At 42.6% G+C, this 576,716-nt stretch overlaps 6 protein-coding genes, 1 long non-coding RNA gene and 2 pseudogenes across 21 annotated transcripts; 5 read left to right on the top strand and 4 right to left on the bottom strand.

Moving 5' to 3' along the window:
• Window positions 1-87,187: 87,187 nt before the first annotated feature.
• On the top strand, window positions 87,188-271,844 carry pacrg (PARK2 co-regulated). Of its 6 annotated transcripts, none has more exons than XM_061843608.1 (8): window positions 87,188-87,351; window positions 104,998-105,229; window positions 110,236-110,370; window positions 170,362-170,533; window positions 184,377-184,526; window positions 263,620-263,740; window positions 265,113-265,186; window positions 265,454-266,637. In XM_061843608.1, exons 2-8 carry the CDS (start codon window positions 105,104-105,106, stop codon window positions 265,537-265,539), a joined length of 864 nt encoding a protein of 287 aa, XP_061699592.1. In that variant the 5' UTR covers window positions 87,188-87,351; window positions 104,998-105,103; the 3' UTR covers window positions 265,540-266,637. The 6 variants fall into 6 exon arrangements, 3 of the variants coding, with proteins under 3 accessions (XP_061699592.1, XP_061699594.1, XP_061699593.1); XR_009798402.1 differs by lacking the exon at window positions 87,188-87,351 and adding an exon at window positions 271,723-271,844 and having other exon boundaries at window positions 105,008-105,229; window positions 265,454-265,705; XM_061843610.1 differs by lacking the exon at window positions 104,998-105,229 and having other exon boundaries at window positions 265,454-266,636.
• Window positions 112,648-112,766, top strand: LOC133513871 (5S ribosomal RNA; annotated as a pseudogene).
• Window positions 271,845-280,000: 8,156 nt separating the features above from the next.
• On the top strand, window positions 280,001-356,237 carry qkia (QKI, KH domain containing, RNA binding a). Of its 6 annotated transcripts, none has more exons than XM_061843593.1 (8): window positions 280,003-280,495; window positions 306,268-306,410; window positions 318,060-318,176; window positions 325,559-325,702; window positions 346,611-346,698; window positions 348,583-349,023; window positions 351,339-351,413; window positions 354,747-356,237. In XM_061843593.1, the coding sequence occupies exons 1-8, from the start codon at window positions 280,351-280,353 to the stop codon at window positions 354,761-354,763; spliced, it is 1,170 nt and encodes a 389-aa protein (XP_061699577.1). In that variant the 5' UTR covers window positions 280,003-280,350; the 3' UTR covers window positions 354,764-356,237. The 6 variants fall into 6 exon arrangements, with proteins under 6 accessions (XP_061699574.1, XP_061699576.1, XP_061699573.1 ...); XM_061843594.1 differs by having other exon boundaries at window positions 280,004-280,495; window positions 348,583-348,882; XM_061843590.1 differs by lacking the exon at window positions 354,747-356,237 and having other exon boundaries at window positions 280,001-280,495; window positions 348,607-349,023; window positions 351,339-353,539.
• Window positions 356,238-389,199: 32,962 nt separating this feature from the next.
• Window positions 389,200-389,318, bottom strand: LOC133513855 (5S ribosomal RNA; annotated as a pseudogene).
• Window positions 389,319-402,665: 13,347 nt separating this feature from the next.
• Window positions 402,666-405,704, bottom strand: LOC133513157 (uncharacterized). Of its 2 annotated transcripts, none has more exons than XR_009798405.1 (4): window positions 405,478-405,704; window positions 404,066-404,141; window positions 403,398-403,530; window positions 402,666-403,291 (listed from the first exon to the last, which is right to left on the bottom strand). It is a non-coding gene; the product is annotated as an uncharacterized LOC133513157 (long non-coding RNA). The 2 variants fall into 2 exon arrangements; XR_009798406.1 differs by having other exon boundaries at window positions 403,398-403,563.
• A 29,389-nt stretch (window positions 405,705-435,093) lies between these two features.
• ctsl.1 (cathepsin L.1) lies at window positions 435,094-440,251 on the bottom strand. The gene is made up of 9 exons (XM_061844298.1): window positions 440,234-440,251; window positions 439,070-439,211; window positions 438,812-438,919; window positions 438,180-438,322; window positions 437,484-437,681; window positions 437,210-437,401; window positions 436,525-436,690; window positions 436,342-436,447; window positions 435,094-435,307 (listed from the first exon to the last, which is right to left on the bottom strand). The coding sequence occupies exons 1-9, from the start codon at window positions 440,234-440,236 to the stop codon at window positions 435,208-435,210; spliced, it is 1,158 nt and encodes a 385-aa protein (XP_061700282.1). The 5' UTR covers window positions 440,237-440,251; the 3' UTR covers window positions 435,094-435,207.
• Window positions 440,252-445,135: 4,884 nt separating this feature from the next.
• On the bottom strand, window positions 445,136-455,665 carry vgll2b (vestigial-like family member 2b). The gene is made up of 4 exons (XM_061844571.1): window positions 455,544-455,665; window positions 453,549-453,921; window positions 447,857-448,303; window positions 445,136-445,179 (listed from the first exon to the last, which is right to left on the bottom strand). Exons 1-4 carry the CDS (start codon window positions 455,628-455,630, stop codon window positions 445,136-445,138), a joined length of 951 nt encoding a protein of 316 aa, XP_061700555.1. The 5' UTR covers window positions 455,631-455,665.
• An 11,913-nt stretch (window positions 455,666-467,578) lies between these two features.
• Window positions 467,579-484,232, top strand: ythdf2 (YTH N6-methyladenosine RNA binding protein F2). Its single transcript, XM_061843542.1, has 5 exons — window positions 467,579-468,240; window positions 470,808-470,887; window positions 473,061-474,758; window positions 477,917-477,979; window positions 482,497-484,232. Exons 1-5 carry the CDS (start codon window positions 468,192-468,194, stop codon window positions 482,518-482,520), a joined length of 1,914 nt encoding a protein of 637 aa, XP_061699526.1. The 5' UTR covers window positions 467,579-468,191; the 3' UTR covers window positions 482,521-484,232.
• A 115-nt stretch (window positions 484,233-484,347) lies between these two features.
• msrab (methionine sulfoxide reductase Ab) lies at window positions 484,348-550,506 on the top strand. Of its 4 annotated transcripts, XM_061843543.1 has the most exons (9): window positions 484,348-484,956; window positions 489,665-489,917; window positions 508,483-508,596; window positions 515,016-515,084; window positions 515,171-515,290; window positions 518,346-518,450; window positions 534,421-534,527; window positions 547,565-547,667; window positions 548,914-550,506. In XM_061843543.1, exons 3-9 carry the CDS (start codon window positions 508,524-508,526, stop codon window positions 549,168-549,170), a joined length of 834 nt encoding a protein of 277 aa, XP_061699527.1. In that variant the 5' UTR covers window positions 484,348-484,956; window positions 489,665-489,917; window positions 508,483-508,523; the 3' UTR covers window positions 549,171-550,506. The 4 variants fall into 4 exon arrangements, with proteins under 4 accessions (XP_061699527.1, XP_061699530.1, XP_061699529.1 ...); XM_061843546.1 differs by lacking the exon at window positions 547,565-547,667; XM_061843545.1 differs by lacking the exon at window positions 508,483-508,596.
• Window positions 550,507-576,716: the final 26,210 nt, after the last annotated feature.

Here is a 576,716-nt window from a genome sequence, read left to right on the forward strand (position 1 = left end):
AGGAACAACTACAAAGATGGAGACATGCACTGGAAAGGAGAGGAATGAAGATTAGCCGAAGTAAAACAGAATATATGTGCGTGAATGAGAGGGGCGGAGGAGGAAGAGTGAAGCTTCAGGGAGAAGCGATAGCGAGGGTGGACAACTTTAAATACTTTGGGTCAACAAACCAGAGCAATGGTGAGTGTGGTAAAGAAGTGAAGAAATGGGTCCAAGCGGGGTGGAACAGTTGGCAGAAGGTGTCTGGTGTGTTATGTGACAGAAGAGTCTCTGCTAGGATGAAGGGCAAAGTTTATAAAACAGTGGCGAGGTCAGCCATGATGTACAGATTAAAAACGGTGGACACTGAAGAGACAACAGGAAGCAGAACTGGAAGTGGCAGAAATGAAGATGTTGAGGTTCTTGCTCAGAGTGAGCAGGTTGAATAGGATTAGAAATGAGCTCATTAGAGGGACTGGCAAAGTTGGATGTTTTAGAGACAACGTTCGAGAGTGCAGACTTCGATGGTTTGGACATGACCAGAGGTGAAAGTGCGAGTATATCGGTAGAAGGGTGCTGAGGATGGAGCTGCCGGGCTAAAGAGCGAGAGGAAGACCAAAGAAAAGGTTGTTGGATGTGGTGAGGGAAGACTTGAGGACAGTGGGTGTTCATGAAGAAGATGCACGAGATAGGCTGAGACGGAAAAAAGATGACAAGCTGTGGCGACCCCTAATGGGACAAGCCGAAAGGAAAAGAAGAAGAGTGGATTGGCATTTTCATTCATTTGAACGGGAAAAGATGACTTGCAATACAAGTCTCATGAGGCCCAAGCGTGATCAAGAAATGAAATAAGCTTGAAACTCACCACTGCACCTATATAAAATATGTGACTTGGCTCAATAAAGGTTGGGGAAAAACATGTCTAGACGATGTAGTGACGGTTTGTTTATCAACCGCCACGCATTTCGTGCTTGGTCTTGACCAAAAATTCAAAACACCGTTTATCAAGACAGTTTGGGAGAACTTGTCGAGAAGCCCATTTTTTTTCCCCTGTATGAATTGACAAAAATTCAGAGACACGCACAAGCTGTTTAAACTGTAAAGTGGATGAGCAAACTCCACATTTTCTTCCATTTCCACTGGCTGTAGGCGTTTAATTTTGTCAGTACGCTCATACAGCCAAGTTATTACACTCGCTTGTACATGCTGAGAGAATCCAGACTATAAAACAATAAAATACTCACTCAGGGGCCGCGACTTCCTCCTAATGAACTTGTTTGTACCAGGGGGGGGGGGGGGAACCGCTGAACATATCACAGTGGGAAGTCAAGATAAATAGTCATCATGCACTTGTCATATGTGTGTGCAACGTGTACACGTGTAGTCATTATTCTACATCATTATTTCATGACCCATTACTCGTTCCTTCATTATTCCGCCCGTCCCAGATGTGCCACGGTCATGCCTGTTGAGTCTCAAATCATCATTAGAGCAGTGCGTGTGAACAAATGATGGATTTCATTTTATGCTTTCCGTGTGCTAGCGATGTTTATTATCTGCGGGGTGCAGCACCTGCCCCCCTCTGGTTGTAACATGCCGGGTGTCGTCAGATAATAATTACCCACAGAAAAAAATCTCTTTACTGCTTTTTTAAAAACTGATTTAACAAGGGGTTCATCAGAAGTATTCTTTTTACAAAGCAAATATATCTTCTGCCGCTAGAGGGCGGTCGTTGCCTTTCTCTCTGCGCCCTTTGACTTGCTGGAGGTTTACTTTTTCTCACCTTTGCTGTTCCTGCAGCAAGCTTTTTTGCTCAAAAATGTGTTGCTATGATTTACCTTCATTATAATCAGAGGTGATTTACTTTCACTGTATTTCAAGTAGAAGTAGATAATTGTGTTAATAGATGTGTAAATACAATGGTTTTACTTCCTGTCCGTCATGGTACCCTGCTAAAAATTTTGTATAGAACATTTCTAAAGAATTTCTAAAGAACTATTGAACTTTAGGATCCATGTCCTATAGAATTTCTATATAAATTCTATTCTTCTGTAGAAATTCTATAGAAAATCACAGCCAAAGTTCTCTAGAGCAAGTTGTTCTGTACAAATTCGATAGATTTCTATAGAATTTCTATAGAAAATTTTTAGCAGGGTACCCTTCTTTTGGTGATCAGAGGTGGAAAAAGTACTCACACTCTGGACTAAAGTAGAAGTACAGGTACTTGTTTTGAAAAAAGAAAGTGTGCTTAAAGTAGAAGTAGTTCAACTCTTATACTAAAGTTAAAGTTTTCAACAAGTACGCTGAAATGTGTTTGCTGCAATACAAATTTTGATAACTTACAAAATTTCTCACACAAACTTGTTTCCCACTTGCTCTTATTCTTGCTCGATTTTATTGAGAAGAACATGCATGTTGATTAACCGATTGTTTGCGTTAGCTTACCTTTGATGCTATCAAAACAATGGCTTCCCATAGCGTTGCTGTTGTGAACTGGCTAGCAAAAATACTAAATGAGCTAATAGCTAATAAGATAATGAACTTGAATGCCCAAAGATGGATGAAGACAAAGGTAGTAGCGACAAATCATTCTTGTCTTTTTCACATTGTCATAGGTTGAAAAAAAAATCAATTATGACAAAGTAAAGAGTAGAAGGTACACATATGTTTTCAAATTTTGGCAGTACTGTAAAAACGATAGTCCGAAAATACTAAAGTACAGTGGCGATACTTGCAAAATATACTTTAGTGACAACACAACACAACCCCCCTCCATGTTGTGAGCAACTTCACGTCTATCGGGGACGGCAGTCATTTCTCCGTGAAGATTGTAGAACATTATTATGTTGTTGTGTGGCAACACATGAGGAAGGATGACATCCAGTCACAACTCCTTCCCTTAAGTTGCCGCGATGATGAGTAGCAGCTACCGCTCAGCTTCTCCGGGGGGGGGTGGTGGTGGGGGGGACGTCACGGTCGTCTGGGTAGCTGTCAGTGTGGGTCCCGAGACGCCCAGTGAGCTAGTTTGCGTAGCGGCGTAACATTGTGGTGATGGGGCACGAGAACACACACTGCTACGTTGCACTTTGTATTTCATTTGATTGTTTGACACATATTCGCTGTAATTATGGCGTTACTATCACTTTATAACAGGTAACTATAACAGGAACAAACAATGGCAATCTTGGCCTTTGCGTAACAAAGACTATAGTGATTTATTTTTATGGGTAATGTTGGAAAAAGTCGTTGAAATGATAGTGTTTTTGGATTCATAATTTGTTGTATATTTACTGTGTAGGTGGTTAATATACTGTATGCAATTGTAAAAAAAAAAAATGACAATCACTTGCGTTATTTTTGCTAGTCATGCCAGGGCCCTTCCCTATCAACCGCAAATGGTCAGTTTTTATTGTACTGGTAATATTCTTTAATATTGATCCAAAAATGTGCTCTATTAAACAACAATAACTCCATCTGCACTTGAGTAAATAAACATCCAAGGATTGTGGGATATCGGGCACAATTTGTGTAAACATGGTAAATACAGCGTGTTTAAAAAAACAGCACAGTTCACTTTAAGACGCATTTTTAAATGTTTGTGTTTCCAGTCTTTAAAATAACATTGGTGCGTACACACAAAGGCCAGAAAAACAACACATTTTTTTTTTTTATTGACGTTCAGCTCTAAGCGGCGTTTTAAAGTAACAACAACTGTTTCCCCTCCATTTCCCTCCATGTCCCTGCCTTCACCCCGCTTGGCGCTTCCCGAACAATAACCGCGTAGAAATGAGTGGCGGCGTGACACCACATATTGCAAGAGCGTGGAACAAGAACAACAACAACAACAAGAGGACGGACAGCATTTGCGTCCAGATGGGCCCCTTCCTGTGCCAGGCAGGAAAAGGCACTGTGCGCTGTGTCATATTTCATTGCGGCACAAAACTGACATGATCATGCAAATCGTTCCGCCTCGAATGGGATGAACTGCAAATTCGTCTGCAGTCGTCTTCTCTGCGTGCTCCTCACTTCGGTTGTTCTCAGAATTAAAGCATTCAAATTTAACATGAGCTTTTTCTTTTGAGATGCAATTGCTAAACAAAATCACATTTCTTACCGAACTAACTTAAAGATGTTTGTCCCTCTGTTGAGCCAAATCACATCAACATATTTCCTTCACACTCATTACAGTTGTGCCTTGAGATACAAGTTTAATTTGTTCCCTAACCATGCTTGTTACTCAAAACACTTGTACCCCAAATCATTCTTCCCCATTGAAATGAAGGGAAATGCCAATACAGCTTTACCTGAAAAATCAAACAAAAATGTTTGCATAACTAATGTTTTTATTGAGAAAAATAGCACTGCAAGATATTTCACGCGATATAAAAATATAAGGGCACGGTGGATCAGCTGGAAAGCGTTGGCCTCACAGTTCTGAGGTCCCGGGTTCAATCCCGAACCCACATGTGTAGAGTTTGCGTGTTTTCCCCACGCGAGTGCGGCTGTTTGTCTCTATGTCCCCTGCGATTGGTTGGCAACCAGTTCAGCGTTTACCCCGCCTCCTGCCCGTTGACAGCTGAGATAGGCTCTGGCACACCCCGCGACCCTTGTGAGGATAATTGGCTAAGAAAATGGATGGATAGATGGATAAAAACATACAGCCCTCCATGGAATCGCTAGCTGAGATCACTGTCGCTACGATACCATGCTTGTATCTCAGATGTTTGCTCACAAGTCAAAGGGGAAAAGAAATCAGCAAAAAAAACAGCTCAAATCTCGGAAAACTCAGTCGGTCCACGCGTATCTCAAGGGACCGCTGCACTCCGTCCATCCCTTGGCATTATCAGAGCTTAATTGAATAAGCACCCCCCCCCCAAAAAAAAGGACAGAAGCGCACAAGGAACTGTTGAAAACCAAAGACCTCCTGTTAACTGAACTAAAACACAACGAGAAATGGACTTAACAGATGAACATGCTATCAGAATCATCTTTAATGCCCAAGTGTATAAAAACACACCAGGAATTTTTCTCCGGCAGTCGGTGATGTCCTGGTACGACAGAACAAAGAACAAGGAACAACAACATAGCAACAAGAACAAAGACCAAGAGACATTTCTGTTTATAGGAATTATTCCTTATGAGACGTGCAAGATGTAAAATCTATATAGAAAAGTGTGATAACAGTTTAAAGTGACGAATCGTGCAGTCTACAAAATATAAAAGAATAAATATATATATTACTAATACAGATTGGACCATCAGGATGTGAGTGTCCTAAAATGGCACAAGGCAGAAAACTAGTAGGTTTGCTGATCAAGAATTTAATGACTTAATAGCCAGAGGGGAAAAAAATTTGACTTTCATTGATCTGTGTAGCGCTTTCTCGACGGAAGGAGCCGGAAGAGCTGGTGGCAAGGATGTGGAGGATCCGAAAGGATCCTGCCTGCTCTGGACCAAGTCTTGATAGTGGGTAGCGTGGTGCCGACAATCCGTTCAACGGTTTTGATTGTCCTTTGCAGTCTGAGTTTGTCCTTTTTTGTGGCGGCCCCAAACCAGACTGTGATGGAGTTACACAGTACCGATTGGATAACCGCTGTGTCGAACTGTGGTTCCTCAGAAGCCGCAAGAAGTACATCCTTTGCTGGGCTTTTTTGAGGATGGAGTTGATCAAAACAATGTACGTAGTATATTGACCAGTATTCCGCGTGCGTGCACGCACTGATGTCAGTGCGATACTTGCGTTGGCCCGCATCGTCCCGACACTCCACTGTACAGATGCCGCCCTTAGCCTCGTGTCGAACAGATGTCACAGGGAACCTGATACCATCCCAGCGTTGAGCGGGGGACAAATTACTGAACACGGACGCACACGATGCAAATATAACCTTCAGATTACAGATGGCCCCTATCAAAAGCTGCCCGCTGGATTTGCAGAGGTAAACACTGTGGGGGTAATCCAACATGGGAGCCACAGGGCCGTGGAACGGGCAACAGATGGTACTCGTGTATATCTATGTGCCTGCGCTCGTGTCGGGGAAAATGTTAACCACGATCTGACACTGGGATTATGTTTCATGTGTCACAGATGAATCTGCAGACCATCAGCGGATAATAACTTTCCTCTCAAATCCCCATATTTTTTTTTTTTTTGCAGCCTCTAGCCTATGTTCGCAATGGGTAAAACTAATCCCACCCCGCCCTGCCCCGGGTTATTAGTTAATGCAGTGGTGTCGCAATCTTTCTATAGCCAAGGCACATTTTACATAAGAAAAAACTGACAGCACGCCGCCAAACTAAAATACAGTATCACAAAAAGTGTAAATCACGGAAGTGATGTGGATGTTGTCTGAATTTGCTCACAAAATTATATATATAATATAAATCATCATCTGTGTGGACTTTGCAATTTGTAGTACAATGGCCCTAGATAGTGGACCAAAAATGCGAGTTGTTGACGCCTCCCCTAAAAATGTTTGGAATTGCTTCTATCAATACTGATAGCTGGACGCTACACCCTGACATGATTGTTAGTCAGTTGACGTATAACGTCAATGTACTTCCTTGACGCCAATTACCACTAGGACTTTGGTGCTATCTTCTATCATCTATCAACAATGTTACAGAAAGACCATACAAATATCGTAAGAGCTCTGATTTCTTTTTTTTTTTTTCTGCAACGAAATTTTTCAGATTCACAGGTATAGAGCTCGTGCACGTGATGCCACAATTTTCACCGCTCCATATTACCGGTCAAAAAAGAGCTCCTCGACAGTGTGGGGGACATTGAACCGGAGGAGGATATTCACAATGCCCGAGAATTGTTGTGCTGTTGGTTGTTAAAAGAGACGAGAGACAGATATTCAAGGAGATCATGCTATGGAATACCAGCTGAAAAGACGAGAAAAGATTGGTGGATTTCGGCAATTAACCGTGATGCATGGTGCACAACCAAATACACACGACTGCGTAGCGATCACTTCATTTCAGGTAGGAATTATTCTTCTCAATCTCAAATTCCCAAGAAGTATTTATAGTGCCAAGTTGGCTCATTTGAGAATAATGTGTTTAAAAAAAAAAAAGAGATAGGGAGTCATCTCCAACATACACGGAAGCGTGTTGGGGCCACACGTTAAACTTTAGTAAACCTCTCCCCGAAATATGTTTTTTTTTTTTTTTTAAATATGCATTGTTCTCAAATGAGTCCAGTGCGTATTTTAAAAAAGAAAATAAACCGTCAGTCACAGAGAGGTTTACGTAGGTTAACGTGTGGCCGTGACACGCTTCCGTGTGCGGGGGCTGAAGCCTATCCCAGCTATTTTAAAATACACATTGGACTCATTTGAGACCAATGCAGATTTAAAAAAAAAGTCATGGGGAAATTTACCGAGGTTTAACGTGTGGCCGCAACACGCTTCGTGTATGGAGGAGCCGACCCGCTGTCTTAGTTAATGAATGTGAGTTTGTGTAAAACCAGGGGTCATATATTTAAATATTGGTATTTGTATTGAAAAAATCTGAGTGGCTCCGTCGCTATGTGGGATTTATTCTTGATTGAGAACAGATCCAGCAACGAAGTATTTGTATGCGTCCAGACTTTTATAAGCTTTCAAACTCTTCCGTGTACCAGATACGTGTGTAGAGCCAGTTGTCCAAGACAAGCGGAAGCGGGTTAACAGTCAACTTTCTTTCAGCGAAAACATCGACTTCGGCATTAAACATGGCTCCTCTACGCCAAGTGTCTCTGATTTTTCCACATACCTTCGTTTATTATCACCTTCTAAATGTTTAACGGTATCGGACAAAACTCTGGGCGTCGTGCTAAAAGATGTATTTTTGGGCCGTCTCCAACCGACTTAGCATTGAAGAATGCTTTGCTAGACCGTCAATATGGCCAGTCACGTGACTTCGGTGACATAGGTGCATGGGCACTAGTTGGGTTTGTGAATAATGAACTGCAAATACAGTAAGTCGGGGTTCACCGTGGTGCTTATTTTGTCTCACAAATCTACTTAGTGTGATATCTGTGGCTATTAAATTAAACACAACGCTATCATGCTGTTTTATGAACGGTAACAAGTGGATTCAGGTTAATTATACCTTCTGCCATCTTGTGAAAGAGCATTTCATTGTTTTGCCTGTCACTATACATGGCTGGCACGTGTATATGAACAAAGATACACTATGTATACTATATATATTTACTATTGCAGTCATGATTTTTGTGAAAATAAAACGAAAAGGTGAAATTTGGATAATCTCTCACGGCACACTAATGTTACATGGCGTAGTGGTCGAGAATCACCGAGTTAATGGAGTCGCACGCTTCGAGCGACCTTGGGCGCCACGCGGGCGGCGAGCCGAGAAAGCGAACGAGAGCGTGCGCACTTTGACTTTCAACCTCGATTTCCCCCACGGCGAGAAATATCAGACAGACAGGAAGGACGAGGAGGGAGGCGAGAAGCAAACTGCAAAACAAAGGCAAAGAGACAAGGGTGGCGACGAAGCAACCCAAGCCTGCTTTAATTCTCCGACTCCGGGAGGTCGCCGGGCCGGTCCGAGCTGGCACGCCACGATACCATCCCGTGTTACATTTCCTCCCGCACGTTACGATGCCTCCCCCCCCCGCCCCCCTGCTCCTGTCGCTCTCTTTGTCCTTGCGGTAATTTCATCTCCCCGTACGTCATTAGCAAGCGGGCGCCTAATGAATTTTCTTATCGCTCTGAATTCAGCGGCTGTTGTGATAACGCTCATTGTTTTCAATTCTACTATTCCCTTAATTGGAGGCCTGTGTGAAAGTGAATAGGAGAAGGGAAACTGACAGACTAAGTGGAATCCACACATTCACAAGGTTTTAGGGGGTGAAACTTCAAGGTGAAACATACTACACACCCTTTTAGAGGAGAAATTCATTTCAGCTTCTCTAAACTTTTAAGCACACATGTCCTACTGGTTCCATCCTGGACCCGCCTGTGTGGGGTTTGCATGTTCTTCCCGTGCCTGTGTAAGGTTTCTCCGGGCACTCCGGTTTCCTCCCACATCCCAAAAACACGCAACATTAATTGGACACTCTAAATTGCGCCCAGGTGTGATTGTGAGTGCGGCTGTTTGTCTCCATGTGGCCTGCGATTGGCTGGCAACCAGTTCAGGGTGTACCCTCATGAGGATAAGCGGCTAAGAAAATGGATGGATGGACGTCAAACTGTTCAATGTTTCAGAACTTTTTGCACAATTTGTTCTCTCACAGGCGGCACCTGGTAAAGCTTTGGCCTCCCATTTCTGAAGACCCGGGTTCGATCCCGGACCCACCTGTGTGGAGTTTGCATGTTCTCCCCGTGCCGGCGTGGGTTTTCTCCGGGCACTCCAGTTTCCTCCCACCTCCCAAAAACATTAATTGGACACTCTAAATTGACCCTTGGTGTGATTGTGAGTGCGGCTGTTTGTCTCTATATGCCCTGCAATTGGCTGGCAAACAGTTCAGGGTGTACCGCGCCTCCTGCCCATTGACAGCTGGGATGGGCTCCAGCACTCGCCACGACCCTTTTGAGGATAAGTGGCAAAGAAAATGGATGGATGGATGTTCTCTAACAAGGTGCTTGAGTCACGAATCACCAATTCTACATCACCCATCCATTTTCCAAGCCGCTTGTAAATATTTTATTTTAAAGCAGAGCGGAGATCGAGAGCCAGGGCTTCTCCTCTAACATCGGTGTTTGACCTCACAAATACGGCTAGATATCGGACTTGGGTTATGTTGCGGAGGTAGGGTTGGAATCGGAGTTAAAGTTAGGTTTCAAGCCTTCTTGTAAAAGTCAGATCAGTTTACTTTCAGGGAACATCATTGCGTCTGGAGATAAAGTGCAAGCGACTAGTGTGTTTGTAAAGAATTGTCAACACTAACACGTCTCCCCTCTCGGCATAAGTGATAATGACAACATCAGCGAGCTCAGAGGGACTTTCTCTTTGCAGGATTAGTGACTTCGTGACCTCTGACGGCCTTCTCACATCGGTGTCAGTCCCAGCAGTCGCACCCGCCGCATTTACAAGTGTCACCTCGCTAAATGCAGGCTCGCACGCAAAGCGCTCGCTGTAAGTGCTAAACACGTTCTTCTGAAACCTTTCCCGTTAACTGAACGTAAATGGGGTGTGATGTGATGGGAGAAGGCGAGGAAAAGCGGAAAAGGGGAAACGGGAGATTGAATGCAGAGCAGTAATGTAAACGCGGCATGAAAACAAGGCGTCACACAAGCGAGTCATTTCAAATTGGATATGCGGTATCAATGCCGCTTGCAACTAGCGGTTCTCATACTTTTTGGGTTCCCCCCTAATATCGGCTAATATTTTTTGGAAAACCTTTTTTAGATATGACTTGCAGACTCCAGAGGATCAGGGGATCCCAGCTTGAGAACCCCGGCTCTAAACCGTCAAACGGCACCGAGCAACAATCGTGAGTTGCAGCGTCGACCGTTTTGCGTTTCAGCTCTCTTACGTGTGAATATCTGGCGCCGGAAGCAATCTGAATTAATCTTTTAGGCCTGAGGCTTCATCCACTTCATTACTTTTATGTAAACAAAGATAAGATGGAACCCTCCGTGTGCTGCATTTACTGGATAGATTAAATTAAACTGAGGTGAAGAAATCTGCGGCAAAGTGCCGCATTTATATGCGCTTCTCTTCTCCGCGTGTGCAGGCTCGTGAGATTGGCCAATTTAATGTTGCCTCACTAATGAGAAAACACTGCGGGCTTTGTGCGACTTTGCTCGGAACATGTTGATTATAGATCTAATCTCGTCTAATCGAGTTGGGAGGAGATCTCACAGAAGACCGCCGATGGCCAGACACTGTAGGGAGTATATTTGAATTTATATATACATCCATTCATCTATACATTTCCTGAGTCGCTTATCCTCACGGGGGTTGCGGGAGTGCTATCCCAGCTGTCAACGGGCAGGAGGCAGGGTACACCCTGAACTGGTCGCCAGCCAATCGCAGGGCACATAGAGACAGACAACGGTCGCACTCACAATCACACCTAAGGGCAATTTAGGGTCTCCAATTAATGTTGCATGTTTTTGGGATGTGGGAGGAAACCGGAATCCCCGGAGAAAACCCACGCAAGCATGGAAAGAACATGCAAATTCCACACCGTGGGGCTGGGATTTGAACCCTGCCCTCAGAACTGCGAGGCTAATGCTTTATCTAATCAGTTGTGCCACCGTTCCGCTATGTTAAATAATATTCTGCTATAATATTTCAACAATATTTACTGTTGATCTTCATACTAAACTGAATGGACTAATTAAAACATTTTTTAATTTCTCGTTTAGTTATATTTGTTCAAAATTTAAGTTAGAGAAGAGCATCAAGAAATAATTAACATTTAAGTTAAAGAAGAGCATCAAGAAAGAATTAAACGTGTAAATGGAAAGTAGCAATTGTCGTCTTACATGCAGGGTTGGGAGGGTTACTTTAATGATAATAAAAAGTAATTGTATTGGAACAGTTACTATTTACCATTTAAAAAAAAAAAATATATATATATATAGCCAGTAACAATCCAAGTACCATTCCATTAAAGTTGATTACTTGCAGTCACTTGGAAACTTTATAAAAGCTACCATTTACTCCCATTCACAGGCATTTCAATTAACCTACCGTGGATGTTTTTTGGGGATGCGGGAGGAAACTGGAGTACCTGGAGAAAACCTACACGGACGGGGTTCAGAGAGAATATGCAAACACGGCACAGGTGAGGCCAGATTTGAACCCGGGTCCTCAGAACTGTGAGGCAGATGTGCTAAACAGTCCTCCACTGCGATGCCTGGCTTTATAGCAGTGCTTCTAAAACCTATCCACACAAGCCATATTGTCTATGTTTTTGAAATGGCCACCATTTGGTAGTATTATAAAGTGGTATAGGCAAATTGAGAATTTCACTCAATTACTGCGATTCAGTCATTTTCTGCAATATTAGTCATTTTCCCAGATGATAAACAGTATATGCTTGCGAGGGTTGTTATATTGTTTGTGTTATTGCACTGTTTGTGTTCAAATAGCCGTTCCTTGAAGCGTAAGCATTTCTCAATCTAGAGCTGCGGAAGCACCCCTAAAATGAATAGTTCTGGCAAAATGCAGATGGTTATGAAGTGAACTGAGTTGAGTTCTCTGCCATCAGCATGATTGCGCTCTTATCTCAAAACAGACGGCAAGCCAAATGACTCGTATCTCGAGAAACTTGGGCCACTCACAGATCAAGGTGCCACCGTACCCCCCAATGTGAACAGTAATAAAAAGTATCTGTTATCTGAACTTGCAGATTTTCGCCGACAGAGGGTGGGACAGGATTGTGTGAATTTGGGTTAATTATAGCAATAAGATGTCGCTGTTGTACACCGTTGTCCCGTTCGGTGCCGATAACGCAGATGTCCGTTGTGTACGAGAATCAACACAAGCCTCATTACTCTGGCCTTGTCGTTCCGACTATACCCGGCCAGAGCTCATCTGCCGTGTCCCATCCCGCCGCGATGCTGGCCAACCATCCACGTTTTGGGCAGGAAAACTACCGTGACTTCTCCCTGCACATATGGCTTTGTTTTTCCCTTTTTTTTTTTTTTTTTGGAAAACCAGCCAGTCGGAGAAAATATGAGAGTTAAATGACTAGAAGACAAAAATGTGAAACGAAGGCGACGCTAAAGAAAGACTGCAAAAGAGGAGAGAAGAGCAGAATGGTGGAAAAGAAATGAGTAATGGAGGGAGGTGGGGAGAAAGGGGTTGAGAGGCTGTGAAATGAGAGAAGAGAGTTTAATTTGTTTTTTTCGGCAGTGTTGCGCCGTCACAGAAATGTGTTTACCAGCCCCTGCTTGGCCATTAGTGACACTCTGGTGCCCCTGTAGGAGAAACTAAATAGGTTCATAACTGCCTCATGTATCCTCCAAATGTTCCCATAGCTCTCCGTCTGTTGGACTGTGTCACTCCGTATGGCTCCGCGTCGCCCTTCGTCCCACCCTCTTCCGTCTTCCGCCGTTTGCCTTTGACTTTTTGTTTTGTTCTTGCCGGGGTCTGTTCTTTCCTTCTGTTCAAGTCCCTTTCCACCGTCAGACGGACGGACCGCAAAGGAACCAGATCATTTAAGAAGCGGACGAAATGAGTTTCCTCCGCAGGGTGTCCGGGCACTCCCTTAGAGAGAGGGTGAGAAGTCATCCGGGAGGGGCTCGGTTTCGAGTCGTTACTCCTCCGCATTGAGAGGGGCCAGATGAGGTGGCTGGGGCATCTGATTCAGATGCCTCTTGGACGCCTCACATGTCCCACCGGAAAGAGACCCCGAGGACAACCCAGGACACGGTGGAGAGACTACGTCTCTCGGCTGGCTTGGGAAGGCCTCGGGATCCCTCCGGAAGAGCTGGAAGAAGTGGCTGGGGAAAGGGAAGTCTGGGTATCCCTGCTGAACCCCCCCGACCCGACCTGGAAAAGGGGTAGATAATGGATGGATGGATGGATGATGGATGGATAGATGGATGTTGCCAGTGTATGTAAACTTGTGGCTTCAACATTTGCAAGGTTATCACATCTAAAACAGGCTGTACTTACCGCTGTAAGAGGACGATTCCATAAAGCTACAAAAATGGCCACCAGCAGCTAGGCTCGTTAGCTTAACATAGCATTGGCATTAGTTTAGTTTAGTGCAATGCTTACCTTGGAGAAGACAAATGTACGCCTATTGGGCTTCATTTGTGCGAAACAACACTTCTTCTTCTTCTTCTCATTTCGGCTAGTGCCGTTAGGGGTCGCCACAGCGATGGATGTACATTTTGTTTTTGGCTCAGTTTTTACGCCGGATGCCCTTCCTGACGTGACCCCTCTCCATTTTAGCCAGGGAGAGAAGCTTACAGGAGCTGGTATTCCCAGGCGGTCTCCCATCCAAGTACTAACCCACTTAGCTTCCGAGATCTGACGAGATTGGGCGTTCTCAGGGTCGCATGGCTGTAAGCCTTTGTGCTATTGAGTTTTAAGGGCTTCATTAACTATTCTAATGTCTGCTTAGCTCTATCCATTTAACAACTAGCAATATACTGTAATACCTTGGAAATGAAACAAAAAAAAGTCCCTTCAATATCTCTGATTGACCAGGTGAAATATCTCAAACACAAAAAAACTACCATAGAAATCGATGAAGCTTCTGTACTGTCCTGTGATTGGACACTCTGTGTTTTGGGGGTGTGGCATAATCATGACAGCGGAATGTACCTTATTATATTTTGTAGCTTTTTTCTGTCTTAATTTCCCACGCAGCCTCATCTTCATCCGAGAACTCCATGAAGTACCCCTCCATACTTTTTCTCACCGTGCAGCCCATCTCTCTTGACATTGTTCAGTCGAACAAACACACATTACTTTCTCGTTGTCTTGAAATACTGCGGGAAAGACCCGTCCATCCACTCCCACAAGCAGTCACCATAACAGTACCTCAGCAGTGATCGCCGCTTTTTTGTCTTTCAACTCGTTTATCTCCTTTGCCTGCAAAAGCGGCTCGCGCAATCTGTCTCGCTGTTTCGGACCGCAGCCGTAGGCGAGCTGCAGGAGTCGTTCCGCTAAGTCACTTCCTCGTACTCAAACACAAACATTAACACGCTGCTTTATTTCATTGAGGCTGGGGATAGGATTAAGACCAAAGTTCCTCTTCAATTATGGATAAACCTTTAAACAATTAATTACAGCGATACCTTATCTTAAGAGTGCAGCAATTTATTTGCTATCTTGTCGCGAGTGAAAATTTGATTTATGACTTTTGTCTCTGACACGTGACCGCTAGCTTGCGGCAGCGGTCGACTTGTAGGTAAGGTTTTATGGTTAGGGCTTAGGGCTAGAGCTGGGGTGTCAAACTCAGTTTTGTCACGGGCCACATTTTACTTACGGTTTTCCTCAGAGGGTCATTCTCCTTCTTCTTTTCCTTTCGGCTTGTCCCGATTAGGGGTCGCCACAGCATGTCATCTTTTTCCATCTAAGTCCATCTCGTGCATCTTCCAGTCTTCTGGTCCTCCCTCACCACATCCATCAACCTTTTCTTTGGTCTTCCTCTCGCTGTTTTGCCCGGCAGCTCCATCCTCAGCACCCTTCTACCAACATCTCGCCTCTGAACATGTCCAAACCATCGAAGTCTGCTCTCTCTAACCTTGTCTCCAAAACATCCAACTTTGGCCATTATGACTGTAAAACCATAAAAATCTTTAACTGCGTTGTCATATTTACGCATGAAATTTATGAACTAGTTTTAGATCCGAACTCAAGTGTAATTGGTTTTCCAACTATTGTTGTTTGGTAACACAAAAATGCTTGTAATACATCAACGTTTATGACATGACAATTTGAAATTTTGGGACAGATTTTGACAAATGCCATGGAAGCTGATAAACATGATTTGCTTCCGCAGGCCGCTCAAAATCATGCGGCGGGCAGGATCTGGCCCCCGGGCCTTGAGTTTGACACCTGTGGGCTAGCATGTTTGGCATATGGTTCGGTAAGGCTTTGGGATTTGGGTTTGGGGGTTCTAAATAGCTGTATGAAGTAGTGTTAGACCCCCCCCCCCCACACACACACACGCACACAAATTGAGGAATGCGACTGAACAGTCGCGCAGGTTCTGCAACTATTTTTCACAAGTAGCCAAGCACCTAATGCTGCTATTGCAATATATATAATCAGTCGCTTTTAACTGCGTCACTCTTTAAGCGGGGTGCTTAGAGTTCATGTTAGGTTGAAGGTATGGCATAGGTGTTTGGTTTCGGGCTAGGGTACGCATAAAGGTTTAAGGGTTCTAGTCTAGGTTTTAGGGGTTAATTTTAATCAGGCCTCAGGCTGTGTTATAATGTTGTGGTGTCAGGATTTAATGCTCACGTTCAAAAGCAGTCTCGAAAGAACACTGAGCGAATCCTAAAATAAATACACGGGAAAGAGCGCTCCCAAAGCGGAGTTGCAGGCTTTTTTTTTCTCTCGAGTAAACATTCGCTTTCACAGGGTTGACCCGAAGCTGTTGACTTAGGGAAGACCTGGAGCAAATCAAAAAGAGACAAAATCAGAGTGAGACGTATGGTGGAAATCAAAGAGAAAACAATTGTGTGGCTGTCTGTCAACATCTGGATGAGGTAGCGTGTGTCGCAGTGTGTGCATATGTGTGTGTTTATGTGTCCTAGGAGGATATAAGCAGGGAAAGCTGCTGAAGTTAATCTTGCGGCCCCCTCGCCTGATAACTGTTTCCACCTGCAGCCTCTAAGCTTGCGAACAGACCATCAATCAAAATGTGTCCTTTGCTGGAGACGGGGGCTGATGATGGTAGAGTGCAAATTTTTAGTTTACAGATAAGTTATTACAGTATTATAATACTGTATTGCGTTTGTACGTACTGGAGGAATGGGTCCAAGTATTTGATGGCTATAAAATACATTCACATCTTGGGAGGGGGCTTTTCCTCACATGAAACAAAGGAGCTGGAAGTGTAGTTTTATCGCATGTCTTAACACAAAAATTATATTACGACATGCTTTGATGACGATTAGCGTTGCTTCCTACCGGTGAAGCAAAACAATGAACTACTCACCTGCCAGGTACCCGCACACCCGTGCCACCAGGTGTCAAACGAACAACCTCAACCGCGCATACTTCGCAATGACGTCCGTAAATACCGTCAAGACATCAACGAAGACATCCCTACTGACACGTTGTTTGACGAACAAGCCTAGCAAGATGGGCTACATAGGCTCCATCGAATGCCGGTTGAAGACAGGGTGGCCGGCTACAAACCGGTAGTCATTCTTGGTGGCTACCCTACCCTATAAGGTAGTCAAAACCAAAATCCATCTTCCGTGGGCCACAAGGTCCAAACTATCGCAACTCCGCTCCATATGAAGCCGCAAGCTCCATCAATATATGGCTCCTGTCGAAAATACTATCGTCAACCTCTGCCTGAAATGCAGACAGGGCCCTCACGACACGTAGCACATCTTCAACTGCGTGGCAGCTCCCGCTACGCTGACCTTAAGGGGGCTGTGGAAACGCCCGAAGGAAGTGGCTGCCTTTCCTGGAACAAAAAGTCGAATGAACAATGCGAGTGCCTGGCTACAACAACGATTAGCTTTCTGGTAGACTCTTGACATGTGGTCGTTACAATGTTGTGATGTCCTTCTTTATGTCTTGCCCAGTATGCCTCAATTCTGGAAATAGTTCCGGCCATTATTAGTGGAAATACAGTCCAGGGCATTTCATCCATCTGAAAAGTGGCCGTCGTGTCCTATTCAACAGGTCTTCGATGTCAACTTTTAGCATCTTAATATGTTTTTGAAAGCGCAGAAACAGCGAATAGGAGAGTTTTACAGAGAATCGCAGTCAATAGGTTCCTCGCAAAAAACAAACAAACTGCGAATTCACCTGTAGGGATGGAATATCTTGTATTGCTTGCTTCGTCTATTCTACTATACTGGCAAAGTACAAAAGGGCTACAAATTGTTTTACCATTTAACCAATCATCAGGACTCAGAACTCTCCAAATATTCACAAGGATGCATATCATCAAACGCCATATCTTAATTGGTCTTCAGCTCTCGGATGTCTGACAGCTAATCAATGAGCCACTGAGCTGGCCCGATGTGGCGACCTGTTTGCACGAGGAACGCCTCAGTCCCCTGGCCCCAGCGTAAACACTTTGGATTCCCGTCTAGGCTTTTTGACAAAATTGTCAGACATCTCCCGTCGCCACCCATTCTAGTTTCTTATCTTGCGCCGGGGAGTCCTACTTGCGCACAACTAATACCCAGATTAGTACACTGGCTATGGGGGGGAAAAAAATAGAAGTAAATAAAGAAAATGTTGGATACACTGTGCTTGAGGTCTCAAGACAATTACATGTAGAACCCGGTTTTGCAACATTTCATTAAACAAAATGTTTGATGGGACTTAGGCGGTTTTGCCAGGGTCTACCTCGCAGTTTTGGGGTTTGGAACTTGACTTCCTCGCACATACTAAAACCATGCATGTTAGCTTCAGTAAAGGCTCTAAATTATCCTTCCCTGTCCTGCGATTGTCCAGGAGGTCAAAAGTCAGATAGCTGGGATAGGCTCCAGATCACCTGCGAACATAATGAAGACAAAATGCTGAAAATGGATGAAAGGGTCTAACTCAAATTTGACCCTCAACACAATACTAAACATAGACATTTTCTCCCAATTCAACCGAATTTGATAGCTTGGTTGTGGAAATAAATAAGAGTCCTGTAAAATAATCAGTGTGAGTAAGATTGTAATACAGTGGAATGGATTAAAACAGAAGAGAGATGAATGCATGATCGAGAAAAAGACCAAAGCCGCATGGGTAGGGTGAGGAATAAAAGTCTTTCCTGTCCAAACGTAAACTGTAAAACGTTGGCTGACAAAGTAATCTCAGTTTTAAATCAAACCTCGTACTCCATCTAGGCCCCCACCCCACTTTGTCTTCACATACTGTCTGTCAAATCGAAACGCTCGGTAAAACGTTCCTAATAGCTGGAATCTACTCTAGATTGGAGATTTGACGCGTGTGTGAAAATTGCGACGTGGAATTTGACGGGGAACCGCGATGCGTTTGAAGTCAACACGTGGGCCTTTAATACCACTCAGGAACCATTAGAGTTGTACGGGTGTGCGTGTGCGTGTGAGATGCTCAACCAGCAGTGTTTAATGCTGCCGTCCCACAGGTTTTGTAATCCAGATTATCAGGACTAGAACATCAGTGACTCGGCCTCAACACTCACACAAACCAAGCGCTTAGTTCTCTTTCTCTCTCTCTCTCTCTCGCGTGGACTCACGGGCTGTCTTTATGGGCATAGGTGTACCAGCTTTCCTTGATCTCTTTTTGTTTGGATTATATTTAGTTTTGGTTATGTCTATCCAGGGCGGCACAGTGGATCAGGTGGAAAGCATTGGCCTCACACTTCTGAGGTCCCAGGTTCAATCCCAGACCCGCCTGTGTGGAGTTTGCATGTTCTCTCCGTCCCCGTTTGGGTTTCCTCCGGGCACTCCAATTTCCTCCCACATCCTAAAAACATGCATTCGTTGGAGACTTTAAATTGCGCCTAGGTGTGATTGTGTGTGCGACCGTTTGTCTCTATGTGCCCTGCGATTGGCTGGCAACCAGTTCAGGGTGTACCCCGCCTCCTGCCCGTTGGCAGCGGCGATAGGCCCGAGCACCACCCGTGACCCTCGTGAGGATAAGCAGCAAAGAAAATGGATGGATGAATGTCTAAACAGTTCACAAGGAAATATTGTCGGTTTGCTCATTGGGTTTTTATTTCCCCCTGTTCTCGTTCGCCCCGTTCCAACCCAGCCACTTGCGTCCTGTTCACGTGTGCCTCGTTGTCTCATCACTAATCTTGTATTTAGTTCTGTTCTTTAGTTCTTTTAATCTGTTTGTTTGTTGATTTTGGGCTCACTTTGTCCTATTCTTGTCATGTATGGTGTTTTATTTGCATTTCTTTGTTACTGTGGTTCTTGATTTTCTCGGACCTCGTTAATTTGGTATTGAGCTTTATCCACGGTCCTTGCTAGTCCTTTTTCTTTTTGTGAATAAATACCTTTTAGGGACTGGTGAACTCCTGCCTTGCCTCCCCACTTCCCTTCACTTGGGCCCAATACGTTTTGACACAAACTGACGCAACTTTTTGAACGTCACTTGTGAAGACTACCTCATGTTTCTACACACACACACACAGGCACACACACACACACTACACACACTTACACACGACTGTACCTATTCGTACTTGATCAACATTTTGAACATCCCATCGTGCACGTTCACATTTTCTTTGGTGCCCTCCTTGACTGCCCCCCCCCCCAAAAAAAACCCTTCTACAGTCATCCAAAAAAATAACCTTGTAAATTTCCACCTTGTTTTTTTGCAGATAACCTGCTCTTGCATCCCCAAAAGTGTTAACTGTGAATGATAATCTCTCATTCTAACGAGATAAGACGCCTGTAGGAGGCGCTGTGTGCCCACACAAGCAGCACCTTCCTCACTCAACGCAGCTCAGACCTCACATCCACTGCACTCCGCTTGACCCGTTTTCAGCGCAGTCACAAAGTTGTTGTTGCGTTCTTTGACTTCACGCTGTGAGGCAAAACACATGCCGTCCATATTTGATTAATGCTGAAGTCCGTACACTTTAATGATATTCCCAACATCTGCTCTTTCACACTTGTGGCAATATTTTTTAATCCACCGTAAAAGACTGAGAGCTTTCTCTCTATTTGATGCTTTTCTAAAAGGAGAATTTGTACAGTGCAGACGTCAGACTGCAGTTTACAGGTGGTCCTAGCTTACGGGACGGGGCTAATTAAGGGAGAACTAAACCATAAAGTATTTTTTTAAGTAAAAATACATTGTATGTGTCCCCAATAGTCTAAACACATTGTTCTGATTGATACTGCATTCATGGAATAAGAATCAAATGGATTCATTCATCAATTTTCATCTATCTCAGGGGGCTGCCATGTTTGGCAATATTGCCCTCTACTGGCGGCTGAAATTAAAGTCCAAACAGTTCACCCGCTTGCACTGCGCAAGTCACGTGACCAAACACGGGAACGAACTGCTAACTAGCATCACTACGGGTTGATGACATGATGGTTTGAACCCAAAACATGCTAAAATTGGATACAATCATGTCATCAGCCACTATGTGCACTGAAGGACCGATTTGTAAAAGTGTTTATTTTTAATTTTATTTGTGTTTACTGTATGTTTTTATGATACAAGGGTTTTGATTTGAAAGCAAGGTCAGAGAGGAAATGTAGCTCTTTTCATAAGGCGCCACTGTGTTGAGTGACAGCAACATGGAGGTAGGACAAATTGGGAGTTATAATGACTGTGACGCAATACGTTCACAAAAGAAGATATTCCCCATCCATGTTTGTTTGACGCTGTCAGATGCAAACACGATTTGTGGTCAATTAAAAGCCAGCAGCTTCTGGCATTCAAAAACTGCCTCCCTAAGATGTCATTTTATAAAGTTGGTATCTCAGATGATTAAGCTTTTATTTTCTTTTTGCACCGTCATCAAAGCTATGGGGACATGTTCTGACCCACAGCTAGCTAGCTAGCTAGCAGGCTAGTTTCTAGTTTATTAAATCCTATAACGTGATTTTCTTTTTTTGGTCAAGTATGAGCATCATGTATGTGAATATTCATCCTTCCATTTTCTTATCCTCACAAGGGGAGTGCTGGAGCCTATCCCAGCTGTAAACGGGCAGGAGTTGGATGATAATAATTATGCTAAACATTGAGCGCCGTGTGATTATAACCAATTACAGTTACCGTAGAACAGAACTTAGCATCTTTGAATAATAAACACGCCGCTTCAGCAAATCTCGAAACAAAGACAGGATTATCTGGCCACATGAAAAAGTCTGTTCTACTACGTTTGCCCTGTGACTTCCTGGCGATCAGTCCTCCGCTAGCATTGTCACCTGCGTGGCGCTATTCAAAACGGATGGATGAATGTTTGGGATTTTTTTTTTTTTTTTTTGGTTGCTGGCTCCCGACCGCCTCACAACCGGTCATTTTCTACTCAAATGGAGAACATAAAATGTTCCGGGGCTTCCCGCCGAGAACAGTTGAAGCCTTACTGTTTTCTTTCCGCCTTTCATCTTCTCTTTAGGTCGAATCACACTTTTCAAGCCCAACGATGGACAACAATCTCTGGCTCATCATCTTCTAGTGTCTTTTTCCCAGCATGCTCACCGGCAAAGATTTGCCTCCCAAAATGAGAAGCGTCCTCAACGGGGGCCTTTTGTTCAACGCTGCTCCTCTCCTCTTCCTGCGCCATGAAGGCAGTGTGGCGTGGCGATATTATTGACCGCCGGCATCTAATTGGAATCGGCTAGAATGCGCGGCGACCAATGGGGAGGAGGCCGTTTTGGTGCTCAGCGAGCATCAAACGCGGAGGATGAGACTCATCAACGCACCGCGGCGAGCTGAGGTTCGTTTGTGAGAGGCTTGCTTGCTAAGTAACACGATGGCATTGTTAGGAATTCAACACACTCCTGAAGCGTTTGATGGTGATCGAGGTCGGTGGTGGAAAGTAGCCCAAGAAAAATACTTTGGTATTGTGCATAAGTACTTCAGTAACTGTTAAGGCTATTTTTTTTCAGTTATCTGTGCTCTAGTAGTATTTCTTATTCAGATGACTTTGATTTTTACTTCCTACATTTGAAATCATTTGTACTTTCTATTCCGCACGTCGTCATAACAGACTTTTTGTCAAGTCAACTGTATCAAAAATGATGTGAACAGAGAGAAGAACCACATATGAGGTCTTGCATCCATCTTGATATCGGTCAACACCAAGCAAATATGGCCGAGACTGACGTGGACCAGTGTGGAAAAAAAAAAAAACCACCAGTTAACAGTCCACACCAAGCGATCGAGACCCGGGCATCTAGAAACATGCTGCGATATTAAAATTTCAACCCGGTATTGACTTGTATTTTTGTTTAACTGAACCGCAAAAACATGTTGTGTTTGTCAAGGAAGGAGCAGATTGCCGCAAAGATAGAAAACGTCTGAGTTATGATATTTTGAGAGGGCAGGATTGCGTTTACTACCCCCTATTATTTTTTCAATAGCTGGCATGTAATATGCGAGGCTATGAGTTAGCATGTCTGCCCCCCACCATCACAATATTTGGGTTAGAATCTCTGTGAGAGCGTGACATCGACATGTTTCTTGGGGATGTGATGAAGACTCCTCAAATTGTCCGTAGGTGCGAAGGTGTACTGTATATGTGCCCTGCGATTGGCTGGCGACCCGATACCTCGGCGAACATCCGTTTCATTCAGATCACGATGAAGAGAAGGCCCTTTAGAAAATGGATGGCTGGATGCAGTTGTGTGAAAATTTTTAGCAAATTCACAAATTATTAATTATTATTTTTTGTCGTGCAATTTTTTCCACTAAAAAGGCAGATCGGTGATTCGCAATGCACGAGGCACTTTTTTTAAAAAGTAGAATCTAATGGAACATGAAATGGTTACACAGTGAAGCAGACCTTTTAATAAGGCACTTTTGCTATGAAATGTAATGACTTAAGTATTTTTTTTTCCTATTAAACTGCCATTTAAGCATCCGTTTTCTATAGCGGTTCTTCTCATTAGGGTCACGGGTGAGCTGATCTGGTCTAGCTGACTTTAGGGGGACAGTCGCAGGGAACATCTCCACAAACAGAGAAAACCCTCAAGGAGAACACGGCACAGAGCTGAGATTCAAACCCCAAATCTTGGAAATGTGAGGCAGATGTACTTACCACTAGGCAACCATGCTGCCTGTTGTTAAACATTTGTATGGAATTCATTTTTTTTTTCGGCATTTCTTCCTACTCTGTGTAAATCACATTGTGAAAATTTGGAAGGAAATCACACAAAATGTTACCTCAATTATGTTTGGATTAGACAAGTGATTTTAAAAATATGTTCCTTGTACTTAGCTGCGTACACAGCAGTGGCACACGGAATCATCGCCGGAGTGAAGCTCAATTGTCATGTCATTATCCAAGTTGCTTATCCTCACAAGGGTTGCGGGAAAGCCGGAGCCTATCCCAGCTAGCTCCAGGCGAAAGGCAGACGACAACCCTGAACTGGTCGCCGGTCGGTCACAGGGCAGATATCGACACCATCACTCAGTGGGAATCGATCCCACGCTGCCTGTGGAACACAACACCATCAGTGACTCCAAGTTCAATTGGATGAAACATTTTAGGTAATACTGTAGATCTTTGTTTAATCTCGAAACTATTTGATGTTTAACTCGGGTCAAGCTGGAATGAAGTCAGTTGGGAGAGACTCCAGTACCCTACCCTAATGAGGATTGAAAATCAATAGGTGTGGATATTTTGTATTTATGCGCAATATTATTGTTCAAACTGTGCATCATGTTACAATGGTTTATAGTACTAATGTATATTTTAAGGAACAAAAACCTCTGTGTTGTTTTGATGGACACTTGGGCCCATTACACTACTGTATGTTAATGTTGGAAAAAGAAAGTTACTTTGTTTCTTTAAACATTGCTCACAGGAATACTGGGTATTATTTATTCTCTGCAAAAAAAAAAAAAAGGACAAATATTACTGCAGTTGTCTGAGTTGCTCATTTGTGATCGCCTTTCTCATGCCTAATATCTGTTATACTGCCCCTGGTGGTCAGAGTGCAACAGAACACAATATGTGGATGGACAATGAAGCATGAAATCATGATGCGCAAAATGTTGAATTATTTACATTCTATTCAATTGTATTATTGTACTAGTTTGTACTATTTTCTTACTTTATTTTTTTTTATTGTGGTGCCGGAATGGATTAATTGATTGCAGTTCATATCATTGGGGAACGATGATTTGAGATATGCTTTGAGTTATGAACATGGTCACTGAATTAAATACATTTTTAAGTCAAGATAAAACAATATAGCAAGGAGATACAGATAATTTGTACAAGTAAAGGCCTCCCCCCCCCCCCCCCCCCCCCATAGACGCCTGCCCCATCTGCAGTTTAGCAAACAATTTTGTGGCATCATCCTGTTTATATTTCCTGGTGATAAATGTGTGATGCTTTTTGTTTCCCTAATTTTGTATTATTTTTTTTTAAGCCCCCAAAGTCTATTAAAGGCTGCAAATGAGCATCCGGCGCGTACGCTCGAGCACGCTGAGTATCAACTAAGCAGACGCAGTCGGCGCTCGCAGGTTATTACATGCTGTCATTGTTTAATTCCCGCTCATTAAATGCGGCAGACAATGAAAAAGCGCCTCCTTCTTGTGACAGCCTCTTTGTTAACCCTCTTATCTCGTTCCCTCGCTCTCCCTTTCCCCGCCGAGCCTCCTTGCCTATTGTCTGACGCCCAAGGACCGTTTGGCGGCGTTTCCGAGCCGCCGTTCGAGATCGCCGTTCGTCTTTCCCGCCTGGAAACCTGCGATGGAGGGAGGGAAAACTGTGAGCGATGGCGGGGACAACGTGCGGAAGGAAGCCTTGGGATGTCACGGAGAGGTGATATAAAGTGTCATAACCCGGCGTCCTTGCATGCAACACGGCACCACTATTCATAATTTGAACATCCTCAAAGTACGAGCTTTACTCTGTCTCCAGACTGCGCACAAGATGAGCTGAAATCAGAAATCATTTTAGGTATTAACATTCAGTATTATACATTTCTTATTAGATTACAACTTCAAGAAGACTTCTGCCTTGAAAAGTATTTTGATCATAAGATGACATTTTTTTCCTAACAATGAGAATTTTCTTGCACATTGCACCTGAAACAAACTCTGTTTTCCTCCCACATCCCAAAAGATGCAACATTAATCGGACACTCGAAATTGCCCCTAGGTGTGATTGTGAGTGTGGTTGTTTGTCTCAATATGCCCTATGATTGGCTGGCAACCACTTCAGGGGGTACCCCGCCTGCTGCCTGTTAACAGCTGGGATAGTCACCAGCATGCCCTGCAACCCTTGTGAGGATAAGCGGAAAAGAAAATGGATGGATGGATACATTGCCCCTAGGTGTGATTGTCAGTGCGGCTGTTTGTCTCCATGTTCCCTGCGATTGGCTGGCAACCAGTTCAGGGTGTACCCCGCCTCCTGCCCGTTGACAGTTGGGATAGGCTCCAGCATGCCCTGCGACCCTTGTGAGGATAAGCACCAAAGAAAATGGATGGATGGATGGATAAATTCCCCCTAAGTGTGATTGTGAGTGCGCCTCTTTGTCTCTATGTGCCCTGCGATTGGCTAGCAACCAATTCAGGGTGTACCCCGCCTCCTGCCCGTTGACAGCTGTGATAGGCTCGAGCATGGCCCGCGACCCTTGTGAGGATAAGCGGCAAACAAAATGAATGGATGGCTAAATTCCCCCTAGGTGTGATTGTGAGTGCGCCTGTTTGTCTCAATGTGCCGTGCGATTGGCTGGCAACCGGTTCAAGGTGTACCCCGCCTCCTGCCCAAAGACAGCTGGGATAGGATCCTGTATGGTCCGCGACCCTTGTGAGGATAAGCGGCAAAGAAAATGAATGGATGGTTAAATTGCCACTAAGTGTGATTGTGAGTGCGCCTGTTTGTCTCGATGTGCCCTGCGAATGGCTGGCAACCACTTCAGGGTGTAAACACCTCCTGCCCGTTGACAGCTGGCACTTCTGCAACCCCTTGTGAGGATAAGCGGCTAAGAAAATGGATAGATGGATATTATTAACAGAACTTATTTCTCCTGTAAGTTTTCATCCCCCCCTACAAAATATTTTCCACTGTATTTTTAAATTTTACTTTTTCCTTACAACCCCAATTATTTTTTATGAATAATTATGATAATTATTTATGATCAAGTAGTCTTTAGACTTTATTGAATAGATATGACTGCCTTAGTTCTAAACATTATTTTTTTTTTTTTAGAATTTCTGCTTCTAGAATAGAATGCCTTTTTCCATGTAACTATTATGAACGTAATATTTGCAAAAAAAAAAAAATGTTTCCCCTCAGTGTGACTCGGGTATTCCTTGGTCACAAAGCGGCGTCGAGCCCATAATGAAAAGTTCATTTCTTCGCGGTGGCATGCACACCTGCGATCTGCACAGGTAGGACCACGGAGCAGTAAGCCTAATGAGTCTGCGTGTGTTCGCGCGAGAGGCCATGAAATGAAAGTAATTACGGCGGGGGGGGGGGGGGGGGTCGTCTTTTTCGTCTGTTCGCTTCCTCTCATCTCGGTCTTTCCATGCTCCGACGCATCCGAGGTGCGTTTGGCTATTACGCGAACGCACGCGGGGGCCTCGGCGCTCTCGCTCGCTTGATCTTTGTCGGCCCGCCTCGCGCTCTTCTAATTCCAATAAGGCTCCTTGAAACAAACGGATTTACAGCAGGGTATCGAGAGAGGGAAGGAAAATTCACTCCCCGGCTGGACTACGATCACTAGAACGGCGTGATTGTAGTCTACTCACCGTATGGGGAAAAAAGTTGTTGTAATCTTTAAAAAAAATGCGAGAAGGAAGGATATAAGAGTCCTTACAGATTATTTTTTTAGCTTTGACTTGTGAGCGCATACATGAGCTACAAACCGCGGCGGCACTCTTCACGACACTTAAATACACTTCACTATACAAGGAGCAGTTTGGCAAATAGTGACCGACTGTTTAATGCCACTTGCAGTTGAAGTACACGATCAGACAAAGAGAAGTACAGCTTGTGTATTCAAAACAAAATACATGTCTAAAAGAAAGGCCCCGCTAGCTTGACGCTAATGCTAATTAGCACCAATGCTGCAGTATTTTAACGCTGTAAGCAATGGAAAAAGACTCTCACTCACTCACTCACTCACTCTATCTATCTATCTATCTATATCTATCTATCTATCTATCTATCATCTATCTATCTATCTATCATCTATCTATCTATCTATCTATCTATATATCTATCTATCTATCTATCTATCATCTATCTATCTATCTATCTATCCTTATTTGAATGTATGTCGGAATGATGGTTGACTGGTTCAAGTGTCTGCCTTACAGTTCTGAGGACCGGGGTTCAAATCTCAACCTGGTCTCCCCATGCCTGTGGTCCCCCCCCCCCCCCACATATCCTAAAAACATGCACGATAGGTTAATTGAAGAGCCTAAATTGCCCATAGGTGCGAATGTGAGTGCGTATGGTTGTTTAGTGGCAACCAGTTCAGGGTGTACTCTGCCTCCTGCCCAAAGATTGCTGGTAGACCCCAGCCCTCCTGCGATCCCTGTGAGGATAAGCAGCTCAGAAAGTGGATGGATATGCTGTACATACATACACACACCGTGTGTGTGTATTTGTGTTTGTAGATGCATCAGAGTCGATCTCCAAATCAATAATTTGCTCTACTTGTGTGCTTCTGGAAAATAAACCAATTCCTTTTGATGTTTGATGTTCAGCCGCTATCTGGCAGTGGATCTTTTTCGTTTTTTGTCGATTTTGTAACGTTTGGCTCGGGGCCCCACAAAAACAACTTCCTTCGCAGATAAACGCGAGATAGACCGCAGGCTCGGGAATGGGAAAGGGGGGGAAAAAAAAAATTGGGCGTAAACATTTGCGCGTGTCCTCGCGTCTGAAATGAACCTTGGACATGACTCGAGATGTTTTTTTTTTTTTGTTTTTTTTGATAGACGCTTTATACATGCAAATCGAAAGGGAAGCCAAACCTCCCTGAAGTATTCAAATATGTGACTAAAATGAAAGTAGATATCGACTCAGTGTTACTGATACGGCGGGATGGTGGATCAGCTGGTAAAGCGATGGCGTCACAGTTCTGAGGTTCCGGGTTCAATCCCGTACCTGCCTATGTGGAGTTTTCATGTTCTCCCCGTGCCTGTGTGGGTTTTCTGCAGGCACTCCGGTTTCCTCCCACATTCCAAAAAAAACATGCAACATTAATTGGACACTCTAAATTGCGCATAGGTGTGATTGTGAGTGCGGCTGTTTGTCTCTTTGTGCCCTGCGATTGGCTGCCAACCACTTCAGGGGGGTACCCCGCCTCCTGCCCGTTGACAGGTGGGATAGGCTCCGGCATGCTCTGCGACCATTGTGAGGATAAGCAACAAAGAAAATAGATAGCTGAATGGATAAATTGCCACTGGGTGTGATTGTGAGTGCGGCTGTTTGTCTCTATGTGCCCTGCGATTGGCTGGCAACCAGTTCAGGGCGTATCCCGCCTCCTGCCCGTTGACAGGTCGGATAGGCTCCAGCATGCCCTGCGACCCTTGTGAGGATAAGCGGCAAAGAAAACGAATAGATGGATAAATTGTCCATCGGTGTGATTGTGAGCGTGGCTGTTTGTCTCTATGTACCCTGCGATTGGCTGGCAATCAGTTCAGGGTGTACCCCGCCTCCTGCCCATTGACAGTTGGAATAGGCTCCAGCATGCCCTGCGACCTTTGTGAGGATAAGCGGCAAAGAAAATGGATGGATGGATGGATAAATTGCCCCGAGGTGTGGTTGTGAGTGCGGCTGTTTGTCTCTATGTGCCCTGCGATTGCTTGGCAACCAGTTCAGGGTGTGCCCCGCCTCCTGCCCGTTGATAGCTGGGATAGGTTCCAGCACTCCCCGCGACCCTTGTGAGGATAAGCGGCTGAGAAAATGGATGGATGTTACTGATACCAATATACTTTTTGATTGGGTGGGCGCAGCGTCAAATTGCTGCACCCTTGAAAAAGTCGGGCGCCTTTGTTGGTATTTGTGGTTATCTGGCGCAATTGCAAGTCTCCCACAAATTTTGCAATAGTCAAGTCGTGCAGTAATTGCTCAAAGGAACTTTGTTCACGTGATGTATCTTAATTGAGAGACAAGCTTTATATGCGGTGGAGGGAGCAAAGTAGCTGTCATGAGCAAGGCTTGGCCACTGCCAAGAGGGACGTGGCCAGGACACCGGTCACAGCTGTTCCACATTCGGACTGTAACTAGACGGCCATTTAGGTTGGAGTTTTTGTCACCGGCGTTTGCCAGTTCGTTGCTTTTGCTCGTGAGTTGCATTCACCGCCTGTGGGACTCTCCGCTTCGAAGTGTAAGTTAGAGTAACCATAGTCACAGCATTTGTGTTCTTTTGCTTGTTCCTGTCCTGTTGAGTTTGTTAGTTTGTCATCAGACCTTGCTAGCCTAGCCTAGCCTAGCGTTCCTGTACCTCTGCTGTGGTATGACCCAGTTTTACGTCTGAATTTAGACTCAAATCCCCTTGCTCAAACCAACAAAATATGACAAAACAGTCGTATTGCGTTTAAAATGATTTAATCACACACACAACAACGCAACACAAAAATAATAAAGCAACCAACACAAAATAGAAGTTCAAAGACAGAGTCGTCGAGCCAAGCTACGAATACTCACCAGAGTTGAACAACCAGGCAAATGTTCTTTCCAGAAAATATTCCAAGTCAACAAATATCCAGGAATGAAAGGCAGAATGTGGCGTGTACTTGTGTACTAGTCCAAAAAGCGGTGGTAAGAAGCTCAGTTGACTGTCCTTCTCGTCCTTATATAGGCATTCCTCGGAATATTCCAGAATTCCGCATCATAATAACATAAAAGTATCAAAGGAAAATAAATAACAAAAATACATGCATAAGACCAGTTCCAGAATAAACCACATTGAATATTATGCCTTTGTCTCGAAGTCCTGCATTTGGGTCTGCTCCCGTACCGGGAGGTTCGTGGCAGTACCTTCGATTGTTAGTGGGAGTACTGAAGAGTCTCTGAGGTGTGTGAAAGCCATTTTTTTGGGGGCGATATTGTAATATTAGTCTTTTGTGATCATAGTTTGTGGCATATTTTAGTCCAGCGGTTTTCACGGTATACTACAAGTACCACTACGGGTACACAGGCTCCCTCTATTGGTTACATGAAAAAAAATCAAATTGAAATTAAAACAGTACGTCATAGGATGCAGCTGCTTGAATGTTTTTTTGATTTATTTATTTAGTTTTTTTTTTTTAAATCCAGTAAATTTCAACTGTATTTAACTTCAACTTCATTAGCATTTACTCGTTCATAGTGGTTATTTGTCACTTTTTCATACTTTTATGTATAAAACATTATTATTTTCCCCTCACTGACAGAACCTTCTATGCTTCTGTATTTTAATGGCGGTTAAAATGGTGGTACTTGGAGAGCTGGGAATTTTTTTTTGAGGTGATACTTGGTGTAAAAGTTGTAAATCCAGTGTTAAAAGTTTTTGTAGGGTGTCAATTGTCCCCCCCCCCCACCCCCCACCACAGTTTTCTTGTCATTTTCTGTTTTATGTGCTTTGTCCCCATCCACCTGGTTGCTTGTGAGATTTTATGCGTTGCCATTCGTTCTGACCTCGCGCTCCCGTTGCCGCCGGCTTCCGTCCTGCACTTATTTGTTGTGCATTAGTAACTCCCTTTAGCCAGTCTTCTCTAGGACCAGGAGGCGACGTCGTGTTTTAAATGGGGGGGGGGGGGAGTCGGGATCCAGGTGTGACAAATGGTTCTAAAAATGGCTCATTGGTCCGCTAAAGGCGGCCCATTAGCGGAATTAGCATAGTCCGGCGGGGAGGTCGGGGCTGACCTTATGGTGCCCACGGGGTGTTTTTGATGGACAGAAAGTGCATGTCAGTTGTGTAGCTTTGCATACTAAAGGTCCAGTGCCAAGATCATTTGAAGAATCCGGAGGTAGTCCAAGTGTTCCTGCTAAATTGACAAGTCAAAGATCTAAAAGTAGAAGATTCATTTGCTGATCTGAAATGCATGGGGACAAAATGTGAACTACTGCCTTGAGATAAGGAAAAGTTTCCCCTGCAACTTTTTAGAGATTGAATTTGCGATATAAGGGCTTTATGATGCCAGTGCACTCAACTCTGCGCATTTCACAATAAACAGTATTTAGTAAAAAGTAGTCAATAGTCAACAATAATCCAAAGAGTGTGACTTGAAGTATGCTGTCAAACTAAACATAAAATCAAAGAAAATTACGCAACCAAACAACTGATATCAGCGCTAAAACAGTTTGAGTTTCGCGGTCGAACATGTTCCTCAGCATGGTGGTCCTGCACTGGATGCTCAGTAGCCCCCCTGCACGTGTGTGAAAAGTTAACAGAGTTCACATGAAACGGTTTCAAGACAAAATAAAACGAATAATTGAATGATTGTTATTCATGATTTTAAGATTAAATTAAGGACAAAATTGGAATGACGGTAGGGTGTGGAGCAACTGGTTGGAGCGTTGACCTCACAGTTCTGAGGACCGAGGTTCAAGTCACGGCCCTGGCTGCCTGTGTGGGTTTTTCCCGGGCACTTCGGTTTCATGAATTGGAGACTCTCTAAATTGCTCCTAGGTGTGATTGTAAGTCTGGCTATTGTATGTCTCCATGTAACCTGCGATTGGCTGGCAACTAGTTCAGGGTGTACCCCGCCTCTTGCATGACTGCTGGGGTCCCTTGACCCTTGTGAGGATAAGGCGACGAAGAAAATGGATGGATGGACAAGTTGAAAATTAAAATAATTCAATCAATCTGCAGTATTTGTGAATTCCATTATTCACAGATTATTTTGACGGAACCTAGTCAGAATTGTCCATCCATCTATTTTCTTTGCTGCTTATCCTCACGAGCGTCGCGGGAGTGCTGGAGCCTATGCCAGGTGTCAACGGGCAGGAGACACGATTGGTTGCCAGCCAATCGCAAGGCACATCGAAACAAGCAGTTGAACTGACAATCACACCTAGGGGCAATTTAGAGTGTCCAATTAATGTTTCATGTTTTTGGGATGTGGGAAACCGGAACCTCAAAACCGTGTCGCGAGTCAGAATTATTTTACCACAATTTTTTTTTTTTTTTTTGTCATCCCCCTCCCCTTCCAATTACCCAATCTCCTCCCATGTTATCCATTCATATTTAATAAAAGTAATCAGTGCAATACAATGTCCGTTGGCTGAATCTGTCACATCCTTAATGGAAACAGGCGCAGCTAATAAATGATGTTGGACTTGCATGTTCACTTTGAGTCATCAGCTTGAGTGCTTTTATAATGCAAAGAAGGTTTACTGTCACTGACGCGCGCCTCACTTAGCTTCTCGGTTTTACGCGCGCGCAGACACACACGATGTCAAGAATTCTCGTGATTAATGGGGCGGTAAATGAGATTGTTACTGCTGTGTGCTCGCGAGGTGCGGGGAGCTCGCGCAGTGGTGTTGAAGCGTCGCAAACGGCGTGAAGATTCCGCCGCGCAAATTAGAATCAATTCAAATTTCGGTTGCAGCTCTGGAAAAAACACGCTGAATGTCAATGACGTGAAGCTGTTAGGAAGGTTAAAGCATTTGAAAGTGATTAAAATGCGATATCGAGCGCCAGACGCTTTGAAACGCAAACACTTTGGAATATTTTGGAACTTTGGCAAAGGCTGCCAGACTTTTGAATATTTCATTTATGTTTGACAAATCTTGTGAGATTTCAAAATATTGAAATGAAAGTTTGTCAAGACTTCAGAATATTGTCAGACCTTGGCGAAGAGAGACCTCAGAATATTTCAGGAGATTTGGTCAAACTTTCATGACCCTTCTGCCACATTGTTGACAATTTCTAATCTTTGACAATATTTAATTTGGTGTTGGTAAAAGCCATTATAATTGCTGGGACTTGTAAATATTTTGCAAGACTAGAATATTATGTGCATCTTCAGAAAATTAAGTGAAACTTCTGAATATCTTCCAAGACTTTGAGAAATCTCATGAGGCTTATCAAGATTTTAAGAATCCTGAATGAATCACTAGACTTTATCTAATTTTCAAAATGTCCAGATGTTTTTTTTTTTTTTTTTTGAGATTTTCAAAATATTTTTAGATTTCCAAACCTTTCATGACATTTCAAGACTTCAGAATATTTTGTGGGATTTAAAAAAAAAAAAATAATAATAATAAAAGTCTTGCAAGGCTTCTGAATGTTTGATATTTGTGAGAAGTTTGCAAATGTTGCAAGATATAATAGCTCCAGAGACTTCAGAATATTTTGGAAGACTTGAATATTTTGTACATCTTCAGAAAATTTTCTGAAATTTCAGAATATGACCGAAGACTCTCATGAAGTTTAAGATTTTGAGAATCTTGAACAAATCACTAGAATTAATCTCATTTTCAAAATATTCTCACATATTTAGTCAGACTTCCCATTTTTTTGGGATTTTCAAAATATTTCATTTTTCTGCAAAGCCCACAAGACATCAGAATATTTTGTGTATCTTCAGAAAATTTTCTGAAACTTCAGAATATGACCTCAGACTAAGAATCTGAAGTTTAAGATTTTGTGAGAATCCCGAACAAATCACTAAACTTCATCTCATTTTCAAAATGTTTTCTCACATACTTAGTCAGAGTTTCTATTTTTTTTTGAGATTTTCAAAATATTTTTTGAAATTTTCCAATATTTCATGACATTTCTGCAAATCCCACAAGACTTCCGAATATTTTGTAAGATTTTTAAAAAAAAAAAAACCTTGCAAGGCTTCCAAATATTTGAGATTTCTAAATATTTGGGGAATTTTGCAAATGTTGCAAGACTTCAGAATAATTCCAGAAACTTCAGAATATTTTGGAAAAATGTTTTTTAAAATCTCGTGAGATTTCTTCATATTTTGTAGGATTTTAGATTTTTTTTGGAGACTGCAGAACCCCTCCTAAATTTCAGAATATTTGGCGAGACTTGGACAAATCCTGTGAGATTTTAGTAGATTTCATGAGATTTTGGCTAAACTCACCCGACTGGAAATGGGTAATTTTTAAACATTTGCGTGTCTTTCATTTTCTTTCTTTCTTTTGCATGAACGATGGCAAAGATGACAGAGTGAGACAATAAGGCAATTTTATGATTACAACAAGTCATGTAGTATTCCTTATTGCATATCAGCATGTAATCCACCTCAATCTCTTAATTCACAAGACGCACTTCTACTGCTTTCCCACATAATGACCCATTTTGTTGTCTCCCTGATCCGTAGAGAAAACAGACGCGTGGATATGTTTCATAAAATATACAAGCCTATTTCACAAACGCGCGTGCGTGTGAACATGCGACTTTCAAGGTGCGCATTTGCATAATCCGCCGAGCCTCCGCCAAGTGATTCTGATGCGCTATACGTGCTGTATATTTAATGTTGACGTTATATTTGTATGGTACAGTATACAGCTCGGGAAAACATTTTTTGGGGGGGAGGGGAAATTTTTAATGTCTGCACAACATTAGTGACTATTTGTATTTGGAATGTCGTCAGCACCACAAAAAAAAAAAAAAAAATAATAATAATAAAAGTCTTGCAAGGCTTCTGAATGTTTGATATTTGTGAGAAGTTTGCAAATGTTGCAAGATATAATAGCTCCAGAGACTTCAGAATATTTTGGAAGACTTGAATATTTTGTACATCTTCAGAAAATTTTCTGAAATTTCAGAATATGACCGAAGACTCTCATGAAGTTTAAGATTTTGAGAATCTTGAACAAATCACTAGAATTAATCTCATTTTCAAAATATTCTCACATATTTAGTCAGACTTCCCATTTTTTTGGGATTTTCAAAATATTTCATTTTTCTGCAAAGCCCACAAGACATCAGAATATTTTGTGTATCTTCAGAAAATTTTCTGAAACTTCAGAATATGACCTCAGACTAAGAATCTGAAGTTTAAGATTTTGTGAGAATCCCGAACAAATCACTAAACTTCATCTCATTTTCAAAATGTTTTCTCACATACTTAGTCAGAGTTTCTATTTTTTTTTGAGATTTTCAAAATATTTTTTGAAATTTTCCAATATTTCATGACATTTCTGCAAATCCCACAAGACTTCCGAATATTTTGTAAGATTTTTAAAAAAAAAAAAACCTTGCAAGGCTTCCAAATATTTGAGATTTCTAAATATTTGGGGAATTTTGCAAATGTTGCAAGACTTCAGAATAATTCCAGAAACTTCAGAATATTTTGGAAAAATGTTTTTTAAAATCTCGTGAGATTTCTTCATATTTTGTAGGATTTTAGATTTTTTTTGGAGACTGCAGAACCCCTCCTAAATTTCAGAATATTTGGCGAGACTTGGACAAATCCTGTGAGATTTTAGTAGATTTCATGAGATTTTGGCTAAACTCACCCGACTGGAAATGGGTAATTTTTAAACATTTGCGTGTCTTTCATTTTCTTTCTTTCTTTTGCATGAACGATGGCAAAGATGACAGAGTGAGACAATAAGGCAATTTTATGATTACAACAAGTCATGTAGTATTCCTTATTGCATATCAGCATGTAATCCACCTCAATCTCTTAATTCACAAGACGCACTTCTACTGCTTTCCCACATAATGACCCATTTTGTTGTCTCCCTGATCCGTAGAGAAAACAGACGCGTGGATATGTTTCATAAAATATACAAGCCTATTTCACAAACGCGCGTGCGTGTGAACATGCGACTTTCAAGGTGTGCATTTGCATAATCCGCCGAGCCTCCGCCAAGTGATTCTGATGCGCTATACGTGCTGTATATTTAATGTTGACGTTATATTTGTATGGTACAGTATACAGCTCGGGAAAACATTTTTTGGGGGGGAGGGGAAATTTTTAATGTCTGCACAACATTAGTGACTATTTGTATTTGGAATGTCGTCAGCACCACAAACAAAAAAAAAAAAATCATTTCACGCAAACTGAAAAATGTACCTATAAATAGTGAAATCAGAAAAATCATTTTACCACTTTTGCTGTAGTCTCATTTTATTTTTTTTAAAGCAGGGGTGTCAAACTCATTTTTCTCGCGGGCCACATTGTTGGGGGGGGGAATATTAATTTTTTGTCAATGTCTGCACAACATTAGTGACTATATGTATTTGGAATGTCGTCAGCACCACAAACAAAAAAAATCATTTCACGCAAATTTAAAAATGTCCCTATAAATAGTGAAATCAGAAAAATCATTGTAGCACTTTTGCTGTAGTCTCATTTTATTTATTTTTTTAGAGCAGGGGTGTCAAACTCATTTTTCTCGCGGGCCACATTGTTGTTCCGGTTTCCCTCAGAGGGCCGTTATGGAACAAAAATATTGAATCATCTCATCATATTTACATCATCAATTTATGAACTAGTTTTGGAATCAGAAATCAAGGGTAATGCGTTTTTTCACCTTTTGTGCTTGTAGTATCTCAACTTTATTTGTTATATGATAATTTGAAATTTTGGTACAGATTTTTACAAGAATCATGGAAATTTACACAATAGATTTGGCTTCGCAGGCCACTTAAAATCATGGTGCGGGCCTTAAGTTTGACATCTGTGTTTTAGAGAGTTGAATATACTATCTTGGCTACAGGTAGTGGCGGCCTAATATGATCTACATAATTTGAATCCGCGGGTGGGAAACCCCCACCCCAAACTATTCTTGGATTCTATTTCCTGTTTTGTGGTTGTTATTGTCGTCACCGTGCCCCTCAGTAATCTGGCGGATTGCGCTCAACAAATGTCTTCAATCTGCTGTCTGATGGCGGTTCAAACAATAACACGCAGCGGATTACGGAGATTCCGCCAGGATCCAAACGGGCCGTGCCAATCTGCTCCGTAGTCGGGAGAGCGAAATGGAATAAATCATACAAATGATTCTTTTTTTTTTTTTTTTTTCCCCCGCCACCCCCATCAAAATGAAACTGTCGTAATTCAGGAGGAAAAATAGTTTGAGTCGTTCCAGCAGCTGCCGCGTTCCGACCCCGACATTCATTATTGCTGGCAAAGACGGGCGGCGGCGTGTTTGGCGTTGCGTTCACAATGGACTCCTAAAATATTGACACATTTTGCACGCCGACGTGTCGTACGGCAAAATGAATCGCGGCCGTTCGTGCGCAGCGCATCTCGTATTGGAAATAATTGGAACATATGTTATCTATGTGGCGCGGCGTTTTCCATATGGAAACCTTTTGCAATATGGAAGAATTGCTGTTCGTGGCATGTAGATTTGCTTCGCTTTGCGGTGATCTTATCAGGTTTTGCCTAAAACTGAAGTGTTGGAAGCTAAAATGGGTTGTGCACCGTTGTCTCGACATGAGAGTTTTGAGTTGTAGTGTGACCGTGCTCATAACTCAAATTACTTCAGTTTGGCATTGTCGAACAGGGGTTAGGTTCCAAAGAAATTTCACAAAAATGTGAATTTACAAGTAGCCAAATGCTAATAGGCAAGGGAGTGTATAGCAATTTAGAAATGCTACTTAAAAAATTGGGCGTATGGGGAGCAGTCTTTATTAACTGCAGATAAGGCGCTCGTCCTTCCAGGAGTGGCGAAAATAAGAGTGCTGTAATTTCCGGCCAATAAGCCGCGACTTTTTCAACCTTGCAGTTTATGCGGTGATGCGGCTAATTTTTGCATTTTTTTTCCTAACGGCCGAAAAGGGGGCACTCGAACGGAAAAGGTAAGAGTGAGACCGGTGGAATATATGTGCAGAGGAAGTGACTTTTACCGGTCCCGCCCATTAGCGCTGCGCTAGCGTGTTACTGCCGTGTCTCTGTGATTTTTACCGGTATGTTTTCTTTAACCGGCCCTGTTAGCGCAGCGGTAGCATTAGCGCGCCGGCACTAGCATTAAACTATCTGTGTACAATCTTTCTTTGTAAATATCTGTTTCAATGTGGGCATTTGCGCCGTATGTATGTATGTACCAAATGGTATTTCCTTTACAAATGTAGTGGGTGAGGCTTATAACCAGGTGTGCTCTGGAGGCCGGGAGTTACGGTAACTAGGCTCGCCCCAATAAAATTTCACTGTTCCGGAATTACTGAGAGATGTCACAAGATGGTGGCAAAGCACTACTACTACTACCACCGGTTACCCTGTTAGAGCTGCGCTTGCGTGTTACTGCCGTATCTCGGTTACTTTTACCAGTATTTTTATTATTATTTTTTTACCGGCCCTGTGAGTGTGGTGCTAGCGTTAGCATGCGGAGCTATCATTAATTCCAGACACCCAAAAACCCCGAAAAGAACATTCTGTAGAAAATAAAGTCACGGAATGTACTGTGGTAAAAGTTGCTCGTGTCGGCGTATCTTCGTTTGCCGTTCAAAGTGCAATCCTTCCATCTGAACAAAATGTCTTAAATGCAAAACTCTAAACACCCTTTGGCCCAAACAGTAACACTCAAACACTCTTAGAAAACAATTTTTTTAAGAAATAGAAGGTTCCTCTGACTTTCTTCCGAATAAATCCACGTCCTCCCTTCTGCCCTTTTTCATGCATTTCACAATGCAATAAAAGGCCATCTTCATGTGGGGGAAGCGAGGAAATTGTTGCTTGGAAGAGGCAATATACGGCTCGCCAGATAAGACAGCGCGTAGGGGCTGGCTCAGGATATTGGCTGCTTAAGGTTCTGATTTACACTCCCGATACGGGAGACGGGAGGACCTGAGCTAACTGTTAGCGCTTCTCGATATATATAAAATTCAGCATTGACATCCGCTGATTGGCGGCCTGCTTGACGGACAGCCGCGATGAAAACTCTCCCGCGGTTCGCAAAGTAAGATTGTCGGCGGGTTCCGATCCTCGGAGGTATCGCCGCCCGTCGTCCGTCTTGTCCTCATCGCCGTCCATCCGGCGAGGGAGCCGAAGTGACATCCTCGGGGCGGAATGAAGAGGGCCGTGGCGAAAGCTGTCACTTTTCTCCTGTCCTCCGTCAATACATTGTGCGCTTGACTTGATGGATAATTACGCTGGCGGTCTGCCATCCGTTTTCATAAGGCCGAGGGACGACGCCGTCGAGCACGGGTCGGCCTCTCCGTGCGCGCGAGATCGTCATTGCGGCTCGCTTAAAGCATTAACAATGTATCCAATGGGTCATGTAATATGTACCCTATTTTGACAATGTTATATTAAAGCCTCTCTCATTTAATAGTGTTTTGGAAAGACTTTTAATCGCCATTTATCTGCTATTTTCGCGAGTCACATGACCTACGTGCACGGATGTGACTTGTACCGTGCCGCAACAAAGGCTCGATTGCATGGGGACACCATTTATGCCTGGCGCTGATTTCTCGGATTTATCCTCATCTGGTGAAGAAATAGCAGTATAGGTTGATCGGGAACATGGAGGAATACTTCCATACACAGCCGTGTGCGGCTCGGTTGACCGGGAAAACGGAGGAATACTTCCATACACAGCTGTGAGCGGTGCCGCCTACTGCTTTATCGGAGCCAGCAAGCCGGCTTGCGGGCGTCTTCCCCCCTCACAACACGTGTCACTCATACCTTTTTCCTCCGCGTCGTGGAGGAAGAGCAGACATTGAACGATCAAAAAGCAACGTCGCTGTGAACGCTTGGCCGCCATAAGCCAGTTATCCCCTGTGGTAACTTCTGACACCTCCCGCTTGGGGGTGTCTTTTCCCCCTCATAACACGTGTCACTCGTACCTTCTTCCTCCGCATTGTGGTGGAAGAGCCGACATTGAAGGATAAAAAAGCGACATTGCTACGAACGCTTGGCCGCCGCAAGCCAGTTATCCCCTGTGGTAACTTTTCTGACACCTCCCGCTTGGGGGTGTCTTTTCCCCCTCATAACACGTGTCACTCGTACCTTCTTCCTCCGCATTGTGGTGGAAAAGCCGACATTGAAGGATAAAAAAGCGACATTGCTACAAACGCTTGGCCGCCGCAAGCCAGTTATCCCCTGTGGTAACTTTTCTGACACCTCCCGCTTGACACCTCCTCCGTCCTGTGTGGGCTCGGGACTGGGCTGCCGGTGGAGAGCTCAATCGCGCAGCGCGCCGTCCCACACTTGCCTCCGCCGTGCGGGGTCCTGGTTAATTCCGATAACGAACGAGACTCTGGCATGCTAACTAGTTACGCGGCGCGAGCGGCACCGCTCACGGCTGTGTATGGAAGTATTCCTCCGTCTTCCCGATACTGCTATTTCTTCATCAGATGAGTATAAATCTGAGAAATCAGTGCTGGGCGTAAATGGTGTCCTGTGTAATCGAGCCTTTGTTGCGGCACGGTACACATCACATCCGCCCTCGTAGGTCATGTGACTCACGAAAATGGCAGCACCCCTGAAAATACGTAATTGTCGATGTTTAAATAATCTTCTCAAAACACTATTAAATGAGCGAGGGTTTAACATCACATTGTCAAAATAGAGTACATATTACATGATCTATTGGATACATTATTCATGCAAATCAGTGGATCCCTTTGAAGGGATCGAATGCATTGGCGGCAAATAAAGTCAGCTGTGTTTACAGCCAATGGCGCAGAAACCCCCAACTGCCCTCGAAATTCCCCCGTTAGCTTCACGCTAACACTAATTAGCATCAGTGTTGAAAAACGGGCCTTCCCTCATATGCGTGAATATTCTCGACCTGTGTGCGTTTGAGAAGATCTTGAAAACTGCATTACATTTTGTTCCCAAAAATAAATGCGCACAAACGCACCTTCAACAATTCACACGCAGAACTGATTATTCACAAATGACACGTTGCGATACGTGCAACACCCTTTAAAAACACACACACACACACACACGTGTAAATCACGGATCTATTTGTGGATTTGAAAAGCAATTTGTAAGTTGCAGATATGTTTATGTGAATAATTTTCAAACAGCTTTCGCCCCCACCCCCCTTCCACACACACACACACACACACACACACACACTTAAGTGACATCTTATCAGGTACATCCTCAGCCCTTTTTCACCTTCCTTTTGCATCTTCTGCAGTCACCTTCTGTTCATCTTTCGCACACACACGCATCAATTCTCATTACCCCCAGCCTCCAGGAAGTAGAAGTCCCCCCCCCCATCGGCCCCCCCACCCGGTTATTTCTATCAGCCGTGAGCCTCCCAAGATTAATGCTCATTTATTCTGAGCGGTGTTTACACAGGTTAAGTGACATACGGAGAGGAACGACATAGCTTTTTATTCCGGCAGAATTGGATCCGTCGCCCGCCGCTTAATGGTCGCGTTTTTGGGTTTTTGACGACGGCGGGCCCGCCCCGTCCGCCCCACCCCGGCCGGCACGTCCGGTGTTTATCTTCGACGATCTCGGCGAGGTAAAATAGCTTTGGAGAAGATCCCCTTGGCTTTCCGCTACAACTCTTAGCGTCCATAAAGCTTAAGGCCTTATAAAACACACACTTTCTGGCAGCGTGTCATAAAGCACAGCGCGAAACAGGTCCCCGATGACGATGTCGATCTTTCTTTCTTTCTTTCTTTCTTTTTGTTTTACTTTTTTACTTTTTTTGCATACAAGAGGGATGGCAGTTGTTAATGTTTGTCAAATGGCCCTGACGGATTTTCAAGCTTCACATTTCTTGTTTTTCATCAATTTATTCGCCAAAGAAAGATTCTAACAGTTAGATAGATAATCTATCTATCCTTCCCTCGCTCCCTCTATCTATCCAATCAACCCACCTCGCTCACTCGCTCTAGCTATCCTTCCCTCACTCGTTCCCTCTCTATCCTTCCCTCCCTCCCTCTTGCTTGCTCTATCTATCTATCTATCTATCTATCTATCTATCTATCTATCTATCTATCTATCTATCTATCTATCTATCTATCTATCTATCTATCTATCTATCTATCTATCTATCTATCTATCTATCTATTATCTATCTATCTATCTATCTATCTATCTATCTATCATTCCCTCTCTCTCTCTCTCGATCCTTCCCTCACTCACTCGCTCGAGTTATCCTTCCCTCGGTCCCTCCCTCCCTCCCTCTCGCTTGCTTGCTTGCTCTATCTATCTATCTATCTATCTATCTATCTATATATCTATCTATCTATCTATCTATCTATATATCTATCTATGATCTATCTATCTATCTATCTATCTATCTATCTATCTATCTATCTATCTATCTATCTATCTATCTATCTATCTATCTATCTATCTATCTATCTATCTATCTATCTATCTATCTATCTATCATCTATCTATCTATCTATCTATCTATCTATCTATCTATCATTCCCTTGCTCTCTCTCTCTATCCTTCCCTCATTCTCTCGCTCTCTCTCGATCCTTCCCTCGCTCGCTTGCTCTCTCTCTCCTTCCCTCGCTCGCTTGCTATCTCTCATTCTCTCTCTCTCTCTCTCTCTCTCTCTCTCTTTTCATAAAGACCTCCCCCACCCCCCAAAAAAAGTGCAGAACTTCACACCGTCAACTGTTTTCCTCTTTCAGTCGGTAATATCCAGGAGTCCCAATACTTTTGAGCACGCGGGGCACGTCGCGTCCGTAGTGAAAACGACGAAAAGAGAGCTGCGGGAATCGTAAGCGCGTGACCACGAATTCGGCTGCAGAGATAAAGGATTAAAGACACGATTACAAAGTTACGGCGGGTGAGCCGCGCCTCCATTGTCTGTTGCTAATCCCGCTATCGGGAAATTCCTTGAAAGCGCATCGCCCCAAAAGTGGACTAAATAGCAGTAAGGGAGAGAAGCGAGACCGCGAGGACGTGGGAAGGGAGGTCTCGTGAGTAACTTTCATTTAGAATTTCCTCCTTTTAATTAATTTCCCAAAGAGGAGATTAATGGAGGAACGGCGGCCGGGGTTGGCGCTCATAAATTCCGGCAATTGCCCGGACGCTTGACTTCAAATCGGCGCGCAGAGTTGGGATATTTAAAGACCTGACTTTGCGGCACATGTGCATCGAATGAAAACTTCTCCTGTCTTTTTGTTTGTTTTTAAATTCTTTGCAAAGAAGTTGCGGTTCATGTTCATTTGGGGATGAGCAGCGTTGGCGGAGTGCACGACCGAAGATCCGATCAAACTAGCGCCACAGACGCTTTTGTTTCTAGACACGCCCCCACTCATACGTTTACAACTTGTCATATTTTGAGGCGAAATGGTGGATCAGCTGGTAAAGCGTTGGCCTCACAGTTCTGAGGACCCAGGTTCAATCCCGGCCCCTCCTGTGTGCAGTTTGCATGTTCTCCCTGTGCCTGCGTGGGTTTCCTCCAGGCACTCCGGCTTCCTCCCGCATCCCAAAAACATGCAACATTCATTGGATACTCTAAATTGCCCCTAGGTGTGATTGTGAGTGCGGCTGTTTGTCTCCATGTGCCCTGTAATTGGCTGGCAACCACTTCGGGGTGTACCCCGCTTCCTCCCTGTTGGCAGCTGGGATAGGCTCCAGCACTCCCCGTGACCCTTGTGAGGATATGCAGCTAAGTAAATGGATGGATGGATGTCATATTTAGAAATGTTTTGGATTTTAATCGTCTTGGACTACATTTTCTAAAGTACATGTCTTTGTATTTTTCCCCCGGTTGAGACCAGTTGAGCCAAGCACTCATCTGCTCTGCAACTTAATAAATATGATGATAAGGAGAAGCGTTTTGTAAAACAACAAATATCTTTGGTGGGTGGAAAACGGTGAACAAAGCTCACGTTAACTGTCAGTAACAAGAGCGAGTCTCATTTTGTGTTTCTGAGAACCTGTGACACAAACATACGAAAATAGTGTGCAGAGAAGCTCAAACTCCTCTTTTGGCTCCTCAATGCAGCAGTATTAGTTGAAGATACAGTAAGAAAAATCCTGCCTAATTTCAACTTTTTTCAAATCATATTAATTCCTCTCTATTGTTTATTACACAATATTCTAGTTTGTAGAAATGGTACATTTTGAATGTGCATTTGCTGTAAAATATAGTCATGAAAATTCTACACCTCCTCGATTCAGCTGAGAGTGGCAATAAACAACTTTTTTTTTTTTCAAACATTTACTTATTCTGTCTGCCAACTACTTACTATCTAGTGTGAAATGAATTTAGTCACTGCCGCCCCACAGCACTCATTTCTCAAGTTTGTGCTCATAATTCAAAACAATTAAAAAAAAAAAACATACTACATACAAACTAAATCACTTCACTCATATCCAAAGGCACCACCAGATGACTTTTTTTGGTAATGCTTATAACGGCAACAAGATGAAATAGTCGTTTGCTAATCTGCCTCGTTGTTAGGAGATCCAGGTTTGACTTCCTTTTTATAAAAATTAAAAAAATCAAATAAATAATCATGCCAAAAACACGAATTTAGGTTAATTGAAGACATGGCATAAATGTGAGTTTAGATGGTTGTTTTTTTTTTTTTTTTTTTTTTTTTTAATCCCAATCACACAGTAGCACAACCTCTGGACGCTATTATTGCCCGTCATTTTTCACGAGCGTAGCTCATAATATATCGATTTATCGGTCGATGCGCAAAGCAGCGACGCGGCTGCTGGTGCCAGACGAATGGTTTCATCGTTTTTAACACGCTCCTAAAGTTGATTTTATTGCTGATTTGTTACGAGCGCGCTGACGACGAAGCACGGCCGCATCAGTGGAAGCGTTGTCGTTTTTCGAAGATCTTGTTTCTCGCACCAATGAATCGTTAAACCCGTTTGATAAATAATAACGTATTAATTACAATCACAAAGGGTTTAATGGTGATATACAGTGTAACATAATATTTACAATTGAATTATCAAAATGTAAAGTAATAATACACCAACAAGAAATTGACTGGAGTTAGAGGAGAGTTTAATTTGGATCACATTATATTAGCACAATTTATCTTTTTTTTTTTTTTTTTTTAAATAAATCAAAATTATGCTTGAATCTTAAATGTTTGTCGGAAATCTCTACCTGCATTTTTTTTTTGTTTTGTTTAGACAGCGTACTCTTATCTCATTTACATCTTTTTAGCCATGGAACAAAAAGAGTATCAGCTAATAAATAAGTTGACCGTTTTTCATGCTACGCACACTCTGAACTTTTTGAACAGGTAATTACAACGCTATATAAAAGTAGCTCATTGGTAGCTCCACACGTATTTAAACCGCTAGGTCAGGGGTGTCAAACCCATTTTTATCGCGGGCCACGTTGTAGTTCCGGTTTCCCTCCGAGGCCCGTTATGATTGAGAATATAAAAATCTTTATCTGCCTTTCCACATGAAATTTATGAACTAGTTTTGAAGTCAGAAATCAAGGGTAATGGTGTTTTCAACTGTTATTGATGTTTGGTAAGATTAAAAACATGCAGTTGTCATTTGTGATATAACAGTTTGAAATTTGTGTACAGATTTGAACAAGAATCACGGAAGTTGACACGGATGATTTCCCTTCGCGGGCCACATGAAATCATGTGGCGGGCCGGATCTGGCCCCCGGGCCTCGAGTTTGATACCCGTGCGCTCGGTTCTACGTTAGTCATTTGTGCCCGTTTCACTTTATTAAATAATTTGATCTGTTGGTGCAAATGTAATGAAACTGGCCGGGATTTTTGTCTGATTTGGTCATTTCCGACTTCAAGTTTAGCATAAAAATGAGCCACAAAATCGTACATCGTATGACAAAAAGAGAAAAATCCATACAGTATTGACTATCGAGAAGATTATGAGGCAGACTTGCTGACTGCGAGGCTACCGCGTTGCCCGCTGTGATTATGTTTTTGAAAAGAAATCACTGAGCGGTTTTGGCATTCAGCCCTGTGCTTCAACCCCCCACGGAGCCCAGAGGAGTTGTATGTACTTAGCATGCAGCATTCTGTGTGTGTGGTTTAGGCCTACCTGGGTTTTCGCACCCCCCCGCCGCCATTATGTTAATTGCACTTGCCGTAGCGCCTTGGCACATTCTTCCATATTCATAGAGTTTTCATCCTTGCTCTGAATTTGCCGGATCTCGGCTGCCAATTCAATTATCCGGGTTTACACAAACAGATATGCGCGTACTGAGTGTTTGCGATGTTAAATGCATTTTATTTTATTTTTTTTTTTGGAGGGGGGGTTGTTTTGTTTCTGGCAACTGCCCCGTGGCCTCGCCCCTTCTTCACACGTTTGAATCCCTGCCGAGGGAGCAGTCGTAACACTCGGAGGGACCCCCGTTTTCTTCTCAGGCCATTAGCGTCCAGTCCACTTCTTTTCATCTGCCGCTGTTGGTGGGGACGGTCAATAGTTAATTAAATCCCCGATCCGGAACAAAAGAGGGGGAGAGCGGCGCAATTCGTTCGCCAACGCACCGTTTTGACGGGAAAGAGGGGGGAAATCACAGGTGTTACTAATGAGGCCCATTAAAGCGCCGCCGTACTTTCCAACCATCCCGACCGCACCCGGGACACGTCCACATTTCGCGAGCTTCTGCCATTGTCACATTTTTGCTCCAGATTTTTTTTAGGTGTTGCCACTTGTGTACATCAGTTTTGGTAGTCTACCAATTTTCAAAGCACAGGTGACGACGTTCAAGTTGTCATGCGTACGATTTTTTATTTTTATTTGATTTTATTTTTTTTTGCTTTGACTAGCGTGGACACGTTTCAGATCTGACCGCTGTATGGTTGCAGTTAATTCCAAATCACTTCACAATAAGCAACAGTTGTGCAAATATTGAACAATTTCTCAAAAAAAAAAAAAAAAGAGCCTTTACACTCTTTAATTCTATTCAAAGTTAAATATTACAGTCTAGATAACATAGACCAAACGCCACCTAGCTTAATGCCAGCATAGAAAATAGTTGTTTTAGAAGCAACCTCTTTTCAAATACACATGGTATTCTCTTTTATGTTTAGTTTGATTGTCACTTTCACCAGAGAGGGGCAATAAATAGCCTCAAGCCTCTTTTGAGAAATAAATTTCCAAACTTCACTTGCCACCGCTGTTCCCTCTAATTTTTGACGTGTTTGAGCAAACACACTAAGGCCGTGAGCGCCCCCTTTTGAGCAACATCAGACGTATGCACTGTGGTCAATCAGCGTCATCCACTGTTACATGGCTCATTAAAAGTTTCAGATTACATTTTCATCAGAACATTTCAAAGAACAACACTGAAAATGTAAACAAACAAAAAAATACATTACAATACAAATACATACCAAGCCAACTATGAACTATAAATTTGAAATGTCGCTTCCATCTTTGTTTCATTTAATTTTTCTTTTAACCCAGAATGATATCCCCGTCTGTTTTTCTCGGTGCAAAATTGAATTATTGCTTGCAGAATATCTTTCACAATGCATGTTGAAAGCTAAATGATGCTCCCAAACAGTTTTAAAATACAGAATTAGCTTTTTGGGCAATGTATCATCTGTGCTTTCATCCTGGATCAAGCTGTGCCGAGGTGGAGTTTTAACATTACACACCACCTCATCCTGCACTTTCTACTTTGGCTTCAGACAAGACCTTTTTACTCAAAAAAGAGAAAATCTCATCCAGTTTCACCACTTTTTCTTCTATCATTCACATATTCAAACATTCATTAAAGCAACAGCCTTTCCTTTTTTTTTTTTTTTTTTTTTTTTTACTTTTACCATTATTATCGAGAGTAAAGAGTAAATATAAGCGGCGTGTCTAACTCTTTGCTGTACGTTGCCCAGACTGGTGGTGGGCCGTGTTTGTAATTATGAGTGTACCCCTTTAAGAGCAGAGGTGGGCAGGGTCAGGTAAAGTAGCAAGTAGTGTGCAGCAGCTCATTGTGAGAGTCAGTGTGTTGTCGTTGTTCATTGCGCTGGATCTGTTTTCATCTGCGCTGAGTGTGCAACAAGTGCGCAAATGCGCAGTTGCGCAGCTTATAGGGAACATTGCTTGCCACCATAGATTGGCCTTGCAAGTCAAGGCAAAACATTTCTCCGCAAGGCAGCTCGTATCTCAAGGGACCAATGTAGAAGCGAATTCCCATGAGCTGTACTAAAAGATGAATTCCACCCGTGTGTTTATCGTCTTGTTTGGCTTAATTCCGCTTTGTGCAGAGCGATAGCGGCAAAGAAAAGCTTGACGGTAACCAAACCAAAACCGTGAAAAACAAGTGCGAGGGAAGGGTCTGTCTGCTCACGATTTTGAATCATTTCATCAATATAAATATCAATATCTGTCGGATGACTCAAAAGGGAAGTTTTACTTTGGTTTTATCGCGCAGTGGAAAGCGCCTTTCCATACTTGGATGACAGTCAGAAATGTTAAAATGTGATCAAGGCCATTGTCTGTATATAATAACAGTTTTTGAGCCTGGAATAGATTTATTCACTTGTGTAGCACTGTTTGAAAATGTGATTAAAAACGTCATATGTCTCCTTAAAAGTAGCGCTACGGTTTCCTGCAGGTGCACGCCTCCCCCCTCAAACGATTGCAGCTCAAGTTCATTTAGTTGCACAAGACGGATGGCTCTCCTGGGAAATAACAGCAATTAGAGGTTTCTGTCAGATCCTTTGATATCGGCTGGCGATGATGTGCGCGCCCCTCCTGTTTGCAGGCCTACCTGGCTGCAAATGAAGCTGTTGTTTGTTACGACTGACGGGGGGGGGGACACACACACACGATGACATTTGCACGCGTCTTCATCCCGCCGAGTCGGCGCGTGCAAGTTGCAAACGTCACCCGCTTCCATTTGTTTTAATTAGACGTGTGTTTAAATAGCTCCCGGCGATAATTAGCCGTCCGGAGCGTCTCGTAGGCATCCCCGCTGTTGTTTTTACCCCGGCGAGTTCAAGTTCGGGGTGCTGCGTCGAATTGCGTCCAGCGCTTCTTTTCATCTTCTCCAGAGGGAGCGGGTCCACCCACGGTGACAACAAACGCGGTCAAAACGTGATTGAGGCACGACAGCGACAAGCAGATGGGAAAGGTGTCGTGGAAACGTGGAAAAAAATAATCTAGATTTCCCCCCCCCCCCCCTGCCTATTGTCTGTCTTTAATGAGATTTTTATGTTCTTGCGTATTTGACGGCCGCTGACGCCTCCTGACAGAGCTGTTCTGTTTCATCGAGCGCTCCATCGCCGCATGTCAATTTAATTGTAAGCGTCTGCTTTGTGAAAGGGGGCTAATTAACTTATAGGGCCTTGAGCATCAGGTCAGAGGCCGCCCCCACCCGCTGACCCCTTTCTTCCTTGGTTCTCCATCTTGGCCCTCGCTACACGCTGTTTTTGCAGAGCGGCGTTCTGACTTCTTCGCGGCTTGAATGCTTTCTCACCTATATGCAGTAGTTCGTTTATTCTGGCACTAATCAGTCCACCCTTTTGTGAAGTGCTTAACTTACAAAGCTTTACAAAGGTTTAGAATTGCTTATAGTTTCCACAAAATCTTGTCAAATCATTACTTTTCTATTCCACAGGTTGATATCCCTCTAAATGAAGCTCCTTCCCTCACTTAAACATAGTTCCTTGGCACCAAAGCTATCCAGTGAACCCAAACATGTTTTTGGGAACCTCTCATCTGTTATTGGCTGAAAATCTCATCTATCATGCCAAAACAATGAAATTATGTTGTTGCCATATAGTGGAATGTTGGTGTTGTCACGCTTATTTGATGAAATTTTTTTTGGTTAGTGTTTTAAATGTCAAATGTTTTGTTGTTAGTCCTTCAATGCATCTCGGGCACCGTCCAGTGAAACGGAAAGTATGTTTCAGCTTCTGTTCTGATGGATTTACTAATAACCGTGTACCGTAATTCCCGGCCTACAGAGCGCACCTGGTTATAAGCCTCAGTACACAGAGAGAGTTTAACGCTAGCGCGGCGCTAGTGTTAGCACAGGGCTAGCATTAAGCTCTTTCAGCTTGTCCCGTTAGGGGTCGCCACCGCGTGACATCTCAGATGAACGCTCATATTTGTTTGGCACAGTTTCCCCTTCCTGACGCAACCCGTTTCGGGGAGTGGAAGCCCGAGTGGGATGCGAACTCACGACCGCTGGTTTACTAAACCAATGCTCGAACCGCTGAGCCTCCAAACTCTTTGTGTACCGTGGCTTATGACCAGGTGCGCATCACCGCATAAACCGCAGGGTTGAAAGGGGGGGGGGGGGGAGTCACGGCTTGTTGGCTGGAAATTATGGTAATCACCTTTATTGTTAAACTTTTCCTGCATTCCTTAATATTTACTATTCCGTGTTGTTGCGAGAAGGTGAGTTTCGTAAGGTAATTGAGAGTGCGTGTATTTGTTTCCCTATGCTACCCCTATCCTGTGTTTCCCTATGCTAGCTAATGCTATTAATGACCCTCACATAACTGTTTTTTGTAAAATATCGAATAAACTCATTTATGTAACATGGGTTCATGATTGTGTACTTGCTAGGTGAGTTGTGGTGGTCCGTCAGTTTCATTTTACCACCATCTTGTGGCATCAATATAGACTTATAAACACCTTTTACGAGGGTCGTAAACAATTCACAGATTGTCATTGTACTTTTTTTTTTTAGTGGACAGGGCTTTGCCCTAAATTAAAAAAAATAAATCTGTAAATAAGTGAGTGTTTTAGCAAATAACAGAGGCTAGATAAATTTCCGATTAGCAAAGCGTGAAGTTACAGTTCTACGTGGATAAGATAAGTCTTTTTTTTTTTTTTTTTTTTTTTTATTTTAATACACTAAGGCATTGACATGAATGAAGGTCAAGGTGTGTGTGTCACTTGTGTTGCAGCAATGCAATCTTGGACACTAAATGTCAATGTCAGAAGAGTCGGAGAGACGACTGAAATGCGTCGTTGTCAATTACGTTCGGCTAGAAGCACATCATTCCCAAAATCAATAGTCATCAAAGTGTAGAACAAGATGGTTTTGGACGGATCATAAAATGTGAGCACGGGGGACTTGTAGCCAACTGAGCATTCATGTTTTTATGTGGATGAAAACAGAGTAGATGGCTGTTATTGCTTTAGATTAGCGGGTTTCTAACAATTCCTCTTAAAATCGGATTTCCCGTGGAGAAGATGACAGTTTTGTCAATGAGCTGTGGGCGAACAGCCCTCAGGTGTCAAACCGTGTACACGGAATCCACAGAAGAAAAGAAAAAAAAAACAAAACCCCAACATATTTGCGAGGGACGGGCGACTCTCAAGCCTGTGAATGATTTGTCGAGTTTGAGAGTGTGACGTTAAAAGGAAATGTTAGTTAAGAATGACAAATGATTCAAAAGGGCGAGCATGGCCTGTGAATGTGCTTCAATCAGCAGTATTATGTTCGTGGCTACGTGGAAGCACACTAAGCAATAGCACGTTCTGATTATCCTGTAATTTATGATAAGTGCTACCCAGCTGTGCCAATGTCTGAGTCATCCGAATGAATGTCTGACAAATTTTGATACCGATTACTCAATGGAACTCTAAAGAAAGGAAATGAAAGGGGACTTGACAGGGAGCCATGTTTGACTCCACATGTTGGTTTTCATGGAAAAATTTAAATGGGCTGTGCTGAGGGGTACATTGGATCAAAATACTGTGTCTTGCTGTTTTTTAAAGACCATTTTAAAAAAATTAATCAATGATCATTACATTTTTGAATTCTTCTTCTTCTTTTCCTTTCGGATTGTCCCGTTAGGGGTCGCCACAGCGTGTCATCTTATTCAATCTAAGCCTATCTCGTGTGTCTTCCTCTATGGTGAGTGTGGTAAGGAAGTGAAGAAACGGGTCCAAGCCGGGTGGAACAGTTGGCGGAAGGTGTCTGGTGTTCTATGTGACAGAAGAGTCTCTGCTAGGATGAAGGGCAAAGTTTTTAAAACAGTGATGAGGCCGGCCATGATGTACGGATGAGAGACGGTGGCACTGAAGAGACAACAGGAAGCAGAACTGGAGGTGGCAGAAATGAAGTTGTCGAGGTTCTCGCTCGGTGTGAGCAGGTTGGATAGGATTAGAAATTAGCTTATTAGAGAGTCAGCCACAGTTGGATGTTTTGGAGACAAGGTTCAAGAGAGCAGACTTCCATGGTTTGGACAAGAGTATTGCTGAGGAAGACAAAAAAGGTTGGATGTTTTGAAGTCGTCCACTCTCGCTATCTTTTCTCCCTGAAGTTTCACTCGTCCCGCACTGCCCCTCTCATTCGCGCACATATATTCTGTTTTACTTCGGCTAATCTTCATTCCTCTCCTTTCCAGTGCGTGCCTCCATCTTTCTAATTGTTCCTTCTGCTTTCACTCCAGCTCACAATATCATCTGCGAACATCATAGTCCAGTCTAACCTCATCTGTCAGCCTATCCATTACTACCGCAAACAGGAAGGGGCTCAGAGCGGATCCCTGATGCAGTCCCACCTCCACCTTAAATTCTTCTGACACACCTACGGCACATCTCACCGCTGACAATCAACAACGATCTCAATGACTCATCTTATCTGTTTGAAATCCAGAATGGAAAATATCAAGATGGCGTTATGAACGTTGAGGTAACCATTTTCACTTGCGTTGCCGTTAGAACAAGGAGCAAACTTTTTGGATAAGGATCTAAAGGAAAAAAAAAATGACTCCAGATGATTAAACTTTCCACCCATGAATTAAACTTGCAAATGCGGCCTCATTAGTCACCGTCTAGGTGTTAATTACAGTGCGTGAATGTCTCGGTATTCTATTTATGCTCTTCTATATTCCATCACACTGTTTCCCAAACACTAACGGAGCATCCCTGCAGCAAGAAACTGCATGAGGTAGAGCCAATTTTCTTTCATTGGGTTAGGACGGAAAATAAACACACACCTGACGGATGCTTTTTTTGCACATGAAACATTCAAAGTGAGGGAGACGAGCGTCGATAACGCCTGGATTTTTCATAGCGGCCCTCGCGGAAGCCGAACCCGAATCCGCCGATGCTATCGCATAAAGGCAGATGGAGCTACGTATACGGAATAATGGCGGCAGCGTTGGGGGGGTGGGGCGGGACATAAGGACTTTCTCCCCCCCCCCTGAGATGAGAAAAGTCATCTCTCCTCACATCACTCGAGTGCTCCTTCGCCTCTTCCTCCGAACCGAGGCAACCTTGGCAAGTCGGCGGCGTTCCCGACATCTCGGCTGCGTTAATTGCGACGTTTGCCGCCCCGTGCCGGCTTTCGTGGCGGGCGCGGCGGACAGATGGTGTTTAACATTAAATATTATTAACACCTCCCAGCCGTTACGCTCGCCCCCGGTGAGGGTTTGCGGGGGTTGAGCAGATGTGCAGGTAGAATTAACACATTTACTCTGACTGCGTCAAAAGATAGAAGAAACCTTGTCGTGGATTGAAGGATTTTGGAAGGAGCTTTTGATCTATTTCTTTTCCACAGGTCTTCCGGATAATATAATTATTTGGTTGAGCCGTTCACCTTGTGCCCCAGCGTATCGCAGAATTTTCAAGCAACCCTTGAGTGTAGTAGGACCGCTTCGTGCCGAAATGCGCCTGGCAGCAACAACGTAGTACTTTACTGAAGGCCTGCAACTCTAAATTCAGAAATGTTTGGAGACTCGGTAATGTAGCCGCTAACAAGCAACGCACCCGCTTTTGGCGTTCAGGTTACATTTTTATTTACAATTTTGCAACTAAATAGAGTATTCACGGGCGGCGCCATGGCGCAGCCGAAAAGCGTTGGCCTCATTTCAAATCTGAGGTCCCGGGTTCAATCCCAGACCAGCCTGTGTGGAGTCCTCCGGGTTTTCTCCGGGCACTCAGGTCTCCGCCCACATCCCCAAAATAACATGCAACATTAATTGGACACTCTAAATTGCCCCTAGGTGTGATTGTGAGTGCGGCTGTTTGTCTCCATGTGCCCTGTGATTGGCTGGCAACCAGTTCAGGGTGTACCCCTCCCGCCTCCTGCCCGTTGACAGCTGGGATTGGTTCCGGCTTTCCCGCGACCCTCGTGAGGATAAGCGGCAAAGAAAATGGATGGATGGATAGAAAATTCACGATGGCGATTCCACCCAAATAACTTTTATCAGCAGGCAGAGGGCTCTTCGTTGCATTTTAACGAGCGTCCTCACCGCTCAGTTTGGGGCAGTTGGCTTCAGGCGTGCCTCCAACTTTGTGGCTAAACTCATTCAAGGTATTTTGGTATTCAGTGTTGTAAATGCTTTCCTCTCAGTCTATAAAAGTGCTGACATTTATGTTTTTTTTTTTTTTTTTACCCTTCTCAGAATAAAAGTGCACTTTAACGCTCGAGGGATTATGCGACGATTCAAGAACGGCAAAGATTCAGAGCGCAGCGCGCCTCCTGGTGAACGCTCATTCGGCCTCTCGAAAAGTGCCTTGAAATGCCGATTGGGGGGGGGGCTCTACAAATGCACTTAAGTGAGCAGCGGAGTCGTCTGAGAGGCGACGACTCACATCTGGTAGAAGGGGGAAGAGGGCTACGAAAATAGCAGTCCTCGGAAAAGTGGCTCCTCTCGGTGACTTGGGAGCCGCGCTGGAAAAGGATGTTCCGCTATGTGTTTGGCAAACTCGTTGAGTTACTAGCGAGGCTAAAGAATGTACTAGTACATGGACCTTGAGCTGGATATCAAGGATATCGAATAAATGCTCAAATGGCTTTGAACATCTATTCTGTATACAGCTTCATGTCCGTTAAAAATTACAATTGAGCCCACTAGTAGAATGAGTGACGCATAACTTTTTTCCCCTCGATTGCATGTTTATGCTTACTAATAGGACAACTACATGTTGCCAATGAGGCCAAACTCTGCGTTACTTGACACCTGTGCCCTACTAGTACTACTAGCAAAGATGTGAACTAGCAGAATTTTGTTACTCGTACTATGATTAGCATGAAATTATTAACAAGTGCACAGTTTTGCCTCACGAGTAACATAAAGTTGTCCCACTAGTTGTTGTAGCCAGGCAATCGCATTGTTCAGTCGACTTCTAGTTCCAAGAAGGCAGCCACTTCCTTTGGGCGTTTCCACAGGTCCATTATGGTCAGCGTAGCGGGAGAAGATGCGCTGCGTGTCGTTGAAGGCCCTGTCTGCATTTCGGGCAGAGGTTGATGATAGTCATTGAGCATGCGGCTTCATCCGGAGCAGAGTTTTGGTAGTTTGGATCTTCTGGCCCGCGGAAGATCGGTTTCGGTTTTGTGCGTTTTTTAGCCACCAAGGATGACGACCAGTTTGTAGCCGGCTACCGCGTCTGCAACCGCCGTTCGATGGAGTCTACGTAGCTCGTCTCGGTAGGCTTGTTCGTCGAACAACGTGTCAGTAGGGATGTCTTCGTTGATGTCTTGACGGTATTTACGGACGTCATTGCGAAGTATGCGCGGTTGAGGTGGTTCATTTGACACCTGATGCCACGGGTGTGCGGGTAGCTAGCAGCGCAGGAGATACTGCCGGGTGAGTAGTTTGTTGTGTTGCTTTCATCGGTAGAATTTTGGTCTCACGATGCACGTGGTCTTCGTGAGCCATGGCCTGGCAGCCGGTGGTGACTCTGAGAGTGGCGTTCTGCCGAGTCTGGAGCTTCTTGCAGTGCGATGGCTTGAGCGAGGGAGACCAGACCTTCTGATGGCTTTGTACGTCATGGTGAGCGTCTCTGCACTGGCAAGCAATCACTGCTGGTCAGCCGTTGTCCCACTAGTGAAGAAAAAGTGGGTACTACTCCATGGATATCAAGGATCTCAAATCATTTTTTATCCAATGTTTTCTGACATTTCTGCACTCGAGTAGGACAACTTTGGTATATCAATCGGAAAACTACAGTACATGTTACTAGTGAGGCAAAACGGCACTAATTGACATCTGTGCGCGACGAGTTCTTTAAGTGAACCAAGAGTAGTGCAAGTAGTACATCTTTGTCAACTTGTTCTCAGTTTTGCATCACTAGTACTCATTCTACTACTAGTATGCCAAGGTTGTCCAAATAGTCAAGAAAAGACAGTGTACTAGTACATGTATCTTCCACTAGACATCTATGCTATCGAATGAATGTTTAATTGAAAGCATTTTGAACAATTATTCTACATTGTCAGTATCCAGCTTAAGCTCCCCAATGCACTTGACCAAGATGCGGCAAATTGGCATCAAAAAATACAATTATATTAAACTAAATTTTAGTCTGAGCATAAAACCAGGGCAAAGGTGAGTTTTTCAGCGTACAAAGTTTCATCCCAAAAATCTGCAACTAGGTGAACCCACCAGTAGCCAATTGCGAATGTGAGGGTAACGCTGCACAAAAACTCAAAATCTTACTTAGAATATTAGTTTTATAAATTGTCAAAACATAACAGATTACACTGAAAGTAGCTTATAAAATTGAAATCACAAGAACCAGGTCTGCAAAAAAACTGCACGCTCTTTTGACCGCTTTCCCGAAACTATCGTTCCGGTCTCTGTTTTCTTTCTTGCGGGGTTGAAAGAGCAAAAAAAAAAAAAAAAAAGGTAACATTCAATCCGTCCTGTCACATGTGATTTGTCACAATTGAGGGAAGAAAGTGGCCGTCGTGACCCCGCGGCCGCCCCACCGCTGTGCCCCCATGTCGCCGCACACCAGTCACCGTCTCGGGGGGGGGGCTGTGGGGCTACTGTAGGTCACACATAACACACACGGGCACCATCTGGTGTGCTCGGAAAAATACATTTGACTCCATATTCTACTACTGGATGTCGTTTCTGCAATCTTCTAGGACAACTTTTGCGTAATAGTAAGATTATTACATGTTACTGGTGACTGAAGCATTAAATAATTGTATAATGTCACTAGCCGTACTAGTTGCAAATCTGGATGGTGAATAAAAGCAGGTTAAAGCATGTTTACAGCGGTCAACTTGTTACTTTTTCCCCCCCCCCGGCCTAAAAATGCACAAATGGAACGACCGCAGCGCTGAAATTAATGCTAAATTGCATCTTGATTGCTCCGCGAGCACAATAGGTTTTAGCGTCATTAAAAGCGAGCCACCCGCCGAGATGCTGCGGGGACGGAAACCGCGGGAGGCGGTTAAAACAGCGGTGATTGCAGGTGAACCGGCGAGCTCGTGGCGCTGAACTTAACAGATGGCAGACTTACTACTCCGGTTTCCCTGGAGATGGCGATTTAAAGGACAAGTATAGTTGACGTGGAGAGGAAAAAATGGGAAAGTAAGGGGAAAGGAACACAGGTGACGTGTGATCAGAAGCCACGTTTCATATCGGTCACTACAATGGGATGGGGGGCTAGGCGTCAGCTTCACTGGGTTCGTTGCCGGGCCAGGAGACACCAGGTGGTACAAAACCGCTTCAATAGTTTTTGCCGTTGAAATATGAACGCAAGCGGCGCAAGGTCAGAGTCATTTTATCTGTCGGAACTAGCGGAACAAGTTGGCGGGTCAAACTCATCATCATAAACCCTTTAGCTGTACATCGGTACCTTGACCTTGTGAGTTGAAATGAATTGAATTGAATTTACTCGTACGGTCATCCCTCGTTTATTGCGGGGGGTTGCTTGGATTCTGGATCACCCCTGCAATAGGTGAGATCTGTGCAGTACTGACCACGATATATATATATATATACACAGTGAAGAAAATAAGTGTTTGAACACCCTGCTATATTGCAAGTACTCCCACTTAGAAATCATGGAGGGGTTTACAATTTTCATCATAGGTGCATGTCCAAAAGAAAAATCCCGAAATCACAACGTATGATATTTTAATGATGTATTTGTTATACAGCTGCAAATAAGTATTTGAACACCCGAGAAAATATTTTAAGATGTTAATATTTGGTACAGTAGCCTTTTTGCAATTACAGACTGATTACATTTCCTGTAGTTGTTCATCAGGTTTCCACACACTGCAGGAGAGATTTTGGCCCACTCTTCTATGCAGATCTTCTCTAGATCAGACAGGTTTCTGGGCTGTCGCTGAGAAACACTGAGTTTCAGCTCACCTCCAAAGATTTTCCATTGGGTTTAGGTCTGGAGACCAGCTAGGCCATGCCAGAACCTTGATATGGTTCTTACGGGGCCAGTCCTTGGTTTTTCCTGGCTGTGCGCTTCAGGTCACTGTCATGTTGAAAGACCCAGCCACGACCCATCCTCAATGCTCTGACCGAGGGAAAGAGGTTGTTCCCCAAAATCTCACAATACATGGCCTCGGTCATCCTCTCCTTAATACAGTGCAGTCGTCCTGTCCCATGTGCAGAAAACACCCCCAAAGCATGACGCTACCACCCCCATCCTTCACAGTGGGGATGGTGTTCTTGGGATGGAACTCATCATTCGTCTTCCTCCAAACACAGTTAGTGGGATTATGAGCAAAAAAATTCCATTTTGGTCTCATCTGACCACAAAACTTTCTCCCATGACTCCTCTGCATTTGTAAACGGATGTAAACATGAACGAAGCCTATCGACTCTCGTCAGTTTCTCCGGTCTGTCTGAAACAGCGACCACGATAAAGCTTGACTCCGCAGAGTGTCAGTATGCAAAGTATAACAATCACGTTATTAATTAATGAGGACTCCGGTCTTTTCTTTCTAAATAGAGTTAATGAACGTCTGCCGCCCAATGTTCACCTCTGAGGCTGTAACCTCAGTTAAAGCGATTACACAAATAAGCATCTGCGCATCATTCCCCACAGCGCCAGACAGCATTCTAATTGAGAGAACCAGACATATTGCCGAATCATACCTCTGAACAACTGCTTCCTGCTCGGGGCTGTCCCCGCTGCCCATCTGGCCCGCCGCTGTTGTTGTTCTACGTGATCGTGTCAAGCGTTTGAATATGATTTTGACAAAAAGTCGAAGGTAAACCAGGGGGATAATTACTCTCGGAACTTTTCATAAACACAATACATCGGGCTGAGATCAGACCATATTTATTGTGGGGTTGTACTGTTTGTTCCAGACTTGGGCTGTCACTTAAAAGTGGCTTTGGATCTTCACCATGCCTTGCTGATCAGTTCATAGACCCAGACTTCGGGGTTGTGGGGTTGCTTATGATGGAGATTGACCAAACTAGGACATCACAGTAAGCCAGAGGTCAGAACAGCTCACTCAGACATTTATAGAAATAGGTAGATGGAAGATTCACTCTCGGGTTAAGTTTAACCAATAAATATCTCGGTTCAATCAGAATTGGTTTGTTTTGATCATAATGTTCACTTTTTGACATCACGAGACCAAGATGACATCTCAGAATCGGTCAAAAGAAGGCTATTCTCAGAGCAAAGTGGGAATGGACCTTTCCGATGGCGATCTTAAGCTCCGCCCCCTTTGCCACGTCCCTCACGCTTCCAAAATGGCGATTGAACAGAACATGTTTAAAGTCGATTTTTCTTTCGGGTATTCCTGATCATCAGAATTGCACGTTCCCCAAACGCATCTCAGGACCATTTTCTTCGTAACATTAACTTTTCCAAGCGCACGCTACTGGCAACCAGCATTGCTTGTGGGACAATACGGCGAGGGGGGGGGGGCATGTCAAGCCAGGGGTGAAGACAATGCGGCTATCTGATTGGCTATTATTGTGTGGCCGCCCTTAGAAATGTACTGGTTGTTTCATGGGTCAACCACGCTCCTTGACAAAGGACAGCAAATTGTGCAAAAAGTCGCAATATTGAATAGTCAGACATGTGTATTCACAAGTTAAGAGAAGGTCAAATTAAGTTCACCTGGACAGTTTATAATGCTCGAGGAGTCCCTTTTATGTCCCCTTTAACACATCCCAAATGTCTTCTGACCGACCAAATCTGCCGTCCTTGCAGACCCGGTGAGCAGGCATAGCAAATACTGTAAGGAGCATTTATTTCCCTAAAGTGTTGTTGGCAAAATAGCCTCGAAAAAGGCAGCAGCCACTGAGCGGCAAACACAGTAGGAGGCGCAATTTGTTTGTCAACACGTGGCGAGCGCAGAGTGTCACTTTTTCTTTCCCGTAAGTGAGCGATGGCTGCCATTACGTCGCCCAGTGGGTGTAAGCGGGCGACATTAGAGAGCGCCGCGGTAGGGAGAGCCCAGCCTGCAAGCAAAATGGAGTGTGAAAGTATGAGAGCCAGAAGGATTGGTGGTGGGCGCAGTATATAATATATACGTGTGTATATTTATACATACTGCACACACACACGTATATGTTTATAGGTGGTACGGTCAACTCCTGGTTGAATCGTCTGCCTTACAGTTCTGAGGACCAGGGTTCAATTTTTTTGTTTTTTATCGTGATACCCGATTGAAGTTTACTATCAATATAAAATAAAAGCCAAGAGGATTACGCCTTTATTTAAAACAATGAACTCTGCTTCAGATACGTCCATTTACCTTAATTGTACCAAAATAATGCAAAATGTAACAGACTTGCTAAAAATTGAACGGACAAGATCCCGGATACGAGCGGCCGAAATGAGTTTCCTCCGCAGGGTTTCCGGGCTCTCCCTTAGAGATTGGGTGAGAAGCTCGGTCATCAGGGAGGGGCTCGGCGTCGAGCCGCTGCTCTTCCGCATTGAGAGGACCCAGATGAGGTGGCTGGGGCGTCCGATTTGGATGCCTACCGGACAGGTGAGGTGTTCCGGGCATGTCCCAGCGGAAAGAGACCCCGAGGACGACCAGGGACACGCTGGAGAGACCGTGTCTCTCGGCTGGCTTGGGAACGCCTCGGGATCCCTCCGGAAGAAGTGGCTGGGGAAAGGGAAGTCTCGGTATCCCTGCTGAGACTACTTCCCCTGTGACCCGACCCGGAAAAGTGGTAGATAATGGATGGATGGACGTGCTAAAAATTGACCAACGGCTCTTTGGAAACAAACACTGGAGCAACACGTGCTGACAAATCTTTATCCTCTGCCAAGAATAACTGGTTATGATTACTACTTTGGCTAACTGGGGAATTTTTACTGGTGTGATCTATATTCATATGTCTGTACTATACTGCCTTCTGGGGGCCAAGGTCCACACACCAGAAGGAGCAGGAGAATATCCATTGAGTTGAAGCAAAAACTGTTGAATTCTTTACATTTTGTGTAATTATTTTATTATTATACCACGTTTTATTAAGTCCAATTTTATAGTGGGTTTTTTTAATATATTTTTTTTATTTTAAAATGTTTTTTGGGTGGGTGGAATAGATTGTCTTTTCTATTCATTTCAATAGGGAAGGATGATTTGAGATACATGTTCAAGTTATGTTAGTTATGAGCGTGGTCACATATAAAATCAAATCTCAGTTTTGATTATTTTGTGGGGTGGGTCGAATACGATCATAATAATAAATAGCTAGCCTCTGAACAGACAAAAACCGCACCCGGGATGATGTGAAGGGGGAAAAAAAAGTAATATAATATAAAAACCTCCCAATAAAGGGCAATCTTTTCAAATGCTGCATTTTATCTGCAATGCAATTCTGTCTGAAGAGATTGCCGCTCGCTATTGCAACCCCCTCCCAGCTCCGCCCGCATCTAAACACCCACCACCTCGCTCCAGCTGTGACTCACCTGCGCCCATCACGCCGATACGGCTTCATATCGCCGGCCGGCAATAGGAAGGCCGCGCGGCAATCAAAACAAAGACCCGTCTGTGTACATTTTGATTGAGAGTCGCGGCGAGGGTGTGGGCGACGGTCTAGACATCTTGGGAATAAATTGAAAATTGCCCAGATACGGACGAAAGAAGCTCATTTCTTTCCCGCCTCGGATGAAATCAGGAGTCACAAGTTAAGGATGCCGTGGCAGGAGGACAAGCATGATGGCTTTTCTTTCGCGACTCGGAGAGTAGTGGTTCACGTAGCGGACTTTTCTTGGATCTATAAATAATAATGAATAATAATGTTTCCAAGTGATTGGTGCCACACACTAAGGCCGTCAGCGCCCCCCTTTGACCACTGTGAGCAACATCAGACGTACGCACTGTGGTCAATCAGTGTCATCCATTGAAGTCACGCGGCTCATTAAAAGGTTCCAATTACATTCCCATCAGAACATTTTTAAGAACAATTTAGTGTTTTTGCACACTTACACTGAAAATGGCAACAAACGAACAAAAAAATGCATTACAATACAAATGCATACCAAGCCAACTATTGACTATAAATTGGAAATCTCGCTTCCAAGTTTGTTTCATTTTTTTTTTTTTTTTTAAACCCACAATGATATCCCCGTCTGTTTTTCTTGGTGTAAAACTGAATTATTACTTGCAGAATATCTTTTGCAATGCACGTTGAAAGATGAATGATTGCTCCCAAACAGTTTTAGGATTATTGTTATGTTGCCTCTTATATTTAAAATACAGAATTAGCTTTTTGGGCAGTATATCGTCTGTGCTTTCATCTTCGATCAGGCTGTGCTAAGGTGGAATTTTAACATTATCCACCATCTCATCCTGTACTTTCTACTTTGGCTTCAGACCAGCCCTTTTTTTACTCAAAAAGCGAAAACCTCATCCAGTTTCACCACTTTTTCTTGTATTAGTCACATACCCCAGTGTTTGCAATTATGAGTGTACCCCTTTAAAATGCAGGGGGTGTTAGGTAAACACAGGTAAGGTATATGGTAAATAGTTGTACAAAAAAACAATTGCGGTGGGGCAGACAATAGAGACAGACAGGAAAGGAAACCTCCGTCATTGAATTTGCAGAAAATAATTTCTCACAGGTATACAGCAGTATATACGTTTATTTTGTATTGCCTTTGAGTAATTTAGCAAATGAGAGAACGGAAAAGTCTCATCAGCCTCAATTTCAGCTATTTTTTTTTAAATCAATTTACCTGTCGAAATAAATTAAGGTCAGCATTTTGTTTCCCTTGGAAGCAATTTACCTGACGTAACGTCGTCGTCTTCAACTGGCATTTCGCATATTCAAACGACGGCCCTACAGGAAAAGGCTAAAACGACCGATTCGAACCAGGTACTTTGTGTGCATAGTAGTCATGCCTGATTTGTGCTTTTATGTCCTCGTCGTGACCCACTGAACCAATTCTTTGCGTTTTATTTTTTATTTTTTGTAAAGAACGCCGACAACGGCTTCAAACAAATGAGCGTCCTATTATGCCCGCAAAATCCCCGTCACGTCAAAGCTCCCAAATTGATGTCGCTTTTAAGCGCCGTTTCTTCGCAAGTAACGAGAATGGATGTTGTGCAGCCAGAAATGGTCGGCAAACAAACGCACCTGCGGGTGGGCGACGCGGTACAAACGGAGGTGAATCGATGCGTCCCCCACAGTAGGACAAAAAAAAAAAAAAAAAACGAGGTTCCGACAGAGAAGGAGGAGGGAGAGGAAGCGGTGAGGCGAGGTTGTGGCGGCCATGTCGTGACACGGGGGGTGCGTGACACCGTCACGTCAGACCGGTTTGATGGTTTCTCGCCCGTACCCCCGGGGAGATCATTAGCTGGTGATGTGGAGTCGATCAATCCTCGCACAATAGCACTCCCCCCCCCCCCCCCCCCGGTCTGCCTGCTTCGACATCTCTTTGTTTGCATGCTCCTCGTGTATATTGAGGACCACGCAAATCCAGTTGGGAGAAAATGCCGTGCATGGTGTGGACTCCCTTGGTGAGTGGTCGGGACGAGGGAAGGTCACGCTCCGCTTTCATGTCGTACAATTAGGTTGTAAAAGCGACGCTTTAGTAAGATCGAGGAGTTAGCTCGGGTTGGAAGGATGGAGGTTCGCAATAGTGGCTCGGGGAAGATGAAAAGTCTCACCAATTTCATCTTTACGCAATATATTGGAAGTCGTCTTCATTCTAAGGTTTAATCCCGGACCCGCCTCTGTGGAGTTTGCATGTTCTCCCCGTTTTCTCCAGGCACTCCAGTTTCCTCCCACATTCCAGATAACACGCAACATTAATTGGACACTCTAAATTGCCCCTAGGTGTGATTGTGAGTGCGGTTGTTTGTCTCCATGTGCCCTGCCATTGGCTGGTAACCAGTTCAAGGTGTACCCTGCCTCCTGCCCGTTGACACCTGGGATAGGCTCCGGCACGCCCCGCGACCTTTGTGAGGATAAGCGGCAAAGAAAATGAATGAATGCATAAAATAAATTATATATTATAATTAATAATTAATAAAACAATTTTGTAGCCCTGAAAATAACATCCAAGTCAGTTTTTATGCCAAGTTATTAAGTGTATTAATTGAACATTACAATCATTACTGTAAATGGATTAATATACACTGATAAAAGTAAGTACGTTATTTAATAATAATAATAATAATTTAACGTTACATCATCATTGATTAAAAATTCAGGGCATGAACCTCTATTTATTTGAACCTCTAAGGCCCCAAAAAGCTTAAAACTATCCTAAAATTGTTAAGAAAACTTGAAATCCAGCCATACATTTTCTTGTGCCGCTAATCCTCACGAGGGTCGCAGGGAGTGCCGGAGCCTATCCCAGCTGTCAACGGGCAGGAGGCGGGGTACAGCCTGAACTCGTTGCCAGGGCACATGGAGACAAACAGCTGCACTCATAATCACACCTGAAAAATGGAGGACTTCTGCGTTAAAAACTAAAAGTATATCTGCCTGTGCTATAAAAGTTGCTAAATTGACTCGTATTAATTATTTCACAGAAAAAAATCACTACTTTGTATAAAATGTAACATTTGATTTAAAACGTACAATATAAATATATAATATACTGGAAATGGTGGGGCAATGTCATGTTTGTCCAGAAACAAAAATTGATAATTTCCTAATAAAACCCCTACTCTGTAGTAAATGTCCATCCATCCATTTCTTTTTCATGTCCAATTAATGTTGCATGGTTTTGGGATGTGGGAGGAAACCGGAGTGCCTGGAGAAAACCCACACAGGCATGGGGGAGAACATGCAAACTCCACACAGGCGGCGCCGGGTTCGAACCCGGGTCCTCAGGACTGTGAGACCAACGCTTTAGCAGCTGAGTCCACCGTGCTGCTAAACTTGAAATCCAGCTTCCAAATTGGCTACGGTAAAATAAGAATCATGATAAATCCCTTAAAGGTTGCACAAGTTCACATAAATATTCAGAAATAAATATTAAATAAGATATTGATGCTGAATCGTGGATGCGAGATCTGTGCTAACGACCCCATAAATCACAGTATGGATATTTTGTCTCCCCTCGAACTGGAACGGCAAAAATAAGCCAAAAGTTTGGAATGAATGCAGGAAAGATGCTGCCGTGTCCGAATTACAGCTAACGCAACGGTGACACTTTGGGTCCGAAGGTTAACGTATTCCGAAATGGAAAAAGGGTTTCTCTCTCTCTTTTTCTCTCTCTCTTTCACTCACTCTCTGACGATGACCCAGCGTGAGGTCGTTTTTCTTCCTGCTGCGGCTGTGCCTGACCGGCCAAGCGTAGCTGCCGCCTCAATGTGCCCTTCAGTACCGGGGCGCTCTTTGGACCACTTTCGGATCACACCAACGCACGTGCAACACACGCGGACAGAAGACTGGCTTTGAGGGGGGCGGGCCCTGACCTTGATCAAGCGGGTGGCCCATCGTTTGAGTGTACATATTTTAATTTGCGAGCGTTCTGACAAAATAAAATATCAAGTAAAATTGGAGACTTTTTAGTTAGTCACCCATACTCACAATTTAGATTTACATACCTGGTAAATTTTGTGTTCCGAAGGGAATCTGGCTTTGGGAGCTCAATTTTCAAAACGTTTCTGAGGGTTCTTCGCAGGTTCTTCTTTTGTGGGTCGTGCTGTCCACTCTGAGCAAACCCGCACCTGCCAGACTTGCTGAGTTTTTCCCCACAGTGGGAAACCCCCGCAAAAGAGGCAATGGAATTGGCCTCAGAAAAGTAACCAAGCAATTTCAAGAGGGTCTTTAACCCTCGACCCTAAAATGGTTCTTTCAAAGCAAAATGGCAGGCTTCTCTTAGCGCTTCGGGGATGCATTCCCGAGTCTTTTTTTGTTTTGTTTTGTTTTTTGTGAGGCTTCTCATGCTCGACAAGACTAATAAATTGTATCTATCTATCTATCTATCTATCTATCTATCTATCTATCTATCTATCTATCTATCTATCTATCTATCTATCTATCTATCTATCTATCTATCTATCTATCTATCTATCTATCTATCTATCTATTGATGTATTTCTTTTTATTCATTTATCTTTATTTCAATTATTTTTTATTTTTTTAATCTATTTGTTGATGCATTTATTTACTTTTATTCATTAATTCATTTATCTTTATTTAGTTAGCTATTTTTTTATTTTTGCTTATTTTTAAATTTTTCTATGTTGATGTATTTACTTACTTTTATTCATTAATTCATTTATCTTTATTTAGTTAGTTATTTTTATTTATTTTAAAATATCTATTTTTATTCATTAATTCATTTATCATTTAGTTATTTTTTACATTTTTTATTCATCTGTCTATCTATCTTTATTAATTAATTCATTTATCTTTATTCAGTTCGCTATTTTTTATTTGTATATATTTTTCTATCCATCATCTATCTGTTGATATATTTACTTTTTTTCATTAATTCATTTATCTTTAGTTAGTTATTTTTATTTATTTTAAAATATCTATCTATCTATTTATTGATGTATTTACTTGTATTCATTAACTCATTTATCTTTATTTAGTTAGTTATTTTTTATTATTTTAAAATATCTATCCGTCTATCTATCTGTTCATTTATTAGTGTGCAAACTTAATGGTCTGACCCGAATATAATTGAAACCTAAAAAAACAAAGCCCCAAAACATTCAACACACAAATGTTCAACATACCTAACAATATACATTTGTTTGATCGTTGAATTATGTTTTCACATTGCAGGACTGAAAAAGGTCCCCCCACCCTATTCACCACCCGCCGTTTGTGTCACGTGCATCCCGGCCTGTGATTGCTTACGTTACATGATAAAAGTCGCAATTTCAATCCAATTCACGTCGTCGATCTCATTTGTCCTTTTCGCTGCAGACGAGTGTGGGGGGGGGGAACCCATCAAAATGTTTTGCAAATATGCTAAACATATGTATTCCGAAGGCGTTCGCAGAGTAGCCCAAAAAAAAGGCACCTGAAGGTCAAATAAAAGCAAATGAGCCCTGGTGATATGAAATGCATCAGTCCATGTTTAACACATATCAACAGGGCCATCAATGCAACGCGAGGGGCAATAAAAACACGTTGCGATCGCTTTTCCCCGTTCATTTTTCCCTCTGATGCACACACACGCACGCAAGCACAAAATAATTCATCCCGACTACCAGATGCAGACAAAAACTCATTTTTTGAGCCATCAAGCACCACCACCTTCTTTCTTTTTTTCTCCCCCCCCCCACTTTGTTTCACCTAAGAGCTTTTTAAAAATTCATTAGCGCTTCTGCACACAGCACGTGTGGGGGACTCTTATTGATTTTTTTATTAATAGCTTGTTTGTTGTAATAAATTATTTTGTACTCGGGCGATGAATATGTAAAGCTGGATGATTGGCCCCTGGCGCTACTAGCAGAAGATGAAAACATAAAATAAATAAATTCTTCACTCATCTGAAGAAAACAAAACAGCCTGAAGTGATTGGGACGGGGGGGGGGGGGGTTCCTCTACGTCGATCTGTATACATCCATTTGCCCTCCCTCGATCAATAAAACACAGTATGTTCCCCTGTCCAGCGATGAATATAAATATGCTTCGAGGAAACGGTCTTTGCATCTCTATGCCCCCCCCCCCACTCCCCACCAACAGCATAGGTGAATCTTAGCGACCAGGAAATAATCAATAAGGTTAATAACCTTACCTCTTACGTCGGTGAATGACCGCAAGACACAGGATGCGGATTAAACAAGCGCAGCAGTGGGGGAAAAATATGACGGAACAGAACAAAAATAATACTGTTCAGTAAAAGTAGAGAAGTACCTCGATTTACAAATGGCCACTTATGTTTTTCGTGACTTGACCCTGTCGCTCGACACATTGAATGGCGAGAACAAATTTAAGTTCCAGTACGAGCTTTTACCTTGGATGGCAGCGACCTTCAAAAAAGTAGCAGGAAGTGAACGAATCTTTTTCAAAAATATGTTAAGCGCTTGCGCCAACATGTTGATTCCTTCATGTTGAAACATAAGCTATTTATTTTATTTCATAGAGGATTACACTTTGTGTATTTGGGCAAACCACATAGCTTGAAACATGTTATGAACATGCAAAAGAGACTAATATCGATGTTGCAGTAATTTAACAGTTAAATGACGGCTAGTTCAACACCAGTGGTGGCGCGCCACATTTGGGCCATCCACATGGCTAGCACACAATGAAACATGTTATGAACAGGGAAAAGAGACGAGTATCGATGATGCGTATCGTTTTAACAATTAAATGATGGATAGTTCAATACCAGCGGTGGCGCAGCACATGAGGACAAACAACATGTCATAATTCAAAGTCATATACTGTTTATCCTCTGTGAAAAACAATTGCTTATTTGTGTATTATGCATGGCTGTACAATACTGCCCCCTGGCGCCCAAGGCATGCACAGCAGAAGGACTGTCATTCCGACTGAAACCATTCCGAAGATCTGTTTAAACTTGACGTGATCGATTCCCATCGTTTGCAAGGACCAATGCCTTGAGTCAGAAGATGTGTGATATGCACAAATCGCATAAATATCACTTGGTTGTGATCTAATAATACTCTGGTGCGTAAAAAAATACATGTGTATATATGAAATATTAATCCATCCATCCATTTTCCTTGCCGCTTATCCTCAGGAGGGTCGCTGGGCGTGCCGGAGCCTATCCCAGCTGTCAACGGGCAGGAGGCGGGGTACACCCTGAACTGGTTGCCAGCCAATCGCAGGGCAGATCGAACCCGGGTCCTCAGAACTGTGAGGCCAACGCTTTCAGTCAGAATCGATTTTGATTAGCTTCTGCCCAAATCTCCGCTGATTATCCCTTCAAGGAAAATCTAAAGAAGAGGAACGAGCACGAGGCGGCAGCGGCTCCGTCCGCCATCCCGCCAGCGCTCACTCAAGCATTACCGGACGTCGCCGTCCCACTTGGCTCTATTTATTGCCTTTTTCAGCGATGTTTACTGTGTCTCGTCACTCACGCGCCTGCAAAAAAGGGGCGCAGCTCTGGCGCGCGTATAAAACTTTTAGTGGGCTAACAAAGTGCAAAATGCTGGGAAGGATGAGTGAAGCCGGGGATGAAACGGTATTAAGCAGGAAGTATTTACTGCCGCTTGTAAACGTGTTGTGTCCGTCAGAGCTTTTCTGGCTTATCAGCGGATTTTCAGTCCTGACTCCTAACCTGAACCCCGGGAAAGAAAATTCAAATCTTTGTGGGATTTTGGGGGAAATTTGTGGAAGTCTCAAAACAATTGCGAGTCTGTATTTGATAAAGACAAGAATCTAATGAGTTTAATGAATAGTCAACTCAAATCCTTGCTTTGTCTTTACTGTTATCCATTTTTTTGTCCATATCAGGCTGGCCCTCACAGCTCAGTGCGATTAAATATGCCGTTTTGCGTTGGAGGACAAAGTCCATGACAGTCGGCTGTTGTTTGTGAGCGATTCTGGTCTACCGCCGCGCTAAAAACCACACGGTCGTCAGCCTGCCTCTGCCGCGACAACAGCTTAAAAATTCAAAAGCGCACAGCAGTAAAAAAGGAATGCAGAATGAATTAACATTGAAGCTGCAGTATTTTTTTTTTTTTTTTTTTGGGGGGGGGGTGGGAGTGTTTAATATGCAATTTCAATTACGGGCTAATATGGAGCAGCATTCAAAAGCAGGTTTCTGCCACATGTGTCACAATCGGAAGAATTTGGGTCTGGTATTTCAAGTCTCTCGTACATTGGCGAAAAAGATGGGATAGTGTCATCAGGGCAGCACAGTAGATCAGCTGGAGGAAAACAAACTAGTATCGGTGTTGCGGTAGTTTAACAGTTAAACCACAGCTAGTTCAACACCAGCGGTGGCGCAGCACATGAAGACGAACAATATGTCAATATTCAAAGTCATGTATTCTTTATCCGGGGCTCAGCTGGTAAAGTGTTGGCCTCACAGTTCTGAAGTCCAGAGTTTGATCCCGGCCCAACTTGTGTGAAGTTCGCATGTTTTCCGCCCGCCTGTGTTGGTTTCCTCCGGGCACTCCGTTTTCCTCCCACATTTCAAAAGCATGCAACATTAATTGGACACTCTAAATTGCCCCTAGGTGTGATTGTCTCTGTGCCCTGCCATTGGCTGGCGACCAGTTCAGGGTGTACTCCGCCTTCTGCCCGTTGACAGCTGGGATAGGCTCCAGCACTCCCCGCGACCCTCATGAGGATAAGCGGCAAAAGAAAATGTATGGCTGGATTTCAAGTTTTCTTAACATTTTTAGGATAGTGGAGATTTCGAGATTCAATAAATGGAGGTTCATGCCCTGAATTTTTAATCAATGATGACGTAACAATTCAATTAAATAACATGTACTAATGTTTATTAATTATTATTATTTATTAATTATTTAAATTATTAAATTATTTAATTTAAATTATTTATCATTATTATTAATTATTTATAGTAATGATTGTAATGTTCAATTAATACACTCTTAATAACCTGGCATAAAAACTTACTTGGATGTTATTTTCAGGGCTACAAAATTGTCCAAAAAGCAAGAAAAATTGTAACCCAATGTCATTGATGCAACAGCACTCCCACGACCCTTGTGAGAATAAGCGGCGAAGAAAATGGACGGATGGATAGTGTCATCAGCAGGTTGCAACAAAGAGACGAAGAGTAACGGAAAGGCATAGGGGTGGATGTGATTGAACGTTTTCTACATGGCGTGGATAAAAATTATGGAACCTTCCAGGGAAATCCATGTGTATTGAAATGCCGCTGAGTGTCCAATTTTCTAAGCTTTTTAAATACCAAACCACAAAAAAAAAAAGTAGCCTACCTCGCATAAAGCAGGGCTAAAACTAGTCCGCGTGCATCCCAGCCGTATATTGTTCCACATCTCAAATGCGCTCCTAAACATTCCGCTGGCTTTAATTAGACCCTCACATTTGCAATTTACATGTTTATGCTTTTTCAAGTTAATTAGCTTGCTCGCTCAGCCAGACCCGACGCGCGCACTGCCACACTTTGCATCCTTCCCTTGTTTATATTATTTATTTTTTTTTTTTTGGGGGGGGGGGGGGTTTGGGGGTGTTTTAATAATAGCAACCGAAAGTTGGCGTAAAAGTGCCAGCGAGGGGTCTACTGTGATCAAAAACCTTCTTCCCAAGTGACTTGAACATGTTATAATGACAAAATATAATGTACAGGTTATATTATGAAATACTGTAAGTCTGAATTGCTTGTGTGCAGTTATGTGCATAGTGGCCTCATCCACATCAAAGACGAAAGAAAAAAATTTGCTTGTTTTCACGAAGCCGACATCCGGTATGATCTTGTTTATTCTCAGGCAAATGACAGACGACATCCACGCGGGAGAAGAAAGACACGTGTAAGACGGTCGTCGCGGTCGCCCGCCGTCACTCGTACTTCCGTGTGCGCATTGGAAGGAAACGGGGAGTTGAACCCGCACCATCACTTTTTCATCTGGCATTAAGACACGCACACAAGGACGGCCCACGCTGACCTCCATTAACAAAACGACTCTCCGAGGTAGATTTTAGTTTAGCACATCCCTTCGCTCCTCATTAAAACCGTTGTATTCTTTAGGTGTGCCGCGGTCTGTTATTGTTTTGTTTTTTTTCTGGGACGGGGTCGCCGCTCCCGGTCCACCTCCCTCGGGGGGAAAAAAAAAACGACCGTGGGTCACGCTCGCCGCTAATTGCGACTTCTGTGCAGATCAAGGGTCCGAAACGTGCTGGCTGGTGGCAGACGAGGTTATAATTAACCTGGCTCAACGCGCTAGCGCCGTGGCAAGTTATCGAAAATGGGCCTTATGTGGCGAGCATGGTGGGAACATTTTAGTTAAGAAAACAACAAAAGTCACTTTGCTTCTGTTTGCTATGCTCAGTTGTTGCCAAATTATTGCTGGGCTCTTTATTATTTGAATTTCCAGAGCTGGAAATTTTGCCATCATTCAAACAAAGCTCCCGAAACCCAAAGTGACAGATCAGTGCAAGGCTGCAGGGGTGTGCTCTATACGAGTGCCCGTGAATGCGGCGCAAATGATTTGACACGTTGTCTGTCACTTCTTCTGTCTCTGGTTGGTTGTTTTTACTTGGGTAAGCATGACATTTGAGATAGGTTAGAGTTTGGGGGGCGGAACAGTGGATCAACCGGTATTAGCATTAGCCTCACAGTTCTGAGGACCCGGGTTCGATCCCGGACCTGCCTGTATGGAGTTTGCATGTTCTCCCCGTGCCTGTGTGGGTTTCCTCCGGGCACTCTGGTTTCCTCCCACATCCCCAAAACATGCAACATTAATTGGACACTCTAAATTGTTCCTAGGTGTGATTGTGTGTGTGGCTGTTTGTCTCTACGTGCCCTGCGATTGGCTGGCAACCAGTTCGGGGTGTACTCCGCCTCCTGCCCGTTGACAGCTGGGATAGGCTCCCGCAACCCTCATGAGGATAAGCGGCTAAGAAAATGGATGGATGGATATACTTTAATGATTAACAATGCTGCAGTTATGTTACTTGAACTGGTGTTAGAATCTTAGAAGTTCCAACTTGTCTGGTAGGCCTTTTGAAGCTTTCTGCAGGTGATTGGCTGTTGGAGTTGGTGGGGCCGGCTCTGTCTTACCCTCCCCGCGACCCTTGTGAGGATAAGCAGCAAAGAAAATGGATGGATTGTTAGGGTTTAAGGTTGGGGTAAGGGTTTTACTAACGGACTACTGTCATGTCAGTTTATAATTTGTAAGTTGTAGGGATACTAATATTAAATATGGTAAAATTCCTATTACCGGAATTTCCGGCCTACAGAGTGCACCTGATTACAAACCTCCCCCGGTACATTTGTAAAGGAAATACCATTTGGTACATACATACGCCGCACCTGTGTAAAAGCCGCAAGTGCCCACATTAAAACCCACATTGAAACACGAGATATTTACAAAGAAGGATGGTACACAGAAAGAGTTTTCAAAGTTTTAATATCTTAGCTTAGCTCAACATAGCAAAAACATGGTAGCATGAACAGGGGTGTTAAAAAAAAAAAAATGAAAAATTATACCGGTTAAAAAAAACAAACAGCCGTGGCAGCTACACAGTAGCAACACGCTAGCACAGCATGAACAGGTCCGGTGAAGAGAAAAAAAAAACATGACTAAATCACTGAGACGTGGCAGCAACACGCTAGTGCGGCGCTAATGCAAGCACAGCACTAACAGCGGCAGTTGAAAAAAACAAACAAACCAGTAAAAGTCACGTCCTCGGCACATATATTCCACCGGTCTCATTCTTACCTTTTCCGCTCGAGTGCCCCCTTGCGGCCGTTAGAAAAAAATGGACAAATAAGCTGCATGGTTGAAAGCGTTTGACTTATAGGCCGGAAATTATGATAATAGACAATAACCCAATCTATGTATGTTGTTAAGTTTTGAGTTCTGAGATGAAAAGTGTGCATGATTTTTATTTATTTATTTTTAAATTGTACCATGAAATTCGCAGACCGCCTCTTCGCTCCACTGTGGTTGGTCAGTCTGCGTTTCCTGGTTGTCTCATCTATTTTTTAGCGGCCAATCCGCCAGCGCGTCTTTATGGAAATAATATTGTCTGTTAAATAGGAAAACAGCAGAATCCCGCCGACCGTCCTGGTCCGTTTCTTTCAAGTTTTCTCGCGCCGAGCGTGCAGAAAAGCATCTTTCAAGTCCACCGGGACCCCTCTTCACCCAGCGGGCCGCGTCGTCGCGGGGTATGTTTTGTCGGAAAATGCGCCCGCAGTGCTGCTCCTGGCTCTGTTTAGATTCGCTCGGAATCTTCTAAAGCAGAACGGCGGGGTGTTGAGACGCCTCGACTCGCCAGTCGCGATGTAGACGCCTTCGTCTAATTACGGCTAAAGTTTGTTTTTGTAGACGCCTTTGAATGTCTCCGAATGGGGGAAGATCAGTTGATATTAGGATGCCGTTCCTCCGTATGTTTGTTATCGCTGGATTCCTCCCAAGAAATTGTCCCATTTTAGTCGTTCAGACGCACTCGGTGATTAGTACACGCTCCAAAACAAACTGGAAACAGATGGCTGAGAGAGAGTTCCGGACAGTTGGTGGATGGCCGCCTTGTCCCAACATGACGGGTGCCGTCGGCACAGATTTGGCGGAGTGATGTATTGGGTGCGTTGGAAAGATTCAAAATGACCCCTGTGACCATCTGCTTCGAATGTGAAAAAATTCGGAGGCAAAACAACACAACAGTAAGGGTTGTACAGCTTCAGATTTTTGGAGGTAACACAGCTGCAACAAAGTATAAAGTATTTCCTCTGTACTGGTTTTCACTTTCTTATCAAATCTGGTGATACAGAAGACAATTGAAATCACTTTGGGAACTGATTCTCTTCGAGATTAACGTGTCACGGTGTCATCTTCAGGTTGCACCACAGTTACAGAAAAGCAGACAAGAGGACATCTTGGAAATGGATTGGCCCATTCATGAATCCAGTAAATTTTTGCCGTTCGGCTCCTTGTTGGAGAAGCGCAGGTTGTCTCGAACGTGCTGAAACAGTAACGAGTTGGACGCATGTTCAAAAGTTTAAAGATAAATCAAATTAATTACACATTTAAAGTTGTTAAAGTACACTTTGAGTTCATCAGGAAATTTTACCCCAATGCTCAATATTACTGTTTTGTCTGTAGTACCGTAATTCCCAGTCTACACTTGGTTATAAGGCTCACTCAGTACATTTGTAAAGGAAATACCATTTGGTACATACATACGCCGCAGCTGTGTAAAAGCCCACATTGAAACACGAGATATTTACAAAGAAAGACGGTACACAGAGAGTTTAACGCTAGTGCTGTCGCGTGCGCTAACGCTAGCGCCGCTGCGTGCACTAATGCTAGTACCGTCGTGCTAACAGAGCTGGTTAAAAAAAAATCATCTGGGTAGGAATCACTGAGATATGGCAGTAGCACGCTAGCGCAACGCTAACAGGGCCAGACCGGTAAAAGTCACTTCCTCGGCACATATATTCCACCGGTCTCACTCTTACCTTTTCTGCTCGAGTGACCCCTTCTGGCCGTCAGAAAAATTGCACAAATTAGTTGAAAGCGTGTGAATAAAGTTGCGTGCCGGAAATTACGGAATATAACGCACTGTTTGTTGTACATTCCAACAAGACATGCACAGTACTAAATATTTGTTTAAATATCTCTTTGATATTGTAAATCTAAAGTGATGCTTGTGAACTTTGTAACGACAGTGGTTTTACATGACCCCGTCGCTATTCCTGAAAATCTGCTTTTCCAACATTTGTGTGTTGAGTGTTTGGACAGCTCTTGTAAACAACACGTTGACTCACGACCTTCCTTTTCCTTTCCCTTTGGGTGCACTTGCTTCCCCACCCCCACGGACACGATGCTCTTTGGTACGCCCCGCTGGCTTTACTTTTACCCCTGTTCACACTTTCAGGGTCACGCGGTACTGACCCAAAGGTGCCGCTGTGGCCAGCTTTCCCCAGAGGTTTGAGTTGTTGCCATGGCGACCGGATGGGATGATTCAGGCTGGAGAATCCTGTGATGGCAACCTGTCATACTATTGACGAATAACGCAACGGTGGATCAGCCGGAAAGCGTTGGCCTCACAGTTCTGAGGTCCCGGGTTCAAGCCCGGCCTCGCCTGTGTGGAGTTTGCATGTTCTCCCCCGTGCCTGCGTGGGTTTTCTCCAGGCATTCCGTTTTCCTCCCACATCCCAAAAACATGCAACATTAATTGAACGCTCTAAATTGCCCATAGGTGTGATTGTGAGTGCGGCTGTTTGTCTCCATGTGCCCTGTAATTGGCTGGCAACCAGTTCAGGGTGTAACCGCCTTCTGCCCGCTGACATCTGGGATGGGCTTCAGCACCTTTTGAGCATAAGCTGCTAAGAAAATGGATGGATGGATAAATGTAGCATTTCGCTGAAAGCAGTATGATTAAATGAGTGGCATGGAAATGGCCGACAAAGCTTCAAATGATGAGTAGTTTTACTTGGCTTTAGTTTTTACGCAATAAGTGGATAAGGTTTGATGTCCCTTACCATTTTAATTTTTAAAAAAATAATTTCTGATATTAATGCAGTGGTGCCTTGAAATACTAGTGACCCGTCTTCAGGGTTCTTCAAGATACATGACGTTGCTTGCATGATTTTTATTTCTTGAAACTTGAAATACGAGTCCAATGGCTGCGACTTAACTCATCAATTGATAAGTAGTTTGACTGTATTTTATTTTCATTTTACTGTCACACAAATGTTGCTAATATCATCTGCATGTAGCTAAAAGCCTAGCGGCTAATCACCAGCCTGGAAAGGACTGGGGAATCTTGCGAACACATGATTTTTCTGTTCCCTCCGATACATTCCAATCAGGCATCTTCAAATAAGGATTACTTTTAATTTATTTTAATATTATTACGCTGGTTCACTTCCCTTTACCCACGAAGAAACGGCGTTAAAAGTGCCAATAAACGAGGGAGGGCATAAAAGTGCATTAGCGGTAACGAATATTATTGTGTAAACAATAAGCAACGCGAACGCTGCGCCGCCATTTTCGGTGTTATCATCCATATGTTCATCACTGGGACTGATTATGTGCTGCAATGCTCCAGCGGGCATGTGATGCGCATTCGCTGAGTGTAGCAAATATGCTTCCCCAATATCATCTGGCCGGCCTCTGAGCCGCTTCTATAATGCATGAAGATCAATATGCTGTGGCTTTGTGAGCGAGGCTGATATCGAGTATTCCTGCCAACCCGCCCGGTCGTTTAAAACCATCCGCGCATCCGATCTCTCCGAATCCCAGGAAGAGACGATTGTTTGGAATAAAAATGGGGGGAATAAATTGAAATTGGAGCGTTTCTGTCATTTACAGTTTGTCTGAGAGGCTTTTTGAGAGCGATGGGGTCCACTAAAAATGCATATTCAACAGAGAGCTTTCAGTTTACATCCTAGATTAAAACCCTAAACCTGACTTCAAACTCCAATTAGAAAACCTAATCTAGGCTTTTAAATCCTATCATGAGAGCCAAACCTAGACATGAAGTCCTAAATCAAAACCGTAATCCTCATTTTACACAAGGTTATGAAACCCACCATTTGAAACCCAAACGTGAAAACCAAAGTCAACCTAAAAAACACTTTTGGAGTCCAATTGCCTCTTTGAAACCCTAAACCAGGGCTCAGCAACCTTGTTGAGGCTGAGGGCTACTTCGTGAGCGCCGATCGTATCTAGGGCTACGTGACCTGTTTGCGGCAAATTTAAGACTCTGTTCATTACACGTACATAAAATATTTTTGTTTTAATTTATTGTGGAAAATGACATCACAGGTATTTTAGAATTTTAATTCGTGTAAGCAAGTCAGATTTAGAATTTAAAGCATAAACACTAGTAACAATGGTATTTTCAGAACATACCTCGCGGGCTACCATTCACGGGCACCGTGTTGCTGACCCGTGTCCTATACCTTGCTTGAAATCCTAACCTTCAAAGCCCTTTCCTTGTTTGAAATGCTAACCTTGTTTTATAATCACAATTTGAAAGTCAAGCTCTGATTTAAAACCCTACCATGAAACTTTAACCCTAGCTCAAAACGATACCTGCAAAATGGTACCACACAAATCTATTGATCCCTGCAAGACATTTGGTGTATTACAATGACCCGATGTACCAAAGTCAAATTGAACAATATAAGAGTATAAGGAGAATGTACTGAAGCCCTATGAGCAGTCCAGGATGTACGCCACTTCTTGCCCAAAGTATAGTACATACTATGAGAAAGAAGAATAACAAATACTTTCAGTGCATGTGATGTGTTGTTACACTGATAAAAGAAATACGCAATCGTGGGCAAAAATGTATACGTACAGATGGAGGACATCTGCACTGCATTAGTCTAAATGTAAACGTTTTCCTACAACTGATGCATGGCCACAAGAAGTAGGCTAGTCCCCCAGCTAGATCAGTACACCATCAGTGTGTTGTTTACTTTGATGTTCCACTCCCTTTTCCATTTAATGGGTGCCAATTTAGCAATCTACAATATTGAAAAACATCGTCCTTATCATTTTTAGCGTTTTCTACTCTAGGAGCATCCATTCCCGGCATCAATTTGGTGGGATTAATAACGGTCTGGCGAGGTTCCCGATTGCGCCCTGAGCATATTGACAAGGGTGAGGAAAGATCTGGACGGCACCGCACCCCTCCGACGAGGTGACGCCTCTTCGGCTCATCGGACTGACACTGATCCGACCCAGAGGAGCGCTCAAAGGACAGCGCGAGGGTTGAATGAAAGGGAAACGAGCAGGACGCGGTGCCTGCCGCGGGAAAAGAATGGATTCTCTTAGGATCTTTTCTGCCCGTGCTGGCTCGAGCCCCGTGAGCTCAGCTAAGCGTTGCTGCTTCCGCAGGTGAGACAACGATGACAGACCCAGAGGCTGCTGCCGTACACTCCGTATACATCCAGAGGTGAAACTGGATATTGATTCAAAACTTTGGAAGAAAGAGAAGGAACCATAAAAGCCGCAAACAGCATATGGTGCACTGCGTCTAGTATGAGTTATGAGTTTTTTAATTGGGATCAGCTGTTGGCAGGTTTAGGTAAGTAGCCAAACCATATTTCTAAACTACTATTACTCCGCCCCAAATATAACATAAACACAAGTGCTATGCATACCTATCTGAAAAGGCATCCGCTAGCGCTAGTTTGAGTAGCGCTAAACCCTTGCGTCAGCTCTCAGCAAACTCGCCAAACAGTAACAGTGAAAAAGAGACGGTAGTGGTTGATAAATAACCTCTTTATTGGAAAAAATTAACAATTAATGTGACCCCAAAAAACATTCAACTGCCATTTCTTACTGTTAGCCTTCATCCTGCAGATAGAACACGCTTTGTTTTCTTTGCCAATCAACTGGCCCCACCCCCTGAACTCACTCATCCAATCACAAATCAAATCATTCATTCATCCAATCATTGGACACTCTAAATTGCACCTGGGTGTGATTGCGAGTGCAGCTGTTTGTCTCGATGTGCCCTGCGATTGGCTGGCAACCGGTTCAGGGTATAACCCGCCTCCTGCAATAGGCTCCCGCAACCCTCGTGGGGATAAGCGGCTCAGAAAGTGGATGAATGAATCTACTTTACCGATTAGCAATGCTGCAGTTATGTTACTTGAACTGGTGTTAGAATCTTAGAAGTTCCTACTTGTCTGCTAGGCCTTTTGAAGCTATCTGCATGTGATTGGCTGAGCTGGTGTCTGAATGTGATTGGATGTAGGAGTTGGAGGGGTTGGGCCTGTGCAACCAATGACGATGGGGGGGGGGTGTCAGTCAGTGAGTGAGCTTCCATTTGGAGGTAGCCGTGGCAGTAAATGTCAACGTGCGCGTTGTCCAATTGCACAAGGGGGCGTGACAACACGTAGGGTTTTTGATCTTGGCAATATTACAGTCACTTGATAAATTTCATGCTTGGTTTATCCAGAGACATTCCAGACACCCAACAGTCAGTATACAAGCAAGGCAGATAAATTTAGTAGAAAATCATAAACAAAGGACACCGCTACAGACGATATGTTTGAAATTGATGATTTTTCCAAACACTTCAGCGCAAAATCCGTGTACAACCCCTGCAGTGAAGCCACGACAATGGCAAGTTTTACCGCCAACCACGCACGAAAATGCAAATATGCTGCAATGAAAACACTACATTTTTGCTATGAAACTACAGTACAGAATATTGCCAGCAGCTTGGCAAGGATAGGGGCATAATATTTTTATAAGGTCCATCAATAAGTAAAAACCAAAAGTTTTTTTTTTTTTTAAGCGTCACAGAAACATGTCCGGGGGAGAGCCAGAATAGCAGATGAACACATGAAGTGTCGCATCTTCATCGTTGAACCATAAACGTGGCTGATTTGTGTCTTATAGCAGAAGCCATGTGATCTACAGCCAGCTTCTAAAACATCAGAGGGATCTCAATATTAAAAAGTACCAGTCAGAAGTAGGGAATAAAGAATTTCCAGGGCTTTAATATACGATGAAACACAGTCTGGCGACTTTAACTTGCAGGAATTTCTGGCACGTACAGTCTATGTTCAATGCGAAAGTCTGGTGTGGCGGAGAAATATATTAGAATAGTACAGGACATGTATGAGGACAGCAGAACAGTGGTGAGGTGTGACAGAAGAATTTAAAGTGGAGGTGGGACTGCATCAGGGATCAGCTCTGAGCCCCTTCCTGTTTGCTGTGGTAATTGATGGGCTGACAGATGAGGTTAGACTGGATTCACCTTGGACCGTGATGTTCGCAGATGATATTGTGATGTGCAGTGTAAGCAGGGAGCAGGCGGAGGAACAATTAGAAAGAAGAAAAAATAAAGCACACACTGGAAAGGAGAGGAATGAAAATTAGCTGCAGTAAAAGAGAATATATGTGCGTGAATGAGAGGGGTGGAGAGGGAAGTGTGAAGCTTCAGGGAGTAGAGATAGCGAGGGTGGATGACTTCAAATACTTGGGGTCAACAATACAGAGCAATGGTGAGCGTGGTAAGGAAGTGAAGAAACTGTCACGGTACTGCCGGTCCCATCGCAGGTGGTGCAGGTCCCGTACACCTGCGCCTCATCTCTGTTAATGAACCCCAGTACTTAATAGGACCCAGTGGACGGTCTGGCTTTGCCATTGATGCCTCGTTCCCGCACATTCTCTACTCTGATCGCGACTCCTGGTGTACTGACCCCTGCCTGTCTCCTGACCTACCCTGTAAGCCTGACGTCATTATCACTGCTGCTCTCGTGGACTGCCTGCCTGGCTACTGAACCTGGACTTAATAAAGACATTTCCAGAACTGCCTCCACGTTTCCCGGGTTGTGCATTTTGGGTCCAACGCCACGTTCTGGTTGTGACAGAAACGGGTCCAAGGAGGTTGGAACAGCTGACGGAAGGTGTCTGGTGTTCTATGTGACAGAAGAGTCTACGGTAGGATGAAGGGCAAAGTCTATAAAACAATGGTGAGGCCGGCCATGATGTACGGATTAGAGACGGTGGCACTGAAGAGACAACGGGAAGCAGAACTGGAGGTGGCAGAAATGAAGATGTTGAGGTTCTCGCTCGGCGTGAGCAGGTTGGATAGGATTACAAATGAGCTCATTACAGCCAAAGTTGGATGTTTGGAGACAAGGTTCGAGTGAGCAGACATTTTTGGTTTTTGGAGGCGAGAGAGTGAGTATATTGGTAGAAGGGTGCTGAGGAGGGAGCTGCCAGGCAAAAGAGGGAGAGGAAGACCAAAGAAAAGGTTGATGGATGTGGTGAGGGAGGACATGAAGACTGTGGGACTGTGAGTGTTAGAGAGGAAGATGCACATATGCAAGATAGGCTTCGATGGAAAAAAGATGATACGCTGTGGCGACTCCTAACGGGATAAGCCGAAAGGAAAAGAAGACAGTCTGTATCCAACGTGACAACTAGCGTGTAGCTTTAAGCATTGTGGCACAAATACTGGCTTAATTTGAACATTTTCATCCGATCAGCCAGCAAAGGCCCGATTGGCGGATTTTGTTGCGAGATTATCCTCCTGTGGTAAGAGGTGTGTTTGGAGAGATTCCTAATAATCATAATGTTGAATCTATTCATTATTTCACCATGCTGCCTCGGGAGGAGGAGAATTTTGATTCCGGGTAGTGTTATCGGTACGTATGCGGTGAGCTGTGTTGATCATCTCAAGTATACCACGTGTAGAAGACCTATAGATGAGATTTTAAAGATGTGAAAAATCGGAACAGAGCAAGCATATTGGACTAAAGGGTGTTGCAAACTAGGAAGTGAATTGGTTCTGTCCACACTGACAACTCCAAATGATATTTTTACACCGCTGTTCAAAATCGGGACATAATGTATATCTTTTCATTTACTAGCTACCTTGAAATCCCTTCGGATAGCGTTTATGCCTGTCATATACCTTTTTTTTTTTTTTTTTTTTTTTTTTTTTTTTTTTTTTTTAACTTGGTGTAGCTTGCCCGTTTAAGCCAACAAGCCTCCCACCCCCCACCCCGGCTAATGGCCGCCGGCCTCGTTTATTTGTGGTAAGTGGGGGCACAAGCGACTCTGCGGCGAAATCTCCGCTTTCCTTTTTCCTGCATAGATTCTTCTGCCGCTCCCTCCGGGTGTCCTGTGATGTAGGTACAAGCTCCTGCTCTAATGATATCATAATTGCTGTTTCCCCGCACGGTGAACGATGGCGGGCGAGCGTTAATGACGTCCGGCGAATAGACTGAGGATCGAGCCACGCCGCAGACATCACGACCGCGACGATGCATCGCAGATGGTGGGAAATTACATGTCACGATCAGAATATGGTCTACGCTTTGGTTGTTTTTAATGTTCTTAACTTGTACCCGTGATTTGTCAAGTTACATTTGGTTAATCCTGATTTGCTCGAGATTGTGTTTTGTGGTGGTAATGTAAAGCTAATATGAAAAGACGAGATTATTTTTCTCTTCAAATTTAACATAAAAATCCCATTCAACAAAGAGAATTTTGTCTGTTTCAAAACTCAGATGTGTGCAAATTTGTTTTATTGTATGATGTATTAGATTATACTGTCGAACCAGGTTTTATGTATGTAAATGTGATCCAGATTGCCCTTTAAATGTAACGTGAAAATTTTATTTCACCTCTTAAGATGCTTATAGGGTGGCTCAGCTGGTAAAGCGTTGGCCTCAGAGTTCTGAGGTCACTGGTTCAATCCTGGACCTGCCTGTGTGGAGTTTGCATGTTCTCCCAGTGCCGACGTGGGTTTTCTCCGGGCACTCCGGTTTCCTCCCACATCCCCAAAAACACGCAACAGTAATTGGACACTCTAAATTGCCCCTAGGTGTCATTGTAAGTGCGGCTATTTGTATCGATGTGCCCTGCTGTCAACCCATTCAGGGTGTACCCCGCCTCCTGCCCGTTGACAGCTGGGATAGGCTCAGGCACTCCCCGCGACCCTCGTGAGGATGAGCCGCAAAAGAAAATGGATGAATGGAAGATGCTTATAGTATATTTGTCAAATCTTATCGGATTTACATGACTCTTGGTATGTGCAATCGTGCATAAACATTTTGAATTTACTGTAATTCAAAGGAAGTGTCATCCAGATGCAAATTTAACATTAAATTTGACATAAAACCATATTTGATTTGTACACAATGTGCAATGCGCAAGGAGGCTCAGAATGTGATATCAAATCAGAGCTTTTTGACACCAACGTAAGTATAAAAATCCCACCTTGAAAGTTTAGATGTTGCCTGATAAATTAAGTCATTTACATTTCAGTGTGCTTTCATTCTTAGAATCCATTTTCAATCAAAGTTTAATTCATATTTCATTGAAAGTTACACCAAATTTACAAAGTACACGGAGGATGTATTGTCACAATAAATCCGAATCCGATCCAGATTTACTTTAAATGCCAAATCCCAATCAGTATATCAATACACGTTTAATAATCAATCCATCAATCCATTTTCTTTGCCGCTTATCCTCACGAGGGTTGCGGGGAGCGCTGGAGCCAATCCCAGCTGTCAACAGGCAGGAAGCAGGGTAGACCCTGAACTGATTGCCAGCCAATCGCAGGGCACATGGAGACAAACAGCCACACTCACAATCACACCTCGGGGCAATTTAGAGTGTCCAATTAATCTTTCATGTTTTTGGGATGTGGGAGGAAAACGGAATGCCTGGAGAAAACCCACACAGGCACGGGGAGAACATGCAAACTCCACACAGGCGGGGCCGGGTCCTCAGAACTGTGAGGCCAACGCTTTCCCAGCTTATCCCATCCACCGTGCTGCACATTTAATAATATAATTCATCAAGTTTACGTATGCTCCAAAAAGGAATTTAAGTCCCTTTTTTTAAAAAACCATAAATCAGTTCTGACGCCGTTTGCGCGTCTTTTAAATGTAATTCTTTTTAGACACGAACCCGACACGAGAGTGAATCCGCTCCCGTAAAAAAATTCCCACCGTCGGAGAGGCATGCAAAATTCTATCGACTTTGAATTTCATTTCACTCGCTGCTGCCGCGAGGCCTCCGGCGCGCGCGATCGCTGCGCTGCCGTTTTGAACAATCATTTCCTCAGTCCGGCTGAAGTCGGGATGCTGACGCTCCAGTTTGCCCGTCTGAAAACTCCCTCCTTCCTCTCTGTAATCCACTGAGGGGAGAGCAGAGAGAGAAAGAAAGAAAGAGAGAGGGATTGCTGACAGGGACATCAGTTTTCTTCTTTCGCGTGCCTTGTTTACAGTCTCCCGCCCGTTGCTGCTGCGGCCACCACTCTCCGAGGGGCCATAAAAAACAAATAGGGGCTTTTAGAGAAATTGCCTGTGCGCTGGCGATTAATAACGCTTGCACCAAGCTCCCCCTACAACTTCTCCCGAGGCCCCCCCAAAAATATTGAAGAATTAAGAGTGCCGTGCCCCTAAATTGGAATGATGCAGCGCCGTGACTGTTTTCTAAATCGACAATAAGTGGGTGATGCGCAACCGACTATCGTGTTTGTCCAAAAAGGCCGAAGCACTTCCTTCCTGTTCAGGTGACCGGCGTAGCCCAATGGGAGGAGACTGGAGCAAAGCACCGTCTCTTTGTTTTATGCAGGATGTCTCAAATGGCTACCAAAAATGACCATATACAAAGTTTAGGTCAAGGTCTCAAATTGGCGGCTCGCGGGCCATTTGTGGCCCACGAGATGATACTTTGTGGCCCACGCTGTGATATGAAAGTTTAATGTTAGTGAACCACTTTTAGAGTGTTGTGTGTCGAATCTCCCAATCGCGGTGGGTGGGGTATATGCCTCTTAGAGTATGACATTGACCGGTGTGACGATCTGAGCGCTCCCGGTGCTGAAAAGTCTCCTTGTGATTAAAGCGCATGCGAATATATTTTGTAAATTTCCCGCTAGTCTGAAACGTCCCCATCCATGTTTCATCATGTGCAATTTTACAACATGTCGCCGAGTGTTCATGTTCGTTATGGACGTCTCAGAAAGATGAACAAAGCGAACGTACATATACTGTATGTGCATATCTTTTTTTATCAACTTTTGTTTGAAGGTTTGGGTTAGGATATAACGTGTGTTAGCTCCCTCCATGTAGAAGAAGGGGAACTATGAGACCGGGGGATTTCCCAGTAAGCATCCACAGTTCCCCTGTTAGTAACGCATGTGCATTAATCACAAGGAGACTTTTCAGCACAGGGGGACCGCTCAGACTGGCACACCGGGCTTGATGCTAACAAAAACATTTTGACATGGGTGAAAGTTACCATAGAGAATTCAATTAGACATTCTCCACAAAACTTGTTTACATCAGTGTCATTGTTTATCTTATGTTCAAAAAAAAAAATTGATTTTTTTTAAAAATTCTTGTATAAATTGGGCAAATGTGCATGTGTGTCGAGGCTGTGGCCCAGCTTCAGCCAGATTCTGCCTCCAATGACCCCAAAGTAAAAATCTAGTTTGGCACCCCTAGTTTAGGAATTTTGTCTTTACATATATCATATACTTCCATAAATCCATTATGTATAACTAAGCCGCTGATGGTGTCGTGCGCAGGTGTCAAACTCAAGGCCCAGCGGCCAGATTTGGCCCGCCACATGATTTTATGTGGCCCGCAAAGCCAAATCCAGAGTGTCAATTTCCATGATTTTTGTAAAAATCTGTACCAAAATTTAAAATTGTCATATAGCATAAATGATAAGGTTGAGATATTACAACCATTTTACCCCAAACGTGAATAGTTGAAAAACAGATTATCCTTGATTTCTGATTGCAAATCTAGTTCATAAATTGCTGACTTAAATTTGATGAGATGACTAAATGTTTTTGTTTCACAGTCACAATGGCCCTCTGAGGGAAACCGGAACAACAATGTGGCCCGCGCGAAAAATGAGTTTTACACCCCTGGTGTAGTGGGCACATGTTTGGCTTTGGCGCGGCCAAAATGAGATCGAATCCCGCTCAGTGATTGTGTCGATTATGTGCACTTGGGACTGGCCGGTGACCAAGGCGGGGCATAGTCAGCCTTTTATAAGAATGTTAGCTGGAATAGGCTACAACACTTCCGTGAACCTTGTGAGGATAAGCGGCTAGGAAAATAGATGGACTGGTATTTTAACATCAACACCAGCCATATAAAAAAACATCACGTCATCATCCTGTAGTTGTGCGAATTATCACAACTCACACAGGAAGTCCGCGAACTTGTTTTCCTGGTTTGGTCATGTGACGTCCTGCATATAGTTATTCAAAGTTATGGTTGAATACGCGACAGGCCACAGAGTCAGATGAATCCCTTGAAAAACACTTTGTTGTCTGCTCCAAGGTAAAAAAAAAATCTCAAACTGATTTATTGGTTTAACGTTTAGGCCTATTTTGAAAATGTGTCGCATAGAAATAAATAAATGAGAAAAATTGCTCTATACATTTTATCCCATAGCAAAAGTGTTGGTAGGGTTCCAAAAAGGAGAAGGAAGAAATAAAACAGGTTGCGACGTTTACTAATGATGATTACTTCCAAGCTGGGTCACCTTCAGTTAAGTGCTCACCTATTGTTGGGAAAAAAAAAAAAAAATTGCTGACTTTTAATATGAGCTATTACATTCATTTAGCATGTGGAGTGATCCAACAAATCATTTGACCCGCCTTGTGTAAATGCTTGCAAAAAAAAAAAAAAAAAAGTACAACTGCTTTGCCACACTGACCTGCCATGATTAAAATCATTAGACAGAGATATAATAAATCATCCTAATGATTGCAGGGGGAAAAAAAACATTAACAAGGCTCTGTGTATTAATTTGTATTGTGAGGGTGAAAACGCCACTGTTGAATAATTAACTGCAACGTATTAATACGGAGGAGTCCTGCTGATTAACTGCAGCACTTTTTTTTTTGCTTTATGTATTTATTTATTTTATGGGGGGAGGCGCGCTACTGGCCGGTTGCTAAGGTAACAAGGCTTGCTGACGCACGCATGCGCACAAGCGCGGGCCTGCCCACCGGTGGCGTCTATAAAACGTTGCCTAGCAACCAAACAAACTTTTTTTCACCCAGAGAAAAAGAAGATAAACATAAAGAGCTGACTTGTGGACATGTTGAGGAGTAAAAGAACGCCGCACGTTCAAGCGTTTACCGTGAAAGCCGCCATGAAGAGCGCCGCGGTGAGCGACGTCGTCGTTTCCTGTGGCTAATGACGTTAGCCTTGTTAGCCGTTAGCATTAGCATTCTCTAGTTCCCCTTCTTAGCTTAATGTGGAATTAGAGTGATGTAGTGACGTTTTTGAAGGGAGAAAAAAAAAACAACATCCACCCGAAAGACGTGCAAAACGATGTTTAATCTCATTTTTGAGGCTCCTTTGTCAACTGTGTTACTCACCATAATCAACCAGCCAATCAGAAGCTAGCTAAAAACGAGGATCCGCATAATGATATCTGATAATACGATAATGTAATATGATAATACGATAGTGTATTATTTGAGGTTAAATTAAAGATCACATACTGCATATAAAGCAGGTAAGCAGTGTTCTTTCACCCCAAGATGGAAAATGCCTTCTTATTTATTGCTTGCTCATAAAATAACATCTCTAAATGGGATGTTATTTTGGGACCAACAATGATTTTCCATCGTGTTCCAAAAGAACAAAACAGAAGAAAAAAAAAAACAAATAAATATTGAATGACTGGAGATGCCTGGAGCAACATTCTTTCTGAGGATCAATTAAAAAGGTGTAAAATCAGTGGTTGAGAATATGTGTTTAATAGCTTTTATCAGGTCACCCTAAAAATAACTCTTATACCTTCTGCTTCTGTCTGGAATTCCAAATATATATATATATATATATATATATTTTTTTGTATTTAACTTGGAGCCACTTTCAACCATGTTGATTAGTGATAATTAACCGAGCAGAATTTCCAACTTTGTTCACACATACTAGTATTTTTAAACTGACGGTCACCACAAGTTGAACTTTTGAAAAATGTTACATGTAAAAAGAAACATTCCCAAACCCACGAAGAAAATCTTAATACGGTTGGAAAGTAATTAAAGTAAATTCGACATGAGTTTAAAATAAGACTTGCAATGGTGATGCGCCAACACAATGAAAGGCATGTGCAGTAACTCCAAATCTGAGAGACAGCAGCCACTTTTTTTCATCAAATCAAATCAAATAAAATCAAAAGCTATAAATGTCATTACATGTCAGTGCATACAATAAAACGATGAGTGCTTATCCACAAGGTTCATGTGCAAATAAATCATATAATAAATGAATAAAATAAATAATCACCATCGTGGTTCAACGAAAACAATGTAGGAAAAAAATCCACCAAAATGGAAATGCCTGTTCTGCCTCTACTTTCTCTGCAGACCCACTAAATAAGTGAAATTAAAACAAACAAACATTTAAATAAAAACATCTGCAAGGCAATCCACACTAAAATAAGCAGTGACTTTATATAAAGAGGTAAAATCTTTTTCTTTTAAGTATGTGTTTGTGGTAAATGCTTCATATTCTCCTTAAATTAGGTTCGATCTGATTTTATACTGAAAATGACTACAGTAGATGTGGCAATAATTGCAGTGGCATAAAAATACAGCATAATTAGAATAAAAAAAATGACATTTGTCTTTTTTGATGTTAGTGTGCGTGTGTGTCTGCCTCTGTGTGTTTAATAGGACTTCAATGTCACCCCTAAAATAGCTCAAATTGTACCTTTTGAAGCCACATGCAGAAGAAGATGCAAATGTTTGCGCTAACACCTTGGAGAGGTAGCATTAACATGAAAGGCTACAGAGTGGTTGGTGTACGGCGTACATGATCGCAATATTTACACATCTGGGTCAGACGCTATCATCTCATATCAAAGAATTTGTCATCCACGGAAGCTTGATCAAAACGATCTTTTTTTGTGTGTACTTAGTTTCCATTCAGGCGACGCTTGTTTGTGGGTCCACAGTTGAGTGTGTCTTTTTTTTTTTTTTTGAACATCACTTTTTTTTTTTTTTTTTTTACAATTGTGTCAAATTGAGCTCCTCTCGTGGTAAAAGTCTGCCTCCTTTTCCGCATGAATTCCCTCGTAGACAAGTGTGACTGCCAGCCTCCTTGACATTGCTCACAAGCCATTTTACTTGTCGTTCGTCTTTTTTAAGGTGACAAAGTCACGGGCACTGAAATTTGCGTGATGCTAGAAAATGCTGCTGTGTTGCGCTCCTGTTATTTAGGACATATATACTGTATATGAACAAAATTTTTGCAAGCGTGAGATCAAACCTCATCACCAACAATCATTTCTACTAGTTATTGAAGCATACACATAGCCTTAACCTTTGTTCCTGGTTTGCTCGCGCATGTATCGGGAACAACAAGAAAGAGAAATTATGACGTTAATTTCAATCGACAGCGGATGGTTAATATTATCCAACATGGCGTCCTCCTGAGATGGATGAAGCTTGATTAATTATTCTGTTTAATTCTTTTTCCATGAACGCAAGAAGACTCACAATCCTGTGACTTGACTAGTGCTGGCAAGTAAAAATATTGTAAAAAAAAAAAAAAAAAAGACTTTGGTTTTTTCTTAAAGTTGTATGGGATAAATCATAAATGATAACGACGTAAAGCTGAAGGAGAAATCCACCCATCCATTTTCTTTACTGCTTATCCTCACAAGGGTTGCGAGAGTGCTGGAGCCTATCCCAGTTAACTTTGGGGCGAACGGTGGACTACTACTACAACAAACTGAACTGGTCGCCAGTCAGTCACAGGGCACACTAAAGGAGAAATAAAACAAAATATATAACTTAATAGTACATGCCACACTGCAATCTGATTGGCTCCTGCATTGTGGGCAGATGTAATGAGATGACCATTCTAAATATGTATTGCATACGTACAAAATCAAATGTTATGGTTCCATTCTAGTCCATTTGGAAGTAGTAGGTTGTACAGAGATCGTGCACATAACGTCACCATTTTCACGGCCCCATGTTGCCAGTCAAAAAGAGCTGCACGTAGGTGCACAAGCTCTATAGTAAGAGGATACACATCCAATCATCTTGCACCGGAGGCTGTCTTGGAGCCAATGATATTGGAGCAAATGCGTGTCTTGCCCGAGAACACGAGTGGAATTCCTAATAATGCGTTTCAGGGGCTCCCACGTTTGGGATCGTCACCCTCCGCTATCGACCCAAATTAATGCCACACCTGCTCTCCTGCTTGCGTAGCAAACATCAAGTGACTAAACCCATAAAAATGGCCAAGGCCTCCCCGCTTACGCTACGATAACGAGCAAACCTACAGGTTAGTGATGTGACGGTTTGAATCCACACTAGCAAAAATTTTGTTCACACAAATTTCAAAGAAATGTTAAATTCTCGTGTTTTACAGCCAAAACAAAATCGATACTTTTCAATTTAAATCTGTAGCCTCAGACTGAGACCAATTCTCTACACAAACAGAAGTGGAGTTGGAAAAGCTTGTGCACATTTCTGTCATGCTGGATCACCGTAATCAACCTGAAATTGATGTCAATCATATATAATCGCCGAGGCGTAGGACACAGAATCAAGAAAAGACCAATTTTTTTCTCTTTTACTGTATTTTAATCAAATAGCAGGAGCAGGGAGCCAACGGGAATTTTAACAGTGAGTCAGCAGGAGCAGGAACAGACATGGGGAAATTACTCCCAAAATGAGCAGAATGAGGATTATCGAACAACAGTTTATGAACTATGGATAATACATGTTCTATCCTGAGCCGTCCTTTCAATGTATCTTGAGAAAAGGCTGTTTAACAGAGAGAAAAAAAAAGAACCTGGTAAAAACTGACGCGTTGAATCAAAGTATCAGTTTATTTTTTTAATTGTCGTTAACAAATCTATGATCAAAAAAATTCACCGGGGAGGCCTTCACAAAGTCCTTTGATAGTCACCATCTCTCGTGAGGATCTGCCGCTTCAGCAACTTCTGTGATGCTTCTGCACTAAGGGCTAAATCGTTGGGGGGGTTTCAGGGGCTCGCTCGTCATATCTGCCGCCCCTGTGTTGTTTTCCTCCCTTGTGGTCGCTGACATATCGCCGTGGCGAGGGCAGCTTTGCGGCGAGCTGTGATTTGTAGGTTACGACAGGGCCATTTCAAGCCTTGAAAGGCGGCGGGGACTTGAAGCATAGGCTTATTATACTTTAAAGTATTTGTGGCTATAGAAATTGAATCACTAACGCCGGCCACCGAAAGTCTTAGCTATTTTTTTTTCCACGTCCCCCACGTATTCACAGACAAAAAAAAAAAAAAAAAAGAAGAAGAAACCGATGCAGTTTATATTCCGGGGGGGGGGGGTCGTCACCTTGTGTTGCTGACAGCGCGAGGAACAAAGCCGTTATTCACTGTGCCGGTGGCTTCTTCTACTAAGGTGGTAGAAATAACAGCAGGTTGGGGGTGTCAGTGCAAACACCTGCATAGTGTTACAGTGGATAGATAGAAAAAAAAAGCCTACACGCGTCAGTTCAAATGCCAGGTTCATGTTTACATAAAAAAGAAGAAAAAATAATGGGCTGACGCACAATGCTTATTTTTGGTTATCGTCTCTAATCCGTACATCATGTCCGGCCTCACCACTGTTTTATAAACTTTGCCCTTCATCCTAGGGGATACTCTTCTGTCACATAGAACACCAGACACCTTCCGCCAACTGTTCTAACCCGCTTGTACCCGTTTCTTCACTGCCTTACCACACTCACCATTGCTCTGTATTGTTGACCCCAAGTATTTGAAGTCTTCCACCCTCGCTATCTCTTCTCCCTGGAGCTTCACTCTTCCTCCTCCACCCCTCTCATTCACGCACATATATTCTGTTTTACTTTGGCTAATCTTCATTCCTCTCCTTTCCAGTGCGTACCTCCATCTTTCTAATTTTTCATCCGCCTGCTCCCTGCTTTCACTGCATACCACAATATCATCTGCGAACATCATGGTCCAAGGGGATTACAGTCTTACCTCGTCTGCCAGCCTATCCATTAGTACCGCAAACAGGAAGGGGCTCAGCGCGGAACCCTGATGCAGTCTCACCTCCACCTTAAATTCTTCTGACACACCTACGGCACATCTCACCGCTGTCCTGTACTATTCTAACATATTTCTCACCACCTCATACTTGCACATGCAGTACCACAGTTCCTCTCTTGGTACTCTGTCATAGGCTTTCTCTAGGTCTACAAAGACACAATGTAGCTCCTTCTGACCTTCTCTGTACTTTTCCGCGAGCATCCTCAAGGCAAATAATGCATGTGTGGTACTCTTTCTAGGCATGAAATGTTTAAAAAAAAAACATTTATAGGTCCCAATTACAAGCATGTTTTTGACTTCCTTTAGCGGAAGAATCAGCATTTGCCTGCCGTTGTCCTCAACACAGAACCTAACTAGGCGGGATATTGCTGCAACAGTGAGTGATCTGACACAGGGACTTAACCTCAAAAATGAGATAATGAGTTGCATGATGATGTCAGCTTTCGGTGTACATATAAAATAGTTAAGTTAGGTGTTATTCTTCACCATCGAAATCCTCTTACATTGGGTAGTACCGCCGAATGCAGAAAATTGCCGGGTGTAATTTACACCAATGTTCTGTTGGTTCCCTTTATTCGGAACGCCAAGCCCAAAAAATTGGGGAAAGCCCAATTAGATTTCAAGGAGCTTTTGAAAGATTTCAATTTTTTGTTTTTGCTTTTGGGGCCCGAAAAACACAATAAAGCTTCTGGACTTCATGCATAACCTTCAATCTCCCCTCACCAGGTGTCAACACATAGATTAGCGTTTAATTCCCGTTGTGCGCCACTTTTAGTGGACCACTGTCTCAACATGTTTCTGACCTTTTCCGTAGATGCAGAAAACACAGTTCGGAAAAATACTGTGGAGACATGTGGCGTACAGCGTGACCTCTTACCGAGCGCTTGGCTGATTGTGTCTTATTATGTTTGCTTTCCACAGAGCTCTCTGGACAATTACACTGGCCTTTGTGTTTATTCCATTCTCCTTGAAGGCCTCGTAGCCTGCATTCTAATTAAATGTATTTTAACGGAGAATGTTTATTGCCTCTCGCCGAGACTTTATTTTCCGCTCTGGAGTTAATTAGCCCCCGTGTCATGTGCTAACCAACGCAGAGGACGTGTTGACCTATGCGTCATCAAGGAGCTTGTCAGTCTTGAATCGTATCACATGAGAGGCACCGGTGTGTTTGCTCTTACTTTAGTGTCTCTGTAAAGTATTTTGATGATGACAATGACCTTGAAATCAATTTGCTTAATATGGTGTCAGCTAATGGGGTCTTATTGCGCTTAAGGGGGATTGGTGTTAGAAGCCAACCAATTATGCTGAGCAGTCCATTTTATTTCCTTTCTTTTTTTTAAGGCATATTTTTCTGGTACCAAAGGCTGGCTTTAAACCACACCTCTATCCAACTACCCGAAATCTGTATCTGATTATTTCACTGTAGATTCACTTTAAAGTGACCCGTATTGGATAATACTCTCTACGTGTTCGGAACCACTTGAAACAACCTACTTGCAAACATGCTTTGAAAGCATGTTAACAACTACATGGGCTCATGGGAATATTTACCGTTATTATGTTTTAACCACTATGTGCCCTGTGACTGACTGGTGACCAGTTCAGGGTGGAGTCCCGTCTTTCGCCGGAAGTTGACTGGGATAGGCTCCAGCGCTCCCGGGACTCTTGTGGGGATAAGTGGCTCGGAAAATGGATGAATGTCTTCGCCACAGTGTTAGCGTAAGTTACCGATGTACTACTGTGTATTTCGACTGGTGCAATTTTGGATTGAGTTGCTGCCGTAGGAATGGAACGTCATTGTAAACCGAGGATCCTTTGTATGTGCTGATGTAGACAAGCACCCAAGAAAAGGGAGGGATGATGAACTTCAGATGTACCATGTTGAGGCCACGTGCAGTATAATGGTCTAACCATCCATCCATCCATCCATTTCCTTTGCCGCTTATCCTCACAAGGGTTGCAGGGAGTGCTGGACCCCATCCCAATGGTCAACGGGCAGGAGGCCGGGTACAGCCTGAACTGGTTACCAGCCAATCGCAGGGCACATAGAGACAAACAGTCACAATCACACCTAGGGGCAATTTAGAGGTAATGGTCTAGCCATTTACTGTTATTTTGATTTAGCTATGCCTTGCATAAATTACCTAACACAGGTGTGATGTTTGTGTGGATTGATATTGACTGGTGAATTTTGATAAGATCAGGCTTGCATTAAGTTAAAATCTTATCTGTTTGTATATGCTCTTTCAATACTTTTTCATACACGTTTGGAAGAGGCCTAATTTGAAGCTCAGGATGTCTTGATTCAGTGCAAAAAATCTGAATTGTGCCACTTGAACCGTTTAGTATATCACAAGGCTAAAGAAGCACAGCAGCATTATGTCACATGTATCACAATGGCGATAAAGCTCTTGACGAGAATCCCATTATCATGTAGCATACGGTAGCATATGCGTAATATGTGCACGTAATTCTAACGACACGGAACTGACAACCTTGTTCATGGAAGACCACAATAGCCATACCTTCTGCATTGCATTGCGTCTTTGTCAAGAGAATTAGCTAGTTTTTTGTCTTGACGTTCAGATTTGTTCCACTCGATGTGGTAAACAATTTAGTCAACGTTAATATGCGGGACCCACTTGACAGTGTTTGTATTGTGATTAATTAAGTCAGTTTTCATCAAAGGTAATTTCACTTTGTTCCATACTATTAATATGTAGCACATGGCCCTCTCCCGCTCTGTATGCAGATGCCAAAGTACTTCAGCTGCACGTCTCGCAACTTGGCAGCCATCTTGATAATACCTTCAGGCAGATCCTTTTTTTTTTATTATTTTTTTTTAATACATTGGCAGGGCACCCAATGGATCAATCAGAGATGCGAAAACCGGTACAAAGTTTTCTCTAAGAACATTCTTTATAATCTGTCACAGGGCCATTTATATCATGGCGGTATGTATTGGTGACATTTTTGTTGCTTTGTTAGGATAAGTTTACACTCAGTGCCCTATTTACAGTCACCTTGCTATTGACTGGTTACCAGTCCAAAGTGTAGTTTGGCTTTCGCCCTTAGTTAGCAAGGATAGCCTCTACCAAAGACCGTGACCTTGGACAAGATAAATGCTACAGAAAATGGATAGAACAAATTCAGGATCAGAGCTAGGATCATGAGACTGTAGGAAAAGAGAATGAGCATGAGACACAAGTACACAGAATTCTGTCGGAAACGCTCTGCATCACGGCCTGGCGTCTTTCTAGTTCTACTCATTACCTCCGCTGTCCGGAAACATTGACGCAAATTCTCCTCACACGTGTTTGATCAACACAGCTCACTGTGGCAGGAGGAGACAGGGAACCTGCTCGTGAGTCATTCTCTCCCCACCCAATTTTTCTCGTTCTTTCCTCTTGCTAATTTTTTCTCTCTCCCAAATTGACGATTTGTCTCAATTCTCTTCCCATCTGATGGAGAACAAAGGGAGAAATGAAGTAACCTCTCGAACCTGATCTTCGGCGCTTGCCTGGTCTTAGACATGGCTTTGCATGTCCTTCTGAAGGCCCTCATCTCTCCCTTTTGATTTCGGCCAAGTGCTTGAGCATTGTGGCAGATGCTCACCGTTCCATCTGCCACTCTTGACACGCATTTCTTTTGGTCTTGTCAAATCTAACTGACGTTGCTTGGCCTGTCTGCCATGACTGCTTCTGCGAGGTTGTGACACCGACGCTGACACGGGTGCTAATGCAAGAAAATGTGTCAGACTTGTTTTTTATATGAGAGAATATAAAATCACTTTTTTTTTTTTTTTTTAGGTTGGCTTAGCTGTATTTTCCCCATTTACATTTTAGTAGATGCTCTGACAGTGAGAGATTTATCGAGGAGTTTGAGGGGTCAGTGTCACGTTGACAATTCCTCCAAGATGGAAGATTAAAAGAAAAATCCATTCCAAGCGGAGTTGTGTCCAATTCATCATGGGTAAATTAGGTTAAATTTGAGTTTGAGTATTGGAAAGTGAATATGATTCAGCGGAGGAAGAGTGATGCGGCACTCTCTTTAACTTTTTACTTTCATTATTCAAGAATGTTGGTTTTCAAACAAAACTTTCACTTTCACACATATAATGGCCTCCTGCGATGAGATTTTTTGAGTGACATCATTGGCAGCGCATGAAGTACTGTAGTTGTTGAGCGAATACTGGTGAGGCCAGGTGAAATTAGCAATCAAAGCATTGTGGAATCCCCTTACACAGGGGCAGCATCCCACCTCTATTATGGCTCAGATAATTTCTCCAAGGATGAAAAAGTCTTGGGGGGATTTTGTCTCCATTATGCAGGCCACTGCCATTTAAATAAAAGAGCAACACAGAAGCTAGAAATAATCTGGTTGGTTATTGATTGGTGGGAGTTGGCTATTGATTTGTGTCTTGATCCATCCATGCAATCCATCCATCCATCCAGCCATCCATTTTACATTCTACTTCTCCTCACGAGCGTTGTGGGTGTGCTTGGGCCTATCACAGCTTACTTTGGGTGAATGGGGGGGTATACCCTGAACTTGATGCCAGCCAATTGTTGGGTACAAATTCAAGATTAGCCTTTTAGACTCATATTCACACACCAAAAGACAATTTAGAATCTTCAGTAAATGTAATTTGCAGGTTTTGGGAATGTGGAAGGAAGTAGCAGAAATGAAGATGTTGAGGTTCTCGCTCGGAATGAGCAGGTTGGATAGGATTAGAAATGAGCTCATTAGAGGGACAGCCAAAGTTGGATGTTTTGGAGACAAGGTTAGAGAGAGCAGACTTAGATGGTTTGGACATGTTCAGAGGTGAGAGAGTGAGTATATCGGTAGAAGGGTGCTGAGGATGGAACTGCCGGGCAAAACAGCGAGAGGAAGACCAAAGAAAAGGTTGATGGATGTGGTGAGGGAGGACCAGAAGACTGTGGGCGTTGGAGAGGAAGATGCACGAGATGATGGAAAAAGATGACACGCTGTGGCGACCCCTAATCGGGACAAGCCGAAAGGAAAAGAAGAAGAAGAAGGAAGGAAAATGGAGTTCCTGGAGAAAGCCCACTGAGTCACAGGTAGAACATGCAAACTTCACACGGGAAGGCCAGAGCCTAGATTTGAACCCAAAACCTCAGAACCGAGAGGCAGCCACAGTCTTGTGTCTTGAAAGTCACGTTTTAGCTAATGTTAACAGCAGAAGTGCGGTTGATTCAGTGACAACAATGCACTGTCAGTTATGGGAAGTTGAGTTTCACCCTCAAAGGACTTTACCATAGCACAAAAATGGGTGTAGCACCAGATAAAATTCCGGCCCCCCTTTCATTGTGGGCCCCCTCTAAAAGTAATTGTGAACGCATATTTGTCCCCCATTTTGACAGCCCAGAGCACAAATCGACAGCATTCTGCTCAATTAGACAACTGGCATGGAAATATGAGTTCAGAATAGTCAGAAAGAATGTATTTGATTCATTGATTGGTATTCTTCCTGTCGGCAAGTAAGGAAATGCAGGTTTCTGTCAATTGTGTATAATGTCAAAAATATAAATGTTACCTGCTATGCACCGGATCGACTTGTGCTCATTCACACAGTCTTGATTTATTCATGTCATTAGAGGTGTGGGATAGAAGAGGAAGCTAACAAAGGCTCATACAAATAGTCTAGACACCTCTTTCACTGTCAGAACATTGGCAATCTGCAATGCATTGCAAAGAGTTGCACACGGGGGAGGCTCGATTGAATAGATGGATGGCGAGATAGATGAATTGGAGGAGCAGGGATTGATGACACCAGCGCAAACCTGCGGTGACCTTGACATGCTTGCCTCTCTCTGGATTCATCAGATCAAAAAGACGACAGTTCTCGTCATAAAGTGCACCGAGCACATTTTTGCTTAAGCTTGTTTGTATTTGTTTGCTAGTGCATCTCGTTGTGTCTCTCCTCTGGTGCTAAAAGGACAACAACAAGCACAGTTTTACATCTTATTCATTGGAGAGACTTTTTGTTTTTCAAAGCATCCAGGAAGCTAAAATTGTAGACCCCCCCACCCCCTTTATCTGTCGGGATAATCTGACGGGTGGAGCATCATTTAGAGCATGATCCCGGCAGGTGGTCCTAACAACAAAGCTCTTTTTCATAAAGTGTACTGTATTTCTGGGAACACCCCCTACTGGGATCTGTGCCACGAGTTTTGGATCCAGACGTATTAGATGTCACATTCAAATGCGCAAAAGCAGATTTGTATGTTTTTCTTGCTTTGAATTGCATTGGATTTCCTCGTACTTTTATCCTTACAATTTCCAAACCAAATCAGGCTGTCTGTTGTGTTGTTCTAACCAGTGAGATGAATTACTAGTCTGAGCATTGTGTACATCCAATAGTAGACAGCCTTTGGTTTTATTGTTCTGGAATACATCAAGGCCTTGTTAAACCCAAATCTGATGTGGACCATTTCCCCCTTGATTTAATGAAGTCTAAACAGCAGAAAATAACCAGAAATCACATCCAAACCACTTCAGATTGTAATTAAAGTTGCCGTCTTCTATGGATGTTGAGATAAATCCAGGCAAACCTCTGTTAAGGTACAACTCTCCCAGGGAACATTTCTATGCTCAATAAGTCACTGCTGTAGAAAAAGAACATTCATAAAGTGATTAATTGATTCATTGATCATTCATTCTCTCAGTACTTTATAAAGGAAATGCACTCAAATGCGGATCACTTCTGCAAACATCATTTGCGCTACAAATCCTGCACAAACATCTGCAGAAGCATCTCGAGTCTGGCCACTCGGGTGTCTGAAATCGAATATTAAAGCGGTATTTACTTCATTTGCAGAGCTGCACAACATCGGGAGGCAGACAGACCAGCAGAGACAAAATTGTTGTCCCAATAACGCAGCTGATTTAGAAAAACAACATTGATCATATCGACATCGAAGACACAAAACACACCTTAAAAGAATGTATGGCTGGATGTTGTGATGATGTTTTTCCCAATGTTTCCACTTTTGTTTGTAATGTGTTGTCACCTTAATGAACTTACACCTTGGTTGTTACCATAGCAACCAATGCAAGTAGGTTAGTTGAGAGTTGATCGTTTGAAAATGACAGCGTGGACAGTCGAGCTTCAAGATTTCACGTGACTAAGAAATCCAATCTGAACAAATGACTACTGGTGTGAATTAGTTCAAAACAGATTAGCTCCTGCTTCTGAACATACACATTTTTCAAGAAAGGATATTATATATTGTGTAATACAAGATTCGTCATGTCTGCGTGTACGAGGAGAGCTGGGACGTAACCTTAAGTGTAGATCTGGCCAAGTTTGATTTAAGTAAAAGGTCACATTTCACATGTGCTCCCTCCGCTCTCTCTGAAGGCAAACCTTCAGCATAATTTCCAACAGACAAGCCTTCAAGGCACCAAGGCCAAGTCCCAGGAATAGAAAGTCATATTGTATACGTGACTGGACACCGGCCTGGAGTTCATTTTGCAGTACCCGCAAATCACTGGATAATATTCTCTCTTGAGTTTTTGGAACCGGTAATGACTGTTAATGATGCTTTGCAAGTATGAAATGTATATATTAATTCAGACCCAATAAACCCAGACGTGGCTGTATAAGTCGACTTTGTGTATATTTTCACCAAAAAAAAGTCTCCAGCCTACTTATCCAAAATCAACGCATAGCCTGCTTCTCAGGCAAGTATTGCTGTCACATACTGCGGGAACATTAATATTCTAACAGGCAGCCTGGTCATAACTTAAACGCAGTTATGATGATGTTTATTGACGAGATGCTACTTATTGAGAGAATGAAATTCGTTAGAGCATGTAAATTATGATTATTTTTTTTCTCTCCTTTGCCGCAGTAGAAGTGTCAAGTGCAGCAGGTCATAGATTTAGTTTTTCCGGTGTGTCTCATTAATTTCATGGCCCGGTGTAGTGTTTTAATACCCCGCGGTGTTGTTACTGATTAGGATTGGAAAGACAATGCGCTGCATCCCTGCTCTCTCTAACAGCCACAATTGGAGATTCTGCTACTTTAGTTTCTTTCTTGACCACACATCCATACATTGCGCAGTGTACAACACGACAGACGTTTACCAACCGATTTTGTTAGCATTGTATAACACGACACATTTTGAGAGCACTTTAGCAACCGGAGCTGTCAGAACATCAAGATTGTGGGTTGAACACATCAGAGTCTACCTGAACGTAAATTTACATGAAAGATGCCATCGCGACATTACGGAAAATCTTCTTTGATACTGTGCAGAAATCATTTCCAACATGCAGTACGACCACACACTCAACTTCACATGAGAGACTGCTTTTAGGTAATTCTGTAGATACTATTGTTTAGGTTGGCTCCATTTTTAATTCCTGTGTGTGTACAGCAGTACCTTTTGAAGAGAGTTTTTTTTCAAAACCTTTTTTTTCCCCTGAGCAATGAAGCTTAGCTGAAGTAAAACAATGTATGTGCGTGAATGAGAGAGGCGGAGGAGGAAGAGTGAAGCTCCAGGGAGAAGCGATTGCGAGGGTGGATGACTTCAAATACTTGGGGTCAACAATACAGAGCAATAATGAGTGTGGTAAGGAAGTGAAAAAACGGGTCCAAGCGGTGTGGTACAGTTTATGGAAGGTGTCTGGTATTCTATGTGACAGAAGAGTCTCCGCTAGGATGAAGAGCAAAGTTTACGAAACAGTGGCGAGGCCGGCCATGATGTGCGGATTAGAGACGGTGGCACTGAAGAAACAACAAGCAGCAAGCAGAACTGGAGGTGGCAGAAATGAAAATGTTGAAGTTCTCGCTTGGAGTGAACAGGTTGGATAGGATTCGAAATGAGCTCATTAGAGGGACAGCCAAAGCTGGATGTTTTGGAGACAAGGTTAGAGAGAGCAGACTTCAATGGTTTGGTTGAGTGTGTTGGTCGAAGGGTGCTGAGGATGGAGCTGCCAGGCAAAAGAGCGAGAGGAAGACCAAAGAAAAGGTTGATGGATGTTGTGAGGGAGGACATGAGGGCAGTGGGTGTTAGAGAGGAGGATGCACGAGATAGGCTGAGATGGAAAAAGATGACGCGCTGTGGCGACCCCTGACGGGACAAGCCGAAAGAAGACGGAGAAAAATTTCATCACTTCTTGACATTGGCATTCATTTATCATAGAATGGACGACACCCAGCGATTTATTAGGAAATGGTGTTTCTCAAAGATTGGCCACTCTTTGATATAATATCTGTTAAAAACAATCCAAATGGTACTGTTAATTTTTTGGGGATTGTATAAAACTCACTTTTTCAGAGTTTGTTTCTTTTTCCTCAATGAAGTTTATCAAATAATCGCCTGCAGTCCAATGTTGAACCCAAATCACTTTCAAATGATCGCATTTTTGTGGTCAAGATTTGCATTGTTAACATTACAAATTCTTTGTCTGTCAAGTGTTCTGTGTTAGGAAAGCACTGTGCAGTTTTAAAACAATATAGATCCTTTTTACTCTTTAGATTTTTCCATTTTTTTTGCGGAACATAGTGAAAACACGTTCTAGCCACTAATAGGCTGTTAAGTGAATTCTTCTTTGGATTTAAACTGAGTAGAGACTTTTCATGGCGATTTCTTCCATGAGTTTTTATACTAAAGGATGTTTTAGCAACTCGAATCACATTGTGTTCCACAAAGAATTTAGTTGGTTGAGTTATTTTGGTTTGACTTGAATTAGGTGAAGTGGACATTTCTTGGTGAGCTCTGCAAAGTGTCTGTATGGTGAACCTGAACATGTGTTAGCAACGTGGACGACATTGATTATTATTATTTATTTATTTTTTTTCATTTAAAAAATCGGTTTGGGTTTGAATTTGACTTGAAATGAGTGGAGAACATTTTTTCTCGCGTTATCTCACCATACATATCTCCTCCTCATTGGCTTAGTCCATGTGCTTCTCCATTTACTGTCCAAGTAGTAGGAACTAATATAGTATTCCCTCCTTCCTCTTTCATGCGAGCTGATTCACTGCATGCCATCATCTCTTCTGCAGTTTGGCGATATGAGTCAGCCAATAGGGCTGTGCGAGCACACGACTGCCTCGCTGCCTCGTTGATAAGTGGGCCACACAGAAAAGATAGAAAATACTGAAGGCATTTCCAGTCTCTCTTGGTCATTCGTGCTACAATGCGCACGCTACGCTAGTCTTTCTAAAACATTACGTACAGTTGTTCCCATCGCACCATGTGTGTGCTATTCAAAGGGATGGTGTTAGACTTTACAGAGGAGATGGGGAAACAGAGGAGGGGAGTTCTACAAGCCTTGAAGCGCTGGTGTTTTTCTTTCAAGTAATCCCTCTTTCAAGGTCTTCAATAGCAGGTAGCTGTCAGCTGTTTCATCCTTGTGCCTTTGTAGTGACACCGGGCGAGATGGTGTCGCTGCGTTGCATTGTCGTCACTTTTCACAGCCAACAGCGCTGCTGCCCTTGTGCTTGTGTGCGCGATATTGTTGATCCAAAAGCCTCTGACACAGTGACAACTGCAAAAGTGCTCCCTCTGTTTTGTCCGGCCTTGTGATCGCTGCATAAAATGAGCCACAGAGAGCTCTTTTCTCATTTGTTCGCATCCGACCTTGTCCCTCACAACGCGGCTAATTTCTGCACATAATAAAGCTCGCTGCCAGACTTGTGCATTTCATGGTGTTTAGTCATGAGAGATTAATGGGGTGGCGCAGATTTATTCTACTGAAAAAGATCCGCTTCCCACCAGCCAGCCTTGTCTTTTGCCCTGCAGAGGTAATGAGTAAGCAAAACCACGCTGTTGGATGATCTTTTGGACATAGCTGCGTAACAGAGCTTCCTTCCTTTTGACCTACCTGAAATAGGCAATTAGAAAACAGAAAACTGTTCTTGTAATTGCGTATTAAATAGTACAAACTTGACATTTTAGGCTACATGAGGCTCTGTGGCTGTACGAACTAACAAAAGCAATTTGACAACAAAATCCACCATTACGGCAGCAAGAACCTCATCATTGCTAAAAAAAAAAAAAAAAAGTTTGTCACGATCACATTAAGATCAAGTAAAGACAAAGACTTTGAGAAACTGAGACCAAATTAACACCAAAACCAGATTAAATGCTTCTGATAACATTCGTTCCTCACAGCTGCGTGAGAACCCGACGTCACAGGAGGGATCGTAATCTTCCGTGGTTATTTTGTCATACAGTAGATCAGGGTCATCAACCTTTTTGAGAACTAATTGTACGAAGGGCTACGTGACTTGTTTGCAGCAAACTTCAGTCATAGTTCATTATACATACATAAAATATGAATTTAAATTTTTTGTATGATGTGACATTCCAGGTATTTTAAAAATATAAATAGCATAAGCAAGTCAGACTCAAAATTTGAAGCTGTGGTATTTTTAGAACATGCTTCGCGGGCGCCTTAAATTGTCCTCGCGGGCTACCATGCGGCCGCTGGCACCGCATTGGTGACCCCTGCAGTCGATACTGTAATTGTAAAAACGAATTCCTCTGAAAATTATTGTTTAAAATGCATTGGTTTAAATTATGTATGATCACACTCATGATATGCAATTTGTTTTGTAATACAGTGTAAGAATATACATAAAAATGTTTTTGTTGATATTGTCGGCTCGCCATGCGAGGAAACTAAAGTCATCAATCTCCTTTTGCCATAGTTCCTGTCATATTATTGTTTGCACATTAAGGACACAATTGTATTGTTGCTTCTGTTCCTCATTAAAAAAAAAAAACAAAAAAAACATGCAATCAACATGTTTTATCTCATGTGTTTGAGATTTTAGGGTGAAAGCTGCAGCTGGCTGCTAACGTCGACAGAATGGGTGGCCATAATGGGATAATGAAATACATACCCTTATTTTAAGGCAAATAGTCAGAAACATACTGTAAGTGATAAAAATGAGAATTATGAAGTAGTAGTTTTTGGAATGGTGAACTTAGTTGAAAATTTTGAGTAATGAACTGAACAAGATCATTTTTAGAAGGTGGACTGAACTTTGAACAAATCTGCATAGAAAACAAATAATTCTTCAGAATCAGCATAATTGGCCAAGGAATTTTTCTCCGGCGGTCGCTTGCTATATTAATTGTCTGATTTAATCTTTGTGAAGCACATTATACATTTTAATATATGAAAAGCGCTATAACAATAAAGAATGTAAATTGAACATCCTCCCTAAATATTTTTATTTACTGTGCAGTCCTTACTTTTTGTTTGAACTGGTACCAAAATCTCAGCAACAATGAGAAAAAAAATCACAAACGTTTAGCATCTACGTATTTGTCTAGTTAGTTTTGCTATCATCCCAAAGACTTGATGGCTCAGATTACACCCCTCATCGTTTTTTGTACAAAGTCCTCTTAAAGTCTGATGAGAATACAGTCGTCCCATTTGTTAAACTGATTAATGGCTTCCTTCCACTTCAGTTTTGTTACTCCGGGTTGTGAGAAGCAAACACAAGTGATCATGGATGTGCAAAAAAACACACAGTTGCATTTCGAGAAGTTCTCCTAGTAACTGAACTCAGCATTACTTTTTGTACAAAATACTATTCTCATAGGAGGTTCGCTAGTGCTCTGGTGCCCGCCCTACTGCAAATAAGCGAGCTAATTTGTTGCTTGTTCAAAATGCTGTGCAAGCTGACCTTATCAGAAAAGCGTGGGCCTGTCTATTCCATCTTCCATGACTGGCCTAACCTGCTCCTTCCCCCAGGAAAGGCAGGCCTCGGTAACCTCTCAAGCAAGAATGCCAGCGAAATGTAGCAAGCTCAAACAGGTGTCTGCTCGCCCGATTTACTGTCAGCAAAACGGGTGACGCAATGCACCCCCCACCCCCCCATGTGAAGTGGCAGGCTGGTCGCCACGCAAAGGCCTTGTGTCAAAAGAGCAAGTGTGATGGGAAGAGATGGACTGAAATGAAAAGCGAGATTAACGCTTATTGCAAGGTAGATCCTCACCACACATCTATCAGTTTTTGGTTGAGGTGTTTTTTTTAGGGGTAATGCTGGCGATCGGAGCGACATGGTGAGATGAGCGAGCGCGAGCTGACCAGTTTGAGGCCCCGGTGCAGTGATGGATGGCCTCCGTTGCCGCAGCAGCCCCCGCCACGCTGAACTCACTCTCAAGAATTGATGAGGCACAACCCCTTGTCTCCCCCCCGTCTCTCGCTTCCTTCGCTATCAACTCTTCAACGTCACCCGTACTTCATCTCCATTTTTCATTTTCCTCGCTCCTTGGCGTCTTTGTTCTCTCACTGACATTTCCCACCAATTTCTTCTCTATGTTCTATCGGGGTCCTATCTCCCCCCCCCCCCCCCTGCCCCCCTTCCTCTTTCCCCTTCCACTGCCACCCTTGGTCTGTGTCTCAATTCCAAGCAGGTACCAAGGAGATACCATACTAATGTGGTTTCCTGGCAGCATTTCTCTCTCTTTTTTTCCCCCCTCCCTCCTCAGGGTGACACCTTTATAAATGACAGCAGCGCGAGACCCCCGTCGGTGTTCAATCACCTCTGCGGGAGCTCCCCCACGGGTGGGGGCTCGGTATGTGTGGTGCACACGCTTGTGCATTTATTGCCTCTGCGGGGGCCTCGCAGCAGCTGGAATTTTCCTCCGGTGGAGCTCGGCTGCGCCTGGACAACAGCGTTAGGAAGGAAACAGATCTGGAGGAAGACTGAAGGCGAGGGAGGGAAATGACAGCCCGGAGCGCCTCTGACCACTGCTTCCTTGTTATGACTCCCCGACGGGTGCACCAAGAACACACAGAGGCCGTCTTTGCTTGCCTTTATTGCCTTACACAACCTCCGTTTCTTGAATTGTCGCCTCACACGCTTGTTTATGGCTTCCACAGCAGGGGCACATTTACGGTGGTCTTCTGTCCCTTGTTTCTCCTGTCATTTAGAAGTCTTTGCCTATTTCATGCAGTGCGGTGAGATGGGGGGCGTGGAGTTGCGGGTGGGTTCCTCGGTGCACGGCAAAGTTCCATTCCTACAGCGGAGTAAGTCAGAACATGACGTACTCAGTAACTATTTGGCTGATCAGGATTTCTAGGCCATAATTTTAGTCCAATGATAAACTGTAGATAATGCTGCTAAGTGAGAATGGCTTCTTGTCCCATGTGATGACAGATTCTCATACTGCTGTTCATTTCTTTCCAACGATTCATGTCCTGACAGGGGACTCTTGGTCTCTTGTTCGGGACCATTACACAAAACTGTTTCACTGAAAACAAATGGAAAATATGCTGTCTCAGCTGTTTAGTTAGAGGACAACAGCACGGGTCTTAAAGTGAACAATATTACCATTTCTGACTAAACAATAAAAACATTGAGTTTAATGCTAAGCAAAAAAAAAAAATTAAAAAATCGTTTTGATAAATGCTTTGGTTTGAATGTCAGTTTGGTTCACATTTGAGAACAAATTGAAAAACAGGGAGAGCTTTAATAATATTTAGAATGAAACAGAAAAATACAAACTATGAACAATAAATTCTGGTTGAGGCATTCAATATAATAATAAAGCAAATATTTACTAATATATAAATATATTATTATATAATATTGTATATATTACTAATATTTACTTAAATTTTTCTGTTTGTTGAGTTGAAGTAACTCAATAGTTGATCTTTTATGAAGAAATGAACGATGCAGAACAGTGCAATTGCCATTGGTATTTTTTTTTTTTGGGGTGCAGCACTGCATATGCATTGACACACTGCATTTTGGAATCGTTTGATGCACCGCCATAAGCATGTCGCAATTTATGTTGGCCACGAGCCAGAGAAAAACTCTACTACTCCAGCAGTCTATGAGAAATGTTTCCCATACTGAATGATCTTTACCTCAAAAATCAGACAAGGAATACAAGTGCTGCTTTACCTAGGCTCAATCACTTACTGTTGTAATATAAAATAATTACCAATATGCTTGCCAACAATTGTGTTTTTCCATTTTTCTGAAAATTTTCACATATGAAATGGCCAATTGTTTTTAAAGGCTGTAGTACGTAACAACCAACTCTAAACTTCACATTTCACTAAGCCAGTCCACATATCTTGGGGCCATGCCCAGAACTGACCCAACAGATCAAGCAATTGTCTGTATGGTCTTTTGCGCCCAGTTGCACATTACTGCCACCTACAGGATGGGAGCAAAATTTTGTTACCTGACAAGCTATTAAGATGAGTGAGTTATGTTTAGCGTTATTCATTTTTGGTGTACGTCTGCGTTGTACTGGATGCCATTCTTGTTGGAATTCAGTTACGAGAGATCAACGCTTGTCTATACACCATCAAATTTAAGGGTAACCTGGGTTATAACCCTAAAAATGGCTGTACCTTCAAACTATTCTGTTTAAGATAATAGTGATGAAACTCTAAATCATTAGCTGGGCGATCAGCTTTTGTTGGGAAAATATTGTTCTGTCCCTTTTGCCGACCGCCAGCATGTTTGCCGGGATAATCGGGGAGAAAGTAGTAAAATAGCTGTGAAGCTTGTAATTCCTCAGCCACGAACACAGGCCATGGAATTGACTGCAGCGTCATCATTCCTGACCATAAAAGCCACTCAGCCAGTCAGTGCAGTCTAGGTTGATTCTCTCTCTTGCTCATTGCCTCAGTTAAGCTATTTTTAGCTTCCCTATGCAGCATGCCTCGACTGCCATTGTTTCCTCTACTTTGGGGCTTTGTCACTGCTGCATTGATGTTGCTAATGAAATAATAATGAAGACTACGGAAGGCATGAATTTAGGACTACAAAAAATATTTAAGAAGAAGAAATCATGTTCCCGCTTGATGATCTGATCTTGATGACTGACAAGGAGTGGCGCGAAATTTGGGAAGCCTCGGTTTAGCTAGTAAATTGGAATCTTAATAGGGAAAAAAAGAACAAAAATCTGCATGATGTTTTAAGGTACATTGTATTTTCATGAGAAAACCAAGAGAGAATTAAGTGCTTTAAATGCAAAATCCAACATTTTCTTAGAATACAATTTTTTTTAAAAAATGCAATCTTTGTTAGCATACACTGTTGCTGCAACTACTGTAAGTCTTGACACAGATTACGTTAAATGATTTATATGAAAAGATTGATGTCGTTATTTGCTTGCAACAATTTTTTTAGTATTGCGTTTTAGTCAAGATTGCCCGTTAAAGTCCCCAAACGGTCGTGAAATTACTGAAGTTCAATCCCTGGCGCTCTGAAACTTTTTTTTTTAAACTCACGCTTTGAACCTCTGCAACTGTTATACAACGTGGAGCAGCTACAATAACTTTCATCATCCTGGTGGTTTCTTTCCTTTACCTTCTTTTAAGATAGCGTATGTGTTGGATTATGCAACAGATAGTCAACACTGGAAAATGAATACGTATGAGTTTGTATGGCGGAGCATCTCTGCTAACCCTTGAAAGATGCCCACTTGTTTCCGCTCCTTGAAAAATGCTGCCGCTCAATGGGTGGTAATGACAGGATTAATGACTGCAACTATCCTGTTAGTTATGGGGAGTGCAACACAGATGGTGCAGGATGTGCAGAAGAAATGTTCTATTTTGGGTCAAATATTCAGTCATTATGTCATGGAGCCTTCCAACCTGTGGTGCTTCGCACGCTGTTCAACATAAGTGAGCGTATCCAGTTGCCAGCTCGTGCAAGAAGTTAACATAGTTGTAAACTAATTGACTTCCCGTACTTTCAGGCCTATAAGTCGTGACTTTTTTTTCACACGCTTTCAACCCTGCGGTTTATGCGGTGATGCGGCTAATTTGTACATTTTTTTTCTAACCGTCGCAAGGGGGCACTTGAGCAGAAAAGAGTGAGACCGGTGGAATATATGCGCAGAGGAACTGACTTTTACCGGTATGCTTTTTTTAACCGGCCCTCTTAGAGCTGCGCTAGCGTGTTGCTGCTGTTACTGCCATGTCTGTGATTTTTACCGGTATGTTGTTTTTTTTTTTTTAACTGGCTCTGTTAGCGCCGCGCCAGCCTTAGCGCTGCGCTAGCATGTTTCTCCTGTCTAAGTGCAGCATCTCAGTGATTTAGGTATGTTTTTTTTTTTTTTTTTATCGGCTCTGTTATTACTGTGCTATTGTGTTGCTACTGTGTAGTTGCCGCGGCTGTTTTTGTTTTTTTTCTTACTGGTATGTTTTTTTTCTTTATTTAACCAGCCCTGTTCGTGCTACCGTGTTGTTTCTATGTTAAGCTAAGCTAACGTATTAAAACTTTGAAAATGGTTTCTGTGTACCGTCTTTCTTTGTAAATATCGTGGGTTTCAACATGGGAACTTTTACACTGGTGCGGCTTATGTATGTACCAAATGGTATTTTTCCTCTACAAATGTACTCGGTGAGGTTTATAATCCGGTGCGCTCAGTAGGCTGGAAAATTACGGTAAATACACAACACGAGTCACCCAAGTAATTTTGTTCAAAACAAGTTGACTGTAATTGGGAGGACTATGATCAAGCTAAACAGTAGGGGAACAATAACATATAAACATGCATATTTTGAATTTCTTGAAGCTCAATATTACAAAAATAATGGTAAAAATCCAGATTCTTATAGCATTAAGCAATGAAAGGCTGTACCAGGATAAATCCTAAGAAAAGACCATACACTGTGTGGCAGAGGCGCTAGGCCTGCTATTGTTTTTCAGTGACACGGTAATACCACATATCCAGCCACAGAGGCAGAGAAAAGATGATGGTAACAATGCCTCTGGCAGTACCTCTGGCTACAGGGTGAACACACACACGCACACACAAACATGCACTACCAGTGTTTTGCACGGCGGCCTGCACATGTGCCCCCCCCCCCCCCCCCCGAATTACTCAAAAGAAGGAGCCGTGGGAGCGACTCTTTTCACGTGCGAGTCAGTTCTAATTTCATAAACCGACGCCTCTCGCATGCTCAGTCTGCTTGGTGTACTTTTATTCATGTGTGCTTTGTGTGTCTGGTCAGGTGGCAGGTCCCCCTCCAGCAGGGGCTTTTCAGGAGCGGCCCCCCAAACCCACCATGTTTCGGAAGTTCTATGAGCGAGGGGAGTTCCCCATGGCGCTGGAGCACGACACCAAAGGCAACCGCATCGCTTGGAAGGTAGGCACACTAACACTTGGTAGACATCTCCGAAAACACATGCATTGGGATTCTGGTGTGTGTTTATTTACACGTCTTTCCGAGTGACCCATATCCAATATCACAGTGTCACTGAAACTACATGTGTACACTTCCAGAGAACACTTGAGTAGAACACTCACGGAAACAATCAAACCTTGAGGTACAAATATAATTTGTTCTGTGAGCATGCTCGTAACTCAAAACACTGATCTCAAATCGTCGTTTCCCATTGAAATGAATAGAAAATGCAATAAATCCGGTCCACTTTCACCTCCCACCCCTGTGAATGTATTTTTCAAGAAGGAAACCTTGCACATCACATTGCTTTACTGAAAGTGAGGCTACAAACATGTGGAGGTATTTTCCCAAGAATGAGAATGAATGCAAGTTTATCCTCTACTACACTAAATGCCTTATTTTATTGAGACTGGCTACAATGTGCTGTTTTACGACACTCTGTATGGCTTGGAACACAAGATGTGACCGGTTGCTTTGTTGAGGAGAAACATGCCAGATTCCAGAAATGACAACTAGATTCAGACTAATGGTGACTTTTATTTCAATCATTTATTTTTATGTTCCCGGGAAGGTCTGTCAAAGTCTTGTCTTCACACTAAAAGGCTGAACTGTGCTGAAAAAAAAAAATTCAAGTCATCAACTTCAATTCAACTTTGATGACATTCACATCGAGTACAAAACATCTCTATTCTTTCAAACCCCTAATTAAATGTGCTTTTGAATCCACATTTGGAAGAAGCCTTATCTTGATCTGAGGAATTCTGATTTACAGGGCAACAGTCGCCAGCCATGTTTATTGTTTACTTTTTACTGGAACACTGGTCGTATCTCATTAGCTCCAAATAGGGCATTTCCGACTTCTCAACAGCCTCGAAATCACGGCTTATCGTGTTAATTAGGTTCAGTGGGCTGAAAAAAAATGACAGCTTTGGTTCAAACTGAGAGGTTTTTACATTGGCTCATCTCACAAAGCATTTTTTTTTTCATTTTAGGAGGAAACAAACTATTAGTTTCAAATATGAAAGCTACAGAGGCCTAATTAAGAAGCTGCAACAAAAATTAATTCAGATATTCAGCATGCCAACCATACTATTTTCAGTTATATCAGATATATATTATATGTGTTGTTTCGGTCGACACTTGTTCCAAGTATCAACTCTTATTGTGCAACGTTGTCACACAGTCAAAGTGACGGTGTGTGCTGTTATCCTGTAGGAGGCAGTGTGGATTAGCTCACTCCAATCCCCCTGTTGTGTGTCACACCACAGCTCACATAATCCATCAATCACCCTCTGCAGGGACACAGCCACTAACTCAAAATAAATAAATAAATCGCGGTATGTAACTGGATATGCATTTTCGTGCTGTATGTATGTATACAGTGTCTGCATCAAAGTGAAAGCCTCCACAGAGCCATTAAACTGCTGTATAGTTCTCGGTGTGTGGGATGGATGCCTTCTCCTAATCACCGTCTTGCTTTAGCTCAGCTCCCGCTAAGACGCCAGCCATTCCTTAACTTCCCCATCATAATGACGTTCAGTCGTTGTATGTAACAATGCATGAATCAAACAAATGATGCCCTTTTTCCACCTCTGCTCCGAAACCTCAAAGAGAGAAGCCAGGCAAACGGGTCCGCGCTGTCATGAATTATTAATGTAGGCGTTCAAATGATCCTTGCATTTGTCAAAAGTAACGTGTTTGTTCTACGCGTCGTTCACGGACGGCGCAAAGCAAATGCGATGCCGGCTGTACGTACTGCTGTCATATCTCATCAGGTCCTTTATTGTATCTTCTCCCCCGCAACACCGCACCTAAAAGTTTTTATTTCTGCGGCCTTCCAGGTTTTTACGAATGCCTTCCAGGTAGAGCCGGTCCCCGTTTGCTGTTTTATGTCCTTAGCAAAGTGGTTACAATGTGTAGCCGCGATAGCAGTAAGTAGAGAGGGGCTTCCGCGTGTTTGCACTGAGCCACCCTCGAGGCACTGGTTCAAGAGAGCGGCTTTGGATCAATCCCGGTCTGAGAGATCAGTCACCCTGCAAATAAAGTCTTGAGTAAAAGTAAGATGGGGTGGGGAGAGGATTCATTTTTTGTTTTTGTTTTTTAAATAACCGGTCTGGATTTTTGCGGGGTCTAAATTTAGATTTCAATGCAAACTAATCCATCATTTTCCCTAACTAGCTCGTGTTCAACCTGTTCTATTATTTTAATTATATAATCATGGTAAAAAAAAAAAAAAAGGCTTACGGGCATGCTACCCTGAGAACGCCCAATGTCGTCAGATCTTGGAAGCTAAGTGGTTTTGGACCTGGTTTGTACTTGAATGGGAGATCACCTGGGAATACCAGGTCCTGTAAGCTTCTCTCCCCGGGTAAATTCAGAGGTGTTGCGTCAGGAAGGGCATCCGGCATAAAACTGTGCCAAACAAATGTGCGTTCATCTAAGACATTGGTGTCAAACTCAAATTCACAGAGGGCCCAAATTTTAAATTGAACAAAGCCGCGGGCCAAGGTTGAACAAATGAACCTTTTATCATGGAACCAAACAAGTGTGTAATACTTGTAATACCGGCGGGCCAGCTGCAATATTAATTTTCAATTGCCTCGCGGGCCAAATAAAATGACACTGCGGGCCCAATTTGGCCCGCGGGCCAGAGTTTGACACCCATGATCTAGGATGACCGCTAACGGGACAAGCTGAAAGGAAAAGAAGAATCCTGATAAAAAACAAATCATGTTTACAACACCAGTGCAAAAAGTCAGTTTTCCACTACTTACTATGATTTAGTCTTTGTTTTGTACAAAATCTTTGGTAAGGTGCTTCCCTTTGTTCTCCCAACGCAATTCTCTTTCAGAGCAGCACATGAGTTACTGGGTACTACACGTCGTAAATATTTCCTCTTTCAAGACACAGAAGGCCACACTGGAATATTATCATCTCTTATCTTTCTAGCAGTGTTTTTAATCAAATCCTTGTAGTAATTAAATTCCCCGCGATGCAACTGCTCCTGATAAGCTGCCGCGTCTCATAAACAGAAAAATATATGAGCGCTAAATGACAGCGAATTATGCATCACATTGCAGTTTACTGTATTTAGTGTGAGTTTCATAGCGCGCGAGTCTGTAAGTACGCGGAAGAATGCAAGCAAACTAAATGTCAAGGGCAAGTCGAAAACGGAAAGGTTGTGTCTGAAAGGCAATTTGGCTCTCGAGAGGTAAAAGCCTCCGCTGTAATGGCGCGCTCAGGTAAAAGCTTTACAAGTATAGAGAACATGTGCGGTAGATAGATAAGAGAGACTAGTGACGATGTGTGTGCATGCAATTGTGTAAATTTGTGCATGTGTTTGGCCCCTATGTCAAGGCAGGGCCTGGAAGAGCGCAGTAATCGACTCAGATATTGGAGTGGCAAATAGAGAAAGAGGGAGAGGGAGGCGCCAGAGAAGGGATAGGAAGAGAGTGACAACACCGCAGGGACTCGGCACTCCGTAGACATGGCAGCCGCTTGGCTCGCAGTTATAATGGATGAGCCGAGGTCTGCGTTGCCTGAGAGGCTGGCATCCACTTTCCGCAGCACTTTCTGCTGTGGCCGTACAGATACAAAAAGACTGGATTTAGACTATATGGTTCAAGTGGTGGTGCCACGGCAGAACGGTTAGTTTGAGCGTCTGCCTCAAAGATCTGTTGACCGGGGTTCAAATCCTCAATTTTCCTCCCTCATCCCAAAAACAGACATGAATTGGAGACTCTAAATAGCCCTTAGGTCTGATTTGTGAGTGTGAACGGTTGTTTGTTTCTATGTGCCGTACGATTGGCTGGCAACCAGTTCAGGGTGTCTGCACCGTCTCCTACTCGACGATAGCTTGGATAGGCTGTGGCACTCCCCGTGACCCTTGTGTGGATAAGTGGATCAGATGATGGATGGATGGATGGATGGATGGATGGATGGGTCAAGTTGCACAGTTCTGATTTTTGGCACAACTCACAGGCAACAAAAAAAACCCCACAACAAAACATCAAATTGAATATCTTCAGACGGGACCTGTGCTCATGATCAATATGAATCTGATTTCTTCTGCATAAACCGGCAAATGAGATGTACCCTGGCAGTCCAAGTATGCTTAGTAATGAATATACGCACCAACCTTTTGGCAAAACATCATAAATAATATGGTGCAGACGGGAAAAATACTTAAACCGCGGAATACCAGAACTAAACGAGGACATAGCCATCAACTACGATATAAATTTGCTATGCCCGAGAACATTAAGGCTGGAAGACGGTTGCTGATGGTGACTGGTTGAGTATTGATTATCCCTTTTGTTTAACCTAATACCGGGAAGGTCCAGTCCATACCAAATGGGTGGAATTTGATATTTTGTAAAATTCAGTTATTCTTTCTAAAGATTCCTACGCTGGCCTTTTCATGACATTTACCCAGTTCACTGTCCTTTGTGTAAGGTATCGATACAGGAAGCCGATTAGCAAATTTCCTGGCTTCTGACATTGTGTAAGAGGTTTAACTCTGTGTGTGTGTGTGTGTGTGTGTGTGTGTGTGTGTGTGTGTAAAAGGGGATAATACCTGAGAGGCACTGCCAATGCCCTTTTGTGTTGAAAGCCATTGTTCATGTCCCAGACGCTAATACTAATGTTGACAATTTATCTGTGTGTGTGTGTTGCCATCACAGCCTGCTGAATATGTCTGTACTTAGAACAGGCCCCTGTACTTCTTTGGTAGGTTACGTAGAAAAGGTACAGGTGAAAAAAATGCCAGCTCTCTTGTTATACCTGAAGCACTGAGAAAGTGTGAGAAGGGGCTACTGGATTGCCAACTTCTGCGTTGTCGCTGCGTTGTTGGTGTTTGTGAATCCAGCTTAAGTGTATGCATCACCTGACATGTGCATGTCCCTAAAGATTTGAACGTGGTTTTATTCTTTGTTCTTTCTGTGACACCCTGGAGTATGCCCCCAAAATATCCTTGTTGATTTCATTTCATTGATCGCCTCATCCGCTTCATCTTGTCCCCTGATCTCCGTGCCGTCTCGACGCTCCCGCTTGTTGTTTTGTCTGCTTTATAAATCTCGATTGTTCTGCAGCCCCCCCCACCCCCATCCATCCCCTGCCCTCCGTCCAACAGCCCCCTCCCTCCCTCCATTGCTTTTATTTTATGTATTGCCCTTTTGTGCTTTTACGAGGTCTGTCTGGGGCAAAGGAAAACAGCATTTCAGAAAAAAATATCAATGCAAACCTGATTTCCAAGCACGCCACCACATCCACAGTTGGCAGAGGGGATGCAGGGATGGGGTGGCAGTTATTGTTTGCGTGTGTGTACGTGTGTCTGTGTGCGTGTTGTGGTGGTGGTGGTGGTGGGGGGGGTTCAATCAATTAATCTGATCAAGCGCTTTAGGAAATGGAGAGCATAAGCGCTCCTGGGGGATGGATATCCATCTCCTCGTGATGATTGAATTACACAGAGTGAGATTTGGAGAGGAGGCGGGGCGGGGGTGGAGATGGTGGTGGGAGGGGACACTGAGAAATGAGGTGGTTAGGGTGACAAAGGATGAGGAGCGCATACTTGTTACAAGACTGAGAGATGGGGAAAAAAAGGGGATACCAAAGAGAGATGAGGTCTATAGCGAAAAAGCATAGAAGGAAGGCTGTATTTCTTTTCCTCCAGGTCCACTTTGCCGGCATTTGCATTTTTATACGCCGCACTTTGCTGTTGATAACCTGTTTTCTTGACAGCTATATTGCACGCCACAGCTCGCTTAAATCAGTCTGCACCGGTGTCAATTTGCAGCTGCGGCGCTTCCGTGGACAAATTTGTCATTTATCCACCAATAAATCCTCAGCTATACGATACTATGTACATGGAGGAGGACTAGTGCAGATTTTTACTGTAATGTGACTTTAAGTTATGAAGAGTATTCCCTCAATAGTGTAACGGGAACATTATATACCACATAAATCGCTCAGATACTGCAACTCCTCTACATCCGTACATACCCCGATGTATCACCAGCATGGAGTGTCAAGAGCGTTGAGGTGACACCAGGCTACAGGCCCATAAACAAGGGAAGGTGCTGTGCTCATTTGTGGGGATGGAAGGCCATCTTAAAATGCCCCGTAAGCGCTTACATTGTTTTCTGTATACCGTATTTTCCGCACTATAAGGCGGACCTAAGAACCTTTCATTTTTTCAAAAGCTGCCTTATAATCAGGTGCGCCTTATACATGGATCTGTCATGATCCTGCCGCTTCAGCACGAGCTGTGCGGCTGCGCTGATTGGGAGGCACACACCTGTGCCTCATGCGGCCTGATCATCCCCCGTATATATCGGACCCGGTGACGACTGGTCCTCCGCCAGTTCGTTGAGCTTTATGTCCCGTTCCAGCACCCTCGTATTCCTGACTGAACCTGTGTGTACCGACCTTCGTCCGTTCTCCGACCAACCCTGTAAGCCTGACTCCTTGACACTCCTGCCTGCGTTGATTGTTTCCCCGTGTACCGACTCCTGCCTGTCCGCTCATCTGTTGTCTTCGCCCGACGTCACAACTACCGCTGCCGCACCGGACTGCCTGCTGGATCCCCGACCTCTGCATACAATAAACGCGTCTCTTCTTGAACTACCTTGCGTCTTCCGAGTTCCTGCATTTGGGTCCTACCTCTCGTTCCGATGGGACGTGACAGGATCAATCTTGACCCTTTAGCGCAGCCCATGGTGGATGCATAACGTAACCCCGGGCTCGACTGTGGCGTCTATTCTATGCGCCTTGGAATGCGGTGCGCCTTATTTATGAAAAAGTTTTAAAAGAGGCCAGTCATTGAAGGTGCGCCTTATAGTGCGGAAAATACGGTGCACAATACGGTTGTGCAGACTTGTTCGAGCCTCTCTATTCCTTTTAAGTACCTTTTGTATATTTTTTTTTGCTGTAAATGACTCACTCTACGTCCTCTCTTAATCCATGTGAATTATTATTATTTTTTTTAATCTACTGTGAGCGCTCGAGCTTTGTCGGGGGAACCTTTCAATAGACAGAATAAAATGGGGTTAACCATGCGTTTTCACCAGCTCCCTGGCTGAATGCTGGATGGCTCCTCCAAAGAGCAAGGAAGCTGTAGTTCTGTGTCATCAGGGGAAAAAAAAATGAAAACACAATAAGAGGAGAGAATACGAACAATCCCCTCTGGGCTTTGTGTGAGAGGTGCAGGAAGGAGGGAGTGGAGATCAGAGCAGTGGGAAAGCACCAGGCGTACTATCAGGAAAGCGGAGGAGGAGGGGTGGCAGGGGTGGGCCCTCCAACAACACTGGCTTGCCATCAAGGCCCGCACGGGTCGCTCGCCTCCCCAGGGAGAAAGGGAATTGTCAAACGGCCGCCGGGAAGACCGATGAGCTTCGCCACACTCCATGCTGATGATGTCACTGCAGGAATGGACACTGTCGCAATGGAGGCATCCAGCAGAGAGGACTTTTCTGGTGATCTTGAGCAGGGCCGCCCGCTGCCATCATTCTTAGCAGACGAACACCGCGTGAAGCTAATGATGGTTGTTTAGCCTCTGGGTCCCGCTCTCTTGCTGTGGCACGAGACAATAGCTTTTTTTTTTTTTTCCCGCCGGGGAGAAAATGGAAGCTCACTGAAAAGGGTTTTATTTACAAAGATTGCTTTCTATGTGGATCAATATCCAGGCCTTCACTTATTTGGTCCTGGCTTGGAAATGTGAACCCAATACAACATTTTTTTTCTTCCCATATACAAAACTTTCATCAGTAATGTTCGTTAATTGTGAAATTTCTGCTGCGACATGAGCAAAATGGCAATGCATGGATGACTCTGATGGTTTGCGGAGAGAAACATGGGAAACTACATCCTGTTTTCTTTTTTTTTTTTTTTTTTGATGCTGTCTTCTATCAAGGGTCATTCCAATTCTGTATTTACAATATCCTTATCAAGTCCCCGAGCTCGCATCACCACCTCTGGACTCGCTGTACGTGCCAGCCGCCTCCCAACGCGGTAACGGCCTTCGTGCAGCTGACACCGCTGTGCAGATGGCAACACGCGAGGGAAACGTAGGAGGTGCGACTACTTGTAGGCAGATGGGAAAGACGGTGGGTTAGCTAGAAGTATGACAGGAGAGCAAAGTGATAGATAGCCAACACAGTCAGGAGAGGGAAGGAGACTTTGGAAGAGGAGTGGGTGGGCTTCAAAATTAGACAGAGACAGAGGACAGACAGAAAGGGACATGGCTTGTCTGCCAAGGCTACAAATCAGCCGCATCCCCCCCACTCCCTTCTCTCCCCTCCCACAAAATAAGCCCAAGATCTATTGATTGGCACTCGTATTTGCTTGCAGGCTCCAGCTCAAAATGGAGCCTTTAATTAACTTAATGGACCGGCTGCAGCTGCGTGCGAGCCAGTGAGGGAGGACTAGAAATGGATAGATGGACGGGAGAGCGGGTGCGGCAGCCAGCATCGCCAATAAGTGGGGTTAACTGCGGACCACTTTGACGATCAGTCAGAACGGTCGCGACAGATAAAAGGAGGGAGGTGAGGAAGCCAATGCTGCCGTCCTCTGAGCTCCTTGTTATTGTCTCTACTTTCCGTCGTCATTGCATACTTTCAAGGGTACCCAAATGCTTCAACCCATGTCATGTTTTGAACTTTTTGGGAACACATGAGAACCCTTATGTGTCCCTTTTCGCAAATGTTATAGTTAAATATAGTTAGCGTACAGTCCGTTGTCTACCTTAAGGAAAAGACAATCACACAAATAGTTTATTTTTTATTTTGTCCAGATATGAATTGATGTCTGTGCTCCGGCCGTCATTTGGTTATTATAAAAAAAAAATAAAAAATCTGAATTTGATTCAAACAGGTCGCTCGTGTTGATTCACTAATTGACTCTTTCTATTTTTTTTTTAATTCAAGCTGTAATGATAAGATCTAATCTTAACAATATGTATTGGATTTGATGCTAGTCAACCCCCAAACGTCTCTACAGGTTAAATGTACTTGTACTGTACTGCCTCCCTCTCCGGCCCCTCCTAGAAATCTTCATTCTCATTCCAGGCCACTCATCCATTCTGTCAAAGGTTAATTGGATTGGAAATGATTCGATTCATTCTGGATGTTAATGCTGTTATCGTGCTTTTGTTTGAAAAAAAGAGGAAAAGTCACTTGCCTCTCCCGTGCTCTTACGCATAATTTAAAAAAAAAAAGGAAAAAGAGAAATCCAATTTAATCTTTTTTTTTTTTTCTTTTCCCCTAACTCTCCGGCTCAGGCTTGTCCCTGCAAGTCTTTTCCTTTAAATTATGGTACAATTTCATTACCTTGAAAGCTTTTCCGCCTCCTCCCATTGCCGCCCACCCTGTCTCCAATACTTTGAATGGATCAGGACTAATGTCTTTCTCGTAACCTCAAGGTCAGAATATTTGGATCCCAAGGAGCGCTCAAGGGTTCCTGTGATTAATGCACTGTACAAAGTACCGGGGAATAATGTGGTTCCTGATGGCTGCACGGAGCGATCGGATATGTGTATGCGTGGACACACACGCGCGCAAGCGGCCATATTGAAATAAGGTTATCCACAGGCCAACTCTTGATTCCTTCTAACTGCGTCTTACGGTCCCCCCCCCCCCGCAAAGAATCCTTCTACTGGTCTTTCTCCAATGTCTTCCGCCATCACTTATATTGGACAATATAGAATTAGAAAAATACATTTATAAAGCTCAAAAAACATACTTTAGACTGACTGTTAAAGCAGGCGTTTTCACGGCTCCTCCCCATTTTTACTTCATCCATCCATCCATGGATGTGGAGTGCTGGAGCCTATCCCAGCTTTCAAAGGGCAGGAGGCGGGGTACAGCCTGAACTGGTTGCCAGCCAATCGCAGGGCACATCGAGACAAATGGCCACACTCACAATCACACCTACGAGCAATTTAGAGTGTCCAATTAATGTTGCATGTTTTTGGGATGTGGGAGTAAACGGACCATTTTTACTTGTATTGTATAAACAGCAACGGGTTGGTTAATGGTCCACAATTTTATATTTGCACTGGACTTCCTCCTCCTTTCACAACAACAGGAAATTGAACAGAAAATGTAGCGGATGCTAACTGCGAGGGCTACTTTTGAGTTCCATGAAATGATAGGTGGCTGAAATTAACACATTTAGGGTATTTACATCCCAAATAGGTGAACATTGTAGGAATCACAATAGTTTTTATATATCTCCCGCAGTTTTTAAGGGGGAAAAAGTAATGGGACGACCGGCCAATCAGCTGTTTCATGGCCAGGTGGGCATGTATGGCTGCCAAAGGCACTTTTTCCACTTCTCCCCCCCATGCCGCTTTTCTCTTTGAAAGGTACTGACACAGATTGGAGTTTGAAGTCGACCGGTCAATGTCCGAGCTTTGGTGTTAGTATCAGAGGCATAACGGAGGCGGGATACTGTCTGGAATACCATAAAGGTGAAACGGGCATGAGAAGTTTAGAACACCCGACACTCTCTTCTCCTGCCCTGTTGTGTTAAAAGCATTTTTCTCTCTTCCAACAAATATTTGATCAGGTGTACAGGTCAAGGGAGCTAATGGTGTCGTGCATTTAACTATGTGATTGTTGAAGAATATTACACTTTGAAAGAAACCCTTGGATAAATGCACCCAAAAAAAAATCTGAATCGTTTGCTCATTTCATAACCTTTTCTTTTTTTAAACCAATACACTTTGACCTAAAAAGTTGAGAAAACAGTGGTGAGGCCGGCCATGATGTACGGGTTAGAGACGGTGGCACTGAAGAAACAACGGGAAGCAGAACTTGAGGTACCAGAAATGAAGATGTTGAGGTTCTCGCTCGGAGTGAGCGGGTTGGATAAGATTAGAAATGAGCTCTTTTGAGGGACTGCCAAAGTTGGATGTTTTGGAGACAAGGTTAGAGAGTGCAGACTTCGATGGTTTGGACATGACCAGAGGCGAGAGAGTGAGTATATTGGCAGAAGGGTGCTGAGGAGGGAGCTGCAAAGGCAAAAGACCAAAGAGAAGGTTCATGGATGTTGTAAGGGAAGACATGAGGACAGTGGGTGTTAGAGAGGAAGATGCACGAGACAGGCTTAGATGGAAAAAGATGACACGCTGTGGCGACCCCTAACGGGATAAGCCGAAAGGGGAAGAACAAGAAGACGCTTTGACCTAAAAAATATGAATAAATGCAATGTTTTAAACAGTTCTTGACTGTTCTTGTGGCTGCTGTTGCATGCCATCCGCACGATACCGCTCACCCAAACAAAGCCCCTCCACTGAAGGTGTATGCAGATTTGAGCTCCGCTTTTGTTTATCATTTCCATTAATTTCCACCAATCTGATCAACAGCTAATTGAGCCGGCAGAGCATTCTCCTCGATGCTCCGCCCCCTTCACTTAGATGGGCTGATAATTTGTTGGTTTAATTGGGTTACAGATGACTCTTATGAGATACATTGAATGTCTTCACGGTCTAGTCTAGTTCGCTCACAGCAGCAGCTGCTCCAAAAGGCGACATTTAATGGAGGAGAGGACTTTGAGCCATTCTCTTGATTGAAGTGCATTTTCAAAAGGCAAGTGGCTGAATAGAAAACATTTCCTGTGTTGGTTTTAGCTGGGCTCTTGGAAATGTGAAAAACAAGGCTCTGCGGGGACACCATCTACTGTATATTTATCAAAGTATGCAACACAGCGTTCGACGAATGGGCCATTTGCACATTTATACGTACTTGGCGTACATCTGTAAGCGATGGGCTGCGATAAATCCCTTGTACCCCGCACATCTGCTTACAACATTAAGCAGCGCATTTTCATCACTCAAATAAACATGTTTATTAAATTGGAAAAAGTAACGTAAATGTGGGATGCAAAGGAGCAGAACCAAATTGGGGAGAAGATTGAACAATAACACAGCATAAGGAGAGTAAACAAACCATTGTCTCACCTATTAAAAAGCACAATAAATAATAAGCCCGAGAGGAAATAAATGTCAGCCTTAACGATGGGAGTCGAAATATGAATACGCTAACGACCATAGGATGAATAAATAAATTAGACATAAGTGAATTTTAGTTCCAGGTATTACAGGAAAAAAAACCCATCTCCAATCTCCAAGTCTACTACACAGGAATAAAATAAAACAAGCCGCACAAAAGCTCAGAATTCAAACTGCAGGTCGGGATCCACCACTACCACTTTTTCAAACCGAGTACTCATACTTAAAGCCCAAGTGTCATCCCTATAAACATTCTCAAATAGTTATTGAAATGAAAAATACAGATAACATTATTCACTTCAATGTATATACGAAAAAATACATATGAGCGGAGAGCGCGTCACGCATGCGCAAAGTTGCGGAAGTGTCATTCGACATCCAAGTGGTCGCCATATTTGCTGTATCTTCTGCCTCACCCCGGACATTCGCCATTGAAAACAAGCTGTGGCCCCGACTATGGGACACGCCCTTCAGACACGGAAGCTCTTTTCGAAGCAGAGAACATCTCACAACCGAGTGAAGTGACCGGGGCAATATTAACCTATTGTTTCGAGCCATATTTAGATGATATGCGGATCATGGGGAAACTAACAACAGACTCCCAGACAGTATGTATGAGCCAGCCCGGCCGGAGCCGTGCTCGTCCGCGTGGCACGACTTTGGCGGCGGCTCGTTTGCCCACCTACTATGAGACACGGGACCTCGGCTGAAGGCGGACACGGCGCCGACGGGTACATCGACACATTTAGCACCTCTGACTTACGGACGCTGATCTTTTCTGATGTTCTGAAAGGATTACGCCCCCCCCCACCCCAACTATTGCTACTATAGCTCTCGTACTTTGCACCCATGCAATCCATTTTTCATGAAGAACTGGGTCTCTTGGAAACTTATGAAGGGTACATCCATCCTCCCGAGTGTTTGAGCAATTTCCAGCAATCCAACGAGCCAGGATTTTGGCTGATGCGAAGGAGTGGGAGTTACAAAAAGCCATATACGTCAAAATCATGTTTTGTGTTGGAAAAAACGGATGCGTCCATACTGGCTGCCGTTTTTTTCATTGATAACGTACTAAGAATCATCCATTTCATGACAGTGGCACTTTAACAATAATGCAATCACATCTTTCAAATGTGATGAAAATATTTTATTTTAATAAACTATTGTTCAGAAAAACAAAATAGAAACTTTTCATTAGCATGGAAAAACTTTGACAGAAATGGAGCTTTTTAGTGGACAACTGCTTGCCTTTACTGACATTTTATAATCCAACCGAATGTCTTGTCAGATGCCGTGTTACTTCTGTTTGTGTATTTCAAACTAGAAAACCATTCTTAAGAATACCACAAGTTACTGAATGAAGCAGTGACAGCACAACTGAAGTGACACGTAATCATGTCACCTCTTTACTTGACGTGCTGACCCGCTGTGTGCCGCCCACCAGGCCTGCCCATGTCCACTGCGGCTTCATGACTGGCGTGTCCCGTCCGCCCCCTGCCCAGAGGTTATACACAGCATCCGGCTCGTAATGTGATCGTGGTGTTGGAGAAAGGAAGCATTTTTTTTGGGGTGGCGAAAATGTACAGTATGGGCACTGATACTAGTATCCATATCAATGTACCGCTAATCATCTTTTTTTTTTTTTTTTTTTTTTTTTTAGAACTGTAATTTTGTTTGTCTTTGAGGGTTCAGTTAACTTTGTTCTACTCTTGCAGGATTATTGAGAATCTTACAATTCTACTGTGTACAATGTACAATGCTACGTAATGTTACATTGCCTGGGCACTTTTTTTTTTTCCCAATGGATACAATTTGAACGCTGCTATTTCTATTTTTATTATTTACCTAGGAAATTCCTCTCTAGTTTCAGTATTTCAGTACTCTACTGTGAAAAATGGCATCAACGACGCTACTAGGTGGATGAATTATCTGTGTAAGTCTCAAAAATACAGATCAGGAATTCCCAAGCTGTGTTCTGAGCATCCTTGGGGGTTCCAGCCATCGTCATTCTTTATATTTTGGTTTTCTTTTGTTTTCTAAACCTCATCTTTTTAAGCCGTGCACATTCTGATTTAAGGTGTTGTACCTCTTCTTCACCACACACCCCCTAAAAAGATAAACCCATTAACAGCTTTTCCTCCTTCATAACTTATACGACCAACTTTTTGTCACACCTATCAGTGTCTTGCTACAGACATTACATTATTGCTTGAGATGAGCTCCCACGAGGCTGCCTTGCTATGCCGATTTCACGTAGAATTTTCAAACTACCTCCCACAAGCTAAGCGTATGAATGGCTATGTTGATTTTTTTTTTTTTTGGGGGGGGGGGGATTTTAAAACAGTAGTGCTGACTTCCGCAGACCTCAAGCTGGTGATGTGCGTCCACCGTGCTAACAAAGGAGCCACTATTCTGCCCATTACTAGTCACTGTGACCTCTCATTAGTATTTTATGGCAAAAATGACCACATATTGTCCCATAAGAAACGCAACAGCACAAGTCACTACTAGCAGGCAGTGAGACCACACTGAGACGTGTGATAAATACTGACAAAACACCTCTCACGACATGAATACCCAAAGGGTGGCCCGAGTGTACAACTCCTCAGCCTTTACGCACCCTCTGAGGTCCCAGCCAATAGCATCAGACAGAAAGACGATCCGGAGCCCAGACCAGTGGACCCGGCGGAGCAACAAATCACATTAATATTCCATATCAACTGTCACATGTTCACCCATGAGGGCCATTGTGATACCGTGTGAAGTGGAATATAGATCGGAGGGTGTGGTGATTAATAAACACACTTGTCAGCCTGTAAAAGCATCAAATCCCATCGATGGGGAAACAGATCCTGTCCACAACAAATCACATGATTGTCTAGATGGGCCGCAGTGACACCACACGGCATTGCGAATCATAAGCTGGGGGCTAGCATAGCTTGTGCCACAAATGGCTGCCATCCTAATTGATCCATTCCAATTCAAAACACCTTCTTATGCCATTACGTCCAAGCACGTAAAATAGGAGTGCAGTGGGGTTATTTCACAGTAGCTCGGTGTCGTGCGTGTTTGATTTAATGACGGTAAACACGATTTAATGTGCGTGGTACGGCATGCCGGTGCTGCGCTTCTCAAATGCTAGCCTGCACATTTATCAACTTATCTGCTGTGCTGTCCTTATAGAGAGAGATAGTCAATCCACAGGAAGACAAGTTATTTTTTGTACACTAAGTGCAGTAGATAGTTCATTTATACAGCTACCAGTCACAAAGTTAAGGTCTCAAGACCAATGTTCCCTATAAGCTGCGCAACTGCGCATTTGCGTACTTGTCGCACATTCTCAGCGCAGATGAAAACAGATCCAGCGCTGTGAACTTCAGCTACACGCTGCCTCTCATAACGAGCTGCTGCTCGGCCACATCCACCACACACTCTACTTTCTACCTTACCTGACTCCGCCCACCTCCGCTCTGAAAGGGGTACACTCATAATTACAAACACCGTCCACACACACAATCTGGGCAACGTAGAGCAAAGAGAGACATGCTGCTTGTCTTGATTCTCGATAATAATGGTAAAAGTAAAAACAAAAAAACAGAAGTGCTGTTGCTTTAATGAATAGCAGGATATGTGAATAATAGAAGAAAAAGTGGTGAAACTGGATGGGATTTCCTCTTTTTTTTGAGTAAAAAAGGTCTGGTCTGAACCCAAAGTAGAAAGTACAGGATGAGATGGTGTATAATGTTAAATTCCACCTTGGCACAGCCTGATCAACAATGAAAGCACAGATGATACATTGCCAAAAAAGCTAAAATAGCTAAATATAGGAGGCAACATAACGACCCTAAAACTGTTTGGGAGCATCATTAAGCTTTCAACGTGCATTGTGAAAGATATTCTGCAAGCAATAATTCAGTTTTACCGCAAGGAAAACAGACGGGGATATCATTTTGGGCTAAAAACAAAATAAATGAAACAAAGATGGAAGCGACATATCAGATTTATAGTTCATAGTTGGCTTGGTTCGGTTCACAATGTATTTTTGTTTGTTGACATTTTCAGTGTCAGTTTGCAAAAACACGAAATTGTTCTTAAAAATGTTCTGACGGGAATGTAATCTGAACCTTTTAATGAGCCACGTAACTTCAATGGATGACACTGATTGACCACAGTGCATACGTCTGATGTTGCTCACAGAGGTCAAAGGGGGCGCTCACGGCCTTTGTGTGTTTGCTCAGACACGTAAAAAAATTAGAGGGAACTGTGCTCAAGACATCTAGTAATACCCAGGTAATGATTCTCTGTTTGGATTAGCACACTCACACTTTTTACACTAACTGCTTATTTCAATACAATTCAATACAATGAACACCTATAGAGGATACATTCCAGACACTCCCGCTATAGGTGAACATATGCAATATGTACTGTATCTGTTTGTATATAGAGGGTTAACTGGCGAGCAGTTCAGGGTTGTAGTCTGTCTTTCACCCAAGTTACCTGGGATAGGCTCCAGCACTTGCGTGCCCCTTGCGGGGACAAGCAGCGTGGAAAATGATGGATGGATGAATTGGTTTCGAGTGGAATTTAAAAAGCTAGTAAGCGTTTTTCAATTTTTTTAAACGTTTCCATGAGGTAAAGACATGTCCCGCTCCATTTTCTTTTAAAAATAAATTCATTTTACTGATTAGTACAATGGGAGGAAAAGGTATGTGAACCTTTTTTCAAAAACACACCTTTTAAACTCATTCTAAAGCCATATGAACACACAAAAATTGCAACCGTGTGTTAGTTACGTGTTTATGCCTTTAAGAGACTGGGGGGCCTTGCGGGGTGGTGTGTGATATTGGCAAGTGTTGGTGTGAAGGGTTGGGGCCAACAGCAGCTCCTGCGTGAGTGCCCTCATTGTGTTTATGTTTAACTGCTCTCTAGGCGTTCAATAAACAGCTGAAGAGTGCGTCGGCAACTTTGGCTCTCCTTTTTCCCCCCATGAGTAGGCATTGCAGTAAGTATACTGTAAAAACTCATAAAAAGGATTGCAATAAACCACGGAATTTCACAATACAAGGTGGGTGTTTTTTTCGTTTTTTTTTTTTAACTACATATGGATACATTCCACAAGCAAATCTGCAAAATAAACCTGAACCTCAGTAGAGCGGGGGAACACTGCACTATATAATTTTTTTTTATTGAGAAGCAGCTTGGAAAATGCAATGGAATCGATTACAGATGACTACTACTTTATTCATTTTCAAGTACTCAACTTGAGTCATCCGCTTAGAGCAGCAGCCGCCATTTTAAAGGTAGCAGACCTCGCATTCATTCTCTTAATTGACATGGCTTTTAAATACAGTCGCATATAAAGAACTTGTCATGTTTGGTTATCTGCTATAGCTCCACAAAAGAGGAAACAGAATAGCAACACTGTGCATCTAGGTAATTAAGCTTTTTTTAAAAAATGAAAATAAAACCTCAAAACTGTTTTTCCCCATCTAAAATAATGTAAAATTAATTATTGCTTAAGCCGTCACCATTATAAAAGCTTTAATAACTGTAAGCGTTGTTTTGTTTTGTTACATTCTAAAATTCCTAACCCTCTTACAAGTCTTCTTCTTCTTTTCCTTTCGGCTTGTCCTGTTAGGGGTCACCGCAGCGTGTCATCTTTTTCCATCTCAGCCCATCTCCTGCATCTTCCTCTCTAACACCCACTGCCCTCATGTCCTCCTTCACAACATCCATCAACCTTTTCTTTGGTCTTCCTCTCGCTCTTTTGCCCGGCAGCTCCATCCTCGGCACTCTTCTACCAATATACTCACTCTCTCGCCTCTGAACATGTCCAAACCATTGAAGTCTGCTCTCTCTCTAACCTTGTCTCCAAAACATCCCACTTTGGCTGTCCCTCTAATGAGCTCATTTCTAATCTTCTGATTCCGGCGAGAACCTCAACATCTTCATTTCTGCTACCTCCAGTTCTGCTTCTCGTTGTCTCTTCAGAGCCACCGTCTCTAATCTGTACATCATGGCCGGCCTCACCACTGTTTTATAAACTTTGCCTTGCCCTCTTCTGTCACATAGAACACCAGACACCTTCCAAACCCTCGTACAAGTGTAAAGGGAATATAACACTATAGTGTAAAGTTAAATACAACTATTCTAAAATGGAGTTGATCCGGGCGACACAGAAGCCGATTGAGTAGCACAGGATTTACCCATCAGAGTTCAAAGTTCATGGGTCTGTGGCTGGTCTTCAGTGTTCTGTGTAGAGTTTTCATGTTCTCCCCTTGCTTGTGTGTGAGTTTTTTTCCTCACATTTCTTTCCTCCCAGATTTCACAAACATACACATTAATTTAGTTGAAGACTAAATTGTCTTTGGGTATGAATCTAATTGTTTGTCTACATTTGTCTAGGAAACAATTATCAGCCAAAGCTTCTATTGGAGCCATTAGCCATTGTGCTTTCACCACTGCTTGGTCACACTGGTTTTGGCGCATAGTTTGTCTTGATATCAAGGTTTTGTTGTTCTTCATCATCATCATACTGTATTATTATTATTAAGAACGCCAGTTTGAGTCAGTTTTCTAAACCGATCACAATTTTCTCGATAGCACTCCTCAGGGTCAGAGCTTGACCAAACATCAGTGTTAAGAACAGGCCACACCCCGAAGCTAATCTTTTGCGCCCTTTATCGTCATAAATGTCTACATGAAATTACTCCCCTCCTGACACCCTCATTTCCTTCAAACTCTGTATACTTGCCTTCAATTCCCCTTCTTCACGCACACATTAATCATTGTTTTTATTGAGCAGCCAGACCCTTTTCTACGTTGCAGCTAGTTTAATTTCCATCATTGGCACCCTTCTGTGCTGGCACCAGTAAAAAGTTGAAGAAAATATGAAACACTTGTGAAGTTTCGATCCTTTAGAAAGATAAAGTTTTTTATAGGGTTTATCTTTTGAACTCACTGGAGTACAAATCTTTCTCATCTGGATTTTGGCCCTTAAGTAGTCCGTGAGTAGCAAATCATCACTTTGTTTCTCGCCTCATTTTCCAGTCGGAGCTGCATTGTTAAGTGACAAACGTGTCAATGATTAATCTGCGTGGGTGTTCGACCGGCACACCTCGCATCGGCTTTTGGCGTTTCCCCTTATCTTAAAGCTGTTTCCAGGCTGCCACTGAAAAAGGAGAATGAATCGAGGGATGTGTGTGTGTGTGTGTGTGTGTGTGTGTGTGTCTGCAAGGAGGGACAAAAAAAAAAAAAAAAAAAAACGGTAAGAAAAAGTGAAAATGTGAAAAGCAGAAATTACAAAGAAACAAGACATGGTCACAGTGAGAGGTCAGAAGCTTGCTTGCTTGCTTGCGGAACACCTCGCATTGCCATCAACAACTGACTTTTTTCACCTCATCTGCTGGGTACTTGTATTAAGTCCTGAGAGAAAATAGAATATACCGAAGCGTTCATCCATCTTGCTGCATTTCCAGGGTGTGCACACACTGGCGTGAGCCACACATCTCTCTTTCTTTGTAATTTTGTGCTCAGAGGGATGAGTGAAAGAAAAAGCAAGGAAGTCGCGACTCGGACTTCAATCCAGGTCCGACATGACCCAGCACTATTGCTAAATCGGGTTTGTTACATGACTGCTGCCTGCTCACCTGGCCTTCCGGAGACAACCTCCGGCTGCAGTCTGGTAGTCCGTGTCAGCTCTTAGGAGGCTGGCCCTTAGAATAGCTGAGGTCGTGGATTTACCTTTTCCTCCCACACGCATTCTCCACCCCATACTGCATGTCTTGTCTCATGACATCTGCATATTAGAATTTTTTTTTCCATTCGCTCGCTTCTCTTGTACCTCTCTGTACGAAGAAACAGCGACTCCCTCCAGGGGGTGCATGGAAATAAAAGTCTAGTGTAAATGTAGGCTTTTATATTAATTACACATTCATCACGTTTTTTCACACCAGATTGCAGGTATAGATTTAATCGTTGTTGCAGTGCTTGCAAACCCCAAGTTTGGGAATTTCTGGTTTACTGTAGAACAAACTTTCCTACACTATACTTTCGACTACTAAGCTATGTACTCCTTTGAACGGCCTAACCGAGCAAGCACAGTGCCAAGCAGAACTCCTGTTCAAACCTCTAGAAGGCACTCTTGGGTGAGCCACAGTTCGGGGGGGTTCCTTCTCTACAGTAGAAGGGAAGCAAAAACCCTGGATCGTGTTCTTTTTGCAATCAGCAGCAGCATGAAGACTATATCTCACTCAGTGAGCTGTCATGATGTGGATGGAAAGAAAAGACTAGAGAGGAAATGGGGATGTTGAGGAACAAGAAGACTAAAATATACATACCAGACTTTTATTAAGTAGCCTTCTTCACGCATTGGTGGGTAACGATTCAGTCCTCACAAGTCTTGGTAGAAGCTGTCTCAATTAGGCCGGTAATGCAGAGAGACTCCAGTGCGCGAAGGAATCCTGTAAGGCCGTTTGTATATGTGGATGTGTGTGTGTCTCTGGATGGCCTCTGAGGTTAAATAGAGCGTGCTGGATTCCCAATAAGCCAGTGTTAGTTGGCGGTCTGACACATTGTGATCTACGGCGCGGCGCATCACTTTCTCATCTGAGCTGTGTGGGAATGGCCTCAACCCCAGCCCCCTCCTTGAACCTTGGCCTCTACCAAAGCAATGCACTGGAGGCATACAGCGTGGAGAATGTTCATGTCAGATTCTGAAAGCCAAGACCCTCTCTTGGCCACAGTATTATTTCTGGCTATCTGATGTTGTACAGTTGGCTTGTTGCTTTGTGAACGAAGGAAATGGGGAACATATTTTGCCTTGTCCTTTGGCAAAATTCACAATTCCAAGAGCTATCAGCGCTGTCATTGCCATTAGCCATACACATTGAAAATTTCTATCCTAACCTATTATACTGACTTTCTCATTTGAGTCTTTTGTTATATTTCCTTTATTTTTACACTATTGTGAATTTAATTTCATTTTTCCCAATCCAACCTTACATTTTAGTCCACTAAATTCTGCCATCCATCCATTTTCTAAACCACGTATTCCTGCTCTGGATGCCGGGGAACTGGAACTTATCCAAGAGAGCGAGGCAACCATTATGACTCACGTTCACATTGTCACTCAGTGGGAATTGAACCTACGTTGCCTTGGTAGAAGTCTACTGTTCTCTATTTGTTCATGTTGCACTGCAAATGTAAGACGTCACTAGAATGCCGGAACTGTGCTCGTTTGGAAAAATACCGCATTGTTGTAGGGAACCGTTCTGTGCCTATTATGCCAAAAAGTTGCGTAGAGGACTTTCACAGTCCACTCTTTGGTGACAATGTCATTCTTGATTTGATTTGATCTGGTGTAGTTTCAGTAACTTAGACTGTGGATTTTCAGCTCCATTCCAAGAGTTTGCACTCATGATAATCATAATGTCATTGCTTATTCCACACCTCACAATGTAATCCGCTTTCGAAAATATAATACCACAATTTGCAATCTGCAGTGATCCTTGAAAAATGCGTTTTGTTTTACGTTTTCTTTCTTCCCGAGGTCACACTATGTATCATTTACATACTGTTTGAGGAAATGAACATTAAACGTTGATGGCTTTTATGATTGTTTTGGCGTCCTTGCATTTCCTACTGCTGTGTTATTGTGATGTCAACCCACCCGCCCCCCTTGTCTCCCTCTCCCCTGGCATGAAAGCTATGTCACCTTTTCTATTCGATTGCGACAAAAAAAGTGAAACCATTTATTAGTCTTCACGGGTCACCGAGTGAAATATGACGTCCAGGTCTTGTTCTGTTGAAAGTGAAAAAGTGCATAGCCACGTGCCTTCATCTCACGTCTCCTTCCTCTGCCTCCATCATTCGGAAGAAATAGCTATCATTTAGACAGTCTCTTATAATGGCTCTGTGATAGTTTATTTATGACACAATTCATTTTAATCCATCAGTCGACCAGGAAATGGCCCTGTCAAATAGCGGCGCATTGTTGTTGAGCTTCAGACTCTGGCGTGTGATGACGGTATAAAGTTTCTAGCCAAAGGTTAGGAATGAATGTTGCGGGGATTAAATTGAAATCCAGATGGTAAAGTTTGAATTAAGTTGAATGTTGCACCTCCCATGTCAAGGCTTGATGCTAGACTATTGAGCACACAGCATGCCAGTTCTCTTTTGGGATGAGTTTTCTCTTAACTGTAATAGCTGTGGTAATAAATGACAACTAAATTGACTTAAGATGGTAGTTGATGGCGCACGCTTGTTTTAGAGCTTTAATACAACCTATTTTGCCTAGAAAACCCTTGGCTCTGTAGCACTAGAATATTAAGTATCTCTATGGTGTATGTATTTTTTTTTTTTTTTTGCTTTAATGTAGCGTCATTTACCACTTAGACATTTGAATTATGCAGCAATGTCCTAACCGCACTGGTCCTCCCTCCCCCATGCTGATGTCTTCCCACTTTATCAAGATAACCAATTAAGGCTGAAAGCTGATTGGAATGAGATGCCATCTTACCCTTGACCCCATCATGCGCCTTCATGCACGGGTGTCTTTCCATTCCTACAGAGATGGTGGCAGTCTCCCATTTTGCGAGATGAGTGTGCGCGGTAATTGGAGCGGCGGGAGGCGATTTGTTTCTGTCCTTTCACTCAGTGGCGGCAGATTTGCTGGTGGGCAGCGCGTGGAGTGATGCCATCCTGTCATTTGTCAGACAGGGTGCAATTTCCCGGTCATCTGTTTCTGTCCGTTTCTCAAGGTGAGCAAACTATGGTGAATGATGGACACTTTAATGTGGCTTCTTACACTGTCGAAGCTTACTCTTCTTCTTGCAGTGATAAGATGTACACTTATACTGCCACAATTTCTGTCCCAAGGTTAGTCTGTAGATTTGGCAACAGCTAAAAGTTGCACTGGTGCCTTCAAAAAAATCAAAATGGAGCTAGTCAAAATTTCCTTTGAGACATAAGCACCATGTAAGGATTTGATGCCTGCAAGCTTGTGAAAAACTGTTGCCCCAGAGTGTCAGTGTTTTCAGAACTAAGCAAGATATCTTCATGAAGAGTGTTTAGGGGATAGAGAGTTCAGGGTCACAGATGGTTTGGTGGCCAAACTAACTGATTTGAAAGGCTGATTACACCCAGGACTGAATGCCGGTTACATATAGGGCAGTTGTGAATAGGGTTTCCAGCAGGCATTGATTCAGGGATGAGGTTGCCGTTCCAGATTGTTGGTGTGATCCCGAGCCAGAAGGCGAAGTCCAAAGATTTACCGGTGGGTACATTATCGCCATCTACTATGGTTTGTGGTGGAAATGAGTTTCCTTCACAGGGTATTTTGACTGAGTAATGTCATCATCCAAGAGAGGCTTTGGCCCTGCTGCCCCTTTCAAGCAGAAGGGGCAAAAGATAATGTATGGATGCAAATTTGCTCTGTGAACCACTGTACCGTTGGTGCCATGCTTTCATGAACACAAATCCTTGACCTTTTCAAAACTCTTTCAGGTTAAAGTCCAGTCTTTCCCCATTACAGGCAACCAAGTGTGTACTTTGTGTCAGGATGACCTTGTTGGTGTTATAAAGCACTGTGCTGCCAATGGCTGTATTTGCCAAGACATTTTGTGTCTGCGAAGACCTCAACTATGTTGCAGTCCTATGTGATGACGTGTTTCGTGATGTCCAGTGAACTGATCGGATAAATTCACCGCCATCCATTTGATCCTGATTATCCTCTTCAGGGTTAGGGGGAAGATGGAGCCTAAATCCAGGCAGTGACACCCAGGGTTGGTCTTCAGTCTGTCGTAGGCCACATAGAGACAGACAACCCGTGATCCAGTACCTAATCACAGCTCATTTCAGCTAATAGTACAATAGATTTCAGAATTGTTTTCTTGCTACATCTATAACATACTTCCTCCAAATTAGTTGATAAATCAGGAGAAGGGTGAACAATCCTAAACTGTCACCCTTGTGGAAAATTCCACAGCTGAGTGCCCCTCACCTTCAAGTGCTATTTACCAGTGACATATTTCTCAGACTTGAGGGCCTGTCGATTTTTTTTTTTCTTTCCTGTTGTTTTTGTGAGCAGACCAGTGAAGTAGAGATGGATGGAGAATGCTGTGCCTCTGGGAAGGTGTGTCACGTTGAAATGAAAGCCGCCTTGCATGAAAGATTTGCCCCTTAGCGCTAGGCTCGAGATTCCACTCATTCTTGCCTCATGCCTTTACCTTTTGTCACAGTGGCTTCCCCGACCAACACTTGGGTGTTAGGTATTTTTCACATCTCCCTTCCAAATGAAGGTGCAGTAAGAGGTCGTTCGAGACGGTTAAATTGAGGCGAATTGCTTCTACTGCGTGATCCACAGGGTCCTAGAACAATGTAATCTGCCTTAATTATAATCAAAGATTCCCTTAAGTGTTCAGCAGCACATGATAAGCATTCAAACTCAGTTTCTCGAACTTAGTCGATCAGACATCCATTGACTCAATCCAATTATTTTCTTAATCCAAGGGTGCACCTGATACCTCCCCCTTCAGATCCATGCAGTGGGGACAGAGGGCAGCAGTGTTATTTTCTAATCGCAAATTGGCCTCCTTTATGGTGATGTGGGGGTGTGTCTTGTTTAGGCAGTTTCTTTCACAGCAGCCAAACCTGATCCTAAATTGATAAAATACTATATTTGTCTGTGGAAGAAAATGTAAGATTTCCAAAATGAGAACAGGAGTGATCTTTAAGACGCCAGAGATGACATGCTAAATGGATAAGTGCTTTAAGGGAATCACTGAGGATTAAAATGAATAAATCATGTCCAATGACCTTCTCTGTCACCATCCCTACAGTAAATCCACAGTATTTGAACTAAACCTTCCAGCCATCGTGATCTCATGAATTTACTCAAAATGTGTGCAAAACGTTAAGCACTACTTTCATTCTTGACAAGCTCCATGGAAAACACTTTATTTTCTTACACAAACGTTATGCCTCTATGGTTTATCACAATCCATTCCGGAATGCTTGTCGATAGCCATCTAGTTTGTGTTTCAAATCCATTTTCCCATTAAAAAAATGATTTATTAATGAGTCAAAGCATTGTCATCATATAACCTAAATTGAGTGTTCAAGCAACGTCTCGACTAAGTTTTGACTCATCCCGTTTTCCCTGTGTAAATGTATTCACACTTTTGATTAATAGATGGCATCATGGGTATATTTCAGCAAAATACAGCGGTTTTGATCCTTTTTTTGTCATTTTTCTTTTTTGCACAATGGAGCGTAAAATATTTCCACACTCTTGTAGCATAGTACGGCCTTGTGCTGTACCGCAACAAGTGCGACGACGCAATGTCAGTTGAAGAGTGACACAAGTGTTGTGAAGTAGGTGGATGTTGTGATATGAATATTTCTTATTTTCGCACAGTTATCAGCTCATTATTGGATATTCCATTTTGGCGATGACGATGGAGCTTTATTTACTTTTTCCTCCCAGTCTAGTAGTCTTGCTGCTTTGAAATTTTCAAGACTACCGTATTTTCCATACTATATGGCGCACCCAAGAGCCTTTAATTTTCTCAAAAGCTGACAGTCCGCCTTATAATCAGGTGCGCCTTATATATAGATCAATATTGAGCCTTTAGCGCAGCCTATCTAATGGATACATAACATAACCCCAGCCTCTACTGTAGCGTCTATTCTATGCGCCTTATAATGCGGTGCGCATTATATATATAAAAAAAGTTTTAAAATAGGCCAGTCGTTGAATCTGTGCCTTATAATGCGGTGCGCCTTATATAAGGAAAACAGTTTCAAAATAGGCCAGTCATTGAAGGTGCGCCTTATAGTGCGCAAAATGCGGTACTTTTGTTTGGAATAGCAAACGCTAACTAGGCTAACAGCTAGTTTCATCCACAACCAGCAGAGAACAAATTTCATGTGCATGCATGTCCATGACAATGAAGATCTTTCTTCGTCTTCTTTTCCTATTTTTGTACTCTGATTTGCGCAAATGTGTATAAATGTGTCACCTTGTTTGCCTCAAGGTTTCGGAGCTCCACAGAGCGTTATGGTCTGGCAAGGGCAGCATACAGGCAGGTGAAAATGTAAATTGGTTAATTGGAAGATGAGATTAAAAAAAAAAAAAAAAGTTTCACAATCAGTCTCTTTAGATTGTTACACATGTATGATATTATAACGCGAAAGAAATCGCAGTTGTTTATTTTTTCCGTTAGTCATCATACAAAAATGATATCTCAAAATAATGACGATAAAGTCAGATTTAGTTTAGCTCAATTGCGGTGTTACTTGAGGGTTTTTTTTAAACTGGTTTGCTGCCTATGAGAAATTTAGCTACGGTACAAATCCCGCTAATTACATTGTATTGTTTTTCATTATAAAAATCCAATTGAATTATCACCGAATACGCTGCCTAACCACCACCGTCATATAAAACAAAAAAACGGATATTTATCAGGATAATGCTGTTCCAGCCAAACCATTACGTAAGCGCATTAAAGCTAAATTGGCTCCTTGCTGTGCCCCCACACTTCTTGAATCTGATTGAGGGCCGGCGAGGCCTCTTGCGGAGCCGGTCTCTGAATGGAAAGTCAGTCCCTACCGGCGCAGCTGTAATGATGCACTGTTTCCGACCCCCCAGACGCGATTAATCAATAAGTCAGCGCAATAGAGTGGCACATCGATTACACCAATGGCAGAGCATTTACAGGTTTAATCTGTATAATGAGTCTAACCTTTTTCTTTGAGCCACCTGCTTTCTTCCTGCAGTGGAGGTGTCCCAAGGCCAGTGGGGACAGGAGGGATAGGCCAGGGGAGGTTATGTGATCAAATGAATGTGCCGTTATAAAAACGGGAAGGAGAAAATGTGCATGGGGCGGGACGCTTGGGAATCTGTGTTTGTGTATGCGGCACAGAAAGGCCGCCGGTGATAAATCTGTGTCACAAGCAAGGCGAGCCTCTGGATGCTATTTTACATTTGCACTGTGTCCTCTTCCAAAGCAAGGTACACACATACCGAAAAATTTAATTTAAAGGAAAACCCAACCCAAGATTGCCGTCGGCATTTTGTCAGCGACACAGTCCCGCGGTGCGCTATGTTATCGGGCAAATCGCTGCTGCCACGTCGACGTCACATCCAGTCTGCCCCGGATAATGATTTCGCCCATCATGCCCCCCCCATTACATTGACTAATTATTCTGTTTAATTCTCATTTCACACGTGCAATATTAATCGTGTCAAAATACTGTGTTTTGACTAGTGCTGGCACATACTGCACAGTGTCTTCTAGCTTTTGGTTTACTTCTCCATTTAGCATTTTTCCTTGCCAGATTGCCTGATTTTTGTCCAGAATTGTTTTGAGAAATTATCCTGTGGGCTCTGATGTGCTTGTACAGCGATCAAGACCGATGATGGCAAATGTTAAACCTGTGAAATGCATCCGGTAGTAAACCCTGAAGAGAGCTCGATGGAGCCAAAGCTGCCCTGGTCGTGACGTTCAATAAAACGATAGCCTAAAGATGCTTGTGACGCACACATTGTTGCCAGACACAAATAGAGGTTGTATTAGACGTGTAACCCTGTGGTCTTTTCATCACAGGCCACATTGTTATCATGGTTGACCTCAGAGGCCCAGTTATGATGGTAGAGTATTGCAAGGGCTGCAACGGTATGCCAAATATCAATATTTGGTACATACAATACATGTCTTTGAAGGTCAAAGTTTGCATCGGGTACAGTTCCGGAACAAAATGTTAAACCGCTTGTGTTCTTTTGTAAAGAGGAACAGATGTAATGATCTTTAACATGAAAGCTGAATTATTTCTTTTTAGAAAAAGTGCAACATCAGTAGTCGTCTTCTTTTCAAGAAATGAAGGATCCAAAAACTGGGACATTAACAGTTGGAACAGTGCAATTTTTTTCTTGCTTCGAAAACACTAACAATGGCATTTGTTACCGTTTTGGCAAGAGATAGGCTGTTTTAATGAGCTGCAAGTTAAAAATAGAAGTTAAACATATGGCTCGCTATGATGTCCGCAAGCCAAAGCTTTGGCGGACTGTATTTTCTTATGGAGTAGGCATGTGGCTAGCTTCCGAGTCACTAACAACTTCATTATGTTCTTTGTAGAAATAAGAAGAAGAAAGATGACGAATAAATCATAATAATAAGAAATAATTGCCCCATACATTATTGCACCTGGCGCTACTGTCATCTTTGTCCAGTTTTGAATTGCGGTCAAGGAAGGTTTTGCTGCCCTGTGCCACCGTACTGCCTCAAGCAGGTCAGTCCTGGTACTACAACAGACACAATTATGCATATGGTGTTTATCTTATAGAATATAAGACACACCATAAGAGTAGAAAGAAGTTACTTGTCAATTTTTTTGTCTTTGCTTGAAGTCTCTCACAAAAAAAAATGTGTGGAGCAGAAGAAACGACACACTTTTACTCATTTGTTTGCACTGCGCCCATCTCGCCGTAGATAAAATTAATTACGTTATTATCAGTAACTAAAGTGAATGAATAAAATGTCTCTAAATGAAATGAAACGTGGTCGTTTATGCTCGTCATCATCTTCTAATAAATATATATATGACTCGACTGCCAATTAACATAACCGACATGAATGCCAATTAACTGGGCTGCCGGCATTAATGCGTTTCTTAAATAAAGGACGTTGGCTTGATGGAATGTGTGCACATTAAGACACCTTCATGGCTCAGTCGACGAGAACGTTTGTCGGAAAGGGATCTATTATAGGAAATGAACGAACAGATGATGAAGTCATCTGTCCAACCTATCCATCCATCCATCTTCTGTAGAAAATGAATGGATGGCTTTTGAAGTTATGTCTATTCATCCATCCATCCATCCATGCACCCGTGCGTCCACCATACGGTTATTGGATTTCATTTGCATGTTATTTCCACCTACTGTCATATTATTTACTCATTTTATTCAAATCCATTACTTTTTGTATGAACTCTTCACAGGATGGAAACATCAACGCATGTCCAATCTAACAAGTTATTAGCAATAAACGACCTTGTCGCTCTACAGTCATGCTGTTATTGTTCCGCTTATAATTAACACACTGTTTGAACCACGTTAGCGCAACAAATCAACCTAAACAAATGTCACATCAGGCTGTGGAGTAAAAACTGATACATAAAGCGGTGAGATGTTTCTCCCTTGTGGAATGGCAGCGAACGGTGTCCCCCGAGGGCACAGATTGCTCTGGGTATGTGTTGTCAGGCGAATATTACTGCGGCGTTATGATAGGTGTCTTTGCTGTCAGCTGCATCCCCAAGGCCAGCAGCACCGACGGTGGCGGCGGCACTGTACTATACAATACTCACTATTATGTGGCTTCATTTTGCCACAACACACTAGCAAAGAAATGCAGCATTGATGTATAGAAAGTCTGGGAAGGGCATGGAATTTTTTTGACTGTGTAGATTATTACACTATCTGGACAATTTCTTTACATTGTGGTTTATTTTGAGCAGTTTTCATTTTCTAATTTTGTGTCGCAGGCGACAGTTAGCGAAAACCGAAAATGTTGCCAACACTTTTTTTTTTAACGTGATTTTTCTCTCTTGCTCCCCATTCTATGCCACACACGGGCATACTGTAGATGTGCAAAAAGTTGACAGCTTCAAGCCAGAGTTAAATGCTACTTTGGCTGCCCCCCCACCCCACCCCGCCCCCTCCTCCTCTTCATCTCTTTGCCTCCCAAGGACACCGAGAGCCACTGTACAACGAGACACCATTTATCACAGCAAGAACAATTACTGCCAGACGTTTCTTTCTTCCTCCCATCTTACCGCTCTTTATCTTCTTCCTGATGACCATCCTCTCTCTCACTTTCTGCCCCCCCCCCCACATTCCCCAACGCCACCCGTCTTTTGGATGCCTCCCAATGAGCTCCGTTGCAGGTCATCTTGCCATTAGCCCTGCCACGCACCGCGGAGGCAGGTGCAGCTCTGTATGATATCTCATCTAAATGAAGCCATGACAGACTTTTATACCCCTTGTTCCTAACAATACCCCCCCCTCCCCCAAAGGAAAAGCATGGAAAATAGGTTCCCATACTGAATCCCCAGCTTTAATGAAGCTTTGCAGCACGGCCTGGGCAACAAAAAGGGGGAAAGGCAAGGGAGTCACTTGTTTCAGCTCTTGTTTGATCGTCCGTGCCAGCTTGAGCGCCAGTAAAGCACAGCAGAGCAAAGCGGGCAGGGACAAACGCCAATTTGAATGAGATACGCTGCGTGTGCCGCTTTGACCCTGGAGTTTTGGCTCCAGAACACAAGTGGCTGTATAAAATGGGTCTGGCACACCTCACTGGAAGGTCAAGTGAATTGGTGATGGAAAAATAATGGAAATTAGATGAAATAAATACACCAAATTATATTGTGTATTTGGAATTTAAGTACCTCCAAACTCAAACACAATGGAGCTTTACGATGACGATCTTAAGCTCCGCCCCCTTATCCATGTCCCACAAGCTTCCAAAATGGCGACTGAACAGAACAGGTTTGAAGTCGATTCTCTAACGCGTATTCCAGATAATATTGCGAGATGTTTTTTTTTTCCCAAATGAGTCAGACTTGTCCAAGAGAGTTCTACAGAGAGGTCTCAACTATTTCACGGAAGGATATGGACACGGAATTAAGATTTTGTACCGAGCAGGACGCAATGTCAGAGTTACAGCAAAATGTTGCCGATCAATGCAAAAAAAGTTTTGACACCTCACAAACTTCATATTGAAATCCAGCAGGATAAAATAGTGGAATCATACTGCGCATGTAAAGCAGGGTGAGTACTTTTTACTTGGAAAGATCATAAGTAATGTCTTATTAGTCTTTATAAGCGTGTGGGTGTATTCATTTGACTTGGCTCGTAATCAAACCCAGTGCCCTGTCTTAAAAGTCCGATGCAATACAAATGGGCAAATCGACATTTCTCTTGCATGACATGGCGCATTTACGTATCACTAACCTGACTCTTCAGCATAAAACATGACACACTTCATTCAGCAGGTTAGTGATACGCTAACAAAGTGAAAGTTCTTCTCCTCCAGTGTATAAATCACTGAAAATAATTCAATCAAAATGAGAGAAGATACTTCTCCCTCACTTACCTTCGAACCTGCAGCCTTGTGTTTGTTGATATTGCCCACATTTAGTTGTACGTGCGCTGTTCCGCGAGCCTTAATCCATCGTAGACACTTCTTCAACTGTGTTTTAGGCTTTGTATAATCAATCAAGCGGGCCCCGAGCACGATATCTTTTGTCAGAATTGCATGTTCCCCAAGCGCATCTGAGGACCATTTTCTTCGTCACATTAACTTTTCCAAGCCCACGCTACTGATAACCAGCATTGCTTGTGGGACAAATACGGCGAGAGGGGCGTGTCAAGCCAAGGGTTAAGACAACGCGGCTATCTGATTGGCTATTATTGTACGAGTGATTGACAGGTCGGAAAGGTCTATTGATTCAGTCTCGGTGTTGACCACATACATGAAGATTTGTCTTTGTAAATATCGAACAGTTGTCACATTTGGAATCGTCTGCATTTGAACTCTTCAAATATTGTATAAGAATCACTTACCAGGCCATACGTGACAAACAGGGAGCACAACGGGAACCAAGTATGCCTGGCACATTCATATGCTGCTCAGCAAACGAGTTGATTGCGTTTCATTCATAACCTCGACTCGTTGTCCTTTGCAACTGCCATAAATTGAGGACCCTCCGTGTGGAAGTTCTTTTAATAAGAGACTTTAACCTTTAGCTAACTTTTCCAGCAACAAACGCTTCCCATTTCCATCTTAGAACGTGAATCCACAAATAGAGCGCGCGCGCGCAACAAAAAAAATCCATCAGGTCTTTCAGTATCTGTCCGAGTGCCACCGCAATGATTTAAAGCCACTAAATAGATACTTGGCATAATCAAGTTTGCATATTCCTAATGCGCTCTCTCCGGAATGGACCGGCTTTCAAGTGTAAATTTAGCCGGCGAACTTAAATCATTCATCGCGTTTTACTGCGAGCGTACCGTGGACAACAGTAAATCACAAGGTTGCTGCATCCATTAGCAAATTGGCTCTGCGGCGGAGGAATAAAAGGAGGAGACGGAGTAAGTGCGGCACTGCTTTTTTATAATCAAGGGTAGCAGTTTCACGGCGACAGTTGGAAGACACTGTGTCCCTTCTAAAATCTCGTAAAGCTCTGGACACACACAGACCCCACGCGCACACACACGCAATGAAGCACAGTGCTGGGAATAGGCAGCGCTCAGCTATAAGTGATGTGTTCCTCAATCAGTTTTTACAGTGGCGGCGGTTGGGAGAGTCAGGGGGGGGGGGTGGATGCGGGGGGCACATCGTAGCCCCCCTTTCCGTCACACATCATGCAGTAGGCGTCCTTCACAGATTGCAGCATGACTGTGCTCTTCAACTCATCCTCATTCTGTCACACGCACGGACAAACACACACACACACACACACACACACACACACACACACAGACTTGAGACTGGTCTTTTGATTTCTTTCAGAGAACGTTCTTTGTATTTGCGTGAAGTGCTGGCTGCAGTGCGTCCAGCTCTTTTCAGATAGAATCAGTGGCCCTTTTTTGGAGCACAAAAGGGAAGGCACAGGATGAGCAAAAAAGGGGGCCAATTAGTTGCCTTGAGGTAGCACTGCCTTCTGATAATGGCGGTCCGGTCCAAAGACTGTATTTGTGCGTGTGTGCGGTGTTCACAGTGTGTGAAAGTCTGTGAGACCAGGAAGCTCACCACTTCTATTTTGGTACCTCACATTAGCTGAAATATAAATAATGAGCCTGAAGGCCTTGCCTCAGAGCCCCGACAGGCCCCCCCCCCCCCACAGTTCTCCTCTGTGATGCAATGAGACACTAAATTTGGAGACTTTGTTGTCGCTGTTTTTGTGCCAAAAGTGCGCAAAGTGGAATGGGTCCTGCTTTTCCTTCCAGAAAACTATTTCTAGTACTTAAGTGACTTTTAAAAAATGGACTTGGAACATCTCATTATGAGCCAGTGAGACCATATTTCCCATAGCAAATAATGCATGTCGAAATAATCATTACTTTATCTTGTCATTAAACATTTAATAACTGTACCAACATTCCTTTTAGATTTAAGTGTCATAAAAGGGTAAAAAGAAGCTAATTATGGATGGGCATGTAAATAAATTAGCCATAAAACAATAGCCTGTGCATGTACACAAAGACTCTTCGTAACGCCCATCAACAACCCAGGAGAAACCTATCTGACAAACAAAACTTCTCTCAGTCGATGTACCACTCCAACATACTTCCGTGACACCAGTTACTGTACAGTACTACTTTCGTGTTTAGACAGGGATCTTGTGACATTTTATTGCAGAAAGAACACCAAAATGCATATCGTTAAGTTTTATGCAAATAACTGGAGACATTTTCCAAAGAAAAAAGAATAGGTGAATTTGTGAATCGTGAGCAGCAGATACTGTATGTAGGAGATTAATGTTACATTGTAACTCTACATAGGGAAAGAAATCCTTTCACAAGCCTTTCTTAAATCCTTCTCTCAAAGCAATGTTGTGTTTTGAGAAACTAAAAGCGAGTGGGGGAAAAACAAGCAAAATAGGAAATCTTACTCCGTTTCCAATACTGGGGCGCACTTGCATTGCGAATTGATTGGAGGCGTCTGCGCAGCGCATGATCAAAGTTAGCAGATCAAACGGCTCGACTGGCAGATGAGGAACGAGTAGCCTGTCCTCAGGCCGCGGGAAAATGCAGCTCCAGCCCGGCAATCGCGTCCCTGCCGTGTCGCGAGAAATTCCCCGCAGTTGGCTGCAAGGGTTGACTAACAATATTTGTCGCACGTGTTTGAGCAGGGGTAGCGCTTTACTTGTTTACAAGCAAAAGTAAACTTCTAAGATGTACCACATGGGGTGATTGGGGGAAGAAACATGGACATTGCAAAGCATACTCTGCAGTGCAGCGGTACTCATAACGAGATCGGCTTTTTGCGCAGTCGACCGACCGATTCGTAGTGTATATGCCACGCTCTAATTTAAAAATGATCATGTCACCATTTGTTTTGTGTAGTTCAGCATTGAGTAGACCAGAAACCAGGCCAGAGACAGTCTGGAAAAAAGCCCCGAATCTCATTTGTTGTTTGGTAAAACAGGTTCATCCCTATAATATAAAGCAGGGGTGCTCAATGCGTCGATCGCGGGACGGCGTGCCAAAAAAAAAAAAAGACGTCTGCCAATGTTCCCTCTAAACTGCATGTGTGCACAATTGTGCCACTGGTTTCTTTTAGGCAGCACACGGAACTTTCTCTAACAACGACCGCTGCTCCACCACACTTTTTTTCTAGTTTACCTTATACCTCTCCCCCGTTCTTAAAGACGTACACTCATAATTACTAATGTTGCAGTACTTATGCAGTCCATCAATGTATTTTATAATGACAGCATGCACCACCGCTGCTTTAGTTAGAAAAACAGTCTGGGCAACGTAGAGTAAAGACGAGCTAGACACGCTGCTTATGTTGACTTTCGATATTAATGGAGAAAGTTAAAAAATGCTGTTGTTTTAAGATGCAATGAATGTCAAAGTATGTGAATAATCGAAGAAAAACTGGTTAAATTTGATGACATTTTCTCTTCTCCGAGTGAGAAAGGTCTGGTCTCAAGCCAAAGTAGAAAGTGCAGGATGAGATGGTGTGTCATTTAAAAATTTCACCTTGGCGCAGCCTGATCCAGGATGAAAGCACAGACAATACAGTGCACAAAAAGCTAATTCTGTATTTTAAATATAGGAGGCAACATAACATTAACCTTAAAACGGTTTGGGAGCATTATCATCCCCCCCTCCCGTCGGTAGCTCACGAGAGGCTGGCTGCTTGAAAAGTAGATCTTGGGGTAAAAATGTCTGAGCACCCCTGATATAAAGGATTTACCGGGAAAAACTGTATTTATTTCCAACAGTAAATAATCTTCAAGGTGGTACTTGTTCTCAAAGTTTGAAGAACTGTTGTGCTACTCAGCCTCCTTCATCTCGAGAGCTCCGACTTCTCCCTCCGTCTTCAAAGTCAAGGAGGAGAGCCTCTCGGCGCCCGTGTCCCAGACCACGGCCCCTATCTCCATTTGCAGGTAGCTTCATCTGCAGCGCTGACACATTTGCCGCCACTTGCCAGCCAATTACCGAGCACTTGAAGCAGCAGGCTCGTCAGGTTTAGCGTCGTTTTGACCTTTTTAATTGTCTTCGTGCAGCCACTGCAAAGGCAACCGTGAGTGCTTCTAAGGTGGAGGGGGAGGGGGGGGGGGGTATCAGCCAGACATGAAGTCGTCACCATCAACTAAAGGAAGTGGAAAAGCGAGGTCACTCTTCAAGTCTCGAGTGCAAAGAGAGTGTGACAGCCCTGAAAACACTTTGGGCTTCATGTAGTCTGGCGCTTTTCTTATTTCTGACCTCCACATAATAGCATGCAATGCCATAAATCCTCACAAAGGTTCTTCCGTCCCCCTACCGCAGATTTTTTTTTTTTCATATAACAGCTTTATTTGCACAAAGGCCAACCTTGTGCACCTCCTGTTCATGGTCATGGGCTTTTCTGACATTTTCTTCCTTGTTCTGCAACGTGATTATTGCTAATATAGTTGAACTTCCAATAACGAACATGACCTCCATTTTTAGCACTTGGGGCAGTAGTACTTTTAAAACCAAATTTTTATTTAGTTTTAGTCAGACCTTTGACTATAATGTGATTTTAACTAAAATACCATGAATAAATGTACAAAGTATTATAGTTGTCAAAAACCCCAATGAATTAAATGGACAGAGTGTCAGGGATAATATCTAAACTTTCTGCTCATGCTACTTCCATATGCTGACATTCTGATTGGTTTTCTCATCAACTTCTCCCTCCTCTTCAAACAAAATTAGATCTGATTGGATCTCGTTTTCTGGCAGGTATTTCTGGTTTGTTTTCATTTGGTTACAAAAATGTCAATTCACCTCATATGACATCTTGATTGCTGGAAATACATTTTTTATTTGTCACGGTCTTGCTTTTGTCAGTAAAAGTGTCATTGACGATATTTTTTTCTGAACAAAATTAACACTGGTGCGAAGGCTCTTGTGAAACTGCTCATCAATATTATTCTTAGGCCAAATAAATCACAGTTTTGAGGGCTTTCAAATACTTATAAAACTCCCCATGTATCCAAGTGAATGTGACAAGAAGCCACAAAACTGTGTGTAGTTGGTGGAAAAAGAAATTAGCTTCCGGCACTAGCATATCAGATCAATACAAGTTCTTGTTGAGATGTCTTTCATAACAGAATGCGCAAAATGGGACACAAAATTGTCCATTTTGGTGTAATTCCTCCATTGGTCCATTATGCCATTGTGAGGTTGTTTTGTCATAGTTCCAGGCATCACACAAAAACCTTCTCAGATAGATGTGTGAAGCAAAATTGCTAAGAATGTGTTTTCGTCAGAGTGTGTGTCTGTGGTACATTGATAAACGCCGGGGTGGTCAAGTTGGTATCAGCCAACTTGGCTAGTATTCAGATCCCTGTAGCGACGCGTTTAAAAATCTTAACGCGTCAACTCGAGCTACTTTTTCTGGTGTAGTTGGAGACTCCAAGACTCTGTCTCACCTGGAGTCAGAGTCGGGGATATTCATCCATGCAGAGACAATCGCACTTGTGTTCAAGCAGCAGTTGTTGTTGTTATGATAGCCAGTGTGACAGTGTTCCTGCATTGACGTAGACAATTGTGCGAAAGTGTTATAGCCGTAGGAAAGCGGCCGCCTCGGTCAGTTGCCGCCATAGATCTTCTGCCGTGAGCATAGTAGGGCGCGCCAGGCAGTTAAACAGGTGCAGCGTGTCGTGTGGCCCGGTACCACAATCCGGGCAGACGTCGGCAACTGTCGTCGAAGCGGTGTTTGTAGCTATTCAGCAGGCGACAGAAGCCCGAGCGTAGTTGGGCGAGGATGGAGCGTGCTTCTCGAGGCAGAGAGCTATCGTCGTCGTGAATTCGAGGCGGGTAGCCCCCAAAGACAATGTTAGGCTTGTAGGCCAGCCTGGTGTTGGTGACGGCCGATGTGTTAGTTAGTTAGTCCGTGCTTGTATTGTTGGTCGTCTAGCCGTCCATTGGTACCGACGAACTGGTCTATGTCCATTTGCCAACGAGAGGCGTCGCAGATTTTGAGACGCTCTGGTCGGACGCGACGGACCAGGTCGCTGTTTGGATGAACCGGTCGATGGTATTGAAGCAAATACTGCTTAGTTGTGCTGATTCTCGCCAGTAATTCTCATTTGTAGTGGCATCTTTCCACCAAGCTAACGAATTACTCTTGCCGATGAGTACAGCGCACCTGATCATCATGCTCACAAGTTTAAGGCAAAGTTGCTACGCTACATTTCCCTGGTGTGTTAATAACTTATCTGTGACATGCATTCATCAAAATAAGATGAGAATCAAGAATTATGGCAGACATTTTATACCGGTTTTCGACCCTTGGTGAAATTTGCCCGTTTTGGTGGAGCACTGGTTTTCTGCCCTCCACTGCGTGGTCTGCTGAATCGCCATGTCTTAAACGTATGTCCAGGTCCCAACTTAGCTAGTAGTAAGAACCCTCTAGTTACAACAGACATAAAACTATCAACGTCAGCGTGTCACTGAAGACTTTTGGAGACTCAGAGACTCCCTCCCAGCTGTAGTCAGAGAGGCAGCTATTCTCCTCTGCGACCACAACCACAATTGCGCGAAGCACCTGGTGGGCTGGTTGATTTTCGCTGTGATTGCGTCTCGGAAAGAAGCACTCCATCAGCAAGCTGCAGAATTACATTTACTTTAGTGTAGTACAGGAAACAAGTATTATCATCAGTTATTATGTATTAGGTAGATATTACAGTTCCCTACTCAGGTGTAAAATGCAAAGCGGTATTGAGTTAAACCAATTCAAAATTTTAGCACCACAGAAGCCATAAACGCTGCACGAGGAGAAAAGTGTTGGTGACAGACAAGTAAAATAATTTTCTTTGTGCGTCTGCACGCGGATGTAGCTCTGAAGGGAGAAAGTCGGAAGCGCTGTCAATTTGCACCTATTGTTATTGCTTTCTTTTTTTCAAGTAGAGTGAGAAAACAGGATGATTTAATTAAAACTAGACCGAGGGCAGAGGAGAAATAATGAAATAAATCACAAACAAATACAGAGAGTAGAAGATAATAAGCGGCACTGGAGAGTATGTGAATTAATGTTCTACTTTGTTTTTGAAGAGCGGTGAGGTGGGTGAGTGATAGGACTGCTGGTCGGAGACATCAGTTGCCAGACTAATCTGGTGGTCTCTTCCTATCTGTCACCCCATCTTCAGATCCCCCGAAACACCTCTTGGCTTTCTCATACTCTGGCAGCAAAGAGAGCTAATTAAAACAAAGCGAAATGAACAAAATCTTCTCAAGTGAGCCTGCCTTGCCTGTTTGACCGCTTTGCTCATGGCTTTTTTTTTTTTTCACCCTTTACCACACCCACGGTGAGAACATGTGTTTACCTTCGGGGTCTTTATGGCAATTATACTCTGGTGTCCTCTCCGCCTGTTTTGTTTTCCTTGTATGTATTTGTTTAATTGGCTTTTACTGCACAGTGTAATTCTATTAGCTCTCGAAAAGGTCAGGGTCAGAGGGGACTGGCTTCTGGCAGACCAGCGCAGCAGAACGAAAGCTCAAGCTGCTCCGTGCAAACGTAGATATAATTAAAAAGGGGCACCTCGGATCATGACCTTTAAGAGCGCCAGTATTGGCGGGGAATAAGCATCAACCAAGGAGATGTTTTAATCAATTTTGTCAAATAGAATATGACTTTGTACCATCTACATGGTGCTGAGGATATGTTGACCAGTTATAACACATCAAACGTTGCCAAAGGTCAACCAAACCTGCATTTGATCTCAATATTTTAACCGTTATCTTGAAATAGTGTGTCAGAAGATAAGTATTATGGTTGTGGGTACGGGTTACAGTTTGGGTTGGGTTCTTTGGTTACATTTATTATTAGGCTTTGTGATTACGGAGTATTTCTGATGATAAGGTAAGGCAATGACAAACGACTGGGCATCTAAAAGTTCCAAGTCGTTCGCTTATTTTACAGCCATGGGCTGATTTTAAATGGATTTTAAATAAAATTGCCTGTCACATTTGTTGCTAGTGTTGGGATTAGGTTTGAAGTTTGTCTAAGTCAGTGATTCCAAACAGTGTGCCGGGGTACATTAGTGTGCTGTGAGCACTCTTCAGGTGTGCCGTGGGAAGTTATCCAATTTTATGTAATTGCTAAAAAAAAACATTTATTCCAAGAAATAATGTATCTTTATTCATCTATTTTTGCCAGTGAGGCACAATGAGAGACAGAACAACAAAAAAAAAACTTCTTCTATTATATGGGAGGAAGTACTTACAGTAATTAATTGATCAATTTTTGGTGACATTTACTTTTGTTGGTGTGCCGTGGGATTTTTCAATTGTAAAATACGTGCCTTGGCTCTATAAAGGTCGGAAATCACTGGTCTAAGTGACGAGAGTTACTGTTTTGAGAGGTCATGATCAGGGTTAGGTTTAGTTTAGTTAGGTTTAAAATTGAAATTGAAATGTTTAGGGTCAGAATTAGGGATAATCGTTTAGGGTTAAGTAAGGCAATGGCCAAATGGATGAAATGATTTCTGAGCATGTAAAAAGTTTTAGTCTTTGACCTAATTTACAGCTTTGTGCCGATATTTAAAATCTGATTGCCTCTGTGATTTATAGGTAGTAAGTTTGACAAAATGCTGGGGTTAGGGTATTATGGGTCTTATAATTTGTGTTAGTTTTGTAAGGTATACAATTAGGATTAAGTTTAGGGTAAAACTTAAAACTATAGAATGTTATAAATGAGATTGAGTTGATTAGACAAGGGGTTCGGATTAAAGTAAATGTTAGCCAACAGTATTTATTCCCATTTGCCCAACTGTTCTCACTGACTGCTGGATACATCCCGAGTCTCAGTCTTTGACCTATTTAACGCCCTCATGCCGTGATTTGAAATCCGCCCGAGATTCAGTGGACCGCGGCACCTTTCCACTGTCAGTTCACCGGCCAAATTAGTCTGGAATTTTCAAGTGTTGTAGTGAGTAAATTTTTAAACTGCTGTAAAGTGGCCTACATGGCCCGAGCTGCATTTGCCAGTTAATAATGGATGAAGGCGAACGAATCAGGCCTGTGTAATAGGAACCTGGCTGGAGATGTGGCACATGTGGGGGTTGTATTTTGGGCACCAATGTGATATAAGATGGTTGTTTTTTGAGTTGTCATTGATCTTAATCAGTCAATGATAACAGTCTGTCACATTTCTGTAATAAAAATGTTTTATGGTCTCATAAGGATACACCACTAACAATTGTTATTAGAAAGACATCCCACAACACTAGAAATGAAAATGCTTGTTTTTGCAAGACAAATGGAAGTTATTTTTCAAGCATAGCATAGAAACATATTTTCATAGTTTTTTTAGCAAAACACTTTTAAAAGACAATCTCATTATGTTGAAAAGCCAAAGTCATCCAAAGTGGAGATGCAAGTTTTGTGACCACCATGGCCTTGACATTCGACTTCTCAGTTGAATATGACAAAATGCCCTTGTATTTTCTGTGAAAGTGAAAGAATCCATCAAGTCAGCGATTTTGCTATTTTTCTTTCGTGAGTCAGCGAAGACTTAATTGTTGGGGAAAAAAAGTGCTGAATTTGACAAGAAAAATCACTAAGATTTTCCGCACCTCTGCTGTCTTCTCTCTGTGCTGAATATTTTTTTAATGATGTTTAATCATATTGATGAATGGGAGCGGTGAGCCCACTCTATCAGCATTGAAGAATTTTTCCTTTTCTAAAGTTCAATCATAACAGAGGCTTTGTCTAAAGTTCATTGGACAAGTACATTTCAAAGTCCAAATGAACTTTTCTCTTTTTAGTCATTTCATCTGTTTCAGGGTTGCGGGTCAGTTGGAGCCTGTCTCATCTTTCTTTGGGCAAGAGGTGGGGTACACCCTGAATTGGTCGCCAGTCAGTTGCAGGGCACATGTAGACAAACAACAGCTTACTGATTTGCTCAGTTTCGCAATCCCTCTATCCATTATCTGAGCATCTTATCTTCATAATGGTCACGGCAGTGGTGGAGCCTATTTCCAGCTATCTTGGGGCAGGAGGCGGGGTACACCCTCAACTGATTGCCAGCCAATCGCAGGTCACATATAAACAATCTGAAATGCAAACATTTTCGGAATGGGCAAGGGAACTGGTGTACCTTAACAAAACCAACATAAGCACGGGCAGTACATGCCAACGGCACACAGGAAGGCCTGAGCCTGGATTCAAACCTATTTCAAATCTTTGAAAGGAGAAATTGATAAACACTCCCTCACTTCAAATGTCCTGTCAAACTAAACATAAAACGCTGAGAATTCCGCACCCAACGCAACAAGCAATAATCTTCCTTTTCTTTCGGCTTGTCCTGTTAGGGGTCGCCACAGCGTGTCATCTTTTTCCATCTAAGCTTATCTCGTGCTTCATCCTCTCTTAACACCCACTGCTCTCATGTCCTCCCTCACAACATCCATCAACCTTTTCTTTGGTCTTCCTCTCGCTCTTTTGCCTGGCAACTCCATCCTCAGCACCCTTCTACCAATATACTCACTCTCTCGCCTCTGAACATGTCCAAACCATCGAAGGCTCCTCTCCCCAACCTTGTCTCCAAAGCATCCAACTTTGGCTGTCCCTCTAAAGAGCTCATTTCTAATCCTACCCAACCTGTTCACACCAAGCGAGAACCTCAACATCTTCATTTCTGCCACCTCCAGTTCTGCTTCCCGTTGTCTCTTCAGTGCCACCATCTCTAATTCGTACATCATGGCCGGCCTCACCACTGTTTTACAAACTTTGCCCTTCATCCTTCTGTCACATGGAACACTAGACACCTTCCTGTTCCATCCCACTTGGACCCGTTTGCACATTACAACAAGCAATAATAACATGACAAAACATAGTAATTATCAGATAAGGTTGTCAACCATTGTTAAAGACTATTTATTGGACCAAATGATTATTACTCAAATCTTCTAATACCTAATAAGTAATACAAATAATAAAATGCAATTTTCTTATAGTGTAAATGTGGAGTCTGTCCTCATCAGAATTTTGTGAAATCTCAACATTCATTATCCCCTCAAAAAAGCAATTTATTTGACTCGGATTAGTATTAAACTCTACTTATTAGTGTAAAAAATACTAATTACATGTTCACAGTGTAACTGTGCAGTTTGTTTTTACTATAATCTTGTAGGATTTGGTACAATACATAGCAATAATTAGTGTAGATGTGACATTTTGGGGCTTACTTACAAAAGCAACCAATTAAACCTGAGCTTGGAAGGCTTTTGACAAGACATTGGCTGAACTACTGTTATTTTACAAGCAGTCCTCCTCTGACATCGCACTTTGTTGTGTAATGTAATATTCAAGCAAGGATTGCGGCCTATGCCTCCCATCTTTAATTGGCTTGGATGAATATCTAAAGAGCCAAAGCTGAGTTGAAACTCGGCAATTAGTAGCGCGCTTTTATTGAATTTACATGAATGCCACAGGGACCCTTTGTGTGCCACTTACAACCTCTGAAGGATGACAGTTTCATACTGTAAATGTGTATTTATACAAAAAGTGCTGGATTGAAAAAAATAATAAAAAAAAAACACGAGAGAATTGCTCAATACTCTGTACGCTTTGCAATTACCAAGTGTAATAGCCTGTAAAATCCTAATATCCATTCAGTCGCTTGGAAAGGCGAAAGAAATGGCCATGACCACTTAGCCCACTTTCTGTGGCCCCTTCCTGGCCATGACAGACGGCCCTGTCTGGAAAGCGGGAAGAAATAATATGAACCATAATTCATTCAAAGGCCGCTGTATATCCACCTTCCTCTCTCGTCATTGGCTTCTCCCGCTCGCCTTATCCCGATTAGTCCCTCGGTCGTGTTGGTGTTTACTTCGGCTGAATCAACGGGATAAAAGACACTGCATCTTGGAGGCCATTTCTGACCTGTTAAGTCTATAGCATTCAGCACAAAAAAAAAACCAAACCTAATTCAGCTGTTATTACACCACCATTTGGGATAGGCATTTGGCTATGGGGAAAATTAACTCCAGCATTGGTTAAGCCTTTAATATTGATTGTTTAATATTATTTTTATGGGCTGGAAGAATCACCCATGCAGCACATTTCCACAGTTGTTAGCATGTGTGTCTCGCAGTTTTGAAGTTCTGTGTTGGTTTCGTGGCTTTGGCCATCTTGAGTGGTGTTTGCGTGTTCTCCCTGTGCTTGCTGGGATGAGATTTCTCAAGGTACTCTAGCTTCCTCTTCCATTATAAAAACGTGCTTGTTCGGTTCATTGAAGACTCCAAATGGTCTGTCCGTCTCTCTCTTCATCTGTCCATCCATCCATCCATTTCCTCTCTCACTTTTCCCAATTAGGGTCATGGGTGACCTGGACCCCATTGTAGCTGACTTTGGGCCAAAGGTGGGGGACATTCTGGAATTGTTGCCAGCCTGTCATATGGCACATATAAATAAACAAGTGCTCACACTTGAGGAGCATTTTCAATGCTCATTACTTTAAACCTAACTTGAGTTTTTTTGGAATGTGGTGTGTGTGTGCTCCAAATGAAGACTTTGCATCTTGCACAAGGAGTAGTTTCTATTAACTGAATGTCTCTTGTTCTTTGGTCATATTAGTTTGTTTGTTCTTTGTTCTAGATGAGTTTTCTTTTTAAAAAAGCAGCAACAGTGATTTTTTTTGTTTGTTTTTTGTTTCAATTTCCTCGTCCCTCCCCTCCTAGCAAGAACCTTACACACCAAAGCTCTGGCATTAATTGAAAGACAAACCTAGACATCAAATTTGAAAACCTGGAAGTTGGCCACGCTGAGTCGACCTGCATAAAATAAACGCACGATAAAAGACGGACGTGTAGCGGAACTCTGAAGACTGCAATTGAAAAACCTTGTAGTTAAGTTGAAAGGCAAACAAAGACAATTGAATGTAAAAACCAGGATGTTTACGACCACCCTGGGAAATGTGAAAGCACCGTGAGTGGAAAAACATGAAGCGGAAATCTGGAAAAAAAAAAAAAAATCAAAATATAAAAGCGATTCAATTATGTGTTGTACATTGTTATTTTCCTTCCAGTGATAAAATGTGTTTTCAAGGCCGGTTTTCTTGCTCCATGGTACACAAGGTCTTCTGACTTACTACTACATACATACTAATAGCAGGAATGGACTTTTTGTGACCACCAAAAGGCACATTTTGACAGATAGTCGGAACAGAGTACAAAAACAACCTTGGGCCATGAGTCGCATGCTGCTTCACCCAAAAACAAAGACACTATCTGATTCTGGACATTCTTGCACAAGTCCATTCCAGAGTAGGCAAGCAGTACACATTATATGTTTGAGCAAAGCTGAGGTCTGCCTGTGATCTCATAGGTCTCACACATCTATGTCCAATCTCCCAGGCAGAGATTTCTCATTGCAACGGCAATTTCCAAATTTACCGCCGACTCCACTTGAAGCCTGAGCAGCAGCTCCAGTACAATCATCCTCCCAGTGTCGCCCGTCTGAAAGGAGCAAGGGGACCGCTTGGGCCCATCCTGTGGCGGCGTGATAAGCTCTGACTTACTTCCTACATTTGGGTCAGCGGGACTGGGAGACACAGCTTGTATTGCCTTTTGTAATTACATGTGTTCGGCGACTTGCTTTCTAGCTCTTCCCTCGCTTGCGCTCCTTTTTTTCCATACTGGAAGTGGACGTGTGGATATTATCGTTCTGGCACATAAACAAAAACAAACATAATAGCTTAGCTAGGCGTGGGCTATTTCTCCAACATGCGTGCAATAAAAGGAAATAAAATGATGATTTCCATCTGCCGAAGTACATATAGTGCTTGTGCTTGCAACGAAGCCCCCTTGCATTGGACCTTTCCGTACTTCAAGATTCAAACTGTAGACTTTATCTATCCACTTTGCAGTCCTATCGCCAGTGTGTGTGAAAACTATCTGTACAGGAGATATGAATGAGGCAAACGTAGCAAAACACTCGTCCAACATACTGCCAATAATCAGATTAATTTTACACGACCTTTTTTGGTCTACGCAGTTGGATTTTGTCTTCAACAAAGTTTCAAAGTCTTTCCCCTTCTTCAAAGCAAAGTGAACGCGACCCAGAGGGAGTGTCACTCTTTTGCCTTTGTTTACTGAATTTGACTGCGAAAACTAAATGAACACGGCACCGGCATTACCATCCAATCTCGGGATGTCGTTCCGAAGTATCACCGACGTCTCTGTGCAACACTTTTTGTTGCTGACGGAGTGCCTTTTCCTGTATGGAGTTGTGTTTCATCAAATTAGCTCGAGCTGACACACACGGAACCTGTGCCAGGTAGTCAACCGAGGCAAGTTAAAGCCCTTTGCTGTGAGTTAGGAAGGCCCGCGGCCAAACATATTATTCCGGAATTGGTGGCCAGAGAACTGACAGGAGACGTGGCTGCGAAGATGACAGGATGTAGATTTGGCTTCCAAGAGATGCAAATGCAAATGGGATGGAGAAGTACCGGAAGAGCTGGAGACAATCTGTCTGTGCATGTGATACAAACAAGTACATGACACAAATGTATAAAGTTTGTCGGTTTTGGTCCATTTAAAGTGCTGTTTGTTCTCACTCACTGAGTAAGAATTATATACACGGAATCAGAATCAGCTTTAATGGAGGCAAGGGAATTAAACTGATATGTTGCATGTGACACAATTAAGCAATTTATTAATCTCATTTAGCATTTTTCTGTTATTTTGGGTTTAGCCTGCTTTAACCTTGATATGTGATGGATCAATGTGCAAAGGATTTTGTGGGGTGTTGTAAAAAAAATAAAACATTAAAAAAAAGTTTCAACTGCACCAACACCCTTGAGGCTATATGCACTTCACAAACATGGAGACTTTTTTTTCCAGATTCTTTGTCCAAATATATATTTTTTTTCATATCCAAAAAATGTGTGCATAACTCATCAGTTTTGTTGGTAGGTCCTTTTCAACCTTGCTTGCTATATGTCTCTTTAATCGTCATTGTTCATGGTTTGCTCCAGAAGCCACCCTTTTTATTCAAGTCCTATCTCGTTCTTTCAGTCTGCAAGGCTCGGATCAAATTGTGCCATTGTATGAAGACATTCCTGTACTTTGCTCTGCGCTATTAACGTTGATCGCCAAAGATGGCGGTTCGTCATGATTCTTTCATTTTAAATGGGTGTCTGGAATAAGACTTTAGATCCTCTGAAGCCACCTTTCATTTCGTTGGAAAAATGCCGTCACATACCAAAAGTTAGCTCTGCGAAACAATTCCTTTTTTTTTTTTTTGAGAGAGATCATTCTTGTCAAAGGCTTAAGGAGAATGATGAATGTTGGGATGAAGACGTTATCATCAATTTTTATTCCTGTCACGGATGATGTGGGTGTCCATTTCAAATGCACTTTTTTTTTGGTTCAGTCAGAAAATCTTTGTGTTCTTATACTCTTCTCTCCACTAGTTTTGTATATCTAGATCAGCACCACCACTATCTACCATGTATTTAAATGTCAGGTGTAATGAAATGGAGGATTTTTAGTATGTTATTAATAAAAAAAAAAACAGCAGGTGGTATGGACCCATTCGATTTTTCACCACAAAACATGACTTGACGTGTATGACTTTTTGTAACTCCCGCCATGAAAATCCTCTCGGGGGATTTGTTTTCGACAAGAAGCTGGATGTGACGCTGGAGGCAGTAGCGGGCTCAAGCGGACTCATTTCTTTTTATTAGTTTTACCTGTGGGAAGAGAGCTCGTTGTTCCTTCGTGTTAGCCAAAATGCCGGCTCATTGCATTGCTGGATATTGCTCGAACACTCCGGGAGATGGATTTACCCTTCATAAGTTTCCAAGAGACCCGGTTTGTCGTTAAAAATGGATTGCACAGGTGCAAAGAACGAGAGCTTTGTGCGTTCCAAATGACAGGTAGGTGCGTATACAGCTACTAAAAAAAACAATAGTTGCGAGGAGGGCATAATCCATAAGTCAGGGGTGCTAAATGTGTCGATGTGCGCACCGGAAGGCTTCCTCCGCAGGCCTTGTGAATTGCCACCGCCTTTGTCGACAAGGCCGAGCCGGCCACCGGCCTTGTCGGCTGGGGTGGCTCGTCGCGGTGCCCGGCCGCGTTATTTCATCTCCGTCGCGGAAGTGGATTGGACAGGGAGGTGGTTTGGCCTCAGTGTTGTCGTCGCTCGCGGGCGCCGTTTTTGTCACGGCCGCGCGGAGGTGGATCGGGCGAGGCGGTGGTTTGGCCGTGATCTGCATATCATATAAATGTGGCTCGAAACAATAGGGTAATATTGCCCCGGTAACTTCACTCGATTGTGAGATGTGAGCTTTTGTGTCAGAGGGGGCGTGTTCATCTCCCATAATAGGGGCCACAGCATGTTTTCAATGGCAAATGTCCAGGGTGACGTCACGGGCAGGAGATGCAGCCAATATTGCAACCACTTGGATGTTGAATGACACTTCCGCTACTTTGCGCATGGATGACGTGCTCATTGCTGATATTTATTTTTTCATACAGACATTGAAGTGAATAACGTTATATGTATTTTTCATTTCAATATCTATTTTAGAATGTTTATAGGGATGACACTTGACCTTTAACTCAAAAGCCATATTTTCACTCTTCTCTGAAGGAATTAGAAATGTGAGGCCTTCATTTGAACTGTCAACTGATACCACTGAATATAATACAAGAGATCAACATTTCAGCGTTTCATTCCAGGTATTTATATCTGGATCACATGCACAACCTAACTCTTTCCTTTAAGACTATTAATTTTTAAAGTTAGCAAAAGCACTGGATGGGACATGTGACCGATTGTGTGTGTGTGTGTGTGGGGGGGGGGGGTTTCCTTGTGAAGAATATTCGAAAAGGTGGAACCAAGAACTGAACAATTAAATGGAGACAGAGCTACAACTTAAACTACTCACTAGAATTTTTTTCAATTCTCTCCAAATAGTATCTGAATACATGAAAAAATACATAATCACAATCTATAACTCCCTTAATCATATGTAGTCTGGCAGGATAATTGTGGTCATCTATAGTTGAATTTCCTTTTTACCCCCCTGTGCCGCCACCCCCTCCACCTAAATAGTCACTAAAATAGAAGCTTGCTCCACAAAGCGATCCTCCGTGCTTCTGTGTTTTACCCTCAGCCAAGCCCATCATAAGGACTGTCTTTTCCCCTTGCCGTGTCTTACATCCGTGAATTGTTGCTCGCTCTTTGGAGTGCAGGCCCTCTTTGATCTGGGGTCCAGAACACAGGATGAGGCTCATCCACTCGCAAGAACAAGAACATCGCATTAAGGGCTGGACACAGACGCCGTCGCCGTTGCCCTCGAAAGTAGCGCTGCATTTTGCTCACTGGTTCATTGCAGCATGGCCAAAAGCTGACTCTCTGATTGATTGAACGCTTCCTGTGGACGTCACCGTATTATGAAAATGACATATTTACAATGATATATAGTGGGGTGGAAATGATCTGTCTCTTCTGGACTTACACCTCACCTCCCCACCCTCGCGTCGTCGTAATTTCCGCCCCTCGCACGCTCAGCCTGGGAAAATCTGCCACGTTATCGTAAACAGAGCCTACATTTGTCTTGGTCGCTATTGTTTGGGCACAAAATCATCGGGGCTCATTCATCACTCGCGACGTTGAAAATGAGCACATTTGTTTGAACGTTTTATGATGATTCTTGTGTAGATTTTGAGCCGCGCGAGTGAGATTTATCAAAGGGGCACCGGCAGTCGACGCTACCCCCCATTTGCTGAAAAAGCATTATTCTGTTTGTAAGTTTTTCGTGTAATCAGTACACTCACATATTTTCCCATAGGAAATAACGGAAGTTGAACTTATCTGTTTCATAGTCAAAACTGTGGGCGCCATAAAACCTTTATTAACTGTGCAGGCAATTTATGATGTAAACATTTTTAACATTCTCAGTTGTCATAAAGAGGAACCAAGTCATTTCACATGAAGATTAAATGTAGTTCACTTTCATTCCATTCTTCTTTTCTTGTTAATGTAAAAATGTAAATCATATTGCCATATAGCCACCCCCCCCCCCGAGTTGGTGTGTGTTTGTGTAATTAATTACTGCATCCATGTCGGAAAACAAATACTTGCGACATCTTCTGCAGCTCGTCACAATCAACTAGTGATGGATCTTTCTTTTTCCATCGCTAACTTGGAAAAAAATATCATCCGTCCACATGGACCCTTGTCTTTTGAAGTACTTTGAAGTGTCCACATTTAATTTTTCCCTATGATGAATGAGAGGTGGGCTACGCTCGCATCCTGTGAGGCCCGACTTGTCCAGCTCTACTCGGGAAGCGCCGGTAACAAATGTAGAAAAGGCAGATAAGCCGATTGTGTCTCTGCTTGTCGTCGTGCTCCCTTTGGAGCCCAAGAGCGAGATAACGAAAGCCCCTTGTATCAATCAGACCTGTCAATGGCGATCCGCGGATTAGAGGCAGCGATTTAGGGGCTTGATTGGACGGAAAAATGCTGATTATTTCTCACTCTTTGCCTTGATTACGCCTCAGCCTGGGTGTTGTCAAGGCTCGGCTGTTGAGCTATTATCAGTGGAACCTGAGATCATAGGGCGTGGTTCTTTTTAATCACGGTGGGAGCTGGACAACTACCGCGGTAACCTCCCTGATGGCTTTTTGTTTTTGCCACCAAGGTGGAAGTCTGTGTGGTTGTAGCTCCCGTTCCCATCAGTCAATTGATTATCATGCTCAACCCTTGTAGGAACATTGGTGTCCCTCAAGGTCTCATCCTAGAGCCCTTACTAGTCTTCCTCCATACTAAATATCCATGTCAAATGATACAGTACAGTGGATTCTTCTTTCAGAGAAATATTGGATTTTAATTACATTTTTTTAGAGGGCTAGACGGTTGTGCAAACGAGGTGACTTTTGAAGTTTAAACTGAGCATGTCAAATTGACGGAAGGAAGTCAAGCAAACCAAGATGGAAGTGAGCACAAGCAAAAGTGGCTCAGCAATGTTATTTGCATTTGTTTACACCGTAGAGTGATGAATTCTAATTTAAAATTTTCGGATATGCACAACGAATGTTTTCATGATTAGGTCTATTTTTTTATCAACTTAACTTTGCTAATGAACTGTACATCCCATTCAGAAATACTTTAATTCTATTTTTTAAACTGATGTTTCTATCACTAATTACAACATCACAATCTAAATCGTGTTATAAATCTTAGTCTACATTGCCGGGCTTTAGGTCTACACAAGTGTCGCAACCAGGTGTAATGTAATTAGCCATGTTAGCTGCGCTAGCTAAGCTTACACGTGAGTTGCCCTCATGTCTTTATTTTGATTAGTGAGCTAGCAAAAACAAACCATTACTTCACAGCTAGTACAAGTACATTGCTTACCATGTAGTAGACAATGATGCTCCTCTGATGTTTGACACTATGCTGACAACTGTATAGCTTTATCGAAGAGCATGCTGCATTAATATTTTAGGGTTAATGTGATGCAATGTAAGCACTGTATATTGTGCAATTTCTTATCCTTTCCAATTCCACTTTGTAAATTCCATGGCCTAGTTTCATCTCAGTGGTAGAAGCTTCCCCACAGTAACTCACACCCACCACCCAACGACCACATCGTAGGAGTCCTAATCTTTATTTAGCTACTTTCCCTTTAAGACTGGAGCAGGATTTCAGCCATCATCAGTCATCTTTTCCTTCCTACCTTCCTATTACCCTTCCCTTCCCTTCTTTTTCTTCCTCTCCCATCATTACAAGTCTTTGTTTTCACTCTCCCCAAAGCACCTCTTGTTTATGCTTCCTTCAATCACTCTCACCATCAGGAGCCCGCTCGAGACTCCGATTGTCCCGTGTCACTGAGGTTTGCGCAAATTATGTGTTGCACAATGAAAACGCCACGATTTAGTGCCTCACAGAGTTTGAAATGTGTGTCTCCTTGTTTATGCAACGGGACAAACTACATCCACCGTTTTCCCTGAAACTCAGAAACTGTGAAACCACTCAGTGAATCACACTTTTTTTTTTGTGTGTGTGACACTGTGCAAATGCAGCCCTTGCGTAGATCAAGCCTGCAGCACTCGCATAGATCAAGCCCGCAGCAAAGTCATATCCCCTTAAAAGTGTTCGTTTAAGACTCGACCGACTTTGAATAAAACTCTTTTTCTTTAGTTTATGGCTTCAGGAAGAGATTCTAAAAATCAAGCTCAATTTTTTTTTTAAAAAAGGAGGTATTCATCCATCCATTGGTTTTCTGAACTGCTTTTTCAGAGCTGCACAATATTTAGTTTGAGGATCGTCATCGCAACGTACATGCGCATAATAGTCACACCGTAGGGTCTGCTGTGATGTTGGTGTGCTGGAATATACAGTAAATCAACTGTAATATTAAAAGGGACCAGCTGGGGGACCTGTGTGGACATGCCAATTGAAAGCTTGTACACCTGTTGCGTTTCCCATTTTTAAAACTAGACAGGCTAGTGGCTGCTGTCTGTGCTTGTCGCATTCAGGGACACTGCATAGATGGAAGTTCATGTGTACTTTTGGAATACAGTATATAATAAAAAACAAATTTTTAAAAATGGGGCAGCACGGCGGATCAGGTGGTGGAGCATTGGCCTCAAAGTTATGAGGACCCGGGCTCGATCCTGGCCCCGCCTGTATGGAGTTTGCATGTTGTCCCCGTGCCTGCGTGGGTTTCTTCCCATATCCCCAAAACATGCAACATTAATTGGACACTCTAAATTGTCCCTAGGTATGATTGTGAGTGCGGCTGTTTGTCTCCATGTTGCCTGCGATTGCCTGGCAACCAATTCAGGATGTACCCTGCCTATTGCCTGTTGACAGCTCGGATACGCTCCAGCACTCCCTGCGATCCTCGTGAGGATAAGCGGCAAAAAAAATGGATGGATGGGATAAAAATGGATTACTAGGAAGATTATTATTTCCATCATCTTTAGTTAAAACACCGTATGACCACATAGTGATCATATGGAATCTATTTGTTTTCCAAGAGTATGGAAATTATTTCATTAATATTATTAGACAGATTTGTAAGGAATGTAATGTTATCGATTGCTCCTGTCATTCTGTGTGTTTTTTGTTTGCACGTTAACAACAAAAGTCCTATTTTTGTTAAAATTCCCCATAATAAAAAAACAAGATTCAACCAACAGGTTTTCCTCAGGTTTTTGAGATTGTAATGTGAAACGTGCGGCTATTATCATAATATTATTGTTTGGGGGTGAGCTGGTGTTGACTCGCACTCAAGCTCACATTTCTTATGGATAATTTTCAGTAAATCTAACATGCATGTTTTGGGAATAAGAGAGGAAGCCGGCGTGCCCGATGAAAACCCACACAAACATGGGGAGGTTCGAGCCCGGACATCCTCACTGTGAGGCAAAGGTACTAATCACGAGGCTACCGTGCTGCCACCTGAATATTCAATCTTCATATATATTTCACGTTTTTGTTTTGTAAAAGAAAAAAACAAGACTTAATTTCGCACGCACCCTGGAGGCTACTCCCGCACTACCCCTGTTTTAAGGGACTCACCTTTATGATCAAAACATATTTCAGTTAATTGAATTTGCATGACTGCTGCGGGATGTTACTGAATGATCGCTCCCATTGCTCTTTTTTTTTTTTCCTGTTGGCTTGTAGCTTAACTTCATCCAGGGTTTTCTGGCTGTAATTTTATTTGCCGTTTATCAGAAACTAACACTAATCTATGCATCCAACTAAGGCTAAAACCATTACTGTAATTGCCGGCCTACAGAGCGCACCTGGTTACAAGTCTCACCCAATATATTTGTAAAGGAAATACCATTTGGTACATACATACACTGCAGCTGTGTAAAGGCCGCAAGTGCCCACATTGAAACATGAGATATTTACAAAGATGATACACAGGAAGAGTTTAATGCTAGCGCATTGCTACTGTGGCAATATACGGTAGCGCAAAAGCTAGCGCTAACAGGGCCGTATAAAATAAAACTTACCGGTAAATATCACTGAGACACGCCAGTAACACGCAGCAACACACTAGCATAGCGCTAATGCTAGCACAGCGCTAACAGGGCCGGTAAAAGTCACTTCCTTGGCACATGTATTCCACCGGTCTCATTCTTACCTTTTCCGCTCGAGTGCCCCCTTTCGGCCGTTAGAAAGAAATGCACAAATTAGCCGCATCACCGCATAAACCGCAGAGTTGAAAGCGTGTGGAAAAAAAGTCGCGACTTCTAGGCCGGAAATTACAGTAATTGAATTACGCATATGACTTGATTAGAGTCATAGGATTTAACGATAAACATTATATCATAGATATTGTATATACCGCATTCGAAATTATTATGCAAATTAGATTTTTGTCCAATTTTTGCCTAATTTTAAAGTCATCAACCATCAGAATATAATTCAAACTTTCCAATGATAAATGTTTGTATGGAAAAATATAAAAAAAAAAACACACACACAAATGCCTATATTGGTACAGGTTGTCTGGTATAAAAACTCTTTAAGACGATTCAAGAAGATTTTGTAAATCCTTCATCCATTCGTTCTCTTTACCGCTTATCCTCACACAGTTAGCATTCATGATTAGTATTTGCATATTAGTGATTACAATTTTAGGGAAAAAAAAGGTCCGAGTATGTGTCCATCTGCAACAAATCTGTGCAGTAAACATGGACAGCGGCCAAATGATTCAGGCTGACGCAAATTGCTTTTGCTTTTTTTTCCGCATCTATGCTTTTATGAACATTTTAATCACCAGGAGGCAGAAATTTTTGCGTCGACCAATATTCGTGGTCAACTTAACCGAGTGAGACGACGATTTTTATTTATTTTGAAGCACTAATAGGTTACATTTAAAGGCCTAAAAATGGTCTCTTCGACCATAGGTCGTGTATCCAGCCAAATTAAGTTACCATGTAGAAGTGACTTGAAATTAGGACTCCAGTTGAATGTTAAACAACGACTGTCAATTATGCACAAAAATACTGATAGTAATACCAAGTTCTCATATTTCCCCCACTCCGGGAAAGAACTTGCCTCAAGAAAGTGACTCCGTGTTTCCAAAAAGTGTCAGCGCTTCTTATCTGTGTTTTCTCAAGAACACAACGCTGATGACTGATGGGAATCTGTGTGGTGTACTACTTGTTATTTTTAGCGCCTCACTTCTGTTGTGCTCTTTCAATGCATTTCTCTTTTTTGGTGTCTTTTCACGGCATACGTCAGTGTATGAGTTCAGTCGGAGTGTACTTGGGATTTCACGTGTTTTATTTCCCTCGCAGCAAACAATCGAAAGTGAATCAAGGACTTCCTGCATGAAACCGCCACAGTTATAACTGTACAAGAAATGTTTGAAACAACTTTTACACAGCCAGGACCGTTCACAAGAGTACAAAGAAGTTAACCACTGTAATAATAACATGTTACAAACTATTACAATACTATTTAAACACAATAACACAAATTAATTTCACATTATTTCTAATGGGAGTTATTTGTGTTTCACTACTTAAATATTTACCTTTTTTGTTTCATTTTTTTCTCCGTTCTGAAACCTATTTAACCTACCTAACCTAAGATGTCGGGGAGGAGCTCAGTTTAGCCTGGGTTGTCAGTGGAGGTCATGCAGAGTTCACTGCATGTGCATGTTCTCGTCAACATCTGGAGAATTTTTTTTTCGAAATGAGATCAGCTCAAAGGATAATGCTGTGAAATGAGTTGAAACAATATTAAATTGTTTTGGAATCATAGTTGGTGCTACTTATTAACATTTTTAGGAGCGAGTCAATTACTGAAATTTTTTCGCTTTTTACGGCAGGGCTAGAGTACAGAAGTCAACAGAATCGGGTTCCACTTTTTAAGTTTCTGCCGTATGTTTACATTAGTTGGCTATGTGTACCAATTACTCCAGGTACACACTAAACTCCTGCAAACACACACAGACACACACGAGTATTTTTCATGTTTTTCTTTGTATTTTCAATACAGCCACATAGCCTGCTTGCTTAGCTAACAGACGTGACTCACGCCCACCCGGGCAAAGCAGCCCGTCAGCTTATCGCATGGTCTCACACACACACACACACACACAAGTATGCAACGAGGCGCCGCATTTTCACCCACCCACGCGCACATTCGCACACGCCTCTGTACACAATCACGTACAGCCGTCGTGTATTTAAAGTGGCATCCTGCTGCTCTCCGGTGGCCGCCAACAGGCTCCGTCCACTGCAGACTTGCAAGTGTGAGCGTGTGCGCGCGTGAGTGTCCAAAGGCTAATTGCCGCTACCTGCCTCCGCAGTGCTCCCATTGACTCCCCCGGACTCCGAAGGGGGATCCACGCAGGCATCTGAAGACAAACAAACCCGGGGCGAGCGATCGATAGCGGATACAAGACGCGGCCGTCAGACGCCGCTGATTAAGAGCGTGTGAAGGTGTTTGCCGAACGTCCGCACGCCGACCCCCGATGTCCACACGTTCCCTAAGTGGATTGTTTATGTGATTTTGATGGAGAGCAATGCCGGCTCCAGAGGTGCCTTCAGAAGGCGCCTGAGCAATTATTCTCACAGTGTGGCAGTTGTGCAACATGCTAGCTGAGATTTAAAAGTGTAAGGCCTGCTAATGCGCTTTGAAGGTTTAAAAGAACAGTTTGGGTGCCATACTGCGAAGGCTCACTAGAACTGCCTCATGATGAGTAACAAGGCCATACGTAGTGTACGGTACAATTAGCTCATCTTCCAGCTTGTTAAAAGTTGGGAGTTTGCTCAATATTTTCGAGGGAAATGCAACCTTAAAGGTCCACTGTCATGAAATGCATGATTTTTAATATGTTATTAATGAAAAAAACGGCAGCCGGTATGGACCCAGCTGTTTTTTTCACCACAAAACATGATTTTGACGTGTATGGCTTTTTGTAACTCCCGCCATGAAAATCCTCTCGAGGGATTTGTTTTTGAGAAGAAACAGGAAGTGACGTACAGGCCAGTAGCGCACTCAAGTAGTCTCGTCTGTTTATACTAGTTTTACCTGCTGGAAGGTAGTTTGTTGTTCTTTCGTGTTAGCCAAAATGCCGGCTTGTTGTATTGCTCGAATGGGAGGATGGATTCGCTCTTCATACCATACCAAAAGATCCGTTTCGTCGTGAAAAATGGATAGCACAGGTGCAAAGGACGAGAGCTTGTGGGTTCCAAATGACTGGTAGATGTGTATACAGCTACTAAAAAAACAATAGTTGGGAGGGGGGGCGTAATCCGTAAATCAGGGGTGATGAATGTGTCGATGTGCGTATCAGAAGGTTACCGTGCAGCAGGTGCTGAAGGACGGTCTCCGCAGGCCTTATGGATCGCCACAGGCCTTGTCGACAAGGCCGAGCCGGCCGAGGTGGGTAGTAGTAGCGCCGGGCCGCGGTGTCTCATTTCTGCCATGGAAGTGGATCAGACGGGGATGCGGTTTGGCCGCACCGTCGTCATCGCTCGCGGGTGGCGTTTTTATCACCGCCGTGCGGAGGTGGATCGGGCGGGGAGGTGGTTTGTCCAAGATCCGCATATCATTTAAATATGGCTTGAAACAATAGGGTAATATTGCTCCTGTCACTTCACTTAGTTGTGAGATGTTCTCTTCTTCGAAAAGAGCTTCCGTGTCAGAAGGGACGTGTTCGTCTCCCGTAGCAGGGGCCACTGCGCGCTTTCAATGGCGAATCTCTGGGGTGACATCACGGGCAGGAGATGCAGCCAATATGGCGACCACTTGGATGTCGAATGACACTTCCGCAAATTTGCCCACGGATGAAGCGCTCTCTGCTCATATTTTTTTTTTCGTATAGACATTGATGTGAATAATGTTCTATGAATTTTTCATTCGAATGACTATTTTAGAATGTTTATATGGATGACACTTGGCTTTAAATGTACACCGGTGAAGCTCGTAACTTATTTTACTATATAATTTATATCAAGACATTTCCCTTTGAAATGAATTGAAATCCTATTAATCTGCTATTTGATTCTGATTCTGATTTTGATTGATTTCTGATTTTTCCCCAAAATTCCAGTCGGTCAATCCCACTCCAACCTGAGTCCAACACATTAAAACGTCTGAAAATCGATTGAAGGGGTCTTGAATTTTTATTTCGTGATAATAAAGACTTCCGTCTTCTTCTTCTTTGACTTCGACTTCTGCTGCTACTTCTTCTACTTCTATTTCTGCTCTGTGGACTCGCGTTTGCTTTTGTTCTGATTCCGACTGACAATCTCGACCAAGCGCAGACAAAGGTCAAGGTTGGGCGGCAAATCGCCTCAAAGCAATTAGTCAGTGTCGCCGTCTTGCCATTTCTCGATCTTGCCTCCTTCCGTCATCTCTTGTGTTTACCCTCACGGTGGAGAGGAAGGGGGCTGGGAGGATGTCTAGTCCTGCTTTTGAAGTCCCGGTGACTTGAAAACGTCATTGCCTGGGTGACATTTGAGCACGGCGCAGTGTGACCCCGCAGGCAATGTGTTCGTGTGTGTGCGTCTCCTCATGGCTGCTTCAGCTGTCCTTTGGGGGCTTCGGGGGGGGGGGGTGTATTTGCTTTTGCAGCAGAGGGATTGCCTTTCATCACATGAAGAACAGCATCCGCCCTTCCACCTCCAACCCTCGCGCCCAACAATTGTGCCGCTAGGACGCTGCGCCGCAGCTGACGCCGACGTTAAAAATACACACTCGGTAACTCGAGCCACTGTACGGCCAACTGACACATTTAACATTTCGGGGTTATTTCCTCAGCTGCGTTCAAGAACTTCGGTGCAGCTGTTACTGTTGGTCTTCATCAACAACGGTTATTGTGTGCCATTTTCAGATACTTATACCTTACGTCGTAGAGACTGTGTGTATATTGTACAGTTGGAGCCAGAAGTTTACATACTGTGGAAAAACACACATTACATTTTTTGTGTATCACAATGCTACTGAATACTTTTGCTGCTGTTCACTTTCACTTAGTATGCATTGTAGCCACAGTCGTAAAACTGTAACAAGATTTTCCAAAACTGAAAAATAGTTGAACCAGCCATTTCACCCGGGATACGATGCAGCAATAATTTGGAAAATCGTACGAGGCGTTATGGGGAAATAGATTTTTTTTATGTGTTCGAAAAACATTCCCTTTTTGTGGCATGTTTGTGTAATATCACAGATGGAATAGCTGGTCAAGAATAGCTTTTAAATTAGAGTAAAACATCCATCCATTTTCTTATTCTCACGAGGGTCGCGGGGCGTGCCGGAGCCTATCCCAGGTGTCAACGGGCAGGAGGCAGGGTACACCTTGAACTGGTTACCAGCCAATGGCAGGGCACATGGAGACAATTAGCCGCACTCACAATTACACCTAGGGGCAATTTAGAGTGTCCAATTAATGTTGCATGTTATTTGGAATGTGGGAGGAAACTGGAGTGCCTGGAGAAAACGGGGAGAACATGCAAACTCCACAGAGGCGGGTCTGGGATTGAACCCGAGACCTCAGAACAGAATTAAACATTAACACTTAAATTATTTTTTTTTTTGCACAGGTTCACTTCTGTAAATCTTTAGTTATGTCCAGTTTCAAATTTAGATCTGCATATAGACTATCGTAGTCATTTTTCATGTAGTTTAGTATTTATTGGTATCCATCTGTTTTTTTTACTCTGTAAAGCGTTCATTTCATTCAACTGTCCCATTGCCCAATATTGGAAATATGTACAAAGATATGATTGTTTTTATGATTCTTTGATATTTTAATTTTTGTATGGGACTACTGTTCACTTAGCTGCTGTCAAGATGGATTGTCCCCTTTGAGGCACTAATTACGGCTTATTCTGTGCTATTCTATGCATCTTCCTTCCTGCCTGGTAAAATGGTGTAAACAGGTGTTAGCGTGTCAGCTCACGCAAGGCCACATGTCTCGGCGCGGTGATCCTGAACAGCTGGCCCCGGCCACAGCGCGTGCATATGTCGCGCATGTGTTTATGTGTCAGCATCTACGACGAACAGACGATCTGATCCATTTTTTTCCCGCGTTTTCAAATTGTTCCCCTTAGAAAAGAATGTAAAGTGAATTCATCTGTTTTACAGTCAAACTGTCGCCATCATCACACTTTATTAACCGTACAGGCGACGTTTTAAGTAAAGCTACGTTTGGGAGACCCATTTTGGACAAAAATGGACGAAATGGGCAAATATGACGGGCTGTAGTTGGCGCGGATGCCTGCCAATCTATTTATACTGTCTAAATATGTGCCATGGTTTTTGCAGTACAGCATGGTGCATGCAGCTCAACTTGCGAGTACATAAGACGGGGTAACACACCTCGGAAATGGTCTGTGGTGCGACAGAACCCCTTTAAGCAATGGATTAAACATGCAGAAACACATATAGACATGATAACTGTACTCCCAGTCATATATTCTTTATCCTCTGCGTAGAACACCGTAGGGTTGAATTTTCAATTAACAGCATATCCGTCTGTCTGTGCTAGCTGCTGTTTTCCACAGTATGCAAACACTACGCACTTGCCAGACATGTAATTGGGTGTGTTGATACCTTAACAAAGTATAAATGTCATTAAAGCATCTGTGGAAAAACATTTTTTGTATTATTTTGTGGATGGCTCTGAAACATGAAGAGTCCGTTTTCACGGTATTATAATTGTATAATGTCCCCCCCTCAGGTGGAGATCGAGAAGCTGGACTATCACCACTTCCTGCCGCTGCTCTTCGACGGTTTATGCGAGACGGTGCACCCGTACGAGTTTTTCGCCCGCCAGGGTATCCATGACCTGCTGGAGCACGGTGGACCCAAGATTCAACCCGTCATCCCGCAGCTAATCATTCCCATAAAGAGTGAGTAGGGGTGGGGCTACTGTAACAAATGTGTATGTATTGTAAGCATTTGTGGGTTTCATGTGTTGCTTTTTTTTTTTTTTACAATACTTTCTCAAAGACTATTTCTTTACTAGCTAGCCTTTTTGGGGCTGTTAAAAAAAATTATACCAGATTTGGCATCGTATCCTGGCTTGGCAGCAAAGTTTGAGAATTTGCCATGAAAGCACAAAACCAAGCAAGGAGTGTTAGAAAATATTATCAGGCATCATTAATGTGTTACATTGGCACAGGAAACTGCACACATGTATTTTAGTAGTTGGAATTTTTTAATTTGAAGGCAGCACTTTTGTGGCTTTTGGCCATTTTTAGCAATCATGCCAGAGCAATTTTGTTTTTAGGGGTTCACCTGATTGATACTGATTTGGATGATTGGACTAGTCAGATGGATGATGCGTGATTACAGATATGGTATGCAAATTTTGATGGGTCACAAAGAATCACAAAACTCTTAATAAGTCTGCTCCACAAGTTCCGATCTCGAACCGATCCTCTCGATGACCATATGAGGCCCGCAGACTGTCGACTGGCCTATCCGAGTCAATACTTTAGACTGTCTAAAATTTTTGGTGCTGTATTTAAGTAGGCGGCACGGTGGATCAACTGGTAAAGCGTTGGCCTCACAGTTCTGAAGTACCGGGTTTGATCCCAGACCCACCTGTGTGGAGTTTGCATGTTCTCACCATGCCTGAGTGGGTTTTCCCTGGACACTCCGGTTTCCTCCCACATCCCAAAAACATGCAACATTAATTGGACACTCTAAATTACCCCAAGGTGTGATTGTAAGTGCGGCTGTTTGTCTCGATGTGCCCTGCGATTGGCTGGCAACCAGTTCAGGGTGTACCCCGCCTCCTGCCCGTTCACAGCTGGGATAGGCTTTAGCATTCCCCGCGACCCTCATGAGGATAAGCGGTGAAGAAAATGGATGGATGGATAATATATACCACGAACCACCAAAAATCTGCAAATGATTGACAGCCCCTAAAAAGGAGTTGTTAAAACAAATAGATGCTACAATATGGTGAACAAAAAAAATTAATGTGTTTTTCTAAAAAAATACCAATCACATACTGTAGTTTTCTTATATTCATCTAAAATCACAGGAATTATTACCCTGTCTCATGTAGTCACACTGCAGCAACGGCGTCTCACATTACCACACCTGCGGCCACGCGAGGTCATCGCGCGGCGCAGCGGTCGTACCTTTTCCTATTCTTACACCAGCCCCAAGGGTCAGCCGGAACAAGGCGCCTCTAAAAGTACGCTCGATAATGTACTGCCAATGCCCCTACCAGCTACTTTTAGCCGTGTCATCGCCCCGCGCGCCTGGTTTACTTTTCCACACGTGAACACTCGAGTTCGTCCGACAGAAGGAAAGGTCACATCTCAAGGTGGAAGACCTCCAAAATAGACAATACAGCTACGTGGGCTAGGGGGAGCATGTGTTGGGTGGACCAAGAGGTTGTAGAGATCCAGCTCTTTATTTTATTAACACCCAAAAGGTCTCTTTTGAAGGGCACTGCTGCCAATTATTACTACTGTTCTATAAAGAAGGAATGTGTGCCAATGGCATTTGCTGTATTGTCTGTCTACATGTGTTGCTGCACTGTTTGCGTTCAAATACAAATTGCTTCCATGTGTTACTACTATCGTAACAGCAATGCTGGTTTAATTAGCCTGTCTATGGCATTGTTTATTATCCACCAAACTCCTGCTTGTATTGAAGGTCACTGCCACCATATACCGCTCATAACACAAAATTTTTGCTCACAATTCAAGACAAAAAAAAATCTGCGGCGCGACAGCTCTTATCTTGTATCTAGTTTGTCGTCAAATTTTTCTGGTCTTTTTCATTCTAGCCGTTAACCAATATTTTTCAACCATGTGCTATTTAATCGGGCATAATTTGGGTCACAGAACTCAAGATTGTGACCGAACCGCTTGCATACGTGACCTTTTTTTCAACTTGTGCGATTAAAAGGTTCAATTGCACGAGTGCATGTAATGTGTGAGAGTCACCTTAGAAAAAAAGAGAGAGAGAGAGAGGAGAGAGAGAGAGAGCGAGAGAGAGAGAGAGAGAGAGAGAGAGAGAGGAGAGAGAGAGAGATAGAGAGAGAGAGAGAGAGAGCGAGAGAGAGAGAGAGAGAAGGCTGTGATGCCGTCTCAATCATTGCTAAGATTCCCATTTGGGTTAAAATACTGCAACTTGATCGGATACCTGCTGCAAGATAATTAACTGCTTCTTCCACATAGGACACGTTATTATCCTGAGACCATCGTATTCACGTATACCACATTGGGACGCCAAAGACGGATAATATGCTGTTGTGTCTGGCCGGTTGCCACCACATACCTTAATTGACAATGGGCTCCACTTATTAGCCATCCATCCATCCATTTTCTTTGCCGCTTATCCTCACAAGGGTCGCTGGGATTGCTGGAGCCTAACCCAGCTGTCAACGGGCAAGAGGCAGGGTACACCCTGAACTGGTTGCCAGCCAGTCGCAGGCAACATGGAGACAAACAAACGCACTCACAATAACACCTAGGGGCAATTTAGAGCCTCCAATTAATGTTGCATGTTTTTGGGATGTGCGAGGAAACCGGAGTGCCCGGAGGAAACCCACCCAGGCACGGGGAGAACATGCAAACTCCACACAGGTGGGTCCGGGATTGGACCTGGGACCTCAGAACTGTCAGGGCAACGCTTTCCAGCCCAGCCACTCTTATTATTATTATTATTATTCGTATTTAAATGAGAACTGTGAGGTGCCTGGTGTGCAAGCTTGCTAGCCCATGCCTACTTGTAAAGTCTAGTCAACCAACCTAAAAAGTTAGTTCCAGCAATGCTAGTAGTGCAAAAGTTTGCTTAGAGCAGGGGTGCTCTATGCGTCGATCCCGAGGCAGTCGATCGCGGGACGGCGTGCCCCCAAACAAACAAAAAAGACGTCAGCCAATGTTGCCTCTGAACTGCGCGCATGCAGAATTGTGCGCCGCTGATGCAATCTCTTCGCAGATATTCTGCATTTCGCGCAAAAAAAAATCCAATGCAAATTGAAAGTATAACATACAGCTATTCAGTTTGTGGCATTTTGCAATGTGATTCAATGAGTGAGGGATGACTGGTTGTTAATTCCAATGGCACAATTCACATACGTCCTCTAAAAAAAAATGAAAAGAAGCCACTGGTTTCTTTTAGGCCGCACACGGAACTTTCTCTAACAACGACCGCTGCGCTCTCGTTTCCTAGTTTACCTTACCAACCCCCCCCCCAAAGTACTACACTCTTAATTGCGAATGTTATAGTACTTACTCAGCCCATCAATGTGTTTTATAATGACAGCGTCCACAGTCTGGGCAACGTAGAGCAAAGACAAGCTTGATGTGCTGCTTATAGACAGGCAATACAGTGCACAAAAAAGCTAATTCTGCATTTTAAATATAGGAGGCAACATAACATTAACCTTAAAACGGTTTGGGAGCATCATTTCCCCCCCATCCTCGTCGTTAGCTCGCGAGAGACTAGCTGCTTGAAAAGTAAATCTTGGGGTAATAAAGTCTGGGCACCCCTGGTTTAGAGCCCTGGGTCATCTTGTTTTTTAATTGTATTATTTGGTATTTGTCTCCGTATGACAAAACTACGAAAACTGTTTATGTACAATATCTTTCCAAAAACGCCCTTCTTAACGTCCCATTGAAATCTACTGGAAACTTTCTGGAAATGTATTGGAAAAGGTCCACCCACTTGCAACCTCATTTTTGCGACATATTTTTTTTTCTCTCCAGAAAATGTTAGTTATTTGTAACACCTTGGGGCGTGAGATGGACGGTGATGACAGACTTGGCATGAAAATCCCATACAACAACTGCACCACTATAACAATACACTGAATTGTGCCGTTAAATGTGATCCCGGCACTCTCTAATGTGGCATAAAGTAGCTAATGTGCCATCTTTTCACACATTCAGATCACTGGATGCGCCCACTTTGCACACACATTAGTCCGTGGATTGAAAGCCCTCAGCGGCTTTGCTCGTTTACATTTGGGGAGCCCGAGCAAAGGTGACTGCTGCTGGTGAAAAGCCATACTTTGCACTGATAATGGAATTTTAAATTACATACTCCTTATTAACTTTTCGAGTTATTTAAAAAAAAAAAAAATCTCGTCTTGTTTTTTGCATCCGCAAGGCAGCAGTCCCTATTGCAGATTAGTCATAAGGGAGGAAAAGGAGTATAAGAAAAAAAAAAAAAACGTCTCTCGTCCAAAATGGCAACATATATATTTTTCTCCTCCGCTGACGTTATTACACCTTCAATGTGGCTGCCAGGCTCTTATCTGCACAGCCACGAGTCACGTCAGGCTCTGGTGAATTTTGATGATGAATGCAGGTCACCCGGTGAGAATACACAATGAAGTAGACTCTCCCCGACGTTACAGTATCATGAATTCTCCGGGACTCCACTTTCCTTCCGCCACGCGCCTTCCTTGAGCCTTAAAGCCGCAATAATGTTGCCAGTTCCCCTGAAATCTTGAAATCCACGATGGTCGGCAACCACGATGTACCGGTATGTTCACGACAGGGCGTCCATGCACCTGTCTTATGGTGCAATAATAGTAGAAAAGACACCTTTTGTGTACATTAATGCGTTAGGTAAAGGTAGTTTTAGCTTCTTTGTTTCATCCTCTTAAGGCAGAATAACTTCCGACCGCAACCTTGTAGGTTATCTTTTCATTTGTTTGTTCACAGGATGACAAACCAGCTACAAAAGCAATTTTCACAAAATGTGATGAAGAATAGGAAGAAACGATTGCCGTAATTTCTTGCCTATAAGTCGCGACTTTTTTTCACACATTTTCAAACCGGCGGCGGATGCGGTGATGCAGCCAATTTGTGCATTTTTTTTTAATGGCCGCAAGGGAGCACTCAAGCAGAAAAGGTAAGAGTGAGACCGGTGGAATATATGTGCGAGGAAGTGACTTTTACCGGTATGTTTTTTTTTGTTTTTTTTTACCGGAACCTATAAGCGCTGCGGTAGCCTTTGCGCTGTGCTAGCATGTTGCTGCTGTGTAATTGCCATGGCTCAGTGATTTTTACCAGTATGTTTTTTTTTAACCGGCCCTGTTAGTGGTGAGTCCCCGTAGCTCAGTGGTTAGAGCACTGGTTTGGTTAACCAGGGGTTGTGGGTTCGTATCCCACTGGGGCCTCCACTCCCTGAGAAGGGTTGCGTCAGGAAGGGCATCCGGCGTAAAAAATTGTGCCAAACATATATGTGCGTTCATCTGAGATGACACGCTGTGGCGACCCCGAAAGGGACAAGCCGAAAGAAACTTTGTTAGCGCTGCATCTCAGTGATTAAGGGTTTTTGTTTGTATGTTTTTTTTTTTTTTAACCAGTGCTGTTAGTGCTGTGCCACTGAGTTGCTACTGTGTATCTGCCGCGGCTGTTGTTTTTATTACCGTATTGTTGCTATGATAAGCTAAGTTAAGGTATGAAAATTTTGAAAACTCTTTCTGTGTAACGTCTTTGTAAATATCTCGTATTTCAATGTGGGTTTTAATGTGGGCACTTGCGGCTTTATACACAGGTGCGGCTTATTTATGTACCAAATGGTATTTCCTTTACAAATGTACTGATGAGGCTTATAATCAGGTGCCCTCTTGTAGGCTGGAAATTATGGTGTATTTTGCTGCGGACCTAGATTTCTTCATATTTAACATAATTAGGATTTTGTGAATAATAGAGGAATCTTCAATACAACATTAAGGCATATATAAAGTAGCAGGTGGGTCAGCTAAATTGTAATTTGGCGCTGATCCAAATGAGGAGTGACACCCTGGTTCCCGATTTATTTCAGCAGAAGGACACCATATTTGTGCTTTTTCCCGGGTAATTGTATACAAGGTCACTGCTGTTTTATTTTTCACTCTCAAGATGAAACAGGGGCTGGCGTGAATGCTCGATTATGCTATTCAGATTTGTCCAGACACAGGTTTTATAGCAGCAATAATACATCAGTACCCTCTTTCTCCCCCCTCATTTTCTACATTTTTTTTGGGGCCTCTCTTCCAGCAAGGCGAGAATGCTTATGAATAATTGAACGGTTCCGTGGTCCAAATGTCACAGCAGGGAAAATTGTTTGCGCTGGCTGGTAATTAGAATTTTATTGTTTGTTATGTAGGTTTCAAACTCGTGTCATCGCACATTCCACCTTATCGCGACGGCGGCGGATATCTGGATGCGTGTCCGTCCGGCGTGGGGGTGAAAATGCCAAGCAGAAGGTGGCGGGATGGCATGCAGTGTGATGGAATCAGTCACTCAGCATTTTCCGTCGCATAGATCCTCCTCAAATAGTCTTTTCCCTATTAAAAAAAAATCATCAAATATTGGTTGTACATCAGTTCACATTGGTTTCGTTGCTGTGGAGCGACAATATTAGTTAGTGGCAGGAATGTGGCATTAAACTGGTTTGCCAACTGCCAGTAGAACCCACAGAAGAAGAACAAGGACTCGGAAGGGCAATACATGATCAAGCGAAGTTGTGTTTGCCTGTCACCTTTTCCAAGTGTTGCAAGTTATGTGGAGAGCATTGTCATAACAGCGGTAGTGTTAAGTTTGTGTGTGTGTGTGTGTGTGTGTGTGTGTGTGGGAGGGTGTTCAGATAAAAAAAAATGAAAAAAAGGTTTTATGTAATTTTGGTGGTGTTGTAACAAGTTAATTACATTTCCATTCAATTTCAATGAGAAAATATGATTTGAAGCATTGAAGAGAACACCGCTATGCGCATTTGATTCCCAATGCTAACCAAAACAACAGCAGCTACCGATTATATAGAACCGATATATTCAACTTCCTGGCACGGTGGATCAGCCGGTAAAGCATTGGCCTCACAGTTCTGAGGTCCCGGGTTCAATCCCGGACGCACTTGTGTGGAGTTTGCATTTTCCCCCCGTGCCTGCGTGGGTTTTCTCCGGGCACTCGGGTTTCCTCCCACATCCCAAAAACATGCAACATTAATTGGACACTCAAAATTGCCCCTAGGTGTGATTGTGAGTACGACAGTTTGTCTCTATATGCCCTGCGATTGGCTGGCAACCAGTTCAGGGTGTACCCTGCCTCCTGCCTGTTGACAGCTGGGATAGGCTCCAGCACTCCCTGCGACCCTTGTGAGGATAAGAGACGAAGAAAATAGTTGGATGGATATTCAACTTCCATGAGCAGCATTAAATCTTGACAATATTATAAGGAGCTAACGTCTTCAGATGATTAGTGTTTCAGGAGATGGAAATGTTGTGTGTGCCCATATTTCAGCAAGTTGTGGCCAGATGTCATGCCGCAATTAGTAATTAATAAATCTCAACTGGAGGTTTATCCCTCCCTTGTTTGGATACGGTACGTGTAATTGACCCCTCCGTGGATATTGCGCAATCCGTGTCACTGACCAATCAGAGGCCAGAGATCTGCATAGAGCAAAGCCGGTTTTTGCTCCCCCATTTTCTCTGACAACATTGAATGGTCCAGTATAGGTTTAGTTAACGTTTTATCGCGTATTTGGGTTACTTAACAAAAAATATGGTTAAGAGGTGTAGTCACGGACTTCGTAATAGTGACGACAGGTATCCTGAAAGGCTAGTTGGTGGAGTTCGATTCGTACCCTTTCCAAAACCGAAGACCCAGTACGAAAAATGCCTTCGATGGATCAAACTTTGTGGAAGACCGCATCATCAACTAAATCCATCTAATATCAACCGGAACACATATGTTTGCACGAAGGTATGCTCTATATTTGATTTTCAATACATGTCTCGTAGAAATGAATTCGAAGTTCTTCGCTAGCATAACACTGCTGCGTGCGAACGATTGACAGTTATTCTTTGTTGAGCGATATTTAGCGATGATCGGACTGCACAAACGTATTGATTTCTTGCTGGCTCGCGGCCGAAGCTTAACCAGAAGATATGCCCTAAATTTGATTTTTAATACACGTCTCGTATAAATGAATGAGACGTTCTCCGCTAGCATAACATTGCTACGTGTGAATGATTGAATGAAATCAAAAGCATGGCGTCTCTCTCTCAGTTCAGAATGTATTGTATTTAGAATCAATAATATATCGTTGATTTGAATGAAATCAGAAGCATGGAGTCTGTCTGTATTGTATTTGCCATTTTTACTGTTTGTCTTAGGTGAGCGCACGTGGCGTGACGTCACTTCAGGAGGCGTGGTTAAGTGCCCTGTACGGAGGGGTCAATTATCTCAGTTCATAGACTCGACTGTTCTCGAAAGGAAAGTTCAACTGGTGGTCAAAAGGAAAGTTTAACCGGTGGATCCATTTGAACTACTTCGCGAACGAAAACAGCAGCACCATCAGCATGTAAATGGTCTCTCAAATGAACTGAAGTTACCATGTGTTGTAGACACAATATTGAAGACGAGCTTTCGTTATGTGGACTTCTGATCGCTCCACTGTGTCGCGCATGTAAACGGTATGTTTATGTTGTACCTATTATGTTTAATATTTTGAAACACCCAATCAGTGTCATACATGGCTCATTCAAAGGTTCAGATTACATTCCCATCAGAACATTTTTAAGAACAATTTTGTGTTTTTGCAAATTTACACTGAAAATATCAACAAACAAAAAAAAAAAATACATCGCTAACCAAACCAAGCCAACTATGAACTATAAATTTGAAATGTCGCTTCCATCTTTCTTTCATTTATTTTTCTTTTGACCCAGAATGATATCCCCATCTGTTTTTCTTGGTGTAAAACTGAATTATTGCTTGCAGAATATCTTTCGCAATGTATGTTGAAAGCTGAATTATGCTACCAAACAGTTTTAGGGTTAATGTTGTGTTGCCTCCTATATTTAAAATACAGAATTAGCTTTTTGGGGAGTGTATCGTCTGTGCTTTCATCCTGGATCAGGCTGTGCCAAGGTGGAATTTTAACATTACACACCAATTGTAATTACCCCTTTAAGGGCGGAGGAGGTGGAGTCAGGTAAACTAGGAAGTAGAGTGTGTGGTCTGTCACCAGCTCATTGCGAGAGGCAGTGTGCTGCCGTGATTAAAATATATATATATATACACGTCAGGCTGTTGTTCACTGCCGTGGATCTCTTTTCATTTGCGCCGAGAGTGCGCAAATGCCCAGTTGCGCAGCTTAGAGGGAACATTGCCCCCAGACACTATTCTCTGAAATGCGCTGGCTATACAGTCGTTTATGAACCCCGAGCACCTTGACCTTGTTTGGCCTTTCCATCTTTCATGTGCTTCCTTGCATCAACCGGCTTTGACTCAGCATGACGACGGAGATTTGCAACTCTATTACAACCGCGCTCCCCACCCGCAAGTCTTAATTAATGACGTGCTCGCCTTCAGTCGCTGAGGATTAGAGTCGGCACGCTGAGCCATGACTGCGAATCGTAGGCAACCGACGCCTGTAAACGAGACAAACACGTCTGTCAATCTTGCCGTCCTTTCTCTTTAGCGCTCAGCCTCTATAGGGTTAAGGTTGAGCTGGAGCCTAAAGCAGATAACTTTGAGTGAGTGGAGGTGCCCTGGACTGGTTGCCAATCATTGGAATATAAAAAGTTGACAAACCCCTTGTTTGTATGCCAAGTATTTATGATTTATGAAGGAGACCAACGTAAATCATTTCAGAACATTTTCCTTGTAGTCTGTCTCACGTATTTAATGAGCTTTTAGAGACGGAAAAAAAAAATCCCCCAAACCTCAAAGCAGGAAGCTACCATCATCATGCTTCACAAAAGAAATGGTTTTGCGTTTGCGCCAAAGTTACCTTGTGGAATTACGGCCAGAAAGTTCGACCTTTGTTTTGGCAATTTTGTTTCAAAACTCAAACAAAACTTCAAACCAAAGAGGAAAATTGTAATGACCATAAAACGGGAAAACGTAGACAACAAACGGTACTTGTGCTTCAATTTAATGAATGTCTGCAGAGTTAGGGTTTTATGATGGGGAGAAATTAATTCACTTTTAATGATTTCGACAGGAGAAAATTTGTTCAGAACCGAGATCAGATTGGAACTCGGATCAGATTGTGTTCTACTTTTCAGATTTCATTGTACAAATATTGAACACTGAGAGGGGACCAATAATGTTGATCGTGCAACTTCATTTCCAGTTAAAAGATCTATCCACCATCCATTTTCTTAACCGCTTATCCTCACGAGGGTCGCTGGAGTGTTGGACCCTATCCAGCTGTCAGTGGGCAGGGTACACCCTGAACTGGTTGGCAACCAATTGCAGGGCACAGTTAAAAGATGTTCAAATAAACAAAAAACAAACGCATTCTATGTAAAAATATGTCCCGTTCATGAAAATGTTTACTTAACTTATTTTTGTTCTTTCTTTTTTTTTTTCCTAATACGGTATATTGCATTGCATACCAGTAGAAAATAGCAGTTACTCATTGCCAGGTACTCACCAGTAGCAACAAAAATAGTCAAAATGCCTCTAAAAATCTCATCATCCACTCCACAATCCAATCCACAAGAGTGAAGACATTTGATGATTGTGTTTGAGCTTTTGTATGTTGGAGGCCACTTGGTCTGCGTTAGGTCATGTGACTATACGCATAGACCTTTATCTCACGCTCTCTCTTCGAGCAAATACCATATTCCTCACGCGCGTTTTATTAGCTTTTGTCGTCTTTTTATTTATCTGATTTTGACCTGACTTTTTATCTTATCGTGCTTTCTCCTGGCCTAATACATTTCCAGCTAGTGCCCACTACGTATGAATAAGTAGTCTAGTCTGATGCACTAGTAGACTCTCTGCGGAGAGGTGTGCATGAAATGACAATGTAATTATAATGTTTTGACAAAAGTTTCTAACTTGAAGCCTTTTCCAAGCGGTTGCCCAAGCCAAGTTGTGGTGGCGCTGTACTGGCCCCACATCTTCATAATATAATATGTTAATTTATAATTAATTGTGTTGTACTTAGCGTCCTTACCGTGTATTATTTAAAGCTCAACTGTCATGCCTATAAACATTCTAAAATAGATATTGTAATGAAAAATACATGTAACATTATTCACTTCAATGTCTATATGAAAAAATAAATATGAGCGGAGAATGTGTCATCCATACACAAAGTTGCGGAAGTCTCATTCGACATCCTAATGGTCGCCATATTGCCTGCAACGTCATCAGCAAATGTTACACCGGGACATTCGCCATTGAAAGCAACGTAGTGGCAACTTGCTACGGAACACGGAAGCTATTTTCGAAGAAGAGAACATCTCACAATTGAGTGAAATGACCTGGGCAATATTACCGTATCATTTCGAGCCATATTTTGATGATACGCGGATCACTTCTAACTAACAACAGACTCCCCGACAGTATGTAGCGTACTCAGGAGGGCCCATGCCGGGCGGTGGGGAGAGCTCCTTTCTCCTACCGCAGCGGCCAAACCACCTCCGCGTCAGGGCCAACGTGGAAGCCGTCGCCGCCGAGCAAACTGTCGCTGGCGGGCGAGCCGTTACGAGCGAGTTGATGTGGAAGCCATCGCCGGCGAGCCGATGCACAAAGTGGGGTGCCCAGACACCGGTGGCCGGTGGGGGGAGAGCCCGGCCAAACCACCTCCCCGCCCGATTCACCGCCATGTAAGGTCTGGCTTTGCAGCAATCCACAAGGCCGGCTCGGCCGACGCACACATGGACACATTTAGCATCCCCTGATGTATGTACACGAATCTTTTGTTAGGTTATGAGAGGATTACATCCCCCCCAGCCGAACTATTTTTTTTAGTTGCTCTATACACACCTAATTGTCATTTGGTACCCACAAAGCTCTCGTCCTTTGCACCCGTGCAATCCATTTTTCACAACAAAACCGGGTCTTTTTGAAAAGTATGAAGAGTAAATCCATCCTCCTTAGTGTTCGAACAATACTCAGCAATACAACGAGCCGGTATTTTGGCTAACACGAAGGAACAACGAGCTACTGTCCTGCTGGTAAAACTAGTATAAACAGACGAGCCAGCCTGAGTGCACCGCTGCTGTTAACGTCACTTCTCAAAAACAAATCCCTCAAGAGGATTTTCATGGTGGAAGTGACAAAAAGCCATATACGTCAAAATCATGTTTTGTGGTGGGAAAAAAACGGGTGGGTCCATTCTGGCTGCATTTTTTCATTAATAACTTGTAAAAAAAATCATGCATTTCATGACAGTGGACCTTTAAGTCCATTTCAGAAAATGTTAATACAATTAAGGTTAGGAGCCTACATCTTACTAACCAAGATGTACATCGATACAAATGATGTGAATATTGAAGCCTCAAACAGACCATTTTAAGAGGGCCTTTTCACTGCGTGCTTGGGCCCTAATAAGGTAGGACATATATAGGAGCCCAAGCATGTAAATCTTTGCCACTTAAAGGTTCTTTTCCGAGCCGTGACTTTCTCTGTCAATCACCTCCTTTAATATACCTTCCCCTGACATTTAGTTGTTTTCAGCACTTGCTTTTACCGAGTTTGTCGCTCGTGATCTCTCCCGCCCTCGGTCTCTCCCGCCACCTTTTGTTCTCCGAGGTAGCTGGAGATGAAGTTATGTGCCGCTGAAGGGCAAATAGCTTCGTGATTGGCTCTCATTAGCGCTGGCATCCCCACTGCATTCGGTATCGGTGATTGCAGACGAGCCATAAAGAAAATGGGAAGGGAGTGTTTTCTCTCTTTTAGCCCCAGTAAACATCTGGATTGGGGATTGCAATTAAGAAAACATTTATAATAATGGAAAGTGACATAATCCATTCCAGAAACATCCTAACTGTACTTGTTTTTTTTTTTTCAGATTAGGATCCATAACTCTCATTCCCTTATAAAAATAACAACTTCTTCTTTCTTTTCTTTTCCTTTCGGTTTGTCCCGTTACACCTAGAGAAAGCCTATAACAGAGTACCAAGAGAGGAACTGTGGTACTGCATGCGCAAGTCTGGTGTGGCGGGAAAATATGTTAGAATAGTACAGGACATGTTTGAGGGCAGCAGAACAGCGGTGAGATGTTCCCTAGGTGTGTCGGAAGAATTTAAGGTGGAGGTGGGACTGCACCAGGGATCCGCGCTGAGCCCCTTCCTGTTTGCGGTAGTAATGAATAGGCTGACAGATGAGGTTAGACTGGAATCCCACAAAAATAACAACCATTTCCAATAGCACAATAAAAACAGCAGTGTAAAGTAATACAGTCTTCAAATTTTATGTTACATCCTTATTCCTAAATTGATTTCTCCGCCAACATTGTACGCACAACACCCCACAATGACAACAGAAAAAAAAAATTGTGATCCACTTTTATTGCTATAAAAGAAATAAAACATTGAGTCTTAACATTATTCACGGTGACATTATTTGAAGATGATTTGTGTCATAGATGAGCATTGCATATTTTTTGTGTTTGTGCAGTGTACCAGTCTACAACTTTAACAAACAAATTAAGCTCTGTAAAATGTGAAAACAAAGCACAACCTTTGCGTCAGCCTATTTTGTTGTCAGACTTCATTGTCGTTAGTCTTTGTGTAAGATCTTTTAGACATTACCCCTTCTTTAGGGAGACTTGTCAGAAAAAAAGCCAAAGAAAAAGCAAAACATTGTTACGTTTCTTTACCACTGAGGTATCATGAGGTGTGGTATCCTGATGTAAGGCCGCAGTTCAAACTCTGGACTTTCCTGAACATTTGGGTCCGATTCAGCTGTTAAGACTAAAACCGCATTCCATTGTTGGTCCAACTTGTAACCTTTTTGCATTTAGACCTCAATGACTTCTGCCTTCCAGATGCCTTAAACACGAGGAACCGTCAGGTGATCTGCACGACCCTGAAAGTTCTGCAGCATCTTGTGATGTCCGGTGACACAGTGGGAGAAACCCTGGTGCCCTACTACCGACAGATCCTACCCATCCTCAACATCTTCAAGAACATGAACAGTGAGTACCGATCCATACTGATAGATGAGGGATCCCGGTATAATCTGTAAAGGCATTACTGAATGCTAGGAAAACAGTAAAACGCAAACACAATGACCACACCCAAGCAGGAGCTGCTTTTGACCACAGCTCACGCCGAGACTCTCGCGATTGCGGTTTCGAACGATATACATATCTATCTATATATGTATGTCTAACACACACTTCTTTGTATTCTATGCTTGATTTTTCTTTTGTGTGTGTGTGTTCATATATGTTTAGCATGTTTGGAAAAGTGCTTTAATGAACTGAAATGTGATTAAAGCATGCGGGTGAGGCCAAACACTTGAAAAAATGTTGATTGTATCTATTTCACAACTTTGCACCTATGCCGAATGAGTTTGGAATGTAGCTGCTACAATGCCAGCACTATTATTATATTCCTGAATGGGGAAAATGTGACAAGGTTAAATGCGATTTTATGTACACAACAGCTCAGTTCTGGTACTACTATGTAAATGGTAAATCTTTCCTTTGGTTGACTGTACGATGCAGAGAGAGTGCTTTTCTTCGTCCTCCACCCACCCACTCAGTGATAAGAATCACAGTTTTGTCTCTTCTGTAAGGAGTCCAGTTGGATTGCGTATCGAGGATTTGTCCTCTCTGAAAGCCTTCACCTGGCTGGTATGAGGACCCAAAAAGATTGTCATCAGATCGGCAGGTCTCTTTGTTGTGGCGGTGATGCGAGTATTTAGCAGCAGAAAAAGCTCAATATGCAGCCCCGACCCCCAAACACAGCTCAACGCGCAGTCGGTAGGACGTGAAGTGTGACATTGTGAATCAATCATTTAAACATAAGCATTAACAGGAGAAGACACGAGGCTTTATTCCCTAAATCGATATCCAATTTAAATCTCTTGTCTTCCTAATTTGCGTACATAATCTGTTACTATTTGTTGAAAGGGAAGGAAGGAGCCTTCAAAGATAGCTGTGAAAGACAAAGGGAGGTAGGGGGGTGGGGGGGAGCCTTATTAGCACAAGGCCTTATGCAAATCCTCCCGGTAAATTAGCTGTCAAATCAATCCCCTGATCCATTTTGTAGCACGAGGTATTCCGCCGGCACGCACAGGCTCAGCAGTTGGCCAAGTGAACCCCACCAGGAATAGTTTAGCCCGGCCCCCGGTAGTTATAGCGGCCGGCCTCTCCTCCTTCCTCCCCAGCTCGGCTATGCATCAATTAAACCTGAGCCAACCTCACCTGGCAGGCTTCCGTGATATTGACCGCTCTCAGTTTGGGCCGGGGGACCGGCCAGCGTAGCTGCCAGGGCACAGAACCGAATCTGATAAACAAGGTCAGAGTGTTAGGTTGAGTTTATGGTGTGTAAAAGTTATCTGAAGTTGGTAGAAGAGCAAGTGATAGCGGGTAGATGGATGGATGGATGGATTGATGTTTGAAGACCGGAAGAGATCCTTTGATTTGAGGGTGGATCTTTTTGATGGATGGATTTTTGGATTGAAGGGTGGTGGATAAGTGTTTGGATGGATGGTTGGATGGTTGATTTGTTTTGCCATAAAAGGATATATGTAATGAAGTTTACTGAGTTGAATGAATTGATGGGTGGTTTCAAGGCTTCAATGGTGAATGAATTGAAGCAAAGCAAAGCAAATGTATTTGTATACTGCATTTCATACACAAGCTAACACAATGTGCTTTACATAATTAACGGCATTTGAAAACAAAGAGATAAAACATTTAAAATGGCATAAAAACAACAAACAAAATATTAAAATCAAAAAAGACAATTAACCTCACCTCTGTTGGCAACTTATTCCATTTCTGTGCAGCATAATATCTAAATGCTGCTTCACCATGTTTGCTTTGGACTCTGCGCTCAGCAATTTGACCTGAGTCAATCGTTCTTAGAGCTCTACTGGGTTTGTATTCCCTAAGCATTTCTTTCATGTATTCAGGACCTAAATCATTTAGTGATTTATAGACCAGTAGCAGAAGTTTAAAATTGATTCTAAAGCTGACTGGAAGCCAGTGCAAGGACTTCAGGATTGGAGTTACATGCCCTGACCGCTTTGTTTTGGTCAGAACGTGAGCTGCAGCATTCTGAATGAGCCAGTCAGAAGACCATTACAGTAGTCAAGTCTACTCGAGATAAAATTATAGATGAGCTTTTCCTGGTCTGCACACACAAGACTTCACTCTGTATATGTTCTTCAGGTGGTAAAAGGCAGTTTTTGTGATTGATTTGATATGATTGTTGAAAGTCAGGTCAGAAGTCAGAAGTTGAAAGGTTGGTTCCTTTGAGAGCTCGATGAATTTGAGTGTTGAAGGGTGGATAAATGACAGTTCTGTTGGTCGGATTGATATTGGATAGAAAGTTCATTGTTCAGTGTATGATCGCCTTCAAAAAGCGGAAGGGTGAAATGTTGGTGGATTTGATGAATTGCCCGATTTGAAAAGTGGTTGGATGGAATTTGATGCGTTTTACAGGGAAGATGACAGGTTGGTCAGTTTGATGGATTGATGGATTGGAGGGTTAAAGGGTGGATTAATGGAAAAATGGTTGGTTTGATAATAGAACGTGGATATTTTCTTTGAAAGGTGGCTGAATGAATGATTAGTTCTTTAATGGATGCACATACTGTAATTTAAGGATTAACGACTCAGGATTAGTTTCAGGGTCAAAGCGTGAAGAAAGAATTGTTAGCTGATTGTTGGATTGATAAATTTAATGTTTGACTGGATGAATGAAAAGTTGGTCAGTTCAATTGCTCTTATTTATTTAGTTAGAATGATTGAGTGGAAATTTTATTGGAATGTTTTTTTTCTTTAGCTACACCTCCTCCTAATGTCTGTGTTTCATTTACACGCAATCAAAGCGACCATCGAACTCCATAAATGACCTTTTGTCCTTTACACGCCCGCACCTCCATCCCACCCTCGGCCAGCCAGCTCAGGGCAAGCAAGCGCGCTGCCTCTCACAAAAACAGTCACAGCCATTGTTCAGGCTCGTAGACTAACTAATCCCTTTGGTTCTCCCACATTCTGACTCGCAGAACTTGCATGGCATTCCTCTAATCTCTTGAGCCACAACAACTCCACTGTCCAGTATGTGCAGACGTGTTTGTGCATCTGCCATGAATGCAGCTGTTGTGTTCTCCCTCATGCAGCTGTTGGCTTCGGTGTCAAGCGAGGGCCGAGCGTTGCGTACAATGCCCACCAGCCACCGGTTGGATTCTTTCAAACATGTACGGAATAAGACGTACAATAGCACTCTGTCCTCTCTTACAGCTCTGTGCTCTGACCCTTTCCCTTTCCCTCCTCGGTTGTTCAGGCTATGAATCAATATGCTGACAACCACTGCTGTGGGGTCAGGGCTACAGTCAGATATCACTGGCATCTCAGCGCGGGGACAGATCCCCTTAGGCTGCGTTCACACACTCCGCCAGTGTCGTTCTCGTTCTAAGACAAGGTTGCGACCCTGTAAATTGGCCTGTATACTGGCCTTATCGCTGCTATTTTTCTACTGTCAGAGCTGGACCCTAATACATCGACAAAAACAGACTCTCAAGTGTCCTTTCACTCAGAGAACCAGACCATCGATAAGAAGAACAGACTGGCGGTCCCTGGGTTCCAGGAACAGCTCTATTGTTCTTTCAGGAGAGAAAAAACAAAACAAAACACAGGCTGTTTAACTACTGGAAACCGAATGACAATGGTCATGCATCATTTTGAAGACCACAATAATAAGCAATCACATTCCACCCACATCCTTGATGTACCCTGTTGTGTCCTGAATCGGCTCTCGCTGCTTTTTGTTTGCTTTGCGCCTCTCCATGCAATTTAGCTATGAGACAAACGCGTCGAAGATGGCGTCGGAATTCCTTCGGTGTGATTTGCACGCTCCTCTTGTTTGCTTACTGTGATGAATCTTGGCCCTAATGAAATGCAACAACGTTTCCTATGAAGGAGAGACGTGCTCGCTCATCCGGCAAATTCTTCCTCGGAGCTCAGACGAGGAAGGTACTCATCTGCTGCACGTCATCCCGAGAAGGGAAAAGGGGAGTGTGTGGAGTAAATCGGGGATATGCGACATAAAGGGAAAAACTCGTTGAAGGAGAACTGCTTCAGAAGAAGTACTTCAGCCTGAAATACATCAGTAATTCTATTTTGGGAGTTCTAAACTTTAATTATTTGTTAGAACTTCTGAGAGAAAATAATAATCAAATTGGACGTGAAAGGCATTCTTTTTACAATCACACCGTTATTTTAAATCAATTATGAGAGACACTTTTAGACTGTAGCACAGCTGACTTTAGCCAAGAGGTCAGGTACACCCTGGTCCAGCCAGTCACAGGGCACATCCAGACAAACAACACATTCACACCCACTCATAATTTGACAGAATGAACCGAACGTGGACGTGTGTGGAGTCTAGGAGGAAGGTCGTGTACCCTGAGAAAATCCATGCAAGCACGGAGAGGCCATTCAAAGCAAATTAATATAGGCCATAGCGGAGATTTGGAACCAGAAATTGTGCCCTAGAATTGTGAAGAATATAAGTAGTTGATCATCACTATTTTATAACCATGTCCTACGGCAAATTTAACCTGTATTCATTTAAACGGCTTCAAGAAAAAAAAAATTAACAGCACACTACGTCTGTAGAATTTCTTAATTAAAGAGCTTAGGGAATGGAAATGTTTTGTCTTCTCACTTTATAGCCCTAATAGTCTGTCATCAAGGTGTATTAATCGGTCAGTCCTTGGTATCAGCTGGATACATCTCGAACTTCCTCCTGATATTTAATTGGATAAGCATTAGAAAAATTAATGGATGGATAGGTGACACACAGACAATCCAAATGGTTTGTTCTACAAATCTGTCCCAATGCATACGATTTGGTAAAGTGAAGAAAGTTTAAATTCGTTCAGGTCACTTGATGATTGTTGTTTTTCAAATCAGGTCAATAAGTCGAAGAGCACTACAAGTCAATAAGATGACCATCCGGTGTCCCTTGCTGAGCCTACTCTGGAGCAAAGTAACAACATCCTTTCCGTCAAGAAAAGCCGTCGGAGCCGTTCACGGCGAGCATCTTAAGACTGCCTCGTTTGCAAGTTCCCAGTTTCACTTTCCAAGCGGTTCAGTCGGCTCGTTTTTGCAATTGTTACAATTTTATAACTTTGACATTTTGTGAGATGGAGTTGGAGTACACAACCATATTATGGTTGTCTAGCAAGGTTAAAACACCCCTGAGGTCAAATCACTTGCTAGAATTGATGGGCATTTAGAGAAGGTGGGAACCCGTTTCCTTCTCAGAGACCATCAGAAGGCCATGCATACATTTTTGAAAGAAATCAATGTATGTCAAAGTATTTTATGTATTTGTTCTTTTGAGTTTGTAGGTTTCTTTTAAGAACTGGATCGTAGGTCAAAACAAATACTTTGGTTGACTGTGGATGACCCAACCCAGTAACAACAAGGCTGATCAATGCATCTTTACTTTGAAAATCTGCAGACCAGCCATACTGATCGTTTGCATGTCGTCTTTGATTTCATACAGCAATCCTTGTTATTTTTGGGGGGTGTTTTTAATGGAAAAGGTTGCAAATCGTCCGACCCAAACTATTGGAACTAAGCATCTGTTGAATCAATAGTAATCATTAAGGTGGAATTTTGTCTCTAAATACTACACTGTAATAATAGTACATTGTGTCAAAATATTCATTATTAGATAAAAAAAAAAAAAAGCTACAGACCAACTCATCCTCCTTATTCTACCTGAAGTTCAGATGCAACTGATCAAAATTTACCAATAAGAACCACAGCAAGACATAGTAAACAAAACTGAGCCCCGTTTGATGGAAACGAGGCTTCATGACTCTGTTCCTACCTAGTCATGTAACAACTTGGGGTTTTGGCACTTTCTACTTCATTCATTGAGTTTTTTGGCTCCCGTCCTTGATGGAGGCTTTTAATTGTTGACTGATTCTCAAGTTCCTCTTTGTTTTGTTTTGTTTTGTCATGTTCAGCATATTGAAACCAGTTTGCAATGATGACAAATAAATCGCATGAAACACGATCGTGGTTTTGTTATAACGACACAGGGGCATCTTATTAACCCTTTTTAATGGATACTTTCAAAAAAGTTATATTTTACAGAGAAAGCTTGTTGCACATTGCATTTATTTAGCTGGTAGTGTGGCACTTCTGTGTTCTCCCGGTGGCGGTTTTCCTCTTCTTATCTGGAATGTGTAGGTCCTTAAACTCCAATTCATCACTGACATAGTCTCACATTAACACACACACACACACACACACACACGTCCAGGCAGAGCGAAACATGGGGTGGTCTGTTTCATTTGGATTCTTTTATCTTCCTGCTGTAGGAATGTGGCCAGCTATGATAAGCTTTCAACCGCTTGCGTTTCTCACACACACGCGGAGCAAGTGATAGTCGCTCTCCGTGCATGTCCGACTTGTGAGGTTTTTCCGATGGTGACAGATGCGATGGCGGGGTCGGCCACTCTGTCTTTGCTCGCGCGTTTGTCTTTATCAGTGCATCGTAAACTCAGAGGCCATGCTGGATGTCTTCATCAATAAAATAAGGGATTGGGTCTAAAGGGTGACCATGGTTTCTTCTTTTTTTTTTTTTTTTTTCAAAAAAAGGTCTTAAATTATATTTCCCAAAGTGAAGGCCATGGATTATCCCTATATAAAAAAGTCCCCCTAAATGCAAAGGGCTTGAAAGGGCCATGTTGTTGCCGAATTGTGACCAGAAAAACAAGGACTTTAGATTAATAACTTCAAGCTGATATTGCATTTCACTGAAAGTGACGAAAAAAAATGCGCTTCTAAAAAAAATGTATCTATACTATATATTTACAATGTCTAATGTATACATAAAATTACAACAACATTCACATTTTGAACTGAAAATCCTATGTAGCATTTAGTGCATCTGTGTAGCGGAACTGTCAAAATGAACTCTGAAAAGAAATTAGCCCTCTTTGGCTTTATTCTGTACATCCAATTTGTCTGTACAATCTGTACAGCCAGAGACGGAAGGAAGGACAGACCATCAAAACGTTCTCTCATGACTCCTCTGTATCATCCAAATGGCCATTGGCAAACAGGGGAACCTTCTGTGCCGTGCATGATTTCAAACCATGACGTCTTAGTGTATTACCAACAGTCACCTTGGAAACGGTGGTCCCAGTTCTTTTCAGGTCATTGACCAAGTCCTGTTGTGTAGTCCTGGGCTGATTCCTCACATTTCTAAGGATCATTGAGACACCACGAGACAATATCTTGCATGGTCCTCCACTCTGATTGAGATTGACCGTCACATTTAGCTTCTTCCATTTTCTAATGATTGCGCCAACAGCTGCTTGTCAATTTCTCCGTCACCCTTTCCAGCCGTGTGGAGTTGTACAATTTTGTCTCTGGTGTCTTTGGACAAGCTCTTTGGTCTTGGCCATGTTGCAAGTTTGAGTCTTACTGATTGTACGGGGTGGACAGGTGTCTTTATGCAGCTAATGACCTCACACAGGTGCATCTGATATAGGCTAATACATGGAGTGGAGGTGGACTTTTAAAGACAGACTAACAGGTCTTTGAGGGTCAGAATTCTAGCTGATAGACAGGTGTTCAAATACTTATTTGCAGCTGTGTCACACAAATAAATCATTTAAAAATCATACATTGTGATTTATGGATTTTTCTTTTTAGATGATCTCTATCACAATGGACATGCAACTACGATGAAAATTTCAGACCTCGCCATGATTTGTAAGTGGGAGAACTTGCAATATAGCAGCGTGTTCAAATACTTATTTTCTTCACTGTGGCTTCCGACCACAAATACGCATTGGCATGCCATTATGAATGGCCCGCGTTTGAGAATTGTTTTTTGCACATGTTTGTGAGGGGCGTAGTTTTGCGCAGAGATTCGAGTGAGTACCCCATTAGTGAAATGAGGCCACTTTCAAATCTCTGAAATCTGCTCAAAACGGCCTTGAAGTCTTAAGTTTATCATCGTTAAACCCGCAGATTCCTTGGTTTTCGGACTCCTGTTTGCTAGAAACACATTTGCTTTATATAATGACCTTTACCAGCTGCCTGTTATGAAAAATTAATTCTCTCGCATGCTTTATTTTATGTCCACAGTGGTCGCGAGGGAAAGAAAACACACATAACCCCACAAAACTCACACGTACGTACAACCGTGAAAAACACACATAAACCTGTGCCCCCCCACCCCTCGCATGTAATCCATCATCCTCTACAGACGCACACACCCCCCCCCAACCCCCCGTCCCCGCGGATGACAGAACACACACCTCATCCGAACCGCTGTTGCTTCTTCCACCTTGCCCCTCTCCAAAAAGAGATATCTATCTATCAGGCAATCATGGCCCACTGACCCCCCCCAAACCCCAAAATACAAGAAGAAACCGAGAGCCATAAGGGCGGGGACGACCAGAGAGATGAAATCCAGGTAATACATTGCTCGTCGCCTCTTAGCTACCCTGCCTATGTTAGCATGCTTGGCAGCACATAATGACTTTCTTCACCTCTTCGTAAGCTTCAAAGAAAATCATTTTAGTATCAATTCTTGCGCTTTTGATCTCTTCTGTTTGGTAGTGTAGTCATGTCAGGAATACCCACCTGGTTGGTTTTTTTTTTTTGTCTTTCATTTAGCAGAAAATAAAGTAAAACAGAATATATGTGTGTGTGAATGAGAGAGGGGGAGGAGGAAGAGTGAAGCTCCAGGGAGAAGCGATGGCGAGGGTGGACGACTTTAAATACTTGAGATAAAAAATACAGAGCAATGGAGAGTGTGGTAAGGAAGTGAAGAAACAGGTCCAAGCGGGATAGAACAGTTGGCGGAAGGTGTCTGGTGTTCTATGTGACGGAAGAATCTCCGCTAGGATGAAGGGCAAAGTTTATAAAACAGTGGTGAGGCCGGCCAGGATGTGCAGACTAGAGACTGTGGCACTGAAGAGACAACAGGAAGCAGAACTAGAGGTGGCTGAAATAACGATGTTCTCGCTCGGAGTGAGCAGGTTGGATAGGATTAGAAAGGAGCTCATTAGAGGGACAGCCAAAGTTGGATGTTTTGGAGACAAGGTTTGAGAGAGCAGACTCCGATGGTTTGGACATGTCCAGAGGCGAGAGAGTGAGTATGTTGGTAAAAGGATGCTGAGGATGGAGCAGCCAGGCAAAAGAGCGAGAGGAAGACCAAAGAAAAGGTTTATGGATGTTGTGATGGAAAACACGAGGGCAGTTTCGGTTGGAGAGGAAGTTGCAGGAGATAGGCTAAGTTGGAAAAAGATGACACGCTGTGGCGACCCCTAACGGGACAAGCCGAAAGAAAAAGAACAAGAAGGTTTATCAGGAAATCATTTGTTTATTTGGAAGTCCCATACGGTGCAGAGAGAGAGCGAGACAGCAACGAAAAATCGCTTTGTGCGTTTTTGGGGGAACGTGTGGAAAAACAAAGAGGAAAGGGAGTGCCAAAAAAGCAAACAAAACACCTTTTGCAGCCCACTTGTGGCACTTGTGGATAAATAAAGAGAAAAATAAGCAAAAAGCAACGACGACGTGTTTGAACCCTTCCGGGAAACTCGGATTAAAAAAGGAGGAAAAAAAATGCAGCAATAAACGACAACATCTGTTAGAATCACGTCGGGGTACTCGGGAAGAGCAAAAATGTATTATGTTTCAATTCATAACGCGGAATGAAAGAAAGAAACAAAAAGCACAAGAAAAAGGCAACCGCAACTCTTGTTGGGGCCTCATTTATCCATCCGGCGTATGCCCCAAAAACATTCCCGTGCAGAGTATGGGGGGACCCCCCCCCCCCCCGGGATAAATAACGAGCAAACAGCAGTAACATAAGTCAACAAACTTTAATCTCTTGACGAACAAAAGAGATAAAAACCATAAAGTAACAACACAAACACCTGTTCGAACCTGGGGATAAACAAGGAGGGGGAAAAAAGAACAAAGCAGCGACAGAAGACAGCAGGTACAAGAGTGAGGGATGTGGCAGTAACTCAAGTAGCGACAAGCCCGCGAGAGACAGAAATAAGTTGTGCGCTTTTATCAATCCTTCCTCAACTATCTCCCTTCACGTTGGGCTGCCTCGCGGCTCAGCACACCTCCCGACTCTTTTAATTTCTTTGGTCAACGGGTCCGCCGCTTCCAATCGGGTACGAGCGGGATCCCCCGGGCCTCCGCGGCTTCAATTTAAAGGTCAGCCGATAAGCGGGCACATTCATGCATAATCTGAGCGTTTGTGTTGACCCTCTTGGACGCTTCACTCCCGGCAGATTGCGGCGGACGTGCCTCGTTTTCTCACCCAGTTCCAAATAACGGCATCTTTTTTTTTTTGTTTGTTTTGTCAAGATACATAATTACTTTCTTCTTTATTCTTTAGGTGGATAGTTAGACTGTTTTTTTTTTTTTTTTTTTTTTTTTTTTTTTTTAACGTGGCGCTCATTAATTTGTACATCCGCACTCGTGGGGGAGAGCGGATGGCAGCGGAGTGGGGAATGGAGCCCGCAGGCTGGCAGCGAGCAGACTTGAAATGAAATAGAATGCGGTGTCTGGGTGCGGGCGCTTTGAAAGCCCGACAAAGCACTACTTTGATTGCTTGCTGCAGCGTGTGGAGGCAGGCCAGCGGCGCAATTAAAGAGCGCCTCACTCAGCGGACAAATGGTAAACAACGTTGCCACTGTTGGATTTATGCTACTTACTTTCCTGGCGATTCACTTTCAGCCCTTTGTATTCTTTTCATTTACTCAATAGAATGCGTCTTAAGAAATAAAGTTACAAAGTTGGGGTGAGACTCTCCCTGAATACACACATTAGTCAATAAGTGGATACTTTTTTTTTTGTGTTTGTTTTATATAGTTATAGTTTTTGGCCCAAGTGTTCATCAAGAACAGGACAGAGGTTTTATTCCTAAAATGTATATTTAATATGACTGTATAAGCAGTTTAAAAATATTGTGAGGATAAGCGGCTCAGAAAATGGATTGATGTATGGATAAGATTATATTTTTCCACATACAGAATAATGTAAATACAGTTTCCCCAGTATACCACTTTTATTGTTTTGCTTTTTTTTCTCCGTTCACAGTAGCATACAAACAATAAATCACGATGTACAGTACATAATGGCAAGAATAATGTAAAGTCACACAGCAATATTACGTCCCACCTCTTTTTTTTTGTTGTCATTTTGTCATCTTAAAACTAGAAAAAAAAATTGTTTGAGGCATTTGTAAATTGAGGTACCACTGTACAAACAATAAATGTGTTTTTATCGGAACTGTCACACAAGTTAAGTACCATGATTCATGAATGAAAGCGATAAAACTACACTTTTCTTTGGGTAAAAACAAAAAAACATTATCAATACACTGTATTTAGGTCGTAGTAATACAACTGCTACATTTAATTTTAAGCATTCTCAGTTGCCACACAAGTGTAAATTAGAAGTTAACCATGTTTATATGGAGACATAAAAGCAATAAAAGTACCGTAATTCGCGGCCTACTGAGCGCAGCTGGTTCTAAGCCTCACCCAGTACATTTTTAAAGGAAATACTATTTGCTACATACATACGCCGCAGCTGTGTAAAAGCCGCAAGTGCCCACATTAAAACTCACATTGAAACACAACATACAGTATTTACAAAGAAAGACGGTACACAGTGAGTTTAACGCTATCGCTCCCATGCTAAAGCTAGGGCCGCCGCGCTAACAGGGCCGGTTTAAAAAAAAAAAAAACATACCGGTAAAAATCACTGAGACACGGCAGTAACACGCTAGCGCAGCGCTAACAGGCCCGGACCGGTAAAAGTTACTTCCTCGGCACATATATTCCACCCGTCTCACTCTTACTTTTTCCGCTCGAGTGCCCCCTTGCGGCCGTTAGAAAAAATGCACAAATTAGCCCCATCATTGCATAAACCGCAGGGTTGAAAGCCTGTGAAAAAAGTTGCGTTTTGTAGGCCAGAAACTACGGTACTACATTCCGCCTTTTAGCATTTGTAATTGTCATGTACGTGTAAAAAGACATAAACCAATATAAAATTTGAAAAACAAAACAAAAGCAGTTTTTAGAACAAGTGCCTATAAAAGTGTGCGTCCAGTTCATTTAACCTGCTTAGTTTCATCTGATTACGGTCAGCCAATTCTTTCTGAATAATTGGAGGGGGACAAAACAAAGAAAAAAGCAAAGCAAAACCAAACATGCAGAAAGAGTAAAACCCTTGATGCCGAGGTCTCGGTGTTTCTTTTCGGGCCGTGCAGCGTTTTCACTAATGAGCGTGCCTCCTTGCGATCCAAGATGTGGTCGATGACTGAAGTGGAGGAGTTGAGGGACTTTTCCTCTCTTCATTGGCTTTAATATCCATTTGGCTCGCACAGATTGTCACTAATCTACGGACTTTGAGCAGACAACCATGCGTCCATTGAGAATTTAGCGACCAATATCAGCATGTGTACGTGCTTATTTGTGATACTCGAGTACATCATCGTGTTTGACACCTCTGCCGGGAGCTAGCAATAGCACTGTGCTGTGACATGTGTGTGTGTGTGTTGGTGTTTTGCTTCTGACACACTTTGTCCTTCCCGGTTTGGATCACCGCTCGCACCCTGCGCCAGGTTGTCCTGTCAGCTTCCATAAAGACACACCTCCCGTGTCATCATCGTCCCATGCGAGTTCCTGAATGGACAATTTGATGCTGATTATCAGTGTCGCGCAGTCCCATGCCTAATTTATTCCGTTTAAAGAGGACATATTAGGGAAAATTAACTTTTTTAATGGCTTGTATGCAAAAATTAGATCCCTGGAGTGGAAGTGCGTTCCGCCACACTGTGATGTAACAACGGGGCGTATTTACAAAATAAAGGTCTCCCAAGCCAGGTTTTTCTGGCCAAAACTTGGGAGCGAGGCTGGCTGAAGGTGCAGAGCCACGTTCAAGTGACAAAGAATAAGCCAGAGAGGCATGTGTGATTAATTTCCATTCTAGACGCAGAGGGATGACACACAATATCCAAGCCAAAAGGGGCTTTGGTAAGTGCTGTTGTTTTTAGTTAGCAACAGAGTTCAGCTTTAAGACATGTCCTGGTCTTCACTATACATTCGGATGTAATTGAATCACATTCCTTTCTCAAGACCCCCCCTCACCCGTCCCCTGAAAAGCTCCTTCATACACATACAGTAAATCTTCACCAGTCTTGTCCCATGTCCAGGTCGGGTTCCTCTCGTCTTTACTAAATCTACTTTTACACTTACAGTACTATATCGTCATTGCAGAATACTATCTATCGTGCAGTATTCTGTGCCATAGTGAGTACAACATATGATCATGAATCATAATTTTTCATTTTTCATTCTAAAAACAAAGAAGATAATCGTTTTGCATTTCAAGCAGGATGTGGTGCAAAGTCGCTTATGTAGTCAAAAGGGCTACTACTGCCATTGGTATTTAGTGGCTCTATGTGACACGTTTACATGAATTAAACATTTGGCAGCACAACAGAGGCAGTCTGCTATGAAACAGATGTGATGCTGGACCACCCAGAACCATGTTAGGAGCAGGACTTATGCTCACAAGCATTGCAGGTAAACAGACGGCCACTTAAGGGTCCCACGGGGAATGCCTTCCGTACAGTTTCATCATCTTGCCTTTGGAGGGATGTTTTCTCTTTCACTGACATCAAAAGTTGTGGTTCTGCTTGAGAGGAGCAAGTTATCAAACATGGAACTAGCGGATATAATTGATGGTAAATATTTATTTTGACTTTTGTGCTTGAGTGCATACCAGTCTGCTTTTATTTAACTAAAACAGACACATCTATACTTCCACCTTTATGAGTCTTTTTTACACAATTGTCTGTACTTCTACTTAAGTAGCTTCACAATGTGAGTACTTTTGTCACCTCGGCATGACGCATCAAAATCTAAAGGAACATTATTGTGACATTTTTTTGCCATTTTGAACGACGCTGTATCCCTAAATATGGACCATGTACCATTATATATACCAGTATCTTTTTCCGAAACGTTACATCATTACTTACCTTATACGCGCTATGATTCGTTGTTCTCTAATGGTTCACAAATCAATAATACAGTCGTGATTCAATAAATATCTATTGGGTCCTCTTAAGAGGGCTTATTGTCCTAATTTGTCAATCGTGATTCTGGGACCCTAGCAGAGTAGGGGTATTGAACGCCTACGGAGCATTTTTCTTACGTTATGCGGTCTTAAACGAGCTATTGTATGTATGAAGGCATTCACTGGAACCCTGCACCTTGAGCGAATGAATACATATATTGACGAGCTGCAATCAGACCGACAGCAAAGCTGGGAAGCGTCAAGAAAACGCAAGCATAATCACAGCTCCCCTTTAAAGCCCAAGTGTCATCCTTATAAACATTCTAAAATAGATATTGTAATGAAAAATACATTTAACATTATTCACTTCGTCTATACGAAAAAATAAATGTTAGTGGAGAGCGCGGTATACCGCGGACATTCGCCATTGAAAATACGCCGTGGCCCCTACTATGGGAGACGAACACGCTCCTTCTGACACCGAAGCTCTTTTCGAAGAAGAGAACATCTCACAACCGAGTGAAGTGACTGGGGCAATATTACCTTATCGTTTCGACCCATATTTAGATGAGGATCAGAGCCAAACCACCTCCCAGCCCGATCTATCTCCGCACGGTGGTGATTAAAAACAACGCCTCCCACCTGCGAGCGACAACGACACCGCGGCCAAACCGCCTCCCTGTCCGAGCCACTTTCACGGCAGAGATGAGCCACCGCGGCCCGGCGCCGCGACGATCCACCCCAGCCGAAGCCGTGTCGACAAGGCCGGTGGCGATCCACAAGGCCTGCGGAGGCCATCCTTCAGCGGCTGCTGCATGGAAGCCTTCCGATGCAGACATCGACACATTTAGCACCCCGACTTACGGGTTACACCCCCCCCCCCCCCACTCAACTATTGTTTTTTTTAGTAGCTGTACACACACCTACCTGTCATTTGAAAACCACAAAGCTCTCGTCCTTTGCACCTGTGCAATCCATATTTCACGACGAACCGGATCTTTTGGAAAAGTATGAAAAGCAAATCCATCCTCCCGAGTGTTCGAGCAATATCCAACAAGCCGGCATTTTGGCCAACACAAAGGAAGAACGAGCTATCTTCCAGCAGGTAAAACTACGATAAACAGACGAGACCGCTTGAGTGCGCTACTGCCCTGTACGTCACTTCCTGGTTCTTCTTGAAAACAAAACCCTCGAGAGGATTTTCATGGCGGGAGTTACAAAAAGCCATACACGTCAAAATCACGCTTTGTGGTGAAAAAAAAAACGCATGTGTCCATACCGGCTGCTGTTTTTTCATTTATAACTTACTAAAAATCATGCATTTAGTGACAGTAGACCTTTAACTTGTCTTCAATTAAAACCGAGCGATCGTTAATAAATCCCAAGTGGCAAAGTCATTGAAAGTCAAACAAAAAGCTGTTAACGGAGTGCGTTGAGAAAGGAACTGAGTCACTGTAAGTTGCGAATTGCCCGTTTAGCATTGCAAAGACTTGATTTCACATCACGTTAATAATTAAAATAGTTCTGGTGTGCCTTTAATTTAGATTATATTTTGTATTTTTTGTATTTTGTCTTTACACCTGATGGCATTGCTGTTTCTAAGCGGTCACTCACAAAAAACGACACCCCAGGAAGCCTTATTTACTCTGTAAAAAATATTCAGGGTCCCCTTTTCAACTGTGCAGACATCAGAGTGTCCACTTCACATGCTTGCAGCCTTTTCCAAGTTCTTTTAAACTGTTGCGTCCCCTTTAAAATAATTAAAAGTTTAAATGGAAACATAGGTAAAAAAAAATTCGGTCTCCATGGCTTTAACGATGCACTCCTCTGCAGAAATCCATCCAAAAATACTTCTTATGTCAATTTTTTCTTTTTATTTTGTCTCCTCCTGCCTCCTCCCTCTCTTTTGTTCCATCCTATGTAGGCGCAGCCTGCCTACCTTTCCACTTTTGCCTCCGCTAGAAGGCCCGGGCCTCTTTGTTCTCCTCTGCAGACCGCTCATAAGGCGGCTCTCTTGTTGACCTGGGCAACATGAATAATTCACCCGGCGCATTGTGCCGCCTCTTGTAACATCCTGACCTTCAGCCCTCCCACGAATGCCTGGATGGACACTTTACACACTCCTGAAGGAGCTTCCACTGGCATTCAGTCCCTCTAACCTCCTATCAAATATTTAGCCTGGGAGAATGGGGTGTCTCACATGGGCAGCCTCTCATATGCGACACTGTGCTTCTCTTGCTAAATCTGTTTCCAAGGCAAGGAGCGCTTGAAACATTTAAGTATGCCCCCACCACCACCGCCACCGCCACCACTCCCAAGCGGGCAGGGGAAACATGCTGTTTGAGACTGCTGCAACAGCAGCGCCGTTATCTTGTTTAAATCTGTCTTGGAAAGAACACAATGTTTGGAAACCAGACGTGACATTTCCTTTCATAGTTTCTAATAGTAGCAAAACAGCTCAGTGACCTGCAGGCAAGACGAACCAAAGGATACATGCCAACACACATTTGTCTGAAATGCAAGACACACTCGCTCAGTCTCTCACTGAGTGTTTCAAGCGTTTCAGAGCGCTGATGGTGGTCACTATGGCTTCACACGCAATGGTGTGTCAAGCGTCGGCAAGTACAACCCCTTTCCCACTCCCAGTCCAGGCCAGCTCTCATTCCCCAATGTCATTGTTGCGTGTGAAAGATAACAACACCAAATTGAATGTTGCCGTCAACACCCAAATTTCCCTGTCCCAGGCCCTGTCGTATCCAAGGTACTGTACAGTAGTTTCCAAATTGTGACTGAGGGGGTGGAGAGCATGTGTGAGAGGTGATAGCTAAGACTCTTCTGGTATTGTGGCCTTGAAAGCAATTCCCAAATGTTGTTGAGAGGATGTCAGAGTCAGGGAGCTGTGCACCTCAACTATTGGGTGCCTTGCTAAAGGGTTTTGCACACAAAGGTCTGTCCCTGTGCCAGTCCCAAATTCCATATTCCCACCAAGGGTCCATAGCCACAATCCCCTTTTCCTCCCAGACTGATACGTTTTGTATGAGATTGTCATTTTTACTTTAACAGGTCAGGTTTTTATTCCATTTTAATATTATTGTACATTTTCGAAGGCAAGCTGAGTTATTTTAAGTTCACAGCAGAGAGTTGACAGAGTGAGCAGATGTTGCATCGGAGCACATCATATGCACGATGTTGTACCTGACACATCTGGGGCCACCGTTGATGCTCTTTCAGCATGAAAATCACTGAACAAATTTGCTCATGCATGTTGACGACTTTGGATTTAGGATAAATGTCACAGCCCATGCATCCATTCTCAATACCGCTCTTCCTGTTCAGGGTCGGGAGGTGCTGGAACCTATTGTACCCGACTTCTGCTTAAAGGCGCAATACACTTTGAGCTGGCATCTTTATCCAGAGTATGACCAAATTGAACAAGTGCTTGCTCGGCCCTTGCACCACTGCGCTCCAAAGTTTTGTCAAAATTGTTTTTCATATTTTTTCTGCTTATAGAGAGAAACCTATCTAAGGAATAAGGCGTGTTAGTGTAGGTTATTTGAGGTTTAAGGTTAGACTGGATTCCCCTTGGACCGTGATGTTCGCAGATGATATTGTGATATGCAGTGAAAGCAGGGAGCAGGTGGGGGAACAACAAGAAAGATGGAGGCACGCACTGGGAAGGAGAGGAATGAAGATTAGCCGGAGTAAAACAGAATATATGTGCGTGAATGAGAGGGGCGGAGGAGGAAGAGTGAAGCTTCAGGGAGAAGCGATAGCGAGGGTGGACAACTTTAAATACTTTGGGTCAACAAACCAGAGCAATGGTGAGTGTGGTAAGAAGTGAAGAAATGGGTCCAAGCGGGGTGGAACAGTTGGCAGAAGGTGTCTGGTGTGTTATGTGACAGAAGAGTCTCTGCTAGGATGAAGGGCAAAGTTTATAAAACAGTGGCGAGGTCAGCCATGATGTACAGATTAAAAACGGTGGACACTGAAGAGACAACAGGAAGCAGAACTGGAAGTGGCAGAAATGAAGATGTTGAGGTTCTTGCTCAGAGTGAGCAGGTTGAATAGGATTAGAAATGAGCTCATTAGAGGGACTGGCAAAGTTGGATGTTTTAGAGACAACGTTCGAGAGTGCAGACTTCGATGGTTTGGACATGACCAGAGGTGAAAGTGCGAGTATATCGGTAGAAGGGTGCTGAGGATGGAGCTGCCGGGCTAAAGAGCGAGAGGAAGACCAAAGAAAAGGTTGTTGGATGTGGTGAGGGAAGACTTGAGGACAGTGGGTGTTCATGAAGAAGATGCACGAGATAGGCTTAGATAGAAAAGGATGACACACTGTGGCGGCCCCTCATCGGGACAAGCCGAAAGGAAAAGAAGAAGTGTAGGTGATTTGAGCTCATGCAAGTACAAACGTAGACCATTTCAAGTGAGCCAGCCCCAACAAAGACATTTTGGTCTTGGGACGGCTGTTAAGTGCAATCTGCACTGAGCATTAATCGCAGCATTTAAGGGGGTGTCACCTTTACTCCGAACCCTCCTCACATTTTCAATCCAACATTCCATCCAAAAAAAAAAAAAAAGAATGATACGTATATTGATCTCACCCAAACCACATCTAAAAACTCACTTCGTTGCCGGGATGTGTCAGAGTTCTTATGGATGAATGAATAATGTTATTGTATCAGATAAAAACGAGAGTTATTGAGCTACATGCTTGCGGGCCATGAGGCAGACACCCAATTTGTGCGTGTAAACAAAGATTTGGTTTCCAATATGGCCACGGGTACACGGGGGTTTGTGTGTTGATTCTGGCCCAAGCAGCCATCACCGCAGGGTGGGCTTTTATTAAAGAGTTGTAATGAGTGAGAGCCATCAGGAGCCAGCTTGCCTATTGATTACCTATAAAGAACACTCAGTGGAGACGTGCCATGATCCATAGATAATGCTTTGCACGCTGAAGCAGGGCTAAGCCCTGCCGCAGCCACGTCTCAGGTTTTGTCGAGCCTTACGGCATAGATCTTGTGTCAGTCTGTTTAATGGCTCTTTCCCAGCCCGTTGAGCCTTGCTGGATGGGAATGATCAGATCTGACTTCGACTAGTTCTGTCACGTTATATTATACAGGACTAGCTTTTATTTTTTTTGGAATGGTTAATACCGTATTTCCTCAAAAAAAAAAAAAAAAAAAGCAGACGTCCCTTTAGCTGACGCCTTGGACCGATTGTGACCGGACGTGTTATACCATTAAAACAAATAAATGCTTCTATCAAACATGCGCATCAAGGAAAACAATCAGGTACCAAATGTAATTATGTAAGTCACCACAAGTTGAAATGCTGTCAAGAATAAATGTTGAAGTACTACACGTCAACTGAGATGAGTTTTTCAACTCATGGAGGTGTTAAGTTTAGCTTGGGTTGTTAGTGGAAGTTACACAGAGTCTTTGCCGCATGTACATGGACACTTCCGGTATGTTTTCTTTGAAAACAAGTCATGGTAGCTGTTTATTTTTAAGTTTTAAATCATATAAGAGTGTTTTATGGATCATAGTTGATGGTGTATTATTTGTGAGATTACGACATCGCCAGTAAATCATGCAGGGGGTGAGGAGGCATCACAGGGAATCAATAATTATAGATGATTGAAATATGCACAAGGAGGGCCAAGGTCTTGAGTCCAGGGAGAGTTGAAATTGAGCAGTCTCCCGTCAGGTCCACACACAAACAAAACGCCCGAAAGCAATCCACACGTGGTTCAAACACTTCATTTCGATACAAATAAGTGTTGTGGGTCTCCGATAATATAGTGCGTGCCCCCTGGAGAGTCTCACCAAAGTTTCAGCATCAATAAATTCTTCTGTTGTCCTAACTTCGTCGGCTTGATTACAGCAATTAAACGTGTCCGTTATCACCCTCTAATTACTGTCACCACTCTGAAGTATTAGAAATAGAATCCACCAAGTAATAGCCGTGGACAAGAAATTGACCTAAATACATCAAGATCCATTTTCACATTTTTTCCCCTCCATTGTAACACTTAAATCATCTCTTAGCACAGACATCTCCCTGAAACATATCATCTTGGCGTGCGCCATTGCGCTGACATGCATAATTACCATTTCCTTCTGAGGAAATATGGATGTCTTAACTGACTTGTTATATAATTTTGGATGAAAACTTGTCGATTTTTTACGGCAATTTTTAATTTTTTTTCAAAAGGCACGTTAGAGGTTGAACCGATCAGTCAACTTGTTGATAAATTGACGTAATTACTCCATAATGCTAATAACCTGTTTCTGCCATCTCCTCTTACAATCGGCCAATTTGATGTTGTTGTCGGACTTTAACGGTCTGTGGTGCAGGGAAATGTCTCACAAGTGAGGCAACATAGTCTTAATACATCTCTGCAGGTCCAGGACTACGAAATGAAGCTGGTGGTGTAAGAGAATAGCAGCTAGCCTCACTAGCCTTAGCCATTGCGATCGCTGGTAGTCTTAAAATATTCTACGTCTCAGACCACAGGACTAGTAATGAAGAATAGAACACAAAGAAGACAAAGTACAATATTCGGTGCCAAAATGTGATGTCCAATAATGTGCTGGCAACCGGTGTGTGATAACTAGAACTTTAATTGTATCACAACGCACACCAACATTTCAACACTTTGGACACTTTGTCATAACACTTGCAGCTGCACCACAGTACAAGCAGAAATAATTTACTAAAAATGAGACTCGGTCACCAGAAAAATGTCCAAGTCCTCAAATACAAGTTAAATAGAAACACAGAAATGCTTCATTTTTGGTGTTGTAATTCATGAAAAATATTTTTACTTACTGACAATATACATGCACTAATTCCCGGTCTACAGAGCGCACCTGGTTATAAGCCTCACCCAGTACGTTTGTAAAGGAAATACCATTTGGTACATACATACGCCGCAGCTGCCACAAGTGCCCACATTGAAACACGAGATATTTACAAAGAAAGACAGTACACAGAGAGTTTAACGCTAGCGGCGGTTAAAAAAAAAACATACCGGTAAAAATCACTGCGACACGGCAGTAACACGCTAGCGCAGCGCTAACAGGGCCGGACCGGTAAAAGTAACTTCCTCGGCACTTATATTCCACCAGTCTCACGCTTACTTTTTCCACTCGAGTGCCCTCTTGCGCCCGTTAGAAAAGATGCACAAATCAGCCGCATCACCACATAAACCGCAGGGTTGAAAGCGTGTGAAAACACTCGCGCCTTATAGGCTGGAAATGACGGTAGTTGTGTGACAGCAAATGTATGACATCATATCTTTAGAACCCCTTCTGATGAAGTTTTTGTAGCAAAATGTAGCTTTCAGACATACTACAAGCGTACCACCAAACACTTTGGTGTTTTTAACTTTTTGGGCAGTTCACTCCTAAGTTGTCCTGGGAACCCGGAGGCTGCTCGCAGGGGTTATCTGAGGTCGCAGCTGATTAAGTGCGCTCCTCGAGAGAGCCAGGCGACAGTCCAAAAGGATTGACACTGTGTGACACCTCTTTGCATCAGTGTGATTAGTCAGCCGCTTGATGCGGTCGCGGGCCAGAGACGCTGTGACACTTGCCGGTTGAACGCCGGCCGATTGAGACAAATAGCACCGCCCCTCGCACACACAACACAGGATACACGGTTACATGTCGCACTGCATCCCTGGCTGCCTCTTACTTCCTTTACAATTGCAAGAATGGGATAAAAAGTGCACCTTAACCCCAGGTATGAGCAGGCAAAGTCGTCAGCAGATGCCTTGCTGGGATAATGAGTCTGCTCATATTTCACTCGGACGGGATCACAGTCACCAAACCAAGAAAGACAGAAGTAATTGAAAAGCCACATATTATGGAAAATTGACTTTTTAATGTCTGTGTAAAACTAGTTTGGTCTCTGGAGTGCTCGCCCCCGTCAAGTGTGAAATGAAACAATCTTTAGTTTTCCAGTGTGAGGAAAAACGGATCCCATTGGAATTCCTCAAATTTCTGCATGAAGTGGTTAAACAATGTATTCTGACCTTCATATCACGAGAATAAACAGTCTCCTCAAACTAATACCACACAATTATAATAACACATAAACATTCATAGAACAGAAAGGGGAAAAAAACAAGTCAACGCTTAGATTTAATAACTGGTTGACTGAGCCTCCTTTACCCTCAACCAAATGTTTCCTCTCGTCTCAGATCAGACGTGCGCAACGATCGTGATAGCTTTTTTTTTTTTTTTTTTTTTTTTTTTACAAACCTGTTGCAGTTAAGCATGATTCCTGGAACGTCATACGAGATCATGACAATGGGTTGAGTTCATGACTTTGGCTGGGTCACTTTAGAACATGCGTTTTTGTCTTCTGAAGCTGTTCTTTGGTTGATTTGCTTCTGTGTTTTTGGATCGTTATCCTTTTGCATCACCCATCCTCTTTTGAGCTTCAACTGTTGAACAAATGACTTCTGCTAAATATCTCGATCAGCTTGTGAATTCATTTTTCAATTGATGTCCAGGCCAGTAGTTCTTGCTCCATGTCCAAGAACTTCTTTTTTAATCGTTCAGAGTCACTAACAGAGCTACACATTTTAAAGTAAAGTGCGGACTGAAAATCTGCAACAGGTATATAAAACGTGGATAGATTTTATGGGTAAGTTCCAAAACCTGAAGATCATCTTTTCTAAAAACGTTTCTGTAAATGAGTCGTTCTACACTTCCTCCCTACCGTGTCATAACAGCAGGGTCAGTTTACTTAACAATTGCCCAAGACCTGATCCATAAGGTTGGGCGAAGATCCAACGTTCAAATGACTGCTGGTGCTGGTCTTTGGACAACTAGTCAGTGGTGGCTTCTCGCAAGCGCCATTTGTTTGATGTAGTGTCTCTGCAATATGAGCCACATACTGTACACCAGGGTGCCCAGACTTTTTTACCCCAAGATCTACTTTTCAAGCAGCTAGCCTCTCGTGAGCTACCGACGACAACGTGGGGATGCGGGGGGAGGTTGATAATGCTCCCAATGTTATGTTATTAATGTTATGTGATATTTTATACTATATATAAATATATATGTATATTTAAAATACAGAATTACCTTTTTGTGCACTGTATTACTGTATTGTCTGTGCTTTCATCATGGATCAGGCTGTGCCAAGGTGGAATTTTAAAATGACACACCATCTCATCCTGCACTTTCTACTTTGGTTTGAGACCAGGCCTTTCCCACTCGAAAAGAGAAAATCTCGTCCGGTTTAACCACTTTTTCTTGCGTTATTCACATACTCCGACAGTCATTGCATCTTAAAACAACAGGATTTCTTCTTTAACGTTCTCCATTAATATCGAAAGTAAACATAAGCTGCATGTCTAGCTCGTCTTTGCTCTACGTTGCCCAGACTGTGTTGCTAACTAAAGCAGCGGTGGTAGACGCTGTCATTATCAAACACATTGATGGGCTGCGTAAGTAGTGTAACATTTAAAATTATGAGTGTACGTCTTTAAGAGCGGGGCGGTGGGGTTGGGTGGGGGTCTAAGGTAAACTCGGAAAAAGAGAGTGTGGCGAAGCAGCGGTCGTTGTTAGAGAAAGTTCTGTATGCTGCCTAAAAGAAACCAGTGGCTTCTTCTTTTCATTTTTTTGCAGTACGTATGTGAATTGCGCCAATGGATGTAACACTCACGCATTGAATCACATTGCAAAATACCACAAACTAAATAGCTGTAAGTTATATTTTAATTTGCATTGGATTATTTATTTTTCTTTTTTGGGCGCGCAATGAATTGCTTTTATTGCCCTTTGGTGATTAGCTTTTCCCCCCGCAGTCCTCTGGCCGACGACAGTACGCATTTGCCAGCTAGATTGACCCCAATGTCATGCATACACCTAGCGGTGTAAGGATGACAGACATGAAGGTGTCCAGAAGCAGAGCTCAGGCTTCGTCTTCGTTCGTTATGGTCATGACAATAAGACTCATCATTGGTACCACAGTACTGTATATGGGGCACAATGAAGGCTGGTTCGCCAGCATTCGACAGGGTTATTTGTTTCAAAATTATTACACAAAGTCCTCAAAAGACCATCTTATCTCTTCATTTTAAGACATCACAATATCTCTTTAAGAAGGTACTTGTATGTATTTATTCCATTCGGGGCTTGTCAATCAAGGCTATTTGCATTAAAACCGTTCACACACTCATTAAAGGAAGTCCCTGATATGCTGTATTAAAAGTGTTGCACCATTTTTCAACAGCTGAGAAATCTGAATATTTGTGATCCTGGGGAAGGACTAAAAAAAAAAAAAAAAAAAAAGAAAAGAAAAGCTTTTGATCAAATCCCTGTTGGATTAGCAACAAGCTCTTTGTGAAAGAATAGAAAGAACTGTATTTTGTGCAAGAATGCTTCATTCAAAGCGGCCTTCCTGCTAATGCTAAAAACCCAAACACAAATTAAGAAGCTCTTTATGGAAATGAAGTTTGAGGCTGAAAGACTTGAAAGTGCCAGCGCGTGTTGTATTGTTTTGTATAATTATTCATTAATTTACTGTTAAGAATCCCGTTGTCTGTGTGGCATTAATGGTGTGGACTACTTGGTTGTAAACAGCAGAGGTGCTGTTGATTTTCTGTCTAAAGTGCAAAATTTTGTCATTTGAGTGACCCCGTGTCGTGTGTTTTAGTGCTACAATAAGAAAATGGTTGAGTTGGCATCTTTGGTGAAGGCATTTATTGTCCTTAAGTCCTTAAGTGTTTAGTCCTTCCTGTATGTGCTCTTCTGATTAGTCCATCTGGTGCTTAAAGGATTACCAAAAATGTCGGCCTCATCTGTAAATAAACGTTCATCCTTAGACAACTAAATAGACAATTTTGTGTTTGTAAAAAGTAAGCTGCGGGATAGTTAAAAAATGAAAATGTATTGAACTGAAACGATGACTAGAGTTGGGTGTGGTTGGGGTTTGCGCCGCCAGAACTCAAAACATCATACTTGCCGCCAAAAGAAAATACAAATAATCAGTCAAAAGAGTTATGTCTAATTTCCTTCGTGGGATGAATAAAGTGTATAGCTAGCTAGCTGTATGTGCTACTGTATATGAAATGTAACAGAGTTTGGATAAGATTTACTGGGGGGGGGCTTCCATGGTCGCTGGACGAGAGCAACTTCCTGCCATCACTTTGCTTTGATGTGAGCAGCAAACATTTCAGACGATCAAAGTGCTGAGCTCTCCTCACCATCTTGGTTTTCACCCGCTTCAGTTCATGCAGCCGCTGCACCTCTGGGGGATTCTGAATTGACTCGAGTCCCCCCCCCACCAAATGCAGCACCTGCACCGGAACGCCGTCGGGCTCCCAGATAAGGTGAGCGAAGCCTTCTCAGCTCCTGTCTCCCGAGCGTCGGTATCGACTCAAACCACGGCGGCGGCTCGTATCTCCTCACGTTGGCCAAACCCTCCTTTAGGTGCTCTTTGACAGAAATAATTGAGGCGGGGGAGGTGCTGGGAGGTTAATGAAGCACTCCCAAAACACGGTTGACCTTTCCCCGGCTTCTGTGCACATCATCGCAGCTGCACACTTTATTTTTTTAAGGGTGGGGTGGGGTGGGGGGGCCTAAATGAAAGCCTTTAAATAATTTATCTGACTATAGTTCCCGCCAGGCCCTTCATTAAAGATTGGCTGTGACATTTCCCTCCTCTCCCGCCTCGCCTCTCATGCTTGCTGCCTCAAATCCAGTCATTGTCGATTTTTTGCCCGTCATGTTCGACATGCTCTCTCTCTCTCTCTCTCTCTCTCTCTCTCTCTCTCTCTCTCTCTCTCTCTCTCCTCTCTCTCTCTCTCACGCAGTATGTCTGACATTAGCCGCATTAAAGATTGAAATCTTCTCGACAGGCAGGCATCCAGACAGGAGCTGTGATTTTGTGAAATTGAGCTTATCCCTGTCTTTGAACGTGTCACGGACAAACTGGCAGTCAGGATGACGTCGTGAACGTGAAAAGCGATGAATCGACCATTTTAGGTGTTAAAGCGAACGTTGACAATCAACATCAGATGGAAAATAAATTAAAATCAGAGTTACAAATTCGGAGTGATATGTTCAAGATTCCAATCACCTTTCCTTCTTCATCCATCCATTTTGTTCACCGCTTATCCTGACGAGGGTCGCGGGGAGTGCTGGAGCCTATCCCAGCTATCAACAGGCAGGAGGCGGGGTGCACCCTGAACTGTTTGCTAGCCAATCGCAGGGCACATGGAGACAGACAACAGTCACACTCACAATCACACCTATGCGCAATTTAGAGTGTCCAATTAATGTTGCATGTTTTTTTTGGAATGTGGAAGAAAACCGGAGTGCCTGGAGAAAACCCACGCAGGCACAGGGAGAAAATGCAAACTCCACACAGCCGGGTCCGGGATTGAACCCGGGACCTCAGAACTGTGAGGCCAACGCTTTACCAGCTGATCCACCATGCCGCCCTCCTTCTTTATAATAGACGGTTTTATTTGGTACTGCACTTTCACTTAAAACCCAAGTGTCATCCCTATAAACATTCTAAAATAGATATTGAAATGAAAAATACATATAACATTATTCAATTCAATGTCCATACGAAAAAATAAATATGAGTGGAAAGTGCGTCATCCATGCCTAAAGTTGCGGAAGTCTCATTCAACATCCAAGTGGTCGCTCGTGATGTCACCCCGGACATTCGCCATTGAAAACACGCTGTGGCCCCTACTATGGGAGATGAGCACACCGCTTCAGACACGGAAACTCTTTTCAAAGAAGAGAACATCTCACAACCGAGTGAAGTGACTGGGGAAATATTAACCTATCGTTTCGAGCCGTATTCTGATGATATGCAGATCACACCTAACTCGCAACAGACTCCCAGACAGCCGTGCTCGTCCACCCAGCTACTATGTGACACGGAAGCTGTTTTCAAAGAAGAGAACATCTCACAATCGAGTGAAGTGACCGGGGAAATATTACCCTGTTGTTTCGAGCCATATTTAGATGATATGCGGATCATGGCCAAACCGCATGCGGCCAAACCACCTCCCCATCCGATCCACCTCTGCTTAGATGAGCCACCTCGACACATTTCGCACCTCTGACTTACGGACGCGTATCTTTTGCTACGTTCTGAAAGTATGACGCCCCCCCCCCCCCCCACGAAGAACTGGATGTCTTGGAAACTTATGAAGGGTAAATTGTTCAAGCAATATCCAGCAATGCAACGAGCTGGCATTTCAGCTAACACGAAGGAACAACGGGCTACCTTCCTGCAGGTAAAACTAATAGAAACAAACGAGTTCGCTTGAGTGCGCTACCGCCCTGTACGCCACTTCCTGCTTCTTCTCGAAAACAAATCCCTTGAGAGGATTTTCATGACTGGAGTTACAAAAAGCCATACACGTCAAAATCATGTTTTGTGGTTAAACAACGCATTGGGTCCATACCGGCTGCTTTTTTTTCATGAATAATATACTAAAAATCATGCGTTTCATGACAGTGGACCTTTAAAGTCATCATAAAATATTTGTAATATTACGGAGCGTCCTGAGTGACGTAATGGATACTTTTCATACAGGAAAAGTTTCCATTGTGTCACGAATGAGTGTTTTGTGAGCTATTTAAACGCCGCCAGACTCAACCATTTCTAAATCTGTAGCATACCTTTTCCGTCCATGTCAGTCAAAGGTTCTTTATTACCTCGAAACGGAGGATTTAAGTGTTTTTACAATGTGCTTAGCGAAGGATGAAACAAGGAGAGGGAAAAATTCAACACGATAATAGCAAAAAGACAACTTCATTACTTGAGTGTCCGTTGCAGGACTCTCTGCTCCATGCCTGTTTTTTTTTTTTTTTCTTTCTTGCTTTAAAGAAGAAGCAGAGGGGAACGTTCCGGAGTTCATATGTAAATATCGCTTACATAAAGACACATAACCTAATTATCTTGGCACTATGAGCATTACTACGCAAGAAATAAGCCGCTGACTTGGATGCAGGTTTAGACTTTTAAAAAAATTAAAAGAAGGTGACAGCATGGTGTCACATGATGAAATTAGCTTAAATGATATGCGTGGGTATTAGAAGATAAAACGGTTTTATTTCCAAGCCCTCGACAAGCTTTTCAACCGAAGTCCTCTTGAGAGATTTCGGAGGATATTTTCTCGCAGTTGTCTTTTTCTGTTTATTTTTGTTGCTTTAGCAGCTTGGATTTTTTCACTCTTAGTACTTCTTTTTTGGGTTATTGCATCACGATGCTTTTAGAATATATTTATTTGATACAGCAACTTTCCCATCTCTAATGTGGAATATATTTTTGTCTCAAAACATTCTATCCAAGTCACTATTTGCAGTTAGTTCATTTCTAGAGATTAGATATAAAAGTGTTTTCCATTTGCAAATCTCGTAAGATAAATTCTTCTGGTCCTTCATTCTTTACATTCACCTTCAGTTCCTCACAGTACCTTTCATAATTCCATTGTCCAAGGTCAAAAAGACAGTTAAGTTTGGCTCACCACATTACAGTTCGTCTGGTTTTGTTGGAGTTTAGTTTGGTGGTCTGCTACGGCGTTCGCTAGAACCCACTTCCCGTTTGTGTGCCACTTTAGGATTGGTCTGGTTTGATTCAGTCCAACTTGGTTGGACTCCAGCAGGACATGTCATGGTCTTAGACCAGTTCAGTTTGTTTTCTGCAAGGTACAGTTAAGGTCTGATTGCGTTCGTTTTCCACAGTTCAGGGTACGTCGGTTTGTCCAGTTTGGTTCAGATGTATTTCAGTTCACCACAGTGTAGTTTGATGAAGTTCGGTATGGCATGGTGACAGTTGCGTTAGTTCAAATTTGGTTCACCAAGTATGAAATTAGGATCCGGTTTAGATGACTTCACTTCTGCTTCTTTTCCTATTGGCTTGTCCCGTTAGGAGTCGCCACAGCGCGTCATCTTTTTCCATCTAAGCATATTTCGTGCATCTTCCTCTCTTAACGCCCACTGTCCTCATGTCTTCCCTCACCACATCCATCAACATTTTCTTTGGTCTTCCTCTCGCTCTTTTGCCTGGCAGCTCCATCCTCAGCACCCTTCTACCCTTCTATGCTCACTATTTCTCGCCTCTGGACATGTCCAAACCATCAAAGTCTGCTCTCTCTAACATTGTCTCCAAAACATCCAACTTTGGCTGTCCCTCGAATGAGCTCATTTCTAATCCTATCCAACCTGCTCACACCGAGCGAGAACCTCGACATCTTCATTTCTGCCACCTCCAGTTCTGCTTCCTGTTGTCTCTTTAGTGCCACCGTCTCTAATCTGTATGTCATGGCCGGTCTCACCACTGTTTTACAGACTTTTCCCTTAATCCTTGCGGAGATTCTTCTGTTACATAGAACACCGGACACCTACCGCCAGCTCTTCCACCCTACCTTGATCCGTATCTTCACTTAGGTTTAGATTACTTCACTATGGTATAATTAGTCTGATTTGGTTTGGGGCTAGCTTCTGTTCATCACCATATGTATTTTGGTTCGATATGCCATCATTCTTTTTTTATATTGGATTTAGTTCCTCCAATCAGTGTGGTGAAATTCTTCTGTACAGAAATTGTAATATCAGTAGACTCTGATATGAATAGAGTCAGGTTGTCTGGATATCGCTATACCCTGAAAAAAAAATGGAACTGAGCTGTTTTGTTTACTTGTTTACTTGTTTCTCTTGTCGCCCTCCAGTAACTTGCTCATTCATCACCCTGACATCCTTACACATCACTTGTGTTTGCTTCTTTGTAGTCACTCACATTGATAATTTTCTCTCCCCCTCCTAACTGTCTGATACAAAGTGGGTTAATCCTATTTGTACGTGTTTGTTATTGAATGCAGCTCGGTAAAGTGCCCCGGCATGTCGCGATTGTGTGCGTCTGTGTTATGTCTCTGAGCGAGCGCGGCTAATTTCCAGCCCGCTAAGGGTCCTGAAGGACTCAGCTGCTTTTGACCCGATAAGCTCATTTAGAATTCCACACTAATTATGAAAAGACGCCGTTTGGGCAATCGCCTCATATAAGGAACAGGTCTCTTGTGCATGAGCCCCCACCGCGATAAAGTGGGGAGGGGGGGGGCGTTTCCAGTGAAAGGGGAAGCAAACCACGCAAGGGAAAGTTAAAAACAAACAAGTGGAACAATGATGAATAATTTCAACAATATTGAACTCCAATCTTTGAAAAATCCGAAATGAACACTTTAAGTGTGGTGAAGGACTGAACCCTCAGAAAAGTTGGAAAGGTTTTTTTATTCTCTAATCAATGTAAGATCACCTTTAACAGCTCAATTCGAAACCTGGATACCGAGTTTTTCAGTTCACATTTGCGAGGGTCAGGCTTAGAAGACTGGGAGGTTGCCTTGGACCAAACTGATGCGATGTTCCACCGTAATCCACAGTGAGTACGCCAGGAAATGCTCAGGCCTCACTGTTCTCCTAATCTATAATTCACAGACAGCAGAAACGGGGAAACTCCCTTCCTGTTGACCTCGTAGCTGAATACCCAATAGCTACAGGGTCACTAACCGGCAAACGTGATCGGCCGGAACTCTCACTGGGTCGTGTTTTAGCGTCCGACACTGACACTGATTGCATCACCAAGAAAGCCTTCAATAGGGCGTGTATAACTGTGGCCTTGGGGTACGTGATTGGCTGACATATTGTATGTCTGTCATGGCAGCCTGTCAGAATGTGCAAGTGTTTTTGCTAATCAACTAGCGCAAGCCATGTCCATTTCTACCAGTGCTTGGGTCGAATATAACCATTTTAGCCCCACTTCTGTCATCAAAGGCCTGATTGTTTCGAAAGGATTATCCTGAGAGATTATCTTCTGGTGTGGGGTGTGTTAAAAGTGATTTATTATTCCCCCCCTGCTCGCCAATCTCCGAAAATGGCCGTTTGAAAATTAGCCGTTGCCACTGACTTGTAATGCTAAAGTGAGGGCAGCTGGGAGAGGGTCCTCATGTGTCACAATCTCCCCGGTAACCAATCCCTCAGACAAAAGTACATGCACACACCTGCATTTGTTTGTTTGCTTTTTTGGTTTGTTTTTTTGCATCCCGCCTCAGATTAAAACGGATGGCGGCCCAGGAAATTTCAGGCTCGGTCTCTGAACCTTTTTATTTCTTGTATTTGGCGTAGCTCTGGTGTTTTGCTCCGTGTGTGGTTGGATTGTGCTTTAAAAAGTAAAAAATAAATATATATATATATATATATATATATAGATATATATATATATAGATATATATATCTCAGCGGTGACCCTGCACCAGTATCTCAGTTATTCTCCTCCATTTGCTTCCCTTCTAATCCCATAGAATCCTCTCACTCTCTCACTCATTCACTGACTCACTCCTCTCTTCTCCTCTCCTCTGCTTGAGTCCAAAGGTCCGCCCTCGTCAAATCTTTATGAGGCATACAACCACGTTAACGTCCCGGAGTGCCCGTGAGCAAAGCGCTAAACCGCAGTCACTTACCAACATGACATTGAATGGTCTCTTTGTGGTTTGATGCATGCCGCTGAGTATATACAGGAAAAAAGTCCCTCAGGGATATTACAAAAGAATCATGTATTCAAGAAGATTATTTTAAAAATATTGTGAAAATGAATTACATTGAGCCATCAGTTTCAAGAAAAAAAAAAGTCCCAAGGATTCCGTAATTATATGAATAATAGTCAATCCATTAATTAACGATTATAGAAGTAGTAGAAATTGAAAGAATGAATGATCTCATAACTTCAAAAATGTAAAAATCACATATAATATATAAAATGTGTATGTTCAATTTTCTTGTTAGAATACAGCAAAACATATTTCGATTCTTGAATAAAAGTAAAACGATAATGCATTTTAGGAATATATGATAATTTATTTGATACATATGACAATGTGTTTCACGATCCTGATTACATAGTTACCTTTGTTATAGTTGAACATTTTAGGAAAACAAGAAAAAAAATCTTGTTGGTGCTTTTTCAATTGCTTTGTTCAAAGTAAATTTAAAATTACTTCGGCAATTATGGTATTAACCTAAACATATTCACTTGTCATGAAAAGCTTTAAGAAATACTGATATAATTTGAAAAATCTTGATAGATTGTTCTTTAGTGGTATTTTTCAAGTTTTATTGATAAATTTTCAAATAATTGTTTGATTTGCATTTTAAAAATCTCATCCTAATATGTAATTATTTATTACAGTTTAAATATTACATAACCTCAAACAATTTTCATCCATCCATCTATTTTCTTAGCTGCTTAACTTCACAAGGGTTGGGGGAGTCCTGGAGCTCATCCCAGCTAACTTTTTAATTAAAATCTATATTTTAAAACACTAATAAATAGTAGTGTTCTTTCATTAAAAAAAAAAAAAAATAAGGGTAAAGTAAGGCACATAGTCTCTGGACTGGCAGACCCCTCCCCCTCGAAGGTTTACACCATTGTGGACAAGCATGAATTTTGTACACGTGTGTTTATAGCCACGTTGTTACCGATGTGTGTCTCTTGTACAATTCTGGAATTTTCTAGCCATGCAGTGTATGAATTCTTAGCAAGTTTTATGTGTGTTATGCGTGCTTTCAAGCTTTGCGTACGTTTATGTGTGTCATGACACTTAATTGGATGTCGGACAGCGTTTGGCCTTATTTGTGGACTTTTTTTTTTTCCCCCGGTAACCAGGTTTGCATTCTTTTCTTCTTCCCCCCCCCCCCGGTCATTTGAAAAACGGCAACGGAATCGATCGGCGGTCGCAGCATCTTATCTGGCCGCCCATCTTCCACGTGTTCTGATGCATTATTGGACTGCGCACACTCAAAACACTCACAAATGTGTTTCCTGTATATATACATGGAAAGAAATACATAAACAGTCCCTCCTTGCACGAGAGCGTTTAATTCATTCTGTAACCATTCCACGTAACTGAAAACACTCAAATCATTTTTCTCCATTAAAATGAACGGAAATGCCATTAATCCAACGGTTTTATAAGTGGGGGGTGCACCCCATAATGAGGGTGCGGCAGTATGATGGGGGATGGGGGGGAATGAATGAATTAAAATGGTGAAAGACTTTATATTGTAGCAAAAAAAGTTTGTATTTTTTTTGTCTATTCTTGGTGCTTTGATAAACTCGACTGTAATTTAAAAAAAAAAAAAACTGCAGTGATTATTGATCAAGCTAAGCCAATGCGTATTTCTAGAAAAACTGTGTGGGTGGGTTGAAAATAATTTCATCTTCAAAACGGGGGCGCTGTAGAAAATGTTTGGGAACCACTGCATTCACCTGTTCCAGCTCCCCCTCCCCACCATCTTCCCAAAATCCAAAATTGGGTTTTATTAAGGAAAAATACCATCTATCCATCCATCCATCCATCCATCCATTTTCTTAGCTGCTTATCCTCACATGGGTTACGGGCCATTCAATAATATTGTACACTAGGGCAACATGGCTAGCGTAATAAGCTAACATAGCAGTCTACATCTTCACTCGTGTGACAGATGCTATACATTTATATCTTGGCATAAAAAATAAATTTCATCATTGGAATAGCGTTATCTTCATTACTCAAAACAAAACTTATGAATCAATTTTGAAAATATGTACATGAACCTGCCTTGATTATTTGGCCTTATGCATCCACACACAAAAAAACCCCCCCATCATTTCATATAAGAAACTTGGTTATGTCCTAATATTCCATTAAATGAGATTGAGCGAACCCGTTAATTACCGCTTACTTTTAGGGCCTTTCGCAATCACTTTAAGTTATTGACGTTTTAATCGTCTCCGCGCGCAAGCATTTTTATCACGACGCCGCAGAAACTGTAAGGCATCATTAAAAGGGAGAAGCGTGAAAGTGACATGAAAAAGGAAAGATTAAAATGAAGTCAAGATAAGGCGAATTCTGAACAAACCTTTTAATTTGGGAATAAAATAAGCGTAACATCTCAAAGCTTGCATCTCTCCAACAAAGGAAGTGTCTTTGATGTGCAAGATAGTGACAAAAATGCTTTTTTCTTTTCTTTTCTTTTTTTTTTTTTTTTTGGAGGGGTGTTGCTTTTATTCTAAAGCAAACGAGCAGCGATGAGTTTGATAGCAGCAACACACTCACTGTCGACAAGCATAGCAGGCTGTCACTTGGGGGAAAGAGATTGTTCCGGAAAGCCCCCACATCCCTCCACCCCCATTTACAATGCACGAGGTTTCAACCTCAATTATAAGGGAGAATATCTATAAATGTGCATATATGGATATATATAGCAGTCAAGCAGCTAATGAGAATGGAGGGGCGTCACCCCTCTGGCAAACGGCTTTTTTGTTCTTTTTTTTTTTTTGGAAAAATGAGGTGGTCCTCTATTCTCTGTCAGAACCAACACCTCTCTGATTGCATCGCTTTTAAAGAGCTGACGTCGTGCGGTGCAATGATTCAGCAGAAATACGCACGGCGCTCGGTTGACTGTTGCAACGAAGTAACGTAGGACATTACTAATATCATACCAGTTACAAGTTTTGGATGGAACATACTGTTTCCTGGAAGTGACAGAAAGGCTGCAAAGACAAACAGAAGAGTCCGATTGCAACCAAATTGTAACCGTATAGACCAGATGGCCCGGTGAAAATGAGTTGAGAGATTTCAAGTCTGGTTCTGATTCTGATTCTGAAAACCTGTCAGTTCTCACAGTGTTTTTTAGTTGTTCTTTTGGGTTACTTCACCCGCGAAATAACTACTACAATTATATGGTTGAGCAATGTTTAGCACTGTTGCTGGGCTTATTTTAGCAATGGACCTTTCCGACCTGTCAATCACTCGTACAATAATAGCCAATCAGATAGCCGCATTGTCTTGACCCCTGGCTTGACACGCCCCTGCCGCCATGTTGTCCCACAACCAATCCTGGTTGTCAGTAGCGTGCGCTTGGAAAAGTTAATATTACAAAGAAAATGATCCTCAGAGGCGTATAGGGAACGTGCAATTCTGATGAAAGATATCCTGCTAGCTTACAAGAGGTTCGAGTCATTTTCCAAAGCCTAAAACAGAGTTGATAAATTGTCTAGGATGGATTAAGGCTTGCGGAAGACCGAACGTACAACTAAATGTGAACAATATCAACAAACACGAGGTGGTATGCTCGACGCTAAGTGAGGGAGAAATATTTTCTCAGAGTTTGATTGAATTATTATCAGTGCTTTATACATTACAGGCCAACAACTTTCATTTCATTAGTGTATCACTGACCTGCTGAATAAAGTGTGTCATGTTTTACGCCGAAGAGTCGGGTTAGGGATACGTAAATGCGCCACGTCATGCAAGAGAAATGTCGATTTGCCCATTTGTATCACATCGGACTTTTAAGACAGAGCACTGGGTTCAAGCCAGGTCAAATAAATACCCCCACTTACTTATAAAGACTACTATGGTATTACTCGTGATCTTTCCAAGTAAAAAGTATTCACCCTGCTTTACATGCGCAGTACGATTCCACGATTTTATCCTGTTGGATTTCAATATGAAGTTTGTGAGGCGTCAAACTTTTTTGCATCGATCGCCAACGTTTCACTGTAACTCTGACATTGCGTCCAGCTGTGTCCAAAATCTTAATTCCGTGTCCATATCCTTGCGTGAAATAGTTGAGCCTTCTCTGTAGAACTCTCTTGGACAAGTCTGACGCATTGAGCAAAAAACATACCGCAATATTATCTGGAATACCCGTTAGAGAATCGACTTCAAACCTGTTCTGTTCAGTCGCAATTTTGGAAGCTTGTGGGCCATGGCAAATGTAGCTAAGGGGGGCGGAGCTTAAGATAGAAGATCTGCGACGATGAAAAAAATTTTCATGATTTTTTGTAAAATTGCACAAAAACTCAAAGAAAACTAGCATTATCGTTGTACTGCTATGTCAGTTATTCATTGGCATTTTTTCATTTTGCGGTGACTTCCAGGTAGTTGCACAGACACATAAAAAAATACCATCAATACAAATCCGTCATTTGTGAGAGAGAAAATGTGGTCAAAGGGAAGAGAAACGAAAGCAGTGGGATGTGTATGCGTACAGGTGTGTGCACGCGTGGGTATTTGTGTGCTCGTGCGAGGCAACCAAGCGGAACCAAAGAGTTGCACGGTACACACCTGACAAGGTGTTGACGTCCTCGATGTCATCCAGCAACAGCAGAGACTCTCCGACTGTCAGGCGTAGAGAAAAAGGAAAGAAGCTTTTTTGTGCGCGTGTGCCTCACTCGTACCTTTTCGTTTTAATTGCATGCGCTCGCCGTCACTGTCGCTCAAAAGATCCCTCTAAAAAGGGGAAACACATCCGGTGTTCGCACTGAATGCTCAGCTGGGATTTGAAAAAGTAGTTCAGAATCAGAATCAGCTTTATTGACCAAGTGTGTACAAACACACAAGGAATGGTAACAAGGATGGTTCTTTCCAACGATCCATAAAACAATTTAGGAGAAAACAGGCATATGCATAGTACAGTCCTTAATTTTAAACACTGAATGACTCGAGCAACAGCATGGTTTCATGGTCTACAAAGAGTACCACAAATGCATTATTTGCCTTGAGGATGCGAGTGGAAAAGTACAGAGAAGGTCAGAACAAGCTACATTGTATCTTTGTAGACCCAGAGAAAGCCTTTGACAGAGTACCAAGAGAGGAACTGTGGTGCCACATGTGTAAGTCTGGTGTGGCGGAGAAATACGTTGAAATAGTACAGGACTTATACTGTATGATGGCAGCAGAACAATGGTGAGAAATTAAGGTGGAGGTGGGACTGCATCAGGGATCTGCTCTGAGCCCCTTCCTGTTTGCAGTGGTAATGGATAGACTGACAGATGAGGTTAGACTGGAATCCCCTTGGACCATGATGTTCGCAGATGATATTGTGATATGCAGTGAAAGCAGGGAGCAGGTGGAGGAACAATTAGAAAGACGGAGGCACGGACTGGAAAGGAGAGGAATTAAGATTAGCCGAAGTAAAACAGAATGTATGTGCGTGAATGAGAAAAGTGGAGGGGGAAGAGTGAGGCTACAGGGAGAAGAGATAGCGAGGGTGGACGACCTCTAATATTTAGGGTCAATAATCCGGAGCAATGGTGAGTGTGGTAAGGAAGTGAAGAAACGGGTCCAAGCAGGTTGGAACAGCTGGCGAAAGGTGTCTGGTGTGTTATGTGACAGAAGAGTCTCCGCTAGGATGAAGGGCAAAGTTTACAAAACAGTGGTGAGGCCGGCCATGATGTACGGATTAGAGACAGTGGCACTGAAGAAACAACAGGAAGCTGAACTGGAGGTGGCAGAAATGAAGATGTTGAGGTTCTCGCTCGGAGTGAGCAGGTTGGATAGGATTAGAAATGAGCTCATTAGAGGGACAGCCAAAGTTGGATGTTTTAGAGACAAGGTGAGAGAGCGCACACTTTGATGGTTTGGATATGTCCAGAGGCGAGAGAGTGACTATATCGGTAGAAGGGTGCCGAGAATGGGAGCCGCCAGGCAAAAGAGCGAGAGGAAGACCAAAGAAAAGGTTGATGGATGTTGTGAGGGAAAACATGAGGGCAGTTTTGGTTGGAGAGGAAGTTGCAGGAGATAGGCTAAGTTGGAAAAACATGACACAATGTGGCAGTCGCTGAATGACTGCTTAACTCTCACCAACTCACAAACTTAAAAAGAAAGTCAACAACGATGCAGTCGGGCCACAGAGGAAGGTGCAAAAGTTCGCAAAAAAAAAGCAACTGAAGAAGGAAGAGAAGGAAGAAGCCCGAGGTCATGTCATTGCGTACGTGCGCTGTTAAATGTGAAGAGCAGAAAGAATAGTCAGCAGATTGTATGTAAATAGTCTATATAAAGGCCGTTGAGGGTAAAATACACACGAGCAGTATTAACTATCAGCAGCAGAAGTGACAACGGACATTTATAAATTCTTAATCAACAAATTACTACACCGTGCATAATATAAACAGAAGCAGCAGAATTAGTCAGCAGCGTTGCACGTGCCTGCTGTTCATGAATAATACAGTACTAGTGTATCTTTGAAGGGCCATTTTCCAAAACACTGTGAATCCATTTTGGTTATTCTGCCACAAGATGAATGCATCGATTTGCTTTATTTGAGGTTTCATGGAAATGTATGTCAAATAGACCGAATCAGTCGATCCGCAGTTCATTAACCTTGGTGGCCGCTTGATTTTGTTTGTTTGCACACACACACACACACACACACACACACACACACACACACCACACACACACACATTCTTAATCCCGGACATTACATTACTAATAATGTGCAATCGCTGTTGTTTACACGACGGCCTTTCCTGAAATCGAATCCAATCAGTGTGTCTGTTTTACCCGTGGTCAAGAACGTACTTCATCATTTTTCATAAACGCTGTGCAGAGTGACGCGCAAACAACTCTGTCTACACTAGTGCGTCTCAAACTTAGCACACCAAGTACTACACCCCAAAAAAATAGTTATTTCTCCAAGTATCACTGTAATAAAACAATAATAATGTGCAATAGCAGTGTAGGCCCAAGTATTAATCAAAATAACGAGGCAGTGGTTTCACTTCTTAAAAGTATATTTCATTGGAAGATACTTTAGTATTATACACACACAAAAAAGAATACCAGTAAGAAATATTCAACTGATATGTAGAAGGGGCAACACGATGGATCAGCTGAGAAAGCGGTGGCCTCACAGTTCTGAGGACCCGGGTTCAATCCCGGCCCCACCTGTGTGGAGTTTGCGTGTTCTCCGCGTCCCTGCGTGGGTTTCCTCTGGGCACTCCGGTTTTCTTCCACATCCCAAAAACATGCAACAGAAATTGAACATAGGTGTGATTGTGAGTGCGGCTGTTGGTCTCGATGTGCCCTGCGATTGGCTGGCGACCAGTTCAGGGTGTACCCCGCCTCCTGACCATTGACAGCTGGGATAGGCTCCAGCACTCCCCGCGACCCTTGTGAGAATAAGCGGCAAAGAAAATGGATGGATGGATGTAGAAGGGACAAGTGGTTAGCACATCCGCCTCAAACTTCCGAGGTCGTGAGTTCAAATCCAATTTCCAGCTCGCTGTTTTGAGTTTGGACATTTTTGCTTGCACGTGTTCTCTCCCAAGTACTCCAGTGTCCTTCCACAATTCCAAAAACTGAATTCTAGGTTAATTGACGTCTCTCAAATTGTCCATAGGTGTGACTTTAAATTTATTTATCTATGAAAGCCCCGTCCGTGCTTTTTGATTGGCTGGTAGTCCAGTTCATCTGTACCACGGCTCTCACCTGAAGTCAGCTGCTAAAGGATCTAGCACAACCATGATCATAATGATTAAAACATCTACAGGAAATGGATCGATCCCCATAAATGTTTAAAAAAACAGAGTTCTTAAAGAGTACCGTATTCTCCGCACTATAAGGCACACCTAAAAGCCTTTAATTTTCTCAAAAGTCAACGGTGCGCCTTATAATCCGGTGCGTCTTATATATGGGTCAATATTGAGCCGAGCATTTAGTGAAGCTCCATCTAATGGATGCATAACGTAACCCCAGCCCTTACTGTAGCGTCTATTCTATGCACCTGATAATCCGGTGCGCCTTATATATGAAAAAAAGTCTTAAAATAGGCCATTCATTGAAGGTGCGCCTGATAATGCAGTGCGCCTTGTAGTGCGGAAAATACGGTAAATGCTAATGCACCGCCGCCAAGGATAACTGGATTCCAACGCGGTTTGAGAGAGAAGCAGCACAATAAGAAGTGGTTGAAGCACAAGGCGGTGCGCCGACGTGAAGATGACCTCCGCAAGGAAAAGCGGCGCCGCAGGGTCAGCGGGGTTGAACCAATTCCTGCCCACCGGGGGCAGGGCGCTGATTAGGAGATGATGAAAAGGTCACGCCGACTGTCCACTCTGGTGTCGGGTGTGCGTGTAAATGTGAGAGTTCGAGCACAGATCACACAATAAAGGCACACACAATGTTTTTCTCTTTTTAAAAACATTCTATCCGTCTCATCCATTCGGCTACTTTCACCTTCGAAAAAGAAATTGTCAGCAGGTGAACATCTATTCATCCATACATTTTCTATATCCCGTCACCTTTAGGGTTGCAGGTAAGTGCCGGCCTGTCTTTGGATGGCAGGGTGCACCCCCGCCAATTACAGAGCACATAGAGTACAGACAATTTAGACACAGTAGCGTCAAATTCATTTTTGTGGCAGGCCGCTTTGTTGTAATGGTTTTCCTCAGAGGGGCGTTATGACTGTAAAAGCACAGAAAAGTATTCATGACATGACATTATTAAAGTAATAATGTAGAAGCACAATCTTGGATTGTAAAAATGCATTATACATAGGTAGAAGGTTTTTCCAGAATTTTGAGGTCAACTTTGGGGGTGCATATTAAACAGTTGTGCCCATTATACACGAGAAATTATAATAATTGACACCCTAATCAACATTTTTATAAATGCCTAGAAGTGGTGCAGTGAAGATTTGATTTTTTTTTTTTTTTTTTAAATGGGCGTGCAAATGCAAACATAAGCTACTCCCCATTATGTAGTTTGTCTCTCAGCAGAGATATATCACTTCACCATACTTCCTTGACACCAAATCCCAATTTGAGAGGACTTTGGTACCATCTTCTGTTGCTTTAAACAAAAAAAATGCAAAACGGTGTTTTAGTGAATGGCTGAGGATAGGTTCCACCAAAAAGGTAAATGGGTGAATTGGTGAATAGAGAGCCGTGACTGGGTCGCGCAAGTTTTCCATTTTCACAAAATCTCGTTACAGACATCTTATTCAAACACCATCGAAGTGTTTGAACAAAATATTATATATATTAAGCGGTGAAGTGCTGACTGAACCCCGTATGTTTTCTAATGGTCGCCTCGCCATCGTATCCGATTGCTTCCGTTGACATTGTGTGTCCGCGCGAGGCGCAAAACATACCAACGTGACTTTGCCGCACACTCATTCTCACGCTCAAGCAAATGTCGTCGATGTATTTCACGAGTGTGCCATGAACTTTTCAAAAGAAGCGCGTGATGGTCGACTGTAAATGTCACAAGGATGCTAGCGTCTCACCTTTGCCCGCCACTCGCGCTCATTCCCTCTTTATCAATCTTTTTGTCCATCTGGAAGATGTCGACTTTGCCCTCCCACACGTTCCTCTTATTTACCGTATTTTCCGCACTATAAGGCTCACCTCAAAGCCTTTAATTTTCTCAAAAGCTGCCATTGCGCCTTATAATCAGGCGCGCCTTATATATGGATCAATATTGAGCCTTTAGTGCAGCTCCATCTAATGGATGCCTAACATAACCCCAGCCTCTACTGTAGCGTCTATCCTATGCACCTTATATATGAAAACATTTTTGAAATAGGCCATTCATTGGAGGTGCGCCTTATAATGCCGTGCGCCTTATAGTGCGGAAAATACGGTACATGCCTGCAGTTAATAAAATTAAAAACGGGGTGGGGGTAGCAAAAAGTACTCGTAGCCTTCCTTTTTTCCCCACATCACTCCAATGCTAATTACATGTTTATTTGATTTGGATTCAATTTGCCTTTGTCGCATTCTTTCTTTTATTTCATTCATTAAAGGAAAAAAAAAAGTTTTTCATTTCCTGCCGAATTCTCCGGGGAGGCTTCCTTCATTTCATTCTTACGGAAATTAATTTGTCAAAGTGAGGAACATGATGCTGAGTAATCTTGTTTATCCAACGTTTCGCTACCGCTCACGCACTTCTCTTTTTGTGTGATACGGAACACGTGAAAACTGAAAACGCAAGACAGTCCAACCACACAAAGAAAACTCTCATGAAACCTCAGGTCTTCTTCTTGCCCCGTTTTGTCCATATACAGTCTGTAATATTTAAGATTTTACCTTTTTACGTCTAACATCCAAGAAACTTCATCTAAAAAAAATTAGTTATTTTTTATTCAATTATTGATAGGGTTCATAGTAGAAAGATTTTTTTTTTTTTTTTTTTTTGCTTCCACTTCAAGTCAAATGTAATTCTCGTCCTTGGTCATTTGCTCCATTGGAGTGCTATCATTAAGTCTTTAAATGAATTTTAGAAAGTAAGAATATCATATGAAATTGCTCCCTTTTTTCTCATCTTAACAGGAGTGAGTTCACATCCTTAAGTTTCCTGCTCCATTTTTTTTTGACGTACAGACTCACAATCTGCACTATGGGGAGGAATCGGGTATTGTCAAGTCTCATCCTGTCTGCGATGCGAAATAAACAGAATAAAATGGGCAAATATTGACAGCAAAAAGAAAAAAACCCCCACAAAGTAATTTTTAAAAAGAATGTGGCGGAGGCAGGATGAAGCGGTGCGCGACGCATGTGTCCCGGTCCTCGCGGGCATCTCCGTGCCGACTCCCGCATGCTCTCGGCTTGTTGCCGTGTGTTTGGCTGAGATATGGACGCTCGCCGCGAGAGCGTCCGCCTCAATGTTCCTCCTCTGTTGTCCGCCCACTCCTCTTGGACGATGAACAAATTGATTTGAACCGTCGATTATTCCGCAGGCCCGTTTCATGACTTGGGACTGACTGGTTCCTCCACTTTCTACTCAGATATGCTGCCGGTCAAGAATGAGAGTCACAGTCGCCAATTAGTGAATGGGACAAACATAAAGCAAACGTGAACAGACCCGCAGGAGCACGAAAACATGCTAACGCTGAACTAAGCCCGGGATAAATGGCCAACCAGAGCTGGACTCAGACGTCCTGACAACACTCACTAGGCCACACCTTTTAAAGTCACTTGGGAACACTCAGGTCCAGGTTACTACTTCTCATTGTCATTTTAAGTTTGGAATTGCTGTCTTCCAATCGGCCACTTTTTTGAGGACTTTCAACTTGCCTGCCACCAAACATACAGTGAAGACAAAAAGTATTTGAACACCCTGCTATATTGCCTGCTAAATTCTCCCACTTAGAAATCATGAAGTGGTCTGAAATTTACATCGTAGGTGCATGTGCACTGTAGAGAGATCATCTAAAGAGAAAAATCCAGAAATCACAATGTATGTTTTTTTAAATTATTTATTTGTGTGATACAGCTGCAAATAAGTATTTGAACACCTGTCCATCAGCTAGAATTCTGACCCTCAAAGACCTGTTAGTCCGCCTTTAAAAGTTCACCTCCACTCCATGTATGATCCTGAATCAGATGCACCTGTGTGAGGTCGTTAGCTGCATAAAGACCACCACCTGTCCACCCCATACAATCAGTAAGACAAACTTGTAACATGGCCAAGACCAAAGAGCTGTCCAAAGACACCAGAGACAAAATTGTACAACTCCACACAGCTGGAAAGTCCTACAGAGAAATTGCCAAGCAGCTTGGTTAATTCCACTAACCGTGTTTGGAGGAAGACGAATGATGAGTGAAATCCCGAGAACACCATCCCTACTGTGGAGCATGGTGCTGGTAGCATCATGCTTTTGGGGGTGTTTTTCTGCATGTGGTACAGGATGACTGCACTGTATTAAGGGGAGGATGACCGCGGCCATGTATTGTGAGGTTTTGGGGAACGGCCTCTTTCCGTCAGTCAAAGCATTGAAGATGGATCGTGGCTGGGTCTTTCAACATGACAACGACCCGAAGCTCAAGGTTCTGGCGTGGCCTAACCAGTCTCCAGACCTAAACCCAATAGAAAACCTTTGGAGGGAGCTGAAACTCCGTGCTTCTCAGCGGCAGCCCAGAATCCTGTCTGATCTAGAGAGCCAAATCCTTCTTGCAGTGTGTCCAAACCTGGTGAACAACTACAGGAAACATTTGACCTCTGGAATTGCAAACAAAGGCGACTGTACCAAATATTAACATTGGTATTCCCAGGTGTTCAAATACTTATTTGCAGCTGTATCAAACAAATAAATCATTAAAAAAAATCATACATTGTGATTTCTGGATTTTTCTTTTTAGATGATCTCTCTCACAGTGGACATGCACCTGCGATGTAAATTTCAGACCACTTCATGATTTCTAAGTGGGAGAATTTAGCAGGCAATATAGCAGGGTGTTCAAATACTTTTTTTCGTCACTGTACATGCTGGAAAAGTATTAACGATGTCATTGATTGATGAACTTCAACATGACTTTGTCATTTGAGTCATATACCACGAAAATCTTTTTTGTTCAATCTCTTGCTGACACACAGCCAGGATGTGAGACCTTTTACCTAATTAGAATTTATGAATCCAGTTTATTTCTGTGCATTCTTTTTTATTATGATTTCTTATATAAAGTGCAAATTCCCTTACATGAAGAAAAGTTTTGTTTTTTTTTTTCCCAGGCTTGACTGGATTAACGAAATTTCAATTCAATTTAATGGGGAAAATGTACTTGTTTTCCGAGTATATTGAGTTACAATCTCGGCCACGGAACAAATTAAATAGCGAAGTCAAGGTAGGCCTGTACTTAATTTGATTTGTGAATCTGAAGCCCATTATCTGGCCCGAGATGCGCCGGGGAGGTTTCGGCCCGTGGGCTGTGTAGTTTAAATCCGCGAATCAGCTGCATTATTACCTGCCTCCTTTGGATGTCTAAAACATTAGCTGAGAGGGAGAGATAGAGGCCCGAGTCACAGGGAGCAGAATTCGTATTAGCTTGCTAATTTCTTGATGCAGTCTGGAGACCGTTGCTCGTTACAGCTTTGGTCTCTGGTGGCAAAGCAACTGATAGAGCTGCATAGCATACAAGTTTGGCCTTCACATCCTTGGGGGGGTTCTATTCAGCGCTCGAGCTGCAACAATTCTCAGGTGATTGCTCTTCGACCAGAAAAAAAAAATTGTTGGGGGAGGCTGCTTTGGAAACTTGTGTGTGTTTACTTTTACCATTTTGCCAGCCAACAACATTGGATACATTGACAAGCCTTGGTTGACCTCAGGGGCAATGTTCCCTCTAATTTTTGACGTGTCCGAGCAAACACGCTTAGCCCGTGAGCGCCCCCTTTTGACCACTGTGAGCAACATCAAACGTACGCACTGTGGTCAATCAGTGTCATCCATTGAAGTTCCATGCCTCATTCAAAGGTTCAGATCACATTCCCATCAGAACATTTTTAAGAACAATTTTGTTTTTTTGCAAACAAACAAAAAAATACATCGCTAACCAAATCAACCTAACTATGAACTATCAATTTGAAATGTCGCTTCCAACTTTGTTTTCATTTTTTTTTTTTTTTAACCCACAGTGATATCCCGGTCTGTTTTTCTTGGTGTAAAACTGAATTATTGCTTGCAGAATATCTTTTGCAATGCATGTTGAAAGCTGAATGATGCTCCCAAACAGTTTTAGGATTAATGTTATATTGCCACCTATATTTAAAATACAGAATTAACTTTTTGGGCACTGTATCGTCTGTGCTTTCATCCTCGATAAGGCTGTGCCAAGGTGGAATTTTAACATTACACACCAATTGTAATTGCCCCTTTAAGAGCGGAAGGGGCGGAGTCAGATAAACCAGGAAGTAGAGTGTGTGGCCCGGTGTGACCAGGCAGCAGATCTTGTGTGATAAAAAAAAATATATATATAAAAATGCGTCAGACTGTGGTTCACTGCGCTGGATCTCTTTTCATCTGCGCTGAGAGTGTGCAACATGTGGGCAAATGGCGCAGTTGCTCAGCTTAGAAGGAACATTGCTCAGGGGCCATTTATTTAACCGAAGTGAAAGGGGATGCCAAAACTCTCGGTTTGGTGCACAACTTGGTACTAAAGGGCCAGCGCGTGTGAAGACTGATGTGGAAAGCTGGGCCATAGTCAAACATTCTGATCAATGACGAGTGCAGTAATGGAGTATTTTTTTTTCCCCCATGCGTATTCAATTGGAGATTCTATAAATTTGACATCTTTTATAACAATGAAAAATTCAGGTAGGCGTGGTACATAGATTGGAGACTCTAAAATGCCCATTTGTTTATATGTTCTCTGCGTTTGGTTTGCGGCCAGTTCACCCCTCCTGGGCGAAGGGAGAGACTCCAACATGTCCGTGACCCTAGTCAGGAAAACCAGGACTGAGGATGGATGGATGGATGGGTGGATGGATATTATAGTCATGGTTTGATATTTTTCAACTCATTTTCTATCTCAAAGGATACCATATTATCCAAGCATCTGGGAGGTCTATTTTAGGGCTTAAACTATAAAAACGCAAAATGTTCTGTTTTTTCTACACCCCTGATTTCCACCTGTCATGGGAAGTTCTGGAGTGTTCATACTACTAAACCAGATGTTAACGGTCTCATATTATAGCTAGTTAGACCTCCATAGAGTGACTCTATAAAACGGGTTTAGTACAAAAGTGTCAATTTCATTTAAGAAAAAAAAAACACCTCAGTTTTGTCATACTAGTGTCCAGAAAAGGACAGTCACACCTGACAGCTACCTCTGTTTGACCCAGTTTTGTAAAAGTTGGGTCCATATTTAAGATAAGCTTGAGGAATTCAAATGACCTGATTTCAGGCACCTCGGCACAAAAAAGTCTGAAACTCAGGAATGCGTAGACGTTTACTGAGGCACCATAGAGTTAATTAATATCACATCTCAAATGTGAGAAAAAAGTTGGTTTGGCAAAATATTTCCCCCTTTAACATACAACATACATTTTTTTTCTTACTGTCTCACATGAAAACTTTTCCTGTTTTAGGTCATATAGGATGATCAAAATTATTTTTATTTGCTAAATTCCAGAACAAAGGGAGGTGCATTTTTCAGACAATTTGTCATTATTTTCTTCAGTCAGAAGTGGGACACACAGTATAGAGATCGTGCACGTGACGTCACCATTTTCACGGTGCCATATTGCAGGTCAAAAAGAGCTGCTCGACAGTGTGGTGGGTATTGAACCGGAGCGGAATATTCACAATACCCGAGAGCTGTTGTGCTGTTGGTGTTACAACAGATGAGACATATTCAAAGAGATCATTCTTTGGAATACCAGCTGAAAAGTCAAGAAAAGATCGATGGATTCTGGCAATTAAACGTGATGGATGGGGCTCAACCAAATACACACGATTGTGTTGTGATCACTTCAGCTCACTTCATTATTCTTCTCAATCTCAAATTCCCAAGAAGTATTTATAATGCTAAATTGGGTCATTTGAGAACAATGCGTTTAAAAAAAAAAAAAAAAAAACAACAGCAGGGTTTCATTTCCAACGTACACAGAAGCGTGTTGCAGTCACATGTTAATCTTCGGTAAACCTCTTCCCAACAAACTTTTTTTTTTTCTAATATGCATTGTTCTCAAATGATTCCAATGCGTATTTAAAAAAAGAAAATAAAATGTCGGTCGCAGAGAGGTTTACTGAAGTTCAACATGTGGCCGCAACGCGCTTCCGTGTATGGGGGCTGAAGTCTATCCCAGCGATTTATTTTCTTTTTTTTAATACGCATTGGACTCGTTTGAGAACAATGCTTATTAGAAAAAAAAAACTATGTCACGGAGAGGTTTACCGAAGTTTAACGTGGTCGCGACACGCTTCTGAGTTTGTGTAAAACCAGGGGTCATTGATTTATAGATTGGTATTTGTATTAAAAAAAAATCTGAGTAGCTCCATCGCTACGTTGGAGTTCTTGATTGAGAACAGATCCAGCAACGAAGTAATTGTATGCGTCCAGACTTTTCTACGCTTTCAAACTCTTCCGTGTAAATCTCAACGACTTACTCACCAGATATGTGTGTAGATCCAGTTGTCCAAGACAAATGGAAGCAGGTTAACAGTCCAATTTCTTATCGGCGAAAACATCGACTTTGGCATTAAATATGGGTCCTCTATGCCAAGTGTTTCTCATTTTTCCTCGTACCTTCATTGATTATCACCTTCTAAATATTTAACGGTATCAGACAAAACTCTGGGCGACGTGCTATAAGACTAATTTTTGTGTCATCTCCAACCGACTTAGCATTGAAGAATGCTTTGCTAGACCGTCAATATGGCCAGTCACGTGACTTCGGTGACATAGGTGCACGAGCTCTATAACCACCAAAATATATCTTTGGCATAATTAAAGTCTGAAAGTCCCTGTGAATTAAGATCACTCTCCTTCAATACTCTCCATGTAATATTGCTTCCTTTCAATTTTGTTGGAAAAAAAAAAAAAGAATTCCACTTCTCAAGTCGCACAAAAACCAAGTTTGAACTATCTCATGGGAGATGTCTACATTTCTTGCAAGCCTTCAGCTCCGTGAGCATGTTAAGAACTGCCTTTTCTTTGGATTCTTCTGTGTTTTTGCGGCGCCATAGCAGAAGGTTAGCAGCGATGACAAGGAAGAAAAATGTGATAATAATGATAGCGCAGAAAATGTGATTTTTTTTTTTTTTTTTTTTTTTGCTCGTGGCTAATCAGCCAAATACAATAATAAGCCCAGGTTCCAATTATTCCTTTGCAATTCAGAAATGCTGATTCATTCCAATTATAACAAATATGATTTCCTCTCCTACTGCTCTTTTATTCCCTCTTGAAATAAAAATAATAATTAAAAAAAAAAACCTTCTCGGGTTCTGACAAAATTCCGTCTTTCTCCGACGCACTCACTCCCTCATTCCCCGGCAGAAGCACTTTGTTCAGGTTTAAACTGCACAGTTTAACGAGGTGAAGTTTTTCATCTCGCGCGGGGTGGGATTAAGTTGACGATCATTTGTGTGAGGTCGCAAAAGTGTCATCGCACTCCATTTGTAGCACCGAGGATAAGCGGCGGTGAGGAAAGAGCGAGTGCCTAAATGAGCGCGTTGAAGAATAGACAATGCGACTGCGACGATTAAGTCACCGTTCGGTCTTCCTCGGGCGAGGATGATTTTTTTTCTTTTAACTTTATCCGTCTTGTGTGGAAGTGTAGCTTCATGCTGCCCGGCAAAGACATAAAACATAGATCAAGACGGAAGTTTAGATGGGGGAGGGGGGGGGGGGGCTATCTCTCTCTCTCATGTCTAGGGTTGATTGCACTGAAAGCAGAGGAAAGTGAGGAGGAGGAGGAGGAGAAATAGCTTTGAAGAGCTCAAGAATATATGTGATGTGTATTTTCTTAAGTGCAACTCACACACTTTATATCAGGGTTACCCAGCCTTTTTTACCCCAAGATCTACTTCTCAAGCATCCGGCCGCTCGTGATTGGGGGGGAGGGAGTGATGTTTTTTTTTTTTTTTTTTTTTTTAAGAATGACCAATGATGAAAATAGAATAACCAAGTCACAAAGATCTACGCACTACAAAAATCCATCCATCCATTTTCTTTGCCACTGATCCTCAAGAGGGTCGCAGGGAGTTCGGGAGCCTATCCCAGCTGTCAACGGGCAGGAGGCGGGGTACACCCTGAAGTGGTTGCCAGCCTATCGCAGGACATACGCAGACAGACTCGCACTCACAATCACACCTCGGGGCAATTTAGAATGTACAATGAATGTTGCATATTTTTGGGATGCAGAGAAAACCCACGCAGGCATGGCGCGAACATGCAAACGCCACACAGGGAGGGTTGGGATCGAACCCAGGTCCTCAGAACTGTGAGGCCAACGCTTTAACAGCTGATCCCGGCGTGCCGCCCCACTACAAAAATGCAAAACATATTTATGTTAAAGTATATTGTGGATTCTTCACGTGTAAATATAAGTTTGTGTGCCTTGCATAACCGCGTGAGTCAATATTACACAAGAGATTTAACTTGAAACATTTTTTGTAACAATCTGACTTCACGTTGATGATCACTAAACTCCATACGAGTGAAAATGCACACCTGGGCTGTGTCACTCACGTCAGAGGATTCGTCCATCTGCAGTGAGAAACACAATCTCCGACGACCTTCCACACATCAGCCTTTACAGCCGCAGACACTATATTGAAGATAATATTTCCGCCTTATTCTTAAAAGATTGTCTTGGAAGGACTACGATGTGACAAACCCGGAAACGATACTTTGGTGGCGGCTTTCGCTGTTGAACTAAATTGTGTGAAAAGTGACTGCTGTGCGGCAAATTTGGATTTTAGTTCGTTCACTTTTCTCATTCTCGGCTTGCTTTTCGGCAGAATGTCGGTGTCGTATTTTCCATAAACAGTTCAAAAATGCCACTCCACATTTCACTCCGCTGGCAGATGAGGCTAACGCGCTTCGAAAATGACATCGTTAAAAAGTTGGCCGCCTTCCATTCCGTATGAAAGCGATACGTTTTTTTTCTTCTTTACTCCAGCATCCATACTCATGACTGATAAGATTTCTTAAGGCAGTGCTTATAGTAGGGGAAAACTCGTTGAATAGCGTTTTTTGGTGTACCGTCGTTGTTTGCACATGCGCGGTGAAGTAAAGGTCCGTAAAATACGGCTTCTTCTCGGCACGCCGTCGCGATCGACCAAAACTGCCTCGATCCCGATCGACGTATTGAGCGCCCCTGCTTTATATAATCTTAATTTATCTGTACGTACAGTAAACAGCCAAGGCTGGCGTCCAGAAATGCATCCCACAGTGTCAAGGCACAATTTCAAATCAACAGCAATGTCGTAGTATTCTCCAGATGCTCCATCTTTCTCTGGGTACTTACGTTATCCTTGATAAGTAACCACATAATGTAATAATCAATTCCTTATGTCTTCCTTAAGTGCCAGTAGCTACGAAAAGAATCCCAAACTGTCAAAATACAATTACAATATCGCAACTATTCTCTTCATGTAGAGTTGCTAATGTTGGTTAACTTACGCGCTTTTTAAAGAAACCGTTGAAAAACGAGCCGAGATTCAGACTCTCAAAGCCGAGGCTTGCACGCAAGAGGAATGCTGATCTCCTGGTGAAGCTGTCTCTCGAAGCTCGCCCTGTGTGCGTTTGGACCGGAAATGAAACCCCCCACTCCATACCCTTACCCCCCAAACGGCAAAGAGTGTTTTCGCGAGGTATCTTCTAGTCGCAGGGATGATTTAGTGTGTGATTCCGTGAGGAGATTCCTTGGTGGATCCCGCTAGGACGGAGCGCAGGAGATTGGGAGGAGAGATGAGTGGAAATGACGACCGGGAGTCATTTGATAGAGCGCTGGAGTGGGACACCGGTCCTGGTAATAAGAGGTTGCTTGCTCCCGCACACACGTACACAGATACACCTGAACCACGTGTACCTTGGCGTTATCCTGCAGATGAAACATGCTGAAGGTTGTGCGGCAGGGCACAAAGGTCGGCTACTGAAATCATTTGGCCACTGATGCACTGCTAACACACTCCCATTAGTAGATAAATAAATGTTTACGCTACTAAAACTTGCCGCTTCCCTCTGATTCTGTTTGGTGTGATAGGTACTGACACGGAAAGGGATTAGGAGGAGGGGGAGGGGGTCAAAGTTAACCTGTAAATCTGTTGGTTTCGGCAGTGGCAAGACACTTTAGCGGGAAGGTGGCAGTGTGAAAAAGCACACCGGCACTTTGTTGGGTTCCACGCAATGGACCTTTCCGACCTGTCAATCACTCGTGCAATAATAACCAATCAGATTGCCGCATTGTCTTAACCCCTGGTTTGACACGCGCCTCTTGTCGTCATGTCCCACAAGCAATGCTGGTTGTCAGTAGCGTGCGCTTGGAAAAGTTAATGCTACGAAGAAAACGGTCCTTGGGGAACGTGCAGTTCTGGTGAAAGATATCCTGCTAGGTTATAAGGGGCCCGCTTGATTCATTTTCCAAAGCCTAAAACACAGTTGACGAAGTGTCTCTGCATTTGGCAAAAAAACATACCGCAATGTTACCGGGAATACGTGGGGGAGAATCCACTTCAAACCTGTTCTGTTCAGTCGCCATTTTGGAAGATTGTAGAACATGGCAACTGTTGGTAAGGGGGGCGGAGCTGAAGATTGCCAGTCGATTACATCTTTTTGCACTGCCTGTCGGACTTGGATTTGCCTTTAAAGGGGTGCGTGGCCTTGTGAGTGATATCAGCAACGTGTTCACTTAGTCTCTTGGAGGTGCTGAACGGGTGTTTTGGCCTACTGTAGCTGCTTGAACTACTCAATCTTATTTTCATTTTGACTTTGACAATCTAAAAAGTTTGATTTTCAGGATTCTGAAAAAAATCTGACGAAAACCAAATCGTACAAAGGCCAAAGCAATATTCCCTTCAGGAAATTGGCTAGATCCAATTTATCTCTTCCAGACACCCGAAAACATTAACAGCAAGTACATTGTATTAGGGACGTGTACAAATCACCGGTGATTCGAACCTTGAACCTGTGAGTCGTAGAATACTGGTTAGTACTTACTGACTACTTACACGTTGCATTTACAAAATAAAAAATGCCTGATAGCTGAGTTTGATAGTTTTCAAAGAGTCAATATGGAATTTTCATTTGTTGGACAATGACATCACTTTATTTTGGAATAATACTAATGATTCAAATCTGAAAGTTGTTAGACGAATAGCAAATCGTGATTTAGAGGCTGAGATGGAGCCCTCCCGTTTTTAGAGAATCGATTTTTGTATACAAAATCTGTTTAAGAGAAATATATCATAAATTAGTATTATTCTTTGTAAATATCTCGCGTTTCAATGTGGGCACTTGCAGCTTTTACACAGGGGCGGCTTATGTATGTCCCAAAAAAGTGTCTAGTTGGACGTTTAACATTACATTTTGTTTATTGGAGACTAATGATGGGATATGGAAAATGATAAGCAGTTTTCTCATGTTTCTTGCCTTCTGTTTCCAATGGCTGGCACTCCAAAGTTTTTGCCGTATTTTGTAAAATGTCACCTAAGGGCAAAGTGTATTCCTCAATGAAAGCTTTTATTAAAAGCCTAAGGCAGCAACAACTCTCTTGATCTGCTGGGCAACACTCGAGCAAGTTAAGGCCACACGTCCCGTTCAAAGTAACACCTTCAAAATAAAAACGCACCAGAATGGTGCACTTTCTGAACCTCTGACTTGTGACAGGGTTTGGTACACCAACATCGCCCGAGTAAAAGCTTGCATTGCAGAATGCGCCTCGCCGCCGTCTGGTGAAACTCTTTCTGCACCATTTTTGAAATACTTCGGATTAACGTGCAATGAATACTCACTTAACAAGAAACAAAAGGCGGGCTGAGTCATGAGGAAATGGTGGATGGTCATTCCAGGAAATAAATGTCACGTGTGGGTTTTTTTTTTTTGGTGGGGAAAATGTGTAGATTGGCACTAAAATGCGACGACAAAAATCACCAAAATCTGCATCATAGGAAAACTGCCATACAGAAACCGACGTTCTACTGATTGTTTGGTGCTGTATTGCTGCGTGAAATTGTAATAGCACGTGATCCCGCCTCATTGGGCTCTGCGTGAAAGGCATTTTTAGAGCACTGATGTCGTAATATTTGGGGAAGTGCAAAAAAAGTCTTTAGTCGACCTTCCCTCCCTTCACTCTGTCTTCATTAGATTCGCCAAGCCCGAAATCCCCACCTTTTGCCCCCGCACGCACTCCATTTTCTCTGCTTGGAACCATCTCCTCTATCCCATCAGTCCATTCAGTGTCTGACCACACACCATTACCCAGCCTGCTTTGCCTCTGATCAATCAAAGTCAACAGGTGCTGTAAATTGTGTCCTCTGGCGAGCCGCGACCGCAATAGCGCCCATCTGCGTTCGCCACCCCCACCCCACCCCCTCGCGCCTTCTTTTGAGTCCGCTTCCAACCTCCCTCCCACGTTCTCTCGCTCTCTCTCGCGCTCGCTCCAGTTTGTCAGCCAAGCAAAACTGTCCGTGTCTGCTGTACCATTCTTCATCTCCCCCCCCCCACTTTTGTCACATGGCTACTCTCAGACAAATAGCCTCGGAGTAGATCATACAGCCACAATCGCAAAATGGTGCCTTTCCGTGTAATAGTTCAGAGATTCTAAGGAAGCACGGTTTCCAAAATACTGGACCAGTACCGTCATACATTTCTGCCAAAAGCTGTTTTGATCTATGAAATGTACTAATTAAAACTCGTGACCAAAAGCATTCTTGCCTCGCCAATGTTTGTCTGCGGGTTTGCGCTCCCGCAGATGTGATGAAGCTCTGGAGAACCTTCCAGAAAGTCCCTCATTTAGAGCCTGCGTCATTTTTCTTAAGTTGCTCATAAAGCAAAACACAATGGAACATATGTGGGTCTGTTTAGCAAATGGGAGGAAGGGTAAGGGGTGGCGGGGGGTATTTTTCAGATGAGTCTCCAGCCCTTGGCGAGGAACTTTGTCGGGGTATGTTCAAAATTTGTCCGCTCTCCGCTCAGCAGGTGGCGATTTCAAAACCAGCCTCGATTGTTTGTGCTTTGTTGTCACAGGAAGTGGCAGAAATGGGACACGTTTTGCGTCACACACATGAAAAAGAAGCATTTCTCAGGTTTTTTTTTTTAATTTCGTGTCACTCTGGATTAATTGTAGCGCACCCACCCCCACCCCACCCCCAACCACGGTTCAGCAACTGGTTGTTGGTTTGCTTATTGGTCTCCTTTCTGGCCATACTATTGGCTACAGCGCCACAATCTAATAATATCCAAATGAAGCGCTGTATGCAATATTCTCCTATTGCACTGATGGTAATGTTCATTTTACTTCGTACATCGTCAGAGTTATTTTTTTAATACGATGACTCAGGACTGTGAATTGAACTCCAATTTGGTGAAAATGCTGTACATGTTTCATGCGAGCTCCCCTAAGTAGACCTCATTTTATCCAGTGTCATGTGTTGCAAGTGTGGCTTCTTTTCTTTTTTTTTTTTTTTTTTTTTTTTTTTTTTTACACTTGTTCCGAATGAAGTACGGTGAAAGGAAAAGTAAAACACAGAAAGAAGAAGTGGACACAGAACAGAACAGGATAGGAGTCGACAGCCTGGCACTGTTTGGTGGAAATGGCAATGCAATGCTTGCACATTTTTTTTTCTTTCATGTGCATTTTGCAAAACTTATTCTGAAAAAAATTAATGATGCTAGGAGAAGAAGAAAGTTGTCACGAACCAACGGTGCATGGGCTGACCCAAATGCAGGATTCCAAGACGAGGACATGATGTTCAGTGGGATTTACTATAAATAAAAGGTGTGCGCCACGACACAGAAGATGAAAAGAAAAAATGTCCGATAACTGAGTCAACTAAAGAGCATAACCAAAAGCGTGACTGGACTATAATGGTGCAGTGGCGGAGTAACCTTGGATGTGCGAAAGCATACTCAACAAACTGGCAAAAACCAGTGACAAAACTCCAACTTAAATACATTGTCCAATCACAGTGCACCGCTAGCAGTGGCCAGGCCACCCCCCTCTCGGCCGTGGTCCAGCCTTGCTCATGACAAAAGTGAGAACTGAAGAATAGGAAGTGGACACAGGACAGGACAGGACAGGTAGTGTGGCGGAATCTCGTATCAAGCGTCACAAAAAGATGAACTCTGTGTTTGCATTTGCTTTTTCTTGGTTTTGTGCGACAATTTCTTTTGGAAAGAAGAACTGTGGTAACAGAAGTAGAACGTGAAGCGAAACCGGACTCATTAAAGACTTTTGTACTGGTGTCTGAATTCTTTTGTCCTATGTTAGTTTTAGTGTGACGATAGCTGGAGATGTTCTCCAATTGACTGGCGACTTGTCCTGGGGTTTCCCCACTTTTCACCCAAAGTCAGCTGGGATAGGCTCAGGTTAGCCACCACTCTAATGGATGGATGGATGCTTCATGCCAAGACTGGGTGCAGGCACGATCAATTGACCACTACACAAGTACTTTTCAATATTTAAATTTCTTATACATATATTACACTAGGCAGCACGGTGGATCAGCTGGTAAAGCATTGGCCTCATAGTTCTGAGGTCCCGGGTTCAATCCCGTCTGTGTTTGCATGTTCTCCCCGTGCCTGGGTGGGTTTTCTCCGGGCACTCTGGTTTCCTCCCACATCCCAAAAACATGCAACAACTCTAAATTGCCCCTAGGTGTGACCTGTTTGTCTCAATGTGCCCTGCGATTGGCTGTCAACCAGTTCAGGGTGTACCCCGCGTCCTGCCCGTTGACAGCTGGGATAGGCTCCAGCACTCCTCGCGACCCTTGTGAGGATAAGCGGCTAAGAAAACGGATGGATGGATGGATATTTTACCCTACTTTATTGTCATCTGTATGCAGGTTTCTGTATTTTTAGTGGCCACTTAGATTAAGTCACAGCAGAGTTGATTTCTTCTCCCAGATATTTTTAGAACCAATAAAATATAAATATGTCAGGTGACCTTTTTGGATGAAAGGCCCCGAATTTTGCTGAATATCTTATGCCATCACTCAATTTCATGATAGAAGAAAAGGTACTCATTAAATCTTTCATTTGAGAGCATTTCGAGTTTTTAAGTACCACTAAACTGGGTCTTTCTCTGAGTTGACAATGAATACATTTACTCACCTTAATTTCAAATTTTTAATTATCCACATCATTTCAACTACGTTCAAAATATTTTGTTTTTTTTAGGTGAAAAACATTTTGGGTGCACAAAATTTATGTCGGGTTTATTAGGGAAAGATTACTCATGAAGTACATCTTTGACATCGGTCAGTGTTATATCACTTCTGCTGATTAGGAGACGTCTGAAAAACATAATTTACTGGTCAAAGTTGGCCTTTTCAAATACTGAAAGTATTATCCAAGACTGTAACTCTCCAAAACGTGGTGGGACACATAACAGTGACATTTTATGAAGAATACATTATTGCTAAGCTGTTTAACAGCCTGTGAACCTTTTTTTTTTTTTTTTTTTTTTTTTTGGTGGTGGGGGTGGGGATGGTAAGGAGGGGTGCGGGGGTTAACTAACATATGACTATCATTTAATACCACATTAACGAAGGCATGTTTTACTTTATAAGCGGTAATAATTTTGAACACCTGTGGCCCCTAAAAATATAGAAACCCATGTTACAGTTTGTCAAGGAAAGAGAAGCAAATTACGGTTAACTCGAAAATAGTTCTAATAAGGAAAATGAAGAGCTCATTTTGAGAGTCAAAAAGTTGTTCTTTTAAAAACGGAAAACACGGACCGAAAACGTACCGCGCCGTGCTCCAAAAACTGAAATACGGCGGGACCACCTTAACCCTACTGCAAACGCCGTCACGTTGCCCCGGATGTGATTGTGTGGTTCGTGTCCAGCTGTCGTCAGTCCCCGCCGCGCCTTCGGCTTGCTTCGTTTCTCCTTGACGGCGGCCGCTGTTGTCATCTTCCCTCCTCCGGCGTATAATGAGTCAGTATTTGTGATGCTGGATGGCTGTTGACAGGATGTGTCCATGTGTGTGTGTTTTTGTGTGCGTATTTGTACCTGACTCACGTCAAATGTGCGACCGCTGTACCGGCACATTGCAAGCTCCGCCTCCCTCACGCAATTACAGCCAAGTGTTAAGACCAATAAGCACAGGAGGATCGAAATCAAAGATGGTGGTGAATAAAGTGCAAACGCACGATTAAAATAGGTGTTAAGTGTTGGACATTTATGTAAGATGAGCTGTATCGCCGCATAATTAGCATTTCGCGGATCGCAATTACATGTGATAATGTATCCAGCCGGTTGGGAGCCGTGCTAAGTTGCGCACCCTGTCATCGGCAGTCATAAACAATATAAGAAAAGAAATTATGTTTTGAATATTTAGCCCCAAAGTACAGAAACTACTTGTTTTTGTGTCTTTCGCATTAACAGAAATGTAGTAGAAGACAGTAATGGTATGTAACACCTTGGGAAAAACACTTGAAAAAAAAAAAAATATATATATATATACACATACACATATATTGAAATATTGTAACCCAAAAACAATACAAAATTCAATAAATAGTTTTTTTAGATTATGTGATGAGAGGCGGAACTTAAGATGAATAATATGGCATTTGTTTTCATTCAACAAAAGGTAAAACAAACATTAATACAAATTGAAATGTGCTGGAACTAAAACCATATAAAATACACATCATAACAAAATTATAACCCAAAGTTAAAAGAAGAATACAAAGTTTAATAAATGTTGTAACTCATCCCACAATTTTTTTTAAACCCCAATAACAGTACTGTAATAGATAAGAAATACATTTTACGTGCAAAGCCACAACAAAAAAATGTTTAAAGACATTTTTTCTTTAGAGGGAGATACATATCTGCTTTTTATCGAACAACATTGATAAGAAACTGTACTATCAGGCCTTATTTTTAATCATCAAACCAAATTCTGTGAATCTGAGTTTAATTTAAACCCCCAAAACAAAACAAAAACAATTATTACGATTACAAGTAGTACAAATGGTTTTCTTTTATCAGCTCAAAAGACAACTAATGAAAGCACTTGTTATTCCTTAGTTATAAACAAATTAAGAATCAGTGATGATGCAGATTGTCTTCATTCTGTTTGCGACTTTAAACCCGTCAATCATTTTCCAGTCGCGGTCGCCGGTGACAGTCGTCGGGTCCTCCTTGTGTTGCGCTGCCATTTGAGCTCCGGACGCACACCCCGGCCTTCGTTATGTAAATGCCACACTTAAACACTCGTCTTTTAACGGCCTCGGGTTCTCTTAAACCTTGACAGGCTCTCGAGCCGAGCCACCGCCCGTAAACCGCAGCGACTATTTATGAACGCTTGTCCTTGCGCCCGTAAACACGCTTGTATTCCACTGCGGGGTTGACTGACACGGATGTGCTCTTTAGTCAGACTGACCAGCTGACCAACAGCCAGTCAGGTCTCACATTATTGTTCTCATATCTTTTCATTTTTTTTCATCTTTGATTTTTATGCTGCGGAATAAATCAGATGGACATGAGAATGAGCACATGAAAATGAGAACAACTCACAAAAAAATTGAAAATGAAAATGCTTGCCAGGTTACTAGTTGCTGATATAACTTTATAAAGTCAGAAAATGTGTGTTGAATACTAATTTGTTTATGTATGTTATGGTAGATGTATATAATGTGTCTCCTTTGGTCTAGTAAAAACTTTTCATCATAAAGTTATACCTATATTAAAACTCACTTTATACTTACTCCTAAACAAATTATTCATAATCATTTGACCAAGGCTGAGCAAGAAAACAAAATTAATGTCTTGGATGGTGAGGTTAAGCTTCTTTTTTATTGCCATAATTGAAAAATGTTAAGTGTTAAGTGTATGTCAGTCAAAAAGACAATGTTACCTAAGATAAAATGCGTAGATGGAAGATGTGCTATAATTTACATTTTAACACTTATGTAGATTCAGAATTAGTACGTAGCAAGTGTGGTCATTTAGGTTTTATACATCCAGGAGGTTGGTAAACTTTATCACGGACTCTTCCAGGCTTTTGGGGCAGAAAATTGACCAAAAAGATTGCGGACTTCGGAAACAAGGAGGTTAATAAAACTGCTGGAAGTGAGAGTGCGGGTGGTGGTATGCGTGGTGAGCAGAAAGCGATGCTAGAATGAGGTCTTGCCAAAGAGTGCTTCACGGCTAAATATCGTCTAGTGATTGTAAGCCAACCAAAACAAACATTTCATACTTTCCTGTGAGAAAATGTCTTTCAAGAACCCGATGATGAAGTTTTGATCCCCGGTGTGTCCCTTTCGAAGCAGCTATAATGGACCTTTCCGACCTGTCAATCACACGAACAATAATAGCCAATCAGATAGCCGCATTGTGTTAACCCCTGGTGTGACACGCCCCTCTCGCCATATCGTCCCACAAGCAATGCTGGTTGTCAGTAGCGTGCACTTGGAAAAGGTAATTTCACGAAGAAAATGGTCCTCAGATGCGCTTGGGGAACATGCAATTCTGATGAAAGATAGATGCAAGAGAAATGTCGATTTGCCTATTTCTGTCACATCGAATTTTCAAGACAGAGCACTGGGTTCGATTACGAGCCAAGTGAAACTTTTTCATCTGGTGACTACGGTACTGACTGAGTTAATCACCACTGTTTAAATGTAGAAAATCAAACCTAACTCACTTCTAAAGAATACAATGATATTATTCATGATCTTTCCAAGCAAAAAGTGCTCACCCTGCTTTACATGCGCGGTACGATTCCACTAGTTTATCCTGTTGGATTTCAATATGAAGTTTGCGAGGCGTCAAACTTTTTTGCATCGATTGCCAAATTTCACTGTAACTTTGACATTGCGTCCTGCTCCGTTCAAAATCTTAATTCCGTGTACATATCCTTGGGTGAAATAGTTGAGACCTCTCTGTACAACTCTCTTGGACAAGTCTGACGCATTTGGGAAAAAAAAGATACCGCAATATTACCAGGAACGCGCGATAGAGAATCCACTTCAAACCTGTTCTGTTCAGTTGCCATTTTGGAAGCTTGTCGGACATGGCAAATGTAGCTAAGGGGTGTGGAGTTAAAGATCACCAGTTGCAAAGGTCCATCCCACCAGGCAGTCATGCGATTTTTGCAGCACAACAATTTACAACATCCACTTGATTTCCTCTCCTCAGCCACAAGTTCTGTTTAATTCATCTTTACATATTTTTTAACCCAAATTGAAGAGAAAAAAACCTCAACCTTTTGGGATCTATCTTGTGGTGCAACCGTAATACACAACTACTTTTTGTCATCATTTTCAGTTCAGTCAATCACTTTCTGCCACGCGCAAAATTACCCCGAGACTCACTGCTTGCTATTATTGTAAAAAGGTCTGTAATGAGACGTGTGGCGTCCATTTCGACCGATATTCAAATTCTCAAAAATGTTATATGCCTTGTAAAGTGTGACAAAGGACATGTCATTGTAAACAAGTAGCGGAAATGACACATTTTTCACTTGGAACCAGTCTTCTGGGACACTGCTAATTATTCCGGGGTTAAACTACGGAGAATGGTTTCATTCCAAGTGATCTGCAAATGCAGCCGTCACGTGAAAGCCGCCTGCTCCAAACGCGGACGGAGTCTCTGTGTGCCTTTTTGTCATCGTTGAACACAACTTGTGCTAATCACGCTGATGGCCCTCTCCGTGAAGCCCGCCGCCTTCCCTCCTCTGCCCGCTATGATTTAGTATGCCTGCACATCCATAGGCATCCACTCCGGCCAATTGCATTACAGGGATAAATAACCAGACCAATAAAAGTGTTTTTGAAGGGTCGGGTGGCTTTGCGTCTGGAATAGTCATCGGCCATTTGGTGCAGAGAGTCCTGGACGGTTGGTGGAAGGAGGGAGATGCAGCTTTTAGAGGATTTTTTTTTTTTCTTGGGGGTGAAATGGTGATTGGTGGTTGTGATGTCATGTCATCCATCTTATGGCCACTTCATTAAGCTAATGGAAGGGATGGGCTGTGTGTGTGCGCGCACTGACAGTAGCCTGCAAGGCTAAAGTGGTTATGAAGACTTAAGTGATTTTATTAGCCGGGCACAAGGCCCATATATGCCAATGGACGTAACCGCATGCATGTGTGTAAGGAAAAGAGCGAGAGTGTGCAGTAATGAAATCGCTTCGGAGGGGTGATAAGCTAAAGCAGCGCGCCGCTTTGCTTTGATGTTCCCGGCGTCCCGTTACTCGAATGACTTTGAAAAGAAGTGAGGACGCTCACCTAACTCCTGGCTGATGTCGTACTTTTGATTTAAACGCAGGCAATCTCTTTCAGGCTCACTCATCTCATCCTATCTGTGACCCAAACAATAATTCCCCCGATCCTAAACATACCCTAACCTTAAAGATAATCAAACCCTAACCTCAACCTAAACGTACTCCCTAACCTCAACACCACTTGAACCCTAACCTTAAACACTGGCAATTTCTCTTGGGTATTATATTGTGTTTGACACGTTTGCCTGTTTCGGCTCCTGTAGTCTCACATCTAGTACCCCCAGACCCATCCTCAATTCCTTCCATAGCCTACCTATACCTCTTTCCTTTGCCACAAGAAATGTTTTACTTTACTATTGAAGGTCTATCAAAAATGATCAGGGTCTGATGTAAAAAAAAAAAAAAAAAATCTATATTTCATATAATTCACCCATCAAGTTGAGAATGAGGGGGAAAAAATCACACAGAGTCAGGTCATGCGAGTAAGGAGGTTGATCCAAGGAGGTGATCTCATTTCAGGAACTGTCTGATGCGCAGGGACCTGTGAACAGGTTGCAGTGTCATGGTGAAGCAGCCACAAGTTGTCTTGAAACAAGGCTCAGCTCTTTTCACTTATTAAGCATATCAGATGCAAAAGGATCCAGCGAAACTCATAATGTTCATGTGCAAGGCTGGACCATGGCCAAGAAGGGAGTGGCCAGGCTACCGCTCTGAGCACCTGTCGCCGGTCACAGCTGCTTCGCATGAGGCACTGGGATTAGACCATGTCTTTAAATTGTGCCAGTTCGTTGCGTTGCATTTACTGCACGTTCGATTCTCTGCTACTGTGCATAAGTTGCAAGTTTAGTGTTGAGCTTCCCTTGTCACAGCGAATCTGTGCCCTTTTGTTTATCCACGTCTTGTCAAGTCTTAGTTTGTGTCATAGTCATCGGACCTCGTTTCAGGTTACTGGACCCTGCCTCTAGTTAGCAATTTTTTGCCTCAACCTTGTCGGACTGCTGCACCGTGTATGATCTTGTTTCTGCAATAAAACCATTCCGAGCACTATGCCGTTGTCTGGAAGTCCTGCATTTGGGTCTGTCCCCGTACCGCTGGTACCTGACAATAATTTGCAGTTTGTATTTGAAATCTTTTGTGACAGCACTCCTGGAATCTTTAACACAGCCCTCGTGCATGAACCACTCTGAAAGAAAAAATGCTTGAACAAATGAAGCACTTTCCAGGCAACCATACCCTGCCTCCAACCTAACCCTCAGCCTCATTTTGGGAAAGGCGAGGAGCTAAATCAGCGCATCCCACTGCTTTGATGTCTCCACCATTCCGTTACTTGAATGAGTTTAATAGGAAGCGCGAGGACGCCGACCTCGCTCAAGGCCGACATCAGCACTTCGCTTTGATTTAAACTCGTGTGTCACTTCCAATCATCCGTCCAACGAGATCGCACGGCGGGTTTGCGTCACTGGTCCGGCTCCTCTTTGTCTTCCTCGGTCAGTTTTTCCAAGAAGAGGACCGTGATTGTCTGGCGAGACGTACCCCGCCACGACGATGATGAGCGCCTGTCGGGGTCAGTCCGCCTTCAGCCATCTGCTTTCTGCATTTCCTTACAGGTGTCATCCGAAGCTCACTTCCCACTCTCTTTTTTTTTTTTTTTTTTTTTTTTATGAAACTTCAAAACATTATCTCCTTTTATTCTTTTCTCTTTCACCACATACAAATATATTGCACAAACGTAGTTTGAGAACAATACACGTAACCTAAATGTCATCGCAAAATACGCAAAAATGACATTTAAAAATGTCATTTTGTTCAGCTGCTACAAGGTTTGGGTAAAGTTGATTTTAGATATACCGGTGTTATTATTAAGCGAAGAAAAATGAAACTGCACGTGCCGTGAATCTGTGTATTTTCCATCAGGCAGGATTAAGGGTGTTCAAGAGCGGGCTTGAAACATTCCCGAGAACTGTCTCAAACGCATTTTGCACAAAAACATGTCCCTGTTGGTCTATGAATCTTGAAAGTATGAAAGAGTAAAACATCATAAAAACAACAGCAGTCATTGAGAGGTCAGACTTGGCCTTGCCACAGATGCAAGGTCTGAACCTACAAAAAATACACCTTCCCTTTTCTCTGAAACATTGATTAAAGTTTGGTCATCCATTGATTAATGTTAGACAGATGATGAATACATTTTGAAAATATTTGATGTCCGTACTCTTCTTGTTCTTCTTTTCCTTTCGGCTTGTTCCGATTAGGGGTCACCACAGCGTGTCATCTTTTTCCATCTAAGTCCATCTCGTGGATCTTCCTCTCTAACACCCACAGTCTTCATGTCCTCCCTCACAACATCAACCTTTTCTTTGGTCTTCCTCTTGCAGCTCCATCCTCAGCACCCTTCTACCAATATGCTCACTATTTCTCGCCTCTGGACATGTCCAAACCATCAAGGTCTGCACTCTCTAACCTTGTCTCCAAAACATCCAACTTTGGCTGTCCTTCTAATGAGCTCATTTCTAATCCTATCCAACCTGCTCACTCCAAGTGAGAACCTCAGCATCTTCATTTCTGCTACCTCAAGTTCTGCTTCCTGTTGTTTCTTCAGTGCCACCGTCTCTAATCCGTACATCATGGCCGGCCTCACCACTGTTTTATAAACTTTGCCCTTCATCCTAGCAGAGACTCTTCTGTCACATAGAACACCAGACACCTTCCCCCAACTGTTCCACCCTGCTTGTTGTCCGTACTCCATTTCTATTCAGGATAATCTGAAATCTACGAGACAAAATGGACAATATATGTCGGGATTAAACATACACAACGGGTATACAGAGAGTCCTCGATTTTGGCCCAATAGTTTTGTATCTAAGGCGTTATAGTCTAATCACGAGAGTGAAGCAAAGTTTTAGGTTCTGAATGCCGTAAGATGTTCCAGAAAAAGGTCTGAAGGACCCATACCTGAAATTGAACAGCACGTCAGCTAACTGCATGCTGGTGTGAAGTCGCCATTTTTGCCAAATTCCCTGGATTTGTATTGGGTGAACTCCAACTAGAGAATTTGGCCAAATCAGCTCCAATCAAGAGCAGCCATGCTAGACGGATGAGTGATGAGGTTGCTGATTCATTTATTTGTTTATTGTATGCCATCTAATGTCAATGGGGAAAGAGATCAAAGTTGGATCCTTTGGGGGACTTGCCAATGAAAAAGGCTGGGCAAGGGCCCGTAACCTTTTTTTTTTTTTTTTTTTGGGCATACGTATTAGGAACAGGATCTCTTCCATGTTACATATTTTGTGAACTTAGTGATTCTATCAAAATCGTTACAGCAAACTATCATCAAAGTGTGGTATAGTCACACCTAGTGTTAACCCAACTCCTATTATCCCGAAAGCTACAGTATATTTTACTGTACACAAGTATTACTACATTCATTTGCGGTTATTTGAAGGCACTCTATCGACGCTTGGTGTAACTCTGTTTGCGTTAGCCTTTAACATTTCAAAGCGCACCCTCCACTCGTTTGGCCCGTGGGTTTTTTTGGGTGGGGGGTGGGGGGGCACGGCAACGCAACAGTGGCCTTTAACGCCTGTCCCCCCGCGTGCCAATTGATTTTGTGCCTCCCACTGCTAACCTTGAGGTTAGCTGGCGTAATGAGATCGCATCTGACGGCATTGACTCACATCTGACAGCGCTGACACAAGAACACCCCCCCCCCCCCCAACCACCACCACCACCCTCCCGGGCTTGGGAGGGACGCCGACAGACAGTGGGAAAGGCGTGCTCCGCCACTGGTTCCCCTCTATTGTTTTCACATTCATTTACAAGCAAATGGAGCCACAAATGGCCGCTTCGTGACAAAAATGGTTATTACTTCTTCAGACTTTTTTTGGGCGTCTCTTTCATGATAGGTATTCATCCATCCAGAGCTTTATCCCGAGGCTTTTTACACAGTACAGGTTTTAAAATGCCAGGGTTTTGTGTGAAATAAAACAAGACCAAGATACATATTTCGAATGTTTTCCCACCATCAACATGTTTGGTGTTGTATATTTAGGTTTTGGACATTCTCATTTTACACTTCTTACTGATATATTTGAACAATGAAATCCCTCCAGGAGTTCTCTGGCTTGTGCCGTAAGATATGAATAGAAAACTACTCAGACAAGTAGAACAGCTGAACATTGTGTGGAATCGATCTGTTGCACTTTAAAAAAATGGAAGGTGTGTGCTCGCTTTCATTTAACATGAGTTTAACAGTGACTGCTACAATTTAAAGGCAGCCACGTCACCGTTTAAAAGAGGGTGTGTACAGTTTTGCAGACCTTATCCCGGCAGTTCATTTTGACTTTTGTGGGGGGGTTTTTTCAATTCAATTGTACGTGTTATAAGTCAGATAAGGAGTGGAAAAAGTTTTGAAATGACCTTTTTCTCATTTTTGTACGACACAAAAATCTGGCATTTGAACAGGGGTGTGTAGACTTTATATATCCACTGTATCTGGGTGCGTGATTGGGAGGATTGCGTAAAGTTGTCTTGACTATCGGTCGTGGCTACTAAGGTCTGAGTTTAGAGATGCTTCATTCCTTCCTTCTTCTTTGTTGCTTGGGAATTCCTAAAAAAAATCAGCTTTATTTATTTACAAAAAATGTGAAATTGGAATTCAGTTTCCTTATAGCCGTGTAGCCATGCGGACAAGCCGACCCGTGTGTGGAGACGATCGACAAGAGTGTAGCAGCCTGATCCTGATCCTGATCCTGGTCCTTGTCCTCTCGGGTTCCTGACATTGACACGTTTTAATCTGCCGCGCATTTCGCTGCAACTTTTGGTCTTTCAATTGGGAAACGCCCGCTAACGTCGTGTGAGGTGCGCGGGGGAAAATGAGATCAGTGACCCACGGCAAAGGTTACACTTGCATAAGCGTGAACAGTCACAAGATGGCCGCTCCTTAGGGGAGCGTTATAAGATTCATAAACTGCAGCTGACCGTGGAAGCCTTTTGTTTACTTCCCTGCGCCGGGTCGTACGTGGCACTCGTCGCAGCTAGCTCGGTTAAGCGGAAAGCTTCATGTTGATTACGCTGACTGACATTTTAAAGAAAGTAAGCATCCTTTGCTTTTTACAGTATTTGGGCAACGGTGCCAGTGGGAGTTTTTCGTTTCCTCCAAGTGATGTTACAATATAGCCTTCCTTTCTTGAGTGACAACCGGCACTGGAGAATACTGTTCTTTGAACGTTTAGATGTGTTTAAAGAATACGGGATGGGTAAAACTAATTGAAAAAGTTTTTTTTTTCTGTAATAGTCTTTCTCTATCATGGATTTGCATCTATTGTTAGTGAAGCAAGTGAGAGGTCAGGAGCCAGGATTCAGTTTTGTGTGTGCGTTTGTGTGCGAGAGCCACAGCTGTGCTGTCAGTCATCGGCGGGCTTCTACGTGACGGGTGGGGGGGCGGTGGGGGGGGGTGTAATGGCGAGTGTGGCAAAGTAAGAAGGCAATCCAAGGGCAAAGTGCAAGAGTGCAAGCATGTGTTGGAAACTGGAGTGTTTTTACATCGCACTGGTGGACGGGTGAGCTTCCACCACCTAAAGTGTTTTTTCCCCCCTCTGTTAGCATTTCCATCCATCCATTTTCTTTGCCGGTTATCCTCACGAGGGTCACAGGGAGTGCTGGAGCCTATCCCAACTATCAGCAGGCAGGAGGTTGCCAGCCAATCGCAGGGCACATGGAGACAAACATTCACATTCGCATCCGCATTCACAATCACACCGAGGGGCAATTTAGAGTGTCCAATTAATGTCGCATGTTTTGGGGATGTGGGAGGAAACCGGAGTGCACGGAGGAAACCCACACAGGCACAGGAAGAACATGCAAACTCCACACAGGCGGGTCCGGGATCAAACCCGGGACCTCAGAACTGTGAGGCCAACGCTTTACCAGCTAATCCACCGTGCCACCTCTGTTAGCGTTAAATCACATTTATTCCTTTAGTGGGAAATGTAATACATGCGTACACTTTATGCAACATTTCACTTTTTTTATCATTCAAGTTGCGCTTTCCTCAAAACTTTAGATTTTCATATTTTAAAAGCATAAAAAATATATATCATCATCTGCATTGGGTCCTTTAAAGCATGAAAACAATGATGCACAAACTATTTCTATTAAATGTATTATGTTATTATGGTTTAAGAAAGTACAACAGTATAGGGATTTTTTTTCGCTCATTAAAAAAACAATGCTGGAAAGAATTTATGGCATTTATGAACTGGAGGAATTAAACTCTTAAAGCCAAGGGAAAAAAAAAGAAAAGAAAGAGTTCTACTCGGGACTGTTTTGTCCATCCAGCTTTCCAGCCACTCCCGCCGGCCTGCTGGATTCCGAAGTGCTCCTGCTTGCCCTCACATCTGTTTGGCTTTTTTTCATTGGTATGTCCTGGAATTCATAACAACAATATTTCATATGAGATCACTTGAAAACACTCCCTAAATGCTTTTTAATTTGAAAGAGATTGAAATTACTCACTGCCCTAAAGCAAAAAACTGGTATTCTAAAAAGTCATTTTGGCATAAAATATTGTAAATAATTGGGAGGATGTCAGGAAATTTAAGTTCAATAATTAATATTGTTAATTCTGTCCTGTATGGGATCAAGAAAGTCCGCTGATTGATCTACAAACCTGGATGTGCATGTACATGTGCAACATTAAGGCTTTTAAATGAAATTATCATGACAACATTGACCGTTTTTAAAAGTGTATTACTATTACAATCAATTATTACTGAAATACATCTATTTAATTTCTAATACAGTAGCAGTTATACAGATATGACAGTATATAGGAAATCATTGTATTCTGCTTTTATATTTAACACAGCATCCTGACTTTGTTGGAAAATTGTAAAGATGAAATACCAACCCCAAAATATTCTAAAGAAATCTGTATTTTAAATAATTGAAAAAAAATACATTTTACAAACCTGTAAAATGATAAAAATTAAATAATGCAACAAGCGCTCTCTTTACATTTGCATTCAGTGGTCCTTTTTTTTTCCTTTTGTGTGACAGTCTAGAAGATTTTCATCAATGGGAAAAAGGAACAAACAAACACACACGCAATGATAAACGTGCACGCAAATGAAAAATAGTGACCAAAAGATTGAAATGAAAACGTTGCAAACTGGAGTCGAAGCTGCACGGCAGCTGGAGCCGTGCGCTTGATAAAGCGTATTAACAGTGCAACTTGAGCAGCGCGCAGACATGCTGAGCTGTCACAGTGTTTTCTGGCGATAAGAACACAACCGCTGTTCCACAGCCAAACCCGCCTCCCGCTCAAACTATTCCCGGAACTCCGACCGGTCCGTCCTCTCGCAATCTGCGTTCCTCGTTTCCGAGACCGAACCCCGAGCAGAAATGCGCAAAGCTCTCGGCGTTCGGCGACTCTCTGGGGCATCAAAGAGGCGATTGTACGAGGCGGCCTCCGCCCTAAGCCGCTTTCGGCCGCAACTCCCGCAGTCGATGCTAAGTTGATTAGAAACAATGGACCGGCTTGGCTGACGCCGCCACGCATCGGCTTGGGAATTCGGAGCTGAACTCTCCAAATCCTGTGCGGTGTGCTTGTCACCTGAGTCCCTCGGAGGAGAACCTCACGTGACGAGCAAAACCAGGAGCTGGTCCAAGATCTGGGAGATGGCCGGGTGAAATTCCTGGATGTTCAAATGCCACGTTTTAGTGTTATTAAAAAAATAGACTACGAGAAATCATTTGTAAACTTTTCCCACCATTTTTGTGACTTGTAAGATGAACGACAACATTTTTAAAAATGTTTTTTTTTTAGGAAAAGAGAAGTGTGCACACCCTCCAATAACTGGGTATATATGGATGTGTTCAGAATTAACCGCAGTTTTGAACTAAAATGAGAATCAGCATTGCCACTTTTTGAACTTTTGACTAACCCCAAATATGGTTAAGCTCTTATCCAGGTTCCTTTTCCCCCAAGGGAATACCAGATCTGTACCTGAAGAAGGCTTCTATTTGAGACGAAGCCTATTTTGCACAAATGCGTGTGTAATCGTTCAGCTATTGATACCGAAGTCCATTGACCGCGAATAGTTACTTTCATGCTAGATTGGGAAGGAAATTCTTCACATTGGTTTCTATTCATGTGTCCACAACGTGGAGGGAGGGCAGGTTTGCACTTGTTGCATGCATATAAGACAATGCCGTTGTGTATTTTGTATGTCCCGAGTCCATTTTCCAAATTTCTTCAAATTCTCTTCAAAGAATAATTTGTCGTCGTTCAACTCTCTCTGTGCCAACGAAATTTCGTGACAGGCTGAACAATGAAATGCTCTTGTACAAGGTATATAATAAATAACTGTGTGCAGTGAACCCACACATATTCGTCATTCGACATTGTTAAATTTGCTTGTTTGTGAATGTGGGGGGGGGGGGGCGCTGCCCTTCCTGTTGGCCGAAAGTCACCTATTTGCTGTTTTCGCGCTCAGTCCAACTTCATGTCTAATGTAAAAATGTGCTTTGGCGCCCTCTTGTGGCATCATGGTGTCTTAAAATCAGGGACGCTCTTTATTTGGTCAGAACATTGTTTTTTTTTTCATAGGAACAAATCTGCATGACTGCCATCTGGTGGCATGTACATGCAATAACTAACCCTTTTGGGTCTCCATCAATTATTCGTCGGTTCTATTTTTGTACTTGCGGGTTCATTGTATATAGTTTTCATGACATTTAGTGTTCTGTGAGATTTTATTAAATAGGCACGTTACAGATGGAGAAATCACCGATGCCATGTTCTCGGTCTTGACATGACCTAATAAGATTGAAGCTGAGCACTGGCTTGAGCTTTGCATCTCGTCTATTCCCAAAGACCTTTGCTTTGATGGTTTTCGTCGGCGGAGTTAAAATAAACAGCCAAATGTCACGCGAAACCTCCCTTTCTCTGTCTTGCTGCATCGACGCGCTAAAGACACTTGAATCCCGGGGATTATCGCGGAAGACAAAAACAAAACGACTGCTTTCGCGCCGCAAATGTCACAAGGAGCGCAGGATCCTTCTTCCTCGTCGGCATCGACTGGTTCCTCTTCCTCACAGGACTCCTGTCAAGCCTTTTTCCTGGCCTTAGATGGTGGGAGATAAGATTAAAATCAGTTTCTAAAAATTGCACTGGGCCCTCCATTTAATAAGGTCGCTGACGTAGGACGTTTGGTGGATGCAAATGGTACACAATGACCGAGTTTGTTGGGTGGCATAAAGGCCACTTTATACCCCCGCGGTCGCACAGCCGATGACATCCACATCGGATCACGTGACCTTCGGGTTGCCCCGCGCGGCACCTCTGCATAGCTTCTGCGTATGTTGGTGCACGTACCTTCTTCTTCTTCTTTTTCCTTTCGGATTGTCCCGTTAGGAGTCACCACAGTGTGTCATCTTTTTCCATCTCAGCCTATCTCCTGCATCTTCCTCTCTAACACCCACAGTCTTAATGTCTTCCCTCACAACATCCATCAACCTTTTCTTTGGTCTTCCTCTCGCTCTTTTGCTTGGCAGCTCCACCCTCAGCACCCTTCTACCAATATACTCACTCTGTCGCCTCTGAACATGTCCAAACGATCTGAGTCTGCTCTCTCTAACCTTGTCTCCAAAACATCCAAGTTCGGCTCTCCCTCTAATGAGCTCATTTCTAATCCTATCCAACTTGCTCCCTCCGAACGAGAACCTCTACATTTTCATTTCTGCCACCTCCAGTTCTGCTTCCCGTTGTCTCTTCAGTGCCACCGTCGCCATTGTTTTGTAGACTTTGCCCTTCATCCTACCGTAGACTCTTCTGTCACATAGAACACCAGACACGTTCCATAAACTGTACCACCCCGCTTGGACCCATTTCTTCACTTCCTTACCACACTCTCCATTGCTCTGGATTGTTGACCCCAAGTATTTGAAGTCGTCCACCTTCACTATCTCTTCTCCCTGCCCCTCACATTCATACACATATATTCTGTTTTCTATATCTTGCCCCGCACATGTAAAAAAAAAACAAAAATGTTGTCTGGGGAAAGCAGCAGAGCTCATCTCTCATGATTGGCCCGTTTTAGTCACATGCTGTGATGACATACTCAGCGTTCTTGCCGGCTCCACATACCACCGATGCCGCCCCCTTCTCGATCGATTTTGCAGCATCATTAAATGTATCATCTGGTCATTTACATCCATTTGTTCAAGAAGAACGTTCGCCAATGTTGTTGCTTTGTTCCTTGGTACGAAAAGTAAAAACGGCTCCCGTAAATGACCAAAATGTGCTGAGGGAACCCCACCCTGTATCGTCCTAACCAATACCAGCGCTGACTTGGGGATGAACTAAAATACCGTATTTTCCGCACTACAAGGCACACCTAAAAACCTTTAATTTTCTCAAAAGCTGGCGGTGCTTCTTATAATCCGGTGCGCCTTATATATGGATCAGTATTGAGCCTTTAGTGCAGCTCCATCTAATGGATGCATAACATAACCCCGGCCTCTACTGCAAGGTCTATTCTGTGCGCCTTATAATCCGGTGCGCCTTATATACGGGAAACGTTTTTGAATATGCCGTTCGTTGGAGGTGCGCCTTATAACGCAGTGCGTCTTATAGTGCAAAAAATACGGTATATTTTCGGTGAGCACTAATTTCTTTTTTCATTTGATTAATGCTCTATGGTATTATAGTTGCATTACAAATATGCACTATAATTAGGACTTTACTGCTTTTTTAGCAAAGATTAGTAACGTACTATTTTACGACGCAGTACGAATCTGAGTTATGTGGCTGCAGTTGGACCTGACCCCCATCCTTTCTCTACTTGTTGAAAAAGAAGAGAAAAGAAGAGAAGGGGCCAAAAAAAATTAGCACTGTGAGAAGAATAAAAGGGAGCGCTGAACTACAATTTCTGAATAAGTTTTAGAAGCCTCCTCGCCTTCATTTCACCTCCCTTCTGCAACACATTTTTCTTTCTCTCCTTAAAAACATTGGACAACGTGTCGATTTACACAATGACTTCGTAAAACGGGAAATGTTTCATGTACAGTTTGCCAAAATGATACAATTGATACAAACCAAAGTAAGTGAATCGCTACAATATTCATGGCTGACTAGTAGTTGCCAATGTCATGAGCTTCTTAATTTATATATGTATGTGTACAGTACCACACATTTTCTTATTGTCAGTCTAGATGTTTTCCAAGCAGCTCACAAAGAAAAAAAAAATCACTTCACACACCTCCCTACAGAATAATTGGGCCCATCCTGAATTTGCTGAATACCGAACTGCAAAACGGATAAAAAAAAAAAAAAAAGCTGAGTTTTATGGGCAGGATGTGCGAGGGGCTGATAACAGTGTCTTCAATATTTTCTACTCGGAGACCTTCTTTCAAACATACAAACAAAAACGACCCCCTTTATCCTTATTTTCTACCATGTCATGTAAATGGTTCCCGAATGGAGCGGCTGGGTTCACTTTTGCGGTCTGGTGTCAGCTGGGACTCAGCGGCAGAGGAGTTTAATGAGGTCGCCTGCTGAGAAGAGTACACCTACGCCCGGCGTACGAAGAACGGGGCAGTTCGGCTGTTAGCGTGTGGACGCTAACAACACACGAGCCTCCGAAAACAGATGTCCCCTAAAGAACAAAGTTGGTCTGGAGCAGGAGGGTTTATGGTTGTTGCTATTTTCCATGACTTTTGTTGCATAAAATAGAGTATACAGCAGTGGCTTGAGATACAAGCTCCATTTGTTCCATGGTCGCACTTGTAACTTGAAGGCACATTTTTGTTGTATACTGAAGACATTTGGGTTTCAGATCAGAAGATGAATAGTCGACAAATGCTCATAGTTCCAGCTTTTATTTCGTGGTATTTATATCTAGATGTGTGAAACAACCCAAGACGGTGCACCTTTTGTCTGAACCACCCACTTTTAAAGGTGAGCAAAAGTATTTAGTGAAGGTATTTCGTTTAGTTGCTCAGGCGGTGCTTTTTACAATGATTGCTTAAATTTTTTTCTGAATTTGGGTTTCTCCTGTGAAAACTGCATTTGCTCTTCAGCAAACATGAAGACCAGAGAGCTGCCTAGGGGAGACAAAGAAACCATTTTGAAGCTGAATGAAGAAGGAAAGTTGATCAGAACTGTTGCACAAACACTGGAATGTCCTGAAAAAGAAATCTTCTGGTGTACTGAGCAACAGACATCGAACGGGTCGGCCAAGCGTATCAACAGCAGTTGATGACAGAAACGTGAGAACTGGGAATAAACACCCCAAAACGACACTCAGTGACATCACTGGCAACCTCCACAGGGCAGGGGTGAAGGTTTCACCATCCACTTTTCCGAGAAGACTTCTAGAGAAGAACTGTACATGTCAAGCCACATGATGCAAAGCACTCATATGCAAAAAGAATCCGAAGACCAGATTGGATTTTACAAAGATGAGGACCAAGAGTTTTGGAACAAATTTTTTTATGGGCTGATGTAACCAAGATTAACCTCTACTAAAGTGATGAAAAGGCCAAAGTATGGCAAAAGAAAGGATTTGCTTATGATCCCAAACTCAAAGATCATCTTTGAAGCGTGGTGGAGGTAATGTCATGGCTTGTGCTTACATAACTGCTTCTGGAACTGGCTCACTAGTCTTTATTGATGATGTAACTCATGATGATAGCAGCAGAAGGAATTCTGAAGTCTACAAATTCATTATGTCTGGCAGTTTCCAGAACAAAACTAATCAGGAAAAGCTTCGTCACGCAACAAGACAATGACCCAAAACACATTGCCAACACGACAAAGGACTTCATCAGAGGGAAAAAGTGGAAGGTTTTCGACTGCCCAGGTCAATCACAAAAAAAAAAAAAAAAAACATCCATTTGACCTCCTGAAGAGGAGACTGAAGGCAGAAACCCCCAGAAACAAGGACAGAAGAACTGAAAGAGTTTTCAGTAAAGGCCTGGAAAAACATTTCAAATGAAGAATGCAACAGTCTTGTGAAGTCAGTGAGTCGCAGGCTTCATGCACTTGTTCCAAGTAAGGGTTATGCCACCAATTTTTAAATTTTATTAATTCATTCGTATTCCAAACTGCTTTTTCTCACTGGGGTTGTGGGTGTTCTGTAGCCTATCCCAGCTATCTTTGTACGAGAGGCCAGAGAAATCTTAAACGGGTCGCCAGACAATCGCAGGGCATGCAAACAACCATTTACACTCACATTCACGCCTATGGACAATTTAAAGTCTTCGGTTCACTTACTTTACATGTAGATGGAAGCCAGAGTACCCCAAGAAAAACCACCCAGGCACAGGGGAGTGGAGGGGGCATGCAAACTCCACACAGGCAAGAACAGATTTGAACCCGGGTCCTCTTAACTGTGAGGCAGATGTGCTAACTAGTCAGTCACTGTGCCACCTAAATGTTATCTGCTTAAAATATGTTTTATAATGTCTGTTCCAATTTTTCCCCTCCCTTGAAAAGTGTCTGGTTTCAAACAAAAGCTGCTTTGTATGAGTTATTTAACACATCTAGATGTAAACAGCATGAAATAAAAGCCGCAATTCATAAGGCAAATGTCTTCAATATACAACAGAAACAAAGGAATTGACCTTGCCGTTCCAGTACAGCGCCGGTCGAGTGTTTTTTGGGCTGGGCAGGAACACGATACGCCGCTTCCGTCCAATCACAACAGAGCGAGGAAGCGGCCCTCCCTTGGGATACCCACACCGAAAACACGCACACACACACACACACACACGTTAAACACACAACAGAGTTCTAGCGCGCTGGGGGAACTTGTTATCGAAAAACATTCCAGAGGTATCGAGCCACTCTTTTCTCCTTTTCAGCAACACGCACACACACACACCACACACACACACACGTTAAACACACAACAGAGTTCTAGCGCGCTGGGGGAACTTGTTATCGAAAAACATTCCAGAGGTATCGAGCCACTCTTTTCTCCTTTTCAGCAACACGCACACACACACACACACACACGGCGGCCTTATCAGCATGGTAAAATGCCAATCTCGTGCTACAAACGGCGCCGGGCCTCAAAAACAAAAGAAACGCCGACGTTTCTATAGAGACGGATCGACACCGGCGCGCGCGCACACACACTCTCCCTCATTCATCCCGGTTAAAAACCATCGTTCCCATGCTAATCTATCTTTTTTTTTTTTTTTTTTTTCGAGTAAAAGTGATATCGCTCCCAAGTGAGAGAAAAAACAGGCAGAGATGAAAAACACCTGTTGTGTGGAAAAATGAGCCGCTCCTAATTAAACGTCACTGAAGGGTGAATGGGAAACCACATGGCTTTTTACTTTGCTTTTTTCTTTTCTTTCTTTGCTCTGGATCACCACGTGAATTCTCATTGACACGTTCAACCCCCCTCCCCCCACTTTCTTGCCAGATGACTCCTTTTGCCCTCTTTTGCTTAAGGAAGGGCGGTCGTTCGACTCCCCGGCTCAAGGCCCGGCGGTGTGGCGTGCGTTTTTGAACGGGAGGCGCCCCGCCAGTTAGCGCGATCTGAAATAGCATCAAAACAATCCGAGCGGGCCGCAGCGATAAAAGAGCAAAGGGAATGGGGGGAGGAGAGGGAGTGTGAACGTACACTCGAGATTTTTAGCCTCAAATCACTTTCACGCGGAGATCCAGCAGTGACAGAAAACCCGACACAACAAATGTAACCCAAAGTAAGATTTATGTTCCGCTTGACCCAAATGAACAGCCCTGAATACAATTTCTTTAAAAATGGGTTGTGCAAATGCTTGTGGATTTTAATCAATTTCAGGGATGAGAATTTAACGTGGATTCGTGGAATTCTGATCTTTTTTCAGCTGAAATTGTCATTTTTGTGAAACGTGTAAATCCGTTGAGAAAATTTGGGGCGTGGGGGGGTAGGGTACGGCGTGAGGCGGGGAGAGGCTGTGATCAAGACCGGCCGCCGGCATCCATCAGCAACGCTCCTCGTGAAATTAGTCATGGCTGTGATAGTGGAAAACGGCATTGCTATCTGTTTGCATTAAATTTGGTGTTTATAATAACAACAACATTCCGATTTCCGGCAGCATTTTGCCGCTATTTCGTCGGTATTTTCACTCTGATAACATTTCATAGAGAAGCATTCTCTTTACTACGGCGTAGTTATAACTTATGGACATACGTACGCATATGTTATCGAGCGGTCTGCACGTTTGCCAGTGTGACGAAAGTCTTGGAGCCAAAAGAGGGAAAATTGATAAAAACCACGGGGTAAAAAACTGTTTCAGATGGGCATTGCTTGCAAAAGTGTAACCGTGCAGATAGGAACCAAAATGGTATCAACATGTCTAACCGAACACATGCAAAAAATGGATGTTCCCGGCAAAGTGCCGTGCACTCTGTGTTCCGATATGGTCAATTATGGAAGCCGAGGAGCAAAAAATATCTAGGAGCATATCCAGACCAGGAAACACAAAAATACAAAGGTAAGTTGGACGTAAATTTCTCAAATATTATATAATTGATATCTGTTAATACGATTAGGCCCTGTAGATCACGCATTTTATCGCTCACTTATATATTTCATGATCTCTCTCGCTCTCAGATAGATAGATAGATAGATAGATAGATAGATAGATAGATAGATAGATAGATAGATAGATAGATAGATAGATAGATAGATAGATAGATAGATAGATAGATAGATAGATAGATAGATAGATAGATAGATAGATAGATAGATAGATAGATAGATAGATAAACAAATGACTTGTGTACTTCTTTTTGAAGTATAATTTATAAGTGCAGTAGGCTATTTGATATAAATTTCACTCAGTCTACATTTTTATGTCTGAAGTTTGGCACAATTATTTTGGTTGGCTGAACTGGAGGTGGCAGAAATGAAGATGTTGAGGTTCTCGCTCGGAGTGAGCAGGTTGGATAGGATTAGAAATGAGCTCATTAGAGGGACAGCCAAAGCTGGATGTTTTGGAGACAAGATTCGAGAGAGCAGACTTCGATGGTTTGGACATGTTCAGAGGCGAGGGAGTGAGTATGTTGGTGGAAGGGTGCTGAGGATGGAGCTGCCAGGCAAAAGAGCGAGAGGAAGACCAAAGAGAAGGTTTATGGATGTGGTGAGGGAAGACATGAGGGCAGTTGGGGTTAGAGAGGAAGATGCAGGAGATAGGCTAAGATGGCAAAAGATGACACGCTGTGGCGACCCCTAACGGGACAAGCCGAAAGGAAAAGAAGAAGAAGAAGATTTTGGTTGTTTGGACTCATATTTTAAGTTTTCAAAATGTTCTGATTGCCCTGTATTTACACTGTTAGAGGTAACCAGAGGTCACCATTTAACAATGTGTTTTATAAAAAGTTTTTGTGCCCAAAAGGGGGGGGGGGCACCCACCTTTGTACACCCCCCCCCCCCACGAAGGCAAACATTTTCAGTATTTTTTCAAATTGGTCATTCTCATCCCTGCAATTGTAGAAATGTAGAACGTGAAACTTGAAGTTGGAATCTGTTGAGAAATGCAGAAGGAGGAGGTGAATAGTTAACAATTTTTGTGAAAATTTTGAATTATTGGAAATGTGACAAATACTTCCCAAGTTTTTTTTTTTTTAAGTGAGATAAATATTTCGAAGTTGTAATGGTCGAAATGGGTTGAGAAATGTGGATGGAGAAGGTAAATATATAAAGTATCTGCATTAATTTTGCGATAATGTAAATGAAAAATGTGGAACAATAAATCATTTTGGAGTTTGGGAAATTTGAAAACTAACTCCCTCGATGTCTAGAATGAGCTGAACGGTTTAAAATTTGAATTGAAACGATGGGGAACCTTTTTGTTGAATGTCTCTGTCACTCAAGTGTCTTTTTTTAAGTCCTATATTTTGACTTTTTAGACTTCTGTAGAGTGAGTCTCTAAAATGGGCTTCGTATAAAAATGTGAATTTAAAAAAAAAAAAATCAATATAACACTTTGGTTTTGTCATACCAGTGTCCAGGAAACGCCCCTCTGACACCTACTTCTGTTTGACCCAGTTTTGTATCTTCATATTTGGCTAAGACGGCCCCCTTCCTCTGATTGGTCACCTCGGTCTTAAAGAATAAAGATCTTCGCTAGTGACATAGATAAGTTTGAGAAATTCAGATTAGTTGATTTCAGGCCTCTCAGCAGAAAAGACTCAGGAACTCTAGAATTTGTGGGTGATATTCATTAGTACGTCACGGTTACTTCTCTTTCCGTGACTGGAGTACAAGTTGATCTTGGTCTGATGTGTCCATAGGATGGTGTTCCAGCATTGGACTTTTTTAGTTGTGGGTTTTTGGATGGTGGTGGTGGTGGTCGTGCCACAGCGTGGGCATATATGGCCGCTGATGTGAAATCAAGAGGATTGTCTTCTCTGATATACGTCAGTTTTTCCAATTAGCAGCTTATGTTTATGTTACATTTGTGACTCTCTTGTCCCGCAGTCAACTCGGGCGACGGCATCGACTACAGCCAGCAGAAGAGAGAGAACGTTGGCGACCTCATTCAGGAGACTCTGGAGGTGTTGGAGCGCTACGGCGGAGAGGACGCATTCATCAACATCAAGTACATGGTGCCCACCTATGAGTCCTGCATGATTAAGTGAGGGTGACCGGGTCGGGGCGGAGGGGGGGTGGGGGTGGTCATAGGTGGGCATGACACAGTACCAACTTGGTCCAGGGCGATCATTTTTTCTATGTTGAAATAGTTCCTGCTACGACAATGAAGGACAATGGAGGGGAACAGTACTCTTCTGTATACACTTCTCAGGAGACAAAGTTTCAAGAGTAGGGACCATGCAGGGGGGAAATGGGCACAAGTTTCTTTTACTTTTCTGCAAATCTATTTTTTCATGAGGAGACTATGAAAATTATTTCATAGTGGTGCCCTAAGATACGAGTGTAATTTGTTCTGTGTCCATGCTCTTTCATCCTTGCCATTTGAAATCAATGGAAATTCCATTAATCATTTACAGCCTCACCGTCAAGCCCCCACCTCTGAAGTTTTATTTTTTCATACGTAAAAATAGGACTCCATACATTTTTACTGTGTAAAATTTACAGTTTGTGCCTCACGATTTCATGTATTATCCATCGATGTGCTGTGGCTTCTAGTGTACCCGCCTTTGCCGATAGGAGGCGCTACTGTACAATGCAGTACTAATAAAGATAAACGAAGAAGAATATACTGCTTCTTCTTCTGCTTTTCTACCAAGCAGTAGGTTGCTGTAATATTAGCAATATTTTGTCAAGGATGCGTAATATATACCTGTGAGTAATGTTACATTATCTGTCTAAATGTGTTATTCCACCATATTCTTTGAAATATCCATTTCCTAACGAATCCTAAAACCACGACTTTCAATGCTAACTGTTAGCATGTACGTTCTTTTTTTGCCCTCATCCATTTGGTTGTTGACTGTTAGCATTAATCTAGCGGACTTTCCTGAGAGAAAGCTAGGGTTGTTTTACATAAATGTCATTTTTTTTTATGCTACGTGTGATCTGAAAATGCAGGTGGGGTCAACATTAACCATCTTGAAACCGGTCCTCTTTATATATATATAAATATATATATATATAAATTAAATGTCCAAGTTTACAGCCCCCATAAATCCCTTGTATATGAAGTGTGCACTCGTTAGTCAAAGCAACATTTCTGCAGAATGACCGGTTGGTTCAAGAAAAACTCGTATGTCGGGTCACATGTATATCAATTTACCACTGTATGTTGGACAAAAACCTTTTACAAAAAAAAATTTAGGGGACAATGACATATTTTCAGGGTAACTACCTTTCCCACCCACTGATTGATGTACATGTGAAATGTAATCAATTGTCATTTTTGTAATTGTAAAAATGTCAAATTGGGCATCATCAGCACATTGACCTTTTTTTCTGAAATGGATATCATCACTTTTTCTGGTATGTTGTTACAGTTTTTGTGAAGGAGCACAGTTCAGGCAGGTGTCCCATGGTGCAGTAATGAGCGTGAATCCTTTTTTCATGGAAGGTCAGACTACATTCTTTTCGAAAAAGAATTGAACGTTTCCTATTCTGATTATCCACCCGATTTCTATACAGCCATGTACCTATGCAATCAATAACCATATGAAAGCCTCATCTCTGTAGGTGTACCTATACATAAATGTCATTAAAATGTTTTTTCACATTCAGTGAGCCATGTCACATCATTGTGATTTCACTTCATTCATGTACTGTGCATGCATTCCATATCCATTTTATACACTAAACTGCGCTCCTTGTGCCGCTCAGCCAGCTGGAGACGGACCCTGTCGCAACGTGCCTGGGAAGGCCACCTGGAATGACGGCCCTCAGCATTCCGAGGCAAACTCGTGCTCTTAAAGATTGTGGGAGACTTCCTCTCAACTTCATGCGAAAGTGTTGCACTTGCTCTCGTTCCTATCGTTACACAATGTCGGTGGAGGTTTCCTGGAAGATTTTCAACACAGTCCTACAGTGTGCTGTGGGTTGAAAATATATGGATATGACATCAAAACATGAATATGAAGTAAGTACATGGACTATTGAGACAATTAATTGTGCTCAGTTACATATTTCAGTTTTATCTCTCTACAGTATAAAAATTTATAATAATGATCACTATAGACTGCATCAGACAACAAAGGATTTCCTATGCTTGAAAAACAAGCGGTTGTGAAGTTGAAAGGCGATGGAAAATCAATCATCCTAAAAAAAAAGGAATACCCTGAAGCTCAGTCACAAGTATATAAAAAAAAAAAACAGGCAGGAATTTACCCAAAGTAAATTATGCTTAATGTCTACACTCAATTTTGGGTTTTGCTTGTGAAGATTACGTGTATGTGAATTACACGTGTAAAATAATGTGTACAATACAGCCATTTGGAAACCACGTGTGTAGTAAGCAGTATGTCAAAATGGTAGACCAAGGAAAACACCTACTCTTGATGAAAGAAACCTTTTTGAAAGCGTGGAATAAAGACTCAAACTACTGTTCATGACATCAGCAGCAAACGTCCCGAGGGAAGGGAGCAAGGCCATGAAGAAAAGTACAGACACAACATGAGTATAAGTTGCAAAACACCGGCCAGAAGATAGGATGACATGACTATACAAGATCATAAAGAAGACCACTCTGGAATTTGACAAAACAAATCAATCGACCTTTCCGATGGCGATCTTAAGCGCCGCCCCCTTGCAGTGTCCCACGAGCTTCCAAAATGGCGATTGAACAGAACAGGTTTGAAGTCGATTCTCTTATCGCGTATTCCAGATGATATTGGAGTATGGTTTTTTTGCCAAATGTGTCAGACTTGTCCAAGAGAGGTCTCAACTATTTCACCCAAGGATATGTACACGGAATTAAGATTTTGGACGGAGCAGGACGCAATGTCAGAGTTACAGCGAAACGTTGGCGATCGATGCAAAAAAAAGTTTGACACCTCACAAACTTCATATTGAAATCCAGCAGGATAAAATAGTGGAATCGTACTGCGCATGTAAAGCAGGGTGAGCACTTTTTGCTTGGAAAGATCACGAGTAATATCATTGTAGTCTTTAGAAGTGAGTTAGGTTTGATTTTCTACAAGTGCATTTAAACAATGGTGATTAACTCAGTCAGTACTCACCAGATGAAAAAGTTTGACTTGGCTCGTAATCAAACCCAGTGCTCTGTCTTAAAAGTCTGATGTGATACAAACGGGCAAATAGACATTTCTCTTGCATGACATGGCGCATTTGTGTATCACTAACCCAAATCTTCGGCGTAAAACATTACACACTTCATTCAGCAGGTCAGTGATACACTAAAAAGGTGAAAGTTCTCCTGCAATGTATAAAACACTGATAATAATTCAATCAAAATGAGAGAAGATACTTCTCCCTCACTTACCTTCGAACATACAGCCTTGTGTTTGTTGATATTGTCTACACGTAGTTTTGTGTGTGCTCTTCCGCGAGCTTTAATCCATCGTAGACACTTTGTCAACTGTGTTTTAGGCTTTGGAAAATGAATCAAGCGGGCCCGTTGTAACCTAGCCGTATATCTTTCATCAGAATTGCACGTTCCCCAAGCGCATCTGAGGACCATTTTTTTTCGTGACATTAACTTTTCCAAGCTCACGCTACTGACAACCAGCATTGCTTGTGGGACGATATGGCGAGAGGGGCGTGTCAAGCCAGGGGTTAAGACAATCTGGCTATGTGATTGGCTATTATTGTACGAGTGATTGACAGGTCGGGAAGATCAATTGTGCTGAATGTCTATGTTCAATTTGGAATTTTGGTTTTTGGCTAAGAAGACAACATCAGGACTAGTGTGAAGGTGCAACCAATCTGGCAATAGATGGTCAATCAGTTTTGCTGTAGCCAGACGGACCTTTTGGAATGCCTTGAAAAGGAAATGACTCACTGGTCTACTGCGTCACAGACAGGAGACCAGTTTCCAGTTGTAAAACAAGCAATTTTGAAGATGTGTGAAGTCACTCAGAGCCAATGCACAAACCCGTACACCCATTTGAAAACGCCACGCTTCAGTTTGTCGCCCAAAAATTCCAAGAACTGAAAAATAGAATACGTCTGCAGATTGAAAATGCTAAAATGTGGATACACTACCAATCTGAAGGGTATGGCTTGGTAGGCTTGCAGTGTCGCAATTTGATTGGTGGGTCGAACTTTTGACTAGCCTGCGGTTCCGTGCGACTCTATCACTGACGTCCAACTCGCGGGAGTCACAGGCTTATCTGGTCAGTAAAGGGGGCTGCGTGGACATTTTGTAAACCTCCCACAAAAGCAGTTTTTCACAACACGTTAGTTACTTCATCTACACTACATTTTTTTTCTTTTAGCTAGCTCTCAATGTCACAAGACCCGTAATGTACAGATACTGCCTCCAGTGTGGTCCACTTAAAAGGCCAGGCAGTCTGATGGCCCAATTAGGTTACATCACAGGCACTAATGGCCATTAAATGCTGAATTGTGTCCGTTTCGACCTCTCGCCGAGGCCGGTGCGGCTCATTAGGAAAAGGTGGCCTCCTGGAAAAAGGGACAACGGTGGATAAGCCCCCAACCCACCCCACCCCACGCATCACAGGCATGCACACGCGTTTACATACATGCCTGCGCTAACACGTACACACGCGTCCGTGTCAAACAACAGCTAACAACATCAGCGAGCCGTACTTGCTCATGCAAGTAACCGCAGTGAAATGAGCAGCCGATGAAGTTAGTTGGCCACGGGAGGCATCGATGCATGAGGGGTCCAAACCTGAGCACTGACGCAAATACGACCAGTGAGTCACGGCGTGTTGTCTATCCGCTAAACATAATTAGCATGCAAATCAGGGCGCCGAAGTAAAAATGGTTTGACCCTTTTTTTTTTTTTTAAGTCATAATGAGAGCTGTATCATTTCTGGACTGCGGGTGGCCTAGCAGACTCCAGAAATTGAATTTGTTTCCCATTCAGTGTGCACGATTCCTCCATTTTTAGGGGGGGGGGTTCCCGTTACGCTCTGCTGCTTAACAGCACGCTGACGATATCTGTTGCAGATAAGACATTATTATCTCAGATGAAGGGTTTTTATTTTGTGTTGTGAAGGCCTGAGTGGGATTAGTGGGGTTGGAGCATCGCTTCCAATGATTTTGGAATCAACATAAGAACCCTTGATTCAATTTTGAAAAATCATGATCCTTGGGTTGCACCAAAGGTACACACTGAATGCAGTTGAAATACCGTATTTTCCGCACTGTAAGGCGCACCCAAAAGCCGACGGTCCGCCTTATAATCCGGTGCGCCTTATATGTGGATCAATATTGAGCCTTTAATGCAGCTAAGTCTAATGGATGCATAACGTACCCCCAGCCTTTACTGTAGTGTCTCTTCTATGCGCCTTATAATCCGGTGCGCCTTATATATGGGAAAAGTTTTTGAATATGCCGTTCGTTGGAGGTGCGCCTTATAATGCGATGCGCCTTACATATGAAAATGTTTTTAAGATAAGCCATTCATTGAAAGTGCGCCTTATAATGTGGTGCGCCTTATAGTGCGGAAACTATGGTACTTACATTGTGGTTCTAATCTTGATTCTAGTCCAAAATCAATTATTGTGTCTTCAGATCACATGGAAGCTACCCATCAAATGTTTTTTTTTTTTTTCATACAAAGAAAATGTGATCTCCAAATGAACCAGATCCCGTTAAGAAAAAAAATCTATTTGTCCTTGTGACAAAACAAAGGTACTCATTAAACGGTATCATAGTAGATACATTTTGAGTTACATTGTACAAAAACTTGGATCCAGGCTATGATTCTATCCTTAGTATGATCCATCTTTACGTTTGATTTATGTCCATTAGAATAATCTGAATCCAGATGATCCTGATCTGAAGTCACTCTATATGCCCTTGAGTCACACCAAATGTCATTCAAATTTATCCTGTGTTTGAAATGACATCCATACGAAAATTCACAAATGCCAGATCTTGACTAAAAAGTGAGTCCGTTTCTCCTTGTGTCACAATAGTTAGTTACACATCAAATCATGGTTTGTTTTTGTTTTTTTTAATTTGTCCATACAAAAATGTTCTGAATACAGTTTATCCAGATTCCCGCGCCAGATTGAAAAAAGTCAATTGGTCTTCGGGTCACACCAAAGCTGCCCTCCAAATTTCCCGTTTGTGGATTAAGTGCGTTTGAATCCCAAATGAGTTCGTCCTTGGGCCACACTGAAACGACATTCCAAATGTCATCCAAATCCGCTCACACCCGAACATACATACGTTGGCGCGGTTAAAAATAGCGGAGCCGTTACGTGCGGGAGTGCCAGTGACCGCTATCTGGATTTCGGGGCAGGGGGAAATCACATGATGGTTTTCCAGGAGCTTCGTGTCCAATCACTTCCAAGAGTCGCCTTCAACCAGCGAGTGCACCTATTTGTCCTTTCAAGGGTAAAATAGCTTTACCTAATCCACAACCTGGCCTAATCCTCACTCCTCATTGTAACCGGACTCCGGGGGTCGAGCCGAGACGACGCAGGGGCCCCTCACTTAGCTGCGTGGTGGTGGCGGGGTGGGGTTATTATTAGCGTGGCGAGCCCAGCACTCGCGACAGCTGCCGCTGCCCCCTGAGTCCCCTTGACGGGAGTCATTCGGGAACGAAGGCGCGCCAAACTTCCTGAAAGCTCAAGTTTGTCCTCCCGTCGTCGCAAGGCTGGCGGAAACGCCGGAGCTATCCAAACACGTTGATAGCGTCGTGTTGACGCAGGAGAAAATGAGATTGAGGGGGGGGGAAAAAAGCGGAAAAAAAGACAAAGACGGAGAGAGAATATAATCACATGAGAGGAGAGGAAGCGCTAATATAATATTTGCCTGGTGTGTGTGTTCAGCACAGTGAACAAACTACTGGAAGAGCGCACGCTACGCTGCAGAACCTCGGCCAAGGACAAACTTTTGGGTTGGAATTTTCGATTGAAGTTTCCTACAGGGTTCACAGAAATATACCGGGAGGGAAAATGTTGGAAATAATAATAATAATGGTGCCGCGTTAGCAAATTGAAAAGAAATGTTGCAGTAATAAACAAAGCATAATATAGCATCAATTTCCACAGCAGTTATGAATTTTTATCCCTTGGTCCGTCTCAAAATCCTTCACTGAGAAATTAAGGAAAAAGTCCCCCAAAAAGTTACTACATTTCCACTTTTGACATTTTTTAAATACATGAAATGAAATGAATTAAAAAGCATGCATCCCTACATAACATGAACCTCATTAAAATAATAATAATAATAAAAAAAAAAACAGTCCTTGCTGCAATCCTTCGCTAACTTTAATTGTAAACTGTAGGAAAAAAAGGTTTGGCTGTGGCTCTTGCCTGAAATCATCCAATGAGAATCCATAGAAAATGTAAGAAAAATTAAAAAAAAAAAATATATATATATATATATATATATAAGTATAAAATTTTGTATATATTGTTCACTCTCTCTCATGTAGAAATAGATTTTCTAATGTGCATTTTATATTTTCATTCACGCATCCATTTTCTGAACCGCTTATCCTCACAAGGGTCGCGGGAGCACTGGAGCCAATCCCAGCTGTCAACGGGCAGGTGGCGGGGTACATTCTGAATAGGATTCCAGCCAATCGCAAGGCACAAAGAGACAAACAGTCGCACTTGCAATCACACCTCGGGGCAATTTAGGGTCTCCTATTAATGTTGCATGTTTTTGGGAGGTGGGAGGGAACCGGAGTGGACGGGGAAAACCCACACACGCAGGGGGAGAACATGCAAACTCCACACAGGCGGGGCAAGGATTTGAACCCCAGTCCTGAGAAGCGTGAGCCAGATGCTCTTACCATTTGTGGCCTGTTTTCTATTGTTATTTATTTATAGAAAACATTTTTTAAAGCATGGTTGTCGTCGTCGTTGTGGTGGTGTTGCAGCCAGAAGTGGGATTTAGAAGGCGTCAGTTGCAGATAGAAGAAGCCGCGTCAGCAACTTAAGTCTTCCCGTTCATCACTTCCTTCCCTTTTCTTTCTTTCTTCTGCAGCTTTCGCTCTGCGTCTTGAGAGTCTCGCCGCCTGATCACCATGGAAACTATTTGGGGACTTTTTGTGTAGATATCAATAAGTGCACAAATCTCAGTGTTTGCGAACCCTTCTTTTATCTGGCCGCGTGTGTGCGCGCGCGTGCGTGTTTCGATTGCAGACCACGCGGGCCGGCCGGGTCAATCTTCCCCCGGACCTGCGTGATCAATGAGGAAGCTTCCTTCTTCCAGGTCTTATCACTCACAAACACTCTGTTGTGTCACGTCTTTTGGGAGCCCACAAACAAACTGAAATGAAGACTTTTGTTGTTTTATTTCTTGCCGAATCGCTTGACCGCAAAAGCTGGTCGGCATCTTTAAAAGCAATACTTGAAAAAAAGTCATACATTGAGAAGCATATTAATTTAAGGCGATACAGTGGCAAGATTTCCCCCCCGACGACGACACCTCGAAAACATATCTTGCCTTCCTCAAGCGTGTAATCCAGTCGGCGGGTACGCGTCAAATGTAACATGATGGATAGAAGTCTCCCGGTTCCTCGAGACTCCGCGAACGCAAGCGTGGCGGCTTTTCCTTCTGGAGCTGAAGCTGAGGCAATCTTTACGTTACAATTTATGTATTTAACACCAACCTTCAAAATCCACTGGAAAGAATCTTTGGATTTTCTCCATTTTGGCCCTTTTTAAAGATACTTTACAGAGAAAGAAACCATTTTTTTTTTTAATCTGACATATAATGAAGTGTGAAAATTGATGCCGTTTTCAAAAAGACATGACACACGTTTTCAAACTTGCACAAAACACAGTTGTCATATTACGGAACACCCAAAATGAGTTTTTATCATCTGTTTTTGGTTCGGACTTGTTAACGGGCCATCGCTTTGGAATGTTGCTGTCAACTCCACACATTTCGATGCAATGTAGCGCTAATCTAATAGATCTTGTCCACGTGACTTCTGAAATTTTACGGCGCCATATTGCCGGTCAAAAAAAAGGCTCTCCAGTGTGGGGGACATTAAACCGGAGCAGAATATTCACAATGCCCGAGACTTGTTGTGCTGTTGGTTGTTACAACAGACAAGACAGATATTCAAAGAGGTCATTCTATAGAATACCAGCTGAAAAGACGAGAAAAGATGGATTTCAGCAATTCAACATGATGGATGCTGCCCAACCAAATACACACGACTGTGTAGTAATCATCATCTCAATCTCAAATTCCCAAGAAGTATTGATAATGCCAAGTTGGCTCATTTGAGAACAGTGGGTTTAGAAAAAATAAAACAAACGACAGGGAGTCGTCTCCAACGTACACGGAAGCGTGTTGCGGCCACCCATTAATCTTGGGTAAACCTCTCCATGACTTTTTTTAATATACATTGTTCTCAAGTGAGTCCCATGCCTATTTAAAAAAAGAAAAGAAACTGTCAATGTGTGGCCGCAACACGCTTCCATGTGCGGGGGCTGAGGCCTATCTCATCGGTTTATTTTCTTTTTTTAAATGCCCATTGGACTCATTTGAGAACAATGCATATTAAAAAAAAAATGTCTGTCACAGAGAGGTTTACCGAAGTTTAATGTGTGGCTGCAACACGCTTCTGTGTACGGAGGAGCCGACTCGCCGTCCTTTTTTTTTTTTTTTTCAATCATAGTTAATGAATGCGAGTTTGTGTAAAACCAGGGGTCATTTACTTAAATATTGGTATTTGTCTTGAAAAATCCAAGTGGGTCCATCACTATGTGGGATTTAGTCCTGATTGGGAACAGCTCCATCAACCCAAGTATTTGTGTGCCTCCAGACTTTTCTACGCTTTCAAACTCTTCTGTGTAAATCTCGACAACTTACTCACCAGATACGTGTGTAGAGCCAGTTGTCCAAGACAAGCGGAAGCGGGTTAACCGTCCACTTTCTTATCGGCCAAAACATCTGACTTCGGCATTAAATACGGGTCCTCTATGCCAAGCGTCTTTCATTTTTCCTCGTACCTTCATTGATGATCACCTTCTAAATGTTTAACGGTATCACAAAACTCTGGGCGTCGTGCTATAAGACGTGTTTTCGTTTCGTCTCAACGGACTTAGCATTGTACAATGCTTTGTTTGACCGTCAATATGGCCAGTCACGTGATTTCGGTGACGTAGGTGCACGAGCTCTATAGCACCGACTTTAACGAGGAGAAAGCATGCAGCAAAATGTTACAGTTTTTTGTTCGAAACAAGTACAACCAATACAAAGTCTGTCTAGTCAGTCAGTTGATTTGAGTTAATGAGTTGCTTTTGCCGTGTGTACCCGACTGTCTGGCCCGGGACTGTTCTGCGTCACTCCGTTGCAGAAAGACTTCATCTGAAAAGAACCAAAAGCTGTTTTTGTTTTCCATAAACGTGCCCGTTGGGCTCTCGGAGCGTCACATCAGAAGCGTCGTCACAGACTCGAGTCCCCGCGGCGCCGGCTGGTACCACGAGGCGCGCCGCAGCCAGCCGCCCGGCGCCGTTGGCGCCCTTCCAGCCGAGAACCCGGGGCACTTTCGTCAGCCCATTGTGAGGGAGCTAACAGCCTCGGCGCGTGTTCCTTAATTATCTGCATCTTAATTGGATTAATCACTGAATAGAAAGCGTGTTATTAAAAATGACGACGCCAGAAAGGCAAGGAGTGAGGATTAATATTTCTGTTTACACACGCGCAAAGATTTAAGTTTGTCAGCCTGTGACTGCGGATTCGCACACGCGGCGAAGATGTGTGAGTCTCAGCTCATGCCCGCACGTGTCAAGGTTCAAATAACCACGCGGACCATTACAGATAAGAACCAAAACCATTTTCAAAGCCCGGCAAATAAATGTCAGCTTCCGTTTGATGCGACGTGTCTGTGACTTTTTGCCACCCTTTTAAAATTGAGGAAAAATAAGTCAACAACATGACACGCGTGCACACAAAAAGACCATTTTGGTGTTTACGGGAACTTTTTCGATTTGTTTTCTTGACCGGCTTCAAACGTTGAACTGTTTTTGCGCAGAAGTACGGATTGTGAGATGTTTGCCATTCATTAACTCCGTGACCGCGACTGTCGGGCTGAATGTCATTACTGCAAAATGGAAGTGAATTTTTTTTTTTTTTTTTCATTTTTAGGCATAGGGAGAAATACAAGTTAATCAGTGCCTCAGAATATTTCCTTCCCTAATTCATTGGCGATTTAGCAAGTCCCCTGAATCGATTCACGTTTTGAGTGGCGGAAAACCGGCACCTTCACCTTTTAAGTCTGACCTCTGCGAGTAACACCAATCATTATACTGTAGTCGCTGATCTTAAAAAAAAAACAAAAAACAAAAAAAACTGGATGATGTCATGGGTCACCAAAGCTGAAGTCGCCGTCCTCCATCTTGATACTCCCAAAACAAGCACGCCGAACTGTGCAGCGACAGCGATTAACTGTGTTAATCGCCAATTTCGTGGCTGTGAGAAAACATTCCACAGGTAAGTTAGAAAGATTTACTTTGACGCTGTTAAATTTTGTTTGTAAAGGTTTTGTTTTTTTCATTTTCTGCTGAGCTTAATTCACTTGAACAAACTTTTGTTTACGGTTGTTGCTGTTGACTGTTCACGCTCTGCTTCACCTTATAGGCCAATGGTTTTTCACAAAAAAGCAATGTCAATATTTTCCCAAACTTCATCAGTGGAGAAGCAAGAAAACATTTTTTGTGACATTTTTGATAAATTTCATAATGCAGAAATCTCCAAATTGAATTTCATTTTCAAATGCGAGTAAACAAGTTTAAATTTTCTGTCTGAAATAGGACGTCGCAGAGACAACAAATGAACAATGCGTTTACCATGTATTTTCCCACTGGAAATCCTTATTTCCTAAAATATATCTAACTGATTGACTTAAAATTTCATGTTTTTATCACAAAGTGCTTATTTTTTGCCAAAGTTAACATGTCACGGAAATCGGGCCCTAGGTAATATGGAATGGTTTCTTGGTAGTCTCGGTGTTATGTCTTTTCCTTTGCTCTTAACCTTTTTTGGCTGACCAAAAATCCTTCATGTTACCAGAACTGAAAAACATCTCAAACTCACACGACCACTTTTTATTGTACATGCCAAACTTTGACAAAAACCCTGCCGTAATCCAACTTGTAAACCATGTTCGCCACACGTTTTGGGAGTACCAAGATGGCGGCCAACTGGGTTCAACCTATCGACATACTGCTCGATGTGTATGCGCTATCCAGTCTTTGTTTGTTTTTTTAGATCAGTGACTCTAGTTATCAGATGTGTTCTCTCCACTTGGAAGGGAAGTAGTATGGAAAATGCATTTTTTTTAATTGCTTGTATGAAATAGTTTCTGGGGTGCCTTGCCACCCATCAAGTGTGAAATTGGAGGCACGCTTGGCCAGTCATCACCTTCGTTGTCGGCTTGCGTAGGAAGCCAGCGGTGGTCTTGGAGGTGTGTTCGGGGTCACTGTCATGTTGGAAAACTGCACTGCGGCCTGGTTCCAGAAGGGGTGGGGGGTCGTAATCTGCGTCAGCGTGTCACAGCGCATGTTGGCATTCATCAATAAACTGCAGCAACCCCGCCCCCACAGGATAAAGGTGATGGACTGACCGAGTGTGTTTCTACTGTACTGAACATCTGTGGTGCATCCAAAGATGTTTAATGCTTGCAGTGTTGGAAAATAATAATGATACTTCAGGGACAATTTAGATGTTTTCACGTATGGTTGTACTCTCTCTTTTTTTTTTTTTTTTTTTTTTTTTGTTAGCCGTTTAGACATCAATGGGCGTGTATTTATTTTGTGGGGAGTACATTCCCACTGTTATATAGTCTAGTAAGGTGATACCTGAAAGATAAATAAATACCTGTAGTGGAGGTTTGAGATACAAGTATTTTTCAAGACGTCACCACGCCCGGAACTCAAAATCAAATAATTTCTCATCATCTTTAACTATTGGAATGAATGGAAAAGATATTAATCCGTTCCAGCCTTCAGCCAAAAACAAAAATTGGTTTAAATACAAAAAGAATGTTTATAAACCTCAATACAATAATTACACAATTGAATAGATTTGAAACAATTCAACATTTTTGCCATCAATTGAATCTATCTATATCTATCTATCTATCTATCTATCTATTCACATGTTTGTATTATTTTTTTTGCAGGCTTTTAAAATCCGTACGACGAGTCTCTAGCCAGGCTTGTTCATATAGGCTTGAATAAAGCTCAGTGGTAATTACAGCAATGACATACCGCCGCTATATGCAGACACTGGTTAAAGGGCGTCATTGCAGGACCCGCGCGGTCGTTAAGGCAACCGCGCAACAACATTGCAGACCTTTCAGTTTGCTTCAGATCAAACCCATCCAAACGTGCCGCCAGAATCCCTCCATTTATCTGATGTCTTTAGCGCCACTCTGCTCTTCTAAACGTTCAAACTTAGCCTCCATCAACACAACGGCGACAAGCCGAAGCCCGGAGGGTCAGAGTGCAGCTGTTGGAGCATTCACGGAGGCGGCGAGGAGGCTCGCTCGCGCGACGACGCGAGTAGGCGAGCGGCGAGCGGACAAATTGAATGAGGCCCGAGAGAAGGGGAAGGAAGGGGCGCTGGGATTTAACCAGATCCTAACCCACATTTCATTGTATGCGGCCAACAGCTGCTAAAATGAAAACCGTCGATGTGCTCTGTTTTCACATGGAGTGTGAGAAAGTGCAGGTAGTTTATGGCTTCAAGAAAAAAAAAAAAAATTGTGCTTGTGTCCCACCGATCAAGCATGCTAATATTCAGAGGGTAATGGAGAAAACTATTTAAATATGTCCCACTCAATAAACAGGGGAAAGCTCATTGCTCACAAATTGAAGACCATCTGACTTCCCACTTATGGTTTATTTCCAATATGAGAAACTAGAGGTGCTTGTTTTTTCTTTGCATGTGTCCCATTGATCAGGCGTGTTAATCTTCTGAGGTTATGTAGAAAGGTGCTCCCAAGGACGGGACGATGAAAAGGTTCGATTGATTACGCCGGCACCGATCAATGGATCCCAAGACTGATAACACGATGTACAAGTCTTGGGTAACAATAGGAGGTGGACCGCACGCGCCGATGTCATATTTGACCACGTTATTCGACCTAAGGCAAACGTCTTCGTCCAAATCAATGGAAATTGATTTATTTTTGGGAAAAAAAAAAAAAAGTCATGCAGTGCCAAATGGACATCCAGCACTGCCAAGTCGGAAGCGTCGTCGCGCCGGATCGGCTACTCTGAGGACGACGCAGGCGACCTTGAGTGCCTGGTAGGCTCTCGGCATTAAGTAAAAGTTAATGCCAAGACGTAACGACTCGCAATTGCGTTTAATGTGTTTTTACGATGGCGCTGATGGAGCACTTTGACAGTCCACGCGGTGTGACGCAAAACTCTCCTGATTGGGCCTTGTCGGGTCAACCGCATTGACTATCATTGATTCTCGACAATCCTTCAATGCGTGCTATTGCACTTTATTCCACAGATAAACTAAATTATAATTAGATTGCAAAGAAAGTTTGACAGCATACTTCAACCCATATACTACTTGGCCAATGGTGAGTCAAGTTTTTGTTGCTATGACGACCAGGGCCAGCGCCCCGACCAGTGTGGCTTCTACTGCAAAACAGCTAAAAGTGTGGAGGAAACAAAAAGTATGCATCCACGAAGACAGCAAAAGCACTTTTATCTTAATAATAAAATGCAAATGGATGGGGTTTGTTGAGCAAAACACGATGGATCCCCGAAATGTGAACGAGACGTGACCGTGGAAAACAGGTTCGTGGACTTGGTCTGTATGCTAAGCTAACAAGCGCGACTGCGGTTTGATGACACGATTATTTGAAGCCGAACTTGGTATAATTTTGCTTTCTTTTTGGCAGGGTTCTTGGGACGAAACGTGAATTTATTTACCCTCTGAGATATGTGAACGTGAACAAAGCCTTAGCATAAGTAGGAAGACAGATTGCGAGCACGGTTTATTACATTTGTCTTCAAAGGCAAATTGGAGGCTAAAAAAAAACCCCAGACAGATAAGATAACGTTTATAATCCTGTAATTTTCACTGTATATAGCCTACTGGAGTGATAAAATGACATAAAATAGACAGAATTACAAAAGATATTTCATGATTGTTTTATAACGTTTAGAATGTTTAACAATACTGTAGTTATGCCCCAACACTTGCCTTGAAACCTTATTTTGGAACCCATACACTGGCTTTGAAACCCAAACAAGAAATCCTTAACCAGGCGAAAAACTCAACTTGAAACCTGAACCCTGTCTAGAAACCCAATTTTGAAACCCTAACCCAGACTAGACACCTTGAATTGAAGCCTAAACCTCGCTAAAACCATGAAGCCAGAGTAGAAATTGTAACTTAAAAGCAAGTACTGATAACAGGCATTAGTATGGGGCCAATGAAGGCCATAATTTTGTGTATCTATACCTGTCTAGGCTGCCGATACTGGATACTCAAGATTAAGGCGGGGTGGGGGGTGGGGATTTTCCTCCTCGCCAGTAGTTGGCGCTACAGTCTGGTAGTTTGACACCGGTGACTTCTCATGCGCATCAAGAAATTACGTTATTTTTTGAACAATTATCTGTCACTGTGCTAATTGCAATTTTAACTATTTAAAGTACTTGTATCGGTGAGTAGTAACAAGGTAAATACAGTATACTAATACTGTACTTCTCCTAGCAGTCTGGAAAAAACAAAGTGGTAGTGCACATTCCTTCTTCAAAACCTTACTTTGAAACTCTGAACCTTCCAATAAACCCAACCTATTTTGGAACACCAACCACTGATTGACTACTGCAACAAACTAAACGAATTCATTTGGGAAGAATTGTTTGAAATTGAGCCAGATGGGAAATGTTGTGGTGCTGTGCATAAGTTTTCTGGAAAGTTTTGCGGAATGTTGCAATATTTAAGTAGGACATTTTAAGCATTTTACGAGATAAAATGCCTTAAATTAGTGTAATTGTAAGGAAAACGTGTACTAAATATAATAAAACGTTTTTAAAGGGGAAAGATACCAAGATTTGGCCCCTCCTTTCTATTTTTTGTTGACACTTCAGGGGCATGCTGTGCATTCCTGCGTACCAAGCGCGATTGGCCCCTGTGCCTATCAATCATTCCTCACCAGGAGCCTGCCCCGCCCCTCCGGGCCCCAGCTCCCGGCGCTCATTGGCTGTCCCATTAGCCCAATGAAATTACACCGGCCAATCGCCGGCGATGAAGGACGGACCCGTTCCGGCGGAACAGTCCCTCGCGCCTACAGTGGAGGAATCGAACGTCCCCAAGCGAACGAGCGCACGCACGCAGTCTCCACGAGCGAAAGGAAATAACGCTTTGGGGGGGGTTTTTTGTCGTCTCCTCCGCCGCTCAAACGAGACGAAAACACCGAAGCTTCAAAATTCGGGAACCGGGGGGGGCTATTCCAGAGTATTGTTCTCCCGAGGAGAGGAGGGAAGCGAGGGCTTTGGGAGCCGCAAGTTTTATCCCCCCCCCTTTTTTTCTCTCTCTTCTTCGTTTCACCCCCTTTCCCCAACCCCCGAAAAGAAGGATTCTGTGTTCGGCGGTGCTTCGCGTTCCGCTCTCCCCGCCGCAAAGATGATGGTCGGAGAGGTCGAAGTGAAGGAGCGACCGAGGCCGAGTCCCGACTATTTGATGCAATTGTTGAACGAGAAGAAGCTCATGACCAGCTTGCCCAATCTCTGCGGCATCTTCACGCACCTCGAGCGTCTCCTCGACGAAGGTAAGCGGCGTGACGGTGGTCGTGCTCCCGCGCGGGCAGGCAGCCGACGTCCGGCGTCCGCACCTCTTCGCCCGGGTGACCACTCGGCGTACACTCGCCTCGTATTAACAATACGTTCCCCCGTTTGTTCGTTATTTTTTTCGTAATACTAAAATACTAAAGAAATGTCGCGACTGTGCGGAGTTTATCTGCGAGGCTGACATTTATTACCGTTGACTTTGTGACTAGACGAAAACTTTCCCTGACTCGGGGTGAAACACTTTTCGCCAATACGCCACCTTCCGCCCGTTCTGACTCAGCAAACCCGTCCGGAGTGAGTTTAAGGGGAACTTTGGGCAGCTTGAGAAGATGGTGGTAGTGATTTTTAGCTGGGGCCCTGCCTCCACATGTCCCACTAGTTTTAGCTTTGAGGGGCTAGCCACATGTTCAAGCTAACAGTACAACTTAATTTAGCTGCTTTACATTTTCAAATATTTTTTTAATGTAACGGGCGCGTTACGGCAGGCAATGCGAGGGACGTTATAGCACACGGAGACGTTAAGTGTTGTGCTCGTTTTTTTTTTCCCACGAGTTGTTCGGAAGGTCCCGGGAGTTGTTGCCCAGCGGGCGAGCTCAAGCCGCGGAGGAATGTTGTGTGCGTCGAGCTCAAACAATGGCCACTTCCAAGCCTCCGTAACTTTTCTGCGTCTCTACCCTCATTCGTCCTTTTAACTACGACTTCAAATTTACCCAAGCGAGGCTTTCACTTCTCTTTTTATTACCACTTAGCAACGATGGTCGTCGAAGTGAAAAGTACCCCCCTTCCGTTGCCTTTTTTTTTGGTGTTTGTTGTTACTAAAACATGCCTGACTGCTATCTTGGCGAGTTTTTTTTTTTTTTTCGTGTGTGTGCGTGTGCACAGAAACGTGGATTATTGCCCCCTCAATGTCGGTGGTATCAACAACCTAAGCCGGTGTGGGATGCAGGGCGGCGCGGGTTTTATGTAACCGAGCTGGGGACACTAGAGAGCGCCACAACCGCCTCGTGAGTGAAGCATAACGCTGGACTTTAACTCTCGAAATTAGAAATGCTTCATATAAATGCACAAAATCGCCGTCCCGTTTTCTTCCCAAATATTTTCTACGCGAGCAAGTACAGAAACCACACATCATATTTTGATAGTTTCGGCGTAGCCCGGATTGCGTAGACGCTCGAGTATGTGGCCGCTAAACCGGTTTGCACAGATTTCTCGTCTCCCTGAAAGATGGATGATAAGCAAAAAGTTATTGTATAGGTTGACCTGCTGGAAAGAGAGAAAAAAAATGCTTGAATGCATTTGTTTCGCAATGCAACAAGGTTAATAAACGTTCCTTCAAAGTACAGCATGGAAAGCTTTGAATTTACCAAAATGTCACCTTCTAGATTAAAAGCCTTTATTCATTGTCCTGCACAGAAAATTAATAATTATATTAGGAGCACATGCATTAAGATGTAAGTTCATTCTAAAATATTGAGATACAAAGGTACAATGTTAGTTCTTTTGCATTTGTGTTACTTATTATAGGTAAGATCCTTTTTTTTGGTTTTTTTTTTTTGTTTTGAGTCATTAACAGAATCATTGTGGTTGACTGGAGATCAATCTAGTCCCAAAGTCAGCTGGGATATGCTCGAGGTCCAGAACCGCATAGAGTAGATGCGTGATGTTGTGTGGTTGCTTACCAGCTTTACTTAGTTACATTTGAGAGAGAATCAAATTGTTAAACTTTTAGCGATGGACCAAAACTCACATAACTCTTAAGTTGTCTCCGGATTTGATTCAGTTTGCTAATGAGTTATGACCCTAAAGAATAACTAAACATAATGAATTGGATACACACTTCTGGATTTAAAAAAAAAAAAAAATCTACTTTTTACTTGGATCAAGTGCTGCTGGCTCGACTTTGACCATTTTATTAGTATAGTGATCCTTGGAAGTTTTTATGTTCCATTCCATCAGTAAAAATATTATTGGAGACTAAAACAACAAATCTGTCCTTTCAAGGATTTTGTTGTGTGAACTTGACATTGGGTCCCCACTTGTTCCTACCGTGGCCCGAATGGCATAACCAGTTATCTGCCATTAAAAAAAAAAATAAAAAAAGTACTTGGAGGGTTGCGGACCTCCCTCGTCCTATTTCTTGAGAAACGTATGACTATGACCAGATGTGGCGCGTAATTTCCCGGACTGAGCCTCCTAACAAGAATCTGAAACCCTCCAAGTCAGTCAGGTAGTTGTTGCAAAAAGATCTTTGGTCCTGAGACTGCTCTTGAGCAACTTTAAAAGTATTGCAGTCTGCTGGTAGTTGAGCAACTAAGCACACAAGTTTGATTCGAGTTTTACAACCGGATAGTATTGTTCGAGCAGCACAGTCTATGCACAAAATGTTTTCCTCAACCTTGTTCAAGAAATAAATGATGCCACATTTATGACTCCCAAGCCTCACTTCCACCCCCCCCCCCCCCACTTTAGCCGTGTTGAGGTTTACGAGGGGTTTCCACAGCACCGGTCCAAATATTACCCCAGCGCCAGAAATTGCGTGTGCACGCTATGAAAGTCACCCCACTGCTGAGGAGACTGGAGTGTCTGGATCCCGTTATGGGCTATTTGCTTTTCTTGCCCCCCGTCGTCGAGGGGCTTGCCGCCCCGGTGTGACTTGCAGGGATTCGCTCACAAGCCAGGGCTGTGGTGTAATGGGGACCCCTCTCAAAGTGAAACAATTTGCCATTTTTTTTTTTTTTTATATCGGAGCACCAAGCAGTTCACCGCTTACGGCTATATCCTCCGGTCATTTTATTTTTATTTTTTTGAAAGTGTCGGTCTGATTGTATGCTGGACTGACAGCTGCGTGAATTCCCCTGCCTCGCCTGGCCAATTTTTTTTTTTAGCGCATGCCTCCACAGCTGCTGCTACTATGACGAGGCGGGGAAAACAGACCCCGCTTTGGTGTCCCTCCCATCCCGCTCCAGCGGACGCCCGTCCATGCGCACCCATTTTGTTGCTGACATGTATGTGGCGCCTCAAGGTCATTGTGGCAGATAGGCAAGGCCCCGTGTTCCCTTTTCAAAACGGGCCCCTTCTCCCTGCATTTCACATGTTCATCTCCCCTAGGTGACACCTGCTATGGAAGTTTTTTTTTTTTTTTTAAATTTATCATTACAGCCTGCCAGCCAACAAGCAGCTCCAATCCACTATATTTTCACTTGGCAGGAGAAGACAGCCCATATAACGGGCGGCAAAGTTGTGAAGCGCAGGATGCTGTGAGTTAGCAGAGCATTAGGTAGCAGAGATTTTGTTTTTGTGGTATTTTTTGTCATGATCCAAAGACCCACATTGGTATTGAATTGTTTAATCAAAGTTAAGCCCACCCCAGTGGCTTGTTTTTAGATTTGTTTCTTTAATAGATTGCACAGGCCATTGTCAAGTGGCACAACAGGCCGCTGCAGCGCAACGTTCGCCTTTGCATTTCCACTTTTGTGTCTGCCTGTTTTTTTTCCGGACTTTCCCCAGGGGAGCTGTCAGCAATTAGAGGACAAACGGTCCCCTGTCCACCACGGAGCCTTTTGATGGAGACTGTTCCTTCGGGAATGTTTGTTTAGAGACCTGCACAAACGGCAATGTTATACATCATCCAGTACTTTGTTATAAACTTGTCCTTTAGTCCCATCATCTGGCTCCAACCTCGTTATCGTTTTCTACATCTCGATAGAGTGAGCACATTTTCTAGGTTAAGTGTGTGTATTCGGCACAGGACGAGACACGCTCTGACCTCTGACACACAATCAATGCAGTATCTATTATGATAGAGCACCGTGCCGCTTAGTGCATCGATAGAGGCTGACAAAATGAGTCAATCAGGGGTGGTTTGCCTTGCCGTGGTCGCAAAGTTGGAACCTGTTTTATCCGCTATCAAGCCCCCTTTCCCCCCTCCCCCGCATCCTTTCCCCAAGCACCACTTTATAAAATGGGATTTAATTAACGAGCACCATTCTGTGCACCGGTTTGCTGAGCCGGAGCTGCCATTGAGGAAGTCGAATATGGAGCCTTTGTCCTGGTCGCGTTCTGGCTGCTTGTGTTGGCTTGTTAGCAGTAATTCTCAAAGTGTGGTTCACAAGAAAACCTTAGTGGACTGCGGACCTACGAACCCTAAGTCCAAAGTAGTTCGGAAATTGGGTAACATTCTAGAACACATGTATGATTGTTAATAGTTAAAAAAAAAAAAAAAACTTGTTGCAAACCTTTACTTTGACTTTTTAATTCTTCTGTCATGGATTCTGTTTTTTGTTTTTGCTTTTCAATGTTTCCCATGTGAAAGTGTGTATGTAACAAACACCAAAGTAAATCCAATAATAAGAAAGTACTTAATAGAAAGAAAGATTCTGGTCTCACTTTCTGTTTTTGGACTCAATTTCCCTTGGAATTTCAGGTCAATTTTCTGGTTTAAAGGATTTCTAAAGCATTCCAAGTTCAGTTGGATAACAGTAGTGGTACTCAGCAACTGTTAAGTACTAAGTGGGGTCGGTTGTTTCTTTGGCCATTTGGGACCCATGCGCAAAACGAGCAGGCGTTCTGTTTTTCTGAAACAGAAAATGGATTTTTACATTTGCTACAACATGGTGTATTTCAAACATTGTTGTTACTGTTAAAGACAGGACTGCGTTTTGCCGTCGCCTTAGGGGTCTGAGCCTCACCACATGACCCGGTTGAGCTCCGGCCTATCATTCCTGACCCTAAACCCTGGCCCCCGTTGCACCCTTAGCCCCAGCATCAGCAATGGCACCTCCCAGCGGGTCCTGTGTGATAAAGTCATCTGACATCAGCTCCGGGCTCTTATCTTGGGCTTCAATCCCACAAGTGCCGGGGCCTTCTTATCACCGCCTCCTCTGCTCAGCCGCCTCCTGTCTCTGAGCGTCGCCGTCTAAGTCTGTCCTGCTTTAAACATAACAACTATCGGGCTAACTCTGCACAGTAATTTGAACTGTTGTGATCTTCCGTTTTGTCTAATATTGCTACAAGAGTACAACTTGTATTTACGCCCTTACCACAAGCCACAGATATCCACCCTCTGCCCTTGGCTCACATTATGTCAGCATGATTAAAAAAAAAAAAAGGTTCCGTTTTTATTTGTGTCTCATTGCAAAAACACCTACAGGAAATTGCACAATTTGAGACTCAGGAGAAGTCTGTAGTTTGTTTTCCCTTTTTCGAGATGGGCTGGATACAGCCAGCTGTGTGACAAGCGACGCCTGTTCTGCGCCCGCCCTCTCGCACTGAGGTGGAGTTGTCACTAGGTTTTTTTTTTTTTTTTTTTTTTTTTGACTCCTTAAGATTGCATAATCAAGCTTGTCATCCACATGTTTGTTTGTCTATGCTATCTGGTGTTCATATTGTTTATTCTAGGAACTTCTGAGACCACCTTCCCACATTTGTTTCATTATAGTCACTCCACTAAAATCTTCATCCAACATTGTTTCTTTTTTAGTCACAAAGAGACTAGTATGTAACAATTCGGTAAAACATGAATCACACCATTTGGCCGCTCTACCTCCCTCCTCCCCTTTTATCCCAGAAATGAGGCATGGGGGGGGGGGGGGATAACTGAATGCTCACTCTTGTCTTGTTGTTACCCGCCCACCCTAGCTGCATTAATTTTCTCCGTGTCCTTTCACTGGAGAACTAGGAAACATGTTTTGGCAACCAGCTAAGGAATTTCTGCTTAACCTCCTGTGTATTTGTTTGTTTTGCACAGCTGCACTCTCGTTGGTGACAGGTTTCTCTTTGGGTTTTTAATGTACGCTGAAATATACGTGCGTTGTTTCACAGCATGTCAACTCCTAGCTACTTAATGGTTTTCTAAATTTTTACTTTGGCAGATACTTCCGATATGAATCTCACTTCATCGCAGTCCTGACCCTTTATTACTTTGGCCTCCCTGTGGTTTGGAAGCTTTCGCTGTGGCGTCTCACTTGCTTTCAGATGGCCGATAAATCAAAGATGAATAATTTACCTGTCCTCTGCTGCTCGTGTTGTTTCTTTGAGGCCTGGTGAGAGCATGCAGGGCTGAAGTCACCTTCTTCCACGGGGGCCACTGAACGTGCATCAATTTGATTCCTCTGAAGCTCACTGTCATTCGAATATGAAGCGTTGCACACTCTAACCTTGCTGTCAGCTGTTTGTCTCAAATCTGCGAGACTGCGTCACATCTCATGTTTTTCTGCTCTGGGCTATCCGTTGCTTTACTTTCGATGCAATTGGTACCGCTGTCAGTCCAATTTTGCCATCAATCAAGATCATAAACTGTCAATCCTGGATGTTTTTGCTTTAATCAAAGCCTGCCCTGGTTTCTATGACTGTATTTGGATTTACTATTAATGTTCTATGCTTGGATTAACACAAAAAGCTCAAACTCCCACTGCAATTGTCTTCGAGGGATTTCTAAACAATAGTCTTGCAGCTCCAACTCAAACTGTGTTTTTTCAGTTTTTTTTTTTTTTTTTTTGGTTTTGTTACTTCACCACAGGCAGTCTCCATTTAACACACTTTCTATCAGCAATGACTGCGTCTTAGCATTGTCCGTTTAGATTTCCCGGGTTTTCCTCTGAATGAAATTGACATAGTGTGTGAAAGTCTTTCTAGCATAACTGCCACCTTGGAAAATAGCTCTTCAACGACAAGGACAACTGACAGTCAACCCGCAGTTCTTGCAAATCCAGGAATTGACAGTATTGTTTGGTTCGGTCCAGGCCAATGAGCTAGTCAGCCTGATTGAGTTGTATCTTTTTTTTCTTCTTCACTGTAGTACTGCAGTAGTTTCTCTTGGTAGAAGGGGTTGGACAAAACCCCCATGTTCATTTTTGGGTATGGTTCTGGTTATAAAAACAAGCAGGATCACAAAAGCAATGGTTTTCAATGCAAAAACTTCTAAAATGTTCACATGTTGGGTGACTAGACAAGCATTCTTAGATGTTCTCAAAAAGTCCATGCACTGTAGTTGTTATGGTGAGGATTCCCAATGGTTTGGCCCATGTAATTGATCTGTAAAGCTTTGATGAAGATGCTTTTTAAATAGTTGACCATTTCTTTCTAGATTTGTGGCAGTGTCACACCTGCACCACCACCACACCGCTTATTACAATGGCATCCAGAGGGAAGCGTGTGCAGATTTTCTCCCATTGCACACACTTTGTTCACTTAGGTCATTAATCCACTGTCCCATTTGTACAGTACTTAGTCAGCAGTGTTTCAATGGCAGCAACAGGGTCTTCTCTGCCCCAGCGATGGCGTCACACACAGGGCAGCAAAGCAGAGACTGGTTGAGACCAATTCTCTTGTCTTATCATTCCTATGGGGTAGGGTGCGTGTCCCTTTATTTTGCGTGTCTGACATATTCCAAAGCTGACTACGCAAGGGTTACGCAAAGGTGGATTTGCGGAGGATAAGTGTGTTTTTCCCATTTGCGTTGTTGACTAGTTTGACCTGAAGATGACAAAATGTTCAGTGTTGACATGGACACCACTTGCTTTGTGGAAGAATCTTTGTCAATACTTTGTTGAAGTAGTGTCGTCATTGATATACATTTTGCAGGAGAAACCCCATAAAAGCTCGGCCATTTGTACCATAGTTTGTCTGACTGACGCACGACCAGATAGAATGCTGGTGACACACGCACATCACTCCGATCGTTTTCAAATGCTGTGTTTTGAGGTGCCCAAATAACAGGCGACATTTTCCCTACGTTGTCTGTGAAAAACTGCAAGGGTGGCAGTTTTATCTCTAAGCTGCTGTTGCGTCTCGTAGTTTGTTGTCATGAGGTCCGCTCATCCTTATCATTGCAGTAGTTGGGAGTGCTGGGGTTTTATAGTTCCAGAAAAACAGGGGAAGGTTTTGTACCATGAAGCATTCATTGGCAAAACAAGGAGCGTATTTAGTGCCATTTGTGACATAGAAAGGAAAGCCAACTTCTACCGCTATTTACTAAAGTGTTAGTTAGTCCAAGTTACTCAGTTGGTGAATTGTTCTAACGGAAAAGAGGAAGGGTGTGTCAAACAAAGGAAGAGAGTCAGTGTTATAAAGAACAGTGGGGTGGTGGTGGTTATTGAGGGGGAGAAGAATTTCTCCCATGTGATGTGAATGAGGTCATCTTGTTAGCTATGGGGAAGGTTATTGACCTCATGCTCAGCTCCACACGCCACCCCCTAGTCCCCAGCCTTCTTTCCCTCTACCAATGCCAGAGACACAATGGCCTTTTTTATGTATTACTGGGCCAGACACACACATCACTGGGTCTCTGCACACAAGTCTCTCTACAAGAGCCTGGCATGTCATTGCCCAACTCAGTTGAACAGTCACCACTTCACGTGTACAAAAGCGGGGTTTGTGTGCAGATCCCTAATATCATATGTTAAGGATGAAAAGTAGCGTTAGGGTCTATTAGTGTGTGCTTACTGCTCTTCGAGTGCATTGCATACTCAATAATCAACACAGCATTCACACACAACTCCTCTGACCATTGCAAGTCTCCTCCCCCAAACCGAAGATCTGGTATAGTACCAAGGCCGACCTGTGAGTGTCAGCGTGGTGCCGCATGGTATCCAGACTGCTGGAAAACACCAGAAAAGACAAACTTTAGTATGGACTGCCCTTGATTATATCTGCTCCAGACTGTTTGGTGTAAATATTTCCTTGGTGGTGCATGTTATGACAAGCTACATGTAAAGTGATTCTTGGGATTAGAGTGGCGTTTATATTTTATGACCATAAGATATCTGTAGCGCTGGACAAAAGTAATCGGATGTTAAGGATTTGATAGAACTAGGAAAAACAGTTAGAGTATTTACTACAAAACCTTTGTTGGCCTTTCCTGTGGTTGAAAAAGTGTTGTCACTTTTTTTTTCTTTTTTTTTTTTTTTTAGACATTTGGATGTCGCAACTTGTTAGTGCTCTAAGTAGACTGGAGTTGTTCATATTATATGCTACTGTACTATCATCTGTGTACAACTAATCAAAGAATAACAAAAGTTAACTATTCAATAATTTTTTTAAACTGTTTAATTTGAATGAAGTTATTGTTCAGTATACTACTAAAGTAATTTTTTTTCTGACAGAAAATTTTGAAAGGGATAAGCTGTTTTTTTAATGCATAAAAACATACTAAAATGATCACAAAAAAGGGTTAGCTGTCCCGTGCTACTCCCTAATGTTCCCTCGGTTCATTGGGGCAGGGCAGTTGAAAGGCGCTGGAAAAACAAAACTTCTGGTAGGTTTAGTTCAGACTGAGTTTGATTACATCTGCTCCAGACTGTCTACTGTAAATATTTCCTTGGAGATTCATGTTAGGAGAAGCTATGGTTAAATCATTCTGTCATATAAAATTGGAATGTTTACTTTTTCTTGAAATGTAAAGATTCTGTAACAAAAGTACTTGACACCACCAGAGTCCTGCCTTACATGAGCCTGTTGACTTCTGCTCGCCTTCTCAAAACAGTGGGGAAAAAGCCAAATTGAAAGAGAAAACGCAGGTTAATACATTGGTGCTAGCTGAAATGAGCTTTTGCAAAGTGCGCTGCCAGCACATTTGATGGGCTCATGTCACATTTTGATGACATTTAAGGCACATTTTGAAACAATTTCGACGAGTGTTGAGATTCCACTGTAGCGAGATAAAAAAATTGTTGTCAAAGTGCCAGATTCTGTGGACACCTCAAGGTGCTAAAGTTTTTCTGGAGATGGACTTGTCTCTTTGTCTCGCTGTTACCTCTTATTTGTCTTTCTCCCACGTCACCTTCTAGATTGTCTTGTCATGTTCACGTGCCTCCCATGTTTGTACTTTCTAGAACCAGTTGGTGGGCACTCTCCCAGTCTACACATGGCATGTTCCCACCTCGTCATCATGTTTTCCAAATCGAACAACCACTGTCCCAAAAAGATGACTCATTTTCCTGGCTTTGTCTTTTTTTTTTTTTACTTTTGTATATTAACCGTAATGGCTTACATCACCACTTCTTTCATCTCTCCTCTTCCTCTGCATTTCACTTTGCCCTCTTCTTCCATATGTTTTCTTTTTACAACCCCCTTTTCTCCACTTGTGTGCGAGATATTCCACCCCGAGGCGCCTTCGCCTCGTCCATGTGAGGACCAGTGGTGACGTTAAAGGCCCGCAACGTGGTCTGTCGTTTCGCATCAGCCCAAGCGCTCGCCTGCCTGTGCTCCAGGATGCTAGCGATGCGCGTGGCTCTTGACACAATCACTCGCAGGCTTAAATGTTGCTCGAGAACAACACACTGTCTGCAATCTTGTGTGCAGGCTCCTTCTCGTATTTACAAAGCCCTTGTGTGCAAATACTCGGTGAAAGCTTCAGCAGGAAAAAGGGTTCTGATGCTCTTCTTCAACATGTCTTTTTTTTAACTGTACTTTTGACCCCTTCTACAAGGCAACACTGATCCACCAGAGTAAAAATATGAATTCCATTGAGTGAGGTGAGCAAACTTATTTCCTCTTTCATAATGCGCAGTAGTTGTGAAGTAGCACATCCCAAATGACGTTAGTAGTATCCCTCAGCAAAGCCACTTTGCCGAAGGACAGCTGTGACTTGGGGACTGATTTATGCTAGGCCCTACTAGTTGATACACACTGACATTACAACTTTTCTCTATATTTAATCATATTTGATTTTTTTTCTTTTTTTTTGTCTGTACTTTACACTAAACATGTAGCTCCATACATCCATTGCACCACACTGCTCCTAAGAGGTGCACGGAGTTGAACCAGCGGATTAATAATTAAAAACAAAGTAAATTTTCCCCAATGCTGTCTAGAATGAAATCTGATATTTTTTACGTATTATAGGGCAATTAGATTTTCAAAAGAAAATTCAATTTCCAAAATACCAAATATTTTATTATTTTTTTTAAAACTTTTTTTTTTTACTTTTTTTTTTATTGCTAATTCATTTTTGGATTCATTTTGATAAGTAAAAAAAAATAAAGACTCAGACTCAGGACATCCCTATTTTGCACTTTTCAGCCTGTCTTACTACCGCACTACTAGTTGGATGAACAAATTGTTATAGTTAACACAGATGCTAACATTAGCTTCCACCTTAGCTCTGATTGTACTTTAGTGTTAGTCTGTATCTTGGTGCCCTCAGTCTTCTATCAGATAAAAGTATACTTTACTGTGTATAAGTTAATCTATTTGGTGATACTTTTGTCTTGGCCATAAGATTGGTGGCCTTAAAAAGGTAGCAAATTCTCTCTTAGGAACAGTCCCTGACAAAAAATATTTAGGAGCTACAATGGGTGGAGAATAAGCTTGTTTGTGCAGTTGCATCATCACTTGACACAAGAAGGCACACTCAGTTTTTCAGATGCAGCACTTCATATTATTATGTAATGTGTCAATATAGAATTATCGTGACAATATTTGGTTCCGTAGTAGCAACTAAAGAAGCATAGCAATGCGTTTGTGAATGTTATGGCTGTTCTCTGTATAGTAATATGTAAGAAACCAAAAAAAAAGGCTGTGATGGGTGTTTTGACCCTCTGGGACAACTAGCTGATAAGGCCTCAAAAGACTGTGTGTAAGTGAGGAGTGCGGGGCAAAACACAGAGCTAGCTGACACTTGTGATGTAACCTGTTTTTCTTCTGAATGATTGGCGCTGCAAAAATGTCGGCATCCTTATATTTGTCAGTGGGTGGCGTTTGACATGCCACCTCGCTATTCAGGAACAAATGTCTAACCTTGCTAATGCACTGCTTTGTATCCGTCACAAAACACAAGACTTAAAACGAAACAAGTTAGAGGTGCAGGCAGCGTTGCTTGCTTTTTGTCTCCGTTTTCTGGCATCAAAGCGTTCGCGTAGTAATTGAGTGACCTCATTCCCTCGCAATGAGAGGGGATGAAGGGAAAGTGCTCATTCCTCATTCCGTCATGTTTGCTCACATTCTCGGTGCTGCACTTTTTGGCAGGCTGCTGATGTTATTTGTTAAAGCATTACAATTAAATGTTACCAAATGCTGTCTAAGTGACACTCGAAATGGGAAAAAAACCTTCAGTATTTGTTTAAAGAGAAAAAACAAAGTGTAAAATATGGAGACCTTGCATGGTTAAGCAACTGAAGTTGTACTTCAACCATGAAGAGTTCCACCTAAAAAGCTTCAGTTTTAGAGTCCTCAATTTCCAAATGATCGTCAGATATGTCTTGAATTTGTAGAATATTCAATTGAATATAAACTGAAAATGATTTCCAAATCATTGTATTATTTTTATTTACATTTTACACATTGTCCCAACTTCATTGGAATTGGCGTTTGTACAATCTATGATAAACAGTCGTGCCTCTTGAATGGCGAATTAGTTGCAGATACAAACTTGTCTTTGTTTCAACCAGATTTCACGAAAATTACCAAACAATTTTTTTCAAAAGTTCGTTAGGGGTAAATCTGAACAAAGGGCATGGATTCAGAGGAAAAACTCCTGACCATGACTTCTCTGGGAGATTCCCACTTTGTAATTTTCATTACAGCCACCGAGAGGTTTTTAACGTGTAGGCTATTTTAGAGAATGTGAAAAGATGCACCCCCTTGCACTGTCATTTTGAGGACAGTGGTTTCAGGTGTTACTGGGGTGCAGACAGGAAGGAAAGTTATTAGCATCACTGCCTGTGTCCACAGTCTGAGCTTTTCTTTCCTCCCCAATTTCTTGTTTCCCCTTGTGACGGTCAACCCTTCCGGCCATTGTTGTTTGACCAATGGGCCCAAACAATGTGATGTCTTTGTTACAACTGGGATGCATCATAGAGCTCGGCCTTAAAATTGCACACCACCCCAGACCAAACACTATTATGGTGTCCGTATGGCCCGCAGGCTGTAGGTTTCCAACCCTTGGCCTACTGAAAGAAAGTCTCAATTTTTATCGGGCGCTCTCCGTCTTTGTGCTACAGGTCAGAAAACAACGTTTTCAGCTTTAGTTCAGCCTAGAAAAAAATGTGACCACAGTTCGCGCTTCCAATCCCATCACCACACATCCTGAGTCTTCATCCTGTTATTCTTCCTCTTCCTTATCACACATTGTCACATCACATGGCGGGGCTTACAGCTTGCATCCTGTGCTTTATTTAACATAGCCATTGTTGTCTGTTTGGGGTGGACTTTTTCAAAGTGGAAATCCAACAAAATGCCTAAAGCTGCAGTTTGCTTATTTCGAGCTACGTTTGCGTTGTGTGTACATCAACAAGAACATTGACGGTAAAAGTGGGTTCATGAAAGAAAATATGTGGAGCCTCTTAACTTTAGCATCACTTTTGTTTGTCCTCCTATTTCATATGGGAGGTAAAGTTATTAAATCTAATTTTGTCGTAGTAGCTAGACTTTACACCGATCTAGTCGGGTTGATCGGTATTGGCCGATAATTAGCATTTTATGCTGATCGGCTTTGTCATAATTTGCCGATCCAATCAATGATGTCTTTGACCGGCTCCTCATCACCATTGTGTGCGGTATGTTTGAATCCAGAAGCTTGTTTGTTTTTAGTTAGTTCATTTCTTTTAACATAGCACCACTAGGGTTAGTTTGTCATCTGACCGCCAATAAAGGAAAAGAAAAAAAAAAGTCTGCGGTTTGGGACAGACAACACGTCATGCCTGGATCAGACTGCAAGACGAATTTTGGTCTTTCACAATTGCACGATGTCAGACTATTGCAATAAAGTATTTTTATACCACCTCACCCCGTCTTTTACGGTCACTGGGCTTTATCTTGTCAACTCGCCTGACCAGATACCCGTTACCATGGAGACGACGACAACAACAATTATTCGCATTGAGAACAAAATGGGGAAAAAACAGAATAGGATATTCGTTTAAGGCTTGCTTGAGGTATGTTCACACACTTTTAATACGATATGACTCGTAATCCAGAAACAAAACATTATGTAGCCTAGCAGGGTACTGGTAACACTAACGGTTGTAAGCAAACATGCAGGGGTTCTGTCAACTTATGCTCTAAAGTTTTGGTGTCTGAGGTAATTTCATTTGAATTAAGGAATTGAATTGCATTAAGTAAGCACCTATTATTTCTATCATTTTGTAATGTTGGTTTGGCTTGACTGATTAAAATACATGATCCGACTCGGTCAGTGATTTCCAACCTTTATGGCGCCAAAGCACATATTTTACAATAGAAAAATTTCACGGTACACCAACAATGTCACAAGAACTCTTCATTAGTTACTTAATGTACTTCCTACCATCTAATTAAAGAGTTTGTTTTTTGTCACCATGCCTCACTAGCATAAATAAAGATAGATCATTGATCGTAAGTACAGTTATATTCAGTAAAAGAACAAGTAATTTAAATGGACACATGGCTCCATCTTGTGAGTGGATAAGTGATCGGTTGTTTTTTTTAAATTTGCTGGTCGTTGATTGGCCCCAAAAATCGTGACATTTAAAGCCTACTACGAACAGTTAAAAAGCACAATGATTTTACACGTGTCTGAGGTTAAATGATAACTGCTTAAGTTAAACATTTTACAGACTGCATACAATTCCCCTGTAGACTTGCACAGAAATAAATGATCTTTATGCATTTTTTTCCCCTGGAGGAGACCTGAGTTTGCATTTGTTGTGCATTACCGTTTGAGCTGAGCTGCGTGTTTTGGCAACTGATAAAGGTGCACTGAGGATATGTGCTAGATTTTCTGAACACGTCAGCCTGAACTGAATTATTTGTGTGCAAGTTTACAGTGTAATTATGAAGGAAGTAAAAGTACCAATTTCTCAGGAAACATTGTGAAAGTAAAGTCCTACAAGCTTGTAGTCTCATTGTTTGGATTTTGAAATTATTTTCCCAAAGGAAATAATCAGTTAGTGGCTTATCTGTTAATATATCCATTAATATTAATTGGTCTTAAATGGCAGCAAAGTCCAAAGGGGTGTTTTGTTGTAAATGTTATTCATACACCTTTGGGGTATGTTAGGGTTAGGTTTCACAGCTGAAGAAATTATGGTTGTTAATCTTTTGCAGTTTAAAAAAAAAAATCCTGAGAAAAAGCAAAAGTCACAGCCCAAATAAATGTTTTGGCGCTGTTATTTGCTTAGGTTTTTAGTATTTTCAGACTTAAAATTTCAATGCAACTTTAGAGGTGTAATATCCTAAGATTTCAGTTGGGTTCAGAAATCAACTAGAGATGTGTGTTTGTGGGAGGCTTAAAACATCAAACCAAACACCCTCGTGCCTCCTGCAAGGCTAAGTAATGGTTGTTCCCTTTTTCGCCAGATAGTATGATGTCACCCTTCGGTGTCAAGATAGGCTTTCCTGCTAGTTTTACCTCAGTCATGGTGGAGTCCAACTGAGTGCATGAAACTGCCATTCTTTTGGATCATTGAGCCGCCTTCCTCCTCATTGCCTGAACTCAATCCCCATAGAGAGTGTACACATCATCAAATGTGACGAGTGCTAATTTTAGTGTGCGGTCTTGATGGCAAGGCACTTGTTTTGCTGCTGAGAACCGTGATGTGAGTGGCAGAGTGATTTTTATTTATTTATTTATTCATTTTCGAGGCATTGGAAATATTCAGCACACAAGGGATGCACACTTCTTTTCATTAAAGGCTCATTTGTGCAGTTTCTTGAGAAGAGTATACATCCCTTTCAGTTTCCACTGCTCTTAAATGTCCTTTTGTTCAGCGCTATCCTTGCTATATTTCACCATGTCGTGTTTGTCTTTCATCATCTTTGCCTTGCCTCCAGTGCCTCTCCGTGTCTGTCTGCTTGGCTTTGTTTAATCAGCACACCGCCACAGCCATGGCACACTGCTGTAGCGCAGTCACAATCGGCGCAAAGACATTCCGGGTCCCTTTTCACCTTCCCATCCCGCATGCATTCACACTGACACCCACAGAAATTGTGCATTTACTACAGCCTATGATTAATGACTTTGCAGATTGCTCTTCTGGGCCGGGCCATCACACCCACACACTATGTTGCTTTTCAAAGACGTTCTCTCCACGGGCCAGCCAGAGGCGAGCAAATTGTCGACGCCCGGCATCTTGATGTTTACAACTCAATCCAATTCATTCAATTTCACATAGACTTTGATGGATGACGATTCCAACCGAGCGTTTCCTGATTTGGTTTCATTTCACACATTATGCAGTAAATCCAAACGAACCGAAATGCGTCACAACAAACCTTGTGAGATTTTCTTCTGTTAATGGTTGAAGACTGTAAATGGGAAGGTTTGGTGTATAATTGTGATTTAAACAGCCACTGGGTCTGCATTGATGATCGAATAACTCGGAACACTTTGCTGACTAAAGTCAAAGTAAAATCTCTCCCTCGTAAACTATTAGTCCAATGCATGCACCTCGCTGTATAGGAATTAGTTTGTAATTTGTAGAAATAGAAGTTGAGCGGATGGCAACGAGCCAAGATGAACGAGTCTATAAAAGACATTTCAAACTTTGGGATCATTTCTCACTTAACAGATAACACATTTGCTAGTACATGCCTATAATTGCAAACAAGATAAAACATCAATTTTAGCCAATTTGATATCCCCTACAACTGCTCGTTAAAACATTTTAATGCCAAGAATGTGCTGAAGGATAAACACTGCTGATGGTGCACTTTCAATCAATTTATTGAACAAACAGTAAGAAAACAAAAACATTCAAGCATGAGCTACAGTTGGCCCTAACTCATGCTGCGTTATTCAAGATACAGACTGTCATTGGTGGACACTTAACAGCGAGTAAATTCTCAAGTCTCATTTTCTGACGCCTATGTCACTCACCAGTGAGTATAGTGACCCCATGTGGTCAAAAATGACTGCACCTCGCATACATACTGTATGTCAGTGTGTTTAATTACGTGAACCTTCTTAATATCAAGTTACTCGGATAATCAATGGGATAATCGGTAGAATAGTGGATTCCAGAAATACTTGATAGCTACAGCCCTAAAAAATGACTAAACAAAACTGGGATTTGTTCATAACTTCAATAATTGTCCAGACACACAACCAGGGTAGTCTTTCACCAGTTGGATATGTTGAAGATTTTGCTGAATTATGACAACATGCTAACTGCAGAAGTGCTCACAAACTCAACAGTTTGATGTTTTTTACCCGTAGTTGTCTCCATTATGTTGTTTTGAATCTCTCTGGGTTGATTAATTTGAAAGTTGCTTGAAATCAAGGTCAGATTGTTTTCTCCTAACAATCTAATCGTGTTTGTTTGTGTCTGTACCTTTTGTCTTGTCTGCACCCAAACAAGTAACTTCTCCAGGAGGGAAAACAAAATGCTGCAGTATGGCTTTTGTTTTCGGCCATGATTCCGTAATTGCTGCTGTGATTCGTTTATTGCCATGTAGAAGAGCATCCTCAATTTAGAAAAGATTTGTATGGCTATATATCTGAAAAAGTAGAAACAAATACTGGTTGTCAGAATTCATTTATTTATTTCCTAAATATTTCTTATGAAAAGCAACAAATCCCAGAATTGAACTGAAAAACCGACAATAAATTCTTACACTTCTGCACAAACGAGTTCATTGTTTGGCATCGTAAGCTTAACACCTCATATGTCGGAACCATCTTAAACCAAGGATCCCAACATAGGTGTTGATCCCATGTAACCCCTTTTCTAACTTTAGTTATTAATGATGATTCTATTTGCACACAACAAATCCTTTGTTCGTATGCCCTCCATCGCAAAACACATTTCCCACCTGATGCATAGTGCTTTTTAGTGCTGTTTAGGTCTTTTATTCATTTGTATTTTATTTCGACGCTAGTGTTTTTTCATTAAACAGAGCTACAATTAGAAAGTGTAGGGGCTGAGGTCTCCCATGCTAACTGTGCTAATCACAAGGTTGTACATGCTCTGACAGAGTAATTGTTTTGCTCTCTAGTACACATAAATGATGATGACCTCATGGATATTTGACAATAATCTACAATAGGGTTGGGTTATAAGTACTTTACGCAATCCATAAAAAGTAGTATTTTTCACTTTAAACACACAGAATAAGCCTCTGGAGTCCACCATATAGTTTTCTGCTTTTTGGAAGTAGTACCCAAGGTGTCTTGGTACCTGAGTGAAAGGGGATTCTGGGATTGGGGTGCGACGTTTAGTATGTGATACACATTCAAAGAAATTGTTGCTTTCTAATAAGTATTTTGTACGTCATTGATCTAATTATATGATTGCTGGATGCTCTGTTAGATATTCTGTGTAAAAAGCAAAACCATCCATGCGATAATCTTGCAAGATCTCTGTGACAAAGAGACTATAATAGAAATCAGATGGCTGTCCTTGTCTTGATCTGTTTTCCTTCAGTTTCTGTGTCACCAGACTCACAGAGTGGCCTGGCTTAGTGAGGCGAGTAAGAAATGAGGTGTGACTCTTTATTTCCTGCCCGTTTGCTGCAATATTTGTTTAATAGATATTTCTCCCAGGCACTTTTTTTTTCGCTGGCTTCGGTCCCGGGGGATTCCAGCCTTCAAACACATCAGCTCATTAGTTGGTATATGTGGGTGTTTTAATGTTAAGATGGGTGTTTGCTTTTATATATCATTTAGTTAATTTGGTACTAGGGCACACATTCCAGTGCATTGCTTGAACTGTAGCTGAACCAAAGTGGAGTGTTTTGTACATCTTGAGTGTATGTGTGCATGCGTGTTTGTTTTCAGCCTGCTTCAGCCTCATTATTGATGATCACAGAGCGTAACGTGCAGCTTTCGGGGACTAGTTGGCTGCAGTATGCATGCACACACCCGTTTTGTATACACTGAATGCAAATTCCCTTAGATAGTTGGCCAAACATTAAGCTGCCTCTGATTGTGATAGACATTAGTCTTCCAAAGCATCTATTTATTACCAAGGGAGGTCAGATGAGAGCACTTACTCTGTCTTGTTTGCTGTGTACCCACCCACGTTATTGCTTTCTTCACCTCGCTCCCAGAGGAGCGCATCCGGAAACCTTGTTACGCTAGTCTTTTATTTAGTGGCCGATGTACTTAAAGACCTGATGCTGGAGCGTTTCACCCAGCACGCCTTTGGAGAATCCCTGACACAGAGTTGCATGCACACGCATCATAAATCTCTCCGCGTATATGCCAACAAAGTGCACTGTCATTTCAGTCTAGAAGCATTTAGACCTTTCCATCTGGAGAGGGGATGGCACTTCTATACACATCATGTCTGAATTCGGGAACTCTGCGGATGAGTCAGTATAGCAAAGCTGCCTCTGTCACAGGCATACTTTCATACGTTCGCTGAAACGGGTACAGAGGAATCTCCTACGGTCTGATACAGTCCGTTCTGGTCGAGTATTGTTTTGACACTCAGGTTTGAACAATTAGAAGTAGTTCAGGATGCACCTGTACTGGTATTGAAACTGAAACTGGATGGTGTAGCTACTGTGCGCCTGTACTCTCTTGAAAACATGCTATTATACTGTGATGCGGTTACCACTTTACGGGCCAGACTAAACATTTCAGGCAGGTGAAGTAGGAGCCCTGTCAGCCGTGTAGAGACTTTAAAGTGAACATGGATGGCAACTAATATATTATGCAAAGTGGATGGTGAACTCTGCTCATTGAGGGAGAACCTTTGCTATGTTTATCTGTTAATCATTTGAAGTAGCCTGCAATTTTTGCATGACAGCAGTTTAAAATCCAAACTTTTGATTGGGGCAACTTGCAGGGACACATTGGCTAAAATAGTGTTTAACCTTGCGTACGTTCCACCATTCATTATATTTTACATATGACTTTTAATAGGGCGGGAGAATCTTTGTTAGTTTTTAAGTTGAGACCCGTGACGTATTGAGCAAATAAACGCATCCCCGAGGAGTGAACGTGAAAGTAGTTCAACTTCAAAAATCCAGGTTCAAGAACTTTCCAACCTAATGTAAGAGCAGCGATACATATGCTCTTCCTAACCACTCTGATGGTGCATCACACTCATTAAAGACCCTAAAATAGTTTATGCGTGAACATCAAAGGCTAGCGTCTGGTCTACTGCTCAATCAAAGATTGTCAAGTAAAAATAAGACACAAGCACGAGGGTGGGCGAAAACCTTATAAAGAGGCTGGATGGGGAGAGAAAGACGCGGCTGTGACTGGATGATAAGCCCCAGAAATGCATACGTTTTCACGGCTCAGTCACTTCCACCAGTGCACACACTACCCTTTCTGTTCTTTGCATTAAAGAAAGAAACATCCCGTCTTTCACACGCCTGGCCCGTCAAACCCCTAAACTGCTCAAGTAGAGCGTTGTCTGGGATAAAGTCGTCCGTGCCACGAATAACAGCGCGGCAATGCATTAAACATCCCAATCCTCTCGTAGCTAGACTTTGTGGCAGTGAAAGTGCGCAACTTCTAAGTGAAAAGCCTTGTTCCTCGCCAGTGTCTGTGATTGACTAGATTTTATTTTTTTTAAACAGAGATGTCTCAAACCTTTCTACTGTACCATTACCCTTTTAAAGGATGAATATAGGCATGGCAAAATAGTTTCATTTAACTACATTTTACCTCACAAAATCAATGATCACTGATTTAATCAGAACTGTTTCTACAGAATGAATTTGTATGTGAGTCAGAACGTGACATAGTCTATCGTTAACATATATGAACACAGGAGTAATGTGATAATTACATGTTTGTATAAAAGACACCTGCGTGAATCTTCATAAATAAGCATTCCTCTTGTGCTGCATGTGGATGTATTCTATGCTGCTGTCGTGTGTCGGAACTGTCAAACTGAGGCCCCACGTAGTGTTAACCATGACTTATGGGGTTTTCTAGTTAAAAGGTCGTCTCCCTGTTGATAATTTAGACTTTTTTTTTTTTTTTTTTTCGGGCCAAATTTTGAATGACCAGTGAGCCTCAGAGATGCCGTTGCTTGATTCAAGTGAAAACATGGAACTGTTAAGGAACGATAATGCTTTCGTATGTGGGTAGTCGCCAATGCACTATTACCTGTGGAGTGAATGGGACAAATAATCAACCACACAAATATGAAGTTAAAACACTCGAAAGGAGCAGCTGGAGACCACAACTCACGCGGAGATACATTGAACCTACCCACTTCAGCTCATAATGTCACTCAGCAAACTATGCCCCCAGGAGGCACGTTCAACACACAAATAATACAGTACGTAAACTAATTAGTCTTTAAAATCAGCTTTTCTTTAGTCTCTTTTCAAACAACAGCACTATTGTGCTTAGTTGCTTCAAGACACAATTAGTAATCAATTCATACAATCGACCCTGTTCCTACACAATCAATTAAGCAATTAATTTGCCCTGTCCTAGAATGTAGTCTTGAGAGTACACTAATTCCAACATTCTGACTTTGAAGTGTTTGGCCTCAAACAGTTTTCCGTGCCATCAGTTTCACAAGATGTCTCAAGCCCATGCATAAGCACATAAAAAAAGTACTTTCCCCATTATATAGCTTTTGGCTCTTTTCATTTAAAAAATTCCCAAGGTGACTGATGTTTGCATAACAATTGTTTTATTTTTCCAGGTGTCATAAAAATGTTTTTCATTGCCAAATATTTCATAATAAACGTACTATTGTGGGTTATTAAACGGCTTTGCAACCAGAAACATGAATTTAATCTTTTTACAGCCATCTCTGTGGTTTTGTTTGTGAAACTTTTTTTAGTGGAATATCTGTAAGAATGAGGTCATATAGGACTTTGTCATTTTCACAGGAGCTTTATACAACGCAATACTTTGCATCGTATGTGTTCCTCTTAGCTTGTAATGATTTCCAAAGTTCGCAACATTACCATGACATTGGCATAATTTGTAGTTGAATGCGTAATTTTCCATCCATCACTTTTTGACCTGCATGAATCAGACTTGGTTATCCTCAATCCTCTAAGTTCATTATCAATGATTGTAAACACTTGGTTTATTAAAAAAAAGAATAACAACAACACTGTGGTCTTCTGAGCACTGCCCATGGCTTCAAAAATAAAAATGAATGGGGGAGGTGTGATCCTAAGAGGAACGTCACTTTTAAAGGGTTCTACTGCTGTTATATTTTTAATTACATAGGTCTAAGAGCAGAGGAGAGAGTGGAGAATAACTTAAACTCGCAAAGTTGTTCAAAAATGCTTTCATCGTACTGCAATGGAACGGACAGACGTGCACTGCTAGGGTTTCATTTAGTCTTAATGAATGCACAGCTTTAAATTGCAAGTCATATTTATTCAAGCATAGCTAATTTAATTTGTTTACCTTTTGTCAGACTTTTTCACTTGCTTCATCTTTGATCTCCCCTCTGCTGGTTTTATCCCGACGCAGTGTTTACTTACATTAAACTAAAGGGACCGGTACATTAGAAAGTATCCCTAACCCATTTCCATCTCTCTGCTCATTCCTTTCCATCCTAATTTCAGCCTCTCGTTTTTTTCACCCAAGTGGTCTTGTTTATGATCATATTTCTGGCAGATGAAACAAGGACTTTATGCTCACAATGGTCTACTGCCAAAAATCTCTTTACAGGCAGTCATACAAGTGCATTTAATGATGCGGTTTTAAGAAAGTTCTGAGAGGAATGCATGGAAATGATTTCTGCCGCAGTTGAAGATTGAATCCACAGACTGGCACGTCCTTTTTGTCACTGCAGATTAGAAGCGATTGGGATGTAATTGAGAGAAACAAAAAGATAAGAATAAAATGAGCAGTTTTAGCAGACTTGAGGGGTGTGTTCGGGGGGGGGTGAAGTGTGAATAAAGCTGGAATCTGCTTGCTCAGCAGTTCTTTTCTTCTTCCTCTCTACCCTTCAACCACTCTCCAGGGTGAGTTTCATTTCCCCCCCTTCCTCTCCTTTTGTCTGAGGAAAAATGGACAATTAGGATTTTGTATGCATATTGTATCCTTCTTTTTTTTTTTTTAGCTAAACAGACAAGTCTTGACCTGAAAGGAGTATGTATACAAATGTATTTGCAAAGTCAGCTTGCAGATGACATTGTGCCACATTGCTGAGTAGAATAACCGGTCAGTAACATAATTGTACAGTAGAACCTCCAAAGTCGGAACCCACAACAGTATGCTCCCTACTTCCAACTTCTTGCGTCGTAAACTAATTCTCATTGAGAGCAATTATAGTTGGAATAACTAATTCCAGAATCCAAACCTGTCCCTAATAAAACCTTTATTTTACCATGCAGACAGTAATAGATGCAACACACTGTTATTGAAATTTGAAGGGTAGTTTTTATCATTGTTGAACATACATGTACCTTGATTTATGAGTTTAATTTGTTCTGTGACCACGCTTGATACTCAGATCACTTGTATCTCAAATAAACATACACGTAACGCGCACACACACAAAACACTGACAAATTTAGATTATAATTCACATGCAATTGGGAGTTAGCCAATGTATTTTCACACATAAAATTTCAAATTGCCAAGTGTGTTTACCTGTTGCAAGCATTTCCTTTTCATCAAATTTCTTCTTACAGTAATTGGAGCATGAGCTCAACAAACTGTTTTCCTTGACTTCTTATTTCAAAACTAGTTATCCAATAACTTGTTGTGCAAGCATATTATGAGGTGATTAAATATTTTTATGGTTTCTCTGTTATAACCGGTCCTCTGAGGAAAGAAAATTAGTTTGACACCCCTGCTAATGCTTTAAGGTGTTTGAGAATTGAGGTATCACTGACGCTTGCCGTCTGCTGCCATCATTTTGAGAACATTGGATGGCCTGCCCTTGTCTGTTAATATTCCTTTTGTCTCCCGTTTGTCACTTCGTCTCCCAAGATAGCGGCTTTCGGCCCTCCCCTCCCTTATCTCGCTCGCACAATCAGCCTTTTCTGCCACACCGGACAGCTAGACAAATGATTTTTTTTACTCTGGTGAGGTGTGGGATAATTTTTCGGTGAGTACTGCGCTTCAGAAAGGACTCTGCATTGAAATTAGAGGTTGTCAAATGCTACACGTCTCCGCTGATGGCCTAGCACGGCCCCTTATGTTAATGTGGCATTTCGCAAGAAGGAATAGAAATAGCGGTTGGAGGACTGGAAGGGGGTGCTCGTGGGTGTTTTCACACTTTGCTTTTTCTTGCTTCATATAAAACAATTCAAAAATGTTCCTACCTATGATCAATTTTGTAGACCACTTTATTAGTATCTGCTTTGCTTCCTTTTTGCCAATATTTTGTGATCATTTCCGGAAGACGCAGAGGGCCGCCTTTTACACACATCGAATGAACATCTGTCCCATCGTGTGCACACCGCTGATCAATCATAACAGCCACCAAAAGTAGCTTTGCCATTTTGCCCATCTGCAGTCAGCTGTTTTATGGAAAGGCGTGTCGTAAATCTTTTCAACAAGGATGTCTATAATCTTGCAAACCTTGGACTGGTACCAAATTGTAAACCATAGAATTTTGTCCTGAAGATAGGCTTATGCCTGGGGGTCCTTGGTTTACATTGTCAACGTAACCTTGATTTGTGTGCAAATAACACGGTTATCAATCACTAACTTACGCTAACAAAGTCACCTATACAGTAAATATGCGTATTAAAAACACTTCTCAGCTGCAACTATAAAATACAGTGGAAATTCGGAGTTCGAACGTGATGGGAGTCGTACAAATAAGAGGTTGTTTCAACCTTATAGAACTAAAACAAGACTAAACGACTTGCAAACTGACACTTTATTAATAGCGATTGCATTTTTATGCATTATTGTGCGAGTTTGCATACAGTACATATAGCAATAAAAATCTATCCCTCCAATGGTTGAGGCAGGATACTTCAGGGTTAGAGGTCTGCGCTGTACTAGTATTACAATAATGACTTTTTTTTCATGAGTGAGTTGGTGTACTTGAGTGATGAGCTCATATGGGAGTGTCCGCGCCACAAAACTGATGTGTCCCAAAGGTGTTGTCCGCCAAAACTGTAGGCCAGATGTTCACGTCCGTGTCAACAAGCCCATCAATCACGTAGTCCAAAGCAGGAATTCCCCCCGTGAAGTAACTCAGTTGGGGAGTAATTGAGCTATATATTTGCATCCATGCAAAGGCGTTCTAAAAATTCCATTTTAAAAAAATTTTCCCCGAGTGTCCCCTTCACCCCAGCTTTTGGAATAATTACTGTACTGTATATAGATCTGACCCACCATCCAAATGAGTTCCAGTGCAAGGTTCAGACTTGGAGGCCACTAGGAGGTACTTTTTAAAAAGTTATCTATAGCCAAGTGTCAAGTTCCCCTGCTGGTGTTTTAATATAGAGCTCTCTCAACTGCCCTGATGTGATTCCATGTGATGATTCGAGTCTATGTAGAATCGTCCATACATCCTTCGTGATTCAGCTCAAATGGCTTAAATGGTGGCACAACAAGTCAGCCCATGTGACTAAAATGTGTGTCACTTAGTAATGGGTGTTGAAACCGCAGACATTGATCCTCCACCCTGCTGTGACCCGCTCACATAAACTGCCCCCCTGTCCCTGCAGATTACTATTGGATTGGGTGGCCTTTTACCCTCTCATTATGCAGCACACTTTTCTTCACTATGTACAGCGGCTTCTCTGAATAATTGCTAACTGTCGAAACGAGGCTAACTTTGGTTATTATCCTGTCAAACTGTTTTTCTTTTGTTTCAACAATCTTTGCTCAACACTTCTCCTCAAATGAAAAAAAAGAAATAAAATAATCAAAAATCAATACAAGTGTCAGACCTTGCTGACCTGTTCTCTTTGTGTGTGTGTTTTGTTTCAGAGATCAACAGAGTACGCAAACACATGTACAGCGACACAGTCAATGGCCTTGTGGACAGACACCCCTTGGAGCTGCCCGAGCCTATGGGGCCCATGGTCTACCTGCAGGAAAAACTGTTTGTGCCTGTCAAAGAATACCCAGATGTACGTACCGACATTTATTTTGTGGTTTGGGGCTAAGCCATTCACCAGCTGAGGCTGTTGATGAGAACAGGGGATTGTTGGTGGGGGTGTTTTGGAATCTCTGGAATTTGCATCAATCCAATTTTTGGTGTATGCATCGAGAGGTGGTGCCATGTTTTTCTTTGTAATCCCAGCAGTTTGCTCCAGGAAATGAATAAACGCTGAGGGAGGTGATGAAGGATAAAAAGCATTGAGGGGGGGAAAAAATGCATGGTTTCGGCCAGGCATGGGCAGCATTATTCTCTTGTGAGATTTGATAAATAAAGACATACCTGAGGATTGGCTTGAATTATCTTATCTTTAGTTTAGAAAAGAATGAAACGTCAAAGGTCCGAGTGCTGAAACAATGTCATCGATTACGTCACCAATTATTCCCATAAGAAACAATTGAATTCCAAAGTGACTTCATTGTTAAGCCTTAATCAACAGTCCTGTACAATCATTGCAAGTTGTTAAAATCACAAATTATATTTTTTAAATTTATATTCTATACCCTCTGATGTACAGCAGTTTTCAAATCACCTTACAAATTAGATTGCTTTGGGTTGTTTCAGTTTAATATGTTAATTGCTATCTATCTCATAAGAATATAAAAAAAAAAACATTACTTTACTTTCAAGTTTAAAAAAAATAACCAAAACTGTATGATTAAAAATAACTAAAACTGTACGATGACTCCCATTTGCATAGGAAACAAGCCCCTTTGTTAAAAACTAAATCCAGACGATTTAGCAATATACAGTGGTACCACTACCTATGAAATAAATTTGTTCCGGAAGTTTTTTTCGCAACCAGTAAAAGCACATTTTACATGTAATTAGCGTATTCTGTTTCGTATCCCCTATTATTCATTAAAAATGCCACCTATTACCAGTTTTTGCACTCTGGCCAAAGCCACATCTAAAATAATTTTGTTTTGCTGTTATCTCTCTATGTTGAAGTGAGGCAAGGTGCTTCATTGAGTTCAGCCATAGTCTTGTCGACTAGAAAAAGTGTCTTGCTGCCATCAGATGGCATCGATATGCAATTATTATTCTTTTTGGCTGGATGTTGCTGGCCATTACTGGCATGGCGCAATCCCTATCCCCACAAAAATAGTGAGGGTTCGCTGGAGTTGAGCTGGGATGAGACGATGACTTAGTCCATTAATGGAAGCTGAGATTTCAAAGCATGTTGCATGACTTTCAGACAGAGGTGACTATTTAAATGCTTATGGCCCTCAGTGATCGTCATGCGTTTGCACCTTCCACTCTGCGCTACACTGAGCAGGCCCCTTAACGTTAGCATTGTGTTTTTAAGATGTCGGGAATCCATTCGTCCATTTCCTAGCCGCTTATCCTCACGCGGGAGTGCTGCAGCCAAACCAAGCTGTCATCGAGTTGGAGGCAGGGTACACCGTGAACTGGTTGCTAGCCATTTGCAGGGAACATGGAGACAGACAACAGTCGTATTCTCAGTCACACCCAGGAGCAATTTAGAGTCTCCAATTACTGCATGTTTTTGGGATTAATTAGGCACCCCACAGGTGGCTGAAATGATTCAGTGACGACCTTAGCAGGGATGGACATGTATTCAGAAGGACAGACAACTTGGCAGGAATGGCACACGTATAACTCATATTTTATCACTGTTATTTTAGGTCTCACATGTGGTCGTTACGTCTGCAAGAACAGAAAATGACAGATAGCTTTGTTATAAATAGGTGTGGTGATTGGGACCAGGGGAAATCAGCGGTGGGTCTTAATGGAATTATAGTCTCTATTCTTAGAAGGGAAAAAAAACTTGAGCTTCCACATGTGCACTAGTCGTGTACAGTGTTGTATTTTTTTGTTTTGTTTAATATCTGGATTAAAAGCGGCCAGAAATGGTGGTGCAAAATCAGAAAATTGTCATTTCCATCTGGCTAGTGCTTGAGGAATTTTTTTCTCTCTCAAATTTCCATCTGATTCACCAGATTTCTCCCTAACCTTAAAGGCCTGTTAGGGGGAAAACACTTGGGAATGAATATGCCAATTTATGATGTCTCACTCACCCGAAGTTAAAGCTTTATTGTCATTGCTTTTCCAATGTCGTACTAGGGCATGAGTGCCGAACAGGAATTCTACATTATATGTTGAAAAATCTGAAATATTTACAGGCCAAAATGCATTTTCTGTGAAAATATGATCTAACGTCCACAAAACCATCCCTGCCTGTGATATCACACAAAATGTCAGCAAATCTCGATCCCACCAGGGAAATGAGATAAAAGCCTCAAAATGCAAAATAGGAAAGGAAGGCTGTGGTTCCCCATAACAACAAATTAGAATTAGACAAATACAGTACATTGAAAATGCAGTTGAGTTGGGACACTCAATACTTTATTTAGTAGGGTAAAAACAATTCTCCCTTCTGTTTGGTTTCATAATATAATCATTTCAAAAAAAGTGTTAAATAGCTTCAATATTTTTCCATTTATTACGTCAACCTTGTACTGGTGGTTGTATTTGCCACCAAATGACTTCTCGAATGCTCAATTAGAGTTTCCTGTTTCCACTATTACTGCTGAAATGATCAAAATTCCCAATTGTCAGATGAATATAGGTTTTCTTATACTCTAAATATTCAATACATTAATGTATTTTTAAAGTTTTCTACCCATTTTTTCAAGTGACATGGCATCTGTGGCGTATTAGTGGTTATTGACTTATGCAGTATTGACAACTGGTGCAATTCCCACATTCGTCCCTGAAGCTAGTTGAATGTAGGCCTTTTTATTTATTTTTTTATTCAATAATTAACTTCTATTTTATACTTTTTTGTTTTCGACCAGATGTTTTAAACATCCTGAGCCTGGAATTGGTCAATTAATTTGATAGTACTTAGTTTTAGTAAAATACAAAATTTGGGGATTTGACTGTAATATAAAATTGTGCTTCCCACCTGGATGGCATTTAATTGTACGTAATTGTCCTAGTCTTCCTGTGTGTGTCTAGTCATGAATCTCTGTCATCTGGCATACTTAAAATGCAGCCATTTGCCAGTGGCGTTAGCAATGCACAGAGCTCTGTCGAGCATCACCGTGGCGACCGCATCTTGAGTGACAGCTCAGTCATAGGCTATCTGATAGCGTCCACCTTCAATTAAATGCTATCTTGTGCTGTGGTTCCGCTTCTCTTCCAAGCGCACGCTCGCGTGCACACGGGCAAAGCGGATGACAGATTGGCACGCCATTTACATTGACCTTCAGGCATCAGACAGGATGGGCATCTTTAAATATGGCACCTGTTTATTCCCTTTTTGTATATTCACCGATCACTGAATGTCCAGTTGGATTGAAGGCAGGTCGCCTTGGTTCAAAATACTGTGCAGACTTCATTGCGTTTACTCCTTTGCATTTACATTATACATCCACTGATCACCTTCATAGTAGTGAGCAGCAAATAACTGAGTGCACTTGAAGGGGTGACATCTTTACTAAATTATCCAAATGGTGAAAATAAGACACTAATAAAAGCCCCAATTTAATGCTTGCATCCTTTGGAGCCTATCCATATCCCAGGGTTTATTGCTTGCCCCCAAAAAACATTCAAATTTGATGACAAATATCAGGAGAACATACATTATCCGAGTAGGAAAATTCATCATGACATTTCTATGGAAAAACCTCTACACTTTAAAAATAAATATATTCAAAGGATAACACCAAGTGTAGCTATTTTTTTTGCTATTTGCGGTCTGGTGTGAGCCCAAACCCCCCTCGAACAGGAGGGGTCCACTGTACTTTTAACAAGAATCAAAATTAGAATTTTTATGTTGTGCGACACTACCAATGACATTGTGTATTTGGTTTTTCTAACAAAAGGTTGTCGGACAACATTTCAGTTTAAATACATACCATGCTGTTAATAATTCTAACATACAGTCTTCAGCAATTGAGAGAACTAGAGTTGTACTACATCTAAGTGGTCTGTAAGTGTTTAGATTGTCGAAAGTCAGATAGAGCACCTCAAAAATCTTCACTTCTACTGCATTGCACAAAGTAGGTGGGGGTGAACTGGATGTCCTGCACCTTGTTGGGTCTCCGCTGCGAAATTACTCAGCCACATCCCAAGAAAGGGAAAGTCATTAAGCTCGTTCTCATGGGGGTTGTCATCTCTTATCATACTGGCACCTGCTATCCCCCTGACCCCCCTTAAGTCATTACCAGGTTCCAAATGTACTGCCTAACATCTCACCTCTGCACAATGCCAGAGAGGCTGCGCAATATCCATGGCGGATAGTTGACTTTCATGCAGCTGCAATAACCTATTCACAATCACTGGCCACCAATACAAGGTGTAATTGGTCTTTCACTCGCCTTGGATAGAATGATCTGGATAGTCGACTCACTTTTGATCCAAGGTGATTCCATGTCTAAACCGGAGCCTAAATTGAGCAATTTATACACAGAAAGAGATTGGTCACTCCTGATGAAGATTTCTGGAGATGAGCAGTATCTATAAATGGGCATGACAAGACTGTAAGATGGCTGTCCACTCCATGCCCAAGCTTCTAACACCTTTATCGCTAAAGTCATATTCCAGCATATGTGCAGCTTCCAAAGACAAATAAAAAAAGTCTAACACGTTTTACTTTTGAAAGGTTCATTGGTTCTCTTTCCTTATTTTTTTCCACTCTTCCTTTCGCGTGCGTGTCAAAGTTTGGTAAGCGGGTGAACGCTGCTCGCTTCTTCGCTCTGAACCCTGAGCCGATGTCAATCTTGAACGCTTTCCATTTTTTCCTGCCTATTTCCACTCTGCCTGAAACACCACAATAAATCCAAACAGAATTATCAAAGGAGGCCACGGATTAGGTGCTAAATGCTGGATGTGCTAAAAAAGCGAGCTTTGAAGTCTACAGGGTTTTCCGGCGAAAATGTCACCGTTGGAATCAAAACAATTTACCTTCTGCGATCACACGGGCCCTCGTGTCCTTAGACCTTTCCTGTAGGTCACAGTGCTGCAGTTTTTTTTACCACGTTTCATCTCCATTTACCCCTCTGTTCTGTTGAAATGTGCCTGTCGCTGTGCATTTTCAGTTTCAGGTCTCAAAAGATGAACCTCGACCAAGGGCAGGCAGCCAGCAGGTGGCGTGTGAGCAACCTAATGACTCTGGGTACTCTTGCTCAGTTCCTGCAGGAAATTAATACGATTAATAATTTTTCTGTAATGATGCAAAATCTTGTTTTATGGATAATTGATAGAATACTTGATTCTAAAAATGTTCAATAGCTGCAGCCCTATTTAAGAAATCAGAAAACAAGGAAGAGAGGTGGCGTTTTCAGGAATAAGTGTCAGTCCTACCTTTTGCTCTGATACATTGATGAAGCGGTCCTCATTTCCATAAACCCACAAGGCCAGCTAATATGACATTGGTATTCTCCGCACAGCCCCTTAAGCCTTATACGCACACACCCAGAGCCCTCAGCTTGATCTCATTTCCTGTCTCCACACCGCCACAAACAAACGCAACAATTGTCCTGCTTCTCCGGACATTGTTGGTGCGACGGCTATTGTTTCATCACACACATCCGCAAGTGACAGTCTGCCGTGGATGTCTGCAAGAATCCACACCACATTGTGGTTTCATATACAAACACACAGGGGCACGAGCATAGATATGCACACAACATAACCCACCTGTGGTGTAGCGGTAACTGGGGTTCCAAAAAAAAAAAAAAAGTCCCTTTAATGTCATTGTAAGCCCTTGTCCTGAAGGAGGTTTTGTGTGCTGGTGTGTGTTGTCTGACTGTCTCACACTCACACCCACATTTTTTTGACGCACACCAAGGCGCTTTTCTGTATTTGTATGTTGAAAACTTTGAACTTACGATAAAGCACATGGGAGTGTTGGTCCACTAAGATCCCGGTGCTGTGCGAACTGAATTTTAGGGCACTGAAACCAGACTTTTTGGAAAACTCCACATGAGGGGATATTCCAGTGTGATATTAGCAGAATCCGCTTTATTGTGCAAGTATGTAAAAGACACAAGGAATTTGTCCCCGGTAGTTGGTAGCTGGGACACAGCAAGTAAGGCTGGTGAACACAACCTCCCGTCTTTTTTTTTTTTTTTTTTTTTTTGTTTTGTTTTTTTGTCCCAACTGACTGAAGACAAGAGGCGGGGTTTACCCCTTGACTGGTCACCTGTCAATTGCACCACACAATTTAGGATATGCTTGTATACAATCCCATTTTTCTTCAATTTCCTTTCATGAATTTTTAACAAATGTTTCTGGTGTCCTTAAATGACTGCCGTTGTGCCACCTATTGCTTTTAACAACATTTCCATGTAATTTAATAAATAAATATAAATAGAAGGTGGGGGAGGGAAACTCTACATGTAACTAAGTTACTATGAGAATCGTTTACTTTGGTTTGATGTATTTCCTCAAGTAGGGGCCTTTGCTAGAATAGACACACGGTGGATCAATTCATCCCCAGGTGTCTGTCACTTGCCTCTACTCAAATACTTTTTTTTTTCTTTTTACCCCTCTAGATAAATAGGTGGTATCAGTAATTAATCACTGCCTCAGAGCTTCAAGGGGATAATTTTTCACACGGACTAATGTAATTGCCAGCCAGAGATGCATGAAAACCCCCCACAACCACCACCGACACCCATAACCGATAATTGCTGACTCCTCTAATCTGAAACCCATAACCGGTACTATGTTTTAAATGGTTTATTTAAGTGGTCTTTAACAATTTCCCGACAAAGGACCCCTAAACTCATGGAAAGCTGTAGTAGGGCCACCTACCTATGTGTAATGTATGTATATTTTTTAAACTAGTTGTATATTTTTTGTCACTACATATAGTACAATAAGATTTAGATTAAATGCTGTGTATTAATGTACCTACAATGAATATTACGATAAATAATACACAGGTTCAACTTTGGTTTTTTTTTTCCACGATATAAGAACAGGCAGTCATTCATTTCAATCTTTATTTAGAGATTTAGCCAAGAATTTGTGGCTCATCAAAGAGGAGTGTTGGTGCTGAGCAAGCTGGTGTTGTGACGTGAGTCATTAGTAGAGGGCGCTAGAGTGAAGGAAGATCATCGTTTTTTAAGCTAATTCCATTTGTCGATCTCATTTGTTGACCAGCGATCAGACGTTGTAAATAAAGATGGGTAGGAACCCCGTTTGCAGTGGTTAGTTGTCTTTTCCTTACGGAACTGTGCTTCCGCCTGCGACCAAACCACTCCTACTTGTTCCACTGTTGGCTCAAGCTGGTAAGGGAGTCCACTGCTTCGTAGGCCACTAGGTCTTGCCGTGACTATCATGGTAATGAACTCAGTCACTCGATTATTGTAATTACGGCAAGAGCTTGCAAGTGAGTGTAGTGTATGCACATTTCCTGCAGGTATTGGATATTTTTGGTGTTGTATGCGAAGAATATTTGTAAAAATATCCTTGACTGTCACGAGCCTATACAATGTCAGCCGTTTGGTCTGCTGGCCACTGGCAAGTGGAGACCAGCGCGGCTACAAATGATACAGCTGTTGGTATAAGGTTGATAATTAGCAGTCCAATAAAACATGCATCCCTAAAGTTGTGGTAATTGCTGTATTGCTCTAAGTACTACACTATAACTGGACATGAAAACGCATTATTTTTACTTGAAGTCTGACATTGATTGCGGTTAAACGGCTTAATACCAAGCAGACTTTATGTGCAGATTGTCACTCATCCAGATCATGCTGATCTGCAAAGGTTGAATCAAGGTAACTGAACTGTTCGTATTCGTTGAAGACATTTCACCTTGTTGGAAAAAGGCTTCTTCTATATTAAACTGGACTACGAGTTTGGAATATTGTACTGTTTTTGAAGAAAGTAATGGAAATCCGCATGTTTCTAACCAGTTCATCACTTAATAACAAAAATAATCAACTGATTATCAAAATAATTATTAGTTGCAGTGCTACTATGGAGACACCTGGGCACCAAAAAAATGGGCACTGAGCAAAATTGTTCCTTGGTATGGCACATCTGTGACTGTTTCTATTACGCTTCTATTTTTCTGATATTTAGGAGCAAAATCATTTAACAGTCGGAGTGTAAACAGCCAATTAACTTTTTTATATGATCCGAAGGCAGCAGGATGAGTTATTTAATAAAGAGGAAGCTACATCCTTTATTATTTCTTCTGCTTGGTATGAGCGGAATTCCTGACAAGGAAGAAGAAGCTTCTTCAATGTCGTCTTTCTTTTTTTTTTCTTTTTTTTATGTAGTGGAAAGCACAATTTTTTTGCAAATTGTCAAGGCTTTAGTTTGGGGAGACTGATCTTTGAAGGATACATTCCGTTTTATTCCATCACAAAGATTGATTGAGGGTGTTCTAAAATTATTTTTCAGATGATCCTAGCTGAATCTATCATTTGTGGGCTCTTTTCGTCCTCCATCCGGTTGGATTGTCTCAAGCAAGTATATGTTTTCATAAAAACACACGTGACACACTGGCCCACACCCGCCAGAAAGAATGCAGAGGTGGTTTTGGCCTTTCTCCCCCCCCACCCCCCCCCACCTTCCTTCCTGCCTTCCTTTTTCTTTCTTTCCTAATTCCCCCCGCCCCCTTTCCAACAGCTCTCCACTGCTTGTGACAAAGATATTAGTGTCTTTTACCTTAGCACTTGCATGTCATCCACTGCTTAACCTTTTCACTCTTTATTTGTCTCGGCTCCTCTCATTCATGAATATGTTAATGAGAGCGGCGGGCTTTCTGTCAAGTACAATTGTCATCAACATATCCGTGTCCTCGGAGAGCGGCGGGTGTCACTGGGAGTGAGAGGAGCCGCTATAATAAAATATTGAATTGCCCTTTCGCTGTGACTTTGGTTCTTGGCACGTTCTTTTATTGAACTCTTTGCAGTTGATGGTCCTCTTAACGTATACGTGGTTTATCTATATTGTGCTCTGCAAGTGTGGTTCCAATAAGTAATAAATGTATTCATGTTTTTAAAAAAACGATTTCCTATCCATTGTAGCCACTTGCCTCCTACAAGGAAATTTGTTTTATCACGAACGGATACGAAATCTCATTACTTCCTGTCCACCGACGTTGACGTTTGACGTTAATAAATGATATCTGCGGTCCTCCATGTATTGTTAATATGGCGCTAAACATCAACCAAATACAGCTTTTGCAATTCCATGTTTCTAATGAGAATCTCAAATTCCAACCAGAACGTGTCGACATCAAACATCAGGACAAAAGCCGAATGGCTTTCCAATGTTATAAAACTAAGATAAAACCATGTTGCCCAACAAGTAATCAAAATATGTTTCATAACTTTTTTTTTTTTTTTTTTTCTTTACAAGTACCTTTGAGGGCAACCAGAACTGTCCTTCAAAATGTGTACTGTATTTCTGATTCAGAACAAACCTTCGTGGGGGAAAACTCATTTGACGGTGAAGACAACATTTGAGTACCATTTAATTTGTATTGAAATCCTTTCACAAGAAATGTGATGTTTTTGAGCAGCCAGTTGACAATGACAGTTCACTTCCAGTAATCTGTCTATGATGTCCAAAACTGGGTGACTAATTTAACGATTATAATCTAAATTATGCCAATTTCAACGTAACATGTTAATTTGCTAATGAATTTGCAATTTGCTTATTAACCTACTGTACATCGTTACAAGTTTAATGTGCATGAACAACTTGTAACTGTCGATCTCTTGTAGGAAACCATGATCACATTGACATGCATGTTCTTGCGTGGCCTGTGAAATTTACGTGTAAAACAAAGAACAATTTACATTTTTAATTTATAAACTGTCAACAAAGAGTCCTTTGCAATGCATTTATGTCACTCAACCAAAAGAATCAACTCATGCTTGTGGTAATTTAATGATCCAACAAGATCTCTCGTGGTGTTTGAGTCATGTTTTGTTTCTTGCAAACACTCCAGTTGGGGGGGGCGTTGTACATTGTCGGCTGCGTCCCCATGCATCCTGCAGCAGGCAGTTCCGCTCATAAATATCCCATTATATTAGTCACCGCGATGATTGAAATAGGGGGAATGTGTTCAACCGTAGGGAGGGTCTTTCCAGCCAGAGGCATTCAAAATGGCAGCCTGAAGTTTCTGACTGTCCCCCTGTCCTTGTATTTGTTTACATGCTCCTTTTAAATCTGTAATCCCCGTGTAATTAAACGTGACTTCGTTGATGGCCCTCTCATACTTTGCAGAGGCACTGGTGCAGCGGAGTGAGTAAGCGCATGTGACTTGTGTTTTACGATTTTAATGCGTCTGTGTCAAGGCCCATCGTCGTAGTTGAAGAGATGAACAGTGGCATCTTTGCCATGCCAAACTTGCACTACTCACGCCGCCCTTGTGCTAAAAGCAATATCACATTCGAACATGTGTGTCTCACATCTCGTAATTTTAATCTTATCTTTATGCATCACATCGTACCCCACCCCACCCTGCCACCCCTTTCTTTCCGTTTAATTTTGGAAGAGAACCCTGTTGGATTATTTCAACACATTCTCCCTTTATCCCATTGGAAGGCAGTTCCAAGTGGAGGGGATTATCTCCGTTTATCCCTTTTCCTTTTAGTACAGTCACAAAGCAATTCAAAAAACAAGTGGAGCCCTTGATAAGACGTTTTATTTGCACGCAACATCACCTAACCTCCAAACTCTTCTCCAGCAACAATACCGAGGCAGTTTTCGGTCACAAGCCCCCTTTACGCTGCCCGTAAGAGCTGACATTTTCCCGCTAAACGGGTGACAAAGCCGACACGGCAGATGCTGGATGTTGCTTGTGGTTAAGGGAATTCCACAATGCTGTAACTTGGATGTAAAAGTAACATCTGACACTTTCCCCGATGATTGTGGCAATATCCCACTTTATCACTGTGAAAGAATTTTGGTCACCTTTTCTCGAATTTATGTTCTGCGTTTTTTTAAATTAATGTACATGCGGTTCTCGGTTTTTGACTAAGTTCTGTTCCTTTGGCTGTGACGTCGTCTAATTTGTATGTGGAACATTGTATCATATATTGCTAACAAATGGTAACAATAATAAATACATATTTGTATGAAAAACACTTCCAGGCAACATAAAAAGAATCAAATAAAAAAACCGTAAGTACGGCTGTAAGTGAGCGTTACCACTTTGCAAACGTTCATTGTGCATAGTTCCATACATCGTTTAGCATACTCACACAGGAGCTTCTGTCAGCCACAGCGCAAATCCAGACCCTCACGCAGACTCACCGACTTCACACGACCCCCACCTTCGAGAGGCAGTTATGTAAAACAGACACCACAATATATAGTTTTTATACATTTGCTTCCATTTGTATGTGTTTGAATATATTTACTGTCTTAAAAGCACTTTTTAATTATTTGAAAGCACTTGGGGGAGGAAGGAAATAGTTTTAAAAAATGTTATACTGTGGCTGATTTTTGCGGATTCTCCTGTTCAGAGTGGATCTGGAACGTATTTCCCTGTGTAGAACATTCTACATGTACTGAACTGTGATTAGTTATCTTTTTGCTTGCTGTTTCTGAAATGTGTTCCATATTTTTATACATTGTGCTTATTTTGCTCTCTCCCACTCTGTTTCTTTTGCAGTATAACTTTGTGGGTAGAATCCTCGGTCCGCGGGGACTCACAGCCAAACAGTTGGAAGCAGAGACGGGATGTAAAATCATGGTGCGAGGCAAGAGCTCCATGAGAGACAAAAAGAAGGTAAGCACATAGTGGTACAGTGTATTTTGTCCCCATTGTTTCATTGTACACTGTGTCGCAACTGATATGACTTATTTTTTTTTTTTACATCGCTTTAATTATTGCTGTGTACGGGCGCTTGAGGTCACTATTCTTTGAGGTATGATGCAATAATTTCAAAGTTACCCCGGTCTCTCACACGAAAGCATCCTCGTCGCTGTGTGGAAACTCCACTCCGCATTTGGATGCCTGATGGCTGGATGCTGACATGTGATCTGTTTGCAAAACTGTGCAGTGGAAAGTAAAGGAGGCAGTAGTATAGTAAGGCAAGCAGGCAGACGGCCAAGGCCAGGGGCAGCCTCTATTTCTGGAGCCACCGAGTTGAGGTCGGAGGCAGAAAAGGCTAATGCCATGTCTCCTTACGTCTTTGCATCCCAGTGCTGGACATAATGCTTCTTCTTACGATTTATATTTATTAAGTCCTATCATTACAAAGTTTGGGGGAAACTGATTAGTGACATTTACACCAGAACAAACTTTTAGACAGCAGTTTCTGCTGTTCTTTATAGAAATGGGAAACAAGTGGCAATCCTCGATACTAAGTAAAACTCACAAATTCCAGTAAGTCATTTTGGGTGCACCACCAAGTGGGCCTGAGCAAGAATGTCACCAGTGTTTGAGAAGCTGATAGGTTTAATCAGCATTGTGCCATCTCCAGTGGAGCTTCTATAGAAATGCCTTGTATAAATTTGTAAAGAAAATAGTTACAAAATCTAGTTTTAATGCTGAGTACACGGATTATAGGGGAAGGGCGTGATTGACAAACTGCAAGATGTAAAATGTTCCTCAGATTTTGGGGGACTACCTCTCCTAGAGCATTTCCTCACAATTTTTTCTAAAAAAAATAATGTGCCCTACTTCTTAGACCTGAAGCAAATGACCTGACAATATCTCATCATATAGCTGTGGCACCAGCATCATTTCCATTTATTAGAAGGAGGCATGTCAGTATTTGTGATGGGGGGGGAAAAAAAAAATAATCTTTGCGTGGGATTAGTAAATATCCTGCTATGATCAGGTGTGTCCATTCTGGAAGTCACCTTCATTTTTATCTGTCTTTTTTGTTTGGTCTGCTGCTGTCAGCCAGGAATTTTATATTGTATTAACACTTACATAAAAGAATGTATTTGATCCTTTTTCTTTGTGGGAATACAACTTATCTCTACACACAAAGTCCACAGTGCATCGTTACACAAACAATTCATGCTTGCTGATGAGCACATTTTAGGCTGAGTCACAATCTTAGAAGCTCCCGGCAAACATATTTTTCTCTTGCTCCCTTGTTCTTTTATTTTCATGAAACCTTCCCATTCTTATTTTAAATTCGCTCTCCCTGCTCATTTCCCTTGGAGTATGTTCATTAGAAGAGGAGACAATAAGGGCACTCTGCTTTCTCGTTACAATTAGATCCACAAGTAGTTTGAGAGGAGTGAACATGTTCTGGCGCGTACAGAATTCCCAGTGTGCACCACATTCCTGGATCCCTGTCTTATCTAATTAAATGAACTCTCGTTGCCTTTCTGTGTCTTACGATTTTGGTGTATGATCTGTATGAATTTCGGGAGTCACGTTAGGCCTTCTATAAAATTCTACAAGAATTACTGGGAGCCAAGATCCTTTCCAGCTTTATATTTACATCAAAACTAAGCACTAAGAATTACAATTATCATTTTGAGTATGATAATTGCTGAATTGCAAGTGTCTTACTTTGAAAACCAAGCAAAACCCAATCTGTCAACTGCAAACTGTAATCACGGCAGTTACTACTGACCTTTTTCACTAGATAATGTTCAACCACTGTATCATGACATCGTCTGTGTAATATTGGAATCATACTGTGATTTGAAGTTACTTTGCGATTCTGGAAATGTTGGTCTAGACTGGATTAGTATTTGGACAACAGCGTCTCTTGACTCGTGACATGAGACTGGCTTAAACTTTCAAAGGTCTGCCAGATTTTTATTTGATCTGTTTTTTAGGAGGGGTTTTGTCAGTGAAACAGCAAGTCTTTGAAGCTGTCACATAATTACGACTGTCTCTGATGAAACCATGGCCGCCAGTTACCTCCTATATCCGCATCCTCAACCCTGCTGTATTGTTCTCTTCATGCCCCGTGGCAACTCAGGAAGCCGTGGCAGCAGCTTTAGCCAGCGTGTTTATTCAGGATCCATTAGCGGCAGCATTTTTATGCTCTCAATAATTCAGCTGGTTGCTCCTGGGCCACGCCGGCTGACGGCAGGCGGGTTCACTGAAGCTTGCACGGCCGCCTGTGTGTGCGAGAGAGAGGGGAGACGACATGAAGGCACTGAATCACGAGCGAGTGGAGAACAATGGTGAGAGATAGAAAAACCGTTCGGCTACAAAATGGGGGCGAAAGATGAAGGTGAAGGGCAAAATCCGGTTATGTGCACTTTTTTGGGACGTCGCGATTGCTTGTTTCTTTTTCCTACAGACGAAAATCCCTTAATGGGTTAGAACTGTCTTCACTTTAGTTTTTCAACAAACAATTGTTGAAATAATACACCTTTGTCAAATTGACTACTTTGACGATTTATCTTTACCCATAATTTTGGTTTGTGATAGATGACAGTACAAAACAAACGATTTGGCTTCCATCACTGCCCCAAAAAGGAAACTTCCTCGCAAACCACAGACCAGCTGTATTGTTTTGTATATGTACACACTTTGTCAATTTTCTTTAAGGTGAGAGGATGTCATGTCCTTAAGAATGTTGAAGACTTTGCGCAGCACAAACAAACACATTGCATTTACACTTTCAGTTGGACAATATACGGCAATTAGTGATATACCAACATGCATCTTCAAAAACATTCGACCTGTGCTACAGCAAAATACAGCGAAAGCACAAACCAGCTGGGTTAGACTTGTTTTCATCATAGGCAACATTGTACTTAGGGTTACCCTCTGGAAGCCAGATATAGTTGTGAAATGTGTAATTGCTAGGTCTGTACTGTAAGTGGATGCCAAAAAGTCGTGGTTTATTTTAGTATTTTATTTTGTCTGCTAGTCAGAAGCTGAGGTGCACTTTTTTTTCTTTCCAGACTAGACGTGTGGTTAGGGTACAAGACAGTCCCCTTTCTTGTCTTTGACCTAATATGTCCACTGTCTGAACCCGAATATTCGCCCGTCATGCTGTATAATTGCCCTTGCATTTGGACATTATCATTTCTAAGGTGAGATTTGAACAGGAGTCAAGGGGAAAATTTTTGCACGCCACCTATAATAAGGGGTGCCAATACCTGGCAGTTGAGTAACATGGATTTAAACCAGTGTGGGAGAGTTAGTCCGGGCCACCTAAATTGTGTGTAACATTTTCGTCACGTTTCAGATATCCAGTAAATGTCAACATAACCAAATTGGATACGGGTCACTTGGAAATAGATGTCAATGTCAAATTTGCACTATGGACCCAAGTTATTGTACAGCACATCCAATGTAAATCCAGCCAAAGGACTCTAGATCAGACCTAGTTAATGAAGCAATTACAATGTGCGTGTGTGGTAATTGTCTTGGCATTGTAGGTAAAATAGCTAAGCCCATCTGTGTATGTGCACAAGTGAGTCAAGTCCACCTTAAATAGGAGGAGACAGAAGATATTAAAGGATAATAACCCATCTGCAGATTGCACTTAACTGATCAAATGCCTCTTGCAACTTTTTTCCCTGTGACGCATTTGTTCAGACGGGACGCGTGGCAGACCAATTTTTAAGAGAGCACTCACTTTGCTATCAACATGGCACTCCATTGTATGTGATGGCTGAGTCTTCTTAGGTTGTTGTTGTTGCTGGTGAATGTTGTCATGTCTTTAGAAGTCGCCTAAAGGGAGGAAGCTCGCGTGCTAAGTCGTTTTTGATCATTGCTGTCCAAACAACAGTAAGGTAAAAGTTTCTTCTTTGAGCTTTCACTTGATGCAAACAGTTACAACAGCAATCAAATTTAATGTTTTATTTAATTGACCAAGTCCACTGCTTTTGTGAAAACAATTCTTACATGAAGGTTTGTTTCCCTGGATGTACACTGCGTTTGGGGGTGTTTATTACATGTATTTGCAAGCCCTTTTCACATTGCCCAACCAGGTTTTACAGATTTCATTTTCATTGTGTTAATTACCAAGATAGCAAATAGTCACTCTTGGGGGGTGAGACGAGACGAATGTCTAAATATCGTCAATTTCTTTTTTTTTTTTTTTCTTCGCAAATTAGTGCTTTTGTTCCGTTATTTTGTTGTGTGAACAACCACTTTTAAAATGTTAAATGTCTCAAGAACTCCACCTTTTTTTCATTCTATGGGAGTCATCCAACATTGTTTCCTCAAGGTTGAATCTCTGGATGTTTTTTTTAATGACTATATGAAAATAGTAGTATATTGGATCCTTTTTTTTTTTTTTTTGAAGAGATTAACTGGGGCGAGGGCGTCCAAGTTAATTTGATTTGATGGGCTCATGTCACCCAGTTAACCTCAGGGATAATTCTACCCCCTCCACCAACGTATAACCCGTTAACTTGCTGCTTCTCCAAATCGATACCGGTATGATCATCTTTTGAATGATTTCCAGACTGAAAAAATGATAGAAGCTGGAGCAGGAACCCTTTACTTATGTATATTGTATATACATAATTGCATTTTACCTTAAACTGGTCCTATAAAAAGTATTTGTACTGTCACAATCCACAAGTAAAATGAGACTGAAATGAGGTGCCATGTACAGTATAAACCATGTTATCTTGCAATCTTCTCTAATATAGTCATATAATGCAGTTTCAAATATTTTTTATTTCCAGAATGGTTAGGCCAACGCTCTGCAGCTGCGCCACCGTGCTCCTCAGTCTATAGTTGACAACTCATTAGAAATGACGTATATATTAGAAAATATATTACCATGCAAATGTGAATTGTAACTGACTGCCTTAAAATTCTTCCACGCTTACCTTTATTGACTGGTGAGATGTATTTTGTCTGAAAAATATTACTTTTCTCTGAAAGTTCAGTCTACATAAAATGTATTTTCCTTTCTCAACATGGTTTGGCTTGTTGTTGTCCTTCCATGTACCCTTCAGCTTTGTACTACACCTGTTTAGACTGTTGACATTTAGTGCCAATTTAGAGCAGCCGCTTGGCTCAAAGGGGGGAAAAAAAAGCACTGTTCAAAGTTGAACCTTTGCATTCATCCAATGGCGCATGACTGCTACAGGCACGTAGTCTAAAATCCATTGTAGGACTAACCTCTGCTCATAATAGCAAGGATTGAATTGCACGCTCTTGAGTTCTCAAGCATTACCAACTAAACTCCAAAGTGAAGAATTGTCACCACGTGCTCAACAGCGTCTGCACAGTCTGTGCAAATTTCTCCCTTGAACAGACCACGCCGGTCAGAAGGCACCCTGACCTTGCCTCGCTTGACTTCTACACACTCACAGCACTCGATTGTAGTTGATGATTGTGGGCGAGGACTGTATTTGAAGAAGAGTAATTGCAGTACACTCTTGTGCTTTTCCTTGTCTGATCTCGAACATGCTGAGTCTCCTTTCAGTCCCTTTGTCCCCTAATGGTCCAGAAGCAAACAGACATAGTGGAATATTGGCCTTCACGCAGAAACAGAGCCTGTGTGGAAAAGGGGAAACGAGAGCGGGATATTGAACTTTTTTCTGTGCGTGCGTGCCTGCGTGAGTGGTAAAGAGCATTGCCATGGCAACAGCTCTCAGTGGAGTAGAAAGCAGGTGGGTGGCTTTCGGCTCCAAGCGTCTCTCCTTGGCGCTCCACGACTCAATTGAAATCATGTCAGGCCCGCTGCAGGGCGCCCCTGCCAAAATGGATTGGGGGGGGGGGGGTGTACAATGGTGAAAAATAGCCACGTTCAGTGATGCTGCTTTGGATTGATTGGGGCAATAATTGCTACAATTAGAGATTGACTGGGTGGGATGCTCCTATTCTTGATAGCATTCGGTGTTAGATTAACACGTGCACATGTTCAGACTTGTTTGGTTTCTATATTTACTTTATAGTTTATTCCCCTCTTCATTCGTCATTTTATGGCGCTTCCTTATCCGTTGTATTCAGCAATATTCCCACATTGACTAAAGCTGAAGTGAACCGACTCACTCTGGGTAATTTTGCCATACAATATTCAGGTAATTGAAACTTGGGCAAACATACCGTTTTACGTTTTATCATAATCAAGCCTGTCAAGTTGGAGTTTGTTAATGTAGATCAATCAAAAATCAAGATACATAGTGCACATATTTTTTTCCCAATTTGCTACTTATGTTTGTTAATTCCTTCCTTACACCGTTTGCACCAAACTGCATTTGACTTAATTTGTAGACCTACCTCAATTTACTTGTTTAGTGGACACGAGCGTTTGGATGATAAGGGTTCATACATACATAAATACATACATACTTAGATGCATACATACAAATGAACTATGCAAGCAGATTAATTTTATCTAGGGCTGAAAGTAACTTGAATGCCGATTTACAACAAAATGCAGCAAGATCTGCCTTTGAAGCTTCACATTTTCACACCACAGACTCACTCACCGTTTTGTCTGGAAATAAGAGGCTGTGATGGAAGCAAGCCAGGAGGAAAGCGTGTGTAAAAGTCGAACAATGTCCGTTGTTTGGGACCATTTCACCCTTAAAAAAAAGATAAAGTGCAGTGCGTCTCCTGCGAAGCAAAAATAACGTAACAAAACTTCACATCTTTCACTGAAAGAAAAAAACTATTTCAAATCAGTATTTCCAGGTTTCAATCACAAAAAGATCTAACATACTCCCAACTATATCATAAGAGCTGCAATGCTGTCATGTCCCATTTACTAGTTACATATTTTCTACGCAATATACACAATTTTAGCTCCACAGAGATTCCTACATCATTTGTTAAAAAACAAAAAAACTGCAGAATGAGCCGACCATAAGCCTAGACCCAAGAAGTTATATGAATACTCATGGCTGCAACCATTTTCTCCCAATATTTTAAAATGAGCAGTCTGTGAATTAAGATGACATTCCGTTTAAAAAAAAAAAATGTGGGGGGGTTCACCGTTCTTTCAGATCTCGACCTTGTATTAATTGCTGCGAGGCATCACGTCTCTCTCTCTCTCTTTTTCTCTCTCTCTTTTTTTTCTTTTGGTTGCATCCGTTGACTGTTCTACTAAACTAGGGTGTCGCTTAAAAGCAAACTCTTAATGGCTGAGGAGGACTCCTGTCATCCCACCTCTCTTCACAGAACCACGCCGTCCTGTGATGCGTTTGTCGCCGCGGTGCTGCTCCAGCACACCCACGCTGTCACATTCACTCACACGTCCTTTCTCTTTCCAGGAGGAGCAGAACAGAGGAAAGCCAAACTGGGAGCACCTCAACGAAGACCTTCATGTCCTGATCACAGTGGAAGACACGCAGACCAGAGCCGAGATCAAGATGAGGAGAGCCGTGGAGGAGGTGAAGAAGCTCCTCGTACCAGCTGTAAGTACAATGTTTTTTTTGTTTGTTTTTTGTTTTTTTTTTGGGGGGGGCTATTAAGGTGATTAAAGATCAAGAGCTGTGGTCAAGGTGATACAATGCTGAGTGAAACACTTCTATTCTTAGGTATATTGGTCTGAAAAACAGAACTACATATGGCACACCGCTCACTGTTATCATCCTGTTTACGAGCATGCGATTACATAGACCATGGAAACAGCTTGGGACAGTGGAGGGGTGGGTTGTGGGGGCGTTAGCGGCAGTCGCCCGCTATGACTGCCACATTCCATCTCCGCTTCCCCCCGATAGCTGCCACCGCTATTCTGGCGAGCGTCAAGTATTTTCCATGTTGACTGCAGTGACCAGGTGGACAGGGCAGCTGAAGGCCCAGATTTCTCATCAGGTGGCCACACATTGGGGGCTTGGTGGTCTCGGGAAGCAGGAGCCATTTCAGTGCCAGGATGACAATGTTGATGCAGTGAGGAAATGTGGATTTTAGATACACAGTGTGCCCTTGCCCATTCGTGGTTCACCATTCGCCGCCCCACATATTTGGGGATTTTGGTCTTCCAAGTTTTTTAATTTAACATAATTTCACGATCGTAAAGGTATTTAATTCTCTTCTATAGGTAAGGCGACACATTAGACATGGCATCCTACAATGTGGTGTACACTATGTGAAATAATTACTCTACAACCTTTCAGAACTTGAAATTGATCCATTGAGCTTTTTGTTATTGCTCATACTCCAAGAGATTAGACTAAGAGAAAAGGTCACATGTGCATTACTTCTGGTAGTTTTTTTTTTTTTGGGGGGGGGGGGGGGGGGCATTTTTGCAAATCATTTTGGTCATGTTCTGTCGGTTTTGGTTTGATCACAATTTTGTGTATTAGTAAAAATACAATCCTTGATGTAAACATGTACCAAAAGGTGTCCCTTTTTTCCCCTTTCTCATAACACATATTCAAAATCATTGATTTCAGAAGACTTAATTATTGGGAACGCAATGGTAAATATAATACATACTAATTGCAGGATGCCCATTAGGATATGTTGTGCACATCAACACCCATTGCAGTTAGGTTGCATAATTGCTTTGACTTTATTAATCTTAATAGGCTCCACTAATGTTTATTTTTGTTTATTTTATTTTGTTTTTGCTTCACTGCACAAAGTTTCCCTTGGTGTTGGGATTTCCTGTCTGGAATGTTAGTTTATCCCCTCCCTTAAGCTCTGACAGCATGGAAGTCACCTCATGTGCTTTTTCTTGTCAGTACTCCTTGTCTGCATCCCGTCCGGCAGTTATTTCTTTAGGCACTTGTTTTGTTTCCTCAGCCTGTATGCACGCACAAGATGTTGACACAGTTGAACATTGTCACGTGCGCACACTATCAAGTTTCTGTGTGCCCACACAAACGCAACAATGATGCCATCCTCTGCGGTGACAGCTGACTGCTGTATGACTCAATGCAAACGCACACATACGTATGTGTACGCACAACACACACATATACACAAAAAGCCCTTGTTGGTGAACCCTTTCAGTTAATGACTGCTCTCGAAAGATAAGACTCATCTAGATGGAGCACAACAAAAATAGTTTGCACATTTTCTCGCAAGTGCACCTTTTGTATTTTGGAGCTCGACAAAGGCATTCAAGATGTATAGGCCCCCTCCTCCAAATCTTAATTTTTTTTTTTTTTTGCATGCTTAACAACATTGAATAAATGTCAATGTGAGACATGTATAACTCAAGTGATTGAGAAATACAGTTTGAAAAAACATTACTCCAACATGACCTGGTCCTCTGGGGAAAAAGTATTTACCTCCTCCTTAAATCATTAATTAATTTTGGCTAATCACAATTTCTTTAATTTTCACTGATCACACCCGAGGTTGATTACTTCCAGACCAGTTGAATCCAGAAATTAATTAAATGGAATCAAGCCGAAAGAAACACACAGTGTCTGACAGAATCAAGTTGGAGAAAACGGCTAATAAAGGTGCAAGAAAGTGACATAATCCAACCGGATTGGCTAGCATTCAAAAAAAATAACAGACATCAGTCTGGGAAGGGTCACAAAGCCACTTCTGATGCGTAAGATTCCAGCGAACCACAAAGAGAGCCATTAACCTCAAATAGAGAACTAATGGAACAGTAGTGAAGCTGACCAGGAGCGGCTGACCTACAAAGATTACTCAAAGACGCCAGCAATAACTCATCCAGTAGACGACAAAGTAAATGCCACCCCCCCCCCCAAAAAAAAAAAATATATACAGGGACTGACATGACCGAGTGAAAGTCTAGACTTGAATCCAATTGAAATACACTGACATGACCTTAAAAATGCTGGTCATGCTCTCAAACCTTCTAATTTTGCTGAATTCAAACACCTTTGCAATGAAGAGCTGTACAAAATATTCTATCTCCACAGAAATGTGAAAAACTCATTCACTTAATTTCAGTTGTTGCTGCTGAGGATGGCCCAACCACTTACTAGGTTTTGGGGGAGTCATTACTTTTTCTACACAGGTCCAGGTAACTTTGAATAGTTTTTGTTCTTTGATAAATGACAATTTAAAACAGCGCTTTAAATTCACATATATGTTTATTTACATTTATTTGATGATCTTGAACATTCAAGTGAGAAAGCTATTCAAAAATATTACGTTTATGATTTTTGGGTCCGTTCAGCTAGTTTAAAAAAAAATTGATCCAGTCACAAAATAAAGATTTAAATGACCTGTTCATTTACTATATATATCCTTCATAATAAATACTTTATCTTTGTACACCTTTTTATGCCAGTGAGGCAGAGTGACAGAACAAATTAAGTCTTCTACTAAATGGCAGTTAGTACATACAGCAATAATCCAGCCCTTCTCCAAATCCTAATTTTGTTGTAAACCTGTTTGATAAATCTATAGTAAAGATATATGATTAGCTTCTAATGAATTTTACCCTATAAGACTACACCTTGTCAAATCTAAATGTATATAAATTGCTGTTTTATTAACTCCGAATAAGTGTCTATATGTCCCACTATGTTGTGTATTATCTCCGCTTGAACCCCCCCCAACTCCCTGGATTACCTCATTTGTGGCACAAAATTACAATAGGTTTTCCCTCCAAACTGAATTGGATTTAAGGGCAGCATCGGGACATTGGCATTGTACTAATGAAGGGCATCTTCACCACATCTGGCAGTGTAAAAATGCCCTTTAGGAAAATCACACAGGAAGCAAAATGAGGCAGAGTTTTTATTCTCTTTCAGTGAACAAGCTTTAGGGAACAACAAAGAATACATTGGCCTCCTGGTTCCCTGTCGTAGTTTTTTTTTTTTTTTTTTTTTATTAAGTCAATGCTCGAGCTATGAATTGAATCATCAGTCCTTTCTATACCCATTCAGGAGGAATCTGGTACATGTGAACCTGCTTCCACATTGGGCAAAACGGGTCAAAGCCCTTCCTGCTCACATCGGGTGAACGGCGAAGGGCACTGTGACATAGCACCCATAGGACCTTTAAATGGCTACGTCTTTAATGCCAGATGTCACCATAGAGCTCTGATTCCCAACCGTTATTGACCCAAGGCACATATCTTGCATTTGAAAAATCTCACCGCACACCAACAAATAGAATGTCACAAGAAGTGAATACACAAGTCAATTATACACTTTCTTCTGTCTAACAGAAGAGGATTTATTTGTTTTGTCTGCCTTTGTATGCCGCTGTCATAGATGAACAGATACATTTTGTAGTAAATAATATTTGGACCATCCATCCAATTTTGGAGCCATTTATCCTCTCAAGGGCCGCGGGAGTTGGGGAGCCTATCCCAGCAATCTTCATGCAGGAGGCAGGGTTTACACTGAACTGGTTGCCAGCCAATCACATAGAATCAACGAACCATTCACATTCACAATCACCTTAAGGGCAATTCAGAGTCTCCAATTAAAGCATTTTTTTTAGGCGTGTGGGAGGAAACCAGAGTATCTGGGGAAAACCCACGCAGGCACAGGGAGAACATGCAAACTGCACTTTGACCAATTAAATGAAATTGGATAATTTCCTGCGGTACACCAAAAGAGCACTCATGCCACGGCACACTGATGGGGAATTAAAAATAACACTGGCGAATGTTTAGGCTTTGTTCGAATTTACATATGTCATACTTGTATGAATAAATGATCATCTATTTTAACTCCAAATACACCAACCACTATGATTGTTTTCAAGCAAGTTTCTCAAGACCCAATGTAAATAGATCACCTGGTGTATGTAAAACCTCTTTTACCTTTTTCAAAACAAAAAATGAGGCTGTGACGATTAATTGAATAACTTGATTATTTGAATATGTACGATAGCAGCAAGCCATAAGGCATTGTCCGAAGTTTAGGATCGGTTCACACTTAATGGAAAATGTGTACCACAGCAGCACACGTATGATGGCCAACACAAGGTTACATATCAATGTTGTTATATTCAATAAAGCCTACCATAGCTAGGTCAGGATAGACAGATAACGGAGGGGTAATAAGAAAATCCTTTCTTAAGCTGCTGTTGACCACGACTCACCTCAGTCCCTCACCATGCAGATTGGCTGTGGTGTTAGCCAGTTAACAGCTAGCCAACTCGAGTCTCTCATTCAGTGGTTGCCACATTACTCACCAGGCAAGGCCCTGTCTTTTAAAGACGTGCACTTAGTTACAGATACAGATGTGGAATATGATTATGGTGAGCCCAAGTAGAGGAAAGATAGTACTTTTTTTTTTTTTCAGGCCTGGGTGGGTGAGTTAATGCAAAGTCAATTTGTTGTTGATCACATGGTTAATCGATGAGATATTGAGTTGAATACGCGATTCTAATAATATTGGATAGCTGCAAGCAAAGTAAGGCTGTCATCAGGGTATATTAGCCAAATTACTGTACATTACATTGACAGTTTAACACCCAGTCAATCAGTTCTTCTCATGGTGTAGGAAAGCTCTGATTGCATGTTGTTAGAGCGTCTCCTATGTTCTCAGTAGTGGTCTTTTGCTCCTTCGGTCCTGTGAACTTTTCAACCTCTCCTTCACATTAACCTGAATTCGGGATAACGTCTGCAAGATGAGAGACACAGAGGGAGGCAGCCAAGGATGGGTGGGCAAGCGTGGTTACAGCTTTTCTTTCAAGTATGGATTTCCTTGACTGATCCTGCCCTCACATACACACACGCGCGCACACTCAGTGAAGCCTCTCAACCTGCATCCGCATAGAGGCAAACAGGCGCACACTTACACAGTAGGCTAAATCGGCTTGCTCATCACTTGAGTCTTTGGTTGAGACCCTCATACAAATCATAGGTACATTGCACTTTGGGTAACCTTCACTCAAATGCTTATATAAAACAACAGGAAAGACTGAGTCTAAAGTGAAGCAGTTGACTGAGTACTTCACTCCTAAATTTGAAGTAATGGTAGCTTGAGGCAGCTCGGTGCACCAGGTGACTCACAGTGTGGCGTGCTGTTTTGATGTGGGTTTCATTTTCTCCCCATGCTAGTGTAGGTTTTCTTTGGTTACCTCTCCCCACATTCCACAAACGTGCATGTTAGGCTCATAGAAGACAACATTTTTCAATAGGTATTAATGGCTCTCAGTACATATCCTTCAAATGGCTGACTGGCAACCAGTCCATGGTTTACCCCATGTCTTGCCCAAATCCAGCTGTGATTATGATCCAGCTCACCAGAGACCTCAAAGAGGACAAACACTATCGAAAGTAGAGTCATAGTAGCTTGAGACCATTCTGGACTTTGAAAGTATAGCAAAAAAAAAAAAAATCTGCGGTAACTAGCCGAATTTCAGCCATAAAGCATCAAAAAGTGGACCACTCTTTATGTCGATAATGATCAGATTTTAAACTAAAAAAATTTTAATTTAAACAGTAATTCCCTCAGAAAATTAAAAGGGGGACTTTTTTAAATTTTTATTTATTTTGTAGTTAAAGAGAAAACGCTATTAATTGGTTCATTTATATAAAAATAATGGAAGGCTATACATAGCTTGCCACACAACAGCGACGTTACATTCTTTACAGTCACAGAAGTGTAAAAATGCATTTGAATGTAAATGTAAAGCTTAACAACAAAACTGCCATGAGGAATAGTCATATTGGTGTAAAAAGAAAAGAAACCCTGTAAAGCATAACGACAAACCATTCCATGTTTTACGTATCAGTGATAGCGGGTCTGGAAATATGATAAAACGGCATACTATGCACAGCCGTATTGAATTTCAGAGCTTCGGCTGTTTTGGGATAAAGGTGGTCTGCTTTCAATGGTAAAATGCTAAACTAAAGGCATTAAAAAAACGTAACACACGCTAAGTAAGTGTAACATCACATAACACCTAAACTGAAATAATCAATGTGTGCCGTTGGCCCTTGCATTATTTTCACGTCTAATGTTTATACGAAGAATAAAGCATATAATTTGTTTTGTAAAGGAACAGAGCATAAATCCCCAAATGTAAATATAAACATGTTCCCCCGGAGACAATTTCACAGCGTTGCATATTTTGCTCACTGACAAATGAAATTGTTACGCTTTGGAGATAAATGTCGTTCAGAATTTCAAGTGTTTCAGTAGTCCAGGCTATTTGGTTAGTTGAAGACGTACTGGAAATATGCTCCGCGTTTGCACTTGCAAGTATGCTCGAGTAGTGCACAAACTAAATTATTATAAAGTAAATCCTACAAAATAGGTAATTCCCCATTTAGACGGACGGACAAGTCCGCACTGAATATTCTTCAGTAATCGTGTTTTGTCTTTATTCTGTTTCAACTCTCATTCTCTCCGCCTCCTCTGTCAGCAGTGTATGACAAATGAGTACACCACACCATCTGGCCGCATCCATCCATGTGTGCCTCCCCAGTTAATGAGGTTTATTTTCTTAGATCCAAGCCATCACTGTCATTCTCCTTTGTTTACTCTTAATGTACCTCATGCATGATGTGTTGCCGTATCCATAAACGGGAGGGGAAAAACCATCAGGTGCCATCGAAGCTAAAGGATTTCCTCGCTTATTCACACCTCAACGTGAAAACGCTATTTTATACACCAGGCAGTACTTGATCTAACGTCAACATTTATGCTTCTTTGATTACAAATGATAATGGGAGATCTGTGGGAAAGCCGCTCTCGCTCGTTACCTATAACCCAACGGGATCCAATTGAATGAAAGCCAGGCTGTGTATATTTGCCAGTACGTTTCCACAAGTGCAATGAATCATATCAAATAACGGCACAGCATTGTTAACCTTCTAAGCCCCTCATCAGTCAAATCAAAGATAACTGTCAATTGGGTGGGATTATCAAGTAATCATAAAACAGCACGTGGTTCACCGCCCAAATCTGTTTGCTGTGTTTCACATAAATATGAACATTTATCCATGCAATTTCTAAAAGGGCTTGCCCTCATTATGGTCTCCAGAGAACTTGAGCCGATCCCATTTGACTTTGGGCAAGAGGTGGGTAGACTTTGGTCTGGTCGCCAGCCAAATGTGGGGCACACATCAACAACCATTCTAATTCGTAGATAAGGACAATGGACCTTTCCGATGGCAACCTTAAGCTTTGCCCCCTTAGACATGTCCCACAAGCTTTCAAAATGGGGATTGAGCAAAACATGTTTGTCGATTCTCTACCGCGTATTCCAGACAATATTGGGGTATGTTTTTTGCCAAATGCCTCAGTCTTGTCCAAGAGGGTTCTACAGAGAGGTCTCAACTATTTCACGCAAGGATATCTACACGGAATTAAGATGTTGGACGGAGCAGGACGCAATGTCAAGAGTTGCAGCGAAATGTTGCCGATCGATGCAAAAACGTTAGACGCCTCACAAACTTCATGTAAAGCAGGGTGACTACTTTTTACTTGGAAAGAGCACAAGTAATATCATTGTAGTCTTTATAAGTGAGTGGGCGTATTCATTTGACTTGGCTCGTAATCAAACCCATTGTTGTCTGTCTTAAAAGTTTGATGTGATACAAATAGGCAAATAGTCATTTCCCTTGTATGACATTCCCCATTTAGTATCACTAACCCGACTCTTCGGCATCAAACATTACACACTTCATTCAGCAGGTCAATGATAAAACAAAAAAAGTGAAAGTTGTTGTCCTGCAATGTATGAAAATGAATCAACGGGGCCCCTTCAAATATAGCAGGATATCTTTCATCAGAATTGCACGTTCCCCAAGCGCATCTGAGGACTATATTCTTCGTAACATTAACTTTTCCAAGTGCAGGCTACTGACAATCAGCATTGCCTGTGGGACAATACGGCGAGAGGGGCGGGTTAAGCAAGGGGTTAAGACAACGCGGCTATCTGATTGGCTATTATTGAACGAGTGAGCGACAGGTCGGAAAGGTCCATTTAGTTTCATACATGAAACTGGCATCCATGTTCTTGGTATGTGGGAGGAAGCCAGAGTGCTCTGAGAAAACCCAGGCAAGGACGCAGGAAAAAATAAACTACACATGGAAAGGCTGGAGCCCAGATTCACACGTCCAACCTCAGATCTGTGATGCAGATGTGCTAACCACTCGTAACTGTAAACAATTACATGTTCACGTCAGTGGTAGTCAGAAGACCTTGTATACTGTGTTCTGCTATCTGTCCTAATCAATCTCGCTCAGGAATAAACTGAAAGGACAACCATTAGTGTTTCCCATTGTTTATAGCAGTAATATAGAACATGTTGCAACCAGTTTTAATATCCCATTTTAATGACTAGGAAGACTTCAAGTAGACCATGGCTGTGGGTTGGTGTTTTTTTTTTTTCTGCCAACTTGGCAGCACATTCCCCCCAGACTACTATTACCGTCATCAGGCTAATAAAAGTGTTGTGCTGGATCATATTAACCCAAGGTGATTTATACCTCCCTGGATAGCAACAGGCTACGGACAAGGTACAATGTACATGTATGCATGCACACGCACGCTACTCATACCTTCTCGATTCTGATACCTCTCTGCAACATGAAGTGTTCATCCTTTTATACTAACCACGGCGTAGTCACGGTGATGTCTTAGTGTCTAATTGTTATTTTCTAGCCTTTTTTGTCTCAAATGGTCATAGGTAGTGCAATCTTTTTACCCCCCAACCCTCCTCTTGTCTTTAACCCTCATCCATCTTTCCACTATGATGCTCCTTTATCCAGCCTTCCCATTCAAGGTCGTATGTAAGACATCTGTTGAAATCTTCTATTGTGATTGAAACTAAATGTTAAACACCAAGAGGTCTTATTTTAGCAATGTGAATGAGAACTAGAACACTGAAACCTCCAAGTTGTCATTTAAAACAAATGTTCCCGTTGGAAATGTAATAATTTGTTCTGACCTCAAAATGTCACTATTATGAAATCTTAAGGCAATGTTTTAAAGAAACATTTTGCATTCTGTCAAGCAAGTGTATAAAGCGATCAACCACTGAACAATAAAACTAAACTTGCAGGGACCAGGAAGAACAATGTTTTATCGCTATATCATAATACATTTCTATTGATGTTCTGTCATTACACTTTTCCTCTGTGCCAAGTGGTCCAAATTTTGTGGCAGCCTCCCAAAAAAAGCCCACGAAAAAGCAGAACACTGAACTATCATTTAACATCACACATGATGATGCTTTTACGTTGTTGAGCATACAATATCTTATCTCAAAACTGTTTTTCTAAAATATATGTTTCGGGTTTAGGACTTCATCTTTGCAGGTTACACTTTATTCATTTATTTCTGAAAGTTTATGTTTACCTTTAATAACTGAGATGTAAAAAGTAAATGGTAACCATGTGTGTAGTGTTTGGTGACGATTTACTTTTTATTTTTTTAATCAATACCAGTAAGTAAGAACTAATACCCAAGTGTACTTTTTTTTTTCCAATTCAGCCAAGAGTACTTGGCCAAGCCCTTTCTACAGGTATACCTGGGCAGTGTGCCCAACTCATTTTAGTACTGGAAAAAAAACACATCAACTACAAACATGTTTTTCAGTTTTACTTGCATGTTGGCCAATGCCTTGTTGCCAGCCTCCATCCAACAGGAGGAACTTGATGTGGTCTTGGCTGATAGAATGGTTCCTGCTATTTCTCCCAGCACACTCACCATCTGCCCATTCCTGCTCGTATCGAGCTTTAATGGCCTCCTGAGGTGCAGACAGGTGGCTTAAGAGACGGTACCCCTGTGGCGATAACCCAGAACACCTTTCCAATGGAAATCTGATTGTTTAGCCATTTTGCTTCATACAGTGTGTGTGTTTTGTGATGGAAAATCTTAATTAAGTGCAACCACAAACGGGCCATAAGCATCTCCCTTAGGGGGCACTTGTCTTTTGAGGGATTTTGTGCGTTTGCGTCTTATGTGATAGAGCCTGCTTATGCACTAGAAAATGGCTTTTTAGTGCCAAAATGTTTCATCACTCATTTTTATTATGAATAGTGGAAAGTAGTAGTAGGAAAGTGAACCGCAGCTCCAGATGCAAAACATCTACTCATATCTCCCAGAAATCTATTTGTCACTCCAAGTCAGTCATTTATTCAGAGATGAAGCATTCTCAAAATCCAAGAAGTTAATACTTCCTTTTGCTCTTTGTTTTTCCTTGAACTGTCATTGGGTAGCAAATTGATCTTTCCCATCAGGTCTCTACGGGAATTAGTCGTGCTTCTCTCCCCGTTTCTTTCACTCAGATTTTCAAGTCTGCTACAATTCCCCCAGTGAATGTGTGCTCTATGTACACAAGCCCTCAGCACCGGAGGCAAAATTGTCTTCGCCTGCCGCACTGTCCCCTTAATTTATTTTCACACCCTCCTTCTCCACAAAGGTGCCTTCCATCATTGTAAAAACGAAGGGGGGGGGGGGATTTCCTAATCCACCTGGCCTGCTTGTCTTTCAGAGGCCTTCTCAAGTGCCCCAATACAAATATCAGTTAGAGGAAGCTCTAACAAGCCTAGGCTGTTTTTAATCTGCCATGGTCCTCCAGGGGTCATGAGAGGGGACCCTGTGAGCCCCTTAGCCAATCTCTTTGCCTTACTTTGAAGGTCCTCCTAATCCCTTTTAGAGAGAGTCAACGAAATGCTGAAGCCTGTTTGTGTGTGCATATAGAAATATATATATATATATAATAAATGTGTGTATTGTGTGTAGAGACACACACACAAAGTGTTCCCCCATTTAACGCTGGGGTTACATTCCAAAAAATACTCGCATTAAGTGAAATCCGTCACGTAGAAGTTTTACTTTGTTTTTTCGTTCATTATATATATTTTTTGTTGACAGGATGTTTTACGTCATATACATTTTTAACACGGAAACACACATGGAAGCGCACTTTGATTTCTGCATCCCCAGTCACCATGTTTAGAAGTGTTCACGCAAGGAAATGGGATTCGGGCGCTTAGCATTGGGTGACCTAAAGTCTGTTGATACAGTTCTACTCCTATCTTAAAACCAAGTGCTTTGCTAACGGATGATGAACTCCATTCTTGTCCAAGTCCGGTCATCTCGATGTTGAGGGACTCCAAGAAATATAAGATTCTACCTAACTTTACCTTCTTGATAAATCTAACATGTAACCAAACTTACTCTGGTTCTTCTTGGTCATGTCATCGTAGTTCTGCCATGACATGGTCGTTTTACACGCATGGTGCAGAAGCGTCTTGACTGTATTACAACAGTAACGCAGGAATTTTTGGATGCAAAAGATAACTCTTCGCCATTCAGCAACCATTCACGGCCATCGACGATTTAGTCTTCAATAACGTCATGTTCCATTTGAGATTTGAACCTGGATCTGAATCATACGTGCCAACCACAATTTACCATCCTACCGTTTATATAATCATACGAGGCATAGTTTTGTTACTTGAGGGTTTTGTGGTAGTGAACTGGTATTGAGGCATTTATCAATGTAATATAAGCATTTAACGTGTAAATGGTATTCTCAAAGTCCTGAATGTTCAAGTTATGTTTTTTTGTTTTTAAATCAAAGTTTACGCTCGATGTGTTTTACTGTACCGTGTATCAAGTGTTTCATGGTACTGTCTCAAAAATTGTAGTTGAGACTTCAATTTTTGTATCTGACTGTACAGGACCAGGCAGGTTCCGTATTCGAGTCTCACATCTTGCCGGAGGTACTTTTTTTTTTTTTTTTTTTTTTTCTGTCCTTCGCTAAAGCTACGGTGATCATCTCTGAGTCAGAATCTCACAATCTGATGCAAATCCTCTGCCAGTATTTAAAGCTCCCCCCAAATCATCCCTAGCCAAATCCCCTCAAGATATTCCCCGCTCGATTGGAGGGCATTAAAGGATCGCGGGTGACAGAACAATACACCGTCTGGCAGCCTGGTCGAGTAAGGGATAAATGGGAAGGGAGGGAAAAAATATCAGGGGGCGCACGAGGGTACAAATTTGGTCGAAGGGGTAGAAGAGGTCGACAAGGAACAAGAGATGAGAGACCAGTTGCTTGTTGGGTTGTACAACGCACCGTTGTAGGGCTGCATCATCCTGCCTGCTCTTAGTCCGCTACCTCATCTGTCAAAGCCGAAGCATTTCCAAAAGCTTTAATAATCGTGATGTTAAATCTGTATATATTTTTCAAGGTTATTTATGTGGACTTTAATCCACTCTTAATGCTGTTATGCTACATGAAATGCCAGCCTGCTTTGAGAATAAACAACATCACTCAGAATTTCTGCTTTTCCCCTTTTTAGTACTGGAAATATTTTTGATGAAAGGCACATCTAGTATATTTTTAGCAAACAAAACTGTGGAAGGCAAGGTACTCCCATTAGATGACTAATCCTCACCAGACCTATTTTTATCCTCATCAAACCTACATTTTACTAAAAGTTTTGTACCTTGTAAGCTTTGTAATTTAGCAGGATGTTAAGTATTAGCATGCGAGCTAACTCCTGAATTTCAACGGTACTTCACTAAGCCATTTGATTGACTGTAATGGGGAGGAGCAGCCACAAAGTGTTTGTAATAATCTGACTGGAGTCAGGTTTGCGTCTATGCTAATGAGCGAGGGTGTTGGCGGTTTAACATGACTAATGGCGCTTGTCGCTAACAGAGCTGTCTCGGACTGAGGATGTGAGCAATAGGTGGAAAGGGGAAATAAAGAGGCTTTGCAAGGTAGCGTTGTGACGATTTGAAGGAAGTCACTGCCAAGAGTTGCCGGAGATTGCATTGACTTGGACTTTAGGGAGAGCATTTCAGTCAATTTTCTCAGTCTTAAAAGTCGTATTCTTGCACTGACGCTTGAAGGGAACTTTTAGTGTAATTGAAATGTGTCTGTGGTGTGAGATAAAGCTTGTTGTCGCGTAATCTGTGGTAATTGTGTCTGAAAATTTCCTTGAACAAGACTGTAATCCCCCTCAGCCATTAATTTTTTGATTTCATTGGTTAAAAGGAGAAATATACACTAGGTTCCTAATTATTATGCACAATATCTGCCATTTGTATCAGCCATTTACGAATATCAGAAAACACTATACGGACTAAATTTAGGATTTTACTCCTGGGTTATCGACTTGCCAAATTCGGGTTACATTGCTGCCACTGAAATGAAACTCCCTTGTAAAAAGAGGAGTGTCCTTGATTACTTAATAATGTTTTTGTTATTCCACTGTATTTGTACTTTGGTTTCCGTGGAAAAAAAAAATAATAGGGGTCTGGTTAGTTCAACACTCCCGGTTTTTGTTTCTACCCTGAGACATCCTGCCAGTTTTCTTCAGCTGCGTCAAATTGATTAGGCTCGTCGTTTTGTTTATTTTAGTGTTAAGATGTTTTGAGGCCCATCACAAGTGCTCATTTCTTCCTTCCCCCTTTAGCACGCCACTTTTCCTGTGGAATGTAGAATTGTTGATTAGTCATCTTGGCAGCGTGGTGGGAGTAATCATTTTCCTCCAGATGTTAGTTTGGGAAGAGACCAAATAGAATTGGGGAAACAGGGGTGTTCATGTGCGGGTGGGGTGGGAACAGCTGTTATCGCTACCGGTTCCACCCATCAGCAGCAGATGAAGTCATCCACTCCTCCCTCTTGCAGGAACGTCCCTCCCCACGCATTCCCACATTCCACCTCACTGTGCATCCCGGGAGGCTCACTGGGCAGGCCGTGTTTACCTCTGAGGTGATTGCGCCTGTTTGGAGAGGCTGACCCCGTCCCCGCTAAGGTCCAAAATTACGTGAATATGTTCAAGTGTGTGTGGATCGGCAGTGACTGGCAGCGAGGCCAATGATGGAAAGCAAGCCTCTGCCAGTGTCAGCACATGCGGGAGCAGACAAATTGGTTTTCACTGCGCTGTCTTCAGGTATCACTCACCACCAGCGTTGTCTCCTCCATCATGTACACTTTCTCACTGTTTTGCTGCTCCATCCAAGGCATTTCTCTCCATGCCTGTTATTTAATCTCTCCAAGCTGTGCTGCCGTACAGAATGGCTGTTTCGGTTGTATAATAATAAATACATTTAAAAAAAAAACACCCACTTGCACCCTTGGTCTCTTGTTGCAAAAGAGACACGACTCTATAAAGACTCATAAGACAGCTAGCCATCTGTTCCATTTTGTTCCGATTTTCTCTGTATTTCCCAAATTGTTTTTTACTGGTACAAATGGATAAGTCAGAAATGTTTAAGAGGAAATTTTGAACACCAAGATTACTTGGGCCTAGATTTCTAAACCACAATATACAATGTATTGTAGATTAACATAAAACATATACCTTATGATATATAACTATCTGATGTGTAGGATATTTTGTTAACATATGAGTAAACAGTTTCATTGATTGAATTAACCGATTTTATTGGAAAAAAAGGGGCTACTAATCCTCCTTCAGCTGTTATATCGGGCCCTTAACACAGGTGGAATTGGGCCCGTTTGCAAGGGGTTACCGGAACTCGAATCAAACATCATGTAATTATTTGATTGCGGTGGGAAGCAGCACACCATTACGTCGATATGGCTTATCGCCGGATTTGTTTAAAGGGCAAAGACGGAAAAATGCCAGGCTCCGATGTGGGAGCTTTTCTGGATCTCTGTGTAAAATAGTCCCGTTATGCATAAACCTGAACCCCAATGAACATTCCAGGCAAGTCCACGTACCAAAGAGAGGAATCTTACTGGTGCCAAGTCGCTGTAATAACGGTTATCATTTTGCAGTAAAGGTGACACACATGGTTGGCGTCAAACCACGACGATAAACTCAGTTTGTCATGCTACGGATTTTTTTAACTTATTCAAACTAAGGTATATTTTAAGTGGGAAAGTGTCACAACGACAATTTAGCATGCACAGCGTGACCTCATTGCAAGGTTGTCAGGAAGGCAGTGGGACATTGCTAACCTACTTTATCTGATCACACTGCCATCTACCTTCAGTTTCCTCCTCCCTCTCCTCTTCCTTCTCCATGTCTTGCTCCTCCCTGATAGCTTTTACCGCTCTGCTGATCGCACAAATAGGCCTCATTGATTGAATCTGATTCTCGTGGATAGAGCAGCTTTATTGAGTGGTGTTTTTTTTTCTCTCTCTCCACTGACGGACAGGAGAAGGAAGAGAGCGTTGCTTGTACATGCATACATGTGTGCATGTTAGGACTACGAAAGGAAAACTTCCTCCTCTCATCTGTCTTTCTCGCTAGCCGCTATTCCTTATTGCTCTCTCGGGCATTCCCACTTGCAGATCATTAGACACACACTCCTTTTTGGTTAAATGTTTTATAGCTGGTGAATCTGTGGCAAGGAGTCTCTTAATTGTGGCAAGATTAAAGTGTTAAACTGCTCCCCGATGGCGTTCATCAAACATTGATCCAAGCGGCATCTGCGGTCGGGAAGCATTTGCAACACTACATGATTCAAAACGATCCAACTCGGCTCCCAACAGTCCCCCGGTGGTATTATCTCGGCGCTTTTCACTCACATCTTACAGTCGATGTCTACAGACATTGCCGAGCTGTCATCTTCCTTGTCTCGAGCAAACTGGAACACTTACATTGCCAGGTGTAATCACCGAGTTTTCAAGGAATACTGCTGAAAAGACAATCTTCAAAAAAGTATATGAATATCGCAGTGGTGAATGGGTCAAAATAGCTTGTTAAAAAAATGCTGGTCGGAGGGATTTAACTAAGAAACTTCCCTTGTGTGAGGAAGGGCTTCAGTCAGGAGCATTGCTCCGAGTTAACATCCCAGAGCAAACCCGCCTTTTCCTAGACAGGAGTCACCTACCTAAATGGTGCCACCCTTGTTTTCATCTATGCCCGTTTAACCCAACACATAAACTTAGCAGTCCAAACATCCATATCCCAGCGTGAGTTGATTCGAAGCTGCAGCTGGCCACTGAGCCCGCTCAAACACTCGCACGCGTTTTAAAAGAGACATAAAAGCAGCTGCTTTTAATTTGTGGTCTGGTCTTCGAGGTTATGCAAAGATAATGAATTTTGATTAAATGCTGTCTACTTTGCAGTCTTACAGGTGTGCTTGACTGGGGTTGTTTGGGCTTGTTAATTAATATGTGCACTTTAGGGGTTGCAAAAAGTAATTAGTAATGATTTTTTTTTTTTTTTTTTTTTGTGGGTAGGGATGCTCTTCATTGAGGGTTTACTTTGTTAGTCAATGTGCCTTTGTTAGCCAATCCTTGTTCAACTACTCTGCTGTGTTTATTATTGTCAACAATACATATAAGACACCGCCTCTGGGGAGAAAGCTGAAAACTAGTAAACATACAATAGTCCATGTTAGCATCAATTGTTGGTGCGACTAACAATTTTTTTTAAAGAGTTATGACTGTACATCATACAATGCTTAAAGGTTACGGATGACCAGAATAACCCATGTGGCACCCTGGGTGAGATTTTATTTGGCTTTCTGGAGATAATCCAAAGTTCCTAGACACCTGTGTTATTGATAGTTGATTCTTGTGTATTGATTTTGTACCATGTGTGATATCTATACAAGGAAACCGCGGAACGTTGCATGACTTTTGACAAAACATATACCCTTAGTCCCAGCCAACAGAGCGCACCGAGTTAAAAGTCTCACCGAGTACATTTGTAAAGGAAATACCATTTGGTACATACATACACCGCACCTGTGTAAAAGCTGCAAATGCCACATTGAAATCTACGTTGAAACAGAGAGAGAGTGTATTTACAAAGAAAGACTGTACACAGAAAGAGTTTAACGCTAAAGCTAGCACTAATACTAACTGTGCCGGTTAAAATAATACTTTCCGGTAAATATCACTGAGACACGCCAGTAACACAGAAGCAACACGCTGGCACAGCGCTAACATTGCCGGTAAAAGTCACTTCCTCAACACATATATTCCACTGGTCTCACTCGTACTTTTTCCACTCGAGTGCCCCCTTGCGGCCGTTAGAAAAAATGCACAAATTAGTCGCATCACCGCATAAACTGCAGGGTTGAAAGCGTGTGAAAAAAGTTGCGCCTTATTGGCCGGAAATTACGGTGTTTGAAATCCAACCATCCCTTCCTTGCTTTGACGTAGTTCTCAACAGCTCTGTCGTCACAGTCCTTCTACAAAACAGATCTCCTTGAATGTCTTGTGATTAGGGATGTTGATCCAGCATGGCGATGTTCTAATCCAGGAACTGTTGGACGTTCAGGGCATTGTGAGCAGGCGCGTTGTCATGGCGAAGTCAACACGAGTTATCCTGAGATGGCTCTCGCTTCTTCTCGCGCGCTAAAGGCAGCAAACGCCCCAACATCTTTTTGTAGACGTGCTGGTTTGATCGTCATCACGCTGAAGGGGGAAAACGTGGTTTGCGTTTGAAATGTGACTTTTGTAGTCAGTCGTGGAAGTTTTCTGACACACCTCGAACAAAGGTTTGTACCAGTTTGTTTGAATTATTTCTGCATATTAATAGTACAAAAAAAATTCCAGTTCCATATTGCAAACACGTGTGGTGGGTTATTGACTAAATTACGCGTAGGTGTGAATACATTTGAAGGGTTGTTTATACAGTATCTGTGATGGGGTGGTGACCAGTTCAAGGTGTACACCTCCCCTCGCTGGAAGATAGGTGGGATATGCTGCAGCACGCCAGCAATCCTTGTGAGGATAAGCATTAAAGAAAATGGGGGGGGAAGAGGGGAAAAAAACATTCTATTGCAGTCTGTTTTTTGTTATCAACTGCAAATTACATCGCATGAGCCTCGGTTTATCTATCCAGTACCTGGAACTGAACTGTTACATCGCTGAATTTTGATGAATCCAGTGCCATCTTTTTTTGCAATCCACATTTAAAAACTGACACCCGGGCCTCCAATTTTTGATGCGTTCGATGGTGATTAAATTCAACTGATGTATGCTGCGCCGTTGCTGATTGCATTACCACTTCCCTCCTGTCGTCGTGGGCTTTATCTTTTAAAGGGGAAAGTGTTGCAGAATGTAAAGTGTTGCAGCCCTTGGGGAATGAGATGGGTAATGAGTGAGTCGCCGTCTGTACCGGAACTTTCTTGTCTTGTTAATTGGAAGTGCTGCTCCACTCATCACGTGCACGCGCACACACACTGCGACTATTCTCTCCCTCATATTTAGTCGAAAGACCGACCTGTCACTTTTTCCCTCTTTCTTAACCTTGCACACACTCACTTGCTCACACTCACTGTTGCCGCATTCAAGAGGAGTCTCAGGGGAAGGCTTAACTCTTCACCCTCCTCCTTTTTATTCCCCGTCTTCCCTTATCGGCGCCTGCTAGAGCAGCAGACTGTTGCCCGAGTGTCGGCGAGTCCGAGAATTAAGTCTGCTGCTCGCTTGTCTCCGCTCCTTGCTTTTCACGCCGAGTGTGTTACAGCGACGGCACGTGACGTTTTTACATGCAAATGAATAAACACAGCCATGAATGCGCTCTCACACAGGTTGCACAGCATGGAATTGCATTTAGACGTGGGATTAAATGATGATTACTCTTGACTGTTCACGCTTTCTCGCTTATTGCCTCCCTTTTGAAGACGTTTCAACGGCGACGTATTTCTTAAACAAGGCATAATGTATTGATACATCACCCTGGGGGTCAGCTAAACGTCACGGCACCCTCCATTTTGCCGAGTAATTTAACCTGACCTCTGTTTGAACGGAGTCTTGAGTGCCTACACATTTGAGTACGAAATCGCAGCTTGAGGGGAAATTGAGTTTTGATGGGGGAACGTGCGGCGTGAGTGGGATCTTTCAGGGATGGAGGAAGTGGGCGTGAGCTTAATTTCTTTCTGTAAATAATATGGGTCTCTAATTTAGCTGTAATTTAGCCGATTTTGTATTTATTTATCCAAATATTAATTGACAGGGATGACCGTGATGACGTTTGCCAGGGTGTTGATTGCGCATTTGATTACACACAGGAGAGGCAAGAAATTGTCTGTTAATTATCCTTCTGAGGTGTGGATTATGAGCATGCATTTATACAATTTAATGCCTTTTGGCATTTTGACTCAAGTACAAAGAACAGAACATTTGACTCCTCGTCATTTCCTTTCACCAAAGCCATTCTTGAGAATAGCTGACATAAGCTACTTTTTTTTCCCCCCACCCACCCACACACGCTGGCTGGTAAAATTGTTGCTATGGTAAATGTTTTGCTTTGCCACAATGTACCCTTTGCCGAAATTGGCGTGTTACAGGAATAAGTATTTGACTGCATTTCTTTGAAGGACTGCAGGGAAAGTTGCTGAATTTAATAAATCGTATGTTTGTTTTTTTTTTTTCGTTTTTTTTTTAAAGGAATACTTTTAATGATCTCTGAGGATTGACCGGAGCTAAACTTTCTGAGCTGACTTCATGAGTTGTTCTTTGGATGATGAACTCACTGAGGCAGAACCAACAGGGCCTCTGCTGGTTGTAGCCAAGCACTGCACTCCATTTTGCTTGATTTTCTCTTCAAAACAAGACTCGACAATTAGCTCCCAAGATTTCTCAATCAGTTAATTGCTCTTTTTAATGATATGGGTGAGTCTCTGAATGTTCTGTACTTGTTACGACACTAGTCTTCTATTGAGCCGAATACCATAATTTCCGGCCTGCAAGCCACGACTTTTTTCACACACTTTCAACCCTGCGGTTTATGTGGTCATGCGGCTAATTTGTGCATTTTTTTCTAATGGCCGCAAGGGGTCACTCGAATGGAAAAAGTAAGAGAGACACCAGTGGAATATATGTGCCGAGGGAGTGACTTTTACCAGTATTTATTTATTTATTTTTTTAAATCCGGCCCTGTTAGCGCTGCGCTAGCTTGTTGCTGCTGTGTTACTGCTGTGTCTCTTTGATTTTTACCAATATGTTTTGTTTTTTACCTGGCCCTGTTTGTGCCTCCCTAGTGCGTTGCTGGTGTGGTACTCCGGTGTCTGAGTGATTTCGGTATGTTTTTTTTTTAAACCGGCCCTCTCAGTGCAGTCCTACCGTGTTGCTACTGTGTAGCTGCTGCAACAGTTTTTTTTTTTTTTGTTTTTGTGTACCAGCCCAGTTCATGTTACCGTGTTGTGGCTATGTTAAGCTATAGTATTAAAACTTTAAAAACTCTTTCTGTGTACCGTCTTTCTTTGTAAATATCTCGTGTTTCAACGTGAGTTTCAATGTGAGCACTTGCGGCTTTTGCACAGGTGTAGCTTATGTATGTACCAAATGGTATTTCCTTTCCAAATGTTCCGGGTGAGGCTTATAATCAGGTGACCTATGTAGGCTGCGAATTATGGTAATGTTTTGCTAATGTGGAGGTCGGCGCCAGGGTGCCTCGGCTTCCCAGAGGTGACCCCATGTTGCTCATATTTGGACAGCAAACTAGGAAGAAGTGACAGAAGTCCTACCAGTCAATGAATCGATGGGAAATTATAGTTGACTGATATGTGCTTTTTCCACAGGCGGAGGGTGAAGACAATTTGAAGAAGATCCAGCTGATGGAGTTGGCCATTCTCAACGGGACATACCGAGACAACAACATCAAAGCGCGTAAGTGAACTACTATTAACACCACTAATGTACATAGCACATTTCATTATAGGGCACATGTTTTTAACTGCATGCTACACATTGAATTAAGACCATTTTACTCAACTGACTTCTTATTAATGAACAGTTAACCACCATGGAATCAGTGTTTAGTCAGATGGGCTGTGTACACCTCACCGCGTGTGTGTCCACGAGCACACACACCTCTCAAGCTGACCAAATAATTTGTTTACTTACTCCAACACGAGTAGCAGGAGACCCTCCATTTTGTCCTCCATGTTACTTTCCCATCACCCCACTTTTCCTCCATCCGTCCATCCTCTTCCTCCAGCCACGGTCGCTTGGTATCCACTTGCTCTCAACTTTGCAGCACACCGCTGGAGCTTACTTTGCTCGAGCTCTGCATGTCGCCATCTAGTTCACACATGGGCTCAAGAAAGAATCATCCATAGATCAATTAACCAAGCTAACAACCAAAATGTGAACTTTGATTGTGTTCATTGTCACCGTGATCGCCTCTGTTGGATTACTTTCACTGTTGAATTTCACCAAATGTTTATATGGATACAAAGTAATGCTGTGATTAGGGGATTTTTAATTTCCTTCAATCATTAAATATTACTTTTAATGGGATGGGATAATCAAACACTTAATGTTTTGAAGTTCTCTTTCCTTGCTGCGTGGACGGAGTTCAACTTCCTACTACTAGCGACTAATCAATGGTCTCTGTGCTGGTCACAGGCAACGTTCTTGCCTCAATTGCTTTAAGTTCCAATTAGCCAACCACCAATTTGACACAATTGAGCAAACTTGCAATGAATCGATTATTTGTCACATCGTAATTACGATATCTGTATCGTTTGATTGACTTGCATGTAGGGCAACGTAACACACAAATTTTTTTGATTGTTAGCATTTCATGAGGGATGCACCAATTAACTACGGCCAAATTTGACATTCAAATTCAGGCTTTTTGTGACTTTTTCTGCTTGTATGTTTCAATTGTATAGAAATGTTTCAGTAATCATTCTGTGATTGCATGTACAGTGTTGGGTGCATCCCTATTCAACACCCCATCACTAAAACGAACCGTGTAGAGCGTGGCTACGACATTTTATGTGGCTTGCCAAAACAAATCATGTGCATTTTTCACAGAAACCTGTCGCAAAATTGACAATTTACATATTGCCAGTGGATACTGCCAAACCCTTCTTTTAATAGAGTAATAGTTGAACAAATGATTCAATATGACTTCAGATTTCCAAAATAGTTATCAATTAATTTGTTGTTTGTTATGAGGCAATACTTTTGTATGGTTCACAGCCTTAATTGGCCCTCTGAGGGAAATTGTAACTACGATGCTGTATGCACCCAAAAATAAGTTTGACACCCCTGGTGGTGAACAATAATCAATCCCCAAATGTTTATTCATAATTATCATTCCATGTGTTGTTGGTGTGTCACCTCTACGAGGTTACCAGTTCAAATGTGATGCGTGCGTGTGTTGTTGTCGTCACTCTTTGTGGCATTTCCAGCAAACGTTTTGAGCTGCTGGCAAGGTGATTTTGTTTGCTTTGCTTTGGAACGACGACGAGCTTAATTTGGTATGAGGGTGTTGGTTTTTTTTTTTATTATTATTTTTATTGTTTTTTTTTTTTTTGCTTTGTGGTTCACCACCATGATCATTGCATGGACTAATTTTACCTTTTGCCCACCCCGCCCCCTCCCCTCCCCTCCTCTCTACCTGCCAACTCTCTTTTTTTCCTCCTTTTGTCTTTTCACCCTTCACCGTTCACCTATGATAACCATCAACGCCGCTTGGCTCGACCTCTTATCCTCTGTCTTCTTTCCACTTCTGTCCTTCGCTCTCTTCACTTATGGCAGCCACCCTTGCGTTCTCTCTTGCAGCGGCGGCAGCGGCCGCTCAGGGACCCCGCCTCATAGCGGCACCCGCGGGTCAGGTGTTGCCGCCTCAGGCGCTCCGGCCCCCGACTCCCGCCGGGGCCCCCATCATGAACCTCATCCGGCCCACTCAGATGGCCGCCATGCTGCCCAACGGCACCCCCACTCTGGTGCCCCCCACACCGGACGCCGGGCTCATCTACACCACCCCTTATGATTATCCCTACGCCCTGGCACCCACCTCCCTGCTGGAGTACCCCATCGAGCACAGTGGGGTTCTAGGTAAGCGAGCCTGGGGGAGCGTGAGTGCGGCGGGTACGACGGCCCACTTTAGCCAGCCTGGACAGGATGGCGGCTTGTTTTACCCCGGTCTCGGGGTGCTGGACATGGCTTCCATGAGCCACAGTCAGGACTTTTTGAAAGGTAAATATGTGGTGTCAACCTGAGGAATGAAACACACTGTCAGGGCGGATGAACGCGGTGACGCTCTGTGGCTAATCTGGACATTTGTATGAAACATCAAGGAGAGGGGAAGGAACGGCGAGCCTCCCGACTAGCGGGTTGCTTAACGGTTAAATTTCCCTCCGCGCTTCCAGGTACACACTGCCTCGATTCCGCAAGGTTTACACGGGCGGACTCAGCAGAGTCTGAAATGAAGCAGCCCGACAGAAACAAGCTCGCGTACACGCAGTTCGCTCTCTAACCCTTTCATGCACTGGCCTGGAGGCATATTCAGTCTGGCAGTAGATCCCTTCGGATTTCTGCAGCTTCTGAAATGATTTTTCTGTGCTGCAGGCAGGCCTTGATGCCTGCAGATAGTCCCTCTGTCACTCCCACTGGGGATGTTCATTAAATTCCTCCAGTCGTCCTTTATTTTCTTTTTCTCCTTCTGCCTCCCTTTGTTGTCTCAGCTTCACCCCCGGTGAACTCGAGGTTTGCGCGAATCCCCGAGCTTCCCCCCGATTCAGTGCCGGTAGTCCATCTAACTCCGTGGGCCTCGATATTCCGTGCGTTCTCTTTGGTGCTTTTAACTGACCAGAGACAAGTGAGACTCTGCTAAATAATCACACCACCACATCCTAACAAAAGCTTATGACAAATCCTCAAAGTCCTTTTACTTTTTTTGCTTTAATTCGACGCACCCGTGATGTTATGCGGCACGCGATGTTAACCTTTGCGTGTCGCGCCCGCCCCTGGTCGTCAATTGCAGCATCCCTCTCTTTTAACTCGCAGGGTTACACCGACTTAGTGCATTTTATTTACTCGCTGTATCGATCGGTGCCTTCAGCAAAACTGCCCCCACCCCCCTGTGGAAGGGGCCTCGCTGGCTTTTTCGCACATTTCCATGCGCCCGCCTCCTGCCACTACTTTATCTCGCCGCCATCGGCTTCGCGGGCAGCAGGGAAATGTAAGGCCATCTGGCGCTTCGGAGTCGTGTAGGTGGCCGCAAAGATATTTGCCAGTACTCGGCACACTTCAGTTCTTTACACACAATGCCTTTTGTCTTGTGTTTTAATCCTTGCATCCGTTACATTTTCCAACACAGTGGAACCTCTCAAGTTGAGCGCAGCTCCTTCCGGGATGTCAGTCGACTTTGTTTGTCGGGATTTCAAAATAAATTTTCCCCATAGGGGCTATCAGAGAAAAAATATTAACATTCATACACAAGTACAGTAATCTGACAGATCCCTGCTGGGCATAGCAAGAAATGAGAGGGATTGACACACCCTCAAAAGTCTTTGGACTTGCCTCGTTCAAACTGGAAAACGATCCCAAAACAATTGATCATTTCAAACTCGTTTTCCAATACCCCTAAGAATAAATTGCTACCAGGCAGCTTTGTGAAATTTTTTTGTCGCCAAAAAGGGAAAAAAAGTAAAGCTCTGGTGGAGAGTCTTGTATGCTCGCTGAACTGTGGTCTTGTGAAGGACCAAATCCTTTGACGCTCTTTGAGCTGAGGTTTAGCGATGTATGCGGAGTTCTTGCTGCTTTTGCGTGAAGCTAAACTTATTGCAGACTTTTTTTTTTTTTTTTTTTTTTTCCCCCAAAAGAAGCAGCACCAGCCGAGGTGTGTGATTATGCTGGCATCATCCATGATGTTGCGCCAACAATATAGCCAGAATCCAAAGTTTTGCGTGCATTTGTATCCAATATTGTTGAATTACTAATAGCACAGCTAAAGAGGTTCCACCGTGTTTGCGCGGAAAGGGCCTCACAAACGTAGCGTGTAGATGAGGGCCCAAGTTGAGCTAATTGGCTCGTGAGAAAATGGCGGCGTGGAAATCAGTGCGTGTAGCAAGAGGCAGGTGGCGTCTGGCGCTATTCAATTACCATCGGAGCTGTTTTGGATTTCTCAAAATAAGGAGAGAAAATTCTCTAAATCCCCTCTCCGGACCCCACGGGAAGAATCGCATTATTTTTCCCAGACAGCCTGGCAGGCATTACCCTTCACCTACCCCCTTTTTTTTTTGTTTTTTTTTTTTACCCCCTCCCTCAAGAACTCTGAGCACTGTGGAATTTAATGACTTAACTTATGCATATTTGAATACTATCTGAAAATAAGTGTATTTTTGTTCTACTGTATTATTTTCTATACGAGCTACAGTATGTGACGTGCATATGTGCTATTGTCCAGTGTATTGTTGTATTAGGCCGACGATTATGCTAACGGTTAAAACAAATAATGTGAATTTTGAAAGTGAAATGGTTTCTAACCTTGTGGACCTGTTACAATCTAGGTGCAATGGCTACTAAAGTGAGACGGCATGACACGCGGGTCCATCCTTACCAAAGGATTGTGACCGCTGACAGAGGTCAGTTTAGTCTCTTAGCAACACTCTGCTATCAATTGATGCATTTCAATGATGATGATGATGATGATGATGCCTTTGTTGGGAATCTCTATTGTATTGTCTGTATTATTGTATGTTTGTTTACCCCCCTCCCCAGCCCCCCCCCCCGACCTGCTCCGCACCCATATATGTCCACACACCAGCCAAATGGTGCGTTGTGGCGTGCACGTTTTGTTTACATTCAGTCCGTACCTTACAAAGAGCTCATGTGCAAAAAAACCGAGACATTTTTAAGATGGCTGAATCAGACATTTCCTCAACCGGTGGCACCCCGACTCAAAAATATTTTCTTCACGCCTCCTCCTATAATTGCCTCCGCGGCCTCGCTTTACGGTGACGTTTTCAATCTGCAATCACTGCTCGAGTTCATTGACTGACTGTTGTTTACACACGGACAATAAATAGCCGATCTTGTACCCCGTTGCGTATCCAACTGGGAGCACCTAACGAGGTTTACGTCTTAACTCTTCGATAATTAGCGTTGCAGTCGACTGACGTGTGGACGCTCCACAGTGTTGTGCGCAGGCGGCCATTGTATGGTGTTAGTTCCGCCCACCTTGCCTTTTCCCCGCCTTAATAGTCCTTTAATCTTATTTTAAATTTAATGTGTATATATATCAGCTGGTAAAGCGTTGGCCTCACAGTTCTGAGGTCCCGGGTTCGATCACGGCCCCGCCTGTGTGGAGTTTGCGTTTTCTCCGGGCACTCCAGTTTCGTCCCACATCCCAAAAAACGTGCGACATTAATTGGAGACTCTAAATTGCCCTTAGGTGTGATTGTGAGTGCGGCTGTTGGTCTACATGTGCCCTGCGATTGGCTGGCAACCAGTTCAGGGCATACCCTACCTCCTGCCCGTTGACAGCTGGGATAGGCTCCAGCACTCCCTGCTACCCTCGTGAGGATAAGCGGCAAAAGAAGAAAAAAATCTCTCTCTCTCTCTCTATATATATATATATATATATATATATATATATATATATATACATACACACGTGCGTGTATATACTTTTTAGTTATTTTACTGTATATTTTAATTTCGGTATATATCACTACATGTAGAAAAGTTTTGTCATAGAAAGTGTTATGAGAATACTGCATCTATTCTTGTAAAAATGTATTTGTACACACAAAGGCCCCTCACCTCCTGAGCACCCCCCCCTTCCCAGGATGTCCCTTGCCTACGTAGAACACCGCATAATAGTTAGCGTAATTCCCGGCCTACAGACCGCACCTGGTTATAAGCCTCTAGCGGGTTAACCTCTTTCTGTGTGCTAAGGCTTATAAACAGGTGCGCCGACGCTAGCGACACGCTAGTGCCGCATAAAAGCGTGTGGGGAAAAAAAGTCACGTCTCGTAGGCTGGAAATTACGGTACTAGGTCAATTCACTCAAAGAATGTTTCCAGGCTCGGTTGTTCACCAAAACATCCGCACATAGTGAAGCGCGTCGACAACGACTCGTACGAGGAAACGTGACTGACTGACCGACCGACCGACCGTTCAGCCCTGTTAAAAACGCCCAGGTTATTGCAAATGAGCCCTTGACTAAAGTATATGTACACTGTGTATATTTCAAAGCTCAGGCAAAAAGTGTTCGTAGCAGCTTTTGGTTGACGCAGCCAGTGCAGGTCGTACTTTTGCAAGCAACGATTTGAGACATTCCTCCGGGCGCCTAAAATGCACCCGCGGGCGTCTTCCCGCGTCCCAGAGAGCGACGTAGCCACGCTCCTCTGAACTATATGACCTTTTTATTTTCGGGGGAGGAATTTATTTTTCTACAGAAGTACAAGTCACACAGACAACCGTATATAGCTTTAGGTCGCTTGCATTCCCTCCGGCGTACCGTGAGATATCATGTTAATATTTCACCTGTACACGAGGTACTGTCATTTTATATTGGAACGTTTTTTTGATATCAAAATGTATTTATGTTTCTTGTATATATTTATATTATATAAAAGTATACTGCGAAATAAAGAGGAAAAGAACAAATGGGAAAAAGGTCGATTGGCTTTTATTGCACTTTTAACACCAGTCCCCGTAACCTTAGTTAGGACTCCACTAATCGCAGCAAAAAAAAAAAAAAAAAAAAACACATTGAGGCCATGTCCACACGTGCACAGATTTTATTTTGACAACACGAAGACTAAATGTCTCAAATCAAGACCAAATATGCTTGTTCTTTGAGATGTTTCTCAAGATTTTGTGTCGGAGCATTACACTTGCTTCAAGCACTTTTTTGTCCCTTAAAAATCAAAGTAAGCTATTATGACATTTATTTATTTATTTATTTAGGTTTTTTTTTTTTTTTTTTTTTTTTTTTTTTTTTTGTAGTAGTAGTTACCAGTAAGGACAAAAAAATTGCAATACCATAATTTTGTAGATATAGTTTTAAGGTGGGGCTCAAAGCTTGCTCTTGTTTCTATTGGCAGATAATTGAGCATAATCATTCCATATTTTATTGATATTTCGCAGTGGAGCAACACAACTTGATGGTCTCGTTGTAAAGGAAATGTTGACTGGTTTTTGGGGAACCTGCCCAAAAAAAAGCCAAACCCTAATTTGAGAGTGGCCTTTTATTGCGGGCGGCCTAAGGCACGTCTGCAAAGGGGAAGCGCTTGCTAGCAAGGGTTGAGAGATTTGTGAGCAATTTTTTTGTTTATCTAGAGTTCAGATCGTAGAAAATGGCGGCAAAAACCAAATAGTTCGCATAGATGGTGATGTTGAGTGCAAGTCTGTGGTCTCTCCTGTTAGCTTTAGCGAGGCAAACTAGGCTTGCTCATCCTCGGAGCGGTTGAGGCCAACGTTAGCGCTGGTTTGCGTGCTGTCTGAGGTGAAACGCTTTATCGGTGTGCGGCGCAATCCCCCCCCCCCCCCCCCCCCCCCCCGCTTCCACCGGGCATTTCCTGCCTCCCGAACGAACGGCGGTGTCGCTCCTTCCTTCGTGACGTTATTAATCCAAATTAACAGGCATTCGAAATGACGCGTGCCGGTTGCCCCCCCCCCCCCCCTCCGTTTGCGTGTGGACATCAGCCTCATACACTCGACGTTTATTTTCTGTTTTGTCTGTCCATCGCTTTTTGCTTCTATGTTTTGGTTTTTGTTGGGGCATTGGCGCAAAAACACAACCAACCGCTGCTTCTGTGGGGGGAGGCGGGCGGGGCCCACACATCAGAGATTGCAATCATTTTTTATTGTTCAAAATGATGTCATTCCAGTCTCTTCCTGCTGACACTAATACCCTTCTATCTTTGTTTTTTCTGTTTGTTTTTGTTTTTGTTCCTAACCACCTATAGCCGCCACCGGCAACTAACACGAACCTTCTGACCTCTGAACTCTTCACCCAATGACGAGCCGCCCCCCAGCCTGCCTGCTGATCAGTTAACTGGTAATTTGCCTTTCGCTAGCCTCTCTCTCTCTCTCTCGCTCTCTCTCTCTCACACACCCAGTGGCTAAAGAGAGAGAAAGAAAGAAAAGAAAGAAAAAGAGAGAAGGGAGGCACCAACCCTAACACGAACAAAAGCGTCACGGCCACATCAAGTTGTGTACTACTCATTTTTCTTCTGTTCATTGAGTTCCGTTCCCATTCTTTCTCTTTCTTTTTCTCCACCGAGTCATCCATCAGCGGGTGGGATGTTCATGGTGTTAATCATACATGTGCACTGATGTTAAATAGCAATAAGATCCCAACCAGAGAGCCCACCCGCCCCCCGTTTATTTTACGTCACATGTGGACATTTGGTTGAAGAATGACAGTGCCCCCCCCCCCCCCCCCCAAAAAAAAGTCTGTTCTACCCCAAAGAAAAAGAAACAGAAGGAAAGAGAACCTCAGCACTCACCTTAACGTTGTTTTTAATTTGTCACCACAATTTGTAATTATGACACATTCTGGGTGTGCTGACCTTTCACCCCGGCAAACCGCTTTTCTGTCTTGATTTGGTTTCAAAACCGCATGGCTGTAAGGATCGCAAACGATGCGCTTTTGATTTTGTTGGGTTCACTTTTTGAGGTGACAATTTCATTTTTTTTTTTTTTTTTTTTTTTTTCTGTTCACACTTTTTTTGTTTTCCTAAATTGACGCAGAGAGAAGCAGGCTACTAAACCTAAGGCGGGGTTGGGCATAATTTGGGATGAAGGGTTTATGTATGAGCGTGTGTTTTTTTTTTTTTAAATGGTTGTATTTCTTGAAATACTGCATTGAAAGGTGGGCGTTTGGGGGGGCTTCGCCACCCACACGACATCCACAATACGGTGCCTGATGCATTTAGAACAAACAAAGTAGATCTCAATGAGTTCACTGAGCTGTGATCAAAAAGACAAAAAAAAGTATTTTGTGTGCATATTTAGCCAAAGGTTGTTCTGATGATGTATTTACTACTATTCTGGTTCTACACACTATCTGCTATTATGCATCCGTTTCACACACGGGGCTGTTTTGAAAAGTTTGTGGTGCCTGCATTCAAAGATCACATTCAGTCAGTTAGCATTCGGACTTTATTTTTTTGGTCTTTTTTTTTTTTTCCATTCCAGAGGAGGAAAAAAAAAAACACGAACATGACTCCTTGGAATTTCATAGAAATTAAGAGGCTCTCCCTGACTATTTAATTTTGTTTTTTTTTTTTTTTTTTTAAATTCAACAGTTGGCCATTTGCGCCAACGTGAAAGCGCATCCACAATGTGTCACATCGCTCGCGTACCTTTGGAGCTCTTCTGTTGAACTCTCTCAAGAACAAAAAAAAAAAATAGGATGTGAAAGCCATGCCTGCCTGTTCAAATTGCTTTATACATACGTCTTTATATATATATATATATAATATATATATATATAATATATATATATATAACATCATTACATATATAAATATAGAAGTGAACAAAAAGAATTGATAATTTTACAGTACAGGGTGCTGGAGTTAGATGAAAAAAATGAAGTCTATTTTTGTCAATTTTAGCTTTTGATACTTTGCAGATACAAAATCTGATTAAAAAAAAAAAAAGACTTGGAAAAAAAAGTGGGTGAGGAAGTGCTGTTGGCCTGGATTTGACTGGAAAAGGCTTGTTTAAAAGAGGGGGAAAAAATTACAGGAAGGATTTAAATAAAAACAAAGTGCCTTACGGAGAGCGGTTTCAGTTTTTGTTTTCAGAAGAGTGTTCCGAATAATAATAAAAAAAATATATATATGAAAAAAGAAAAATCTCAAAGTTCCAGCACCCAACCAAGGTGGCGCAGAGCGGAGCGTGACGTCGGTGGCCCGTGTTAACTCTATGCAACCCGAATTAGCTGACTCAGCTAAATATGTGCCATGTTTTTGTTTTTTTTTTGGTTTTTTGTTTGGTTTTTTTGTCTTCCTGAGATGTGATTTTATTTTTACTCGATGGCCCTTTACTCTGCTGTGTGAGCAGGCTTTGATCTCCTTAATTTTTCAGAATCAGAACTATATATTTTTTTTTTTTTTGTGTGCGCGCGCGTGCCGTAACTTTGTATAAAACAAATACGGCCTCGCCGATTGTAGCAATGCAGCAGTATGCATCGTGAGCTGAGAAAAATACATTCATAAGTTCGGGTTGAGCGCCGCTCGTTTAACCAGTTGCGATTTGACGGCAAACGACATGAAAAAAAAAAAAAAGACGACGACGAAACGGCTATTTAGCGAATTTCGTTCATGGCTTTCTCATCGTGCCAAAAAAGGTCAATGAAAAAAAAAATGTTTTTTTTCAGTGTTATTCTTTTATTATTCTTATATTATTTAGGGGAGAAAAAAAAGAAATGCAATACATGTGGAGATGGCTGTACAGCATTTGACAGTATTACGAGAAGTCCCTCTGCAATGTTACGCGCGTCGTCGTGTGGCCGGGTAACATCCATCAGGTGGTGAAAAGGTTGGAAAAAAAAAAAATAACAAAACAAAAAAAAAAAATTCTCTCTGGCCTGCCTACTATACATGTATGATAATGTAATTAACAGCCATTGTTACAGGTTTATAATGTATTTTTCTAATCTCATTTTATATGTACTGTATATTAATCATATTTCTGAGTGCTTTTTTATGACCCCGCCCCCACCTTACTCCCCTCCCTTCTGCACCCCCCCCACTTCACTTTTACAAATCGGCAACTGTTATATTTTGTTTTCATGCCCAGCTTGTTTAACTCATGAGCTACTTTGATTAGTTTCTCTTGTCATAAGTATTTTTACATGCTTGCCATTTAGTTTTACATGGTGTATGTGATTATTTTTTTTTCTCCTTATTAACCTCTTGGCATTTATTTTAATAAAACATTCTTAGGACGAATTTTACTAATGCGCTGATATTTTTGTCTTGTGTTTGTAACCAGTCTCATGAATGTATTGACTCGGTCTGGTTCACGGACTAACAGAATTAATTACAACTGGTGACTCATTGCGGCTACACTCACACACACACACACACACAGACGTGTTCTCATGATTTTTTTTGTGGGAAATTTTGCAAAATAATATATTGCGTTATGATCTGTACCGCCAAACTATGTTTTGCCCCAAAAGCGCCACACTTTGACGCCATTGCCGGCTGGACGATTCAGATGAAGAATTTGGTGCAAAAAGTCAAGAATCCCCCCAATTTGAGGGAAAACGAAAAGAGAAAGGCCTACAGGGGGAACCTGATTATAAGCCTCATCCGGCACATTAGTAAAGGAAATACCATTTGGTACGTATAGATATATAGCACAAACTGGACTGGTTAAAAAAAAAAAATAAAAAAAATACCGGTGTACAAAAAAAACCCATCCACATCGTAGCAACACGGTAGCACAGCCCGAACAGGTTTGGTAAATTAAAAAAAAAAACAAAAAAAAAACCCTAAATCACAGAGACACCATCGTAACACGCTAGTGCGGCGCTAACAGAGCCAGTTTAAAAAAAAATAATCACTGAGACAGGACAGTAACACAGCAGAAACATGCTAGCGTGGCGCTAGCCCAGTGCTAACAGGGCTGGTTTTAATAAAAGTCACTTCCTCGGCACATATATTCCGCCGCTAGAGTGCCCCCTTGAGGCCGTGAGAAAAATTGCAAAATTTAGCCACATCGCCGCATAAACTGCGGGGTTGAACGTGTGAAAAAAGTCGCGGCTTATAGGCTGGGAATTACGGTACATGTGCAGTACGTAAGTTTCTTTCGGCTTGTCCCATTTGGGGTCACCACAGCGTGACATCTCAGATGAACGCACATATTTGTTTGGCACAGTTTTTACGCCGGATGCTCTTCCTGACGCAACCCCTCTCACAATATACACATTTTCACAAAATAAATGTGCAAAGCATTTTGTAATTTGACCTAAAGTTGAAATTGTAAGCGCTTTACTATAATATAATTTAGATGAAACTGAATTCACGATACGTTGACTTCAAAGTTGATTTCATCGGCAACACGCAGTCGTAAGTGAAATTTTGCGATCTGAAAGCAATCCTACTTAAAGTGCCATGAGAACAGGTTTGTCTCACCGAGGCCGCAACGCCACCTAACTGGAAAGTGCACGAGTTAATAAGCGTCGCTCATTCCTGCTCACGCATTTTTTTTTTTCCTCACCTCTGTGCTGAAACGTGAAATCTGCTGACACTCTTCATACCTTTTGCCCTCGCCAACAGCACCGCTGCCGCGTCTCTACTCGAGCCCACTCGCTCCCTAAAACTCTCAAACACCGCAGAGCCCCCCGAACCTGAAAAGAATTTCTTTTTCGCATAGCAGAACGGACGAGTCATCGCCGGTGAAACGATTTAAGGAGGAGCTTTTGTTCCGCCGCCGTTGCAGCTGTTTCCTGTCCGGTGAACACTTGGCATCGCTCGCATTCTTGATAGGAGAGCAGATGCCTTAAGGCAGCTTTTAGCGCTCTTTGGAATTTGGGGAAAAGGAAAACCCAAAACATTCAATTTGGTTGGCATGATGACTATCAATCCACATTTGTCACCCGAGCAGTACCAATTTGCTTTCAAGTGACAATTTCAGGGTCCTGCAAAGACAAACAATTCCCAAAGATTTTTGTCCCATTGATACCAAATCTCTACTCCGTACACGAGACACAAGGACAAATCTAAATGGACCTTTCCGATGGCGATCTTAAGCTCCGCCCCTTTAACCATGTCCCACAAGCTTCCAAAATGGCGACTGAAGAGAACATGTTTGAAGTCGATTCTCTATTCCACATAATATTGCGGTGTGTTTTTTTTTGCCAAATGCGTCAGACTTGTCCAAGAGAGTTCTACGGAGACGTCTCAACTATTTCACGCAACGGTATGGACACGGAATTAAGATTTTGGACGGAGCAGGAGTCGCAATGTCAGAGTTACAGCGAAAAGTTGGCGATCGATGCAAAAAAAGTTCGACACCTCACAAACTTCATATTGAAATCCAACATGATAAAATAGTGGAATGGTACTGCGCATGTAAAGCAGGGCGAGTACTTTTTACTTGGAAAGATCATAAGTAATGTCTTATTAGTCTTTATAAGCGTGTGGGTGTATTCATTTGACTTGGCTCGTAATCAAACCCAGTGCCCTGTCTTCAAAGTCCGATGCAATACAAATAGACAAATCGACATTTCTCTTGCATGACATGGCGCATTTACGTATCACTAACCTGACTCTTTGGCGTAAAACGTGACACACTTCATTCAGCAGGTCAGTGATACGCTACCAAAAGTGAAAGTTGTTCTCTGCGTGCGGTTTTCCGCAAGCCTTCATCCATTGTAAACACTTCGTCAACCGGGCTCCTTGTAACTGAGCAGGATATCTTTCATCAGAATCGCATCTGAGGACCATTTTCTTCGGAACATTCACTTTTCCGAGCGCATGCTACTGGCAACCGGCATTACTTGTGGGACAACATGTCAAGCCAGGAGTTAAGAAAATGCCGCCTATCTGATTGGCTATTATTGTACGAGTGATTGACAGGTCGGAGAGGTCCATTGCGAAGTGTAATAACGCCGTTCTGGTGGTGGTCGGGATCCACGTGATTCAGCCCAGTAGGCCCGGAAGTCACTTTCCTTTCACAAAGTGCAATTTAGACCCGGAAAAAAAAGTCTCAAGACGTCGGCCATCTGCTTTTAAAAGGACCGCTGTAGGGTTATTTTGGACACTTCCAGCAATCCTTGAAAGACAAAAAAAAAAAAAAAAAAAAAAAAACTTGCTCGTGAGGATTTGTGCCGACACTACCGAATTCCAACCACATGCACTTGACAAATGGAAGGTGCAAAATTGTGATGAAATTTTTACTCCGCACAACTGCAGATTTGAAGCCCGAGCGCTAATAATTCAGTTCTATGAGGTCAGCGCTTGACTGAAAATAACTCCTGAGGATAATTGTTGCCCCCCCCCCCCCCTCCCTCAACGAATAAACATGTGAAAATGCCGCACCTCTCAGTTCCCCATCCCAGCTTTCAAACAATGTGCCAGTACATATTTTGGGAACAAAGCGACCATTTTTTTTTTTTTTTGTTCCCGCCCTTCCATTGTAAAACCCCCCAAATGGATTCCAGCTATCTTGTATTTATTGTTCAGCTCAAGTTTTTGTTTTTGTTTTTTGTCTCAAACATTGCCAGCGTGTCATTCTCCTGTTGCCGCGTCATCCCAGGCAATTTTTACAAAAATTCTTCCTCCTCCGCCACTCGCCGCATTGTCGCCGACTCGCACGGGAAAAGATTAACTTCATTATTAATCCTTATTATCTCCGCCAGGGACGCCTCCAGATTTTGTTACCTCGTTTTTTTTCCTTTTTCGGTTAAATCCTCGTGACAAAAAAAAAAAAAAAAACTTGATTGCTTAGTTTGTCCTCCTCAAGAGCACAACGGGGATTACACGTCTAACATCAGCAAAATTAAGACAATTATTAAGAACTCCTGTCCGGACTGGATTTGTGACAGTAAGCACACACTAGGTTTTTTTTTTTTTTTTTTTTTCCGTTTTTTTTTTTACATGACATTATTTCTCAAATAGTGGGTGGCTTCGCCACTAATAGACCATTTTCACGCACTACCACGGGAGCCGGGATTTGAACACGCAACCCCAAAACTGCAAGGGTAGACGTGGTAAATACAAGGTCGCCTCTTTATTTTGTCATGTCATTATCCAAGCTGGTTATCCTCACAAGGGTTGCAGGAAAGCCCATCCCGGCAAAAGGCGGACGACACCCTAAACAGGTCGCCAGTCGGTCGCGGATAGCGATACCATCGCAGAGTGGGAATCGATCCCACGCTGCCCGCGCCAAAGGCAGGCGTGTGTACCACTACACCATCGTTATTTTCTCATTACAAAACTAGGTGGGGCCGTAGTTCCATATTTACCCCATAAATAAATGCATAAATGACCCGTATTTCAGGCCAATAAAGGCAGACAAACCTTCCCCCCCCCACCCTGTCGTGTCCCCCCTCCAACTCCCCGATGACAGCCAGGATTGGCTCCGGCACGCCCGTGACCCTTGTGAGGATAAGCAGCTCATAAAATGTATGATTGGCAGTATGTTTGCGTCTACTTCCACTATTGGAGGAAACGCAGTCTTGTTTCGCAGAACTTTGACCGTGAATGTTCCGAAATGTTTCCGTCAAGTCGCTGCAGCGACATTTAAGCATCAAATCATCCTCCAAAGCACAAAAAAAAAAAAAAAAAAGCTGCCTTATTTTGCAAATGATTGCTAAAGTGCCTTTTTTCCTGTCGCCAAATCATCCAGGTGCTACCTTGCGCTCCCTTTAACATATTTTGTGGACTGACAAAAATCATAAATAAAAAAACAAAAACAGAAGTTACCGTAATTCCCGGCCTACAAGCCGTGACTTTTTTTCCACAGCGGCCGCACTAGTTAGTGTTAGCACCGCTGTGCTAGCGTTAGCCCCACCGTGTTAGCGTTGGTGCCGCCGTGTTAGCATTAGCACCGTCGCGTTAGGGTTAGCACGGCCACATAAGCGTGAGCGTAGCTGCGCTAGCGTTAAACTGTACTGACCCTTTCTATGTACCGACGCTTATCCCCAGGTGCGTTCCGTAGGCCGCAAATTACGGTATTTTTTTTTTTCCCCAAGTTCGTCTCTCTGATCGGACCACGCTACGCCACCGTCGGCGAAGGGGATGCCGCCGCTCTTTTTTTGACCCACTAACGTTTCCCGCCTGTCCATCTTGCCTTTTCTCTGGCTAACAAACATTCCTTCAGTGAGTTCAACGGCAAGAAAAAAAACAATACAAAAATTGCCCCACTGGATTTTTTTTTTTTAACTGTTAATATGCATTAAAAGTAGAATTGACTATTAAACTAGTTTGATTTATCTATCTCTCTCTCTATATATATATATATACACTGTATTTACTGTTGTACCTCCATAGTGGTGCACTAAAGTTGTGTTGTCCATTTTTGCTTTGTTGTTTTGACTGTAGAAGGTTTCATCTGAGAATTTAGAGGAGGTAAATATGTAATGACACTTTGTTGCCCCCCCCCCTCCCAAAAAAAAAACAGTAAAAAGGGAAAGAAATGTGTGCAATAAAGAATCATGTGTGACTTACATCCGACTGCTGGACTGGCCTGCTTGTTTTATTTTGTTTTTCTATCTTCGTCCACTCCTGCGACGTCGCGGTAACATTTTGGCCTTCGAAGGTAGGAGCTCTTCTTCTTCTTCTTCTTCTTCTTCTTTTCTTCTTCCTGCAACCAGCAGGAAATCAAATGTCAAAGTTCACTGCTGCACAAAGGAGGGGGCAAGAGGTCATCTTATGAATGCTAGGAAGTCAAGCCAGATTTTCATTTTAGCTCCTCAAAAAAAAAAAATTAAAAAGCCAAATCTACACTCATAAATGCACTCTGAACAAATGGGGGGAAATTAATATGCATAAATACAGATACAAATAGAAAATCTGTATTAAAAGTGCACTTCGTGGAATCCAATTTTTAATACGGAAGACTAATTGGTGCAAAGAAAAGCATTTGAATAATCAAAGTAGAAAAGCATATTTTGAGGATACATGTTTTATATCATAATAATCTTAACAAAGCCTGGACAGAGATTATGAGAAAAAAAAATACACTCCATGCATTTATTTATTTTACCAATTACTGCCGAGATGTATGTATTTTATCCGTTATTTTTACCTAATATGTCATTCTAGGGGCGGCACGTTGAATTAGCTGGTAAAGCGTTAGCCTAACAGTTGCGAGGTCCCGGGTTCGATTCCGGCCCCGCCTTTGTGGAGTTTGCGTGTTCTAGCGGCGAAGAAAATGGGATGGATGTACAAGAATAATCTTATAAGAATCGTATAAGACTGAAAAATGCAATCTATTCAACTATATCATATTTGATCTGTTATTTTTACCTAAAATGTTATTCTCTTTTATTTGCAGTGTGTGGAGATCATACAGTATATTTACATTAAAGGCATTTGGTTGATTTCATATACATTAGTGAGGCTCATCAGTGGCGAAATAAAAGTTTTGGGAAGTGTATTAGTACAAAATTAGTTTTGAAAAGAAAAGGTGCTTTTCATACAAATACAAATGAGGGGAAAAAAATGGATCAATACGTGTTGCATTTTTCTTTTCAATACAGAACATCGTCATTGGCAACATCCTTTTGATGGATGTATGAGCTGTACTATTTTTGAAATGTAGCGAGCAGGATTTCAGTCCTGCCAGACTTTGAATGAATGCAGACTATGAATGTGGGGGGTGGGGGTGGGGGACTGTAGAACTGAGAGAGAGCAGAAATTGGAGAGGAAGTGATGTTGATGACTGGTTTGGTCTCCAGGAAGTGGCATCAAAGGCGCGTTTGTCGCCCGGACCAGCTGTGAGCGCGTTCGGAAGCCTGGCGTCAGTCGTGACAGACGAAAGCGGCTTCCTGCGGAATGAATGGAGGCCATTCAGCGGCGGGTGCAGCTGCTTCTTTCTGACGCCATTTGCATACCGCACTTTTTATTCCCCCTGTCGATCAAGAGTCATTGATGGTGTAGCGGTGCACACGCCTGACTTTGGTGCGGGCAGCGTGGGTTCGATTCCCGCACAGTGGTTGTGTCGGTATGAGCCCTGCGACTGAATGGCGACCGGTTTGCTGTTTGCCTGGAATTAGCTAGGATAGGCTTCAGCAATCTTGTGAGGATAAGCGGCTTTAGTAGGTCTTGAGGTTTTTTTTTTTTGTATTTTCAAATGAATTCACCCTCGGCGGCACAGTGTATGGTAAAAGCGTTGGCCTCACAGTTCTGAGGTCCTGGTTCGATCCCTGCCCCGCCTATGTGGACTTTGCATGTTCTCCCTATGCCTGTGTGGGTTTTCTCCGGGTACTCCGGTTTCCTTCCACATCCCAAAAACAGGCAACATGAATCAGACACTCTAAATTGCCCCTAGGTGTGATTGTCAGTGCGAATGGCTGTTTGTCTCTTTGTCCCCTGCGATTGGTTGGCAACCAGTTCAGGGTCTACCCCGCCTCCTGCCCGTTGACAGCTCGGATAGGCTCCAGCACTCCCTGTGACCCTTGTGAGGATAAGCGGCTAAAAAGATGGCTGGAATTTCACCCGGACACTGTTAACATTGGGTCCATTCTCTTCATGGTTAACTTCAAACTGTAACGTTTTTACAGTTGCCACAGTTTGAAGGCGATTCACTTCACATTCCATTTTAGCTCTGGAGATAAAAGTGTGCTGTTGTCATTTGTTTGGCCTTTTCAAGGCGGCACGTGTCGTTCCTGTTGCGTCCCGCGAGGGCAGAAAGCGTATTTAGGAGCGCCGATAATTGCCGGCGGCTCGCGTGTGTCCCCGCCGGGGGAGAACGAGGCCGCGGAGGACTCGTTGCTGTCACTTCTGACCACGCTCAAATTCAACGCCTGTGGTTCTTCGCCACAACTCGGAGGGAAATTAATTGGTCCCCAAATTATTGCGATGGGTCATTTACACAATTTGAGAAATAACAGTATGTCTATCCATCCCATTTTCTTAGCCGCTTATCCTCACAAGGGTCGCAGGAAGCCTATGCTATCAACAGGCAGGAGGTAGGGTACACCCTAAACTGGTCGCCAGCCAGTCGCAGGGCACATTGAATCAAACAGCCGCACTCACAATCACACCTAGGGGCAATTTAGAGTGTCCAAATTAATGTTCCATGTTTTTGGGATGTGGGAGGAAACCGGAGTGCCCCGAGGAAACCCACCCAGGCATGGGGAGAACGTGCAAACTCCACACAGGCGGGGTCCGGGATTTAACCCGGGACCTCAGAGCTGTGAAGCCAACGCTTTCCAACTGATCCACCGTGCTGCCAAGTACATACGTACATACAGTACTGAATTTCATTGTGAAAATCAATTTCATTTTTATATATACTTTTGCTTAAAAATATTTGTCACGCAAGCTGTCTTTACAATTGATGCCACCAGAGGGCGCCTCATTACGTTATCACAATGCACAAGAGGACTCTGCGTTCATTCGTGTCAAAATGTGGCGGCCATTTTGCATTCATGCAATAGCGGACAGCAAATTAAGATGTTATTGTTCACTTCTATAATCATTTGTGGAACCGTCAGGACAATTCAGTTTCTTTACCGTTATCAAATAACTTGCATGAAAAAGACCCGTAAACTAGAAATATTGTTTCTTTTTGCTTTTATCTAAGATAACGGTGACGGGCGGAATGATCCAAATTTTTTCTTTCTTTCTTCTGCCTACACACACACAAATAGAAAAACTGAAACACAATATTTCTCTTTTATGACTAAACTGAAATCTTCGATTTGTCTGCACGTGACATGCCCTTTAAGGGTAACCAAGCCAGGACCGGAGTGGGTCGGCTACTCAAAGTGGCCTTTACGATGCATGAAGAAAACTTGTTCACTGACCTTATGGTTACATTTAAAATATGATAAAAATAATAATAAGCTTTGTTGTTGTCCTGCATGCGTGTGTGTGCGTATCAGAGCTAAAGTATCATTTAAATAATTTGTATTGCATTGTTTAGGAACTGACCAGTTTTTTGCTGTGACTCATCTAATTTTGGTGTTGTGGGTTAGTAATTTTATTTCATTTTATTTTGTAATTTATTCAAAATTTATATGTGCACAACGTTAGCAAATATTTACAAAAATGACCCAGCAAATAGCAATTAAAGAAACATTTTCATTTTTTGCGCCCTGGAGAGAAAAAATGTAGGAAACCAAATGTAACGGTCAAAAAAAGAGAAATCATAATATTCACATTTGAAAATATAATACATGAAGGACATGAGTTATAAAATTGATTAAATCAAAAAAATTATTACATTAATAAATTGTTAAATAAAATGGTTAATAATAATAATAATAATGGTAATAATACTTTTATTAATGAAATAAATGCCATAATGATAACTTGCTCTCACTCTCTCTGGCTTTCTCACATACACACGCACAGTGTTGTAAAAGCCTCGGGCGACTTTGGGCTGCATTGTGGTCTTACTTGAAAGCCATTAAAATGGAGCCACGCTAATCTAAATTCAATCATTTGTGCAGTTTTCCATCCTGTCGCCGGCATCAGACTTTTGTGTGTGTGTGTTTGGACAGGGATTATGCTGATCGTGGCGGCTCAGAGCACACGATATAAAGACTCTTAATACAATTCTAATTAAAAAAAAAAAACATCTCGTATTGTAAATCTGCACGTATTTTCTCCTCTCTTATCTCTTTTCTCCCCACTCACATCCTCCATTCTTAATGGATTGTTATCCGCCTTAAAGCGACACGCCAAAAAAAAAAAAAGAATCATCTCGCATAAAGTCTGGCGTGTGCGAGGCCCGGAGGTTAACGACGCGAACGCCATCGTCGCCGCGCGGCGAAGCTCCTCGGCTTCTTCTTGTGTACTTTCCATCAGGGGAGACTTTGCGGCTGTGTTATCCCCAAAAGTGTTTCGAATGAGCTCGATTTTCAACACTGGAGGAGGCGGACCGTTATTATGTTTAGAAGATGGAGACCAAAAGCGTCAAAACGCAGTCGCTGAATACAAGTCGGGAAAACATCCGATGAACGATGCGTATTTAAAAAAAAAAAAAAAAAAACGACAGGGAGTTGTCTGAAACGTACACGGAAGCGTGTTGCGGCCACACGTTAAACTTCGGTAAACCTCTCCCTGACAGACTTTTTTTTTTTTTTTTTAATATGCATTGTCCTCAAATGAATGCAATGTGTATTTAAAAGAAGAGAATAAACAGTCGATCACACAGAGGTTTACGTAGGTTAACGTGTGGCCGCAACACACTTCCGTGCACGGAGGAGCTGACTCGCTGTCTTTTTTTTTTTTTTTTTTTTGCCAATCATAGAATGAGAATGAGAGTTTGTGTAAAACCAGGGGTCATTGATTTAAATATTGCTATTTGTATTTTTTAACAACCCATTCATGTAGTATTCATATACGCCCAGACTTTTCTATGCTTTCAAACTCTTCCGTGTAAATCTCCACGACTTACTCACCAGATCCGTGTGTAGATCCAGTTGTCCGAGACAAGCGGAAGCGGGTTAACAGTCCACTTTCTTATCGGCGAAAACATCGACTTGGGCATTAAATATGGGTCCTCTATGCCAGTGATTTCCAACCTTTATAGAGCTAAGGCACATATTTTACAAATGAAAAATCCCACGGCACACCAACAAAAGTAAATGTCACCAAAAATGGGTCGATTCATTACTGTATGTACTTCCTGCCATCGAATAGACACAATTTGGGAATCACTGCTCTATGCCAAGTGTCTCTCATTTTTCCACGTACCTTTGTTTATTATCACCTTCTACATGTTTAGCGGTATCGGACAAAACTCTGGGCGTCGTGCTAAAAGATGTATTTTCGTGCCGTCTCAACCGATTTAGCATTGAAGAAGGCTTTGCTAGACCGACACTTCCGGCCAGTGACGTGATTTGATGACGTAGATGCACGAGCTCTACAAAGAAGACCACGTTGTATGATTTACTTCATAGACAAAAACAACCTTCATGTTGACATACAATGCGAAACTCCTTCAAATTAAATAATACTCAGTTTAACGTATTGCAAAATCATCGTTATTTGCATTTGTAGTACACATCGCTAACGTTTAGTTGAACCTAGTAGTCCTTAGTCCATCAGTACGCAGTGATCATTTTTCATCACCATGATCAACAATACCAAAAAAAAAAAGAAACAATAACAATCAGTCAAACAGTAATTAGCTTATTTGATATACTGACAGTGGAGTTAACATTAACGGAACATTTAAAAAAGGACTCTTATGGAGAATTGAGGTAGAATGGGTAGAACAAAACCGTGTAGCGTAACCATGGAGACTGGAAGTACACAAAATTGTGTCCCCGCTCTTAGTTAAAGATGGAAAATAGACAATTTTTAACACTTTACACAATGTTTACTTAATATCTTGAAGAGTATTCACGCGCTGCTGTTTTGGTTAGTAACTCGGCTCAAACAGCCTCAGCGTGGAAGTCTTTAATGTCTGAAAACTTGACATCTCCTCCTACTAGATAAAGGAAAGCTCGAGTGGATGATAAAAGTCTACACACCCCTGTTCAAATGAGGTGAACATGAGACCAAAATACATGAAAGCGCGTTTTAAAATGTAACTACACATGTATTATCGTTGTTTACATTTTTGTAATGTACAAATTTGCACACAATAATTCTTTTTAATTTTGTATATATTCTTAGTAAAGATATTTTTTCCTTCAAGTGCTTTTTTTGTTCTATGTATTTTTCATGAAGCTATTTTTTTCAAATGTTATATTCCTTCAAATTACTTTCTGATGCTTCATAATTACAGTAATTAAAAAAAAAAACAATTATATTGATTTTTTTTCTTTTCAAATAGGCGTACAATTTTAGTCGAAATTATACAGGAGTTTGTTTGAGTACGTATGCAGTAATGAGGGCCTTCCTCAAATCAGGAACGTCGTACTCTGCGTTTACTGTCAGCGCTTACGTGCGTCCACAGTGGAGAGGCCAACTGCTCTCTCAGAACAATTAAAAGACGAGCGTCCTTACAGTATCTGCGCTCCAATTAATTTTCATAGTTGAAGGGGGGCGAGCGGAGAGTCGCGTGCGGGCGCCGACGCAAGATTTGACTCAACTCAATTAAATATTGATGGCGAGAAATAAACAGGCGGCTTTGGCCAGGCGCCACCACACCGTGGCTGCTTATCAAGTCGGCAAATGTTGAACTTTGGGGACGGGGGGGACAACTTTGGGAACACAAACTCTGACAGATAATTGCATGAGGAATACTGGACGTGTCTTTGCCCATCCATCCATCCATCTATCTATCTATTTAATCCATTTTCATCTATTCCATCTTTTTTATTTCAGTCGGGTTTTTTTTCCCAGATTTATTTTGGTGTTGCTTTTCAGGTTTTCCAAATCATTTTTTAAGATTCATTTTTATTTGGGGGGGGGGGTTTCTATAATGTAAGAATCTGAGTTTTTTTTTTTTGAGAATAGTTTTTGCATTTATTTACTTGAAACCAAACGATTTATTTAGGAGTTCGGTAGTTCTTTCTCTATTCCTTTTCTTTTTTTTTTTTATTATTAATTTTATTTTAGCAAGGATCACTTATTTTCATCCATGCATCCATTTTCTGAGGCGCTTATCCTCACGAGGGTTGCGGGAGCGCTGGCGCCTATTCCAGCTATCAATGGGCAGGAGGCAGAGTACACACAGAACTGGTTGCCAGCCAATCACAGGGCAATCACACATTGGGGCAATTTAGAGTCTCCAATGAATGTTACATGTTTTTTTTTTTGTTTTTTTTTTTGGTGGGGGGGGGGGGGGCGGAGCCCCCAGAGAAAACCTGCAAAGGCACGGGGAGAACATGACATCCAAACTCCACACATGCAGTGCCGGGATTTGAACCCTGGTCCTCAGAACTGTAAGGTAGCTTTACAGCTGCGCCACTGTGCTGCCTCTTGTTTCCATCAAGATTATTATTATTATCTTTAATGAGGTTAAAAAGAAAATCTTCAAACAGTAAAGGTTTCCCTCACATCCGCCATCTTCATAGGAGTTCGAATGGAATACTAATGGCCTGTAATTTATTTTTTTTAAAGGCCCAATTATAAAGTTTTTCCATGCTTTTCTCAGTCATATTCAATTTCCCGCAACAAATGCACAAACGTTATAAATATTGTACTCAAAACATCGGCAAAACGTCCAAATCTTCAACAATGGTAAACATTGCATTTGTCGAATACATTTTAAATTGGAAGCACATAATTGGCCTCAAATTCAAAAAGTGCAAGTTCGCCGCGTCCGTGTTGCTCACATTCCTCCAGACTTCTGTCTCTTTTTTTATTTCCTCAGGGAAAAGGCACACATCGGTTTTTTTGTGGGGGGGGGGGAGTGGGGGGGTAGCTATTTTGTCAGCGTCAAAAGGCGCAGAGCGAAAAAGCCTCCATTCACGGCCCCATAATAGTCTATTCATGAAGGCCCTTGCGCCTTTATTATTTAAAGCATTCTGCCGGCACTTCGAGCGCCATCCGGTCTCATTGTGCCGGCGTCGTCCGAGGGTCGGTGCCATCCACACGAGCCCGAATCCCCCTTTTTGCATAATACTGATGAGATCCCCCGAGTGGATCAGTGAAAGCAAATACGGGCGTCTTTATACCGTCGTGGTGGATTCTGTCTTCGAGTTACAGCACGTCGACTGTCGCTGTTGTCATGACGGTCAAAGAAACCAACTACTGAGCTTACGTCGTTACCTAAAACATTTCCTTTTTGATGAGACAGGGAGATTAATATTTCTGATTTTATCTCAAAGTATTTTCATCTTGATCTGAAAGGCAACTGCATCCTTTGTATTATAAAAATGCATGCTCGATTGGGTTTAGGTCAGGAGATTGACTTTCTGCTTCTTCCCCCTGATATGTCTTGCAACAATGATGAAGAATCTACTAATTGGGCATAATTATGGAAAATTGACTTTTTACGTTTCACATGGGCGGCACGGTGACTCAGCTGGAAAGCGTTGGCCTCACAGTTCTGAGGACCGGGGTTCAAATCCTGGCCCGGCCTGTCTGGAGTTTGCATGTTCTCCCCGTGCCTTCACATTTTCTTTGGGTACTTTGGTCTCCACCCCCCAAAAAAACATGCAACATTCATTGGACACTCTGAATTGCCCCGAGGTGTGATTGTAAGTGCAGTTGAATGTCTCTATGTGCCCTGCAATTGGCTGTCAACCAGTTCAGGGTGTACCCTGCCTCCTGACAGCTGGGATAGACTCCCCATGACCCTTGTGAGGATATCCGGCTAAGAAAATGGATGGATGAATTAATTAGACACTCTAAATTGCCCCTAGGTGTGATTGTGAGTGCAGCTATTTGTCTCCATGTGCCCTGCAATTGGCTGGCAACCAGTTCAGGATGGACCCTACCTCCTGACTGTTGACAGCACTCCCTTGACCCTCGTGAGGATAAACGGCTAAGAAAATGGATGGATGTTTCACATATGCCATCACTATAACCATTTCATAATGCTATCTTTAACTCTATATAGTTCTATCTATCTACAACGGTATCTATCATGTTAACGGTACGTGTTTTTTTCAGCTAAGACACAGGAAGCTGGTGATTTCTGGGGTGGCATGAGACTAAATATTAACTTATTAAATTATTCTTCGAGCTGACAAAAATATTACAAAATAATCGTAGATAAGACCATGGACAGGGAATATCAAGTTCCTCGATGTCGCTGCTTAGCAGTGATCTCAATCAAGACTTCAACCAACATTCTTAGCTCAGGTCAAAAGTGACCATATTTGTGCACGGATACCAAACAATATTTACATGAAGCAAGTATTTGTACTCTGCGGTCTTCGCCGTGTACACCGTCGGCTCCCCGGATGCTGCCAAAGTCCCCGTTTAGTAGCTCATCTCCTATTGTCGCAGGCCAAATGAAGCACTTTGACTTTGTGTTGACTTGACAAGACGCGGCCGCCTCAGAGGGAAGATAAACGAGCCACGTGAAGGGATTAACAGCTACCTGTCACCCGGGCGGCGTGAGCGCAATCACGATGGAGGAGCTAAATAGCGGCAATCAGCGGCGACGCATCGCGGCCTCTTCCTCCTCCTCTTCCTCAGCGCGCCGAGCGACGCTGCAATTATGCAGGCGTCAGCCGTCTGCGACAGCCACCTCGTAATTTCTCCCCAGTTTGGCTGGGGAGGCGTTGAAAGGGCCTGTAATTTGGATCCCTTCAGCTTTATGCTAATGTCTTAGCATTGACGCGCAAACCTTTGTGCAAAACATAAAAAAACGGCGCGAGTTTAGGAGACGCGTTTGACGTCAATGAATGATGAATGATGCTCGCTGCACAGAAATGATTCCCTTTTTTTTTAACCCCCTCTTGATTTAACACTAGTATCGATTTTCACTGCTGCAAACATTTTTTCCTTAAAAAGGAAAAACAGCATTCTAGAATGTCGTTTAATAATTAAAAAAAAAAACTGATTTACTGCCGCAATCCACTTCGTTGTGCTACTCCTCGGCCAACAGTTAGACAAACGGACGTAAACCTCCAAAAAGCTCACTATTGATGTGAGCATGTCAATGGTGTTTTGCATTTTTGTTAGCCTTATGCTGAGGTCAAGCTGTGGTTGTTTGAAGTACACAGCATGTAATTCTCAGTGTAATTTGACACAAACCCTCAAGTGTGAGTGTCATTAAACAGCTCGAGGATATTTTTTTTTTTGTTATGATGATTTTATTTGCCAAACAGCTGAATACTGTGAAGTGAGATGCGTTCACTGCCACGATACAGCTAGCATGCCTCAAGGTCGTGCTTGCAAATCAAAGCAAAAACAATCCTCCATATCTCAAGGCAAGGCATAACTGTATGTTGTTGGCCAGGAATATCCTCATAATAATTGTCAATATCAAATTATTGTAATTTCCGGCATATAAACCACTTTCAACCCTGCGGCTTATGCAGTGATGCGGCTAATTTGTGCATTTTTATCTAACGGCCGCAAGGGGCTGCCCGTGCGGAAAAGGTAAGAGTGAGACCGGTGGAATATATGTGCCGAGGAAGTGACTTTTACCGGTATGTTTTTTTTTTTTTTTTTTAAAGCAACACTGTTAGCGCTGCGCTAGGATCTTGCTATTTTTTTTATTGCCGCGTCTCAGTGATTTTTAACAGTATGTTTTTCTTTTTTTAACCAGCCCTGTTCGTGCTGTGCTACTGTGTTGCGACCGTGTAGCTGCCGCGACTGTTTTTTTTTTTTACCAGTATGTTTTGTTTTTTTTTTTTTTCAGATGTACTGGGTGAGGCTTACAATCCGGTGCGCTCTGTAGGCCGGAAACTAAGGTAAGAACTAAAGATGTTTTAACTGTATTATTAGATCGGTTTCCAATGATGTCACCACAGTCCCGGGATTCCTTTAGACCAATCGGATAAATTAACGATAGAAAAAAACTTGTGTGTTCTCTGATCCTCTATGACACACAAGATGGCTGTTTGAGTGAGTTCCAGAGAAAGCAAAAGTTTGTTTTTGCAGAAGCAGATCCGGCGCCCGTGCTAAACCAACCTACGACCTATGCACGACTTCTGCGATGTATTTTCCAACTGGCGATATTTTGGGCTATCGTGTCAAGAAAGCAGTTGCACATTTCGACGCGCACTTCTCATTTCTTCGGACCAATCACGGCAGGTTAAGATCACTGCGGCGTCGGCGGCGGAAAAGTCTGCTGAGGTTATTTCGTGATCGGCGCTTTTCTTTCTCCCTGTGGCGTGAAAGAAAGCCAGAAGACAATAAGGACACGCCGGAGAGCGACACACACGAACAGGGTGAGGGCTTGCTAATGGCCGACCTGTCACAGCCTCGTCATCCTCGCCGTGTTCGGGGACGCTTCACGTTCCGCCACCGCGAGGCAACTGCCCGCCCGCCCGCCTTCGTTTTAACTGTTAATTCCCGCCTTCCGACGGCCTGGACAGCTTAATTAATGACTGCCCGCCTCTAATGAATTGACCAGGCGGGGTGTTATTGATCCCTGGGGTAGTTTAATACCGCCCCCCCCCCACCCCTCTCATTGAGCTCACAGGTCAAACACATAGAGGGAGGAATGTCAAAATATTCAAACTAAAAAGTAAAAGAAGGTCAACATCAAAGACACCTCGGAAAAAAATAAAAATATACCTGGAGCTTCAGCTTCACTCCAGCTTGTGTTACGCATAGAAAAGCACATTCCAGTCGAGCGTTAGAGTTCAAGTTCTCTTAAATATAGAAGACTCCTTTTTTGGGGGGGATGGAATGGATTAGTGAGTGATCCTTGCATTGTTATTTCAAACACTTCCGACATTATTCTTTTCAAAAAAATGGCTGACAGATGATTTGGTGTTACGGAGGGGAAAAAAATGCACCAGAAATGTGCACGATTGTGTACGTGTCGAAGATTCTCAGTAACTTTCACAAACAACCAAGGCTAAACGTAGCCCCCTTCCACCGTAAAAGGCTCGTCGCTCAGTCGAGATGCATCATTTCAATGTACTTTCTTGACACCAATTCATATTTTACAGGTCCATCTTGTTGCCTTGTTGATTACTGTAATTTCCGGCCAATAAGCCGCGATTTTTTTCACACGCTTTCAACCCTGCGGTTTATGCGGTGATGCGGCTAATTTGTGCATTTTTTCTAACGGCCACAAGGGGGCATACAAGGGGAAAAGGACCGGTGGAATATATTTGCCGAGGAAGTGACTTTTACCGGTCCGGCCCCGTTAGCGCTGCGCTAGCGTGTTACTGCCGTGTCTCAGTGATTTTTACCAGTATGTTGTTTTTAACCGGCCCTGTTAGCACAGCGCTGTCGTTAGCGGGGAGCTAGTGTTCGCGTTATACTCTCTGTGTACTGTTTTTCTTTGTAAATATCTTGTGTTTCAATGCGGGCGCTTTCAGCTTTTACACAGCTGCAGCCTATGTCTGTACCAAATGGTATTTCCTTTACAAATGCACTGGGTGAGGCTTATAACCAGGTACGCTCTGTAGGCCGGGAATTACGGTGTTATGGGCAGGGCACAAAAACTCTTTTTTTTTTTTTTTTTTTTTCAGAAGAAAAAAAAAAGAAAGATTACTCTTACTCTCGAGAGATTACTCCGTGTTAAACTCCAAGGGCTCTTCAGAACGAGGTATTCAGTACTAAACTTGTCCGTATTCCTTTATTGGTTTTGAATATTTTACTTTTTGTTGGACAGTTTACTTCTGTTCCTTAATAAATGTGTCAATTTATACAAACAATAAAGATATTTTGCATTTCATTCCCTAACTGTACCCAACGTGAGTCTAAGCGTAGACCTAAAAAGGGTAAAACATTTGAGAACCACTGGCCGATGCAAAACCCTCGGGCGATGAACCGCGTGCTGCTTCATCAAATGTAATCCAAATATTTTATGTGATGAACGGGCCCGCTCGTGCGTCGTCTTTTTGTATTCGACGCGGCTTTCTCACCGCTGGCGTTGGATTTAAGTGGCGTGGGTCCCGCTACTTACTGTAGCTGATCTGCACAAACACAATACCTTTTGCCCAGTGAAGTCTATCTGGAATGAAGCAAATCCCTCTCAGAAATTATGCGCACACACACACACACACACAAGCGCGCCATCAAATGCTTTTTAACTTCTCTGAATGCCAGAGCGTGACAACCTCCCCTCCACATGCCCACACCCATTTTCCATCCTTCCCTCATGTGGACGCATGAGTGGGGAAGGGTGGATGGATTATATGTGCAAAGGCTGAATGCCGTGTTGCCCCCCCCCCCACACACACCCACACCCATCATCCATCTGCGTGGCCGACTGCATTAAACGTAAGCAGCTTTACTTGATAGGGCTCCATCTAGGTTTAATTACCGCAAAGTCTGCGGACGGCGTTCTGGACAACAAACGAGGCAAAAGTCCGCTCGCTTGCCTGTGCGGGTCAGTGGGGTTGGGTGGGGGGGGGGGGGGGGGCAGGATACATGATGCTAACGCTGCAACTATAACGTGAAATAATATATTTGTTTTTTTCCACAGGCCGTGATTTAAAAATGTCATGACCTCTGTCACCGTGCATTTGTTCATTTCACAGATGTCAAACTCAAGGCCCAAGGGCCAAATCCGGCCCACCACATCATTTTATGTGGCCCACAAAGGCAAATAATATGCATTAACTTTTCTTGCTAAAATCTGTACTAAAATTCCATGTATAAATATGATAAGGTGATTAAAGATTTGTATGTGATTTACAGTCATAACGGCCCTCTGAAGGAAATCGTAGCTACAATGTGGCCCACGGCAAATATGAGTTTGACACCCCTGGTCTACGAGATTGTGCCTTCTCACACGGGTCAGCAGTGCAGAAAGTTCAAGTTTAAGTACAATTCGTAGTTTGTGGGGCTCGTCACGAAAGGGTGGGATTTACATCGGCCATGAAAAGAGGCCCCAGAATATTATATGAAAAAAAAAAGTACAAAGTCATTTTATGAGAATAAGGTTGCATTGTGTGAAAATGCTCAATTTTATGGAGGAATAAAAAAGTGGAAAAATTGGAGAAAATGTGGCTGTATGAAAGTAAATTCACTATTTTATGAGAGTTAAATGTATCTTACTGAAACAAAGTAATAATAGTCAGAAAAAGTGAAGCCCAATATGATGGGGAAAAGTCCTAATTGTGCACATATTATCACACTTTTCAAAAATCACAAAAAAAGCATAGTGTATGTGCTCTGCTGAAATAATGATGACCTCGTACAAATGTACTTGCAACCCTTAATAAACAAAGTTACATTATTTGTAGTAAATAATTTGACACTCAACATTACCAAAAAAAGGGATCCGTTGGAAGTACGCCTGGTCTGTGGTCTGGGTGGGATACGAAGCTGCCAAAACCGCAAAACCCGTCCGTGCGCATTTTGTGGTTATACGCAGAGGCCTTTAAAAAAAAAAAACATGAATGAATTGCATTAAGAAGAGCGACTTGATCACATTGTAAGTGCTGAAAGGATGTCACAGTCCTGCACCATAAATTAATTTGCCTAAAGCGCTTAGAGAAAGTCGTCGTAATGACTTCCAGGGGAGGAAAAAGCCCACGGGATGGAGGTGAGGTTCTAATCTTCAGGGTTAAAGTTGTTGAGGTGAGTGTCCCTCGAGGATGGATTACGCCCACAAACAACTTTTTCCCCCCCCACAAGAATAAAAGAAGATTGACAGGTTAAAGTAATCATGGTTTTGGAATAATGAACACTGAGAACAATGGAAAGTATTGTAATATGACTTGAATTCAATCACAGTAATACGGAATAATCTCTTTGTAGATGGTTGATTGTAGCTGGCTCGGTAGAAAAAAAATGGATTGATTTTCAATTAGTTTTAACTCAATCATTCATTTCATTAATACAATAAAATCGGAACCAATCAAAAAGGCAAAACTTGTGATGACACAACGTAGTAAAAATGAGAACAAGATTCATATTTATCATAACAGTCAAGTTAACACAAAGTGACCACTTCTACTATTAAGCAATACTTCCACTTTACTTTTTTTTTTTTTTTTTTTTTTAAAGACACTTTTCTCAGATCATTTTTGTAATCCTTCCACAAAATAATACAGCTAACAGAGATGCAAAACAACTTTAATTCCACAGCTTTTGAATAGTTGTGCAAAGTACATTCCGTCATTCCCGGCCGACAGAGCACACCTGGCTACAAGTCTCACCGAGTACATTTGTAAAGGAAATAGCATTTGGTACATACATACGCCACAGCTGTGTAAAAGCCGCAAGTGCCCACATTGAAACACGAGATATTTACAAAGTAGGAGTTTAATGCTAGTGCTAACGCTAGCACAGCACAGCGCTAAAGCTAACACTAACAGGGCCAGTTAAAATAAAACTTACAGGTAAATATCACTGAGTCAGTAACACAGCAGCAACTCGGTAGCACAGCGCTAACGCTAGCACAGTGCTAAAACGGCCGGTAAAAGTCACTTTGTCGGCACATATATTCCACCGGTCTCATTCGAATGTTTTACCCGTTTTTAGGTCCATGCTTAGACTCACGTTGGGTACAGTAAGGGAACAAAATGCAAAATATCTATATCTTCTGTGTTAACTGACACATTTATTAAGGAATAGAAGTAAACTGTCCAACACAAAGTAAAATATTGAAAACCAATCAAGGTATGCAGACAACTTTGGTAGTAAGTACCTCGTTCTGAAGAGCCCTCAGAGTTTGACACGCAGTAATCTCTCGCAAGTAAAACTAATCTTTCTTCTTTTTTTTTTTCTTCGGAGTTTTTGTGCCCTGCCCAAAATACCGTAATTCCCAGCCTACAGAGCGCACCTGGTTACAAGCCTCAACGAGTACACATTTGTAAAGGAAATATCATTTGGTACATACATACGGCGCAGTCGTGTAAAAGCCGCAAGCGCCCACATTGACACACGAGATATTTACAAAGAAAGACGGTACACAGAGAGTTTAACGCTAGCGCGGCGCTGACGCTGGCAGCTAACGGGGCCGGTTAAAAAAATATATACTGGTAAAAAAAAAAAATCACTGAGACATGGCAGTAACACGCGAGTGCAATGCTAACAGGGCCGGACCGGTAATAGTCACTTCCTCAGCACATTTATTCCACCTGTCTCATTCTTACCTTTTCCGCTGGAGGGCCCCCTTGCGGCCGTTATAAAAAAAAAAATGCACAAATTATCCGCATCACCGGAAAAATCACAGGGTTAAAGCGTGTGGAGAAAGTCGCGGCTTGTAGGCCAGAAATTGACCCCTCCGTGGATATTGCGCAATCCGCGTCACTGACCAATCAGAGGCCAGAGATCTGCATAAACCAAAGCAACGTTTTTGCTCCCGCCATTTTCTCAGACAACATTGCATGGTCCAGTATAGGTTTGGTTAGCGTTTTATCGCGTATTTGGGTTATTTAACAAAAAATATGGTTAAGAGGTATAGTCACGGACTTTGTAATAGTGACGAAAGGTATCCTGAAAGGCAATTCGTAACCTTTCCAAAACCGAAGACCCAGTACGAAAAATGCCTTCGATGGATCAAACTTTGTGGAAGACCGCATCATCAACTAAATCCATCTAATATCAACCGGAACACATATGTTTGCACGAAGCTATGCCCTATATTTGATTTTCAATACATGTCTCGTATAAATGAATGAGACGTTCTTCGCTAGCATAACACCGCTACGTGTGAACGATTGACACACTTATTCTTTGTTGAGCGATATTTAGCGATGATCGGACTGCACAAACGTGTCGCTTTCTTGCTGGCTCGCGGCCGAAAGTTAACCAGACTGTGTTTGCACGAAGATATGCCCTAAATTTGATTTTTAATACGCGTCTCGTATAAATGAATGAGACGTTCTCCGCTAGCATAACACTGCTACGTGTGAACGATTGACACACTTATTCTTTGTTGAGCGATATTTAGCGATGATCGGACAGTACAAACATATTGATTTCTTGCTGGCCGCGGCTAAAGCTTAACCAGACTGTGTTTGCACGAAGATATGCCCTAAATTTGATTTTAAATACACGTCTCGTATAAATGAATGAGACGTTCTCCGCTAGCATAACATTGCTACGTGAGAATGATTGAATGAAATCAGAAGCATGGAGTCTCTCTCAGTTCAGAATGTATTGTATTGTATTGTATTTGCCATTTTTACTGTTTGTCTTACGTCAGCGCACGTGGCGTGACGTCACTTCAGGAGCCGTGGTTAAGTGCCCAGTACGGAAGGGTCAATTACGGTAATTGTGTACTTTCTAGATTATTTGTACAGTCAACGAGTATTTAAATTGCTAAATAATGAATGAGTTGCTTCTCTAAATGTATTTATTTAGATGAATGATTCTTATTGCTGCTATCTGTCACTGAAAAATAAGGCAAGATATTGTCGCATATCTCAACACTAAGTTCATTTTCCTCATTTCATAATGAATGAACAGAGGATGTGAAATGTGGGGGAAAAGTTGAATGGCTGCGTCGTGATGAGGCCGCACTTAAATATTTCGCAGGGGTTACACTGAAGTACCTCCAAATTGTTGGATGCAGACGGCCGCTGTAAAAACAAACCCAACCACCGGGAAGAACCACCAGGCTTTCAATGGAATCCGGATGGAAAGCAGCAAGCGGGCTTCCCACTCCGGGTGAGGGAGATCAATAACATGATGGGAAATGACCCCCTCCACCCGATGACTTCACTTCCTCTCCACCTGTTTCCGAGTAAACGTTAACGTGTGTCCCAGCTCGTAAATGTAGCACATTGAACCAAATGTCACGTACCCGCACTCCTCTTAACCAATCTGTGCCGTCTTCGTGCTACAAGGACAGTTTTCGATGGCTGCGCGCTCGTAGCGCGGCCACATGGTTGCAATTAAACTGCCGAGCTGCTCACGGAGGGAACGGGACCAATTTCCTAAACGATAACGACGACATCGAAGCAGTCCAAGTGGATCGAGACGTCACTTTCATTTTCTCTCTGTGTTCTCATCTGCAAAAAAAATACAATATTTAAAAATGAAACATCGCTTTTGCCTCACAAGATTTTGTCCTGCGATGCAGTTAAAATTAATCAAACAATGGTCTTTATATTGATCCGTGATGGATCCGCGACATAACGGGAGGGTTAAACCCTGTTGCACATTCAAAAAGTTTGAATATTACAACAACAAAAATAGTACTTTTGTGAACATGAAATTCTTATGTATAGAAAATTTTAGGGACTATTATGAAAAAAATAGCAATTACTAATAAATACAGGCAGAAATAGTTACGGAAAAAAATGCATTATTAGAATAAAGTATTATGATGATTAGTAATGTAAAAAATTTAAAAATCTCCGAGGATTAAATCTGGAAGATACTATAAAAATGTGGTTGAGAAGACTAATGTATATTAATTAATGTATAAACTAAAATAAATAGCCCCAACACTCGCTGTTGACCAAAGCTAATCTGTGTATGCAAGACTGAACTCTTTGCAGCTCTGCTTACCTTTTGACTTGGATGTCGAAGCGTTTCAGCAATCTGTGCTCTTGGATCTTCTTTAAAAAACATTTGTAATATGCAAAAGCAGGAATATTTTTTGTTAAATCCCTTTTCAACTGGTCTTGCGAGTTTCACTTTGGTCTTGGGGCATCTCGTCGAGCGGTTTTCTCGTTGAGTGTTTGCATGCAAAACCTTTGACGTCTTGTTTTTGGTGAAGACGCTTCTATTGATTGCCGCTCATAATCGAGCCCGTCGCTGGGGGCCTCCAGTCAGTTCGAAGCGTGCACAAACATGCAATGGCTTCTCTCGGGTATTTGGCGCAGTGGCATGTCCTCGACCGCCAGTCCACCGCACTGCCATTGCCACATTCTGCACAAAAATCCCTATTTTCACCTCGACTCACCAGAAATCAATGCAGGGGTGGAAAAGAAGTGTTGATTCTTTGCCAGCGCTGTCTCTCTTTTACCAGTAGATAGGCAATATGGTTTTTGTTGTGTGCACGTGTTTTGTTTTGTTTTGTTTTTTTTGCCTTTTATTCTTTGCGGCTTGCCCTCGTCACCTTGAGAGAATAACGAAATCCAATATGAACGGCTGTGATGATTGCAAGGGCGGACGCAGAAAGAAAGAGAAAGTGAGCTGAGGTAAAACACACACACACAAAGCAAGGTAGAAAGGTTGAAAAAAAAATCTACCTCTAACGTTCCAAAGATAACCGCAGTGGATCTTTTTTAGAGTCATATCCGCGCCGCCACTAACCTTTCAATAAAACAAACCAAAAAAAAAAGAAAAAAGCAGCCTTAAATAAGCAGACAGGAGACTTCCCTCGGGCCGCCGCTCTCACCTCGCAGCTCGCGTCAGTCACTGATTATTTGAGTCCGACGACGTTTAGGGTAGTTTAGTTCAGCAATGACTTGGAGGCAAGAAGGGAAATGGTGTGAGAAAGACAATAAAAAGCAATCATTTGTTATAGGCTGTGGGGGGGAGTCAAGGAAAAGGTGCCTCGTTTTTATTCCATCTGCTTTTCTCCTTCCCGTGGATAAGGACATTTTTTTTTGTGGGGGGGGGGGGGGGGGGATTCATCCACAGACGAAGTGAGTGGAGCACTCAAGTCAAATGAGGCCATGACATTTACATTCCGGGTACTTTGTGCAAAGCTGCCTCGAAGTCAGAGCGCTTCAAAAGTTGTATAATTTCGAGTCGGAGGGAAAAAAAATCTTCCCGAATAATATGCTCCAAACTGTCGTTGACTGGAACTTCACCAGACTTCATAGGATGAAGCCTGCGTGTGATTTTTGTCTTGTTTTTCTTTCAAACAGTGACATTGGTCACAGAAGTTGAAGGACACACACGGATAATGGGGACAAATTTGAGCATTTTCCCCTACTTCTGATCACAAGCACCAGAGGCTCGATTTGATGTCGCTGAAAAATTATCCTGACCGATGATGCTGCGTTGTGGCGTATATTACGAGTCAGATGCCAATCATAAATGTTCAACCTGTTCAGTATTTATGTTGTTGTGCGGTCAACACCGCGTTGGGCCGAGCCATTGGCTTGTGTTGTCAAACGGAATGCTAGCCAGTCAGGAAGTGACCAGAAGCTTCAATTTAAGACATTTTCGTAATTTCGGGAATAAATCATCCATCCATCCATCCATCCATCCATCCATCAATTTTCTTAGCCACTTATCCTCAAAAGGGTCACAGGGCGTGCCGGAGAATATCCCAGCTGTGAATGGGCAGGAGGCGGGGTACACCTGGAACTGGTTGCACATGGAGACAGACAACAATTGCACTCACAATCACACCTCGGGGCAATTTAGAGTGTCCAATTAATGTTGCATGTTTTGGGGATGTGGGAGGAAACCGGAGTGCCTGGAGAAAACCCACACAGGCACGGGGAGAACATGCAAACTCCACACAGACGGATTGAACGCTTTACCAGCTGATCCACCATAAATCAGGTAATACAAAATCATGGAAGAAATATTGGAATTTCAGGTACAGTTCAGCGTTTAGCCCAGGAGAGAAAGAAAGCCTTACTGGACTTTAACCCTCAGCGCTAGCTGAGTCACATATTTCCCCCGAAAAGAAACCAAATCCCCAATGCTGAGTCCCTCTCACCTCCCTAATTATTAGGGAGCCCAGGAGATCAATAAGGAGATACGCATTATTCTAATAATATTTGTTACAAACGTTGTCACGCCACTTCGGTTTTAGTCAAGCGCCACGCAGATGGCGGATCACGTTGTACCTTTAAATAATGCGACAGGGCAGCTGCGGTGCGGGTCAGCATGCCAATGGGGAACAGATGGGCCGGCAGCGGTGCTTGCTGGGAATCCCCCTGGTAGCGCTGCAACCCAAGCACCCCCCCCCCCAAACAAAAAATAAACTACACCGAACTGTAACGCCTCCATTTGACATTCCAAAGTGTTTACTGAAATAAGGTCTCTGCTCCCAATATTTGAGACACTTCCCCATGAGTCACTGGAGAAACATTCTGTTTTTTTGGCAAACAAAAGTCAGAATTTAAATACACTTCAAAGGAAAAGAATATTGGAACGGTCGCAAATCTACTGGGGCTACAAATGAAATCATTCAAATGTTCATCGCTCCATTTGGAGAATTTTGCCCTAAACGTTTTGCGGAATCGTCTCATGAAACCTGATTTTGTTCACGAGACCACGGCCACATCTGTTTAGAATTTTACCTTTCAGTCCAGGGAGATCTGTTCCTCCTGGGGAGGCATCCAGAAACAGATGTGTCTGAAACTAAAACATGAGACTGATGTGCGAATGTGGAAAATCAACATTTGTAAAGGTATTGATGCACAATGGCTGCAATACTATTCCTTGGGGAGGTTTTTGCACTAACGCCATTTTAGAATAAGACTTTCTAATATCTGTCAAGTGAAAGCGGAGTTTAAAATGAAATAAAATGGGCTGTTATGAACTGGGTGGGACAAGGAAGTGGCGTAGCTCCCCAAAACAATATTTAGAGTATGCAACGCAACACAACACTAAAAAAGGATTATTGACATTTTCATTCTAATCAATGGGGAAATGGGGATACTAGGGTTTTTAAGGTATGTATGACATCACAACTTTTTCTTTTTCTTTCGGCTTGTCCTGTTAGGGGTCGCCACAGTGTGTCATCTTTTTCCATCTAACCCTATCTCCTGCATCTTCCTCTCTAACACCCACTGTCCTCACAAAAACCTTTTCTTTGGTCTTCCTCTCGCTCTTTTGCCTGGCAGCTCCATCCTCAGCACCCTTGTCCCACTCTCTCGTCTCTGAACATGTCCAAACCATCCAAGTCTGCTCTCTCTAGCCTTGTCTCCAAAACATCCAACTTTGGCTTTTTCTGCAGATCACAATATCATCTGCGAACATCATGGTCCAAGTGGATTCCAGTCTAACCTCATCTGTCAGCCTATCTATTACTACCGCAAACAGGAAGGGGCGCAGCTCGGATCCCTGATGCACTCCCACCTCCACCTTAAATTCTTCCGACACACCTACGGCACATCTCAGCGCTGTTCTGCTGCCCTCATACATGTCCTGTACTATTCTAACATATGTCTCCGCCACAGCAGACTTGCGCATGCAGTACCACAGTTCCTCTCTTGGTACTCTGTCATAGGCTTTCTCTAGATCTACAAAACCAAAAGGCAGCTCCTTCTGACCTTCTCTGTACTTTTCCACAGGCATCCTCAAGGCAAATAATGCATCTGTGGTACTCTTACTTCTGTCCGGAGTCCAGCCTCCACTACTCTTTCCCATAACTTCATTGTGTGGCTCATCATCTTTATTCCTCTGTACTTTCCGCAGTTCTGAATATCGCCTTAGTTCTTAAAAATGAGGACTACCACCGTTTTCCTCCATTCTTGTGGCATCTTCTCTCCCGCTAGTATTCTATATATATATATATATATATATATGACATCACAACTGTAATGTGAAATTACTGGGAATGTATTCCATTTACTGAGATAATCACTTCATCCCTGTTTTTGTAACCCATCTGCTGGTCTCTTGGTGGTGAAGTCGTATGTTGAAGTGAGTCGAGGAGTTTCATGTGGACATACGTAGTGTTTTGCCACCATGTGGAATTTAAAGGCAATTACAAACCTTCTCAATACGGACAACAAAAACTAATTTTTGCTATTCGTTACACAGCTTATTTCTTATCCCCTGTCAAGTGTGAGAGACTTGTTTGTGCTGCTGTTTTGGTTAGTTTTTACAGAAGACCTGTACAGTACATTACATGAAGAAGAAAAAAAAAAGAAATTGGGACTAAATCCAAATGGTAAAAATGTATCTTTGTGTGAAACTAAGAACATCTTGTTCAGTCGACATGGCTTCCTGACCCAGGCAAAGAATACGTCACAATTTTAGTCATTTTTCAGTGGATAAGATTAGTGTGTGTATGTGTGTGTGTGTGTGTGTGTGTGAGGGGTAGGGGGGAGTTTAGAGGAGGAGTTGAGGTAGCAGGATCCATGTTGCAATCGATGAAAATGTCACCGGGGACAAACTATTTTCCTCAGTCGAGTTGTAGATAAATATTGTCCTATCCGCCGCTGTCAATCCGGCTTGGTGTCCAAATGGAGACCCGACCTGCGCTCGCTCTCCCACTCTCTCTCTCTCTCTCTCTCTCTCTCTCCCCCTCTCTCACACACACAAAAACATGCCTCAGATTTCATCGGAAATAAAACACACATCCAGGGTGGGCACGGCTGCTTGTAGCAGCGGTGGGGTTTTTCTTTTGTTGTTGTTGTCGTCAGATATGGATTTGTCAAGTTCTGATGAATGATGTGTTCTCAAACGATAACCCCGATCAATCTTCACAAGTCTGCTTTTTGGGACCTGACAAATGCTGCGAAAAAACATCAAATTGATGTCATGCACGCACACAAACACACACAGTAGGCATCAAGCAAAAAGAAAATGACAGAAAATTGACGTACAGAGGTATGCTTCATGTTTGCAGCCTGATTTTTCAATTTTATTTTTTATTATTTGCTCGTCATCGTCAGCTGCCGGCTGCGGCGTGTCCAAAAGAGCATGCGGCAAATTAAGCAAATGGCTTGCTTCGCTTTGAAAACCTACAAACAACTTGACATTTTAAATGCTGTGCAAATTGAGATGCGCTTTGTGTGCCACTGAAGCGGCTCAGAAAAATTGATTAGCATATTTTTAACGGAGACGTATTTTGCATTCCCCCTCCTCCCGTACCCCACAATTTCAAATCTCTGTCATGCTTTTGTCAAAACACCCCAAGCATCTACAATACCATACACCACATTTCTTGTCTTGCTGAAATTAGGCAATTGTTTTCGGGGTTGACCCTGTTTCACGCCATTGGGCCAATGCTGAGCCCATGACAACGGGCACATGGCCAACCCTTGTGTCTAAATTGGCTTAAAATGTATTCAAAAGAATGTCTCAAATGTTTTCCACATAGAAATGAATGCAAATGCCATTAATCTCTTCTCTTTTTAAAACCATGACTGGTACAGTAACTACAGTGAAGAAAATAAGTATTTGAACACCCTGTTACATTGCAAATTCTCCCACTTAGAAATCATGGAGGGGTCTGAAATTTTCATCGCAGGTGCATGTCCGCTGTGTGAGAGATAATCCAATGTATGATTTTTTTTTTTTTTAAGGATTTATTTGTGTGATACAGCTGTAAGTAAGTGTTTGAACACCCGAGAAAACCAATGTTAATACTTGGTACAGTAGTCTTTTTTTGCAATTACAGAGGTCATACGTTTCCTGTAGTTGTTCACCAGGTTTGCACACACTGCAGGAGGGATTTTGGCCCACTCCTCCACACAGATCTTTTCGAAATCAGACAGCGTTCTAGGCTGTCGCTGAGAAACACAGAGTTTCAGCTCCCTCCAAAGATTTTCTTTTGGGTTTAGGTCTGGAGACTGGTTAGGCCACGCCAAACCTTGACATGCTTCTTACGGAGCCACTCCTTGGTTTTCCTGGCTGTGTGCTTCGGGTCATTGTCATGTTGAAAGAACCAGCCACGACCCATCTTCCAATGCTCTGGTTGTTTGCCAAAATCTCACAAGACATGGCCGCGGTCATCCGCTCCTTAATACAGTGCAATCGTCCTGTCCCATGTGCAGAAAAACTCCCCCAAAGCATGACACTCCCACCCCCGTGCTTCACAGTAGGGATTGTGTTCTTGGGACGGAAGTCATGATTCATCTTCTTCCAAACACAGTTAGTGGAATTATCATCATTTTGGTCTCATCTGACCACAAAACTTTCTCCCATGACTGTATCATCCAAATGGTCATTGGCAAACTTAACTTGGGTACACCCTGAACTTTTTTCCAACCAATCGCAGGACACATGGAGACAGACAACATTCGCACTCACAATCACAATTTAGTGTCCCCAATTAATGTTGCATGTTTTGGGGATGTGGGAGGAAACAGGAGTGCCCGGAGAAAACCCACACAGGCACGGGGAGAACATGAAAACGCCACACAGGTGGGGCTGGGATCGAACCTGGGTCCTCAGAACTGCGAGGTTGACGCTTTACAGGCTGAGCCCTCGTGCTACCAATATAAGACATATCCTTTTAAAATAAATGTTTTTTAGGAACACTTGGGCATGTTATGATGGTACTAATGGTGAACCTAAGTACAGTATACTTTTAACTTAGCACTTTTTACACCTTGGTGTAAAAATGGTCGAGACACACTGCACTATACAGCCTGCACGTGTGTGCATGCGTGTGTGTAAAAAAAAAAAAAAGTTGCAGATGACCACTGCTGGCATGTCATACATAACTGAATAAGGAAGGCCGTTGTGTTTTTTGAGGGTCCTTGTCTCCTTTTGTGGGCATCTGAGAGGCCATTTAGATCCCTACAGGCGCCCATTTCCATTGTGTACATTGTGTGTGTGCGTGCCATCGCATTCGCTCGCATCGGACGGCGCCTCACTTCCTGTTTCACACCAGCCGAAGCAAACGGGAGCCAAGAGGAAGAACGGAAGGAGGTCAGAGGGGTGCGCAGACGGAGGAAGTGCTATTGGGGTAATGAATGCGGGGCGGAACAAAACCATCAGGCGGTGCCGGCAGGACGCTTTGCCAGGACGGCACAAACAAAAGCTCCCATAACACTGACGACCATTGATGGGGAAACGCGCTGTGGATTAGGTTCTTAAAAACGATCCTTTTCACAGTTTTTTTTTTCTCCTGCCAATTTCTTTGCTCATTAATGCGCCATTGTTTGCTCGCTTCCTCCCAAACACGACAATGTTTTGATCGCCACTTGTCTGAACATGACAAAATTGCCGCTCATTGCGCGGGGTCCCGCAAATACTTCTGTGACTCATGAGTCGGCAGCTAGTTTTGTCGCTATTTCAAATTGGAATTACAAGTAAACAACGCCGCCAAGTCTCAGATGTACCAGGGAGATCGCAAATGGCTTTTCAGAAGTAAAATTATATTTCCCGGTACCATGCATCAATGCATACCAAAAAAAGAGTGTATGTGCTGCCCTGGTACGACGTACAGAACAAAGAACAAGGAACAACAACATACTGTAGCAACAAGAACAAAGAACAAGACAAATTTCTGTTTATAGGAATTAGTCTTTATAAGACGTGCAAGATGTGAAATATATATAGATAAATGTGTTCACAATGTCTATTGTGCAAAGAAACCGCATCATCTTAGATGCACGCATATTTGTTTGGCACAGTTTTTACGCCGGATGCCCTTCCTGACGCAGCCCCTCTGCATTTAGTCGAGGAGAGAAGCTTACAGGACCTGGTGTTCCCAGGCGGTCTCCCATCCAAGTACTGACCAGGACCAAACCAGCTTAGCTTACGAGTTCTGATGAGATCGGGCGTTCTCTGGGCAGCATGGCCGTAGGCAAAATAAATTAAGTAAAATAAATATAATATAATTACTCGTACTAATACTGATTAGACCAGGGGTAACCAACGCGGTGCCCCCATGTTCTAAAAATACCACACCTTTGAATTTAAAATCTGACTTTCTTATTTTATATAAATTTTTAAAATACCTCCAATGTCACATCATACAAAAAAATTAAAACGAAAATATTTTATGTATGTATAGTGAACTATGACTGAAGTTTGCTGCAAACAAGTCATGTAGCCCTTCGTAAAATCAGTTGTCACAAAGTAGCCCTCAGCTTCAAAAAGGTTGATGACCAACAGCGTGCGAGTGAGTGTCCTGGCATGGCACAAGGCAGAAAAATAATAGGTCTGCTGATCAAGAATTTAATGACTTAATTCCCAGAGGGGAAAAAAATGTTCGAATGCCTGCTACTTTTGACTTTCACTGATCTGTATCGCTTTCCCGACAGAAGAAGCCGGAAGAGCTGGTGGCCAGGATGTGGAGGGTCCGAAAGGATCCTGCCTGCTGGACCTGGTTCGCGTTGTGTGCAAGTCCTCGATAGTGGGTAGCGCGGTGCCGACAATCCGTTCAGCCTTGTAGTCCGAGTTTGTTGGTTTTTTTTGGCAGCTCCAAACTAGATTGTGATGGAGGTACACAGAACTGATTGGATAACCGCTGTGTAGAACTGTCTCAGCAGCTCTTGTGACAGGTTGTGCTTCCTCAGAATTCGCAAGAAGTACATCCTTTGCTGGGCTTTGAGGATGGAGGTCATGTTCGTCCCCCACTTCAAGTCCTCTGATACTGTAATTGCCAAAAACTTGAAGGTCTCAACCGTTGAACACAATGCAGTTGGACAGCGTCAAGGGCATCTATGGTGAAGGATCCTTCCTGAAGTCCACAATCATCTCCACATTCTTTAGAGTGTTCACCGACAGGTTGCGTTGACCACACCAAAGCTCCAGTCTTGCCACTTCCAGTCGATACGCAGACTCGTCGCCGTCTTTGACGAGGCCAACGACCGTGGTGTCATCTGGGAACTTCAGGAGTTTGACGGTCGGATGTCACGAGGTGCAGTCGTGCAGTCAATGCTGTCAATATCTATTCATCATTTATCTGAGCTGGGAGTGCTGGAGCCCATCCAGTTGGAGGTTAAGGAAAGTATTTTTCCCACACCATCCACGTCAGCACTGCCCCCCCCCCCCCTTTCCCCCCTATTTAGGCAAATGCTGTTAGTGCCATCATTAGTGAGCGTCTTGGACAGCGCGTGACCTTTCCACCCCATCTCCGCTTGTGTTCGTTTCGAGCTGGCTATCAAGTTTGGTCACGTCCCCCGCGGTGATGCTTAAGTTCATTAGCAGAAGGTGATGCGACAGCACATTAAATGCCAGGACGGCATGACAGAAACGTGCTCAGCCCAAGTCGTTTGCGTTTCGGTGACTCAGCAGATTGTTCATATGCTAATTACAATCCATTCCGATGTTGTCGGCCGGTTTTTGGTTATGTGTGGCTCAAGATGCGTTGTCTGTTGGATTAACGGCAAACGTTGTCCATCTTTTTGGACACATCCGACTTGATCATTTTAGGATTCTGATTGTGCCTGATTGTCATTTTTTTGGTGTTACCACAGAAACTTGGAGCTTCTGTTTGCATATTTGCATATGCCAGTAGCTAACATTGCTTTGGGGGATAATGCGTCCACTGTTATCATCAAACCAGGCACAGCTTGACATTGTGGAACAGAGTTTTATGGCGAGTCGTCCAATTTCGCTGCCTTGCTTTGCTTACAACACCGCTCCAAGATTTTTGCTGTGTCTAGTTCACATGATTCACATTTGAAAAAAGAAATAAAATTGGGAAAAAATGACAAGGATATGAAGTTTGTCTTTAAAGGGTCTCATCAACCATAAAATGTCCACTTGAAGCCAAAGTGGCAGAACTTGTCATTTTTTTAAGCCCGTCTTCTAGACCAGTGTTTTTCAACCTTTTTTGAGCCATGGCACATTTTTTACATTGCAAAAATTTTGTGGCACACCACTAACCAAAAATGTTACAAAACTCTGTATAGTATATTTAATTACAAAATAATTTCTCAATTTATTTATACTCAGTCAGTGTGAAACCTGGGCCTGTTTAGATGAACACAAAGCCAACGCTGAACCAAAGGTAAAGTCTTAGCAACGAGGGCCTCACGGTGCAAAAAACAGTGCGTAACAATCAGATCTGGGTTTCTTTCCTTCACTCTACTCACGAAGCCTTTGGTGCGCCCGACCATGGCTGCAGCTCCATCAGTGCACACACTTGCCCAGTTTTTCCACGTAAGTCCTCCCTGGTCAAGATATTCCGATGTGACCCGAAAAATTTCCTCTCCAGTTGTTTTTTCTTGCAGTGGCTTGCAAAATAGGAAGTTTTCTCTAATGGCATCTCCATCCACAAAACGCACATTGGCCAAGAGCTGAGAATGTCCACTAATATCCGTAGACTCGTCAACTTGCAACCCAAATTTCCTACTGATGCGTATCTTTTCCAAAACATGGCTTTCGATGTCTGTAGACATGTCATCAATACGCCTGGCAATTGTGTTATTAGAGAGCGGGACTTTAGCGATGTCTTTAACTGCATCAGGGCCGAGCATCTCGTTGACAATGGCTTTACAGGCAGGTAGTATTAATGTCTCTGCCACAGTGTGCGGCTTTTTTGATTTCGCAACAAGTTCGGCGACTAGGTAACTAGCTTGGAGCGCTTTCTCATTTACCTTTGTGGTTTTTCTCATAAACGTTGCCTGTTTCTCTGTGTTTACACGCGGGCGAACAAAATAGTCTATCGGCTTGTTTTGAAGCGACGGGTGTGTCGTTTGGAGATGGCATTTAAGCTTGCTTGGCACCATGGCGCTGTTGGATAGCTTCTCGCCACACACCAGGCATAACGGAATAGGTGTCGTCTCATCCCCGGTGAAAGTAAATCCAAACGAAAGATCGCTTTCAGTATATTGCCTTGAGCTCACCGTCTTTGCTTTCTTTTTCCCACCACTCATACTCGGGCCTTCATCCGGGTCAGAATCTTGTCCAGGGCGCAGTTCGGAGTTTGGAGTTGTCCTTTTTAAAAACTTCTCCATGACTGTCACCACAGCCTCTGAGGTGCATCACTAATTCTCTTGGAGGAACGAGGCAATCAGCTACGTGTTGCCACACGCACAAATATTACATTACTCTGCCAGCCTTTACAGCACGGACACTGGACAATGACATAATATTTGCAGAAAATTATTAATAAATGTTAATTTAAAAAAAAAAAGTGATATTGGATAATTTCTCACGGCACACCTGACGATCTCTCACGGCACACTAGTGTGCCACGGCACAGTGGTTGAAAATCACTGTTCTAGAGGATGTTTTTGTGAGACTACCGTAATTTCTCGAGTATAATGCGTCCTGAAGTATAATGCGCACCCTCAAAGTTGACCTAAAAAAAAAAAAAAAAAAAAAAATCGGGAAAACCCCTCTACCAATGCGCACCACCAATTTGCTGCTACCCATATGCTCAAAATATTGGGAATTATCTGTATTTAGATTTTGTTAGGGTTGTACTTGTATTGTTTTTCAAAAATCTGTCTGTACAACAATCATTAATAATAATCATTGTGCACGTGCTAATGTTGCTGTAATATATAACTCGGGACAGGCCACAGGACACGCTTGTCCTGATCCCTGTAATTGTCAGAACAGAATCCCTCAACCAACTAAAATAAATGTTTAATTGTGGCATAACCTTTTATCAACACTGTTGACAACACATATTACAGTCTTAAATAAATATTTAACACTGTTACATTACACATCCTTGGCCAAGATTTCAAAAGCAAGATCTGGCTCATCTCCAATCTGAAAAATATCCATCGTGGTCCAGTTCTGGAGCCTCCTGAATTCATGAACAGTGATCCTATTTTTCTCCCATGTCATCATCTGTGTCATCCATGGCGTTTGTGAGGAAACATTTTTTGAATCCCATTGGTTCCGGAGCGTTTCTTTTAACATTTCTTTTAAAAGCAGCCGCACAACTAGCCGTTGTAGTCGACATTTTTTGCCTTGGTTTAAGTTAAAACAAACTCACTCGTATTCGATGCAGGAGCAACAAACATGCTACGCTAACGATCTTAAAATGGAAGCTTCTTGAGGAGGTCATAGAGCTCAGGTTGGGGCCGCACATTACCATAATATATATAAATGTGTAACATAAGACCGAATATCATATCGAAATGTATATGTATACCTTTTTTTTTTACCTGTATACAACTATACAATGTGATTGTATTTTTTCATCCATACCTAAATATAATGCGCTCTATTAACGTTTTGAAAATATTTTGGGAAAAATTTGCACATTATTTTCGAGAAATTACGGTACTAATGATAGCTATATCTCTTAAATTGCCATCTTAAGGCTTCTTTATACTCACACGGACAGCGAGAGCGCTGACATCACTGGCGCTATCCCGCGCGTAGTTTGCCTTTGTACTCAAGCACAGTACACAGCACACTCGCTCAGTTTTGAAAATGTACTGCAGTTATAACAGATTAATAGCACAAGAATGGGTATTGCGAATATGATATTCGGGCAGACAATTTAAAGTTTGGAGCAGAGAGAGATGAAGACTGACTTGTGCCGCTGAGGGCCACCACAAGGAGATGTGAACACTGAAGCTAGTCCGCGCATAACTACAGGTGCTTTAATTAGAAACTAAATAATGAAACAGAATGACGTGCGCCTCGAGCATAAAAAACAGAAGCGGTGAGCAGACGCCAGGCACAGGAAAAGCTTCCTAATCTTCAGTCTTGCACCCCGAAGCACAGTCGGCTTTTTAATGAACGAATGTGAAGCAATCACTAACGGTGGCGCATTCATTGTACCGCATGCCGGGTGACCTTTTGCATTTGAACAATATTAAAAATTACATTCCTACTTCTTTTCACCCCTTCATCTGACAACCTTCGCTATGCTTCACCAAATGTCTCAGTCGCTCTCTCGCCATTGGGGGGGTTCAATGTGATTTTTTTTCACCCCCCCCTCCACCACACCATTTCTAATTTTAATAGAAGCGCCTCACTGTTCACCTGTGCTATGAATTAAATGGAGTTGGTAATGGGTTGGAGGTGAACGTGTGTTTATGGTTGAGTAGCCACTCGTTTCAAAGGCTCTCCAGTTTGAAGGTGAAGCGTGGCAGTCCCGATGTGAACTCCTCCAAATGACTTGCAACAATTGTGCTTTTGGTGTTGTTCAAGGACAGCGTAAATTACAAGAAATTAGTTCAATCTCGAATTAGACGGAACAAGAACGTTTTCCAAAATTGACGAATGTGTTTGTCTTTTTAAATCCCTCGGTGATTACTAGATTGAATCATACAATTTAGATATTTTGTATTTTCAAACAGATTAAAGTGTTTTCCTTTTTTTTTCGGACGAAGGCACAAAGCAATGTTTTTCAAAGTTTTTTTTTCCAATCCAATGCAATGATGTAACTTTGATTAGATGTGGAGAGCTCAGCTGACAATGGAGAAGAATTACATTTTAATTTAAGAAGTGGAAGCACCCTCTGCTGGCTGTAGAAAGACTGTAATACTAGCATCAGGGAGAAAAAAATGGTGCTGAGAGTATATCAAAATTTCGTCCATCCATTCATTTTCTTTGCCGCTTATCCTCACAAGGGTCACAGGGAATGCTAGAGCCTAACCCACCTCTCAACAGGCAGGTTACACCCTGAACTGGTTGCCAGCCAATCGCAGGGCACATGGAGACAAACCACCGCACCCACAATCACACCTAGGAGCAATTTAGAGTGTCCAATTAATGTTGCATGTTTTCGGGATGTGGGAGGAAACCAGAGTGCCCGGAGGAAACCCACGTAGGCAGGGGGAGAACATGCAAACTCCACACAGGTGGCGAGGCCGGGATTGAACCCGGGACCTCAGAACTGTGAGGCCAACGCTTTACCAGCTGAACCACCGTGATGCCTCAAAGTTTCATTTTTTTTATGGATTTTAACAGTTTCTCCATTGTACAAACAAACCAAAATTTGAATGGTTAAAAGAAAATTGTTACAATAACAGATATTAGTTAAAATCTTAATGCAATAAAAGAAGCAAAAAAAAAAATTAAATACATAAATTATCAAATTATTTTAAAAATTACACGTCTGTCAATGAACAACTTGGAGGTAAGGATGGTAAACTCAAACAATGCCTGAGGGTTAACATATTTAATGTGTTCATATCAGTGAAAATTAACCCTCGGAAAGCCGGTCGGTGTCACATCAACTTTTACGAGGAACGGTTGGACCAATGCTGGTGACCAATTTTTGTTTTTTCCAATTTTTTTTCTTATCACGGTCTTGTGGTCTGCTGTTACCATCCTGAGACACGCAAGGCTCTAATGAGGAGGCCTGCAACCATCCGTCCACTCACTTCTCGCAAATATGGAGAGATGAGTATCTCATCCCTGCATAAGCTTCACTTCAACCGCTTTTTAAACCCTTACATACTGTTTGAGTCAAGCTTGACACCCAACACCAATGTAATTTTTTTTTAACTCTGAAATTTGATTATTTTTCCAGAAGTGATACAACACACACAAAAATGAAATCACTTGAGGTGCTACAAAGTTTGTGTGCACTATTCAGGCTGAAATTTGACAACTGAACAAAAGCTGACTTTAGTTTGTAAATTAAGCAAAACGGTGGGAATGATGTGAATTTTACAAATTGTGGAAATGTGTGTATTATTATTTGTGTTTGTTTAATAGGACAGTGCTAACTGTTCAAGAAGCCCCTTGAAGTAGTCCCGTCTGTTTCCACCACATTTGCAGCCATTCCAGGTGAAACATGCTTTGAAAAGTTCAAAACTTGACAATTATTTCAAGGATATCCAAGTACCGTGTCAAAATTCACCCAGAAGACACTATATGTGCATGGTAAATAAATAGTACTGTATGTAAGGGGGCGGCACGGTGGATCAGCTAGGAAAGCGTACCTCACAGTTCTGAGGTCCCGGGTTCGATCCCAGACCCGACTGTGTGGAGTTTGCATGTTCTCCCCGTGCCTGTGTGGGTTTCCTCCGGGCACTCTGATTTCTTTCCACATCCCAAAAACATGCAACATTTATTGGACACTAAATTAGGTGGGATTGAGAATGCGACTGTTGTCTGTCTCCATGTGCCCTGCGATTGGCTGGCAAACAGTTCAGGGTGTACCCCCCCTCCTGCCCGTTGACAGCTGGGATGGGCTCCAGCATTCCCCGCGACCCCCGTGAGGATAAGGGGCAGAAAAAAATGGATGGATGAATGTAAGACTTAAATTGGTTTCTCAAATCAAAACGCGTGTACAAATATCACAGTCCATCTCCTGTTTGTTAATGACTGGATTATTTTGGGTGGTGTTGTGTGTGTGCTTATGTGCGTGCATAATTATGGACCTAAATTAGCATCTGCCAGTCTTGAGGGCCTGACGCTGATGGCTCGTCATTCACGGTTGGCTAAACCCGACTGGTCAGTCAAGCAATGCGCTGCATCCAGTTGTGTTCAACTTTGCTTCGAGACACATTCAACCAGAGGCTAAATAGGTGCCACCCCTTGCTGTTAATGGCCACTGACATGAATCTTTTATATTTAGATGAAACATTAGGACTTTGATCGCGAGCCGTGGTTGAGATTGGTTAACAGAAAACAAGAGATGTATAAGCACAGGCAAATACAGTCAAGCCTCGGTTCTCGGACGTTCCCGTTTTTATATTTTTTAATGAAAATTTTGATATTTATTTTGCTTCTGTTTTCGAACAAAAATCGGTACTCAAACGCCCCCCGACGAAACCCGGAAATAACATACTGCATGCAGTTAGACCAGCTGACCAACGACGCGCTTTGTTGTGAATTCCCACGCCGCCCAAAAGACACGGAAATATCATAATGCACACGGCACAAGCAGCTGACCCACCCACGACGCTTTTGTTATTGTCTATTCGAACGCCCCCCGAAAAAAAAAAAAAAACAGAAATGATTTTGCGTGCTCGGCGCAACATGCGCACTTTTGTTATTCTGTATAACGCAGCCTCTGTACACAGACATGTCCCAGTACTGACCTGTTTTTCTTCTTGTTGAGAACTATCATAATAACCCCCACTCATGACTCCAAAGAAGGCAAGTTGCTTGTTTAAAGTTACTCTGCACTTTTTTTCATAAAAAAAAAAGTTTACAAGGCTAGGGGCCGAGTCGCTACAGATACGGCAATGCACTCCCAGCCTCGCGTACTCTACTACCAGAGCATACATTTTAAGCAAAAAATAAATACATTTCTTCAATTATTTTATTATATAAAGTATTTAAACTAAACATGTATTTCTACTACGCAGTTTACAATCAGGAAAAAAAAAAATTTAAAAAGCCAAATTTTTTTAGGCTTTGAACACATTATTTCTTTTCCATTCATTGTAAAGGGAAATCACTTGTCGAACCGTTTTCTGGAACGGATTGTGGTCGAGAACCGAGGCATCACTGTAATGCTGATCTTGCGGCAACAAAGGACTGGTTTAAGTCTCACAGATTTCAGGAAGAAGCATTCCTCAGATTTGCGATCTAACATGGGATGCTCCGTATCTTCCTGGTTGAGAGGAGTGGTCAACTTAAGTTCACCAGTTAAAGGTTTTAGTTTTAAATCTAAATTTTCTCAAATATTTTGTGTAAGTCTTCTGAATCAAGTTGTTGATGGGTTTCAAGATTTTTGATGTTATGATAACCTAAAATTTATTTGACGTGCTTGAAAAGCACCGCTGTACACCGTTATTAAAATGATTGAATAAAATATACAGTCGGGGACTTTTTCATGAGGATTCGAAATAGTGCAATTTTTGTGCCATCAGCACGTTTGGCGTGACATTCCCAGGGAGCTGATGTGTGACTCTGCCTTGCATCATTTTTGTTTGGCTACAGTTGTTCTGCAAGCGTGCCACATTTCGCAGGCGACCACAGTTTGATCAATTTACCACCAGGAATATTAGCCTGTCATCACTTTACAATGTATTTTGTCAAAAGAGGGGTAAAAAAAAAAATCCATGACCCAAGACTTCTTCCAGACTCATTTCTCTCCCGCATCTTCTGTTCTGCACTTTTATTTTCTGTTTGATGCCGTGTCGCCGAGGACTAGATTGCGATTCGAGGCTGCGGATGAAAAGAAACTGGCGGACAAGCGTATTAACGAGACTAAAATAGCAAAGCGACACAAAGGCAGGTGTTATGCGTGAAGAAGTGGTGAGCGAGGAGGTGTACGCGGAGCAAAGGTAAAGCACAAAATATAGAGCTGGCGTATAGGAAGCGGCGGGAGCTTATTGTTGACGCAGCAGGAGGCCGGCAGAGGGGAAATAGTGTTAGGGCTCACGCTGTCACAAATCACGTCGCCAACTCCTGCCTGCCTGCGACTTATCCACCAACCTTCTGCTACCCCCGCCTATACACTCCCCCTTCCCTTTAGGAGACATTTCTGCTCTCTGGTCGTAGCCACGAGGGATAGGCGAGGTCGTATCTACCACTGAAAGTGGCGGAAGGGGGATTACTGGCCCGGCGGAGGGATTGAGAGGCCTCCCCGCAGTGGATGAGCAGCCGGTCAGCAAGATGGTGTGGTCAGAATTCATCTGCTGGTTACTTGCTGCGCCTGAAGAGGGCGCACTACAGCCAACACGCATCTTTTTCTCCGGCTATTTCATTAAATAGTGAAGGGAGAAGAGATAGCGAGGGTGGACGACTTCAAATACTTGGGGTCAACAATCCAGAGCAATGGAGAGTGTGGTAAGGAAGTGAAGAAACGGGTCTAGGCGGGGTGGGAGAGTTGGCAGAAGGTGTCTGGTGTTCTATGTGACAGAAGAGTCTCAATTAGGATGAAGGGAAAAGTCTATAAAACAGTGGTGAGGCCGGCCATTATGTATGGATTAGAGACGGTCGCACTGAAGAGACAACAGGAAGCAGAAATGGAGGTGGTAGAAATGAAGATGTTGAGGTTCTCGCTCGGAGTGAGCAGGTTGGATAGGATTAGAAATGAGCTCATTAGAGGGACAGCCAAAGTTGGATGTTTTGGAGACAAGGTTAGAGAGAGCAGACTTAGATGGTTTGGATATGTTCAGAGGAGAGAGAGTGAGTTTATTGGTAGAAGGGTGCTGAGGATGGAGCTGGCGGGCAAAAGAGCGAGAGGAAGACCAAAGATGATGTTGTGAGGGAGGGCATGAGGACAGTGGGTGTCAGAGAGGAAGAGACATGAGATGGGCTTGGATGGCAAAAGATGACACGCTGTGACGACCCCTAATTGGGACTAGCCGAAAGGAAAAGAAGAAGAAGATGGCTTTCATCACTTGATCAAAACCCATTTGGTACCCGTGACGATGGCATCTCTAGTAAACCTAAAATTAGATAGAGACATTTCAAAAACAGGGTGTATGGTTTCTATGATGGTTTTTCTTTTCTACTGCTGTAGTTTGCATGTGTGAAGCGTCAGTTGAAAAGATTTGTCATATCATGCCATGTCATTATCCAAGCCGCTAATCCTCACAAGGGTTGTGGGACAGCTGGAGCCTATCCCAGCTAGCTTTGGGCGAAAGGCGGACTACACCCTGAACTGGTCAACATCACTGAGCGGGAATCGATCCCACGCTGCCCACACCAAAGGTAGGCCTGTGTACCGCTACACCATCAGTGACTGCAGAAAACATTTGAACTGCTTGAAAAGTAGACATAATGGCAGCTTTAATGACCATTGCGAAACAAGTTCATTAAAAAATAGACATGGGAGAAATTCAAACAACAGCAATGTTAAAACGGATCACTTAAAAAGATCAACGCTGTTAAGTAAAACCAAACTTTATATGGATCTTTTTGTCCTGGGATGGCATCAAAATAATAACATATAATTGAAATAGCATATATATAAAACCACAATAGCTAATATCTAGTATAAAATGGGACAAAAAAAACTCACTTATATAGTTATTTAACATCATGGGGACAGAACCTGGAATAAATGAATCTGTCCATTTTCCAAACCGCTTATCCTCACAAGGGTCGCAGGAATGCTGGAGCCTACCCCAGCTAACTTCAGGTGAAAGGCAGACTACACTCTGAACAGGTCACCAGTCAGTCGCGGGGCACATCAAATAAGTTCACTTTATATTATTTCCGATGGGAAAATTAGTATTAAAACGAGAACAACCCGAAACAGACAGCATTACAGAATTGATTTCATTCCACTTCAGAGGTGCCGCTGTAATATTTCTGTAAGACTTGAAATACGGTGCGCTCCAATGCAGATTAAATCCAAAGTTTGTTTCCTTTTCGCAAGTGCAGAATTTTGGGCCCGTCACGGGAAGCTGATGCATGCGGCGTATCATGAATGACAACAGAGAAAGAAGAAGAAGATGAAACAACACGAAGAGACGTTGTGGCGCAGCGGGAGACAACGAGATGAAGACGAAGCAGAGAAAAAAAAAAAGTCGACTTGGTTCTATTATAGATGAGAAAATAACATGCGGCACCGAGCTGGATTTTGAGGGATCATATTTTCCAAAATGGTACTGAATACGTTGGCTCTCCATTGCCATGATTCCATCATGCCGTAAAGTTCAGTTTGGATCACCACAATATGGAGATAGAGAAGGTGGCAATGTTTTAGTGTCAGAAATGAAGATCCTGAGGTTCTCGTTTGGTGTGAACAGGTTGGTTAGGATTACAAATGAGCTCATAAAAGGGACAGCCAAAGTTGGATGTTTTGGAGACAAGGTCCGAGAGAGCAGACTTTGATAGTTTGGAGATGTCCAGAGCTGAGAGAGTGACTATATTGGGAGAAGGATGCTACGAATGGAGTTTCCGGGCAAAAGAGGAAGAGGAAGACCTAAGAAAAGGTTTTATGGATGTGGTGAGGGAGGACATGAAGACTGGAAGATGCACGAGAAAGGCTTAGATGGAAAAAGATGACACCTAATCGGGACAAGCTGAAACGAAAACAAGAGGAAGAAGAAGTTATTTTAATTTCTGTTTTTAAATCCGGTCAATCACGTAAAGCACACTGAGTTGCCTTGTGTATGAAATGCGTTACACAAGAAACGCACAAACACACAAGCATTTAAAATACACATCAATAAAAGTGACTTTCAAAAGGAAATTCAGTTAGCCATGTCTACTTTTTTGAATGAAATGACATGAAAACAAACCATATATGTTTTTTTGTGACATTTTTGTTTGGTCGTGTTCTAAGACTTTTCTAACAATACATTCCTTGGCTCTATAAAAGTTGGTAAACACTGCTCTAAAAGAACCATACAGTGTGATAATATTTGGCTTCCAAGGAGAAGTGAGCATGTGTTGGGGCAACCACACGAGATTACGCCGGGGTTAAAAGTTTGAATGTATTTTGAAATCCCTCATTAAATGTTGTTCTTTGAAAAGACTATTTGGGAGCTTTCCACGAAATGCCTTTTCCCCAAACCTGCAATCAGCCCAGTTCTGTCACACATTCCTGTTTTTTTTTTTTTTTTTTTTTTGCCTCATCCATGCCCAAGTCAGCGAGAGAAAACAAAATATAGTTTGTTTTTTTTATATTCTCCCTCAACTAGACGACCACGTTGCATTTTGCTTTTCTTTTTTCCTCTTTTTTTTGCCGCTGAATGTCTCTGACAGCTGTTGTTGGGTTCTTGTCAAAAGAAAAAAAAAAGCCCATTTCTCTCCCCCCCCCCCCCCCCAAAAGTCACACAAAGAAGACGAGAATAAACAAAAGTGAGAGTGGAGGTGCGATCCGCTCCAGAGAGTCAGGCAGGCGTTTGGAAAGGTTAAACATTTCAACTGGATTTTTTTTTTCCCACTCCGCCTCTTCTTCCTTACAGTAACAAACGGTGAAATGATGTTCACCTGAAAAGCTATCACGTCTTATTGTGGGAAGCACAATTACCGTAATTTCTCACCAATAATGAGCATCTCTCCCCCCACAAAAAATGTTAAAAATTTATGGCACGCGTTATACATGGGTATAAAAGGAAATTGGGGGTTGGGGGGGGAAAATCACTCACCCATGTAGAAGTTATGAAAAGTGGGTAAATATGACGGGGGTACATATGAGTGTGTGTGTGTAGATGAGTGAGAGCGAGACAGACAGACAGACAGACAGACAGACAGACAGACAGACAGACAGACAGACAGACAGACAGACAGACAGACAGACAGATAGATAGATAGATAGACAGACAGACAGATAGATAGATAGATAGATAGATAGATAGATAGATAGATAGATAGATAGACAGACAGACAGACAGACAGACAGACAGACAGACAGACAGACAGACCTGGCTGGGCCCTTCATATTTTAAAGAATTGAACCCATCACACCAATTCCGCCTGAGTGATCAAACATGAGCACAACTGTGTGTTTTCTTATTTACTAAATAAAAGTAGGGTGGTGAATTTCAAAATAACAGCAAGTAAAGAAAGTATTAAGTGTTCAAATAAAGGGCTTAAAGTCAGAAGAATTCTGTGAAAAAACTAATAAAATACAGATGATACTTCATGTTTTGATCATTTGGGTGGATGCAAAATCAGGCATTTTAAAAATGCATTATACATGGGTACAAATGTTTTCCAAGCTTTTTAAGTCAACTTTTATGCATGACAAATTATGGTAATTTTGACTGACCGTGATTGACTCTCCCTTTGTTGTTATCATGCAGGACTTGCAACAAAAAGCAAAATGGACAACAGACAGATATCGCGATGTTCGTCTTTCATTGTCCTTAAAGATCCCACCAGTTGCATCCTCAAATGAAAAATTACAGATAATTTTAAATAGCAACTGGCAATTTACAGTAAGAGGATGATTGATTTGTTTTTTTTTCCCAAATCGTGGAAGGACCACTCCGTTGACCATTTATTTAGGCAGGAAACGATAGCAGGCCGCTCAGTTAATGTCAGGTGACCTTTTAAAAGAGCAAAAATATATAGAATTTAAGAAGCATAAAATTAGATTCAAGAGCATTGGTCTGTGCCGTGATTGGCCAGACTACATTTCCACACGTGTCTTACCAGAAATATTGAACGGCAGATTTAGTGACATACTGGAGCACGATTCACATTTTCTGTTGTTCTCTTGTAGCCTCCCTTTTCTTTCTCTCTCTCGTTATTATTGTTGATTATCCAGCGGGCGCTTTGTCAGCAGCTCTCATTTGCGGTGGTGATTTACGCCACGGGACTCACACACACACACACACACACACACACACACACACACACACACCACACACACACACACACACACACACACACACACTGATTTTCTACAGCTCTCAGACTGATTTGCTGGGTGAAAAAGCTGCCTGCCGCCTCATCACCTGCCACATTTCTAATCTGGGAAGCACTCAGTGGCAGCCTACCTTGTGCCAAAGCGCCACAATCACCCAAATCAGTTATTTGAAGTTTTTTTTGTGTTTTTTTTTTTTACTGTCTGCGCATCTGCTGGTGAATGGGCTTCAAATCCGCACAACAAGCGGCAATCAACTCACTGAGTTGCCAGGGAGTTGTTCTTATGACAGTTGGCGACAATGAACAAACATGACTCGCCGTGCGAGGATTCCAAAGCGTTCATGTTGCAGTACTTTGCCCGTGAAACTGGTTGAGCTCAATAATATTTGCAATCGTTGGTTACACACAAGTATGACATGAAATCCATCATTAATTTTGTGTAAAAACGTTACCCAAGGTGGAGAGCTAATGTTGCACATGCCATCTTCACTCAGTGCTCCTTTGTGCCAGACAGCAGAAACAGATGGACTGAAATGCAAGACACAGGTTGCAGAAGATCCAAACCAAATTCCTGTATTCATAAAAAGTTGCCCATTACGAGCTGCTTTTTTAAAACCTTTGTTCCCCCCAACTATACAATGAAATTCACTGAAAAAACAATTGTTGCAGTTGCAGATTATGCAAATCAAATTCCTGTATTCACAAAAAGTTGCTCATTATCTGCCCTGGCTGCTTCTGTAGAACCTTTTTTCCCCCCAACTATTCACTGAAAAATAACTTTTTTTATGTTCTTGTACACCACAACATGCCACCAAAACCACATCCTAATGAATTGGTGCCTCTTCTAAAAGTCTGTATATTTTTTTTTAATCCAAACTCAACAAGCTTGAAGTCCTTCAACTCTACTGTAGTCTTTAGGCTCATCCATCCATCCATTTTCTTAGCCCCTTATCCTCACGAGGGCTGCGGGAGTGCCGGAGCCTATCCCAGCTGTCAACGGGCAGGAGGCGGGGTACACCCTGAACTGGTTGCCAGCCAATTGTAGAGCACATCAAGACAAATAGCCGCACTTACAATCACACCTAGGGGCAATTTAGAGTATCCGATTAATGTTGTTTTTGGGATGTGGGAGGAAACTGGAGTGCCCGGAGAAAACCCACACAGGCACGGGGAGAACATGCAAACTCCACACAGGTGGATCCGGGATTGAACCAGGGACCTCAGAACTGTGAGGCCAAGGGTTTCCAGCTGATCCACCATTCCACCGTCTTTAAGCCCAGTTGTACTATTAGGATTAGTGACACCTCACATGTAGCATCAGCAATATGAATTACAAAAATAACCTCACAGTGACATTTCAGAAGAGCTCCATCACCATGTCTTGAAAGGAGGCTCAGCAAACTATACTGCAACATTTTAAAGCGAACATGTCATGAAAAACAGACTCTTCCATGGCTTGTACTCAAACAAATCTTTCAGGCTTTATATATTCCAGTGATCGTCGGAAATGACTGCAGTAAAGTCAAGAGAATCGAATGAAGACAATAGTCCATTGTAAACAATATGTATATAAACATGGGACAAAATACTTTCTTTCCTTAACGGTCTATCACCTATATTTCTATACTACTGTCAAAAGCTAACCATTTTGGGGGGAAAAAAAAAAAACATTTCCTGACCACCCCTTGCATTGGGTGAATTCAGTGATGTAGTAACTGTTTTACTTTCCTCTCTCTCTCACTTTTACTTACTTTACTTTACATTTTACCAATCTCCTTATTCCCAAAGTTTAGCTACTCTCAAAAATCATTTATACTCTTAAACAGAGATAACATTATGAATACATGAAATGAAGGTACTCAACTTTAAAATGGATGCAGACTGTAATGCTAGCTGCTAATGCTAACAGCTTCCTCCGCTACAGCCATCGAGCCGGCAGGTACCGCGTTTGTTGGGCTTGACAACAACTATTGTGACTTCTTCCAATGATACACGACGAGAGATTAGTCTATTTGTTTCACATTTATTAATAAAGTAACAAAAACCGTGGGTGCGACACGTCGGCTGTTGACAAACTTTCACTCAGGTTGCTTTGACGCACCTGGATGCGAGGCTTTCAAAGACACTCGGAAATCTGCATACTCAAAACACGCTTCTGTTGTAGGTGATTTCTTCCTTCTGAGAGAGGGTTTTTTTTTTCATTTAATGTGCTTTTTTTTCAGCACAACAATTTAAACACATGAATATAAATCCTGTGATTGGCTGGCAACCAGTTCAGGGTGTCTGCCCGATGATAGCTGGGAGAGGCTCCAGCACTCCCGCGACCCTTGTGAGCATAAACGGTGACGAAAATGGATGGATGGATGGATGGATGGATGGATGGATGGATGGATGGATGGATGGATGGATGGATGCAAATATGATTTTAAAAAGTCAGCGATGCACTGAATCCGCAATAGGTGAACCGTGAAAAAGGCCGATGTGTGACAGCAGCCCGGGAAAAGGATGATGATGATGATGATGATTGGGACTAGAATAGAATTTGAACATTCAATACATTAGACGAGTATAAGAAATGATGTGAAGTATGTTTTCATAAGAAAATCCCTTGGTCACATTTCTTGCATGTGAGCGCATGTACACACACACACACACACACACAAGCACACATCCACACGTAAAGGGCAGTTGGACTACCTGATCGATTGAGCCGCGCGCCGCTCTGACGTCTCCGAAGGCCTCAAGACGAATGAGCTGACCTACGAGAAAGAGAAGAGAGAAGACGACGCCCCAAACGCAAACCTCCCGAAATTTTGGAGATTTTGGGTCGTGGCGGAATTTCTATCTTGAAAAGCAAACGTTCCCATATTTGGAATACTTCGTTACACATTTACGAGCATTGTCATCATTAAGCCTTTTTTAACGGCACCGGCATTGTTTTGATTAGCATTTGGCTCAAAATAAAAACATTTAGTTGTTTTTTGAGGGTGGGGGGGGGTTCTGGTAAATATGCCAGATTAACAAAAAAAATGCAATATTATGTCCTAAATTCAGATTGAATTATTTAATATCGGATGAACCAAAAAAATGTCTCCTAACTTTATTCTTTATCAAGTTTTCCTTTTAAAAAGAATGTTAGCTTAATCAAATGGGAGGGAAAAGTTTTCTTTTTTAATCAATTAAATTAATTAACAAATAAAACATTCTAAATGAATAGCCTGACAACAATTTTCTAGTATTTTTTAAATAATTTGGAAAAAGATTTGTATGGGGCGGGACGGTGAATCAGCCAAAACCCCAAAAACATGCAACATCAATTGGAGACTCTAAATTGCCCCTAGGTGTGATTGTGAGGGGCGGCATGGTGGATCAGCTGGTAAAGCGTTGGCCTCACAGTTGTGAGGACCCGGGTTCGATCCCTGCCCAACCTGTGTGGAGTTGGCGTGTTCTCCCCGTGCCTGCGTGGGTTTCCTCTGGGCACTCCGATTTCCTCCCATATTCCAAAAACATGCAACATTAATTGGACACTCTAAATTGTCCCTAGGTGTGACATGTTTGTCTCTATGTGCCCTGCGATTGGCTGGCGACCAGTTCAGGGTGTACCCGGTGAGGACAGCTGGGAAAGGCTCCCAGCGCTCCCCGCGACCCTCGTGAGGATAAGCGGCAAAGAAAATTGATGGATGGATGGATGGATGGATTTGTATGGTTTGCACTGGCCTTGCCTTCAAGCCACCCGCTCTATTCTGGTTATTTAAAATCCGCTAGCCAGATACTCTGTACTGTACTGTCCATAAAATATAATAAAAACCACACACACAAAAAACAAATGATCACCTCTGCTGACGTTCCCACACATGCTGACGCACACACACGCACACGACTGTTGTGTACGGAAAAGGGCACATCGTGCACTAATTGGAAGCGTGCCCGCTCTGAGCTTGAGGCTAATTAGCAGTGTATCAGCAGGACGTGAGCGCCATGCTAACGCGGCGATGAACGCAGACTTTCTCCGCTGGCTCTCCGGCCAGCGCCTGGCCCCGCGACGCTCATCACCAAGTGCGATAATTGCTCCCGAGGAACGGTCGGAGATGCTTTTAATTTCGTAATGAGCGACGAGAGCGATCAATCAATGTTTTTATGTCGTTTGTCAGATCGCTCGTGCGTTCCCTGGCATACCGTTTTCAATCATGTGCGGGTTCAGATAAACTATGTTAGAAAGTACATATTTGTGTAGTAGTTCTCACATTATACAGTACAGTTGAACCTTGATTTAACTGACCCCAATTTGACGGACTTCGGATTTAACAGACAGGAAGTAGTGTTGGAACGCTAAATACTGTATGTAGTACGATACAAACATCCATCTATCCATTTGCTTAGCCGCTTATGCTCACAAGCGTCGCAGGGAGAGCTGGAGCCTATCCCGGCTGTCAACGGGCAGGAGGCGGGGTACACCCTGAACTGGTTGCCAGCCAATCGTAGAGCACATCAAGACAAATAGCCGCACTTACAATCACACCTTGGGGCAATTTAGAGTCTCCAATTAATGTTGCCTGTTTTTGGGATGTGGGAGGAAACCGGTGTGCCCGGAGAAAACCCACGCAGGCACGGGGAGAACATACAAACTCCACACTGGCGGATCTGGGATCAAACCTGGGACCTCGGAACTGTGAGGCCAACGCTTAACCAGCTGATCCACCATTCCACCCTTGAAAAACATTCAAAAAGTACAGACCAATATTTTTCTACTGTAATGATGTTTTTAGACCACAAACGCTTTAATTTAATAGATGATGTGATTGAACGGGTAGGCAGCTGGTAAAGCGTTGGGCTCACAGTTCTGAGGTCCCGGCTTCGATCTCGGTTCCGCCCGTGTGGAGTTTGCATATTCTCTCCGTGCCAGCGTGGGTTTTCTCCAGTTCGGGCACTCCGGTTTCCTCCCACATTCTAAAAACATGCAACATTGATTGGACACTCTAAATTGTCCCTAGGTGTGATTGTGAGTGCAGCTGTTTGTCTCGATGTGCCCTGCGATTGACTGGGAACCGGTTCAGGGTGTGCCCCACGTTCTGCCCGTTGACAGCTAGGATAGGCTCCAGCACTCCCGTGACCCTTGTGAGGATAAGTGGCTAAGAAAATGGACGCATGTGATTGAACGGACCTCTTCGTCTCTAAATTGAGGTTCCACTCGACGTTTCTCTCAAGATCTGACTCCAAATGGCTACTAGGAGAATATAAGTACTCTTTAAAAATGTCAGGGGGGGATGCACATTGTAGACATGATTTTTGTGACTCTTTAAATAGGCTTCTAATTTTTTTGATTGTAAAAATACGCGTGTACACGGATAGCAGCTTATGGAAATGACAAAATGTAATGCAGTATGCAAAAAAGGGGAGTTAATGTGGAACACAGTCGAGGTTAGCATGTTGCCGCGGTCCTTGTCGACCGTTCTAGCTTTGCATCCCCCCCCACCTCCATGGAAAATGAATTGGCCACCCCTGCTTTCCAAAGTTGTATTTGGTAGCCTACCAATCAGCGGCGCGCTACTTGGCATCGCCGAGCAGCAAAATTACTGGCAGCCTTTAGTCTGGTTTCGCAGTAATGGCGCCTCATTGGTTCCCGTCGAGAGTTTTAATGGACTGTCAAGCATCCAACGCGCTCCGTACAATTAACTCAAGTATGACAGACTCGTCAAGATCCTGCAATTCAAAGTGTGTCAAAGTGCGATGGACGCAGGGACAAAAAAAAAAAAAATAAAAAATTTAAAAAGTACACATAAAACTGAAACTTGTGTATGGTTGCGATTGCATCACGGCTCCAGACTTAGTTTGAAATGTGCTGGAACAAGCAAAGTTCCACAAGAGCCGTTTGGTCTATCATTAGATGTAGCTGGGAGGCTCTCCACGGGGCTTGTGATCTACTTTCCAAACTTCCAAAGTCTTTTCTTTCTCTCGTTTTTTTTTTCCCCCCCACCTTCCCGTCCCATTGTGATATCGGTGAATCAAATCAAGCGGTAGCGACAATCGCCCCCGCGCAACCTTCATTTTTCCTAATGATGGGTCCGCAATAATCGATTTCCCTCCTTGAATTGCGAGTGATAAATGGGGCTTCCTGACTTGAAGGTTAAGCACGCATCTTGTTCTTCTGTTTTTGAGGTTTGGGGAAAAATGTTTGTTAATAGGCCACAAAAAGACAAAGTAAAAGGAAAACATGTGCACTTATAGTTAGTAAAAAAAATATATAATGCGTCCTGAAGTATAATGCGTGTGCAAAGTTGACCTAACAAATCAGGAAAACCCTTCTACCAATGTACAATGCGCACCACCAATTTGCTGCTACCCATATTGGGAATTATCTGTGTTTATATTTTCTTAGGTTTGTGCTTGTATTGTTTTTCAAAAAACTGTCTGTACAACAATTATTAATAATAATCATTGTGCATGTGCTGATGTAGCGGTAATATAATCTCGGGACAGGCCACATGACACGCTTGTCCTGGTCCCTGTAATTGTTAGAACAGAATCCTTCAACCAACTAAAATAAATGCTCAATCATGGAATAACATTTTATTAATATTGTTGATAACACATATTACAGATTTCAATAAACTATTTAACGGTGTTTAACGTGAACCTTTTTGGCATTAAATATTTGTGCATAAAATGTTTGTGCATTGTGCACCTCTATATTACACATCCTCGGCCAAGACTTCAAAAGAAGCATCTGACTCATCTCCAATCTGAAAACTATGGATCGTAGCTACCTTTAACGCATCGCCGTCGAACTCATCGATGACTTGGTACAGTTCCGGTGCTTCCTCCATTGAACAGTGATCCTATTTTGCTCCCACGGCTGGTGGCCATCAAAACAACGTGAGCTCATACTACGTAGAAACGAGTGTAATGGGCACATTTTTCAAAAGCGAGCATTTTAATTGTCTGTGCCCTCCTGTTTTTGTTTTTGTTTTTAAATATGTGGCCATTACACCCATTTCTTTCAAAAGCAGCCGCACAACTAGCCGTTGCAGTCGACATTTTTTGTCTTGGTTAAGTTAAAACAAACTCACTAGTAGTCGTTCCTGAGCTTCGATGCTGTAGCAACAAACATGCTACGCTAACGATGGTAAAATGCAAGCTCCCCGAGGAGGTCTGACGGCTCAGGTTGGGGGGTGCACATTACCGTAATATACATAAATGCGTAACATAAGACATCGAATATCATATCGAAATGTATATGAATACCTTCTTTTTTACCACTCTATGTACTTGCATCCAACTATACAATGTATTTTTTTATTTTTCATCCATACCCAAATATAATGCGCTCCATTAACTTTTTGGAAATATTTTGGGAAAAAATTTGCACATTATTTTCGAGAAATGACGGTACTCTTCAGCGGTCTGTCTCAACGTTTATTTAGCGAAAGCATTTATTATATTGGGTTCCTCCTCCATTAGCGACGTTAAAATGACACAGTAATATAAAAAAGGAGCATCATTAACCTTTGGAAAGACAATTTTGATGCCGCCGTCATATCACGAAGGTCTTCCGATAAGATTATGTCCCTGAATTGTAATTATTTTATTTTGTCGTCTTCCACGACATCCGCTGGCCGGTGGCCTCCGTCAATTATGTGAATCCGGTCCCGCGGGCCCTTGATAACCGGGTCGCGGAAGCGATCCTGAACCGGAGTCACCGTCCCCGAGGATGACGCGAATGCCGCTCTCTCTCGCAATATCAATCATCGCAGCGTTCGTCGCACTACACTCGGATGATTAAAGCCCCCACGCAGGCTACAAACCGGGTTACATTTCAATCTCCCTTTGCAATCTAACGCCACGGACTGAGCGCAAGTAAACGAAATGAAGTGTTGCGCTGGCGCTACTGTGACGCGAGCACATCTGACGCAGGAGTAATTCAATCCCGAATCCTCAAAAAAAAAAAAAATGCAATTACGAAATAATAATAATAATAACAACAAATAAAACAAATGGTGCATCTGAGAGACTTGGACTTAACCAAATAACTTTTAAGGAGAAGTTGAATCACAGATAAATTGGGATTTAATTACATGTGAAGGCACTTCTGCTTATTTACTCTAAAGTACAGTACTTAATTATCTACTCGCTAACTGTGTTTGTTTGTCTACGTCACGAGCAAATTGTGTTTTTCCAGAGCTGTAAGAAGAAAGTTACGATTAAAACCTCACGAAGGATATTCTGATAACTTGTTAGTGCAAAAACTGTACACCACTGGTCTCAAACCTATGGCCCGTGGCCAATTTGTGGTCTTCAAGATGATATTTTGTGGCCCACACCGTAATCCATCCATCCATTTTCTTTTCCGCTTATCCTCATAAGGCTCACGGGGAGTGCTGGAGCCTATCCCAGCTGTCAACAGGCAGGAAGCAGGGTACACGCTGAACTGGTTGCCAGCCAATCGCAGGGCACATAGAGACAAACAGCCACACTCACAATCACACCTAGTGGCAATTTAGAGTGTTCAGTTCATGTTGCATGTTTTTTGGGATGTGGGAGGAAACCGGGTCGGCATGGTGGATCACCTGGTAAAGCGTCGGCCTCACAGTTCTGCGTTCGATCCCGTTCCTCCTTGTGTGGAGTTTGCATGTTCGCCCCGTGCCTTTGTGGGTTTCCTCGGGGGACTCCGGTTTCCTCCCACATCCCAAAAACATGCGACATTAATTGGACACTCTAAATTGCCACTAGGTGTGATTGTGAGTGTGGCTGTTTGATTAAAATGATTAATGAAGTAATAAGATTATCTTGTCAAATTACAAATAACAGTTTTGAAAAGGCGGGTTCCAAAAGTGCAAAGTTGTCAGGTAAATACATACTCAGTACCTGAAAACATAAAGTCCAGTCTTGAAGTATTTTCACTTCAGTACTTCCTGGCACTGCACGCACGCAGGCACACGCCCAAACATGCACATGAGCCAGACTTCGGTCGTCAGCAGAGTCGGGAGGCCTGCGATGATGGATGTGCTGCATTTCGTCCTCTGGACCGGCATGTCTGCGGAGCGGACACAGAAATAGGGAAGGTCAAGGGTCAACACACATTTGAGCCCCTCTTTTATCTCGGATGTGTGTGTGTGTGTGCATGCACTCTGATGCCTCCCCAACCTCAAACCGGCGCTGAACCAGGACACCGGGTCCTGTCCCTCCCTTCCCATCTGCCCCGGCACCGCCGCCACATCCCACAAGCTCGCGGCGCTGACAGGTCGGGTTGCCACGGTGATGGATGACCACGCTTTCAGTTCTGGTGTCAGAGTCCTACAGCTCGGCTGACTGCCGCGTGGGTCCCTGTCAAAGATTTCCTTTTGGCTCAGCGTCTCTCTCTTTTTCTCTTCTTTTGTTTATATGTAATTTCCCTCTTCATCCAATTTTTTTTTCAGCTCGCAACTGGGACGGGAAGTTGGAGGAGACTCTTGAAATTCCACTAAGCTGGACGAGAAATCAATATTTCATCCCTTATTCTATGTTTTGACACCGTTTTGTTCCAAGCGGGTAGCACAGTTCCCGAGTGGTTTAGTATTTGAAGAGTTTGTTTTCAAAATGCGACATAGGCATTTTTTTTCAGATTTACGAAACTCGCGCCAAAATTATCCAGCTCCGAATGGTAGTTATCGGGATACTCTGATTTTTGTTGAAAGTGCGACATATCGTTCTATATCAGCCAAGGAAGATGGCGTTTTATTTAAAAATGCGACATATCGAGATCTTATTTAGAGCAAAATGCGACATGATTTCGTTCAATCAGCGTGCGCTGCTGAAGCAAGCAGCATCCAATCAGAATTCGTCTAGAGGGAAGTTCCGGTATCTTCCACATCATCATCCAAAATGGCTGCGCCCACGTTTGAGAGAGATGCTAATGCCGAGTTTGATTTTATGTACGAGAGACCGGAGAGAATGAAGCTGGGAAGGAAAAGAAACCCAGCGGAAACGGGGTCAGAAAAGAAGAAGCGCTTGCTTTGATAGTAGCCCCTATTTTTTTTTTTATCACATTTGGATTTTCTTTTACATGAATTCTATTTTTAATAGAATCTACTGATGTGTGAATCAGTAATGTTTCTTTTCTACTTATGAATTGAAAGAAAATAAAGACTTTTGATCTTTGAAGACTGTTTTTGTTTACACTGAAAAATATCCAGTGCAGTCGGTAGCAAACCTTTTCATTGTTTTGCCATGTGATACATTTTACCATGTTTTTTTATTTGAATCCTTGGCATGCATTTTTGTCGATTTTATCTTTACAGTGTTTCTTGCTTTCAAGCTGAACTAAGTCTTGTATTTTGTTTATCAATGTTTAAAAATATCGAATAAATGAATCAGTGATTGTGCTGGTTTACTTGCAGGCTGTCCCATTGTGAGGGTGCTTTTCCCATTTAATTTTAATTCTTTATGAAATTATTGCAATTTAATACTTCAGTTCTCATCCAAGTACCATTGTATCTGAATGTAATAAACATACTTTTTGTCTATGATTGTGTAATGCTTGAATAGTAATTTTGTTGTTCAAAATATTTCACCAACGATCATTAATGAATGAATAATTTTTTATAATTCTATGCAATCTTTTTTTTTTGCCATTTTTTTATAAGGAAAGTTATAATCGGCTATGACTTAAGAAAAGTTGACATTAAAAGGAAATCAACACCCTTGGAGTAGACTCAATTTTTGTCTATGAGCATTATGAATACTGTTATTATGACTACAGACTTATATCCTATTCTGCAGTGTTCTTTCCCCCGACAGCGACAGCTATAAATAAAATCAAAAGAAAGCAGACTCAATGAGTCAGATTTCAAACAGTGAATTTGTGAGTTTGAAACTGATTTCATTTTGGAGATGTGTGTATGAGATCGACTACCTATTTTTTTTTCTGCTGGTATCCCTCGCAACCCATATTAACCTTGGTAGACTAGTTTGAAGCAGTTTACTTTCTTAATGATCTCACATCAACTTATAAACAAAATTAATCAACTGAGTGACACAATCCCTGCAGATGTCGGATTGCAGAATCGCATACAGATACACAAAATTACAATGATGTAAACTCAGCCTTTCCAAGACCTCATACTGAACAAACAAACAGTTTCCAAATAACTGAAAAACACCTTTTTAAAAGAAATTCCCATTTTTTCATCTCCTTTTTCAACATCTGACATTAGTGCGCTAATTGTGAAAATTGTGACTGGTGACTGACCCTTATTTCTGATACCTAACTCTCTAAATTTGGTGGTCATGGTCTTAAATATTATTTTAAAATGCTCGAAATGTTGAAAGGCAAATAGTTTTCATGATTGCCTATCAAAAGCAACTGATTTTTTTTTAAAAAATACAGCTGCTCCTGAAGGTTTAAGTCGAAATTTGGATATGTCTCACTTTGCCAAGAATAGAATGTTTGGATATGTCTCATTTTGGAGAAAAAAAGGAAATTTGTCATCAAAAAAACTCGGTGAATATTAAAGCCAATATTTTTTTGTAGTATGGTGTTTAGTTACTTTTTAGCATCTCTTTCCATCCCCCAATAGTTAGAAACATAAATTGAGTTAATTGTTTTCACTTCAATACCAAGCCCTTTTCTCAAAATGAAAAAAAACGGATACGTCTCATTTTGAAAACAAACCTTTTCTGCCTCTCAGTCAATTATTATTTTCAATTTTAGTCCTCCACAGTGACTTTTGCAGTGCCTTCAAATGGATGTTTATGAAACTCAAAAATGTTGATTTTCTTTGAGGACCTTCTGCTGCGTGGTTTGTCAAGAACGGATCTATCCTGGATTGAAAACTGTCGCTGAACTGCAGCCGGGGACAGAAAAATATCTTTCCATGTGATAAAATTGCAACACTGCTTAAATGTCAATGTGCTTCTAAAAACTGGAAAGCCTTAGTTGACAAATGCTGATTGCCACGAGTATGTAAAAATTATATCTGAAACAAAATGGAAATAAAGAAGGACCACATTGTGACTTTTGAGGGGGGGTTTTTTGCCAGTTTTTGCTCATCAACGGGAATCATGTGAGGGCTTACAGCCATGCTACCATGAGAACGTCGCACCTCGTCAGATCTCAGAAGCTAATCGGGTTTGGCCCTGGTTAGTACTTGGATGGGACACCGCCTGAGAATACCAGGTGCTGTAAGCCTCTCTTCCCGGCTAAAACTGTGCCAAAAACGAAATGTGCGTTCATCTGAGATGACACACTGTGGCAACCCCTAATGGGACAAGCCGAAAGGCAAAGAAAAAGAAGAAGAAGAACGGGACTCATGTGACACAGTGGACCTTTCCGACCTGCCAATCACTCGTACTATAACAGCCAATCAGATAGCCGCGTTGTCTCAACCCGCCCCTATCGCCATATTGTACCACAAGCAATGCTGGTTGTCAGTAGCGTGCGCTTGGAAAAGTGAATGTTACGAAGAAAATGGTCCTCAGATGCGCTTGGGGAATGTGCAATTCTCACGAAAGATATCCGGCTAGGTTACAAGGGTCCCGGTTGATTCATTTTCCAAAGCCTAAAACACAGATGACGAAGTGTCTACGATGGATTAAGGCTCACGGAAGACCGCACGTACAACTAAATGTGGACAATGTAAATAATGTCATGTTGATATAAATGCGCCATGTCACGCAAGAGAAATGTCTATTTGCCTATTTCTATTGCATCGGAGTTTTAAGACAGGGCACTGGGTTTGATTAGGAGCCAAGTCAAATGAATACGCCCACTCACTTCTAAAGACTACAATGACATTACTCGTGATCTTTCCAAATAAAAAGTACTCACCCTGCTTTACACGCGCAGTAGGATTCCACTATTTTATCCTGTTGGATTTCAATATAAAGTTTGTGAGGCGTCACATTTTTTTTGCATCGATCGGCAACGTTTCGCTGTAACTCTGACATTGCGTCCTTCTTCTTTTTCTTTTGGCTTGCGAACAGGAAGGGGCTCAGCGCGGAACCCTGATGCAGTCCCACCTCCACCTTAAATTCTTCTGACATAACAACGGCACATCTCAGCGCTGTTGTGCTGCCATCATACATGTCCTGTACTATTCTAACATATTTCTCTGCCACACCACACCAGACTTGCGCATGCAGTACCACAGTTCCTCTCTTGGTACTCTGTCATAGGCTTTCTCTAGATCTACAAAACCAAAAGGCAGCTCCTTCTGACCTTCTCTGTACTTTTCCACAGGCATCCTCAAGGCAAATAATGCATCTGTGGTACTCTTACTTCTGTCCGGAGTCCAGCCTCCACTACTCTTTCCCATAACTTCATTGTGTGGCTCATCATCTTTATTCCTCTGTACTTTCCGCAGTTCTGAAAATCGCCTTTGTTCTTAAAAATGAGGACTACCACAGTTTTCCTCCATTCTTTTTCTTGTGGCATCTTCTCTCCCGCTAGTATTCTCTATATTTATATATATGACATCACAACTGTGATATGAAATTGCTTGCATTTGTAGATTTGTATGGGAATGTATTCTATTTACTGAGATAATCACTTCATCCCTGTTTTTGTACCCCATCTGCTGGTCTCTTGGTGGTGAAGTCGTATGTTGAAGTGAGTTGAGGAGTTTCATTTGGATATACGTAGTGTTTTGCCAACATGTGGGATTTGAAGGCAATTACAAACCTTCTCAATACCCCAATATTACCTGGAATACACGATCGAGAATCGACATCAAACATGTTCTGTTCGATCGCCATTTTGGAAGCTTGAGGGACATGGCTATGGGGGCGGAGCTTAAGATCGCCATCGGAACGGTCCATTCCCTTTTTTTTCCCTCTCAAGTGGAACAATTGGAATATGCGTGAATGCAAAAAAAAAATAATAATAATAATCAAAATGCATTGCATCAGGTGTCTTCAGATTGGAATCAGGCCTCTTCCGAATGTGCATAAAAATCAGACGCTTCTCATATATGCGCCGACGCGAGGGCAGCAAAAACGCACAAGCCCAAATTTCAATCGACGCACTCCGACCCGCAGCCCAACACAACAGTCCTCCGATCGCGCGACCCCGGTTTGACGGCTCGCATTCCAAACGCCGACCTCCTTAAACGAGGTCGATCCGCCGGGGCGCCGGTGGGCTTCGCCTACGAATGTAATCAGCCAATTAGTCCGTTCTTTATTAGAGAGCAACATCTTCCGCTGCCAGGGACTAGTTAGCGTCTTCTAATGAGCCTTTAGCTTGCCACCAGAAGACCCGTCAAGCGTTATTAATTAAGAGGCCGTTATTTGTGCGGGCCTTCCGATCCGAACGCATTGAGATGCGTCCGCAAGACGTATGAATCGCACCGTCGTTAATTCAGCCTAGCGTTGAATACAGCCACGGCGCGCTTGTTGTTGTTTTCCACTAAATCTCTCCGCAATACATAATAATAACTCGCATTGCCGCGGCGCGCTGTAAATATCCTCGAGCTGTTTTTAAAAATCACATCTTCCTAACCGAATTTATCACACTATTAAAGTGTCAGAGAGAACAAAGCGCAGCGACTCGCTTATTCTTTGCGAGGCAAGCCGAGGGAGCGCGTTTAGCACTCAGTCGCCGCCCCGCCGAAATCCACGTTGAGCACTGGCTATAAGACATTAGCGGGAGTGGGGGGGAGGGGTGGGTAATGTGACATGTCGCTTTAATTAGCGTAGAAGTTGCCGCAGCGATTGCGGGAACAAAGCGATGGCGGGCGGGATGGGGGAGTCAAATTTTGGGAAAATTAAAAACACCAATGGGGCTCAAGTGATGGAAGGCAACAAAACAACACGGAATTGATTTAAAGAGACATGTCATGGAAAATGTACTTTTATACAAATAGAAAATTCAGGGGTTAAAACTCACCTATTCGCTGTTTTTGACATGTCCATTCTATGCCATTTTGTAACATCTTGGGGCCAAAGAAGTTCACATTGTATACTGTATTGAAGAGAGAGGAAGAGCTTCATTTGATCAGAACACAATCCTGTCTAATATCCATCCATCCATTTTATTAGCTCCTTAGCCTCACAAGGGTCGCAAGAGTGCTGGAGGTAATCCCAGCTCTCATCGGGCAAGAGGCGGGGTACACCCTGAACTGGTTACCGGCCAATCGCGGGGACGGACAACAGTCGCACTCACATTCACACCTAGGGGCAATTTAGAGTCCTCGATTCATGCATGTTTCTCGGTTGTGGGAGGAAACTGGAGTACCCAGAGAAAACCCATGCAGGCACGGGGAGAACATGCAAACCCCACACATTTTGGGGTTTGAACATTTGAATTTCACGACTAGCTTACTACTCAACTGTTTTTGACATGTCCATTCTGCCCCATCTTGTAACATCTTCGGGTCAAAGAAGTTCACTCTGTGTACTGTATTGAAGGGAGAAGAGGAGAACATAATCCTGTCTATATCCATCCATCCATTTACTTAGCCGCTTAGCCTCACAAGGGTCGTGGGATTGCTGGAGCCAACTTCCGGCAAGAGGATGCCAGTCAGTTGCAGGGCACATATCAAGACCCTCAGTGAGTGAGAACTAAACCCACACTTCCTGATCCAGGTGAGAGTACCAGTACAAGGGTACCAGTACACCAACATTTACGCTTGTTAATGATAATAACATGATAATAATCATTACACCTTTGGTCTCCCTTCCAAGCAATTTTGTTCTCTAACATCCTACATTCGACTGTCACTTACCGTATTTAAACTTTAATGATGGAGAATCTTAAGAAGTAAAAAAAAAATATGTAACTCTATTGTAGTTTTTGGGGAACTGTATGGAGTGTTTTAAGATAACACATAAATCTGCTCCTGTTCCAGATTGGCAGAGAGTATTCCGACTAAAAGCAGTCAAGACTTCGGTTTATTCCCAATGCACAACTGTGTAAGCCTCCTGGGACTGTTTTACAACCCCCCCCCCCCCACACACACACACACACACACACACTTTTCTGCCTCCTTCCCTCACAGCTTCTCCTTTTACAACACGAGTGTGACTGATGCCGTCACATCTTCGGTGCGACGCGAACGCCGGCGACACCACGGCGACTGCGAGGGAAGACAAACTGCGAGCAACAACGGCAGACGAGAGACGGTGACAGCGTACAGTGGCGCCGACATTGTTTGCAAATGACGGCAGCAAACGCATGGCACGAGGCAGATTCGCAGTAAGATGACTTACGGCTCAAGTTGGCGCAGGCACAGCGACGGGCGGGAACGTATGGATGTGGATGCATTCAATGTGGAAAATTACCATTAAAGTACTCATCCAGAGTGGGATCTAGAGAAGATAGACACCAGTGATGAAGAAGTTTTTTTATGGAATGTGTAAATGCTAACGGCTTCTTCTGCATTTTGAATAATGCACCGAACACTTTGAAAGCACACACCGCCGTAGTCAAATTTCAGCAAGACCTCAGCGTCACCAGTACACTAACTTTATGCAGTGTCCAAATTTCATCACCTCCTAAACATCACATGCATACGGATATTAGCTGACATATATATCTGTATCGCAATTGTACTTATATTTAGAACGAAGTAGATACTTGTCAATACTAAACAATTGAACACGTATCTACGTACTTGCTACAGAAGCCAAGTGAAGGCGTGGTTTCAATCAGGTTTCCGAACTCATCGCGGTACAGTATTTGCTCTTATCAAAGTGCAAAATTATATAAAGTTGAATACTGACTCAGGAAAGGTGTCAATTTTGGTCTTGTTGGATCTCAGCGGTAGGACTAAATGGAACGGTCCTTAAATGGTTTAGGTCCTAGCTAGAGGAAAGGCGCTACTTTGTGACCATCGGAGGTTTTCAGTCTCAGTGAATGGCAGTGACTTATGGGGTCCCTCAGGGGTAAGTGCTTGGACCTCTCCTGTTCAGCTTGTATATGCTACCCTCGGGTCAAATTCTTCAAAACTTTAATTTTGACTACCATAGCTATGCAGATGACTACAGTTCAATTGAGGTATTGTGCCACTGTCTAAATCAAATAAATAACTGGATGAGACAAAATTTTCTTCAACTAAATCACAACAAAACTGAGACAATTGTTTTTGGCAATAAAAGAAAGAGAATTGCTGTTGGTAAACACCTGGCCTCTCTATCTTTAAAAAAACAAAGACCAAGTCCGAAACCTTGGTGTTCTGATTGATTCCGACCTGACTCTCAACAAACATATCAAATCAATCACAAATGGTCTTCTACCATCTGAGGAACATATCTAGAGGGAAATCTTGTATATGTCAAGCAGACTAAGAAAAGCTCATCCATGCTTTTATCTCAAGTATACTTGACTACTGTAAGGGTCTTCTGACTGGACTCCCCCCAAAAAAGAGTTTTAAACAGCTGCAGCTCATTCAGAATGCTGCAGGTCGCTTTCTTACCAAAACAAAACGGTCAGAGCATAGAACTCCAATCCTAAAGTCCTTACACTGCCTTCCAGTTAGCTTTAGAATCGATTTTAAAGCTCTGCTACTGGTCTATAAATCACTAAACGGTTTAGGTCCTGAATACATGAAAGAAATGCTTACGGAAGATAAAACCCAGTAGAGCCCTGAGATCGAATGACTCGGGTCAAATAGTGGAGCGCAGAGTCCAAAGCAAACAAGGTGAAGCAGCATTTAGCTATTCTGCTGCACACAAAAAAATGAAAATAACGTTACCAACAGAGGTGACTTCACCCCCAAGTGTGAATGTTTTTAAATCCAGGTTGAAAACTATTATTTTTTTCTCATGTTTTTTAGACTATATTCACTTTTTGATCATATTACTTGCATTGTATGCGGTTTTAATTGCATTTTTTTTAATTTTTTGTTTTTCATTTTTATTGTTTTTATGGCGTTTTACATGTTTCATCTCTTTGTTTTCAAATGTCTTTAATCATGTAAATCACATTCACGTTACCTTGTGTATGAAATGCGCTATACAAATAAATTTGTTTTGCTTCGCTCACTAAACAATTGAACACGTACGTACGTACTTGCTACTGAAGCCAAATGAACGCTGCACCGGGTTTTCAAAGCAGTCCTCCGTGAAATCCTGAACTTGCCGAATCTCAGTGACATTTTGTACAAAATCTCGAGACCGACTTTGACGCGAATTTATTTAATTTCTGTTGTTGAGAATATTTTAAACATTTTTTAAATGAAATTTTAGCTACATTTGTGTGATAGACAAATAAAATACATTTCCTCTGGATTACTACTTTTAAAAAAGTGCAAAAGAGAGGAGTGCCAATCGGAGTTGGTTCGTCCATTTGGATTCAAAGACAGTTTCAGTTATCGTTGGCTCACGGAGAAGCAAATTGGGAAGAAGAAAGTATAAAGTGGCACGTGAACGGTCTGAAAGACGAAATTATGCACAAAAGCCATCAAAGCCGCAAACAAAAGCGGCACGATGAGAATGTACCGAGTAGCGACAAAAAAGAAAGACTGACAAGCTAAGTGTTCCAGTCTGATATATATATATATATATATATATATATAGATATATTTTTTTTTTTTTGTCATTGTGTGCTGCGGTACGATGATGATAGGTTCCGTTGGAGCCCGACGAGCTCTCGCACCCCCGCCCACGTCCGCACAATAGCCATCTGATGACTGAGTGATTGGAGGAGGAATGAAGTGAAATGCGAAAAAATAACACACACACAAAAGAAGGCTGGTGACGGAGGGAAAATGGGTGACGAGGAGGCGTGAAGAACGCAGCCTCGATGCGGCTGCAATTAAGGCGGCCATTTTGTTCCTGTGAATATGCTAATTTGCCCCCTTTTGTGTGAGGTCTTGATTGGCCTTTGCTGAGCGCAACAGGTCTACCTCGAGGCTTATGTGATCACTGCCGGAGTTAATAAATAAATATACATAAAATATGTCTGTGTGTGTGTGTATGTCTACATAAGAATTTTTAATACTTTTTTTTTTTTTGCATCTGTCCCTCCTCACATGCATTGACTTAATTAGCCAGCACCACAGAGCTCATTAAAGTCTCTCATTAATATACACATGTGACCTTTACGTCGAAGAAAAGTAAGTCTCATTTTTTATTAGGGTCAGTTATAGTTAGATGGGTTGCTAGTAGGAATAAAAATGATTCATCGGACGCATGACCCAGGTCCGTAACTGGCTAACAATGGAGTAAAAGCCCTGGACCTGTAGTGTAATAACAGTGGGCTAAAAACCTCATTAGCTTGTTATTTCATTATTGGCCTGGTCAAAAAAAAAATAATCTTTGCAAATATAATAATAACCGAGTCCATCATCAGACCCCCGCATGTCTACATTACCCATTATACGTAAATTAACTGCCTTCATGTCAAACAATCTGACCCAACTGCACTTGATCATATACGCTCAAGTATGATTAAAATCAATAAGTTCCTTGTCGGGACACTGAATAATGAGCAATTTTGTCAATCGAGCTAAGGATGCAGCTGCTAAAGAGCCGCATACAGTACCGGTATGTCTTTTAATTGAGAGCTAAAAAAAAAAAAAAGAAAAAAGAGCCAAGGGAGGGCCGGCTATCGGACTTGGAGGAGTGACACTTAATCCACGCTTAAGCAACTACTCAGCATTTTTCATTTCCTGTCGAGGGCGCGCAAAAAAAGTCAGCAATTATAAAGTAATGAGGAACACGCTAATACCTACTCAGCAGGATCGGAGCCGACACATAAATGCCAGGTGATGTAGAAATGATTGTAAAATAACGAGGCAATTCTCAGCGACTACTTATCACCGGGGGGGGGGTGCAAAAGGAATCTAATTCTTGTTTATATACAAGCAGGAAATATTGATTAGTAAGGGTTTCATAGCTGTTTTTATGGTCCATGGGAACGTCCCGAAAAGTCGATTCCCAGATTTATGAGCGCGTCGTTTCTTCAAACTCGCTTGATGCTAACAATTTTGTCCGCCATCTGTTACTTCTCAGGTTTGCATGGGCGGATATTTGACAATATCAACTTGAATGTGAGCTACTCTCCTTCATCTACGTCTTCCAACTTGCTTGGGTTACTAGGAGTAGTACTCGTGCGCAGTGGCTACAAACGTCCTGATATGTGCTCATATTTATTGTTTATGAAAAGTCAAGGTTTGATCCAAGAATTGAGAGTTGAAAAGATAGCTAGCTAGCTAGCTTGGCTCCAGTAACTAGCAAGCTCCTTTAGATAGATAGATAGATAGATATAGATAGATAGATAGATAGATAGATAGATAGATAGATAGATAGATAGATAGAGAGAGAGAGAGAGAGAGAGAGAGAGAGAGAGAGAGAGAGAGCATGACCTGAATCACAATCAATTTGTTTCTGGATTTTCTGCACTGTCAATTCGAAATGGAATTTTAAAAATATTTTTTTTTCTCCTCCCATCCTTTAATTAATTGACAGATAATTGGTAGCTGCAAAACTATTTGATACTTTGTAATTGTGCCGACTGAATATAATTTTCAGCATTATCCCGTTCAAAATGACGCTGGCATGAAAACAGTTCGGAACAGATTTGTTCATTTGATCATTTTACTACCTAATCGCCATCTGTGGCTCTGTATGATTTGTAAAAAAAAAAAAAAAAAACAAGCGCAGCGGAATTGGGACGGCCCGAGCGGCAAGAAGAGTCGGGCGTCGAGGCTCGCCGCGTCTCCAACGGGAACCCAGAGGAAGGAGTCACAGCAGCAGGTCTCACGATGCCCACCCACGCTCGCCTCCCACCACGCGTGCACAGTCACGAACAAACTCGCGGCCTGCTTGTATCTTCGCTAAAATCTCCTGGACGTTGCCTCAAAGCAAGCTTGACCAGTACTTTAAAGCACTTTTATTTATGTTCGACAAGGACTTTTTATTTTTCCATTCACTTTAGAAACAGTAAATCGTGTTTGTTTTTGAGTTTTTACTGCTTTTAGCTTTCTTTTTAGGTTCATCTGTCGCAGTTTGTAGGTTTTCGTGGGGCTGAGTGAGAAGATGGAGACCCCCCACCTCCAAAAAACAAAAAAATGCAAGTAAGGAATTTAGTTGAATCAAAACACTAAATAAGCAAAGTCCGTAAAAGCAAAGTTCAAAGTAACAAAAAGACTCGGGGAATAAATTCATGAGACGAAAAAACATAACACGTAACACTTTTTGCTTGGCTGCTTCAGTTTTGCTTGTTTTTCTTTGAGATTCACCTTTTGGCCAACTTACTCTTGAAATTCGAGGTTGGATCGTTTTAGCTAACTCAGTTTATGTATGCAAAAGGGATATAATAATGAAAAAAAAAAACTGGTGGAGGGGGGCAAAAATTAAACATTGAAAGAATAATGAAAAAAGATAATGCCTCCTCCATTTTCCACCTCAGTCGGTGTAATTGTATATGCAGCTGTCACTCAGCTCAGTGAACAGGCAAAAGGTTTTCCGACGCGTGCTTCACTTTGACTTTGTCATCAGACTGTGTGCGAGGGCCTTTCTTTGAGTAATTGAGCTTGCCTTAATTTCCATTCGAATTCATTTCTTTTAAATTCGATTTCTGCTCACATTGGAGGCTTTCTTGCTCGCACGTTGCGTTTTCTCGTGCCTCAGCTGGCAATTGCATCTCCCATTTTTCGGCAATCAACTGTACCTCCCTTTTGTCTCCTTTCCTTTCTTCTACGGACCAGGGACGGGTTTGACCGGTCGTTGTAGGTAATTCAGTAGACCAGCCCGGCCTGGTGGATGCAAAGGTGGGAGGGCTACTCCCCTATGGGTCCGATTACAGCCGATTTCATTCGCCGCCAATCGAAGCGGCTCCTCTCATTCCCTTTAAATGTGGCGCTGATTTCCATCGACATTTGGAAAAGATCTGATTTAGATCGGCGGATATCCAATTGCATTTGTTCTTTTCTCAGTTTGTTGTATGCTATCCATCCATCCATTTTCTTCGCCGCTTATTCTCACAAGGGTAGCGGGAGCCTATCCTAGATGTCAACTGGCAGGCGGTGGGGTACACCCTGAACTGGTGGCCAGCCAATCGCAGGGCACATAGGGACAAACAGCCGCACTCACAATCACACCTAGGGGCAATTTAGAGTGTCCAATTAATGTGGGAGGAAACCGGAGTGCCCGGAGAAAACCCACGCAAGCACGGGGAGAACGTGCAAACTCCACACAGGGAGGGCTGGGATTGAACACGGGTCCTCAGAACTGTGAGGCCAACACTTTCTAGATGCGCCACCGTGTCGCCCCTGTGGCTATCCAATTGCATTTGTTCTTTTCTCAGTATGCTGTATACTATCCATCCATCCATTTTCTTCGCCGCTTATCCTCACAAGGGTCGCAGGGAATGCTCGAGCCTATCCCAGCTGTCAACGGGGAGAAGGTGGGGTACACCCTGAACTGGTCGCTAGCCAATCGCAGGGCACATAGAGACAAACAGCCGCACTCACAATCACACCTTGGGGCAATTTAGAGTGTCCAATTAACGTTGCATGTTTTTGAGATGTGGGAGAATGATGAAACCCACGCAGGCCCGGGGAGAACATGCAAACTCCACACAGGCAGGTCCGGGATTGAACCCGGGACCTCAGGACTGTGAGGCCAACGCTTTACCAGCTGGATCCACCGTGCCGCCCGCTGTATGCGATACGCGTGTAAATCCCACCCCAATCCCCTGCTCATAGTCATAAACGGATCTCCTGACACTTGTTCCAGCGATAACTTGCATACAAGAAAAGACAGAAACCAAGAGTTGTTACTGTTCCTGCGCTATCTAATTGAAACACTTTAAAAAGCAAAGCGAGGGCATCGGGACTGCAAACGGTCGAGCTTCACCCTCCGGCTCGCTAAATTAACTCTCAATTCATTTACCCGGCATCGCGGCTTAAGTCTTGCAGTTTGTACGTGGTCTTCCTCCTAATTGAGTTTCTAGTAATTATCCCAAGGCTAATGCATTGTAAGGGGCTTCTAATTCCGGGGTAAAGATTTTGTTTCAGTGCGCAAATGCGGCTTTGTGATGAAAACAACGCGCGTAAATCCATGGACGACTCTTTCTCGTAAACAAACGATCAGCCTTTGATTCGGTATGGCGAGCAGCGGTAACCCGTCTGACATCGTGTACCGAGCTGCTTTGATTTTGGACAACGACGCGTGGGCCGCTTTGGATAGACGCGCACAAGCGGTAACCTTGTAGCGCGAGGCAACGTGGAGTGAACTTTCAAGCCTTTCCAGATATTTACGCCGTTGTGACGGTCCGCGGAGATTCGGGGAGACCTCGCGAGGTACACAAACAAAGCGCCTCGTCTGAAGACTCCGTTAATTAGGCTTTAATTGCCTTATTAGCGCCTGCTATCGATGGCGGAGGGAGGTGAGGAAATGGGTCAGGCAACGGAGGAAAGTCAGCCGGTAACAAGGTAGAAAATGCACGCGATGCAAACACATCGGTTCAAGGGTTGGCAGCTACACTAGGAAAGGTCGAGTCTTGTGTGGTACACACCTTTAATGACACAATCTGCGGGGGGGCGATCGTAAGGCGGTTTTGAATGGAGGATTCCGAAAGATACATGAACCGCTAAACCATAAATTGGATCCTGTATGTCAATATCATGCAAATGTGAAATATGGCATCTTTTATGGGGTAATTGGACGGGAGAATTGGATGTCAGCACAGGTGAATTCCATTCCGCACCGGTGCTGTCTATGCTCTGTTATGTCTCCGATACTACCTCCAATGGTGGAAAACCGAAGCCTCGGCTAATTTCCTCCATTTTCATGTCAGAACTGTTTACCAAATGGGAAAGAAGAAGAGAAAATGTGTGTTTTCCCAAGACTTATTGTTTTAGTTAGCGACGGGGCGTTCTAGTTTTACTGACAGCGATCTGGCAAAAAGCGAGTCGCACACACTCAGAATTGACTCGTTCTGTAATTAGCCTGTGGATTTCATTGCCAAGTCAGAAAGTGGGAATTTTGAAGATGTGAATATCCGTGGACATCACAGGGCTAAAACCAACATCTGTTGTCCAGACCTGTCATTACCATATAACGCTTTTGTCACTTCTTTTCATTTTTACCAATCCATCCTTTATATATACAGTGAATAAGTATTTGAACACTGAAAGAAAACCAAAGTCAATATTGGGGTCAAAGATTTCCTGTAGTTGTTCACCAGGTTTGCACACACTGCAGGAGGGATTTTGGCCCACTCTTCCACACAGATCTTCTCTAGAACAGACCGGTCGCTGAGAAACACATAGTTTCAGCTCCCTCCAAAGATTTCTATTGGGTTTAAGTCTGGAGACTGGCGAGACCACGTCTGAATCTTGATGTGCTTCTTACGGGGCCACTCCTTGGTTTTCCTGGCTGTGTGCTTCGGGTCATTGTCACGTTGAAAGACCCAGCTACGACCCATCTTCAATGCTCTGACTGAGGGAAAGAGGTTGTTCCCCAAAATCTCACAATACATGGCCAAGGTCACCCTCTTCTTAATACAGTGGAGTCACCCTGTGCCACGTGCAGAAAAACACCCCCAAAGCATGATGCTACCACCCCCATGCTTCAAAGTAGGGATGGTGTTCTTGGGATGGAACTCATCATTCGTTTTCCTCCAAACACAATTAGTGGAAGTTCAATTTTGGTCTCATCTGACCACAAAACTTTCTCCCATGACTCCTCTGTATCATCCAAATGCTCATTGGCAAACCTGAAGGGCCACTGTCATGAAATGCATGATTTTTAGTATGTTATTGATGAAAAAACGGCAGCCGACATGGACCCATGCGTTTTTTCACCACAAAACATGATTTTGACGAATATGGCTTTTTGTAACCCCCGCCACGAAAATCCTCTCGAGGGATTTGTTTTCGAGAAGAAGCAGGAAGTGACGTACATGGCGGGACCGCCTTCAAGTGGACTCGTTTCTTTCCATTAGTTTTACTTCCGGGAAGGTACCTCGTTGTTCCTTCGTGTTAGCCAAAATGCCGGCTCGTCGCATTGCTGGACATTGCTGGAACACTCGGGAGGATGGATTTACGATACATAAATTTGCAAGAGACCCGCTTCGTCGTGAAAAATGGATTGCACGGGTGCAGAGGACAAGAGCTTTGTGGGTTCCAAATGACAGGTAGGTGTGTATACAGCTACTAAAAAAAGTAATAGTTTGGGGTGGACCACGTAATCGGTCTCTCATAACGTAACAGAAGATCCGCATACGTATGACAGGGGTGCTAAATGTGTCAATGTGCGCGTAGGACGGCGTCGCCTCACCAACGATGGAAGAATGTTGCCGACAATGCAGCACTCAGCCGCGTGCTACGACCACGCCGAAACAATAGTATAATATTGCCCCGGTAACTTCACTCGGTTGTGTGGTGTTCTCCTTTTCGAAAAGAACTTCCGTGTCAGACAGGGCGCGTTTGTCTCCCATAGTTAGGGTGCAGCGCGTGTTTTCAATGGCGAATGTCCCAGTGTGACGTCACGGACGGAGGACCCAGCCAATATGGCGACTACTTGGATATCGTAGAATGACACTTCTGCAACTTTGCGCATGGATGATGCGCTCTCCGCTCATATTTATTTTTTCGTGTAGACATTTAAGTGAATAATGTTACAAGTATTTTTCATGACAATATCTATTTTACAATGTTTATAGGGATGACACTTGACCTCTAAGACGGGCCCTGACATGTGTTGGTTTAAGCAGGGGAACCTTCCGTGCCATGCAGTATTTCCAAACCTTCAGTCTTAGTGTATTACCAACAGTCACCTTGGAAACGGTGGTCCCAGCTCTTTTCAGGTCATTGACCAAGTCCTGTCGTGTAGTCCTGGACTGATTCCTCACCTTTCTAAGGATCATTGAGACACCACGAGGTAATATCTTGCATGGGACTCCACTCGGATTGAGATTGACCGTCATGTTTAGCTTCTTCCATTTTCTAACGATTGCTCCAACAGCTGCTTGTCAATTTCTCCGTCACCCTTTCCAGCCGTGTGGAGTTGTACAATTTTGTCTCTGGTGTCTTTGGACAGCTCTTCGGTCTTGGCCAGGTTGCAAGTTTGAGTCTTACTGATTGTATGGGGTGGACAGGTGTCCTTATGCAGCTAACGACCTCACACTGGTGCATCAGATTCACGATAACACACGAAGTGGAGGTGGACTTTTAAAGGCGGACTAACAGGTCTTTGAGGGTCAGAATTCTAGCTGATAGACAGGTCTTCAAATACTTATTTGCAGCTGTACCACACAAATAGATCATTAAAAAAAATCATACATTGTGACTTCTCGATTTTTCTTTATAGATTATCTCTCTCACATTAGAGATGCACCTACGCTGAAAATTTCAGACCCCTCCATGATTTTTTAAGTGGGAGAACTTGCAATACAGCAGGGTGTTCAAATACTTATTTTCTTCACTGTATACATACAGCTCCATGAAGTGAAGTGATACTATAAAAGGAGGTAAGTAGGAGTATGGCTTTCTCTTAGCAGGAGACAACATCCAGCTTCCACCGTTAAATCCCCTGTTCGGCGTCCGCCCACCGCTATAGAATAAATAGTTTATATTTAGTGCGAGAATCAGCATGCGCGGCTTTCCCCGACGCGTGCATGCTAATGTGATTGCACACCTTTGCACTGTTAAAAGCTCACCAGAGAGCGCGTTTGTACTTTAATATGGATGTGTGCGCGTGCATCTATTTGCTCGGCTCGGCCGGCGATTCAAGTCATCAGGGTGTGAGTCGGTCTCCATTTTGCCCGCGTGTTGTTCGCCATGCGCTCGTTAGAAGCCATTCCGTCAATCAAGCGTGAAACCCCAACACAATGGCATGCAAAGTGCTTTGTCGGGGTGTAATTGGCCTTGCCGAGCTGATTTTTCTTTTGTTGTTGTTGTTTTTTTTTTTCTCAGACTGCGGCCACCGTTTTTTCTCAGGTGTGCTGCCCAATAAATGCAGTTGGCTAAAGGACGGAAATGAAGAGATCAAGCAGGCGCGAGACAGGAAGTCATAGGATGATTTATTTCGCACGAGGATTTTTACCTTTTCACACAGTGGAAAAGGACTGAGATGAAAAATAGCAGGGAAAAATAATAGAACAAGTTTGAGTACTACTGCAGCAATACAAATCCACGTTCATGTATCGAAAATCAGAAATAATTTCTGAGTGCTGACTTCACTCATCCATGATGTGAAAATATGAGTCAGTTGAGGGAATTTAGTGCAAAACGTCTGACTGTGCACTTTCAATGACGAAATGCCAGGTCAGGCCTCGACCGGTTGTCAAGTGGCGCCATCTAGCGGAATTATTGGTTTATTGCAATTTGTGCGGTCGGGAAAAAAAGACAAATATTTAAGTATTAAAATTATAGCGAGAAGAGTCGTCACTTAACCAGAAATCTCAAAAGCGTGAAGCAAACGTGCTCACCATGTTTGTAAATGAAATTCTCACATGAATGTTAATATCAGCATAATATCATAAAAAGGTCCACCCCGTGTCAGCAAGCTCACATATTTTGCTATTTCCATGTACAGTATTTGCTTGAAGTTATTCATCCATCCATCCGTGTTTTTTGCCGCTTATCCTCACAAGGGTGCCGCAGCCTATCCCAGCTGTCAACGGGCAGGAGGCAGGGTACACCCTGAACTGGTTCCCAGCCAATCGCAAGGCACATGGAGACAAACAGTCGCCCTCGCAATCACACCTATGGGCAATTTAGAGTGTCCAATTAACATTGCATGTTTTGGGGATGTGGGAGGAAACCGGAGTACCCGGAGGAAACCCACGCAGGCACGGGGAGGACATCCAAACTCCACACAGGCGGGGCCGCGGGATTGAACCTGGGTCCTCAGAACAGTGAGACCAACGCTTTACCAGGTGATCCACCGTGCCGCCTGCTTGAAGTCACTTTATTTAACAAAAAATACTAATTTTAAAAAGCGTATGATCTTGATGAATGTGCATTTTTTAACAGCAAAACTTCATACAATGAAGATGAAGTGAAATGAAAAATGGGGAAATCTCAATTTTCAGGGGTGTTAACTATATCAATGAATCACCTCCGAAACCGTAAAATATCTTGAGTCGCTCCATTTTGTGCCACCGCTTTTTATACAGAATAGAAAAATGGGAAAAGATGGAAAATGTCATCTTTCACTCGCATTATGAAGGGCCACTGTCATGAAATGCATGATTTTTAGTATGTTATTAATGAAAAAAACGGCAGCTGGTCTGGACCCGTGCATTTTTTTCACCATAAAACGTGATTTTGACGTATATGGCTTTTTGTCACTACCGCCATGAAAATCCTCTCGAGGTATTTTTATTTTTGTGAAGAAACAGGAAGTGAAGTACCGGGCAGTAGCGCCCTTATTTTTGTGAAGAAACAGGAAGTGAAGTACCGGGCAGTAGCGCCCTCTAGTGGACTCGTTTGTTTCCATTAGTTTTACCTGCTGGAAAGTAGCTCGTTGTTCCTTCGTGTTAGCCAAAATGCCGGCTCGTTGTATTGCTGGATATTGTTCGAACAGTTGGGAGGATGGATTTAGTCTTCATGTGTTTCCAAAAGACCTGGTTCGTCGTGAAAAATGGATTGCACGGGTGCAAAGTATGAGAGCTCCGTGGGTTCCAAATGACAAGTAGGTGTGTATACAGCGACTAAAAAAAATATTTGTTGTGGGGTACGTAATCCGTAAGTCATGGGTGCTAAATGTGTCGATATGCGCATCGGAAGGACGTCCTCCACAGGCCTTGAGGTTTTGCCGTGATCCGCATATCATCTAAATATGGCTCCAAACGAGAGGGTAATATTGCCGGACACTTCACTCGATTGTGAGATGTTCCGTTCTTCGAAAAGAGCTTCCGTGTCAGAAGGTGCGTGTTCATCTCCCATGGCAGGGGCCGTGGTGTGTTTTGTGACATCACGGGCAGGAGATGCAGCCAATATGGCGACCACTTGAATGTTGAATGAGACTTCCGCAACTTTGCGCATGGATGACGCGCTCTCCGCTCATATTTATTTTCCCGTATAGACATTGAAGTGGCTAATGTAATATGTATTTTTCATTACAATATCTAGTTTTGAATGTTTGTAGGGATGACACTTGGGCTTTAAAAAATGTGAAAAGATGGAAAATGACATCTTTCACTGGCACTATGAGATGGACTTTGTTCCCGGTTGTGAATCCAGCAGTCCGGCTCCCTCTGATCACTTTCTTTGTTTACAAACCTCACCTTGCGTCCCCCCTTCTGTTGGGGGGGGGGGTCAATCGGACATTCCGCTATGTCGCCGCACGCTTATTCTGTGGATCAAAGGCATCCCATCTGATCGGCTTCCTTTCTTAAAACCTGAAGTGATTCAAATTGAGGATTTTATGGTGCCAATCTGTCTTTTGTGCTTTTGACAAAGATTTTAGAAAGCCCGATTCATTAGCCTCTCGCGGTGAGCGCCCTTCTCCCAGCTTCCGTCCTCTTTTCTTTGTCTCCTTTCACAGTTACGATCAAATGTCGTCCATTCTACTCTTCCCAAATTAATTGCCGCTCGGTGACACCCCCTTTAATGCCTAATTGGCTGCTGAAAAGATGATGACGAGAGCTGATTATAACACACTTGACTGACAAGAGTCCCCCCCCCCCCAAATGACCCCGATGAGCTCTGTTTTGTTTAGCTCATCAGGGTTGAAGCTACAGTGACGTGTCAAGATAAGAACGTTTCCTTTTTTTTTGTGTGTCAAATAAGCTGCTTAAATTCATTTTGCGTCCTCATTTTTCACTTTCGCTGCCTCCGCTTTCATCACAATCATATCGCAGGGCAGACGTAATGTGACGTTTTTCAAGAGAGTTCAGTAATGACTCCATTGTGGGCCGATTAAAAGATGTCACAAACCGAACAGAAGATGACAAAAACGAAATCAGTATCAAACGGCGGAACTTCTTCACCAAGTGGCCACAAGGAAACTTGAGAATTTGCGTGGAGATCTGCACATGTGGCGCATGTACAAATTATCCCCCCCCCAACAAACGCAACCCCCAATCGCCACTTTTCTATGAAAGGATAATTTTGGTGGTGGGGGGCGGTTATTTTAGATTGTAAGTTATATGTTTGTGTGTTATTATTGTCATTAGTGTCACTGGAAGAGGCAGCACGTGAAGTAGCTGTAAAGCGTTGGCCTCACAGTTGTGAGGTCCCGGTTTCAATACCGACGCCTGCCTGAGTGGAGTTTGCATGTTCTCCCAGTGCCTACGTGGGTTTTCTCCGGGCATTCCGGTTTCCTCCCACATCCCAAAAACATGCAACATTAATTGGACACTCTAAATTGCCCCTAGGTGTGATTGTGGGTGCAATTGTTGTCTTTCTCCATTTGCCCTGCAATTGGCTGCTAACCAGTTCATGGTGTACCCTGCCTCCTGCCCATTGACAGCTGGAACAGGCTCCAGCACTCGCCGCGACCCTCGTGAGGATAAGCAGCAAAAGAAAATGGATGGATGGATGGATGGATGGACGTTTTATTGTAATTTGAAGGCGATTTTTCACCAGATGTTCCAACGGCGATATTACACAAAAAACATTCCATGAAAAGGGAATGTTTTTCCAACACAAGAAAACTGTATTTCCCCATAATCCATCATTTGATTTTCCAAATTACCATCATATTACACACACACACACACACACACACACACTCTCTACGACATTAGGTATAAGTAGCTGAAAATGACATACAATAAGAGTTGTTGAAGACCAAGGGTAACAGCTGCACCAAAGTTATTGAAGCAGCACCCTTGTGAGGATAAGTGGCAAAGAAAAGGAATGGACGGATGGATGGATGGATGGACAGATAAACTCCCCCTTGGGTGTTATTGTGAGTGCGGCTGTTTGTATTGATGTGCCCTGTGATTGGCTGGCAACCAGTTCAGGGTGTATTCCTGCAACCTGCCCGTTGATAGCTGGGATAAGCTCCAGCACTTCCGTGACCCTTGTGAGGATAAGCGGCTAAGAAAATGGATTGGATGGATGACATTGGAAGAAAAAAATTCCTACTCACTTAGCAATTATTTTTTTTCCTCATCAGCCTTTTCAAAAAAAGCCCCATCGCGTACCAGCTCCGATCTTCTCAGGGTCGTCTTGACTTTGATGGCGGGCCGTAAAATCAAAGGCACTCAGGCCTGATTGTCCATCACAAATGAGTTAAATCCTTTCAGGCTCTGCGGTTTTATTTGTGGAAACTTAATAGGGCACAGATGAGTGATACCATGCTGGATGTACTGTGCGAATAAAGACTTTTAGTGACGCTGTTGGCTTGAATTACCCATTAAAAAAAAACCAAAAAACTTTGCTGTTTTACTAGGCATAGATTACCTTGACTTTGAAGTATAAAAATGTATTGAACTCATTGAACAGATCTGGAAATTTAACAAAGATCGCAGCTGCACGAGGTCATCTGGCAATCAGTTTGATATTTTGTAATATGAAAAAAAAAATATGAACCACGTTCCTTTATTTTGACACATTGTCTTTTAGATTCCATACCAGAATTCCTTTAAAAAAATACCAGTTTGCTGTCAAGATTAATGATGTTTAATGGCACAGTTTTCCCCTCATCCTATAGAAAATCTGAATTGTGTGCAACCTGAGAGAAGGAGACGAAAGGGGATTGGTTTTTCCTCCAGACCCGCTCACACTAACGGGTAGCTCGCAGAGGTCGCGATTCCACACTGGTTGCGTTTGTTCCTGCTCATCATGATGTAGCCCTTGTCTCCCCACTGTTGACCCCAGCTGGGAAAAAACAATACACAAAACTCAACCACGCTGCTCAAAAACACAATCATAATCACGATATTGATTCCGCATTGGGTCCACGGCAAGAAAATTATAGGCAGCTTTTCGGTGTTTAACAATCAAAATAAATTTTTGAAGACCGACACCTAAATTGAGTTTGCGGTCGTTATTAGCAAAAACGACCCAAAAATAATTATAATAATTAATTATACTATATATATATTTATTTATTTATTTACTTTTGGGGGGGGTTCTGAAACTGAACTATAATATGGAAATGCTAAAAATAAAAAAACATCTCGGGCTTTTAGTCACTGTAACAGGTACTCCCCAAAGGTTAGGTTTGCGATGCATTTTGCCACAAAGTTTTTACGATAAACATGGTGATTACATCTCTCTCAATAAATATTATTTTTAATTATTATATATTTATAATTTTATTATTTTTACACATATCTATTTTTAATTTATAATATATATTTCTAATTTTATTATATATAATGTTTATATATATATATATATATATATATATATTTATATTTATTTATTTATTTATTTATTTTTTTGGGGGGGGTTCTGAAACTGAACTATAATATGGAAATGATTAAAAAGAAAACACCTCGGGCTTTTAGTCACTGCAACAGGTACTCACCAAAGGTGAGGTTTGCAATGTATTTTGCCACAAAGTTTTTATGATAAACATGGTGATTTTATATATATACACATATATATATATATATATATATATATATATATATATATATACACAGTATATATTTCTAATGTTATGTCTATAATTTTTTTATATGTTATATATATGTATATTTTAGGGGGGGTTCTGAAACTGAACTATAATATGGAAATGATAAAAAAAATCTCGGGCTTTTAAGAAACTGCAACAGGTACTCACCAAAGGTTAGGTTTGCGATGCATTTTGCCACAAAGTTTTTACGTTTACGTTAACATCTTTTAAATGACTCCTAGTCATGATCAGTGTAAAAATATTGCAATATATTTGTCGATGAGATTACCTGTTCTTGACCAGCCAGTAGTCGCGTCCGTTGTCAGTGCCGTAACCTACAGCCAGGACTCCGTGATCTAACTCAGTGCTGCTGCACTCTGGCTCGTCATACACGCCTGTCAACAAGCGCAAAAATACAGTCAGATCAAATATTATTTTTATTAATCTTTTTGACAATACTAGCATCAGTCACCTGATTCATAAAACTGGAACGATTCATGCGACGCATCAATCGCGATCGACACGGGGCCGACTGTCGCCACGGCTTCCTTCAACGCGCCTTCGTCGCCACTTTTCACATCGACGTAACCCGTGCATGTGGCGCCGATGTTGGCTGGGTTGTAGCGACACTTTCCGTTCTATTTTAAAAGGGGGTGGGGGGCGTGGGGGGCAAGAATGACTGCATTCACTTACTGGACACAGCACGAGTTACAGTTGCAAGTTGGTCGAGCCGAGGTTTCCCAAACATTTCTCAACTCAAACAAGAGTTTTGTCTATCCCAATAAAAACAAATTTGAGACCCAAAGTTCGTAAAGTCCTGAGTAGTTTCTACTCTAACTTGATGTTTCATGAGTTTTAAAAAAGAAATCTTTGCTGTTATCTTTGGACGTTCACGAGGGGGTACTAAGGTGCGCTCTCATCAAGAACGTCTCGGTACCGCCGCGATATTCGGTAGTAAAGTAGACCCGCGAATTTCAAAGCATCCAAGGTAGGAACAGAGGCGTAACCGAGGTCAGACATTGGGGGTGTGCAAGGAAATTGTGAAAAGCAGAAACTTTGGCGTATGAAAGGCTGAGGCGACAAAATCCTGACACTGCTGTGACGTCTCCGATACTTGCTAATGTACAAAGCACCGCGGAGAGACAATTTGAGTTGACCTCAGCCTCGTAAGGGTACGACTCCTCCGTGTCAATTCCCCCGTTACTCTGGATGTAGCGGAAAGCGTCGTCCATGAGGCCTCCGTTGCATCCCATGTTGCCAAACTCGCCGGAGCAGTCGACCAACTGCTGCTCGCTCAGAGACACCAGCTTGCCCGTCTTCCTGAAGGTCTGACCCTCCAAAGACCCCGTCTGAACAAGGCGACAAACATTTACGAACAAAGTTAATCATCCACGGTTTGGCAGAAGGCAATATGGGAGGTGTCGTACGTACTGTGCTGAAGGCCCAGCAAGAGCCGCACTGCTTCTGATCCTTGACCTTAGTGACGTATCCCTTTTTCCTCCAGTCCACAGTCTGTGGAAGGTCAGCTCCGAGGGGCAGTGGCAGGAATGTGGAACCGCCCCGAGGTGTGGACGTGTTGAAGTGCCGGAGACATCTGTGGGAAACCATCTGCTTGTACTCCTCGTTTTCCTGATCGGGAGGGGACACTTTTAGCATTCTCTCGATAAGAATTAGTCATGATCCAGCGGCAAGGGGGCGGACCTAAATGCAGGACTTCCAGGCAACGACATAACGATCGGAGTGGATTTATTCCGCAAACAGGTCGATACCAGGTGGAGCAGAGGCACAAAAACGCTAGACTATAGGCAGCATCCAAAAACATGAAACGAGGTCCAATGACTATGATACAAACTAAGAATCTTGACAAGACGTGGTCAGACTTAAAGGCCACAGAATCGCTGTGACAAAGGATAGCCTGACACAAGACCAACATGGAGTAAATGTAACACAACGAACTGGCAAAACTCCAACGTAAATGCCTGGTCTAATTACAGTCAAATGAGTGGCAGCTGTGTCAGAGGTAGATCCCCCCAGACCCGTGGCCCAGAACACGCCCCTGACGGCACTGGCCAGACCACGCCCACAGAATTCAGTGAAGACGACCAAACCGTTGGCTGGTTTTCTTACCAGATCGGCAAAGAAGGTCATGCCAAGGCGGTAGGACTTGATGCCCTGATCGGCCATGATGTTGTGCACAAGGACCAGTCGACGGTTGCTCATCCAGATGGTCTTGCGTTGGGACTCCTCCGACGGGGAGCTGTAGAACTTCCCTGACCAAACAGAACGAGAAAAAGTTCATGATGAATCCATTGAACTTTTTGCGTTGTGGGGTGAGTGTACTTATCTCAAGTACATTGCTCCCATAAGAAATAATGGAAAGGCAATTTATCCATCCTTGGATTTGAACTTTAACCATCATAAAGCTTTCAAGCAGTCGACAAGTAACCCTTTCATAACATTTTTGCATAGTTAATTGTCTTGGAAGCTCAAATACATATTATTTTTTTGTACTTTGTACCCTTAGCAGGCGATAACATCCTATTTTTGGTTCTATTTTAGAATTTTGGTGCAATCAATACCCTTGTGAAGTGGTATCCATCCATCCATCCATTTTCTTTGCTGCTTATCCTTACAAGGGGCTCCGGCACTCCCCGCGACCCTCGTGAGGATAAGTCACAAAGAAAATGGATGGATGGATGGTTGAAAAAACACAAACAAATGGTTGCTGACTATCTAACAAAATGAAATTGTCTCCTCACCAAACTTGAGCTTCCAAGCGTGGAACTCCAGATCCTCCAGAGAGACGCTGGCGCTGCCGGCCACGGCCAGAAAAGCAGCAGCAAGCGGCAGCAGCAACTTCATCTCGTCTGTCGTGAAATCAAAACTCACAAATTGCTGTTTCCGAAGTTTCAATCAAGATGTCGAGTCATCGCGTGTTCGTCTCATCCATGCACATCCATGCGATTCACAGCACAGAAGTTGTCAATTTCCCCTTTTGCGTTTTTGTCGTTGCTTACCTGCTTCAGTGTCGGCGTGTGTGCGCGAGTGAGCGAGTTGAAGTTCCGTAGGCGACGGCGGGCTCGATTTCAGCGATTTTTTTGTTATATAGTGACTCCGTATATGACCTGCAGCGCGTTCAGTCAGGTGGCTGTCAGCAGCCTGTAAAATGTTCCGCAGTCAATCATTGAAATGGGGAAATGATATATCATGACTGATATTTTTTTAATTTTTTTTTTTTATGATGCAATTCTGTTGGGAAGCTAATCAGTCAGCAGAACTTTGGCGACATAATTACGGCTACATATGACTTGTTTACCGCAAAGTATTATTTATTTTTTTTTTGGGTAAACTCTGTTGAAATGTCCAATTTGTTCCCATGAAACACTTCCACAATTGAGAACTAATGACAGGCATAAAGAGAAGAAAATGAAATCAACGTCTATATTTGTATTGCTTCTGAGAAAATATATTAGGTGTGGAACCCGGGGTGAGGCGGATGTGCTCACCAGTCAACCGCCGTGCAGTCCGTTCAAATCATTCAATTGCAAATTGGCAGCAAAAAGCAACAGTCTAACTGGACTCCACCGTAATTTCCGGCCTACAAGCTGCGACTTTTTTCACACGCTCAACCCTGCGGTTTATGCGGTGATGCGGCTAATTTGTGCATTTTTTTTCTAACGGTCGCAAGCGGGCACTCGAGCGGAAAAGGGAAGAGTTACAGCGGTGGAATATATGAGCCGAGGAAGTGACTTTTACCAGTCCATCCCTGGTAGCGCCTTGCTAGCATGTTACTGCCGTGTCTCAGTGTGTTTTTTTTAACCGACCCTGTTAGCGTGGCGCTAGCGTTAGCATTAGCGTTAGCGCAGCGCTAGCATTAGCACGACATTTGCGTTAGTGTTAGCGCAGCGGTGCTAGCATTAGCGAGGCGGCACTAGCGTAACTCTGTGTACCGTATGTCTCTTGTTTCAATGTGGCTTGCGGCTTATACACAGCTGCGGCGTATGTATGTACTAAATGGTATTTCCTTTACAAATGTACTGGGTGAAGCTAATAACCAGGTGCGCTCTATAGGCCGCGAATTACGGTGCTACGTATGTAGCTGACCTCCTGACCTTATCTGACTCATATTGCTCATGCCACAGATCATACGTAGCCTCACATCAATAGTAGCATGATGTTACCATTTTTGTTCATGATAGTGGCACACCTTTCCTTTTACCTTTACGGATACTACAGCTGGATTAGATTGCTTAACTGACTGCGTGGTTTTTAGCAAAGGTCAATCCGTGTATTTTGTTGTAAGACTCGGATGCATTATATGAACTCTAAACTCAACAAGCTAGTCCTCCATTTTCCACTGCTGCCGGTCGCCATTCCCACTTCATCTTTTTTGTCTTCTTCAGCCAGTTCGCTTCCTGAATGATGAGCATTCACTTCCTTCCTTTCCATGTATCAAATACAGCGTCCAGTACCCGGACGTCCTCAACCCTGACTCCACATAACTCAATTTTACGATTGAAGATGTCTAAAAGATTAGCAAAATACTGAAATCAGTGTACAGTGGAGTTTGCTTTAGTAGTCTCGTTTGGAACTTGCTGGGTTTTTATTTGTTGGCATGGAAACTTCAAACATGATTGAAGATGCTGCGACAGGAGGAACATTTACAGTACACAGATGTCATTGAACTCTCTCCTGATTTTTTTTTTCTTTTTTATTCCATCATTTAGTATGTGCAGAGTTCAGTTAGCGCTGTAGCACACTTACTCGAGGTCAGTTGGGGGGCGGGGGGCGGGGGTGACAGTCGATACAGTTTTCTCAAGTCATGCTTTGCTTTCTATATTGCTCGCAATAGTAAAACAGAAGTACAAAATTATGCTTCCGTGCATGTGCAGTTTGGAGGTAAAATATATATAAAATAAATATATTAAATATTATATAAATATAATGTAAAAATATGAAGGAAAAAGATGAAACAAAAAATATTGTAAAACTTCAGCAATTTGAGCAGCTAACGAATAAACTCCACAGGTGTTTTGTCTTGTTTTGTTTTTTTTTCTCTTATAGTTATAATGGGCGACACGGTGGGTCAGCTGGTAAAGCGTTGGCCTCACAGTTCTGAGGTCTCGGGTTCAATCCCGGCCCCGCCTGTGTGGAGTTTGCATGATCTCCCCATGCCTGCGTTGGTTTCCTCCCACATCCCAAAAACATGCAACATTAATTGGACACTCTAAATTGCCCCTAGGTGTGATTGTGAGTGCGACTATTTGTCTCTATGTGCCCGACAATTGGCTGGCGACCAGTTCAGGGTGTACCCCGCCTCCTGCCCGTTGACAGCTGGGATAGGCTCCAGCACTCCCCGCGACCCATGTGAGGATAAGCGTCAAAGAAAATGGATGGATGAGAAATACCATGTAATTTATGTTAACGTAACAAATGGAATTTTTAAAAAAGTAGTTTAGTTAACAGGACCGTGGCGAGATTTTAACTCCCCTAGTCATACTGAAATATAATTGAAAAACTGAAAAATAAATGAGTCAACACGTTTTGGCCTTCCCAGTAGAGCTAAGCGATGCAACTTCCTAGCAGGCAGCAAAATTTCCCAACAAAATGTTTACTGGTGTGAGAAAAAAAAAAGATTTTCACTATTTGTTTCTCCGCAAATCCACATGACAGTCATGAGAACTGCGTCGTAAATGTGAAAATGAAACATTAACTTTGTGGCTTTTGAGCGGCAAGGATGCGATGACGCAACCCTTTCTTCCCCGAATGGAAGCAACCTTGTTTTCGGGTTTTCTGGCCTTGTACTGTGCACTTGACGTCATGTGAGGATTATAGGACACACTTACGAAAGCATGTAAAATTCCAAATGAAATAACCACAAAATCTTTTTCTTCTACACTCACCTCAAAATCGGAAGGAAAAAGTAAAAACTTAAAACTAAACCCAAAACATGACAGAAGAAGGAAAAAAATATAGCAGACTGACAGAAGAAGAGATGAGGAAAAAGGGGAAAAGATGAATTGAAAAATAAATCAAGTGAAATATATTTTATTCTTTAGTACCATCCATTTAAATGTCCTTTTCTTTTTCGATGCCATTTATTTGTCAGTACATATTTTTCAAAATTAAACAACCACAATATCTCGTTTTATTACACTCACCCCAAAGCAGGAAGGAAAAAGTTAAAACTTAAAACTGAAATCAAAATATGACAGAAGAAGAGATGAGAAAAAGAGGAGAAGATTAATTGAAAAATAAATTATATAAAATATATTTTATTCTTTAATACAATCTATTTAACTGCAATTTTATTTTTCAATGCCATTTTATTTGTCAATACATATTTTTCAGCAAGAGCAAAGTATATTAAATGTACCACCATTACTATAGCAACAGGCTTTTCAACTGTATAGCCATACATATCAATATTATTACCAATTTACATGATTGAGTTGTTGTTTCTCAAGAATTGATTTTTCAAACAGGCCGAGAAATTGCAATTGCGCAAATCGAGCGTTAGAGGGCAGAATTTGACATGTTTCGTGTTACTGAACCAATCAGTCATAATTGAATAACAGCGCATTCATTATTTAATTGGCAATCAGTAGGATACATCATCCGCCGTGGATTTGCAGGACAATCTCAATCCAAATAAATGTTGCACTCATTCCGTTTCCACTGGGGTTGCATAATAGACATTAGCAGTTATAGATGCCGCATTGTGTTTATTGCCATAATGTGATAATAGCTGTGACTGCAACTGTAACAGCAAAGTACATCCCGGTGGGCCCGGTGCGAAAAGTACAAACCCCAATCCCGTGTCAAGCCCAAAAAGATGCTCAGCCCGTGATGGTAAACTCTTTTAATGTCATTACTGTACATATTTCCCCGGCTTAGAGTCCATTCACAAAGCCGGCTCATGAGCAAGGCAGGATTCACACACAACAGCCGCTAAACGGTGACAGCGGTCTCGGCGGGCATACCTCAGCGCATAATCTGATTATCGGATCAATAACACAACAACATTGGGTGCATAGCTGGCGTGCCCGGCGTCTTCTCCGGTTGCGCATAGCTGGCATTCGGCGCTCGTTGCCACTTTATAGGCGACAAAGTGCGAATGCAAGCAGGAATTCAAAATGGAAGGCCTTTTTAAGGAGGGGGGGTGGGGTGGGGGCAGTCACGTGGCACCCTGCTTCGGAGGCCCCGCCGTGCCAATTTGGTGGCGAGCGCTGTCATCGCTCTGCCACGGAAGGGTCATTCCGCATTTGGAGGCCGATTTCGGTAATAGCATTTTTGAAAATTGAAGTAGCGCTTTGATTTTGTTGTTGTTGTTGTTGTGTTTGTGTTATCAGGAAAAATGTGGTAATAAACTGTCATGTAAATCAATATCTCTACCCTGAAGCATCAGCATGATACTTTTTATGAGGTATTAACTGTTGTGCTGTGTTTGGCGTGACCGTCTTATAGAAAGTATTTATGAGTGACAGTTTTGAGATTTTAATACACAATATTTACAGTGACCTTTTTTTTTAATTTATCTTGCAGTCCATAAATGCCCCCGATGGAAAAATACAATTAAAACCAAATTTAAATTAAACTTGTACATTACTAATAAATTATTAAAAAGTCTTTTCTCAGAACCAATTAAAACTAAGTGGATGTAAAAAAAAAGTCAAAATGGAATCAGGACCGGCGGTGGATCAGCTGGTAAAGCGTTGGACTCATATTTCTAAGGTCCCGGGTTCAATCCCGGACCCGCCTCTGTGGACTTTGCATGTTCTCCCTGTGCCTACATGGGTTTTCTCCGGGTACTTCGGTTTCCTCCCACATCCCAAAAACATGGACACTAAATTGCCTCAAGGTGTGATTGTGAATGCAGCTGTTTGTCTCTATGTGCCCTGTGATTGGCTGGCAAACAGTTCAGGGTGTACCCCGCCTCCTGCCCGTTGACAGCTGGGATAGGCTCCAGCACACCCTGTGGTCCTCATAAGGATAAGCGGCAAAGAAAATGGATGGATGGAATAAAGTGTCATGTAAATCGATATCTCTAGCTGAAGCATGAGCATGATACTTTATATGGGCTATTAATTGTTGTGATGTGTTTGGCGTGACCGTTTTATAGAAAGTATTTATGAATGATGGTTTTGAGTTTTTATTACACAGTATATACAGTGACGTTTTTTTTTATCTCGCACTCCACAAAAAATACACTAAAAACTACATTTAAATGAGACTTATACATCCATCCATCCTCCCAGCTATTCAACACACTTGCCAAATGTGCCACTTTACCATAAAAATATTTATTGACATCAACATCTCTTTGAACACAAAATAATTTGAGAAAGAAACAACGCACACAAAAGAGAGGGTCCTGATTAATAGTATGGAGAGTGAAAAGGGACAAATTCAAAGAACAAAATTTAGCCCCTGAAAAAAAATGTTGTCATGATTTTTCCCTCAAATGGATCAAAAAAGCCCCCCCCCCAAAAAAAAACGAAACAAACAAACAAAAAAAAAAACATGGTGTGTGGTCACTTTGTTTGGAAAAACACAAGAAACCCAACCACGATCATTGCAGGAGCACTGGCCTATAAAGAAAACAACAACAACAACAAAAACAATAAATAGAAACACCATCTTTTCAGTCACAAAGTAAAAATCTCCATCTTTTCATATGACTTTTTTTTGGGGGGGGGGGGGGTGAGCGTAGCGTCAAACAAAAGGCATGAAACGGAGATAACCAGGCAAACTGGAGCCGCTCATCCCGCCCCCCCTCCAGGTCCGTCCCTCGATCAACTCGAGTCTGGGTCCAACATGGCGTACCCCCCCCACCCCCCCTCATGCCGGGGTCTGCCCCGGGAGAGGGACACGGGGAAGGCGGTACGGATTACGCGTTATCTCCGTGGTGCACTCGTATCCACCTGGAGCCAAGCTGCATCCTGTCGGGGGTGGGGGGGGGGGCACGAGGGTGTGTGTGTGTGTGTGTGTATGAATGCATGGGATAAAAGGGGACACGCTTATTGAATAGCGGAGAAGGTCCAGGGACTAATTGGCTGTGGTCACTGTGACTGCGGGCCTCGTTAGAACCAGTAGAGCTCCTTGCCTTTTTTGTGCTGCTGCAGGCCTGAGGAGCAATAAAGGAGAAAGAGTGATGAGAAGGAAGTCGGCAAACGGCGGCGCACGCGTTGTCATGGAGCTTATTCAAGACAAACATTCTCTCTAAGAAGTGTCGGCTGGTGAATTCAAGGTGCATGTGTTGGTGCGTTGGGGGATGGACACTCGACGCGTACGCAAGAGAGTGAGCGTGCGCTAAGGGTCTGACATTTGCCGCATCCGTCGATCATCGCTACTTGCTGTATTGCGACACAATCAATATTGCCAGTGAAATATCACGATACCGCCCCAATTGCCACCGCACGAGTACACACTTGTATAGAGCTCGTGCACCCACGTCACCGAAGTCACGTGACTGGCAATAGTGCCGGTCTAGCAAAGCATTCTTCAATGCTAAGTCGGTTGGAGACGACACGACGCCCAAAGTTTTGTCCAATACCGTTAAACATTTAGAAAGGTGATAAGAAACGAAGGTACGTGGAAAAATGAGAGACACTTGGGAAAGAGGACCCGTATTTAATGCCGAAGTCAGATGTTTTGGCTGATAAGAAACTGGACTGTTAACCCGCTTCCACTTGTCTTGGACAACTGGCTCTACACACGTATCTGGTGAGTAAGTCGTCGAAATTTACACGGAAGAGTTTGAAAGCGTAGAAAAGTCTGGACGCATACAAATACTTCGTTGCTGGATCTGTTCTCAATCAAGAATAAATCCCACATAGTGAGGGACCCACTCAGATTTTTTCAATACAAATACCAATATTTAAATAAAGGACCCCTGGTTTTACAAAAACTGGCATTCATTAACTATGATTGGGGGGAAAAAAGACAGCAAGTCGGATCCTCGTACACGGAAGCGCATTGCGGCCACACGTTAAACTTCGGTAAACTTCTCCGTGACAGACGTTTTTTTTTAATGTGCATTGTTCTCAAATGAGTCCAATGCCTATTTAAAAAAAGACAATAAACCGCTGGGATAGGCTTCAGCCCCCGTACATGGAAGCGTGCTGCGGCCACACGTTAACCTACCTAAACCTCTGTGTGACCGATGGTTCATTTTCTTTTTTTTTTTAAATACACATTGGACTCATTTGAGAACAATGCATATTTAAAAAAAAAATGTCTGTCGGGGAGAAGTTTACCGAAGTTTAAGATGTGGCCGCAACACGCTTCTGTGTACATTGGAGATGACTCACTGTTGTTTTTTTTTTTTTTTTTTTTTTTACGCATTGTTCTCAAATGAGCCAACTTGGCATTATAAATACTTCTTGGGAATTTGAGCTTTTGAAGAATAATTCCTGAAGTGATCGCTACACAGTCGTGTGTATTTGGTTGGGCACTATCTATCACATTTAATTGCCGAAATCCATTGACATTTTCTGGTCTTTTCAGCTGGTATTCTACAGAATGACCTCTTTGAATATCTGCCTCGTCTGTTGTAACAACCAACAGCAAAAAAAGTCTCGGGCATTTTGATTATTCTGCTCCGGTTCAATACCCACCACACTGTCGAGCAGCTCTTTTTGACCTGCAATATGGCATCGTAAAAATGGTGACGTCACGTGCACAAGCTCTTTACATTTTAGGTCACATATTTTGCATTTTTTTCTAGTATTTGTCTCTAAGGTGCCTGAGTCAACATCTGGAATGTGAATTAAAATGATCAATTCCTGAATTCCAGGCATTTTTCTGCAAATCAGGGTTTTCAAATTTCTATGCCACCAGTGAAGACGTCGAGCTTCCCTTTTGTCTCCCGAGCAACCAATGTCAAGATAACAAACTGGTGTGGGTCTTCCACACGGAAGCAACCAACCAAAGCAGAGTAAAAGGGGGGGGGGGGGTCTTAGCCATATATGGACAAAGCAGATGCAAAGTTGAGACAAACAGAAGTAGCTGTCAGAGGGGCTTTGTCTGGAAAATCGTATGACAAAACCGATTTGTCTTAGTACATGTTTGAGTGACACTCTAATATGTATAGCCAAAAAAATGGGACCTACAGTATGTGCTTTAATATTCATGCGAGGCTACTTGCTATCATTATGTCTAAGGATTTTCTTCGGGGACTTATTGAAATACAGTACAACCTCAAACGTTGGAACGCCCATGGGGACGTTGTTAGGCAAAATGCGCTGGACTCGTCAGTTCTGCATATTGCATTCTTAGTGCAGTGTGTTTGGTCCATTTTGAAGTCTCAGACAAGTCACTTAATATGGTTCCTCGATAAAGGGGTCCTCCGTATAAGGCAGAACTGACATATCATGTTTTGATGTCCCAAATGGCACGCAATCAATTAATTTGTGTAGCGACGCAAAAAGGCATCCACACTTATCGCCATACTTACTGTTTTTCAAGTGATTTTTATATAATTATTTCCAAGAAATTATCTTCAAACGATGATTGACCGTTATTGTGACTACGACTGCGTTAGTAATAGATCATGACACCTTGCGACTTTAAGTGACATCGTCAAAACATGCAATATTAATTGAACACTCTAAATTGCCCCTAGGTGTGATTGTGAGTGCGACTATTTGTCTCTATGTGCCCTGCGATTAGCTGGCAACCAGTTCAGAGTGTCCCCCACCACCTGCCTGTTGACAGCTGGGATAGGCTCCAACACTCCCTGCGACCCTAGTAAGGATAAGCGGCTGAGAAAATGGATGAATGGATGGATGTATTTCATTTACCTGCATCCATGTTGAGGGCCAGCGTCTGGCTGACGTCCCCCGGGGGAAGTAGGCCGGGCCAGGAGGCCGTGGGCTCCAGCTTGCTGACTTCGTAGTGGCTCGGCAAGGCGGGCAGGTGGGCCGGCCGCACGGCGGGCATGAGCAGGGGCCCGTAGTGGGGCTCCAGCGCAGAGGGTGAGTACAGTTCATGGAGAGGCCTCGGCGGACCGTAGGCCTGAGCCTGGGTGTATCCCCAGCTATCCGCCGGGTGGGGGTGGGGGTGGGAGTGAGGGTGAGCGTGCGGATGAGCGTGCGGGTGCGGCAGACCCGGGTGTAACCCCGACGCGTAGGGGTCCATGGAATAGGAAGGAGCCGCCGTCTCGCAGTGTGCGCGGCTTTGAGGCGACGAGTAGTTACTGTCCCAGAAGGATGGAGGGAAGCTTCGTCGGCTGCTCGGTGACGGCGTATCTGATGGAGAGAATGTGGTGGAATACACGTGAACATCTGACACTACAGTACAATAGCGCACGTATATACGGTATTCATTTTCATCATTCTTTGTGGGTGAATGAGCTCACCATGTAAATTCTGTTCAACTTTCTATGATATGAAACGATAAAATGATCATAACAATGCAAGAACGCGAAACCCAGCAGTGACTTCAACAAAGAATGTTGGAGGATGTCTGCAATCCGTTCTAATTAGTGTACAAAAGTGATGATTCCCCGTCGAATCAATAAATAAATACATTTCTAGTTAGGGTTGAGCAACTTCAGATGTTCTGTTGACATCGACGAAGGTAAGGTCGACTAATCGATGACGTCTTTGATATACTCAATTATTTGCCTCCTGCCTGCATAAAAAAGATGTTGTTCTAGCCGAGTACGACGGTTGTTATTCTGTATCAAGGTCCAGAAATTGAGCCACATCAGCCGGGGCGATCCTCAGGTCTTCCACCATCAGCGTGGTCGGTTTTTGAGCATAATTGAAAAGATGACGCGTATCGTGCGGGGGCTACATCGCACTATGGGCATTTATCAACGATGTTGTTGTCGAGTCGATGCTGATTGAGTTTGTGACGCCAGGCCGAACAGAGTTGTGATAGCGTCGATGTCACGGGCCGCGGGAATTGTCTTTTGGATATGGCTACAGGAGGCGGGTTTGTAGCCGGCGATCCCGTCGACTACGGTGGTTCGATGGATTGTTTCCTGAGCATCACATTGTGCTTGCGTACCGGAAGGAGTTTCGACCCGGCGTGTAGGTGATCGATGGAAGCCATTTTGCGGCAGCCTGTGGCGATTCGAAGGGCAGTGTTTTGAGCTGCCTGGAAGGAGCACGACTGGTCAACCGCATACAAAAGATCACTCCATGGCATCCTGGTCAAAGCACTTTTATAAGAGGGCGTTCATTGAATTTGGTAAATGACAGCTGACGTGCGGAATTCACAGGAAAAAGGTTCCCCACTCACGGTTTCGGGGTCTGATGCCTTGCTCAAGGGCCCATCTCTTGAAGAAGCAGCTTCAACTTTTATACATGTGCCAAGTCTTAATATTTGAACCACAACCAGTTACTGTCTCACCATTCAATGGAAGCGGAAACGGAATTGCGGAAAATCGCGGCGTGAAAACTGAACGGCAGCCGCTCATGGAAAACGAGGCTTAAAAAGAGGAGTGGGTGCATGGCGAATTGTAGATGGCAGTCACATGACGGCTTAGCCCTCTTGCCCAGATATCTTCCCCATTGGATCATACTGTCACACTGCGCTAGCTCCAACAAGACACAGAAATAAACACAACCGCATATAATGCAGAGAGAGAGAGAGAGAGAGAGAGAGAGGAGAGAGAGAGAGAGAGAGAGAGAGAGAGGGAAAGAGAGAGTTGGGTAGAGAGATAGAGAAAGACCCTATATCCCAGAATGCCGCCTATATAAGGCAGACACTGTGACCTGGAGGCAGCCCAAAGACTCTTAAATCGCTGCCTGCGGTGACATCTCTCACTTCCATGTCAACTCGCCCCTCGTGAAATTCTTAAAACACGCTCATATGCGCACCAGTGACCCCCGTGCTAGCGCCGGCTGCCCCTCTCTCCAGTCCCCCCACACCCCCACCTGTTGTTTTTTTCACCGTCCCCCCCGCCACTCCCGTCCTCCTCCTCCTTGCCCTTGACAGAATGTCAGCGGGCCATTATACATTTTAAGCAAGTAGACTTTTATATTTAGATATTCCGCTGGAAAAGGGACACCGCGCGGCGCGGCGAGGGGTAGTGTCCGATCACACGGGGCATAAATCTGACGGCGGCCATTGTGGGGAGGGGGTCAGGCCGTCGTCTTTGAAGGAGGATACGCCCGCCGCGAGGTTGGGTACTGAGCGCCGTGTACAAACATAGCATCTGTTGTGAGGCATACTGTAATGATGTGTCACAAAAGCGTGGTCATAAATGTTGTACCACTTTTTGTGATTTTTAAGTATTTTGATGTTTTTCAGATGCAGCGATGCCTTTAGACATGAGTGACTTGAATCATGAGCTTTTCAAGATATGAGCCGTCGTATGATCATTTTTCTTTGTTTTAATTTTTGAGATCGGAGCACTGTATGGTGGCATTGAGCTCATTTCAATTCAAAATAAGCAACTTTTGCAAATATTGAACACGTCTTAAAAGAGGCTTCGAGCTGTTAAACACCATTCCCAGTTGAACTTCAACGTCAAACTAAACATAAAACAAAGAGAATTCCACCTTGTGTATTTTAAACAATGTAGTTGTTTTTGCCTGAGGAAAATTGGCTTAGCTTAATGCTGAATAAAAAGAGGCTAGTAAATAGCATCAATATTACAACACTTTAGTCAAAGGATATTTGAAAAAAAAAGGTGCTTAAACATATTGTAGACAACCAATACAACAATACAGGCCTTGTCTGTGGCCCCAAAAAGTATTAGTGTCACATACTAACTATAACTGGCACAGTAGTTGTGAAACTCTGCTTCGTTTGTGTCTGCATGATTGGATTATACTACCCCCGGTGGCCAAGTCGCACAAACTGCAATGAGTCACAAGTAATTAATCACAATGCAAAAAAGTTTTTTTCAACACATTTTAATTAACAATGTCAAACTACATTTTTTTTATGAAATATAAACCCCAATTCTAACTGAATTGGTGCTTTGTGTAAAATGTAACTAAAAACAGAATATAATGTCCCCTTTTAACCTATTTTTAGACCAAACTAAATTAAATTAGGTGGCCTCTGGCCTGCTGGTAGGTTCTCAGCTTTGCTCGCACTATGCACAATAACTTCTTTCACGGAGAAAATTAATGGCACATTATTTTGAAAACAGAAATTCTCAAAAGTAAACAAACAAGAATTATCACTTAGGTCGAGTCTCATCAATACCAAGTCAAAGTTAAGGGCGCGTGTTTAGTTGTAGTCATAGGTTTTTATTAATTACAGAAATGTATGTATGAAAAATGTAATCACGCATCGAATTGTTGTTCATAAATTGAGACACAAATCAAAAACTTACAGTTCTACTTGCATGACAGGCAAGGGTGTCCCCCCCAAAAAAAGCACAATAACAGGCAGGCTTTTCCACTTCCTTAAAAACAACACTTCTGTCATCAGACATCAAAGGGTGAGGACATTTGCTCTATTTTAGTTTTATATAGTAGGATAAATATTGTGTGTCATGTAGACTCAAGGAAGGCGACAGTATTACTTTGGAACTTGACATTGTGGAAAAACTGATTGGCGGTCCAGCTGTGATTTCAAGTCCATGGAGTCATTAAAGTCACCCTTGGACTGCCTCTAACTCCCGTGACCCTCATTACCTCTGACCCCTTACAATCCTGTTCTTTCCAAGGTGCGAGAATTACAAAAAGCCGAGTCACCTGTCTGATGTTCATCCTGTGTGGCCCAAAAGATGCCACATAAATGACTTTGCCACCTTACAAACGCAGCAACTGTTGTGAGGACAGCTGCGCCGTGTCATATCGACGTGACGCGCTACAAAAACGAGGTCAGAAAGACCACATGCCGATGGATCGTTTTTTTTTAACATTATGACAGTGATACAACAGCAGGACTAACTTTTTGAAGATACTTCAACATTTGAATACACTTAAGGTTCTGAAATTCTCAAATGGATCAGCATTTTGGATTAAAAATTATTGTTAGCACATCGTATGGATTGCACATTGGATGCACATAAATAAATTGACTTTGCAACACAGCGGTAATTCATTCTTTTTAACTTAGGGCAGATTTTTGTCACACAACTCTGGGTCTTTTTCTGGCAGTGTAGCCCATAATGTAAGTTTACAAATCCTACATTGTGAGTCCATCTCAAAACTCTTGTCGTCGGATCTATAGAGACACAAAATACTCACAAACAGTGAGAAATATTGCATGAATTATAAGTATGAACCTAAAATCTAGCTAAATGTATAGTAACTTGATAGTGTTTGAGGACTCCGTTTGACTTGTAAACATTCACCACATCTGATCAATGAAAATTTCTCAATAAATTCATTTTTATGCCTTCATGCGGTCTATCTGTATTTCTATTGCAACCAGATGGTGATGCTCAGTGGCCACCTTTGTTTCCACTCACAAACTCTGTGGGCGTCGCCACTGAATACCCTGAAACCACACCCTGCTCAGCTGTTACCTCTCAATCAAATACAGGGAGTCCTCGGGTTAAGACGGCCTCAACCTAAGACATTTCAGCTTTACAACGCCCGTCCCCCATCCGCCATTTTGTCCGGCTAATGCTTGTCTGTGTTCGTATTTTTGCATTTTTTTTGCCCTCCTTTTTAGACATTATCGCCCCAAAGAAGAAAGCAGTGTCTTTTAGCAACACTTTTTCAGCCAAAAGAAAATCCATTAACATGGAAACGAAGCTCAAGTTCATAAAACAATTGGAGAAAGGAGAGACACCAACACCACCAAGGCTTCAGTCGGTCGACCGTGGTGACAATTATCAAAGACAAAACCTGAATTTTAGCACATGTGACGAAGGTTTCCGTTCCGATGTCGGATAGAATGATCCCAAAACAAGGTTCTTTGATACTTATCGAGATGGAGAGGATTGAGGACCAGGTTCCTTCGCGATAGCTAAGCACAGCTTCCCCTTCTTCTTCTCCATGCTAATGCTAATGCTAAGTATGTCCATTTTCCTTATTTCAACGTATTTGTTTTTTATGCAAAGCATTTTTATGTAAATTCTGACTTTAACGGTGGAATCTGACCTAAGTCGAAATTCAGTTAAGTAGCGACTTAACTAGGAACTCCCTGTACTACAACTATGACCAAAAAAAAAAAAAAAAAAGAATGATACTTCATTTAGCATCTTTCTCATGCTTACACATCCCTGCATGGTTAAAGCCTCAGACCCAGAATTAAGATCTGAGCCAAAAGACGCAGTATTTACGTCCCTCTCATTTATAGGTTAGCGGTCTGGATTAGTCCTATTAGCTGGGATAGCAATAAAAATAGCAAACATATATTGTTACTTCTTTGAGATAGTTTTGTCATTATAGTTGTAGATTAAACGAGCAGCCATCATCTTCTTATAAAGATATTAAATTCACTTGTACGTTTTAATATGTTCATTTTTATAGTGCTTCCTGAAATTTAACACAAAACCTGAGTATGATCCCTCCCGTTTTGTGATTAATGTGTAATCCACGTGTAGCAAACGCTCATCCATACCTGGCGTGCCGGCCACCTGTTGCTCCGAAGCCCGCCGCTTGCCCTCCCTGTCCATGTAGGAGCTGAGGGCCCGGGAGAAGTGCTCGTCCACCACGCTGCTGATGTCGCCCTGGTAGTAGGTGAAGAGCACGCAGCGCGAGTTCAGGTACTCGGCCTCGGGCCCCTCCTGCTTGTCCTTTGGCCCCTCGTCGGGCCGCGGGGCCGCCGGCGTGTAGGAGGAAGACGAGGAGGAAGAGGAAGACGAAGACGATGATGCGGACGAAGAGGACGAAGTCGTCGATCCGCCGACGGTGCCCTGGACGGCGGACATTCCCTCAGGACCCCTGGGAGCGTCCATAAAATCCCGGCACGGAGGTGAAGTGCTGCTCACACCAGAGGGAGTCTGCCATCAAGGAAACAAATTGAGACAGGTGTCATATATTTTTCATTTTTGTTTAGACATTTATAGATGTTCTGAGCTATTTATTATATCATTTATTGTAATGTAGAGCTAATGCTATACAGCGTAAAGTACTGCATACTACATAAATAGCTCAGAACATGTCGATTTAATTGAAGGTGCACATGTATGACGGTATGCTATATCTGAAGAAAGGTTGAGAAATAAATGTCAATAACTAGAAAGATCCAAAGATATATTTACAGTATGGAGGTAGCTAGATATTGTATACCGCTCTGCAGACGTGAAAATCCAGGCATTTATAGCTAGACAGATTTACAGTATAGACACGTGTGTACATAGGGTGTCCGCCAATAAATAGCCGTACCATATATGTAGATATGATGTATACCTGGAGATGTCTGTCGCAAAATAGATATGGAGATGTATGTAGAAAATATGCCTGGATGTATAAAGCTATAGCTGTACAGTATAGGCAAATGTAGTACTTGTATTTGTAGCTAGATGTATTGTGTGTTTGGGTGAGAGTGATCTGACTTAGGAATACTAAAGACTGGGGAAACTTCAATTAAAATATGGAATATTAAAATATATTCGGTATCCCTGGACCACGTAGATAACAATTGATGCAGTTTGTAAATGTACCGTTGACGTGAATATACATGTGCAGCGTATAAATACATTTATTTAACCAGTTAAAAGCTTATTGCGATATAAAATCTCTGTTTTTGAAAAGCGACCTGGCAGGAATTTTACAATAGATAAGACAAAACTGTCAGTGTAATAAATACAAATTCAGAATGAAAAATAACAATATTGTTAAAAGAGAGCGGCATCTGACTTAAAAACAGATGAAACCCAATGCGTTAAAGTTCTTTAATAAAAAAAAAAGTTCAACAAAGCTGTTAAGAGGGATCAATTTTTGACCATGTTAACCTAGTAGATTAATATGAACACACACACACACTCCTCTCCAAAAGTATTGGAAAAAATGCAAAAAAATATATATGTATACTAAAAACATTTGGGGTTCAGATCAATAGATGAGCATGAGCAAAAGTCCATGATTCCAGTTGTTATTACAGGGTAGTTACATGTAAATGTGTTAAACAACATGGAACAGAGCAACTTTTGCTCGAGGCCGCCAATTTTTCAAGTGCGCAAAAGTATTGGGACAAGTTGCTCCCATGTTTGGCTTTGGGTTTCTCTTGTGTAAACTGCTTTTGCTGGTAAGCAAACATGAAGACCAGAGACCTGTCTATGGGTATGTATATATATGTGTGTGTGTGTGTGTGTGGTGTGTGTGTGTGTGTGTGGTGTGTGTGTGTGTGTGTGTGTGTGTGTGTGTGTGTGTACAGGAGAGAGAGAGAGAGAGAGAGAGAGAGAGAGACAGATCAGATGTTGCTAGACATGATAAGCTGTATATAGCTTCAGATACATAGTTCTGTACAATATATAAAGTGTATAATAATATATCTATATTATATTATTACTGCACACTCGCCAAAACCTTTTACAATGTGCACACCTGAGATAAATAGAGATAACTTCTACTGTGTAAAGTAATAATAACGATAATGAAATGTGATGAGAATTAGCCCTACCTGTAGCGTGTTGATGAAAGCAGGAGTGTTGGCTGCATATGAGGTGTAATGTCCATAGGCTGGGTACATAACATCCAAACAGCTCATGGTAAACGAGCGGAGTCTTCTTCACTCTTCCTCTAAATGCCACTTTCCCCGGCAAAACGGTGGCAACATTCCACGTTTGTGCGTGTTGTGTTTGCGCGTTTGCGTGTGAGCAGGCCGGGAGAGGCAACCGCAGCGGACGGCGGTCGGAGCAGAGAGCGGCAGCCCGAATGGACATGCACTTAACTGCGCAAGGAGCCACTCTTCAACGTGCGCGAGTTTGTGCGAGGGGTGCCACACAGCTGCGGCGGCAATACGTATTTGGTGCTGGGGTGGGTGGGTGGTTAGGTTGGGGGGTAAGCAGGACTGTCCTGTACGTCTCCGTGTCGACTCCTCCCACTTTGTGGACCACCAACCAACCATCAACACTGATCGGATTGCATATGAATGCTTTTTGTTCCCATTTAATAAGTACCATCATGCCGACGAGAACAGTGTGAAATCCAATCAACTATTACACATTGCAGTATTTTGTTGGAGTTTGCCAAAGTAACGTTACAGTTTTCATTTATTTTTTTTCACAATAATGTAATTATTATAATTATATGATCCGTACGTACATTATTTCTTCTTCTTTTTCTTTCGGCTTGTCCCGATTGGGGTCGCCACAGTGTGTCGTCTTTTTCCATCTAAGCCTATCTCCTGCATCTTCCTCTCTAACCCCAACTGCCCTCATGTCCCCCCCACAACATCCATCAACCTTTTCTTTGGTCTTCCTCTCGCTCTTTTGCCCGGCAGCTCCATCCTCAGCACCCTTCTACCAATATACTCACTCTCTCACCTCTGGACATGTCCAAACTATCAAAGTCTGCTCTCTCGAACCTTGTCTCCAAAACATCCAACTTTGGCTGTCCCTCTAATTTGCTAATTTCTAATCCGTTCCAACCTGCTCACTCCGAGCGAGAACCTCAACATCTTCATTTCTGCTACCTCCACTTCTGCTTCCTGTTGTCTCTTCATTGCTACCGTCTCTAATCCGTACAGTATATTATAGCCGGCCTCACTGTTTTATAAACTTTGGCCTTCATCCTAGCTGAAACTCTTCTGTCACATAGAACCCCAGACACCTTCCGCCAACTGTACCATCCCGCTTGGACCCGTTTCTTCACTTCCTTACCACACTCACCATTGCTCTGTATTGTTGACCCCAAGCATTTGAAGTCATCCACCCTCGCTATCGCTTCTTCCTGGAGCTTCACTCTTCCTCCTCTGCCCCTCTCATTCACACACATATATTCTGTTCGCAGATACATTATTTATAAACAAAAAATATTTGTCGTCATGAATAAAGGTCAATTTTTATCAACAGATATTTGATTAAGTAAAACGTGTTTCAACTGACAGGGACCGCATCTTGGGCAGCAATGGCACTTCCCAATGGTATTGCTTCTAGGTGACACAGTAAGTGACCTTCAATTCCCAAACAACTTTCAAACCACGGTGTGCCATGTGGCTGTTCAGCTGTCGTAAAACCATCCAAATCAAAATAAAAATATTTAAAATGAACCCTAATATATTATGTATGGATTGATTTAAAGACAAGTTCATGTGGGCCCAAAAAGAAAACGGTGCAAGGGACCTTTTCCAATCTCAAGAATCACTCTTCTTTGTCTTGCAAATGTCATTTCAGTTAGTTATCATATTTTTAAACACTCACTTTTACTTTATTTCATTTACGAAAATGATTTTTCAATTTCCGTTGTCATAATTTTGTTTGGGGCCACACGGTGGCTCAGCTGGAAAGCGTTGGCATCCCAGTTCTGAGGTCCCGGGTTCAATCCCGGACCCGCCTGTATGGAGTTTGCATATTCTCCCCGTGCCCTGTGTGGGTTTTCTCCGGGCACTCCGGTTTCCTCCCACATCCTAAAAACATGCAACATTAATTGGAGACTCTAAATAACCCCTAGTTGTGATTGTCAATGCGACTGTTTGTCTCAATGTGCCCTGTGATTGGTTGGAAACCAGTTCAGGGTGCACCCCGCCTCCTGGGATAGGCTCCAGCACTCCCCGTGACGCTTGTGAGGATAAGCGGCTAAGAAAATGGATGGATGATTTTGTTTGTTTTCGTTAACTACCTGTATAATAACCTTGAGCCTCACTTATCCCAAGGTGGTGAAGCATACCAGCACAATGGTCAAGTTCTTAATATCGATCGGATTGCACGGATCAAGCCTATTATTTCCCTCCACGTACTGCAGCCCCTTCTTTGCAGTCGGTCCAAGCTGAAAGTCTATCCGTGCTCTTAAAACAGCCGTCGGTTGCCAAGTAAACCTTTGAGTCATCTCAAGTATTTAGTGTGCTCCCAGAACGACACGTAGGTGTCAACTATAGGTTGCCTACACTGCTCAAACTGTACCAACACAGAAGAGAAAGGCAGCCTGCACAAATCTGTGGCAAATTATCACCCATTAGCCGTGCAAACAGAATGACTTTGACTGCGCAGATACAGTACACGTAGGCACTTTGTACATTTTATACCAGTGTTGAAATGTATTATTCAATTATAAAAATCATACCAAAAAAAAAAGTTAACTGTTGCTTTATTTGAAAAGGCAGCTTATTCATAAATAGCGTTCCATTCAGGTTGTTTCAACACGGCCGTTTGAGCACGCCAGTCTATTTGACGGGCACTCCAGAATGCCTCGGAGAACAGTGCGGAAAATGTGCAGAATTCCATGGACGAGTGTCAAATTAGACGGAATGTCTCTGATGTATGCCAGTGGATAAGCTTCCTTGGGAAGTTACATCGTCCCCCTGGTTGCGTTCCCCGCATTGGAGAACATGACCAACATCTCGCTATGCCCGTGACATGCATTGTATGAATAGCTGGCGGGAGGCAGAACGTGCTCCCGAGACCGATCGTGCGTCGGAATCCCAATTTTGCTGCCGGTCGGCTAACGTTTGCTCACCTTAGCGTAATGTGCAAAAGGGGCTCCATATAAGAGAAAACTAAGTGAGGGCATGGCACTGAATTCGGGGGGGGGGGGGGGGGGGTGAGGCAATGCTAAAACGCCCAGTGTTGCACCAGCGTGATCAACAGCTGCAGCTGACGGAAGGCAAGAGGCACCACTAATAGTATTTGTGGCAATGAGTGTACTGTATTACAGCCCATGTCCCTCACTGCCACTTCCTGACCTGGTCCTTGTTACCAAACAGACCTTATGTCTAGATTGTCCCTCATTACATCAATGAGACACCTTTCACGCATTTTCTTTCCATCTGTGCTATATTTGTTGTCAAAAGATCCCAAACCAGAATGGTGCTCACCAAGGTCAATCCATGGCCATTTTTTGTTTGCGGTGAAGGTGGTTCTCGGTTTATGTTTCGAGGTTAGAAGATAACATAATTTGCGTAGCCACACAACGCTCACTTACAACCATGCTCACTTTTATTCCCTTTTATATATAAATTTACTGTACGTATGACTTTGCTACTGCATTTGTTACAGCGCCGTCTGAGTTACTTGAAAATTTTAGTTACGTCGTTGCCTTAGGAACACAAACTCCGTCATTGGGGGAACCGAGCCCTCGTGACTCAAATGGCCGAATGGGAAAATCATCCAGCAAGTGGAAAGAAAGTATTTTGGGAGAATAAATTGTTCGCTTGCCCCTCCATTTTTCCGTGAGCAATTGACTTTCAGAAATGCAAATCTAAATTTACTTTCTGAAAATGTACAATTTCATTCGGATTGACATCAAAATATAATCCTTCCTTGCCACATTTGCCACTTCACCACAAATTTGGTGGAAACCTTTGGTCTACTTTTCCATAAACCTACTATAACTATCAATGAACAAACCAACCAAAACAAAGAGTTTTGGCTTTGCAATTTGCTGCTTGGTAGATGTGATTATTTCAGTAGCTTTTGCAAATGAACAATACTAATAGTCTGGCTGAGTGTGTGCTTGCTTGTGCGTGTGTCTACATTTACGCGTATATGCTGAAAATAAACAGAGGTTATGTCACTCCATGTTGCACAGCTAGACCCCGCCCCTTGTAAAAGTTGTCTGAACGAGCAAACGCTCCCATTGGCCGATGGATCCAGCGGATAGCAGGCCAGCTGACACATTAATGGCAACCCGGTTTTATTTAGCCCTCCATTTTCATTTCAAAACCGCCATTAATAGTTTATACTACAAATACCGTCCTATGTAATATATAGTTACAATACAGCTTAAGAAAATTTACAGTCTTCATAGGAATACTTTAAAGCTGAAGTTAAAAATAAAACTAAATGCTAGAACGTTGCAGAGATGAGTTTGAAGAGGCCTGAACTCGAAACCGACCAGCTAGCTCCTGAAACAACAAGGCTTTTATTAAGGTCTCAGTCTGGCTTGGTCTCAAGGGGGTCGGACCTTGGGATTCCACTGCTGTTTGTGTGTGTGTGTGAGCGTGTATATATGTCAAAGACAGAGATGTACAGCTGCCCACTTCCACACAAACTCATTTCAGCTGTTCAAAATCATCTCCGCGGTGTCATCGGAAACACAGACGCACACACACTAGCAGGCCACCACATATGGACAGGTCTGGCCTCTCTCATGGTTATACACAAATGTTGGTGATAAATCCTCCCTGATGTGCAAGTGTGAGGGTATTTTCTTCCCAAGACAACTTCCCCATTGTCCATACAAACTGACAGGCAGGAGATTGGGACAGCAAGGGCGTTAATAAAGAGTGATAGAAATATGTAACTGTAATTGTGTGTGCATGCTTTAAATTTAGCATGCATTTTAGAAGACTGCTGTATTTTATCATGGACAGCAGCGTGGACGTAGTCCACTATTAACTCCATACAATAAATGAGTGAATTAACATTGAATGACTCCTCTTTAACAAAGGGGATTGTTGAATCTTTTAGAGCCCATCCCAGGTAGTTGCGTGGACTAGGCGGGGTACACCCTGAACTGGTCACCAATCAATCACAGGGCACATAGAAACAAACAAACACTCGCACTCACAATCACAACTATGGACAATTTAGAATTTTCGATTAATGCATTTTTATAGGATGTGGGAGGAAACCCAAGTGCCTGAAGAAAACCCACGGGGAGGACATGCAAACTCCATACAGGCATTTGAACCCTGTCCTGAGACCTGTATGGCAGACACGCTAACCATTGTTGAATATTGATGCAATGAATTCTCTACAAAAGATTTTTGCATTACTTTATTTTTTTGTTCTGTCCTAATTCTTCTGAGAGTTAAGCATATGGAAAGATGGAAAAGCTTGATGATGACCACGTAAACTGAAATTATGGCAACAAGTGCTCAGGCCGTTCAGAACAATATGGTTGAAGCAGCAATAATAACAAACGAACGGCATTGGCGTGTCATAAGTCTCTTGAACAGAAATCCCATCTTGTACAAGAATATGGGTATCCGCCATGTTACTTGTTATCAAAAGGAGTTTTATACATCTGCACTTATACATCTTTGAAATCCAGTTACACAGCCTTAGTAAAATACCGGTAATGCTAGCATAGCAAGCTAATTAGACAGTACTGCAAAAATAGTGTTCTTTGCGAGGTATAGGTGCTTAGGGACGCTAAAGACAAAGACAAGCAACACGGTCCTGGTCAAATATCCTGAATGCTTGCAGTTTATAAGACTAACCCTTTGAAATGGACAGAATGTGAATTAACAGCATCCTCAGGGGAGGCTGACAAGTGCCACATTCCTGAAATCCCCTTACTGAAAGTGTCCGACCGCCAAAGCTGAGCTGGGTCACTCCAGTTATGCACACACACAATCGCAAATTCACACAAATGCACACCAGCATGTCATGGCTATATGGCCAGGAAGAACATATTCAGGTACATGGACAACGTGCACAGAAAAAGCACTCAAGATGGGAAATTGTCACCCTCCTGCCTGACATTTGTGCTCCGTGCGTGGAGGGAGGGGCGGGCTTGACGGAGGGTGAAATCACAAATTCGGCATGTCACATGGTCAAAGAGGGAAGATTTACGACGGATCCGGTTCCACATGGGCAGCATGGTGTTGTGGCCTCAGAATGCCAGGTATGGCAGTGAGATCAGACTCCGGCTTTAGTCTGCACACGCTGGTAACTGGCTGAGGGCGCAAGTGGACAAAGCGGTCTACACAGGCTTTTCTATGCACTCGTTGGTGGGCAGCACAATGTTAGGAAAAGGGACTCTGATTTTGGGTGAAAACACAACCTATATCTTCCTATCAAGTGAAAGACATCTATCCGGCAGTTTTCCAGACACTTAGCTGTTGTAGGAACGCAGGGCTCTCCCGAGACTATTTAGGTGAAAGAAGCAGGGCACCACACGTCAATCAATTCCCTCTTTCACGCAGACATTCTGTTAGATTGGTGCAAAGCTGGATAAAATCTGTTTTTATTCACTTATAGCGTGATAATGCGACCACTTTGTAGTGAGGCATCCCATAAGATCAGATAATAGCCTATATGACTGGTGTTTGTTTACACTCGTCCCATCATGAGTTGCCAGAGCAAGTCTCTCACATGATTTATTTGGCACAGTTGTTACGCCGGATGCCCTTCCTGACACAACCTCCACAATCTTTTATCCAGGCTTGAACTGCTGGTTATCGGAGTACTGATCGGGGAAGCAAACCAGCATCACCACAGCACCAGTGCTAGTATATGACTAGCGTGATGTATAAAATAGTTGTCGGACAATGAGATTTGCTTCCAAGATAACTCGTCAGGAGAAGTGCGTTTCAGGTGTTAATCTTCACAGCCCTCTCCGGGCATCGCGGGGCTGCACGGCTCTATTACTATATTGTACCTCTGAAGTTGGAGAGTCACCAGGTTTATTTGGTCTTTCCACTACGTGTTGGTGCCATTTATACTGGACAGTGATAAAAAAAAAATGTCACGTTTTACAACCAGCGTTACCTAACAAAAAGGGCTATTAAAAATACTGTGGATTATGACAAATAAAGGATCCAAGGCTGTTTTTCATTTAAAGCAAATGTTTCACATTGCACTTTTGCAGAGCCACATTTTGCTCAGCAGAGTTCATAGGGGTCAATCATAACTGTCCCATAGCATGGCCACCTGTTGCTAGGCAGAGTCCAGAGGGCCCAATGATAACTTCCTAATAGACCTATGAAAAATTTGTTAAATGCCGCCGGCAGTCAAACACTACTAGCTCGTGGACTGGTACGCCCATATCACATTAGTTTGTCGAGTTGCACAGTCGTGTATCAAGTTGCATAATCCACCGCCATAATGTAAAGAGAAGTTGTGAAGTGTCAGAAATGTTAGCCCCATTCATTCACGGGCAGCCCTCCCAGATAACGTTAAAATTTGTCTTCTAAAGCCATCAATGGCAGTGAACATTTTTTAATGTCCGCTGTGACAGTTACAGTGAAGAAAACAAGTATTTGAATACCCTGCTATATTGCAAGTTCTCCCACTTAGAACTCATGGAGGGGTCTGAAATTTTCATCGTAGGTGCATGTCCACTGTGAGAGAGATAATCTAAAAAGAAAAATCCAGAAATCACAATGAATGATTTATTTGTGTGATACAGCTGCAAATAAGTATTTGAACACTTGTCTATCAGCTAAAATTCTGACCCTCAAAGACCTGTTAGTCCGCCATTAAAAAGTCCACCTCCACTCCATGTATTATCCTGAATCAGATTCACCTGTGTGAGGTCAACAACAACTTCACACGGCTGGAAAGGGCTACGAAGAAATTGCCAAGCAGCTTGGTGAACAAAGGTCCACTATTGGAGCAATCATTAGAAAATGGAAGAAGCTAAACGTGACGGTCAGACTCAATCAGAGTGCAGCCCCATGCAAAGTATCACCTCGTGGGGTCTCAATAATCCTTAGAAAGGCGAGGAATCAACCCAGGACTACATGATGGGACTTGGTCAACGACTGGAAAAGAGCTGGGACCACCGTTTCCAAGGTGACTGTCGGTAATACACTAAGACGTCATGGTTTGGAAATACTGCATGGCACGGAAGGTTCCCCTGGTTAAACCAGCACATGTCAAGGCCCGTCTTAAGTTTGCCACTGACCATTTGGATGATACAGAGGAGTCATGGGAGAAGGTTTTGTGGTCATCAGATGAGACCAAAATGGAACTTTTTGGTCATAATTCCACTAACCATGTTTGGAGGAAGACGAATGAGTTCCATCTCAAGAACACCATCCCTACTGTGAAGCATAAGGTTGGTAACATCATGCTTTGGCGTGTTTTTCTCCGCATGGGACAGGCCAACTGCATTGTATTAATGAGAGGATGACCGCGGCCATGTATTGTGAGATTTTTGGAACAACCTCTTTCCCTCAGTCAGAGTATTGAAGATGGGTCGTGGCTGGGTCTTTCAACAGGGCAATGACCCGAAGCACACAGCCAGGAAAACCAAGGAGTGGCTCCGTAAGAAGCATATCAAGGTTCTGGCGTTCCCTAGCCAGTCTCCAGACCTAAACCCAATAGAAAATCTTTGGGTGTGTTTCTCAGTGACAGCCCAGAAACTTGTCTGATCCAGAGAAGATCTCTGAGGAGGAGTGGGCCAAAAATCCCTCCTGCAGTGTGTGCAAACCTGGTGAACAACTACAGGAAACGTTTGACCTGTGTAATTGCAAACAAAGGCTACTGTACCAAATATTAACATTGGTTTTCTCAGGTGTTCAAATACTTATTTGTAGCTGTATCACAGAAATAAATCATTCATTGTGATTTCTGGATTTTTCTTTTTAGATTCTCTCTCTCACAGTGGACATGCACCTACGATGAAAATTTCCGACCCCTCCATGATTTCTAAGTGGGAGAACTTGCAATATAGCAGGGTGTTCAAATACTTATTTTCTTCCCTATGAGAGAGAAAAACTGGCGAATAGCAGTACAGTTCAGTAACAACAAGTGCAGACCAGGCATTTAACTGATAGTGTGAAGCAGTGGGGCAGTGAATTGAAAATTGAAAACCAGTTGCAGAACCTCACACATTACATGACCCTTCCGTCGGGTCGCTCGGTGTGGCGATGACGAACCCCGTGATAAATTGCGCCACCCCCGTCTATTAGCGGTGCCGATGCTATGCAACTACTGTACAGAACATAAAAAAACAAACGATTTATTTAGTTCTCCGTAGCTACGGTTTGCTTGCGGGTGACATCATGGAGCCCTGCAGTTATTTTTATTGGCCAGTGGCGAGCCGGCTCATCTCCGGGCCACGCCACCTGTCCCGCTCCGCGGCAGGGGAGGCAGGCAGCTGCTCTCCGGGGAGGGAGGACAAGTCGAGCGCTCAAAAGTGATTGAGAGTTAAAAGGCTGAATATGATACACGCACGCTGTGCTTGTGCTTCTGAGCGTGTTCGCAAAGTCCAAATGTCTTGCTGCTGCTACCGGACAGGAATACTTTGTCATACCTTTTTTTTTTTCTTTTCCATAATAAAACCAATAGCCCCACCTGTTGTACAATGTAATTTTCAAAGGTGCGTGCTTGTTCACCCCCCCCTGGTGCCGGAGGGTGAGGGTGGGGTGGGGCAGTTGAACCGTGTGTTTGTGTGACTCTAAGGTTGGGATTATTCCTGGCCTGTCATGTGTTCTTAGGTGCATTTTCGTCACATGCGAACGGACCAACCTTTGGCCTCAGGCGCCGCTTAATACAGAAGCCGTGTCCCGTAGTTGTATCTGCAGTGGTACCTCAACTTACGAGTGACCCGACTGAAGAGTTTTTCAAAGTATGAGGCGTAAGCGCTCGCTTCGAACTGTTTGTTGCCACGCCCTAGTTCACGGGTGTCAAACTCAAGGGCCGGGGGCCCGCCACGTGATTCTTTTGTGGCCGCCGAAGGAAAATTATCCGTGATTTGTGTTAAAATCTGTCCCAAAATTTCAAACTGTAATGTCATAAATGATAACGTTGAGAGATTGCAAGCGTTATTGTGTGCCAAAACATCAGCAATAGTTCAAGACCCCGTTACCATTGATTTGTAATTCCAAAACTAGCTCATACATCTATCCATTTTCTTTGCCGCTTATCCTCACGAGGGTCGCGGGCCGTGCTGGAGCCTATCCCAGCTGTGAACGGGCAGGAGGTGGAGGACACCCTGAACTGGTCGCCAGCCGATCGCAGGGGACATGGAGACAAACAGCTGCACTCACAATCACACCTAGGGGCAATTTAGAGTGTCCAATTAATGTCGCATGTTTTTGGAATGTGGCAGGAAACCGAAGTGCCCAGAGAAAATCCACGTAGGCACGGGGAGAACATGCAAACTCCACACAGGCGGGTCCGGGATTGAACCCGGGGGGACCTCAGAACTGTGAGGCCAACGCTTTACCAGCTGATCCACCGCGCCGCCTCTAGCTCATACATTTTACGTGTAAACATTATGAGGCGAAAGATTTTCATGGTTTCACAGCCATAACGGCCCTCTCAGAAAATCGTAACTACAATGTGGCCCACGACAAAAATGAGTTTGACACCCCTGCCCGAGTTGATATTCACTGGAATACTTTACATAAAATATTATCTGTGTCTTCAACCAAACCACGTAACTTTGGCTGACAAAAATCCTCTTGCTGAATGCAAAATGTCATAGTAATGAAACTAGCATGATGTCATTGTACTCATAAACCTTTGAAGAAAAATGGGGGAAACACATACAATGAACAACAATATTCACAGGCATATACTGTATTCATCTATTAGTTTTGCACTTACAAGCCACCTTAACCAGTACATTCTTTTTGTAAAATAGCTAAAACTCGGCCAGCGTGGATGGCGAGCATCTGTCATAATGTTGAACAATTGCAGGAATAACCATATCAATAAGAATATGTTGCCTGGTTACAAGGTCATCAATCAGGGGCAAGAACAGAAAGAGGTGACATAATAAATGACATGCAGTGTCACTTTCATAACGACAGAACTGTTCCCCCTTGTGGCAAGGGCGTGCCGTTACAAGAGGTGGTCTTTTGGGTGTACCTAATGAAATGTCTGGTTGGGTCATACGTCAATGGCGAGCTTTTAAATGAACAGAACCCGAAGACAACAGCCTCACGAACATGATTACAAAATTAAAATTGCATGATATCACTTAAGAAATTTTGGATGATTTGACATATACTGTATACCCACCATAATATGTACTTTCTTCTAAATGTTATTTTAATGAGCACATAATGCATCATTAAATGACACCTTGTTTTTCAATCTTGTATTATGTATGTATGTATGCATGGAGGCGGCGCGGTGAATCAGTTGGTAAAGCGTTGCCCCCACAGTTCAGAGGACCCGGGTTCGATCCCAGCCCCGCCTGTGTGGAGTTTGCATGTTCTCCCCGTGCCTGCGTGGGTTTTCTTCGGGCACTCCGGTTTCCTCCCACATCCCAAAAACCTGCGACATTGATTGGACACTCTAAATTGCCTCCAGGTGTGATTTTGAGTGCGGCTGTTTGTCTAGGTTAGGTTTCCAATGACATCACCACAGTCCTTAGACCAATTGGATAAATTATCCATCCATCCATCCATTTTATTCACTGCTGATCCTCACAAGGGTCGCGGGAGTGCTGGAGCCTATCCCAGCCGTCAACAGGCAGAAGGCGGGGTACACCCTGAACTGGTTGCCAGTCAATCGCAGGGCACATAGAGACAAACATCCACACTCACAATCACACCTAGGGACAATTTAGAGTGTCCAATTAATGTTGGATGTTTTTGGGATGTGGGAGGAAACCGGAGTGCCCGGAAGAAAACCAGGCTGGCACGGGGAGGAAATGCAAACCCAGGCAAATGCACCACTCTACATTTATGTAGTTGCATTGATTTTCTTGTAATTTCAAATATGATCAAATCAATCAAAGCCAAAAGAATTATTTCCTTTTTCCAGAATTTTCCCCCTGGAGGCCATTATGGACTGAAGGACACTACTTTACTAGTTCCTCTGCAGCTAAAATGAGAAATAAATGAGAATAAATGAGAGGTGGACATTTTTTTAATCTAATTTGGAACGTTACCAAACATCTAAAACCCAACTTTTTTCCAGAATTTTCCACAGGAGGTCAGCCATCTTGGCGTGAAAATCTTCTACGGTTAATAGATCATCCGAGAGCATAGGGGGCGCTTGTTCGGTTTGTCTCAACGTCATCTCGAGGCTGACGAGGCCGCCCAGCCATGTTGAGAAGTCTGTCAAGCAAAGTGCAGCCCGCCATTGTGTAGACACCAAGCAAGCAGGCTCTGGAGGGAGACAGGGGCGCTCGGCTCAGCGATTCACCCCCGGTAGCGACGCGAAATCACCCAGCCTGCCGCTCGTCACATACGAGGGGATAAAACGAGACATGTCAGCCAGCAGCCTCCTCGAACAGGTTAAGAGAGGTATTTTGTGAAGCAATTTGTAGGCAGCATCGCGCGACGGCTAGCGAGGCGAGGGATAGCTTAGCACCAAGCAAGCAGCGAGCTCGAGAGGCAAAAAAAAAAAAAAAAGCGGCTGTGGCGAAGTAGTGCGCCAGCAAGTAGGCCTTGACCACCTGCTAAACGGAACTGACTGCTCAGCCGAGAATCTCTTCAATCTATTTTTCCCCTTCCTCTCTTCTCATAAATCAAACCTTCATGAATCACCTGGACCCAATCCAGAGACCGAAAGGCCAAGCGAGTAAAGGTAAGACGATCGCTTCTATGGACTTGAAAGCTTGGATTTTAACGTGTGCTTGGCGCTTTGAAGCGCCGTATCCGTGACCCACCGCCACCCCCCTCCTTCCCCTCCCGGATTCCCGGCCAACTCGCTTGCTACGCACGTCGGGAGGAATAAACGGGGCCTACGGCGAGTCGACTTTTGCACGTTTAGCCACCCCCGAAAGTTGGCGACACGATTCACGTCTGAATCCCGACTCGGCTTTGTATCTGGATGACACGTGTGCGACGGACTGGTCCCGCGCACCTTCCCCGAACCGGAGCTCGCGGTTAGAACGTTGGTGGAGTATTTAAATTCTCCAGGTGACAAAAGTCAGCGCGCCGGGTTGGCGAAGTTCACGGGAAACGCAGCTTTGCCTTGGCGCTCGTTCGGCACACTTGTTTGCTTAGCCTGCTAGCCGCTAGCTGGTTGCTAGGTTAACCCAGAATGACACGTCTTCCAGACATTTGCTTCAAGTGGCACTTTTAGATTCATCTATAGATAGCGAGATCGATACTTAGCAGAGGCGGTATGCATCCACAGATACTCTTATTAATACCATGGAAACAACAAACCGGAGCAGTAACGAGGAGGAATCCGGCCATTTAAACCTAGATGCTAAAAGACAAAACCCCTGATGATTAGGATGTTGAATGTTCAAAAGCGTTAAGTAATAAATTACAGATGCTCCGATTTTTTTTTTTTTTTTTTACACCACCAGATATGAAACAATAATTCATAGTCGAGGTGGTCTTAAGATTATATCATTTTGCTTAAAAATGGAACATTTTGGGATCAAAATTTGGAACACAAACTCCAACGCCCAAGTTTATCAAACAGCTTCTCAGATTTGCAACATATAAGTTTTGAAATTATTTGAGATAATACCATGCTTCACCAACCTTTTTTTACTCTGAGTGGTACGTTTTGACTACTGAATAATGCCCCGGATACCAGTATGATGCAGACTTTTAAAATAAGTTTGCTGAACTTTCACTTAAATGTAATCATTTAATGCCGTGACCCCATAAAGGGTAAAATACAAAAAAATAGATAGATCATGTTGATGGCTTACAGTAACTATCAACTGATGATTTAAGAATGTATCAGACACACTTTATTTTGATAAATCTCTTACTTTTTACATTTTCAAATGATCACTTTTACAAAATGTCTTGGAAATGACAATGTTTCTGGTGAACTAGTTTTAGGAGCAGGCACTTGGTCTCCTGTGTCTTGGGGGACCCATCGACACTTTGGTGACCCAAGTAGTAGGGAGTACCGCGGCTTAGTTGGCAGAGCGGGGCATCCACTGACCAAAGGCGGTTCAAAGCCCATCTCCGGCTGTACAAAGAACACAAAAAGGAAATTAAAAGAATGAAGGCAATCTTTGTTTTAAAATCGTAACAAAAAAAGTGCGTAGAACTTCCAACAGCATGAAAAAGTTACATGAAAAGTTAACTAGCTTTTTACAGGAAATAGTTTTCCAAATTTTCAATGTAACTAACTAAACTGTGAATCCTTTTAACACCAATAAAATTTGCTCACAAGTCTGCCAATGTTAATTTATTATTCATTGTTGATTACATACTGTACTACAAATTTTATTGGTTGCATCGTGTTTTGTTCGCTTGGGAAGATTCTTCCCCTTCCTGAATTTAAATGAACCTTACCTCCACATTACTCCAGTAGTCACAGTAAGCATTCATTTTGCTGATTATATGAAGGACACACCTTTAAAGTACTGTTAATAATAATATCCATCCATTTTCTTAGCCACCTATCCTCACGAGGGTCGCGGGAGTGCTGGAGCCAACCCCAGCTGTCATCGAGCAGGAGGCGGGGTACACCCTGAACTGGTTGCCAGCCAATCGCTCATACAGACAGACAACAATCACACTCACAATCATACCTAGAGGCAATTTAGAGGATGTTTTTGGGATGTGGGAGGAAACCCACGCAGGCACGGGAAGAACATGCAAACTCCACACAGGCAGGGCCGGATTGAACCTTGGTCCTCAGAAGTGTGAGGCCAAAGCTTTACAGATGCGCCACCATGCCGCCTCATAATGATAGATTATTATTATATTCAATTAGTAATATTAAATATATATGTTTATATAATTTTCTCCTTTTGCTATAGTTTAGATATACAGCAGGTGCTTGTTTATTTGCGGACTTTAGGCAGACTCAGGCCCGTGTATACGACACCTTTTAGGTGTATTTTGATTATGCCAATCTCTGGTGCAAGATGGATATCTGATCCTGATATTTGATCTGTTCATTCACATCACACTCACATTGTTAGAGCTCAGAAATATCTGTGATCTTTAGCCACGTTTGGAAAATGCCTAGTTCTGACCTCATCCATTAAATCCAATTCCATGTTCCCTTCCCCTCCCCTCCTTCTTATGACATGACTCGCATCCCAATTGTGTCACATAACCCATGCACAAAAATCAAGCCTTTAAGATTGTGACTATCACAAGAAAATTATTTTTTGTAATGTCCCATCATCTTATATTAAGTGTAACTTTTTTTTTAACTCTTTGCAGTGCAAAACGGAGCTGTGACCCAAAAGGATTCCTTGAATGATGATGAGTTTGAGCCTTATCTGAACACTCAGGCCAGACAGGTAAGCACTGTTGCTCCTTGTGGAAACCTGATAACTTAAACTGAGATAGTATTACAATACTATTTTCTGGAGTACATAACCCATTTTCTTTCTTTTGCTGCTGAAAATCCAACTTCACCTACAACGGTGGTCAGCTGATGTTGCACAACAGCGCCAGATAGTAAATAATTCATTAAAAAAAAACAATCAAGCCCTTGGTGAAATTCACCATAAAACAAAGAATGTTTTGTATTTAACCAAACCACATAACTGTCGTGCAAAAGTCCTCAAGCTTGTTGCAAACATACAACGTGGTAGTTCTAACCCTTAAAGCTATTGGTTCTGAACTGTTGTTAGCCTGGGACCTGGTTTCTTCCATTGTTGTAATGTCATGTCCCATTATTACAGATGTTCGCCACATAGAAGTGTTGAACTATAGCCTTAAAAAACAAATTAATATATCTCTGTATTCTGTATTGTTTATCCTCAATCGGGTCTCGGGCATGCTGGAGCCTATCCCAATTATCTTTGGGCGAGAGGCAGCGGACACCCTGATCTGGTCGTCAGCTAATCGCAGGGCACCTTTAAACAACCATTCGCACTCACATTCATACACACGGGCAATTTAGAGTCTGCTTTCAATCTATGATCCATGTTTTGGGATGCGGGAGGAGACCGGAGTACCCAGAGAAAACTCACACAGGTGGGCAAAGAACATGCAAGCTCCCCACGGGTGAGGTGGGATTCGAACCTGGCTCGTCAGGACTGTGAGGCAGATTTTCTGACCAGTCAATCACTGTGCCTCCCATATGATCTTGACCCCCACCCATTCATGGGCAGGTTGACAATTTTTTGCCTTATTGAGATAAAAGTTTCCTAACAGGCCACAATCAACGAAATAACACTTCTGTTTTCTTTGTGGTTACGTTATATGATAACTTGAGGCAGCCATGTTGGGTCAGGAAGGAAAGGGAACTAACTCCGTGCTAACTTTGACCGATTAGTTATCCTCTCCAGATACCAAATTATGGCTTCAGATTAAAACGCTTAAATATTTTGATATACTGAGGGATATAATGCCTAAAAATCATGATGTCCCAAAAATGGGACACTGCCCACGAATGGGTTAACAGTACTCGTGCTTAGATGTTCAAAATGCAATCACCTTTTTAAGAAAGTGACGTTGAGCATAAGTGCATGTACAAAAGTTTTATCTTGGCATTGATCTTTAATTTTTTAGGAAGATGTGCAACAATCATCATTTCGGAAAAGCAGCCTGCAGATGAGATAAATGAGTTTTACTTGTCTGAATTGTGCTACGACTGTTTTATTACCACGACCAGCAAAATGTCTCCTCGACCCACTTATAGGTCTTGACCCACCAGTTGAGAATCACAGCTTTGAGCAACATATTTAAACCCAAATGGTGTAGAGAGGCAATATAATACTCTGATTGCTCCCATTGGGCCTGATGGTGTCCCGCATGGCAGCAGCTGCCTGTTATTGTATGACTGTATGTTTGTGAATTGTTGAATAAGAGCCTCGGTAAAGGTGTTTAACCACATAACATGGGTCCATGGCTCTTAGTCTTAATAACTGATGTATTGGGGATAGTCCAGTTATGGTCACTCATGGAAAAACAAGAAATTGACCATATTAGGACTTACGAGGTTTCCGTTCAACAGTAGGGATAAATATACTAGTAATTGCATAACTGATGTATGGCAATACAATCCATATTTCAAGTTAGTGTTTCCACTGACTGCTTAAAATGACGTGCTTATCGAGGTTGTCAGATTCTTTTTTTTTTTTTTTTTTTTTTTTAACTTTTAACGGGAAAGCTTTGAAGTGGAATATTTCAGACTTCCCAGCAGCCTGGAAAGTGAAATTAAATATTCATTAACTGGGGTTACATAAGGAACCTATTGAAGTTTTTATTTGCTACTTGCAAATCACAGGTGAGTTGGAGATTCAACTTCATTGAAATGAATGCCTACTGATTAGCATTCCAAAGTTGTACTTAATTATCAGGTGTGGATTACCAGTTCTAGTTTAGTTCTTGTATTGGGAATTTAATTGCTTGTGATGATGTGTAATGTACAAACATTTTACTTGTACCGCAAGTCTTCACATTATGCACAATGACGTCTCTCTCTGAACAAATGTAACTGAAACGCATCGTTTCTCCCTCCAGAGCAATGCCTATACGGCCATGTCGGACTCCTACATGCCCAGCTATTACAGCCCCTCCATAGGATTTTCCTACTCCCTCAACGAGGCAGCATGGTCCACCGGCGGGGACCCTCCTATGCCTTACCTGGCCTCCTATGGACAGCTAAGCAACGGGGAGCCCCACTACCTCCCGGATGCCATGTTCGGGCAGCCGGGCCCCTTGGGAAGCAACCCCTTCTTAGGCCAGCACGGCTTCAACTTCTTCCCCAGCGGCATCGACTTCTCGGCATGGGGGAACAGTAGCTCTCAGGGACAGTCGGGCACGCCGCAGAGCTCCGGCTACAGCAGCAGCTACGCGTATGCTCCCAGCTCCCTGGGAGGAGCCATGATTGATGGACAGTCCCCCTTTGCGCCCGCTGCCAATGAACCCCTCAACAAGGCGCCTGGTATGAACAGCCTGGACCAGGGCATGGCTGGCTTAAAGATCGGGGCCGCATCTCCTGGAGGCAGCGGGGATATGGCTCCAAAGGTGGTTGGCTCAGGCTTACCTGGAGGGGGTCCTCTCGGCCCCGTGTCTTCTGTAGGACCCCCCAGCATGCCCCCTGTCTCGATTGCCCCCGCCAAGCCTGCCTCCTGGGCAGACATTGCCAGCAAGCCAGCCAAGCCTCAGCCCAAGCTGAAAACCAAGGGTGGCATGGCTGGAGCCAATTTGCCGCCTCCGCCCATTAAACATAACATGGACATCGGCACATGGGACAACAAGGGCACCGTGCCCAAAGCCGTCACACCTCAGCAGGTGCCCCCGATCCCGAGCAACGGGCAGCCACCAAATCAGGCGTCCCCCCAGCCTGGAAGTATGGCGGCAGGAAACCCACAGATTCCCCTCAGCAATGGACAACTGGTACCCCCGGTCTCCCAGATGGGGCAGCATCAGCTACCACCCAGCGGGCAGCCCGGCATGGTTCAAATGCCCCAGGCGCCTCCGTCTCAGGGCCCCCCGCCTCTGCCTAATCAACAGCAGCAGGCTGCCCAGCCGACCCGCTGGGTGCCCCCTCGAAACCGGGCCAACGGATTCGGGGATGGCGGCGGGACCGGCGCAGGCCAGTCGCCTCCCGCCTCCTCCGGAGTGGGTATGGTTCCTGGGGTGCCCTCTGAGCCCCACCCAGTCTTAGAGAAATTGCGTATGGTCAACAACTACAACCCCAAGGACTTTGACTGGAACCCCAAGCAGGGCCGTGTATTCATCATCAAGAGCTATTCGGAGGACGACATCCACCGCTCCATCAAGTACAACATCTGGTGCAGCACGGAGCACGGCAACAAGAGGCTGGACGCCGCCTACCGCTCGCTGGGCGCCAAGGGGCCGCTCTACCTCTTGTTCAGCGTCAACGGCAGCGGGCACTTCTGCGGCGTGGCTGAGATGCGCTCGGCCGTGGACTACAACACATCTGCCGGGGTGTGGTCGCAGGACAAGTGGAAGGGGCGCTTTGACGTGCGCTGGATCTTTGTCAAAGACGTTCCCAACAGTCAGCTGAGGCACATCCGGTTGGAGAACAACGAGAACAAGCCGGTGACCAACTCTCGGGACACGCAAGAGGTGCCGCTGGACAAGGCCCGGCAGGTGCTCAAGATCATTGCTGGCTACAAACACACCACTTCCATCTTTGACGACTTCTCGCACTACGAAAAGCGTCAGGAGGAGGAGGAGTGTGTGAAAAAGGTAATGAACACCGAGAAGCACTTCAATTTTTAGCTTGGATGTTAGGTGTATGCAAGTGTAATATGTTATTTAGCAACAGCTAAACAATACTTGTTTGAACAGTTATCCAAAATTCACTTGAACCAGTGTGTCATTTATTTTAAGTTACTCAATAATTTTTTTCTGAGTGAACTACAGTGATTTTTTTTTTTTTTGGGTATATATATATATATATATATATATATATCCTCAACAGGATCTCCTGAAGAACTCACAGCTACGAAAGTAGTAATTGGTAGTAATAGTTGATTGATCAACTGAAAAAGGCTTTATATGTCAACGAGTTAAAGGCTTAAAGCACGCGCACACACTGGGTGTGTTTTTTGCCAAATCAAACATCTAATAATCAGTTTGCTTTTAATGGTAATGCTGTAAAATTAAAGTTTTTAGTGTCATACTTTGTGAAATATTGCCATTTGAAAATATAAGAAATGATTAAACAGCGCACAATTATTGAGATGACACTTGTTAGTTACAAATATAGTGAGCGAGGGCCTCATCCCAGAAAGTCAATGCTTCAGCCTTCATTACGTCATTGGGCCAATTTTTCAGCACCGCCCAAAAACTCTGGCCAGCTGTGATGATCAAAGAGTTTCAAGCTTTTCTCAACAGTTCTGCAACAATTCATCTTATGTTTTCAACACTACAAACATCCGTCCATCCATTATCTGAGCCGCTTAACCTCACAAGGGTTGCGGGAGAGCAGGAACCTGTCATAGCTATCTTTGGGCTAGATACACACCCTAAACTGGTTGCCAGCTAATCACACGGCACACATAAGCAAACAACCAGTTGCACTCACAATCACACTTAAGGCCAATTTGGAATCCACTTCAAACATCCATCTATCCATCATCTTAGCCGCTTATCCTCACAAGGGTCGCGGGGAGTGCTGGAGTCAGGTGTCAACGGGCAGGAAGTGGGTACACCCTGAACTGGTTGCCAGCCAATTGCAGGGCACATCAAGACAAAACAGCCAAACTCACACTCATACTTAGGGGCAATTTTAGAGTGTCCAAATAATGTTGCATGTTTTTGGGATGTGGGATGAAACCGGAGTGCCCGGAGAAAACCCACGCAAGCAAGGGGAACATGGAAACTCCACACAGGTGGGTCTGGGATCGAACCTGGGACCTCAGAACTGTGAGGCCAACCCTTTCCAGCTGCGCCAACTCTTTCCAGCTGATCCACCGTGCCACCCACATCAAACATATTTAATGTATTTAGAGACTAAGTACGAAAATTATTTGAGTGGGCCTTTAAGGTGTTAAAGTTTATACGAGAGAGGCCTCTGTTTACAACGGTCCTGACAAACTACACTTCGAGATTTTAGAAAAGTGCTTGATGAACAAGTTTGCACAGTGGTGCAAGAATATCATGATTAGGCACAAAAACTTTAATAAATGTTACTTTTTTGTTCATGGCCTAGGCGTGTCTCATACCTATACTTGTATACATATGTATACTTTAGTGTTTTGTTCGTAAGAGAAATATTTTTTCTTTCTGCTATATTAACGGCGATTCATTAGAAACATGACCCACTGCAGTATGTATGATAGATGTTATTCTCTGTGGTTTTCCCATATTATTTTTATACATGTGCATTCTGACGTCTGGTAAGAACAGATAAAAGGTTTTGACTTTAGAAGCCACTTCAATTTGGATTTAGTGTGGACTCTATTGAAGTCAGTTGAATGCATTCCCCACAGGTGTTCACTTTAATGTTGTTACTATTAACCGTGAATCGAAATATTCATAGTCCATGAGTAGAAACCAAATATGACTGCACCGAACTCATTTATGGCTCAAAATAAAAAGGGAAACAAAAGTTTAAATTATGTTGAGGGCCCGGCCGATAAAACTAACAAAGAAAATGTCTTTCAAACAAGTTTCCGTGAGTTTCAATGTGTTTGTTCATCGGCTGATTTAATCAGTTGTTGGAATTTTATTTTGCCAAATATTGAAAACTTTCTCAAAAAGTATCAGTCGGGCCCTAATTATGTTTTAAATAATTTAGCATCAGCTTAACATGAGTCAAGGTGCCATGATTCTGCCAGCATAGTAATGTGGATCCTGCAACATTTCCAGTTGGCAGCCTCATCATGTGGATATGGGACGCCATTTTGGTATCATAAAGTCATGCTGAATGGAGTCTTGTATTCTTTGTTTCTGTATTGCGCTTGGAAGGCGGGTCACACCGTATGAGGCAGTCTTTCGGTGTTCAAGCTCAAATGACTTACTTGTATTTTCTGGCAAACAATACTGCATTGAAGCAAGTAGACTAACTGAATTTATTCACTACCAATTCAAGTACTAGAACCAAATTTGACAGCTGAAACAAATGATTATTGGTTCTTTGAACATAGCATGCTTTGAACATAAAAAAAAGTTTACTACCATCTCGCTAAGTCGTCCACCATATGTACATTACATATTTTTTAGTGTCTTAATCATTTACCAATGCTCCTCTGTCATCATCTATCACTTTTGGCAGAGGTTTTCCACTGGCTTGGCCGTTGTCTGCAAAAAATGTCCGTGAAGTAAGCACTGGACAGTGGCCTATTGGTTCTGGGCGTAACAGAAATGTATGGCTCAAATTAGTCGTTTTCTGATTTTAAATAAAATAAATGACATGAAATGTCTTTCTTCTCCAGGTCGTCAGTGTACAAAAATAATAATTCGCTGGATTATCAGCACCATGCACGAGTACTAGTTCTACGTCAGAAGAAGCTGATTGCACTTTGTGTCACTGCTAATTTTTGTGCATCTCAAATTGTTGTATACATCAGTACATGGCTGTTAATTGGCGAATTCATTTTCTTGGGTACTCAACATGTTAATTGTGAATTTATGAAAGAATTTTGCTAATAATGTTTTCAATATTCTATTGTGATTGTCGTTTGTCTTCCAAATGTTTTTAGATTTCTATTTAAATACAAGGTAAGGTAAAGCTCGTAGAAATTGTGTAGACTGTTACTATCCTAATCTCATTGGTTTTGTCTTTAGATGAGCTTTGAGATATGTACTCTTGACTTTTTTCTAAGTTTGCCGACTTCAGTGCTCTGTTTTTTTTCCATTTAGTGGTTTTTATTTTTATTTTATTTTATTTTTTTGGGCAGGTGGAGGTCCAAGGCAGCGAGCCATATCCCAGCAATCCAAACAGGAGTCATTACAGGCTGCAGGTAAATTCACGTTGACCCTGTGTCACTACATAGATGCTTTACTTTTCATGAAGGAACAGTTGGAAGTGATTAAATTCCTGGACACTGCTCAATTTCAACTGTTTGTCCTCTGTGGAAATAATAGAAATTATTAATTTCAAATGTCACCATCATAAATCCTTTAACTATACAGCTAGTGCTATATATAACCTTTTAATATTAACTGACATTCAGGTGTTAAAAACTGGTGTCAACTCCTCTTGACTTCCTTTTGAAGGTCTGACCAGAACCAAGAGGTCAAGCTTCCAGTCAGCTTTAGAGTAGATAGAACATTTCTGCTACTGCTCTATAAATCAGTACATGGTTTAGGTCCTGAATACACAAAAGAAATGCCAATGGCATATAAACCCAGAAGAGTTCTGAGATCGACAGACTTGAGATCAAATAGTGTAGCACAGAGTCCAAAACAAACATGGTGAGGCAGCATTTAGCTGTTATGTTGCACACAAATGGAATAAGTTGCCAACCAAAGTCACTTCAGCCCCATGTGTGTGTTTTTAAATCCAGGTTTCTCACTCATGGTTTTTAGAGTATTTAAATTTTGAAATGGTATTTCTTCCACTTTACACTGTTTGAAGTTGTACTTTGTTTTTCGTTTTAAATTTTAAAGCACGTAATTCAGATTTGAGTTAACTTTTTCATGAAAAGCGCTATATAAATAGATTTGCTTTTCTGTTTTACGCACATGGCTAACATCTTGAACCTTGAAATTTCACTGAGGGTCCAAAATATTGGCACCATTTATCTTTTTGTTTTTCCATTAGCTATTTGTTTGTAACGTCTTAGCATGGGAAGGGATCTTTTAAGCACTTAGCATCAACGTGTCCTCTCTTAAAAACTACTCCTCCCCTGTCGCCCTTGCTAAACCTGTAAACTGTACACACTAGCAGCTGCTTATGCTGCGTTTCTATCTCTTCTCACTCCCACTACTTTAAACGGCCGTGCAGTTTTGTCTCTCTCGCTCTCTCTCACACACTCAGACATATTAATCAACGTTCCCTTCTGGGAAAGGCGAAGAGGCTTGCTTGTGTTGATGGCGGCGGAGAGGCTCGTGGAGGCTTTTGAAGTTCACTCACCTGCTGTATTGCCGCATGATGATCGTAAACATGGTCCTTGAAGAAGTACATGTAGGCGTCCTCTTCCAAAAAAGGCCCGTTTCACCCATCATCCAAACTTGTGCCCGCCATCCCTCACCGATGAGGTTACGAAATTCTTCGTCCATGTAACGACAAGCCGCACGTTTCTGAGGCCGTATCTTTTTTTAATTTTAATTTATTTTTTTTATTTTAATATTTTGAACCAGCCTTTGCTGGCCAAAAAGCCTCGTCCTCGAGGGGGACAATCACAATGCGGGGGTCCAACAAGGGGAAAAGTGCCCTGTCCGGAGCCCTGGTGGACATCCCAGTAGGTACCACAGTGCTCGTGCCATTTGCTGCACAAAGTGTTTCCACATAGGAGCCCATTCCTCCCGCTGCAGGCATGAGGATTTCGGCAAGTATGGTAACCGATCTTTCGGTTCCGTTCATTTTTGTCTTGGAAACGGTGGGAAACGATTTGTCGGTTCCCATTGATAATGCTCATGGGAACCGGTTTTTACATGTACTTCAGAATAAAGCCTTAGCAGGCATGAGCATTTTGTCTTTTACACTAAGCAACCGACATGTTTGAGTGACCTGGATTTGAATAACTCGACCTTGCGCATGCGTAGCGTAGAAGCGGAAACCGGTGCTGTTTGTAAACCACACTGACAAAGCAGGGTGTTTTAATCATTAAAAATAAAGGGGTTCATGTAGGTTCGTTTTTATACAGATTGTTGTATTTCATTGAGAACTTCTTTTACATTCCACACTTGGGCGAATTTTATTAAAAGTAAGCCCTTAGATCTAGGAAACGGACTTTCGGTTCTGTGTTTTCTCAGGCTGGGTAACGACACGGTAACGGAACGATAGTTTCCGTGAAATGCTCATGCCTGCCGCTGGATCCCTAAAAGGATAAACGTGCACCTGGAGTCACCACCTCTCGGGCGCCGCAGAGGAAGTTTTCGCTGAGGTTGAATTGTAACTACATAATCCAAAAAATGTTATCACGAAAACAGCAGTAAGATACAGTACATATGCGAGATGGTCAACAGCATGGACAAGACAATGCGCAAAACAAGGAATTGGATTGGGTGGGACATGGGAAGTTGCTGGGTGAGGCTTCAATGATGCACTAACAATAAGCTCATGGGATAAACCCACTCGTGCTCTCATTGGTCGATGTTCCGTCACACACCTTGTATCAACGTCTCTTTCTACAATATGCTGATCTGGTTTGGGCGGATTACCAGTAATAAAAATCCGCAAAGCACTGATGTCGCAAAAAGTGAAGTGCGAAGTAGCGAAGGAACCCTTCTGTTCACAAGAACAAAAATTGGGCTTTGCACCAATCTGGAGGAGTTCACGAGTGAGGGAAGAATGGAGCGGGAGATCGACAGACTGCAGACTTTGTATCGATCCGTCGTGGTAAAGAGGGAGCTAAGTCGAAAGGCGAAGCTCTCAATTTACCAGTCGATCTACGTTCCTACCCTCATCTATGGGCATGAACTGTGGGTCGAGACTGGAAGAACAAGATCCCGGATACAAGTGGCCGAAATGAGTTCCTCCGCAGGGTTTCCGGTCTCTCCCTTAGAGATAGCATGAGAGGCTCGGTCATCCAGGAGGGCCTCAGTGTCGAGCCGCTACTCCTACGCATTGAGAGGAGCCAGATGAGGTGGCTGGGGCATCTGATTTGGATGCCTCCTGGACGCCACTCTGGTGAGGTGTTCCAAGGACGTCCCACTGGAAAGAGACCCCGAGGACGACCCGGGACATGCTGGAGAGACTGTCTCTTGGCTGGGTTGGGAACGCCTTGGGATCCCTCCGGAAGAGCCGGAAGAAGTGGCTGGGGAAAGGGAAGTCTGGGTATCCCCGCTGAAGCTTCTTCCCCCGCAACCTGACCCAGAAAAGTGGTAGATAACGGATGGATGGATGTTGGACAATGCCTAAAACAGACTACACAGCAAATTTGGTCTTTCACGATTGGACTATGTCAGATTACTGCTGTAAAATCTTATATTCCGATACCACTGCAATCCCGTCTTTTACGATCACTGGGTTTTATCTTGTCAACTCACACTGCACTGATTACACTCGCTACCCCCCCGGCCATGACAAGAACAATGGGGGGGGGGGGGGTACTGGGGTCTTAATTCGAGGCTTGCTTGAGGTATTTAATACGATATATGGCTTGCGAACACGCAACAAAACAATGTATATAAGCAAACCTAGTGGTAGCACTAACTGTTGTGCTGCTGTGCAATTATGCTCTAAAGCGCAGGTGTCAAACTCAAGGCCCAGGAGCCAGATCCGGCCCTCCACTTGATTTTATGTGGCCCGCAAAGGCAAATCACGTGTGTCAACTTCCATGATTCTTGTTCAAATCCGTACCGAAATTTCAAATTGTCATTATCATACACGATAGCGTTGAGATATTGCCCACACAACGGCCCTCTGAGGGAAACCGTAACTGCAATGCGGGCCGTGACAAAAATGAGTTTGACGCCCCTGCTCTAAAGTGTGGATCGGATTTGAATTTGAAGAAAGTGATTGAAATACAGCAAGTTAGTACACACTTTATCACGTTTGTTTGACTTGACTGATTGTAATTCATGACCTGACGAGATATTTTTGAAGATACTCAGTATACAGTGCACAAATATAGACAGTAAATGAACAAGTCATTTTAAATACACATTGCTCCATCTTGTGGTCATATAAGTGATATGAGTAATCTTTTTTTAAACCTGGCCGACTTGAATGGATTCTGGATGATCAACATGCGCACGGCGGTGAGATGAAAATTATCCGGCGCGCGTGTCATGAACCCAACGGTGATTTCAGCAAGTTTTGTAATGACTCTTCAAGTGAGGAAACATTTCAACAGACATGAAATTAACTTCAAGATAATATTTGGTGGCATAACCCTCAGGACTGTAGCCTTTAGAAACCTTTTCCTTCAGTATAGTATGTACAAACACTAATACTGCTTCACCAAGTTGAAATACAGGCACACCTCAATTATGATTTTCCATGATTTCATGCTTTAATTCCGTGAAAGGTAATTTTGGCAATACGCATAAAACACATTGCTTCTGCTTTCACGGTCACAGTTGATGGTGGAGTTGCTGAAGCCGACTCCTTTTGTATTTAATTTTTTTCTTGCAACTCTGAAAAAGAAAACGATGAAACGACTTTTCTCAAAAACTGTGCAGGGCACTTCTGAAGTAAGTCAGCGTAGTTCTTTTGGTTGATGTGATGATGATGATGATGATGAACTGAAGTCTCATTTGATATGCTGTCAGGATGACTTTCCACGTTTTTTGTGCAACCTAAAGCATATTTTTTCCTGAAAATTTTTTAGTCATCTTAAGTTGATCGTGATGTCGTTTGTGCTTTCAGGATCGCCAGGGGCGGATCAAGTAACAGTTGGTGCTTTTGTCAAAAAGACTGCAAAGCCCCTACACCCCCAACCCTCAACCCCCACCCCCACCCCACACACCTGCCCTCCCCTCCCCAGCCAGCCATTGCATCATCACACCCACACGTTTCTTAATTATGGAATCTGAAAACGGGCTGAAGAATTAACTGAGGATAAGAATAAGAACACGAAGACTTTCTTGATTTCTTTTGACTTTGAAGACTTACTCGGAACTTGTAGTAAAAAAAAAAAAAAAAAAAAAACAACAACAAAAAAAGAGAAACTATTATTCCTAGGACTACAACTTAATGCATAGCATCCTTAGGTGAACTCTTGTTTTGCCATTCCACTGCATATGCTCCCCCCCCCCGTTTTTTTTTTTTTTGTTTGTTTTTAGTGAAAGAATCACTTTTTTTTTTTTTTTTTTGTAACTGTCCAAGAGCAGGTCCGCGATGGTCACACCCCCCCATGTTCGCTTCAACCTCCTGCCCCGTTTTTGCATTGTCTACTGAGGACAAGGACTTTTTTTTGTTTTGTTTTCCCTTCCTCAGCAGATTTTCATCGCAGACAACGATGTTCTTCAAACATGTCTCCCGTGTTGTTTGGTTTTGTTTTCCCTCCACTTCTCTTGTTTATCGCTCTTTTCCTCCCGGAGGTGACTTTCAGAATAGCCCTCCATTTTGTTTTTGCATGTGTCGAGAAAGATTGGGCCAGCGCTGGCGGAAAAGGGAGATGACAAAATGGAGGGTGGAGTTTGTGATAGCAACAAAAAGAAGTTAAGTTGAGCCTTCTTCAGAGTTTCATTTAAAAGGGGCCCCACTAACTAACTTTTCCTGCCTTTTCTTTCCCGTTGGACAGTTTGATTCATTGTTGCAATGGGCTGCGTTTTTTTTTCCAAGTTTTTTTTTTCTCCTCCCTTTTCTAACGACAGCAACGCGAGTGGCCTTGTCCCCGCTCTTTCTATTAATCTGTTCCAAAGTAATAAACGTGGTATATTAAGCAGAACTGGTGTGTTACTCCCCTTGTTTGACTCTTAAAGATGAAGAATGTCTTTCGTATTTCAAAGCCGTCCATCTCAAACGTGGCTTATCAACTGCTTTCTTCTCTACTAACCTGGCCCGCCGCAACATTCCCCAACTTGTCATTTCTGGCCGCTTACTTAAGCCAACCATAATCGAATTAGCTTGTTTTATTTCTTCAGAATGACATTTTTGCAAAAGTTTCAACGCGAAAAAAACATGCAAGGTCCTCTTTCAGAACTACTGGCTTTTATTTGTGGCAGAATAAAAAAAAAAGCTCCACGAAGTGATGTGTGCCTTTTTTTTGGTCCACAGTCATGAATTTTGTCTTACAATAATTAATGCACTAAACTCTCCCTTCTTCCTCTGTGATCCGCCATTTTCTCCTGCCAATTGGGTTGTAGTTCGCTGAGTGGCCTCAAGAGGGCGATATAGTATTGGGCAATTGCACTTGTCACCAGATTTGGGGTTGAAGCAACATCAAGCCAGCTGTGTCGAAGGGTGCAAATGGTCAAATTTATCCATTTATTGGTCTATGGTAAAAAAATGTATTCGTGGCTATAGGTTGTAGAATGTGTAATACAACTATTCACTAAAGCAAAGTCAAATTTCACAAGAATGACATCACGGCAACCTATGGCTTGAAATACTAAAACAAAAGCAATCAAAATTCAATAATAAAAAGGTCTCAAATACAAGTTTGTGCTGGCTTATTGCGATTGTTTTCTGGCAGAAGAGAGGACATTTATCTTCAGTCATAAAAATTGTAAAACTTGTCACCTCTGTTTAAACAGACATGCTTCTTAAATCAGAAGACGATACATAGAATCTCCATTTTAGGGAGACTTGATGGAAAAATTACTGACAGCAGTTCCTTTTATTTGTATATTAATGATTGGTTGGTTGAACTGGCTCATTACTGATCATGCAGTACAACAGAAACCCAATAATGAGAAATTGAGAATATAAATGTCACATATTCAAGCGTGGCTTTGCAGAACAGGAAGAAGTCACACAAATTTATTTAATGTAAGCTTTTACATTATAAACAAATTTAACGATTATTCATGGCAATAAAGATTTTGTGAAATTTTTTTGACATTTTATTTGTGGGACGTCATGACCTTTTTCGGATGCCGTACTTCCGGGTTTGTGACCACTCAACTAGCTGGCTTAAGCTAACGACTTTTTGACAAACCATTTAAGATACCTCACAAATATTGTTACGCCTGATTTGAGTTCACCTTACAGAGGTATTCGTTTTTGTTTTTAAATGTTGCCTAAAAGTGAATTCAGGTCGTTCTATTAACTCAAGGTAGCTTTTTTTTTTAATCGGTAAAACGACGGTCGCTAATATGTGTCCCTTGAAGAGATGTATTTTTAGTGGTGCAGACTTCCTCGATGTCATTTGCCTTGCTTTCGGTAAGTTAGAACCCATTTTCCCCTTTCTTTTCTCTCCGCGCAGGGTTTATTTGAGGACAGTGAAAAATGTTTTGACGAGGGGCGGAGGTGGGCGGTTTTTGCGGGCGGGAGGCGACGGCACGTGTCGCGTGTGAGTGGAGAGCACGCAGCCTCGAGGGGATCTCCCGTGACTCTTATCTGAGAGTCTCCAGGGACTCCATTTTGGCTCCTCGTCGCTTTTTGGGGGATGGAAAATTTAAATTAATAAAATTAGTTAGGCGGTCTTAAGAAAAGAAAGCAAACCTAAAATAGCTAATTTTTTAAAATTTAAAATGTAATGAACAACTTTTATTTGCATTCGATAAGCATTCAAATGAATAGTTAAATAATGTAATACTTTACAATTTTTCCTTATGTAGCCATTTCATTTTTTCTGTTAAGATTTGCATTTACTAGTCTTATCTCGTTTGAGAGAGAATTTTATTCATAAGGTATTTTCAACGTTGTTTCTATTTTAAGAATCATTTAACTGAAGCATTACAAATTTCTGAATGACTTGTGACGTTAATATTTTATTTTTTTACATTTTATAATTACTGTATTCATATTCTTATTGATGTTCACTATTGTTAGGATTTAATAATTTTGTATCGTTTGTCCATTTTTTTGTATTTAAAATCTTTTTTGTCCATTTTTGCCAAATGTTTTTCTCTTTGTTCTAGTATTAGTACTTGCATATACTTTTGTCCAGTATTTTAAAATTTCATTTTACTTCTATTTTAAAATGATTTTATTGTATTTTTTTTAGATTTTGGTATGTTGAGTAATAGTTTGGTTATTTCTAATATATTTTATTTTTCATTACTTTTTGTGCATTTTATAGACATACTTTTAAAATCATGGTCAGCACTGATTTAACACCATGTTATTTAATATAGATTTTTAAAACCTTTCTAGCTATATGGAGTTATATAGTAGCTGTGACTAAGGCGTTTGAATCTATATTTCTCACAATTATAAATATGCACCCACTGGACACTTTATTAGGTGCACTCATAGCTGAGTCCCAACATAACGCTAACTTTTAATTGTTTTTCGTGTTGTGTTTACAGTTTGCCCTCTGTCAAATCTGAAAGGTGCCCTTAATATTTTTTGTTACCCTATCAATAATGAGCATCTCTCAATAATTTGCCTGGCATTGTTCCATCCAGTGTGTGTGGCAAGAATGTGTTCTTGTCTTTTTGTGTGCGTCCGCTTGTGGCAGAACCCTGAGCGTCCCGCGTTTTTATTGGAGATCTTTGTTTTTGTGGGGACATTTTACTGGTGCACACAAGAAATATCCTGGTATGAGTTCCTTTCACCCTGTTATTAGCGTGCGTGTGTTTGTGTGTGTGCACGTTTCCACACTTGGCACCGCAAGGTCATGCTAGCGCTTCATTGTGCCTTCATTATCATAAGGCATCCATCTCTTTCTTCCATTAGTGACGCTTCCCCATGTCGCCTGTGCCGACCCCTATTTACATGACTAAATTAGATTGATTTGACTGTGCCGTGTGCGTGCGTGTGTTTGCAAGCGAGGGTCTGACAATGAAATGCCCTAAGAAGTAGTAACAGTGGTAATTGACGCAATAATAAGAAATAGCCACTTTATTTTCGATATTCTGGAGACAACCGGAAAGTGCTTCCACTGGTTGGTTGTAAATGGTCGGCCAGAATATGTGACTGATATGAAATGAGTGTATACAACTACGTAAGTCTTTGTCTCAATAGTTTGTCTTCACTTTAGTAAATGAATGTTGTAGAAATGTGGTCACCTAACAGTTTGAACGGTCGGAATTATGAGGCTATAAAACCACCAACGTCATGTGTTATCGTTATATACAGCGGTCCCATGACTTTGAGCTTTGATTTGTTCTGTCACCAAGCTCGTAACTGAAGTTACTCATACCTACAGTACCATCACATCAGTATTCCCCATTGAAATGAATTGAAATTCCAGTAATTGGTTCCGCCCCCCTCCAAAACTCCACTATATATTTTTAAATAAAGAAAAATATCATGATATTGTACGAAAACAAGAAAATTTAAATTAATAAACTGGTCTTGTGGCACGGTGGGTCACGTGGTAAAGCGTTGGCCTCACAGTTCTAAGGACCCGGGTTCAATCCCGGCCCTGCACATGTGGAGTTTGCATGTACTCCCCTTGCCTACGTGGGTTTTCTCCGGGTACTCCGGTTTCCTCCCACATCCCAAAAACATGCAACATTAATTGGGCACTCTAAATTGCCCCCATGTGTGATTGTGAGTGCGGCTGTTTGTCTCTACGTGCCCTGCGATTGGCTTGCAACCAGTTCAGGGTGTACCCTGTCTCCTGCCCGTTGACAGCTGGGATTGGCTCCGGCACTCCCCGCGACTCTCGTGAGGGTAAGTGGCAAAGAAAATGTATGGATGGATAAACTGGTCTTATAAAAAGTCTAATTACTGTAGAAGTCTCAGCTACAGATGTGAGCTTGAGACATCCATCTTTAAAGGGGGCATGGCCTAGTGAGTGATTGTAAGGAACGTGGTCATGAACATGAATTTTTGTATTCATGTTTGACTGTTTGTGTGCTTCATTAATTACAAGAATGTCCGTTAACAACTGTGGCTCTCTTTTTTTCCACTTAACGCAAACAACGGTGTCTCTAAATGTCGCTTAAATTTTGACCCGTAACCCGAAATGACCAAGAGACGGTTTGTCAGTTGAAGAATTTGTTCATTGGAGCACTCGTAAGTCCAGTCAGCACTGGACTGCATGTTGGTTAAATGGTTCAATAAAATTGCTTAGTCCCAAACGAAAGTCTGCTAGTCCGAGGCAGAGCTGGAACTAAGTTTTTGTACGTCCAGTTTATGATGATTTTGATGTAATACATAGCAGTCTCTGCGTGGCTAAAAGACAGATGTAAACAAAAGGTGAACAAATAAGATGAAAAATTTTTATCGTTTTGTTTATCGAAATACAATAATGGACAAATCATGTAGTTGCAACATAAAAACAAAGGGTGAGCAATTTCCGACCGTGGTAGTATTTCGACACTGCATAGCTAAACAATTATTTTCTTAACTGTGCAATCATGAACATTTGTGTTTTGTTAAGAAGGCATAAGTAAGTATCATACTTTTCGGGAAATGAAACGGCTGTGCTCAATTTATGATTAATTTTATGTTTTAATATGTTTGGCATCGTGTAGCTACACAACTTGTAAAATTGTGTTCCAAAACTTGACAACATATGGTAATGACTGAAAAGATACGAGTTAGATTTTTTTTTATGGTTAGGTTTTATTCTTTTAGAATTAATTCACTTCATATTTTTATCGATCTATACTTGATGATAGAACTTTTCTTTCAACACTGACTAGAAATATTGTGAATGATGTAGATGGCTTTTTTTTGCCGTCGATTATGGCACAATCGCTTTATGGTGATATTCTTATATAACGATGAGTTAACAATTCCCGCCTCTTTTGTACAGTGAAGACACTAAAAAGTCATGTTGTTTCCCAATTTAGACAATATTTTGTATGATATTATACATCAGAATGCAAAACAGCGGTGCTCTTCAACAATCATATTAAAAAGAATAATAACGTGTCATGATGATGTATAGTAGTAGTGGGGGGTAGGTATATTAATATATGGGGGGGTCACCTGCTGTTTGAGACACACCCCCTCCTCTTCATTTCTACAGAGGGGAGGGGGGGGTTGTTCCAATTCTATAGAACCGTTGTGCATAATGTGCAGACAGTGAGCAAGATGGCGGCCCGAAAAAAAAAAAAGGTTGATGACCTCGCCACACTTGCCCTTCCGCACACGCTCATTGTGTGCGCTTCAAAAGGACCATGAGGAAACGACAACAAAAAGCCAACACGCCTGTCAATGCAACTGTCCCATCTATTGTGCTTTTCATGCATTAAGGCTACAGGATTGACACTAAAGTACTGCGCTGCTTGTTATTATTAGTGATCATTTTTGCCCATCCCCCCAAAAAATTATATTGACTCAAACCAGGGCATGTTCATTTGATTAAAAAAAAATACAAATATACTGTATGTTAAATGAAATTTAGTTTTGCATTTTTACAGCAATTTGGCTGAAATTTTATTAGTTTTTTTTTTTTTTTTTAAACGATGGGACGTCGGGCAGCCTCAAACGCTCATGCAGGCCGAATGTGGCCCACGGAACGTAAAACAAAACAAAAAAATTTTTTTTTGCCGTAATTCTGACATTATTTGGTATTATAAAGCAAACAAATGGGAATTTGGTTCATGACAATTATTCCTTTATTGAGATTAGTTTTTTTTTTTTTTTTTACAACAAACCAGAAGAAATTCAAACAAAAAGACAAAAGTACATACAAAAACAATGTATTTAATTGTTTTCAAGTCAAATAAAACTGTTTCCCCAAATTCTGAATTGTGATTTATTTTTTTTATCCATTAGGGGGAAAATATTACATTTCAATTATATTTTTTCTCTATTCTATTTTATTATTGAAATTATTGAATTTTAACTTGCATTTGCAGATATTTCCGTTCCTACTAAAAATTTAATCAAATCTCTCAAAATTTTGAGGTAGATATTTTCCATCATGGCAATAAACATTTTGACCAAAGTCACACCTAAACCGCCATGCACGCTTCTTTTTCTCCCCCGTTTGTGACTTTGTAACCTTGTGTTGTCATTACAGGTCAAGCGGAAACTGGCAGACCTTTAAAGTGGCCCGCTGTCACCACATGGCACACCCAACCACCACTCCGTGCGACCCCTCTGTCCACTTGGCCCGTGTTGGTAAACCAGTTCTGATGAAAAAACGCCGTCATGGAAATATGTTTTTCGCTACCGACCTGGATTGCCGCGTCGAAAGCTGCTTAACCTTCACTGCGCCTTTTGTGCGCGACGTCTTGTGGGCGGTCCGGACGTACGTGACTTCCCGCCGTCAGGTGAGCGAAGACTGTGGCTTCTCTCTTGGCATTCACCGCGTGCCTTAATTGTATTGAAATTAAATCAAGGTCCACTGTGAACACAAAGAGCCCAAACCAAACACCGGGACATCGTTGAGGTGACCCGGCGCGGACTCATCGGGACGACGAACATAAGCAGTTGCGGCGCAAACCAAAAAAAGATGCAACAAAAGATTCGGGCATCAACGCGAGATATAGCGAGCTACCTTTTAGTGGCTGCAGACAACTGGGGCTGCACGGTCCCATTCCTGCACACGACGCCATCAGCCCTCCTCCCACCCCCCTCTCAGTCGCCGCCGCTTAACGGCTTTAAGCGTCGCATCGTTACGGTCGGTAAAGCCGCGTCGTTATCTCCCTCATCCTCCTCCCTTACGTCCTCCCACTCTCCCGTCACCTCTCTGCCGCTAAGAGGCTCGAAATAAATAAATATCAAATCAAGCGTTTCAAACAGAAACGTTAGTCCAGGAAACTTTACAACTTTTTTTTTTTTTTTTTTTTTTTTAAACAAATGAAGCGGTTTACCTATAAAATAACAAATGCACTTGTCATATCCCAGATGCGAACAGGAGAGGAGGCTGCGGTATTTCCTCTTGTTTTGGCGCATCCTCTGTTCTGATTTCTGCATCCCGAGGTCCTTACGCATGCTTGCGGGATAAAGGGGAGGGGGGGATGCTGGGGATGGCGGACAACAAGGGATGGGAGGCATGCAGTCAGGAAAAAAAACAGGTAGTAGGGAGGTTTTAAAAAAATATATAAATACACCGTTCTGGAGGGAAAATCCATTCAGGGAAGGAAAAAAAACCCAAAATGAGACATATATAAGCCAAGAAGGTATATATGTATGAGCATCCAAGGGAAGAGGAGATAGAGGGATGGAGGAGGAGGAGGAGGAGGAGGAGGGAGAGGCGACTGGCTTGCGCACAGACACACTGCGCCGAGGCAAAGGCACGAGCGGCAATTTATGCTTTCTGGTCGACACCACCCCCCACCTCATCAACACACACACAAACACTCGCACTCACGCATAGACAGGAGTGTCCCGCCCCTATCTGCCCCTGTCCCGTACTGGATGCGTGGCCTATCTGATCAGTGCAGAGGGATTAACCAACGAGGCCAGCTGGCAGGGATTACACAGGAAAAACGGGGGCTGGGGGTGGGGGGTGGGTGGGGGGGTGGATGTGACTATGTGAGGGTTTTGGCTAAAAGGAGGAGGTCGTGGGGGGGGGGCGGTCTTGTCCCTTTAAATGCACATATATGTGGCGAAATATACACAGCGTTCGTACATGCAATGGTTACAGAACGTTGTTGATGGAAGTTCACGTATATGTCATACATGTCGCACGTCGTTGTTGAATAAATGCTGCAGAAGAGCGGATAAGGTCCAGGGTACAAGAACAGAATTTTGTTACATGCATAAGACTAAATGAGGACATAGCAGGTTTACTGGATGAGAACTCACCAAGTTCACCATTTAAGAGTGTATTTGGACTATTGTAGGAGAATGTGTGAGGTTCACTGGAATAATGAGAAAATGCATTGTGTGCTCTATGGGTTCGCTGTATGAGAACATAATAGATTCACTCACTGCCAGATTATTAGATTCACAATATAAGAGTGCAATATATTCACTGTATAACCGCATATACAAACAAGATGGGTTCACTTAATGAGAACAAACTCAGTTGCTTGTATGAGGACAAATAATGATTTAATGCGTGTTCAAAGTCCCGGTTCACGGTATGAGAATGTACAGTATTAGGGTCACCTCATGAGAACTTAGTATTGGGTTTACTTTATGAAATTTCATTTCAAAGTAACAAATATGGTAATCATAAGATCTAGGTACCTATATTTGTAGTATCTCTTTCTCTCTCTCTCATATATGTATATATGAAATAACCTACTAAATTCACTGTATGCAGGCATATTAAGTACGCAGTATGAGAGTATACTAGGTTGACCGCATGAAAACAAAATATTCAGTTCACTGGATGAGAATCTATTAGATTGCGTGAGTATGCATGAGGTTTTCTGCACAGGCACATATTCGGTTCATTGTATCGGAACGCATGAGGTTCGTGAATGAGTGTGCTATATTCGCCGGATGAGAACATGTTTGGTTAACTGTATGATAATTTACTAGCTATGGGTTAGATAATGTACTAGGTTCACTGTCTGAGAGGATGAGATTGATTCACTGGATGACAACATGCGAGAGTCGCTGCATGACGAGGTATTAGTTCCACCGTATAAGGATGTACTTTACAAGGCCCCCCGTATGGGAGTATGGGATGGCACTGGCTGGGGTGATGGAGGGCGGGGGGTGATGGTCTAGGTCCCCTAATACCCATATTGCATGTATTGTATCTGTATAAAAAGAGTATACGCATCACATTTTTGCATGTTCACAGGACAACGCTTAAGAATTGACATTTTGCAGCAATCATATGTAGTCATTGTAAAGCTTGTATAACAGTGTAAATTGACTGTACGTGCAAAATAACTCAAGATTTACACAAAAATGAGAACACACCTAAGTGGAAATGTCCAATTTGGGTTTAATTAGCCATACTTGATTATGTTCATGTAAAAGTGTCATATGCTATATGTAAGGGCAATGGCCAACCCTCTTGCGCGACACCGTTGAGAAATGTATGTAAATGTTGCAGGAGGCAGCATGCAAAAGGGTGGGGGGGGGGGTGCCAAGGGAGAGGAACCCCCACGGGGGATGAGTTGGGGTAGGAAAGGTGGTGGTGGTGGTGGGGGTACGGTGGGCGGTTTGGCTGACAATGCAAGGTTTTGCCCCCTGCCCCCTTCTGCGCTCCATCATCCGTCAGCTGATCGCGGGAAACGGGACAGCCTCAGGAACAAAAAGCACCCCCACCTCAACCATCATCCTTCTCCTCCGCTAAGAACGTTGAATCGAACGCACCTCTATCTCACGCTTCACTTCCCAAACCTTTACAACCATTATGCATCCATCTGTTATATGGACACAGGATGCTGCATTTCTGCTTTATCCTGTTCACTTTTTTTTATCAAGTGCTCTATGAGCCATAATAATAATGTATTTTTTATATATTTATATTTTTTTCACATTATATGTATCATTAATCTGCAATTGGCTGGCAACCAGTTCAGGGTGTACCCTCCCTCCTGCCCGTTGACAGCTGTGATAGGCTCCAGCACTCCCGCGACCTCTGTGAGGATAAGCAGCAAAGAAAATTGACGGATGTATCATTAATTTGCATTTTACTGCTGCCGCACAGATTGCATTCAAACGCACACATACCCTTTCATCTCCATTTTAATCGAGGGATAAAATATCTATTTTGGGTGTTGTGCTGCAAAATATCTCAACATTGCGGAACCTTTATTTTTTAAAAGCGCAAATAAAATCTCGGTGCAATTTTTCACTCCAGCCCCGAGGAGTGTTACTATGTCGCCAAGCATTGTTGCAGACCGTCGACTGCAGTTTGAGCTACAGTGCATGGGACAGCCGTGCGCATACACACGCACACATGTGCAGGGCCAGGCGTACCAACGCTGCTGTAAAATCAAAGCGACATTTTTAGGCCCTCGAAGAGGGCACAAAATTGTGTTTTTCTATAGCAGATAGAAAGAATAAGACACGGCGGATGTGTAACCAATAAAATGAGCTTAGATCTTCCGACGTCCGGTGCTCAATGCACAATGTAAAAATAACAGAAAAAGGCGCCTACTCAAGCTTGCATTTAGGGAGTTAGGCATTATTTTTTAACTCGGTAAAGACCGCAAATTTATTCCTTTGCAATTTATGGCCGATACTTTCTTCTTTTACCTTTATAAGTTACTCTTTTAAAATACATATTTTAAGAATCAAAAATACTAGTGCGTTACAATACTTGTTTTACTCAATTGGCCTTCACTATGATTAAATCTGAAATTTTTACATGTACATATATATTGTATTCAACTGGAACTTGTACATTACAATCATATAATGCTAATGGGTAGGGACAAATCACAGGATACTACTGCTTTATAGTGAAGGATGGTGTCCGGTTTTTATTCACCAAATATGGTTCAATTTCCCATGCATATATATTGCTAGATTCATAGCAAAGCAAGGATGTGTTCACTTAGAACATTCTATATTTACTGTATCGTAGCATATGAGGTTAAGTCTATCAGAATGTACTATTGTTACTGTAGGAAGATGGATGCTGTTCGCCATGAAAACATTCCTATGAGGAAATATGAGAACATGAGGCACAAATGTCTGGAAAAAAATAATGTTACCTGCATGAGAATTTATGGGTTCATTGTATGAAAATCAATGAGGTTAATACCAGTCACTCACATTTGAAAAATGTACGGGTGTGGTGAGTCATGCCCGCAGATAAAGTTGCGGGTGTGATTAGGGACGGAATCTCAAGACCTTACTGAATTAAAATAACATAACTGTCAATTAAAAATAAAATCCACTAATACGTAACTAAAGTAGAGAACAAAAAAATTCAAACTCAGAAATGATCATTTCCAATTTCAACTGATATCAGTGGAACATGATATAAAACGGTATTTAAAAGTTTTTCATCAATAAAAATTCTTGATCTGACAAACTTTATCTGAAAAAAAGTTAACTGCACAGGCCTGTCAAGGAATAAACACGAACGGTCTGTACCCGCCATGTTTTGAAAATGCTGAAAGTTTAGTTCAACATAATCGGCGTTGGTGGCAACAATATAGTGATACATTGTAACAAATCGGTAATCGTGATGTATTGTTATAATCTAGCGTAATTTATGGCAGTATCTATTGTCAATCCATTGAGGAAAGCTAGGAGTAGATGATTTATATCTTCCTAAAGCCTGCAGAGGGGAAAAGTTTTAAGCTTCAAGATAATGCGTACCACGGGGAAAATGACTGTTAGAACTTTGATCAAGTCAAAGTAAATCAGAGTCTCATACTTATTATAGTTAGCGGGGAGGAGGGGTGCACACGTGCATTGCTGCGACTGCCGTAAATAGCCTTGCTTGAACGCGCCTTTATGTGCGTGCGCGCCACGTATTGGCCACACCTGAATCAAGCGACAAGGTGGATGATAGTCGAACGTCACACGATCAACCAAAATTGCCTCATGATCGACGCATTGAGCACGCCTTGGTGTAACTGAATTTCCTTTGGCGAGCTTCATGATGCTGATGACTTTCAAAGTAAATGCACTCCCAGTACGTGAAGAAGCTCTGAACATGCCCGTTTGGCATTACTTCCGGACATGCTCAGAACGGTTAACTTGCATTTCCTGTTTCCGGGTGAAGACTGACTGTTTAGGAGCAGGCTTGTTAAGTTAGCAACGTTTATGAAATAAACACGTAAATTAATGTCATGAATACACAAAACAACCAACATTTTTCAATATCTATTTTTTCTACTTGTAACAAATTTTAGGTGTATGATTTTTTTTTTTTCTTGCTCGACTGTGCAGATTTGCGAGCGCGAAGGCGCACGAGCGCTGTCGCGCTCGTCAAGTGTGAGTGACTGTAATACTATAACATTATTTTTATGAGAACAGAAAAGGTTCATTGTATGATAATCTACTCAGTTCACAGTATGAGAACATGAGGTTCACCGCACGACCACGCAATAGAAAATTTGATCTGAACAGTATGTTAAAATGAAGTTCAATTTATGCATTAGCTTCACTGTCTGAGAACATACTCCGGTCACTATGAGAACACGAAGTTCAGTGCATGCACAAGGACGACTTTATGAGAATGAGTTTCACTGCATTTTCGATACACATACATATTTTGCTGTATGATAAGACATCATGTTCACTGCATGAGAACATGAAGTGCAGTGCACGACACATACACTGAGAGAACATGTTATTTTTTTACAGTTTCATCAAATTAGTTTCATTTCCAGAACTCATTAGGCTCAGCGTATAAATCGGGGAGATTGACTGCATGAGAACACATGAGGATGATTGCAAGAGAAAATTTGTTTCACTTTATGAGAACAAATGAGATTGAGCATTCACAAGGTTTTCCCTGCAGGAAGAAGGCGGTGGCTGGGAGTGGAGTCGGGTCGAGACAAATAGAGCGCAGGGTTCTTCCCTACTTGGGTAATCCGATGGAGAGATTAGCAAACAGGCAACATTTGGGCGGGATTATGGAATCATTAGAGAAGACTGGTGCTCCAGAGCCTCGCTCATGTGTTAATGTGCCTTTGCACATCCTCAGACTGTACAGATTGTCTCTCGTCGGACACTAAATACTCTCACGGTATTAAAACAGGCCCCACATCCGTATTTGTGGATCATATCACTCATTTAAATCAGAGTCATCGTCATTGGTCAATGTTAAAATGCTGCATACAAGGAATTTGTCTCAGGTAGTTGGAATCACGCTAGTGCTTGAGCAAAATGGATATAATAATAAAATGTAAAGTTAGGCCATATACACAACTATTCAACGAGTAACAACTCAAATAAAAATAATTTAATGTAGCCTTACTTTTTAATGCTGGAGCAGTCAATTAAATTACCAAATATAATTATTTTCTGGGTTTAAATCTAAATTAGTATTTCATTATTTGACCCTGTAAAGGAATGAAAAATTACTCATTTCGATATAGTCACACGAGTGAATTTTTTAAATATATTTTTCAATATACGAGACAAGGATGCGGTGTGTGTGTGTGTGTGTGTGTGTGTGTGTGTGTGTGTGTGTGCAATGTCTATAAGTACAATCCATATTTTCTAAATGTTTCCCCTTCCATCCATGTGCATGATCCAATCTATCAAGAATCACTTCACTGGATTAATGTTAATATATTTTCTATTAAACAGATTTGGTGTATAGACTCAAAACTGCAGGTTTAACACAATATGGAAGCTCTTTAATTAGTAAAACATTCACAATTTTGAGCTATTTGAACCCGCACGGATGCTAAACTAAGGAGCCTGATTGCGGGGTGACGCGGCCTACATGATGATGATGACTGGGTTTAATTGGGATCAGGAAATGTGTGTGTGTGTGTGTGTGTGTGTGTGTGTGTGTGTGTTTGTTTGTGTGCGCCTGCGGAATAATTATACAGTCTGTTACATGGATGTTTTCTGTTTGCTGTGTAAATATTAGTGCAAGTATGTGTCCGTTTAGTGGCACAGTGTTCATTGACATCTGATCAATGCAGCTGACTGTGTGTGTGTGTGTGTGTGTGTGTGTGTGTGTGTGTGTGTGTGTGTGTGTCGCCCACGATGATATGCTCCAGGGACCACAATCTTTACTCCTGTACACTGCAACCCCAATGAAATCGTCACCTTTTGAGGACCTTTCTGCAACTTTCCTTTAAGCATGCAGACATCAAATTTGATGCATTCTCCCCCTCCCCAAAATAAAAATCCCACCGCCTCTGCACACACCATGCCCCACTTCCCACTTCCCCATCCCCCTCCTAGCCTCCCTCTTTTTTTTTTGTCAAATATATTGCTATGTGACCTACTTCCCGTTTTTGCACCGTTCCTCTCATGTTCACATGTTATTGTTTGACACACAACTGATTTGCTTTGGGGTGTACAGTACGGGGGAAGAAAACACGGCAACAACGATATCAAATATACTAAAGAAAAATACAGCGTGGTGTAAAACTCCAATTGACCTTTTTCACAAAAACACAATGACGAACAGGACAGGCAAATCGCCGTTACTTGAAAAGTACTACTGAATGAAATATTTAGCTGATAAAATCTTTTTGGTTATTATGGTTTTAAAAAATGTTCCAATGTATGGAGCGTCTCATTAATAGTGGACAGTACTTTTTCTGTCACATTGAGTGCTTCTTGAAATGATAAATACTCCGCTTTTTAGTTTTTAATTGTTTCTGTAATGAAACTACATGGCTGACATATTCTGTGATGAACAATAACGCTCACAGAATGTCATGCAGGCAAATCAATTTTGCAGCCTAGTTAAGCAGAAAGCACTGCACCCATTTTTTTTTTTTTTTATTTCTACTAATAAGCGTGACTAATTTATAGAGTCACAATGCGTTTTTGGGACTCAGTTAAGTCCGGCACCCTTGCACGTTAATAGACATGAAGTCATGATTGGTGCACTGACTGTTTTTTTTTTTTTTTTAATAGTATAGTGTATTGGGTTCGCTCTATAAGAATGTGAGGTTCCTTTATATGAGAACATACACTGCATGATAAGATGAAGTTCACTATATGAGAGGCTCTGAGGTTTATGATTACATAAGTTGCTGAATTAGAACATGCACAGTAAGAGAAAATACTGAATTTCAGACCAAATGAGAGCATAGGAGATTCACTTATAGGTCTGCTGTACGAAAGCATAGACTGTATGGTATGATTTCCACTGTGAGGTTTACTGCATGAGAAAACTGGTTCTTTGGATGTGAATGTACTCAGTTCAATGTATGAGAGCGAATACATGAGAACCACTGAATGAGAAGAGATGAAGTTAAATGGATGGGAACATAGAAGCTACTCTGTTTAATAACATAAGGTTCACAGTTTTAAGTGTATTAGCATCATAGTTTAAGTTAATTTACTGTATGAGAACATGAGGTTTTCATATGAGATTCTGACACACACAAGAGAATGTATTAGTTTCTCTGTATGATAAATTGCAGTGGACCTGCAGTCGCATAATTGCAGATTTGGTCTTTGTTTTTTTTAATTTGTTGTCCAATCCCCCTCCCCCATTTTTCTCATTTATTCTTCATTTCTTTTTGCTCATTTTTGCTAATTTGTGGTTTATGCAGTTTGCACTTGTTTACGAATTTGGGGGGTTAAAAATAAAATTCAATAGAATTTTAATGGCTGTCAATTATCTAAATAACAGCCTATGACGACTGTTCACTGTATGAGATGATATATCGTTCGCTGCATAAGAACATATTGTTTAAGGTACACTGTAAGTAAATTTCAAGTATTTTGGAAAACATATTTTGGTGGCATGCTATTCCATTGTTGGGCAGCACGGTTGATCATTTGGAAAAGCGTTGGCCTCACAGTTCTGAGGTCCCGGGTTCGATCCCAGACCCGCCTTTGTGGAGTTTGCATGTTCTCCCTGTGCCTGTGTGGGTTGTCTCCAGGCACGCTGATTTGCACCCACATCCCAAAACATGCAACATTAATTGGGCACTCTAAATTGCCCCGAGTGCGGCTGTTTGTCTCTATATGCCCTGTGATTGGCATGGCAACCAGTTCAGGGTGTACCCCGCCTCCTGCCCGTTGACAGCTGGGATAGGCTTCAGCACTCCCCGCGATCCTCGTGAGGATAAGCGGCAAAGAAAATGGATGGCTGGATATTCCAATGTCAGCACTTCTAAGTACAAAACTGTTGACAGGCTAGCTCCTTGGCCTCCGACTATTTATCATGGGTTGGGTTTTTTTTTTTGTTATTATTATTGTTTATTATCAATTTTACATTCTACAGTGTTTTAAAATGTTTGTGACATTATAGGAATGTTTCGGCTTTGAAAGTCCCGCCACATCACGGCAGTCCACTTCCTGTCGTCGTGCTAAGTGCTGCTGGGCTAAGCCACTCTTGGCCTACATACGAGCCTAAAACAGCAGATTAGGGAACTGTCCTTCTAATCCCATGCACCAGGGCATGTGCCACTGTCACCATGGTGCCAGCAGCCAATCGGCTCGCAGCTATTGTTGCCGTAGCTCCACCCCCACCAATCCTGAACATCTCTTTTTTTTTGTGGTCATATTTTTTTTGTATCATTATTATGACTTATTTTATTAGATTTTTTTTGCATATCTCTATCAAAATAAAAGCCCACCCCCACCACCACTTAGCTTCCCCTATGCACTCGCTCACCTAAAGCACCAGGCCTGAGATTAGGGTTAATCTGGACCTTGTGTCATCCCGCATCCATCCATCCATCCAGCAGCAACCCCCACACGGCTCCCTCTTTACCAAAGAGGCTTTGCCTTTTCAAATCCTTTCTGCCTTCCATCCTCCCCTTGCAGTGTCTTTTCTGCCAACTTTTCCCTCCCGCCGTAGCCAATCGGCGAGCAGAGAACCTGTCCCCGAGCTACGGTGCTGAAGACACGCGAGCGACCGGATTCATTGTCCTACCCCCCCCCCCCCCGGTTTCAATGCATTCGCAATTGGGCACCGCTGCAGTGAAAAGTGGGTTGCGCGCAGAGTGGTGGATGGTGGCTTGCCGTACAATGGAGCGGCTTTTAAGTGATTTAGATGGAAGTGTAGAGGAGTCATCCCAAAAATCGCCCATTAACACAGCCGGGTCCTCGCTCAATCCCAGCCCTCAGGGTCAAAATGAAGGGTCCACAATGGTGGCGTCAGCAAACATATTGTTCCCCAGCGTCCTTTTCATCCGTTTGGCTTTGTCTCAGCACATAAATGGCATCTTCCCCCTCAAGCAAAGTCTCTTCAGGAATAATAATGATAAAAAAAAGATGGTGGGGCGAAGATTTAGCAAAAGATGTAGGCCAAAAATAGTTTGCAAATGGAGGGAGGGGATGTAGAGAAAGAAGACCCTCAAGCGTTGGTAAAGATGCTTCAATGAGAAAAAGACTGCAGACCATCATGAAAATGGAAAGAGTCACCATCCATTTTTTTCTCATTGAAAATACACTGGTTGCTTTTTGTTCCATGATCATGCTCAAAACAGTCTTAATGACATTAGTCCATTCAAGTCCCCCAATAAAACACTAACTGCCCCCCCCAAAAAAAAAAAAATTAACATGTTTTTATGAAGATAAATATCACTCCACAAGCAGGGGTTTCAAACTCTTGTGTTTAGTTACGGTTTCCCTGCCCAGGAGGACCATCATGACTCTGAATCCATCTAAATGTTTAATTGCCTCATCATATTATTAAATATAGACAACAATTTTAACGTATAACTGGTTTTGAAATCAGAATTCAAGGATAAAGGTTTGTGAGGTTACTGAAAAAAGACAAAAACACTTGGATTATTTTAACAGTTATGATATATGACAATTCAACAATTTGGAACAGATATGAACTAAAATCACGGAAGACATGATTTGCCACAAAGGGCCACGTCAAATGATGTGGTGCCGTGGATCTGGCCCCCGTGTCTCGAGTTTGACACCTGTGTGTTAGAGTATTGCACATAAAGTGTGTGTATTCGTATGTGGGCGCTTGACCAGCAGGGGGCATTATTTTACATAGGGATTTAAAGATGAGGGTCACAGCTGCTTAGTAAGATGCAGTAATGTAATTTTTTGGAACATTCCATACTTTCAACCCCCCCCCCACCCTCTAGTAATACAGTAATACCTGTTTCTATTGATGTCTGATGCTGTGCATGTTTATTATGTAGTTGCTGTAGTCGTGAATCCTGGTGCCAATCATTGACCTACAGTATCTCAAGCCTGAATATTACTAATAATCAAATACTTGAAATATAGTCCTTGGAAGTTTTTAATAATTTAAAAAACTGAAGTTGTTTAAATGCTGTTCAAATCCCTTAAAATATAATGATGATTTAATACATGTTTCCGACTTAAGTAATTCTTGGGAAAACTTGTTTACAGTGGAAAACATATTAATGTATTATAGTTTTACAGAATTTTTTGTCATTGGGGAGGAATTATTATGACTATTTAAAGGACCTGTTATACCGTTGTACTAAGTTAATCATGTCATACCAATGGACTAATTAACCAGCAATATTATTGTTGTCCAATATCATTTTTATACTGTGTAATATAACAATTTATGATATATTTTTTTTTAGCGATAGGTTACATAAACCCACCCTCATTTGACCTAGACCAAAAACACGCTCAAACATATCATTCACACTCCGAAAAGTATTCCTTAGCGCTTGTTCTCATTCTCTCGCTGTCAAGAAATGGGAGATTATAATATAACATTATTTTGAGGAAATGAAAAGAGTCATGTTGCTTCAGATTGTTCATTTGTCCCTCCAGTTGAAGTTGACCGTAAAACTGGCACGTGAAACAAAAGAGAATTAAAGATTGCATATTTAAACACCAAAACGTGTACCCAAACCATACAATTAGGAAGGTCTGTGAGTTTTATAACTTACATTGGATGCAAGACCCCATAGACAGGCTAATTGAAATTATTGTCAATATTAGCGTAATTATAAACTCTGAATTCTAACATGCGTGTTGACGTACTTTGAATAAACAATATCATAAAAATCAGTTTTGTAGCAAGGGTGCGAACGATGATGCACGATATAACCAAGGTTCACTTTCATCATTAAAATCCGTAAATCCTCCCGCCCAACATTGAATGAACGTTTAGGAAAACAGTCCAACTTTGGTCAAATGAAGGATGGGCCCGAGTATGACGACAATTTTGTCGCATCACTTTATGAATATAAATCTGCCATGGAGCGTCACGCTGCTTTTTTAACCGACTGTGGCAGAGCAATCAAACCCTTTTGTTTTTCAAACCATCCCACCTGCTCATCGCCACGTCGGAGAGCCCTTTTGAAGCGGCGCGAGGCGGCGTGATTTATTATTCTAATTAGTGCAAAGTGAGACTCGAGCAACGGTGCAATTGCACACCAAAGAACACCCCAAAAACGTTCATCAGACTTGTGAATAACACTGTTGCTTCCAAACAAACATGGCACTGCTTTCCCGCTTCCCGGCCGACAACATGGCGGCCGGCGTGCCGCATTCGCGATGCGCCGTATTGCGTGTGTTTTTTTTTTTTTTTTTTTCCCCATTTCCAGGTCACTTGATAATCTCTTTGATACTTAAAGCACATCTGCACGTCGCTCTGCTCTCGTTGGCTCACAATGAAACAGCTGCAAGCTGGCGTAGGTATTAAATCCTGCGGCGCAACACACTCGGTCACACGTGCACAGACCCACGCTTGCACGTACACACGCAAGTGCCCATTAGAAGGCATGAGCATAATGGCGCACACATGCTCATATACATATTGTATTTAAACACACACATGCGATATAAACGCGGGATCAGTGAGGCGCGATATCCGTGCGACTGTACCACACACGCATGCATGGACGCAGAGACATACACACACTCATAATTAACCTTTTACAGCGCAAGGAACCATAGTTGGTCACATTCTAATGGAGCTGAAAATGGAATTTAAAAAAATTGAGAAAAAAAACATATATATATATATATATGCCATTTAAAACATCATAATTCAAAATAATAAGATAATATAGGATGGTAATTTTAATTTAAACTGTAAATCATTTCACGTTAGTTCAATTTAAACAAGTGATATATTTCAAAAATACACATTTTCTATTTTAGAAACACTTGTGCAGATACATATGTATCATTTAGAAACAGAATCTTATACACTTCTATCATTAGATTTAAAAAAAGATTAAAATTCATAGGATGAATTGAAGTTTTTTGAATGAACTAACAGATCAAGTTCAAGTTTAAGTATTTAGATTCCAGTTGCCTTCAAAATGTGTTCATTAATTTCCATTGCATTGTTAATGAAAAGGTACAGCAAAACATAATTTGTCAGATTATATTCCAAATAGCGTTAATGTACCATACTGTTGCTGTGACAAAAAAAGGTTCAAGGGTTAATTAAATTTTCTCAAAACAATTACTGTACATGACTTTAATATTGTTGATGTGACATTGTTTGAAATATGACCATAGATAAGCAGTGCAATTGCATTAAAAAAATAATCTTTTTCATAAAATACATTAAAATATGACAACCAGTTCAAATGAGGTTTGATAATAATATTAACTGAATGTCCCAATAGGTAATGTGCTCCTCTACCCCAAAATGATGTCTTGTAAAACAGTAGTATTAGTAACAATGTATTATTATATGTTTTTTTTCCTTTTTTTCTTTTTCTGCTCATTAGACAAAAAAGATGAGGGGGCACTAGACAGAACCTTTGGGCACACCAGTGAAAATGGGAGAATGGATAATAATGTACCAAACAATGTTGTTGGTGGATTGGAAAGTAGATTTTATGAATTAGCATCATAAATCAATATAAAAAGTACATTTATAGAAAAATGCATCAACTGCCTATGAAAATCTAAAATAAATATGACCATATATGAAAAAGAGTGGAACATATAATACACTGTAATAGACATGTCAGCGTTCACTCAAGCACTAAATGCTTTTAAAGACCACCGATTTTTATTCCTGATTAGCATTTATTCCTATCCACACATTTTTGTTATAAAATTAAACATCATCGCCACTAAAAAGGGGAACACAAATACTGACACATTATTGTGAAGGAACCACATGGCAGTTTACTGGAATGCCAATCTCAAATTGAAAACATAGCTATATTTAATACTGCGTTTGATTATAACATGCAGTAAATCGCTATTTGGAGAAACTGTGTTTGGTAGGTTCTGCTTTTTTGGTTAGCGACTGAGTTAACTGGACCAAGCGAGTACCTAAATACAGTTCCTATCAAAACATTTCCCGATTATACTGCATTTTTTAATGACATGCAATAAATTGCTATACAGAGAAACTGTTTATGTGTTTGGTATGTGCCGCTGTTTTAGTTAGCAACAGAGTTCAACTGGACCAAGCAGGTATCTAAAGGACACTTCCTGTGAAAACCTTTGCCATTTTGAAATGAGCATCTGTTTAATGAAGGTCTCTTTTTGTCCAATTACATTTTTGAACTATTAAATACTTTCACTAGCACGGTACATTGGAACCTTTGTTTTCATATGCCCGATTTGGTTTTTGACAAATGTTTTTGTCGATATTTTGTCCCAGTTTTTGTTCATTCGCTCGCAACGTCGTCATTCCTTTCCATGAGTTGATGGCTGTTCATCCATTTGGTAAATTGTGTTCAAAGAATTCAACAGACAAGACATATTCCACAGTGAAAGCTCAAGGTTATAACCTTGCTTATCTGCTACGCAACCCTTGTACAACATTGGCGTGTAACATCTTGTCAAAAGTCATCCCCTCAAACCGAAAGCGCACATTTAATAACACAATTTCACCTCAATTTCTTTGGCCCATGGTGGCTTATTTAGCGACAACGTTGCCCCAACTTGCCCGAGTGTTGCTGGGGACACGGCGAGGTTTATTATTGCCTGGAGTTGTTAATAAAAACTTTCACTGTGGGATAACATATGCCTTGCTCTCCGTTGAACCTTTTTTTACACAATAGAACTAAAAAGTTCAGAGTGCCAGCCATTTGATAAAGAAGCCAAGCGACATGATAGAATTTTCTAAAAAAAAAAAAGAACTCGTAGCCAAGTATGAAAATGGGTCCTCTTTCTCACCTCCCATATTCCCGACACCATCAAGAGTCATAAATTAAGGGAAAGCTGTCACGGTTTGAGGAAGGCAAAGACGTGGAGGACTCCACTGCGGGGAAGTAGGGAGTTTAGGCAGGAGTCAGGAGTTGCAAAAAAAAAATTTATTTTCAATGCTCTAACCAGCTGTTCCACCATGCTGCCTGAAACAAAACCAACCAAACCAAAACACCATGGAAAAAGTACTGTTTTCTGTATGTAAAACTATAATTATTCTCCATAAATCTTGGATTTTATCCATCCATCCATTTTCATTGCCACTTATCCTCACTAGGCTCGCAGGGAGTGCTGGAGCCTATCCCAGCTGTCAACAGACAGGAGGCAGGGTACACCGTGAATAGGTTGCCAGCCAATCGCAGGGCACATGGAGACAAACAGCCGCACTCACAATCACACCTAGAGGCAATTTAGAGTGTCCAATTAATCTTTCATGTTTATGGGATGTGGGAGGAAGCCGGAGTGCCTGGAGGAAACCCACGCAGGCACAGGGAGAACATGCAAGGGATTGAACCTGAGTCCTCAGAACTGTGAGGCCAAAGCTTTACCAGCTGATCAACCGTGCCGCTCTTAGATTTTATTGTTCATATTTTTAGATGAGTAGATATATTGTGTGTAAACATGGTTCTGGAAGGATTTTTTTTTTCTTTTTATCTCGGCGGAGCTTCAGGACAAATTTTACATCAACCTTTTTTTTGATCACCAACAGAGTTGCTACTGAACTTGTTGCCGTGTAGAATTCAAGCAGTCTCAAAAGAAATGGTATGCATTGTTTTCTTGTAGTTGGTTGCACACGGTGATGCCGCAGACAACCAGACATCATCAAGGTAGTGTTTGCATTCGCTCCATGGCCCCCACTTTTCCTCTTTCTCCTGACTCCCCAATCATCCTGCATCAACAGGCAGGTGAACCTGCCGCTTGGTTCATCTCTTTGCCTATTTCCTGAGCTTTCTTTCTGCTTTTCTGCTCACCCCCACCCCTCGCTCTATTTCCATACGTGCGCTCGCACTCCCCTCATGTCGGGGTAATTACCTGGCATTTGCATTGCAAAGTCGCCCATGCCGCCCTCAGCTCCTCCGCAGGTGATTGAGCTTCATTTCCCCGCCAGATAAGAGAGCCAGGAAGAGGAAGAGAGGGAGTTTAAAAAAGGAGCGATAGATAGCTAACTGCAGCAGGGTGTGATGTTATTCTGGCTCGCGGTACACAGGCGGAAACGACGTCCCGACTTCTCCGTCACTTGTAGAGCATATAGGAGGAGCCATTTGGCGCCCACATATAAATAATGCTCCTTATTACCGTCGAGTCACAGCAGTGGAATCACACGGGCGCCTTACAAAGCGTCACGCAGGTGCACGGTTTTGTTTAATGCATTTTTCCACATCACGAGGAACCGTATCAGTGTGATAATCTGTTAGCGGCTTTGTGTGATAAATGTATAGCAACCGTAATGAATGAAGTGATGGAAACTGTACTGTACACGTATGTATGTATGTATGCCAATGTATACTGATGTCAAGGTATGAATTGATTACTGTGCATTCATATGTAACTTTATGTCTCACATTTGCTGCCTTGACTGAGGAAATCGGCAATCAAAAGTGTAGCCTGCTTACTAAATAACAATCAGCTTTCATTTCTGAAATTGAAATTCTATTTTCGGTGTTTACCCTAACCCGGAATGAAAATGGTAGACATATTTCCCAGGTCTTAATATTTCCAAAGCTTTCCATTGAACCAACAAGTAGTTCACTAATAAACAAACAGCCAGAAAAACACAAATCGTAGTGTCATGATTGCCCAAGTTATTAATCAGTCGTATTTCTTTCTTTAAATAGATAAAATGTTCACATCTGAAATCTAATTTCTGTCAGGAACAGCTTCCCACCTTTTTTCAATCTTTTGTTTCCGCCATTTTGCACGAGGTACATGTAAATTTTCCCAGGGAGACTGGTAGCATAGTTGCTAATGACAGCAACAGAAAAGGAGGGGGCGCTAGCCAGTCTCGACTGACGTGCCAACACACTAGCAAAGCATTCTGGGATTTTTGTAGGCTTATTAGTGGAGCATGCACTACACAGTTAACTGGCAGGCCAGCTCTAATACGCATTTGATATGGTCTCGTGGGCCAAATATGATTTCATCAAATCTGCCCTGTGGACCTGAATTTGACGTATGATTTACAGGTTACCTTACTCTGTGATGTGGTTTCTAGGTGAGTCTTGTTGAAGTGTATCAAGTCAAGAATTAGCTCACTCTTGGAACACTACTGTACATTTTTACAGAATCGGCCCAAGCAGTTGGGGGCGCTAGCTCGGGCTCGTGCTCAGAACTGCAGCTGCATGACTACAGAAGTGGCAGCGGCGTATCTGAAACTCGCTCATATTACAAATTTTGGCTCGCAATACAAAATCAAGTGAGGGCTCAAATCTCAACAAACTTTAAAATTATGTCACACAAAAATCAGGCTAACTGTAGTTGAGTTGAGTAGTCATGAGTACGAGCTAGCTAAACTCAGTCACAACTACCGGGTAGGATTGTTTTGCCCGATACCACTCTGGAAGCAGGAGTTTAGAGCATTTTCAATGAATTTATCATTGAATTAAAACAACGTGCCGTTTTAAAATGTTACAAAGTGACAACTTCATTATTATCTCCAATAGGATGCTTGCTCGTTTTAACGTAGCTGTTGGTGCGCATCATAGCAATGCTCAAGTGAATTAAACATAACCAGCTAAATGGCTTGTTTACAGACGATTTACTGTATTTGCATTATTTGGGATCCCACCGCCATTTATTTTGCATGCACTTTAACAAGCTATTATTCCCCTTTCCGGATTAACGCCTCCAAAATGGCAAAAAAAAAGAAAGAAAGAAAGAAAGGGAAAAAAAAAGCCACAGCAGCAGGCCGTGCTCCAACCTGAGAAGAGGCCTCTGAGCGCCGTCGTATGGCACGGGCTCATTTGCATGCACGCCACCGCCGATATTTATTTAAATTTAATTTCATTCCCGCACGCGTTGTGGTGTAGGCTTTTGTGCCAGAGTCATATTAACCCCTTGACTAGTTATTATGCGGTGCACGCCGTAGCCCACGCGCCATGAATATTCATATTCGTGGTGTTTTCCACCGGCCGCCCCCCTCCCCTCCACTCCGATTCCCTCCTCACCCTCATGCTGTGGTGGCTTGCAAGTGTGCCACACTCATCCATTTGTCTCTCCATTCCTTTCCTCTACAAGCTTAACTGCGTTTGCGTTGGTGTCCGGTGAGGCTCGAGAACATGTCAGATAAGACTCGGATGCCGAGCAGGGAGCGCGCCCTCGCCGGACGAAAGGAGAAAATGGCTGTCGCAGGTAATTAATGTCATGTCAAGGTGAGGGATTGGTGGTGGACTTGCGCACAAACACGGGAGTGGGAGCTACACTGCAAAAACTGGGCTGAGGGAAAAAACGGGGAAAAAAAGTAATGAGAAGGAATATATAACTGTATTTAAGTCAAATGTTCTGCCTGTGTTATTTGACTTAGCTAGTAAACTGCTTTCCTCAATAAAAAAAAAAAAACAGCTGTTTTAAAACTGGTGTAAATGCACCTATTACGCACCTGTACATTTATAATATATTTTTTCAAGATTACCATTATTTATTATATTTCGGCACATGAAAAAGTAGCATATTTGCCCCGATTAGAAATATTGAATCTTGGTTAAATTTCAATTTTCGCATTGAACGAGTCTTATGGCCTACTTATTTTTTATTTATTTGTCTTTTGAGTCGTTATTAGTGAAACAACATGAAATACATGCACACAAACATACAAAAGTTCAAATCTCTCTGAAGGAAAAATGTTGAGACTGTGGTTACCATTACTAAATACAGGTGAACTGATAAAGGATACAAATATGAATGCACAATACGAGTAGTGCAGTCGTATCAGTCCATCTGCCTCGGGCCTTCCTGTGTGGATTTCGCATGTTCTCGTCATGCCTGCGTGGGTTTTCTCCAGATATTCTGACTTCCTGCCATATTACAAAAACATGTTAGATTCATTGAAGACTCTAAATTGTCCATAGATTTGTGTACTGTATGTAGGTCCTGTGATTGACCCATCCATGTTGTACCTGACCTCATACTCAAAGTGGGCTGGTAGAGGCTTCAGTTCACCGGTGAACTTATGAGGAAAAGCACTGTAGAAATGAATGGGTGGATGACTTTAAGATATGTTTGAAATTATTCTAATATTTTTCTTGTCATGAACAAGCGGTGCGGGGGCGGATCCAAATGCAGGACATCCAGACAACGGCACAGTGTTCTGAGTGGCTTTATTCCAGAAACAGGGTTATACACGGCCTGTCTAATTACAGTCCAAATGTGAAACAGCTGTGACACGTGTCAGAGGTGGGACCGCCCAGTGGCCAGGCCTTGCTCATGAGTTCTATTTTTGGGGGTCTTCAGTTTATGATGGAGTTCTGCGGCAATGTAACTGGAATTTGAACAGAACGTTGTCGTAATCTTGAGACTTTCTTTACACAGCTATGATGACCGGCGCTTGTTTTTTGATGCTGCGCTGTAAACAGGATGCGATACAATCCATTGCGATCGATATTTTGTCGAGTTCCACCACTATATAATAGAAGGCTGTCTACAATGTTATTAGGCGCAAACATAGTGTGTTTTGTTTGACTGGTTCCCCTAGCCATAATCTGCCTCTTCTTGCCAAAGTGCATCATGGGACGATGGGTCCAGAGGGCCCATCTGGGTATTACGCGCATGAAGGCTCCGCCCCATCGTAAGTTCCTGCTCCGTCTGTCCAAGCAGCTCGGAGACGCCGCATGGCACAAATCTGTTCCACCCCCTTTTCGCAGCAGGGATGATTTGAGGGGCATGTTAGTTTGTTTGAGTGTGGCCGGAGTGCAAGTTACGGTAGTGCATGTTTGCAAGCATGGTCAATTATAGCTTCCCGTACATGTGCAGCCCCAGTCTTTAAAATAAAGACCCTATTCTTTTGAAGATGCTCCTTGTTTTCCTCCTCCCTTTCTTGCCTCGCTGCTGTCTTTCTATTGTACTTTCAAACCTTGGCACGAACTATTCAGTGGCAGATTGCTACATGGTAGGGGCACACGGCTATTATTTTCAGCCAGTGCGTGTTAGACTGCCAATATTTGTTCCGTACAGGATAGCTGGGGCAGTGGGTGTCAGCTGACCAGCATCAGTATCGGACCTTTAAAAGCAGCTTCTTGGTTTAGATGCATTTGCAGAATGTCTTTTAAGAAATGAAAAGTTTAATTACGTTTACAAGGTTGTTATCCCGTGTTCCTTTGATGTGGAAGAAATAATGTACCCTTTCTGACATGGGTTGTACAAACTATTTGTTCTAGTCTTATCTGTTCACTGAACCCCTGCTCCTCCGACATTTTCTCCATGCTGCTGTATTCCCCCTCGTTAGAGACTTAGCTTTGTTTCTTGGTTTGTGGATGGGTGGTGTACGTATTCACCACAAGGTGCAGGGGAGAATCCCTTCATGGCTGGCTTCCGGAGTCAGTGGGTCAATTCCTTTCTTTGGAACTTTCTCCAGGTACACTTGGGTACCCAATTCCAGATCAGCCAATGACTTCCTATGCTATTCGATGAACCATCAAAGTAGTTGTTTGCTCACTGCACATTTTTTATTTTAACACGTCTTTGCACCACTTGGATGCACCCCTGCTTAAGGAACTTATGGAAAGTAGACAGATCTCTCTCAAAGTCAAGAAACCTTCACAAGACATGAGGCTTGACGAATGAGCTGTAACACGGAGCTGAAGCCACATTGTTTTGTTCATTTTGCTGTATTCTTGGACCACCTCCCCACCAGCCTTGCCTCCCCTCCCCTGTTACCCCTACTCCTCCTCACCCCCTTCCCATCCTCCAATACAGCAGAGGGTAGTTGGCACTACTATAAAGCTTCAGCCTCCGACGACTCGTGCCTAGCTTGCTGCCAACCTGTGTGAAGCTGGGAAGAGGAGTCGCGCAAGGGAGGGAAGAGGAAGAGAAATGAGGGAATATTTTTTGGGGGGATGGGGCGTGGGGAGGACAAAACGAGCAGCCCAGAAATCGACCTTGCCATCACAGGTTTTGGCTTTCAGGCATATCGCCCCTCCCATGTTTCATCACCTGGACTTCACATTTTGGTGATGACATGGGCCACAGGTAAAACCGGAGACCACTAAAGGCCGAATGCCCACTAAAACTAGTCAAACTGGACTTTATGATCCTTTCACAAAAAATACTGGTGATTGTTTTGCCCTGTACTGCCAGTGACCATCTGATATTTTTATTGAGCACAAATGACTGTTTAATGGCAACAAAAGATGACCGAGGTGTCCCACTGTCATTGGACATCCTTGAAAACGAAAGCACAGAAAAGCAATTTCCAATTCCAAGTTAGAACTACTCCTGTCTGAGAATCCCTTGTTTTGGACTTTTCCAAACTTATTTTTGGTCGGTGAGGTACTTGTTGACGCATACGGGTTGGTCACAGTTTGGGATGATGGAGGTTTGGGGCTTATGCTGGTAGAAGTCTGGCACAGTTTGGAGCTCAGCCAGCTCCTGTTTTCAGGGGGGGGGGGGGTAACACACCCACAGCAGAAGCTGGTGTGAGAACGATCTGATTGCATGCTTGTGTTGGTTAGAAGAGCGTAGGGCATGATGGTGGAAGGAGGTGTGAAGTGAAGTTGGTGAACAGCTGGCAGAAGCAAGAACGGGCATTTTCTCACGTCATTTTACCTTTTGTTGTTTCTGTATTGGTAACTTTCACCAAGTGTATTTCAGTCAAGGTTCGTGACCACCAAAGGTTTAAGAGGTGGTAACAGAAGGCCATTATAGTTTGATGCAGATTGCAGTCTGCTCACATTTAGGCCAAATTGGATCGGCAGTTACCCAACAGATTCAGCTTCGAAAAACAGTGTTGTGCGGTAGTTGTGAATTATTTTCTAACGTGTATCATTGCCACCTACAGGACTGGAGGGGAATTGTATCTGCAATGCCTGCGGATTTTTTTTTAAATCACCTCACTGGCTAAGGACTGAAAAAGTCACTGCCCCCTTATATTTTTACAAATACAAAATACAGGCGGTACATATGTGTGCACTCATATTACTAATACTGATACGAAATGTGCTAACAATACAAGACAGATCAGTGATACGTACATTGCGAGGGATTTGAGGTGTCATTGTTATGTGTGGGTGGAACATGGCGGGAATGTTGCACAGCTCATCGTTAAACACCAAACTCCAGTAACTCAGATCCACAAGGTCAAAGCAAATGCAAGTCCTGAAGAGCTTTCCTTAGCAACATCAAATTTGGTAAAAATATCTGTAATGAGTAGACCCACAATGTAGTCTTATCCAACCATAGCCTGAAAAGACACAAGAAGTCTGGGTTTTTGATTTAAAGGTCAGTTAGGGTCATTTTGGCCATTTCCAGGGGACATTCAAGAACAAATTTCTCTTGCAGATTTTGTCCGATTGCAACAAAGAAAATGTCAGGATGTAGGTGTGAAGCGGGGCAGTTGCGACTATAACCTGCCTTCACCGGGTTCTCTACTTTGTGTACCAAAAGAAAATCTTGTAGCTTTCAAGTTCCATCTTGATGCAGTGGCCTTTGAGAAGGAAATTGCGACTGTGAGACAAGACAGACAGATGTCATCTTTTTTTCAGTCTTCTTTGGGGACTACTAGACAGGACAAAAAATGAATTGTTAAGCTCATAGTAATCTCATCATCTGAAAAGTAGTAGAGGTTAAGCACAGGTTTTTGGCCTGCTGTTTCAGTATAAAAACATCCAGGAAATGAACTATTTTATCAGTCCGATGACTTTGTTTGTATTCAGGTCATTATCACACATCATGTCTGTCTAAGCGGCTCGAGAGCTATGCTGGGTTGACCTCGGAGCAAACATCCATTATTGGTGTGCCTAAGCTCTTCGTGTACCCATTGGCCTGTTTATCTGTGGACTAATATTAGTGGTTGCTGTACCAACCAGCCTTGCTTAGCAGAGATTTGCACGCTAAGTCACCTCAGTCTTCTTAGCAAAGTCTAATCCCCCTCACACATCTGTGGGATGCACCGACATCACATGCGCTCCTAGTTTGCACACGCTGACTTCCTTTTTAGTGTTAATTCCGTGTAGTACCATTAGAAGTTCATGTGCCAGCCTTGTTACCACCCTTCACTCGGCACTCCACTGTTTTTTAAGACTTCCTCCCTACTTGGTAGATTTACAAAAATCCGTTGATGTGATCGCTTGACCTGCATTTTAAGTAACTGTTAGTTCTTTATCCAATTTTATATGCAGCACTCAAGACCGCACTCGAAAGGCCCCTGAACCTTTAGGGAGTAACAGCCCCACCTACTTCTTTCATCGGTGAAAAATTCTCCAGGAAATGAATTTTAAGTAAAAAAAAGCAGGCTAATCGGCAATCCGCTACAAAAATGTCACCGTACTTTAGGGTAGGGAAAAACCTTTGTAGTACTTTTCATTTTTGTCCTGTTCAATAGTGGATATTGAGAAAGGGAAGGCAGGGTGAGAATCTAATGAGGAATTTTTTTGTGGCAATAGTAAATAAAAAAAATATAAAATCAATCGATATAATTAAAATGTGAAACCTTTTAATTGACTTTTTTATTGGCTTATTTATTTTATGGCCGTTTTATTATATGTACCCTACTGAAATCTTTCATTATTATTCCTGGGCCACATAAATTGCCATTTTTTTGGTGTGACTCCCCCAATTAACTTGGGCATGTGCACTCAGGAATTTTTTTGACAATCCAGCCCCCAAGGCCAGTTGAATTTAGCAAAATGAAATTTGGTGAGCATGTCTATTATGAGTAGACACAGGACACACACACAAAAGACGGCCATTTTAGGTTTATTTTGGTTACTTTGGCAAAGATCAAGCAAGTCAGATAGACTGCAACACATTTCAAGCAAGTCAAGTAAAGTAATTAAATCCTATCATACAATCTTGTTCAATCTCACCATATTCTCATATTAGCCACTTTGCACACAGTGGCTAATTGCTTTAGTTAGTTGTCGCTACTAGCATATTCACAATCATATTTTTTGATGATTCTATGACTATTGCCTGTATTAGTTGTTTCTTTTTCTTATCAGTTAAACATAATCGACATGAAGCCGAGTTAACCTTTCACCAGCTAAACTTCAAAGTTAACAAAGCTTAACCGTGGGTTTTATGTGACAGATGACGGTCAGATGTGAGAGTGGTTGTGTCGTTTATCTTTGATTTACAAACAAAAATAATCCTTGAATCCAAAGGTGAGTAAGCGTCAGCGCAGCACTTACTTTATAAGATGGCCTCTTACTGGTGGATCATCAGCTTCGTTCGCACAACGCAAAATTAACTTCTTTCAAAAACAAAATGAATGACACTCTACCTTGAACAGGAAGATTTTCCAATAGAAACGAGCAAAAATTGTCACTTCATGCCATTCAAGTTTAGTGTCACGAATCCCAAGTCAAGTATTTTATAAGTTTAACTAAGCAAGTCCAAAGTGCTGAAACTGGCAACTCAAGTCTGGTTTGAGTAAAGTCATGTCACTTGAATCCCCTCAACTCTGTTACAGTCCATGGGTAACCTGCTGTCTTAAACGGAGGACCCCCTGCTATAGGTGTGAAAGCAATTGGCCTCTTTCCATGCATACTGTTAGTTGAGATGTGGAAACCATTTGTTAATTGCTCACCCCATCTTTTCACACTTCTTTTGCCACACAGACAAGCATGCAGTCAACGGGAACGCCGCTGTGGAGCCTTTCCCAGAAGGGATGGAGATGATCATGTTTGGTAAATGGTTCAATCATATTTTTTTACGGTCATTAATTGCTCCAAGATTGAATGGTGTCACAAGCAATGCAGTTATTTGTCTGCAGGTATGGGCTGTTTCTGGGGAGCAGAGAAGCTTTTCTGGAGAGTTTCAGGGGTTTTCTCTACCCAGGTGGGCTTCGCTGGCGGCTTTACACCCAACCCCACCTATGAGGAGGTCTGCTCAGGTATTGCACTTAACCCTGAATGTTTTTTCTACTGATGAATTTTAAGATCAATTTCTTCTGAGGAGTTCACCGGTGAGACAACTCGATACTCTTTGATCCGTCGTTCGGTGTGATGCACCAGAAAAAGTACCACAGTCGGACTCATTATAGCTCTCGCGTCGTCTCTCCGCCTTCCCTTCATCTGCAGGCAAACTCGGAATGCACTGCTCCAGATGGGCTGCATATACCCCCCCCCCCAACCCAACCCACCTCCTCCTTCTACCATCCCCACCCACCCATGACCTACTTGTACACGATGAGCTGCGTTCTGTGCTGAACTGCGGCGTTTCTCAGCTGAGGTTACCGCGTATGAAGCGCCATCAGTGGGCTCCGTTCCCTGAGACTGTGATTTGGCATGATCTTAAATCTCAAAGCCCTCAAACAACCCGGTTACCTGTGTGTGTATGTGTGTGTGTGTGTGTGTGTGTGTGTAGGTGTGTGTAGGTGTGTGTCTGCATGTTTCCTCATCAAGATTCTAATAGATCCATGTAGTGCATTGATATATAATTCAAATGAAGATGTCTGGGTCTGTTTGGCTCGCTTTAATTATGAACTCCTCGTGCTTTCCGAGAGGCACGTAGAGAATGTGTGCGACGTCCTGATGGCGGGCGAAGCAGAATCGGACATGGAAAGGGCGAGAAAGACGGTTTGGGCTTTGGCTGGCAGACATTCTGAGCGAAAGCCCTTCAAGGGATTGTGCGTCAGTTATAGGATGGAGCTGGATGACAGACAGACCTTGAGGGGGAGGGCGGGGGGAAAAAAAAAACTTTCTGACGGGAAAGAACATCCGAAGGAAAGAACGGCCGGAAGAGAAGGTGCAGGCATCGCTCCAGTGGCTGTGACGGAGCGGAACGTCGGCCACGGCATCGCGGTGAAGAGCTGTCAACGCAACAGGGTTGGAACGGTCAAGCAGACAGACAGGCCTGATGGAAGCGCGAGTAACGCTACATAAGGATTAAAGGGCAGATTTGAGAGTGGTGATGTGACAAAAGAGGTTAAGTTGTTCTCATGGAATGCATTACTTATTAGGGGCCTGAGGACCAGGGAGTGCAAAGGCCCTCTTGGAATCTTCGGTGTCTTAAACGTGACCAAAAATTCACCAATTTTGGGGAAAACGTAATTAAGGGCTCCCTACAATCTAATAATCAGTCTGAAAAAACTCCAGGAAAAAGCAAAACTCTGTTGACACGTCTATCATATTAGGTAATGCGTAAAGGTCTCAAGGACCCATGCTCAAAATGGAGCAGAAAGTCAGACATTTTGGTTTAAAGCAGCTGTTTCAGATAAATTCCAACGGGTTGGCCTTGAATGAACTCTTACAGGAGAATTCGCCCAAATTATCCCTCATTGGCGGTTGGATGAATTAATTACCTTTTTGGGGGCCTCAACATTATCAAAATCTCGGCAAATGTGCGCATCCAGGTGTTATTTTTTCTGTTTCAGGGCCTCTGAACAAAACATAATCAATCGTGTCAAATGAACTGCTGATGGAAATGTTGCGTTCCCAGGCCAGAAATTGAACAGCCTGTTTTAAGGCTGACATTTCAAGCAAATATCAGGGCTTGTACAGTACTTTGATGAAACTCGAACAGGGACATTGCCCAAATGAGCCCCAAATGGCCTGGATGAAGCCGTCAACATTACAGATTTATTTCCAACAACAGAACCGCTCCAATCTCAGTATCATGTGGCGGGTATTGTGTCACAAGTCACTGTTTCAAAACGGGTCAGAGTAAACAACTGAGAATGCGACACATTAAGAATATAAATGGGTAGGAGTTAAGATTGAGAACACGTTTGCGCTATACAAGCTCCTACAGAGTTGCAACAAAAAGAAGTGAGCGGGTAAAGCCTCGGTTCGATAGTGTGAAGGGGAGGAAAAAAGTTTTGACTGCAGGGGGTGGAGAGGACAGGATACTTTGTCAAAGTCACAGTAGCATCAAATCTTGACGCGCGCCTCCCTCAAGGCATTTTTCGCACCTGCCTTGTACAGTTGACTCGGGTTGAACGCTTCATTTAGCCCCTCGGTGCAGTTTGTTTGGACAGGTGTGAATGCAGCGATCACACACAACCGATCAAAACAACCGGACGGAGGCCTTGTTGAAGAGAGTCGCTGCTGATATGGTGATAAAAAAAATAAAATATTTGCAGCGTAAGCTTGCTACCCAGCATGCAATTTACAGTACATTGTAGCATCAGTACAGCAGGGTATACACAGACTAACATTGACTTTTTTTCACAATATTACCGTAATTCCCGGCCTACAGAGCGCACTTGGTTATAAGCCTCACCCAGTATATTTGTAAAGGAAATATCATTTGGTACATACATACACCGCAGCTGTGTAAAAGCCGCAAGTGCCCAGATTGAAACACGAGATATTTACAAAGAAAGACGGTACACAGAGAGATTAACGCTCACGCTAGAGCCGCACTAATGCTAGCACCGTGCTAACAGGGCCGGTTAAAAGAAAACACACCGGTAAAAATCACTGAGACATGGCAGTAACCCACTAGCGCAGGGCTATCAGGGCCGAACTGGTAAAAGTCACTTCCTCGGCACATATATTCCACCGGTCTCACTCTTACCTTTTCCGCTCGAGTGCCCCCTTGCGGCCGTTAAAAAAAAACGCACAAATTAGCCGCATACACCGCAGGATTGAAAGCGTGTGAAAAAAGTCACATCTTATAGACCGGAAATTACGGTAATTATATTAAACAATTCTTGAAAATTTTTCGCAATACATTTTTTTTCCACGACACTACATTTCCCATGTAATTAAACTATATATACAATATATACTATTCATACGTGTGTGTGAATGGAAAGAAAAAAATGGAATGTGGAATGTGTAACTTCATTCTTTCAACACTCACTTTTTTCCTGCAACAGTACAGCAATTTTATTTTAAAATTCAAACTTTTCGCAAACTTACCACTTTTTTATAAAATGAAGTCTGTTTTGTTACTATTATTGATACTTTGTTTTGTTTTCTTGATTGTGTTCTGTCCGGCAGGTCTGACCGGACACACCGAGGTGGTGAGGGTGGTCTTCTCTCCCGAAGACATCAGCCTCGCGGAGCTGCTGAAACTCTTCTGGGAGAACCACGATCCAACACAAGGTAGAAGCCCTCGCATGCGCACACCCCAAAAACACATTGCCTATCAAACCAGGGCCATCCCGAAGGGGACCCGGGGAAGGGTGTATTGGAGCAGAAGGATTCTGCCCAGACGAGTTTGTGGTGTTGGGGGGAGGTCTCATGGGTATAAGTCAATGGCAGAGTGTGTTAATGTGTCTGACATCCAGCCATCCATGGAGAGACATGCCAGTGTGGTTTGTGACGCTCCCCCAAAAATATCCGCACGATGTGGGGAATCAGTTTCATACTTTATGTGTGCTGTAAGTCCCAGAATTTTGTATCATTTCCCAATCTGTCAATATTTTAAAAGAATACCGATATATAGTGGTACCTTGACTCACAATTTGCAACTCACTTTATTTGTCTCTCAAATCAATTTTTCTAACTGAAATGAATTGAAATCATCTGTTCCAGCCTCTGAAAACACAACACATTTTTGTTACTTGTTGGTAATAGAAAGAAATGTGCATTTTAGTGTATGATATAGATTAAAAGCATAGTAACAACATGTGAAAAAATAAGACAACGGGAAATTAAGATTTTGGTTTAGATTTTGCTGTTAGCGTATCCTCCCTCCTCTTTGGTTTATCATCACATTTTCCAAAAATGAAAAAAAAAAAGCTGCCGTGTTTAGTTGAACTCAGAAATTGTACAGGTTGTACAATCATCTCTTTGTGAATCTTCTCTTTGGCCTGGTCTCTCGGAAGGGGCTGATGTAAGAGCAGTAAAGCACCAGGAGGGTGCTGGATGAGGATGAGGAGTGAGCGAGAGGACAGGCAAAGAGCTCCTCCGCTCACTCACATGGAATGGAAAGACGAAAGGGGGCCAGGCGTATGACAAGTTGGGAGGAGGTGAATCAAAGATTTATAGGCCCGATTGTCACCGCTGCACACACCAACATGCACGCACGCACCACATGTACTCTGTGACATTACTTTAGTCCGTGCCGTCATGTTTTGAATCAGTCATGATTGCACTTACATATTCAACATGACCCAAATACAGCAGAGGCATCAACTCTGAAACGCCTTCATGCTCGTAAAGTTTGACCCAAATTTGAGGGAAAAACGCGGTTTAAATATCGTCGAAATTGACAGGGAATTTTCATCGTTGGACTTCACTTCAGCCAGCATCGCATTCACTGCATGGTGTGTGTTTTAGATTTTAATTTGGCTTTTTGGAGCCTTTTTCTTAAAAGAAGGATGGTGAGAGCAAAAGACTGTGACATTGCGGTTCATTTAATGTGGAAAGACTCTGGGGGCTCTTAAGTATTACATGTTTTGAGTGCGCGTTAAGACGACCGTAGTGATGTCCTGATCACATTTTCTTCTTTTTTTTTTTTTTTTTTTTTTGCTACCAAGCCCGAGACTTTGACTCTAAGTGTCTACCAGTACTGATTCCCGATCCGATACGTATAAACAAAAAACTCAACATTTAATATGTGATCTTGACTGATCGGAGAGATTTAGTCCGATTTGACTTCAAACAGTGAGACAAAAAATGAAACGTGTATTTGCACAGTGGATGTAAACTCTTGTCTGAAACTGTTTATCCCTGTGAGTATATTACCTATTTTCTGCGTGTGGTAATACAGAGTTTCTGTATTATTGTTTGCTTATTTGTAGGTTAATCCCACCTGTGCTCTAATGCCGATTCTAGCTATAACGTCAAGGGGTTTTTTTTCTATGGATTGATAGCATTAAGCGATAATTTCTAAAATAATCGCATCTTCTATTTGAATATACAATGTGATTAATGAATTTTTGTTGTGTCTTTAGCTTAAAAGTAAAGTACAGCTGGAGTATTGTGAAACAGTCAAAGCATGCTCAGGCAGGGTAGAAACTGTATTTGTGAGTGTCACGCACAGACACACACACAAACACGCAGAATCTCCATCTTCACTTTCAGTCATTTATAATATACCAGTCCTAAAAAATACCCCACAAAGTTCTGTTTAATATGAAAGAAAATTATTACTGTTCCATATGGCATGATTTTGTACCTTTAGATAATTACGTCACTATGTGACATTTAACATATAAGAAAATGAATCAAAATCTTTTTCTGTCTTTCACCTAATCTCAATCATTTGAAAATCACATGATCGAAGCTGATTTTTGATCACGTGATAGGATCGGGACACCCATATTTCATACACTACACTGTTTCGATGGAGCACATAAAGACATCAACAAACACAAATACCACATGTCAAGGTGTTGTTCTCTTTGCAATCACGTGGCACTTATCAGAAGCTAAAGCTAACTAATGCTAATCTGTGTGTCAGACAAAACGTAACAAAGTTCTACCTATTTTTCGTCTGTCACATAATATCCGGCGCACCCATCCGTTAGATGTGTCAAAATTAATCGAATAATCGGCAAGTGTTCACTAATCAAATCAATTGAAAATTATTTTAGAAATTGATTCATTGAAGTTTCTATGAAAATTGTCATGAACTAAATTTTGAAATATTTAAGTGGAGACTTGTTTTCATGAAGTACACATTTGTCTGTACACCTAAAGTAATTGTGTATCACTTGAAGGGTAGGGAAGCACATAAAAGGCCTAACTATAAAAAAATGGTTAAAAAAGCTGATTTATCCATATAAAAATTCCTTTAAATTATTGCCTGGACAATTAATAAGGGTTTGACAATGGTGACCGTGTAAAATGCATGTAAGTTTCTTTCGGCTTGTCCCTTTCGGGGTCGCCACAGCGTGTCATCTCAGATGAACGCACATATATGTGTGGCACAATTTTTACGCCGGATGCCCTTCCTGACGCAACCCTTCTCAGGGAGTGGAGGCCCCAGTGGGATACGAACCCACAACCCCTGGTTTACCAAACCACTGCTCTAACCACTGAGCTACGGGGCCTCCGAACATGGCGGCCGGTGAGTGTCACATCGGAACCGAAGATGAAAAAGATGGAAACGGAGGGGTCATCGAGGTCAATGGAGAGTAGCGATGACAGTGTAGTATTTATTTAAATGAAAAAAATTGAAATTAGAGCACGTTGGCCTGCGAGTGTCATTCTGGAAACCAATCTTAGAAAAGGGTGAAACGAAGGGGTCGTCGAGGTCATTGGAGAGCAGTGGCGCTGTAGGTCGTGTTGTGTGTCAGCACCACGGGCAAAGACGCACCGAGGGAGCTGTGCCGACTAGTCATGCGTTTCCCCTGACTCACAGCCCTGTCTTCCTCTCATGTTTTATTTACAGCCTGCGCCGTTTGTTGTCTATGCACTCCATGCCACGGTTAAGAAAAACCTTTCAAAAGAAGCGCACATTTTTCCATTTTCTTTCACTTCCCAAGCGTAACTCAGTGCCGTCGTCGCCGACCCGACCTACCCCACCACCACCCGCCTTGTTCACGTGCAGCCCCCCCACCCCCCCCCTCCGAAAAAAAAATCCTCTGATTTGACAAATGTGGCATGATGTGGCCCGCTGGCTGTGCCTTCACGCATGCTTAAGCTCCAATTTATTCCGTCCACCTTACACTGATGGACTCAGAAGAGAATGGCGGAGCGCAGGAAGGAAGTTCATCACTTAGATACGATATAGAAAAGCAGGAGTTTCATGTTTGGGGGCGGTGGGGGGTGGGGAGACCCCACCCTTGCCCACTTTGTCGGCGGCGGCTGTCACGTATGGATGCATGTTACGCCCGTTTCGGGACGTGCGCCGCGCCGCTTTGCCTCAGTTCAAAGGGGTTTAGTCCCGACAACGTGATGTCGGGGCTCGCGTCGACTCCGCCAATCCTGGCCTGGATAGCAACATTAGCAGCCAATCAGAAACTCCCGGCAGCCTTTGCCGTGTGCCCTCTTTCCATATTCAGCAACACTAGTCTCAGTCTGCTGGTTTCTCTGGGATGTTGCATAAAGACGACCCCCCCCCCCCACACACACACACATATGTACTCACGCACACACATACCTCCTACTTCCACCCCACTCCCTTAAAAAAAAAAAAATCAAAGGGCCCTTATGTCTTTGCGTCATGATGACTCTTCAATAATGCAAACTCAACACATGAGCGCGTGGTGACAAACTCACAAAAGTGACATCGGCGTGTCAAAGTGCAACGGCGGCGGAGGCAGGAAGCGCAGTTTGATATTTACGACGATACGTACGCCTATGCGCATCAAGCTGCCAACTTATTCCCATTTTAATTGCTCATACATCCATATTGGTTCACAGGAAGGCCTTGATTTTTTTTTTTCTTTCTCCCTTCCATGTTTTCCCCTAAGGATCGTCTTTTCGAGCTGTTCCAACACATCTTGCCCCTCCCCCGACTTTGCGTTAAGCTCCACAATCACTTTATTATTCCCTAACCTAACCAAACATGTTCCAATTCCATTTTATTTTATTTTTTTAACCCATCTCCACTCTCAGAACAAGCTCACTTCGCATCGTCTCTCACCCGTCTCACCTGCCCCTTTCCTTCTTTGCGGCGGGCCCACAAGGCAAGCGACTGAACGAACGTGCGGCCCGTCAGCACATCCGCAGAGTAGCGCAGCGAGTCGACGGTTCCCTGAGGCCATCCGCTCACCACATAAACACTCTCTCATCCCCTCGCTCTTCTTTTATCTCTTAGTCACTCTCTCCTCGCAGCTCCTCATCCAACCCCCCCCCACACAACATCATCCCTGCTCTTCCTCGGCTCCCCTCCTCCACCCCCACCGCTGTTCATCTTAACAACCAAGGCCTTTACCCCCTCTCCTTCTCCTCCTCTTTGTCTCCTTTCACTCTTCTTCCCTCCATCCTTTTTATTTTTTGAGGCCATGTACTATTTATGATATGACTTACTGATGCTGCATCAGTGAACGAGCATCGCCATTCTTTAGCTTTGATAGTGTTTGCACACACATGCACGCTTTGGCCGAATAGTAAAACAATACGGTGTTCCCCCGCATTGTCACGGTTCACCTACTGCAAATTCAGCACTTTGCAGCTATTTCTTTATGTTTGTATCATGTATAATTTGACATATTACAGGATTTTTTGTGTAAGCTATAATTTTAATTGTGGTCAAAGAAAAGCTTCCTACATGAAATTATTAAAACTAAAAAAAAGAAAAGAAAAATTCATGAAAGCACATTGCAAGGAATAAAATGCACCTAATGCACAGTATGACTGCATTACTATATGGAAGAGTTTATTCTTCTTTTCCTTTCGGCTTGTCCCGATTAGGGTTCGCCACAGCATGTCATCTTTTTCCATCTAAGCCTATCTCATGTATCTTCCTCTCTAACACCCAGAGTCCTCATGTTTTCCCTCACAACATCCGTCAACCTTTTCTCTGGTCTTCCTCTCACTCTTTTGCCTGGCAGATCCATCCTCAGCACCCTTCTACCAATATACTCACTCTCTCTCCTCTGAACACGTCCAAACCATCGAAGTCTGCTCTCTCTCGAACTTTGTCTCCAAAACATCCAACTTTGGCTTTCGCTCTAATGAGCTCATTTCTAATCCTATCCAACCCGCTCACTCCGAGCGAGAACCTCAACATCTTCATTTCTGGTACCTCAAGTTCTGCTTCCTGTTGTTTCTTCAGAGCTACCGTCTCTAACCTGTACATCATGGCCGACCTCACTACTGTTTTATAAACTTTGCCCTTCATCCTCGCGGAGACTTTTCCTACTGTCACATAGAACACCAGACACCTTCCGCCAACTGTTCCACCCCGCTTCGACCTGTTTCTTCACTTCCTTACCGCACTCTCCATTCCTCTGTATTGTTTACCCCAAGGTTTGGAAGTCGTCCACCCTTGCTATCTCTTCTCTTCTCCTTCTTCTTCTTCTTCTTCTTCTTCTTCTTCTCCTTAGAGTTTAAAAAGTGTTTAAGAGTGTAGAAAGTGTTTATAAGACTGCAGTAGCGGTTAATAGGAGTATGTGGATGATTCATGAGTAAGATGTTCATACAGCTTTAAAATATGTATAAGGTACTGTATATACAATATAAAGGGGATAATAAATTAATAAAATAAAAAATAATTGAAAAAAGAGTAAGAGTTAGTAAAATGTTCACCCTGTCATTGTCCACTTTGTCGCTGACAAAAATGCCCGTAAGAACGCTAATCAAACTGGAATACATTTGCATGTTGCACTTCAACTATTGCAGGAGCATTTTTGTCTACATTTTTCTTGGGTTCTTTGTGAATAATGCAGGAATCCCAGTGAAATTTTTTTTTACCTATACTGTGGGGTGGGTGGGTGTGTCCGGAGATCCTCAAAAGCTTTTAAATTTGAATTTCCAAAATTAAGGCCTTAATCGTCTTTAAAAATGACAGTTAAACTTGGCGTAAAAATGTCTTAAAACATTGTCTAGTAGTGATGAACGACAGTACAATAATTTCGTAGATCATTTGTATTAATATATGGCACTACATCTAAGCTCCAAAACATGTAAAGATTTTCTATGTATTTAATATCATATAGAAAAATGGTATAGCTTTTTTTTTTTTAATATTTTGCTGTGATTTGGTGGAAATCCAAATGATAATGTTTCACCCTAAGTGGAGGCCTGCAATTGCAATATTCAGTTGAACTTATCCGAGACATTGTAACTGCCAAGTCTGGACTTGACTACATGATGCGCTTGCATATATAATCAATGCATTTTTAAAAGTGGTACAAATGCAACAAAACCGACATTGCAGCTTGCCCATTGTTGTGGCATGAATGGGATCCAATCCCAAAATAGAAGCCAATCAGCCCATCTGCTTAGTCATGCTGCTGGTCGTTGGTCCCTGACAAATGAGCATGAATATTCCCCAATAATCATGTCTTCACCCCAGCTGGCTGCGACACACGCCAATTCCCTTTTGGGGGTACTCCCATGTCAACCTGAGTCATCACATCTCCTAAATGTTCAACCTTCTTTAAAAAAAAAAAAAAAAAAAAAATGGGAGGTCACCTTGAACCCTGACCCTGACCCTTGTCACCCCCACACATGGTGTGCTCATTACCAGGTGTCACTTATTACACCCTGGCGCACGCTTGACGGCCGTAATTTATGGAGATTGCCAGGCACGTGTACGTTTGTGTGTGTGTGTGGGGGGGGGGCACTTCTTTTGCGTGTCCTTTTGATGATGTTAAACTTACAAAGATGTCTGTTTGGAAGACGAACAACAACAACAAAAAAAGGCATCATTAGAGGACCATTTATGCACCTTGCAGCAATACATTTAAGATGTGAATGGATAAGCATAGAAGCAAGGTATGTGTTTTGATGAGAAAATTGGAAAAAAAAAGGTGGACTTCACAATAGCAACGTTTGCAGTCTGTTCCATACATCTGTGCTTTTTATGCCCTTGAAGAAAAAACAACCATTAGTGGCCTTGGTAGCTAGTGAACTAGTGATAATTGTATCCCATTGGAATACTGCAGATATATATATTTTATTCTCTTTCTTTGCGCTTTCATGGTATAGTTGTGCTCAAAATCCAGAATGCAAATACAATGCACATTGGACAAAATATTGCAATATTTCTTCTTGGAGTATCACTACAGGGGTCCTGATATACTCTCAATTTACAATGTTTCATAGGTAAGAACACAATAACACATTAAACTAGTTTACGCGCCTTTCAGTGTGTAAGTAGACCAGTGAAGCACTTAAGGAATAATATTAGAGCTACAAAAAAAATGGATGGATGTAGGAAATTTGTCAAAAGAGTTAGTGAAAGTGCAATTGAAAAGCACAGGTGTCAAACTCAAGGCCCGGGGACCATATCTGGCCAGCCACGTGATTTTATGCGGCCCGCGAAGCCAAATCTAGATTGTCAATTTCTGTGATTCTTGTAAAAATCTCTGCCAAAATTTCAAATTGTCATATATCGTAAACGATAAAGTTGAGATATTACAAGTGTTTTTGTGTGATCAAACGTGAATGGTTGAAAAACACATTACCCTTGATTTCTGATTCCAAAACTAGTTTGTAAATTGATGATGTAAATATTATGAGATGATTAAATATTTTTGTTCCATAGTCATAACGGCCCTCTGAGGGAAACCGGAAGAACAATGTAGCCCGTGAGAAAAATGACTTTAACAGCCCTGCCTTCAGGAGAAGCTGCATGTACAAATGCACGTATGGGCATAACCCTAACCCTAACATGCAAACTCCACACAGGCGGGGTCGGGATTTAACCCGGGACTTTAGAACTGTGAGGCCAATGCTTTACCAGCTGATCCACCGTGCCGCCTGTTCCATACATATTTACATATAATATGAATACTGTACATTTACATCCCTCATACTTAATGTACAAAATACTCCTAAAGTTACATAGTACAGCAACTTATAGATACTTTCAAAAAATTGATTAGTCCGTAATTGCTCTAGCTTGATTTTGTCGTGATTCTTTTTTTTTTTTTCTAAACGATTACGTAAATATACTGGGCGTAACACTGCGTGAGTAACGCTGGATTTGGAAAATATGTAGCTGTGTATGCATGTGCGTGTGTGTGTGAGTGTGCTTATTTGGACTCATTTAAGGAGAGCAAGAATAATGTGTTAGATTGGAAGTAGCTAAAAATAAAGAGCGCAAGGGTCACTGGGCTCTGACAGCACGCCCAGAACCATGAAGTCATGTTTGAGAGCTCCTGTCATGCAAAATATACGCAAGCCAACAGTAGTGATCGTGATGAAGACTTCATCCTCGCATCGCAAACACACATACACACGCGCACACACACACACACACACGCACACACACACACACACACACACACCTCGTATGCCATTTTGCTAGCCATGCATCCTTTTACTGTTTGGCTCTTTATATTGTCACACATTCAAACGTGCACGTGTGCGTGCGCGCGTCCACCGGGGATGCTCTCACCATCCCAAACTCTGCCTCTGTCTCCAGCGCATCAGTGGCGGCTTACATAAGACGAGGGCAAAAATAGCAGCTGAGAGAGAACAGCGAGCGAGAGAGGGAGAGCGAGGGCTGTGCTGGCACGCACACGCAGCCGTAGCGGGACCGCAGGGCACGCCACAACCTACTAGCACGAACGCAGCACCACCCCAAAAAAAAAAAAGAAGACGACGAAGAAAAAAAAACATAAGGGAGGGTGCAATCATCGACAATTTGTCGCTATCATTTATTTGGATTGCACTGTAGTGCAAATGGTGGCCGAATAGTCAGCTTTTATTAGTCCCTCTGTGGGGAAGTGGCGGTTTTACACTGGATCAAGTGGACAGGAGCGGCACATAAGGATAATATCAAATGATATGAAAATTTATGTCTGTGTGCACATACGCAACTTCATGCAAAGAGATCATACATCAACATAAAAACTGTCTAATGTGAGGTGCAAAAGTTTTTATTGTGTGTGTGTGTCTGTAATCAGTAGATTAAAAAATTTAAATTTAATTTAATTTAATTTAATTTAAATTTCAAATTTAAATAACATGTAAATTACCATGAAATAAAATCTCTTTTCTTTTGCTCAAATTGCAGGCCTTTAGCATTTCCACATTTATTTAGTCTAGTTTTTACTAGTACAGAAGTCTTTATTGTTGTGCATTTCTTGGCACCCTTCTCCCGAATTTGCGTGTCATCAGCAATGTGAGGTTTCCTTCATTATATTTTGACAATACACCAAAAATGTTTGTCAAGTAAAGAGTATATAATTAGGATGGCATATTAGGGTCACCTTGCGAGACGAAAATAAAACGCCCGGGACTTGAGTTAGAGTCGTCGCGACAACGTTTAAAGTCAACGGGATGAGACTTAAAGCCGTCGTGTTGAGATGAAGTCGTCAAGATGAGATTTAAAGTCAACCGGTAACGGGAGGATCCCGCTGAACACAGTTAATGAATCAAAATCAAGGACTGACGAGAGCATATGGCGGCATAGCAACCAAGTCCCGCATGCCTGCCGGTCGTCAATTGTTGACCAGAATTTTATATCTCAAAGGTGTCAAAGTCAAGGTCCGGGGGCCAGATCTGGCCCGCCACATGATTTTATGTGACCCGTGAAGCCAAATCTAGAGTGTCAATTTCCATGATTCATGTAAAAATCTGTGCCAAAATTTCAAATTGTCATATGTCATAAATGAAGTTGAGTTGAAAAAAGTTGAGATATTGCAAGCATTTTTGTGTTACCAAACGTGAATAGTTGAAAAACACATTACCCTTGGTTTCTGATTCCAAAACTAGTTCATAAATTGATGATGTAAATGTGATGAGATGACTAAATATTTTTTTTTCACAGTCATAACCGGAACAATAATGTGGCCCCCGAGAAAAATTAGTTTGACACCCCTGCACTATGATAGCGTTAAATCGCATCCTGTTGATTTTGAAAGTTGTGATGACAACTTTAAATCACGTCTCAGCTTTTTTTTACTCCTCTCTATGTGACTCTAATACACCGTCAGATAAATTATACTTGCAACAGTTAGAAAGAAGTATTAGTAGTAAAGATCATAATAAAAAAATATATAAAATAAATAAATTATATATATATAATAAATAAATAAATAATATAAACAATACAGAAGTCGTTGTAACTCTTAGAACTACCGTTGCTTTTGCACCATCCTGCAAAAAGCAATCCGGGATAAAGTAAACCATACAAACAATACTGGCAGTGGACTGGGAAAGGAGAACTAAGTAAAAACTATCATGAGAATATTCAATCAGCATCTACAATCGAACAGCTGGGATTTGGTGTCACTCCAACAACTATCGATCACTTGCTGGGCCCGGTTGTGATTCTTGTTGGAACACTAAATGTGACATCCAGCGTAGTTTTCCATCAGACCTCCCTTTGCGATTGTATTTGAGTCAAACAATTATTCATTTATTCGCTGGTAATATTTCTTAAAAGGGGTCACCTCCGTTATGCTCCCTGGGTGATTGATTGGAGTGATATTAAACTCATTTCCTCCAATAAAAGATTTATCAAGCACCATGCGAGCTTAACACACTATTAGATTTGTTATTAATGTAATTGCACCCCCCAAAAAATACAAAAGTGTTTACAAAACATGGGCAAAATAATTGCAGCCCTTCTAACACTAACTGTTCAACTGTAGTGGTGCCTTGAGATACGAGCTTATTTTTATGTAACAGTGCTTGTATCTCAAATTATCTTTCTCAATTGAAATGAATAAAGGCCATTAATCCGTCCTGCCATCACCCCCCCAAAAAACTTGATTGTATTTCATTAAACCACAAGACAAATACATAATGAATGGTAAAGAATGTATCAATGTGTGAATCATGAGAAATTTAGTGCAGTGTCTTCTGGTGTGTGCAACTAGGCCACTCGAGGGCAGTTTAATACCACCATGCAAACGAACAAAGTGTTTCACAACTAATTTAAGTGACTTGGTCAACTCCAGTAATATTAAGCATTTATTTTGGGGTGGGATAAAGTGTACATTCCTCTCAGTGTTGTTATATTGTCTGTTTACTTGTGTTGCTGCACCGTTTGTTTTGCTGCAACTTAGTTTTGAGCAGACCAGAAATCAGAGCACGCGCTCCCGGTATACCTGTCACGATGCACAGGACAAAAGGAACGAGTTCGGCAAGCAAATGAAACACTGTATTAGTTTTAAAATGGTGCGAGGTGGAAACATGGATCGAGGAAAAAAAGAAAGCAGAATCATGTGCAAATTGCGCAAGAAAAAAAAATAGCAACACTGGAGCTCTTCCAACTTCTGCTACCACCAAATGTTGTAGCAAGCACAGACAACATTCCCAGTTCGTCGGCAATCCGTGCTCAATAAGATGACTGGGTTCAGAGCCAAAAATGAGAAAATCCGTGGCTGACAAATGAATGAACCCACTGGCCGAATGGATTGCTGTAGCTGGTCAACCACCAGAAGCGGTACTACAAATAGCGTCTCCGAACCCATCTTATGACTGGTCATGCAGAATCATCATTACGACAATGAAAAGCCATCAGAAGTTGATTTATTGGAGACGGACAAGGCAATTATAAACATTTTTGCCTGTTTTTTTCCGCAATTCTCGGCAGTCTCTGCTCAAATCCCGCCTTTCGAACCAAAGTCAGCTCAGGATCTGCGGTAAAGAAAACAGATGGTTGTATTGGTTTCAAATATCAGGAATGAGACTTTTCCCCGGATTTGCAGAATTTTTGAGTATTTTTTCAACTGAGAATATCATTTTTGTGAAACGTGTAACTCCGTTGAGAATTTTTTTTTTTTTTTTTGGGGGGGGGGTTACGGGGTGACGGGGGGCGAGGCTGTGATCAAGACCGGCCACCAGCATCTATCAGCAATGCTCGTCGTGAAATTAGTCACAGCTGTGATAGCGGAAAATGGCATTGCTATCTGTTTGGATTAAATTTGGTGTTTAAAATGACAACATACCGATTTCCAGCAGCATTTTGGCGGTATTTTGTCGATATTTTCACTCTGATGTTAACATTTCATAGAGAAGCATTCTGTTTATTACGGCATAGTTATAACTTACACCCATACGTACATATATGTTATCGAGCGGTCTGCACATTTGCCAGTATGGCAAAAGTCTTGGAGCGAAAACATGAAGATCGTGCCAGGGAAATATATAAAAACCATGGGGGTAAAAAAAACGGTTTCTGATGGGCATGGCTTGAAAAAAGTGGAACCGTGCAGATGGGAAGAAAAACTGTATCAATATGTCTAACCGAACGCAGAAAAAGTGGACATTCCCGGCAAAGTGCTGTGCACTCTGTGTTCCGATAGGACCAAAAAATATCCAGGAGCATGTCCAAACCAAGAAACATAAAGGTAAGTTGGACGTAAATTTCTCAAATATTATATAATTGACAGCTGTTAATACGATTAGGCCTATCTGTAGCACTAGCCCTGTAGATGATGCATTTTATCGCTCACTTTTATATTTCATGAGCTCTCTCAAATTACTTGTGTACTTAGTTCTGAAGTATACTGTAACTTTTAAGTGCAGTAGCCTATTTGATATAAATTTCACTCAGTCTACTTTTTATGTCTGAAGTTTGGCAAAATTATTTTGGTTGTTTGGACTCATATTTTAAGTTTTCGAAATGTTATGATTGCCCTGTATTTACGCCGTTAGAAGGAACCAGAGGTCACCATTTAACAGTGTGTTTTATAAAAAAGTGTTCAGTGTTTTTCCAAATTTGTCATTCTCATCCCTGAAATATGGAGATAGGTGGTAGGTGCCCTGGGTGACCCGGCTATCGCCATTTCGCATTGGGCGGAAACAAACCCAACTGAACAGAACCGGCCGGCTTAAACATCTCTTGACGGGCGTTACGTAAGGCGCGCCTCTTGGAGTTTTTAATTTGCCTCATTTGCAGTCTTCTCTTGTTCTCCATCCGTGTGAGCGCTGCACGGCCCTTTCAGAAATCCAGAGGCAGGAGGAGGCCGCAGGGACAGTACGTGGCGAGATGAGGCTAATCCCCGCTCCGGCACTTGTTAGCGGATGAAGGCTCGTTACGTAAAAATACATCGGGGGTTGGACCGAAAGAGGGTCAAAGCAGCGGCGGAGGCTCCGGAAGAAAGGCGCGCCCCGCGAACGCAACAGCAAGTGCATCAACAAGGCGGCCTGGCACTTGATCCTCCCCGCTCTGCTTTTTTTTTTTGGTTCAAACGTGCGCACGCTTTAAAGTGTCGGCAGGAAATGAGCGAGGGGCGGCGTTTGGGGCTTGGAAAGATTAAAAGGCCTCTGAAAAAAAAAGCGTGAAGGATGAGGATAAACAATGAGAACCATCTTGCCGAGCTGCTGCCGCCGCTGCTACGAATCTCAGCAGGTTCAAACGAGGAACGCGTGCTCTTTAAGGCGTCCTGTCTGATTCCCCATTCCATTTGTCTGTCAAGCGTTTAAAAGGGGGCCACTTTGAAACGCTCTTGTTTTGAGCACCGCCGCTACCTCCTGTTGGCGGGGGTTAATTAATATTTTCACGGGGTGTAGGTCAGCAACCCCCGCGAAGAGGCGCCGTTTGTGCGAGTGGGCACGTTTGACCCCCGTGAGCCCCTCCCCCCTTTCGGTCCAACCCCTCCATTACCCCGCGCTTTCAAGAAGCAAGACTCCCTCATGCATAATGCAGAGAGAACAGGGAGGCACTCATTAATAATTACTGTTGCCTTTGACGGGTGGAGAAAATAACGAAGGGGGCTGTTAAAAATGGAGAAAGCGCATGAGAGATGGCTGAGTTGTTTTTTTTTTTTTTTTTTTTTGAGGTGGGGGGAACTTGTGTTTGTTGCCGTTGTGTTTCTTTGAGGACTCAATTCTTTTGGGATTGGTTTTGGAGTTGGAGTAATCAAAAGCAAAGCTGGCGCTGTGGGTGGAGCTAACTACTAGCTGACTTTGATTGGGGAGTAAGCCCGCTCATGATTGAATAAAATAGAATGGTTTTTTTTCATTTTTCTTTTAAATTCTGGTTTTGACTGTGGCAGCACGCAAGAAAAATGTTCAGGAATCATAACTGTAAATGTGCAGTCTGGTGAACCTGTCTATCGTGCCACATATGTTCCCATTCGCTATCCCGTACACTTTATTAAGACACACTGTTTAAACATGTTGTAAACATTTAATAACAAAATTAATTGTTAACATGAAATATACAGGAAATACCATTTTAGTTGGACACTGTACATGCTTTTAAGTGCCGGGACCTGATTTGGTGACATGTCATAAGACTGTATGAGTGTATTGGTGTGAGATGTTTCAAATTTATTTTGTTAGAGTAGACCAGGAAAAGGGGTGGTACCTACACATATGAGCGACTCAACTTATTTTTATTTTTGTGAGGCATCTCTTGGACGATTTTTTTTTAAAAACTTGAGTTGCCATCAGAAATTTGAGTTACGAGCAGTAAATGGTGGCAGCAAACTTCACGACCAGTAGCAGATGGTACAAAAAATATTTTAAAAAGATGCCAGGTGCTGGGTTCAAGCTGTTTATTCACACTCACAGTTTGAATTTATAATAAACCAAAACTAAACTGAATTACATGTTGTGTATCTGACTTACGAAAGTCCACATCATGCAAAATGCCATAGACGGGCGAATGAAACTGGCAACAACGGCAGGTATAACCCTTTAAGCAATGGATATTTAAACAAAAACACCATGTAATAAAACAATACTTACAGGGATCTATATTTCATCTGCGAATAAACGACTGATATTACTGCAGCTTACTGAGCTGAGGAGAGGATATTTGTCTTTTTTTATTATTTTACTTCCCCCTGGTGGCCGACAATTCCACCAGAAGGAGCAGCACGATGTCAATGGGCACTGAAAAGTAAAACCATGATGCAGACTGTTTAATTCTTTAAAATATATTGAATTGTTATTTTACATTATATTACAGTGGAGTGCTATATTTCTTCTTAAGAAAATGATCCCAAATTTGGGCTGGAACAGGATCAATGGCATTTTCATTCACTTCGATAAAGAAAAAAACATTATAGATAGTGACCCAAGTCTTGGTTTCCTATCATTCTATTGTACTCAGTATTAATGGTATTTTAACGTATTGGGGCTATTGTGACTACGGTATCTAACAGCAATGAAGATAGACATTAAGAACGCATGAAGAAAAAAATGATATGGAGAATAAAGAGTGAGAAATAAAGTGTTGAGGCTTTCACGGATGCCAGAGCCGCTCAGTAGCATCGCTAGTGAAGAGCACACAAGTTGTGACAGCTCTTTGGCCTCCCTATCCACACATACTTTGCCTTGGTCCTCCAAAAACACTCTGATGTAAAGCTGATGAAAATGTTGACGCGCATTGACGACAAAAGGAAACGAACGCGCACCCACCTACACAAGTACGTAGACCGGCAGGGCGCAGACGCCAAAAGTGAACGCCTAAATACATTTGGCGGTGTGAATTCAAGATGTGGGATGATGACATAATTGTGAAAACCTTTTAGATGCAAATTCAAATGGATACGCGGTGATTGTGGCACTTACGCCCGCTATTGTGTGTCTGTGTACGCAGGTATGAAGCAGCACGCCGACGTCGGGACTCAGTACCGTTCGGCCATTTACACTTCCAGCGCCACTCAACAGGAGCTCGCTCTGAACAGCAAAGTGGCCTACCAGAAGGTATCTATGCTGTACAAAGTCATAGCTTTGGGGTAGTGACGGGCATATTAATCAATTACCGTAATTCCCGGCCTACAGAGCACGCCTGGTAATAAGCCTCACCCAGTACATTTGTAAAGGAAATACCATTTGGTACATACATATGCCGCAGCTGTGTAAAGGCCGCGAGTGCCCACATTGAAACCCACATTCAAACATATTCACAAAGAAAGACAGTACACAGAAAGAATTTAACGCTCGCGCGGCGCTAATGCCAGCGTCGCACTAAAGCTAGCACTGACTGTAGCGCCACGCTAATTCTAACAGGGCTAGTTAAAATAAAACTTACCGGTAAATATCACTGAGACACGTCAGTAACACAGCAGCAACACGCTAACACAGCACTAATGCTAGCCAGGCCGGTAAAAGTCACTTCCTTGGCACATGTGTTCCACCGGTCTCTTTTTACCTTATCTGCTCGAGTGCCCCCTTCCGGCCGTTAGAAAAAAATGCACAAATTAGCCGTATCACTGCATAAACCGCAGGGTTGAAACCCTTGGAAAAATGTCGCGGCTTGTAGGCCGGAAATTACGGTAATATACCTTCTCATAATTTTTGTCAAGGTGACAGAGTACTTCTGCTGACCTGAACTGTAAACGTTTCTTGTCAATGTTGCCTTTCATAATTCTTGGACTTATTTTCCTACTTTTAAAATATGCGGATATTGTTCTCTTCGTCAAACCAATCATATAGATTTTAAATAATTGTTTGAATTCAATTAGTTTCGGTTTCTTTTTAAGAGGTTGGCTGCTTGCAATTTTCATACGACGCTTTCAAACTTCCACCTGTCACTGTCTTGTGTGACCTTATTGATTTGAAATTATTTTTGTTTTCTGCACCAAAATGGCTGTGTCAAAGGCCTTTTCAGTATTCTCCCATCCACCGTTTTCAAACCATCATCGGCAAGCATTTAGAAATTATTGATCAGTCTCAAAGAAAGACCGGTATTGATTTGAAACGGTATGTGTCTCAAGGTTTCCGATTTCGCTGTGGGAAAAGATCACATCTTGTCTCACATAACATCTCTACTGGTCATAATTCAAACATTCATGAGAGAGAGAGAGAGAGAGAACCTTATTGATTTTTAAAGGGTATTTGACCTGAGATAACAGTGGTAACTTAGGCCAAAGAGAAAAAATGTTTCATTTAAATTCCCTGGGAGCAACAATTTTCATCCAATCAGTTTTTGAAGGATTATTTTTTGATGAGAAAATTCTGTATCACATCCAACACAAGGTCACATTCTTACTATTCAGCACGCTACCTATCACCATTTTCAATCCGTCATCTCCTAACCATTTATAGATTGTTCAGTCAATGAAACACACAATAAGGCCACGTCCAAACAGAAACTGAGCTGTTGCGTTCTTTTTTTTCCACTTTTTAAAGTTTTCCATAAACAGAATTATTTCTAGAAATCTGTGTCCACTTATAGATGCTGAAAGACTGTAGCATATATGCCAGACCAGAAGAGGCACTCTAACGCTTTCACAGGAAATTCCCCCCCCCCAAAAAATGAGCACAAGATGACGAATGGTGTGGTAAAACTTGAGCTTAGATCACCTCGTTTCTGTCTCCAACTTACATTGGGCGTTTCTGACCTGTCAATCACTCGTACAATAACAGACAGTGAAATAGCCGCATTGTCTTAACCCCTGGCTTGACACGCCCCTCTCGCCGTATTGTCCCACAAGCGATGCCTGTTGTCAGTAGCGTGCGCTTGGAAAACTTAATGCTACAGAGAAAATGGTCCTCAGATGCAATTCTGATGAAAGATATCCTGCTAGGTTACAAGAGGCCCGGTTGATTCATTTTCCAAAGCCTAAAACACAGTTGATGAGGTGTCTAAAATGGATTAAGGCTCGCGGAAGAGCGCACGTACAACTAAATGTGGAATGTCAACAAACACAAAGGCTGTATGTTCGAAGGTAACTGAGGGAGAAATATGTTCTCTGAGTTTGATTGAATTATTATCAGTGCTTGATACATTGCAACTTTCACTTTGTTAGTGTATCACTGACCTGCTGAATGAAGCGTGTCATGTTTTACGCCGAAGAGTCGGGTTAGTGATACGTAAATGTGCCACGTCATGCAAGAGAAATGTCTATTTGTCCATTTGTACCGCATCGGATTTTTAAGAAAGAGCACTGGGTTCGATTACGAGCCAAGTCAAACTACAATGATATTACTCGTGATCTTTCCAAGTAAAAAGTACTCACCCTCCTTTACATGCGCAGTACGATTCCACTATTTTATCCTGTTGGATATCAATATGAGGTTTGTGAGGCGTCAAACTTTTTTGCATCGATCGCCAACGTTTCGCTGTAACTCTTGACATTTGCATCCTGCTCCGTCCAAAATCTTAATTCTGTGTACATATCCTTGCGTGAAATAGTTGAGACCTCTCTGGAGAACTCTCTTGGACAAGTCTGACGCATTTGGCAAAAAACGTACCCCAACATTATCTTGAATACGCGATAGAGAATCGACTTCAAACATGTTCTGTTCAATCGCCATTTTGGAAGCTTGTGGGACATGGCTAAAGGGGCGGAGCTTAATATTGCCATCGGAATGGTGCATTTTCAGCCCATCATCTCAAAGAATGCATTGATTATTGCTCGGTCAAAGAAAGACTTTTAGTCTGATGAAGTACTGAGTTCACATTAAAACTGTCTTATGATTTATCCACAGTAAAAGATCAAATCAGTAGATTTCGTGTCAATTTCTCTCTTGGTCACACAAACCGAACCTTTGCAAATATTCAGCCGTTGAAGTGTAAATTATTTTCTTTTTTTAAATATTTGACCCAAGGTTACAGTGGGAACTGATGTCTCATTTCATTACTTAAAATGTTAAGTTAAATCGTTTCTCTAATGAGCAGATTTTGAATAATCTTCGACACAAGGCCAAATTGACTTTTTTTCTGTTCCCTCGTCTAGCCAGGAAATATGTCTCCTCTTGTCTCCGAACGCTATTTGCGTCAAAGGACATTTTAGCTTCATTGATTGGACGAGTTAGGCACGGGAAAATATCGGACGCGTTGGTCCATGTTGTACATGTGCATTTCCGTGCCCTTTTCAAAAGAAACGCTGGAGCGTCAACTAAATTATGCGGTACACATCATCACTGCTTGAATTAAGTCCCACTTTAATTTTAATATGGAGTTGTTCTGCTCCCATTGAGCAACATTTCCAGATTTCAAGTGTGCTCGTGGAGCCGTTAAAGCGAATGTGTGGAGTTGGCCCATTTGTTTGAATAACAATGGAGTGACTGACTTTAGAGTGGCGACTTCTCCGAGTCGGACGCAGTTTGGTTAAGCAAAGCCGCCTGTGTTGAGTTCAGCGCATCTACTTCCTCGTTCTCTACAGCCCTTGTGGTGAAAGAACACAAGAGGGTGCATAGGTCGTTGGATTTGCGCAGGCCACCCCCCCCCTCCCTCTTTTGGCGCATCTGACCGTCTGTCCGACTCTCTGTTGATCCTCCCGTCAGCTAACTGTAAAAGCCATTCAGCCTCATACAGAGGGCAACGAATTACAACCGTCCTTTTTAACTAGGGGGTCAGCCGTCACGGGCCAAGGGCTCAGGGGGGTGGGGCTAATGTTTCCATGACGACAACCTCCAACCTTGGCCTTGGGCTGGGGTCGGAGGTGAGAGAGCGCTGGCAGCTGAGACCGGGGCAATGGGAGGTGATTGAAGGCGAATAAATAGAGGAAGGTAATGAGATCAGAGTGACAGCCTATCAGCTGATGGTTGCTGCCCCCCCCACCACCACCACTGACAGTCAGCTGACCGTGACCCATCTTCATGCAACATTCGACTATTGTTACAGTTAGAACAGCTAAATTATCTATATTTTCAATGTATTTGAAAATGAAATATTTATCGTAGCACTGTGGTTCCGTAGAAGAATGAAATTTCATACTCATAATAAAATCTACCCTGAATACACTGCTGGAGGGATTTTGGCCCACTCCTCCACACAGATCTTCTCTAGATCAGACAGGTTTCTGGGCTGTCGCTGAAAAGAGTTTCAGCTCCCTCCAAAGATTTTCTATTGGGTTTAGGTCTGGAGACTGGCTTGGCCACGCCAGAACCTTGATATGCTTCTTTCGGAGCCACTCCTTGGTTTCCTGGCTGTGTGCTTCAGGTCATTGTCATGTTCAAAGACCCAGCCACGACCCATCTTTAGTGCTCTGACTGAGGGAAAGTGGTTTTTCCCCAAAATCTCACAATACATGGCCGCGGTCATCCTCTCCTTAATACAGTGCAGTCGTCCTGTCCCATGTGCAGGAAAAACACCCCCAAAGCATGATGCTAACACCGCCATGCTTCACAGTAGGGATGGTGTTCTTGGGATGGAACTCATCATTTGTCTTCCTCCAAACTATCATATCTGACCACAAAACTTTCTCCCATGACTCCTCTGTATCATCCAAATGGTCATTGGCAAACTTAAGACGGGCCTTGACTTGTGCTGGTTTAAGCAGGGGAACCTTTCGTGCCATGCATGATTTCAAACAATAACGTCTTAGTGTATTGCCAACAGTCACCTTGGAAACGGTGGTCCCAGCTCTTTTCAGGTCATTGACCAAGTTCTGTCGTGTAGTCCTTGGCTCATTCCTCACCTTTCTAAGGATCATTGAAACAACGGGTCTTTGTGGGTCAGAATTCTAGCTGATGGACATGTGTTCAAACACTTATTTCCAGCTGTATCACACAAATAAATCGTTAAAAAATCATACATTGTGGTTTCTGGAATTTTCTTTTTAGATTATCTTTTTTTTTTTTTTTTTAAACACTATCTCGAGATCCCCAACTTTTACCTTCAGCCAATTGGTCTGGAATGGATTAACTAGGATCCCACGAAACTGGATTTCACTGCACATGTACTCTTCACCCTTACTGGTGCTTCGACAAATCCAAAGTATCACTAATGGAGTGAATATGCAACAAAAAGCCTTTGGTCTCGTCAGCTCCCCAGTTGACGTCTGAGAGTCTCTAACCTAGTTCCTGCTCACAAAACACACATTCACAAACATCTGACAGTCTCCCCTCTCTTTCTGCCACTGACGACGACGCTGCTGACACCACCGATCTGTCAGCGACTTCAGTGGCACCGCAGTTTTCGACTGGGGCTCCACCGGGAACGCAACTCTGACGCGCTCGGAACCAAAATGGTCGCTTTGCCGCATTGACGCGCCTCCCACTCTTGCCTCCAAAATGGCACTGCGCAACTACGGCGCGCTCTTCCGAAAAAGGCCGTCTAGCGTCTTATCGGGGTGGGGAGAAAAAAAACTGCGCATTCGATGGATTGACAAGACAAGAGCGAGTCGGTGAGGTCAAAGATATGGAAAAAAATAATAAATCCAGAGACACACACATGCAGACATACATTTAGATCATACGCTTCCAGCCCGATGAATAATTAACCCATATGAAAACTCTCTTCTGCAGGGCTTTTAGTTTCTTAACTTCAGCATTGGGGTTGGCTAGGGAGCGAGGTGGGTGGGGAGGGGCGGCGGGGAGGGAGGGGGTGAGCGAAAAGCTTGTTTAAGCACAAGAATGGGGAAGGGGAGAAAGGGGTTCTTCTATAATGAAATTTGAAATTTGCAGAACATCAAAGGCTTCTGGAGCCAAGCGCAGAAGAGGAGTGCACCCCCACCCTCCACGCACACACGCACATCTCACCCCCTTTTTCCAGCTTCCCTCCCTTAGACTCATCCTCACCCGGCAGGCCCTGGGAGAGGAGCGATGGGAAGGGTTGATTTGGAAGAGGGCAGGGTGGTGGCATGAAGCTGGCGCCTGTGCGCGTGTGCGTGCAAACAATAGGTTTTACCCCGCCAACCTGCACATTGTGTATGTATGCGTACAAGGCCTCGGAGGGGTGAGTGTACCTTCTGATAAAGCAACTTAATAAGCTTGAAAGATAGAAAAGGAGGTTGTGGGGGTTGGGAACGAGGTTTTTCCGAGGGTGGTGTTGAAATGGTGCATGACGCCTGTTTTTTTTTTTTTTTTAATTCCCAGACGCACAAGGTCACATCTAGACTTTTTAATTTTTTTTCCCGAAAGTTCTCACGTTTGTTCAGCACAGGGTTGCAAAGGGGACGTCAGAATCTGAAGCGCTGATTTATTTTTTAATTTTTTTTGTATCCAAATGTGAGCGCGGCAACAGTCTCCGCTTCTCAAAATGTAGGAGTGCTCGGTGAAGAGTAGAGAAAATGGATGCGTGACCCGCGCTGTAAAAGCAAAGGAGGTAAACATACCCCCCAAAAATGAGGATGACACAACGATGAAATTTCACGTTTTGTCCTTTTTTTACTACTAATTTTGCAAGCGAGCAATGCCACGTTTCAGTTTTTTTTTCCCGTTCCTCCATTGTACCACATCAATGTAAAATCTCCCTTTTTAATCTGTGCCCATCCCTTCTTTTTGCGTATGTCCACAGATTTAAAAGTCCATAAACTCGGATTGCTCAGGTCTCTAAATATAAGTGTAAATAATTCCAGATTTTTCTCTTTTCTTTTTTATTTTACATTTCCTTATTATTTATTTCTCTTTTGTGATGATTTTATTGATTAAGGTGGGTGAAATCCAAACATAGTTCCACACACGATGACCAGTATTTCAAAAAATAAATCTTAATTTGCTCAAGTATATTGGAAATAATTACTAAAAATTCATGTTCACTTACATGAGGCAGATGTAATAAAAAAATACAGCCAAGCTCAGTCCCTATCAGGATGAACTCAAAAATTTGCGACGGCGCAATCGGCGTCTGCGTCGGGATTAGACCGAGGCGTGATTACATAAATCGGCAAATTGAGGTCATATCCGTCTTCAAATGTCTTCGCCATGAGTCATCGGGTGTCACAAAGTCGATGTCAAACTGTGGCCGCCGGCCTTCTGAAGGCGGACGGGGGGGTGGGGGGAGGGGTTGATGGCGGTGACACGGTGGGGTATAGGACCCGCATACATTTCCACTCTCCGCTCCGCAACCTCCACCCTCTCTTGGGGTGTCATGTCCTATTTGTGTTGCAGGGGCCCGTGTCTCTCCGGCAGTGGTAAAAAGGGGGGGCTCTCACTCTCTCTCTCTCTAGCTCTCTTTCGCTCTCTCTCATTCTCTTTCTCTTTTGCTTGGATGGAGAGCAGAGAGGACTCGGTCGCACGAAACAGCGGTCTGAGCGAGGGGAAACGCGGGTAGAAATACGCCCGGTCGGCCATGTCGTTGATGGGGGAGCGTTTCCGACAGGCATGAAGGAGCCTGACTGGGCCGGGGCGAGCTCGGAAGCACGCACACAAAACCTTGTTTTCGACTGTTGCGGCGGCAAGACTGCGCTCAATAGAAAACACTGATAGTTTGTCCGGCTACTTTTTTTTCCCCGTGCAACAATGATGAGAGATTGCACAGAGAGAAGGTGTCACGCTCAAGACATTCTAGGCCGAAAGCTTGCCATCTTTTTTTTCTTGGCCTCCTTCATAACTCGCTTTAAAAATGACGATAACCAAATGTAAAGGCAATTAAGCAACACGATCGGATATGATCGATGATCTATATGGGGACTGGTGAATTAATAAAAATAGCAATAATAAATGAATAACTCCTCCCTACTTAATAAATAACCAATTACATAAATATTGCATCCCGGCATAAATAATATTTTCATGACAACAAAGGTCATATATAAGAAGGAAGAAAGTCCTTTTTTAAAGCACAAAAAGTGTGGGAATATATAAAAATTTTCTTAATAGGGTGTGGTCTAGAGATGTTTTGAAAATAGTAAGATAGTTCTATTTTTTAACTTCAGTTTCACTGAAGTCCTTCCCTCCTTAAACTCAAGAGTTCATATCATATTGAAACCTTATTCTCTAGATCATGATTTTATCTTGACAAAATGAATTGTCGTTGTAACAATTGCAACTTTGTTTTTGAAAAAAAAAAAAAAACAAAACAAACATGTCTTTATTCTGCGGCATCGTGTAACAGTTGTAGAGTGTTATCCTCGCAGTTCTGAGGATCGGGGTTCAAATCCCGGCCTGCCTGTGTGGAGTTTGCATGTCCTCCACATGCCTGCGGGGGTTTTCTCCGGGCAATCCGGTTTCCTCCCACATCCCAAAACATGCAACATTAATTGGACACTCTAAATTGCCCCGAGGTGTGATTGTGGGTGCGGCTCTTTATCTCCATGTGCCCTGCGATTGGCTGGCAACCAGTTCAGGGTGTACCCGCGCATCTTACCCAACAACAGCCGGGATCGGCTCCAGCACTCCCACAACCCTCATGAGGATAAGCGGCTCAGAAAATAGATAGATGATATTCTTTTAATATTGCAAATTCTTTCTATAAAAAAAAATCTTACTTTGTTACCACAACACCGTGACTTTTTCTCAGGAGTATTGACAACTTTTAAATTCTGAATGTATGATGTGTGTTTAAAAAAATGTACTCCCTGTAATGAGTCTTGAGGTACGGGACAGGAAATGTAACTGCTTCGCACTCTAACCACATAGCTAGTCCACAAACAGTCCAACTCGGCTTCAAAGTAGTAGTTTGTTTGTGTATTTTGCCATTTTTTGGGTCATGTTTTTTTTCTTCAACTCACACGGTTCAAACACATCTTCCAGCACCATTTCAACACTCTCTCCTGAGAGCAAAGCAGTAACGAAATGTATGAGTGGTGTTTACTTTTGTTTTATTTTATTGTTTAAGGTCAGTTGCACTAAGCGCAAGGAAGCCTTGTGGGTTTCACATCTAATAGTTGACAGACATGTTGATCCAGATGCTGCTTCACCATTCTAGTTATGTTGACATTATTATCTGATATACCCTGGTCCATTTCCATGACAACCTCTGCAGGATTGATCCCCAACGGTTTTTGTACCACAAACCGGTTTCACATAAACCACTCCTCCGTCAGAATACAATCAAAAAAGAAAAACATGAATAAAACCACAGCTCACCGTTGCACTCAAATGTAATGTAATGAGAACATTGCGGTTACTTCTCTACCATAAACCCGTCCCATCTCTGGTCGTAATGGGAGATTCTGACACCTGAATGGGTTTCTTGTGTCTAGTATGTACCACTAAATATTTTAAGCAGCTTTAAAAAATTTATTTGGGGTTCAATCAAATGGACTATAAATATGAATAATACTGAACACCACTCTAAATTGCCGCCTTGGTGTGATTGTGAGTGACTGTTTGTCTCTTTGTGGCCTGTGATTGACTGGCGACCAGTTCAGGGTGTACCCCACCTCCTGCCCGTCGACAGCTGGGATAGGGTTGAGCACTCCCCGCGACCCTCGCGAGGATAAGCGGCAAAGAAAATGGATGGATGGATAATACTGAACAATTATAAGAAGTGCACACTTGTGCAAAATAATTCTTTTGGCTTCTTTTTACTTCTCTCAAAAAGATTTTGATTTTTTATTTTTTTCAAATTGAGTTGTACAGGTTATACGTTACTTAAATGATTGGAAAAGTATTGTAATTATTTATCTCTGTGTCATTTTTTTATATCACCCAAAAAATGGCATTTTAACAGGGGTGTGTAGTCTTTTTATATTGAGAGTGTTAGATACATTAACTTTGTTTTCAGTAGGACTGCTAATATTGCCTCTTTAACGCAGCTTTCTTTTTCTTGCCCTCCAATCGCATTCGCACCGATGGACTTTTCAAGTTGTCAGCACTTATCTCATTTTTGCCAGCTTGTGCGCTTACTTCTTTTTTTTTGTGTATTTTCCCAACGACCATATCATGTTACCGAGACGAGCGGTTTGACGTGCGCAGAGGCACACGCTCTGATCCCTACACCCAGCGGTGAGGAGTCAGAAGGGCTGACCTACATTGATAACCTGAATTATATTTGTTCAATGAAATTGAATTAATTTATTCAAAACAGACTGCTGTATTATTTTCATTTCATAGCATTTCTCTTGTGCGTACTCTATACTGCTACCAGTACATGTATGTGTATGTTATTATTATTTTTTTTTTTTTTGTCCAATCAGATTTCAGCTTCAGTCTGTTGCCATGTCATTCAACTTTGTCCAGGCCCTTCAGAAGAAACAAAATTGTGCTGGCCAATCTAATTTAAACCATAGCAATATAATTGTCTTTCAAATATGTCTTAACAGGACCAAAGTTCTGGCCCATGCATTGATCCAAGGTAAACTCACGATACCCGTCCGACCTGAAGCTGAACATTTTCCATCCATTCCTGCCCACATTCGCCTCACACTCTCGAACTCCCAACCCGACACGAATGTCACAATAACGCACACGCCGTCATGCTTCCATTATGTAAAGATCTCGACATCTCGTTCACACGGACTGTCCCCCCCCCCTCACGGCTCGCCGCCGCCGCAATCAAGGGGGAGAGGACCCACGTCAGGTTAGCCACGGCGGCGCGTCGCCCCGCATTCTGATTTATAGATCTAAAATGGCGGCCGTGTTGTGACTCCCGTAGGATGGCGCGTGAGGGAGGCTAGGTGAATGCAGGGAGGGGATTGGTGTAGCTTGGATGTTATGTTTCCCCCCCTCCCCACGCTCCTGCCCCGAAGGGTTCGCTACCACCGTGGTTCTGTGGCGCTGAGTGGTTAATTAGGCCACGGCGAGCCGAGCATCGCTTGTGCTAGCACGTTGTTTAATGTTGCGCATGCTGCTGTGTCACGCCGCTAAAAAAACGCTTAAACGCGCGTCCCTTCTGATATTCCGCGCTCTGAGATATGGCTCGCGGACGCTCCTGCAGGGGGGATTAGCGCCTTCGCATTGTAGCGGGCAGCTGCCGAGGACTTAGAGGTCAGCTGCTGCCTCAGCCTCTCTGCAGGGTGCACCGCTTTTGATTTAGCGAACCCTCTGCGGCAGCACCCCCCCACATATTAAGTACCACGCTGCCCCCGTGTGGACAGCACGAGGCGGCAACTACCTGACTGCAATAGTTTTCCCCGACTTTGGGGCTCTGATGATCATGCATCATCCATCTTCTTTGCCGCTTATCCTCATGAGGGTCACGTTGAGTGCTGGAGCCTATCCCAGCTGTCGACGGCCAGGAGGCGGGGTACACCCTGAACTGGTTGCCACCCAATCGCAGGGCACACCGAGACAAACAGCCGCACTCACAATCACACCTAGGGGCAATTTAGAGCGTCCGATTAATGTTGCGTGTTTTTTGGGATGTGGGAGGAAACCGGAGTGCCCGGAGGAAACCCACGCAGGCATGGGAAGAACATGCAAACTCCACACAGGCGGAGCCGGGATCGAACCCAGGTCCTCAGAACTGTGTGGCAAACGCTATACCAGCTGGATTCACCGTGCCGCCCTACTGTAAAATAAATAAATAAAGAGACTCAAAAGTATAACTACAGTAAATCTCTGATAACAGTGAAAATATGCTGGTAATTGGCAACCCCCCCACCCAAAAAAAATGCTTGTACTGTACTGTAATAATACAGGATGATGGCAAAAGACCATTTTTACCTAAATGAAGCTCCTCAACTCACTTAAGCATCAGGATTCTGGCAGATGATGGGAAAGAAATATTGTATTCTAACAATGCAATGTAGACAACCTCTTGACCCAAAATAGTCGTTTTATGAGCTCCATGACAGACAATTTGTCTTCTTCAGTATTTAAGAGATCTGTTGATCATTTTTGTATCCATCCATCCACTTTTTGATAGTACTTATCTTCAGGAGGGTGGCGAGAGAAGTCACAGGCGCAAAGAATCATCAGTCACTGCAGTTGTGAGTAGATTTTAAATGACATCAACTGGTGTACTACAGATTCTCAAGGCCCAGGGCAGTTTTGATTGATATGACAGTAAATAAAGGCTGGAATATGATTGGACAAAAAGGAAAAAAAATGACATCCAGGCAAGAGAAATGCTATGAAATGAGGACTTGGGAATAAATTAATACGATTTCATGGAACAAGTATTAGAACTTTGAATGTAAATGTAATTCAGCATTGCGCTTATTGCAGTGAAACATTGGTAGTAGTTCATCACCTTTTTCAGTCATGGTATCCAACCATCCATCCATCCATTTTCTACCGCTTTTCGGGGCTGGGTTGGGTCGCGGGGGAAGTCCAAACAAAGGCCAAGAAATAACCAAGATCAAGAGTTCTGAAATACAGCTACGTCTATGCAAGTTGTATCTTGAATAACAGATGCCTGCTTGTCCATGTGGGGAAAAAAAAAAACTCTTCGTAGCTGCTTATCCTCACAAGGGTCGCGGTCAACAGGCAGGAGTCGGTGTACACCCTGAAGTGGGTGCCAGCCAATCACAGGGCACATAGAGACAAACAGCCGCACTCACAATCACACCTAGGGGCCCTAATTAATGCATGTTTTTGGGGATGTGGGAGGAAACCGGAGTGCCCGGAGAAAAGCCACGCAGGCACGGGGAGAACACGCAAACTGTTTCTGCCCAGCTCCCAGAAGGTGAAGCTCCTCATTTCTGCATCCTTCTGATGTGCGAAGACCTCGACTCGAGCTACTTGTTGCCCACAGCCGGTCCCGCCACACCGCCAACTTGTTGTCTTCCCGTTTTGATCCGCAGGCGCCTGCACGCCGCGGTTATTTGATGGATAAAATCACACGGGCTCACTTTAGCGAGCGTCTGAAAGCGTTTTGAAGTCTCCTTTTAAGGTGTTTACGAAAGTGTAAGCGCCAACATGCGTCGAAAGGAGTTCTCAACAAAGAGAGCAGTCGATGCGGGCAAAACCGCTGCACTAGAAAGAGGACCGTGCTCCTTTCTTCTGTCACTCAAACACAAACTCTTGCGTGCCCTCCTCGCCCGACACGTAAAGTTCACATGGGATGCGCTGCAATGTTTTTTTAGCTCTAAGTTGAGAGGTTCTTTGGATGTTTTTGGAAATACAATTCACATTTGTTTACAATTTTGAACGTTCCCTCACCCCAAAGTACAGTTAAGGCACGGCTATTTGTGGTTGCATATTCACCGTTGTGAGACTCCATACATCCATTTTCTTTGCAGCTTATCCTCACGAGGGTCACGGGGAGTACCGGAGCCTGTCCCAGCTGTCAACGGGCAGGAGGCGGGGTACACCCTGAACTGGTTGCTAGCCAATGGCAGCGTTGTGAGTCTCACCTCAGAATTGAACTGATACATCTATAACTGAGACTGGTATCTTTGTACGTCAGAGAGAAGACAAGTTTTGACTTGGTTGTTCGCCGAAGTTACGGAGAATCTTTGCCACGTGTGCATGTACACGCACACTTGCAGTGCATTTTTATTGAAACCAAATAATCCTTCGTTTTAAGCGTAAACTTGTAGAATGAGTTTGAAATTGGCAGCCTAGTGGAACGACTGGTTAGAGGGTCCACCTCACAGTTCTGAGGACCGTAGTTCAAATCCTGGCCCCGCCTGTGTGGAGTTTGATTGTTCTTACTGTGACTGAGTGGGTTTTCTCCGGGAATTCCGTTTTCCTCCCGCATCCTAAAAGCATGCATTCGTCGGAGACTTTAAATTGTTGCCCTGACGGGTGATTGTGAGTGTGGCTCGTTGTCTCCATGTGCCTTTTGCCTGAAGTTTTGCTGGGATAGGCTCCGGGGCTCCCATGACCCAAGTGAGGATAAGCAGCTCAGAAAATGGAAAGATGGAGTTTGAAATGATAATAAATTGTGTAGGGATCCTGGTAGTTTATACTATATGTACTGCATGTGGTTTAAACTATGAATACATCCATTCATCCATTTTCTTTGTCGCTTATCCTTACGAGGGTTGTGGGGAGTGCTGGAGCCTATCCCAGCTGTCAACGGGCAGGAGGCGGGGTACACCCTGAATTGGTCGCCAGCCAATCGGAGGGCACTCACAATCACACCGAGGGGCAATTTAGAGTGTCCAATGAATGCATGTTTTTTGATGTGGGAGGAAACCAGAGTGCCCGGAAAAAACCCACGCAGGGACGGGGAGAACATCCAAACATGCAAACAAACAGGCAGGGCCAGGATCGAACCCAAGTCCTCAGAACTGTGAGGGCAACGCCTTACCAGCTGATCCACCGTCCCGCCCTACGAATACAAGTGGTACCGTAATTGAATTGTCTGCACGTCTGAGCTCTTAATTTAAATCTAACAACCATTCACGCTCACATTTTCATCTCTGTACAATTTTGTTTTCAGTGGCTTGAACATGTATGCTCTTGGGATGTGGAAGAAGCTGGAGAACCTGAAGAAAAAATTTTTGTTGTTGTTGTTATTGTTGTTATTTCTGCAATGAGCCCACTGTAACATTTTAACAACTCAGTTGTAACGTACATAACAAAATGTCTATATTTTTTTCAATATTCTTGCGATAACTGCATTATTGTGTCACACTCACAGGTGCTGGAGGCGAAGGGCATGGGTGCGATCACAACAGAAATTGTGGAGTTGCAGGAGTTCTACTACGCCGAGGACTACCACCAGCAGTACCTGAAGAAGATACCGCAAGGTTATTGCGGCCTCAAAGGCACCGGCGTTTCCTGCCCCATCGGCGCGGGGAAAGAGGAGCCCTAAGCAGCAGTACACAGGATCAAGTAAAGGTTCATACTCCCGTGATTGAGCTCGTGACAGACACAAAAAGTTCTGCACTTACTTAAACTTATTAGTTACTAATATAGTGAGTGACGCAATCATAAATTAATCATGTTTAATCAACACAAAGTGTGAAGCTGTGGTTCTCAAACTTGGGTCCCTGGTCCAACTAAAACATGGTGTTCTGCAAAATAATCATCATTAAATTATGTCGTAACATTTTTTTCAACGTGCATAACTACATTTGGGAGACCGGCACACCAGTCAAGTAAACATATAAAAGTAATTACCTCTGCTTACCCTACTTAAGGTTTTGCCTACCGTAATTCCCGGCCTACAGAGCGTGCCTGGTTGTAAGCCTCACCCAGAAAGGAAATACTATTTGGTACATACATACACCGCAGCTGTGTAAAAGCCACAAGTGCCCACATAGAAGTCCATGTTGAAACACGAGATATTTAACAAAGAAAGACGGTACACAGAGAGTTTAACGCCAGCGCCGCTGCGCTAATGCTAACGCTAGCGCCGCTGCGCTAATGATAACGCTAGCACCGGGCTAACCGGGCCGGTTGGAAAAAAACATACCGGTAAAAATCACTGAGACACGGCAGTAACACGCTAGCGCAGCGCTAACCGGACCGGTAAAAGTCACTTCCTCGGCACATATATTCCACCGGCCTCACTTACCTTTTCCGCTCGAGTGCCCCCTTGTGGCCGTAGGAAAAAATGCACAAATTAGCCACATTGTCGCATTAACCGGAGGGTTGAAAGTGTGTGAAAAAAGTCGTGGTTTGTAGGCCGGAAATTACGCTAATTAAAATCTGATACCCTTCAAGGGCATGCAGCATTTTTTGGCTCTTCTCTTATCTTACGCTTATCTTGTAGAGGTGTGCAGGTGAGACATGCTGACCTCGGGAAAAATATTTTCGGTTTGGTAGCGCATACTGCGGGTCGAATGTTTCCGACCTGGCCACATTCCTCCTTTTGCAATATGGAAATGGGGCCACACATCTCCGGCATTTAACTGACATACAAAATGATATGACATTTTTTTAGGGATTTTTCATGGGACTTAAACTAAGGAGTGAAAAAAGTGGCAGTAAGGCTCAGAAATAGTAAAAAAAATAGCAAAAATATGTCCCCTTTACAGGGGTCCGTGGAATCAAAATGTTTGGGAGCTCGGGATGCAGTGATTATCTTATTCCACATGATGGCGTCATATGTTTGTATGACACCCACACATGTCTGTGTAGCCAGTTTAAGGGGGGGGGAATGAATCAATAACAATTTTTAATGGAAAACGATTTTAAAATATTTTCAATGAAGCAGTAATGTTGTAGTAATTGATTGTGTTGTACCATTTAGCAGTTGTAGGACATCACTGTAATAAATGTCAAATTTATCCAAATAATAGTGCAGTCATAATTGTTGACTGGGATCATTTGCATAAATCAAACTCGGGGAGTGACATTTCGCTGTCTGCGTTGATGAGGTGAATTCCATTTGGCCGCGGATTACTCGTCGGCCGCTCCGTCTCGTTTCGTTTAGTACATATGAGTCACTCGCAAACCTTCATCTCGAACCGCGCCGAGTAACGCGGATGCACGCCGAAAGCCCGCCTTCGACGCGCCGTATCGTAAAACGGGTTCTCTTTCAAATGAACGCATACACTGCTGTTGTACACTTAAACAAATCAACCCCTCAGATTGTGTAAAAATGTAAATCACACACAGATCGGATCTCCAAATAAGCTTTTTGGTCAACCACAGTTTTGTTTCACCCCGCTCTCACATTTCCCCCTCCCTCTTCTTATTATGTGTGTGTGTGTGTGTGTCACATCCTGACACCTGTGTGTAGGTGTGGACCGGGGCGCACGTGCAGGTGCAACCTCTCGGGGCCTATTTTCGTATTGGGACAGATATTTTTGCATGTGTCTGCATGCGGCAACGCGTGCGTCGCGTACGTGCACACATATGTGCTGCGGCTTGCTCGATGGAACCGCACTGAGAGGTATGTGGTTGGGACAGCTAGTCGTTCCCCAACACCTGCTTTAATTTAACTTGGCACCTTTGTGCGCATGAGAACTAATGCCCTCCTTAGCTAGAACGATCTTAGACCTCTGCCAAGGCCAAACAATACCGCCAGACAGAGGTAGGTCTTCCCCTCCTAGCATAGCCGCAAGTGTAGCAAGGTTTGCAAGTGGAAGCCGAGATGAAAACAGCAAGTGCTCTTAAGCGCTGCTTAGTATTGTTTCATATCACTTCTGCCAGCACGAAAAGCCAAGTTGGTTTTAGCCGTGTGTCGGACAAATTCCAGGACTGGTGTCACAAAACGCACAGAATATTTCAAATACAACCTACGTGCTACAAATTTTCGACTTTCAAAGTAATGCTCACGGGTTGGATGCTAAGATGCTGAGATTCTCGCTTGGAGTGAACAGGTTGGGTAGGATTAGAAAGGAGCTCATTAGAGGGACAGCCAAACTTGGATATTTTGGAGACAAGGTGAGAGAGAGCAGACATGTTCAGACGTGAGAGAGTGAGGATATTGGTAGAAGGGTGCTGAGGATGGAGTTACCAGGGAAAAGAGCGAGAGGAAGACCAAAGAAAAGGTTGGTGGATGTGGTGAGAGTAGACATGAGGGCAGTTGGGGTTAGAGAGGAAGATGCACGAGATAGGCTTAGAGGGAAAAATATCACACGCTGTGGCGACCCCTAACGGGACAAGCCAAAAGGAAAAGAAGAAGAAGAAGAAAGTAATACTCATGGAGTCTGAATGCTTGGACAAGGACTGCTGGAAGAAGATCAGTCGTCGTGGCCATCTTGATCTTGATGGTCCCCTTGTTGACCATCTTGCTCTGAGGGAAGTGTATGTGTGTGGGGGCTGGGGGGGTTGATTCAGCATGGCGATGTTCTTGTCATCCAGGAACTGTCCGATGCTCAGGACACGGTTTGTTCTGCCACAGCTCTCGTGTCGCTCACCGAACGAAGCAAATGTCTGCAGGCTCACATCAAAGGGGGAAACTTGTCGTAAGTGATTGTGAAACCAGTCTTGGGACCTTTCTGGCACAACTCATATGCCGGTAGCATCGTTCATACACAAGTGCTTTGCAGAAGCAAAAATGATTAACTACAAGATTACCGTAATTCCCGGCTGACAGAGCGCACCTGGTTCTAAGCCTCACCCAGTACATTTCCAAAGGAAGTACCATGTGGTACATAAATACGCAGCAGCCGTGTAAAAGCCGCAAGTGCCCGCATTGAAACACGAGATATTGAGAAAGAGAGACGGTACACAGAGAGTTCAATGCCAGCGCCACACCATGTTAATGCTAACGCTAGCGCTGCTGCGCTAACGCTAACGCCGCACTAACAGGGCCGGTTAAAAAAAAACATCCGGGTAAAAATCACTGAGACATGGCAGTAACACACGACCGCAGCATTAACAGGGCCGAACCAGTAAAACTCACTTCTTATATATCTTCTCATATATTCCACCAGTCTCACTCTCGTTTTTCAGCACTTTTTTTCATACTACCTTAAATAAGCTACGCTATGCGAGTATTTCCCATCAACCAGTTATATTGTAAGAATGAAATGAAATCAGAGTAAAAAGACTTTTTCCTATTATGTTGGCTGAGGACAAAAATCCAGTACTGAGTTTGTCTCTTTAAAGTCTCTGACGTACCTGCTTCTCAGATTTGCGATTTACCAGGCAAGCGTTTGCATTTCTGACGTAGCAAGCCAATGCATATTTACACTGGTAAAATTTTTCCATGACTACAAAAAGATGTTAACTATAAATGAATTGGGCAGCCAATGTGTAATAAAACTGCAAGTCACGTTTTTGCAGCGTGCTTCCTCATCTTCTTTTTTTCCTTTCAGCTTGTCCTGTTAGGGATCACCACAGCGTGTCATCTTTTTCCATCCAAACGTATTTCGTGCATCTTCCTCTCTAACACCCACTGTCCTCATCCATCAACCTTTTCTTTGGCCTTCCTCTCGTTCTTTAGCCCGGCAGCTCCATCCTCAGCACCCTTCTACCGACATACTCGCTCTTTCGCCTCTGGACATGTCCAACCCATCGAAGTCTGCACTCTCGAACCTTATCTCCAAAACATCCAACTTTAGCTGTCCCTCTAATCAGCTCATTTCTAATCCTATCCAACCTGCTCACACTGAGCGAGAACCTCAACATCTTCATTTGTGCTTCCTGTTGTCTCTTCAGCGCCACCGTCTGTAATCCGTACATCATGGCCGGCCTCACCACTGTTTTATAAACTTTGCCCTTCATCCTAGCGGAGACTCTTCTGTCACATAGAACACCAGACACCTTCCGTCAGCTGTTCCAACCTGCTTGGACCTGTATCTTCTGCTTCCTAGTGCTATGGAAATAATCCTTTAGATGCCTATCGAGCTGAAATCTCACAACAGTTGAGGACGTTTTGTTTGATATACAAGATGTTTGGTTTTTCAGAAATGCGCGGTTGAACATAAATTTTGATCCAGGGTTGAACATTTTGGCCATAATTCCAAAGAAACAACACCAGGGGAAAACCATCATACCTAGAGTGAAGCAAGGTGGGGAACACTATCATGCTTTGAGGCTATTATTTAAAAAAAATAATAACAATTAAAAAGCCCTACACCAACACTGACATTTATTGGGCGTTAATCAAAATGAATCAGTTAATGAAAGACACTTAAAACGGTGGCACGTGTGAAGTGAGTCTCACATGAGTTTGAGTGTTGGTTTTGGTTGGTTCATTCTTAAAGCAGGACCAACCTAAAGGTTGAACATGTGCACGCTTTGTTTATGTTATAGGTCACTATAATGGTTGAAAAAGTGTGACGTTATGTATCTGGGATTCAAACGGGGGTGTGTAGACTTTGTATATCCTATGTAGTAATAATAATAGATCACAATATAGTACAACAGAAAAGTACAGACCCAAAGAGGAGCATCGAGGAGGGATTCAAAGAAACTGAAACCTAATCTAAACGAGAAAACGTTTGGAACTGGAATCCAATGGCCGAAATTGTTATTGCGCGTTCTCTTTCTGCCTTTTGTTCGCAATGAGAGACGTAAATGCACCCATGAACAGGAAACCGGGCTTTTGTGTGCGTTGAGACTGAGCCCATTGTGTGCAGATGGGCTCTTTAATGGGCCAACAGCTGGCCACAAACAGCGCGGCGCTCCAGCCGGCCGGCTGCTCGCTCCTCTCTCGCTGACCTACACTTCGTGATCTAAAGATCTAAAGCTCTACTTTTCTCCTTTTGTACTTCTCCATTTTGAAACATAAAAACCCCCCAAAAAACGAGAAGTCACGTAGGAAGAGCGAGTGTCAGGTGTGCGTCACACACCCGCCTAACCTACTCTGCGCGCACGCACGCAGATTCGAACGCCACACCCCGCGCGCTGCCTAATGCATGGCGAGGCAGCGCCCACGCAGAGAAGCAAGTCAGACACCTTGCAGAGATGTGCACCCACACATGCACACCTCATGCATCCTCCTTTCCGCCGCCACTTATTTTTCTCACAAGCCCGGCTCGAGAAATACGTTCACGTTCATGTAGACTCGTCATTCTCAACGCGGCACACTTTGAAAGAATCACTGCCGAAGTACAGTTTAGTTGTATTTCGGGTTTAAGTTCCCGATGTTTTCACTTAATCTTTAAAGTCGCTCTGAAGTGAAATCATAGATTTCTTTCAAAATACATTCCGTATGTTAGCTTAACACATGAGACTGAGAACTATGTAGTGCTGACTGAAGAGATGCAGGGCTCTATTTTCAGAGATGACGGATCTGCGGCAGAATGTAAAAACTGATTTACAGTGAAGAAAATAAGTATTTGAACACCCTGCTATATTGCAAGTTCTCCCACTTAGAAATCATGGAGGGGTCTGAAATTTTCATCTTAGGTGCATGTCCGCTGTGTGAGAGATAATCCAATGTATGATTTTTTTTTTAACAATTTATTTGTGTGATACAGCTGTAAGTAAGTGTTTGAACACCCGAGAAAACCAATGTTAATACTTGGTACAGTAGTCTTTTTTTGCAATTACAGAGGTCATACGTTTCCTGCAGTTGTTCACCAGGTTTGCACACACTGCAGGAGGGATTTTGGCCCACTCCTCCACACAGATCTTCTCTAGATCAGAAACACAGAGTTTAAGAGCCCTCCAAAGATTTTCTATTAGTTTTAGGTCTGGAGACTGGCTAGGCCACGCTAGAACTTTGATATGCTTCTTATGAAGCCACTCCTTGGTTTTCCTTGCTGTCTGATTCTGGTCATTGTCACGTTGAAAAACCCAGCCACGACCCATCTTCAATGCTCTGACTGAGGGAAAGAGGTTGATGTCTCATCTGACCACAAAACTTTCTCCCGTGACTCCTCTGTATCATCCAAATGGTCATTGGCAAACTTAAGACGGGCCTTGACATGTGCTGGTTTAAGCAGGGAACCTTCCGTGCCATGCATGATTTCAAACCCAGCTCTGTTCAGGTCATTGATCAAGTCCTGTCGTGTAGTCCTGGGCTTTATTCGTCACCTTTCTAAGGATCATTGAGACACCACGAGGTAATATCTTGCATGGGACTCCACTCGGATTGAGATTGACTGTCATGTTTAGCTTCTTCCATTTTCTAATGGTTGCTCCAACAGCTGCTTGTCAATTTCTCCGTCACCCTTTCCAGCCGTGTGTAGTTGTACAATTTTGTCTCTGGTGTCTTTGGACAGCTCTTTGGTCTTGGCCAGGTTGCAAGTTTGAGTCTTACTGATTGTATGGGGTGGACAGGTGTCCTTATGCAGCTAACGACCTCACACAGGTGCATCTGATTCAGGATAACACACAAAGTGGAGGTGGACTTTTAAAGGCGGACTAAGAGGTCTTTCAGGGTCAGAATTCTAGCTGATGGACAGGTGTTCAAATACTTATCTGCAACTGTATCACACAAATAAATCATTCATTGTGATTTCTGGATTTTTCTTTTTCGATTCTCTCTCACAGCGGACATGCACCTACGATGAAGATTTCAGACCCCTCCATGATTTCTAAGTGGGAGAACTTGCAATATAGCAGGGTGTTGAAATACTTATTTTCTTCACTGTAAAAACTGATGATTTTTAGATTTCCATGCGCAAGGCCCGGGCCTGTTTTGGCGATTTGGCGGACCGATGTGCGTCAAGTTGAGCGTACCAGAGCACCGAGCGTCCGTCCTTTCACAATTTGGTGGCAGAAAGTCGGTCTAAATTTACGCTAGTTGGGACCATGCTGTGTGTCATTGTTGGTCGTGGCTTTGGAGAAGTAAGTCGTTGTTTTTCAGTGGTACAAGGTGTAAAAAGTTCGAGAACCATTGCTGGAGAGGTCCCATCGACCTCAATTATATTTGGAGTAATTACTTCTAGAATCGAGATTGTCAACATCCTTTATTAATTGTACAAGGAGCCAAAGGCTTAAGCAAACTAAGCACCTGCTCAGACACCCGGGACCACCAGGGCCCCTGAAGATCAATTAACCGCCAAAAGAGCTTTGGTGTAGTGTTTTATAGAGTTGTTGTTTTTTTTTTATATAGTAGGATTGTTGTTTGGATTAAATGTATTTTTTTCAAAATTCATCTTTTTACTTTTTTGTAGCGGCTGAGAGTCGGTGGGGGTTATCCTCTGTAGTTCACTGAAAATATAGCGTTTTTCTACTCGCACCCAAGCCATTTCCAATATGGAAATACTACTTTGGTACCATCGAGTGGTGAAATAATCTGTTGAATTGATCTCAGGAGCATAATTTAGCCAGGCCAAAGCTTTGTCTAATAGGAAAAAGGTGTTTTGCTGCCATCTTGTGGCAATTATATGCAATTACAAACCTTGTTATTCGGTTACCTTAAAGCATTTTTGGTTCACTGGAAAACTGAGAAAATGCCTTGTTGGAGGAATTCACTTAATGGAGTGCCCTTTCACTCATAGTAGCGTGCAGGGTTTTTCGCAGCTGCCAGATGTGTTTTGTATCCCCCCCCCTGACCACCACCACCACCACCCCCGTCCCCCCTCTGGTTCCTGCATGGACGCAGGGCCTCTCTATCGGAGCACTGGGGCTCCAGGAACCGGAGCACAGCAACGCCTCTGTGTTGCCCAGAGAAGTGCAGCCTTGTCTGGGTTTGCTGCATCTGCAGCCCTAGGGAGCGAGCTGGGGGAAGAGGGCGAACCCCTCGGTTCACCTGGTATCTGATGGCCTCGCATGTCCCGCGTTTCCACCTCATCTTGGGCTGACCCCTACCAGTCCCCTAAAGTTTTGTTCCAGCCATAAATTTTTCAACCTTTTTTTTTTTTACATCAGCAAATGTTGAGGCACTAAAGTAAGGGTCGATTTTTGGTATTTGTTTCAGGTCTTAGTCGCTTTTCCGCACCAATAGTGAGGATTCAATGTACCGTACTTTCCACACTATAAGGTGCACCTAAAAGCCTTTGATTTTCTCAAAAGCCGACGGTGCGCCTTATGATCCGGTGCGCCTTATATATGGATCAATATTGTGCCTTTAGCATAGCATCATCTAATGGATAGATCACGTAACCCTGGACTCTACTGTAGCTTTTATTCTATGCGCCTTATAATGCGGTGCGCCTTATATTTGAAAAAAGTTTTAAAATAGGCCATTCATTGAAGGTGCGCCTTATAATGCTGTGCGCCTTATAGTACGTTAAAAATACGGTACATGGATTGAGTCCAGTACTACCTAGAAAATGGCATGAGATGATAGAATTGCTCTGCAAAACAGGGCGTAATGGGCCTTTTGCCCCAAGTCTGCAGGGCGCCACGACCCTTACCTGGATAAGCACCTTTGAAAATGGTTGGATGGATGTTTCGATAAATTTGTATAACTCCCCTATGCTATCACGATATCAAAATATTCGAAACCACAATATACTTTAAGCACAAAATGTACTCACCAATTGTAGTATCCGTATGTAAGAAGCAGGGCCTGGTGTCAGCAAGTCTGTGTGTGAGTCTCTCAGGTTTTTGCTTTTCTGTACTCCCGGCAACCATGGCATTGATGATTTTCATGAAATAGTACAACATAAGAAACCTGAGACAGTGGTAGGAGGATCTCGATGCAACGGGGGAAAAGTGTAGTTCTAGTCTATGGGAAACATTGCAAGTAGGTGACGGCTCTTGATAGATGATTTACTGCAGTTAATGAATGTTTTATGAAGTCAACAGTACGAGCAGTCACAATTTCACTTATACGTATACATGCCTCGGTTCTCGACCACAATCTGTTCCAGAAAACGGTTCGAGGAGTGATTTATTCAAAAACCAAATCAATGTTTCCCATTACAATGAATGGAAAAAGAAAAAATGTGTTCCAAGCCTACAAAATTAGGCTTTTTAAAGCATTTTTTTTAGCTTTTCCTGATAATAAACTGTATAGTAGAAATACATGTATAGTTTAAATACTGTATATAATAAAATAATTTAAGAAATACATTTGTTTTTTTGCTTAAATTAAATGCTTTAGTATTAGCGAACGCTAGGCTGGGAGTGCATTGCCGCAGCTGTAGCGATTCAGCCCCAAGCCTTGTGAACTTTTTTTATTAACAAAAGTGAAGAATAACTTCAAAGAAGCAACTTGCCTTCTTTGGAGCCATGATTGGGGGTTATTACGGTTGTCTTCAATAAGAAGAAAAACAACAGTCACTACCGGGACACGTCTGTGTACCGAGGCTGTGTTGTACAGAACACCAAAAGTGTGCTGGTTGCGCTGCGTGTGTTATGTCATTTCCATTTTTTTTTCGTTGGGCGTTCAAATAGACAATAACACAACGCGTTTTGCTTGCACCGCGCACATTATGTTATTTTCGGGTTTTTTCGGCGGCATGGGAATTCACAACTAAGCTCGTTGTGGGTCAGATGGTCTGGCCGCGCGCAATGTTTTTTACGGGTTTTGTTGGGGGCGTTCGAGTACCGATTTTCATTCAAAAACAGAAGCAAAAAAATCTTGAAATTTTCGTTCGAAAACCGATTTCTTTGAAAACAGGGGTGTTCAAGAACCGAGGCGTTATGGGAACAATTAAGAACACTTTGGACGTCAAGCCAACACATTATGTTCAGCTTTTTCAAACTACATTTATAATATATAATCATCGGGTTCCTGCTCCCCAGAAGGAACACTAATGGGTTAAGGGCGGCGGCGGAGGAGGGCGGCACGCAGCCGTGGGGCCCAGTTGGCTTGCTCACTGGGCTGCCGGGTTATTGGCTCACTTCCCGCCCCGTGCACCTGGTAGCCAGCGCGCGTCCGCCCGTGCTAGCCGACGCCGGCAGCGCGTGACATGACCACATGCACGTTTAGGAAATGCAGAAATAAGTGCAGAGAGTCTTTTTCACAATTGCCACTTAGCAACAGGGGGTGGGGGGGTCTCGGGACAAGGAGGATGCAGGCTTCAGCGGTGATTAGCAGGGTCACTCTTCACTGGATCCAGCAGATGGTGTTTGGGATCGTTTAAAAAAAAAATGGGGGGAAAAAAATCTGAATTTCGGTCAAGCTTGGTTTTCGATAAGGAGGGTTTTTTCTGTCTCTGGTGTGCGTTTGTGACTTTGTCTGACTGTGCTGCTGCTGACTCTTCTGGTCCTTTTTAGTAATATCGTGAACACGTTTCATATTATGTTATGTGAAAAATGGGAAGGGGGATACAAACACGTGATTTACCAGGGAAAACGTTACATTGGACTTTGGGGTACAAATAGTTGCATCCCACAAATTCTACTTAGCACCAAGGCCCACCAATGGGGTGAAAAATTCTACTGGTCGTTTGTGGCACAAATTCTGCCTAGCAACAAGCAGCCATGCAAGTGAAGAACAAGAATACAGTATTATGGTAGGTTGCTTTCAGCGGCCCTCGAAATATGATGTGACTAGGAAAAAAAGGCGGAATACGTATACCTAGCAACATCCATTTTCTGTACCGCTTATCCTCATTAGGGTGGTAACACGTTCGAATACAACACACTTCTGCAAACTCTCCTTGTCTTTTTTCTGCTATGTGCTACACTTCATCTCTTTGCTGTCACTGAATTAGCATTGTGAGCATGGCTGGCGACATTTTTTTTATATTGGCTCTGCGGCAGAAATGATTGCACCCTGAAAAAATTCTGCCTAGCAACATAAGCATATACAAGTACGTCATTTACCAGGAAAAATATTGCATTGCCCTTGAGGCACAAATAATTTGATATAATAATAATAATATTAATCGATGTACATATATATGCTTAAGGTCAGTAGACATATTTAAAGGCCAAGTGTCATCCCTATAAACGTTCTAAAATTGATATTGAAATGAAAAATACATATAACCTTATTCACTTCAACGTCTATATGAAAAATTTAATATGAGTCATCCATGCGCAATGTTGCGGAAGTGTCATTCGTCATCCAAGTGGTCGCCGTATTGGTTGCCTCTACTGCACGTGACGTCACCCCAGACATTCGCCATTGAAAACACCCTGTGCTCTTTTCGAAGAAGAGAACATCTCACAAAAAAAGGCCGGGTCCATACCGGCTGCCGTTTTTTCATTAATAACATATTAAAAATCATCCATACCATGACAGTGGCACTTTAAGTCACCAGCAGTTTTAATCAGCTCGTTCTGTGTTTAATAAGTTTACTCGCTAATGTTGTCTGTTGCCATACTGGCCTAGAGTAGTGACTAACTTCTACGACTGTCAAATTATTTAGATATTTGTTCTTTTAGTCAAGTATCACGATCAGATACTCTATACAAGACTGTATCTGAAATTGAGAACGTCCTGAATATTTCATTTCCAGTCGATTCAGGGAACCGTCTCTCAGCACGTTTTATCGTTTTTTTTCTTTCCACCGTGTCTTTATCTGCTCCGTCCATCTGCATCTGCTCCGAGTGCCTCGCCACGCCTCGCCACGGTTTCCAGCGTGCGAGCGAGCCGTCCGTTGCAACACCACACAGGAAGGTGTTGTTGCACAACGTTTGGGTTTCTCAGGTGCCACTCTCATGACACACAAAATGTACTGAAAGAGGACGCGCATAGATATCTTGTTTTCACAAGCTCGCTCCAGGGCCTGCACCTTTTCGACCTAAAACACATCTGAACCTGATACTGACTCAGAGCTTGTTGCTCTACCAGCCGGTGAGGGAGGACAGACTGAATCATGAGTTTGGGGGGGGGGGGCTAGAAATTTAGTGTGAGGATGATGATGACTCCACCAGAAGCAAATGGAGTCAGATCTTTCTCTCCGAGCAGCTGCTCCTAAACACCCACACTCTTCCTGCTTTACAATGTATACGTGCGTGTGTATGTGTGTGTGTGTGTGTTTATGTGTAAACTGAAAGTTTGTGAGCTCATACTGATGACGATCGTTGACACATTTTGAAATTTTTCTGAATTCATCATTCGGTGTTCTAAAATATAATTTTTCCCCCTAAAGGTGTTCAGTTTTGGAAACCAACTAACATCTCAATTTAAAATAAAGAAAGGCTACTTCGCGGACACACAAAAATGTCCCGTGTAATCCTGTGGAACTTCAGTTCAGTGAAAAAAAAAAGGAGGAATGAGCCCAAAATTGTTTTGATTTTGGTTTAAAAATGACATCTTCAGGGAAGTTGTGTTGATAACCAGATAGGAAATGTAACCTTTTTGGGAGGAAAAAAAAAGATCAGATAAGATCAATAGATCCAAATGGCAAAAGACTTCAGCTCAGTGAGCATCTAAAGCAGGACTCAGCAACCTTTTTGAGGCTGAGGGCTACTTCATGAGCACCGATCGTATAAAGGGCTACGTGACCTGTTTGTGGCAAATTTCAGACTCAGTTCATTACACGTACATAAAATGTTTTTGCTTTAATTTATTGTATTAAATTACATTAGAGGTATCTTGAAATTTTAATTCACGTAAGCAAGTCAGATTCAGAATTTAAAGCACAAATAATAGTAACAATTTGTGGCCTATGGTATTTTTAGAACATACCTCGCGGGCGCCTTTTATGGTCCTTGCGGGCTACCATTTGCCCGCGGGCACCGCGTTGGTGACCCCTGATCTAAAGGATGAGTTCCAACAATGTACATCGTTATTTCCTTGCCTTTTTTGAGGCCACTAGAGAAAGGTACCACTGACGGTGGAGAAATCATGTGAAGGTGACCACGGAACAGGAAATGTGAGTTTCAATAAACCCTCATTATTGCAGGATAACACTTCACAGCCCCAGCAATGTAGCCGGCAAAAAGCGTAATGAATATTCATAATTTCAAACTAAATTACCGTAATTCCCGCCGTACAGAGCGCACCTGGTTATAAGCCTCACCCAGTACATTTATAAAGGAACTACCGGTTGGTACATTCATTGGCCGCAGCCGTTTAAAAGCCGCAAGTGCCCGCATTGAAACACGAGATCTTTACAAACAAAGATGGTACGCAAAGTGTTTAACACTAGCGCCACGCTAACTCTAACGGTAGTGCTGCGCGAACAGGGCCGGTTGAAAAAAAAAACATACCGGTAAAAATCACTGAGACATGGCAGTAACATGCTGGCGCCATGCTAACAGGGCCAGCAAAAAAAAAAAAAACATACCGGTAAAAATCACTGAGACACTGCAGTAACACGCTAGCGCCGTGCTAACAGGGCCGGTTCAAAAAAAAAAAAAAACATACCAATAAAAGTCACTGAGACACGGCAGTAATATGCTACTGCAGCGCTAACAGGGCCGGACTGGTAAAAGTCACTTTCTCGGCACATATATTCCACCGGTCTCACTCTTACCTTTTCCGCTCGAGTGGCCTCTTTGCGACCGTTAGAAAAATGCACAAATTAGCCGCATCACTGCATAAACCGCAGGGTTGAAAGCGTGTGAAGAAAGTCGCAGCTTATGGGCCGGAAATTACAGTACTAAATGTAGAAAATCAAGCTAAATGTTGCCCTTTACTTGAATTTGTTCCCGTTGCTGTTGTTATGAGTTTGTGTATTAGCTCGTCATGGAACTAATGTTGGAATTTGTGAATTTATTCCATTAAACCGTGGCTGCGGCTTGTATTAGAAACGGGTAACGTACTCGGTAGAGTTTCTTTTCCAACAAAGAACAAACACTTTTAAAGGTGAAATGCAAATGTATGGTACCTAAAAGTTCAATCGAACTATACTCAATGTTTTATATAAGACGCAGTAATATGCACAGTTTGAACATTTACCACGAGAGGTTTGATGATCACTGACAATAATAAAAGAAAAACTTAATGAACACTTTTCATGTTCATTCATTAAAAAAACTACATAAGAACATCTTCTGAGACTTCCACCTACCAATGTTCAGCCACGTCTGTACAGTGATGAGTTGAGCAAGGGCGCCCCTATTACAGTTTTTAGAAACAAAAGTCACCTCAAAAAACATCCGGTGGAAACTTTAGCCCTGACAAAGTCAAGTCAGTTGGCGGAAAAGTTTGAGGTGAGAATGTGGCCGTCCTTGAGGTGTCGGCAGGTTGCGCGTTTCCATTTGTGTGAACGTCTACTTGCATGTTCACCTTATTCAGATTCTCTGCAACAACTTCAGGAATATTTTATGCATTTAAAAAACAAAAAGTAGCTTCAAAAGTGGCATCTTGTGACATACCAAGATAATTTGCTTCAAGAACTGCAGTATTCTCTCTTACGATGTAATTTTTTAACCCCGAGTTCAGCGTTTTTAGAGGTTGGAGTAGACAATCTCATAAATTTAGGTGACGATTGATCATAGTTTTCAAAGATTATGAGACATTAAGATTCTGTAAGCGGCTCCTCCATCTTTGAAGAATGACAGAATGGGAATTCTCTAATGACCTGCATATCTGCCAAACTGGACCTCGTGAAGCGAATTGAATTACCGCTATTGTCATCTTGAGCCTGTTCTGTGGTGAATTGAATTGGGGAAAAAAAAAGAACACCGAATATGAATTTTCAGATTCAAATCACAACGAATCAAAGAATAACATACTACTTACTTTATTCCGACGAGCTCCGCAACTGCTGCTAGGTTGAATTTGCTTGAAGAAGTACAAGAAGTACAAGGATATTTACGGCAGCACCAACCAAAGTCAGTAATTCTATCTTTGTTATTAAATAGAGCGTACGCCACCCAACCAGGTGTCTGCTATAAAGGTCGAGCACGTGACGTCACCATTTTCACGGCGCCATATTGCCGGTCAAAAAGAGCTGCTCGACATTGTGAGAGACATTGAACCGGAGCGGAATATTCACAATACCCGAGAGCTGTTGTGCTCTTGGTTGTCACGACAGACGAGTCAGGTATTCAGAAGTCATTCTATAGAATACAAGCTGAAAAGACGAGAAAAAAATCAATGGATTTCGGCAATGTAATGTGTTGGATGGTGCCCAACCAAATACACACAACTGTATAGCGATCACTTCATTTCAGGTTGGAATTATTCTTGTCAATCTCAAATTACCAAAAAAATGTATTTATGATGCCAAATTGCCTTATTTGAGAACAATGCGTATTTTAAAAAAGAGAAAAAAACGAAAGTCGTCTCCAACGTACACGGAAGCGTGTTGCGGCCACACTGCTTATTTTAAAAAAACGTCTGTCACGGAGAGGTTTACTGAAGTTTAACGTGTGGCCGCAACACGCTTCCGTGTATGGAGGAGCCGACTTGCTGTCTTTTTTTTTCCAATCATAGTTAATGAATGCGAGTTTGTGTAAAACCAGGGGTCATTTATTTAAATATTGGTATTTGTATTGAAAAAATCTGAGTGGCTCTGTCGCTATGTGGGATTTATTCTTGATTGAGAACAGATCCAACAACGAAGTATTTGTATGCGTCCAGACTTTTATAAGCTTTCAAACTCTTCTGTGTAAATCTCGACAACTTACTCACCAGATACGTGTGTAGAGCCAGTTGTCCAAGACAAGCGGAAGCGGGTTAACCGTCCACTTTCTTATTGGTGAAAACATCGACTTCGGCATTAAATACGGGTTCTCTATGCCAAGTGTCTCTCATTTTTCCTCGTACCTTCATTGATTATCACCTTCTAAATATTTAACGGTATCAGACAAAACTCTGGGCGTCGTGCTATAAGACATATTTTCACTTCGTCTCAACGGATTTAGCCTTGAACAATGCTTTGTTTGACCGGCAATATGGCAGTCACGTGAATTCGGTGACGTAGGTGCACGAGCTATATTGGGCTCCTTTGCTTGACGTCAACTAGCAACATTAATTAAGTGAACATGTTAGCATGCGAGCGTGTTTTTGGAACATGGGAGGAAAAGGTGTGACGGCCTGACCCCGAGATTGCCCGAACCTCTGAACTATGAGGTACACTTGACCCATGCCACTCCATCACTGCGCTGTCACCACAAGGGTCCACAGCATTCGCCTTCTTGGGTTGGCTTTGATGTGTTAACCAACATGACGTCCGGGTTTCTGGTTGTCCCACTGCCGCGTCACTTCCCGTAGTCTCTCTACGCTGTTAGCTACACTGGGGAGATGTCTCGCAATTTGAAGGTGTTCTGTAGCTGGTCCAAGCCATCTCCACAGAACTAAAATCTGTCCTTAAGAAAGAAGATGAACACCACCAACGAAGTTCTGTCTGTTGCCATTTGTCATCTATTTTTACATAAAGGTGACCCTTTATTACCTTTTACCATGCTGATTTTTCTTCTTCAAGACACCTGTCGCCAGAGCTCTTTCTTAAGGGGGCACCCAAAACTTATAGAGGCTACCCCTTTGATAATCTCACATCCTACTCTATTTGGGACACACAGAGTCACCATGTCAGACTTAACCAGCAACCAGAATCGAGCCGGGGGAAACAAATTGAATAACACAAAATTTCACACGGGCATAGTGTCGGGCCCTGGATAGACCTTGCCAAAAACATCAGAGGAGCGTCTAGACATAATCCTAAAACACTGTTAGATGTCTAATCAGAATCATTTTTATTCGTCAAGTATGTCAAAAACATACACGGAATTTGTCTTTGTTAGTTGTAGCCGCCGTAGTTGACGTGAGCACGACAACAGTCGGGCAGTCAATTGAGACATGAAGACTTTGCGGGAACAGTCATGGAGCAATAAGGGTTGCTGGTAATGTGGCAATGTATCACTTTTTTTGAGGAGGTCCGGGGGTTTTGGGGGATTGTGCAAAGGATTCAGAGTCTGTAGCATTTAGAGTAGTTTGAATGCCTAATAGAGCAATATTCCCATGAAATGATCATTGTTGTCGTTAGAGCGTTGGCCTCACAGTGCTTAGGACCGGACTTCAAATCACGGCCAAGTGTTCTTGTTCCTGTGTGGGTTTTCTCCGAGCACTCCGCTTTCTTCCCACATCCCCAAAAACATGAATTCATAGGGGACTCAGTGTGGCCTTCAAATTAGAAAAAAATTCAAAATTCAGAGCGAGGATCTTTTGGAAAAACTGGTTGCATCACACGAGCGTTGCATCTGGGCCACTACTGCGCCGACTGTGCGGGCGATGAGTAATTTTCAAACGTTTCCTTGGAAGCTCCTGAACTTCGCGCAACCTTGCAGTCATCACATCTTGCAGTGCGCTTTTCAACGAGGCTGGTATGTTTGCTATTTTGCTTGTTTGTTGCTCGTTCTTATGAACAGCCACTTCCTTGTTCCTCAGTCGGGTTGCTTTTTGACTGGCTGCATTCCATTTCACGTCACAATTCCCGGAGTTATAACTCGTTTAATATCTACGATTGTCGGCCCCGACCTGTTTCTGGAAACATTATTGGGAAATGTTATTGTTACCGGCCTAACTACTTTTAATAATAAATTGGTGATGTCGAGCTTTTCTGGAAATGCAGAAACAAAAAATGTTTACAAATTGCCCCAGTGAACCAAGTTTACTCCTTTTCAGAAGGAAATTGGTTTCCTCGACTTTCTGCTCCCTCCCACGTTTATGTTCTTCAACATTTTAAGTGTGAACGCTGACTTTTTTGTTGTTTTCTTTTGGGTTTTTTTTAAATATGGAGATGCGCAGGGGCAAATCTATTCCGGCTTTCATAGAAATACCCCCCCCCCCAAAATAAATCCCATTTAACACAAACCTTTGATTTAGCTGTTGTAGTTATGCAGTAATAAATTTGTAACGACAGACTATTATTGCTTGATGGATTTGTTTTAGCGCAATCAAAAATTACTAAGTGGCTCTCGCATGTGTTCTTAGTTTTAAAACTTTATAGTATCATGCAGAAAAGTTCTGTTAGCATTTAGCATGCACTGTACAGTCATCATTTTTGAGCCACAGAAAATTGTCCAGTTCGGATAATTGGTCCTAAAGAATTTTGATTTAATGAAAATAAAGCAGCGGGACAGTGGATCAGCTGGAAAGCGTTGGCCCCACAGTTCTGAGGTCCCGGTTTCGATCCCGGCCCCACCTGTGTGGAGTTTGCATGTTCTCCCCGTGCCTGTATGGGTTTTCCTCCCACATCCCAGAAACATGCGACATTAATTGGACACTCTAAATTTCCCCTAAGTGTGACTGTGAGTGGGACTGTTGCCTGTCTCGATGTGCCCTGCAATTGGCTGGCAACCAGTTCAGGGTATACCCCGCCTCCTGCCCGTTGACAGCTGGGTTAGCCTCCAGCACTCCCCGTAACCCTTGTGAGGATAAGTGACTAAGAAAATGGATGGATGAAAATAATACATCTTTGTTCATCTATCCATGACAACCACTTATACAGAAAGCCAGAACAATTACTCTTCCACTAAATACCAAAAGATTTTTTTGTTTTGTTTTGTGACAGTTTTTTTGTCTGAAGGTGTGCCATGAGTAATTTTCAAATGTAAAAAATTGTATTTTGCTTGTGTACATTTGGGGAACGTTTCGTTTACCAAATGCAACAATAGGGAGAGCTCTTGAGCGAACAAACTGATCAATTATTGCTTCGTGCTGCTTGAAACTAGATGATTGCACCTATTCTGTCGCGGTGCTCAGCGAAGACGGCTGGGCCTGCGGTGAGCCACAGACCAAAATAACTGGTACTTCCCACCCCCCTTGATAAGAACACATGTGCATCCACCCACACATCATGTCGCACTTGAACACGTCGAGAACCTTTTTGTGAGACAGGTGGCGCAAACCGGACACTTGAGAACGACACACCCAGAGTTTGCGATTTTCAAAAAGAAAAAAAAAAAAACGCTTTGTTCAGGGTTTTTTTTTTTTTGTGTCAATATGATCAGAAAACAGTTCAAAGTACAACAAAATAATCTGGGCGGGGGAAAGGTGGGTTGCCGACATAAAACAATGAATCAGAGGTAGAAGGTGTGAATTAGGAGGTGTCAATCGTTCACCGTGTACTTGTGGGGACACTTTTAGCGGGCCTGCTCCTACAGCCTGGCTCTGACCTGTTAACTTGGGCATCAGGAGCTTTCCTGGAGCTATTGCAACATTTCAGCCTTTAGAAAATAGGGAGCGACACGGTGGATCAGCTGGTAAAGCGTTGGCCTCACAGTTCTGAGAACCCGGGTTCGACCCCAGACCCACTTGTGTGGAGTTTGCATATTCTCCCCGTGCCTGCGTGGGTTTTCTCCAGGTGCTCCGGTTTCCTCCCACATCCCCAAAACACGCAACATTAATCGGACACTATAAATTGCCCATAGGTGTGATTGTGAGTGCGGCTGTTTGTCTCAAAGTCGCCTGCAATTGGCTAGCGACCAGTTCAGAGTGTACCCCGCCTCCTGCCCGTTGGCAACTGGGATAGGCTCCAGCACTCCCCGCGACCCTCGTGAGGATAAGCGCCAAAGAAAATGGATGGATTGATGTATCCGTAGTTTAAACCACATGCAGTACATATTGTATAAGCTACTAGGATCCCTACACAATTTATTATCATTTCAAACTCCATCTATCCATATTCCGAGCCACTTATCTTCACTTGGGTCATGGAAGAGCTGGAGACCATCCTAGCAATCTTCAGGCAAGAGCCTCCAGCACTCCCCGCGACCCTTGTGAGGATAAGCGGCAAAGAAAACGGATGAATGGATGGATGCAGCTTTCGGCTCACTTTAGAAAAGGCTATAAAATTTCAGGCTGAAGTGATTAAATTTTTGTCATATGTCAACATAGTACAAATTTGAACCAGTAACGAATATCAGGATTCAGTCATTTTTGATAATTTAGCTCAACTTCATTCATCTCCCCTTTCTCTGAGCGCGATGTCACCCTCACGCCGCGTCTCAATGTCGTCTTTTCTCGCCGGCATAGTGGCATCATTCTAAAACTGGTATTAGGCATTTCCTGCTGCGTCCGTTGGTGTGTACGTGCATGTGAGTCTTATGCATGCGTGTGTGTGTGTGTAGGGCGGAACGCACCTGGTCGGCGCAGCTGTGGGGATCCTGGGGGGGGGGGTCTAGAGGAAGCAGAGGAAAGAGAAGAGAGAGAGAGAGAAAGCGAGAGAGAGAGAGAGAGAGAGAGAGAGAGAGAGAGAGAGAGAGGGATGGGAGGGAACCAAAAGGAGGCCCTGTGTGATGGTAGAGGCAGTGGGTGACCCGGTGGGTTCAAAAGCACCCAGAAATGTGGGAGATATGTGGCATTATTATCGCGAAACCGCACTGTTTACCGAGCAAATGTGATGAAATAATGTTTATTGTGTGTGTTTTCTCCTAAACATGTAAGTTTGCACTATAATATTTCCATTTAGTGCTTGGTCATGATCAATGACGGAGGACAGAATGCAATTCAACGTTTCTAGGTTGACTTGCAACTGTTGTTCTAGGTGTAATTTGGACGATTTCCTGCAGAGGGCGCAAGGAATCTGATTGTTGGGGAGAAACAAAGTCAAGCGGTGACGTTTGTCACAATAATACAAATGTTTTGGTTTTCACAAAAGTTGATATTGCCAGAAAGATTTGAGCTATTTGGGGGTTGAAAGTCATATTCTTTTGAGAATTAATGTTTACTTTTGGGTGTTAAGACTTTCTGCTCCAAGGATAAAAAAAAACATGTTGTAAAAATAAAGTATTTTTAGGGTAAAAAAAAAAAAAGAGGTATTTCTTGACAGGAAATAAAGTGGTGTTGTTTTGGTTGAGTGGGGGAAAGATGGATGTTTTAGATTTAGAGCAGGGGTCTAAAACGAGTGGTCCGCCGGCGGGAAATGATGTGTGGCCCCCTACCTTAATATGAAAGTTTAATGTTTGTATGTGTGTGTCTGGGAGGTCTGCGGACATATTTAAGTCACCAGGCGTTATTACCAGTGAACAAGTGTTAAGTGTACTCACTCACGCTGGCTGCTCCCACAGATTAGTGACAAGCAGAGAGGAGTGACGCAATCATTGCACAGAGACGTCTCCACACGAGTCTTTGACTGCGCCACATTTAAAGGGAACGGGAGTGGGTGCTCTGATTGGACAGGATTGGCGTCGGTTGTTGATTTAGCACCGTTTTGTTGTTTTTCACATTTGGGATATTTTAAAAATAAAAGGATTTATGTAGAGAAGTGAAATTTGGCTTGAAAATGTTGAGATCATTTTGCAACAGATCCTGTTAGACTTTGGAGGAGAACCATGTGATCCGTCATTATTATTATTACAGCACATACGCATGTGTTTGCCTGCTTTTGTCAGTCAAAGTGCACGTGGTTTCTGTCAAGATGTATTGCAGATGTACACACACACACGTATACACTTAGCCTTGTCCACAGCTGGATGAGCGAGGAGGAGTCAGAGCCGGCGAGGTCGGGCGACCAGGTCAGAGGTCACGCTACATAGAAGTGTGATAGAGGAAAGAGGAACCCAGAGGGGGAGCGCGCAGACGTACGCACGCAGATAGTTAATGAGTCTCCACACTCACTCTTCATCAACATGTCGCCCGGGGTCAAAAGTCAGTAGATTAGAAACGTGGTGAAAAGTCCATCCACTTTCATTCACGCTTAGTCACTTCACACTTCGCCGGTTGTTTTGGTAGGTATGAAACGATGAATAAGAATCACACGGCAGCAAAAATGTCACAAGATTGGTAGTGAAACCAAATTTATCGCTAGGGGATGCCCTCCCCAGGCCAAGATCTGAGATCGATAGGAAAACATCTTAAATACTTTTATGTGCTCTTAAGACAATGACACGTATCAAAAACACCCTTAAACATATTAAAACGCATTATTGTGTTAGTATGTGAGTGTTGTATAACATCTCGTGGAAGACGCAAACGGAAGAAGTCCTCAAAGTTGTTTATTTGCCCCTCTCTAAATCTAAATCGGTCTGAAATCATCTTTCCTCGTTAAAATGATTGGAAATGCCATTAATTCTACTGGCCTCTCACTAAATATTATAATATTTACAAACTGTACAATAATGATACATTTGAAAGAACAGAATTTTTTTTCGTCACACCAATTTAACGGCAACCTGGTCCAGAGACATTTGCACAATACAGATGTCAAAAACTCCTGTCAACTCCTCACAGAGTATGAAGACTGGGAGTACTGTCTGTCGAAATATATTGCGCCACCATTTGTGTTCAAATAACAGTTTCCCATTATCTGTTAGCATTAGCCTTAAGCTAGTGGACTAAAAGGTTAAGTACCGTAATTCCCGGCATACGGAGCACACCTGGTTATAAGCCTCACCAGTACATTTGTAAAGGAAATACCATTTGGTACATAAATGCGCTACAGCTGTGTAAAGCCCACAAATGCTGACATTGAAACATGAGATACTTACAAAGACGGTACACAGAGAGTTTAACGCTAGCACCGCGCTAACACTAGTGCCGCGCTAATGCTAACGCTAGCGCCATGCTAACAGAGCCAGTTAAAAACAACATCCCAGTAAAAATCACAGCAGTAACACGCTAGTGCAGCGCTAACGAGGCCAGAACAGTAAAAGTCACTCCCTCGGCACGTATATTCCACCAGTCTCACGCTTGCCTTTTCCGCTAGAGTGTGCCCTTGCAGCCGTTAGAAAAAAAATGCACAAATTAGCCGTATCACTGCATAAACCGCAGGGTTGAAAGTGTGTGAAAAAAGTCGCGGCTTATAGGCAGGAAATTATGGTATGTGATGGTTTTAAATACACAATGTTTACTTCTCCTGTTTTTTTTAATTTAGTTTGACAGTAAATGCGAACTGGAAGTAGCATTAAACATCTTGAAGGACAGACCAACAGCTTGTATCTCCAAAAACTTGTAAGTTGGCTTACCCGTATGGTGGGGTAGCACCCGCCTACGATCGTGTGTGAATTTACTGCACAAAACTTTCCCGTAACAAGTACACAGCAGTAAAGCTGATAAGCTATCTTCCTTCCCACTCGCGCGTAATTGCCGTTTCGATGTTATCAGCGCACGAAGATATGCGAAGCGCCACGCACGATCGGCGATGCGCGCTCGTGACCCCGAGTTCAATGAGCCCCGGCATTTGACCCCCGCCGGTGCCGCCGCTCGGGACACGTACTCGCGAACGCGCTCTCGGATATCTGCTGATCATCAATCCGATTGTTGAAAGGAAACCCCCCAAAAAGAATGGTGAAGAATCGGTCAGAAGGGCAGAAGTGTGAAGACAACAAGTTGTTTAAAAATTTAAAATAAATAGGAGTTATGAATGTGTAATATGGTACACATCAGCGGATACCCAATAACGCACGTTTTGCTCTTATTACGTATTCCCGCAATTTTCCGTGAAGAATTTGGAGAATAATCAGCGGCTAGAAGTGCAAGTTTTCTTTTAGTCTCACGTTTGGCATTATATTTAGAGCTATTTATATTCGGGGGCAGGGGGGTGTCAAGTCGGAATTTTAAGAGAGTGAATAGTTTATATTCTGAGGGGGAAAAACTACATTTTTGGAATAGAATTCTGATTCTTATATGTAATTAATAATAATGTAATATAATGTAATTAATAAGTGTGATTAATAGAAGCAAAGATTTACAAGAATACACATGACATTATGCGAAAAATACAAAAAATGAACTTGTGACACAAAAGGATATTTTAATATTTAATAGGTTATTTATATTTTAATGTTTTTTTTATTTTACATTTTTATTGTACAGTCTTTTTTTTTTTTTTTTACACACAGGCCATCGATTGACCGATTTAGTTTACCATTAAAGTGAACATAAAACAAAGAGGACTACTGTACAGTTAATATTTAGAACATCCCAAAAACTGCCTCAAGAAAGGCCCCGCTTCCTTCCTTCATGCTAACACTAATTAGTATCTGTATTGTGGTACTTTAGCACTTTTTGCAACTGAAATAGTTCAACAGCAACATGTAGCTGGACACTATAAAAGTATTCACAGTCAAATATTGTTTATTACTCATTAGAGCTGAGAGAGGAGTTGAAATATAATGAATCCCACTTGTGTTCTTGGCAGAAAACGATGCAGTACAATTCATAAAATATAACACCTCAGTGAACACAAGCAGTAGAGATGAAATGTGTCATGTTGTACTGTGTGGTTAGGGTGAATATTTTCTATGTTTAGAAATATAAAAAATATACAGTATAATAAAGTGCATATGTGATGCTGATCTAACTGTTAAATTAACAGCTGTTTGAAAGTTTATACAGTAATTACAGTAATATAGAGATCAGAAATTTTTTTATGTGTTTTAAGTACGTATAAGGGATATAAAACAATATCCCCAAAAATTATATGGTCTTTCTATCACAATTTTTCACCGATTGCGGGTAGATCTGGAATGTATCACTGGAATAAATGTAGGATCACTGTATTGTGGGAAAACAGGTTTAGAGTAAAATAATAATAATAATAATTTTACAACAATACAGTGTAAGGGAAAAAATATTAATATTGGGTGGGAAAGATTATTTTCAATGATAAAAACCTCAATAATCTTTCAAGTATACAGTTGTGAGAGCCAAATATTTTTTGAGAATAAATTGATCATATTCTAATTCTAATTTTTGAATTTCTCAATTTAATGAAATTAATGGAATTATTTTTTACATTTTTTTAAAACTCAAATTTGTTTTGGAAAAAAAGTTTTTTTTTCAAGTTTTAGGGTTTATGTTTTAAAAAAATTACATGTAAAAATAGAGACATACTTGTTGGTTAAAAATAAAAACTTTGTTTTCTTACAAGACTTTTTTTTTTAGAGTTGTGAGAAACAAAATAAAACACCGTAAACATTGTTAGGGCATAATCTTATGAAGATAAAGCCCGTAATGTGCCATGACGAGCTATTTATTAGGAGAGAAATTATTGGATTGGACTGGGAGGCATTCCGATTATATTTAAGCAAACAAGCAAGAACCAAATTTTACAACCCCCTTTTTTTTAAGTATAATTTTTACAATCTGATGTCTGAATTTGTTACCTGATGTAATTAATACTTCATGCAGCTGTGCGATGATGTCACCCCCAGACTTGAGCGCAACGACGTATTTATTCTATACAGTATGGCGGGGGGTGGGGGTGGGGGGTTACGGGGATGTTCTTGACTGTGTCATCTCCAGCAGCTGTTTCCCTAAAACCCTGCCTCGACCCCCCCTCCAGACCCCACCCCGCCGCCTCACAATGAAAGCAATACAAAGCAACAGGAAGTGCCTCCCGTTAACTGGGGGCCCAATCAAAGCCGTCATTATTCCCTTGTCAGACTTTTGACAGGAAATAGCTTCTCTGGAAAAAAAATAAAAATATGGCAGCTGCGCAGGGAGTGTGCTCTTATTGTCTTACAGGTCGCGTTTTTTGTCTCTTTTTAACTCGTCTGTCACCGCTGACAAAAGGCAGCGTCGACACGGTCACGGTGATCACTTTTAACAGGTTTTTGCCGTTTTTTTTGTCCGGTAACGCGCTCGCTTGGGGTCGTCCAGGCAGCAGGTTAGCATACGATAGAACATTAAAACACGAAAACAAAATGAAGCAGGAGCTGCTGTCGGCCACTGCACACGCTCAGACACTCACACACTGACTAGCCGATGTCACACAACACCGCAGCAGGTCCCGCCTCTTAAAGACGCACATCCTACTCTTAAATGCTACATTACATAGGGTACTTTCTACAGTTTTATGCTTGCAGTTTTGGTGTGTTCAAATGTGTTTTAGTTATGCAAGGAGTATGCAATTTTTCCCTTCTGAGGTCCCGGGTTCAATCCCGGACCCGTTTGTGTGGAAGTTGCATGTTCTCCCCGTTCCTGCGTGGGTTTCCTCCGGGCGCTCCGGTTTCCTCCCACATCCCCAAAACATGCAACATTAATTGGACACTCTAAATTGACCCTAGGTGTGATCGTGAGTGCGGCTGTCTGTCTCGATGTGCCCCGCGATTGGCTGGCGACCCGTTCAGGGTGTATGTATTTTAACTTACTTGTCGAGTGCCCATTGACAGCTGGAATTGGCTCCAGCGCGACCCTCGTGAGGATGAGCGGCTAAGAAAATGGATGGATGGACGGTTCAACCCTTTGCTGGAAAAATCCAAATTTTCAAAATCTAGTCTGTGATGAGAATAAAAAAATCTGATGAGAATAAATTCCTCTTAATGAGACGGGAAAAGTCATATAATATATAATATGATAAATATATGTAATGTAGTCATATGTGTTCTGTATTTTTTAAAGCATTGTGATCAAATTTAACTCATCAGTCGCTCCTGACAAAAGGCCGTGGACTCTGGACCACATGCGCCGTGACCCCCACGCCCCCCATACTGTGCCTGCAGCAGATCTTTCGCTTCCCCTCTCAAATCCAACAATTGTGCTCACCGAACTCCCGCGGCCCGCCAGCCACGTTCTCCGTGAGAGCAGCGCTCGCATTTCAGCACGGAGCGTTCAGGTGAGGCCTAACGCTTGCCAGATGCTGCGCGCAAGTCAGCGGAAGGTTAGCCCGACATCGCCATGTTTTCGTGCGGGGAAGAGCGGCGCACATCTGGAAAGCCAAAAGGCTCCTTCTATGGTCATTATCGAACACTGCGAGTCCTGTTCAACCTACATTTGAAGTTTGTACACACTGATTTGGTTTGGTGTGGTTTCGCACTTCACGGCAGATTTTTAGGCACTGAAAACCGAGGGGCTGACACCATTTTTGTCATTTTGTAAGAAGGTTATTTAACGTTTTATGGATGCGATCAAATCTCTACTTAAGTTATATCAGAGCGATTGCATCTTCTAGATACATATCATCCGTCCATCCTTTTTCTTAGCTGCTTATCCTCACAAGGGCCGGGGGGAGTGCTGGAGTCTATCCCAGCCGTCAACGGACACCCTGAACTGGTTGCCAGCCAATCGCAGGGCAATCGAGACAAACAGCCGCACTCACAATCACACCTAAGGGCAATTTAGAGTGTCCAATTATTGTTGCATGTGTTTTGGGGATGTGGGCGGGGAGTACCCAGAGATAACCCACGCGGGCACACAGGCGGGTCCGGGATTGAACCTGGGACCTCAGAACTGGGGCCAATGCTTAACCAGGTGATCCACCGTGTCACTATTTCATGAAATGTTATTGATCAGGATGTTTGATACCACTTTTTTTTTCCACAGTGATACTCATTCTTACTCATACATTCTTTAATACGTAGCAATACCGAGAACCGACACCACTAGTGCTTTTGATACATGGATTTCATAGATTTATGATACACTTGATAATTTGCCAATATATCAAACTGCCGTAGTGTCGCGCAAAC

The sequence above is a fragment of the Syngnathoides biaculeatus genome, chromosome 15, assembly GCF_019802595.1.
Source record: "Syngnathoides biaculeatus isolate LvHL_M chromosome 15, ASM1980259v1, whole genome shotgun sequence".
NCBI classification, from domain to species: Eukaryota; Metazoa; Chordata; class Actinopteri; order Syngnathiformes; family Syngnathidae; genus Syngnathoides; species Syngnathoides biaculeatus.

Bases quoted from the DNA above. Each gene is read 5' to 3' on its own strand.
- ctsl.1 (XM_061844298.1), bottom strand. The intron at 438,323-438,811 runs GTGAGGAGACAA...CTGTTTGGTCAG, and splicing joins CGCTTGGAAGCTCAAGTTTG to GGAAGTTCTACAGCTCCCCG. The intron at 435,308-436,341 runs GTAATCTCATCG...GTTTTTTCCCAG, and splicing joins TACTGGCTGGTCAAGAACAG to CTGGGGTCAACAGTGGGGAG.
- pacrg (XM_061843608.1), top strand. From the start codon at position 105,104: ATGCACCCCCCACCCCCCCATGTGAAGTGGCAGGCTGGTCGCCACGCA. The intron at 170,534-184,376 runs GTGAGTAGGGGT...TCTGCCTTCCAG, and splicing joins GCTAATCATTCCCATAAAGA to ATGCCTTAAACACGAGGAAC. The intron at 263,741-265,112 runs GTACATGGTGCC...ATGTTGTTACAG, and splicing joins GACGCATTCATCAACATCAA to TTTTTGTGAAGGAGCACAGT.
- ythdf2 (XM_061843542.1), top strand. From the start codon at position 468,192: ATGAATCACCTGGACCCAATCCAGAGACCGAAAGGCCAAGCGAGTAAA. The intron at 468,241-470,807 runs GTAAGACGATCG...AACTCTTTGCAG, and splicing joins GAAAGGCCAAGCGAGTAAAG to TGCAAAACGGAGCTGTGACC. The intron at 477,980-482,496 runs GTAAATTCACGT...TTGTGCTTTCAG, and splicing joins GGAGTCATTACAGGCTGCAG to GATCGCCAGGGGCGGATCAA.
- vgll2b (XM_061844571.1), bottom strand. From the start codon at position 455,630: ATGAGCTGTTTGGATGTTATGTACCCAGCCTATGGACATTACACCTCA. The intron at 453,922-455,543 runs GTAGGGCTAATT...CCTTGATGGCAG, and splicing joins CTTTCATCAACACGCTACAG to ACTCCCTCTGGTGTGAGCAG. The intron at 445,180-447,856 runs GTAAATGAAATA...ATTGCTCCTCAG, and splicing joins GGCCCTCAACATGGATGCAG to GCCTGCAGCAGCACAAAAAA.
- qkia (XM_061843589.1), top strand. From the start codon at position 280,351: ATGATGGTCGGAGAGGTCGAAGTGAAGGAGCGACCGAGGCCGAGTCCC. The intron at 280,496-306,267 runs GTAAGCGGCGTG...GTTTTGTTTCAG, and splicing joins CGAGCGTCTCCTCGACGAAG to AGATCAACAGAGTACGCAAA. The intron at 325,703-346,610 runs GTAAGTACAATG...CTTTTTCCACAG, and splicing joins AGAAGCTCCTCGTACCAGCT to GCGGAGGGTGAAGACAATTT.
- msrab (XM_061843543.1), top strand. From the start codon at position 508,524: ATGTCAGATAAGACTCGGATGCCGAGCAGGGAGCGCGCCCTCGCCGGA. The intron at 508,597-515,015 runs GTAATTAATGTC...TTTGCCACACAG, and splicing joins GGAGAAAATGGCTGTCGCAG to ACAAGCATGCAGTCAACGGG. The intron at 518,451-534,420 runs GTAGAAGCCCTC...CTGTGTACGCAG, and splicing joins GAACCACGATCCAACACAAG to GTATGAAGCAGCACGCCGAC.